The sequence below is a fragment of the Eretmochelys imbricata genome, chromosome 3 (genome assembly GCF_965152235.1).
Source record: "Eretmochelys imbricata isolate rEreImb1 chromosome 3, rEreImb1.hap1, whole genome shotgun sequence".
In the NCBI taxonomy this organism is placed as follows: Eukaryota; Metazoa; Chordata; order Testudines; family Cheloniidae; genus Eretmochelys; species Eretmochelys imbricata.
Genome location: NC_135574.1, coordinates 90,427,833 through 90,977,242, shown reverse-complemented (window position 1 = coordinate 90,977,242; position 549,410 = coordinate 90,427,833). Strand labels below are relative to the sequence as shown.

Here is a 549,410-nt window from a genome sequence, read left to right as displayed (position 1 = left end):
TGCTTTATTTGACTTATGCCCAATTGTTTGGGGCTGCTTTTCTAATTTTCCTCTTGCCAGGAATTTACCCAATATTCTCTTGAAGTCAATAACTTGAAAAGTCTACCGGGACACCTTTTAGAAAATTCAATATTTTCAGCTAATACACCTGGAATGTTTTATAAACAGCTTGTCAGGGTTAGCAAACATGGGCAATAATGGACCTGAGAGTTAACTGGATTTGTTTGTCTCGCCCCTCTGAAAGCTATTACCTAGAGGGATGGCCAAGAAAAGATGCTGAAGGAAAGAAGCACATGACTAAGGAGAGGTAGAGTTCATTTGTTCCTGCTTTTTTTTTTAAAAAAAAAAATTCCTCTGCCTTAGTCCCAGAATTAATACTTGTGATGATGCTAAAGGTTTGCACTGAAATAGTTACTTTACATTGTGAACAGCTCCTTTAATATAAGAAAATTGAGATTTTTAATATCAAAATCTCATTTTCATATATATTAAAAACCACAGTAATCCAGTTTCTTGTCTAATAAAATCTGGCAAATTAACACAATACTACATGAAACTCAATTGCACAAAGCACTCATGTATATGCTATAGAGCAGTGGTTCTCAACCAGGGATACGCATACCCCTGTGGGTACACAGAGGTCTTCCAGGGGATTCCTCAACTCATCTAGATGTTTGCCTAGTTTTACAACAGGTTACATCAAACACACTGGCAAAGTCAGTGCAAACTAAAAATTTCATACAATGACTCGTTTATATACTGCTCTGTATACTATACACTGAAATAAAGTACAATCTTTATATTCCAGTTGATGAATGTTATAATTATATGGTAAAAATGAGAAAGGAAGCAATTTTTCAGTACTAGTTCACTGGACACTTATATTTTATGTCTGATTTTCCAAGCAAGTAGTTTTTAAGTGAGGTGAAACTTGGGGGAATGCAAGACAAATCAAACTCCTGAAAGGGGTGCAATAGTCTAGAGCCACTGCAGTAGAGAATAATTTGTGACTGGCAGAGAGATGCACCAGATAGCAATAATGTGAGATGGTTATGATTCAAGAGAGATGACTACAGTCACAGTTGCAGAAAAGTTAGCTTTACAGTTGGCCACTGGCTCCAAAATATATAACCTAGCAAAAAAGTTCTGTAACATTTCAAAGGCTGAACCAAAACTATTTTCCACCTGCTGAAGCCTCAATTAGTAGAAAGAGGTTCTCCAAGTGACACTGGCCATGCATCTACATTTGCAAAGGCAGCTAGGTGGCATGACAATTCAATGTATTAGCATTGCTTCTGTTTGAGGTCTGAATTCATATCTGGCACTGTACAACTGAGCTCTATACAACTTGACTGACTTTTGTGTACTGCCTCTTCTTAAATTTGCAAGGGAGCAGCAGCCATTTTATGAGGCAGAGCTGATCATAGAATATCAGAGTTGGAAGGGACCTCTGAGATCATCTAATCCAATCCCCTGCTCAAAGCAGGATCAGTCCCTAACTAAATCATCTCAGCCAGGGCTTTGTCAAGCCTGACCTTAGAAACCTCTAAGGAAGGAGATTCCACCACCTCCCTAGGTAACCCATTCCAGTGCTTCACCACCCTCCTAGTGAAAAAGTTTTTCCTAATATCCAACCTGGACCTCCCCCACTGCAACCTGAGACCATTACTCCTCGTTCTGTCATCTGCTACCACTAAGAACAGTCTACATCAGTGGTTCTCAAAGCCACTGTTCAGCCACTTGTTCAGGGAAAGCCCCTGGCGGTCCGGAGTGGTTTGTTTACCTGCCGAGTCTGCAGGTTCGGCTGATCGCAGCTCCCCGCTCCAGGCCAATGGGGGCTGCGGGAAGCAGCGTGGGCCAAGTGACATGCTGGCCACCCTTCCTGCAGCCCCCATTGGCCTGGAGCGGCAAACCGCGACCAGTGGGAGCCAAGATCGGCTGAACCTGCGGACGCAGCAGGTAAACAGCTGCTCCAGCCTGCCAGGGGCTTTCCCTGAACAAGCGGCAGACCGGCTTTGAGAACCACTGGTCTAGATCCATCCTCTTTCAAACCCCCTTTCAGGTAGCTGAAAGCAGCTATCAAATCCCCCATCATTCTTCTCTTCTGCAGACTAAACATCCCAGTTCCCTCAGCCTCTCCTCATAAATCATGTGCTCCAGCCCCCTAATAATTTTTGTTGCCCTCTGCTGGGCTTTTTCCACATCTTTGTGAGTTTGGGGCCCAAAACTGGACGCAATACTCCACATAAGGCCTCACCAGTGCCGAATAGAGGGGAATGATCACATCCCTTGATCTGCTGCCAATGCTCCTACTTATACAGCCCAAAATGCTGTTAGCCTTCTTGGCAACAAGGGCACACTGTTGACTCATATCCAGCTTCTTGTCCACTGTAACCTGTTAGGATATAGATATTCAGGCCTGTCTGTAAAGGCCCGTACTTTAAGAATTTAGGTGTATTATCATCACTTGGCTAGTTAGAGGTATAAAAGAAAGAATCAAAATCACTGCTGCCAGTGTAAGGTCCTTCTCTTACTGTGACAGTCTGAGGCCCTGTTCTTAGGCTAAGGCCTTTGGCTAAGCAACAGAGGCAGCCATAAGCTGGGAAGCAACCGGTCACATCCTCACATTCCAAACTAGTCACATTGAAAGAAGGTGCTATTGGGCTGTTAGGAATACAATCCTATCCTGATAGTGCCTATCACCTCCAGAGAAAGGGAAGTGCCTAGAAGATGTAAAAGGAAATTGAGGTTGATAGTTTCCTGTCTGGTAAGAACTCACTTATCAATAGCCACAGCTGGGAAACTCTTATGTCTTTATAGATGTAGTTGTGAAATCCTTACTTCTGTATTGTTTTGTCATAATAGTTCCCACTTTGCTATTGTTTATTGGCATGGTCTCTGTCTGGTTCTGTGATTGTTTCTGTCTGCTGTATAATTAATTTTGCTGGGTGTAATCTAATTATTGTGGTGGGATATAATTGGTTAGCTAATCATGTTACAATATGTTAGGATTGGTTAGTTAAATTTCAGTAGAATGATTGGTTAAGGTATAGCTAAGAATATTACTATATAAATTAGGGGCAAACAGGAAGCAAGTTGGGATTTGGACATAAGGAAAAAGGAACTTGTATTTAAGCTTGCTGGAAGTTCACCCCAATAAACATCAAATTGTTTGCACCTTCAGACTTCGGGTATTGTTGCTTTCTGTTCATGCGAGAAGGACCAGGGAAGTGGGAGAGTGAAGGAATAAGCTCTCTAACATAACCCCTAGGTCCTTTTCTGCAGAACTGCTGCCTAGCCATTCGGTCCCTAGTCTATAGCGGTACATGGGATTCTTCTGTCCTAAGTGGAGGACTCTGCACTTGTCCTTGTTGAACCTCATCAGATTTCTTTTGGCCCAATCCTCCAATTTGTCTAGGTCCCTCTGTATCCTATCCCTACCCGCCAGCGTATCTACTACTCCTCCCAGTTTAGTGTCATCTGCAAAGTTGCTGAGGGTTCAATCCATGCCATCCTCCAGATCATTAATGATATTGCATGTTAGAGGATTGCAAAGTTATGCTCCGTCATGGAGACTTAAGGAGAGAGAACAAAATTAAAGTACGTTTACTGATAAAATATCTTTCCAAATGTTGATTTTACTGTACACACAAACTGATTATTATTTATTAATGGAAATAGTTTATCAAAATTTACAAATAGGCAAAGTAAGAAAAACGCTGTTTGAGAACAAGTCTGATTTAAACATTGTCAATATCACATCAAAATATACAAAGCAAATATCTTTAACAGTTAACTTCTTGAATCTCCACGTCTGTCATTAAATTGTCTAAGCCACCATAATTTCCCACAACTGTGGGCATTGAAATAAAAAGAAAAAAAATTAAAAATAAGCGTTATTATCCACTAAAAAAAAATTTTTTTTTTCAAAGTAAAAATTGAATTTAGCCAAGCCTAAAAAATGTTATTTCAGGCTGAACACATAGGACTGTTCTCTGGATTTTTTTTTTTTTTTAAATCCATAACATGAAAATGGAACAAATTCAAAAAAAAAAAAAGTCACCACACAATTTGGCCCAGCTAGCATCTTATGTCAGTCCTTGAACACTGAATATAACAGAGAGGGTAATGCAGATGAGACTAGAAGTGCACTGAAAGAATTGTGTACAGCTATTTTTCTAGACCCCACCTACATTCTCAATGTCTGACTCTTTCACACAATAATATTAAAGAAAAAACTAAAAATAAAAACCGTTTGAGTGATAACCAATAATAAAATCTGCTGGAAAACATCACGCACTATGTGGCGCTGCTGGTGAGCTGCACAGAGCAGGCTCTATGCTAGTTTGTTTTGGACTTTCTAAGACAAAACTCTGAACCAAAGAACCACATTCTAGCCTCAGATACACAGACGGTCCTGCAGTTCCATCAGTTATACACACACACACAATCCCATGAAGGGCTGAATGAGGTTACAAATGGTTCGGCTTTTCTTACCTTTCTGTCTAATGTTTAGATTTTTCACTAACTTGCTGGCTGTTTCTCTTTGGAACCCTACGTGTAGAAATCTAGTCTGCTAATTAAAATTTGCATGCAGATACTGAATATAGCTGGTTACTTGAAATATGTGCAGATACCAGGCAATCCTTTGCCCCTTACTTGAAGCATACTACTGATCTCCCAAGGTAGACGAGTCATTTCACACACTATGATCACAGACACAGTGGGTGCAGTTACATCATCAAACTAGAAGGAGGATAATAAAGCTCCTCATGAAGAACATACGAAAGGTTGCCTTGAGGAAATAAAATGTGTAGGTTGTATTGTGTATAGTATAGGACTGGCTACAGCTATGAAGTTGTACACAGAATTGTTTTGGTGAGCTAAGATGGAAAACATCAAACCTCTTTACATACCTTTGTACACAACAGAAATGGTAGATTGTGGATGTGGATAGAGACCTGATCCTGTTCTAAGGACTCCAGTGGAAGCAGCAGGAAAAAAAATCCCAATTTCAGTTCCTAGAGAAAGAAACAGAGAATCTGCACTAGAAACAAGTCAGACCTATGAACAGGAAACAAAACCACTTTCTCTGATGCCTAAGAATTCCTTACACGTTAATCCCAATAGTATACTTTTAGAAAGCATTATCTTTTTAATAAATTTTAAACATATTACTGACTTTTTTTGGTTCAGGCTACCTCCTACAATATTGATTCAGTGATGACACAAATTAATTGCTATGCTCCTTTCCATGACTTCTGTATTTATGATGTCAGTGCTGTAGAGACATATTACAGAAATCAATTTGTCTGTGAGCTTTGAACAGGTAATATGGATAACACATTACTTTATGGTCATTGTGTAGACCATTTAATCATGTTCACAATCATTAACTTAACAAATGCACTTCACATACAACACCTTCACTTTTTTTTTTAATTCAATGTACTCCTAAAGGTATATAAATTAGACTCAGAGTTAGGAATAGAAAAGACCTATTCATCTATCTGGGTTCATTCATTTATAACGGCAGGATATGTTAGGAGTTGCCAAAATGACCAAAGTTCTATGTAGTCCAGGATCTCTGTCAAGGTTCCTCCCCCACTCTGAACTCTAGGGTACAGATGTGGGGACCTGCATGAAAAACCTCCTAAGCTTATCTTTACCAGCTTAGGTCAAAACTTCCCCAAGGTACAAAGTATTCCACCCGTGGTCCTTGGAATGGCCGCTACCACCACCAAACTAATACTGGTTACTGGGGAAGAGCTGTTTGGACGCGTCCTTCCCCCCAAAATACTTCCCAAAACCCTGCACCCCCCTTCCTGGACAAGGTTTGGTAAAAAGCCTCACCAATTTGCCTAGGTGACTACAGACCCAGACCCTTGGATCTGAAGAACAATGAACAATCCTCCCAACACTTGCACCCCCCCTTTCCTGGGAAATGTTGGATAAAAAGCCTCACCAATTTGCATAGGTGACCACAGACCCAAACCCTTGGATCTGAGAACAATGAAAAAGCATTCAGTTTTTTACAAGAAGACTTTTAATAGAAAATAGAAGTAAATAGAAATAAAGAAATCCCCCCTGTAAAATCAGGATGGTAGATATCTTACAGGGTAATTAGATTCAAAAACATAGAGAATCCCTCTAGGCAAAACCTTAAGTTACAAAAAAGATACACAGACAGAAATAGTTATTCTATTCAGCACAATTCTTTTCTCAGCCATTTAAAGAAATCATAATCTAACACATACCTAGCTAGATTACTTACTAAAAGTTCTAAGACTCCATTCCTGTTCTGTCCCTGGCCAAAGCAGCATACAGACAGACACAGACCCTTTGTTTCTCTCCCTCCTCCCAGCTTTTGAAAGTATCTTGTCCCCTCATTGGTCATTTTGGTCAGGTGCCAGCGAGATTACCTTTAGCTTCTTAACCCTTTACAGGTGAGAGGAGCTTTCCCCTGGCCAGGAGGGATTTCAAAGGGGTTTTCCCTTCCCTTTATATTTATGACAATCTCCAACAATGGCCATAATTTCTTTTGGCCCCTTAAATTTCTCTCGTCTATGAGCAATAGGTGTTTCCCATGTGTTTGTCAGTACACGGCCCACCAAATGCCCTACTTTGACAGAGGGTCCCAAGTAGGGTAGGTACCAAGCTCACTGACTTCATCTCAGGGGATAGGAACTGTTTCACCTCATAGGATTGTTTGAGAATTTTGCACAACAACTCATATGAAAGACTCAAATGGTCCAAGTACACAGACAGAGGGGAAAAAAAAAAAAAAATCAGTCGAAAGACTAACAACCAAAAGCTGTAGCATCTAGCCTTACACTCTGCACAAAGGCAGGATATATCTTAGTTACAGGGAACTAAGCCACCCCACATTTTGTCCAGAATGCATTTTTTCACTCCCCTCTGAGTCTTCTGGCTGTGCAGTCTGTTAGAGACACATAGTTTTGGTTCTTTGCCCCCCTGCTCCCAGCAAGGAGTTTTGTACCTTTCAGGTTTCTTTGATTATGGTACAGCCTCATAGCAGTCTCGCCACCTCCTCTCAGGGTGGTGGACTCCTTTTGGCCTGTTCCCATATGCATTCAGGACTGTACTCCATGGTTTGGTTAAATAGCAGAGGGCCAACAACTAGCCTAACCACACTCAAGGGCAGCCAAGAATCTCTCTGCTGCAGGAGATTCCTTGGGTGGCACAGTACAGCATAGGACAGACAGTAGTGGTGGAGTGCATTGTGCTCTGCTTAATCCTTTGCTAGTAAAGTGGTCCCTATGGGTATCCTTATTCAAGTGCCTGGTTTGGACACAAGGTGGCCCAGGTTGGTCGAAACAGACAAGTGTCTTAAAGCCACCTTTTCTCCTCTGTCCCCAGACCTTGCCCCTACCTTCCAAAGAAGACTCAGCATCAGTGCCTGTTCTTTTGCATCTGCTCACCCCAAATATCGCTTTGATGGTATATTCACACAACCGGAAGTGTTCAGCTCACACTTGCAGCCTCTTATCTGAGTGCTGGGCTGCTTGTTTTGGGAGAATATTCGAAGTGCTAGTCTAGCTGCCAGCTTCTTTGCATCTGTGGCTAACATAGCAGGACTCAGTTCCTACACTGTTGTCTTACTAATAATTCTATGTCCAATATAAATGATTGGCAGAATCCAGCCATTACTTCACAAATGGTAGTAACAGGTCTACAAAAACCCTTCCTGGAAAATTATTTAAAAAAACCAAACAAACAAAAAAGAAAAACCCCACCAAAAACATGCCCCAAGAGGATGTTTTTCTACACTCAGGCAGATGCTGGTGGGCTTTTGCCCTGACTCATGAGCATTTACATCTTTTACTGAAAAAAATATTAAGCTAGTACAACTCAAGGACCGTGTCCCTGCTGTCTAGAAGTCTGCTAAGCAATGAAACATTATGAAGTGACTTAGATTGATGGCAATCTCTGTGTGGCTTGGAGACATGCTATATGCATAATACCGTGACAATCAGTTCATTAGTGACATTATCCTCCATTATTTTAATCAGTCCATGAAAGAGTGAAGACAAGTAATGGGATGGTTAGTTTAATTATTGTTTAAACATTTCATTAAAACTGATTATATCAGCCTTAAACATTTCTAGCCTCCCACTCAAACTTTGGTAAGAAGTGAGCGAGTGTATTTTTGCATATGAGGTAGTACAATTTCAGAGGCCTGGATTCTGTTTGCAGCATTCAAGACAATGTCTGAGGTGGAAAGCAGCCTTCAAGACAATGAATGTGGCTCAGTCTAAGCCATCATGGTGTGCAATGCTGTCCGTTTGAGTAGAAGCCAGTCTCTTCGCAAAAGCTGATATGTCAGCGACAGCTCTTTCTGTGATGTGGCAGTGGGAGGAGCTGAAGACTTTAAAGCTTTTCTCCAATTTGAAAAGAAAATTGTTTTCTTGAAATCCTGGCTTTGCAGAAAATACTGGATTCTCCCCAAGCTGCGGCTGTTGCTCCAGCTTTGAAGGTCAGCACATAGAACAGCTTGAAATAGCTGATTGTCTGAACTGCAAAAGGCTTAAAAGATCCTACTAGGCCATAAAACCCAGATGTCTGTTCATACTGATTTTAAAATAAATAGAGAACAAAATAATTAAATTTAAAATAAATCCTGTATTAAAAAAAATAGGGAGCAAATTAAAGCCTAAATACGGCTGTGACCTATACCTCCTGTAGCCCTATTCATTTCATTACGGTTGTATACCTGGTAAATCAAGACAGAATTTGACATAAAAGCCCAAATCAAGAGAGGTGTTTTTTTTCTGTCATGGGTTATTTTTCTGTGTACCCACCCACTGTGCATGAAGGAGAAATAATTCTATGATGAAGTATGAGTATTCAAAATATGTAAGTAACATGTCAACTAACGGTGAGGGAGAGTAGCTAATGATAAATGTGAACCCATTTAATAGAGATCACTGTACTTCTGAAAGTTGCTTTGTTTTCCCCTTCTCTTGGTCTACGCACATGCCACACTTCACTGTAGCATCTGAATACCTTACTGTCCTGTTGTTCAGGAGTTCTTTGACTGGGATTGGCAAAGAGCTGATGTCCTGCTGCCTTTCCCCTATGTTTCCACCTTCTAACCTACATTTTTGTTTAAAAAAAAATGCATTAAATACTTTCCTAATATTACATTTCCATGCCAACTGTTGGTGCTGCTAACTAATGCTGGACCACAAGGGCCATTGGTCTGATCTAGTATGGCACTTCCTATGTGCCCTCTGCCGTGCCACAGAGATGATATGATCTCAAATATGACAGGATGTGTTCCCCAAGACCAACCTCTCTATTAAGACATGGTCCACATTAGGAAGAAGTTTGAGAACCCTTGTTCTGATGTATATAATAATTTCAGCCTCTTTCTAAGCTTGTGGCATAGCTGGGGTGACTATCTCCTGAGCCACTCTGTTCAGTTTTTAAGAGAACAAATAAATATTCAGCACAATGAGATCTCAAACAAAAAAACTAGATGAAAAATCCCCACTTTTTGCAGTCTCAGAGAATCAAAAGGACCAAACTGCCATGAAGACTAAACTAACCATCCCTCCTGTGCTGTGCAGAAATCTGGACTAAACAGTGTAGTATCTAGGTGCTAGATAAGCACCGACAACCTCTCTCTCCCCCCCCCCCCATGGGTATTAGAAAGTAATTTATTTTTTTTCATTGATTTTTTTTGTTTTGTTTTTATTCATGCAACATAGAATTGTTAAACAAATGCCCACAGCTTCCATCAATGAAATGACTGGATCAAAATATATATGAAATTATGCCTTGGTGGGGCGGGGGGGGACCCAAACTTACTATACCACTGGATAAGTCTTGTTGGGGCAGGCAACACACCTAGGCAGAGGAAAACTCCAGTTTCAAACTAAAACGTGTCAGGCTTGGACAGCCAACCTGTAAAGCTCATCCAATAGATGTGATTGTGTGAACCACATAGAACTAATGTGTTCCCTGCAAGCAGCATACAACAGCCTTGTCTGACTGTGGCAAGGGCTGCTAAAGTTAAAGAAGGGAGTTAGTAAGCTGGAATGTAGGAACGTTGATTTGAAGAAGTTTGGAGCGATGTGAAGTCTCGAAGAGAAAATAGTGCCCGTGTACAAGAGACCAGATGGAAAGGTTGCAAAGCCAAGATACCGATAGAGATTACAAAATTCAGGAGGTTCAACCTTCTGAAAGGACACTGGCATTATTATGGATGAAACCATGCAGCGGCGTAGGATAGTGGTTACCAGAATGTCAGACCAACTGCTGACTGTAAAACTGTGTTGCAAAGAGGTAACTATCCATACAGTAAGTGGGAGAGGATCAAAAGGTAAAAGAGGGTGTGTTTTGATGAGTTGTTGTGCCTTACCTGAAATACACTATCCAATCAGAAGGTAATTATTGGAGCAGATGTCTATACTACCGCTTAGGTAGATGTAAGTTGCGTCGCTCAGGGTGTCAAAAACCCACCCCCTTGAGCAACATAACTTACATCAACTTAACACAGAGTCTTATCACGTCTTCACTGACACTGATTTAGTGCAGTAGTGAAAAGCCCCTACATGAATATGTTGGAACTGTGAAGGTGGATATGAAACAGTCCATGGAGGGCATGACCTTGGAACTGGAAACTTAGAGGGGGAAATAACCCTATAGCCTTGTCAATTTCAAACACACTCTTTCAGAAGAGGGAAAGCCATCTCATAAGTGTCCTCTACCAGTATAACAAGTCCCAAATTGAGTTCCTTTTAATAATAAATAATAATAGTAATAATTAACAACAACAGAGAGATCAGGGATAATCAATTGTAAGATAATAGTTGGCAAGTGCATTGTGAGACAGCACAGACTTCTCCTTGTGGTATTCAGAATGCAGAGACTTTGGAAGCACCTGAACTCCTGGGCACTGGAAAAGCCTAAGTGGTGGAAACTTAAAGATGAGAATGAAAAAAAAAAACAACCCTTCAAAGAAGGAGCAATGTGTAGATTTCCTGACTGCACACCGGAATGCATGGAGGACAATTGGTTCAAACTCAAGTCAACTTTGCTGAAAACAGCATATGAAGTCCTAGGAGTGATTAAACCAATGCCAAAAAGGATAAGAGGGGAGATTTGGTGGTGAATCCACTGAGGAAAAAAAGGTAATCTTAAAAAAAATGGCAGGCCAGTAGTAGTGATAAGATGGCATATACAGGAGCCCAAAAGGAGCCCAAAAGATGTTGTGACAGCCAGAAGTATAGGCTGTGATGACTATATAACCCACCAGGAGGACATGAGGGAGAGACTCACCAAGTCAAGAAAGAAAATGAGGGATGTGAAAGAGTTTGCTTACATTACAAATGAATTTGGTATATTGCAAACAAATGGTGAATCAATGTTTGGAGTGATAATTTTGAAAGAGTGATGAATGAGGAGAACCGAAGGAAACCAAACTGGTGCCTGGCAGATAAAGGAAAAGGTTACAGAGGCACTTAAGCATCTGGGCCAAATTAAGTACCACGGGATGCGGTGAAATCATTGAGAAGGGAAGAAATCAAGTATCTTACAAGTTTGTCCAACGGTATTCTTCAGAAAGGAACAAAGCCAGATGAATGGTGTAAAAGCTTGGTGGTGCCTATTTTTAAACTCAAACAAGATATTACACTGTGTGCTAATTATCATCCAATTAAGCGGATGTCCCATGTTATGAAAGTATAGGAGAAGATTACTGAAGAGCATCTATATAGAACTGTTGAAATTTGGAAGGGTCAGTATAGATTCATGCTGGGAAGAGCACAATTGATGCCATATTTGCATTATGGATCCTCAGAGAAGTTTACAGAAAAGAGATGGCAACCAGGTATGGTCTTTGTGAATTTGCAGAAGGCGTATAATGATGTACCAAGAGAACTAGTTTAGTGGGATTTCCGATGGAGAGGTGTGCCAGGCAGATATATCCATCTTATCCAGGATATGTATGCTGGAGTGACTACTGCAGTCAAAACTAAATGGGGCTACAGTTAGAGAATTTCCAGTAAACATTAGCCTACATCGTGGAAAGCAGTTTTTTGTTTGCAGTTGTCATGGGTGCAATAAGTGAGACTATACAAAAGGAAACACCTTGGAACATGCTGTTCACTGATGACTTAGTCAGATATATGTGGAAGATTAAGACCCAGCAAGCCAACTGCAACATAGCTCTGAGTGGGCTGGACTTTGAGTGAACACTGGTAAGACCAAGCCGAAGATAACAGAGAGGAGGACTCACTATATAGCATATCACAGGCAGAGAGCTTAGAAGAGAGTGAAAGAATTTAAATACCTAAGGTCAATTGCTGTGGATGATGCTGTCCTTCCGAGTGATGTCAAGCATTGTAAAAAAGCTGTGTGGTTCAAAAGGAGGGAGCTGACTCCAGTTCTCTGTGACAAACAAATGCCTATAAAGTTAAAAGGAAGAGTGTAAAAACCTGTAGTTTGACCCATCTTAACGTTCTAAACAAAGACTTGGCCAGCCATAAGAAAGAAAATCAGTGTACTTTCTGCCATGGAAATGAAGACAGGGTCAGAGGTTGGACACTTCATGATAGGAAACTAAATTAGGTTGTTTGTGGCCGAACGTGGCTTGCTCCAATCTATGACAAGTCGAAGGAGGCTAGGCTACACTGGTAAGGGTATATCCAGCAGAGACTGGAAAGCGGAGATGTTGGTAGGGTGGCTATGGATTGCGGATGGAAGATGACCAAATGGCAGACCAGAGACTCGGGGCATCAGTGGACCTCAGAAAGACCTATCTGCATGACAGTGTAGTGTACAATCATGAGTTTTGAAAGAAGGCTATAAAAGCCACCAACCCCAAATAGGGAAATGGCTGGAAAGAAAAAGAAACCACCCTTGGAAGAGGCCATTTACCAAAGCAACAGACCAAGTCAGAGACTTTGATCAAATGTGGCTCCCTTCTACCGATCATGTTGGGGAAAGAACTGCTTGGACCAAGGATTGAGTCTATTACTCTCCCCTAAATAAGTGAGAAATTATACTGCACTGAATCTAAATGGGTCTTTAGCTAGCTCTGTTCCCTCTGGCTGTGATGCAATTTGTCAGTCACGCCCAGATGCAAAGCATCACTCTACTTGCTTTTCCCCCTTCTCTAGAAGGTGATGGGGGGAGGGGTGTAACCCCATCACACATACCCATGTCAGTACTGCAGTTTTATCAGTAGAAGGCAACATGATCACACACTTGACGGAGACAATCTATCTTGTAGAGGGCAGTGATACGAACTGTGGGAGACCAGTCAGAGAAACGTTGTGTATTAGCTAATCTAAGGATGGGCACCAATTTCAAAAATCAGATTTGGCCTTAGCATTTGGGAGTGTTTAGAACTGAGGTTTTGAGTCAGGCCCAGCTTTGAACCTGACTGCAGCTTTACTATCACTTACTAAAATGGGTAAGAGTATTTGGAAGTTGACAAGGAAGGGTTGGATTCACAAAAGGACTTGAGGTACCTAAATCCCAGAAGCAAGTCCCAGTGAGATTCAGAAACCCCCCACTCAGTTGCCCCCTGAATCCCTTAGGTGCCTAAAATTGCTTGGTGTCTAAATTTTTGCAGTAAAAGTTCTCTAGGCACATGTGTTTTGACCTCAGTGCACGTGCATGGCATCCCCATGCCAGGCATCTGGTCACCTAAGCCTCAGAGTAATACATAAACTGGGGGGGAAAACTAGGTGGCCTGCCACCTAACTCACCTCCAGGCCTGATCTGGTTGGCATGAGCAGACCTTACTTACCAGATTGGGTCCCTGTAGGCAAACTTACACAAGACAAGACATGTGGGAGGAGGAAAAGAAGATCTCCCTCATAACTTTTAGCATAATGGTTAGGTTACTCACCTGAGATCTTGGAGACCGTTGGTTTAAGTCCTCCCCTTCCCTCCTTTGGGCCAGAGATCTGCCACCACTTCACGGATGAGTGCCCTAATTACTGGGCTATGGGATATTCTGTTGAAGTTGTTCCTTTGTGGATAACTAGCTAGCAGTCACTGGAGTTGGAACCGGGTCCTGGGTCTCCCACCTCCCAGGTGAATACTCTAACCACCAGGCTAGAGTCATTCCCATGTGCATAAATTCACTTTCTCTCTGGCCCAGTGGTGAAGCTGCTACACTGTGGATAAGTAATGAAAGAACCATTGGTTTCTTCCTCTTCCTTTCATCCACCCCCATCTTCCTACAAAAATGGCACAGGAATCTGACTCCCAGAGAGGGTTTGCACCTATTGAAGCACTGGGGATGGGCGGGTGTGGGCCTGCCCACATCTGAAGCCCCCCCCACCTCCAGTCTAAGGGAGGAGTCACCAGACCCAAGCATCAACTAAGCACGGGAGACAACTTATGAACCAAAAAAAAAAAAAGGACAGGAGTGAGGGTCACAGTGTCAAAATGGTCAAAAGGGTCACAGGGTCAAAATGAGAGATCCTAAGGAGGACACCGAGCCGAGAGCCCCCAGACAGCGCATACTGCTCCTCAAAAGGTGTCCAGTAGGGATGGGAATAGTGTTTAAACGATACAATTGTAATAGTTTAAACGGTTACTTTTTTAATCATTAATGAGTTCACAATCTACCCCACGTAAACATTATCTTTGTCAAGTGTCTTTACTAACAACATAACCAGACAGTCGTGTGTGTAAAACCCACTTTTTTTGTTTAACTTTTACATAATATCCGTGAGCTGCCCCAACCCCCAAAAAGTCCAATGAGAATTTCAACTCTACTGCTGATTTTTGTTAATTTTTCTTAACATGTTTACATGCTCTGGTGTCAGTCTTGTGTGCAGTGATTAACAGTAAGGCCAGCGTTCGAAAACACATGTTCTGCAGGCACAGACGATCCTGGAACGCACAGGTAGCTCTGCCAATTGTCCAAGCCTTGGAAAATGCTGTACATTGACCTTCCACCACTCCAGTGGACTGCATTCCAATGAAGGACAAGGCTCCCTGAAGTAATTTTCCAGTTCATTTTCTACTTCATTCTCCTTTTTGGTATAATCTTCACCTAACACCACTATAATCACTATAACACCAGTCTCAGTTTCACACATTTTTTTCGGCACTGGCTCTATCGGCTCTTCCATTTCAGCACTTCTCAATTCAGCCACAGCACTTGGAGGTTCTTCTATTTCTAACATCGATGTAAGTTGCAGAAGCTTTGATTTAGTAGTGATCTGGACAACAGGCAAAAGAAACCACATGTGTTTATGGCGTGGATCTAACAAGGAGGCAATAAGTACAGGTTTGGTAGTTATGGCAGGATCATTGGGTTTCACACAACGCTCCAAGAGCAACAAACAGCAGCCTTGGAATCAGCGACCTCCATTTTCGACAGAAACTTCACTTCTTTGGTGAGTTTGGAGAAGACTGTTACGAACTGGATAAATATTTGAAATTGACATGGACTTTTCAGCAGACATGGCAGTTTGTATTTTAAAGTGGAAAGTACTGGCAAGATATCCTCTATTAATTGCCAGTGCTCATCTCGCAGCTGAAGCATTTGGGCATCAGATTGTTTTGTTAGAGCGCTATCTGAAAGCACAGCTGTTATAGCCCACCTTCGCTTACTGAGTCTTTCAAACATGTCATATACCAAATTCCGATGAGTTTTACACAACTGGATCAGATGGTGTCGCTTAACCCAAAGCTGTGTTTGTTTTCTTTCTAGTGCTTTTTCAGCTACGGTGCTTTGGTGCAAATGTGCAACTAGTCTACTTGCAGCTGCAACAGCATGATCCACACTACTTGAAGAAAACCCATCATTTATGGCTAGCTGCAAAGTATAGGCAAAGCAATTGACAGTTTCCCTTGTAATATACCTGGCGAGCACAATGTTGCTTGCATTATTGTGTACACACGCCAAGACATGGCTTGCCAGACCCCATCTTTCCACTACAGTGTTTAATTTTTCAGCAAGGTTTTCTGCTGTGTCGTTCTGCCATACTTTCGGTTTGTAGAACTGCAGATCAAAGCTCTCAAATTTCAATATAATGGTAAGTGACAGTCATGTAACTTTCTGTAGTTAATGCCGTCCAGCAGTCAGTGGTGAAAGCAACTTTAACAGAATTTTCCCAATTTTTCCCCGGACAGACTTTATACAGTCTTCATCGCACTTCTCTAGTAGCGAGGTTATAGTCGGTCTCACAGGCATATGGTATTCAGATTCTACAAAACTCATCAATGCACAAAAACCTGTGCCCTCAACGACACTTATAGGAAGCATATCTGTAGCGATCGTGGTTAAGGCTACATTTTAGTCGTGAGTATTTTTAGTAAAAGTCATGGACAGGTCACGGGCAGTAAACAAAAATTCACGGCCCGTGATCTGTCCATGACTTGTACTATATAAGCTGACTAAAACTTGACCGGGAGGTGGGGCGCAGGTGCTCTGTGAGGGATGGTCCAGTGGCACCACAGGTGCTGGGGCACATGGCCCGGGACCCCCACCGGCGCTGGGGATAGGGAGCCGGGCGGTGGCATGCGGCCCAGGACCCCTGCTGGGGATGGGGTTGGTAGGGCTGGCAGACTCCTTAGCCAGCTCCGCATGTCCGTGCAGCTCCTAGCGGGGAGGGAAGGCCGGGGGGGGTGGGGGGGCTGCAGGGGCAGCACCTGTAAGCGTGGGCAGCGTGCAGAGCCCCCTTGCTCTTCCGCCTAGGAGCTGCAGGGACATGCCAGCTGCTTCCGGGGAGCCACCCCCACTCCCGAGGTGAGCGCTGCCCCACACCCAAACCCCCTGCCCAAGCCCTGAGCCCCCTCCCACATCCAAACTGCCCCAGTAACGGCCAGTGCTTCTGGCCCAAGGGCTGCCTGATCTGTTCGGGCAGCCCCAGAGCAAGCCACACTGGCTGCTGCAGAAGTCACAGAGGTCATGGAATCTGTGACTTCCATGACCTCCATGACAGACACACAGCCTTAACCATGGTGCACAACAACTCCATTAGTTCAAGAAAATGCAACATGTGAAAAAAACTGTCAGAAACAAATGTTGTCAGCGTCGTTTGATTTTTGCCTTCTTTTTCCACAGGAAACAGGGATGTTTCAGCATTGCTCTGGTGCTGTTTGCATACCTTAGCTCGGTCTTACACAGTTTACATTTAACGGTATCTTCTGTTATTTTTGTGAAATGATTCCAGGCATTACTCCTTTTCGATTGCTCCACCTTCAGTGTGGAAGAATAGTTACCAACAATCGCGATAACCTACATGATGTTGTTTGAAGGTTTAATGCTACTGAAGTGTGATGTCAGTTCCATAGCAACGGTCCTAACATTGCGGAACCTAGTTCTGTATACACCAGTGGTTCTCAAACTATGGCTGCTGCTTGTTCAGGGAAAGCCCCTGCTGGGCCAGGCCAGTTTGTTTACCTGCCGCATCTGTGGGTTCGGCCGATCATGGCTCCCACTGGCCGCGGATCGCCGCTCCAGGCCAATGGGGGCTGCGGGAAGCGGCGTGGGCCAAGGGATGTGCTGGCCACCCTTCCTGCAGCCCCCATTCGCCTGGAGCAGTGAACCGCAGCCAGTGGGAGCCACGATCGGTCGAACCTGCGGATGCAGCAGGTAAACAAACCGGCCCAGCCTGCTAGGGGTTTTCCCCGAACAAGCGGTGGCTCTAGTTTGAGAACCACTGGCATACGCTATGAAATGGAATTGCTGCGGCATTTTGAATGTGCACATTAGGTATTACAATGTCACAAAATTAATTTATCAATCTGTTTTAAACGTTTACTGAATACATTAATAGTAAGACTGATGTTTATCGGCTAACTGTTTAATATTTTATATCCAGGGAGACAGTGGACACTGCACAGAGGAACATGGCCCAGAGATGTGACTTAAGAGAGGATCTGAAGTAAGGGTGCTCTGCAACTATGGGGCTCCCATCCATCTTCTTCCTCCTGGCATGGTGGACGGCTATATTGGCTGGTGCCAGGAGCAGGCCCCACGACTTTGTGGCCCCACAAATAAGGTGTATATAAATAAGGAGATACGGGGAAAAGTACAGCCAAAATTTGAGGAAGAGGAGCTGGAAAAGGGGCTGCAATCAATGTGTGCCAGGGTCTCCCTCTCGCCACAGAAGAAGCAAGTGTTAGGAGAGGTTGTGAACTGCACCAAGCATACACCTGTGCTTACGACTCCGTGAAGGAGCCTCCAACTATTATCTCCAGAGGGGGTTTGCAGCTGAAAATCTCAAGCAGAGGGAGGTGCCTTCCTGTAGCCTGGACCTAGATGCCTACCTCTGAAAAGGGGCAGGGCTTAGCACACCACGCTCGGCTTAGCACATCCTAGTAGCTAGTTTAGGTGACAAACCACCTAGCATGCTGGCTTTTGTGAATCCCATTCTAAGGCACCTCTCCCTCCCCATTCACTGTAAAGAGAGCTAGGCAACAAACTCAGGCTTTGTGAATCACCATGATTTTCTAGATCCCCTAGAAGTTAGGTGTGGTGATGCATAGTGACACCATGCCTAAATCTCTTTGTGAATCTAAGCTCACAGAGGAAAAAAAACTTGTCATTTTCTCTCTAGGTACAGTAGGTTGTTTCAAATTTAAAAAAAAAAATCAGGGAAATAATATGTGTCACGTTAGATCTGACATTAATTTGCCAGTAAGTGTAAGACTGACATCAATATCGTTACAAATATGGGAATAAAACAGGAATCTGGTTAAGTATGAAGGCAACTTACTTTGGATTAATATTAAAACATTGTTTATTTAAAATAAAAAAAGATTAAATTTGGAAAAGATGACCAGAGATCGTTGTTAAAAATTCATCATATTAAATTCAACTGGAAATAAAATGAATTCATTGGAGAATAAAGACTGAATGTCAGAACAATACCAAATATCCCCTTGCGCCAAGAAAATCTAAAACTTCTTGCCTGTGCTTCATAATTCAAAAAGAAGAAAGTACATTCCATCAAAGTCTTTCTAACAAGCAGATCCTGTTCCTTTTCCAAAGGGAGATCAGGGAAAGGCTAGAGAAGTTTCATCAAAAGCTTTGCTAACTCAGAGCCAAACTGTTTGATACCTTATCAAAACCTCGCATTCCTATAAGCTTCAGTGAGACACAGAGTGCTCCAAAGACATAGCCCATAATCAGACGCCCCCTGTCACTGATGAAGACAGCAGCCATTAATGAATATGTTTGGGGAAGGGATGAGAACAGAGGAAAAAAACATATCTGAAAGCCCCAGAGTGAAACTATATAAGTTATGGCCCAATTTTGACAAGCCTGGGCCACTCTGGTGAATGTATATGGATGCAGCAATGAACCTGCACCTTGTCTTGTCATATGAATGCACAACTACACATCGCATTGTGCAAATATTAGCACATGCCAAGGCAGAGGTTTATGATTAAGTGCACAAACATTTGAAATATAGCCCTATAGATGCAGTAGCTGTAGGTAGATCACTTATTGCTCAGTAAAGTATAATGCAGTATATGACCTGCAAAGTGGAAGCCTAGTAAGTCTGGAGCACCATAAGCATGAGAAAACATGGCATTATCATACTTCAGATGAGGTAATTCTCAGTGCTATCATCAATAATTAGGGCCCTACCAAATTCAAGGCCACAGAAAACGCATCATGGTCTGTGAAATCTGGTCTCCCCCTGGGAAATCTGGTCTTGTGTGTATATAGTATAGCTTTACCCTATTCTATGCAGATTTCACAGAGGAAACCAGCATTTCTCAAATTGGGGGTCCTGACCCAAAAGAGAGTTGCAGGAGGGTCGCAAGGTTACTTTAGGGGGGTTGCGGTATAGCCACTCTTACTTCTGTGCTGCCTTCAGACCTGGGTGGCTGGAGAGAGGGAATTGCTGACCGGGCACCCAGTTCTGAAGGCGGCACCCTGCCAGCAGCAGCACAGAAGTAAGGGAGGCACCACCATACTATGCCACTTCTGTGCTGCTGCTGGCGGCAGCTCTGCCTTCAGAGCAGGGTGCCTGGCCAGCAGCCACCGCTCTCCAGCTGCCCAGGTCTGAAGGCAGCGCTGCTGCCAGCAGCAGCGCAGAAGTAAGGGTAGCAGCTCCGCAACGCCCCCGACAATAGCCTTGCGACTCCCCACAACTCTTTTTGGGTCAGGACTCCTATAATTGCAACACTGTGAAAATTCAGATTTAGATAGGTGAAATCATGACATTCATGATTTTTAAAATCCTTTGACCAAAATGGACGGAATTTGGCAGAGCCCTATCAATAATAGTCGGACATCCTCTAAAAGAGAGCTTCAGGGAGGGCACTGGAGTGAATGGAAACATGCCTCTTGAAAAGGGACTTTCACACTGAGGCAAACGTGGAAAGTCATTTATACAATAAACTATTTCCTTTGACTGTAATTTTCTGTCTCTGCTTTGTTCTCACAGCAGATCTGGGTGTTTAAGAGTGTTCTTCCTTATACTGTAGGTTCTCATTCTGGTTAAGTCTCTAGTTAAGCGAGACCCTCTGGAGTGATAGGCAGTCTCAAAAGATTTGGCAAAGCAGTTTGGGAAATTTAAACCCTTATTTAAAACAAAGTCCTCTGAAGCTCTCTGCCAGCCTACTGGAGTGCTGTTTGGAGCCTATGAACAACCTGCAGCCATTCCAACCTCTCCACAATAGACTCTCAGGACCTTGCATCATTTTCTTTGATCCTCTAATAGGCTCCTGGTGCTCATTGGCCCTCCCTCTCATGAACTTCCCCCACAAGCCCTCACTATTTCACAAGCCATCGTCCCCCTTGGACAGGCTCCTAGTGATTATTCCAAGTAGCATCAGAGAATTCTGCCAAGTTTATCAAGACTCCTTGCTTCCTGTAAATCTTATTTCCTGTCCATGTTTCCCCACTTCATACCCCAAGAAACTACCCAGCGCACAGTCCAGCTTCTTAGACTCTACAGTATGGGAATGATTAGAGGGCCTTTAAGTAATTAAATTTATCATTACAGATAATTTAGTCTAGTGACTGCAATGTCAGCTTAATTATTCATGTGATCACTGATCTGGTTACTCCAAAAACTATTCTATTTCTCTTGCAAGAAGTAGTGTTTATAAATTAGCCATTGGTCTTAGTTTTAATTTACCACCATGAGAACAGCTGCAAGCTTGCCTACCCTGACACTAATACATTTGTACAACCAAGCCAGTTGTCTAGCCTGTAACCCTTCCCATTCTGATACTGATCTCTGATACAAGGCAAAAGAGACCAGACTGACATAAATAAAGCTTCTTTATATGATAAGAAGAAATCAACAGCTGTACAGCTATTGGGGTCAATGGTAAAATTCCCATTGAGTTCAGAGGGAACATGGTCAGTCCTTTTATCAAGGAGAATAAGAGGAGTGAGTGACTCATACGCTTATCATTATTTTTTAATTTATAAAAACATTGAGAGTGACCAGGTTTGGACAAATTCCTTACAAGAAAGTGCTACAGTATCCTGTAGTGAAGGTCCATGCTGTTACCTTGCAGTAGGGATAATGCAGTGTTTTGGGCCATTACAGCTTGTTGAATTAAAGGGTGTGTAATGAGATTAGTTTGCAATATTGCAATGCTCGGCATTTAGTAACAGGTGTCTATTAGTAACAGATGTCTATTGACAGATCAGGGAGGCCATTTGCCAGTCTGAGAAAAAGGCCACACCAAACTTGGTCCCTTAGAGACTAACAAATTTATTTGAGCATAAGCTTTCGTGAACGACAGTTCACGAAAGCTTATGCTCAAGTAAATTGGTTAGTCTCTAAGGTGCCACAAGTACTCCTTTTCTTTTTGTGAATACAGACTAACACGGCTGTTACTCTGAAACCTGCTATCCCAGAGGATCCATGAGAGGCCAGGGCCATGCACGCAGAGGCCCTATGGTTCTGGAAGCTACCCTCCATCCTGGCTCCATTACACCTGTGCTACCAACTATTCACGCCTGCTCAGATGACCCCAGAATGTGGGGTGTCCCCACAGAAAGGATAAATTAGTCCCAATCTGTATCACCTTTCCCAGGGATTTTTCTTGAGGGGTGGAATTATTGCCTGTCCAGCCCTAAAGTCCTGCCCCCTCCCATTTCCTCTCCCTGGGCCACCCATTCTCTTTGAATGGAAAGGTAATTATTCAGACAAATGTGCTCATTATGGCAATTCACATTCTTTTCTTTGTAGAGTTAGATTAACAAGAACGTGTACATTGCATAGGCTAGTATTTGGGTAACTGACTCCAGCTCCTTCTCATTAGGCTTTTAGGGCCCTCTTATGAGAGGCAGGATAAAGAACATTGATGAACTACAGAGAAGAGTTCTTTCCATGGGGAACAGTAAGTTGCTCTGTTCTTTGAGAAAAGTCAACAGTTGTGTTGAATTACTCAGATTTCTTTCTTTTAAAAAATATGCATGAGACTTTAATCTTTTATGAGACAAGACTGAGTTCAGAGCACCCAGAGATGACCCGTACCTGTTGCGGGGGAGGGGGAGAAAGAGTGAGGGCAACAGCTTCAGATGATGTTACTGAGCATGCTCACTACATGCCAAGCAGCAACTCAGGGGGTGGGGGAGCACATGACCCTGCGTGCCCTCCCATGAGTCACCTGATAGAGCAACCCAGGTACCTTTATACTAAAGAGACATTCGACATGTGCCATGTGAAGATATTTATAAAGTAATCTATACACTAAACAAAGTAGTCACTGAAAAGCACAATCAAAACAAAAAGATTAGGTACTTTGATAGCTAATCAAGTTCAAATAATATTTCACAATCTTCCTATGTTCAAAAAGATGTTAAAAACAGGAATACATTTCAGAAGTTTACTTAAAAGCAAGTATAAATTACTCCACAATAAGTAAATAAACTCTTCATCATGGATGTTACTGGCAATCTCCAAACTCCATTGTTCTCAGAGTTCAGCAAGACAGGAATTTCAGATTTCTCAACAATGGAGTTACTCCACATTTACATCTGCGTAATGGAGTCAGATTCTGGCCCCATGTATCTTGCTAAATTAATAAGGCAATTTTTAAACTCACAGTAGTGCCATATTTTATAAAGTAACTTGTTCCAGGCAAAGCACACAACCTCTGGAGAGCATCAAAATCTTCGAACACTTTAGCTTCTGGATGATAAAACTGGTACCTCAAATATAAGAAGTTAATTGCCACTTAGAGACTTTCTTGTTCAACGTATTCTATTTGAATTACACATCTTTTAGAGCAACATGTATTATTCATCTAATGGACTTTTACATGGAACACAATTGTAGAATAACCTTTCTAAGACCTTTCATGTTTGCAAGAACCTTAGGAAAAGGAATTGTAACTAGTATCTTTTGCTACACATTTTCTAGACATTGGAGTATTAAATACGTTTTAAAACAGTCATCAGAGTGAACCCTCATATATAAATATAGCTAGGAACAGCAAATAAGGTCCTGATTCTTCCCCGCACCCCATAATGCAACAGAAATCAGCAGCAGGTTAGTTAGTAAAGGTCAGACCAGCACTTCAAAGATCACAATGAAAAAAAAAAAGATACTGCAAAGCCCTGACAGATATTTTACGCAATATACACACGGTATAATGGCAAGGATAACCTGAAATAATTTCTCATTTAAAACAGTAAAATATCAGCTTATGACAGAATCACAGATTCCTGGCAACATATAAAAAGATGCTTTGGTTTCTACATGAAAGACATTCCCCATTTGGATATTGGAGTGTTCTGTATTATTTATGCAGTTTCATGTCAATTTTTTTCTTTTGTTTCAAGATCTGCTCCTAAAAAACTGTTATGGAAATTCTCACATGCTAACTCTACATGCATATCCCTGAAAGGACAGCAGCACCATTACAGAAGCCAGCTCAGAAAAGCTGCTAGCCAGAGAGCCCACTGTCATGTTATTTATATTTTGGTAGCACCTAGTAGTGCCCGCCAAGGTTGGGGTCCCATTGTGCTAGTTGCTCTACAAACACGTAAGAGACAGCCCCTGCCCAGAACAGCTTCCAATCTAAATAGATAAGATAGACTGAATGGGGAGAAGGGGAGTATTACAATCCTAAATTTTAAATATGGAACTGAAGCACAAAAGATTAAATTCCTTGCCCAAGATCATACAGGAAGTCTACACAGACCTGGGAGTTGAACCCGGAGCTTGATGCCCAAGCTAATGCATTAACCACAACACCATCCTTCCTTTGCCAGTCAAGATAATTTATTTTAATTGTGTCCTTCACATACCGAATCTCTCAACACTTTGCAGATAGTAAAATTGTGTGCCAAAGAGAAAAGGCAAGCTTTAAAATGAAATTTAAAGAGTAAACTAGTCCAGGGCTGCCCAGAGGATTCAGGATTTGGCGGTGGGGGTCCTTCCGCTCCAGGTCTTCGGGGCACCTCACCGAAGACATGGAACGGAAGGATCCCCGCCGCTGAATTTCCGGAGTGGAAGAAGTGGCGGCGGGTCCTTCACTCTGGGTGTGTTCAGCGGCACTGAAGGATCTGCTGCCGAAGTGCCGCCGAAAACTCTCGTGGGGGCCCCTGTAGGGCCCAGGGCCTGGGGCAAATTCCCCCCCCCCCTCCTTTGGGCAGCCCTGAACTCATCAGTGTCCAGGAAAGGGGATAACGTGTTAAAGAATGAAGAAAAGGAAAAATTCTGACTGAGATTTATTAGATTAGGAAATAATCTCCCACAGAAAGTGGTGGAAACCTGTTATTTAGGACTTTTAAAGTAGGCTGAACTAAGCACAAGAAAATGTAGGATAGTAAGCAAATTCGCACTAACAAGTGAATGGACTAGATCAGCAGTTCTCAAACTGGGGTCTGAGAGTCATGTCCAGGGCTGCTGGCCTCATTGATCAACTCCTCCCCCTCCCTCCCAGTGCCTCCTGCAGGCTGTGGAACAGCTGTTCAGCAGCACAGAAGAGGTGTGGGGGAGGAGCAGGGATGGGCACGCTTGGGACAAGGGGTGGAAAGAGGCAGAGGTGGAGTGGGGGCAGGGCCAGGGGCTGAGCACCCTTGAGGAAAATTAGAAGCCAGCTTGGGGGTCCACGAAAAATTTAAAATCAAAATGGGGTCCTGAGGGTGCTACAGTTTGAGAACTGTTGAACTAGATCATCCCATAAAATTTCTTTCCTATCTCTAATTTCTGTGAAAGAGTTCTAGATTAAAAAAAGAGAGACAGCAAATGTGAAAAAGCAATCTCAATCCCTGAAGACCAAGATGCAGCAATCTTACTTTATGGAAGAGGAGTCCTGTAGAACTGAAGAGAGATTAAACCAATAGGGTTCTACAGAATTTTTTCTAATTTAAAAAAGAGACTATCCTTTCATTAGAATTGTTAAAGCTGTTGAATTAAAGAGAATTATGAGCCTAATCAAAGCTCATTGAAACCAACAGAAAGACTATTGAAGTCAATAGGAGTCTATCTTTCCCATCTCATGAAATGTACATGTTAGATAGTCATTCTCCATTACATTCCTTAGGGCTGGTTCATATGGATATTTTCAAGCCTGAGTGAAAGTTCTGCCTCAAGACACTTTCACTGATTCTTTCCCAGAATTATTTGACATGAACTATGTGAAATAGACTGGGCCTAATTTATCCATGGTGTAATTCCATTGATTTTAGAGGGCTTACATTAGGAGAAGAATTGGCTTGTTGATGAGTTTTTAAACTATTTTCAAATATTGTCAAATTATGAAAAAGTTTCAGGGAGATTTAACCCCCCCTCCCCATTTTGCTCCCTTTCCTACCCTTTTGTTTTGAAAAAGGGAAGTGCATTTCTAGTGACACAAGAACACAGGAATTGCCACACTGGGTCAGACCCGAGGGCCCTCAACTCCAGGATAGGAGAGTGGCCAGAATCAGGTGCATCAGAGAAAGGTGTAGGGACCTTGCAATACGCAGATGTAGGATAACCTCCCCTTCTCACAATTAGGCCTCATTTCAAACTCCGACAGTTAAGAGACTGACTGAAGCAGGAGGATTAACAGCCCTTCCAAAATTAACTGTTATAATGGTGGATATTCTAATAGTTAATGCTTACAAATTTTGGCCTTTTTGGCTATCAAATTTCTAGCCCTTATGGCTGTGGAGATACTTCAAAAATATGAGCGGAATGTAAACTGATGCAGTGACTCCCGTCTGTATCTGCAGACAACCTGAAACAGCAGCTCTAAAATGTATAAAGTGTCCTATTAATCGCAACCCAAGAGGAGGCTATGAATCTGTGGCCATGGGATCCTGCATTTTTTCCTCATACCACAAAATGGAGCATATTTGCCATGGAATTTGTCATTTTTCTGTAGTCTGTCCCCATGTTCTTTTTTCTGTCTTCCTGCCCTGCAACTTTCCCCTCAGTGGGCATTTAACTGGATTACAGTAGAAGCTCACTACACTGTTCCATGAAGCTAAGTAGCAGGGCAGTCCAAACAACCTCCCCTTTCTGCAGTCTTCTGTGGCTCTGCCCCTTGCAGCCTGACTTTTAAGTATTGTGGTGCATGTGTGGGTCTGAGTCCACAAGACAGGAAAGAAGTTGTTGCAGCAGCTGGCAAAGGATTCTGTGGCATGTATATGACCATTAGAGGGACGGAGCTCAGAGACATTTGGAGGCCAAATGTGCTTTGGAACTTTGAACATTCAATTCTTTCAGACAAGTTGGATTGGTGTCACTATATTGCCCCACTGGCAGTGTCCAAACCGTGACAGGAAAACACTGTGGCTTTATGACTAGAATACGGTCTATTTCACTCTATGCCATTTAGCTACAGTATTCTGGTCAACTCACCAGGAGAATTTGGTGGCAGAGAAGAGGACAGTAGAATTGAAAAAGATATTTGATGAGGTTGTAAAAATGCTGAATTTGATTAAATAAATTGTGACATTTATTAAAGGTAAACCCAATGCATGCCTCTCTCCTATTTTATGTGAAGAAATGAGCTCTCAATACCAGTAGCTCCTCTTACGAACAGAATGAAATAAATTGGTTTTCACATGGCAAAGTTTTGAATCATGTATTTGAGCTCAGAGAAGAAAGTGAAGGATTTTCCTTATTGAAATGTGACTCTGCCCATGCAGAATACTAACCAGCATTGGCTTGCTCAGAATGCTTACATACAGGGCAGAATAAAACATGGGTTCTCAACCTGGAGGTTGCAATCTGATGTGTGGGAATTGCAACCACCCTGCCTTTCCCATGGGAAAAGAAACGGAGGTGGGTTCTGGGACATTCCCAGTATGAAAAGGTTGAGAACCAGCATTCTAGGAACCAATGTTTATTCACACACATTTACAGATTTTAATAGATTTATAGATTTTGATAGATTTTTAATGTGTGTATTGGTTGCACATTTGCAGTGGGGTTTTTAAAACCAGTAAGTCATGGCTTAACTCTGCTCCCAAAGAAATCAATGGGCGTTTTACCACTATCTTCACAAGAACATTTAGGCCAATGCTGAGTGCTTTTGAAAATCCTTTATTTCTGCCAGATACAAAGAATAGTGCTCAGCACTTATTGAAATATGCAGGTAAAAAAGCATTCTGTGCAAAAGGGGAGTACATATGATTTTCTCCATTTTACAGTTGGAGAAATGAAGGCAAAGAAAGATTAAGTGATTTGACCAAAGTCAGACAGTAGGTCAAGGGAAGAACTGGGAACAGAGCCCAAGACTCCTAATTTCAAGTCTGCTCTATCCTCTGAACTACACTGCTTCCTACTGTAAAATAACAATTTGTAGATGTGATGTTTTATGTATCTTTTTTAAAATCTGGATTGCAGTTAGATGCTACAGTGGTCTTGAGGCATTTAGGAGCTGGAGTGTATGCAGGTACCTTTTGTTAGGTGTTTAAAAAATTTAAAAAAAAAATAAATCCAGACTACTAAGAGTGAAGTCAGTTAATTAATCATGAATCAAATATTAACAAACGGACTTGGGCAGAGACATTTCATTCCAGCCCCTCTCTCCATATTGTGTCAGAAGCAAGCATAGAGAAGGCAGAAAAGAAGAAGGGAGAAGGTTAGAAGAAGAGCCATTCTGATTATTCCTTCTACAGGCAACCTAATCCAGAAGAGGTCACCAGAACAAAAAGAGTGCTTAGTACTTAAAGAATAAGGAACATTAATGAAAGGATTTATAATTAGATAAAAACTGCAAACAGATCATAAAGTAGGTCTGAGAAACTGTTAAATAAAAGCCACTATTCTTGAGAACAGATAAGCTCTTACGACAACAAGAATTTTGGTATACTATTAAACCATTAAAAAACTGTCAACTGACAGGAAGTTGCCTAAAAAGCTCATGCTGATAAAATGGTTAGAAGAATATTGTTTCAAAAAGTTGGGAACAGACTATTTTTACAGGTTCACTGTCTTTCAGTAAGTAATAAAACACAGGTACAGTAACCAAAGAACTGGATTCTTTATTTTTTCACCATCGTTAAGTTCTCTCACTACTTTAGGCTTCTCTGTTTCCTTCTTACTGATACATCACTTCAAATCAGAGTACGCAGATATTTAAAAGGTATATTAACAATCTGCTACAAATGTAGCTTTTGTATCTACAGTATCTTATGAGCAATATATCTAGATTCACAAACAGGGGTATAGTTCCAACACTTATTAGCAATGTTCCAGCAATCTGCTTCACGGTCTTAACAGCTCGTGTTCACTGACTCGAGCAGTAGACTCAGGTTACAGTTGTATAGTAGCCTTAGAAGATAAAAATGACCCTGTGATTACACAGTTCCTTAGGACTAACTGGGAAAATCTGCAATGGAAACACAAGGGTGATCAGGGATGTCCACAATTCAAAAGGAAACTAAGACAACAAAATGTTAGTTTCCATCTGAAGGAGACGTACCCTGGATAATGCCTTCATCCTTGTATAGGAATCAAGACAACAACAGAAGATGAGGTTTTATTTGTTTGAGGCCAACTCAGATCTAGGGTGTGTTTGGATTTGATGGTACCAAAATTTCTCAATCTGTGCTTTCAAGATTTTGCCCAATGATGGCAACAATTTTGCCACATGAACTAATATCATACCTGTCATAATATCATACTATTTCCACCATCCTGAATGATGAACAAAAGAACATCTGTTCCTAGGAAATTTCATCCTACAAAGGTGGAAATTTCATAACAGTTGTTCCTGTTCAATTTTGTTTAATATAAGTATCTATCAATACATGCAAAATGCACTCCTCACATGGAGCCAAAGAGCTTTAGCTTATTCTCAACCGGAAATGGAAAAGGTGTCCCTTCTGATTTTGCACGGAGACAGAATCAAAACCATAGGAACGGGTCTAGATTCATGGATTTGTATGTGAACTACCCTGAAATTCAAAGATGTTGGGATACAAGGTTCCAGATTTGGCACATTTTTTGTCAAAATTTCAGCAAAAATAATACAGAATCTATTACTCTATCAGAAAACGGTCCATTTTCTAAAATTGCTTTTTATCCTTCTGCTGCACAGTCAGTCTCCAGAGCCATATTGAAATACTCCTCCACTATATACAAAATATGTTTATATGTACAAATTTCAAGATACCTAAACACCTTCTAGTGCATTGTTGCACAAGAAAAATCATGTGTTTGAAACCATTTGCTCTTACAAGGCTTTAATATGTAATGTCATAAATACCAATCGATCCATTAGGAATGACTTGGAACCAGAGCTCTTGAGAAGAATGTATTTACTTTGGTTTCAAGAAGTGCATACTACAGATCTTGGCCAGGTAACTTTAAAAAGTAGGCAAAGGATTGTAATTAATTAATTTTGAATTAATACATTCAGTCAAGACATGAAAGAAAGCAAGGCTCACTGACTAAAAGAGCCTAGTTTGGATTCAGAAGAAGAGGAGCAGTTTCTCCAACAATTACTGTGAAATAATTAAAATAAAGAAAAAAAGTTTAAAAGAAAGGGTTTCCATCATATATTGGTCTTCAAGAATCTGTTTAATTGTATATTTTAAATTCCAGACTAGGACTAACAGGTAAAAGTCAGCATCTTAGATACTATATAGTCTCAAGCTTTCCCTATACAAATGGTACCGCTGGCAGAATGAGTCAGGAAGTTACATGCAATCATTCAAGAATCATAGAATATCAGGTTTGGAAGGGATCTCAGGAAGCCATCTAGTCCAACTCCCTGCTCAAAGCAGGACCAATCCCCAATTTTTGCCCCATATCCCTAAATGGCCCCCTCAAGGATTGAAATCACAACCCTGGGTTTAGCAGGCCAAAGCTCAAACCAGTGAGCTATCCCTTGCCCCCCGCTCAAGAAGTCAATGGTGGTATACTTGATAACACCAGGGCATAAGTTGCCCCAGTATTTACAATGGGCTGCTTATTTCCTGCAACTATTCAAGTATCGGACTGGTTTAGAAAGTCCAGGACAAGGTGGCTGAGGAATATCAAATTTTGCCATCTGAAATGGAAACTATAATATTCTGGGACCAACATGGCTACAACAATACTGCATACAAAGTCTGTTTCAGTCATTTCTGCTATTCTGTCTATACCCCAAATGACAATTTTTGAATGGAAAAAGAAACACACAGAATGTTTTAAACTGAAACAAGCACCGGAGAGCAGGTGAGGGATGAAGTTATAGGAAGGCTGTCCCTGGTAACTGAGGAAAAAATTCTGCCTGTGGTTACACATACATGTAAATGGAGGCACAAGTTGGCTCTAAGTACCTTTCTACATTTCATGTCGGGAGGTCAGATTGAATGAAAGGTCACTTGCCTTGCCAAGAGGTGCACATCCAGGATTTCAGCCATACACAAGCTCTTGTCTTGCAAATCCACTAGTCAATGAAGCACAGAGAACGTACACGTATTTATATGCCAGAGAAGCTATCCTGCTTTACTCACAAAATCATTTCTCTTTCCCCTTTTCACAGGCTAGGAGACAGCACTAAACACATTTCTATTTACTTTTAATTACTATTACTATTTATTACTTTTAAAAAATACACTGCAGTTTGGGCAACATTCTCTCTCTTCTTCAACAGCAGTATCAGGTAACAGCAAACAAGACAAGACACTAGAGAATAAACTAGAGATAGAGGACAAACCAGCAGGGTGATCAACAAGATCTTTTCCATTTTCCCATCTCTATTATTGTTGGTACATATGGACCTCTACAAGCAGAGCTACTGTTGCACAGAGATGAGAATACACTGATATCAATGTTCTGTAGTAAGGCTCAACCTCTGCTCTTATCTTTCATTAGATTTCCAATCCCATTCTCAGTAGGTGTTACTGCTCCGTTTGCTGCTGGACTTTGGACAGTGAATATACCATCCTGTTCCACGATTTGCAGATAAGCATAGAACTCTTGAATGATGCATCTGTGAGCAAGGTGTTCTACCGGTTACCTTTTGCTTCGCACAGAGAATGTTTCTTCAGTATTTTTGACCCACTAACTCCCATCCCTGGGTGGGCGAAACACGGTCCTGCTAACAGCACACTCTGTCTCTGTCCAATCCCTGGCTAGCCTGTCAGCTCTCTCTGATACTCTCTAGGAAGCCTCCAGCCACTTGATCAACTCTACCCTTTTCTAAACCCTGGGGTTTCTCAGCTCTGGCAAAATAGCTATGTCTCTGGGGTTGGGCAGCCCTTCATTGCTATAAACCTGACTATTGCATTTGAAGGATTGCTGGGATGCTCCTTATCTGAGCCATTGCTTTACCTTTCCTGCTTGGTTCTTCTAACAACCCCTTTTGATTTAACTGCATGACACGTACGTAACCCATCATAAACTGACACAGAGGAGTACACCATATTCATACAAAATAATACAGCTACTTCCCAGTTTGTCGCAGGTGGAGAGTTTTGTGATGTGGAATCTTCTCCACTAAGAAATAGACTGAACCAGCACCAATTCATCATCTCACATACATAGTAATGGAGTGTCTTGAGATGTTGTTAATGTGCTGTTACATAAATCTTGTCTGGATTTGAATGGGTGACAGACGAATAGTAGTGCATTATAGAACTTATTTCCTGAGTAACCTCAGGTGAGGCATCTTAATTTTCTCCAGATAAACTGGATTTCCAGCTATCATGCAGATATTATGGAAGAAAAGAAGCATATATAATACTGTTAGCATTTGCTACCTCCCCTCTCCCAATAATTCACTTCATTGATCATCTCTCACACACACACACACACACACAATGCCTTTCTGAATGTTTGTTTAATTTGGGAAAAGTTTTAAAAAAGCACTACTGCATTGACATTTACACAATACTATAAAAACATTCAAGCTGTGATGGCAAATTTATATTCTTCCATGTTAGCATTATCCTCACTATAAATACACCTACAAAACATCATGGGACATTGCTCAGTGGTATCTGAAAACAGTTTTTTCAGGAATTCTTCATTTAGGGTTGATGTAAAGAAGAATGTAGAATAGTCATAGAACAGTGTGCATTCTCTCATCTTTCCTCTCTCTGCTTTTATTATTTACCTCTATTTTGATTATGACAACGGCTCTTATTAATGGAAGAGAACATCCATCAACTCCTATATAGCCAGTTTATTCCAGAGCCCTCCCATGCCTCAGTCTAAATGGAATTAGTGTTTGACATGCCTCCTGAACGGCTACAATTACTCCTGTGCTATACTCTCCCCTCATCCAAGATGATTGGAGAGTTCACTGCTTTATTGGCAGACATGATTCCCCCAAGTCCATCTGGAAAGATTTCACCAGCTTCCTCTCTTTCTCTTATTGGGGAAGATGAATTAAATATTAACTGTACTAAAAACACATCTAACTCTGAAGCACCCCATTTCAGTTTCATCCTTCCCCCTATGCAATGAAGTTATGTGAAAAACCAGACCAAGTGTTTGAAAATCACTGAATTATGATTATGGAAAGCAGACACTGGAGGTTATACTCATTATACTGCTCTAGTTCTGACTACTATATCAGAGCTGGGTAATTTCTACATTTTCTTACATAAATGATTAAATACCAGTATTAAAAAACTCTTAAGGGCTTGTTACAAGTCTCCTTTGTCAACAGCCTAAATCAAATAACTTTTTTTTTTAAAAAAAAAAAAAAGAAGAAAAAACACTGACTTTTTATTGAGGAGTTTAAGGTTTGGGTTTTGCTCTTCATTTTCATTGTGAGAGCGAACATAAAGTTACTCATCTGCACTGATAGCCCTTTTCAATTTAGCAAAAAACTATTTTTCCCTTGCATTTTGACCAGAACTAAAATTAACATGGCAGTTTTTAAACAGAAATACCTTATTGCACCAGGATCTTTTAAAAATGAAGCATAGTTCTGGGAACAGGGTTTGTTAGTTACTTACTTCTCAAATGACAGAACAGAGATCACAAAAAAAATGCTCCTATGGGCCACATTTTCTGATGACTGAGTAGAAAATTTAAAACAAGAACGGTTTGAATCCACAGAACTCTGTATGTCAGCCCAAACTGAGTCCTGAACTACAGTACATTTTTAAAATGGGATAAGTAACTAAGTACATACTGCAGCTGTTCAAGTTATCTGTTTTCCATTAGAATCCATGCAATCCCATTTAAAATATATCAGATGATAGCAGGTGAGGGCAGTCAGTGATGTTTTGAACATTCAGAAAAACTACCTTCAATAAAGACAGAGTCAGAATAAACCCACAACTGACATCATTTATAGTAGTCTTGCTATTGGGGCTTTGGCTGCCTGCCAGAACTGTTTCAGTGATTATCAAAACCCACATTTCTGATTTCAGCAATCTGTATAGCATGCCAATTAAGTCTTCATAGACTTGGGAGTCAGATCTTGTGAGTGCCCAGCTCAGGGACAGACAAGGCATACTATGCATGAAATCTCAAACATTTCTATTTTTCACTATGTAGGTTTAACCTTGCAGTATGAGCAGTCTAGAAGAGTCTTTTGTATTAAGCTTGCAGTCTGTTCACCTAATCTCACTAGATGTTCAGATAGCTTGATCTTGCATAATGCACAGTCTCTTGGCAAAATTTGCACTACTAGGAATTCTTACTTTATTTTCTATTCCAGAGGGAGGGGAGGTTTGACCACAAAAATGGGCCTCTGGAATTCCTCAGTTCTAAATCTTGCCTCTGACATAGCCCCCTCTGTGACTTTAGGAAAGCAAATAAGGTAATTATGTATTTCAAAGGGTATTTGAGAATTAATCAGTTTGATCTCAGCTGTAAGTGACAAATAGCACCCTGTGTTACACCTCCTCACTGAGAGACAAAGTGCCTCCTACAGCTTCTTGGTGCATAGTAGAGGTGTGCCCACCTGCTACACCTCTTAAAGGTGGCCAGTGTGGGTAGGTGAGAGCAGTGCCCCAGTAAGACAGAGAGAGAGGAAGCTGGTAAACTCTTTCCAGATGGATTTGGGGGAATCATGCCTGCCGATAAAGCAGTGAACTCCCCAGTCATTTTGGATGAGGGGAGAGTATGGCACAGAAGTAACTGTGCTGTTCAGGAGGCATGTCAAACGCTAATTCCATTTAGAAGAAGGAATGGGAGAGCTCTGGGATAAACTGGGTATGTAGGAGTTGATGGCTGTTCTCTTCCATTAATAAGAGCAGTTGTCATACTTCCCGCCTCCATTGGTGTGGCTTGCGCCAAAGAAGGGCAATAGCAGGGAGCCATTCCTGTGCTGTGGGTGTGGGGGGCTAGGGTAAGCATCAGGGGTATAAACATGCCTGGCAGCTGAATTGGACTGGCTTTTTCCATGCCTTGGCACATCTGCATAGAGGCCATTCGCAATCTGCCTTTTCTGTTTTTCTATGAGCTTGGAAAATAAAAACCACTAGATATTATTTTCATACCCAAAGATTTAAAAAAAAAAAAAACACTACACAACTGTTTGGCTTGTTAGAGTTAATGAACTGATTGACAGAAGTGCAGAGCTCTCTATTGAAAGAGAGGTTCTGATGTTAACAGTGTAGTGTTGCTTCTCATCATCCATGCTTCAGTCAACAGCCATACCATTCATTGTACCACCCAGTGATTGATACCACCCAGTGCTTGACAGATTTGGTCCACTTGGACTAAGCCAAGACCATCAAACTTATTTGACTCAGAAGCAGAGTGTAAAACTGCAGATGCAGAAAATTGGACTTAAAAACTACTCAACTCTGTGAAGAGATCATAAACGCAAGATTAAAGCTTTAAAATAAATGCAAAAGCCATCTCCTGCATTAGGTATTTCTCAGTTATGCCATTTTAAATTCTCACAAAACAACAACAGAACAGGCCATGTCTGCATGTTGATACACTAACCTATGCTGAAGCTCAGCAAGTAATTAAAAAAAAAACCCTCTAGAATGGAAAACCAGATACCAGCATCTAATACTGAGTTGGGAATCAATATTTCCTCCCAAGAAACTACTACAATAGAATCTTACTAATTTGTAATAATTACTAGTGTCAATCCAGTTTAGCATTTTGGCTCACCCTACCTCAAAAATATAACCTATACTTGCTCTTCATTAATATACAACTATGTACAGGGGGAAGTAAGTGGAGGAAGTACCTGGGGGACAACCATTTTGAACTTGATTCTAACAGAGGAATTAGTTGTGAATCGATGGTTGAAGGCAATTCGGGTGCAAGTGATCATGAAATAATGATTTCATGATTCTAAGGAAAGGAAGCAGTGAGAGCAGCAGGATAAGGACAGTGGACTTCAAAAAAGAGGACATTAACAAACTCAGGGCGTATCTACACATGAAGAACTGCAGCTGTACCGTTACAGCGTGTCTGATGAAGATGTTTTATGCCGACAGGACAGAGCTCTCCCATCGGCGTAATAAAACCACCTCCACGAGCGGCAGTAGCTAGGTCAGTGAGCGAATCTCTCCCACCAACATAGCGCTGTCCATACACCAACATAAGTGCTGGTGTAGCTTATGTCACTCACGGGGGTGGATTAGTCACACCCCTGAGTGACATAAGTTATGCCGACATAACCTCGGGTGTTATAACATAACCTCAGAGAACTGGTAGGTAAGGTCCCATGGGATGAAAATCTAAGGGAAAAAAGTTCAGGAGAGCTGGCAGTTTCTCAAAAAGACAACAGTAAAGGTGCAACAGCAAGCCATGCTGATTTGAAAGAAAGATAGGAAGAATAGTGAGAAGCCAATCTGGCTCCATCAGGAGGCCTTTAGTGACCTGGAAGTCAAAAAGGAATCCTACAAAAAGTGAAAACATGGACAGATTGCTAAGAACAGAACAGCCATCAACCCTCCTGACTTTAGCCTTCTAAAAAAATTGATTTTTGGGAGTGTAGTGAATTAAAAACAAAATAAGACCAGATATTTGCCACCAATGCACAACTGTTTTGAAATATACAGAGTGTGAGAGAGAAGTTACTTGACAGTGTCCCCTTTTGTGTCTGAACATCTGTAAACTATAGTTCTCCAGTAACCCATTGCCTAGTATATCCTATTTTAATGAAAGTTTTAGTATGGGCACCAGCTCACTGATCCAATAGCTGTTATGCTAGGGAGCAGGATTTGATCCCTCACCACCTAGATAGCAGGGGCTGAAGAAGATTGCAGAGCCATCTAGCTCAGCTCCCGGGAAAGGGAGAGCTTGATGTCACTATGTCACTTTAGCAATTCCCTTTCATGGATTTGTGGAGTAGCAGTGAAAAACTCCAGAGGAAGCTGCATCTTTTCCAACAAGTGGGGTGATATGCCAAAAAGCCGTTGCTGTTGGGTGTGGTCAACAGTTTAAGACTCCTTTTTCACCCCCAACCAAAATTTTAAAATAAGAGTAGGATCAAGATCTGTCCCACAGAGCATTACCCTTTGTCTTTTTAATCTTCTCTAGTTATGCTCCAGAATCAATGCAAGAGAAGATTCACACATGAAGAAGCTCTGTTGTATTGTCTGTATCTCTAAATACACAAATAGCAGATATCAAACTTTTCCGTCTGACAGGCCTGAATCATTCCCTCCTGGGTTACATACAGTTAGGTCTCCATACTATACGACACCATAGAGATTCTGCAAAATAAGTGGCAATTTCACAGATTGTCACTATAATTGCCATGTCAGAATACAAACAATTTAAAGTCCTAGAGGGTGAATGCAATCTACATGTGCTTGAATAAATCAATTAATAATGCACTGAAATGATCACCAGGTTTCCACATAACAAACTTGATTATCCACTTCCAAAGTCTGAGCACTACAGTAGCCAAAGCCAATTTAGAGCCTTAAGTCACCATCCTATACAATCACACCACCACAAGGGAGCACTTGTTCTGAAAACTGGACTTAGTTAAGCTTTTCTTTGCTGGACAGGTACTTGTTGGAACAGTTCATTTCCAAAACTTCTGCACACTTTCATTCTAAAAAAAATTACAATCACCTTGAAACAAAACATCAGTGAGAAAAGCAAAAGTTCGCACAGATTTAATTTTTGTTGCAGTGCAGTGGCCACAAATCATGGCAACGTTAGCCTTACCCAGTGGAGAAACCATGTTAGAGAAAAATGTAGAAGCTCTCTCTACAGCATTCCTACTCCTTGCCAGTCTGGGGAGCTCACTGATTTGTGTGACAATATATGCCACTTACCATCAGGCTAGCTACCCAGATTTGTCATTTTAAGAAGTGCTTTTTTTTTCCTTTCTAGTCCAACCACACTATGTGTAGAGCCCTTCAAATGCACAGGTATCTGCCTTATAACCGTGGACCATTTTTGCGGATGGCAGCTTGGATGCGGACACAAATTTTGTATCTGCGCAGGGCTATGCAGCACACACTGACCAGAAAGGAGTAGGTGTCACCCACCCTGCAGCCTCCAGCTTGGCTCTCTGAATCATGCAGCAACGGGGATAGCCTGCTGGGCATTCTGGGAGTTGTAGTCCCCAGCTTGCTTGGATGGAACAGGTAAACTACAACTCCCAGAAGGGAGTGAGCCAAGCGCCATTTTGAAAGAGGTGTGGTTGTCATTTAAACTAGCGGGCGGCAAGGACATGTGCTTTGAAGAGAGTAGTTACCACCACTCTTGGTCCAAGCTGGGGCTGCATGCATTACAGCCCCCACAGCTGCATAGGGGAGTCTGAGTCCACCCCCACCACCGCCACTGGGAGGGCACAGCTCAACACGAGGGCTCAGGATTGTAGCCTTCCTATCCAGAATGGGAACGGAGGTACTGTGGGGGCAGAGCAGGCGGCGGGGCAAGAGGTCTCTGGGGAGAGGTGTGGGGGGGTTGGGGATTGAGAGCTTAGTACAGCCCTGCATCACGGCTGCGCAGTGACCTGTGGAGCTGTTTAGAGCCCTGAAAATCCATGGATATCTGCAGCCGCGGAGGTGGATATCCACGGACAACTTTTACGGATTGGATGCGGATACACATTTTTGTCTCCGCGCAGGGCTCTAGGATCAATTCTGCAAATGCTGAGCACCCTCAATTTTCAATAACTTCACTGAGAGTTGGGAGAGCTCAGCTACTCACAGGACTGATCAGCAACCATCTCTGGAGCCCTACATATCTATTTGTCATCTTTAGAACATGAGGTGCCTTATCTTCCTGTGGAAAAATTTACACCAGCTCCAGACAGCATGGGAGAAGAGATCAGCTTTGCTTAGGGCTGAACACTCTGCCACAACAGTCCTAAAAACAAATGAAGCATTCTGCTTATTTACGGCCTAGATGCTTCTTTCTGTCTGCAATATATTGGATTTTGTTTTACCCAGGTTCTCGACCCCTTTGGCCAATCTTCCATTCGAGAAACAGTCTGTAACATGAAGAAAAAAAAAGAAAAAGAGAGATACTGAACATCACAGCCTGTACTTCCCTAGCAGAAAACTTTACATTTGGTGCATGTTAGCCACTAAAGACAGATTATCTGCAGATGTCTGGTACATGTATGAAAGATTCACCAAGAGGTAGAGAAATAGCTACAGGAGTCTGAATTTGCAGTGCTGACAATGCAGCCAGGCCATCCCTTCATGGCCTTATTATTAAAGAGACTAGCATGCAGAAATCAAACTGATACACTGAGCCGCTTCAATATTTTTTTCATTTCACAGCAGAAAGTAATTTTCTGCTAGTACCTTACAATGCATTCAGTAAGTGAGGGGAGGGATACCCCCCTCCACATCTGTCAGTTACTCCATCATTATTCCTCTTACCAAGGCATACCACCAAGGCATCATACTTTGCTCCTCTTTCCATTCCCTCCCCAAAATTCTAGCAATTGCCAAATCTTGTTCATTGATCTTCCTCAACATTGTGAAAATCTGCCTTTCCTTGTCTACATCCAAAAAACTTGCCCATGTCTTGGTCATTTCCCACCTCAGCTACTGAAATCTGCCTCCCTCTTGCCTGTAACTTCTTAATTCATTCCACGCCAGCCCATCCAAAATCCTGCTGGCAAAGCAATCTTCACCACCACTCTGACCATGCAGTTCTCCTCATCAAATCCCTTCACCCCTTTCCATAATCTTCTGTATCAGGTTAAAACAGAGTTGCTCTTTTGGGTAGTTCAATCGTTCTCTGTGTATCTGGGTCATGTAGCTGCACCGTGGGCCCCTTAGTAAGCAGCTGAGACAGGTTTGTTTGTTGGTGTCTTGGTAAGGGCCACTTGACTCTGATCTTTGGACTTTTAATTAACCCTGCTGTTTAAAATCTGAGTGGTCAATTGCTCCCTCATCATGAGGGGCAGAGCTGAACTAAGCAGGGAGACTTGGTATAAAAAGTTACTTGCTAGAAGAACTTGAGAGCAGCAAACAAAGGCAGCTAAGAGGAGAGCTTTAAATGGAGATTTGAAAGGGAGCTCGAGAGGCTTTCCTTCCAGGTCCAGCTCTATATTCAACTCCATAATGACCAGCAATGAAACAGTGGTTGAGACCTGCAATGCACGGGCCATGTTTTCTTTTGTGCTTGAGGGCAGAAGGGATTTTCCTGTATATGAAATGCAAGTTAGCAGGAGCACTGCAAGAAAAGATTTGTGGATTGGAAAGGCAGGCGGAGATGCTGTAGAGAAGCTGAGCAGTTCCTAGACAATCAGGGTTTGAGAAACATCAATACCCCAGGTTCAAGGAAGAATAAAACTGGCCACCAAGAAGTAGGAGAGAGAGGAACTCAGAGAGGAGGCTGGGCAGTTTGTAACCACCAGAGCCAAGGGGTCAAGGAAGAATTCTACGTGTCTGGAGACAGATGAAAATAGGCAGGCTGGGGCCACCAGAGAGAAGAGGATCAGGAGGAATTCCAAACTGCTAGAAGTTTCCAATCAATACCAAGTCCTCAACATAGAAACTATGGAAGGTCTCTCTGAAGATCCAGCTGATCCAAGGGCCCAGAGAGATGTACAAGGCACATCTGTGGATGGCTCCTCAGCCTAACCTGTAAGAAAATCAAGCTTACCCACAAAGAGACCTCCAACGAGCCATGGATGACAGATGATCCTTGCTGGGGATTCTACACTAAGCAGAATGAAACAAACATTTTGCAAGAGACAGAAAGACAACATGATGGTGTTCTGTGTTCCTGGAGCTGAGACATGACATCACTCTAAGATTGGATAGGCTTTTGAAGTTGACAGGCCAGTATGTACTGGGGATTATTCATATAGGTAATAATGACACTGTGTCATGGGATCTCTCACGGATAATAGACAACTTCTGGGTACTCAGAAGGGTGCTGAAAAAGAACATCCAAGGGAGCTTCTTGGAGATCCTTCATGTCCCACAAGCAAAGGAAGACAGAAGGCAGAAGATTCTGGAAGTGAACCACTGGCTAGGTAAGTGGTACAGGTTGGAGGATTTGGGTTTTGTGGAATGTTGGTCCACCAGCTATGGGGAGAGAGGCAGTATAGTTTGGATGGCCTCCATCTCAGTAGAAGGGGAACAAAACTTCTAGGCAACAGACCAACCAGCGTAGTGAGAAGGGTGTTAAACTAATAAAAGGAGAAGGTAAAAAGAGGGAAGAAATGAGTACTCAGCACAAAAATCTAGATGTTGAGAATAAAATTAATCAAGGAACCAAATGACATGCAGAGAATAAATTCTTTAGGTGCCTATACACTATTGGTAGAAGCCTGGGTAACAAACAAGTGGAATTGGATTTACTCACTTATGAGCATAAATTCAATCTACTTGATATTACTGAAACCTGGAGGGATGATTCATATGACTGGAATGTTTAAAATGAATGGTTACAACTTATTTAGCAAGGATCAAGTGGGCAAAGGGGAAAGGAGGCACTTTATGTAAAAAATGGCCTGTTCCCAAGTCACTACTAACTTTGAAAAAAATTATCTTGAAAGCTTTATGGATCGTTGTCCTAACTGATAAAGTACCAAGCATTAGCTGGTGTCTGCTACAGGCCACCAAAGCACACAAAGGAACAGGTCTCATGCTGACAGCACTAAAACAACCTTGGATTTTCTAAATATTACAGATAATAGAGTCTCAAAAAGCATTGCATCTAACATGGAGGAATTCTATATCTGACTTGTCTTGACAGATAAAGAGGAGGTGATCACAGAACTAAAAATTAGTGCTAATTTAGGTGCAAGTGATCATGACTTGATCACATCTGTTATATACACACACACACACACACACACACCCACACACATACTTGGGACTTTAAAAAGGCCAATTTCACAAAGCTGAAAACAATTATAAGCTAAATCAATTGGGAGGAAGAATTTAGATCAGAAAAGTGTGTATTATAATTGAAAATTGTTTAAGAACACTTTTGTTGCCCAAAAAGCCACAAACTGAGGAAGAAGACCATACTATTTACAAAAACTGACCTGCTTAGAGGGAAAAGTAATTGGTATTGGCCGATTACTACATAGAAATAGTAGAAATATCAATAAATATAGAATAATAGAATTATCAATAATGATGCAGAAAAGGCAGAAGTGTTCAATAAATATTTCAGTTCTGTATTTGGGAGAACAGCCAGATGATGTAGTCATATCATATGATGATTACAATCTTTCCATTCCACTTGTATCTCAGGAAGATGATAAACAACAGCTACTGAAGTTAGACATTTTTAAATCAGCAAGTGCAGATGACTTGCATCCAAGAGTTTTAAAAGAGCTGTCTGATATCGCTGGACTGTTAGTTTTGATTTTCAGTAAGTCTTGGAACACTGGAGAAGTCCCAGAATACTGGAAGAAAGTTAACGGTATGCCAATATTTTAAAAGGGTAAATGGGATGATGCAGCTAATTACAGGCTCAACTGTCTGACATTGAGCCTGAGCAAGATAATGAAGCGGCTGATACAGGACTCAATAAAGAATTAAAGGAAAGTAATATAATTAATGCTAATAAACACGGGTTTATGGAAAATAGATCATATCATACTAACTTGATATCTTTTCACCCCCATAGATTCCAAAACCAGAAGGGACCACTGTGATCATCTAATGTATCTTGTATAATGCAGGCCATAGAACTTCTCCAAAATAATTCCTTTTGAACTAGACCATATCTTTTAGATAATCTTGATTTAAAAATTGCCACTGTTGGAGAAGCCACTACCACCCTTGGTAAATTGTTCCAAAGGTTAATTACTCTCACTGTTAAAAATTTACACATTATTTCCAGTCTGAATTTGTCTAGCTTCAACTTCCAGCTATTGGATCATGTTATACCTTTCTCTGCTAGATTGAAGAGCCCATAATTAAATATTTACTTATATTTAATACTTATAGACTCTAATCAAGTTATCCTTTAACCTTCTCTTTGTTAAGCTAAACAGATAGAGCTCCTTGAGTCTATTACTATAAGGAATGTTTTCTAATCTTTAATCAATCTCATGGCTTTTCTCAGAAACCTCTCCAATTTATCAACAGCCTTCTTGAATTTTTGTGGACACTAGAACTAGGCACAATTTTCCAGATGCAGTTACACCACTGCCAGATACAGAGGTAAAATAACTTCTCTGCTTCTACTCCAGATTCCAGTTTATGCAGCCAAGGATTTCATTAGCCCTTTTGAGCACCACACTGGGAGCTCATATTCAGATGATTATCTACCATGATTCCAAATCTTTTCTGGAATCACTGCTTCCCAGGATAGTGTCCCCCATGTAAGTATGGCCTACATTCTTTGTTTCTAGATGTATATGCTTACATTTAGCCATATTAAAATGCATGTTGGTAAGCTGGATGCAAGCAATGTGATCCAGATTGCTCTGCATCAATGACCTGTCTTTGTCATTATTTACCACTCCCCAAATTTTTGAATCATCTGCAAACTTTGAGTGATGATGTTATGTCTTCTTCCAGGTCATTGATAAAATGTTAAATAGCATAAGACCAAGAGCAGATCACTGCAAGACCCATTAGATACACACCTGTTTGATAATGGTTTCCCGTTTTACAATTACATTGAGATCTGTCAGTTAGCAAGCTTTTAGTCCATTTAATCAGGATTGGATGTTGTTCTGAAAGATATACTGTAATACAAAAGGAATTATTTTGGGGAAGTTCTATGGCCAGTGTTATGCAGGAGGTCAGACTAGATTATCTCAATGGTCTTTACTGGACTTGGAAACTACGACTCTTGAAAAACTTTGCATATTTCTGCTCCTGCTTACAGCTCTGCTTTTTTCTTGTCTTTCTTGCTCCCTTTGCTTTCCCCAAGACCGCTGTCTAACCATTCCCTGTGTATTGTTCTCCCACTGTAATCATCCTTCCACACCATCCACTTTCTCTTCAATCCAGCCCCTATTTACAACGTTTCTTCCATGAACTCCTTGGAGAGCACCCTTTCAAGGCTTATGATAGATCATAATATTAAAATGAAAGTTGTTCCATCTTATCTGTGTTCTATGATAATACTCTACAAACAAAATGGACAAAGTTATCAGTCTAATTTAGTCTGTAAATTCCTTGGGGCATATTAATAAACAAAATAATAAGCAACAGACTATGAGAACACTCATATTACTGGGTGCCATAATTGTTATGACTTATTTATACCAATAGAGGTAAATTTAAGTAAATTGCTAAACATGGAGAAAATGGTTATCAGTTTTCCAGATATCTATTCAGAAGCACTACTTTTAAAAGAGACTATCCTAGACTTTAGAGAGACTAGGTGGGTGAGGTAATATCTTTTATTGGACCAATTTCTGGTGGTGAATGAGGCATGTTTCCAAACTACACAGAGCTCTTCTTTGGGTCTGGAAAAATCCTAGTCTTTGTCCATTTCACAATGGGTAGGCGTCAACATCACCAAACCATTTCCGTACTACAAATGGCAGATTTGTTGGCAGTGTCAGCAGAAAGGTCAAAGGCTGAATGGTTACAGAAGTTAAACTACCATCTCACCCCTAGCAATGGTACTTTCAGGTCAAGATTGCCCCATGTTGGTGTAATGGGGCTAGGGGCATCGTAAAACGGGACACTATCCCACCCTGTTATCTCGATGGGACAAAAAGCAACCCATCTCTCACTGCCCCCGGTTTTATCCAGAGGAAAGGACTGGGTATAGTTCTCTGCCTGTGGAAAGGGGTGGTACGCTACTAACTCCAGAGAATTTCCCTACCCCAATCTCCCTAGGGAGGCTACACCAGCAGGGCTTGCCTACTGGGTACCCAAAACACACTGGGATTTGGTGTAAGGCTACAACTCAATTACTCTTCCTCTTGAGGGACCTCACAGATGCTCATGAGACCCCGGGACTGAGCCTGAACACTGGAGACAATGGCGAAGGAGCTTCCAAATCACCTCACCCTCCTCTCCAGTTGCTCCTCTTATTCGCATCAGATCCATCTGTGAGGTGGAGTGTTCCCACTCCGTTACTAGATAGGGAAGGGGTGGGCAAACTTTTTGGCCTGAGGGCCACATCTGGGTGGGGAAATTGCATGCAGGACCATGAATGTAGGGCTGGGGCAGGGGGTTGGGGTGCAGAAGGGAGTGCGGGGAGTGGGAGGGGGTCTGGTGTGCAGGAAGGGGCTCAGGGCAAGGGGTTGGGGCGCAGGGTGTACGAGGGGACTCAGGGCAGGGGGTTGCGGTGCAGGAGGGGTGCAGGGCAGGGTGTTGGGGGCTCAGGACAGGGAGCTGAGGTGCAGGAGGGATGCGACGGGGTTCAGGTACAGGAGGAGGCTCAGGGCAGGGGGCTAGGGTGCGGCAGGTGGCTCAGGGTAGGGGGTTGGAGTGCAGGAGAGGTGCGGCAGGGGGCTCAGGGCAGGGGGTTGGGGTGCAGAATAGATTCGGGGTGCAGGCTGCAGCCTGGCACCACTTACCTTCCACGGCTCCAGGGTGGCAGCGGCGTGCAACGAGGCTAAGGCATGCTCCTTGGCTGCCCTGGTCCAGCGCCACTCCCAGAAGTGCCCGCCATCACGCCCCTGCGGCCCCTGGGTGGGAGGGCAGAGGGCTCCGCGTGCTGCCTTCACCTGCAGGTACCTCCCCCGAAGCGCCCACTGGCAGCAGTGCCCCATTCCTGGCCAGTGGGAGCTGTGGGAGGCAGTGCTTGCAGGCGAGGGCCGCACGCAGAGCCTTCTGCTCCCCCTCTACTCCTCCTTCCTCTCCCAGGGTCCGGCACTGGTTCCTGTGGCCGCTTCCAGAAGCAGCAGGGGTCCAGGGCAGGCAGGGAGCCTGCCTTAGCCCCGCAGCTACACAGGGGTGGCAATCCCGCAGGCTGGATCCAAAGCCCTGATGGGCCGGAGTTTGCCCACCCCTGAGATAGGGTTATGTTATTTATTGAAAATCTAACTGGGGTAGTAACTTTATCTAAAACAAAACTGTTAAAATGGACATGCACACAAAACACCAGATCAAATCAGACATGTATCTTTATCAGGAAGAGCCTGAAAATGGGAGAAAAATTGTTAGCAGTTTTCAAAATATACTAAGCCGTTCAAAGGTTTTAAAATATACTAAAGCAATCTTTACACTACTTCCTATACCCAGACGAAAAGACACACCAGATTATGTACTCTAGATGTATACATACAAAAACCCCCACTTTAAACAGTAACAGTCTCTTTTGTGGGGTGGGGACACTTGGCTCCTCAGTTTGATAGCCCCAGAAGAGGTGTGTGATGAGGACAATTCCCCACCCACCGAGTTATGGTGGTCACTCAGAGTTCCACACAAATTATCCCAGCAGTGTCCAGACCTCACCTTTTTCCTCTTTTTGTGCAAGCCCCAAATGCTCCCCTACAACAGAAACAACTGGTTTGAAAGGTCTCCAGATGCTGTTCCCCAGGTTTTAATGAATGAAGACGACCCAACTCTCAAGCAGATGAATGCTATGGCTGAGTACACTGCACCATCCCACCCCATTCCCTGTAGTCAAAGGTTGACTGAAAATGATTAAAAGAAAAAAAATCCTCTTCTGAGCCCCCAACTCCCTTGACTGCTGCGAGGTGGAGGCCACTGTTGTCTGGGCTGTGCACAGCTCACACAGGTCTTTGCCCCATGACTGGACCAGAAACACAACCCCCACACATCCCGTAGAACTGGCTGAAGTTACCACACAGGACTCGCTGCTTTCTCTTTTATTTAACTTTTTTTTAAATGCTCTTTTCTTTTACTCTTTAATAACATGCCAAACTAGGTCTTTAAAATCATCTCTCCTTTCTAAACCTAACCAAAAATCTCTTTTCTTTAATAACTTACCTCTATTCTTTCAAACTAACCCTTTAAAAACAAAAATCCATATTTTTCTTTACGTTCTCTCCTTCTATTCTTTAATAACATTCCAAACTAGTCCTTTAAAATCATCTCTCCTTACTAAACCTTTTTTTCCTTTTTTCCTCTAAACTTAACCAAATCTTTTTTTTTAAATTCCTTTCCTTTGAGCTCTCTCACTTATTCTTTCAACTTTTCTCCCTGATCAACCAACCAAACATATCAAACACAAGCACGCAACATTCCCCTGACCAAACAATTTTTTTTTAAATTTCAAAATGTCTGACAGCGCCAAACCGTGACACCACCGGAAACGGAAATGAAGGGCGGGATATAAACCTAAAATGGGGCGTGGAAACCTGTCAAAAATACATGGTGATGAATGCTATCAAGGTATATACTACAAATGTTCAGTAGATACAAAGCTGGGACAAGTGAATTTCTGGAGATGGACAAGCATACCCATGCCCTTGGCCTGACTATTCATAACATCAAGGCTTCCTAAAAAGGGATTTTTGATATAGAGTCAGATATGCATTTCACATGCAGCAATGTAGATGTTCATGAGACAGAACAAAATAATGATCAGGATTTATTTGTACTACCTGTTGCTAACAACAGGATACAAAGCCTATCACCTCTACATTCCTGCCCAGACTGGTAATGGCAGGAAGTCTTTACCTGTTGGCTTTCTTATCCCTAGAGGTGGGCTAAGGTATGAGTCCAGGCTGAAACTTATCCAGCCTTGTCTCTTATCACATAACTCTCCTATCAACCCCTTTGTTAATGATGGCTGTCGCTTGGAAACAACTCTTTCTTCGCTTCTCCCACAACAGCATTTTTTTCATCGTTATGCATCTTCCAAATGGAGTGTGTTCCCTGAGCTAGTCCACAAAGCCCCTAGTCTCTTCAAGATCCACTGACTACAAGAAACTACCACAACTAAGGGAATTAAGGATCATCTACTTTATTTTTTTAAAAAAAAAAAAGATGAGAGAGTGTGAGGAAATCTTGTATTGTGCTGTATCTGTGCTGTACCTGTGGCCTCTTGGGAGCACAAACACTATGATGAAAATGTTTGTCCCAGATTTCCAACAGCATTTTTAAGGTTTGTTTAATTTTCAAATTCTTTGCAAGTTTAAATAAAGCCATAGCCCTTCTCAGCACTCTCAATATGCTAAGCCACTTTAAAAAGAGCAGAAAAACATTTCACAGAAAATCCTACTAGGTATTTAACACTTAGAAACTGTAAAACTACTAAGCTAATTTCCTTGAAACTTCGGCTGTTCTTTACATCTCTGTGATGTCTATACAACACAGGCTTGAACAAATTCCATTCAAGCCATTGTTGAGTTATACAGGAACAAATTCTCTCTTTTGAACACATCGACCAGATGTTTGGTTTTGCCTTTGTTTTTACAACCTGGCTTAACTGATTTTGCTGAAACCTTCCAAAACTATCTGCCTCAGACAGGGGACTAAGCATGTTACTGAAAAAGGGGGATGATGGGTGCTGTATTTCAATCATAATGATAGCAATCATCACCACTATAGTTTACCCCTCTGTGGGTACTATCTCCCTAACTGGGGACTGGAGATTTTTTTATGTTATAGTCTTTTTAGAAATATCCCACTCCTCACACAAACCTTGAAAAATCTGTTAACAATAGCCAGGGTTAAATTTTACCACATGGTGCTCCACAATGTGCTGCTTATTGAGGAGGGTCATAAAACTTGCCCCCAAATTACAGCCCTGTTTAACAAATACATTCAAAATTGAATTTCTGAAGACAATACATTATATGCTGCGATATGAGCACAAAGGCTGTACTCCAATGAGATACTCATACTAATGAGAAAACTAACAAAATAAACTATTATACAGGGTCAGATTCTGCCCCCCCCCCTTACTCACATGAGGAAGGCCTTACTCCACAAGTAGTTGCATCAATCTAGCCCTAAAATATTTAGATTTCTAGTCTCAGTGCACAGAATATGTTGAACCAGTCAGTGGGCGCACTGAAGGCAGCTTTTCTGAAGAAGTTTGTACATTTTAAGGTCCTAGAGCATACTCACATTAGTTGAATTCATGGTTGGAGACAAATTTTCCCTTTTGTGCTGTACTAGTTGTAGGTTATATACCAATCAGGTAGGTAGGGATTATGCCATTAACTGTAACAGGAGCAAAACTGGGCCCTAGTAATAATTTTATCCTCCAGGAGTGGCTGTATATATTAAAATGTCATTTGCTAGACATGGACTTGGACTGTTCCTGCACTTTTTGTTATAGTTCGTTATTGGCAAAGTAATGTGGGACTGCTGACATGGAAGCATAAATATTTTATTAACACATGAAATATGTTGTACATCATGCACACAAGCTAAGACTTACAGCTCACTGCTGACTCCTAATGAGTTTTTGCACATATGCCAGGCGAGGTTTCACAAACAAGGGGGTTCTAATCAGATCTATTAATCATTCACTAATATATAAAATGACTATAGGAGAGAGCTTCTTAAAGCTCTAATTTTGTAATATGTTTTTACAGATGCAGTCTTGAGATGAAGTATAAAAAGTGAATATTAACATAACTCAGTTTAATTAACAGCTATAATTTCCATTTTGTATTAATACAAAACTATTCCAAACCTAAAACTGCAAACAAGCATCTATGAACCTTTTTGCAAGACAATCCTGAAGTAGGACTTAGTAGTAACTACCTCACCATTTTTGGATATATTCTGTCTTGTGACCTGATCCAACTCCTAGTGAAGTCCATGGAGAGACTCATCAATTTCATTGTAAATAGGACTGGGCCATCATTATTGGTGGAGAAAAAAAAGTCGTCTAATCCTTTCACATTTTAAGCAAGATCATCAGTATGTATGCTGTAGGCCCAATCTACTCCCATTAACATCAATGGGAGAAGGATTGGGACCTATGAAAGATATATTAATATAGCTATTTTTTATTACATGAATACTGCTAAACAGAAATCAAAGAAATTAGAGATCATAAATAACTGATAGATCATCAAAACCATCCATCTAATCAAAGAACTCATACATACTGTTCTTTATGTATATTCTTAAGTACTTTTCCTAGTGTAGGTTTAAACATCTCAAGCAACATGTTTTCTCACACTGCCTTGGAAAACTATTTTACAGTTTGATAGATCTCACTCTGAGCAACTTTATATGTAATCTAATGTTTCTTTTGCTCAATTTCATCCCACTACTTCTAATTATATCCCCAACCGCTCCTTGGAACTTAAAACTTTCAGATTCTCAGGGAGCGTTATAACATCTCTCCATAGTTGTAATTTAGCCTATCTATAATTTTAAAATCCTCTCTCATCACAAATCATTCTTTCCAGTCCCTTACTAACGTTTCCCCTTCCTCTCTGCATTTCCTCAAATTTGTCAACATCTTTCTGGTAGTTAGGGTTGGAATCTACTCTTCATGCAGTTGCACAAAAGCAGAATTTGGCCCATATGGTTTATCTTTATAAAGCATTAAATTCAGGCTCAGATGATTGAAAGACTTAAGGCTTGTAGCTGAACCAACCCACTTTGTCAGAGTAATGCCTCCCACAGAGAAAAGGGATTTTCATTATTTCTAACATAATGAAATTGAACTCCAAACATATACACTCCACAACCATGTGTGAAGTTGTCTGTAATAGAAGTTGAGTCTGAAGACTGTGTGTGCATGTGTGTAGAACAGCCAACCATCAGCAGCGTACAGTGAGTTTTCAAACACCATGACCAATATACCTGGTTACATACATAATCCGATATCCTAGATAGCAGCACAGGCCTTGGGTTAGAACAGTCTGTAAGGGTAGCGGTAAAGAATGATTTGTCAAGTGTTTCAAATGAGAAGAAAGAAACCACAACAGTAATACTAATAGCTACTGATAAATTTTTGGCTTAGGGGATTGATAGAAAATGATAATATATTGTAGACACTCTAAATCAAAATCAAAACCTTTGGTAGCCTTTAAGAGACAATGTAATCTATGCATATGGGATAAATTAAGCTTTATTTAATAAACCTGTATTATGGGCATAGGGATATATTAAATAATGTTTATTTGACTAGTATGGGGCAACTATTGACGTATTGGGCAAGCCACTAGCATTTTGCAAAATAATTCAGAAAGCAAAGAACTCAGAATGGTCTGTGCAGCAAAAAGTTTGCACAATTCACAGTATCAAGCACAGCGTACTGGCTTCTGCAGCAGTTCCCAAACTGAGTGATGGAGTCCTCTGTGTGACAAAGTGGCGGATAAGCAGGCCCCTACTGCTTGCCTTCTATCATCCCATTACACCACAGTTCTGCTTTTTTTCTGTCCAGTCTTCCTCTTCTCCATTTCTACCTCCATCTTTTTTCTTTCTTTCTTTGTATTTGCATTCATTTTTATCCTCATCCCTAAGTACTCCCCGACAGAGGCAGATTAGGTTTCCTGGGGCCCTGGGCCAGAGCAAGTCAGGCGCCCCTCCCCACTCCTTCTGTCTGCAGCCCCACTCCCATTTCGCCCCCTCCGCCTGTGATCTGCCCACAGACCCACCCCTTTCTGCCCCTTCCTGGGTCCCCCCAATTCCTCCCCCCCACTGCAGCCCCACAACCCCTTTTGCTCCTTTCTGCCTTCCCCTTCCCCCAGCACTGCAGCCCCAAGACCGGAGAAGCTTTGTCCAAGCCACAGGCACAGTGCGGAATGAGAGCTCCTCCAGTCCAAGGGCTACAGTGGGGCCTTCCCCTCCCACCCTCTGTGCTTGTTCCGGGGACATGGTTGGGAACTGCTGGGGGGGGGCTTCCCCCACCTGCTGGCTGCTGCCGCCTCAGAGCGGGGTCAGGGGGCCACTGGAGAGAGGCTTCCCCAGCCTAGCGCTGCTGCCATGGAGCGGTGTCTTCCCCGCCCTGCCCCGCCCCCAGCAGCCAGGGCTCTGGGCTTCTGCTGATGGTGGATTTTTTCCTGGACCCCCCAGTTGGCATGGGCCCCGTTGGCCCAGTGGCTAATCTGCCACTGCTCCCCAACTCCATTCCCTCACTCAGCAGGCTACATGCTGTTTGAGGTATGTAGCCATGTTCACATGAGCTGTTCCTGTTGTCAGCTGTATAAAGAACTGCTACAGGGGCAGAGGTGTGGGGAGGCGGAGAGGAACGATGCTCTCTGTGAAGAATTGGGCTGAATATAGGGCTGTGTAACTTTCCCCAACCTCAATGCTCTTCTTCCTTGTTTTGCATTTCACTTCTAGTCCACATCACCTCTGGATTAGTCCAATCATGTGCCCTGTCAGACTGGGAAATGTTAGGCTGTGACCATGTACCACCCACCCTCTACTGGAAGGGATTCTAAATCTGCCAGAGGGTTATCATTTTGCCTCTAGTAGCCAGCCTGAAGAGAATGCAAGTTCCACTACTAATTTTAGTTTGATGAATTGCTGAGTTTTGTTTTGTTTTTAAATTTTATCATAGATGCGTAAAGTATACAAAATGGGCATCTGTGGTATAACTCACATTTTTCTTTGGTATGAACTTTTCCATTTAACTGTAAAAGAGTAATAAAATAGACTCAATATTTGGGTTGTGTTACTAAAATAAAATTGAAAGGATTTTGTTAACCTTTTAACAGATGCCTGAAAAGAGAGAGAGTAAATCCAGTGCAGGTTCTTATTTAACTAGTAGATTTATTTACATCTGCGGCATAAACACTAGAAACCCTGTGTTTCTAACTCTATAATAAGAAACATTTAACCACGTTTTCAAGAACTGTTTTAATAGTCTGAAGTGTTCTTACACATTTGAACTCAGCCAGGAAAATTAAAAGGGAAGATTTGTGTTAAATCATTTCTGTTGACCCTCCATAATATCTGCACAGTGATTTGTCAGAGTAGCTCTAGCCATTCACTCCATTAAGAAAAGATTTGACACTTACATATTTAAGCCTTCCAGTATATTTGCATTAAAAGCAGCTGTATCTACTGGACACCCAGGCATTCTATTCATAAGCTACTTTTGAAACAAATCCTGTGTTTGAATAATCACAAATGAAAAGTTAAATCCTGAAATTTAATCACATTCTAAATTTTCACTACTGTCACTTTGGTTTAATGGACTGAACATGGGGGAGAGGGGAACCCTACCCAGCAATAAAATCCCCAGGGAAAGAGAGAAATTCAGATACAGCAAACAGTTTCTCTCAAACAATTAAATATATTTTTGTAGGAGTCCTTTAATCTTAAATTATAATCCTGCACAGATGTTAGATACTTTGGCAAAATGAACTGTATTTTCAAAGTGTATTAATCCCCAGACAAAGAATCACCCTGTGAAAACTCAAATTACAAAAATAATAAATAATAATAAAATAATAATAATGTAAAACTATTTTTTGATCCCATCATAAGAAAAGCCTCATTGTAACTAATGTGTGGCCATTAATAAGAAGTAAGCTTACAGTATGTATCATATTTTATTCTTTGTTATGATCTCTTAATCCATTTCCAACCTTGGATCTTTGCAGATTTTGAATTGTTTATATCTAGTAGTTTACACAGAGCGCCTGTTAATCTTCAAGCATATCTTCAACATAGAAATATGGTACTTTCAAATGGGAAGGAGGAGATAGGGGAGGATAACTGCCACTAGATTCTAGCTCACATAATTCCATATTCCATCTCTTTATGTGGGGGAATGGGAGGAAAAAAGGGTAAGTGTATTTTGGACCAAGTAATTGTATGAGAAGAAATTCTCAAAATCCAACTACAGATAGATGTGGAATCTCCATCACTGGAAGTTCTTAAGAACAGATTAGACCAGTGGTTCCCAAACTTTAACAACCCGTGAGCCCCTTTCACTAAAATGTCAAGTCTCGTGAATCCCCTCCTAAAAACAAATATTTCCAGGGATTTTCTCCCTTACCTCAGCATAAATATAAAATTTGTTTTTATGACATGCTTATTACACACTATTTAATTATTAATCATTACAATATTTTTATTACATTATGAAAACAGCAACACTCTTCCACAATCACTTTTGATTAAGCCTGTTATAAGACAAGGCTCCTATCAGAGGTGCCAGGAGAGAAAAAAAAAAAAAAAAGAGGTGGAGGGGCAAAGACCGCGGGCAACCCGAGGCCTGGGGGGCACCACCAAAAAAGGGGGGGGCGCCACAGGGGCCGCCAGAAAAAAAGGGGAGGGACCCGCGGGGGGGGCCACTGACGCAGGGGCAGCACGTGACCCTCGTTGCTCCCCCATCCTGGTGCCTCTGGCTCCTATGTTTCATCAAGGAGTATCAGATGTGAAACAGCATGAAGGTATTTAAGAAGCCAACTCAAAGAGTTCCTCCTACACAAGCATTCAGGTCTTCAGCAGTCCAGGCAAACAATGCACGTTACAACAAAGCTTAAACTTGTTCCTCATAATAATTTAAAAACAGTAGCGCCTATTTAATTTTAAAAACAGCAAAAAATATCCACCTCCCTTCCTATTTCGTTTAGGGCGTCTTGAAGTTTAAATCTCCTCAGTGTGATAGATATTGCTTGCTTTGGTCTGCTTAGCTCTTGGAAGTCCCCAAGGATCCGGGCTGCAGGCCCCATACTGCCCAAGGTCCCTATGGACAGCTCTGTCCGCCATTAGGGAATTTTCCCCCAAGGACCCCCTGTAACATTTCATGAACCCAGGGCTGGCCTTACCATGAGGTAAACTGAGGCGGCCACCTCAGGTGCCAGACTGGGAGGGGAGTGGGGGTGCCACTAGGACCCAGAGTGTAGAAAATTGTATCTGCTGCTGGTGCATATGTATTCTCTCTGCTCTAGATGCACAGAGATGGTGGAGTGCTGTGCTGGAGGAAAGAGGGCACAAGAGACATAACAGGCTTGTTTTTAAAATAAAAAACAAATATCTGGTAAAGGATAGTTAAGTGTTACTTAAAGTTTTGAACAAGGCATTTTAAGTTGTTAGTTCTCCTTTATTGGGGTAGGTAGCAGAGCAGTAGAACAGGAAGAAGGCAGAATGGGGGTATGGGGGCGTCATTTGAGCTCCCCGCCTCAAGTGCCAAAATGTGGTGGGCCGGCCCACCAACGGTTCATGAACCCCACTTTGGGAACCACTGGATTAGATGAACACCTGTCAGGAATGGGACAGTTCTGTCCTACATTTGTAGGATTCTATGAATATAATATCCAAACACCATTTAAGGAACAGTACCGACAGATCTTGTCTAAGCACTGGTCTACACGCAAATAGCGTAGCTGAAGTTGGCGTATCTTAGGTCAACTTACCTGGCCATGAGGACGGCGGCGAGTTTACCCCTGCCATTCCCTCGTCAACTCCGCTTCTGCCTCTCACAAGCTGGAGTTGATGGGGAGCGCGTTCAGGGATCGATTTATCGCATCTAGATAAATCAATCCCTGATAGATCGATCACTACCCACCAATCCAGCGGGTAGTGAAGACCTGCCCTTAGTGTGTTTTTTAAAATAAAATGTACAAGGGAACGAGTTATGTCCAATGAAGGATTAGTGTGGACTTGCCAGGCAGAAAAAATGTGCAGAGAGGCAAGACCTTGTGTATACCTCACTAAACCCCCTCTTGAAGTGTGGGATGTTTGAAATCTCGGGGTTTTATGGCTGCTGGGGGATTAATAGTTCAGTCTGACTGGGATACCAGCGAGAGCTGCATGAGCAGCACAGAGCTATGGTAAGTTCTTACAAACCAATAAGAAAAAGTAAGTTGATGGGAGAGGGCTCGGGAGGCTGATGCGATGTGAGAAAGGTGAAAAAGGGCAAGTTTAATCAGACTTGTGATAAAAGGGACAAAATCCCCCAGGTTTTACTACTTCATTGCATTTTGGTTTGTGTTTTTAACTTGAATTTCAGCTGGGGTTTCAGTGTGAGACAAGCTCTAGATAAAAATTTGGGTCATCAAACCAAACCTGACTTCCCAGAGCCCTATTTGGGATAAGGGCAGGAAACGGCACATCTAAAGCTTGCTAACACAACAAAGGGGGCCTTAAAACAGCCTCTCAATCTAGCCCTTTAAAAGCTGCAAAGCCACAGTGCTTGTTTTTAAAATAAAATAAAAACCAAGTATCTGGTAAAGGAGAAGACCGAGTTCTGTGAATTAGCAAAAGTGCAAAGCAGGACTGTCACAGAGAAAGAAGAGGTCTAGCATGCGTGTTTTATATCAGGAGAGTGGCTTCTATTGTTTGGTTATTAATGGGAAGGATAAGTTCAGAACCCAGGTAGTGTTTCTCCACCAATTATTAATACTATACACAAAGGTGTATTAGATGACATTATGAGAACAAAAGAGGTTCTCAAAATACATCTGTGATCTGTGTTTTTGTTTCTGATAGTGAACAGTTCTCCTCCTTGAAATAACATGCCAAACTGGGTATACCTCATAGCTTGCCACAGGAAAAAAAAAAAAATCAGCCATAGTAATTTAGTTTACAAAAGCACTTTTTATATTCACCTAGCACATGGAATCAGCTCCATTCCACCGTGAGCATGTAACTATGTAGTGGGATGGCCGGAGAATTCTGTAAGGTGAGCAAATTTTGGGGGGAGGGACATGAAAGGAGGTAAACAAGACAAATGACTCATCTAATACAAACTGTGTGTAGTGAGGACTTCATTTCTACTGTAGCATGGAGGGTTGGGGTAGGAATGGAGTTCAGCTGCTTGTGCTGGGGTCCATGTATTGCGTTCCCACCTTTCAAAATGTTTTGCGAGGGATGAGGGCCAGTAGGCCCCATCATTAATGGGGAGCCGAGTGTGCACTGTAGTGAATGTTAGCACTTACATAGTACTCTACAGACATTAATTGTCACAACACTTGTTTGAAATGCCTTGTATTATTTCCCCTTTCTTACAGATACAAAGGCAGAGAGATTAAGTGCCTTCATATGCAGGAGCACCTTGTGCTTATTATGCTGCGTCGCACCCTATTCAGCTGTCTTCCTTCCTGCCAGAGTTCAAAATGGCTATCACTGGTGGGAAAATGGCAGCCGTCATGCCATCAGTGGTAGTTTGAGTAGCCCTGTCCTCAATAGCTGCAAACTTGAGATGGGGTCCTCTCTCTCCTTCTAACACCTATACCCAGAAAAAAAGGAATCTGTGGTCTTAGTGTCAACAGAGCCCAAAGCACAGCCCATTGTGATTGTAAAGAGAGCAAAATAACGCATTATCTCAAAAAAAAAAAAAAAAAAAAAAACCCACCTTTGAGCCCTAACTCGGTATACATTAATTTTCAAGGCTCTCTCTACAAAAAATGGCTGGAAATTAGAAAAATATATTCTGAGATTAGCCATGATAATTAGTGTTCCTCAAATGAGAAGCCAGAGATGGGATGAAGGAAAGAATGAGTTTCATATGTCAGCTCTGACCACAAAGCCGTGATCCTCTGGAGATCCCCCTTCCTGATTTTAGATGAGAACTGTGGGATAGCCAGAGAACGTGGGAATGGCATATTTCCTAGGTTTACCACCCAAGTTCACTGCATGCTGGGGCAGAATTTAGGAAGTTTAGTCAGTGTTGTGTGAATACTTAATTCATATACATCTAAGCTATCCCTCATGTCAAGGGGCATCCCACATTTTATTCCCAAAGGTAACTAACTACGTGCTATACAATATAAGCGTCCCTTCACTTTTATGTTTGAAAAGAATCATGAAACTGAGGTTACGGAAAAAATTATTTACACTAAAAGAAATTACTCTCACAGCATTTTAATTTTCCTGTATGAATAGTTTTTTTGGTGTTCCTCATTTTGGGTCTTTGTCACACATTGCATCCCTCATTCAGGCTGTAGCAAATTGGGAAGCATGCTCAGAGAGGGCAGACCAAAAAAAAAAAAAAATCAGTTAAAGTCTACACAGGTATTTTATGTACCTCAATATCAAGTCTGAGTGCCTTGATTTAAGGTTTAGTCAAGTAACTTGCTGCCTAAAAAAAGCAAGATGACAAAATTAATCAATCAAAATTAAGAAATTTGATATAATTTTATAACTGAGGTACAGATGAATATTCCATTTGCAATGGAAGGCAAAGCGGCCTGGCCAGTGCTAAGGAAAGCCTTAAAAACATCCTCCCAGGACTACTTTAATACCACTCAAATACAGAACACTTTAGTGGCTAGCAGCAGGAAATTTTAGCTGTTGGGGTCAGGTGGGCTAATTACATCTTTTTCCAACCAGCTATGAGAGACAAGACTGGAATTGGTCTCTGAAGTGCTATATACCATTATGTCCAAGAACAAGCCTTTTAAGGAGGAACTATTATGGACTAGGATGAGCAGCAGCATTTGTTCAGGCCAGGAACTCTTCAGTGCATGTGCAGAATACGCTCCATGTCAGAGGGCATTTGAGTATAATGTCCACAGTGAAATTACAAAATTCTACAGCTGCAAAGTTTTGGATTCAAAACTTTAGGAAGCAAGTTACACAGTTTTCAGACGCTGGTTTTCCTAACATGTTCTCTTTGTTTCTGAAGTGAAATAGTCTTTTGTCAAGAAAATGAGTTATTTGAGCAAGTAGCTCATTTTGAACATATTGGAGAAACAAAAAGAACACAAACAAAGGCCACCAAGGAGAACTTCCTAGAAACTGGGGAGAAAACAGCAGAATCCCACAGTGACATCTTCTATAGACAATTGCCAAGCAGGTCTAATTTACCTCGGTCTTCTCTTAAACACTATAGAGAGAGGAGCTATAGAAATACCCAAAATGATTGATTAGATACTTTCTGATTCATGTATTTTATACACCTTATAAAGAACAGATAGTAGTTACCAACCTTGATGTGTTTCATCAACATATTCTTTATTCATTCCTTAAATCTTATTTATCATCTTGAAACTGGATAAGAGGAAAAAGGGATCATCAACCAAATCAGTGTTTGCATATTAGAGTTCCAGAAAAGGTCAAAAACTGCAGCTGTCTACTGTAAGATAACATTTGATACAGATTGCTCCATATGTACAGGTGCCCAAAGGCATCCTTAAGGGTGAGGGCAGCACAGGAATTATTAAAATCCAAACTGAGACAGAGCAGTTAAAGGGAAACATCTAGTTGACGCTCAAAAGTGCAATGCATCATTTCAAGAATCCTCTTTGTTTATGTATTCTCAGTGGTTACCCTTTCTCTCTAAATGCAAAATCCATTAGGCTGCTCCTATTTTTAAAAATAGAAGCAACAGATATAAATGTGCAAAAGATTCAAGTATCCCTGGCAAAAGCAATTCAATGCTTGCATTTGTTTTATGTAAAAGAATATAAGAATGCCCATAGTGGATCAAACCAGTGGTCCATCTAGCCCAATGTCCTTTTTTCTGACAGTGGCCAGCACCAGATGCTTCAAAAGGAATGAACGGAACAGGGCAATTATCAAGTGATCCATCCCATCATCCAGTCCCAGATTCTGGCAGTTCGAGGTTTAGGGACACTCAGACCATGGGGCTGCATCCCTGACCACCTTGGCTAATAGCAATAGATAGCCCTATCCTCTATGAACTTATCTAACTCCTTTTTGAACCCAATTATACTTTTGGCATTCACAACATTCCCCAGCACTGAGCTCCATAGTTTGATTGTGCGTTATGTGAAGAAGTAATTCCTTAAGTTGTTTTAAACCTGCTGCTTTTTAATTTCATTGGGTGACCACCACCACAACCACCCCCGGTTCTTGTATTATGTGAAGGGGTAAATAAGACTTCCTTATTCACTTTCTCCACACCAGCCATGATTTTATAGACCTCTGTCATATCCCTACCCCCAGTCATCTCTTTTCTAAACTTAGCATTCCTAGTCTTTTTAATCTCTCCTCATACAGAAGTTGGTCCATGCTTATCATTTTTGTTGTACCTTCTCTGATTCCCATACATCTTTTTTGAGATGGGGTGACCAGAACTGCACACAGTATTATGCAGTGTGTTTAAATATTAATAGCTAGACTATACAAAATGTGGCAAAGGAACCACGTATCTCAAATACTTTCTCACCATTATTTTAAATTGCATTTATTTAATGACTTTTAGATGTTGAGTAGTATCAAATATATCCAACTAAAAAAAAACCAAACAAATAATTTGGAAGATTTTTATATAAACTCAGGTTGATAGCAACTGAAGACTGTTACCACAGTGGGATGGCTATCCCACGATCGCCCCTCTTTCCCCAGAAGTAGCACTGTTGACACTAATTAGCTGTCTCAGAAGACAGAGCAAAGACTGAGTTGATCTGGTGTAGGTGTCATCCACAAAATGAAGTGAGCTAACAGCAGGCCTGGTGTAGTTATAAGAAATATATGTTTTTAATATCACGGGGACTAAGCCTATAAGTTTAAAGGCGCTGTATAGAAACCAAATTATTTGGTGTGGAGCCCTTCTCTGTTTAAATGTTTGTGATATCAAGTCAATTTTTCAAAACTGACTTAGGCATTTTGTATCCTAAATCCTATTGAGTTTCAGTTAGACCATCAACTATATGTTTTGGCAGATTGAAACTCCTTTCTGTCCATATTTAATATACTATTATTTGTAAGTATCTTGAAAATCAACTTTACACACACAAAGCCCAAATAGCTATCTTTGAGCAGGGAACTAAGCTGGGGGGAGGGAGAAGGGCTAGGAATTAAACTCTCTACCACAACCCCTGAACAGGCCAAAAGTTGCATGTGACTGTAATTTCATTGTGAACTTTGAACAGATGATGCTAAGAAGTGAAAGTATTACTATTGCTTCCTTTCAAGCAAGAGGAACTACAAAAATGTGTATTTTGTGAGGTGGATACTATGGTCTTAAAAGTAGAAACTGCCAAGGAAGACAGCCTTAGTGCTCACAATGGATGGAAATGGTGAATGGTGATACTTCAGCATAGAAATCATTCTCCATTATACTATTATACTTTTTATGTGGTGTATGCGGTTATGTAAGCGTCTGGGTCTTTTTCCTGTGCACTGCACCTTTACATTTATAAAAATCAGAATACTCAAGCTTTTATTTCTGTTGTTCACAGATAAATACTGTGCAGAGTATGGATGTGAATAGAAACTTTCAACATTAGTAGTCACAATCCTTCCTTTAGTGTACATTCATATATATCGCAACCAGGGCTTTTGGAGTAGAGTCCGGAACTGGAGTGCGGAGCAGCTCCAGAGCAGTGAAGCTGCAGGTTTTTGCCTGGAGCTGAAGCAGAGCCGGAGCACAGCTCCAAAGCCCCAATTGCAACATGTGCTTTACTTCCACTTAACCCGATATAGCAAAGTATATCCCATATGTAGAGCCATCAGAAGCAAAGATGGAAAGGGGAAACAACTGAATCAATGTACTGTGAATATGGATACAGAGATGGACACAGAGATGGAGCTTTCCTAGCGCAGGGTTGTAAAGCCCCACAACTCCGCCATCCCTTCAAAAACAAAAACAAAAAACACAAAACACCTGCTACTTTGAGACTTTACCTTCCTGTCCCTTTTTCCCTTGGCCTATTGCCAGCCAAATAAAACTCAGGTCAGAAAGAGAACATTAAACATGGAGACTGGGAATTACCTATTCCGCAAAATGTTAACATGACCAGGTGCAGTTTCATACATTTTTGAAGATTTTAAAACATTTTCAAACAAAAAAAAATGTAGGTAACAAAAGTAAGCCTGCCTATACTATCTGGAACTCTAAACTAGAATAAAATGCCACTTTCAAATCCCCACACAATCCAACCATAGGATCCCAAACACTCTCACTAATTTCCCATCAAATTATTTTAAAAAGAGAAGTCAATAAGCCAACATCAATATCATAAAACAAACACTAACCCAAACAGATTATCCCTTCCCCTGTAAGCAGGAACACCTCTCTCATTCACAGTCAACATCATCTCTTCAAGGCTGCCCTACAGAATATATTCCCTGCGTCTCCTATCTAAAAATCAAAGGTTTATATTTAGTGGGCAAGGAATTCAGCACTGGAGTCAGTTTGGGGGGATTCATTTTTAAAAATTATTTATTTATTTATTAATCCCTTTTTTGGACTGAAAACTCTTGCTTTTAATATATATTTATGTAAGCACCCAAAGAGACAAGCATTATATACAGTCAAAGAGTACTGTGTGAAGGACTGGAATTACAGTGAGAGAGGTCCAGTTCAGGAGAAGTCTGAAGCAATTATAGGACAATGTGTCAAAGACTAGGTACATTAGCTCAGTAAGAGCTAGAGGGAATAACATTATGATGTGAAAGGGCAGGTAACGTTACAATGTCATTAGAAGCTGATGGGAATTATGTTACAATATGAATAAAAGTCTCCACTTTATGAGGTTAATAGAAGTAAATGGAAATTACATTATGACGTGAAGGAGACCTGTTACCTTACAATGTCAGAAGCAGAATCAAAGAAAATTGCAACGAAGAAGAACATGCCCCTTACACAATCTGCAGAAGTTAAGGCAAAATGTGTTTTCTTTCATTCAAGCTTAATCCTGTTGAGGGCAATCAGCACCTCATGTCCATGAACCTCAGCACCTTGCAGGCTGTAACTTTGCCTGAAAAGTTTGGGGCTGGGGACAACTCCCTTCCCCACATATTATAAGGTCCCAATTCCATGGGGCTGCTAGGTTCCCACTAGCCTCTCTCTCTCCTATCTCTGAAACAACCCACATCTTCTCTTCCCTACACTATGAACTCCCCTCATAACTTCTCTTCCTCGCCTCCCTGACACCCTTCTGCCATTTCCCCTTTTTCCTCCCAGAATCCCCTAATTCTCTCATCTTCCTCTCCCAAGCCCATACTCTTCTCCTTCATTCCCTGAAAGAGCCCACCTCACCCATTTCTCCCGCAGTGCCCTGTTTCTTCCAATATCCCTCTACCAGCAAGATGTCACAGAAACCTAGACCCACTCTGTCCCCAAGATACCACTTATCACTCCAATTGCTGCTCTCTTCTTCCCAACGTCCCCAATTATCCCTCTCCCTGATTTCCCAGCTCTCCCAGTCAAGTCTCTGGCTCCCTCTCCCTACCCCCCAGCTCTCCCCTCTTCTGTCCCCAAGGTCCCACTCTTGTTGCTCCCTTCACAAGGTAGCTGCATGCCCCCGGCTCTCCTTTGCACATATCCACAAGGTTCCCCTTATCCTCTCACAGGCTCCCCCGCCCCAAGAATTCCCCTAGAATGGCCCCAGTTTCCAAGAGGCCATGCAGATCTCTCCTTCCCCCACCTCGGGTTCCCCTTCTCCCCTTGCCCCCATGCCTGCTCCTCCACCCACAGGGTTCCTATCCCCAGCCCAAGCACCTCCTCCAGGCGTCCCCTCCCAAGGAGCAAACACCCAAGGCACCCTAGGCTGTCTGCTAAAAGGGAGGAGAAGCTGCTGCTGGGCGGGCTGCCAGTGGCTTTAACTTCTGCCTCCCCTGCTCTCAAGCCCTGTGAGCCAGGAGGAGAGAGGCCCTGGCAAGACAGAGAGAGGCACAGGCCAGCTGTGGAGAGAATCTCTCTGCAGGTTCCTGCAGGCCCAGGGAGGCTCCTACTCAGCTGACCTGGGACTGGGGCATTGCTTCCTGAGCACCCACTTCCCAAAGCAACAGCCCCAGCTTAATATGTGTTCTTTCTGGTCCATCCCTACCCTCCTAATTTGGCCAAAACCAGTGGGAAGAGGGAAGGGCATTGTTGTCCCCCTGAAGCTGAAAGCTGGGGGTGGGGGAGGGAGAAATGCCCTCTTTCTATCTCCCTTATAATTGGGCCTATGAAGCTCCCCCCAGCCCCCATCTACTGGCCCAGTATGAGGTTGTTCAAGCTACGGTAAGGCTGCCTTGTGGGCAGAGAGGACTTTGTATCAAACAACCCCCTTACAACCACGTCCTAACTCCCACAATAACTAACCCCCAAACAAAGAAGCCAGTGTTCTCCTGTGGTGTCATTTAAACCCCCCTCAGGGTGCTCTTGAAACCCTTTTTGTCCTACCTGTAAAGGTACACAGAACAGGATTACAGTCCAGCAGCCTCCACTCTGCTTGCCTGCCTCCTGCTCCCAGCTTCAGCCAGTGCTGAAACTTCCTGCTGGGAGGAGCAGAGGGGACTTCCTTTCTGGCAAGAACCAGGGAGTTCTCCCAGCATGCCGCCATTTGTAGTCCACAACTTGTAGTTCCCCTGGCAGCTGTAGAAGCACACTGGACCTTGAGCTAGACACCTGTATTAGTGTCTCAAACTCCCTTTTACATCCTGGCCTGCAGCAGCCCACAGTGCTCCGCATAGCTTCTGATTGCCCCACTTCTGAAGCTGGAATCAGTTGCAAATCCCCTCATTTGCAGCCTATATACTGGCCTGTCCCTGGTACATAAGCACAGTACTGTGATTACTGATACTGCCATGTCAGGACTGGGGGCCCATTTTTCTGGGTGCTGTACAAACATACACAAGACTAAAAACCATTTGCATGAGAAGTTTCAAGTAAGTGAATCAGGTGGGCCACATTAGTAAAATGGAGGCAGCAGAGAATAAAGTGCTATCAGTGGAAAAGTAAGGAAAGGCAGCATTGTCAAGGGCCTTGAAGTGAAAGCAAGTAGTTTGAACTTGAGGAAGTCAAGCAAAGGGAGCCAGTTTAGCGATTCAAAAGAGGCTGTGAGTGGTGTGATGTGGTCAGTGACACGGACAAAGAAGACGGTCTTAGCCAGTGTCATTGGCTGAGTAGAGGAAGGTAATGTGGGTGTTAGGAAAGAAAACCAGGCAACTCTAAAAAAGCAGCTACCTGATAGTCAAAGAAGTGAGGTGCCAGAAACCTAATTGTTAGAGGGCTGGATCACAGCCTTCTGGTTTATATAAATCCATATTTCCTTTTGTTACATGCTGTATGCAACGTAAACCTCAGGAATAAAACTAGAGAGAGAAAAGTTGTTCATTGAAAGATTTTTTGTGTGTGCCTTTGTTGGCTGGGGTGCCCGGGCCACTCGCATACCTGTTGTCCTATCCCACCAGTGTGAGCCCCCAATTGGAACATATGTCTGCCAACGTGTCTAGGTCACTATGTGAAAGCAAGTAACTTTGCTCTTTCAAGGCACCTCATCAGCTTGACCAGTAATTGAATCCTAAATGCAGAGTAAAGTGTGGTAAATCTGAATTTTAACATAGACTTAACTGACTAAAGTTGTCATCCTGTTTTGTGAGGCTTCTGTTAATTTTAATGAAAAAGAAAAGAGAAGTAGTCTTGGGGACATGCAAGAGTGATGAAATCCATCCAACCAGTTACATGTATGTGTGACAGATCTATTTAGCTTCTAAAAATCTATTTAATGCCAAAAACTACATTAGAGAATTCAAACAAAAGCTCATGGGGAGCCATGTAATGAGACTACTTTGATTATTCTTGTGATTAGTCCATTCCCCCTTCCCCCTCAGGACTTTCATTTAGAAAAGTAGTCATTTTAAGAGTATGCACATTTGGATTGCTAGTTTGCTGTGCAACTGGCAAGAGGCCAGCCTTCTGCGAAACTTGATGGTATCCGAGGAAACAACTAGATGAGTTAAATATGTGCAGTCCAGCATGATTTTGATCCAGTGCCATAGATTTCCAGAAATTCTACATGTATAATATCCAATCCCATCTACTATCAGGTTAATTATTCTGAATGTGATATGTCTCTAATATAATGTCATGATCCCACAGATCGGTGGTTCTCAAACTGTGGGTTGGGAACCCAAAGTGGGTAGCGACCCCATTTTAACTGGGACACTAGAGCTGGTATTAGACTTCCTGGGGCCGAAGTGAAGCCAGAGCCCCACCACCCAGGGCTGAAGCTGAAGCCCGAGGAGTTCAGCTTTGTCACCCCCCGTGCTGGGCAACTGAGATCAGGCTTTGGCTTTGGGCCCCCCTGTTCTGGGCAGTGGGGCTCGGGCTTTGGCCCCCCCCCACCTGGTGCATCAGGGCTCAGGAGAGCTTAAGCTTTGGTCCCCCTCTTGGGGTCATGTAGTAATTTTTGTTGTCAGAAGGGGGTCACTGTGCAATGAAGTTTGAGAACCCCTGCCATAGATCTTGAAGCTGAATACACAGGGTTCCCACTCAGCTGTTAGCTTCCATGTTCACACCCAGCAGCTTGCTACTAATCAACCAAGCAGGAGAGACCATGTAACCTGAAGAAAGATCAGGAAGGGCTTCCCTGGGCCTGATTGGAGGAACACCATGAAGTCTGATTGGTCAGGACTTCCCATTTAAACCCCATGAGACTCTGCCCTACTGGGTTGCTACATTGGATCCTGCTTTCCTCTCTGATGCCTGAACCCTCCCATGCTACTCATCCTTGCCCCTGGTCTCTGAATCTGGCTCTGACCCTTGCCCTGAATCCTGACTATGATTCTGGCTTCAACCACTAGACCTGTTCACCTATGTCCTGACCCTGACACACTGTAATTAAATTACTTACGACTTTAGTGCTCAGTGATCTTGTAGACTCAAGTAGATGTTCATTACCCCCCACCCCCTCTATTTTGGCAAGGGCTTGAGTAGAAGTCAATGTGTTATCCATGGAAAATCCAGTACTTTGTCCCTGACAGGTGTATACATCCTTCAAATGAAGGATAGAAAACAGCCTTGTATTGACATTGACAGCAGCATGACATTTATATTAAAATTGCATGAGCCTTCTCTGACTAAGAATGTGGGGAATAAAAAGCAATATTTTTAATAAATATATTTGACAGTAAAATATTAATTGATGTTGGTAGCAATAGACAATTGCCTGTGGGACACTGCACATAATCAGTAGCCACTAAAATGTTGACTGTAACTGAAGGTTGTGAAGTGAAATCATAAAATACACTATTCTGAGAAAATGACATGAACATTTTTTGAATCTAAAAAATGTTAGCCTATACACAGAGGGCCAGATTCTGAGCTCATTTATGCTAGGGGAAATCCAGAGTAATGCCATACTATTTTTTTTTCATTTAGAAACTAACTTTAAGGGAATACTGTTAAGATGAAAAAAAAAAGTAAATAAAGTATTTAAAAGAAAATGATAGCACTACCTTAGCCTATTAAAACGGGATGCATTTTAAAAATGCGATTAAAAATGAGAATGCATTTCAAAAATGGACCTGATTCTTTACTTCTTTCAATTTCGCCCAGATTTTGGCTCCTGTTCTGACTACTTGACACCACTGGGGATTCCCAATTATGTGAGGAGAATCTCCAGGGGGCATAGAGCAGCCATAGCATCTATGCTTCTCCTTTCCTAGCCTCTGGCCTACGGGATGGTTCCAGGGGAGGAGGGCATGGCTAGAATGCCTCTATACGCTAGTTATCCCACACTGCTGGAATGAACCTCTTGGGGCTATTGGCTGTTTTATCTTATGCAGAGACTGTACTCATCCCCAAAAAGCTCCAGGAGCCACAAAGGCATCATAAAGTTTTCTCTACCTGCCCTCAGCTCCCCAATCTGATCTTGTGTCAAGCACAGGTTGGCTGGACCAAAGAATTTGGACCTTGCACGGTCACTTTATAATTGTATAAACCGCATTGAAAGTGGGTGTAAAACATGACCATTCGGCTTTGTTAGCATTTTATACCCATTTTGCACTCACTATCCACAGTTATAAGTAGCTACGCGATGCAGAGGAGAATCAACCCTCTTAGTTACTTTTTTGCATGTCTTTAAGCTTAATCAGTGAAACTAGGGTGGTCTACTTAGTTGACCTTTCTATTTGCAGATAATATCACTTCCTGATTCTCATGCATCGGCACCTTTCTATTAAGCAGTTGGCTTTGGATTTCTGCCATTGTAGGGTACTGTTGAAATAAAAACAAAACAAACAAACAATAATTACCTGTTTTCCCTGAGAAAAGTGATACTAATGAAAATGTTTCCTGTCATTAGGTTTTGACTAAATTTTTAAATAAAACATTAGATATGTTACTTAATAGTGTTCCTTTCATACTGAAGCATGTGTGATATCATTCATGTGAAAATACTTCCAAGTAAACAATTATTTATAGAGTAATTCCAAGCAATCGCTATTATTAGGATTCATACAGGCAGAGGTCAAGTTCCAGCCAGAAGGAGAAGAGAGATTTTTAATGCGGTGGATGCAGGGATATGCAGGAGTGGAGGAAAATATACAGCAATTATTAGCACAATCAAACCACACACACTTACCCATTACTTAAAGACACGATAAAAGGCACAAATTTACACTTGCTAATCTGGCACTGAATAAAAGCATGCATTAGCCCAGAATCTCTGTCTTTATGATCTGTGGAACTCCATCCGTCTGCAATTGGGCTGATGTGAGAAGAGGGTCTGAAATGGCATCAGGTCACCAGTTTCTAACCATTTGCATTCCCAGCACAGCGGCAGGAGATGGCGGGAATCTGGTGGTGGATTTTCTTACAGGAATGCCATGCAAAGAAAACTGGGCAGACACACATCCTGACAAGTATCCTTGAATGCTTTGAGTGCACACTCTAGGGTTTCTTCTCTTCCTTCTTCCCAAGAAGAATCTGAAGAATCTCCAGTCTTATCTTCCCCCCTCTGCCTGAGGCTCCCTCCCCCAACCCAGTCTCTTTTCCCCTCTGATGTCTAATTTCCTTCACCTTTTTTCCTCCCCCCCCCCATCTCAGGAGCCTTCCTGGAACATGGCTGCAGTATAGAAACTGGAAGCAGAGCACCAAAGAAGGAAGCCAGGAGAGATGGCTGCAGCTGCCTAGCAACAGAAGCACCAGGGGCCCCTGACACAGGAATAATACTGTTCCTAATGAATTCCGGATAGTTATAAGTGATTTCATGAAGATGGCTAAAGTCAGGCTTGTGTAGACATGGCTGTGTAGCAAAGATATGCCGCCTACACTTGAAAATCATCCAGGGATTTTAATTTTAGAGTGCCTCCTGCTAAATATTCATATTTCAAGAAAGTCATGTCAGGTTATTTCACAGGCAAGGAACCAGGCAAAGAAACTAATAACCCTGTTTCATAAAGCATTTATTTTTTATTTGAAAACATTATACAGGCATTACATTGCCACAGCCAGTCCATATAGGAGCATGCAAATATCAAAACAGAGAAAGGTTTGTTCAGCTTAGTGCAGGAGTTTGGGGTCGGAGTGTTTTTGTTTGATTGGTTTTGGTTCACATTTCCATTTGCAGTGCCAAAATTAGTGTGCTTAATTATGACATTTAACAATAAAATTCTACCCATGGGGTAAAATTTATATTTGTAGCTAGCTTGGGAATACTAATTTTTTTTTAAAAGGGAAAGAAAACAATACTACACGCTTGTCAAAATGTTAATAGCACAAGTTAGCAATATCTAAACTATACATTGAAACTTTTCCATATGACACAGTGGTGCAAAATTTTCAATTGCTTTGTCTATTGTTGTGTATTTTAAAAGTTTATAGCTGGAAAAAAGGACAAGTTCTGACTCCCAGTGCAGGTCTCCATCCAGTAGCAGAAAATTACATCAGCCTTGCTAAGGACCCCTCACCGCCAATGGGTAGCAGAGCTTCAGTTTGTTCAAGAAAAAGATATACACAGAGCTGGTGAAGTCCTAATTCAACCAGTAGAGTTGCTGCCAGTCGGATAGCTGAACCTTGCTGGTGTCCACTGAGGTCTGGAATTGCAGGAAATTAAACATCTAGAAATAATAGTTTTCCCTGCTGGACCTCAGCTTTCATTCAACAGCGTATTTGTAAAGCTATACTACTGTTTTCCTTTGAGGTGCATCCATTATTGGCAAATTGGAACAATTCAACACATCCTCTTTAGCTGGAGACAAAAAAACAAAATAAAAATAAAAATAAAAAAAATCAACCCCGTACTAAATTATCCCAATACCATGAATCTCTTCATGTGCAAGAACACACAGGATGGTTGTTGAGTGCACAGTGCATATGTGAACAGTTGCAATTTATTTCCATACAATTAAGTCATTTAAGTTATCCCATAACAATTGTTTCAGATGGCACCTCTTAGCCATCAGTTGATTTCAAACCCTTATATGCATAAACTCCTGGGTCAGTGAGCTGACCTGGATATGCCTTCGATCCAGTTGTTCCTAGTAAGACTTTAATAAACATCTACAAATTATTGTAATAAAAATGAGAGAAGAGAGAGAAAAAGACTAAAAACATTTGGCTTAGAAAATAAATACTAAGAATGAAGTAAACCAAAATAATTATGCAAAATGAAGGAATGTAAACATGAAACAAACATGCACACATACACTCCCAGTCTTCAGAGGTCTCAAGACTAACTTGGGAATAATGCGCAGAGAAAGGTATTTAATTGGTATAAAAGGTAGCAAAAAGACTGGGAGATGACAGGTACCCACCAATGCTCTTTAGGGTACCTGAGAGAACAATGACAGTTGTAACGAGAACATATTGCAGGGGCTTGAACTGTATAGTGACTACACAAAGCCCATGCACCAGTTAAGCCCTGATTTGAGGACTTCAGTGGTTCCTTGGTCTTGTGCTGGCCCTCTGCACAAGGATGAATTGACGGGTCACCTATGTCCCACTTAAAACCTATTTTGAGGTCTTAACTGGGAATGGAGAGGTCAAACAAACAGAAATGAATGTGAAAAATCTCAGTGTCGCCAACTCTTGTAATTTTAGAGTGTGAATCTCACTATATTTGCAGTTTCTCTTAAAGCCCCAGATCCTGGAGTCATATTATATGGAAACCTCAGCTTTTTTTTCTTCTTCTTCTTTTTAAGGTTTCCAGCCCTTATGGTTGCAGGGAAAAGCCTGAAAATATGACCACTAAAAGCTCCCAACCAGAAGCAAAATAAAAAGAACCCAACTTTTTTTTTTTTTTAAATCTCATGATTTCTGAACATGTGTGTGTGTGGGGGGGGGTTGACAATATTACAATCCCCTCTTTTTCAGCTGCAGTGGGATCATAGAAGGCAGCATAATCATGATAAGACGGACTGTGTCTCTCTTCCTCATCAACAGGAAGAACGAGATTAAACAGATAGTCAGTAATTTATTAGCATATTGGCACGTCGCCATTTTTATACTTGTATGCAAACTTCCCTCAGGCTGCTTCAGAGAAGTCCTTTTTATAGCTTTGCAGAACAAGACTATACGACAATTATTATTTCAGCAGAAATCCATCCTGCTTGGTTGATTTGCCTGGCCTTTTCCAATCTCAAGAGTGTACAGTTTCTTTTTCTCATAGAAATAGGTGAGTTGTATTTTTTTTTACAGAAAGCCCTACATTTTCATTTAAAACTGACTTCTTCAGAGTAATGTCATTCAACTAAAATACATTTCATATGCCCACCAGCAGAAAATGCAGCAATTTACCACAACCTTGCTGCAAACCCTGTTTTCCAATACAATGAATATATAAAAGCTATTATAATAATATGTCCTATTTCCTTGGCTCCTTCTTTCTGAAGATCTTAAAGACTTTTAAAAAAATTTAGTCCTGTGAGAGAGGTAAAAATACTCCTGTGAGGGAGGTAAAGAATTACTATCCCTGTATATACAGATTAGGAAACTAAGCCACACAGAGGTTAAATGACATGTCTAAGATCACACAAGAGGTCTGTGGCAGATCTGTGAATAAAACTGAGCTCTCTTGAATCTCTATCCTGTCCTTTAAATACAAGACTATCCTTCCTTTCCTTAATTTTAAGAGGAAAATGGACTGATGATGTATGAAGCAATGACTTTTGTCTTTCACTGTGCTCTTAAAAGGGCAAAAAAAAATCAAGACAGGTTACAGATTTGCAGTGTTCTGCTTCAGATTCCATAGAAGTGTTTTAAATGCTCCACATTTCTGATGAGTTTCCTGCAGCAGAAGTACAGTGGTAGAGCACACCCTTATTTTAGAGGGACTGTCACATTCCCTGGTGAATATCAGAACACTGCTAAATTCTTCTACTTTTGTAGATAAATGAAAAATAATTGGCTACACCTCTCTGGCATGAATACCATCATGCTGCTGCAGTACAACCAGCAGATGGGTCGGTCTTATTCTTAATATTCATGAGTTCACTACATTATCATACTAATATTTATGATTGTGGCACAAGAAGGTTCTGATGAAAAATTTACATATTTCCAGATTAGCATGGTTAGGAAAAGGAAGTCAAAGCCTCCTGTACCACAGGACTGAGAGAACTGGAATAGTAGAAGGCTCCTGAATATGCACTGAGCATTGAAAATAAATGCCCTGGTCTGACTGATATATCATCACCAATGAGAGCCACAATATCTAGGAAAATAGAAAATGAAAATTTGTTACAGATTTAATTTTAAAAGTAAGAAATGTGTTCGGTTTTGTTTCTGCAGGTTAGACAGAGCTACAGAAATGTAATTCCCATGTCACCTGGTACAGAACCTCAGCCACCAGGAAATCCTCCATGAAACATAAAAAGGTCAATGCTTCAGTAATTCACTTCTGTAAATATAGAAAGGCTAAAATGCTCATTTTACACCTATTCCTAGAATAGAGACTGATATTGTAAATTGTCCCTCCCCTGCACTCATAGCAGAGATTACATATAAGGTGGGCTACCAGATAGATAGTACAGCTGAACTCATTAATCCTTTCTCCCAAAAGATCCAGGTGCTACCAAAAATGCATCAGGGTGTAGCTACCAGAAGTATCCCACTTATTTGTGCAAAACAAATACATTTTAAAAAGAGAGAAAATAACAGTGACTGTACAAGTGGACTTGCTGTAAAAATGTGACTTTTCCACAACTCTGTGTGGCCTTGGCAAAGTATCACACAATAGGTGCAAAAATACCCTTTTGATTTCTGTGTAATTTCAGCTTGCATTTTGAATATCTTCACAGGTAGTTTGATAGTGAGCGATTCACATAGAACATTCTGTTGAGGCCAGCATACTACTAAATAAGGGACTGGCATCTCTTCGCAATGTACACCTAGTGACAATTAGTTTCTAACTTTTACAGGCTTTCCCTATTTGCTACCTTGAAGCTCACCTGTGTAACCGTACCCAGTAAATACCTTTCTCTATGTACAATACAGGGATCATGGATATACAAACTCTACTGAAATCATCAGTGGGAGACAAGTGCCTGGGATCAGGCAACTCTGACATGAGGCTCCTCTTCTGTCTCCTGGCTTAGACTGGTATACGTTACTGAAGGTTCCAGCTGTCCGGTTGCTGGCAAGTCTACAACAGGTCCTGAAGGGTTTCGAAACTGCTTGTACACCCGTGGATCCTGGGCTACGTACGTGGAGGTGGAGGAGTACAGCACCAGCCCAACAAGGATAGTAAAGAATGACAGCAGATAAAGTCCTGAAAACTAAACATAAATAAGGGTTAAGTCATTAGAAAGTTGCACTGATTATTTGTGCTCACGAGGGCTAGTGGAAAATTGCAGGTACAGATCCTTTTTTTATATGCACAGCATAGAGCACTGTTAGTCATTCCTTGTTTCACTGTAGATCTTGCTGGAAGTTTGTTTCCATTACTCGTGCCTCCTATTTTATCAAAAATATGAGTGCAATTCTCCTATGGCCCTAGCAATAGGTAAATATGATACTGTTAACTGGGACTCAGAAGATCTGGGTTTTGTTCTCAGCTCTGACACTTATCGCCTTAATGCTTTGCCCAAGTCACTTCCCCTCTCTGGAGTTCAGTTTCTCCCTCCACAAAATAGGGATAATGCTATTTACCAATATTTGTAAAATGTTTTGAGATCTATGGATGAAAGGTGCAGTTCAAGTCTGAGGTTTTATTGTTTTCAAACCATGTGTCTTTAAAGTATAACACACACAGTCGGTGCTATATAAATAGCAATGATATCATAAATTTTAAAAAGCATTTAAAAAGTACCCTTAGAAAATATATTTTTAGTTTCTTTTGATATTTACTTAACCATATATTGGTGCCTGGTGGTACATCAGTTTTTATTCACCTGGATGAAAGCCCAAGGTAGTTCACTTGCAGCAATAAATATTTTGTGTGTAAGCTGAATTCAGAAAGCAGATAATAGGGCTGCACATGCTTTAATGTGATTTCAGAAAAGTCAGGGATTATAGCTTTAAGAAGCCCTGGGCTGGCTTCAAAAGGTTGGAATGTACACACAGAAGATCAGATGTTTATCCAAAGCTTGAGTCTGCATAATCTGATAGGCAATTTCACAAGACCAGACCTTCTTTTGAGTTTTCTGATATATCCTGCTTCAGGTTGGGCTGGAAATATCACACAAATAGACTTTCTGGCAATATTTCAGCACTTGTAAGTGAGGTAGAGGCAGGAACCCAGAAGTCCATAGGAATCAGAAATAAAGTATTTGATCCTTAGTCCCCTGTAAGGTCACCGTATGCTGCTGGAACAGCACAAAGTGACCTTAAAGCGGCCCTAAAGGGGCAGCTGAGAATTTCCTTAGCAATGGAAGAATGTTTTGATGGTGGAAAGGTGGCATAAACAGCTTTATGTTGTTTGCTTCTCCCACATCAGCAGAAGGAGTGTGAATTATACCAGAGCACAATGTATTCCGCTAATTTCCAGCCAGTGGAATGGTCCCTAGTGGGCCATTCTAATTGGCATAAGTCAGAGCAACCATGTGGCCACTCCAGCTTATCTAGGATCAAAAGAGAAGTAAATGAGGCTTAAAGTCACCTTTACGCTCATCCTAAGCTGTACCAACCATGAACCCAATAAAGGAAGAAAAATTAACTTTCAGAATCTTTAAACAGTACACTTGTAGAAATGGGCAAAGATGTGATGTGAGGGTACATGCACACCCCTAATCAACTTCCCTACTGCGAAGCCCCCTCTCACAAAGAAATCAAAAGTGATCTGAATTCAAGACTCACCAGAGGACAAACCGCATGGCGCAACTTGGTAGGTCAAAGGACATAGAACTGATTTTGTATTTAGCAAGAGTTCTAAAAGTGCAAGTGTTCAGCTGTGGTCAGGAATACAAGAATGAATGAAAATGCCAACAGCTAACTACAATCGTGTAACCAATTATGGGCTACCTTCTGAACACAAGGGAGACACAAATCTGTTCTCTAATCCTAGCTGATTATGGAACTTTGACAGGTGCCAAATGTGTTTCTCTTGGTTCATTTAGATGCAGTGCTAGAAGGCCAGACTGAGTTAAATTATTCACACAAGAGCTTCAGCAGTTCTGCCCCACTTCTTTATGCTTGTAAGGAAATAATTTTGTCAAATACAAGTTTTCTTTAAAGGTGCTAACTTTTTCCTGTTATTAATTTGCTATCACAGCACTGAGCTACACAGCTTGTGTCCAACATTTCTGCTTGTGGTTAATCCTACTGCATTTGGCATTTTTCAGAAATAGCCCCTTTGAGGGCTTTTGAAAATGCTAGAAGCATAACCCCAATGATAAGTCTGTATCTGCTTTCATTTTCCACAGTGAGAGTGTAACAAATACACTTCAGAAGGGAATGCACCATAATGGGGAAAGTTTAAAGCATGTCAGAAGGACTGTAGATGGAAAGAAGGCAGGGCTCTGCTTTTCGTCAGTCATTAATTGCTTTTTTCCAAGCATGTCACCAGGTCTTCACGTGTCATCTGGCAGTGTGATCTGATGTAATCACCCAGCCAAAAACACAATGCAGAATGCGAGAGCAAATCTGCTGAAAGATTCCTTCCATGAGTCACAAGCCTGCAAGGAGTGGTTGGGCAGAGATCTCCCCCCTGCGGTAATTAAACCCCAAGTCAATCGATCCAATGTCTTTTTCCTCTCTGTTTCATTTTAATTTTCACTCCCTGTGGACACCTCAGTTCTCTCCTTTTCTCCTCATACATGAATTCTGGCACCTCTTGGCTGTAGTAGAGGGTCTGCTTTTCAGTGGACCCTTCTGTCTACAAATAAGCCCAAACTAAAACCCCAGGCACAAACTTTCCAATAACCATCCAGATTTCAGGAGTTTTACTTTGGGTTGGCAGTTGAATTTCATTTCTGTTGCTGCAAGCTAAGTCAAGACATCCCTGAGCACCAGAAACTGAACAAGGGAAGCAGTGGGGAGGCAGACCTGCATACCCCGAACCCCATATTCTGCAAGGGCCTGTAAGTCCCCTACCCACTGCCAAATGCCTGGCTCCTTCACTAAGTTGCCAGGACAACTGCCAGTCACAGGGATAGTGGGGAAAAGCAGCTCAGGGAGCAACAGCATCATACAGCTTGCAGCAGCCTTAAAAAAATGGAGCTGAGCACAAAACTGTTTTGGGGTGAGAACCCACACCGAGAACTCATCCCTACACTATGGAAGCTGTGGGGTACAGATATCCAGGAGTAAGCAGGGAGAGACAAAGAGGACGAGGGGAGAGGTGACAGAGAGAGAGAAGACAGCCAGGGGTGGAGGCAGGAAAGGTAACAAGGGAAAGGGGAGAGAACAGGGAATTTTGAAAATTACATAATATTTACAAAAATAAAGCCTATTTTGACTGCATCGCTCTCCCCACTTTCACATTGTTGTCTGGGGACAGGATGAGGGGAAAAAACTAACAAGATGTGCCTCTCCTTCTCTGGATACTTTGCTTATATGCGGTTATCCTCTCCCCCTGCCCTTTGTCTGCTTTTGTCATTTGAAAATGGTAAGCTCTTTGGGGCCAGGGTTATCTCTGAGGCTATGTTTACACTGCACCACAGCACAGACTACAGGGGTATGAATTGCAGAGCATACCAAGTGTTGTGCACTAACTTCCTCATGAGGAGACTGCTGGTGCAAACTAAAAGGTACCTCGTTGAGGTTAACACAGTCTTGTTGAAAGAGGACTATGTTAACATGAACTAGGTACCTTTTAGGTCACACCAGCAGTGCCGACACGGGACAGTTAGCCCTCAACACTTTGGTGTGCGCTGCAATTCAGAGCCCTGTAGCCCACACTGGCAGAGCGTACAAAGCTCTGAATGTCTAGATTACTTAGTGCAATTAGGAGTTAACAACAACAAAATATAATGATAATCTTTAACACATTCCTAGTTGGAAACAAGAAGTTACAGGCTGGAGCTGCATTTGTTTATTTTCTCTCTTTTCTATCATAATCACTTTCTTAGAAGTTAAGTCTCTGGCTCTCTGCCGTGCTAAGGTGGTAAAAGTTGTTAATAGCATTGCTGGAGTTTCAGCCTATTTCATTCAATGGAGATAAAGCATATATATATCGCAGGCCAGTGAGGGAGAGCAGTCATTGATTTTCAGATAGTTTTTCCAGCAGCTTTTGGGTCTCATCCAAAGCCCATTGAAATCAATGGGAATCTTTCCATTGATTTCATGGGCTTTGAAAGCAGCACTTCTGAAGAGATTAAGACATACTATGTTAACCAAATGAAAATTGACTACAAATGCTATTCACTGTACAGAGTTTGTTAGATTCCCCAAATGAAATTTTTTTGTTTTACTGAAACTTGTATTCATTGAAGTGCTCTACTGCTGTATCTGTGTAAGGATTTTTTTATCTTGACCCACAAAACCTCATTCCCTTTAGATTCAGTATTAATAGACAGTAAAAGAAACAACTTCAAAAATAGCTGTTCCATAAACTACTCTAAGAAATGGAGTTTGAGTGCATCACTTTGTACTGCTACCCTGCATATAACTGAACTACTGGACTGTAAGTTCCCATAGGTTATGTAATTCCTCTTTTTGGGTGAACCATTGCTTGAAAAAGATATCGCTCTTCATTTTTCTAACTTATCGCTCTTTTTCTACAGTCAGATATGACTCAGAAGCCCAGCAAAAAATATAAAAATTAGGACTGTTGATTAATCACAGTTAACTCGCACAATTAACTCAAAAAAAATTAATCACACAGTTAAACAACAGAATACCCATTGAAATTTATTAAATATTTGTGGATGTTTGCTGCATTTTGAAATATACTGATTTCTATTACAACACAGAATACAAACTGAACAGTGCTCACTTTAGATTATTATTTTTGATTACAAATATTTGCACGGTAAAAATGATAAACAAAAGAAATTGTATTTTTCAAGTCACCTCCAACAAGTACTGTAGTGCAATCTTTTTTATCGTGAAAGTGTAACTTACACATGTAGATTTTTTTTGTTACATTAACTGCACTCAAAAACAACGTAAAACTTTAAAGCCTACAAGTCCACGCAGTCTTACTTCTTGTTCAACCAATCGCTAAGACAAACAACTTTGTTTAAATTTACAGGACATACTGTTTCTTATTTACAATGTCATGTGAAAGTGAGAACAGGCGTTGGATGACACTTTTGTAGCCGCTGTTGCAAGGTATTTATGCGCCAGATATGCTAAACATTCTTATGCCCCTTCATGCTTTGGCCACCATTCCAGATGACATGCTTCCATGCTGATGATCCTCATTCAAAAAAATAATGTGTTAATTACATTTGTGACTGAACTCCTTGGGGGGAGAATTGTATGTCTCCTGTTCTGTTTTACCCACATTTCATGTTATAGCAGTCTTGGATGATGACCCAGCACATGTTCGTTTTAAGAACACTTTCACAGCAGATTTGACAAAACACAAAGAAGGTACCAATGTGAGATTTCTAAAAATAGGTACAGCACTTGACACAAGGTTTAAGAATCTGAAGTGCCATCCAAAAGTTGAGAGGGATGAGGTATGGAGCATGCTTTCAGAAATCTTAAAAGAGCAACACTCCCATGCAGAAACTACAGAACATGAACCACCAAAAAAAAAATCAACCTTCTGCTGGTGGCATCTAACTAGGATGATGAAAATGAACATGCGTCAGTCCACTCTGCTTTGGATCATTATCAAGCAGAACCTGTCATCAGCATGGACGCATGTCCTCTGGAACGGTGGATGAAGAATGTCCATATGAATCTTTAGCGTATCTGGCACGTAAATATCTTGCAACGCCAGCTACAACAGTGCCATATGAATGCCTGTTCTCACTTTCAGGTGACATTGCAATCCAGAAGTGGGCAGCATTATCTCCTGCAAATTGTAACCAAACTTGTTTCTCTGGGTCATTGGCTGAACAAGAAGTAGAACTGAGTGGACTTGTAGGCTCTAAAGTTTTATGTTGTTTTATTTTTGAATGTAGTTATTTTTTTGTACATAGTTCTACATTTGTAAGTTCAACTTTTATGATAAAGAGATTGCACTACAGTACTTGTATTAGGTGAATTGAAAAATACTATTTCTTTTGTTTTTTACAGTGCAAATATTTGTAATAAAAATAAATATAAAGTGAGCACTTTATACTTTGTATTCTGTGTTGTAATTGAAATCAATTTATTTGAAAATGTAGAATAGATCCAAAAATATTTAAATACATGGTATTCTATTATTGTTTAACAGCATGATTAATTGTGCGATTAATCACAATTATTTTTAATCGTGTGATTAATCACAATTAGTTTTTTAAATGATGTGATTAATCACGATTAATTTTTGTAATTGCTTGACAGACCTAATAAAAATACTCTAGACTTGTAGATCTCACTGAGACCCATTTCCATCCATACTAAACAGGATAAAAATGGAACATTAAAAATGGAATATGGCAAAAAATTCTGTAGTTCTAGTTAGTTAAATATTTATACGTGAAACCCCTCCAGAACCTTGGCAACTGGACACCTGACAGCAATGAACACATAATTCACCCAAATTAATATAACCAGTGGCAACATCATCTCATGGAGAGGAAGGATGATCTCCCATAGTTCTTGGATGATCTAAGTCACTTAATCTCTCTGTGCCTCAGTTCCTCATTAGTAAAACAGGAACAATAATACTTACCTTCTCCCACCATCTGTCTGCCTTCTCTGTTTGGATTGCAAGGTCTATGGAGCAGGGACTGCCTCTTAATGTGTGTTTGTATAGGATCTAGCACAGTGTGGCCCTGTTCTAAGTTGGGCCCTTTTAGGAGCTATTGTTTATTTAGGAGGTAAATAAACATGAACAACAATTAAGTCAGGGAAGCAACTAAGCCTTGTCCTGCCTTCTGGAACTTCCTAAATCTGGGTTTTAATGGGCAAGAGGGAGCGAGTTAGAAAGGAGGAATCTCTCTACTGAGAACACCCTGCCACTGATCCTGCAATGTTCAAGCAGAAGAACAGCAAGTGATCCAGTCATTTGTAACTGCAGTGATGGGCCAGCAAGAGAGAGACAATCCCCCAGATAGTTAGCTCTTTAATCAAATTATTTGTTTTAAGCAGGTGCCTCACAATTGGCATTCTGCCCTTCCACAGGGAAGCATTAGCAATCTCTGTCTATAATGAGCTCAAAACTTCTCTGCTGTCCTTGACCAGTGCAAAGATCTATCTCAGTGGTGGTGGACCACAATTTCCCTTGAATAGTGGTTCTCAGCCTTTTTCATACTGCCCCCCCCTCCAAATGTGAGAAGAACCGGGGGGGCAGGACTCCTAGGCTGAGAACACTGCCTTAGTTGACCTAAGACCACACTTAACAAAAAACAGAATGAAACTCAGCAAGAGAAGGTTGTATATTTATAATCTCCAGCCCTGATACTGAATCCACAGCACTGGCCAAATCAGTCAGGAGAAGCTAGCTGTTTTTCAGTGCAGTATATGGAAATTTCCTTACAGTGAGAAAAGGAATTCTGAAACAGAGCTAAAGCCAGCTGGAATCACCACGCTGCCTATTTTTTCTAGGGGGACCTTTGCTGATACTATGGCAGATAAATGATGGAGGATTAAAATGAACTTCTCTGTGTATTCTCATAGATAGGTTAGAACCCTCCGTGGGGTTAATGGTAATTACATGGATGAGGGTAGCACCTAGAGATCTCAACCAAGCCAGGCTCCATCCATTATGCTGGGAGCTACATATACACACATGAAAAAGAGACAGTTCCTGTCCTGAACAATTGATTTCCAGCCTGAATTGGAGCTGTAAATGTCGTAATATAGTCAGGCTGACTGAATGCTTCATGTTGCTCAGTATTGACTACTTCTACCAATTAATGAGCAGTGCTGGTGGGTTTCTAAGGACTCTCATCCAGACTTCTTTAATCTGAAAAAGGATGACAGGCACAGCATGGGCCTTGATGACATAAAGACATGGAAACATAGAGATATCCTGCTGGATCTGATAAGGATGCAGAGATCTCTTCTATAGAGAAAGAAACTAAATACCACTGTTATAGTTACCTTCCTACTCTCATCATCATAATGAACATTTATGACATTCCCCAAAACATGTGAACTAGTCAGCACTAAATCAGTCTATACATCACAGCTTGACAGCTGCGCTTGACAGCAGTTACTAGAGGATTTATCTAAATCTCAGCCTAATCCAAGCCCTCAGTGTAGATTACTTGATGTTACTGAAATTTGCAAAATATTAGAAAGCCATAAAGATTACTTCTCCTCACCTTATTCAGTACCTACAGTGAAAATAAAAACTATACAAGTATACACTTTTAAATTTTTGATTTATAAAAAGTGTATTTTATGTGCTTGTCACACTGAAGATAATCATACAAAACAAGGCCTAGATAACATGTATGACATGACATGCTCGGAATATGCAGCAAACCTACTGATTTTGAGTGGCTGGATGTTTCTGCTATATATCCTAGGGATGTTCCATAGGGAATTGATGCCAGAATACATTCACCCAGTCAGGGTTAGTGGAAAAGATAACATCATATGATTTAGCTGCATGACCAGGGGTTCTAGGCAATAGTTCTGATGTGTAGTTACTATAGGCTCCTGCCAGGACACTGGTGAAGCACTATGATCTCTAGTTATGGGTGGAAATGAAAGTTCCTAAAAACTCTGTGAAAGTCTGTTCTTGCAATATATCTTTCCCATCTGGATCCATGAAACTAGACATTTTGTGGAAAAGCCTGATAGTGCAAGTTTTCCAAATTAACTGGGGTTTGGAGAAAAGCATCTGAAGTTCTGGGTGCTTATCCAGAATGAACCTCTAAACCTTTCAAAGTTTGTTCTTATCCCCACTTGATATCCTTGTGCCTCAAAACAGTGTTTCTCAACCCTTTTGATACCAGGGGTCAGCTTGCAAACTTCCTAAACTGTGTCAGGGAGATCTCAGGGACTGGTGCTGGTCCATACAGATCAGTCACTGAGGAACACTGCCTCAAAATAATCCAGTTGAGAAACTGGGTGCAAAGGCAGGTTCTTGCCAAGGAGCAAATAGTGCTTTGGATTTCATCTTTCCTGAATAACTACAAAGAAAGTAGATGAAAATAAAAGGAAAAACTATTAAAAGGAGGAAAATACAATTTCTGGGTCTGACGAGAACCAGTCATTCTGCATATATCATGAAGTTAGAAGGGAAATCAGAACAAAAGGAAATAAAAATGTGTTTGCAGTGCAGCTAAGGGGAATTTCTGCTCCAAGACGGAATTAGAATCATAGAATCATAGAATATCAGGGTTGGAAGGGACCTCAGGAGGTCATCTAGTCCAACCCCCTGCTCAAAGCAGGACCAATACCCAATTAAATCATCCCAGCCAGGGCTTTGTCAAGCCTGACCTTAGAAACTTCTAAGGAAGGAGATTCTACCACCTCCCTAGGTAACACATTCCAGTGTTTCACCACCCTCCTAGTGAAAAAGTTTTTCCTAATATCCAACCTAAACCTCCCCCACTGCAACTTGAGACCATTACTCCTTGTCCTGTCCTCTTCTACCACTGAGAATAGTCTAGAACCATCCTCTCTGGAACCACCTCTCAGGTAGTTGAAAGCAGCTATCAAATCCCCCCTCATTCTTCTCTTCTGCAGACTAAACAATCCCAGTTCCCTCAGCCTCTCCTCATAAGTCATGTGTTCCAGACCCCTAATCATTTTTGTTGCCCTTCGCTGGACTCTCTCCAATTTTTCCACATCCTTCTTGTAGTGTGGGGCCCAAAACTGGACACAGTACTCCAGATGAGGCCTCACCAATGTCGAATAGAGGGGGATGATCACGTCCCTCGATCTGCTCGCTATGCCTCTACTTATACCTCCCAAAATGCCATTGGTCTTCTTGGCAACAAGGGCACACTGCTGACTCATATCCAGCTTCTCGTCCACTGTCACCCCTAGGTCCTTTTCCGCAGAACTGCTGCCTAGCCATTCGGTCCCTAGTCTGTAGCTGTGCATTGGGTTCTTCCGTCCTAAGTGCAGGACCCTGCACTTATCCTTATTGAACCTCATCAGATTTCTTTTGGCCCAATCCTCCAATTTGTCTAGGTCCCTCTGTATCCTATCCCTGCCCTCCAGCGTATCTACCACTCCTCCCAGTTTAGTATCATTCGCAAATTTGCTGAGAGTGCAATCCACACCATCCTCCAGATCATTTATGAAGATATTGAACAAAACCGGCCCCAGGACCGACCCCTGGGGCACTCCACTTGACACCGGCTGCCAACTAGACATGGAGCCATTGATCACTACCGTTGAGCCCGACAATCTAGCCAACTTTCTACTCACCTTATAGTGCATTCATCCAGCCCATACTACTTTAACTTGCTGACAAGAATACTGTGGGAGACCGTGTCACAAGCTTTGCTAAAGTCAAGAAACAATACATCCACTGCTTTCCCTTCATCCACAGAACCAGTAATCTCATCATAGAAGGCGATTAGATTAGTCAGGCATGACCTTCCCTTGGTGAATCCATGCTGACTGTTCCTGATCACTTTCCTCTCATGTAAGTGCTTCAGGATTGATTCTTTGAGGACCTGCTCCATGATTTTTCCGGGGACTGAGGTGAGGCTGACTGGCCTGTAGTTCCCAGGATCCTCCTTCTTCCCTTTTTTAAAGATTGGCACTACATTAGCCTTTTTCCAGTCATCCAGGACTTCCTCCGTTCGCCACGAGTTTTCAAAGATAATGGCCAATGGCTCTGCAATCACAGCTGCCAATTCCTTTAGCACTCTCGGATGCAACTCGTCCGGCCCCATGGACTTGTGCACGTCCAGCTTTTCTAAATAGTCCCTAACCACCTCTTTCTCCACAGAGGGCTGGCCATCTATTCCCCATATTGTGATGCCCAGCGCAGCAGTCTGGGAGCTGACCTTGTTAGTGAAGACAGAGGCAAAAAAAGCATTGAGTACATTAGCTTTTTCCACATCCTCTGTCACTACGTTGCCTCCCTCATTCAGTAAGGGGCCCACACTTTCCTTGGCTTTCTTCTTGTTGCCAACATACCTGAAGAAACCCTTCTTGTTACTCTTGACATCTCTCGCTAACTGCAGCTCCAGGTGCGATTTGGCCCTCCTGATTTCATTCCTACATGCCCGAGCAATATTTTTATACTGTTCCCTGGTCATATGGGAATTTGCAGACAAGTGCTTCTGCCTGTTACTGCTGAACAGAGCCACATTGTTGCTGGCACTGGGGCAAAACAATAGCATAAATGACAAAGGCAGACAGATGTGCTTCTGCAGAAAAGCCCATACAAACAAAGAAACTCAGTGATTTGCTAATTTTGGTTTTGCACTAAACCATCATGATAATGATCATCACCATTATTTTTTATGGTTATGAAAATGCAAATTCTCTTTTATCCAGCCCATTGAACTGGAAACAACCTGCAAGAGCAGTGCAGATTTTTCCGATGGGGTTCTCCAATTACAATTTCATTTCATAAGAATAGCAGCAGTCTAAGCCTCTTAGGGACTGATATGAAACATCAGACTACCAGCTGATGGCAACCTAACTGTGTTTCTTAAGTCTTGAGATGAGGAAATGTCTATTAGATGACGAGCTGAAGTCAGAAAACTTGGAGATATTATCTGCCTCATATTAAATGATAAGCATCTGAAATGTAAGAACTGCTACCTTTTTTCCTCTCCAGTTGGGAAACGGTGGAGAAGCAAATAATTTCAACAAGAATTAACAATCAAACCAGGCCAATTAATCCATGAAATGTTAACCCTTTTAAAGGAGTAACCTCCTGAGAACATGCTGATGAAGAGCAACAAAATCTACACAAAGCCTTTCACTGGAGCACAGTTCATGTCGTTCCATATTCCTCTTTACATGCTTGATGCTGTCAGGACAGTCAGTCCCCAGCGGTGCTTTATTCTAATCAGCAATCCTGTGTAGTTTGGTGAGGCCCTCTGTTTTCAAAACTAACTCATTTTGCAGCATAATCTGCACAGCCGATCAAATCAGAGGCCAATGAGTTCCCCCTTGGGTAATTTCACACATGAGTACATTAACTGACTGAGCTAACAGAACTAAAAACAAATTTCTCTCATTATCTTTATATGGCAGACAGACATTTCCACTTGGGTTGATGAAATGATCGAGAGTCTGAGCTTGTTTGTGCGTTGCTTTCAATTTTCATCTCAAATACAGCAAATGAACTGCACTATGACAAAATCCAGAAGTTGCATGGAATGAGTTTTCTCTGTGGGATGCAAGTCTAGTCAGTAAGAATACCTGTTACAGCTGAAGGTTCAGATACCTGGAGGTTTTACATAAATGGCCTAATGACCTAATTTGCATATCTGAGAATTATGCATTATCTTATTTACATGAATGACAGCAAATGTCCTAATTAACAGCATTTAAGCCTGACAAGGCTGCAGCTTGGAATGAGCTCTAGGAACATAGCAGTTCCTGTCTTTCTCTGGCATCTCCCTGGGTTCGTGTTCAGCTCCTTGAGGCTCTGCCCCTGGCTGTCCCTTGCCCTGGACTGGATGGAGGGCTGTGGTTGCGTGGCTATCCCCCAGTGCTGGCTGCTGCCGTCCTGGCCTTGGAGGAGGATCTGGCTGCTTCCTGTCATTGGCTAAGGTTGCTCTGGCTGGGCTTCTGGTCCCTAGCTGCCCCTTGGCAGGGGAAAATTTTTTCTGTCCCTGCCTGCTCTTCCCTGATTTGGGAGGTGGGAAGCTATGGCCTTGGCCCTGAGCTGTGGTGGGCTCTGGCTCCTAATTTCTGGTAACTGGTCACAGACCAGAGAGTTTTTATAACCAGAGCATTCCCCAGTGCCACTCTAGCCATATCTCCAAGTCTATGACTCTGGGTTGGGTGGGGAACATAAGAACGGCCATACTGGGTCAGACCAAAGGTCTTCCGACAGTGGCCAATGCCAGGTGCCCCAGAGGGAATGAACAGAACAGGTAATCATCAAGTGATCCATCCCCTGTTGCCCATTCCCAGCTTCTGGCAAACACAGGCTAGGAACACCATCTCTGTCCATCCTGGCTAATAGCTATTGATGGACCTATCCTCCACGAACTTATCTAGTTTTTTTTTAACGCTGTTATAGTCTCTGGCAAGGAGTTCCACAGGTTGACTGTGCGCTGTGTGAAGAAATACTTTGTTTGTTTTAAATCTGCTGCCTATTAATTTCATTTCGTGACCTCTAGTTCTTATATTATGAGAAGGAGCAAATAACACTTCCTTATTTACTTTCTCCACACCAGTCGTGATTTTATAGACCTCTATCATATCCCCACTTAGTCGTCTCTTTTCCAAGCTGAAAAGTCCCAGTCTTATTAATCTCTCCTCGTATGGCAGCTGTTCCATACCCCTAATCATTAGTGTTGCCCTTTTCTGAAGCTTTTACAATATATCTTTTTTGAGATGGGGCGACCACATCTGCACGCAGTATTCAAGCTGTGGGCATCCCATGAATTTAATAAGGCAATATGTGGGCATACCATGGACTTATATAAAGGCAGTATGATATTTTCTGTCTTATCTATCCCTTTCTTAATGATTCCCAACATTCTGTTCACCTTTTTGACTGCCACTGCACATTGAGTGGATGTTTTCAGAGAACTATCCACAATGACTCCAAGATCTTTTCCTTGAGTGGTAACAGTTAATTTAGACCCCACCATTTTATATGTATTTAAAATGAACTAAGTTCTAGGCTGTGTCACGATAAAGAATCATCCCAGTTGAGGCTTTATAGGTCTTCCTATGTCCTCTGTGACTTTAATCATTGATATCCTGCCCAAACCATAGAGATGCAGCTGGGATCGTGCCCTCAACTCTGCAAGTCAGATTTCAGATTTCACAGACGATGTCATTACAAAGATCCTACTGTGCAGGTTCCTTCCCAAATACTTAGCTCCTAGGACTGTGTGTTTATGTGAGAGAGCTCCACTCTCATCCTATCTTCTTTTCTTTCCTTCTTCCTTTCCTGGGAGTTGAGTAGGCGATAAGGTTAAGAAGACAACTTTCTCTCCTCTGCCCCCTTCTTCCAGCACATCACAGGAATTGTGAGAAATGAGTCTGTGTTTAGTACATCTGAGGTGGCCACCACACTGTCTAATTCAAATACATCAGGCAGAAGGCACCTGAAAACAATGTATTTACTCACACTCTCTATAGGGTTGTTTGCACAGGAAAGGGTTTTTTTCTGTAAAACCTAAGATATGATTTTAAACTGGTATCGCTAAGCCAGTATGATTCCGTGAGAGGACACTCTTACTTCAGTATATGAGGGCCCCTTTCTGGTATAGCTTGCGTTGCTTGGGAAGGGTTTTAAGATTAACTGGAAAAAGCCACAGAGGGAAGATGTGTATATATACACACATCTGTATAACAAGAATTGGTAAAACTTTTCCCATGTAGACAAGGCCTAAGACCGGGCAGAGTGCTCTGAATGGTTCACAACCATTAGATACAACAGGGAAAGCTCTTGTAAAGTTTTCTTCATTTCTTAGAGGCAGAGCAAGTGGAGTGCTGATCCATGGGACTATATGGTGGGGAAGCAGAACTCTCAGAATCAGAATAAAAGCAAGAGGATCACCCGAATGAACGCCAAAGATCTTAGTTTGAAAACAACTTACTGTGTAGCTAGAAGATGATTTTACTGTAATACATCAAGATACCTATAGGTGTGCAAACCCTTTTACATTGATAAGAATGGGAAAGAAACTTGCATATGTAACCCATGCTTCTGTCACTGTCCCTTTTAAACAGTAGTAGTCAGATGATATTTATTTTTGCCAGAAGAGTGGAGCAACTGTCCATGGACTCCAGCTAATCTGGGACTAGCAGGTAATCAAAGGAAAATGTTCAGGAGCCCTTGCAGCATGCTCAGTAGGGTATCTCGAAGGGTGGAGGCCATTTCCACTCCCAAGTGTAAAGTAAAAAAGGCACCCAACTATTCAGTTGTTTCAACCAGACCCAGAGCGAGATAGCCATATCAGAGGGGAGGTGAAGATCTCTGTCCTGAGGGCTGATGCTTACAGGGCTGTTTCACTAACTGCAGCAAGAAGATAACCATAAGGAGAAGGATACCAGCCAAGTCAAAGAAATGGATGCTTGCTGCCTGTTCAGCTCAGGATGGTGCAGGGACAGTAATTCCAAATCAGGGGTGCATGTTTTAAATGCGTAGGATTTGTGGCCGGTGTACATTTTGGTACTGAAGAAATCTATATGTTTGATACTTTTTTTTATTTCCATAGTATTTGCTGTATTAATGTAATAATAAGATTGCATTTAGATTCATGAGGAGTCCTAGTTAACCCTCAAAACTGACCTCTTATAAATTTGAAGGTTTTTTTTAAGTTTGAGTAACGCTACTACATGCATTGTGGTGTTTTTGTTCCAAACCGGAGCAACTCAGGGTATGGGCATCCATGACTGTTCAAATTTGCAATTTTTTCTTATGTGTTATTATCCACAGGTAGAAGTTCTGCTGTCAGAACAGACTGAGCTAGCTCATTATTCCTACAGTAAAATGGAATTATAGTAACCACGTGTTTATTCAAAGGCTAGTTGGTTTCACATAAGCTCCAGGTACCTATAGTACTGACCTTCTGAGACAAAGCCCACTAAATCAAATTAGCACACAAAGAAAATCAAACAAAACAGATATTTAAATGCTCATAATACTATGGGAATAAGCACCATAGAAATGCTTCTGAATAACATATACTCCCATCCCCTACCAATTAATTTTTTAATATTTTCTAGTGATTCATTTTATCAGCTGTCAGTTATCATGAGTGCTTTTTGTTTGTGTGCCTAAGAATTTAATAATGCACCAGCTGCCTGCAGTAATCAATTCTATATTGCTGTATTTGAGGCTAATGGTGTTCAAAAGCAAGGTTACTGCAATTGATTCTTCTTGGGGCCTTTGTTTATACGTTTTCTGCTGAGTGTTACAATACGTGCATCCAGCATGGCTTCATTAGAATGGCATTCTTTATCTCAGTTGTACAACTGGAGAATATTCCCACACTGACACAAAGAACCTGCAGCTGCAATTCATTACCTTCAATGTAAGTTACTGTAAATCACCTGGGGTAGGGGGATGGGGGGAGGGAGGGAATAGGATGCCATGTTTTCTCATTAGGATTCTAAGAGTTTAGTGTGTTTGCTCCTGAGGACATGACTGAAAATGTCAGACCCTCTCAAAGCCTTGAACTGAGTCAACTCAAACATATTCTGCCACTCTTGCTTGTTCCCTCTTCTTTTCTTGCCCTGCATCTGAATCCTTTCCGCACCATCAAATCTCTCTTAGGGCACAAATGAGGTTCTGCCACCCCTATCATAGGCGACTCTTTGCATGTCATTATGTTGTTGAGTCCCATAAATTCCCCCTCTCTGAATACTGTTTGACAGAGGAATTCTTTCAGTTAGCCCTGTTTGTGTGTTCCTCAAGCTGCCCGATGAAATGCCTGCCGGGGCAAATGCTCTGGCTTCATTCTTAATGCACGTCCCAGATAGTTCCATCTTCTATTCTGGATAACTTTAGTGATCCAGGGTGTTGAATTCTCTGATGAATCTCAGCATTTTTGACAAATTCCATAAAATACTGAATATTTTCCTAAGGCATTTGCTTTCAAAGGCATTTAGACATCCATCTATACCCTTTGTGGATTTCCAACTTTCATGTCCATATAATAAGGCTGAAAAAACATTTGAGTTGAAGATTCATAGTTTGGTCTTTAAGTGACAGATTTTTTGATGACCAAATCTTGTTGGTCAGCTGCCTCTTGGCCAATTTGTGACATTATTTCCTTCTGGATAGTCCCACTGGCTTGCATGTGAATACCAAGGGGTGAGAATTGACCTACCTTTCTATCCCTTTGCCTTCTAATGTACTGTTAAATCATGCAATGTTTTTGTCGTATCTGTCTACACTTTTTCTCATGAAGTCAATGGCAATGCCAAACAGAAGAAGTGAGAGACGTCATCTTTGTTTGTCACCAGTGTCTATGTAAAACCATTCTCATGAATTGCTGTGTGAAATTTAGTTGACCTGCTTTCCAGAAATTCATGCAAATCTTTTTCTTTGTTTCTATTTGCATGTATTTGCATTAGCCCAACCCCTAAAATTTCACAAATAAATCTGAAAACAAACTGAAATTGAGCAAAAATGTCTACTAAGCTTTGCCTGGTTTTGGGTGGAAACTGCTGAATTTCAAATGGCTTCCATCCAAAAACTGGCCCATGTATACTGGAAATTCAGCTCATGTTCACTGACACTTTTACACACCCCAGCCAATTCCATCTGGAAGAATTAATTACTCTGAATAGGTCAAGATCCATAGAAGTGGGATGGATCAAGAAAATGCAGATGGATAGAAGAGCAGCATGACCATGAAAAGGTCAGTATGGGCAGGCTGAGCCCAGGGGACTGAGACCAGGACCTGGCCAGACCAGGCGAGGGTACCGAGATGGGCCCTGCTGGTCTGGTTAAAGATTGAATGTAGGGAGAGCTGTTGAAAGGAGACCAGCCGAGGGTACCAAGGTGGGCCCCAGTTGGGGTGTTGAAGAAGGTATTGCTTCCGGGAAGAGGCCTTAGGGCTACGGCCCCATACCAAGGCCAGGAAAAGATTGTATACCCCAGAAGGCGGGGGAACAGCATATGTGGCTTGGCTGGAGGGCTGAGTCACTGAAGACCCACCAAGAGAACCATCAACTGGTGGGTGCCCACAAGAGACAGGTGCCACCCCACTGAAAGAACTAAAATAAAAAACAGGCTCACACCCAACCAATCAAAAGGGGGCTGTCCAGGAAAGGTGGGTGCCACCCTGAAAAAAGACTGTGATTGCAGGCATATCAGTCAGAGAAAGGGGGTGTCCATGAGAGGTGAGTGCCGACCCCATTACAAGGACAAACTATGAAGTAGGCAATGTCAGTCCTTTTTCCATTTTCCAGGAAATACTGCAACAGATGAGCTGCATTTTGAAAACTGAAGTGACGGGTCAAGTAGAAAGTGGAGGAGAGCAGCTCATAGTTTCTACTGAATGTGAAAGTGCAGCTATTATCTGGCATCATAGAATCACAAGACTGGAAGAGACCTCGAGAGGTCATCTACTCCAGTCTCGTGGCAGGACTAAGTATTATCTAGACCATGCCTGACAGGTGTTTGTCGAACCTGCTCTTAAAAAGGAGGATTTGCTGCAGGGATTGGTTATCCCTGAAGAACGTCTGGATTTCCCCATGGAAATCTGTCTGGGTGTTAATACAGCTTGGATTCTTGGGTTTCTGAGTCTTCTGTGAAGCTGAAAGGGACATAGCCACATGGTGCTAGGGGAGAAATGGGCAGTGGATCTGTGTGGAGGTTCAGTCAGCTTTGCTGATAGCTTCTATTTCAGTGGAGTTGAGGAGTCCTTTCTTGGCGGATCTTAAGGTCTGCAGGGTGAGGGGCTTAACACTTTCCCACCTCCACACCTCACCAAATCCCTTCTGCTTTAGGTGATAGTTTACAGCTAAATCTGTAAGATCTTGGAGTTTTGCTTCAGTTCTGTCCCATTTCTCCAGGCTTCTTTCTAGGATTAGGTATTCAAATGCACAGTCAAATAGAAGTAAGGTAAGTAAGCAAGGTAAGAAGTAAGGTAACCTAACTGTGAGAACCTGTTTTATGTAGAGAAAAAATATTGGCTAAGATCCTGGGGTTCATCTTTGTATCTTTTAAATAAATTCCATAAGACAATAGGTTCTATTAGGACACTTGCAACCTTGGTTCAAAATTTCATCTGGAAATCAGTACCTCTTGGACTAAAAGGACACGATTTTGGCAATGTACCTTCCTTCCCAGAAGATAATTGTTTTGAGAATGTAAATCTTTCAGCTCAAGTAAATCTGAGCAAACAATTGGACAATGGACAACACAGCTAATTTAGATTTTTTTCCTCTTCCCAAATTGTCCATGAACAGACTGATTTTTTACATTTGTTTGCTACTTGTACCTCTTCAATTCATTTTCATTGCAAATATTCTTTTGAAGTAGTCAGTATCTGCAATGTGATATTTGAGATGTCTGACTGGTCAGATAAGTCACATGCTATTGCTTCTTTACCCTGACTGGATAGATTCACCTTCAAACTATTTCTGTTTCAACCTAAAATTAATGTTGTTTCACCACAAATTTCATTTTTGATTAAATGAATTTCAGTTAATTCAAAATTGCTGTGAATATCCATATGAACAAAACTGCACTTGAACAAATGATCATGAAAAGTGTTTATTTTAAAAGGAGTGCAAATGTATTTAAGTTGAACTATTTACTATTCTCCCATCTTTCAGATCATCCACAGTCTTGCTTAAAAATTAAGATGACTAAATTACACAAGTTGGACTCACCAAATAGCACTTCAGCATCTCTGATGCTATTATATTCTCTACAGTACCCTTTTGGGATAAACATAGTTAAAGCATTCCTTCTAGTGATAGGGATATGCAGTTCAACATGCACACACACACACACACACTACTTCAACAAGGCAGTAATACCTCTGCAGGGTGTAGGACCGGGATATAATAAGGTTTTGTGTCCATTTTTAACATACCGGAGAAGCAGCATCTTTCTCTCTTTCAGAGGACAGCAGGTTAAAAAAAGCTACTCTGGCCAATGATCTACTGATGCTCAAAAGTAAGGCCCATAGTAGAGACATCACTACAATTTGATATACAACTTTGGAGTATTAAAGTACAGAACACTGCTGTCATCCTTAGTCTTTATCAATCATATACTCAACCTAGAATAATAAGAGGTCTAAATCATGGAGTCAATATACCATTAATCTTGTAACAGAAAAAAGGCAGATGTAGCACCCTGACCAGGAAGTAGATGCAATCAAAGGCTTGGTGTTGAGTTACACTAATTGTGAACAGTCTTTTTAAAACTAAAATCCAAAAATCCAAATTGAAACAATTCATTAAAACATTATTTTAGCCTATGGCAATTGATGTTTATGAAGTAACAGCATCTGAAAAAGTGATTTATTGGAACTGAAACCTCCATATTACCTTCTGCGTTAACAGTTGCAGCCTATTATTCAGTACATTTTGATGGCCAGAATATGGCAGTTATAAATTATTTCACAATTCATTGGTTTATGATTTATGAATAATACATTTAAATACACGATAGCATGCAAAAGAAGGAGCAGTCCCTTGATAATACAAGTTTCTCAGAGAACTAGTATCTCAGTGCAAAGTTGCGAACAATCTACGGTCAGACTATGAAACGTCTTGTTAGGGAGCATGTTATTTTCCATTTTGCGCCCTCCCCTGAAGTTCACTTTAGAATTTTATACTATGAGTTAGTGCTCTATAGAGTCATACTAGAGGATAATCTGGTATGGTACTACCAAAACTAGCTCCTGTGTCCTTCCAATGAAGAGAGACCAAAGAATGACCAGGGGCTCTCATTCAACTAAAAACACCTCTAACTCTTTTGAATTGCAGCCCAGTTTTTCAAGCTTGGAAGTCTGATTTTTCTCTAGAATTGGTCTCTAATTGATTAAAAAAATTTTCAGGCATTGATTTGGAACTCTGTCTGCTCAGATGGAAGGCACATAAACAGCACAATTTCACCGTGTTGCTTAATAGTAACTGCATTATTGAGGGTGAGTTACAGTAAGTGGGATTTCATAGTTTGGAAGAGAAAGTAAAAGTAATATAAACTATCAGGTTGCTATATATCGTCAATAGCTTGAATCACTAATAATGATATTTGTCATTAGCATAATTATTATGAAATATTTGTAGTGGTAGTGCCCAGAGGCCCTTATCAGGATAGGGGCCCCATTGTTTTAGATTCTGTTCAAGCTCATAGATAGACATAGTCCCTAGCTCAAAGAGCTTGTAGTATAAACTTATCCATAGAGAAAATATCCTGAAAGACAGGTTCTTGACATTTGAAAAATTGGTGGATAACTGTAAACAAATGTTTGGAGTTATAATAATTTGGCTGCGATAGAAAAGGAATTGTGAAAGCTTGCCTGTTCTCAGTAGTAACATCTGACCCACACACCTGTATTCATTTATAATCCCATTTCTTGTCACTGCTGCCCCTTATCCCTTGCACTATCTGCTTAGCCTTCCCTGACTCCCACTCAGCCTAGAATAATGGACCAGAGGCAGAGCACCTGTCAGATCTTGAAATTTAGTGCTCAATCCATTGGCAATTGAAGGGAAAGGAAAGTCTCCCATTGACTTAAATCAGCCTTCGTCCAGGCCCTTAGTGCGGCAGAGGAGAAAGCAACTTGTCAATTGGTTCAAACCTTTTCTCCTACTCTGGTTTACAAAAAAAAAAACAAAAAAACCCACCCCAAAAAGCAACACCTTTTTCTGAAGCTGTTTGGTCACTCTCCGATGTTTAGGACATTCTTTCAAATGATCAATTTGACTGACTATTGCTAGGGGAAAAATAGACAATATAACCATCTTTTGTGAACAGAAGAAAAAGGGCTGTTTGAACTCTTTGTTGTAAAGTACTTCGAGGTTTCTTATTGAAAAAGTGAAGGCTGAAGAATTTCAGTGTTTTTAACCATGCTAGCGCCTAACTGCTTCATTTATATTCTTCATATGTAAAAATGGAGCATATGTGGAGGGTCATAAGGCAGCCTTCTCTATAGTCCTTAAATTATCAAGTACTTTTAGATTTCCTTCTCAAGTATCAGATTTTACCAATTTAGTATGTGACCCCAAAGTCCATTGAAGTTGACTGAAAGACTCTTATTGACTTCATGGGCCTTGGCTCAGACATTTAGAGACTTTTTTTTTTAACTGAAGCGCCTAATTCTTTTGCTGCAATTCTAGAGGGTTTTGGGTTTTTTTTTTTTAATAGCTTCTTACTCGGGGCCAGATTGCTCAGTTAAGCCAATGTATATCCAGAGCTCATTGGGGTTACTTTGGATTGACACTGGCATAAATGAGATCAGAATCTAGCACTCTGTTTGTACTTTTTTATCATGTTAGAAAAATAGCTTTTTATTGTGTTAGGTTCCTTGAACTCTCTATGAAATACCCGTCCACAGTGTTCAACAGAGAAACTCTGATATTAGAGCTAATATAAATTATGTCCTCTTCTGAACCTATAACACTTACAACGCTCTAGTACTAAAAGGGTTTTGAATGTCAAATGTTTATTTGTGCATTCTTGATTCTTTTGTAATCCCTATTTGATTAGCTTTTACAGCAGGATTTGTGACTTTTTTGGTTATCCATGTAATAGCCAAATTGTCCCGATTCATAAATTGTTGCTATGTCCAGAATATCTGAATTTTCAAGGCTAAATCTTGGATAAAACAGAATTTGCCAATTCAGAATATAATTTATTGTGGTTGGCTTGCTAGGTAAAGATATAATATAGTGTGACTGGGCCTGCTGATGCAGAACATAATCAGCATGCATGATCTAGCTAGTGGAAAATGTAAAATAAACTGCTTAGATTATTTAGTGAGAATACAATTTACTTAAAATAACTAAAGTACAACATATGGCTTGAAAATGAAGAGCATGAAATTTTAAAAGCTGACATTAACATTAAATTAAGGCTGAGACAAAAAAAAAATACCAAACTATAAAAAAGCCAAACAAAAAACCAGGAGAAATAATAAACCCAGGGATATCATGTATTAATTTCCTGGCATTGATGGTATTGGTGCATCAGTGACAGCTAGAGAATACTGTATTCTACAGTTGGGAAATTAATGGTTTGATGGAAATAGCCTTTGTCTAATAAAACTGATTTAATCCTTTGAGGAGATTACTAATTTTGTTGATAAAGGTAACTGTTGATCAAGGGTAAGCAAACAATGGCCCGCAGGCTGCATCCAGCCTGCAAGCTTTGAAGAGGTTTTAAGCCGCCTGTGAGCTCCCGCTGGGGAGTGGAATCTGGGGCTTGCCCTGCTCCGGGAACTTCAACTGGGGCTCAGGGTCGGGGAGCCACACCAAGCGGCTCCTGGAAGCTGCCTCATGGCCCCACTCTGGCACTCCAGCCTGTGCGCAGGGTCGGGGGCTGCATCACATGGCTCCCGGAAGCAGTTGGATGTCCCCGCTCTGGCGCTCCAGCTGGGGCGCAGGGCCGGGGGGCGCACCATGCGGCTCCCAGAAGCTGCGGCATGACCCCCCTCTGGCTCATACTCACTCCAATGCCCCCTGCAGCGCTCCAATGGGAGCTGCAGGGGTGGTGCCTGTGGACGGGGCAATGTGCAGAGCCAGCTGGCCACGCCGCCGTGTAGGAGCCAGAGAAGGGACATGCCACTGTTCAACATTTTCTTCAGTGATCTGGAAGTAAATATAAAATCACTGATGATAAAATTTGCAGATGACGCAAAGACTAGTGGTGTGGTAAATAATTATAAGAACAGGGCAGTCACATAAAGCGATCCAGATTGCTTGGTAATCTAAGCCTATTCAAACAAAACACATTTTAATACAGCCAAACGCAGTCATACATCTATGAACATGAAATGCAGGCCATACCTACCAAATTGGGGACTGTATCCTGGAAAGCAATGATTCTGAAAAGGATTTAGGGGTTATAGTGTACAAACAACTCTCAACTTGAGCTCCCAACGTGATGCTGTAGAAAAAGGGCTAATGCGATTCTTGGATGTATATACAAAGGAACGGTGAGGAGGAGTATGGAGGTGCTTTTACCTCTATGTGGCACTGGTGGGATGGATACTGGATTACTCTGTACAGTTCTGGTGTCCACCTTTTAGAAAGGATGTTGAAACATTGGACAAAGCACAGAAAAGAGTCACAAAAATCATTCAAGGGCTAAAGAAAATGCCTTACAGTGAGTGACTCAAAGAGCTCAATCCGTTTATTTTATCAAAAAGAAGATTGAGAGGTAACTTGATTACAGCATGTAAGTAAGTACTGTCATGGGGAGGAAATACTGGGTGCTATAGGGTTCTTTATTCTAGCAGAGAAAGGCATAATGAGACCCAATTGCTGGAAGCTGAAGCCAGACAAATTCAAATTGGAAGAAAGGCACAATTTTTTTAACAGTGAGGTTGATAAACCACAGGAACAAACTACTGAGGGAAGTGATATAATCGCCATCTCTTGATCTTCTTAAATCAAGACTGGATGCCTTTCTATATATATAGGAGGTCCATTATAGCCTTTAACTCTTTGAATCTCTTAAATTATACTTTCCAGGGTCATGTGACTAAGGCTACCTTGATGTCCTTATTTCAGTCCATAGTATGCCTAGGCATTGCAATACCGATATGGTATAAAAATATCATGCATTTATTTAGCATCTTCCATTCTGGCTGATCTCAAAGCACTTTCCAAATCTTGGATATGGGAAACATCTCCAAAACAGAGCTAGCTTAGTGTGGAAGGTGAAAGCTTTTTAAGAGACTACAGCAATATGACACAACAGCTTAGGGCAGGGGATGAAGAACTGAAACTGCAAGATGAAGGCAAAATGTAATGCAAAGTAAATAACATCCCCTCTACTGGTGCTTCACACTAACGGGCTACCTGTGCTGCAGGACTTTGATAAAATGCATGTGACTCTGAGGGGCATAGCTCACTCTATTGTTGCCTTCACTGTTTGATGTCCGTACATTTTCTTTTATATAGTTTAAAAAAAATTAAAATTCCTTATATATAAATTGTAGTTAGTCTGAAATATAGCAGCAACCTTGACACTATAATGAAACTAAGGGACAGAATGTGGCTGGCCCTGCACAAGTGTGAATGGCAGGAGAGAGGGCAAGAACTTACTCTCCCGTTACACACTTGCATAGGGGACAGACATAATCCCAGTGTGAATTGCAAGAACAGGGGAAGTATTAGCTTCCCAGACATTTCCACACAGGAAGAGACAAGTAACTTGGAATGAAAATGAAGGCTCTACTATAAGACCAGAGACCTGATTCTCTCTCTTCTCTGTTCCCATCTTTGATCCAAGTAACTTCCATTAAAGTACTGTATATGGGAATTACTCCTATCTAAGGCCATGTTTTAGTCATGGGTATTTTTAGTAAAAGTCATGGACAGGTCACAGGCAATAAACAAAAACTCATGGCCCATGACCTGTTCATGACTTGTACTATATACTCCTGACTAAATCTTGGGGAGTGGGGCAGCCTGGAGGTGCCATGGATGCTGGGAGGGAGACCCAGGGGGGTGTTGCAGGTACTCAAAGGGCAGCCTGGGGGGGGCACTGTGGATGCTCAGGGGGGCCTCGGACCCCTGCTGGTGCTGTGGGGAGTGGGTGGTGGTGCATGGCCTGGGACCCATGCTGGTGCTGGGGTGGGGCGGGGGGCGGAGTTTGGCAGGGCTGGCAGGCTCCCTACCAGGCTCCACGCCTCCCCAGAAGCAGCGACATCCCTCAGGGGAACCACGGTCAATGGGAGCTGTGGGGGCAGTGCCTGCAGGCAGAGGCAGCGCACAGAACCCCGTGGCCCCACCTCCCCCTAGGAGCTGAGGGATACCTCTGCTTCTGGGGAGCCCTACCCACAAGGTAAGAGCCACCCAGAGCCCTCATCCCCTCCCATGCCCCAACCCCCATCCCCCCATCCAAACTCCTGTTGCTGCTGGGGAGGGGGAGCAGTGGCCCGAGACTGCCCAGCAGCAGCTGGTGCAGCTGGCCACTGAAGAAGTCATGGAGGTCACTGAAAGTCACGGAATCCATAACTTCCATGACCTCCGTGACAAACTTGCAGCCTTGCTCATATCCAGTGGGAATGGGACAAGGTGACAAGGTCCTGTTTTGATATGGTGTGGTTGAAGGGGAGGTGCAGCCTAGCCTGCCCTCTACTGGAAGTTTCAGCTTGGGACCTGAAAAGGAAGCAGGCACCCACTCCAAGCATCAAGCCTTCTCTGCTTCCTGACTCAGGCCACTTAGTTCCACTGCTTCCCTCTCTTCCTTGGGGTGTATGTATGTTACCCAGTCTTTGTGGCTCTTTATATCTGGTCCTCCAGTCAAATGAAGCCACCCATACTTGGGGTACCATCCCACAATACAACTGTCCACTTAGGCCAGACTGATCTGTTCACTCACTGCAAGAGGTAAAGTAAGCCAGGGTCATGTAACAAAAAAATCAAAAGAAATGAAGTCCAAACAAACTGCCTCCTCAGTCTCCCACCATGGGGACTCCTCAGACTGGAAGGAGAGAGGCAGGCTGTTTCCCTGCGCACCCCCAAATTGCTACCTCTTCCTGCTTAAGTATGTACTGTGCAGGCTGAGTAAAATCCACAGGTTATAATAGGACCTCTGCCTGGCTCTGTTTGGTGGGAATTAAGCTTTTCCCTGGCTGTGTTAGCGTGGAATTTACCCACCACATCACAGCCCATATAGCACTCATTTTCCCTGCCACCACCAATGTATTTCACAGAAGCTAAAAAACAAGAGAGAGAGACCTAGAGAGAGATTGGGAGAATGTATGGCCTGATTCAATATGATAGAAATAGGAAAACCAAACAACTCTTTAATTCCTTGTCTTAATTCTGTTTTAGGATCCTGATGGACCTTATTTTTCAAGCAGGGAGATGGCTAGATCACTCTTGACAGACAGGTCAAAGGGTTGCACCTGGGCCAGAAGAGTCAGAAGACAGGGGGATAAATGCAATGAAAATTTATGCTGTGCTTAAGATGTTAATTCAGTAAGGAGAATTATGCAGCTACTTGACAGGGCATTGATAAACATCTTTCTCTCACAAGCAGAACATTTGGACTCAGTTACTGATTTAAAAAAAAAAAGACTTCCAGAGCATTTAGTTGGCAGAATTCGAATAGTTTGATTTGTTTTTTAAAAAAGAACTGCAATTTGCATACTCAGAAATCTATCTCAAGTTGCAAGCCACAAATAATTATATTTTATTACTATATAAAAGTCACTTCTTACATCATTAATCCTCCATTAGAGTTGAGTTTGAGATACATGCTATATTTTTTGTTTACTACAGACTAACATTTGGGGACTGGCCAATATAATACAGAGACACTAGCATATGGAGTGCATATAATACCTATAGATGTTGGTTTATTTATAAGCATACTGTCCTGTATATCAAGATAGCATGAGTCCTTGTTGTAAGAAGATAAAATATTAACAAATCAAAACACTTCAAATATAATCTCTTCTTCACTTTGGTTTCTGAGGCTGTAAGCCCAGTAAAACTCATTTCCTGTATTTTCCATGGATTTTCATAGATTTACTGCTGTAGGTGCAATAAAGCTGTCAGGTGATAAAAGTAGTGGCACAGGGAAAAATCATAACTGTTTCTTGAAAGCCTCATAAAATTATATTCTGTAAGGGGCACTAAACCACTCAGATGATTCTAATTTAGCATAAAGCCATTTGCTGTGAAGTGGGGCTTCACCCATTGGTCAGCACAGCAATAAAAAGAAAGTACCGTGCATCAGAAGAAGAGGTACAGATGGGCTGGGAACAGAACAGCTTTTCCGAAACTAGAAAACATGCACTCCTAGAAGGGGAATTAATTTAGGTCATTTAATGCATATGTATTAGACTTCATTATTTCATGCAGGGAGCCCGCTTTACAGCTCTCCTTCATATAAAAATCATACCTGATAGTAAACCAGAGAAAAAGACCAGAACAAGAGAAATTAATCTGACATGTAAAAAATGTTCAGACAGCTAGAGCTGGAATTTTAATTCAGCTCTTTTACCAGTCCCTTTTCCTCTTTTTAAATTTTCCTCCCCAGTGATCATGAAGATTGTGAAAGGAGACAGATTGGCAGCACTGAGATTGGTACTGCATTGGTGTAGAGGCAGGGCAAACTTCTCCACACTTCCCAATAGGGCTTCCAACTGGAGGGATTATTTTACTATTGTTATTAATTATATCTCTCCTGGTAGCAATCACCATCTCTGAGTGGAGACCAAGGCCCCATTGTGCTAGGCACTGCACACATGCATATAACAGAAAATGCATGCCCCCAAGAGCTTATGAATGTGGGTCATTCTTCATGATAATTCAGTCCTCAAAATCTGGGCTGGGACTGCTGGCAACGATATCAATTGATTATTTTTTTTAAACTTTATTTTATAGAAATGAAACAAAAATGGAACCATTTATCCATCCCCTGCACTTTAGGGTTCAGATAAAACTGGATCAAGATCCAGCACCAGGGTTTGTTTTGCAAAACCAAAATCACACATCTTTTTGTCCATCTCTATCTGGAACAAACATGGGCCAAAACTAAAATCACATATCCAATTCTTGCTACCCTGCAGAATTATAAGCATTTGGACAAAATGGGACCTGGATCTGATTCTCCTGTTGTGGAATATGGATGGCTTTGCTAAGGCAAAATGACCAATGACATTGTGAAAGCAAATCCAACGGGTTTGTCCATCTCTGTTTTTTGTGATGTGCTACTTGTCCTCAAGAAACTGGACTGACACAACTAAGCACATTTCACTATACGACTCCAAGCAGCCATCAGATAGGAGCACTTTTCAGTCACTAGTGATTTGAACTGGTGATCTAGAAGTAAGGGACTCCATATCCCTTATCAGTCCTGTGGTCCAGCAAGCGCCCTCTACAGTGTGTTTTTAATTTAGTTTTGGATTCCATATGCATCTTTATTTGGTATCTGCAATGCCCTTGAAGAGTCATTAGCATGAAATAATAGGCAAATAAGAAATTTTGTTCTTGGGTTGGGCCCTGAAGTTTTGCATGTGGACATTTCCTCACCATTCATATACATTAAACCCTTACTCTGGATTGTTTGCCAGGCCAGCATCATCAGGCTTTCATTTTCCTCCACTAGTTTCCAGGTCACCATTTTCCCCATTAAGTCACCTCCCTTTTCGGAATAAATCATGGCTACATAGCAATCGCCTCCAAGAGCATAATGCCATTTTTAAGATGGCCACCCAGGGAGGCTTGTGAATAGTGTGACATAATCCCTTGCAACTGGAGGCCTAGAGTGTGGCCTTTGCCATGTTCTAAATATCAGATGGCTTGAGAGCTAGAGGTTTAACTTTGTCATAAGTCTCCTTCACATTCTGATACACTAACAGCCAAGCCATTGGGACAGCTGACAAAAAGGACATTTTTGCAGCTATGTTTTGGACAGCTAAGAGACATCATGCAAAAATAATTCACCAGTTAAAACTATTTCAGATACAGTATGAAACACAAAACAAGATCATCACCTTGCAAAAATATGTTAAGGGATCTGTTAATGGTTTATAAAGTGACTTTCCCCTCACACACCAGTTTGGCTCTGGTCAAGGATGGGGGTGAGGGATTAAGTAGGCATGGAGACTGAATTAGCTTCTCCCTCAGAGAGGTAATTTCAGAACAAAGGAGAAGCACACAAAAAGTGGTTTACATTGGGGGAAAGGAGAGTACTGGGAAGACTGCACTTTTAGTAAGTAATAACAGATACATCAAATGTTCTCCACTTCACTGCATAGACCCATCAAAAAAACAGCAGTTCTCGCTGTGGTCCTTAGACTGATTCATTTCTCTGCACCGACACTACTTCAGAGAGAGTCATCATTCAAATACATAATCTATTCAATTTACCTTGTAGTTAAAGAGGAATAATCCACAGAATAGGCTGTACAGGTCGGCTGTGAGCAGGGAGAGGTTGACTGCAGTAGCACTGGTTTTCTTAATGACCACTGGCATGAAGCTGTAGAGGCCAAACATACAGGCACTAAAGCCGACATACAGCAACCCTGGGGGAAGAGGAATAAGATAAAATGATCTACCACAGTCTATCCAAAGGTTCAATATTGCCTAAATTTGTGTGGTGAGAAAGAAGAAAGCCACACTGTTTAAAAAAGAATTAAGAATATTTTTTCAAAGAACATTTATTTAAATTATTAACCTGTGTATATATTTATAGACATACTTGGAGCATTAATATAAATATGTACTATACCAGTGGAAATGTAAAATCCTCTAATAAATCATGCAATCGCTACGAATGTCTAAATCACACAGGACCAGATCCCCAGCTGATGTAAGCTGTTACAGCTCCATTGAAGTCAGTGAGCTACATCAATTTAAATCAACTGAGAATATGACTGATTAAATATGAGAAATGTGTACCAAAACCTGTGTACTAACAACTGTTTTGCAGATATCTTGCCTGGTGTGGTATAAATAGCGTAAGTCATCATGGCAGACTACAGGTTTTTCATTCATTAGGACAATCACACAATCAATAGAACTTGGTGTCTAATTCATAATGAATTATTTATTGAACAAATTACACCTGTTCTTCTGTTTTTGAATTGTCTGTGAGCTCATCACAATTTATTCAAATGTGCTGGATATTCAAAATTATTCAAATAATACATTCTGTGAATAATTTTTGGCCTATAGCTTGTTTGACAGGGGTTTGCTGTGAATATTCTAAATTAGAAATTCATGCTGTTTTGATTGGGCACATAGTTCGTATGTTGCCCGCTGGATGCCCATGTTTTGTGCCCTGACTGGATGAATGCAATTCTTCAGTGCTGCTACACCTTGACATCAGATGCTATGGTTGGATAGCCCATCTGGGTTGTTGTCAGGCAGTCTGCATTGAGACACTGAAGTTTCTCCATGACATTTAGAGCACCAGTCACTCAAGCAGGTTTTCATCAAAACTCTCTTCACTCATTCAGAAGATCACCAGGTGACTGTGTGTGGCTGGCTTCATTTTTACATAAGAGAATATTTCCATCCCCTCTTAGACATATTAAGCAGCTATGCTGTGTGTCTTGCAGATGCCACTGCCATTGAGCAAGAAGCAAGCTAACTACCCATCCCAGTGCAGATATTGCCTTTTCAACATTTTGGACCAGTCCAATAACACAAAGTGTTTTGTAGTTCCCATGAGAATAGCTTTACTATTAAAATAGTATCTTCTATTAATTGTGAATTCCTCTTAATGGGAAATGAAACTGTGTTTTGGGGCATCCCCCAAACTGGACCTAATCCTCTAAGGTGCTGAACATGCTCAGTTCCCACTGAATTCAACAGGAGTTGAGAGCATTCAGGATTAGACCCATAAAATGGATTATACTGCACTTACAGATAAAGAACTGTCCAATGGACAGGGCACTGGGCTGCGAATAAAGAGACCTGCAGTCTGCTCCTGGCTCTGCCACTGATCTTTCATGTGACCTTGGGCAAATCCCTGTACAACTCTGTGCCTCTATTTACTCTCCCATCCTTCATCTGTCTTTTTAAATTGCATGCTTTTCAGGACAAGGACTGTCTCCTACTATGTGTCTGTACAGTTTGTAACACAGTGGGACATCTAGGCACTGATGTAATATAAATAATACATTCTATTAAAAAAGTAATTTCACTTAAAAAAAAACATCTGAAGCCCTACCAGGGAAGAATTCACAACAGCAATTATTTGGTGGTAAATCCCAAAGCAAGGTTTTTTTTTTAAAAACTCAACTTCTCCACTCATCTGCACTCAAGCAAATGATAATTCCACTGCTACTGGATGTTGCAATGTGTGCATGAACTAAATTTAGACTCATGCTAGCCCTTCAGAGGCACTGACTTAAAACTGCAGAGAATCTGATACCCAAAGCCTTGAAAGTACAAAATAAGGAATTAACTGATAATAACAATGGATAAAGTCCTGCTGATTTTGTATCTTTTTTTTAAAAAAGCTACCCAGCAAACAAATGCTACCATAATACTCATGGTTTGGATCTCATAGAAGCAGTTCAACAGAAGTATACCTTTGTATAAAACATATATAGTGGTCATCCTAAAATATCAGCAAATGCCCATAGTTACCACACATTGGCATCTGAGATATCACAGTTTCAATCTATACTTATAATATGAAATCCCTGTTGTGAATGTTGTATGGTAGGTGGCAAGAGGCCATCTTTCATTATTTATTAGGTTGCCTGCTATGACTTTATCACTACCATTCAAAGGGCTGAAGATTTAACTGTGCTAGGCCACAGGTTTAAATCTGCTGCACAGGATAACTATTTAGGACAACCAAGGTTGTGTCCTCCTTGATGTTGTCTTGTCAATCACTACTTGACAAACTTACAATGCTGCCAACGCACTGGAAAATTCACCAAGTACAGTAGAAGCCAGGGAAGAATTCAAAACTATACAAAGTTATCATCATTTTATCCATGTTCTTTGGCAACTCAACCACATTTCGAATTATTGCACTCACAAAACAAGTACAGCTGTACACCATTCTTGGCAGGTTGTTTTCCTCCTTCTACTCTTACAAATTGTGACTAACTTGGGAAGACATTTTAATGGCAGTGGGGACCACCGACTGTGACTTTATTTTAAGGGCACACTTAACTAATCCTGAATTACAACAGAACTCTTGTGTAGCTACATATGACATCCACATAACTCGGAGATGAATTCACTGTGATGATTGCTAGTACCATCAGTAACAAATTAATTCATGATCATAGGCTTCTTAACATGAAAAGTTACCAATCTCTGCTAGAGTTTTGTTAAGGATCTCAGACGAATGAAAGCAAATGAATCTACAATCTGCAGCATGGTTTGTTCCTCACCTGATACTTTAACTGATTTGTCATTTAGTTTTCAATCTCGTGTAAAATTTCCAAGACTTGTAGTGACAATGCTTCATGACAGATGCATTGCTCTGTTAAGGTTTAGGATAATTAGAGGAAATAGTGACTAAAGCAGTAAAGAAAGGAACACACTACCATGTTACTTATCACTCCACTTCTCGGAGATTCCCTATATAACCAGCTGATTTCCATATTTCTGAGGTGATACCTTGATGCTCATTTTGAAACTAGGTTAACAAGATGCTGTTGCTGTATAATCAAAGCCTGATTTCCTGCTCAGTATTTCAACCTCTTGCACAGAATGTGGTATTGTGTGTTATCAGCATTCAACTAAATGCTTCTATTGTCACAGATGCCAACCATGATGTTTTAGGAACTAACTGTCCCTAAATGTTGATTTTTCAAAAAGGGGAAATAATTTGCTTGAGTTATCAGAACAGAATCTTAGACTCAAACTCATTTTCCAACTTGAAAAGGGAATAAGCCAGCCAGTGTGCAAAGTGAATCACTACAAGTTTCATAGTCCAGCTATGCTGGAAGGACAGGTGGCACTGGATGTGGTTTAATTAGGCCACAACTTTATTCTTAACTGTCTGGGAGTAGTTGGCAGATAAATATATAAAGTGCAGGTTGTCATATATACTTGGGGGGGTTTCCAACAGCCCTCCCCCTTACCCATCCTGGACCCCAGCAGACCTGCTGTTGGAACCTCGCCATCTCCACTCCTCGAAGGAGGGGGAGTTGGCTCCCTGCTGTGCAGTAATAAGAGCCCCGAATCCCCCATGTTTCTGCTTCTTTAACAAATACCTCCTTTAAATCCTTTACCAATCCATTTTATCTGGTCCAAATAAAAGAGGGCTTTTCCTGACTGGCATGGACCTCTATAGTACCCCTTCTCTTCTAGTCACCTGGGAGGAGGGATGGGTCAATGTTCCCACACATGCTCTGCAGCATCTGTAAAAGTTGCTCCATTCCTCTCTAGCCCCTTAATGAGGTACACACCTTCCTCCAACAAGCCAAACAATGGTGCCCCCACCCCCCTCTTAATATGCAGTATGGTCATTGTGCATGATGCTACCAAAAACTTACTTGAAATACATGTCTGTTACAACTCACCAAGTTCACTTGGAGAGCAATTAACTATCTGCATGCAGAAATGCTCCTCTCAGAAAAGGTTTTATGGACCTGAGAAATCCAGTGCAGGCAATTTTCTTTTACAGTTTTTTGTTAAGTTCTGTTTTCTTTCCTTTGCACTGAGTGTAAAATGTTGGCTTTTAACAACCACTATGGTTATTTGTCTCAGGGCTGCACTGAATTTTGGAATGAGAAGCCTGTTATTGGTGAGGTCACCCTGCTACCAGAGTGATTTACTTATGACATTCACATGCTTCTTCTCTGCCTAAAGCCTAATGGTGCAGGGAATATATAATATGGCAGTGGGAGAAGTGGGGGCATAGATCAGTTTAAAAGGTTATGAGGTATGGAGTTCCAACCTTTGACAGTAGCTTGCTTGAATATAGCAAACCTTGCCTCCTTTAGCCCTCCCACACTTCTCCCTAAGAATTATTCCTCCTGTTACTTTCTTCAGCAACAGTCTTCAATGAAGTGAATTATCTTCTTACCTATTTGCCAATCCCAGGGAACTTTTAACAACTCCTTGTGTTCCATTATTGCACTGGAAAAGAAAAGAAGGCAAAGTTTGATGGGAAGGAACAGAACTTAAATTACTTCCACTCATGCAGTTCATATGGTGGACAACACAAAATGAATAGCCTTATAACAACAGACTCTGGAAACAGCTATACAGACCAAATGCAGTCAGACCTAGATAACCCACTTTGGTTTTATCCCTATATCTGTGTGTTGGAAAGATCTTTGGTGCAGTAATCAGATTTTATAGCATGTGATTTGCCCTGGTTTATCTCCAAATCTCTGGCTGTTAATCCAGAGCTGCCCCCCCCCCGCCCCCCCCCACTTTCATACCAGCCTGACCTTTGTGACTTAATATTCTTAAAGCTCTTGAACTTTAAGGATTGATAATGTATCTGCATGAGTTATACACTCTTCAAAGCTCCTCTGCGGTGTAGAATAAATACAATGATGAGTAAATCACAGACTTGAGGTGGCAGATTTCATAGAATGGTCTTGGGGAAAACATCCAGTGCTACAATTTGTCAAACATTAAGAGAGAAATCACGTAATCATAGCAATAAAACTCAAGAAACAAAACTAAGGGTGGGCCAAACTGAAGGAGTCCATTCAGGATTTAGTTTCAAGGTTAACTGAATTTTAAAAGCCCATTAACACGAAGACCCTTATTATTTGTGTTATTGTAGTGCATAGGAGTCCCTGCTTTGGACCAAGACCCCCTTGTGCTAGGCACAGACACAGAACAAAAAAGCGGTCCCTGCCCCAAAGAATTTATAAAGACAAAAGACAAGAGATGGATACGAATAGATGGGGGAGTATAAGGAAATAGTGAGGTGCCAATAAGGCCCCCCATGCTCTAATGATGGGATCCTACAGGTCAGGACTCCTCCTAGCTAGTTCACCACGCAACCAGCCTTCTCTGGCCTGTGATTTGGGGATGAAACCCTGCTGTGCAGGGCTCTTATGAGTTTTTGATTCTTAAAGTGAAGATCCCCCTTTTCTCTCATGTACAGAGAAGCTTAAAATAATTCTGAAACAATTTTCAAAAAGCATAATATGCAGCTACCACTTTTCTTTATTATTATTATGAGTTTCCAGCTGCACCCACCAGGCACAAGACAAAAGGAGGCACGGTTCCTGTCCCAAAGAGCTTGCACTCCAAAAAATACAAAACAAAGAGAGAGATGCATGGGAAAGGAAAGGGGACCCACAAACAAGTGATAGAATACACTATGTATGCTTCAGAGTTTTCTTGACAATACTTTTGCTTAGCTTTCTAATATATAAATATTTAAAAATATAAGAATGTCCATACTGGGTCAGACCAATTGTGCATCTAGCCCAGTGTCCTATCTTCTGACAGTGGCCAATGCCAGATTCTTCAAGAGGGAATGAACAGAATAGGGCAATATCGAGTGATCCATTCCCTGTCATCCAGTCGCAGTTTCTGGAAGTTGGAGGTTTAGGGAGAACCGCAGCATGGGTTTGTGTTTCTGACCATCTTGGCTAATTGGCACTGTTGGACTTATCTTCCATGAACTTATTTAATTATTTTGTTAACCCAATTATACTTTTGGCCTTCACAACATCCCCTGGCAACAAGTTCTACAGGATGACTGTGTGTTTGTGAAGAAGTATTTCCTTTTGTTTGTTTTAAACCTGCTGCCTATTAATTTCATTGGAAATTTAATTTTCCCTACTTCTTGTGTTACATGAACGGGTAAATAACATTCTTTCTATACTATTCATGATTTTATACACCTCTATCATACCTATCTTAGTTGTCTCTTTCTTAAGCTGAACAGTTCCACGCTTTTAAACTTCGCCTTGTATGGAAGGTGCGGGGGTACCATGGATTTATATAGTGGCATTATGTTATTTTCTGGCTTATTATCTAGCCCTTTCCTAATGGTTTCTAACATTCTGTTTTTTTGTTTTTTTTACTCCTGCTGCATACTGAACAGATGTTTTCAGAGAACTATCCACATTGACTCCAAAATCTTTCTTGAATGGTAACAGCTAATTTAGACTCCACCATTTTGTAGGTATAGTTGGGATTATGTTTTCCAATGTGCATAACTTTACACTTATCAACAGTGAATTTCAGCTGCCACTTTGTTGCCAAGTTTAGTGAGATGCCTTTGAAACTCTTCACAGTCACTTTTGAACTTAACTATCTTGAGTAATTTTGTATTGCCTTCAAATTTAGCCACCTCAGTGTTAACCCCCTTTCCCAGATTACTTATGAATATGGTGAACAGTTCAGATCTTTGGGACCTATTTATTTACCTCCATCTGAAAACTAACCATTTATTTCTATCCTTTGTTTCCTATCTTTTAACCAGTTACTAATCCATGAGAGGACCTTACCTCTTATTCCATGACTACTTAGTTTTCTTAAGAGCCTTTGGTGAGGTACCTAGTCAAAGGCTTTCTGAAAGTCCAAGCCAAGTCCATTGTATCTACTGGATCACCCTGGTCCACATATTTGTTGACACCCACAAAGAATTCTAATAGATTGGTGAAGCATGATTTCCCTTTATAAAAGCCATGTTGGCTCCACCCCAACATACCATGTTTATCTATGTGTTTGATAATTTTGTTCTTTACTATAATATCAGCCACTTGCCCTAGTACTGAAGTTAGGCTTACTCACCTGTAATTGCCAGAATCACTTCTGGAGGCTTTTTAAAAAATGGGTGTTACATTAGCTACCCTCCAATCATCTACAGAGGCTGATTTAAGTTAGTAGTTCTGCAATTTCATATTTGAGTTTCTTCAGAACTCTTGGGTGAATACCATCAGGTCCTGGTGACTCACTACTGTTTAATGTATCAGTTTGTGCCAAAGCCTCCTCTACTGACACCTCAATGTGGGACAGTCCCTCAGATTTGTCACCAAAAAAACCCAAAAAACCCCAGCTCAAGTGCAGGAATTTCTCTCATCCTCTGCAGTGAAGACTGATGCAAAGAATTCACTTAGTTTCTCCTCAACGGCCTTGTCTTCCTTGAGTGCTCCTTTAGCAGCACCCCGATTGTCCAATGGCCCCACAGACTGTTATAGCAGCTTCCTGCTTCTTATGTACTTAAAAAAAAATTCTGTTAGTTTTTGTGTCTTTTGGTGTTTGCTCTTTCAAATTCTTTCTTGGCCTGGTTTATTACACTTTTACACCTGACATGCCAGAGTTTATGCTCCTTTCTGTTTTCCTCACTAGGATTTTACTTCCAATTTTTAATGAAAGTCTTTTCGCCTCTAACCACATGTTTTATTCTGCTGTTTAGCCATGGTGGCATTTTTGGTCCTCCATTTTTTTTATTTGGGGTATACATTAACTGTAAGCCTCTATTATGGTGTTTTTACAGAGTTTCCATGCCGTTTGCAGGCATTTTGTGACTGTTGCTTTTACTTTCTGTTTAGCTAGCTTCCTCATTTTTGCACAACTTTCCTTTTTGATGTTAAATGCTGCAGTGGTAGGTGTCTTTGGCACTTCCCCCCCACCCACAAGGATATTAAATTTAATTACACCATGGTCGCTATTATTGAACCATTCAGTTATATTCACCTCTTGGACCAAATCGTGTGCTCCACTCAGGACTAAATCAAAAATGGCCTCTCCCCTTGTGGGTTCCAGGACAAGTTGCTCCAAGAAGCAGTCACTAATGTTGTCCAGAAGTTTTATCTCTACATCCCTTCCTGAGCTGACATATACCCAGCCAATATGAGGATAGTTGAAATCCGTCATTATTATTGTGTTTTCTGTCTGTAATCTCCTTGAGCATTTCACAATTACTGTCACCATCCTGGTCAGGGGGTCAGTAGTATATTCCTACTGCAATACTCTTATTGTTGAAGTATGGAATTTCTATCCATAGAGATTCTATAGTACAGTTTTATTCATTTAAGATTTTTACTTTATTTGACTCTATGCTTTCTTTCACATATAGTGCCACTCCCCCACCACTGCAATCTACTCTATCATTTCTATATATTTTAAACCCTGATATTACCAAGTCCTGTTGATTATCATCATTCTAATAAGTTTCTGCTGTGCCTTATTATATCACTATCCTCATTTAATGTCAGGCACTACTGTTCATCCGTCTTCGTATTTAGACTTCTAGCATTTGTATATAAACACTTGTACATTTTGCCAGTAATCAGTTGCTTGCCTTTGTGTGTTATATTTAAATGGGACTCTTATGTTTGACTGTTCCTCACTAGTTCCTACCTGTATTTTATCAACTTCTTTCCTATCCTCTTTACTAGGATATAGAGTTTCCCCTTTAATAAACTCTTCCCTAAGGGATGTCTCCACCCGAATTGTGTGCTCCATCACTGCTGTGAACTTTACTCCAGCCCTTAATTTTAAAAAATCTTCTATAACCTTTTCATTTTACATGTCAGCAGGCTAGTTCTGTTTTGGTTTAGGTGGAGCCCATCTTTCCTGTATAGGCTCCCACTTTCCCAAAAGGTTCTCCAGTTCCTAATAAACCTAAAACCCTCCTCTCAACACAATTATCTCATCCACACTTTGAGACCCCACAGTTCCACCTGTCTTTCTGGCCCTGTGCATGGAACTGGAGTATTTTAGAGAACACTACCATGGAGGTCCTAGACTTTAATCTCTAACCTAGCAGCCTAAATTTGGCCTCCAGGAGCTCTCTTTTACTTTTCCGTATGTCACTGGTACTTACATGTACCATGACCATCAGCTCCTCCCCAGGACTGCACATAAGTCTGCCTAGATGTCTCATGAGATCTGCAAACTTTGCACCTAGCGGGCAATTCACCATGCGGTTCTCCTGTCACCATAAACCCAACTATTTATATTTCTAATAAGCAAATCTCCCATCACTATTACCTGGCTCTTCCTAATAATGGGGGTTTCCTCCCCAGAAGGAAACCATGATGTCATCTAGAAGGAAGTTCCAAATATAGAATCATTTCCCTATGCTCCGGCTTGATGTTCTCCCTTCCCTGAGATTTCTATCCTTTTCAGCAGCACAGACGCTGTCAAACTGGTGGTGGGACCACTCTATTGTGTTTCCTGAAAGTCCCTTCTATGTACCTCTCTGTCTCCCTTAGCTCCTTCAGTTCCGCCCTCTAGCCTCAAGAGCTCATATTGTGTCTCTTTGGCCATGAGTTTCTTGCATCAAATGCACATATATACCATGTGCCCACGCTGCATTCACTGCAATAAACTGGAGAGCATCCACTCTGTGATGGACTTCTGTCTGCATTCTTTTTACTTTTGCAGGAGTGGCTTTGGGGTTTTATTTATTTATTTTTTTGGGGGGGTGGCGTTGTTGGCCTAAGTTTAGAGTATGTTTGCTAGGTGTCTTCCTCCTCTCCCCCTTTCTCTCATACTCATTTCCCTTTTTCCCTTACCTCCTGTGTCTTTTTTTTCAAGAGGTCTTTCTGACCCTCTTCTAGTAGTTATGTTATAGTCCCTCAGCCACCTCTCCCTCCTACTGAACTCTCCCTACCTAATCTTGGTATCTCACTCTGTTTTATGCTCTCACATTCTGTCATGGAACTCTCTCTGCTTGAGAGCTGGACCTGAAAGGAATGTCTTTCAAACTCCCTCACAAAACTTCCCTGTTCACTAGCTTCTCTGGTTGCTGTGGAGCTGGCTCTTTAAACCCTTGTTCTACCTGAGTTAGCCCCGCCCCCTTGTCAAAGCATCCTAAGGAGGCTAGGAATCAAGAGATCGCAGTTAGTAAGCTCATTAGTAAGCTCTCAGCCTAGCCTAGCAGGCCACTTGGCTCAGCACAGAGCCCCCCAAAACAGACCATATTATAATCTTCAAGCAACCAAGCAAGCAATATTTAAAGGAAGAGAGACAGATTACTCTACGTTTAGTCATTGCAGTAGAGGTGTGTCTCCAGGAGGGGTTTCAACAAGGAGAAGGCTGTGATTTTGTGGACTAGCTCAGGAAGGGCATCCCATGTATAGAGGGCAGCATACATAGAATAAGGCAAGGCAATGCTTGTTGAAGAAGCAAATGGTGCCTCAAAGCTGCAGAGCAAACAAGGAGATGAGGGTAGGGAGACAAGAGGCTAAGTGGCCCAGTACTCTGGAAGTTCAAGTGTAGAGGATGAGGGTGGGAGACAATGATGAGAGGAAGACAGAGAGCTAGGTGTCAAAATCAGAAGGGGAAGTTAGTTGGTGAGAAGAGGACTGTTCATGATCTATAACAACTACATGGTAAATGAGGGGGACATACAACCTAATGGAGTGTTGTTCCACAGAACATAATTTACTGCCATATACTTCTTCTGTATTGCCATTTCCTGACCTGGAACCTTGCAGCAAAGTTCTTAGATTTAACTTCATTTAAATTGTTGCTCAGCAGGGTAACCTCATGAGTCGCAGCATTTTGTTTTCAAGACAATCCTGGGGGACAGCCCGTAAACAGAGACATACGTCTCATGCATACAAAGGCACGTATAATTCCATTCTTTTACAGACAAACTGATCTCATTATTTTATGCACAGCATTAGATTTACAAATATATCAATAGCAAACAAATACAATTTCTTCCTCCTTTCCCTGCCCCCTCCCCCCTGTCCTCAGGATGCAACTCTCCAGACAAGAGTAAGCTAGAATGAAATATTGCAGCTTTATTATCAAACTCACTCTTCCTCACACTAGATTTTGTAGTAGATGCTTCATTTTTCAGACTGTTTTATGTTTCCTCACTACAGTGCCCAGATTAGCATCCATTAATTTCTATCCCAGCACCCACGGATGCCACCAAAATAGGTGCTGTTGCTGACGTGCTGGGCAACTGTCTAATTTCCAAGTCAGATTCCTTCTCCAGACTGTTCCCAGCTATTTTAGATCCTCATTGCACTGAAGTAGCTAATAATCACCCACAGCTTTTCAAGCTATGCTTATATAAATGTAATGCAGAAAACTCTATAACGGTGTATTGTATTATTATTTTAATATAATATATCGTGCTTTTCATCCATAGGTTTTAAAGCAATTTATAAAGGAGGTCACAGTATCAGTACCCCCATTTTACAAATGGTACAGGTGTAAAGTGAGCTCCCAAAGGCAAGCAGCAGAGCTGGGACCAGAACCCCACTCTCCTGAGTCACAGCCCAGTGTAGTCTCCATCAGGCAACACTGCCTCCTAGATGTGTCTAAGTTGACATACACTTAGTAAGACTCCACACTGACTGTCTTCAGTATCAGTACCTATTGCTGACCATGTATAGCTAGGCAATAAAAATGATTTTCCCCAAGCAAATCAGACATTTTTACCAGTTCTTATTTCCTTAATGAACTTTACTTGTGCAGCGAGCAGTTGATTTCAAACACTTAAGTCGTGCCCAGATGCCACAACAATGGGTATACAAAAATAATAAATGAGCCTACTAAACAAATGTAGTTGGTTCAGTGGGACTCAATAGGGATTTATTGCTGATCATTCTCTATACTTGGAGTCTGGGCAGATCAGCTGTGCAGATAAACCACCAGTTTTGATTAATAATTACAAGTTATTTTGGGCACAACAATAATCAGATCTGCATAAAATTTAGCAATATTACTTAGTAATGGTTTGGGGTGGTATTTTCCTTTACCAGACACATTTTCAAAGGCTGGAACCTACTCTCCCGCTACAAAGCCTGCATCTGGAGTGCAAAACGGACACTTGTGCACATCACTACCCATTTGTGTGAATATATGTGGCTTTATGGGGGCAGTGGGTATGCCTGCAATTCATGAGACAATCTTTTGAACATTTGGCCCTTTCTGCGTTATCACTGCAAAGGAACTGTTTCTGTGTTTTCTTTCATAGTTTTCTAAATATCATAAATAATTTACATGGAGTAAAATTATTAATGAAATACCTTCTGGAAGAGCCAGTGTTTCCATCTGCTTATAATTCTAGGTGACTTTTTATAAACATGAATCACAATTACAGATAGGTGTAGCCTGCATCATTCCTAATATAGCTCAAGATGCTAAACTGCCATTTGTCTTGAAATAACAAATTGATAGATGTAAAATAGTATCCACCTGTTTACATGTGGTTCTTCTAGAACACAATTCACTGTAGTGCCTCAGTGCAAATTTAGATAAATATTTAGATCATTGCTGAAATTTACTGACCTGACAGGAAATATTAAAACTGACCAAGTAAAGACTTAAAACACAAGAGCTTAAACAGGCTATTCTCCACAGTAAATGTCTGGCTAAGAAGAAAGGGGAATGAAACGAAGAAAAAGCTAACTGATGAATTAAGTTCAATAGGCTCAAATTGCAAACCCTCTCACTTACAGCTGAATTCCACTGAAGAAGGAGCCAAACAGCCCAATCATGCCCAAGAACTCCACCCGACTCATGTTTCGGACAATGTACTCCTCACAAACATTGGAGATGCCGTAGAGTGTTGCTCCACCTAGTACTAAGAGATCCCCTATCAGCTTATTTTCACCTAGGAATAAATGGAGAAAAAACACAGGAGGCTTCAAAATAATGATCATTTGCCTAGAAGTATTGCAAGCTCTTCCCCGCAGACTTGAGACCTAGCAAAATAGCCCACATCTTTGTAAACAACCTGCATGCAAATATACTGTTGTTTACCCATTTGCATTCAAAATGTAAAGGAAACCTAGCAGAGACAGAGGGAGAGATTTAATTGTTTTGTGAAGGAGAAAAACTGGAGGAGAAGATGAATTTGTAAAGCCCAGAAACAAAATAGCACATTTCAGAGACTAACCTTTTTTTGTTTTTTGTTGTGGAGTATAGAGCAGTGATAATGCAGATTTTTACACTGTATTTAACAACTGTAGTGCTGTCTAATGTACCGGACACAGGGAAAAACACACCTGCCTGATGTGTATTGCCATCGAAGTACTGGCGTTCTCAAAGAGCATTTGAAACCTCCTTAACTCTTGGAGGCTTTTATTGTTATTTTAGCAGAGAGCTTTCAGGTAGGTTTATTCAAGTTCCAGCTATTCCAGAAAACTTAGGCACTGATCCTGCAAAGACTTATGAGTGTGATTAACTTAAACCATGTGACTAATCCAGATTATTTCATCAGGACTATTGGCTGGACCATGTTGAAGAGATTTCAAAAGAACCGTGTTCCATCAAAATATGCAGTTCTGTCAACAATGAAATGCTTTGCAAAATAGAGTAGATTTTGTCAGAATTTCATTTTGGAAGAAAATGGAGAGGAAAACAGTTCCAACAATGTCAAAACATCCCATTTTAACACTTTTGCAACACCACATTTTGATTTTTCATTTTGAAATGACTTTTCATTTTGAAATATTTTTTATTTGCATTATAGTGTGAAACAGCACTATGTTAAAGTGCACTAAAGAACTGCTAGTTCATGCCAGCAGAGTCTATACAGACCAACTGACATGCAACACTTTAGAACCCTTTAGAAATCACACATCTGTAGCGTGCATTACCCCGCCATGTAGATAAGCCCTTAGGCACCTAGGTAACTTTACTCACGTGAGTTCAATGACCCAGAAGTCCTAAATCTTTGTAGGATCAAGCCCTATGTTGTTATAAACCACCATTTCTCATTCAGCAGATGTCTGGCACATTTTGGGAGACTGTTAACATAGTAAATAATATCTTTATGAGAGACTATGCTACAGTGATATCAGGTATGTCCTGTAAGTGTATAAGTTCACTGCCCTTGAACCTAAACAGTTTGTGCACAGGAGGAGAAGGGATTTATTGATAAACAATAGAAGTGTACTTGTTTCTGGTTCATCCCCTTCTTTTGTTTGCCTAGCCATGAAAAATATCCTATAAACAATGCAGCACTCTTTACTGAAGAGCCTCCTGAAGCCTTTTATTTCACCGCCAGCATTTATTTATTTATTTAGAGTCTGTCTTGACCGCTTTACATAAATAGAACCAGCTCATTCATTTTACTTCATTAAAAGGGACACGTAACATAGAAGTCATTCCCTGAATTTTAATAAAGTCATTTTACAATTTTAAAAGGGCTGTGATACTTGACATGAAAGGCAGATGCTTGTGGTTGAATTTCTTCTCCTTACATACCAATAAACACAGATACTGACAGTCCTTCAGGTCCAGGTCTGCATTAGAAGCAGGCAATAATGCATGAGTACAGAATGTTCTGGGATCAAAATACCTAGAAGCCTTATCTGTACAGTACCAATGAATATGACAAATAATACCTGCTTCTTGCCAGTAACCTGCCAAGTGACTACTTCAATCTAATGGCTTACTCTAGTTAGTATGGGATTATCTCTAACTTTTTCTTTCCCTAAATAGAACAAGTGAAATCAAATGAACTAATTAAAGTTGCTAGGGAGGAAGGGCACATAATGGATTCCACAAAAATTCAGTTTCAATTTCAAAGTTTCCTCACATTCCTCCAGAATCCTGTTTCCAAGTTTCCTGAACAGCAATCTCTATAGCTGCACACCTGCTAAGGAGCAAAGGATAGAACCCCTGTTCCCTGGCTCCTTTACCTCAAAGGCAGATCTTTCAGTACCTTCCTAAGGAGCTTGGAACCCCACTGGACAGACTCCTTTTGTGTACGGTTCTCCCTTCTCCCCGCCATTTCTCACAGCTGCTTCACTGGTCCCTGAATCTCTGCATGCCCTCTCTACCCTGGTCCACAGCCCTGCAAGTTCCCAGTGAGCCACAGCCCATCCACCCAGTGAGGAGCAGGTAAATTGAATAATAAATTAAATATTTTGTGTAGAGTTTTTCTTAATGCAGCTCTGATTTGCTGATTCATGAGACAGAACAGATCTTCTTCTTTGTAACTGGGACAGAGTTGCTTCTTGGGTAGGGAGATGAAGTGAAAGTCTTCAGGACAGGAAAAGAGAAAGTGACGGGACAACACAGGCTGGTCTGCTCTCTATAAACCTGCTCAGTTTTTGTTCAGTAGCATCTTGGCAAGTGCAGTTTTCCCTGCACTTACATTTGTATTCAGAACACTGACTTTAAAATCCCAGTGCATTATGCTCAGCTCAAAATTCAGTACTTATAATTTAGAATGAAAACGGCATCCAACTGACAATTTTTGAAAAGAACTTGTTCTCTTCCCACATCAGTTGGGCTGGCACTAGAAAAATCAATGTGACAGAAGATATTGATTGATGAAATGTAGTCCCTTCCATACTGCCCATCAGTGTGCTATTATTGTGGCTAAACACACATTATTCATATAATCCACAAAAAAGCATGTTTTACATATAAACAAGTCATTTCAGGTATGATGCAGGCATCTCCACAATTAACCATTATTTCAGGTTTGGTGCAGCACACGATGGAGATTGTTAATTTGTGGGTTGGATGTGTCTGAGTATGTGACCAGTGAAGTAGGCTGTGTGCAGAAAGTGAGCAAAAGGAAACAGAAGTGAGAAAACAAACTGGAGGGGCTGAGAGAGAATAGGGGGCTGTAGCTCAAAGATGCAGCCAAAGAGCTGAGCAAGACTGCTGCTGAGGCTTGAAGTAAAAGTGTTTCAAGTCATCTCCCTAAGTGGCACTGACCCTCATTAGTTGGGGTCATTTTATTCTATTGCTCCTGCCCTCAATGAATGGATGTTGAGCCATGGAGATGGTTGAAACTCACAAACACATTTAAACCCACACATGATCTCTTGGGGCCTTTCCCCTCTTTGCCCCCTTCCTACCCTCTCGGATCACCTCAGTGTTACGTAGCTTTCCTTGAATGAAAAGCCAATCACACAAATGTATCCAAAGACTCACCTGCTCCTTGTTGTCTCCCGACAAGGACGTCTGCTCCTGCCATACAGCCCATGCCCAGAATGCAGACCACAATTCCAATGAAATGAACTGCCTTGTATCGGACCAGCAGGAAGAACCAGGACAGTAATATCACCACTGGGATAACAAAACAATCTAGGAGCTGTCAAGGAGGAGGAGAACAACAACAAAAGAGCATTGCTGCACAAGTTACTCTAAAAACACTAACCTATTAACGATTAAAGGAGCAGAACAGAGGACTATTTACTGATAGTTTTGCTTTCCAGAAACAGTGTGATCTAGTGGTTAAAACACAAGACAGGGAGCAAGGAATACTGCATTTGATTCCTGGCTGTGCCACTGACTGTGCCATGTGACCTTGGTTAGCTCATCCAAGGCCAGATTGTCGGTAGTGTTCATCATCCACGATTTGGGCCACATTTTGAAAATCTGGGCACAAGTGTCACAGTGAGAGCTGAGCACTTTTCAAAATCTGGCCCTTATTATGGATGATGAGCACTCAAAAAATCAAGCTCTGAGCTCTTCTAAAGAAAAAAGATCAGACCATTAATGCATTTCAGTTTTCTCATCCATAAAATCTGGATAGTACCTCTTTCAAAGGAGTCTTGTAAGAATTAATCATTAATTGGCCTGATTTCCAGAGAGATCTACCAGCTAAGAAAATCAGATCAAATGTTTGTAAAAGAGCTACCAGCATGTCATTGAGAGCCAAAGACTTTGAACAAAATATTTGTAACTTAGAAGCCTAAGTCCCATTTTCAAGAGTGATTTAGGCCCAGATCCTCAAAGGAACTCAGGTATTTAACTCCCATTGAAAACAATGAGAGTTATGTATCCAAATCGCTTTGAGAATCTGGGCCTTAGTCACATAGAAGCTTAAATCCCATTAATTTACTCCTTAATACTCAAGTAACTTTTGAAAATGGGACTTAAGCTCCTAAATCACTTAGCTGCTTTTGAAAATTTTTAAGAGAAAGTATAATGGACTTTACATGAAACTGGTTGTCCAACTTAAGTGATGGGTTTTCTGCTTCCATAAAAAGGTATGTATCCAATGAAGTGAGCTGTAGCTCACGAAAGCTTATGCTCTAATAAATTTGTTAGTCTCTAAGGTCCCACAAGTACTCCTTTCCTTTTTTCATAAAAACAGTGGTTCACAGTACAGTTAATCAGTAAAATGAAAAGGTAAAAGGTATGTCTACACTATGGAGACCATACTGGAATAGCTATGCCAACACAGTTCCATAGTACAGACTTAGTCTACACTAATAGACGTACCCTGCCCCCCATCAGAGGAACACCATCCCTGAACAATGTTAGCTATGTTGATGGAAGCATTCTTTCAGTGACCTGGCTGTGTCTACACTGGGGGTCGGGGTGGGATCTGTTGGCATTGCAATGTTGATGAGGGGTATGGTTTTAACCCACCCCTCACCAATATAGCAATGCTGATTTTGAAAGACATGAAGTGGAGTTTGGTACCCAGTGCCATTAAATTTCAGTGAGAGCTGGTGCTGAATCCCACTTTGTGACTTTCAGAATCTCTCCCTGAGTGTTTAATTGCAAGTTATATGGTTGTAAGGCAAGGTATTTCACTATCTCGCTTATCCTTAAAGAAATTTATTACTTAGGGCTCCAGTATATGTAGATTGTCTGTGAAACACTGGGAAGTTTTATTCTATGTATTTCTCTAGACGTTATTCCCTTAATTTTTTAAATTTGGGGGGATGCAGGGTGGCTTTTTTCCATTGGAGTAATGGGCCTAGCATCTGTATGTGTCTGCATTCTATTTGCTCAGTGTCGGTGAACATTAAACTTAGAAAATATTACTGAATAATTACTATCTCCCATTAAACTTTTGCTGCCATGTCATGGAATTAGCAAAATATAATTTCTGACTGGGAATGGAATCCTGGATAGTTTTCAAAGAATTTCAGTGGCTAAAAATGTTTCCTTATAATATAGGTACCTATGCATTCAGCACATCCATTGGTGCTTCACTTTGGGATGAAGGAATAAAAGAGTCAATTTTTTAATTTAGATCAAAAAATATTCTCTCTAGCCTAGTCAAAGAAACAAGAGCATGCAATACAATAACATTAATTTCAAAGGCTTCCTATTCAGGAGTACCAGCACCATTTGAAAGAGAAAAACATCAGAAGTGGTACATACAGCGACAAGGATATGTGGCTCAAACTGCTCCCCAAAATACTGGGGAGCAGAATTAGAAATTCTATTACGAACATATATTAGGTGTAATACACAGCTACAACTGGACCAATTAAGGACAGAATTTCAGCCTAAAAACGTTGACTAAAAAGCAAAATAAAATGCCAAGATGTGTTTCCATTGCTCGGCTGCACTTGCAATTTTTATTATGCTTCTGAATTCATGTACTAGGATGAACAATAGCACAAGCATGAGCTTAACAATTCAAAATGGTATGTGAATATGACACTGGAGGATTTTATTGATCTCCTTACTTATGGTTTCAAAGTGGAAAGTAAGCTTAAAAGAAGGTGAGGCTGTTTCTCTAAGTACCATGTGCCATGAGGATTCAGATTTACACAAGAGAATAGGCATTTCCTGATCTGTCACATTAGAAATGACCAAAGGGGAACTGCCAATTAGAAGAGTGGAGGTGGGGGCAGAGAAATCCCTCTCCACATTCTACAGTACCTCAGGGCCAGTCACTGACAGGTGGCAGCTGTGAGGGGAAGCTCTCACCACATGATTTGCTTGAGGGCATTGCTAATGAGGAGCCCTAACACAAGGAAGGGAGTGTGTAATTGGCAGAAAATTCAATGAATGTTTGGAAAGGAAGAATCAGCTCAGCTGTTTCTTGCTGTTCTCCACTGGGAGTTTGCTGACCAGCGCTTTTTCCTTTTGATATTGATACAGATCAGCAATTACTCCTGCACATTAGTGACCTTATTTCTAAGGCTTTCTCTCTCCCCTTTTCCAGAGACTTACAATACATTCCAGCTACATCCATGCACGCACACTGGGTTTGCACACATAGGAGAACAGATGTCACTGTCAGCAAGAAGGTATATGTTTGCAATTCACAAATCTGATAACATACAGTAATTGTTAAAAATATTATCATCAGTGGGGGAAAAAAAAATCTCTCAAATGTCTGTTATCAACCCTAGCTCAGAGGCAGTGCAATGTCTTTCAATCATCAACCACCTAGGAAATTTTATTAACATAAGAATATTAACATATTGACATAATATTAACATAAGAATATAAGATTTACCATTACCACACCAGAACTAACTGATTCGTTAGTCTGGTAACCTGTCTCTCAAAATGGTTTAAATCAGAATTGTCACTAGAGGAACCCGCAGAAGGGGATAGCAGGGTCTAGGTAAATTGAACCCATCCTCTATCTCAGTATCATGTGCAAGGAATGTTTAAATTGTGTGCACCACATTTGATGACAAGTTTACCATCTTCCCATGACAAAAGGAGAAATTTTATTTGATGATGTCTGACCTGATTGTACCCTGGGTTTGGGCTACTTTATAACATTTTAAATTAATTTTCCCATTGTATGCACATTTAAAAATTAAACAAAAAATCAATTGCATCCTGGAAATGGAAAAATTAGGATGACAAGGTACGTGCTTGTCAAATATCAACCCAGGACCAACTTCACACATTTCATGATAATCATTTGTTTTAAAAAAAGCATACAATGATTAGAACTTCCTGAAGATAATGACAATAATGTGTCCCTTTGGATTAAGTTTGATAATGTAGAGACATTTCACTGGCAACAAAGAGACAAAATGTAGAAAATTATACCAAATGGGCTATACTGTAGTCAGTCAAACTGCTGTCTGATGACTGACCCTTATTTACTAATAATAAGTTAAATACCATAACTGAAATATGAGTGAAGCATAAGTCATCTTGTCACAATAAGTACTTCATATTCAGGAAAACAACAATTGTGCTTTTAGAGGTACCCGATTTTCTTAATGATTGGAGTAAACAACTATTCTGGTCTGTAAATCAATCATAATGATTTATTTTACAGTGACAAATCTTGATATTGAAAGACAGGGAGATTTTAGGGAGGTATGATGACTGGGTGAAAACTGCTCATTATACTCAACATAATTTGCTCGTTCTCTTTTGCATGACAGTTAACTGACCAACAAAAAGAGCCAGGCAGCAAGCAATACACAGCTTCACAGTGTATTTTATCTGCAGGAATCAGGAATTATGTTCATTTTTCTCTTTTACCAAATAGGTTTATTTTAAAAAAAAAGGACATCCTTTTCCCCATGCAAAAATAAACTTGAACAACTGCTTGGCGACATGCACTAATCGCATGCTAAATTAATTAATTGTAATCTGTTCTGTCCTCTAATTACAGATGTAAAATCAGCATAATTCCTGGGGAAAATATGCAATGTAAGGAATATTACATGCATTGACTATGTGCTGACTGTTGCTGCTCTAGTGTAATTAAGACTGCTGGATTTGCACTGTTCTAGTTAATAATTTATGGGTCAGATCCTGAACTACTGATGTAAGAGTTTTGCTATTGACTTCAGTGGCATCAGTATCAGACTTTATGGGTGAGATCCATCAACAGACTTAGGCACTGCGACACGGAGTGTCACAGAGCCTAACTTTCTGGTGCCTGGAAGAATCGCAGGAACAAGACTGCAATCCACAAAGCCAAGTTAGGCATTTAGATTCCTTATACAATGAATGGGGAGAGAGAGGTGCCTAAGAATGCGACCTACAAAAGCCAGCATGCTAGGCAGGGAGCCACCTAACCTAGCCTATGGGAGATGCTGAGGAGAGGAGTGTCCTAAAGCCTGCCCCTCTTTTGGAGATGGGTGCCTAAGTCAGGGCTGCAAGGAGGCACCTATCTTTGCTTAGCGAGTCACAAATGGGAACTACAGAGTAATTCCTTCTCTCTCTCTCTCTCTCGCCCTATGACTGTTCCATTGTGGATAAATACTTACATAGTCATTGGGCCAGAGAAAGAGAAGAAGAATGATTCTGTAGTCCAGCGGTTAGGACACCCACATGGGAAGAGGGAGACCCCAGGTATCGTCCCCCTGCTCCAATGACTCATTATTTATACACAGTGGAACAGCTTCACCAGGAGAGACTGAGGGAGCCCACAACAGAATATCTCAAAGCTCAGTAGTTGGAGCACTCTCATGAGACCCCCTATTCAAGTCCTTTCTCCCCTTCTGCTAGAGATAGGGGGATTGAATCTGGGTAACCCACATCCCTGGTGAGCGCTCTCACCACTGGGCTAAAAGTTACAAGGTGCGCACCACCTGTTCCTCTAGCCACATTTTGAATGGGAACCAATCTAGTAGGTGTGCTCAGAGGCTCCGGGATTGGACTCTGCACACGAGATAAGAGGACAAATGCCCATCATCTCCTGGTTCATGATTCATTCTGGGGCTTGGGCAGCAGTTAGGCATCCACAAGCATGATCAGGGGCAGAAACATAGACACAGAGGGGACTTAGGTACCAAGTAAGTTTAGGCCCCTACAGGGTGAGGCAGCAATTTTGTGGGTTACAGAGGAGCCAAAACAGGGACAGAGGTGTGTATACCCAAGACATAGACCCCTAAGGTTGAGGCATCTAAATACCTTTGTGGATCCTACCCTATGTGCCTATTGTAATGTAACAAGGGTCTAACCTGTTTCTACTGTTTTAATGCTGAAAGGAGGCATATGTTTGTACACAATAGCATAGACATGTTTAAATATATACAGAATTTCAGCCTAAAAAGTGGCTTGTTATGCTTTTCATTACCATCTCCATTCAGTTTGCACATTTCTCCTCATAAAAGCACATATATGCAATTTCAACTATATATCACACACACAAATGGATAATGAAAGCATCTCTTAATGAGTTATGACTGTGTCCCATCCTCCTCTCCCCCTCTCCCCCCGCCTTGAGCAGAACCATCAGCACTTCACATTGGATGGAATTGGGAAGAGATCTGCATCCATGTGGTCCAAGGTAAGACAAATCTTTCAAAGTATCTCATTGTTCAGCTCCTACTTGTGGTCCTGGTGGAAGTGTCTTCTCAGAGAATCTGCTACTATGTTCTGGAGTTCTGGCAGGTAATCCACTGAGATCTCTATGTGTGAGATATGCACCAATTCCATAGTTTTATGGATTCTGCACATAAGGTCATAGAATCATAGGGTTAGAAGGGACAGCAAGGGTCATCTAGTGTAACCCCCTACCGAGATGCAGGATTTGTTGTGTCTAAACCATCCAAGACAGATGGCTATCCAGCCTCCTTTTGAAAACCTCCAGTGAAGGAGCTTCCACCACCTCCCGAGGCAGTCCGTTGTATTGTCCTACTGTTCTTACAGTTAAGACGTTTTTTCTGAGATTTAATCTAAATCTGCTGTGATGTAGTTTGAACCTATTGCTTGTTGTCCTGCCTCTGTGGCAAGAGAGAACAACTTTTCTCCATCTTGTTCCTCCTTGATGATTTATATATAATACATTGGTGCTCTGTTGTCCAGCATTACTCTGATCAAGTGGCCCCGACGTGGGGTAAGAAATGATGGTAGGCATAATGGACTGCCCTGATATGGAGGGTGGTCTTCTGGTGGATCCATTTGCCTTGAGCTGTGAAGTCCTGAAAATGTGCACCCCAGCCCAGCAGGAAGTCATCTGTTGTGATGATTTTTGCAGGAGGGTGGGGATGCAGGAATGGAAGTCCCACATAGATCTTTTGGGGATTCTTCTACCAGTTGAAACAGTTGAGGACCCTTTGAGGTATTGACACCTGCTTGGATAGACTTTGTTTGTTGGATGTCTAGACTGTTCTCAGCCAAGTTTGAAGATAGCAGGAGTGTAGTCTTGCCAAAAAGATATTACAAATGTACAGGCTGCCATGTGGCCCAGGAGTTGAAGGCAAGCCCTCACTGTGGCTTGTGGGCTCTACTGTATTGTGGAAATAAGGCTGGGAATTGTAGCAAACCTGTGTATGTAAGTGTGGGTAAGTATGCTCTGGTGCTAGTGAAGGCCACAATGGGCCCAATTAAGGCAATTCATTGTGTAAGTGTGAGAGCTGACATTTCCAAGCTGAAGCTGAGGCCCAAGTAGAAGAATAGGCGTAGGATCTTGTTGCTTGCTGAGAAATGAGTGACCCTTTACAAGCCAGTCATCCAGGCAGGGAAAGATAATTATTTCCATCTGGCAGAGATGGGTTGCTGTGGCTGAAAGGATCTTGGTAAAGACCCTGGGGTAGTGGAGAGGCCTAAAAGTAAGACACTGTATTGGTAGTGGTCTCTGCCAATGACAAAGCATAGAAAATGTCTGTGGGACAGGTGTATGGCTATAAAAAACAAACCAGGCATCCTGAAGATCAAGGGAGACAAACCAATCTCAGATTTCCAAAGAGGAAATTATATCTGGCAGGGTTACCATTCTGAACTGTTGAGAGAGGATGAAGGTGTTCAAACTCCTGTGGTCCAGAACTAGCCTCCAACTCTAGGACACAGCTCCAAGATCAGAGCTGCCAGACCTCCACACCCTGCCAATCACACTATGCAGAAGCTGGAGTTCCCCAGATGACCTGATCCTGACTATCCATCAAGAAATGTTCATCTGCCTTATTGGGAGTGGTGAGCATTGTATGCTTAGCAGGTACATTCCTTTTTGATAATTGTTAATAAATAGAGGTTAAGTAGGATATTACTGTGTAAGGCTCTTTCACTGGTAAAAAACCCGTAAACCTGTAAAAGATTAAGCCTTCAGCCCACAAGGAATGGGTGCTTGCTCTGAGCCCGTGGAAGAGCAGAGCCCAGAGAGGAGTAAAGTTAGGTGCCTTTTGCCTGGAACCTTAGAAACTGGGAAAGGGTGGGGGTGCCTAAGTTGACCGGGTTACGCCTTGAGCCCTAGGAACTAGGTAGCGGTGGAAGCCTTGAGCCCTAGGAACTAGGTAGAGGTGGGATGTCCTAGAGTGTGCGGGCAACAAATTTAGGTTAAAATTGGGTGCCTTACAGTGTGTGTAATAGAGAATTTTGTGCAGGTAACACTCCAGAGGCACTGGGTCTGGTACTGACAGTAAAACTACTTGAGGTTGCTTACTAGAAGGCTTCTCAGTATGCAGTGTGGTCTTTTTAGTCAGTGCCAGATCTCAGTACTAGAGGAGATAGAAGCATCAGTGGCACACATGCCAGGTCATTTAGTCTCCTTGGTTCCAGTCTGAGAGGTGACTTAGCCCTTCTCTTGGTTTCTTCCTCTGGAGAATGGGGTCTCTTTTTTTAAATGTCCAGACAACTCTGAAGGATCCCCAGGGTCCTTGCTTACCAAAGCAAAAATGTTCACAGAGGTGCACTGGGCAGTAAAGCCAAAATATGGGGGTGGAGAGATCTGGACCCTGTGGGTCTCAGAAAATGCTCTATAAGATGGAGTTATAGTTGGTCCTTCCTCCATTTTCTGCATCTGCTTTTGAATCCAGAGCGGACCTTACATTTGGAAGGGATGTGAGTCTCTCCAAGGCAGTGGAGGCAGATAGAATGCCTGTTGCTGCAGGGCAAAGACCTGGTCAGGGTTTGAAGTCCAGACTTTTGGGCATAACAGTTTAGGAAAGCTAGAGGAGGATGAGTCAGAATGCTGTCCCAACCAGGCAAAAAAAGGAGGAAAGGGGGAACCCCTCCGCCCAAGCACACATTTTTGCTAAATAACCAAAAATAAAGAAAAGCTAAGGAAAAAAGAAAGAGAACAATTAAGAGAAGAAAACAGCAAGCTGCATGGACAGCTAAAATGGACATTGTGACATTCCACATCAAGCCACAGGCAACTGAGAAGGAATGGGAGCCACAGTGGGCCTGCCCTTCATATATATTTATCCTCGCTCTGGAGCACAAGAATGTGCAGGGCACAATGGCAAACTAATGGACACTGCTGACAAAATCTATGACCAACAATGCACGGAGGCACGCACATCCTGAAGTGGAAGCACCCACAGGGAAAATAACTCAAAGAACATACTTTTATTGTTGGTCTCCAGATGTCTATAAATCTGAGGTTTTACTATCTTCGTTTTTATCATGCCAGTCAAAGGCTTGAGTGCCCAAAGAATAAATTACCATATAAATCACCATTTAGAAAAATGGCTCTCCCTTCTGCAATGGTCTTTTTTTGATGGCTCCGTATGCATGCACTATAGTACTGTGGCACAGAGCTTTGAAGAAGCAGCCTAAAGAGTTGTTTGATGTGAAATAAGGAAAACAATTAATACCAAATACTACAACAGAACAGCATGTACTGCACTGCATGTAGATAAGACTCAGAGACTAATCAGGGCTAGCCTAAGTGGTGAGATGATGTTTGGCTGCTGTGCTGAAGACCTGGATTTTGGAAATGAATGTGAGTTTCTCAGTCTTTAGACATTTGGGTCCAGATTTTCAAAAGAGCTCAAAGCCAGACTTTCAAATGTTCAGCACCCATGTATTCAAAGTTTGTTTCCTGCCAGCATCATGAAGCACATAAACATTTACAGAGATCGATGCTCTACCATCTCGGAGAAAGATAAGAGTGTTATTCTGAGGCCAACCAGATTGGAAAGGGTTATTCATCTAATGAAACAGAGCCAGATCCCTTACTCATGGTGAACTACACCAAACTCTGCAAGCAATCTCATTGAAATGAATGGGGCCGCTTGCTGGGAACAAAAGCACTACTGAGTATGAGTAAATGGAGAGAGGGAACAGAATCTGTCTCATAATGCTGTTTGATAAAACGGGGAAGAACTGAGCTGGAAGGCAAAGTTATGTATGTTTGTATGTATGTTTGTATCACACACAATACGTTTAATAGGAAACTTTATAACACTGGTAAGATGAGCATGATGTAATATCTTGTAAATGCAGTACCAGGAAACTGAAGTTCAAAAAAATATACTTTATGTGAATATTGAGTCTAGACCTAAACAACAAAGTAATTAATTTGACAACAGTCATGATATTTGAATTAATTATTTTAGTTACTTACCCAGTTTTTAGAACTGGACAAATAATTCACAAACCAGGCTGCTGAAGCACATTTATGTGGGTGGATGAGAAAGGCAGAAACAGACAGATACAAAGACCTATAAAGACCAAGTACAGGGGGCTGTGTGCCTCTATAAGTAGTGTAGAAGTTGGCTCAGGGAGATCTATACAAAAATAGTAATACTGATTTTGGTTTTATTATGATAGATTTTTCCATTCCACTAGGTATAAAATAACAGAGTTATTTGTGTGTTGGGGGGGGGGTGTTTGTTATTAGGTTCTCCTTTGAAAAGGTGCTACAGGTAATTTTAAATATGTATTTGTGTTTCAAAGAAGTCTGAAAGCCAAATTCTGGCAACAGGAGCACTTATAGTTACTCACATTGATTTCAAGTGTTTCATATAATCCTTAAAACTGCAGTTTTCCCCCATTCTTGCTTCTTATTCAGGCAAAATTCAGTTTTTTCCCCCAACACTGCTCGCTCAACCAAGAAAGACATATGTTCTTAATTATCTCTGCTTTTTCAGGACACTAACTGCTGCTTATTTATTTTACTGGCTTTATAGCAAGTTTCAGGCAAGTAAGGTATAAATACGATCAGAATATCTAAGGGTGCCGTGCTATTTAGACATTATATAGAGTGCAAATGTGTTTTATTTCTGAATGATCAACATCAATTTGTGTAGCCATGTCCAGAGACATACATTTTCCATTATGAATTTCTATTACTTTTTCTCTACTACAATGGAAAAAACCTAAATCTTTAAAATTTACAGGCTGTACCTTTAAAGAAGACTGTTCCTATTGTGTGTGTGTGTTGGGGGGAGAATTATGGGGTTTTGTCTTGGGATTTTTTGGTGATTTTTGGACAGGGCAAACTGTGCCTGAAAGAAATGCATTTGATTGCTTGATTGAGGGCATTGACAAAAATGGGGTTGTAATTTTCCAATTGCAAACTGAGTCTACACAAATGGGTATTTACTCTTTAAAATATATTATTAAAGGACCAAGCCAAGTAGCTTAGCCCCAAAATGTGAGAATGAGTAAGTTACACAACATTTTATTTTTCTACAGCTTGCAGAATGGTCAGCATTAAAATTAGCAAAAGATTAAAACAAAAAAGACATCATTTTATGAGTGTGAGACATCATAAAGAGGAGGACAAAGAAGGAATTGGGTTCCTGATCCTGCCCTGTTGAAGTGAATGGGGACTTTACCATTGACTTGGTGCAGAATCAAACCCTGAGAGAGGAAATAATTTGAGTACTTACCTGTACACTAGTAAGAGTGGTGTATTGGTAAGCTTTGACTACTAGGTAATTGGCTTCTATATCTATTATCCCCAGGATCATGTACTTCCACCATCTCCGTTTCAAAATTGCCAGCAAGTTTTCTTCTCCTGTGTCGGTAGATAAAAACAAAGAAACAATTACATATAAAGAGTTAGAAACACACGCACAACAAACTATATCTCATGAGAGATTATATCTTATGCAATCAAATTAGTGGATAGATTCAATAGAACATAAATCCAGATTGTGACTTAAATATAGTTAAAACTGAAATATTTACAAGGTATTTTAGGTAGGTAAAAACTAACAAATTATTTGTCTTGCAATTCAAATCAGTCAACACCACAAAGCAAGGTGGTTGTCTGGGTTTTCAGTTCACTTGGGTTTTAAAAACTTGCCAAGAAAAATGATTTGAGCTTCAACAATTTTTGGTAATATTTCCTAAGAATATTTTGTTGTTCAGTGCATGTATGCAAGCAGGGCCAGCCCACAACATTTTGGCACCTGAGGCGGCGAGCTCAAATGATGCCCCCATGTCTCCTTGCTTGGGCCAAAACTTTGAAAGGTCTCAGTTCTGCCTTCTTCCTGTTCTACTCCTCTCATGGTACTGCTTTGCTACCTACCCCAATAAAAGAGAACTAACAACTTAAAATGCCTTGTTCAAAAATTTTAAGTAACACTTAACTTTCAAACGCCTGAACAGTAAACGTAACTTTTCTTGTCTGCTTAGTAAACACTGGCATTTTTATCTGTTCGAATAATCAAAGTGGTGCTTTCCGTGCCTTCTGTTTTGAAAAGATTTTAACTGCTTCCTGCTGAAGGTCCACAGTCTGGGCCAGCTCATGATCTGTTGAGATGGTTGCAAGGCCGACCAGCCTCTCCTGTGTTATTGTGGAGCGTAGATGTGTTTTTATTAACTTCAGCTTGGAGAAGCTGCGTTCTCCATTGGCAAATGTTACAGGAAGTGTTAGAAGCATGCACAGAGCAACAAAAGCATTTGGAAAGAGGGTGGTCATCTTATTTGTGCACATATATTCTAGAACAGCCTTTGGAGTTGATCCTGCTGAAACGTATCTTGAAAGGGCTTTTAGTTCATCACCTAAATCACTCGCATCAATATCGCGCATGTCATCATGTGTCAACACTGTCTCAAGTGCCCTGCATTGCTGATGTAGGTCTTCTTCAGGTATAGTGAGGAGTTTTGGAATATCATACAACATCCCAGATATACTGCTGTGTTCCTTGAGCTGCATGAAACGTTCTTCAACTGACTCTATTGCACAATCTAGCACCTGGTTAAAGCATTCAACTTTGAATTGTTGTTTGGGGTCTCTTACGGGATTACCCCATGCCTCGTAATCAAAAATGTCTTCTTCTTCGGTGACTCTTGTATTCTTGAATGGGTGGGAAATAGCTTCAGTGTGAAATTCCTCTGCCAACTTCTGTGCACTCTTCAGAACGTTTTGAAATCCCTCATCTCACCGGTAAGACTGTAGGTATGACTTTGCTTTGTCTAGTTGTTCCATTGCTCCAGATATAGCAAAGTCAACACCTTGAAGTCTCTTGCTTACAACATTTATTTCAAATAGTATGTCATGGCACAACACTAAGCCACATAGAAATTTGAAGTTATGTTTCTGGTGATTCCATTTCCTTCTGCCACTATTCTCCCACGAACAGGTCCCATCATAGCATTATCCTCCATAATGGCAACTATGGCATTATCTATCTTCCCAATTTTGTGTTTGATAGGCTTTAATCGCCTCCACTTGACTTTCCCATCATGTGGCACTCAGTGGTTTTAGTGTCAGAGAGGATGTTCCCAGATATTGCTTCAAAATTTGCCATTGACGAGTTGATGCAGATAAAAATACATAGATGCTTTGAATTACATTAAAAAATTCAGCGACCTCACTAGAAGCTTATGTTGCATCACTGACCACCAAGTTCAATGAATGAGAACTGCATGCGACAAAAAAAGCTCAGGGGTTTAACTCTCGGATCCGAGCCTGCATTCCTCTGATCTTTCCTCTCATGTTGGCACCATTATCATAGCCCTGACCTCTCATGTCAGCTATTGCAATTCCCGTGTCTTCCAGTTTTTTAAGAAGCACAATTGTCATACCAGCTCCTGTAGTATCATCAATGTCAATAAATTCTAGAAAATGCCCTGACAGTCACCATTGCAGGCACATTTTCACTAGGTTCTGTTGTGGTTATAAAACACACCATTAAAGTCATTTGTTCCATATGGCTGATGTCAGGTGTGCAGTCCAGAATAACAGAGTAATATCTTGCTGACTTCAGATCTGCCACAATCCTCTGTTTGACTTTTGTTGCCAGTACCTGTATGATCTCATTTTGAATTGTTTTTCCAAGGTAGTGGTGTGTGTACATTTCTTGGATGGTGACTCTTCTTAGATGCTTCTGGAGTACAGCATCAAACTCAGCCATCAGCTCCACAATTTTAAGGAAGTTTCCATTGTTTGGCACATACAGCTGATCTGAAGTGCCACACAGTGCTAGGTTTTGGGTAGCAAGCATTCTCACAATGGCAATGAGCCTTTTCAGAACATTTTCCCAGTAAAGAGACTCTGATGCAATCTTCTCCTGATGCTGATCATCTATGGTGGCCTTTAACCTTAGTTTCATCTCAAGCTCTTTCCACCTATGGAATGCTCTCTGGTGATTTGCTGCTTTCTCATGGAATGCCAGATTTCTAGCCAGATTTTTCCAGCCCTTTGTTCCTGTAGAACCCAATGTGGCTGGAACATTAGACTGGAAGAGTTTGCAACAAAAACAGTACGCAGCATTCTGGGTTTTTGAGTACATAAGCCATGGCCTCTCCACTTTGCCACCATTGGCGATTTCACACCAGTAATGTGTTGGGTGGAAACTTCTATTTTCATTGTCTTTGGGGAACATGAAGTTTTTCGCTTGCTGTGGCCCATGCAGTACAAGGAAGTCCCTCAGGCTACTGCTCAAGTGGGTCCACAGTCCTGGATCATCTAGACTTAAGGAACTAAACTCAGCAGCAGCTGTTTCTTGCGCCTCCATCACACTCTTCTCTTATCCACACTTTTCTTCAGGAATGTGCATGGTTACATCCATTTGAGATGGAGATATGGATGCTGCAGTAGCTGCCAGGTCACCTGCACTCTGACTGACTGGAAGATCAGGCATCTCCTCACCACTCACATCCTCACTGGGTCCGGAAGGCTCACCGTGAACATTTGTGTCTATGTATCTCAGGAAAGCTCCTTCCTGCTTAGATAGAAAAGCTTCCTTTGTTTTCTATTTTTTTCTGAATGCTGCCCCTGAGGGGCGTTTTTTTCTTTCACTCATGATTGCTGTTCTGTGCCAGCTACAGTGGCTCTCAAGACTCAACTGAAGGGGACAAATAAGCAGGCTGGTAGCAGAGCCTGAGTGAGGGAAGATATCAGCGTCTTAAGGGCCTAACTGGCTCCTACCACTTCAGCTGACTGCCTGTTCTCCTCAAGTGGGTTCAGGGAAGCAGCAGGAAACAGAAAGCTCCCTGAGAAGCTGGTGTTAATCAGTCTAGGCTCCTGGGGGTGCTAGAGAGGTACATAAGAGGCTCCTCCTCCTCTCTCTCTCCCTGCAGCTCCTGCTGCTTTCTGTTATTCCCTCTCACCTTTTCTCCTGCCTGCCTGTTATGTCTCTTGTGCCCTCCTTCCTCCAGCACAGCACTCCACCATCTCTGTGCATCTAGAGCAGAGAGAATACATATGCACCAGCAGCAGACACAATTTTGTACACTCTGGGTCCTAGTGGCGCCTCAGTTCGCCTCATTATAAGGCCAGACCTGTATGCAAATCCTGACTACAGAATAATAAATATGATGTAAAACTTGATGCAAGAGGGTCTCACTTAAAATAGGAGAGCAACAGCATTTAAGGGTATCAGAGTAACCAAGCAAAACAGTAACAGAATAATCAGACTTATTATAAATTTAAAAGAAAGTTATTGTGATCTTAGGTGCAGATTCAAAAACTTTGGACTAGTTTAGAGAAAGGTTGCACTGAGACAAAAACAGAGTTTGCATGACTGGTAGCTCTGCTTCCAGAATCAATTTTTGTGCAACCAGATTTGTTCTGCAATGCCCTGGCAATGGAATCCTGTCAGTCACACAATACTTAATTTCTACTCTGTGAAGACTGTCAGCACAACATGGCTTGCAGATCAAATCCATGACTTCAGAAAGGTCAGACAGTTCTAATGCTGGGCCAAGGATTATTACTGTTCTCAGTTCAAAAGAAACCAAACACACATTCACTGGGGACAGTTAACCCTCTTATTTATGTGCAATGTGGAAGCACCTGCAGGGCCTCAATCATGACTGGGACCCCCCTTGTGTGAGGAGTTGTACAAACCCATCATAAGTGACAGCCACTGCCCTAAAGAGCTTACAGTCTAAATATGGATATTAGAGCTGACCTGAACCGCTGTCAAAAAGCTTGACCTGAACAGGAACCATTTAGGAAGTTAGAAAAAGTTCCATCAATTTAAAATATTTTTGTGTGTCTCCACATATCCTTTTAGTGTCAGCTGTAACCACAATTACCAGTGGACAAAATAGGATAAAAGATAAACTGAACATTATTCCAAATGGACACCAAAACTTTTAAAAGGTTTGAAAAAGCTTCATCGGCTTTCCCAACTGCACCCCCATTATTCTTCATCATCATGCGTGTCCATGCATTTCTAGGGTCCAGCTGAAACTGGTAACAGATGTGCTACCATCTCCTAGGAAAAGCTGGCCTTTTGGCATTTCTGGAACAACCTGGAGGAGGACTCTCTGAAATCTCATGAGAATTCTAACCTATCGTTGCGGATGAAAGAGGCAAATACTTCAGATACTCATCCAAAAGCTTGGACGTGAAATCCTGGCTTAACTGGAATCTATAGGAGTGGTGCTATTGACTTCAATGGGGCCAGGATTTCATCCTGAGCATTTTCCCCAATCAAACCTGTGATTCATAGGACTTTTGCTCATTAAGAAATACACTCACACGTACTCTTTGCAATGGGGGTATCATGAGGCAGCATCCTAATTATTTGCTGTACTGGCAGTGACATTGAGAATATAACTTTTGGTAGGTTAAGACCAGACTTTGTTTACTTGCAGAAAGAAACACAGAAACAGCAGGAGTCAGGAATGTGATTACTTTGGCCAGATGACATCCAATAAGTAATTTAAGAATCTGGATTCAAATGAGTTGGTCCCTTCTACTACATCAGACATTTCCATTAACCTTTATGCTTTAAGTGATTTGGGCCGCAAAAACATTCTGGTTTTGCATAGCACAATATATTTGAAACATGCTATAACTTTAGGCCTCTGTGTTGATTTGAGGATGCAAAAAAGTAACTTTTTCCTTTGAGTCTGCTTATTTTTTGAACATGAAAGTGATGAATTTTCAAAGCAGCACTTGGGGATTTAGCCACGTGATTAACATCAGTGCAAGTCACACAAGTAAATCGTTTCCCAGGATTTTGAAAATATATCCCCAAAAGTTACAGTGCCAAAATTATTTGACATACCCTTAAAACACCGCATTGAAAAGTGCCAGTGTAACGAAAAAGCATATTGAAGCTTTGAAGTGATATTTTTCCTTACTTTTAAAGAGAGTTTAAAAATAAAGAAATCAAGTTCTGGAATGTTGTCGGGTTCACTGAGTCATATAGTGTGCTGCAGTATTAGTGGGGGAATTAATGCTGACCCTTGTCAATATTAAAATTCTGTTTCAGCAAAGCACTTAAGCACCTGCAAGGCCAGCCCTAGATGTGGTACCCCCAGAAGTTGGCTCTCAGGACAACCATACTCCTGTGCCTGCTCTTAAGGGTGGCCCTGAACACCTGCTTAAACCCATGCCTATCCAGGGGAGCACATAAGCATGAAGTTAACTTTGAGAAGGTGTCGAAATCTCATTGCACGTGCTTCAACTGTTTTCTGAATTGGGGCTTAATTCCTGTGCTCCAAATAGATATGGGGTGCTCGAAATAGAACAAAAGAAAAGACCAACGCAGAAAAAAGTGGTTTAGATTGAAAGATCAAGACTCTCTTAAAATATGAAGTGCTTCAGTAACTTTAGATTGCTAAATTCAGGGCAAAGTTATTTACAATTACATTAGGGCCCTCTTTCTGTTTTATAAATAGTACTATTGGGAAGCGAGTTGCACATCAGGGGAGTTGACACCACACTGAACTAATTTAAACGTGAAGGGTCTATTGTCTTATAAATGCAGTGGGGAGGAAAGTTTACACAGCTGACTACTATCAATGCTACTGGGAGTTCAGTCATAGATCGCCCCGCACCAACTGGAGAACTTCTGAAATTAATGGAAAATTACACTAAACACTGAAATAAAGAATCTTAAGAAGTAAAAAAAGTATTAGCTTGCACTGGTAAGTCATGAACAGCAAATCATTTGCTCTGAAGCAAGCCAAAGTGAGGCAGGTATCGTGAAATAGATTACCATGGCTTTAAATAATTACATTTACATATCAGATAAGACAGATACGCATAATCTGACCAGGATGGCTTAAATTACAGTACAACACAATATAGCCTACCTTTACCAAACTGACCCCCAATGAACCAATGGGAACATGTTTTCTCCTTTCTTCCTCTTTTTTTTTGTGATTTAATGTGTATTGTCTTGATTTAAGGAGTACTTGTGGCACCTTAGATACTAACAGCTCACGAAAGCTTATGCTCAAATAAATTTGTTAGTCTCTAAGGTGCCACAAGTCCCCCTTTTCTTTTTGCGAATACAGACTAACACAGCTGCTACTCTGAAACCTGTCTTGATTTAGTATCACAAACTGAGAAGAGGAAGTTAAACAGAGGATAATCTATAATACAAGACTTTGTGTTTATAATCCTGCATGTAACATATACAATCATTTGAAAAAAAGGAAACACATTAAGAAAACATTGAAAGAACAGCAAAGGTCACCACAGAACCCAAGTTCAGGAAAAGCAGAAATAAGACAGAGAAGATTAAATGAGTAAATAGACTAGAAATATCTACACCATTGTTGGGTAACAAAAGGTGTAGATCAACAATACTGTATACTATATTTCATATTACTTGCAACTCTACTATCAATCGCTAACATAATAAACAGTGACCACAAGAGTCCCAAGGTTCACTTCTCTTTCAAATGCCAGAGGTTCATGAGGTGCCAGTTCTGACAGACTATATTACCAGTTCTCACTTTGCTCCTGGCTAGACCTTCACCTTTGGAGAGACAATCATCTGGGCATGAGATCAGTCCACAGAAACAGGTTCTGGTGTTTACACAGCTATTTGTTAAAACTAAGACGAGCCGGGAAGAATTTTCTGGTTTTCACACCAAGTCTTATATCTAAAATAAAGCTTCTCCTTGTGCACACATTATTCCAAAAGACTCTCTTTTTAGGGAATTCTACACGAAGGTAATAGAGATGTTGGGGTGCCTCCCCATTGCCAACAGTTCTCATTAGTACTTTAAAAAAAAGCTAAGAGGGCCCCAATGCATGTAAAGGCTAAGTTGTGCTACATAGTCAATAAATGTAAATTGAAAAGGTGATTTTTTCCCCATATTGTGCCTTCTACTCTGCACTTAAGCACACCAACAGAAATTTCCAACTCTACATCCCAGTCAGCCTCCAGACTGTCCAAACTCACTTCTGAAACTGTAGGGCTTTTATTATTACTTTAGCTTGCCCTTGTCTCAAACATTGTGAGTCCATATGTGAACCCCCCATGTAGAAATAAAACCTCTGGCAGCTCCAAGCCTGGATGTTAACCTCTGCAAAGTGTTCCCTACATGAGACGGACTGGTTGTAATCTAAGGGTATGTCTACACTATGAAATTAGGTCAATTTTATAGAAGTTGAGTTTTAGAAATCGATTGTATACAGTCAATTGTGTATGTCCCCACTAAGCACATTAAGTCAGCGGAGTGCGTCCTCAATACCGTGGCTAGCATCGACTTACGGAGCAGTGCACTGTGGGTAGCTATCCCACAGTTCCCGCAGTCTCCGCTGCCCACTGGAATTCTGGGTTAAGCTCCCAATGACTGATGGGGCAAAAACATTGTCGCGGGTGGTTTTAGGTACATGTCATCAGTCACCCCTCCCTCTCTCTCTCCATGAAAGCATCGGCGGACAATCGTTTTGCGCCTTTTTTCCTGGGTTACCCGTGCAGACACCATACCACGGCAAGCATGGAGCCTGCTCAACTCACCGCTGCTGTTGTGAGCATTGTAAACACCTCGCACATTATCCTGGAGTATGTGCAGAACCGGGCTAAGAGATGCCAGCATGAGGACGATTGTGATGAGGACATGGACACAGACGTTCCTGAAAGCATGGGCTGTGGCAATTGAGACATCATGGTGGCAGTGGGGCTGGCTGATACAGTGGAACGCCGGTTCTGGCAAACAAGCACAGACTGGTGGGACCGCATACTGTTGCAGGTATGGGATGATTCACAGTGGCTCCGAAACTTTAGCATGCGTAAGGCCACTTTCCTTGAACTTTGTGAGTTGCTTTCCCCTGAAAGCGCAGGAATACCAAGGGGACAGCTGCCCTGACAGTTGAGAAGCAAGTGGCAATAGCCCTGTGGAAGCTTGCAATGCCTGACTGCTACCGGTCAGTCGGGAATCAATTTGGAGTGGGCATATCTACTGTGGGGACTGCGGTGATTCAAGTAGCTAATGCAATCACTGACGTTCTGTTATCAAGGGTAGTGACTCTGGTAAATGTGCAGACCACACTGGATGGCTTTGCTGCAATGGGGTTCTCTAACCGTGGTGGGGCGATAGACGGAACGCATATCTCTATCTTCGCACCGGACCACCTTGCCAACCAGTACATAAACCACAAGGGGGTTCTCAATGGTGCTGCAAGCACTGGTGGATCACGAGGGACGTTTCACCGACATCAACATGGGATGGCTAGGAAAGGTACATGATGCTTGCATCTTCAGGAACTCTGGTCTGTTTCAAAAACTGCAAGAAGGGACTTACTTCCCAGACCAGAAAATAACTGTTGGGGATGTTGAAATGCCTATAGTTATCCTTGGGGACCCAGCCTACCCCCTTGTTCCCATGGTTCATGGAACCGTACACAGGCAGCCTGGACAGTAGTAAGGAGCAGTTCAACTATAGGCTGAGCAAGTGCAAAATGGTGGTAGAATGTGCCTTTGGACATTTAAAAGCTGGCTGGCGCTGTTTGCTGACTAGGTTATAACTCAGTGCAACCAACATTTGCATTGTTATTGCTGCTTGCTGTGTGCTCCATAATATCTGTGAGAGTAAAGGGGAGACGTTTATGGTGGGGCGGGAGGTTGAGGCAAATTGCCTGGCGGCCGATTTTGAGCAGCCAGACACCAGGACGATTAGAAGAGCACAGCTAGACACGCTGTGCATCAGAGAGGCTTTGAAAACCAGTTTCATGACTGCCCAGGCTACGGTGTGACAGTTGTGTGTATTTCTCCTTGCTACAAACCCTCCCCCTTCGTTGATTTTAATTCCCTGTAAGCCAACAACCCTCCCCCCTTCAATCACAGCTGGCAAAGGAAATAAAGTAACTATTGTTTTGAAACCATGCATTCTTTCTTTCTTAATTAAAAAAAGAGTGAGATAACTGACAAGGTAGCTCGGGTGGGGTGGGATGTGGGAGGAGGGAAGGACAAGGCCACATTGCTTATTGCAGCCACACTACAAATCAGAACTGCTTGAATGACAGCCTTCTGTTGCTTGGGCCATCCTCTGGAGACTCCCCGGAGCCTCCCCCACTGCGTTCTTGGGCGTCTGGGTGAGGAGGATATGGAACTTGGGGAGGAGGGCAGGAGTTATACAGTGTATGTAGCAGGGTCTGTGCTCTTGTTGGCTTTCCTTCAGCTCCAAGAGACGCTTCATCATGTCCGTTGGCTCCCCCATTAGCTTCAGCACCGCCTCCTGCCTCTGCTCTTTGCGCTCACTTAATGCTTTCCTGGCCTCTGCCACTGAATGCCTCCATGCATTAAGCTGTGCCCTATCAATGTGGGAGGACTGCATGAGCTCAGAAAACATGTCATCATGAGTGTTTTTTTTCGCCGTCTAATCTGCGATAACCTCAGGGATGGAGATGATAGGGGGAGCATAGAAACATTTGCATGTGGGTGGAGATAAAAAGGGAGAGCAAAATTTAAGATGATACATTTCTGAGAACAAAAGGGAGACTCTTTCACAGTGAATCAAGCAATTCACAGCAGACAGCACATGTGCTTTAGGTACAAGGTCGCATTTTGCCTTTTATATTTGAGCGCCTGCCAGTATGGTGACACATCAGAAACAGCTGAGCAACAGAATTCAATTTCCAGGCAGCCATGGTAAGCCTATGGTATGCGGGGTTGGCTTCTTATGCTTTCATAACATGTGGGAATGGTTTCAAACTGCAGCGCCATCCTTTCCCATAGCAAGCAATGCCGGTTGGGTTTCACATTTAAATGGAGGGGCTGCGGTTTTCGGGTGGATGTGCAGCACACGCCTCCCCCCACCCCACCGCGTGGCTATTCTCTGGGATGATCCCTTCACCCCTCCCCGCGCTGCGTGGCTATTCTCCAGGATGATCCCTTTTAGCCAAGCGCAAACAACCCAGCATGAACGGGGTCCTTTTTACTGTTCTCTGACAAAAATTCCTCTATTTCAATCAGGTGACCATGAATGACAATTCGCTGCCATTCTTTGTGCTGCAATGATTCCAGACTACTTGCTACTGGCTTGGCGTGGTAAAGTGTCCTACTGTGGAGAACAAAATAAGGCAGCTCTCCCCAGAAAACTTCTGCAAAGGCTTTTAGAGTACCTCCAGGAGAGCTTCATGGAGATGTCCCTGGAGGATTCCCACTCCATCCCCAGACATGTTAACAGACTTTTCAGTAGCTGTACTGGTCGCGAATGCATCCCAATTCTTCAGGGAAAATCAAACATTAAACACTATTGCTTTTAAACCCTGTTCTGTAGTTACAAATGTACACTCACCAGAGCTGCCTTCTCCGGCTTCAGGGTCGGGGATCCCGCCTTGGGCGGGTATTGGCTCCAGGGTGATGAAAAGGTCCTGGCTGCTGGGGAGAACGGATTCACCACTTGCCTACTGCACATTCTCCTCCACCTCCTCCTCACCCACAAAATCCTCCTCTCTGTTGTGTGAGACTCCCCCCTTGCAGGTGTCCACGGTCAGTGGTGGGGTAGTGGTAGGGTCCACCCCCAGAATGCCGTGCAGCTGATCATAGAAGCGGCATGTATGGAGCTCTGACCCAGAGCGACTGTTTGCCTCCTTTGTCTTTTGGTAGGCTTGCCTGAGCTCCTTAACTTTCACGCAACTGCTGTGTGTCCCTGTTGTAGCCTCTCTCCACCAAGCCCTTTGCGATAATGGCATATATATTAGCATTTCTTCTTTTTGATCGGAGTTCAGTCTGCACAGATTCTTCTCCCCATACAGCAATCAGATCCAGCGTCTCCCTTTTGGTCCATGCTGGAGCTCATTTGTGATTCTGGGGGGAACTGCATGGTCACCTGTGCTGCTGAGCTCGCCACGCTGACCAAACAGGACATGAAATTCAAAATTTCCCGGGGCTTTTCCTATGTACCTGGCTAGTGCATCGGAGTTCAAAGTGCTGTCCTGACCAGTCACATTGGAGCACTCTGGGATAGCTCCGGAGGCCAATACCGTCAAATTGTGTCTGCACTACCCCAAATTTGACCCAGCAAGGTCGATTTTAGCACTACTCCCCTCACCGGAGAGTACAGAATTCGATTTCAAGACCCCTTTAGGAATGGGGTTGGTTGTGTAGATGCATTCATTTTTAAATCGACTTAATGCAGCTAAATTCAACCTAACCCCGTAGTGTAGACCAGGGCTTAATCTCAGTAACATCCTCTGACATGCATTTCTTCAAGGCCAGGACTCATGGACATCTGCTTGTCATTCATATTCTACACTTGCTGAGGGTTATCTAAGAGTTTTCGGGTTTTGGTCAATCTTTTGGGGAAGAAATTTACCTACCCTTCTGACACCTCTCTGAAGTGGAAGAGAGGAAGTTGACTAAGATCTCCCAAAAGAACCATTCTGTAATCCACAAGAATAGCAATCCATAGCAGGACCTCCTCTTAGAGCACCATTGTTCTTCATTGCCTCCCCTGGAAGTCTGTATTTTCCTCCTCATTGTATTCACCCTAACCTGGGAAAAATAATTGCCTTACTTTGAGACTTCCTAAGACTATATTCTTCTCTGTGTTCAGAGAAGCAGAGTCCATTCCTTGACTGGGTATTCTCAGACAGAAATTGTGGATACCCCAGTTGGTGATAGGCCGTACATCAGGTTGTTTCAGTTAGTCTGGGAATTCCAGAATTTTGGAGACTGATCTCAGTCAATGCTCAATGGGCTAAGTCTTGATCTCTCTGGTGTTCCAATTAGGCCTGAGACTGAAAACATCTTCCTTCTCCAGTCAGTGCATTACAAGCAGACATGTCCAGAGCAGAAAAATGGGAATACAGCTTGTGTTTCAGCATGTGGAGTACAGACTTCATTGGAGGGTTGATCTGTTTTAATTAGCCCTGTACTCCAAGGTTTCTGAATATGTTAGTGAGCATGAGAACTCGCAGGTCCCTAACAATAGGATACGCTATAACAATATGCGACTTGTTTACCTTTTGTGGTGGAAGAGGTTCAAAAGTTATTGGAGACATCTATATTTTCTCTTTCTCATTTTTTCTTTAAAAAACTTTAAGCAGTTTAAAATCCAGAAGACTGAAACACTTTGCAAAGGACTTCAGTAACACAGATAGACTGCATAACCAATGATGAGATGGGCAGATTGACTAAATAATGGAGTGGTAGATCCATAGCCCAATATGAATAGATATATCTATCCTCTGTTTGTAACCAAACACATAGATTTTTTATCAAGTTGGCATTGACTGAAGAAATGCCTGTCATGCCCAGAATCAGCTGCATCAATTGCTAAAGACATGTGTTTGCAATTATAAGAATGTCCAAGACCAATTACTGTAGGTTTTCTTCATGGAATATCGATCATGCATTGAGAATCAGCAGCACAGAATCCTTTCATCATGTGTAAAGACTTTATAAATGGACTAGAGACATCACTAAAGGAATGCCCTTGCCAGCGAGGCTTTGGCGATGTGTTTGTTACTAGCTTCAGCTTCCAATCATAAATTACTCTTTCTGTGGTGCTCAATCAAACCTAGCCAGAGTACATTCCCTTTAAAAACAAATCTACGGACATGACATCTGACTGAATAGCATATAGACAAAGCGATGTTTGGATGGAAATAAACCCAGCTACACTTTTAGCTGATATTCTCAGTTGTTGTTATGCTTTCTCTGTTTCTTTTGCTTTCACCATCCTTTCTGGACTAATGACAGAACTTAACACAAAAGAAAACAAAACAAAAATGCTTATTTTGAGAGTGGTGTTTAACCTCAGATACAAGCTCTATCTTTTCCGGAGATATTCCAAACTGCAAAACACCAGGTTCAAGTGGGAAAGCTCTGCGCAGTGAATAGCAGTGATGAAAGGAATTTATGAAGCAATTGTACAGCAGGGCTGGAGCTTGGTTTGGATTCACTGTCGGTGTCAATCTCACCCCTGGCAACTTGGGCAGTGTATAGAGATTCAGCAGGACTGAAATACTGAATTTATTCCTGACAAAAATCTCCTGATTAAACCGCATTTTCCTTCATGCAACACTTTTTTGCTTTCATTCACATGCTGTATTTCCTGCTATTTGGTTTGCCAGACTGGACTGCCTTCAGATCATGGAAACCACTTGGCATTCAATAATTATTTACTATATATAATATACACACCAAGGCAGTCATATTTAGCACTTGTCTTAATTTCATGATTTTTGTTTGATTTTTCCCCCCAGTATGATCATCTATTTTACTAACATTTCCTTGATGTGCTAGTTCTTTACACATGTTGTTTATTAATCCTGACTAAATTGATCACTAAGAAAGAAATCTTCTCTAAGTATATGTGAGATAGCTATTTTCTACAAGTATTTTCATGAGATAGCACCTGAGCTGGCCAAGCACTTGGGGCAGTGAGCTACTTCCCCTGCTTCCCTCTCTGCTGTCCTTTCCAGGCATGCCAAGGATTGCTAGGAGGAATGCGGGGTGAATTTGATTCTACATGCACCCTCGTGAGGGCCTGTGTATCATGGTACTGTGACAAGCACTAATAGTAGTGCCCTGGTCTCTGATGTGGCTGCAGCCTGAGGAAGGCTGCAGGCTCAGCTATGACCAATTGAACACTTTCTGTTGGGGGATTATGAGAACCTGGGTGGTAATCACTGGGCTAATGATGTAATTGGGAGGATATAAGTGGAAAGAACTGAAAGCAAGGGGGAGCTTAGAAGGTGAAACTGGGCTGAGGAGTGAAGGCTGTGGGGAGAGCACCTCTTGCTGTAATCTGGCAGTACAATATTATACTTTGTAAGGAAGAAATAAATACACACACGATGAGCAGGGTAACAACTGGGTGTGTGTTTGTGACAATGAGACCACGTGAACTGGCCAGACAGTGAAGTAGCAACCAAGGGACCCTGTGACACATGGGGGCTTATCTGCGATCATTAACCCTCTCAGCTGAGAGAAGGAGACTTGAGGGGTGACCTGTGCGAAGGCAGGAGATCCGGACACAATGGATGAGATGCTGCACTGGCTAGTAGAACAACAAAAGGAGATGCAGAAGACACAGCTGGCGGAGAGGCAAATACTTCTAGACTGGCAGGCAAAGCAGCAACAAACGTTACAAGGAACAGACCCAGGTACACCAACAGCTCCTGCAGAGGCTGGTGAGTTCCATTCAGGGGACTGGAAATCTAACAGTGAGCCTGAGGCTATGTAAGATGGTTTCAGGGGATGGCCCCATTGCCTTTTTACTAACCTTTGAGTGGGTGGTCACTAGCACTGGATGGGACAAGGGTGCATGGGCACTTCGACTAGCCTCCTATCTGGCCGGTGAGGCTCAAGTGGTCTATATGCCCTGAGTGACCACCAGGCCAAGGATTATGATACACTGAGGGCCACTATTTTACACAGGGTGGACCTGTCCACAGAGAAATACCACCAAAAATTCAGAGCAGCCAGATGGAACAGCGGGATACATCACAGAGCCTTTACACAGAAGCTGTCAGACTGGGCCACGTGATGGTTACAGCCAGATAGATAGGACACTGAGTCCCTAATGGACTCTGTTGTTCTGTAACTGTTTACACAGAGTCTCCCTGAGATTACAAGAGTCTACATAGATATTAAGGTCAGAAGGGACCATTATGATCATCTAGTCTGACCTCCTGCACAATGCAGGCCACAGAATCTCACCCAGCCACTCCTGCAATAAACCTCTCACCTATGTCTGAGCTTATTGAAGTCCTCAAATCCTAGTTTAAAGACTTCAAGGAGCAGAGAATCCTCCAGCAAGTGGACCGTGCCCCATGCTACAGAGGAAGGAGAAAAACCGCCAGGACCTCTTCCAATCTGCCCTGGGGGAAAATTCCTTCCCGACCCCAAATAAGGAGATCAGCTGAACCCTGAGCATATGGGCAAGATTCACCAGCCAGATACCCAGGAAAGAATTCTCTGTAGTAATTCAGATTCCACCCCATCTAACATCTCATCACAGGCCACTGGGCCTATTTACCATGAATATTTAAAGATCAATTAATTACCAAAATCATGTTATCCCATCATACCATCTCCTCCATAAACTTATCGAGTTTAATCTAGGTTTGGAGGCATCAGCCAGAATCATTAGAGGCAGAGGTAACATTAACAGGAGTATGCAGAGGCAGACTTTCCATGGCAAGAGCTCCATACCCCTATGACCAAGGACAGGGGAAAGAAGGTTGAAGAACCTCATGCAGTGAAGCTCAGGAAGCGGATACCCAAACAAGGGTGCTCCAGCTGCCCACACACCAGCTTGCCATCAGTGCAGGGGCAAAGGGCATGTGAAGAGAGAGACTGCCCCTTCATGGACTGCAGGTTTTCAGAGTTCTGTGAGTGGACAGGTGTAAAAGGGGGATGAGAGGGGCTGGGATAAGGACAATCCCCGTCAAAGATGACCAAAAAATGACAATGGCATTGTAGATCCAGCAGCAGCATGTTCCCTCATACAGAGCAACCTGGTTAGGCTGCAGAGGTGACAAGAGGGGGCAAAAAAAACTATGCACACATGGGGGGAAAAGAGCACTTATCCAGTGGTGGCTATCCCCTTGGCAGTAGAAGGAAAGTTTAGATGGCCGTGCGTAGGGATAGTAAAGTCATTGCCTGACTTGGTAATGTTAGGAACAGACCGGTCCTCATTCCCTTTATGTAAAAAGGGTAGACAATGGGGGAAACGCCTACATATGTAAGTACCTACTGTATTTTCCACTGCATGCATCTGATGAAGTGGGTTTTAGCCCACAAAAGCTTATGCTCAAATAAATTTTAGTCTCTAAGGTGCCACAAGTACTCCTCGTTCTTTTAACCACATATGTGTTTGTGACTGAGAGACCACGTGAACTGGCCAGGCAGTGAAGAACGCTGGATAGCAACCGAGGTGCTCTTTGACAGGCACCACTAAGTCCTAATTAAGAAATGAAGTGATTTTTGACAAAGTGTGCTTAAAATGTTGTGTTGGGTTTTGTTAGCAGCTATTTAATTCAAACATTCAGTAAGCAGGTGTAAGAAAATGTATTCTTATTAATGACTCAACTCCACTTCTAAGGATGCAGTCAGCTCCCAATCCACCTTTCTGGACCTACAACAGAAACAGGGAAGGTAAGACATTGTGACATTTCCAGATAAGACAAAGCAGAAAAAAATTGGTTGCTTGTTTGCAGGGGGGATGTTTCATGCTCTCTGTTCACTATAAACAAACAAAAAGAGGCACAAATCTACTTTGTTCCTATGCATGTTGCCTTTAGAATGAAAATCTAGAATTTCATTGTACAAATATATTTAGATTGTATGATCTTGGATGGGGGCCCATCTGTTTTTGGTCTGTTTGTACAGCACCTACCACTATTGACCCCTGGGGGTCCTAGGCACAAATAATAATAATTTGAAAACCAGAAGATGCAAAGTCTAGTTTAATAAGAGCAACATTTTCAAAGAATCCATAGGACATGCAGTGGTGCTTGTGGGGATGTACTTGTGTGAGAGCACAGAATAATGCCTACTTTTGCACGCTCTCGGGTGGAGGTGTGGGACCATCTATTTTTGTTCTGTGTTTGTCTAGAGTACTATTACTACAGAACTGAGTCCCTTTAAGAAGGATGAGTTTAGGGCCTATATTCCCCCCCCACATTTTCATAAGTGATTTACCTACAGTTTTGTAGTGTTTCCCTTACACATACTCTGAAACCTATATGCAGAAGATCTCCTAGTGTATGAAAGCTGCACTCTTGCCACTGTTGTCTCCAATTCAACAAGTAGGCAGCTTTGTAAGAGAAATGATTTTTACATCACAAAGAAGGATTTACCCCCAGGAGGTTACAAAATTAAGAGGCCTTATCTGTGCAATGCCTATCAAAACCACACATGCACATGTAGAATCCTTCTCACATTCATTTCCACAGCTGCAGAGGAGCCTTTGACAAAAAACAGATTTAATTCTTTGTGCATGGATTTGGTATCTGGGTAGAATAATGGATCTGATAGGCTTCAGAGTTTAAACATATTGCCCCTCCTCTTCTCATCTGCCATACCCATCCAATTTATTTCACTGCAATCTGGATAACAGCTTGCTATTTAAGTGAACGTCACCAGAAGCCCTATGCTCCCCTTCCGCTATACATCATGGAATACAGCAGAAGGGACCTCAATGCACAGAATAGTATTGCTTGGAGGAGTACGGCTACATAATGATGTTTCTCCCCTGCCCCACCGGCTGCGTGGGAGCGGAGCATCATGTAGATGAGAGAGTGGCCACAGGAGATGGGGGTTGGAACCAGGATCATCCAGTCAAAATGACAGGTTTCTTTAGATGGCAATCTCAGTCATAGTCACTACCCTGAGCGATAGTACCCTTTCTCTCAATGGTTTTCACGTATTTCAGAGGGTTTGGACACATACCTGTCTGGGGATTTAGCCAATAATAGAATAACATCTGTGTTAGCTAAGCTGCCATTCCAGCTGGTGGGGAGATGAGGGAGGGACTGTGTAGCAGCTATGTGGAATTTCACCTCCATATTATAACCTGAGCTCTAAAAGATCTGAGTCATTCCTCTGGCTAACATACATGGAAAAAAATTCTGGCCTGGTTCCTGCCAGCCCATTGGATCCAATGGGATGATGCAGCAGGCTTGTGTCTCTTCAAAAACTGCACAGCTATGGAGGTCTGTGGTCTTATTCTGAGAGGGTTTTTTTATATATATGGCCCCATGATGCTTGTTTACTCCTTCATAGTTATTTGTATTATTGATGGGTCAACAACAACTGCTCTTTGTTTTATTGGACTAAAGATAACACACTGTCACCAAATTATTCATGGTCATAGAGGAAAAAGTCATCTCCTTACAGGGCTGTTCTGTTCTTGCTTTTCAAAACACTCAAGTGTATTCTGTTTAATGTATTCATGACTATTTTATTCTATTCTGCTTTCATTATGTACCACACTTTCTTTAAGCCTTTTAGGAGAGCACAGAACTTCTCAACTTGTTTTCTCCAACACCAGTACTTATTCAACTCTCTCACATTTCACTTGCTTGCTGCCTCCACTAAAGAACCAAGGTAGACTAAGGTTGAACTTTTGTATGTGGCCTTTCTCAGTTACAGGGAGACACCTCTCTAAACACACACTTGTTATGTATTCCTGCAGTCATTACTGTATGCCACTTCTGTGGAAGAATCTGGCCACCTATGTGGCACGAGAAGGTATTGAAGAAATGAATTATCCAAAATGGACTATAAGAAAGGTTGTAGGCCAAATCCTTTTTAGACTGTAAGGACAGAAAAGTGCTTGTAGTGCACTTAAAAAAAACAGAACCCATATCTTGATTGGGGCTTCTGGCAGTTATAGTAACATTGGTATTAAATAACCAGATAGCAGCAGCCTCCCCCCTGCATATGTTCATCATGAGGAAGCACAGCTCAGGAAACAAGGGCTGGCCTTCCACTACCTTCTATCCTAGGTAGTCATGTATTCCTGTGTAGCATGATTGTAAAATGCTCCCTTTCTGACTGGTATGTGTATCCACTTTGCCCAGGTATGACTATGAAAGGAGCAAGGAAATGGATAATCGTGGCCTGAGAGATGAAGGCACGTGTGGATGGACATGGCAACAAGCAATGGCATAAACATATGCTAGAGTGCAACATATTGTAATTCACACCACCCCCTGGAGACCTCCAAGTGCAGTCGCACAAACACCACTCAGATGTGGATGTTCAACAATGGACTAACTGTATGTATGAAGTGCCAGACATATTTCCAGTCAATCAACGATAGTGTGGCTTTACTCAACAACTAGCCCATTTGACAGTAACTTCAGATGAGTGTGTGTATATACACACACTAGTCACACTGGTTTGTAACAATTTTGTTGAGTGGAATATAAATAGTTCATTATTTGAACCTCATAACAAGCCAACTCATAAGTTAGGACACATCTCGACTGGCATAGTACTTGTACATTCATACAATGGTACACTTTCTCTTCTTCCTAAAGCCAGCTTTCGGTAGCACTGCTGGTTGAACTAGCACACGGGTGCTGTCCATCACGCCAAGAAGGTTGGGGAATTATGCATACTGATACAGTCTAGCTTTGACAAAGTTATGCTCCTTGTACAACATGGGAAATCTAAATGCTCAGAGTGGATTAGCTTAATTTTATTACAGTGGTAAAGGCAGCTTGGTACTAGGGACTGGTGTACACCTAGCCTACCTCTATCCACCTACAGCAAGAATTCCTGTAACTGGTACAGTGATACATGGCTTCCTTTGCCTGTAGAAGGTCTTGCTATCTGCCTAGATCTTGTCTAGGATGGGTGCAAGCAGATAACAAAGAGCTATTCAGATTCATCTTCCAATCCTGAAGTAGTCAATACACTAAGTATCTGTCATCTCCAAAAACCTACAATGTGTTCTGTAAATTCTCACAATTAACGTGATACTGCAGCTGTACCATGTCACCTTGCACAGGGGGCACAAGGATATAAAATATTTCCCATACCTACTACAAGAATCAAGAAAGCATGAGTCTTAACATACTGGGACACCTAGAAGTAGAATCCTTACAATGGTAAAGCACATTTATACCTTCCTTTTTCCACCTCGTCTTCGTGAGACCTAAAAATAGGGGGCCACAAATAAGTAGTGATACTAGCAGTGAGCAACCTTATTACCAAAAAAAAAAATTTTAGTTAAAAGAAATTTGCAGAATGTCTCCTTGTTGTTTATCATATCATGCTTTCTCTTTCTCAACAGGAATTAACCACAGTATCCTTTCCATAATACTGATTATTTCTCACTTACTTAGAAATACACACTCTTGTATCAACAGAAAATACAGCACCATTACAAAATCTATTTGACTGACAACTGCAGGAGAAAGCCCTATGATATGGTACTGTAGATGTAGTAGGGGGAATGGTCCCGCTATTGTGGGGAACTTTCCTGGCTTCTGCACTACCCCCGTGAGGTGGGATAGCGAAAGGATCTGAATCCTCGCTCCCACTTCCTTTACCCAGAGGCCTCCCTGCCTGTGAGGCCTCCCCTTCCATGTCTGGCAGAGTCCTCGTAACCCCAACAAGGCTGGGCCCAGGATTCCTGGGGGGCTCGACCCCAACCCTGCTGCGGTCACCTAGGTCAGGGGCTAGGGTGTCCCCACTCCAGGGTACTCTCTCTGCACTGGGCACTTCTCTGACCCTGTGATTATTACATACCATTTAAAGCAAATACAAGTTATTTAATCAACAATTAATTTAAAAAAAATAAGGAAAAATGGGAAAGGTGAAAGGAAAACACATCACCCTGCTTTGTGGCAGGAAACATCGCAAACAATGTTTCTGGAACATCAGGGCAGTTCACAGTCTGTTCTTTGTAGGTCCCAGGCCTCCTCCTCAGGCCCTGGCTGTGCTGCAGGGATGCTGCGCGTTGGACACTTGCTCGGGTGGTGGCCACACACCTCTAGGATTTGGGTGGTGAGACCCTTCTTCCCAGCGTCAGCCCCCCATCGGGTTAAGATCCCCCTCCCAGTCTGGCCTGCAAGGACCTTTGGCTGGGGGTGTCTTTCTGCGCTGGACCCTTTGCCCAGGGTCCCCCCTTGGCTGGCCCCAGTTGCTCACCACACCTGGCTCTGTGGCTGCCGCTCTGCTCCTAGCACAGGATCTGCTCACCCTGGGCTGCTTCTGTGACTCTGCTCCCAACTCTGACCTGCTTCCTGGGCTGCTTTTCTGGCCTTTCTGTATCCAGCACAGCTCCGCTCCGCAGCTCAGCTTGGGCCCCTGCTTTCTCCTTAGCTCCGCCCTGCTCTGTCTGACTCAGGCAATTCCAGCTCACACGGAGGAGGGGACCCCCTGGCCTCCTGACTCCCTGATTAGCCTGCCCACCCTGTCAATCAGGCTGACCTGGAGCATTGGCCTCTCCCCATTGTTCCTGGGGACTGTCAGTCTCAGGATCCTGATTTCCCATAGACCCTTCCCCTTTTAGTACTGGGAGCTAGCAACTGAAACACCCCCATGGAATGTTTATGTGAGGGGACTGTTTCCCCCTTATTGAGTTAGAGTAGTAGGGAGCAACACATCATGCAACGAAAATGAAGGAAAGCACAGGTCCACTACTTAGCAGGGAAGAAGAGCTAATAACAGATGACACCAAGAAGGCTGAGGTGTTTAATGTATATTTTGCTTCAGTCTTCACTAAAAAGGTTAATTGTGACCACATGCTTAACACAATATTAACAAGGGAGAAATAATGTTAATGAATATTTAAATATGTTAGATGTATTCAAGTTGTCAGGACCTGATTAAATTCACCATAGGCTACTTAAGGAACTACCTTTGTAAACACCTAGAGGATAGCAGTGATAAGCAATAACCAACATGGATTTCTCAAGAATAAATCATGTCAAACTAACCTAATTTCATTCTTTGCCTCATGGATAATAGTTATCAATGTTTCACTGTCAAATTAGGAGGAGGTAACTTGTGTAGTTCTGCAGGAGTCTGTCCTGCATCAGGTACTATTCAATATTTTCATTAATGACTTGGATAATGGAGATTATGCTTATAAAATTTGCAGATGACACCAAGTTGGGAGGGGATGAAAGTATTTTGAAGGCCAGAATTAAAATTCAAAATGACCTTGACAAATTGGATGAACAGGGTAGAATTCAATAAAGACAAGTGCAAAGTATTACACTTTAAAACGAAAAAAATTAAACACACAGCTACAAAATAGGGACTAATTGGCTACATGGTAATACTGCTGAAAAGGATCTGGGGATCTTAGTGGATCATAAATTGAATATGAGTCAACAATGTGATGCAGTTGCTAAAAAAGGCTAATATTCTGGGGTGTATTAACAAGAGTGTCATATGTAAGACATGGGAGGTAATTGTCCTGCTCTACTTGACCCTGGTGAGACATCACCTGGAATACTGTGTCCAGATCTGGACATCACACTTCAGGAATGATGTGGACAAATTGGAGAGAGTCCAGAAGAGAACATTAATTATCAAAGGTTTAGAAAACCTGACCTATGAGGAAAGGTTAAAAAAACTGGGCACATTTAGTCTTGAGAAAAGATGACCTGTAAACAGTCTTCAAATATGTTAACGGTTGTTATAAAGAGTACAGTGAGTGATCAATTGTTCTCTATGTCCACTGAAGGTAGCATAGCTAGGACAGAGGGTCGCTCAGGCATAGTCTGTATAACTATTACACTCCTCTGCTTCCTGCACATCAGCTTAACTCTTTGCTAAAGCACAGGTCAAAATTCTGTCCTTTCAGAAAACAATACGCAAAGTTAAATCTTGGCTATTTTATGTAAATACCTGATAAACAGATGTTAATAGTTCCCAGTCAATTTCAGAGACAGAAAACCATACACTTTCTTAGTAAAAACAAACAATTAATGCACACAGAACACATTGTAAAAAGTATAAAACATTGTAAGTAGTACTGGGAATACTATGAATAAACACAGTAAATCTTCTGGTGTTCCTTATGCAGACTTTCCCTCCTTTTGTTTCTGTTATAAGTATTCAAATATGAGGTTTCAATATAACATTTTCTGTACTTTAGCACATGCATCAAAACACATTCCCATCTCATCCTCTCTGAGATGACTTTGTCTTTACAGTCTGACCACAGAAGGCAGTGGGTGTCACCTGGACTCTTCAGAGCTTGTAGAATGGCAGCATCTCAAGTTATGTCTACATTGTAGCTGGGAGTGAGCCTCACAGCTAGGTAGACAGACTCCTGCGAGCTTGGCTCAAGCTAGTACTAAAAATAGCACTGTGGATATTATGGCTTTGGTGGAGACTTGGACTATCCACTTAAGCTCAGACCTAGGGGTTGGGTGCCCAAGCTGCAGCAACATCTATACTCCTTTTTTTAGTGTATTAGCTCAAGTCAAACTAGCAGGAGTCTGTCTACCTGGGCTGGGAGGCTCACTCCCAGCTGCAGTATAGACAGACCCTTCAGAACCCTGTCAGCAAACAAACAGTCTAGGACCCTCCACAACTAGCAGCTTTCCAGTCCCTGGGTTAATAGTTGACTGGTCCTCTCTGTAGCTGGTGAAATAGAAACCTGTAGCCTGTATCCAGAGTGGTACAGGGAATGGGACCCAGCAGAAACTAATCTTGGTTCTGAATCAATCAGTTGCTGACTGGGTCCACAAGGCTCTTCTGAACTCTACTTATAACCTTCGCTACCCCTTGCTCTCTGATTTGCTCAGTGCTCAAAGGGTGACGAGCATATGATCTACCAGGTGGGTTGCCCAGAATGGAAACTTCCTATATAGTTTTAGAACAGCTACTTAAAATATCTAGTAACTACCACACTCTGTTCTGTAAGTTTCTGTGTCTTTTTGAGTTGCCCTGTTCTGCTCTTTGCACATGTGTGAAGACAGTATCCAGCCAAGATCTACGTCTCCTCCCTTGAAGAAATAAAATCAAATACTGCAGTATAAAGCATGTGGGTTTATATTAGGACAAGAAGTAATTAGCCTAATCTGCAGCAAGGGAGGTTTAGGTTATAGTTAGAAAGTTTTTTCTAACATCTAAGGATGGTTAAGCTCTGGAATAGGCTTCCAAGGGAGGTTGTGGAATCCCTAATAATGGAGATTTTTAAGAACAGTTTAGACGAAAGCCTGTCATCAGGGATGGTCTAGGTTTATTTGGTCCTGCCGAAGCAAGGGGGATGAACTAGATATGTCGACATCCCTTTCAGTCCTACTTTTCTATCATTCTGTGTGCACTTTAATATTAAAAGAGTAGAGATCAATCATCTGATGAGGTAGTCAGGCATTATTTAGTGAATTATAAGCATAGAAAACCATTACAGGCTCCCCTTTTAAGCATTTAGCATCACCAAGACTTTACTGTTTAACTATCCATCAGGTTTCAGAGTAGCAGCCGTGTTAGTCTGTAACCGCAAAAAAAACAGGAGTACTTGTGGCACCTTAGAGACTAACAAATTTACTAGAGCATAAGCTTTTGTGGGCTATAGCCCACTTCATCGGATGCATAGAATGGAACGTATAGTTTATATATATATATATATACATACACACATACAGATAAGTTGGAAGTTACCATACAAACTGTGAGAGGCTAATTAGTTAAGATGCGCTATTATCAGCAGGAGAAAAAACTTTTGTAGTGATAATCAAGATGGCCCATTTAGACAGTTGACAAGAGGGTGTGAGGATACTTAACTTAAGGAAATAGATTTTACTGTTTAACCATCCATCAGTTTGCTCAGTAGAACATTTTCTTATGGTCACTAATGTGTCCAATTCAGTCACTGCAGAGATTTCATAATTCTTTCATTATTTCACTCAATAGTCACACCTGTGAATTTATCCTCATCTGCTTACCCATCTATATCATGGTCAAAGCCTGGAATTAGACCAGTCATGCACCAATTACTCAGCACATGAAAAACAGAGTCAGTGCACCTTCCCTCAACATGCAGCTGCTAAAAGTGACTGATATTAAGTAGACTAAACAAAAGGGACAGAGCATTTTCATTATTTTATAAGGCAGATAGTTATGTTGGTATGTCTAGCTCTGAGCACCACTTCAATACAATGCCTAAGGCAACTGAAAGCCAATCTAGATGATCCAATAGATTCCACCCTACCCATTCCAGTAAAGCAGGGTGCACTGTGTTTACACAAGCCAACTCATCAACAGAGCAGATTTTCAGGCAGAGTGAAGCTACATAATGCAGGATCAGGCAGTCAAAAACTAAGGATGCTGTTGACCTCTCACAGAGGAGGCATAATCTCAATTTCAGTGCTGAGGAATCAAACATCATGGTAGACACAGTGCTGGAGAATTCTGAAATCCTGTTTGCCAAGGACAATAAAGCAGCCCCACAGGCTGTGAGATGAGCTGAAAAGTGAACTATTAGGAATGCAGTAGAGACCATTCCCATAGATCACTGTGTGACATTCAACATCACTGCAGGAAAAAAAGCTTCCTGATATGAAGAAAAACTAGGTGGCAATTATATGGCTGCAAAAGCCCAGATGATGAACCTCCATGTGAATTGATGCTCCCTTGATGGAAGGAGATGGCAACAGATGTTGATCACAGTACTATCCAGGGGAAAGCCCAAGGAACTGAAATCCCATCTAAGAAGTATTAAGGTACAGTTGTATGTTCAGTGTGTGTTCATGTCCTTGTATCTGCTATAGAAAACCTCACCAATACTTTTAAAACAACTCATTGTGTTTCTCTGTTGCCTTGCACCCTGTGAATGCAAACTGGGTGTAAAACTATTGGGTCTGAATGGCAGAGATTGACACCTGCTTTGCACATGTGTGAACAATTACATAAGGTGCAAGTCAGAGGAGACTCAAGCCTTCTGTGGTCATTTAGTGACATGGCCAATACTAGACCAGGCTACCCCACATCACTTTGCATCCTTAAGAGTAGATTTTTAACGTGAAATGTCCACTTACTGTAAAGGCTCAGCACCTTCAACCAACTTTTATTACCACTGACAAGTACTTCAATGTGCATACAAACTACATTTATGGAGGGAAGCTCAGTTGGATCAATGTCTGCTTGGAAGTCCATTCAAACAATACCAGCAGCACAATCCTGACCTGTATCAGTGGCTGAATAAATGATTGTGGTTAGCACTTTTATAATTTTCACTCTCACCCCTCAAACTTCTTAAAGTACCTGGGTATTTATCTCAGTAGCAGTATGAGTAGTGGGTGGGTTTTCAATTCTAAGCATCTGCTTAGGCTTTTGTGTCTCTCAACTTGGATTCAGTGTGAAAGTCACTGTGCTAAAATGGAATCTGATCATTGCACTGCTCATCTGTGCTGTGGTCAGAAGCCATCTGGATAAGTAAATATTACTGGAGTCATACTCCATCCACACCATCACTATTCTGCTCACGCCTTCTCATCTCCCTGGCATCTAGGAACACCATACATTCACCAGTTTAAGCCCCAATGCAATGACATGTATATTATCTCAATGATGGGACTGTGTTTCTCTCCACCTGTTAAGTGTGGTACTTAGTTTAGGCAAAAGCTAAAAGCCAGAGTATGTTCTTTTGTGAACCAATGAGATTAACAGAACTCCCAACATGATATAAACTACCTAGAGAGCAACAGGGGAGGTGATTGTAAACCAATTACAGCCACAGACAGACTTATGGGAGAGTCAATACATTCTTTCCCTGCATGCAATTACATTATTCTGTTTGTTTTTTTCTTTCCCTGTCCCACAGCCTTTTTGTGGAATGCCCTAGTGGTCCTTCCATGGCTTTGACACATCCCCCCCCCCCAAAAAAAATTGCATAACCACAGCCCCCTTTCTACATGAAGCAGAAGCTGTCCTGTTCCACATACACTTCTTCGGCAACTTTACCTTGGGAACATGCAGCATTAGCACTTCCTGATACTTTGCTTCTGAGTAAATTCTGAGTCCCCTCACTTTCTACACTACATTTTACTTGGAATGATCTGGTCCTTAGTTATGAGTTTAATAATTACTTTATTCCATTTTGAGGTACATAAGGGTTTCTTTGAAGGCAGGAATAAGTAACAAATTGTTCTTGGTTCAAGAAAAGGGACCCACCAGTTCTGAACCTCATGTTGTGACAGCACATGATTGCAGTGCTATCATAACCTCCTCTTCTATTTTTCTGTCCCTTGTTACACCTTGGTCTGTTTTATGTAACTGATGTGGAATTTGTAATACAAAACCTCCCACAGGATATGAAATATTACCTCAGATGGAATGTCTTAGTGTGGTTAATTACCTCAAAGGCCTTGATCTCAAACAAAGATACATGTCTGATATTTACCTTGCTCCCATCCTCCCTCATGGAGTCTATGCCAGTGAAACAGAGAAAAAAACTGTATTGGACTAGAGAGGGAGTCCATGATGAATAAGTAAGCTGTCAACAAATCAATGTTAGAAATGGAGTAGTCCCTGCCACCCTGAGCAGCCCGCTTATGCACTGGAAGTGATATACAAATGGCCTGCTAACATGTTATTTTATTTATTATTACTAGTACAGTTTCAGTTTATATGCATGGTGATACACGTATTCCAAGTGGAGGTAACTTGCATGGAGGGACTTCAGAACACCAGTAGGTAAAGTCCAGCATAGTCAGACAGTTTACTTCACCCATGAGGTGACCAGTCATTCTCCTTATGCAGTTACAAACTCAGGGCATGTAACATTCCTGACTTCAAACTGAAGGAGATAAAAGTCAGACCATTAGCTATAAACTTCACTACCTCAGTTGCCAACCCCAGTGCAATACAAGATGCAAACAAGTACTGAGTCAGAAAACAACTGGGTAGGTCCATGGTTGCCATTGTGGCCATAAGATCTTCGGAAAACACTGAGAAATATCATCCACAAGGATGCTGAACTGACATAAAATAAGAAACCCAGGTAAGGTTCAGATTGGGGAAAAATGTGGTGGCACTATTTCAAGCTCCACCCACAAATATGAGCTTGTCTGCATGGGGAGTTATTCTGGAATAGCTGTTCCTGATAATCTACACATGAAAATTAATCTGGACTAAGATAGGGGATGCATTTTAAGCAGATTAAATATTCTTAATTCTATGTGTAGACACTTTTCTGTATTTGTTTAATCCACTTCCAAAATGGACTACAATAATTCAGAATAAGACACTCTTACATACATACAAATGTATGGAATAAGAGCAGAGACTGAATCGGGAATAGTTAATCTGCTTTAAAATTCACACCCTACCTTATTTCAGATTAAATTTTCATGTGTAGACAAACCCTAACCTTCATGTAAATCATCAACGCTGCTCACAGTAGATTATGCAAGTATCCAAAATATGATCGCACAAAGAAAGAAGTAGCGGGACTGCTAAACACTGAGGATGGGATGGAGATTAACGATAATCTAGACATGGCCCAACACCTAAAGAAATAATTTGCCTCAGTTTTTAATGGGGATAATGAGGATCGTAGGGGTAGTGGCAGGGTGGGTAATGGAAATGAGGATATAGAAATAGAAATGACCACATCAGAGGAAATCAAACACAAACAGTTTAATGGGACTAAAACAGGGGGCCTGGATAATCTCCATCCAAGAATATTAAAGGAACTAACACATGAAATTGCAAACCCAGCACAGCAAGGATTTTTAATGAATCTGTAAACTCAGGGATCATACCATGTAACTGGAGAATTGCTAAAATAGCTCCCATTTTAAAGAAAGGGGGGAAAAGTGACCCAGGAAACTACAGGCCTGTTAGTTTGACCTCAATTGTATGCAAGGTCTTGGAACAAATTTTGAAAGAGAAAGTTAAAGGCTTAAAGGTAAATGGTAGTTGGGATAAAATACAACATGGTTTTACAAAAGGTAGATTGTGCCAGACTAACTTGATCTCCTTCTTCGAGAAGATCATAGAATCATAGACTTTAAGGTCAGAAGGGACCATTATGATTGTCTAGAATGACCTCCTGCACACTGCAGGCCACAGAATCTCACCCACCCACTCCTGTAACAAACCCCTAACCTATGTCTGAGCTATTCAAGTCCTCAAATCGTGGTTTAAAGACTTCAAGGTGCAGAGATTCCTTCAGCAAGTGATCCGTGCCCCACACTGCAGAGGAAGGCGAAAAACCCCCAGGGCCTCTGCCAATCTGCCCTGGAGGAAAATTCCTTCCTGCCCCCAAATATGGTGATCAGCTAAACCCTGAGCATGTGGGCAAGACTCACCAGCCAGACACCCAGGAAAGAATTCTCTGTAGTGACTCAGATCGCACCCCATCTAACATCCCACCACAAGCCATTGGGCATATTTACCATTAATAGTCAAAGATCAATTAATTGCCAAAATTAGGCTTTCCCATCATACCATCCCCTCTATAAACGTATTAAGCTTAGTCTTGAAGCCAGATATGTTTTTTGCCCCCACTGGTCCCCTTGGACGGCTGTTCCAGAACTTCACTTCTCTGATGGTTACAAACCTTCATCTAATTTCAAGTCTAAACTTCCTGATGGCCAGTTTATATCCATTTGTTCTTGTGTCCACATTGGTACTGAGCTTAAATAATTCCTCTCCCTCCCTGGTATTTATCCCTCTGATATATTTATAGAGAGCAATCATATCTCCCCTCAGCCTTCCTTTGGTTAGGCTAAACAAGCCAAGCTCTTTGAGTCTCCTTTCATAAGACAGGTTTTCCATTCCTCGGATCATCCTAGTAGCCCTTCTCTGTACCTGTTCCAGTTTGAATTCATCCTTCTTAAACATGGGAGACCAGAACTGCACACAGTATTCCAGGTGAGGTCTCACCAGTGCCCTGTATAACAGTACTAACACCTCCTTATCTCTACTGGAAATATCTCGCCTGATGCATCCCAAGACCGCACTAGCTTTTTTTCACAGCCATATCACATTGGTGGCTCATAGTCATCCTGTGATCAACCAATACTCTGAGGTCCTTCTCCTCCTCTGTTACTTCCAAGTGATGCGTCCCCATCTTATAACAAAAATTCTTGTTATTAATCCCTAAATGCATGACCTTGTACTTTTCACTATTAAATTTCATCCTATCAAGATAACTGATTTTGTAGAAAGGAAATGCATAGATCTAATCTATCTGGATTTCAGTAAGGCATTTGATACAGTTCCACATGGGAAATTATTAGTTATATTGAAGAAGATGGGGCTTAATATGAGAATTGAAAAATAGATAAGGAACTGGCTAAAGGGGAGACTACAACAGATCATAATGAAAGGTGAACTGTCAGGCTGGAGGGAGGTTACTGATGAAGTTCCTCAGGGATTGGTCTTGGGACCAATCTTATTTAACATTTTTATTAAACACCTTGGCATAAAAAGTGGAAGTGTGCTAATAAAATTTGTGGATGACATGAAGTTGGGAGGTATATCAATATGGAGGAGGACTGGAAATCATACAAGATGATCTGGATGACCTTGTAAACTGGAGTAATAGAAATGGGATGAAATTTAATAGTGCAAAGTGCAAGATCATGCACTTAAAGACTAACAACAAAAATTTTTGCTATAAGTTGGGGATGTATCAGTTGGAGGTGACAGAGGAGGGGAAAGACCTGGATGTATTGGCTGATCACAGGATGACTATGAGCTGCCAATGTGATGTGGCTGTAAAAAAGGCTAACACAATCCTAGGATGCATCAGGCAAGGTGTTTCCAGTGGAGATAGGGAAGTGTTAGTACTATTATACAAGGAACGGGTGAAACCTCATCTGGAATACTGTGTGCAATTCTGGTCTCCCATGTTTAAGAAAAATGAATTCAAACTGAAAGAGGTGCAGCGAAGGGCTGCTAGGGTAATCAGAGGAATGGAAAACATACCTTATGAGAGAAAGCTCCAAGAGCTTGGCTTGTTTAGCCTAACCAAAAGAAGGCTGAGGGGAGATAGGATTGCTCTCTATAAATACATCTGAGGGTAAATATCAGGGAGGGAGAGGAGTTATTTAAGCTAAGTACCAATGTGGACACAAGAACAATGGATATAAACTGGCCATCAACAAGTTTAGGCTTGAAATTAGATGAAGGTTTCTAACCATCAGAGGAGTGAAGTTCTGGAACAGACTTCCAAGGGGAGCAGTGGGGGCAAAAAACCTAACTGGCTTCAAGACTGATTCTGATAAGTTTATGGAGGGGATGGTATGATGAGACTGCCTACAATGGCATGTCTCTGATTAGCGAGTGCTAGCAGCAAATAACTCCAAAGGCTGGTGATGGGACACTAGATGGTGGGGGCTCTGAGTTACTACTGAGAATTCTTTCCCAGGTGTCTCACTGGTGTGTCTTGCCCACATGCTCAGGGTCTAACTGATCGCCATATTTGGGGTCAGGAAAGAATTTCTCCCTAGGTCAGATTGGCAGCCTGGGGCTCGGGTCACTTGCAAGTTTAAACTAGTGTAAATGGTGGATTCTCTGTAACTTTAAGTCTTTAAATCATGATTTGAGGACTTCAGTAACTCAGCCAGAGGTTAAAGGTCTACTACAGGAGTGGAAGGGTGAGGTTCTGTGGCCTGCAATGTGCAGGAGGTCAGACTAAATCAGGGGTTCCCAAACTTGGTTCATGGCTTGTTCAGGGTAAGCCCCTGGTGGGCCGCGAGACACTTTGTTTACCTGAGCATCCACAGGTACGGCCACTTGCAGCTCCCATTGGCCGGGAACAGAGAATCGCGGCCACTGGGAGCTGCGAGTGGCTGTACCTGCAGATGCTCAGGTAAACAAAGTGTCTCGTGGCCCACCAGGGGCTTAACAACCCGTGAACCAAGTTTGGGAACCCCTGGACTAGATGACCATGATGGTCCCTTCTGGCCATACAGTCTATGAGTGACAGACTGATCTGGTGGCAATTCTCATGGCACTGGGTTTTAAAATGCATGCGATCCTTAATGCCCATGCAGGCTAGGCATAATGTGAGATTTGAAAGTCTTCTCTGAAAGATATGTACACACAGTAAACTGCATGGAACCAGTTTATCTACCTTGAAAATATGAAGGATTGAGACAATCCTAGTAGAACTCAAGCCTCTGGTTATAGGGAGTCTTTAGTAGGGGGATTAAATGAAACCTGATGCCTACACCACCATAGTGTTCCTTATTATGTGCGACAGTTTTTTTTTACAGAGTTATTTTCTGATACTTATTTTGTGCTGTTGCACAAGCTGTAGTGATAGGTAAAATTTGAGTCAAGATATCAGAAAAGATTCTGTTGTCCTTCATCCCAGATTTGGTACAGACAAGGGACTGATCCCAATAGATGCTTAACCACTCTTTGGATTAGGACATGGATAGATTAGCCCCTTGGAACTTGAAAATATACATGCACATCTTCCCAAGTGTCAATTTGGCTGGCAATCTGGAAAATGCCAGTATTTAAATGGTTAAACACAGATGCTGTAGTACACAGGGGGGGCGGGGGGGGAATCAACAGCTATCAACACCACATTCTGTTCTATTTGCATTTCCTTTCTATGATACAGTGTAGCTCAACCTTGTCTGACTAACCTGTTGTGCTGGGTATGACATACGTGTAGGTACTAAGATGGATGTCCCTGTGTCATGCCTTCAGGTCAGCCTGCAGCAATTCAGGATGGGACCTTTTGTCATACTTTCGCCTGTGCTCACCAAGTGGCAAGAGTCCTTAGGCAGCCCTTACATTCTGTGTCATTAGTTATCACCCAGCTCTGTGCTGAAGCTCACAAAATTGACAGATTCATCTGCAGCAATCAGGAAACATCGGGACCAATTACTGGGAACTTCCAAGCAACAAGCACGGTCACTCCTCACTTATATGGAAGGGAAAAGAGGCAATTGCTCTGTGTCATTAAAAAGAACAAAAACCATTTTCTCCAGGCTACTTTACCCTTTACAGAGAGAAAGTTTAATACAAATATATTTTTCTTTCTACTCCCCTTTAAACCATATTGAATCAGATTACTTTGCCCTTATCTTAGCACACAATAGCAATTATGCTGTAAATAGATTGATATTAATGATATCACAAAATTTGATTCGTTATTTTGTCCATTACATCCTACACAGACACATTCAAAGTAATCCACCCACACATACATACAAACAAAATAATCATATCCTGCTGCTTTTCACCATGCTGCTGTGATCCTAGTTGGATATTTAAGGTGGTACAATCCATGCCTTCTCTTACTCCATGTACTCTATCAAGGTATATATAATACAGCAATCTCCTCCCATGGCTGGTATTCCTCCTCTTAGGGCTTGTCTAAATGAACACTTTGTGGCAAGCTGGAGTATGAATCTGCACTAGCTTGCCGCACACTAGCTAAGTGTGCATGTGGACCTTGCTGCACAGTGCAGGTAGCGGGGCCAGCTCCGGAGAGAAAGGGGTTATACCAGCTCTGGGAAAGGGCTGCCCCAAGGAGCCAATCAGGCAAAGGCAGGTAGCAGCTAGTCCAGGCCTGGGAGGGCTAGTATAAAAAGGGCTGCGAGTTAGGAGGCAGGCAGTCTCACTCCAGCCTTGGGGTGGGAAGGACCGGGCTGCCTGGGAGCACAGGATACCTTCAACAGAGCAGTGCTGGGGAAGGGGCAGGCTGAGCTGGGGAGCTCAGGCCTGGCGACCTCCCAGGTTGAAGCCTCACAGGAAGGCCTCAGGAGGTACTGGGGCTGCAGGGAAAGGCAGCGAGTCCAACCCCCTAGCCAATGATGAGTGGCCACTGCAGACTACAGTTTGCCCCTGAGTAAAGAGGCTAGGTGAGGACTGGCAGTGGGTCACTGAGGCAAGGTGGGCTCAGGGGAGTGGGGTTCCCTGCGTGAGGGGCCGTACCCCAAGGTAAGGGGCACCGTGGTCCGGGAGGGACATGGGACCTATATGTGGTGGAAATAAAGGGACTGCAGAGGGATAGGTAACGGGGGGGTGGGGGGACATCGGCCCATAGAGGGCGCTCCAGGGCTGAGAGAGCTAATTCCCAGGCAACCAGCAGGAGGCGCTATGCCAGTGAGTCAGCCCAATTTGCTACACAGAGCTTTTGAACTACCCTGCTTTGAAATGGGAGTGGATTAAAAGGCACAAGCCTCCAACAGATTTACTCTGGATGTATACCTTTGTAACTCAAAACAGGACTGGGCCATTATTCTTTCCCCACTGAGTGTGTGTTTCCCTTTCCCTTCAGGAAGAAAATCTAAAAAGACAAAAAAATCATAGGATTTTCAGTTCACAGCTGGGACTGGTGTGTCCAACAGTCAAGAGAGTAAAGGATTCCTGCACTAAACCAAAAGAAAATTCAAACTCTAATCCACTGAGCTGCCGTTAACATTTTTCTTCTGTACATTTTTACTTTAGGGAAAGAAAAGGATCTTTCTTTTTCACTTGACTGCTTTGTTTCAAAGACTGAAAATAGTTTGGTTTCTGGTCTGAATTTTATTGAGATGGCAGTGATTTGGGTGTGAAGGATAACACCAGAGATCTGAAAGGTGCTTGGAGTGAGGCCTACTCAGTATGCTGACAGTAGAGACAGGTATCTCCCACTACACAGAGAGACTATATTTGCATATTAATTGCATTGCATATTAACAACACTTTGCTTTGAGAGCCTCAGTTGAAAGGCCCTATGCACGTGACAAACTTTATCTGTGAAAGGACGAATTCATTAATTATCCCCATTTCAGAAATGCGGAAACTAAGGCAACAGGATCTTGCCCAAGGTCCCCCATCAGACACCTGGAAAGCCAGAAGTCCTGACTTCCAGGTTTGTGTCCTAACCCATAAGACCCTTCTCTTTTGGTAAACGTATGGATATCAACATGTGACTGGCCAGTCCCCAATAAGAGGAAATGCACACTGTCAAATCTCCCTTAACAGCGAGTTACACTGTGGTCACCTGAGAGTGTTATTTCTGAATAAACTCATTCTAGTTGTTTCCGAGTCCTGGATTGGCTGTGTGTTCATTTCCATTCTGACACAACAGCTGCCCTTGTGGAAATCTATCCCTACCACGCATAGAAGAAAAGTGGTTGGTGCAAAAACATCAACCTAGAGTCTCGGTCATGTAAGGTTTGCTAGTTAATGCGATAGGCAGAACTCTGACACAAGATTGCCAACCAGGTTCTTATCATGAGAAGAATTTATTCAGAAAGTCTCTACTATTCCTCTTTCATGGCCCACTGCTGCCTGTATGTCTTTGATGCCGAGCAACATGCCTCATCTTTGCTGTGCAAGCAAATAACCTTTCATGTGTATTCTCTCTGGTGTTTTTATTATTACAAACTCAAAAAATGCCCTTTTCTCATATGCACATTTAATTTCTCCCTCTTTGAGATTCCAGGCAGCCCAGCAAAATTTAGACTGCTGTATTCTGAGCTTTCATACCTCATCTACCTCAATGTCTGGCACTCTAGCAAAATATAGAGAACCTAGAAAGGGAACAAGTGCTTTGCCAAATAATGCATTGCCTCCTTTAATTTTATTTTAACTTTAATTGACCACTTCTGACCATCAACCTGTGCCGCAAAGCACAATTTTGATACACTGCTGGCACTTACATACTACTTCCCAGTATCACTTAGCTACTTGTGAAAGAAAGAAAGATCAAACGAAACAGCCAGCTGTAACCATAGGATCAAAGTCATACTTACAAGAGGAAGAGGGGAAAGATTATGATGAATGTTAGCTGGCAAAGGCGTCTTTCCTAAATAACTGTAAACATTGTAAATATTGATCTTACAGAAACAGTGTTTTGAACTTTTAAATTCTCACCAAGGATATTACTGAACAGTGTTTGCAAAGTTTGAGTAGTTCATAGTATGTCTAATTATCTTTCAAGGTGGAAGGAAAAAAGTATTTAATGAGGGATCATCCACTACTACTTTGCTTTTGACCCAGTACTTTTCTGAGGGGCCTACATCTTCATAACAGTGTAGAATTTTTTTCTCAATTGCCTTTTTTCCTTCAGTGCACAGCAACAATGATATGTGCAAGTATTGTAGCTGTAGAAACATTGATTTTCTTTAAGATATTAGACTGTTTGCTCCAGCTGTCTTGACCAATCATCCACCCATCCACAGACAGCGTGAAAGCTGCTGCAAATGTGCATAACATATATAACATACTGGATCAGTCATCAACAGCATTTTAATATTTGGTCCATTATATCCTAATGTGAAAGCATGTGCTTCTGCACACATCTGGCAGCTGGGCTGAAATACAATTCTTGGTGATGTTTTCCCACTGGGATTCACACCCATGTTAGGTTTATTAGCACAGACCTCAGAGTGATACATGTGTCTCTTCTGAAGAATGCTCAGCTGAAATCTTGGAAACATTCATGATCTGCTTGCTGCCTACCAGCAGCCAGGACAATGCAGGGGGCTCGAGCTGCCCGCAGTAGTGTTCATTGGTACTGTGGACAGTTGTTTAAGCAGTGCAAGTTAAATGTGTAGGAGAGGACCACATTGTAGACAGATGCTTGATATTTGCCTCCCCGCCCAAGAGAAATAATCGATTACTACACTGAAGACAATTAACAGCCTCACTTTGAGTTTTATGGAAAACAACTTAATCTTGCAAAATTATTACAAAAGCACACACTGTAATATTTGTAATGAAGACTGAGTGAAGAACATAGGACATTTATCTAGTTAATTCGATAGAATTAACTGCCAGATTGTAATGAATAAATATGTACACAAACACTGAGCTCAAGTTTCCCTGGGCAGAGTGAATTTATTATTACTACTACTATTCTACAATGGCATGCGTCTGATTGGCAAGGATTTCCAGCCTTTTTGGGCCACTGTTCTAGTTTATCTGACGAGCTTGGCAATGGCAGCTAGTGCCCACCCACATTTCTTTCAGTAGTGTGAAGTGCAATATGATTCAACAGAGGCTTATCATGAAGAAAAATGTGGGGGCAATCAAGTGTACAGCTGAGACAACCAGTCACATAGTCTCAAATATCAGTCTAGCTACACATACAAATGGCTGGAAGCCACGAAGTAGAGAATATACTAAACCAACTATAATAGTGTCATCTTAGTACCATACAAGCTGAAGCGTGGTGCCTGTCTTCCACATTACAGCACCTTTTACAGACTAGCTTTCCTAATACTCTTAGCAATCAGCACAAAGCATAGAATTAGTGGTACTTATGCCATTATAAAAAAGGATTTAGGCAGAAATGGTCCCTTTCTCAAAGAGCTATTTACATTGATGTCATACGAGAGAATCTGGCCCATGACAAAGTAGGCATGAACCCTTTAAAGCATGGTAGGGTGCTTGAATGTGCAGAACTGTGGCAATGTATATTACACAACAGTATGTGATAACCTTGGATTAACTTCTAATTACTACCATGAATTTATTGTAGCATTTGTAAAAATCCTGCCTTTATTTGACTGTACTGCTTTGGGGCTGGGAGTGGTGCCATTGGATGGTGTGCCCGAGAACAATCTGCTAGTGTATCACAAGATAACTCAGGGCTTCCTGGGGAACAAAGGTGGAACATGCAGTAGGATGCACTTTACCACTGCTCTGGTAAGGATAATCAAGTACCTTGGACTAATACACAGCAACGTACATGTTGGGGGTCTGATCATATCCCCTGACCAATGAACGTCACTTTATGGATGTTGTGTGGTACTAAGGAAGCCCCCACCCCTTAGTATGTTCAACTGCTAGATTAAAATCCTGCCTTGTGCTGCATAGACACTCCATGCACGCCCTTCATTCCACCCCTTCCGAGCACTCACATGCACGAATAAGGAACTGTCCCTATGCTGGACCCATACTAGGAATTAAGTAAACTGAAACATGAAAAATTTTCTGATGATTTGTATGTGAATTTCATTTCTACTGTCAGGAGTTTTTAAATCTTTCTATTTTTTCAAATTTAAAAAGGGAGGCAAATGTGTCAACATATTTACATCTATGAGGCCAAACTCTCCCTTCCACAAAACCAACCACGTGGGTGCCAGGTATTGTGCTGGCTCTCACAGAAGGCAAAATTTATGTTAAACTCCCACCCACCAGCCACTCAGTTCTGCAGCATCTGAATGGCTAAATCCTCAGAACTGCTTTTTTGCCAGATTTTGGTACTGTCCTGCTGCTGCTTTCCTTTAGGAAAATACAGAGGTTGTCTAGCTGACAGCACAACTAAGGCCCCTCTTTAGACCCTTATCTGGCAGAATCTTAATGTGAAAACTTTTACAGCTGAGTTATTTCCAAAGGAATGTGTAACCCCATTCAGGACAAGTAAGAAAAAGAGCAAACAAACAAACAAACAAAAAGACAGAGGTAAAGAATTTGGGTTATTTCAAGGAAACAAAAACCCAACTGGCTCCTTCTTTATTTTTGATTTGCTTCTTCACAGTTTGCACTTCCAGGTCTTCAGGCTGCTCAGCAAACTGCACAGCGCTTAAGCATCATGAACTTCTTCCATGTATAATTAATGACTCCTGCTAATAAAAGCCGAAGTTCTGAGGAACGCCCAACAGATTGGTAATGGATACAGTGTTTTTCATCTATGCCATAAGTTCATCGCTAGCCCAGGTGAGTAGTGATAAAAAATAATTACCATCTGGCTGGCTTTTTGTAGCCTGTATGGAATGAGTTTCAGTCCAGTTCTTAGCAGAACTGGTGTCCACCTCAGAAAAAAACATCACCACCACCACAGGCAGCGAGTAAAGCTGGTCTCATATTTTAGACACTGAGGAGGGACCCAAGAAATGAGAGTTTATTTCCTGGCTCTACCACAAACTCCATGTGGGACTTTGGACAGGTCTTAATCTCTCCATACCTCAGTTCCCCATCTATAAAAACAGGAAAAATTCTTCCTTGCTTTCATCCTTTGCATGTCTTGTCTCTTCAGACTGAGACAGAGACTGTCCCTTATACTGCGTATGTGTAGCCTCTAGGTGGTTGGGGTCTCTAAATGCCACTATAATACAAATAGTTATTAATAATAAATAGTTTCAGAATGCCAAAGAATGAATGGAATGGAAATTCAACCATCCACCAACCCCTCCATATGGTCTCTCCAAATCAAAATTGAAGCATATTTGCTAGGTGAGGTCACAGGAGCGGCAAACCTGAGCCTGAGAAGGAACCAAAATTTACCAGTGTACATTGCCAAAGAGCCACAGTACTATGTCAGCAGACCCAATCAGCTCCCTCCACTCCAACCCGTAGGTCCTCTTGCCTGCCAGCAGCCCCGGCAATCAGCGCCTCCCCCCACCCTCCTCACACTTTCCGCCTGCTGTGATCAGCTGTTTCACAGTGCACAGGAAGCTCTGATGGGGAGGGGGGAAGAGCGAGGGCATGGCAGGCTCGGGGGAAAGGGTGGAGTGGGGGGAGCGCCTGGGGCAGCGCAGGGGGTTGAGCACTGAGCAGCCCCCGGGACACTGGAAAGTTAGCATCTGTAGCTCCAGCCCCAGAGTCAGCACCTGAGCAAGGAGCCACATATTAACCTATGAAGAGCTGGATGCGGCTCCGGAGTCGCAGGCTGGCCAAGCCTAGATAAGGAGATGTCAACGTAAGGAATCTTACACTGCTGCTGCCAATGACAAAGTTCAAAAGAAATAAAGGACTTCCATGTATAAAGAATTGCAGTCTCCAGTACTGTCAACCTGGCACCTTTCGCTTGCACTGAAGTCACTTAAGAAAGAAACTGTAGTTATCCTCACAGCACTTCTGAGAGGTAGGGAAATGTTATACCTGATTTTCAGATAGGGAACTGTGTCACAAAGAGACTAAAAGACTTTCCCAAAGTCACACAGAAAATAGGTGGTGGATCAGGGACTTAAACCCGGGTCTCCCAAGTCCTAACCATTGAATCATCCTTCCTCAATGATTACGAGCTAAGCAGTGGTTACTGGAGTGTAATGCAATGTTTTACATAGTGTGCACTCAAACACCTAGTGCATATGAGCTTCTGGATCCAGTCCTGGTCCCATCCAAATCACTGCATCTCATTGCCTCTAATAGTGCAGGATGAGGACCCTTATGAGATATGTTCTAAATAAACTAAAAATAAAATAATCGTATGCTTGTGCAAGTCCTGGCTTTGACTGGGGTAGACATCTCATGAAACAGAGTGCTTTAGTGATTTTGGTGGTGACCTGATTGAATACAGACAATCCTAGAAGTCTTGAAAGAAAATCTGTGATCTCAGAGAGCAACTGCCATCCCCAAGAGAGTTATTTCAGATCTGAACTCCACCACCATAGATGTGCAACTCTTGGTCATGCTGCTTTTTATACTACTGCATTTGTCAAGCTTATAGCTGGACATTCCAGTACTTATCAGAAATATTCTGATATTGACTAGGGACTTAAGGATTGGCTCCTCAGAGCTGGTGAGGTCTCTCTCTTTCTTTCATAGAGTATCATACACAAAATCCATTTCAAGTACGCATGAGTGAGCTGATCGTAACATTTTCAAATGATAAAGTTTACTTGGTCAGGGAGACGGTCTTTTCAGTCTAATTATCTGCAAATAAAAAGGAGGAAAACCTGAACCAGATCTCACTGTAAATTGACAATGGATTCTTGCTGTATCCCTGTTACTGTGATCTTGTATCAACTACAAGCCTGGATTCTGTAACACCAGGCAGTGCTGAGAGCGACCCCTTTCCACAATGTTTCACGCATCTTGGTTTAACTTACTTTCCAGTCTAGTTGTCTTGTCATTACCACATACTGCAGCCTGTCAATATAAGTGCTGGAAGGCCTTACAATCCAAGATTTATGCCAACAGTGTTATTGGTATAATGATTCAAATTGCTTCAGGAGCGGTCTTGTTGGTGATCAGTATGAAAAGATGTATCATCTTTTGTGAGTGAATTCATCTGGGAAAGGCAGATCGCTCATCAGAAAAAAGCCAGTTGTGTGTTGCTATAAAGCCCTATAGCTATTTATTCTCACGCAATCTTACCGTCCCATATCTTTGTGCATTGGTTCGGTGCGCATTTTGGGTGTTGAACAAAGTGTTGGCAGCTACAACATGTTACTTCTTGCAGATAAGGCAGTGATGAGCTGCCAAAATCTTAACAACGGGTTCCCTCCTCACCCCACGAGGGGGTCATTGCCCACCCCCGCCCTCCAGGACTCCTGCCCCATCCAACCCCCCCACGTTTCTTGATGCCCCCCTAGGACCCCTGCCCCATCCACCCCCCTCCCCTGTCCCCTGACTGCCCCCAGAACCGGGCAGGAGGGTCTCGTGGGCCACCGTAGTGGGTGCCCACCCCACCCCCAAGAGCCAGAGGGACCTGCCAGGGGGCGAGGTGGGGAGTCCCGGAGGTGCTTACCTGGGGCAGCTTCTAGGAAGCATCTGGGAGGTCCTTCTGGCTCCTAGGGGTCGGGGAGCGTAGCTGGGGGGGGAACAACCGCTCCCCCACTGCTCACATCAAAAGTAGCACCTTAGGCGCCGACTCCCTGGGTGCTCCAGGACTGAAGCACCCACGGGGAAAATTCGGTGGGTGCAGAGCCCCCACCGGCAGCTCCCCACCCCACGCACGGACCCAGATCACCTCACCTCCGCTCCGCCTCCTCCGCTGAACGCGCTGCCCCGCTCTGCTTCTCCGCTCCCCCCTTCCTGCGAATCAGCTGTTTGGCGGGAAGCAGGGGAGGGCAGAGAAGCAGGCCGCGGCGTCACACTCAGGCCGAGGGAGGCGGAGGTGAGCTGGGGAGGGGAGTGGTTCCCCTGCGCCCCCCCGCCCCCAGGTTACCTGCTGCAGTGCGGGCAGCCCTCCTCGCACCCCCCTGCCCCAGCTCACCTCTGCCTCCCTGGGCCTGAGCAGCAAGCTGTGACCTGCTTCTCAGCCTGCCCCAGCTTCCTGCGCAAACAGCTGATTCGCGGGAAACCTGCGGGGGCGGAGAAGCAGAGCGGGGCGGCGCATTCAGGGGAGGAGGCAGAGGCGGAGCGGAGGTGAGCTGGGGCTGGGAGTGGGGCGGGGAGCTGCCGGTGGGTGCTCTGCACCCACCAAATTTTCCCCTTGGGTGCTCCAGCACCCATGGAGTTGGCGCCTAAAGCACCACTTTTGGACGGTTAAATTTAGAAGCCCTTTTAGAACCGGTTGTCCGTCATGGAACAACCGGTTCTAAAAGGGCTTCTAAATTTAACAACCGGTTCTAGCGAACCAGTGTGAACCGGCTCCAGCTCACCACTGAGATAAGGTAATACATGCAAATTATGCATAGGAAGAACAGCTTAAACATTGTGAGGTGCTCAGATACTATGGTAATGGGAAACATAAAAACCTTGGATAGACTTATGATGAAAGAAGTGCCTTAGAATGTGAACTTGCTGAACAGCTAAGCCAATGACTCTCAAGCCTGTTTTGTATACCCCAACTACTCAACTCTGAGCCTGTTTCTGGACCAAGTCCTGTAGTTCTTACTCAGGTAAAGCTTCCAATGAAACCGGCAGTGTAGAATTTGGTCCTGTAGTAGTTTTATGTTGTGTCCCCATTTTGCAAATGAGTGGACACAGGCACAGAGAGGTTACACAACTTGCACAAGGTCAAACAAAACAGGCATTTAGATATTGTGTTAGTGATGGAGGGGGCCATGTAAAAACCTCAATACAGAAAATGGCAAATCTCCAAGATTTCACCCAGAAAGTTTGTGTCTCCCTTTTTTTGGGTCCTGGGCTTTAACCATAAGTCTGTCCTTTCTTGCACTGGTGTTGAAGTAATAAGTTAGAGAAGAAACAAATAATCCAGAACTGAAAAATGATAAAACTCTACAATTGTTTATCTTACAGAAATCTCAGGAAGAATGATCTCAGATCATATAAAATTTGCTGAGTAAGGGTCTTGTCCTTCAAATAGTTTCTCCAAGCCTATTATTCAATGGAAATACACACAGTATTAGGTGTGTGCTTCAGAGTAACTCTCACCAAGACTGGCCCATTAGCTAATGAAACTGAACAGTTATTAAATGAATCCCTGTACAATCCCTATAATTATAATTATGACTGCATTACCTGGCCTTGTCTGTTCTAGGCCCTGAACATTAAGACAGGGATTCTAATTAAGAGTTAAGTGAACAAAATGGCTCAGAACTGATAAGTAATGCAATTCCTGGAAAAGGACTGGTGCACCCCGTATGAATATCTGAACAAAAAGAATTCTTCACTCTGTTTAACTTAATCAAATTGTTTGTCTCTCTTTTTTAAGATCCTTGTCAGAGGAGCCAATTTGAAATAATTAATTCTGGACTGACTTCAAGACAATAGATAATGTAAGTATATAGTCATCTGCACATGAACAGAAAGAAGAGGGGGTCAAAATAGTGAAGAAGAGGAAAGTGGGCTATTGGGTAAAAGTTAATAAGGACAACAGGAAAGGGTTACACAAACTGATGACAATAGAAAAGAAGTAAACAAAGGAAAACCAGGAAATGCTTAATAAAAAAGGCTATATGGTCAAATTCAGGATCAGTATCTTAGGCTTCAAACTTATATTGTGTAGTGTGTAGGTAGACTGCTTCACATGCCACACAACATAGGATCGGAGACCTTGGTTGTAGTTTGTTTGGGGCACAGACTTTGTTTTCTTGTGTGTACATAGCCTATTAAATCTAAGATATAATAAGAATCTGCAAAATACCAAAGATGGAACAGTTGCTTTTTACAATTGATGGAAGGTCTCCTATGCATTTTCAAACAGCAAAGTGAAGCATTCAGCAAGAATTTATTATTATAATCTAGATTTTGTCTCTGTTTTAAATACTTCAAAACAAACAAAAACAGATGATACTCTAAGGAAAAAGCATTGAGCAGATATGCTCTAATAGTACATCTTTTCCAGCTCTAAATGATCTTATTCTATTATTAGATGAAAAATAAGCTTTTCTTTACATTTGCCAACAGATAAACCATCTAATCGGTGTTGCTTCTGAGTTTATTTGCAGTTTTCTATGTAATATTTACTCCCTTTTTAAGATTGCTTTAGTACTGCTGGCAGGTTTATGTGTATTTGTTACACTGTATGCTATTGGGCTGATAGCTGAATAACTCCCTCCCAGGGATGGTGATAGACACAAATCAAGAGGCAGAAAGGAAGGTTAGCCTGCAGCAGAAATCATAGACACAAAAAACCTCCATGGTGGGAAGCGAGAGAGCTGCCCAGGAGGAGGAGAACTCACACAAATGGACTTCCTGTTGCACAACAACAATGCCTGTTCAGGAGATATTTATAGTTTTCTGGGAGAAAGAGGGATCTTGTGCTTTCTAAGATTTTGAGAGTTCATGATGCATTCTAAGGCATAAATTATATGGGGAAGCCCTGCACTAGGAAGGAATGGGAACAGTGGGCTCTGCTGATAGGATGTCAAGTCTTTCTTTGGCCTAGGCAGCCCAGTTGACCCCTCAAATGGAGTCTTGGTACTGAATAGGCATATCTGCCCTCTGCAGATATGATAAGGACCAACTTGGCATCCCTTCTGGACTTCATAAATCCACACATAAGAGTCTAAATTAATGAAGAATTACATCTTCTTTAACAGGAGCAGTTCAATGGCTAATTATTTTCTAATGTCTGTTATCATAGCCATCACATTCCACAATAATTACAACACTCTGCATTTATCTCAAAGGATCTCAAAGAACTTAACACACGATTTAAGCCTCACAACAATTATGAATTCAATTTTCTCCTCTGAGGAACAGAGAGATTAAAGGCAAAATTCTCAGAAGTGGCGACACATTTCAGGTGTCTCTATTTTTCAGTGCCTGGGAATAAGCATGAATATATTTAGGTCAACAGGAGGAAATTTTGGACATAACTATGAGGGGTTGAAACTGAGGCTTAGAATGGGACCTTGACTTTAACATTAACTATTGAACCACTACTAAGTAACTCAATAAGATACAGGGTCAGATTGTGCCTCATTCTTTTCCAGGTTGATGGAGAAAATGCTAGGGCTTTCCTTTGGTGGTCTGCATAAGGGCCAGATATACTTGCAGTCCTTTCACCCAGGGGTGCTCTTGGACTGCTCTCTCTGTACTCTCCTTGGGACTACACATTGCTCAGAGTGGGGCCAATGTGCCTGGGAGAATATACACCCAATAAAATGGTGTAGCAATGGGAATGACCCTCCTATGCACAGGGAAGACATTGGGAGGCAAAAAATCTCTCAGTGCTGTCCCTAGGTGAGGTGGCTTCCCAATGTGAGGCTGTGCCTTAAAGATGCAATTGAGCCCATCGTTTATCAGCTGACAAAATGCTTCGAGATCATGCAAGATGCCACAGTTGTGCCGGGCCACATCACAGAACCACAAATGGCAAAATGTTTTCCAGGTTTGCAGACGAGTGAAGCACAGAGACGAGGTTCCAGTGCTGGCTGGCTGTAAGGCTAGTGAATGTCCCACTTCCCACCAGCCAGTGAGGGAACAGCAGCACTTTATCCTCCTTTTGCCCCAGCACTCACGTAAGGTCTCAAACAGAACTACATACATTGGTGCCAACTCCTGCTGCTGCTCAGGGCGCTAGGCCAGGCAGTCACAACTCTCATGATACTGCAAGCGCCTCATGCATGAGGAGGAACCTGTTTTCTCTGGAGCAGTACTGGATGGTATGTAGGAAGGACACCCTTCTCCTCAGCTGCAGCTCTTTGGAGAGCAACTAGGAAGAGGAGCTAGCTGTGACATACCCAGGGTACGAACCAGACTAACAGGTAGCTGTGTCACCCCTGCCCTCTTACCTGGGGTTTCCTTTACAGTGCTTTGTTGCTGTAACCTCCAGCCTGGACTGCTCACAAACAGCCTCCAGTATGCAAGTCACTCCCAGCTCTGTGTGTGTTTGTGTGTGCACACGTGCTCTAAAGCCAGCCAGCCACACCTTGGTTCTTCCCAGCCTTGTTTATACTGCACTGTGACCCTCAAAACACTCCCAGTCTTAGATTTTACTCCAGAAATGTATATCCTGTCCTGCCCAGCTCTCTCTTGGTCAAGAGCAGTTCATATAAAGCCTGTATTTCTTTAAGCTGGGAATAGGTGACAAGGGATGGATCACTTGATGATGTTCTTTTCATTCCCTCTCAAGCACCTGGCATTGGCCTCTGTTGGAAGACAGGATACTGGGCAGATGGACCATTGGTCTGACCCAATATGGCTGTTCTTATGTAATAAAAATAATATGAACACATCTTGTTACCCCAAGTGGAGTTTCACAGACTTTTCAATTTACAGACTGGATTAGATAAAACAAGTAACAACTACAAAAGGGATAGATTCTAAGTGAGTACAAGTAATAAGGTATCGAAATCAGAAATGGTTACAAGACAAATAAAGATTAAATGCAACTGGTGCCTACTTTAACAAGCTACGTTAAATTCAAAGCAAAGTTTTTCTCATCACATGCTCTCAGAAGTGATACTGACCAAATTTCTTAGGCCAGGATCCCTTCTCCAGTTCAATGGCTGTTTCCTTTGTCCCTTTTAGTGCACTGAATCAATGGACAGAGAGAGAGGGAGGAGGGGTGCCTTGGAGTGTTTGTCCCTCTTTTTTATACTGTCAGTCCCCTTCTTGGAAAACATTTCCAGCTGAGATTCTGGAGACAAAAAGTCTATGGAGAAGGATGTTCCCTTCTGCTTTTCATCACCTGTTTGATGTTTCTTTGTCTACCCTTCCTGCTTGATGACTCTGTTTACTGCTTAAATGCAAATAAAGCAGAGCACACATTCCTTTGTTTAAGACAGACCTATTAATATAACCATACAGTGGAGTCATAGAACTTTACGTATAACATTGCCACACATATTTTATCAGGACAATATTGACCAGCAAATTATGAGTTTTCAAATGATATCTTACAAAGCATACTTTTTACAAAGATTATTATAACAGTTTTTAGGCTGTGGACACAGGGGTACATTCCATCACCAGTATGTTCTGTCATTTGTACAAATAGCCCTGTTTCAGAGCTCCAATAAGCATCCATGCTGATTCTACTACATCTATGTGGCTCTTCAGGTTCACTTACTATTTGTGAGGTCCTGGAAGATAGTGCTGGGGAAGAGTAAACAGGGAGCAACTCCTCTAAAGTTAATGGAGTTAGATCAGTGAGATCAGAATTGGTCCAATATTTCTACAACTGACAATGCTCCTACCCTCAGCTCAGGTTGCTTATTAGATGCATTTACACATACTGATCTAGTCTTTCAGCTACTAGTGTAGGTCCTACAAGGTTACACCAATTAAATAAAATTCCCTTTATGGTAAATGACAGGCTTCTCTCTGCTCACATGATGATAATGAAAACATCAGGCAATATAATCAAACTCAGGAGGATTTCTCCACACAAAGTGACCTGATCTACCCAATCTGTCATTCCAGACAAACAAACAGACCCAGAGACTGTTTTCATGACTAATGTAATTGCTCTGTAGGATCTGTTGTTTGTGTAGTGTAATGGTTCTTTCACCTGTATTAAAAATAAATTACTCTAGGTCCGCATTCTGCCAAGTCAATCATGACAACATATCATCAATTCTCTTATCATGCAATGAAACAAAACTGTTTGGAATTAGAGACCACATTAGAAACATAGTGCATTAAAAAAACAAGCATGAGAAGTTTCTGTTTCAGTATTTTCATAGAATCATAGAATCATAGAATATCAGGGTTGGAAGGGACCTCAGGAGGTCATCTAGTCCAACCCCCTGCTCAAAGCAGGACCAATCCCCAATTAAATCATCCCAGCCAGGGCTTTGTCAAGCCTGACCTTAAAAACTTCTAAGGAAGGAGATTCTACCACCTCCCTAGGTAATGCATTCCAGTGTTTCACCACCCTCCTAGTGAAGAAGTTTTTCCTAATATCCAACCTAAACCTCCCCCACTGCAACTTGAGACCATTTCTCCTTCATCTTCTTCATATTGTCCTTACCATCCCAATCGCCTTCTGTTTCTGGACAAAATGCAAACTGGAACACTATGAATGGCAATAATAGTGTTGAAGTCTCATGTGTGGCCATCAAAATTTAATTTGGAATGCTGCTGATTTCTTTGATTTCTTTGTTTCGTAAGGGTACAAAGTCCCAGTTGAACACATGCCTCCTCTGAGTGAACCAGAAAGTTAGTTTAGCCAGGCCACGTATAACAGCCAGATGCATGCTATTTAAAGGGATATTTTTCTTGCACAGCCAGGTGCGGATCTTATTGGCATTCAGACTTTGCAGCACTTCACGGTGGGAAAGACGTCTTCTGCAGTCATTACTCTGCTATGGTGTCTGTTACTGACATCACTTTCTACTGGCTCTGATGGAGAATCAAAATATCTCTCCCTGTAGCATCATTCACTTCCCCCTTTGTTGCTTATGGTTTCTGTTCTTCATCCAATCCACATGGGCAGCCAACACAAAGCAATCACGCAGAGGATTGCTAAGAGTTAGTGGCCTCTTCTGAATACGCAATAGATATTCAGAGTGTTGGTTTTGCTTTGTTGCTGTGGAATAGGGGAGGGAAGTGGCTCAGTGAAACACTGGCTTGATCAGCATTTTGCTCATGAAAGGCTTGTGATCTGTTAGCCCACAGATGGTCAACTTCTGACTGGCATATAGAACTGGTATTTAGTCACATGAATGATTTTGATAGCGGAGAGTTAAAATTAATGAGACACTGCTTCTCAAATAATGTGCACCTGCACTTAGCTTGAGAAATGACTGAGTATCTTCCAATCCAATGTGCACTACAGTATTTAGCTCATGTGTAAGGGAGCTTAATGTTACCCACAACATGTTTAGAGTTTAACCCTTTCAGGTATGGCAGTTGTGATTTCTCATGGCTGAGGTGCCCCAAACATCAGCTGAGGGCATCCTGGAGATCCAGATTTCCAGCATTAGGAGGTAAATATTTTGGATGTTTTGTTTTTGAGTACAGTTATGTAAGAAAATAATAATTCTACATTTGTAAGTTGCACTTCCATGATAAAGAGATTGCAGTACTTGTATGAGGGGAATTTAAAAATACTATTTCTTTTGTTTCTTTTTTACAGTGCAAATATTTGTAATAAAAAATAATTTAAAGTGAGCACTGTACACTTTATATTCTGTGCTGTAATTGAAATCTATTTGAAACTGTAGAAAATATCCAAAATTTATAATAAATGTAAATTGGTATTCTATTATTGTTTAACAGTGCAATTAAAACTGTGGTTAATCATGACTTTTTAAAAATCCAGTTAATTTATTTTTCATTAATCGCATGCATTAACTGCAATTCATTGACAGCTCTAGACAATACCAAATATCACAAGACTCGTCATAACATTCTGAGAGTTGGCAACACTGCAGGATATGTGGATCTGATGAAGAGCACAGATCGGTTATGGCCCCTTGTGTGCTCTTGTGCATGGTGGTGCATGGAATGAAGAATGGGGTGATGCCAATGGATCTGCTTTTACGTGCATCTCCCAACCATTATCCTCTGCATAGGTGCCACTGGAGCTACTGTAGGGAGGATTCTTTTCTCCACTAGCCCTACAAAGTCCTGAATAAACAATGCAATAACCTGGGCTATGTGTTTGGGGAAGGATTTGCTTCTAGGGCGTAAGATCACAGATAAGAACTCAATGAGTAACAAACCATATTTTATAAGGAAGCCAACACGCCAGTTAAATATTTGAGAAGATGATATTTTCATATTCAAGAATCATGCTCTGTCTTCCTTCTTGTGGGGTTCTTGTGGCTTCTGACCTCATCTTTATACTTTCATTTATCCCTACATATTTTTAGGGGCATTCACATGTTTTATTAGGTAGATCTCATTTATATACACATTTTGCTTAACAAATTCATATTCTTTGTTGACCACCAGTCTTTTAGCTGTTCTGTCTGCAGGAATATTTTCAGAACACTACAGTCATCATCATCGTCATCATCATGTGCCTCGGATAAGCAGAGCTATGAAGACTTCACTCAACCTTTTGGAATTGTGCTACTGATTACATGAAACATGAAGTTTAAACACTAAGGTTCAGGTTCTCAATTGGTGTAAATCAATCAATGCAGCTCTAATGAAGTCCCCAGGGCTATGCTGATTTATGCTACCTGAATATCTGGTCTCCTAAATATGAATTATTTTATAATCTTCCAGAATAACATAAAACTGCCACATTGTGCAAGCCTTCAGAAGCCTTGAAAAATTATCCATGTTTCCATTGCATCTTGCAGGTAGTTACTGTTGAATCAGGACCTTGGAGCTTTTGTAAAGACCATGCATTAAAAATGAATAAGATTGGCAAAGCAAATCATAGCGCAGAGGGGTAAAGCATCAGAGACCATCACTGGAGACTATGATGCTGGGGCAGCACTTAGCAGAGGCTTGCGGGGGCTCAGTGGGAGAGGCTCTGTTGAGGAAAGGAAAGAGAAAAAGGAAAGGATAGTGGTGCCTGGGACAGATATAGCAACTGCACACAATATTTTTGGGGACCTTACTCTATTAAGTGTATGAATGGTTTATGTATCACTGCAGGCCAGGGATTGTATGTAACTTCAGAGGGCAGGGAGGGGTGCCATACCTCTGGCAGGGACTAAGAACAGTGGGAGGTGATACAGGTGAATCACTCAGGTTGTAAAAGAAAAGGAGTACTTGTGGCACCTTAGAGACTAATTGGTTAAGGTGCCACAAGTCCTCCTTTTCTTTTTGTGAATACAGACTAACACGGCTGTTACTCTGAAACCTGTCAGGTTGTAAATACTTCCAACAGCTACCTCTCCGGGGGAGGCTTGTACACAGAGGTTCAAACTGGATTTTTGCAGAGACCAACAGACAAAGAGGATATTTAGCATAATAAGGCTGCGTTTAAACTGACTCAAGGTCACCCTTTCGATTCAGCAAATGGACAGGAACTCTGGAGCATGGGGCATGGGTCACTTTCAGGTTTAAACTAGTGTAAATGGTGGATTCTCTGTAACTTGAAGTATTTAAATCAGGATTTGAGGACTCCATAACTCATCCAGAGGTTAGGGGGTCTACTACAGGCATCAGTGGTGAGGTTCTGTGGCCTGCAATGTGCAGGAGGTCAGACTAGATTATCATGATGTTCCCATCTGATCTTAAGGTCTATAAATCTATGACCTCTGTCCAAGGCGCCCCAACCCTTGCAGAAAGGTTGAAAAATCTTTGGCCTTCTAGGGCCCCATAAGATTGGCGGATGACATCTGATAAGCTTTCAACATGTATATAGGAACTTTTATTGGTTTTTTTTACATGTTTTCTCTATAATGTGTTATCTTTAAGAATAAAGGTGCTTGCTTAGAAAGCTGTGTGATGACTTGTAACTTCTGGCCAGACACTGGTCGTAACCTTCTGAGAGAAAGCAAAATACTGGTGCTGGTTGTTAAGCAAACTGGCTTTCTATGATATCACAGCATAAGACAGAGTGCAGTACAGTCTTAATATAGTCAGGAGAGAGATGTGAGTCTCAGCCCAAGCAGGGCCGTCCTTAGGATTTATGGGGCCTTATGCAGTATTATTAAACTGGTGCCCCTATGCCCGATGGCACCCAGGCTCATGTGTGTATTTTAGATAAGGGTAGCCTTTTGAAGGATTTATTTAAAAAACTATATGTCTGAAGATCCAAGCATTTAAGGCTAAAGATGAATACTCAGATTGCACATCTAAATATTTATGCAAGGATTTTTTAGAGATGTGACTTTATACTCTTCTGCAACATACTAATGAAATATTTTAAAGCAAATTTTAAACTAAAGTCCTGTAGACTAACATGTTCTGAGTAAATATTACAGTAATGCAAAATGACAGGTTTCAGAGTAGCAGCCGTGTTAGTCTGTATCCGCAAAAAGAAAAGGAGTACTTGTGGCACCTTAGAGACTAACAAATTTATTTGAGCATAAGCTACAGCTCACTTCATCGGATGCATTCAGTGGAAACTGTTTTTTTCAGTAAATTCAGAAACTGACAGTATATACCTGGGGGGGGTGGCAAATGCCTGTTAAATGGCTTCATTATCACTTGAATAATGACAGGTTTCAGAGTAGCAGCCGTGTTAGTCTGTATTCGCAAAAAGAAAAGGAGTACTTGTGGCACCTTAGAGACTAACCAATTTATTTGAGCATAAGCTTTCGTGAGCTACAGCTCACTTCATCGGATGCTGTAGCTCACGAAAGCTTATGCTCAAATAAATTGGTTAGTCTCTAAGGTGCCACAAGTACTCTTTTTCTTATCACTTGAATGGCTCTTTAACAGTTTCAATGTTGTGCTAATAGATCTGGCAGGCTGGAAGGCTTTTTCAAGTTTTAAGTACCAGATCGGCTCTGGGGAAGACTCACCAGGCTGCAGCAGTCAGCTGTGGTGGGAGCCTGCAGGAAGGGTCAGAACAGGGATAGGAAGAAGTGGGAGGGTGGACACTAAGACCCACGGGTGCCCCAAATTTTCAGGTGTCCTACGCAGCTGCATATGCTGCGTATGCCTAAGGATGGCCCTGTGCTCAAGAGAGGTGATGTTGGCTAGGAGCCAGAAACTTTAAGTGTGTGGTCCCTTGGGGGCACTTAGAGGTAATACAGATACAGTTACCCTGACAGTGCCCACATTCTCTCTCCCTTGCTTTTGTGCAAGTCTCCTGTTGCAAGGCCACCTGGGCAGTGACATCTGAGTGTGTCACGGAATGAGAGCAGAGGTAGTGAGAAACAGTGAGATTTAGATGGTCAGACAGCTATCAGCCATCTGGCCGTCAACCCACCATCTCAAAAAAGATATACTGGCATTAGAAAAGGTTCAGAAAAGGGCAACTAAAATGATTAGGGGTTTGGAACGGGTCCCATATGAGGAGAGATTAAAGAGGCTAGGACCTTTTCATCTTGGAAAAGAGGAGACTAAGGGGGGATATGATAGAGGTATATAAAATCCTGAGTGGTGCAGAGAAAGTGAATAAGGAAAAGTTATTTACTTGTTCCCATAATATAAGAACTAGGGGCCACCAAATGAAATTAGTGGGCAGCAGGTTTAAAACAAATAAAAGGAAGTTCTTCTTCACTCAGCGCACAGTCAACCTGTGGAACTCCTTGCCTGTGGAGGTTGTGAAGGCTAGGACTATAACAGGGTTTAAAAGAGAACTGGATAAATTCATGGAGGCTAAGTCCATTAATGGTTATTAGCCAGGATGGGTAAGGAATGGTGTCCCTAGTCTCTGTTTGTCAGAGGGTGGAGATAGATGGCAGGAGAGAGATAACTTGATCATTACCTGTTAGGTTCACTCACTCTGGGGCACCTGGCATTGGCCACTGTCGGTAGTCAGGATATTGGGCTCGATGGATCTTTGGTCTGACCCAGTATGGCCATTGTTATGTTCAGTTTCTTCCCGCTCATCCTGATTATTTGTACCCAACCCTATGAAGAGGGCAGTAGGGGGTGAAGAGAAAGGATGCTCAGCCACAGATCCCATGCTGTTGGCACCCTTGGAAGAAAAAAGGACTTGCCCCTCTAATCCTGTACCTCCACACCTAGATAAGAGAAAGTGTTTTACTACTGATGACCTCTGATCCAGGCCTTGGGAGAGAGCAGAAAGTGATTTGCTTCTGTACCACCCCCTGCTTTGGTCCTCGGGAGAAGAAAAATTCCCTGCTGCAAACCCTTCTTTCCTCACATTGCTGCATGAAGGAGAGAGAATCATTGTTTAGAATACTTGGGACAGTCTAGTTTGTGAGAGGACAAGGTTTAGGAGGTGGGGCCATAGAGAAGCGTGCAAGGGAGAAATTGGGAGCTGCTGAGTAGGACAGTGTTTTGAAGTGCAAGTCCCTCCATCGCAAAATGTCAGGTCAGCGACAGCCTACTAATACAGTCAATCACCAACAAACCTATAGGTCAGATTTTGAAACATGGCCTCTAATACTCCCCCACAAAATGGAACGGCTACTTGTTTGCATGCATAAAGCTGTATTTGTCAGGCATAGCAGATGCAGATAAGTTCAGTATTAGACGCTATTGTTGAAAGACACTGGAGTTTGGGGGTGGCAACCAAAACAAATAAAAACTACAGACTTATGTAGATTGTTCATAGAACTCCTATAAATTTATCCAAATATGACTATTGAGAAAAATCTTTAACTTTGAACAGAGTTTTGAGTACATTTTAAGCATTACAAATTATACTGGCTTAAAAACTGTTGTGACATTATAATCATGTACCATTTTTATTTTGCTTTGTACTGGCACTCGTTTGGTAGTTCTGAGTTCTGTAAGCAATCACTGAGACATGAGAAGGAATGAAATAATGCATGCCTCAGGAATGAATAACGTATTATTAGGCATGAGATTGAAAAGTAAATGATGTCACAATATGCATGATTACAGAGCTCACAGTATGATGGTGTAGGCTTGCAATTTATGATTGGTTAAAATAAACTTATTACAATGAAATAACAGCTTTTAAAACAATTATTTCCTTCTGACACACTTTACTGCACTTAGGGTTGCCACCTCTGGAGGTGTAAAAAAAGCAGGCTATCCAGAATGATCCTGAGCCTATAAATTTGTACTGAGCATCCTCACTGACTTTCCAGGATAGCTATGTAAAAAAAAAAAAAAGGATCCTGGGAAAACCTTGCCAGGTGGAAACCTAATTGCAGTGCTGCCAACTCCTGCAATTTTGTCATAAATTTTGTGATACAAATATTCCTCTTAAGGCCCCAGTTCCTGGAGTCAAGTGATTACATGAAAATCTCAGCTTTCATTTAAAAAACAAGTCCTCAAGTTTTCAGAGAAAAGCTTGAACATGTGACCTAAATATATCCTAAAGGTTCAAAAACAGGGTGTCAAAAAAAAAAAAAAAAGAACAAAAAATGTATAATCTCTAAAAATCTAGGTTCTAAGCCAATTTCACAGGACCTGACTCACGATTTCTGAATGCTTGCTGTTGGCAGTATGGTTACTGGGAACACAAAAGGAAAATAAATTCCCTGCATAGCCACAATATACAGTAAGTGCTACAATATACACAAAGGTTTGTATTAGATTGTATTAGGTTTATACAATATACTATAAGGTTTGTATTAGAAGGAGGCCTGAACCAAAACCGTATTTCCTAGAATTTGGAAACTCTGCGAATGCTTGAGCCTAGCTCCAACCTTTGTGCTAGTCAGCATCTCTGTAGTTAGCTAAACAAAAACCCGATATCCAAACATCCTTCGACTTTGAAGAAGTTTGCAGTTTTGTTCTGCATCTATATTTAAATATTAGAACTTAGTTAAGTAAATACCAAATATACACAAAAACCTAAAACCCAATCTAAAAACCAAACGAAAAAAACCCAAACAGATCTACAAAATACTTCCTGTGATACAGTTTAGCCCTTTGTTTCTGTTGTGCAGTCAGTAGTCCCTTACATGATTACTTTTGTTCAGGTCAGAAGTTAGGTGGACTGTGTGTACTGAGCCAGAGAAAACTACTGAGTACATCTGTGATCAGTAAGCTCAATTTCATCGAATATAATGGGATTCTTTATTAAATCCCGGTCTCTTCTCTGCCATGAGAGACACCTTCCATGAACAAACGAATATTGGAACCCAAAATATACTTTGCAAAAGCTATCTAGCCACCATTTATACGTGATTGAGGGGTTCGGAACATGTCAAACCAGGCTAGATATTATTCCTGGTACTGTGGAAATGGGGAGTCAGATGTAGGACCCTCACACACACAGATCCAGCAAAAGCTGAGGAGCCTTCCATAGGAAGGGAAATCTCAGTTCACCCCAGTCCCGGTGCATGAAGAAACAGGTTGGCAACAGGAGAGGTAGAAAAATGATTACTCTGATGAGGGAAGGTCTATGCCACAATCCAGGCACTTTCATCCCGCCTTCCTATCTTGGGCAGTGGCTGATACACCTGCATATCCTAATTTATGAACACTATTAAGAAAACTAGGAAGTTTGAGGTGGGTTCATCCTGAGAGCTAGCAGTCTTGGCACCAAAATTCCAGCTGACAAATCAGTCCACCTATGCGCATCAAGTGAAGTGCAGATCATTAGCCCCAGACAGAGAGCCTGAAGCAGATATCTGTAATTTCAGGAGTATTATCAACACTAGCCTGGCTGTTGTTAGGATTACCCAAGAGTAAATGAACACTAGGATAATTTAAATACAATTAGCACAACTTGAGGTGAACATGAGTGGTCATGACAATTTAGGGCAGGCAATAGCCATGTTCCCAAGCCAAGTTTCTGTACAGGTTAACTGATGGAACAAACCATATAAAAAGTTGGTTCTGTAGGCAAATGCATATTTTATTGACAAACATTAGAGACAATGAGCAGATGGAGAGCGTACTCTTCATGGCAAAATGCCAGGTAACTTTTTTTTTTTAATGTGACATTTTTGGACTCAAATCTCTACTGTCCTCAGCTGCTCTCCACTGGTCACAGTTTTAGCTGCACAATATGGAAGTGCTTTCTGAATCAGTATTAGAGAGGCTATGAAGTGCAACCTTTGTTCATTATTTACTTACACTGCATAAATCTGCACTTCACGGACAAAGTTCAAAGTATTTTGGTGCATTGTTGCAGTTTTTTTCTAGTAATTTTTTCAGTTATACTTGCACTCTGATCAATTAGGCTGCCTCATATTAATGATTTGTTTTTTAATAAGATCATTCCAATTCACTTGGTCAAATAAGCACTTTGGATACTTGTATTGAAAATTTAACTCTTCATTCTCCCTTGCCTTACTATGTTAAATTGACAACATTTTTCAGACACTAAGGGTCTAAATTTTAAGATGTCACTAGTAGTTTTGGTTGCCTCTGCTTTTGGAGGCCCAACTTGAGACACAGAGGTCTGATTTTCAGAGGGTGGGTGCTCAACACTTCCTGACAATCAGGCCTTCTAGAGTGATGTCAAACTGGGTACACAAAAACAGAGGCAACCAAAATAACTAGTTACTTTGGAAAATGGAGGCCTGTTGTTTCTAAACTACTGACAGAGGTTTGGAACAGATGCTAAATTAGGCTTGTTGGTCTATGAACAACATGGCCAAAACTCAGCTTAAGTAAGTTCACTTTTTATATCTCATAAATATTATCTATAGCTGGGTATGGTATAGCAGTTCTGACCTCCTTGTTGTTCTTGTACACTTCAAGAAGGACTGCTGAAAATAGTAAATAACCAAAAACAGGCTAGCAAAGGAACCACTTGACCATATAAAACTTGATAGCTACTGAAGCAGCTGGCTAACACAAAAGGACAGTCATTTAAATAATCAGTTTACACAGGCATTGTTAAAGCTAATGTGGTTCCCTTCCTCAGTTTATAGCTCCAATATATTATTTGGGGCCAGATCAATCCTAATTCCATCTGGATTATTTTAAATAAAAGGTGCTGGTTGACTGATCTGGAAATGGATAAATTGCTGCTTTGGGGGCAGAGGGGAAGACTCTTGTGTATGATCTGTTTGCTCCAATTGATGAAATTAACAAGGCCTCAGTTTGCCACTTTCTATTGTGTCATCTAGGAGATAAGTAAAATACTCATAATAACCCCTTAAATGATATTTTTCCACCTGTAAGCCTCAGAGCACTTTACACAACTACATAAATATTATAAATATTATTAATTTTACTGTTGCAGAAATGGAACCAAAAGGAAGGTATGTGAATTGTCTAAGGTCAAACAGCAGCCTAATGGCAGACCTGGGGATAGAACCTAGATCTGATTCTCAGTCAGTGCACTGTCCACTGAACTGTGCTGGCTTCCACGAGGAAAGACACACAGTCTCTTTTATTCATGGCGCTAATAGCCCTGTTTTTTGGTAACAAGCAAGTGGAGAAAATTCTTCCTCAAGGTTAGGCGTAGGAGTGGGAGGTTTGAAATAATCTGTATTTCATTCCCAATTGGTGTTTGTGTTGTCATCGTTGGCTCTCTTTAGTTTTAAACATCCAACAATATTGATGTATTTGCCAGTGTTTATTGTTTAGTTAAGAGACCATCACTTTCTTTCATCTGGTGTGTTCCTTGCCATTGGGAGTTCACATACATTGCTCTCTTAGCATACGTTTTATGAGAGCATGTTTCATAGCAACCGCCTTTTCGGATGCCTCCTCCATAAATTCCTTCTTTTCAAAGAAGTATTTGTGGTGATCATCACAAATTTGAGACAGAACTAGAAAAGATGAAGTGCTTTAGGCCAGAATCACAATCTACAGTCCCTTCTTCATCAGCAAAGAAAAGTCCTGTCAATACTGGACAATAGCAGTATTTCTTTACATTTCTGTAATTCATCACAAAGCTTCCAGTCTCAAGAATCTAAGGCAGTCAAGAATGCAGTCTATCTAATTAACTGACCAATTCAAAGGCCTGGTCTACACTACGAGTTTATGTCAGATTTAGCAGCGTTCTTCTTCATCAGCAAAGAAAAGTCCTGTCAATACTGGACAATAGCAGTATTTCTTTACATTTCTGTAATTCATCACAAAGCTTCCAGTCTCAAGAATCTAAGGCAGTCAAGAATGCAGTCTATCTAATTAACTGACCAATTCAAAGGCCTGGTCTACACTACGAGTTTATGTCAGATTTAGCAGCGTTAAATGCTGCACCCGTCCACACAACGAAGCCATTTTTTTTTTTACATGAAGGGCTCTTAAAATCGATTTCTGTACTTCTCCCCAACAAGGGGATTAGCGCTGAAATCGACATTGCCATTTCAAATTAGGGTTAGTGTGGACGCAATTTGAAGGTATTGGCCTCCGGGAGCTATCCCACAGTGTACCATTGTGACTGCTCTGGACAGCACTCTGAACTCGGATGCACTGGCCAGGTGTACAGGAAAAGCCCTGGGAACTTTTGAATCTCATTTCCTGTTTGGCCAGGCATGCTCATCAGCACAGGTGACGATGCGGAGCTCATCAGCACAGGTCACCATGCAGTCCCAGAATCAAAAAAGAGCTCCAGCATGGACCAAAGAGGAGGTACTGGATCTGATCGCTGTATAGGGAGAGGAATCTGTGCTTTCAGAACTACGTTCCAAAAGACGAAATGCCAAAACATTTCAAAGAATCTCCGAGGCCATGAGGGACAAAGGCTACAGCAGGGACGCAACACAGTGCCGCGTGAAACTTAAGGAGCTCAGACAAGCGTACCAGAAAACCAAAGAATCAAACGGACGTTCCAGGACAGAACCCCAGACATGCCGCTTATACGCTGAACTACATGCAATTTTAGGGGGGGCCGCCACGACTACCCCACCCCTGTCCGTGGACTCCGATGATGGGGTACTGTCCGCCATGCCTGAGGATTTTGCGGATGGGGAAGATGAGGAGGAGGAGGACGAGCTTGAGGAGAGCACACAGCACACCGTTCTCCCCGACAGCCAGGATCTTTTTATCACCCTGACTGAAATACCCTCCCAACCCAACGAAGCCGGAGAAGGGACCTCTGGTGAGTACACCTTTTTGAATATAATACATGTTATAAAAACAAGCATTTTTTTAATGATTAAGTAGCCCTAAGGACTTGGGATGCATTCATGGCCAGTACAGCTACTGGAAAAGTCTGTTAACGTGTCTGGGGATGGAATGGAAATCCTCCAGGGACATCTCCATGAAGCTCTCCTGGAGGTACTCTAAAAGCCTTTGCAGAAGGTTTCTGGGGAGAGCAGCCTTATTCCAGCCTCCATGGTAGGACACTTTACCACGCCATGCTAGTAGCAAGTAATCTGGTATCATTGCATGACAAAGCCTGGCAGCATGTGGTCCCGGTGTTTGCTGGCATTCAAGCAACATCCATTCTTTATCTCTCTGTGTTATCCTCAGGAGAGTGATATCGTTCATGGTAACCTGGTTGAAAAGGGGAGTTTAATTAAGGAAACATTCAGAGGTGGCCGTTCCTAATGGGCCGTTTACCTGTGGCTGAAAAGAAATCCTCCCTGCAGTTAGCCACGTGGTCGGGGGGAGGGGTAAAGCGATCATCCCAGAGAATTGGATGGGGGGAGAGAGTTAGTTTGGTTTCTGCTGCTGCACGTTAACAGGAAAACCACAGCACTAACTGGCCAACTCAACGTGCTTTGCTTGGTATGGGAGAGGAGGGCGCTGCCGTTATGAAGATTGCAGAAGCCAAAAGACTGTGGCTTACCATGGCCGCCTGCAAGTTGAATTCTGTTGCCCAGCCCTGCGTGGGTGATCTCGAACACCAAAGCCACAGGCACTCAATATAAGATGCAAAATGCGACCTTGTACCAAAATCTCATGGGCTATGTAATATGAATAGTGTTGCTCACCGTGAAAGAGTATAGCCATTGTCCTGTAAAATGTATCTTTTTAAATACGTCACTCCCCCTCCAGCAGCTGCAAATGTTTCAAGCCTCCCTCCTCCGTCCCAAAGGCTATCTCAGATAAGGCGGCGAAAAAAAAGCACGCGATGAAATGTTCTCTGAGATCATGCAGTCGTCCGACACTGACAGAGCTCAGCAGAATGTGAGGAGGGACACAATAGCAGAGTACCAGAAAGTGGCCAATGAAGGTGAGGAGAGATGGCGGCAGGAAGATCAGAGGAGGCATGAGGCACGCTGGGGCTACTGCGGGATCAAACGGACAAGCTCTGGCGTCTGGTGGAGGTTCATGAATGGCAGCAGGATCACAGACTGCCACTGCAGCCCCTGTTTAACCGCCCTCCCTCCTCCCCAAATTCCATAGCCTCCTCACCCAGATGCCCAAGAATGCGGGGGAGGGTGGGGGGGTAGGCTCCGGGCACCCAACCACTCCACCCCAGTGGACAGCCCAAGCAACAGAAGGCTGTCATTCAAGAAGTTTTAAAGTGGCCTTTTCCTTCCCTCCTACCCTCCTCCCACACCCCACCTGGGCTACCTTGTGAGTTATCTGCCCTTTTTTATAATCAATTAATAAAGAATACATGTTTTTTAAACAATAGTGACTTTATTTCCTTTGCAAGCAAGCTGTGATCGAAGGGGGGAGGGCAGGTGGCTAACAGGGAATTTAGAGGCAACCAAGGGGGCAGGTTTTCATCAAGGAGAAACAAACAGAACTGTCACACAGTACCCTGGCCAGTCATGAAACTGGTTTTCAAAACTTCTCTGATGTGCAGCACTTCCTGCTGTGCTCTTCTAACTGCCCTGGTGTCTGGCTGCGCATATTCAGTGGCCAGGCGATTTGCCTCAACCTCCCACCTCGCCATAAATATCTCCCCCTTACTCTCACAGAGATTGTGGAGCACACAGCAAGCAGCAATAACAATGGGAATATTGGTTTCGCTAAGGTCTGAGCGAGCCAGTAAACTGCACCAGCGACCCTTTAAACGTCCAAATGCACACTCTACCACCATTCTGCACTTGCTCAGCCTATAGTTGAACAGCTCCTTACTACTGTCCAGGTGCCTGCGTATGGCTTCATGAGCCAGGGCATCAAGGGGTAGGCTGGGTCCCCAAGGATAACTATTGGCATTTCAACATCCCCAACAGTTATTTTCTGGTCTGGGAAGTAAATCCCTTCCTGCAGCCATTTAAACAGACCAGAGTTCCTGAAGACATGAGTGTCATGAACCTTTCCCGGCCATCCCACGTTGATGTTGGTGAAACGTTTCTTGTGATCCACCAGTGCTTGCAGCACCATTGAAAAGTACCCCTTGTGGTTTATGTACTGGCTGCCCGGGTAGTCCAGTCCCAAGATAGGGATATGCGTTCCATCTATAGCCCCACCACAGTTAGGGAATCCCATTGCAGCAAAGCCATCTAGTATGACCTGGCCATTTCTCAGAGTCACTACTTTTGATAGCAGCAGCTCAATGATTGCATTGGCTACTTGTATCACAGCAACCCCCACAGTAGATTTGCCCACTCCAAATTGATTACCGACAGACCAGTAGCTGTCTGGAGTTGCAAGCTTCCAGAGGGCTATTGCCACTCACTTGTGAACTGTGAGGGCTGCTCTCATCTTGGTATTCTTGCACTTCAGGGCAGGGAAAAGCAAGTCACAAAGTTCCATGAAAGTGCCTTTACGCATGCAAAAGTTTTGGAGCCACTGGAAATCATCCTAAACCTGCAACACTATGCGGTCCCACCACTCTGTGCTTGTTTCCCATGCCCAGAATCAGCGTTCCACGGCATGAGCCTGCCCCAGTAACACCATGATCTCCAAATTGCTGGGGACTGCAATTTTAGAGAAATCTGTGTTCATGTCCTCATCACCACGCTGCCGTCGCCTCCTCGCCTGGTTTTTCAGGTGCTGGTTCTGCATAAACTGCACGATAATGCGCGAGGTGTTCACAATGGTCATAACTGCTGCGGTGAGCTGAACGGTCTCCATGCTTGCTGTGCTATGGCATCTGCTCAGGTAATCCAGGGAACAGGGCATGAAATGATTGTCTGCTGTTGCTTTCACGGAGGGAGGGTTGACTGACAACGTTTACCCATAACCACCCGCAACAAATTTTTGGCCCCATCAGGCATTGGGAGCTCAGCCCAGAATTCCAATGGGCAGTGGGGACTGCAGGAACGGTGGGATAGCTACCCACAGTGCACCGCTCGGAATGTCGTCGCTTGCCACGATAACGTGGACACACACAGCCGAATTAATGTGCTTAGTGTGGATGCATGCACTCAACTTTATACAATCTGTTCCCAAAAATCGACTTCTGTAAAACTGAAGTACTTTCGTAGTGTAGACATGGCCAAAGACTGGTTAGCTTCGAAGAAAAAAAACAACTCATCCTAGGAAGCTTATTATACCTAGCTGGGATAAAGAAGCCAAATGAGCCACTGGACTGAGGAACAGAAAACACTGTTTCATGGTGCCAGTCTAATAGGACCTGCCCCTATCTAGACCTACCAAGCATGAGTAGTTGCATTAACTAGTTATTTTGGAGTTGGACTCCAAAAAGAATGGGCAGAGTGTAAACTCAAGCGTTTGACAGCAGAGGTTCTCAGATTTTTTCCACAGCATGGGCCACATCTTTATAGACATTGTCTTATGAAACACTGCCCTTCAAATTTGCAATTGGGAGCACCTCCATTCCCAGTCATGATTGCATCACATCCCTGTGTCAACTACAGCAATTGGTTCCACAGGAAAGTAATTGTGTATTGTTAGTTGCCTGGAATGAGATGGGCATTTTTTAATTTTTGACAAAAAAAGTTAATCATATTATCCAGTTTTGCTCTTCATTTCACCTCCTCTGCTTAATCTGCTCAATTCCTCTCAGCAGCACAGAGGAGTGCTTATACCAGGCGACCAGCCAACTCTCCACAGACTGCAGTTTGTTGACCTCTGTACTAGAGGACATGAAGAGTCTCTGCCAGAACTGGCTGAAAACCCTGAACAATTAGGATGTCAGCTAAATGAAGAGGTCCCTGAGGAACTACAAGATAGCTTAGTGTAAGACCAATTTATAAATTCTTAACTTTGTAATGAACCATAAATTGAAGATAAAACAAATCTACTATATTTCCTAAAGAACAAAGTAGTCTATGATTAAAAAAACTTGTTTCACCAAGAATTCTATAAATTGTTATAGAATTAAATGTTGCCACTGTGAACAAGAAAGCCAAAAATCAGGAAGAGAACAAAGCACTGCATCTCCATTCAAGAACAACCAGCATTTCACTAAGGCAGAAGACTCTAATTAACTATGTTTGAGGAGCATAGTTTGGTACTCTAAAGCATACAGTGGTCCTAACTGCATAACAAAAACTTGTAAAATCTACAACATTGAAGGAAGCTCAACCAGAGATTGTAAAACAGAAGCTATACAATGCACTTCTACAGTGGAGACAGGAACAAACATCAAACAAATATGTTTAAACCAAAAGATTTCTGTTTCACTCATACAATCTATTAAGAATATTAAATACTGAAGAAACTACTCTACTGCTATAATAGAAATTGATTGTGATGTTTGGGTGGCCAATATCATGTGGATCAATGTATTTTGGAATTTTATTTTCTACTTGTGTGATGCAAATAGCAACTCATGATCTGAAGAGATGTACTTCCAACAAATACTAGTATTAGTTCTGCATATCCAAGCCATGGATGGTTGTTGGCTGTTCTCCACATCTATTGGAGTCAAAAAGAGAGGCAATACTACCAATAGAGTTTGTTACACAAACTACATTACAGGAGAATCAGGGAGTCCTGGAACCTTTTCAAGAATCAAATATTAGTAGTTGGAATCTGTTTGTAAAAAGCATTAGTAGAATTAAAATAGTAACTGTTACCCAGTGAATCATGACTCTAACAGAAAGAGGAACACCTATTGAGTTCCCTGATCTTAAAATTTATCACCATCATATGCAAAGCACTATAACAAATGGTGGTTAAAATGTAATAGAAGTTGAGCTTCAGCATAGGCTAGATCTATCTATGCACTAGATCTAATATTCTTATAGGAGATTTAAAAGTAACCCAAAGGGCCTATGGCAGAGACTGTTAAATGAGTGGCTCTATATAAAAGACTGCTTGCTTGTTTGTTCACAGATCTACATTTGTCTAAACTTTCTTTAAATAAGACTTTCTTAATAGTTTTTGCCTTTTCAGTTTCCAGTAGAGCTAATAGGAAAAGCTGAGAAGTTCAGTGACAATATTCAAATGCACTTTTAGCTTTAAATAGATTAAATAGAGAAAATCATTAGAGACCATTCATATTTTCAAGACATAGTATCCTCAAACAGAGATAAAATTAGGTCTTCAAGGTAACCTCATTTGTTGAATAAATTTGAGTTCTGTATGAAATATTGTCTTATCCCAAGTTTTTAGTTAAACACAGTAAAATAACCTGGTTGTTTAGAGAGTTCTGAGTGAGGTTCTTATCAGGGCCGGCTCTAGGTTTTTTACCACCCAAAGCAAAAAATGTGCTGCCCCAAGCTCCGAGAGTGCAACTGCCCAAGCAAAAAAAAAAAAGGGGGGGGGGGTCCCGGAATACCGCCCCTGGAATTGTGCCGCCCCAAGCACATCCTTGCTTTGCTGGTGCCTAGAGCCGGTCCTGGTTCTGATCTCTCTCTGGGGTATTTTTTACATTTTCAGCCAGAGGAAAGCTCAGAATGGACTACACTATGCTTTGTAAACATAGCTCTGAGTTAGGGGCAATGAAAAGGCAGTGAGCTTCCTTTTGCACAGTGAAGAATGCAAACTGATACCACCTTTTAAAGCATGCAACATATACCACGATGGCCACAAGCTGCACTGTTCAGTGCATAGGGTGGCAGTGGCGCTTTCATTCCGCCTACTCTTTGCCCTTTCATGTCCCCTTTAGGGTGCTTAGTTTCCTTGGAGAATTAATAAGAGCAGCTTCTAAGCTCCCTTGAGCACAGGGACTGCTATTCTGCCCAGTCCTTAACTAGACTATGCAAGGGAAAGCTCCTTACTTCCTGACCCTCACTGCTCCCCATCAGTGTGTATCGGCAGAACGGCATGGCAGAATCCAGCCTCCATATAGCAAATGTAGACCTTTATATAAAATGGGCCTTTTAATTTTCCTCTTAAATGGAAACTGTCAGCTTAAAAAACACATTTAAAAAAATTTCCTTACAAATTTCCTTTGTTCTACAAGTAGTACTTTAAATTATTAACACAGAAAGAATGTTTAAAATTGATTTACAGTTCCACTCTGTGCTATTTGTTTAATTATCACATTTTACATTCTGGTTGGTCAATGAAAATAGATTAGTCAGTATCACCATTTATAGTTAGCTTCTAGTCTATTACACTGTTCTCAAGTTTTCATGCACTAGTACAATGCTGCAGCTTTGGGTTACTCCAAGAACATATATTTTAAAAACAAACCCAAGCCACCAATTGGTAAACCTGTGTTCCAAGGTTAATTGGACTGTACTTTCTCAAACCCAAGGGCATGGCACTTCTCTACAGTCACATGATACTATAAATGAAAAACAAAACAAGGCATACCCCAAAACACAAAGAATCACCCCGAGCCCCATAAGAAAAACAAAACAAAAAACGCAACTGAATTGCAACTTCTCTCCCTCAGTACCTAGAAACTAATAATAATTCCATCAACAGCATGAAAATACAAGGTAAGATTATAATCTGAATAGTCTCCCATATAGAATACCATAAAACGTGTAGGGACACACATACACACCTTTGAATTTCAGAAACGGATGACAGAATAACATTTCTAAAAAACACTGGGCTCAGTTCTCCTCTTGCAAATTCTGGTATAAACCAGAAATAACAGCACTGGAATAGATGGATTTACACAGATTTAAGACTGATGTAAGCAAAAGAAGATCAGACCTGATCTTTTTTTCTGTTAGGAAAAAAATCAGTAAGGAAAACAACTAAGTAAGTGTCACCCACCGGACTGTGTGCGTGTGTGGTGGTGGGTGGGGGGACTCCAGGTACCCCTGCTTTTCTCCACAGAGATGCTGCTTAAGTTCTAGCTCAACTGACTGAAATACCTTGGCTTACAGGTGCCCTTAAGCATTATTGCTGATGTCATTTGTATGATTACAAGCTGTGTTCACAGCAATAAAATAAAACTAAGCTTGGGTAGTATTAATGGCCCTACTAATTACACTGCTATAGAAAGTTTATGGGTGATATAAATTTCAATATTATTACTATCATGCTATGGTACTGGCTTTAACTATAGGGAAACTGCTTCAAAGCTGATCTCCATTTGCACTAATCCACAAGACTGGATGAAGACTAAGTGGATGGAGTGGATGGCAGTTGTAACTCTGCAGCAGTAGATCATGTACCAAAGTGATGTCTCAATAGTATGGCATAATCTTGGCTAGCGGGGAGGGCAAGACAGCCCATCTCACTTCTCAGTGCACCAGTAGGCAAACTATGGTGACTGTGTTAGTCACCTCTGAGATGGGCTTAGTCAGCAGCATTAGTCAACCTGCTATTTCCCCGGGTCTGCCACCTCTCTCTCCTGTCCCACTACGGCCAGGTAAAGCACATTTCTCCTTCTTTGGAGCAGCAACAAGGCAAACTGCTGGGCACATTGATCCCCTATGCCATCCTATTCTCAGTATAGCTGCTGAGCAGACTGATCGTCTATGTCCTCCTCGTCAGTATTGCCAGCCATAAAAATTCAAAAATCAGAAGTCAGACCTCAAAATTAACGAGATTAATTTAAAAATCATGAGAGCTGAAAATACTAACATTTCAGATTCTTTCTATTTGCTTTTGGTATTTGAGCCTTTAGGTTTCATGTTTACAAGCTTTTCTCTACAATCATGCTAGAAATATACTTCTTTTTAAAATAAATGAAAGCTGAGATCTTCACATGACTTCAAGATCTGGGGCTTTAAGAAAAACACCAAATCTAATAAGATGAATGATAAAACTGTAGAGGTGGCAATGCTGTGCTCTACACCAGTAGATAATTCCTTGGCCCTTGTCTTCAACATGCTCTGTTTCCCCAGCTGCCCATGATAGAAGACAAAGATGAAAAATTTGCGCTACATGACTTGACCAATGTTACAAGTGAGTTGGCAACTGAGAATAGTAGCCTTGGGACCTGAAATGTGCTACTTTATAAATTAGAACATACAGAGTCTAATAAACAGGATCCTAAGGATTCCCTTGCCTTCAGATTAAAAGGCCTGGAAACTACCATGAGAGGGATGCATACTTCTGATGTGACTTGTTGTCAGTATGGAACTCTCATTCTACAACACTGAAACCAAAAACTGTGCAAAACTCTTTACCAGAACTTCCTATCCACAAGGGATTATTCTTTCAAAGAAAAATGTATTGGCTTTGTTTCCATGGCAGCAGTCAGGAAAATGTTATCCCACCTGGAGAAATTATACCAGTGTTCAAGGTGAAATACTTAATACATCAAAGCTATATACATTATTATTTCCTTACTTATATTTTAATTCCAAAGGTTGAGCTATAACTTCCATTTGCTTTGGTAGAGCACAAGGACTCTAAAGCGAATCATAATATTCCACATTAATGAATTTCCTGACTGAAAAAGGGTATTTTTCCCCTCCAACTTTACCTATATGAAATTCTTTTCACAGCTTATGCATAAATCAAAGCTCGTGCTGCTGGGGTAATTTCATTTGTGATACAGAGATCACCTCTTGCTGATGTAGTGAGAAGGCAATTTCAGAACAGAAATAATGCACTCGTCTAAAATACAGCACAGCTTTCTTTCTCTCTCTCACTCCCCACACACCCTCCTGCCCAAGACAAATATTTGACCCAGTCCTGATGTTCTTAGTCAGGCAAAACTCCCACTGATTCATTCAGTCAAAGGGACACCATCAGGATTGGGCACTATGGTACTATGGCTGTTAGTTTACAAAAGTGCTCTAGTGTGGTGCCATCCTTCACCAGGTCATTCCTTCCAGAGGATTTCAACTGTTCCCCCTAGAAATAATAAGCAAACTGTGTGTGTGTGTGCGGGGGGGGGGGGGGAGAGATTACAATGCACATTTTTACTGATATGGCAGAGGCGGAATGAGTAGGGAAGGAGCTATGGTCTAACTCAAAAGCAGAAGCAGTGCTTGAGGAAGGATTCAAAAGGAGCAACCCTCAGGTCAGTTAGGGAGGGCTTCCATAGGGGACTGCATGGAAGAAAGCACAAAGATAGCTATGGATAAAGCAGGCATACAGGAGGTTGAGGCTGACATTACTGGAGGGAAAGGGGTCTGAGTAAGAAACAAAACCAGAGAAGTAGTAAGGGGCAGAGTTATGAAAGGTCTTGGCAGTGAGGACAAGAAGCATAAACTTGATGTGATGGAACGAGTGGAGTCAGTGGAGGAAGCCATTGATCCTCGATTTAAATTAACACCTTCAAATTAAGCAGGCAGGAAAAGGAGAGCTGTGCATATGATCATGCTGCTAGCCTGTTCAGTACTTTACCTATTTTATGGTCCAGTTTCCACATCATGCTCAGAACCCTAGCTTTGCTCCAGCTGACGTTGAGGTCTTAGTCTCACTTGCTATTGCTCCTAGTCTCAATTTGTTATTGTTTACTTTATTTGTTCTCTTTGTCTGTGTGTCCATGCAAATCAACTCAATGGGTTTAGGGAGGAAAAACCTTAATTAGTGTGCCTGCAAAGTTATGCAGAGGGGACAGTGCAAATCATTCTAATATGTACCACTGCTTGACATGGGTACAAAAAATTAAATCATTTTCTGCTCCACTTCACTTTTTGGAAGGTATATTCAAATTAAAGCACAATTCTAAATTCCTTCAACATACCAGGCCACTTCTGTGTGCCCCTTAATTAGAATGGAAAGACACTTGTGCCTACATTTCCACCATGATAAGAGTAGATACTGCCAGTGCAGGAGGAAGCCCAGTTTCTCTGCTGAGTAGAAGGATGTCCTAATGGTGAGGGAGGTAATACTACAGCAGTTCTCTGAAGGAGAAGTCATGAGGGAGGAGTCATGAGCCTTGTCTTTAAGATGTGTTACAGAGGTAGTACATCACATATCTGTGATTTTGCTTGGTAGAGTCTGCCTTTATAATAATGGTGAAACCACACAACATACTCAGAATCCATGCAAGTATCTAGAGTCTATGTCTTCCACAAGCTCAGATCTCTTGAGAACGAGGGATCTCCCTAGCTGGTTTGCCAATGTGTCTGTGATTAGGTGATTTTGCATCATGGACAACCTGCAGACTGATGGAATGGAACCCCTTCTTGTTCCTGTAGGCCACGGTGATGGTATACATCCCTGTATTCACACCCTGAACACTACTGTAATAATTTTTGTACAGAGTAAGGTAAGGTATCATTTGAAAACTTGTAAGGTATCATTTGAAAACTCATAATTTGCTGGTCAGTATTGTCCTGATAAAATACGTGTGGTTACACTGTATGTGAAGTTGTAAGATTCCCCTGTGTGAGGTTATTAACACATGTTTCAAACCCCACAGCCCTGCCCAGGCAGAAGTCAGGTCTGTCCTAAACAAAGGTAGGTATGTGTGCTTGCCTTAATTTGCATTTAAGCAGTAAGCAGCGTCATCAAGCAGGAAGATAAAAAAAGGAAGGTCAAACAGGTGAGGGAAAAAACAGCAGGGAATATCCTTCCACATAGACTGTCTCCTGGGTCTCAGGTGCAAATGTTTTTCAAGAGGGGGGCTAAAACTACAAAAAGAAGGGACAAACACCCCAAGACACCCTCCTCTCTCTTCCTGTCTGTCTCTGACACCTAAAAAGACAAGGAAAACTGCTGTTTCACTCTTGGGGTGGGGAGGGTTTCCTTACCTGAGAGTTTGGTCAGAATCTGCTGAAAGAAAAACTTGTGGTAAGAAAAACTTGCCTCAATTCTTATATAGTTTGTTAAATTAGGCATTGGTAAGCATTTTATCTTTATTTTTTTTGTAACCACTTCTGACTTTTATGCCTCATTAGTTGTACTCATTTAAAACCTCTCTTTGTAGTTAATAAACTTGTTTTACTGTTTTATCTAATTCAGCTTGTTTAAATTGGAGTACTCTATTTAATATAAACTGGCATATTATTCCCTTAAAGGAATAGCAGACTTCATTTATTTGTACTGTCCAGGAATAAGCTGTGTAGTACAGGACATACATTTTTTGGGGGAAGATCTGGGACTGCGGGTGTGTTGGGGTCACCCTGAAGCATAACCAAAGCTGACAAGAGCCACGGTGTTGCTGGCAGGCTACAGTTACACACAGACACTCAGGGTGTGATTTGCATGCTGGAAGACTGTTTATAAGTAGCCCAGGAGCTACTACAGCAAGGCATTGTAAAGCACCCAATGTTGCAGGGCTTGGGTAACAGCCCCCGCACTAGTCTGGACTGTGCCCCAGTATGTCACAGCCACCTCATTGCCTGGGAAGCCTGGACTGAAGGGAACAAGTGCACTTCTTAGCACTCAGGACCGGACATGAGAACTATTTGGAGTCATGAAACTCTCTCATGACCTTGATGCTGTCCAGACTCAGAGGAATTTATTAAAATAAACCCTCCTGAGAATGGCACTCAGGAAGTACTCCGGGCAGACAGAAGTAGCCGACTGGCATTTTGAATTTTCCACAACGATTCCCTAAAAGGAACCTGTTTCTATGGACTGTTGAACAGAGGCGCCGACTTCCCGAGCTGCCAGAGGGTTCTCATCCCCCGTTCCATCCCAGACCCTGCACCCACTCCACTCCTTCCTCCAGTCCTCCCTGCCCCACCTCTTCCCACCCCCACTCTGCCTCACCCCACCTCTTCCCACCCCACCCCTGCCCTGTTCCACCCCCTCTGCACCTCTTCCTGCCCCTGCTCCTCCGCCTCCTGAACAGCTGATTGCGGCGGGCAGGAGGCACAGGGAGGGAGTGGGAGGAGCTGATCCGCGGGACCCGCTGGTGGGAGGGTTGTGGGGGGAGAAGGGGGAGCTGATCTGTGGGGCTGAGCACCCCGTACTTTTTTCCCCTGGGTGCTCCAGTCCCAAAGCACTCACGGGGTTGGCGCTTATGCTTTTGAACTTTTGTCACCAACCACCCAAGGTTTAGAGAACATGGTTACCAGGAGTGACTCACGCTCCAGATCCTTTTCCCAGAGATTCACGACAGATTGTATATTACATCTGTACCTGGGAACACTTGTTCTACTGGCAAATAGGAGAGAGCTAACTCCTGGCCTATATTGCCTATAGTGGGGATAATGCGGGGCTCTGTGAGGTCCCTAGTGCACACAGGCCTTCTTTTTTTCTCCTCGCTGAGCCACATGTTGGTAACAATGTGGGCAAAGGAGTGCCAGAGAATACTGTCAAGTGAATATCTGTCAGTCTTTTGGGACTCTGGATAAATTGAGCGCCTAATAAGGCAACATGGGGGAGCTGGTATAGTCTGCTCCCCTGGTGCAGGTGCATTTTCTGGTGCAAAATATGTGAACTTCATGGGCCCTTCCACTTATGTGAGCTACTTTGAAAATATATTTGCAGGAGCATTTTCTGGCCAGGCCCCCCAGAAGCTTCCCTTCCCAGGCTTAACTTTTTGGGCCCACATTCTAATTATACTTAGGGCTTTCTTGGACATGACCTCTTTTTGGTCCTCTGATCTCTGTCTGGGTGGATTTTTAAAATATGAACAAATGTCCATTAATTTTCCTCACTCATCCTTTCCCCCCGACTCCAACATTGATTCTTGTAGAACTTCAATTCCCAGTGTTCCCTAATAGCAGCGTGCATGTTTATTGGATTTGCCACCTTACTTCTGAGCTGCTGGTGCTGGTGGCGCTGCCTTCAGAGCTGGGTGGCTGGAGAGAGGCAGCTGCTGGCTGGGTGCCCAGCTCTGAAGGCAGCACCACTGCTGCCAGCAGCAGCACAGAAGTAAGGGTGGAATGGCATGGTATTGCCATGGAAACTGTAATCCCCTCCCCCTCCCTCTGGCAGTGTCCTCTATTTGGGAACTTGAAATATGGTAGCCCTAAATATACCCAACTGGCACCTTTCTTTGAAAAAGTGGTATGGGCACAAATACCACTTGTTCCTGGTTACTGCTATTGTAATGGTTCAATTTGGTGGCAAAATGTTTGAAAGTTGAGCTCAAGAGGTCTTCTTATTTTCTATGATAGTATAATTGTCCCAACCACAAGCAATTCAGGAAGAGAAAAAAAAACCTCTCAGTTCTCAATCATTTGAGGCTCTGAAGTGTACACTATTAAGAAATGTATAATTTCTACTTTTAAAAGGACAATATTAATACATAATAGAAATAATTCTTACTTAAGGAATTAATTTAGCATGTTCCTTACATGGAAATAGTGTATTCAAAAATACAAATTTTCTGTTTTCCTTCTCATACTGAATGAATTTTCAATTCAAAATTTACCATCAATATCTAGCTTAAAAGTCTGCAATAAAGACGCTCAGTTTAGTTTCCACAGCTAGACAATTCTACTCTAACAAATGTGAAGGCCACTAAGCAAAATTGCAAAAAGCAGTGCACATATCTAGAACCTGCTAAATTAGATATGTTTTCTTCACAAGTAGTCAATACAGTTTGACGCTGGTTTGTTCTTCCTATGGAGTGATGACTGCAGAGAAGTAGTATTGTAACTTAGTGCACTACATAACAACATTGATTTTTCATCTTATTGATCTGGAAGAGACAACATGCAGGTAATTATTTCTGTTGTTTTGCAATTCCACACCTTTCTAGTGGTACCAGTCATTCCTCTCCTTGTTCCCAATTTTTGATTGAAAACAACTGTTTTGGGGCTTCTCAAACTGCTGTTTTCTTGTGTATCCATGATTCTAACAATCCCACTAAACAATGCTCAGTCCACCACAGGCTAATCCCTGAAAAACTAGTGTGCACCATTCAGAGATGCTCAGAACAAAACCAACAGTAATATATCCTGCAGAGCCGGTCAGAGAAGCTTCACTGACTACCTTTCAATGGTGAAATTCACAGGACACAAGCAGTCCCTCGAACACACAACTTATGATCACAAAGTGGAAACAGAAACAGAGAGACACAGGGAAACACAAGGCACATTGAAAATCCAGAGAGAAATGACTCTAATGAATGTGATAGAAGAGACTGAAAATGAATAATTTTTTCTATTTCACTGTTCAAAATATTAAGAAATATGGAAAAGACACTTTCTCAGACTCCTGTCAAAATGAAATCTATTAAAAAGTATGGAAGAAAAACTGAGCATTTTGAGAGAAGTGAGAGACAGCAGATAGAGTCTTACTGAGCCAGAGCCATTAATGTAAGCCTTTCTGTGTTCGCTATAATTTTAAAAACAGCACCGTTTACTTCTTAGAGTTCTATGCCTATTTCCACCTCGAGGATTACCCCTGACTTCCCTTGCAGAATATGACACAGTTATCCTGATGAATTGGTGGTGATCCATTGTTTTTTAATCTAGAGAATATTGACTCTCAAATAATTCCATCACCCAAAAAGACAACACCTCTCTCTATAGACTTGCACACAGACACAATCCCCATAAAACAAGAACTGAAAGATACATAGATATTAAAAATACAACATATGTTATCTAAGTCAGTCTACCTGGCATGTATTTCTGTGATCAAAACAAAATGATTCTTCTGTAGGGTCTACAGGAGCCATTTTCTCCTCTACAATTATGCACTATTTCTATTGATGTTAATGGTAACAGTGGTGTACCCAATGGAAAAGTTATGGATAAGCACTCTAACTTCTGGAGGTTCAACTATGCCTAACTGTTAGCATCATGATGCTGTAATATGGAAAGCACTTGATAAGTGAGATCCCTATTTTGAAAGAAAAAGAATCTTTCATTGGCAAAAACACTATAGTACATTTCATGGTTATCTGCGTATCTTTGAGAATGCTGAAGGCGATATTGTTCTGAGAGCCTGACTTGAATTCTTATCTTGAAACAACCATACATTATTTTTCTTTGGTGTGTCAGTTTCCTTTAAAGAATCATGTATGTGCTATTTTCTTTTTCTGTGTCAGTTTTGTCTTACTTCACTGTCATATTGTAGAGAAATCTCCTCCTGATAAGTACAGATCACTGTTTTCTAGAAATAAAAATAAAATCCATACAAAATCCACACTAAATCAACCATGACTAGATTCCATTTTTTTTTATTTGTATTCAAAAATTTCAAATACAAGGGGAAAAAAGTAGGCATTTCTCAGAGTGCTGATGATCTCAGCCCATCACATGCTACCTATTAATATCCATGCACAAGTATTGCCAGTCACATAAAGGAAGCACACAGTAACCACTGACATTTTAGCAAGTCTGATGCTGCAGCTGTAATGTAGGGCAGGAAGTTTTCTAATGCCACTTTTGTTTCATTACTTTCAGTCAGACACATAGCTGGCCCCACTGAAGATAATGGCAAAACTCCCATAGGTTTCAGTGAGGTGAGGATTTCACCCAGACTGAACAATTATCACTTTAGGATAGGTAAAGTGTACCACTCTCAAAAACTGCAAGTAAGTCCTTGGTATTCTATAACTGTCAAAAGCAATGTAGTTACATTAGTAATGGTAAAAACCATTACTCCTCATAGTATAGTTTTTTTCCCCTTCCCACTAAATATTTATTAAAATACAACAAATTGATGCAAGGAGAAAAGGTGTAACTCACATCCCAGTAGGAAAGGGAGGCTATTGTGATTGCAAGCCACCTTTGTGCCCTTCAGCTCACCGACTGCTCCAGGGATCGGAGAGGCCCTTGGCATAACTTAAACTGGCTCCCAGGACTCTTAGGGCAGCCTGGGGAGGCAGCTCTAACTTAAAGCTGCAGCACTGTCTGGAATCTCAGTAGGGCTGCATGCTACAGCCATCCTTGATGTGCTCCTCCCACCCCGCACTCCACCCCCAACATACCCTTTACCAGGACTTGTGAAGGGCTCCTCAGAGTACAGCTTTATGGCTGTCTCCTACTGAGCCTCCTTGCTTGGTGAATCCTCCCCTAGCCAAAACTGTGGGCCCTTTATGTCACTCCTGTCTTTTTACCTGGTGTAAAGGGGTGGGGGGGATCTCACCCAAAAGGTCTTTGGTGCAAGAACCTGTTTCGTAGTATGTGCTTACACAGTGCTTAGCACAATAGACTATTATGTTTAATGGGGTTTCTAGGTGCTACAGTAACAGAAATTAATAATAAATACTACCAACACTTATTTACTGAAGTTACCTATGCATCAAGGGAAGGCATCCTAGAGCCAGATCCTCAGCTGTGGTAAACCACTGTAGATCCATTGAAATAAACAGAGTTACACAAATTTACACCAGCTAAGGGTCTGGCCTCTATATTAAAGGAGGAAATATTTAGAACATCCCATTCATTATATTTGCTCAGATTTTCTCTCTAGCTAGCCTTAAAGAATGACAGCACCGCACAATCTGTCATCTCAAACCATGGAGAATGAGCAGTCTAACCCATACTGTGACACTCAAGCAAAAAAGAACCAAACACCAATGAAAAACAAATAAACAAAAGAAACACACACGTTACAACATTATCCTACACACACTAAATAGACACCAGCAGAGGCTAAGTAAGTCAGTAGAGCTATGCCAATTTACATCTAAAGAGGGTCTGGCTCTGAATTTAAAATCTTCTTTAAAAACAGATAATCAGTTTGTTAGATGAAGAATCACCAACACATGCACCAGTTTTATTTTGTAAAAATTCTATTACCTCACCAAGATCATTAGGTTGAATAATATTTCCTATTTAACTTTAAAATGGTACTGCTGTAGCTTGATTTCAACCTCTATTTGCTGTATTTCTGGAATAGTGCCAAAAATGCATCTCTGACAAGTGACGGTCACCTGCATTAGGTGTGGAAAAGCTAAGGACCCAGTTGTTTCCCCTAGATTTCCACACATTCTCCCTCTCCTGAATTGCCATTGGGTGCTGAGGCCCCCACCTGGGTTCTTCCCTTCCCCATGGAGGACTCTCCACTGGTCTGTGGATCTCTGCAGTGGGAGAGATAGGCTGGGGAGAGAGGTGGATTTGCATTGTACTTCTGCTGGCCCTGTCATGCTAAGGCTGGAAAGATAATACACAGCTAGAGGTTGTATTACTTTTCTTTGGTCTCTTCTCTGCTGCTGGGAACCTACCTCCCCCACAGTAGAGATCTTGGGGGTAGTTGCTAGAAGCAGAAGCCTTGAAAATTATGGAGCCACACTGCCAGAGACCCAGGGCTGGCACAGAGCATCCACACTGAAGGTCCTAGCCTCCCCTTCTCACCCATTCCTCCTATCAATATATACTAGGATCTGCATGGATCCCAAGGGATCTGTGAAGTTTGTGAAAACAGCCCATGTGCTGTTTGACAGGGCAATGCCATGCACCCAACAGAACAATTTGGGAGAAATCTCCGAGAGAAAACCCTTTTTCCTCCTCAGCTCCCTACCACAGGTCTTCCTACAGACTATCACTTCAGAATTATGAGGTAAAATCAGTTGTCTTGAATGACCCTATTGGATAAAACCACAGTGCCTTTTTGTTTATGAGTCTGATCCAACTCCCATTGAAGTCAATGGAAGGACTCCACTTGACAGCAGCGATCAGGCCCTACAAGAAAGGCTAGATGTGAGCAAAGAGCTAGGCCCAAGGAATTCCCTAGTTCTAATTGTGGCTCAGACATTGACTCCCTCTGCGCTTTTGGGGAAGCCTCAGCTTCTCCGTTTCAGTCGTCTAATTGGCAAAATTGGGATAATAGTTATTGTATTTCACTCACAGGTATTTTGTAAGCATGAGCACTTAAATGTTTATAAACATTTTAAAGATGAAAAGCTTAATTATTGTCATAGCACTGGCACCCAGAAATGTGACAGGACCATAAAGGGATCACGCTTTAATGGCTCACAGAAGAGCCAAAATAGAACAGAAGAAAAATGAATGTCTCTATAAAAAGACTGAAAAACTCTTAACACACTGATTTACAGAATATTGGTAAGTTTCTGTCCTGAAGATGCATTTATTGTACAACTGTTGTCACAAGATTACGTTGATAATAATGCAGTTAAAGGAGGAGGAAATTGCCATTTGTGTCATTGCTCGGCAGAAAATGTGTCATTACAATGAATAGGAAATTGTGAAATAAACCTAAGCCCTTATCAGCTGCCAGAGCTTTCTCTTCCATTGGTTCATACGATCTTTTATGATGCTTTTTCTAGGTGAAAGAGGGTAAAGTACTTTGGTTTGCGTCAAGCAAAGTTACTACCAGTAGCACCACAAGTACTCTTTATACCACTAGCATCTTGTCAGCAGAAGACAATGAAATTAGAAGAAGAAAAGAGGCAAGGAGGCTGTTTCCCATGTAAGATAAACACATTTCACTTCCAAGCCTGCACAAAAAAATATGATCTGCATAGGGGCTCTACTGCGGGTCTTGTGTACTGCCTGCAATTGGGTTCTACAAAACTGGATGCTGCTGAGTCTTTGATTTAATGAAAACATAGGGAGGCAATTCAATTCACTGCAGGGACCACTTTGTTCTTTCATTATGATTCTTTTTTAATGAGAAAGACGATTGCAAAGATAAACTCTATTCCTCTGAATTTTTACACTAATTATATACAAAGCACCATTCTGGCAGAGCGGGACTTATCTCCTTCAGGCAATATAGTTATCATCTTGTAACCACACTTCAAATCTCCTGTATGAACACTAAAGCTACGTGCAGGGAATGTGCATTGCCCTATGCTTGCTAGCAGCTTGAATTGATGAATATTTAAAGATTTCCATAAATTGCAGGCAAAGCCTGATGCTGGATAAAATGGGAGGCAACAGTGGCCTGGCATTTAGATTACAGCAATAGAATCAGAGGTGCATTATTTTAGCAAAACCATTAACTATTCTCAATAGGGTGGGAAAATATGGTCCTTGCTGTAAAAACAACAGCACTTGAAATGTTTATGTAGCCGAAGAAAAAGAGATGGAGCCATGCACTAACGCTATAAAGGACAGTTATCCCTTAATTGCAAAGGAGACATACTGTTTGGAGTTGTACTATATTTGTGATTGAGCCTCCACCTCTAAAAAACGAACAGTTTATTGTAGGATAGAATAGGGCAGTCTTGCAAAGCTAGTGAACCACTTTATCCTCAAATGAAATCTCAGAGAGTCACAAAATCATCTCAGCACAATTTTCTATTCTGTTCATGTCCTTATACTATACCTGTCAGTGGGGTACCCAAGTGTTTTCCACACATGCCTTAAGAAACACGAGTAGCATCTGGCTTGTAGCATTTTCAAAAGTGTAGCCTCTTTGACCTGCAAAATCTGTGACTACCTGCCTGAGACCATGTCATAAATATAAAGGGAAGGGTAAACACCTTTAAAACCCCTCCTGGCCAGAGGAAAAACCCTTTCACCTGTAAAGGGTTAAGAAGCTAGGATAACCTCGCTGGCACCTGACCAAAATGACCAATGAGGAGACCAGATACTTTCAAAGCTGGAGGGGGGGGAGAAACAAAGGTTCTCTCTGTCTGTGTGATGCTTTTGCCGGGAACAGAAAGGAATGGAGTCTTAGAACTCAGTAAGCAATCTAGCTAGATATGCGTTAGATTCTGTTTTGTTTAAATGGCTGATAAAATAAGCTGTGCTGAATGGAATGTATATTCCTGTTTTTGTGTCTTTTTGTAACTTCAGGTTTTGCCTAGAGGGATTCTCTGTGTTTTGAATCTGATTACCCTGTAAGGTATTTACCATCCTGATTTTACAGAGGTGATTCTTTTACTTTTTTTTCTATTAAAATTCTTCTTTTAAGAACCTGATTGATTTTTCATTGTTCTTAAGATCCAAGGGTTTGGGTCTGTGTTCACCTATGCAAATTGGTGAGGATTTTTATCAAGCCTTCCCCAGGAAAGGGGGTGTAGGGTTTGGGAGGATTTTAGGGGGAAAGACGTTTCCAAGAGGGCTCTTTCCCTGTTATATATTTGTTAGACGCTTGGTGGTGGCAGCAATAAAGTCCAAGGGCAAAAGGTAAAATAGTTTGTACCTTGGGGAAGTTTTAACCTAAGCTGGTAAAAATAAGCTTAGGAGGGTTTTCATGCAGGTCCCCACATCTGTACCCTAGAGTTCAGAGTGGGGAAGGAACCTTGACAGACCACAAATCCTGTAGTTAGTGGCACAAGCATTCGGACTGCACCCACATTGTGAAGTGCAGGCTCAGACTAACCACTGAGGATGTGTGTCCTCAACCAGGTTGTCACTGAGGATTTGTGACCTCGATCAGGCAGTCACAGGTGCAAATATTGAGATTTGCCCCACAGTTCAAAGGCTGGCACATTTTACAGGTTGGCTTATTCCTTCACCCACTTACTTCCCTGGTCCTTCTTGCATGAACAGAGAGCAACAATACCCGAAGTCCAAAGGTGCAAACAATTCGATGTTTATTGGGGTGAACTTCCAGCAAGCATGATTCCAGTTTCCTTTTTCCTTATTTTTGAATCCCTTGGGGTCTCCCAAAACCTCTCCCATCTCCTTCTCAATCTCATCCCAGGTGAACCCCTGCACCTGGTATGGGCCCTGATTCTTCCTTATCCATTTGTTCAAAAAATCCGTTACCCCAGCTTGCCAGAACCCGCAACTACCATCACGAGAGTTCGCCATACCCCCTCCAAGCAGCTGCGCGGACTGTTGGGAAGGGGGACTTACAGGCTGCCACTCACCTATCCAATGCGATGTATCCAAGTCCCGGCACCAAGATGTTAGGGGGCTTATTCCTTCACCCACTTACTTCCCTGGTCCTTCTTGCATGAACAGAGAGCAACAATACCCGAAGTCCAAAGGTGCAAACAATTCGATGTTTATTGGGGTGAACTTCCAGCAAGCATGATTCCAGTTTCCTTTTTCCTTATTTTCGAATCCCAACTTACTTCCTGTTTGCCCCTAATTTATATAGTAATATTCTTAGCTATACGTTAACCAATCATTCTACTGAAATTTAACTAACCAATCCTAACATACTCTAACATGATTAGCTAACCAATTATATCCCACCACAATAATTAGATTACACCCAGCAAAATTAATTATACAGCCAGACAGAGACCATGCAATAAACAATAGCAAAGTGGGAACTATAATGACAAAACAATACAGAAGTGAGGATTTCACAACTACATCTATAAAGACATAAGAGTTTCCCAGCTGTGTCTATTGATAAGTGAGTTCTTACCAGACAGAAAACTATCAACCTCAATTTCCTTTTACATCTTCTAGGCACTTCCCTTTCTCTGGAGGTGATAGGCACTATCAGGATAGGATTGTATTCCTAACAGCCCAATAGCACCTTCTTTCAATGTGACTAGTTTGGAATGTAAGGATGTGACCGGTTGCTTCCCAGCTTATGGCTGCCTCTGTTGCTTAGCCAAAGGCCTTAGCCTAAGAACAGGGCCTCAGACTGTCACAGTAAGAGAAGGACCTTACACTGGCAGACAGTGATTTTGATTCTTTCTTTTATACCTCTAACTAGCCAAGTGATAAGAATACAACTAAATTCTTAAAGTACAGGCCTTTACAGACAGGCCTGAATATCTATATCCTAACACTGGGCCTATCTGATCATGTTTGCACCATGATGTAGCACTGTCATCACAAGTTGAACTAGCATCAGGACAAAAACATGACAGCACAGTGTTATGCCAGGATTATGTTTTGGTTCTCCGCAACTCCATCAGACACATTAGAATCTCCCTCTTCCTCCTAACTTACATCTTTGGATGGCAGAGGCAAGTGGGAGGGTATGTTAGTCCTTTCCCCCCACTCCTCTTCTTTTCCTGACAGCTGAGATGGAAGGAGGGACCTTGGTAGTGCTTCTCAACTTGTTCAACTCTTCCTTGCAGCCTCCCTTGCATCAGACTGTGCTCCTTTCAGCAGCATTCCACTCACCCTGACAGAGATCAAGTGAAACAAGAGCACTGGTCTCTATATGATCTATATGCAGGACCCCACAGAAGAAGCGTAACTGGTACTGGGAAAACACCACCATGGTCAGATCTTGGCTCTATTCCTTGGGGATCATCATGGCTATTTGAGCATTTGTACCATTATTGCATGGCACACAGCATTCAGACACACCATTACTGTTCATACATAACTGCTACAACCAGAATCAAAGAGGAGTCCTTTCAATATTTACTACTATCTGTATCACATGATGTTTGTTACACCCATGATTTACTCAAATAATATGCAAAAAGAAAAGGAGTACTTGTGGCACCTTAGAGACTAACCAATTTATTTGAGCATAAGCTTCACGAAAGCTTATGCTCAAATAAATTGGTTAGTCTCTAAGGTGCCACAAGTACTCCTTTTCTTTTTGCAAATACAGACTAACACGGCTGTTACTCTGAAACCTGTCAAATAATATGATGCAACAGGATGGAAATGCTATGGTGTGCTACCATCTCTAGGATCAAAGGGAAAAAAACACTTTTTTTTTAAAAGATGGGATGCAGGACATGGATTTAGACAGCAAGTGTGTGTAAGCTAAGACTCAGGGGGACACCATCTTCAAATCAAAGTGATAAAAAGAAGGTAGGTAAAGCAGCTCAAAATCATCAACACCTATGCCTAATGTCTAGGGCCAGTATTCCTCTCTGTAAGTGCATATTTATAATCTACTAAATCTGCTAGCAGAGCAAAAGGCACCTGATGAAAACTGACTAGAGCCCTGAGATGTTTGGTCCCTCATGTGGATGAAAAGGATGCAGAGGCCTATGTAGTCCTAGTTTGTGTATCTTGGTGGAATAAAGGCAGCCGACAAATGACAAGCCCTCAGGGTAAAAGAAAACTCCCAACTGAGAGGAGGCAAAAATAAAAGACACTCAAAAAACCAATCAGTCAAAATAAAACAGGAGAAAGGTCAGGGTTAATGTGTTTACCCGCTCCTCTCACATATGGTGTGGAATAAATCTTGTTCCATTGAAATCACATCATTTTCTGTTCTGTGGGTGAAGAAAATTAATAAAAGATATCTTTCCATTTATGGGAAGGGAAATTTTCTACGGTAATTAGAAAAGTATCTCAAAGGAATAGAATCTGCAAGTCCTTTACAAATTATACATACAGGAATCATTTCATCCACCACTGAACTGCAGCCACTGCTTGAGTGGAACAGAAACTGTTGAGGTTTTTGCAAAAAGAAAAGGAGTACTTGTGGCACCTTAGAGACTAACCAATTTATTTGAGCATAAGCTTTCGTGAGCTATAGCTCACTTCATCGGATGTGGAAAATACAGAAAATGTTTTTATACACACAAACCATGAAAAAATGGGTGTTTATCACTACAAAAGGTTTTCTCTCCCCCCACCCTACTCTCCTGCTGGTAATAGCTTATCTAAAGTGATCACTCTCCTTACAATGTGTATGATAATCAAGGTGGGCCATTTCCAGCACAAATCCAGGTACCCCCCGCCCCCCAACAAACCCACTCTCCTGTTTTGTAATTTGTTTGCATTCTGCACTGGAATCAAATCAAAACCTTTTGAATATTTTGTGCAAAACCAACGTGCATTGAAACATTTGTTTCCAAACTGAAAACCAGACTTCTTCAACTTGGATCTCTCACTCTTTCCCATCAGAAGTGACTAGAAAGTCCTGGACTGCAAAAACCTTCCCACTGAAAACTTTAGCCAAATCAATATGCCTCCACAAAATGTTTTGGCTTTGACAAAAACAGCCTATTTAGACAAAACCACATTTTATTGATAATGTTCCTGCATGTCCCAGCCACATTATTATGTGTGACCCAAACACAGAGGTGCCAACTGTGGGGAAAGCTCCTTGGATGTCTATTAGGGTAGCCTATGCAATCCTAGCTATAGGATCTGGCCCTTAAGAAATTAAAAGATAAATGCAGTTTTACTACTAGAATAAAATTGACCAATAGAAGACATAGTTGTTTTGACTGCTCACCAAAGGGCAGATGCACAGTACAGTGAAATAGAGCAACTCCTGTAAAGGTTGTCTTTTCATTCAAACACACTGTAGAAGAACCCATATGAGTAGCAGGTAAATTAGGAATACACATATTAAGACACTGAGGTTATAGGTCAAATCCAAGAAGGAAATCGATATAAAATAAACCTTCCAATAACATGTGGCATGACTTCAGCTGCTAACAGTCTCACAGGAGGCTAAAACTCATTTTCCATGGCACAGGTCAAATCTGGTTATATGCCAAATCTAAGACATTACAGTGCCTCTAGGAAGAATTATATTTCCATTGATGTTTGGCATGACCTCATCACTTAGCACTGTTAAGAAGGAGGATTCATCCAGCTTTATATACATTCAGACAACCCCTCTGAATCAGCAAGTTATTGCCCTGATTTTTCCACTCCTATGCATGCTAGGCAGGACATACTGAGCAAGTTGTCTTATTTAAATCATCACAGAGTAAGGCGCTACTCAGTATGAGTAAAGGCAGAATCTGGGCCCCTGAGATTGATTTTTTTCCCTTCTGTTCAAAATAGATACCTACTATTCTCTCGTCCCTTAATTATTTTACAGTGTTAGTATACGTGTTATATTCACTTTTAACATACTTGGTGGCTTTTAGAAAGGATTCATTTTTGCCTACAAGCTGCTGATGCCTCCACCACAATGTTGACTGCTGACAATTAACACCTCTTGGGCCACTATGCACAGTTTCCCATTTATTGCTTTTTCAGGTGCTAAAGCTGATCTTCCCAGGTTTCTTTTCCATCGCTCCACTTCACTAACAGAAGGATGATTACGTCTCTCTCTCGTCCTCATTGTGTAGTCACCTCGAACACAAATGAGTATCCACAAGTGTCATGACAGGATCCCTCTAAGCAGATTCCTTTGCAGATTAGGGGGCAGAGCTGTGAAAAGATGAGGTACAATCTTTTTCCTCGACACAGAGGACAAAAAATAGGTTTTGGCACAACAGTGAACAAAATAAAAATGGGCATGACAGCAAGTTATCCAGGAAGGAAGTGCTACATGCTGTAGATTTCATTAATATTTATCACAGTTTTGGAAAAATCAGTTAGATTATACATAATGATATTCAGTCATTTTATGATATTGCATTAACAACATTTATTGTTATAACACTGATTTAGCTACATGCACACAAAGAAATTGAAAGGAAAAATTTAGAACTTAATACTTCAATACTGGTACTTCAGTAAGGGTGTGCTAATGTTAGCTGTAGCGTGTGTGCATTCTAAATAACTAATAAGCTTAAAGTTGGTCTCTTGTGGAAAATGGAAGGCTGACTTGTATGATTTTGTGAAAAAAAGATTCCTAAGCGAACAAAAAATCCCCCAAGCAAAATAATTGAGATAGTCAAGAATTTTCCCATCAGAATGTGATTCTGATGGAAAATACAGCCTCTTCAGAATTGAAATTTTGCATAGGAAACTCTTGATTTTACTGAAAATATTTGATTTTCCTGATAGAAAAATCAAAATGAAATATTTCATTTTGGGACACTGATCCAAATCAGAATATTTCATATTTCATTTTGTCAAACTGATCCAAATTATTTTGTTTCAAAGCATTGCAACAAAAAAATAAACTGCCTTTCCATATCACGGTGTTGCCTTATAGGAGTTGTAGCCACGCGTCTATTCACATAGTCAAAATTAAACAGATGCTTGAAGTGCTTTGCTGGACTGGGGCCTGAGTATTCAGCATTTTGTAGGATTAGGCCCTATCAAGGTTCCTTCCCCAATCTGAACTCTAGGGTACAGATGTGGGGACCTGCATTAAAGACCCCCTAAGCTTATTTCTACCAGTTTAGGTTAAAAACTTCCCCAAGGTACAAATTTTGCCTTGTCCTTGAACCCTATGCTGCCACCACCAAGCATTTTAAACAAAGAACAGGGAAAGAGCCCACTTGGAGATGTCTTCCCCCAAAATATCCCCCCAAGCCCTACACCCCCTTTCCTGGGGAAGGCTTGATAAGAATCCTCACCAATTTGTACAGGTGAACACAGACCCAAACCCTTGGATCTTAAGAACAATGAAAAATCAATCAGGTTCTTAAAAGAAGAATTTTAATTAAAGAAAAGGTAAAAGACTGTAAAATCAGGATGGTAAATACCTTACAGGGTAATCAGATTCCCTGTAAATACCTTACAGGTAATCTGGAGTACTGTGTCCAGTTTTGGGCCCCACACTACAAGAAGGATGTGGAAAAATTGGAAAGAGTCCAGCGGAGGGCAACAAAAATGATTAGGGGACTGGAACACATGACTTATGAGGAGAGGCTGAGGGAACTGGGATTGTTTAGTCTGCGGAAGAAAAGAATGAGGGAGGATTTGATAGCTGCTTTCAACTACCTGAAAGGGGGTTCCAAAGAGGATGGCTCTAGACTGTTCTCAGTGATGGCTGATGACAGAACAAGGAGTAATGTTCTCAAGTTGCAGTGGGGGAGGTTTAGGTTGGATATTAGGAAAATCTTTTTCACTAGGAGGGTGGTGAAACACTGGAATGCGTTACTTAGGGAGGTGGTGGAATCTCCTTCCTTAGATATTTTTAAGGTCAGGCTTGACAAAGCCCTGGCTGGGATGATTTAGCTGGGGATTGGTCCTGCTTTGAGCAGAGGGTTGGACTAGATGACCTCCTGAGGTCCCTTCCAACCCTGATATTCTATGATTCTATGATTCAAAACATAGAGAATCCCTCTAGGCAAAACCTTAAGTTATAAAAAGACACAAAAACAGGAATATACATTCCCTCCAGCACAGCTTATTTTACAAGCCATTAAACAAAAGAAAATCGAATGAATTTTTTAGCTAGATTACTTACTAACTTTACAGGAGTTGGAAGGCTTGCATTCCTGATCTGTTCCCAGCAAAAGCATTGCACAGACAGCCCAAACCCTTTGTTGTCCCCCGCTCCAGATTTGAAAGAATCTTGTCGCCTCATTGGCCATTTTGGGTCAGGTGCCAGCGGGGTTACCTTAGCTTCTTAACCCTTTACAGGTGAAAGGATTTTGCCTCTGGCCAGGATGGATTTTATAGCACTGTATACAGAAAGGCGGTTACCCTTTCCTTTATATTTATGACAGGCCCATAAGAAGTTTTAAGAATAGATAGGGAATTCCTTGGTTGGGAGGATCTCCAAGCCTCAGCAGCCATACCCAGTTGTGGAAAGAACAGTCTCAGACAGATTATACTTTAAGCAAATTTGAAATACTGCATTTGGTACCCAGATATGAAGGTGTTGGACATCCTATAAAAACCTAAGACTGACAGACAGCTAGATCCTTAAACATGTCCAGAAGGAGAGTGGAGGAGCTCATGCCTTTTCCTTCTACAGGAAATCAGTATTTTTCCTCTTTCTAGATCGATGCAGATATCTAGCATGCTAGAAAGCACAATTCTAACTGTTCATGCTAACTGCTGTTGTGAAAATGTAGGGCCATGGAGCATGAGGCCACATTTATGGTGTTGTTTTACTATGTAGTAGCAGGGACAGATTTTCAGCTGGAATAAGTTGGTGTAGCTCCATTGTCTTCAATATAGCTATGCTGATTTACACAAGGTGAGGATCTAGCCCTGAGTATTTTACACAAAGTTAAAATAAGCAATACAGTGGAGCTATTTATTGTGGCTAAAATAGCCGTGCCACTCTAAGAGGTAAGAGGGAACAGGAAGGCTGATCTGGAAAGATGGGGGTGGGTGGAGGGAAGGAAGTGAACACAGGTGCTAGCAAGACTGGAGATAGAAGTGGGCTATTCAATATGGCAGGGGGGAATTTTCCCCTTTACTGGAAAGATTGTGGACAGTCAGAGAAGGCCAGTCCACAGGGGATTCAGGACAAATCTAGATTTGGAAGAGTTCAGTAAAGAAAGGGGAGTCCCACTCAGGGAAGTTAAGGATGCCCCCAAAGAAGTTACTGGAAGCAAGTGTTGCAGTTCCTCAGTGAAATTCTGTTTAGTTTCTCAAGTGAATGCCTCTATATATGCCTATATATTCCTCCCAATCCATTCAGAAAGCAAAAAAAAAAAAAATAGGGATGACGTTATTTTTGACTTTTACAAATGTTTTCATGGTTTGTTTTCTGAAAGAGAAAGATGGGGTCATTTAAGAAATCTTAAATTTTGCATATGAAATAGAAGAAGCTAAGCTAGAAAGAAGTTTTCTGATGTGCCCGGCACTTGGAGTTGAATCAGTCTGTACAAAATTAATACAATTACTATGTGGTTTTCATCTGTTAATGATGCCAAACAATTAGAGCTGCTAGAAAAACTGTTCTAGTCTAACACACAAATAAAGAATTGAAATAAATACACAAGCAAAAAACCCAATGTGGGGATTGTTAGGAGCAAAGCCATATTTAGGCCTGACAGAAGCCTGCTGTGGATTTTAAGAGTCTGTTCTGATAATGTTTAACAGCATAAGTATAAGTAGAACTACGTATGTGTAAGAAATTCCAGAGTATGTGAGAAGAAAAGAAACTAACTGAAAAAAGCTAGAAAGGACTGGATTGAACTAACACTATATCTGTACTGGTCAGGAAGGAGAATTAACATGGGAATGAGAGACTAATTCATATGTCTAAAAAAAGATAACAAAAACTTATTTCAGCTTGTGTAACAAAGGGAGGTTGAAACTGTACTGTCCAGTGCGGAAGGTGACTGTGATGAGTTTGTCCTAATGAGCTTCCCACTTGTAAGTAATTGATCACTACTTGCTGAGTGTTTTGCCTTAATAGATATTTATTAGACCCATCTGCTGAGTAAGTGAATCCCAATCCAACAGGGTTTTGTCACATGGCAGTATTAAATGGGCAATAAATGAAATGGCCATGTGCTGCTGTAGTGCTCTGTAGGAATTTTATGGAATGTGCTTGGATTACCGCTCTCCCTTCTTCTCTGTCCATTCCTTGTCCAGGATTTTTCTGGGCATCCTGCCAATTCCAAACATTCCTTCCTGATAGCCTCTGCTCCAGGCTATTCAGTGGGTGCCCTCCAACTCTTGCCGTCATTCTTCTCTGGACCAACTTTAAATAGCAGCCTAATTTAAACACCTTCCATGACCACTGTCCCTCTGGGTCATGCTACCTCAACACCTATGCCCTCTCGTCTAGAATAATTGTTCATATGGCACCAAGTCCTACCCACTCCCAACTTACTTCATGAAGGCTCTTCCCACTGCCACCAAACACTGCTAAGTGAAGGAAATGAGGATGCATTCAAATCCCACTACATCAGGACTTGCAAGGTTTGGCTTAACTCCCCAGCTCTGCTACAGATTTCCAGTATTACCTTGGGCAAGTAACTTAATCTTTCTGTGCCTCAGTTGCTCATCAGCCAATATTAGCATCCCCATTTTACATTCTCCCAGCCTTTGTCTATCTTGTTTACTCAGCCTGTTAGCCCTGCAGGGCAGGGACAGTCTCCTACTGGATGATCGTTCCGGTCATGGTGCATTAAGTGTTGGTTTGTGTACCAACAGTCTAATCCACAAAGTTAATACTTCTTTCTTTCATTTTATACTAGATACCTGTCCATCTGTGGATGGGCCAATTACCAAACTTTCATACCTCAGGCAAAACCATACATTTTTGGCACATTATTTTCAAATTGTGTTAGGATCTTCTGGGGAATTATGTTTTACGTATTGGTCTTCATAGAAAGTTTTAAACAGTTTCAAAACTCAATGTGTGATAGACACGATAATAGTGTTCTAAATCTAAATGTGGAATGGCATCACAGGATATGTCCCAACATAGGGCAACATTTAAAATAAAAAAGATATTACCTCGCCCACCTTGTCTCTGCAGTATTTGGTAACATTTTCAAAAACACTTAAGTGCCTTGAGAGACCAAATCTCATTGAAAGTCCTTACTCACTTAGGAGCCTAAGTCCCGAGTTACTTTTGAAAATGAGACTTTTAGGCTATAACAATTCTGTAAACTGTTTGGTAACAGTTGTGCAAGATCTACACTTGCACTTTCCAGAACAACAGTTTAACCACGGTTTTCCAGAGAGCCTTTGATAATGTTTCCCCAAACCAAACTGAACTGGGAAGGCAAAGAAAGGCTGAGCAGCAACTTCCTGGAGAGAATTCCTAAGGATTGACATTCTCAGAGATGAGCATTCACCCGTTCTGAACATTTTTAATAGATACCAAGTTTTAGAACACTCCAAAACTTTCCAACTTGCAATCTAGACCTAAATGAAGTGTAGGAAACAGGAAGAAAGGAGCAGGAAGAATGTTCACATGGAAATAATCAGGCAGAAAGGATACAGATTTTTCTTTCACACAACACTACTGTATTTGTTATTTATTAAAATAGTCCTTTCTAATGAAAGTTTTTTTCCCTTTCATCCAGAAAGTATATAATTTTTAATGTGTTGTGGAAAAAAGGATTAGTTGATATACATAGAATAAGAATGTCATTAGATGCTTTTGGAAATTTTACACTTTAGCCATTCAAGAGCCTATGTTCCATTTTTAGGAGCCCAAAGCTCATTTTAAAAAAGGATTTATGAAAATAGCTTTGGGCTCCTAAATCATTTAGGTGTTGCAACGCTAAGCACGGCAGTGCCTAAATACCTTTTAAAAGATCTAGGCCTTAGTCGAATTGAATGAAAGGCAATGGAACTTAGGCTCCTGAGTGAGTTAGACGCTTTTAAAAAACAGGATTTGAGTACTTTGGAAAATGTTGTCCACAGTGACTAGATCAGAGGTCCCCAACCTGTGGGCTGCGCCCCCCTAGAAGTGTGTGAAGGAATGTTCAGTGGGGCATGGCTGGGGCCTGGGCCAGCCCCCATGGGGGGGCAGGGTGGGAGCACCATGCAGCTCCGCTCCTGGCCCTGGCCGCCGGGGCACCAGAGGCTGGCACCAACCCCCCGGGGGGAGGCTCCGCTCCCACCCCCACCTCTGGCCCTAGCCTTGGTGCCCTTACCCCTGTCTGTGTCCCTCCCTCCCAGAGCTGTGGCCCTGCTCCTGGGCCTGGCTCCAGGGAGCGGGACGGGGGGGTGGGATAAGTAAAAAGTTTGGGGATCCCTGGACTAGATTCTACAAAATCGCTTACAGAAGCTACCTCCCTTCCAAAGAATGGTACTTACCTTGTCTGACAGCTAGTGTAGTGGTGTAGACCAAAAACAGGAGGATGTAATTGAGGAAGCTCTGAAAAACAGGAGTGTTGGCATGGAAATCCTCTGACAAATACTTGCTGGTCAGGCCAATGCCACAGATAAGAAGGGACAAAACCTGGCCAAGAGCCACAGACAGCAAGAGCTCCCTAAAAGAAACAAGAAAAAACACAGACATAAAACACTCAGCCTCTCAGCCATCCAAGAAATTCTTATCCTCCTCCGAGGAGTGTAAATCCAAATGAAAGTGTTAAAACATGGGAAGAAACATGATGCCCTTGATCTGTAATGTACCCGGAGGAGTTGTCTAATAAATATTACCATCTCTTTCCTCAGCATTTACTGAAATACTTACCAAACACACTGGCTTTTGTTCATGTATTATAAAAACCTCTTGATTATGGAAGAATAACTGTGAAATTTCATGCACACAACACAAGGGAAAGATTTGGTGGATATGGGCCCATATAGTCTTAAAACTTCCTCGCCCCTTTCCCCAGGTTTGCTTGTGTGTGTCTCAAAGGAAAGGCCCAGGAATATAATTTCACATTTGCAATACAATGGAAGTGTATAGCTGTCCCAGTATTTAGTATGTGTCTCTCTGTATACACAACCAAATAGAGAAAAAACCCCATTTTATCATGTTTCTAGATCTACATTTTTATAAAATAAAATGTATGAATGTACTGGCTTCCTTCGTTTGTTCTTTCATCTCATTTCCATTTTGCTTTCATTTCTTTCCTTCTACTGTGTATCTTTTCTCCAATCTTTTTCACCTTCTTGTTTCTCTTCTCCACTCTTTACTTTTCTGTGGATTTTTCCTCTTTGAAAAAATTCTTTTCATCACTTCTTTTTCTCCAAAAAACTTCCTTATCTGAACTGGCCTCTTGCTTCAGTTTATCCTTCCATTCCTCATCCCCACCATTTGACTTTTTCTTCCTCCATATTCCTTCTTTCTTCTGCCTCCCCCGCTCCTGTCCAATACTCTGCCCTCTTCCCTCCCCCCTGCCCCACCATGATCTCCCTCAGCATCCTCATCAATTTCTCCTTCCTGCCCATCCAGTCCCGTTTCTTTGTTATCTCTTTGCACCACAGTTCACTTCAACCCAGATAAAGAACATTCAAGTGTTACTTGCTTGTGCTTCCAGCTTTGTTACAGGATATTCTACACATGCAACATGGGCATCATTTTTTGAAAAATGTACCCGTGAGACAAGTTTACTGAGACCATACCCAGACACTATTTTGTCCCTACAGTTGTGCTGATGCCAAGTCTATTCCATGTCTGTGTCCTGCTAGGGGTGGGGGTGGGGTAGAAGCAGGGGGGACAGGCAAGGCAGCACGTCAGTGTGGAACACTGTTCATCTGTGATGAAAATCTTTTTGGTACACCACCATTTCCAAATATTAAAAATCTTTCAATGTTGTTTCCCTCTCCCTGCCATATCTCCCTCAGAGTGACTGAATATTTGGCAGCTGTGAAGAGGTAGGCTACAAAGACCCCTTTCTTAGTAACCTCAGGTGTCAGATGTTTCCCCCTTTCTCAAGCAATCCTCCTTCTACTGTGTCTTGGTGCCAGTCATGGTATGAAACAACCAAACAGGCCCAGGGAAGCACAAGCTGTTGTGTAGCACCTTCTCCCCCTTTCCCCTGCCCATCTCCCTCTCCCACACCAAAAAAAACCAAGCAATCTGACAGAGAGTATGTCACAACCTTCACTGTGCTAGATCCTGCACTCTTCAGGAAGATTTTGGATTGGTGGAATCTAAGATCATGTGACGTTGCACTCCATATGCTTTAAGAAAATATGCTTATGAATGTGAGTATGATGTAACTGGAATATGCTTTATGCAAAAGGTGTCTAGTAAGGTATCATTACAAAGCTTATAATCTACTGAGTGTATTCATCTTATTTGTTTGCATTTATTATTTCTATGTCTGGAGTTAGGAAAATAAGATATAAATTTGTATCACTGATGTAAACATATTAAGTGGAGGCCATGAAGGGTGCTTCAGAAACAATCAGTTATAAATGGCCTTAGTTACTTGAAAGCCTTCCTGTGTATGTGTGGGCCAGTCCATCGGGAATAGAGACTTGGGTCTTACAGTGATATGTGACCATGTCACCTGATAATGAAATCCATCTTAAATCTGGTACTTTTCCATTTAGAAGGCGGGATGGGGACCCAAAGAGACAAAGGATTCCCACCTTGTGCCAACGCTATAAAAGGGGGTGGAGCAGGACAAAGGAGGCTGTCAGTCATGAGAAAACCCCTTCTTTCCACCTAAGATGTGAGTACGATGCTGGAACTAACAAGGACTATACCAGGGGAAAGAATAGGACCCAGATTAGGAAGAAGTCTAGTCTGTAAAAGAAGCTTATTGGAACATCTCTGAGAGTGAGCTATTACCTGTAATCAGTTTCTTAATGTATATGGGGAAAGCAGTGGATGTGATCTATCATGACTTTATCAAAGCTTTTGATATGGTCTCCCACTGTATTCTTGCCAGCAAGTTAAAGAAGCATGAACTGGATGAATGGACTATAAGGTGCACAGAAAGTTGGCTAGATTGTCGGGCTCAACGGGTAGTGATCAACGGCTCGATGTCTAGTTGGCAGACGGTATCAAGTGGACTACCCCAGGGGTCGGTCCTGGGGCTGGTTTTGTTCAACATCATTATCAATGATCTGGATGATGGGATGAATTGCACTCTCAGCAAGTTCGCAGATGACACTAAGATGCGGGGAGAGGTAGATAAACGGGAGGGTAGGGATAGGGTCCAGAGTGACCAAGACAAATTGGAGGATTGGGCCAAAAGAAATCTGATGAGGTTCAACAAGGACAAGTGCAGAGACCTGCACTTAGGAAGGAAGAATCCCATGCACCGCTACAGATTGGGGACTGACTGGCTAAGCAGCAGTTCTGCAGAAAAGGATGTGGGGATTACAGTGAACGAGAAGCTGGATATGAGTCAGCTAGCGTGTGCCCTCATTGCCAAGAAGGCCACCAGCATATTGGGCTATATTAATAGGAGCATGCCAGCAGATCGAGAGAAGTGATTATTCCCTTCTATTTGGTACTGGTGAGGCCACACCTGGAGTATTGTGTCCAGTTTTGGTCCCACCACTACAGAAGGGATGTGGACAAATTGGAGAAAGTCCAGCAGAGGGCAATGAAAATGATTAGGGGGCTGGGGCACAAGACTTACAAGGAGAGGCGGAGGGAACTGGGGTTATTTAGTCTGCAGAAGAGTGAGGGGGGATTTGATAGCAGCCTTCAACTACCTGAAGGGGGGTTCCAAAAAGGATGGGGCTAAGCTGTTCTCAGTGGTGGCAGCTGACAGAACAAGAAGCAATGGTCTCAAGCTGCAGTGAGGGAGGTCTAGGTTGGATATTAGGAAACACTATTTCACTAGGAGGGTGGTGAAGCACTGGAATGGTTTACCTAGAGAGGTGGTAGAATCTCCATCCTTACAGGTTTTTAAGGCCTGGCTTGACAAAGCCCTGGTTGGGATGATTTAGTTTAGGGGTGGCCAACCTGAGCCTGAGAAGGAGCCAGAATTTACCAATGTACATTGCCAAAGAGCCACAGTAATACGTCAGCAGCCCCCCATCTGCTATGCCCCCCCCACTCCCAGCACCTCCCTCCCACCGGCAGCCACCGATCTGTGACTCCGCCTCCTTCCCCGCACCTCCTGATCAGCTGTTTTGTGGCGTGCAGGAGGCTCTGGGGGGGAAGGGGAGAGGAATGAGGGCATGGCAGGCTGAGGGGACAGGGCAGAGAGGGGTGGAGTGGAGGGGGGCAGCAGGGCCTGTGGTAGAGCCAGAGGTTGAGCAGTGAGCAGCCCCCGGCACATTGGAAAGTTGGCACCTGTAGCTCCAGCCCCGGAGTTGGTGCCTATACAAGGAGCCGCATATTAACTTCTGAAGAGCCGCATATGGCTCCAGAGCCACAGGTTGGCCACCCCTAATTTAGCTGATGTTGGTCAGGGGATTGGTCTAGATGACCTCCTGAGGTCTCTTCCAACCTTAAAATTCTATGATTCTAGGCTTAGACTTGCGTGTTTTGTTTTATTTTGCTTTGTGACTTACTTTGTTCTGTTATTACTTGAAACCATTTAAATCCTACTTTTATACTTAATAAAATCACTTCTGTTTATTAATAAACCCAGAATAAGTGATTAATGCCTGGGGGGAGCAAACAGCTGTGCATACCTCTCTATCACTGTTATAGAGGTGGGCAATTTATGAGTTTACCCTGTATAAGCCTTATACATAGTAAAACGGATGTATTTGGGGTTTGGATCCCATTGGGAACTGGGTGTCTGGATGCTGGAGAGGTAACCTGCTGAGCTGTTTTTGGTTAAAGTCTGTAGCTTTGGGGGCGTGGCCCAGACCCTGAGTCTGTGTTGCAGCAGGCTAACATGTCTCGCTCAACAAGGCAGGGTTCTGGAGTCCCAAGCTGGCAGGGAAAACGGGCTCAGAGGTAATTTCAGCACATCAGGTGGCAGTCCCAAGGGGGTCTCTGTGACTGGACCCATCACACATATAACCACTCCTTCCACCCTTACATCTTTCACTCAGATACAAAACACGCCTCTGTGAAATAAAGACATCAACTGGGATGGTGTCACAGGATGGCTGGGCCTTGTAATTAAAAACAGATCCAGCTCCCCTGTTATAGAGCAGGTGCTCACAGTCAAGCCAGTTAAGGGGACAGGGCTGCACCTGGGCTATAGCAGTCAGAGGGAGCGCACTGAACACAGATCTACAAGGAACTGTGCAGTAAAGATGCAGGAAGAGAGGGTCTCTGAATAAGGGACTGGGGCTGGTTAAGAAGACCCAGATGGAAGGTTTGTTTATCCTTTGGAGAAGGCAGGCCGGGCTTTGGACATTCTCCAGCTGCTTAGACAACAGAAAGAGACAGTGCTTTGGGGGCTTTGCCCAGTTTAAGACTGGGTTGAAGATTTTTTTTTAATTATTATTAATACAAAACTCCACACCCAAGAAGGGCTGTGAGTGGATGAGCAAAACTGCAGGCAGTTCTATTTAAGGAGCCCTGAAGAAGGGAAAACTGAGGCAGACACTGTAGCAGCACTCCTGGCCACGAGAGGGTGCTTGGGCAGTGGCCACCATGTTAAAGATGCCAACAGAAGAGACTAGTATTAGTGCTAAAGAAACCACATATCCATAATCCTTGCCACTGCTGCCCATTGATGAGATACTGTAAATGTGAAGATTCACTGAAATTTAGGCAGATCCATCTCCTAGACACTTGTAGTCCTTTTTTATCCATTTAGATGCTGCTTCAATTACCGTCTTTTCTCTAAAATGGAGGTTCATGCAGCAGCATCCTCTTGTTACTCTATGCTAGGGACCTTTATAGGTGGTGCTTGAATTGCGGAGTTAAATGCATGACATATTCCATATATGGCCATCGGCAAGCATCACATAGATACATAACACATCTACAATAGAACTACTGTGGAGGCAAGTGCCTCAGTTTTTATTCTCTTACTCAGAAAAGTGGACACACTCATTTTATCACTCATGGAAGGAGGTTAGCAATAGTGTTTTTTGCTCCACATGGTGGTCCACTGCTGGACACCACTAATCTTGGCAGATCCTTCTTTTATTGAGAGGCATGATGATGTGGCCCTCATGAGCAGTGTGTGCATAAAGTCAGACCTTGGTTCTCTTCCCCTCCAATATATGTCACCTTGGATTGATAGGCTATCCCAAATCTCACATAGAAAGTAACTAGTTAATTTGGCAGGGCTTTATGTCAGAATCATTGCTATCCACAGGATAAGCTTCAGGTCTGCCAACAGTCATTTCTGTCTAAGTAGAAGTGAAATATTTTCCAACAACTGGTTCATTAACATTTCATCCTGCATGATACCAAATTCACAAGTGAGAATTCTTCTCTTAAGACACCTATACAACTGCCTACAGTCCTATTTATAGGATGTCCTCTACTTCTAAATGTAACATTTGTTAACAATATTAATGGCTACTTAGTAGTTCTGCTGATTTTTTCAGTGCAATTGCATATTCTGTGTTGGTCTTTGTAGCTACAGATGGGTCAGTGTTCAGTTAATTCTTTGTCCTCAGCCCCTCGGTGATGCAGTAGAATAGCTTTTCATCTCTAAGTATTCAACTCTTGCATTTGCTATTAATGGGGTTGCCAACCCTACAGGATTCCTGGAGTCTTCAGGAATTACAGATTAATCTTTAATTAAAGATTGTCATGTGATGAAATCTCCAGGAATACATCCAGCCAAAATTGGCAACTCTAGCTATTAAACATCCTTAAATCAACTCTTACTATTGCCTCCATAGTATAGCTGGAATTCCCAATGGAGACAGAAAAGCAGTTAAAAGTGCAATAGAATTAGAGAGGGGCAAGAATCAAGACTCCTCCTCTGAAAGTACACAAACTTTCAGAACAGTTTGGATGTGGATCAGAATATTATCTCTAAACAGAATTCACCTTTTGAATATAACCAATGTAAACAAAACCCATGTCCCTAGAAGAAATTTATTTTAGCATGAGCTTTCGTGAGCTACAGCTCACTTCATCAGATACATACCGTGGAAACTGCAGCAGACTTTATATATACACAGAGAATATGAAACAATACCTCCTCCCACCCCACTGTCCTGCTGGTAATAGCTTATCTAAAGTAATCGTCAGGTTAGGCCATTTCCAGCACAAATCCAGGTTTTCTCACCCTCCACCCCCCCACACAAATTCACTCTCCTGCTGGTGATAGCCCATCCAAAGTGACAACTCTTTACACAATGTGCATGATAATGAAGTTAGGCCATTTCCTGCACAAATCCAGGTTCTCTCACTCCCTCACCCCCCTCCAAAAACCCACCCCCATACACACACAGACTCACTCTCCTGCTGGTAATAGCTCGTCCAAACTGACCACTCTCCAAGTTTAAATCCAAGTTAAACCAGAACATCTGGGGGGGGGGGGGAGGAAAAAACAAGAGGAAATAGGCCTGTCCTTGCCTACAGACAGCCCTGCAACCTGAAGCAAATACTCACCAACAACCACATACCACACAACAGAACCACTAACCCAGGAACTTATCCTTGCAACAAAGCCCGTTGCCAATTGTGCCCACATATCTATTCAGGGGACACCATCACAGGGCCTAATAACATCAGCCACACTATCAGAGGCTCGTTCACCTGCACATCCACCAATGTGATTTATGCCATCATGTGCCAGCAATGCCCCTCTGCCATGTACATTGGTCAAACTGGACAGTCTCTACGTAAAAGAATAAATGGACACAAATCAGATGTCAAGAATTATAACATTCATAAACCAGTCGGAGAACACTTCAATCTCTCTGGTCACGCAATCACAGACATGAAGGTCGCTATCTTAAAACAAAAAAACTTCAAATCCAGACTCCAGCGAGAAACTGCTGAATTGGAATTCATTTGCAAATTGGATACTATTAATTTAGGCTTAAATAGAGACTGGGAGTGGCTAAGTCATTATGCAAGGTAGCCTATTTCCTCTTGTTTTTTCCTCCCCCCCCCCCCCCCCCCGATGTTCTGGTTTAACTTGGATTTAAACTTGGAGAGTGGTCAGTTTGGACGAGCTATTACCAGCAGGAGAGTGAGTCTGTGTGTGTATGGGGGTGGGTTTTTGGAGGGGGGTGAGGGAGTGAGAGAACCTGGATTTGTGCAGGAAATGGCCTAACTTCATTATCATGCACATTGTGTAAAGAGTTGTCACTTTGGATGGGCTATCACCAGCAGGAGAGTGAATTTGTGTGGGGGGGTGGAGGGTGAGAAAACCTGGATTTGTGCTGGAAATGGCCTAACCTGACGATTACTTTAGATAAGCTATTACCAGCAGGACAGTGGGGTGGGAGGAGGTATTGTTTCATATTCTCTGTGTATATATAAAGTCTGCTGCAGTTTCCACGGTATGTATCTGATGAAGTGAGCTGTAGCTCACGAAAGCTCATGCTAAAATAAATTGGTTAGTCTCTAAGGTGCCACAAGTACTCCTTTTCTTTTTGCGAATACAGACTAACACGGCTGTTACTCTGAAACATGTCCCTAGAGTCACTGAATCTCTTAAAGCATTTTAACAAAAAAGTATCTTATAATTAGTGCTACAGAACAACAGAAAGTTCTTCTCTAACCTAGGAAGTGAAGACTAAAATCATATAGCCACACCCTGTTGCAATATATCATGCACTCAGAAACAACATGGTCAAGCCCTACTGTTTTTGCTTCCCTCCCCCTGGCATATTCCATCTCCAAAGTAAGAGTTCTACTGAGTAGGGTGGCTCAAGGGAGAAAGGCTGAAGTCTCTTAGCCTCCTAATTGCCATTGACCCTCTTTATCCTCCAGCTTCCTTTTTTACTTCCCACCTTTCTTTTGTTTGAGTCTTGCTTCTGAGCTTGATCACACAGCTTTCTGACTATACAGTACTGCATGGGTTGGAAGGTAGGGGAAGGTGTGGGAAGGTGTCCTATAAGGTCTTTTCCATCTTTCATTTCTATTATTTTCTATTTAGAGCGTCAGCTTTTCTGTGCAGGGACTCTCTTCTACAGCAATGAACACAGTGTTAACATTTAACAAAGGATTATGAATGATTAAATGGTCATGCATTTATTGGAAATAGAAAAAATTCATGTAGTCCTTAAATTGCATCAGCACTCAAAATACTGGACTGTACAAACATGACTGAAGGGTTATGGATAGCTAATCTGTCCATGACTTCTATATCCACTTTGTCTTCTTAATTGATAGTGCTGCAAACTCAAGATGGGATTAGAAAATTATATTGTGTGCTTCCTCCATTCAGAACTTGGTTTATGATTTTGTGGATGGCATGTGAGGCAGAACAGAACTCAGCCTGCTCTTTGATAGCTGCTCTGTCTCTGCAGCATAAACATTAATCAATACTTATATTCAATAATATGCAGAAATGGCTCAAACGAACACGGAATGCAGATCTCCTGAGTAGGGAGGGCCATTCTATACAGGGCCGGCTCTAGGCACCAACAAAACAAGCAGGTGCTTGGGGCGGCACATTTCTAGGGGCGGCATTCCAGCACCGGCCATGCCACCCCTTGAAATGTGCCCCTGCCGCCCCAGCTCGCCTCCGCCTGCTCCCCTGAGCGCACCACCACCGCTCGGCTTCTCCCCCCTCCCTCCCAGGCTTGCAGCGCGCCAAACAGCTTTGGACAGACTCAGTAACATCTCTTTCAGTTTTAGGGTAATACTTAAACTGTGGAAAACTGGGAAATATTTTTATAAATATCATATGCCCCTCAGTGTGTGTGTGATATTATCCTGCCTTAAAGCATAATTAGATCAATAATTAGATTTGTCAGAAGCTGGGAATGGGTGACAGGAGATGGATCACTTGATGATTACCTGTTCTGTTCACTCGCTCTGAAGGACCTGGCATTGGTCACAGTCAGAAGACAGGATACTGAGCTAGATGGACCCAATATGGCCATTTTTATGTTCTAAAAAGGTTAAAGAAACCAGGCAGAAAAGGTAAAAGCACAGTGACCTAGATAAGGAGTGTCCCCTCAAACACAATAGCCAGCTTTACAGCCATGAGGAGTCCTGGCAACAGGGCTGTTTGCCAAGGCTGAGAATCTGAAGAGATCAAAAGACACTGGTCACTGAAAGGACCTACCCTACAGAAAAGGATGAAGTTGTCTTTGGCTACAGAGTGACACAGAAACACTGACTGTGAATTAGAAGTTTGCAGTGGGGAAACTGTAACTTGGTCACCAAGAGAAAGGAGTATACAAAGGCTAAGTCATCTCTACCCAGGGGCCTGAAGGAATCACCAAGTGTAAGAAAGCATTATTTATTTATTTTAAATCCATTTCTTGAGGGCTGTGTACTTTTTCGCATATAAATCATACTTTGTTTTGAAGAAGCTGCTTCTGTTCTCCTTCATACTGTTACTGTCCTGAAGGGAACGCATGCAGGTGCCAAGTCCATTGGACCTGCTGTGTCACATGGTTGGCAACTAGGGTGGTGTGATCAAATGTCCAGTTGGATCACAGGGTCCCACCCCAAAGAGAAGTAGAGGCATGGGCCTGCCACTTGAAAGGGGACTGAAAAGTGTCTCTGAAGGGGCAGCCTACCCAGAGACTGTGGCACAACCATTGAAAAGAAATTAGTTCTTTGGCTGTGGAAAACCTATCGCTTTCTTCAGAAAAAGCACCACCAAACAAATCCAACGATTACTTAAATCCGTTCTCTGAGTACTGTGAGTCCTTTTTTAAAGTCTCACAGTGTGGCTGAAACATGCAATATTTCAGAAACCCTGTGTTTTAACTGCAATATTTTTCTAAGTCCATTTTGATGCTTCCAGCCATACGTACAGAGTATGTCACAAAGAGAATGACTTCTTCTGTTAGCCATCAGTAGTACACGTCCATTAAGCAAGTGCGACTCATTCATAAGATGAAGAAAAGTAGTAGGTTTTGATTGGGGGGCCTCAGTATACCGCGTCAAAGAGAGACTCACTACAAAAATGTTAAAGATGGAAAAGGGGCTTTCGGTGTGTTTCCCCACTTTCGGAGCCTACTCTTACTATTTGTGTTTTCTGTTTCTCTACCCCTTATCCCATTTACAAGTCATAATAGAGCAAGCCACCATAAGCTCTTTCCCTTTTCCCACTCAGGCAACGGGGGGCACCTCATTCTCCACTGGTCCACATTAAGACTTTAGAATTCAAAACAATTTGAACATTTTCTACTCTCCTGTTGAATAGCTCACACTGATGATTCTCCTCCAATGATGCTTGGAAGAGGAAAGTTAGGACCTACTTCTTTGATATCTTGTTCCCAGTTGAATTCAGTGCTGTATTATAATCATAACTCCCTCTAGATGCAGCATAAATCCATTTCAATCTAATCAACACTGGCAATTTATTGGTACCAGTTTTACTCAAGGTGTGTCAGCAGTAGCTTGAGTAGTGTGACAGAAAGCCAGAATCACACCCAAGCCATTTAGTGGAGGCAGCTAGCCATAAATACATTGAGTCTGATTTATGGTGTTTTGAAAGAGATACAAGCAAATAATTCTTTATAAACTCTATCCTCATCCCAGGATAATCTCAATATCCTGCCATTCTGAAATTTTAGTACAATTGCAGCTCAGCATCATCTCATCCTCTAAACTCTAAGCACTGCACTACCGTTTGGAAAGCTAAAAAAGCCACACATTGTGTTAGAACTCCCAGAAGAAGATGAAAGCTGTGAGATAATATCAGAATGGCTTATAAAGTAGAATAATTCACAAGGGGCCTGATTCTGATCTCTCTTACACCAGTGTAAAGGAGTTAATGCTACTAAAGTCAATGGAGTTACGGCAGTGTAAAACCAGTGTGAGAGGAGAAGGCAGTCCAAGCCTGGAACAGGAAGCCATTTTATTCTGCTTAAAACTTCTGTGCTTGCAGTTGGTATGTGCTGGTTTTTTTCTTTGCTACTTTGACATACTGGTGTTTCTATAATTGTTTCCCCCTCTTCCCCCAGTTATCAGTCATGTGGACACTGGAAACCCTAAAGGCAGAAATTCCAATAACAAACCACTCTAAGGTTAGCTTCTCAGCACCTGGCACGTACACCCCTACATGACATATAGCTGTTAGATTTCCTCAGGTTCTTATGCAATTCAAAGTTTCATATTGTTACAGTTTCCCAGTTTATTCTGCTTTGTGTGGCTTGTTTGGCAGAAGAATTTTGCAGCAGTACATTCAGGGTGCCAGCCATTGTGTCCTGTAGCTGCGGTACTCCACAGGCAAGACAATAGATGGACAACTCACATCAGTAACTGGATCCCCAGAGACCACAAGCGACTGCTGGGCAGAACGAAAATGCGCTGGGCTGATCTCATGACAAAACTTTGGCCAGAAATGGAAAGAACGTGCTTTCAAAACAAACAAAACAGAATGGTATGGCGTTGGCTTGCATTGGTGAAGGGACGGACAAGGACAAGCCAGACAAAGGTGATACCGTTACAGCATTCAGTTTGAACACCAACTCTTCTCCATAATAGTAAAATGCCTTTTATGACCCAACATCAAAGTGGGATTACATTCTGAACTGCTTATAGGGGCAGCATACAATGCTAGTGATATCAGACCTTTTTTTGCTGAACCAATGACCTACAAAGGTGGCTGAAGGGCAATGTTCTCTCTAATTTTTGATAGGCCGTGTGCGCAAAAAATTTCTTCTGTGCAATTTGTTGTGCTTCGGTGCAAATTTTTGTGTGCGCGGTGTTTCGCTGTGTGTGCGGGGTTGGGGATCTGTGTGCTCGCGCACATGCGCACAGCTTAGAGCGAACAGTGTGAAGGGTTTGAATACTCAACCCTGATTATTTGGTTTGGGAAATGCTTACTTCCATTGGGTTATTGACAATTCTATTTTGAGCACCATCCAGGTCAATTTCCTTGTTAACAGATTCCCCTCTTCTCATTTTTACTTGGCCCCATTTCATTGCTAGGTCCTCATTGCATCACTTACAACATACCTTAAAGGGTGAAATCTCCTGGTACTTTTAATCTCCAGAGATTGGAAAAGTACCAGTCCCTTAACGTAACTCAATCTCTGTCAGACAGGGTCTGAGCCTGGCAGATTGTCTCCTGACCTGAGTCTTTACCAGGTGAGCAGCAGTCTATATAATAGTTTCATAGTATGGTGTAAGAACAGGCATGGAGGTAGAAATATACTTCAGAGACTGAGTTATTTATCAAAATATTATACGGATGTATTTTGAAAGGAAAGAAGGATCTCATTTGGAGACTGGTTACTGTTAACCCAGATTAAAATTGATGAGGGCTTGTATTTCATTTGAGTGCATGGTTTTACCAAACTACCTTTGAGGGCATTTTAATGTATTAATATAAACAGCAAAAGAAAAGAGATCACTATCTCAAAAATTTTAGTCTGAGTTCATTAGGAATTTCATGTTCCTCTGTGACTATCAGACCAGCTCTATTTGAAATTTTTGAATATGGATGTGGCAACCTAACTTTAGGTACCCATCGTTAATTTTGACTTTTCTGTCACTTTCTATCTCAGGAAGAAAGGGAAAGAAGTATGAACATAAGAATGGCCCTACTGGGTCAGACTAAAGGTCCATCTAGCCCAGTATGCGGTCTTCCAACAGTGGCCAGTGCCAGGTGCCCCAGAGGGAATGAACAGAACAGGTAATCATCAAGTGATCCATCCCCTGTTGCTCATTCCCAGATTCTGGCAAACAGAGGCTAGGGATACTACTCCTGCCCATCCTGGCTAATAGCCATTGATGGAACTATCCTCCATGATTTTATCTAGTTCTTTTTTGAACCCTGTTATGGCCTTCACAACATCCTCTGGCAAGGAGCTCCACGGGTTGACTGTGTGTTGTGTGAAGAAATACTTCCTTTTATTTGTTTTAAACCTGCTGCCTATTAATTTCATTTGCTGACCCCTAGTTCTTGTGTTATGAGAAGTAGTAAACAACACTTCCTTATCTACTTTCTCTACATCGGTCACAATTTTATAGACCTCAATCATATCTCCCCTTAGCCGTCTCTTTTCCAAGCTGAAAAGTCCCAGTCTTATTAATCTCTCCTCATATGGAAGCCGTTCCATACCCCTAACCATTTTTGTTGCCCTTTTCTGTACCTTTTCCAATTCCAAGTATGGTTTGAACCCAAATGTCAACACAAAAATAGGACGCTGCTGCTGCAGTATGGAAAAGCTCTTAGGGACACACCAGGAAAATGGACATCACTACAGTATGTTGCCACATTCACCTTACACGTATATACGCGGCACTGAGAAGTTTAACTGATAGGCTGCTTCTAAAACCTTTTTCATGCCAACTAAAGCATCTGGCCGGTTATCTTTGAAAGCTGGGGCTACAGATTTCTAATAATTTTCAGCCTGGCACACAGGAAAGCCTCTCAGCTGTTCTGTTTGATTTGATACTGGCTATACCTAGAGGGAGAGAGACAGAGATTTTGTATGTATTTAGTAAGTGTTTTTCCCTGTGCATTCTCACTTTTACTCCATTCTTATGTGTGCACTACACAGGGAAGAAATCCTGCAAGATGGCACATACAAGCCTCTCAGCCGGCACACCTCTCCCAGCAAGACAAGTTTTAATAGCAGAAATCTTCAGTTAATACATTAAAGCATCTGTATCAGCTTATGACAGTTTACATAAGTGATCACGATTTCCAAAAATAAAACGTTGAAAGCAATGAAGAGCAAGCAGATTTCTGTGCACAAGTGCTGTTAACAGTTAATGGAGTTGGCACCTATACTACATGTATGATATTAATCAACTATTCTCATCATGTTAATTCTCAATGATTACATTAGGCAATGCCCTGTGTAATTGTAACTGTTATAAGATTAACATTTAAAGGCCTCTTTTACTTTTGACAGTGGCACAAATAAACCTTTCAGAGCTGCAGAATCATAGGTAATAGCCATCACTGGACAGTGAAATAGCAAAGCTTGGATCCCACCTAATACCATAAGAATTTTACTCAAATATTTACATAAAACTCAATGAGTAAAGTTCACCCCTGTGGAGAAGGTCAATACAAGGCCTCTCCATCACTTAAATCTTACTGAATCCTTATTTTGAGGTCTTAAGTGGAATTTAAGTGGTACCTAGGCTTTATGCCAGTCCCCTGCACAGGGGTGAAATTCACTCACTAAGTATTACTGACCACTTGCAACTCCCTCTGACTTCAATGATGCAAGTGGTCAGCAGCATTCTTTAGGGTTTTGAAAAATTAAACGTCAACTTATTAATACTCATAACTGGGCAACATAATGAACTTCTGGCACTTTGATCAACAAGATGACCTGAAAAACTTTAGGCCTCGAATCACAGACTAAAGTTTAAGGAAAAGCAACAAAGTTACAGTGGGAAATTGCTATTAGAATAAAGCGTTGGCCACGAGGTTTTAGTCTTCTGTTTTCTACTATATATTATCTAAATTAGGAAGGATTTTCCAAATGGTTTGAACTCTTCTGTGAAGGTCAGAGGTGGGTCAGCAATTTCCTTTTCACAGCACTGGTTGTTCTGTCCCCTCCTGCCACCACTTTCTCCAGGTCATCCTCTTCTTCTTCCTGTCACCTTAGCTTTGGACAAGGAGAACTGAATCTTAGAAACATTTCATTCCTTCATCAGTGCATTGAAACCTATCTTACATGACCACCCACCGACAAAAAAAAATTAACTGCTTAACAGAGGTGACCTTGTTATAGAGATGGAACAGAAATGTGTACTTCAATATGCTTGGGGAATCTCTTAAGACCGGAGATTTCCTAAATGTTTCCTTTCTCTTGTATGTTTCACTATGCTGTAATTCTTATAAATGGACTTCCACTAGTGAGCTTGTATCTAAACAAGTTTGTGTTTTTTCTCTCTTTCACACACACAAGTAAATGGTGTAAGGCTGTTCACTGAAAACATAGATCTTGCTCCTCCCCTTACATACAGTTGCAGTGCATTGCCATGGCACTGGGGGAATCTGCTGCTGTGATTGCAAACACAAACAGCACTTTTCATCATTATGTTTTTTTAAACAAGAAGCATGTTGAAAAACAGTAAAAGAAAACGCAAGGAGAAGCCCTCAGGGCTCTTATTTAGACTGCCCCTGAATTCAGTTTATTCTAGGCAGAATCAGACATTTTTTTAAAGTAACTTATCAACAGACATCCTACCAATGAGCTCTTCATGGGAAAAAGGTAGGTTTTTCCTAAAATCCATAATACTTTCAGTTTTAAAACTATGGTTGTCTGCCAACTAGAGACGTACTGTAGATTAGGCTATCTAGAGACCAGAGCAGGACTACTTCCAAAGCATGTGAGAACCAATTTAGTGGAGGTGTATTTACATATGGTTCTTGGTAGTTTATCTGGTGGTGAATGATGCAAAGTTGCAGACCTTTTGTCCAGCACAATGATGGTTTTCTTTTCTGGAGGTCAGTTAGTCTCCTAGATCTAAATGTAACTCAAAGATCTATGGTGCAGCCTTCAATTGTCCTCCTAGTATTGACGTAGAAGTCTGCCCACTGCAACCACAGATTCCACATTAAAATCTCCATCTTAATGGGAATAACTAACATTATCATTTGCTTTTCCAGTCATGGATCTTGAAATGCTTTATAATCAGTAAAGAATACTTCTTTTAAATAGGTAACATTCATTTTACAGATGGGTCAGCAGAGGGATGGAAAGGTTACATGACTTCCCTAATTTGTAGTTTCTCCATACCAAAGACAAGAGTGGCTGAAATTTTATCGAAAATAGGTACACCCTTGGGCTTCAGACAACATACTACCAGCCCCCTTAGATGGGCAGAGTTTGAGCACCCCTGTATTACAACTAAAAAAGAAACCAGCACACATACTTATGTTGGGTTGTTAACATTAGCTTTTACTCTTTTGTAAATGAACTAGTTTGAGCTGTTAGCTCTTAAAGGAAAATAGCATGTAAAGTGACTGATGGCTATCTGCCTCTTGGAGGAAATAAAGCTCTGTCACTTTCCATTGGTTCATCTCACTACCAGCAACTTTTATGACTGAAGCTCAGGACATTATAAATACAGCAAAGTGGTAAAACTGCATGCCACCAAGTGATGAATGTCTTTGGATAAAATGAGAAATAGTTTTAAAAGTTTCCAATCAGCTAAGATCGACAGCTGCCATTTTTCTAGGAGGTACACAGCATCAGTAACAGGTGTGGGTAATTCCCAGAAGTGAGGGGGAGGAGAAGGGGGAAAGCTCACCAGTGCCCTTACAAGTATATCTCTTACTATTTCCCCTTTGCCACAACTGCATAATGGGCTAGTGCAGTTTAAAATTGTGGAGGAGCAGGTCCACAGACTTATTCCTACAAATATTAAGGGACAGCAGGTAGTGAAGGAGGCAAGCAGCATCACAGAGAGACACTCATCACTTATAAAAACAATTCCAATTTAGGATTCAGATGGGAAGAAAGCTGGAGTGTGACTGATTCATCAGGCAGAGAAGGTACATATGACCTAATTTATTGTGGTCCTAACTACCAGCTGTGGTCCTGGAAAATTACACAGTAACCCTAGAAAAAGAATACTCCTGCTGGAATTCTGCGACACTGTGCAATGCAGAATTTGTGCAGAATTAATGTATCCCGCAAAATTTTATTTTTTCACACAGAATTTGTGATTTCCACCAAAATGCTCCCTTTTCCAGTTTTGCGTGTTTCAAATGCATTAGTTATGCATACACGCAATGTCTTTGACCACACATGAGCTTGAACACACCCCCTTCCCTTCACTTCCACCTAACACTGCACCCCCCCCATGCCCCGAGCACACCTACCTGCACCTGGCAAGGGGCATGCCTACCACCTCTGGAGATGGAGGGGCGTTGACTTGCGAACCATGTACACAACCCAACCCAACCCAACCACACACCCACACTACGCTGGGTCTCCCTTCCTCATGCTAACCACCCTCTATCCTACAACTAAACTACCACTAACCCTCACCAACCCTCCTCCCACTACAGTGGCATGACCTAAAAGTCTTACAATACACATAAAAGCTTGAACAAGACATGACAGATAGACAGAAAAGTGTCCTTAAGGACGCTACCACCCTTTTAAGCTAGGTTGTTACAATACTTTTGTATAACGACTTTGCTTAAATGAAATATTGAATTTCACTGAAACAGAAGATAAGTGTCAACAAAGATACATCAAATTCTGTATTAATATGCCTAGAAAGGAATCTAGTGTCAAAAAACATTTCCTGAATCTTCTTTATTGTCTGTATTGTTACAGACATATTTGCTGACAGGTATTTTGAAATAGATTACCAAAATAATTGAAACCGGTATGATTATATTGTGTTATTTTGACAAATAAAATATACAGAATTTTAAAATATTGTGCACAACATTTTAATTATTTTGGCACAGAATTCCCCCCAGGAGTAAAAGAAACATCACAGTGATTATGTGTAATTTCAGATCTCAATAAAAAAGTTTTGTAGTGACTCTTCCCAGCTCTAAGAACTGTCTCACACATCTCCTATACTTCCCCAAATATGAGTGAGTCAGAATATTTTGACCTTACACTTACCATTCTCTCATAAATTAAAAAGAACAGGAGATGTCACCCTTTCAGAAAGGGAAAAGATCAAAAGCACTGCAAGGAGGTGTGTGTATATGCCAAGGAGAAAAAAATTACATGAAGTAGTTAGTCATAGAACCAAGAGAAAATTTCACTTTATTACATAAGCTGCATAGCAACATAGTGAAGGAAATTTTCAGATGTGCTGAGTCCTGGTCACAATCTTTGCTGGTGCAACTTGCAGTTGCAAATGTTGTGCCTGAATTTTCTTAAAATGTAAAATGAAGTCTAAGCACAAGCACTTCTAATGACCTGATACCTACCCACAACCAAGTAGTTGAAGGGGTATGTAAAGGACTGGGGTCTATCTTATAACACCCTCTTCCTGCTGGACCCAGGTTTACTCTTGCTAAGCCAGCTCCCTCGCTGGGGAAATTCTGTCTGGAGCCCTCTCACAGAATCCAGGGATCCATTAATTCCTCCCCCCTTTTATTTCAAGTCTTCTTAAGAAAACAAGATCAAAGCTTCACAGACTCTTCCCTCAGAGTCTGTACAGAGTAAGTAATCCCTTCCCCAAATTTGTCTTTCACCCCCTAAGTGCATCAACCCAAAATTTCCTGGCTCTTGCCTCAGAGCCTTAGTAATTACAGGACTTCCCACAGTCTCCCTTCTGCCCATTTGTTTCTTGGAGCATTTCCTCACTGTGATTGCTCTAGCCACAGCCCCTGATCCCTCAGCTTTCTATCAGGTATTCCAACTCCCCCCTCCGTTTCCTGCTGCCTTCTTTTATGAGGATCAGCCAATTAAGTTGCGGATCTTTTCCCCAGGTACAAATTGCATAGGTGCAAGTTTTCACTTAATAAAGAAGTGGCTGACTTTTAGAAAATTAGAGCTAATAAGTAAATTAACAAAGAGGAATTTTTATATTAACAAATACACTGTGTTTGATGTTTTTGTTATTAATTATTAATTATTATTATTATTATTATTAGTTTGCAGTAAAATAGCACCAAAGGACTACTGATCTGGAAGGTATAATTTCCAGCTCAAGGAAACATGCCTGTGGTAGCTCTGATGAGCTATAGCACCAAAAAATAGAAGTATAGCTGTAGGGGAGGGACCAGCTGCCTCGAAAAGATATGTACTTGGAGGGGCCAGCTGCCATCCAAGACAATAGGTGTGCACTTGGAGGAGCCAGCTGCCATCCAAGACAATAGGTATGTACTTGGGGTGGCTAGCCTCTCCTGCTCATCCTTCCACCCTGCAGCGACACTATTTTTAGCACGGTAGCTAAATCAGAGCTAGCATGAGGATGCCTATTCAAGCTGGAATTTATACCTTCCAGCTCCAGTACAGACATACCCTAAGAGATTATTCTTGCCTCAAAGAGTTCACAATCTAAATAGACAAAAAAACATAAGGAATAGGGGGAAGGATATAATGTGTAAGTGGAGCAAACAGTATGATTGCTTGCAAATATCCATCTAATGTAATATCTGATTGTTGTTACATCTAAGTCTTTTGCCTGACTAGTGGAAAGTATTTTTAATGTTTATGATAATTATTACACTCTTTTGGGAAGCTACTGATAGTGTTTTTATTTATATTTATTTCAAATCTATACCCAATGGAGTCAAAATCTGCTCCAAGATAGGCATATGCAACTTACACTGGCTTCAAACTTCTTTCCAGCAAATTTCTGCCACCAGCCATATGCTAAAAATAGGTAAAAACTTGCGGGAGGAGGGAGGGGGAATCCTTAAATTGCACCCTGAAAGTTTGTCCCTTAATTGTACCACTGCACACTGAAAGAACTAAGAGATAGTCACATTACAATTTCACTGAAGTCTGGTCTACAGAGGGTCCCAGTTTGGTAATAAGCAGCATTTGCTGCTACATCTTTCCCCAGTCACTAACCACTTCAAAGGAGATATTTGTACACCTGTGGCTAATTCTGACCTAGCCTCTTCAGGGCCCTGCTTCCATGTCTCCCTTCACTATTTCCTACTTTTGGCTGCTATTTCAGAAGGTTCATTTCTCTGCAGCCTCTCAGAAGGGAATAATGCTCAAAGTTGTTGCCTCATGAAGCTTGTGGGGAACACAAGATATCAAGTGTAGATTGGTTACAACTTTCAGACGTTTGGATGCCTAAAGTGTATCCAAATGATCTGAATCTTTAAGGCCTGTCACTGCTCAGGTTTGTTTTCTGGGGCAAAATTTTGATTCTCAGGGTCTTCTTGGATCACCTGCTGTTCTGAACACTCAGATGACAGAAGTGGCCAAGAGTCTATCTGCACTGAGCAAAAAGGTCATATCTTTCCTTTTCAGATGGGAACCTCACCAGTTATTCCTACCTTTTTCACATCAAGGCTGGATTACTACAATGCAACACCTGAAGACAAATTAAAATGATTTAATTGGGGTTTGGTCCTGCTTTTGAGCAGGGGGTTGGACTAGATGACCTCCTGAGGTCCCTTCCAACCCTGATATTCTATGATTCTATGATTCTAAAAACCTCAGCTAGTGCGGAACATGGCTTCTTGCTTTGCCTAGTGGTGTTGCTCTCAGGGAGCAGATCACGCTTAGGCTTTTTGTACTGTACTGGCTTTGAGTTTGTTTTCATGTGCAATTCAATGATTTTCATGATTTTAATCATGGAATCCCTAAATGGTTCAGGTTTCTGTTACCTTAGAGACCTCAGCCAACATTTAAAAATAATGACTAGTGATTTTGGGTGTCCAACTTGAGGCACCTTAAAGGAGCCATATTTTCACAGAGTGGGTGCTCAGCCCCTTCAAAGTGGTCTCAAGATGGGCACCCAAAATCACAAGCTGCTGTGGAAAATTGTGGCCCTCCTTTCTGCTTCTGTGACACTGTGTGTAGTGAGCCTTCAAGAAGTGCAGCATATAAACTGATCCTACGTTTCTAAAGAAAGGGACTAATGCAAAATATTGCTTCCCAAATAAAAATGAAGTGTGGATGATGGTAGACTACATGTTTTTGCTGTTTGCACCACAAGATCGGCGTGTCCTTTCCTCACAACATATACTAAAGACAGTCATTATATTGCAGAAACCATTAACGAGAGTATAATAACAGGAAGTCCACAGTCAGGATTTTGTGTTTAAATTCCTATTTTATGGAAAAATTGAAAAAAGTATTGTGAGCAGGAACCAGAATTGTAGATAATTTGTCTATTACTAAAAATAAGTCCTGCTCTCTTAATAAGGAGAGCCCTTCAATTTTAGGTACAAGTTAAGAATGAAACAGGTCTAGTTTATTGCTTTCCCCTTCAGCTCCAAGATAAATCTCTCCCTTTCTCCCTGCCTTTCAATAAAGTGAGACAGCATGACTCTTTCTGACAGCTTTGAAAATGTATTACAGACTTGACACACGTTGATGGAACACACATTAAAAAAAAAAAATAGGGCACTGATCTCATTTTGCTGCTTTTAATAGAGTTTAAAATTGCAATGTGTCTTAAAGGGTTTATTCTTAGTATACATATAAAGTTCGAAGGTGACAGAAGAAGGTGTCAGCTGCAGATTTCTGGAGGGTAACTCAGAGTAACTCCTGGCCTGTGGGACAGTGCTGTGGTGATAAACACACCAAAGCCTCAGATGACCCAAGAGATGATCATGATGACTCACTTAAAATAAAATGAAATCTCTGAAGAAATAAGATGTATACGGTCTTCATGTAGGAGATAAACCAAGTCTGTGCTTTTGATAGAGTATTTATTTATCTACATTCACTACTTTCCAGCTGGTTTTACTGCAATTCCTCCACAAGTCCTCCCACTTGGGACATAGGAGTGACAAAAAATGTGCTTTAAAGTGGCAGCCGAGGATTCCCCCAGATGGATGAATCTTTGAGTGGTGTAAAAATGCTTTACATTTCTCACTGCCTCTGCGGTGTAGATGGCATGATGTGGATGGGTGGTGGGCCAGATGCCAATGTCCTCTTAGGATCCTGGAACAGTAGAATGGATCATAAAGAAGATGTTTCTATTGCTGTAAATTAGAACAGCCCTTAGGCTGCACTAATTTATCATGGGAGCTGAATCAGATCCTGGGATTATGGTGGACAGAGAGGTGTCATTATACCACCTTTGCTTCCTTACACTTCAGGTATGCCAACCTCCACTCCAGAACACCTGAGGATTTAGTATATATATTGTCTGGGCCCCACTGCAGCAGTATATAGGCACTTCAGAAACACAGAAATAGACATGGTCCTGCCCAAAGAGTTTACAAAGCCTTCCTCTATGGTGTCTGAGCATGGGCCAGTGGTATAAATCAGAATAATATGACGAATTATCTTAAATTCCACTACAAGACACCTTCTTTAAATTCTCAAAATTGTTTGTCGTACATCTCCAAAACCTAATAAAAGCTCACTGAAAAACAGAGATGCATCCTGATCACTAAACACATTTCTCTCAACCAAAGCTTCTTTTGCCTTTTAGTCACACACACAGACACATACAAATGCTTTCACTAGCATTGGCATCATCTGACTAGTTTGCTTTTTTCCTCCTAGCTTCTCATACTGAGCCCGAATCTATTTTCTGTGGTGGAGAGAGCAGAAGGAAGGCATGTTAGTCCAGCAACAGCAGAGTAGGTTGTCAGCTGGACAGAGGAGAAAATGGGAGGAAAGAAACGGAGGTGAAATTGGGGAGTGCAAGCAAGGGGAAAAGTGGTTGTATGCCTTGCCTATTTAGACTGTAAGCTCTTCCGGATAGGGACTGTGTCATCAATTGTGTTTGTACAGCGCCTAGCACACTTTAGTCACCAGCGTAACAAATTAATAATAATAATAATTATTATTATTATGGCATCAATGCTCAGTAACACCTATGGGTAGTATCTTTTTAAAAAGAAACAGGAACACAATATTATTCAATAGAGTTTACCCTGCATTCAAGGATGTTGGCAAGAGGGACTTGAAAACTTTTAACATTGAGACTGTAGCAAGCAAAAGGATACACTGGAGGGCTGCTTTGCATGAGTCAAAGAGGCTGAAGGGAGGTGGTTCAGAGAGAGGAAATGATGAGAGCGAAGAGGAAAGAGCAGGCCTCAAGTGCTAGTAGTGTGCTGGCTTCATCCTCTGCCCCTTCACCTTACGCCTGCATTATCTGTGGCAAAGACACAGGAATTCGAGAGAGAACACGGGTGAGGTAATATCTTTTATTGAACCAACCTCTGTTGCTGAAAGAGACAAGCTTTCGAGCCACACAGAGTTCTTCTTCAGGTCTGCAAGATGAACTGGACTTTTTAGCCACTCATGAATGACACACAGTAACTGAACTTCTTTGGCACTTACACTGTCATCTTTCAAGACAAAAGTCTGCCATTATTATCTTGCAGGACAGGAGATCCCCTTTGGGAAAGGAGGAATTTAAAGGCTCTACTTATAACCAAAGGATGGAACATCAGCCTCAACTCTGAAGTTCCTTGCCTTTCTGAGCTTGTCAGACCATTAAATGTGATTTGAATATAATATTATACGTTTAGTTTCCTATTGATTTAGTCTTTCATAGTTTAAGAGAGACAAGAAAATAAAGAAGGGAAGAAACACTCCTCTGAGAGGTGAGAGAATTAAATGATACCACTTATCACGTGCAGCACACACATTACTTAAGAGATTATGTTCAATAGGTTATATTTGCTATGTGTTGGTATGCAACCTACATTTTGTTCTTTATTCCAGAAGATTGGTTAGTTAATGCATGAAATAGATTATCTTGGAATGAGCATATAGGACTGTAGAACAACTTAATTGCTTTTTTTTAAAATCGGTGAAGCACATTAGCTTTGCATATTGTGCCATGGTTTACTTGTCAATTATGCTGATATTTAATTGAACTGTAATTAAATTACTCTACCACAAATAGTTTTGTTGAAGTTTGAGACAAACTTTTGTTCAATCAGTTTTGTTTGGCTCAGTCTTCTTGTACAGCAGATTTTTTTGGGTGGAGGGGGAAAGCAGAGGGTGAAGGAGGGTTAAGCAAAAGGTTTTGCAGATGCAATTCAGATATGAAAACCATCTGACATGGCTAAAGTTAGATACAAATAAATCAAATATTTAGTTTTTTCAAGACACAGTATGCAACATAGTCTTTTTCCAGTTTTGTCAGTAGTGACAGGGCTTTCCCCTATACACCTCTCTCCTTTGGGTCAAATTCTGTTCTCCTTTTCACCTGTGCAACCACCTTAATGCCAGTAGGATTGCACAGGGGTAAGGATCTGATCCAAAGCTGACTGAAGTCAGTGGGCATCTTTTACTATCTCTGAACATCAGATCAGACCCTAACTGAGAAGTGAATTTCCACTGTGTCTACTTTTTGGAACACAAAAGATTATTTATAAAGTGTGTATATATTTCTATATATACATACCATGCACAGAACTGAGCATGCAAAAATAGAAGTCAAGTTGAAGCCTGGATAAAAATTGGGCCCTAAATATTATAACACAGGTTTGTTGATTTCTAGTACATATTAAAGGGAAATATCAGACTTCACCAAGTGTGCAATAGAATCATCTGATGTGCAGAATATGTTCAGTGCTGTGTTATGGTACTTAAAAATGTTTACTTCTTTTGCTAATACTTGTTATGTACATTCAAGGATGTTTGAGAGCTATCAACAGAGGAGATGAGAGACATTAATCTTATAACTAACTGTGTGCTTGTGTTTAATTTATATGGTTTTATTATTTAGTACCTATGTCAATCACTTAATTTGCCTGCAAATCATTTTCTCATACAATTTTAATGAAAGATGCTATGCAGAAATCCATCAAATTATTGAAATTAGAGCTGGGAAAGGCCCATTTTATCATCTATTCCATCCTCTAGTAGTTTAAAATAGATCAAGAGATGGAGCTTCCACCATTTCCCTAAAGAGACTGTTCCAGCCTGAGAGGTAGCATGCTCGTCTAGAGAGAATAGGGCACTACACTGTGAAGCAGGAAATCTATGGACAGATCCTCAGCTGGTGTACATTGTCATAACCAAGGATCTGCCCCTGCATTCTGTTTCCACCTCTGCCACTAACCTACTGTGTGACCTAAGCTCTCTGTGCCCCTGTTTATTCTCCAGTCTCTGGCTGTTTGTCTATTTAGGCTGTAAACTACTTGAGGCAGGGACCATCTTATTATGTGTCTGTGTAGTACTTTGTATGTTTGGGCTTCTAGGATGAATCTGATACATATAATACTAAAACTCACTGTCCAGAAACCTCTCCTGATATTTAGTCTACATTTTCTTTTTGTAATTTAACTTTATGTACCCTCTCAGTTATCACTTAGCTTTGTTTTGTGTTTAGGATTATTTTTCTCAACATATAATTACTGATGTTTTCGCCAAGAGAATTCTAACTTTCTTATTTCCTGCCTGTATTCCTAATCTTTCATGGTCGTTTTGCAATATTTTGGTGTCCTGTCACCACAAATATCATTAATTTATATGTAAATTACACAACTAGAGGTAGGTAAAGCCCTTACTTAAGGCATGTGATTTGGGATTCTCATGCTAAAAGGACATACAGGCTATACTCTATTTTAACCCTCCCATGTTCCTAATAAATGATCATCTTGTTCCCTCTACCTCTGCAGATGTAGTGAGAAGAAAAGCAATTTGATCCAGGGCCTGGGGGCACAGACAGGGAAAGCACTTTTATTACAAAAAGACAAAAATCTCAAAACAACCAAAGGGTTAATTGAAAGTGGAAGGAGTAGAAGGGAAAGTTAAAAGAAAAGGCTTTAACAAATTAAGGAAAATCATCACAAAACAAACTATATGTCCTTACACCGAAGGAGGGGGAGAGGAGAGGGAGAGAAACTATAACCATTCTTTCTTAAGGGTAAGAGGGGTTTTCCCCTTTCACCCATAGTGGTAGCGGGGACTCAGGCACCAAAAGCAGTGAATGCCAGAGCTATTCATGCAGAGGCCTTCTACCTCCACAATGCCTCCTAGTTACCGACTGCTCCCTATGGCAGTATGACTGCCTCCGGAGCTGTGTAGTCTGGGGTTCACGGTTGCCGTCAGTGCCCATGGAATTCTCTCTCAGGAGGCATTTCACAGTAATTGCTGGCTAGCCAATTCCAATGAGACGCCTCATATCCCACTAGGGTTGCCAATTCTGACTGAAGCTATTCCGGGAGATTTTTTTCCCCCAAAATGACATAGTGTCATTTTCTTAAAATATCCTATTAAAATCTCCTGGATGGTTTTCAACAGTAACCAGGAGATTGATACTGATTCTGGGAGACTCCCGGCCAATCCTGGAGGGTTGGGAACCCTATGTCCCACTGCTGTGCCTCCAGCCCGACCCTCTCTCTACCCCCGAAGTCCGAGCCCCCTGGAGGTTTCTGCCAAGGCAGGGAAAGGAGCACTTCCATTGCCCTGATTTTCTGTTTTATGCATCTTTGTGCTTTCTCTCTTTTAAGGCTTCACTGGCACAGCTTATGCCAAGCCTCACACTCCATTCTCTCTGCTGCTGACTGAGAAAACAATGGTAATGGGATATAACCTCATCAGGCATTTGAAAATGATGTCCATTTATCACAGATCTCTTCCTTTTTGTCCATTCTTTTCAGCTCTCCAACCCTCCTTCTGGCCTTTCAGGCAAATTCCTGAATATACTTCAGAAAATGTGTGTTAAAAGAAAACATTCACTTTAGTACAAAGAAAAGGAGGACTTGTGGCACCTTAGAGACTAACCAATTTATTTTTGAGCATAAGCTTTCATGAGCTACAGCTCACTTCATCAGATGCATGAAAGCTTATGCTCAAATAAATTGGTTAGTCTCTAAGGTGCCACAAGTACTCCTTTTCTTTTTGCGAAGACAGACTAACACGGCTGCTACTCTGAAACCACTCACTTTAGTGAATTTGTCCTGCAGATACAACTATGTGGCTATATTTGTGATCTATCTGCATGGGGCTTTCCCGTTATTATTAATAAACACATGAATCCCCAGGTCCTGAGATCAAAATATACCACACAGGACAAATTTACATGATAAGAAATCAATGGAGTTGTGGCTAATTATGGTACCAGTGAAACTGACTCTATCTCTCCATTTCCAAACACTCACCAGCCAACTGACAGGGCTCTGACTGAATAATAAAACAGGACAAAAAGGAACCAGGATTTTTAAAAAATGAATTCTATTATAAGGTCTTCATGTGATGGAGAATCCACACATTCCTAGGTAAATTATTCCAATGGTTAATTAATTTTGTTGTAAAAAATTTGCACCTTATTTCTAGTCTGAACGTGTGTAATGTCAGCTTCTAGTCATTGGACCTTTTTATTCCTTTGTCAACTAGATTAAAAAGCCCTCTATTATGCAGAAGAAAGAAAGAAAAAGAAAGAAAAATCCCTCTATTAACTTGCAGAATAACTGGAAAAATGAAAAAAAAAAAGAAGTTCAGTTACCATGCAAGAAAATCGGCTTTTCACTAAAAGTCATAATTCACGGAGGATATGTAGCCTGATGACACCATAGCCAATTGTGCTCAGTGATATCTGGAGACAGCTTAACAAGAATGCCAATCAGGAAAGCACTCAGAAAAGCTCTTTGCTCAAAGAGGTTTTTCCTGTGAAGCTGTATGTTAACACTATAGCTAAAATGTATTAAAAGAAAATGGAAGTGAAAAGAATCACTCTAAGGACTTATTCTAACTTTTTTTTTCTTTTAACTAGTTTGTGCTCCTTGGCATTTCCATTAAAAAACACAGATCCATAAATTATATAAAACCAGAATGGACCACTGTAATCATTTTGTCTGATGTCCTGTACAACACATCATAGAATGTTCCTGAATTAATTCCTCTTTGAAATAGAGCATATCTTTTAGGAAAGCATCTAATCTTGCTTTACAAATTTCCAGGTATGGAGAATTTACCACAACCCTTGGTAAATTGTTGCAATGGTTAATTACCCTCATTATACATTTTTACCTTATTTCTATTTTGAATTTGTTTAGCTTCAACCTCAAGTCATTGGATCTTGTTATACCTTTGTCTGCTCATTGAAGAGCCCTCCATTATCAGATTTCTATTCCCCATGTAGGTACTTATAGATTGTGATCAAGTCAGCACTTAACGCTTTCTTTGCTAAACTAAACAGATATAAGCTCCTTCAGTGTTTCACTGTAAGGCATATTTTCCAATCCTTAATCATTCTTGTGGCTCTTCTCTGTGCCCTCTCCAATTTATCAACATCCTTATTCAATTGTGGACACCAGAACTGGACACAGTATTCCAGTGGCCAGAAACAGTGTCTATCATAACCTTTCTACTCGGACTCAATAGTCCCCTGTTTATACATCCAAGGATTGCATCAGCCCTTCTGGCCACAATGTTGCACTGGGAGCTCATGTTCAGCTGATTGTTCACCACGATCCCCAGGTTCTTTTTAGAGGCCTGCATTCTTTGTTCCTAGATGTATAACTTAACATTTGGCCATATTAAAAGGCATATTATTTGTTTGCACCCAGCTCACCAAATGATTGAGGTTGCTCAGTATCAGTGACCTGTCCTCTTCATTATTAACCACTCCCCCAATCTTTGTGTCCTCTATCAGTAATGTTTTCTACCAGGTCATTGATAAAAATGTTAAATAGTATAGGGCCCAGGACTAATCCCTGTGGGACCACACTAGAAACCCACTAGCTCAGTGATGATGTCGTTTACATTTACATTTTGAGACCTATCAGAGTTAGCCAGTTTTTAATCCATTAAATGTGAACCATGTTGATTTTGATTAAAAAACTAGGATGATACAAAATATCATGTGGCACCAAGTAAAATGTCTTACAAAAATCTAAGTATATTCCATCAACTCTATAAACTTTGTCAACCAAACTTGCAATCTCATTAAAAAAAGATATCAAATTAGTTTGACAGGATCTATTTAAAAAAAACCACACATTTTGAATGGCGTCATTTATATTCTTCTTCTTTAATTCTTTATTAATTAAGTCTCTAATCAGTTGGTTCCATTATTTTGGCTGGGATCGATGTCAAGCTGACAGGCCTATAATTATCCAGGTTTACACTTCTATATTACACTTTTTTATAATATTGAAACATTAGCTTTCTTCCAGTCGTCTGGAATTTCCAAAGTGTTCCACGATTTATAGAAAATCATCATTAATGGTTGAAAGAGCGCCTCAACCAGCTCTTTTAAAACTCTTGGATGCAAGTTATCTGGACCTGCAGATTTTAAAATGTTTATCTACAGTAGTTGCTGTTTATCATCATCCTTAGTTACCATTAGCATGGAAAGTATTCCATCATCATAATATAACTATATCTGGCTTTTTTCCAACAAAACAGAAATTTGTACTGAACTCTTCTGCCTTTTCTGCATTATTATTGACAGTTTTACCATATCCATCTAGTAATATGCCAATACCGTTGTTAGTGTTACTTTTGTTCCTAATATACTTGAAAAAAATCCTTCTTATTGCCCATAACTCTGCTGGTCACGGATTTCTTCTTGTGTCCTTTTGTTTCCCTTATCAATTTTCTACAATTCTTAGTCTCTGCTTTATATTCAGCTCTATCAACTTTCTCTTTTTTTTCCATTTGTTGCATATGATCAAACTTTGAGGCTCTATTCAAATACACAAGTCTTGAAAACATGGCTGACTGGAAGGTAGAAGATTTTAGGTGTTCTTTTGGAAATGTTAAGAAACCTCTTTTTAAGAAACCATACTGTTAAACACCAAAAAGAGAAACTCACCAGAGTGCCGGAGAAATGTCCAAATAAAATTTAAACTTAATGCAGTGAACTCCACTGAAGATGAAAAAATGTTGGGACCTACTTTATTTCTTCAAATGTCAATAAACTTCCTTTCCTAAGGAGATATGGCTTTATGATAATTTAATGGACCTTTGGTTTTACTGTTATCTACCTGTAGTGATCTTTCAGCTTGTGGAACAAATATTGCTTTCCAAAAGCCAATTCTGGTGATGCTTTGCTTATATTGATCGGTAGGGATTTTGCTTCGGAGATTGGAAATTTATATTTTCATTGTTTTCCAAGATAGGAAAGAATATCACATCACATTTTTTAATGCTTCTTGTTTGCGGGTTAAGAATGTTACCAGTGTGTGAAAGTTTATTAGAGATACAGATAATCTGATAGTCCTGCCTTGGAAATTAAACACCTGAATGCTCAAGATGCTCATTCTCTTATTAATCTGTTACATATGATGAAATTCACCACTAGAGGCCACTAGGGCCAGCATAATACACCATTTAAAATCCTGTTTAAGACATCAGAATAGGGTTTTAAGTGGAAATTAATTACTGCATAGGCCTTGTGCAGGCCCTTCGCATCACAGGTTAAATAAAGGCTGGCTCCACTGAAATGACCTGGAGTTTTGTCACTAACTTCAATGGGGCCAGGATTACACTCATTACTATGATTCTTTGACTACAACATTCCATCTCTTTACTATGGCCCTCATACCAATTCGAAGTTCCCTTGTGGCAACCATAGAATCTTCAGCCTTTATTTCTTGGTATAAGAACTGACCTGAAGTTACAATTAAATTGTTCTTTAGTGACTTTATGGAATAAACCCCTTCCCCATTACTTAAAAGGACATCATTAATCAAATAGAATCAAAACATGTGTTTTTTTTTTCACATATCATGGCTATTAGCCTTGGTCCTTGAGAAAGAAAACGCCAAAGAAAAGCATCCATTATACATCCTTACAGGGAAAGTCCTACCACGACCTTTCATGCTGACTGCCTCTCATTTCAGCTCAGCCCACGGTTAGACCTAGATATGTAAAGAGAACTATAGCAGTACTCTCACTTGTATGCTAACAAAATGATCCCATGAGGCACTGCTTGGCATCTCCTCTAATACACTAAGTTCCCTCAACTTCCATTGAAGTCAATGGGAGTTAAAAGGACTCAACAACTGGCAGGAGATGCTCAGCACCTTTCAGGATTGGTTCCTACATGCCTTCTCCTGAATCAGCAGTATGTGTTAAGCATGAATAATGTCACTGAAGAAGAAGTTACTCACCTTGTGCAGTAACAATGTTTCTTCGAGTGGTGTCCCTGTGGGTGCTCCACTCTAGGTGTTGGTGCGTCCCTGTGCCGGAGATTTTTTGCAGCAGTACTCGGTCAGGGGAAGGGTGCATGAAGGAGCTGTCTCGTGCAGGTGTTGGTGACTCTTGTAGCGCGCACACCCCCAACCGTCCCCTCTGTTCCTTCTGTACTGCAGAGCTTGGCTGTGTGAACGCCGAAGTAGAGGGGAGAAAGGTGGGTAGTGGAGCACCCACAGGGACACACATCTCGAAGAAACATCGTTACTGCACAAGATGAGTAACTTCTTCTTCTTCGAGTGGTGTCCCTGTGCGTGCTCCACTCTAGGTGCTTGTAGTGCAGTGCCCCACCAGGGATGGCCAGGGTTTGGAATATGTATAAGCGTTTGATGAGAGCACTGTTAGGCCAATGATAGAATCTGAGACAAAGCCTTGGGTGATAGCTTAATGCTTCACGAAAGTGTGCTTTGATGTCCAGGCTGCAGCTGTACAAATGTCTATTAAGGGGACATTGTTCAAGAATGTGATCGATGTCGCCATGGCTCATGTTGAGTGGGATCTGATGCCCGCAAGGGGTTCTTTGTGATGTAGGTGGTAGCAAATTTGAATACAGGAAGACACCCATTTGGAGAGTTTCTAGGTCGATATTGTAGAACCTTTGAAGTGCTCTGTTCTAGAGACAAATAGTCTTGGTGACTTGCGAAATGGCTTAGTTCTGTCCAAGTAGAAGGCTACAGCCTGTCTGACATCTAGCATTTGTAACATTGCTTCTTGAAAATCCTTATGTGGATTGGGATAGAAGGCAGGTAAGTGTATGGTTTGGTTAATATGAAAATGCGTAGCCACTTCGGGCAACAATTTTGGGTGAGGATGTAACATGATTTTGTCTTTGGTAAATACCGTGTACAGTGGTTCAGCCATTAATGCCCCTATTTCGCTGACACGTCGTGCAGACATGATTGCCACCAGGAATGCGACCTTCTTTGACATATGTTAGAGAAAGCAGGTTGCTAGAAGTTCAAAGGGTGGTCTTGTGAGACATTGGAGCACATGATTGAGATCCCATGGTGACGTAGGTTGACGTACTTCTGGGTACATGATCTGTATACCTGTGAGAAAGCGCCGTGTAATCGGATGAGCGAATATTGAAGCCCCTTCTATTTGCTCGTGGAGGGCCAGATGTACTTTTATAGAACTTATGGCTAACCCTGTTTCTTTCAGTTCTAGTAGGTAGTCTAGGATCATAGGTAGAGGTGCCTTGGTCGCATCCAGATGTTTTTGCTGGCACCAAAGGGAGAATCTTCTCCACTTGTGGCGATAAGTATTCCTAGTGGTGAGGCGATGGCTATATGGCAGTACCTGTTTTACTTTCTCCAAACAGTTCAGTTCTCCATGTTGGAACCACACAGGAGCCATGCTTGGAGATGGAGCTTCGCTGGGTTTGGATGGAGTGTCAGGCCCTTGTTCTGGGACAGGAGGTCCGTCTGTAAGGGCAGCAGTTGTGGGGCACAGACTGCTAGGTGTGACAGAAATGGGAACCAAGTCTGTCTGGGCCATGTGGGGACAATGAGAATAATGTATGCTCTGTTAAGTCGTATCTTGCGGATAACCTGTGAGATCAGTGGGATCAGCGGGAAGGAGTACATGAGCAACGCATTCCACCGGATGAAGAGGGCATTCCCTAATGATCCCAGTGCCAGGCCTGCCCTGGAGCAAAAGAGCGGACATTTGTGATTTGTCTCTGAGGCAATCGGGTCAATTACTGGGTGACCCCATTTTCGAAATATTGTGCTGAGAACACTGTTGTGGATTTCCCACTCATGTTCCTCTGAGAAGTGCCCGCTGAGTTTGTTGGCTGTAGTGTTTTGGCATCTTTGTAGGTATGACACTGTGATGTTTATATTGTTGTGGATGAAGAAGTTCCATAAGTTCATGGCTTCTACACATAGCGAGTGAGACCTGGGTCCCCCTTGGAGATTGATGTAAAACATGCATGCCACGCTGTCGGTGAGAATAGAGATTGAGGTCTTCCGTATGAGAGCCAGGAAGTGGCAGCATGCATTGTATACCGCGGGGAGTTCCAGGAGGTTGATATGTAGTTGGGTTTCTGTCGCCGACCACTTGCCTTGTACATTGTGCTGACGCAAATGAGCGCCCCAGCCTATCAGTGAGGTGTCTGTTGTGATAGTCACTGACAGGGGGGGTCTTGTTGAAAGGGAATCCCTGAGCATACATTCTCTGATTGTGCCACCATTGTAGGGAGAGGATGACCCTTGGGGTGGTAGTGTCACTCTTCTGTTGAGAGAATGTTTGCTGGGTGCATAGACAGTGCTCAACCAGTACTGCAGACAGTGCATATGGAGTCTGGCATACTTTACTATGAAAGTCATAGCTGCCATAGTCCCAGAATCTGAAGGCATGTCCTCACTGAAGTTTGTGGGCTCACGGTCACTGTGGAAATAAGATTGGTCAATGTAGTGAATCTGTGGTTTGGTGATATTGCCTTGGCTTGTATGGAGTCTAGGTCAGCTCCAATAAACTCCAAGCACTGAGTTGGTTCTAGGGTAGATTTCTTTCTGTTTATCTGTAGACCTAGTTGGTGAAACACGTCTATTGTGGTCTTCAGCATGTATGCTGTTTCTTGTTGAGTGGCACCCTTGAGTAGGCAGTCGTCTAAATAAGGGAAGATTATGACTCCTTTGCGTCGTAAATCTGCTGGTACGACCACGAGTTTTTTGAGAATATTCAGGGAGCAGTGGATAGGCCGAAAGGAAGAACTTGGTATTCGTAATGGTTGGGTCCTACTGTGAACCGCAGGAACCTTCTGTGGGGAGGACGTATTGTAAAAGTATGCATCTTGAAGGTCAAGGGCTGCAAACCAGTCCCCCCTGTCTAGCGCTGGGATTATTATGGCCAGAGTGACTATTTTGAACCTGTGGTTGAGTATGAACCTGTTGAATTTTCAGAGATCTAAGATTGGTCTCCATCCCCCTCCTTTCTTCCCTGTCAGGAAATATTTGGAGTAAAAACCCTTCCCTCGGTATTGGTGTGGTACTGGTTCTACAGAACCCAGCAGTAGGGGGTGTTCTACTTTCTGTTGTAGAAGGTGCTCATCAGAGGGGTCCCTGAGGAGGTACGGGAAATGGGGGAGCTTGGGGAGGTGGTTGTGAAGAGGGATGGTGTAGCCAGATTGTATGATCTCCAATACCCATTGGTCTGTTGTTATCGCATCCCAGGCATGGTAAAATGGGCGTAGGCGGTGACCAAAAGTATGGGATGGGGTATCCGTTGGCACTAGAGGTGTAGGAAGGTCGTGCATACCAATACTTCAAAATTGTGGCTTAGATGTAGATGGGCGGTTGGAAGAAGCCTGGTTCTGTGGAGCACGTCATCTCTGAGGCCGTTGTTTGGTTCTGTTCTGAACGAAGTACCATGGTTGTTGACGGTTAAATGAGGTGTCTCATGACCTCTGGTATGGTGTAAACCGTAGACGTTTATTAGGGGGTGGGTGTATTCCTAGCACACACAGCGTTACTCGGGAGTCCTTCATGGTATGGAGCACATCATCTGTTTGAGATGAAAATAGTTTATCCCTATCGAAGAGAAGGTTCTTTACTTTTAGCTGCAGTTCTTTCAGAATCCCTGAAGCTTGCAGCCGTGATGCTTTTCTCATAACCACAGCTGTGGCAGTGGTTCAGGAAGTTGTGTCCACTACATCCATTGAGGCTTGCAGTGCTGTGCAGGCTATTATCTGAGCCTCATTAATAAGGGTGTTGAGTTGAGGATGTTTGTGCTTGGGTAGGTCCTCCACATGCTCTTGTATTTTACTATAATTAGAGTAGTCATAATTTGCAAGTAGAGTGGAATGTAAGCAACTCTGAACAGAAGGGTGGCTGATGAATAAACTTTATGCCCAAAGAGGTCCAGTCTCTTGTGGTCTTTATCTTATGGTGTGGAGCGGAAATGGGGTTGCTTGCTGCGCTGATTGGCAGCTTCTACTACCAGAGAGCTGGCTTGAGGGTGTGAGAACAAAAAGTCCATGCCTTTGGCTGGAACAAAGATTTCTTGTCAGCTCTTTTGTTGGTGGGTGGTGCTGATGCTGGTGTTTGCCATATGGCCTCTGCGGGCTCCATTATAGCCTCATCTATGGGGAGGGCGATCTTGACCGATGATGAAGGCTGTAAGATTTGTAACAACTTATGTTGTTTCTCCTGCACCTCATGTAAGGCAATCTCTTGGTTGTTTGCTACTCTTTTGAAGGGTTCTTGGAACTGTTTCAGGTCATCTGGTGCCGTCGGGGTAGATGGTGTCACCACTTCCTCTGGTGCGGAAGATGAGTGTGGGGCAGGTGGTACATCATTCAAGTCTGCCTGTGATAGTATCTCTTCCTCTTCTATCTCTGCCTCAGGGAGGTCAGAGGGTTCTCTGTGTGGTTAAGGTGGAGGTACTCTAAATCCCATTCTGGCTGGGGAACGGAGCTCAGAATATGGGTTCTGGTATGTGGCCCAAGGACCCCATTATGGCCATTGCATGGGGTAAGGTGGTAATGGGTAAGGCCAGTGTTGTGCATACCAGGGCTGTGAGTGCTTGGAGGGATGAGGCTTAGGCTTTGTAGCCTTCCATGTAGGTCTCATCTGTGATGGCGATGAATGTTGGGAGGAGAAGCTGTTGTCCTGCATGTCTCCTTCCTCGCCACTATGCACGGAGATCAGTGCAGGAGATGAAGGATAGGACCATGTTATGTAGCTCAGGGAGTGTTGGGTGCTGAGCAGTGGTGACTGCAGTGTGGAGGAAACCGCTATGTCACTATGAACTAGGAGTTGCGCTGGTCCTGCCTTGGCGATGCGGTCGACCCTTGGAGTGCTGACTGGTGCCGAGTTCGGCTTGTTAGCCGGCATCGAGTCTTGAGTTGGTGCCGGTGGCGGCAGCATTGATTACGTTGCCAATGCCTGTGCCACACTCCGCACTGGGGTTGTCGGTGCCGTGGAGGAGGCTGGGACTCTGGTGCCACACGTTGGGGCTTGGCAGAGGTCCGCAGAGTGACAGTGCTGGAGGAGCCTCATAAGTGCTCTCTCTGGATGAATGGAGCACTGAGGGTAGAGACCCCACTGGGGAAGCTCTCTTTTTGTGAGAGTCCCTTGTTGGAGAGGTTGAGGCTCGCTTCATGACAGTTTTGGAAGTCAAAGCCTTATCGCAGCTTAAGGGTCTTGTTTTATGAGACTCCATGGAGGATGGCTCTTGCGGAGGTTGGAGGGATTTCTCCATCAGAAACATTTTTAAATGGAGATCCCTATCACGTCGTGCTCTCGACTTTGAGTTGCTGCAGTGTATACATTTCTGGGAGACATGAGTTTCTCCCAGAGAGCAGATGCATGATGCATGGCCGTCAGAGACCAGCATTGGATCACGGCATGACTCACACTTTTTAAACCCTTTTGAGCCTGGCATGACTTAGGTTAAGTCTCTCCCTGCACTTGATAGATGAGGGTGGGAGTTAATTGAACTGGTAAACCATAAAGCTATTCCTAAATGGAAAACTAAGTAAAGAATTATTATTATTATTATTTGGAAAAAGAAAAAAACCTTTAAGAGGAACTAACTGAACTATGCAACTACGTATAGACTAATGTTAAAGTACTATGTAACTCTTTTTTTTCTTCAGAAAGTATCAAGGAGAGCACTGCCGCGGAGCTCCATCTGCAGACGAGGATGGTTGAGAAGGAACTGAGGGGACGGTCAGGGCTGCACACGCTACAGGAGACGCCAACGTTTGCATGAGACAGCTCCTGTGTGCGCCCTTCCCCCGACCGAGTACTGCTGCAAAAAATCTCTGGCACAGGGATGCACCAACACCCAGAGTGGAGCACCCACAGGGACACCACTTGAAGAAGAATCCATGTTTCTTTCTTACTACAGAATATATCGACTAGCCCCATTGCCCCAGGATGATCTGTCAGAGTTTGTCCCAAGTCAAGATTATTTTAAGGATAAGATGCAAAACTGGGATCCAAATCTTTGTTTCAAATGGTCTCAAAGAGTTGTTGAAGCACCAGTATATTATACTATTTCATTAGACACCAGAGTGGAAGGTTATAGCTATTTCACCTTTTGCAATGTAGGTATGAATAGTTCAGAGTGTGTAAGCATGTGGGTCAGTCACATCCTACTTGCTTTACTCATGCAAGTAATCTTCTTGATTTAGGTGAGTAAAATGAGGAGTATTTAGACCTTTTTGTTTAAGGTTAACTTGGTGCCCAGTGCTAAGCAAAATGGTATGCACAGTCTAAAGAAAATGCACAGTCTAAAAAAAGAAGACATCACTAGAATTCTGTGGAAGCCTATCTGACTATCCCAATGAAAAGAAGGAGAACAAGTCTTCTCAAATCCCACTTCTGCTTCCTTTATGAATTAAATTTGCTGCAAGGCTGTAACAGACCAGCAGTCAGGAGGGAGAATAACAATCTAGTTATTGACCCAGAGGGCCCCTGTGCACATCTTGTTGTGTTATACTTTAAGATGCAATTAGAATTCTTTCAATTCCTGATTTCACAGCCCCAGGAGAAGCATTTCCCTTCTTGACGCTATCAGCACTTTGAGAGGACAGACATGTATACAGCAAATCCAGTCTTCTCAGTCCAGGTCTGTGTCATGTCTACCTTGTTGCCAAGACTAACCACCTGCTGCTACATTTTCAAATAAACATGTTTCTTCTGATACTCCACAAAATCTAGCACCAAAGCCAGAGATAGCAAAGCAACCAAATGAAGTGTGAAAATCTTAATATACTTTACAAATGGGTGTTGAAAGGCAATGTAACAAGTGTTATAAAAGAACACAAAAAAGAATGTGAAAAGAGGGTTAGATTATATAACCTCTACTACATAACTCACTAGAGCTATATAACTAGGAAGGGGTGAACTGGGTTGGAGGAATACAATAAACTCTAATTCCAGTTTTCTCCTATCCCTATGGACTGAACTGTTCCAAAACATTTTGCATTTGGATACATCCCTTTCACTTAACCCATCCAACTATGAAAGTGAACATAGTCCCTTTTTCTAAACAATCATCCAAACTGCTCCCTGTTTTCTCTTACTATCCTGAGATTATACATATCTGTAAAAGCAGATACTGAGTTTAAATAGACTGGTTTAAATCCTGAAGTATAAGTATCATATCCCTTCCAAATTCTTTGTATGCCTTAACAGTTACAACTCTGGATATTCTTATTATTTACATAAATGTCCAATCCTTTTGTGAATTTCACTAAATTCTTGGCCTTGGTGACATCATATAGGTTATAAAACCAGAAGGGACTATTACGGTCATCTAGTCTGACCTCCTCTAACACAGGCCATAGGATTTCCTGAATTAATTACTATTTGAACTAAAACGTATGTTAGAAAAACATTGAATCTTAACTTTAAAATTGCCAGTGATGGTAAATCCACCACAGCCCATGATAAATTGTGCCAATGGTTAATTACCCTCACTGTTAACAATTTGTGTCTTTTTTCTAATCTGAATTCGTTAACTTCAACTTCCAACAATTGGACCTTATTATACTTTGTCTGCTAGCTTGAAGAGCCCTCTATTGTCAAACTTCTGTTTCCCATCCCTATGTAAATACTTACAGACTGTGTCAATTCAAAACAGATTGAGCTCCTTGAGTTCATCATTATAAGGCATGTTTTCTAATTCTTTGATTGTTCTTGTGGCTCTTCTCTGAACCCTCTGCAATTAATCAGCATCTTTCTTGAATTCTGGAACTAGAATCAGACAAACTATTCCAGCAGCAATCTGTGGAAATGTGGCAAAGAGTACCCCAGTCTAATTATGCACTGAGTTGAAAAATATTCCTTTTATCAGTTTTGAATTTGCTACTTTTCAATTTCTTGTTATGTTGTGAAATGGAGAACAGAAGCTCCTGATCTTCCTTCTCAATTGCATTCATTATTTTATATATTATCATGCCCAGTCTTATCCATTTCCTTTCTAAACTGTCATAGTCCTATAACTTTTATAGTAATGTCACTGCAACTTTAAAACTCTGCATTTTTGGCTTCCAAGAATAGCACTTTTATCCCAAAGAATCACAAAATGCTTTACAAACAATATTTGATGGACAAATAAATAGGTATTAATCACTTCATCAATTAAAATGCAGCCCCCCTCTAGGGCGAACTATGGCAGCTATTTAACAGAACATAGGAGCACTACAAAACAATTTAGGACTGGAAATGATAAAACCACAGTCCACTAAAACTACTTGAGATTTTAGCAAGGTAGAAGGAAGTTAATAACTCTATTTTTTTAGTTTAATCTCTGTGCATTATTTAGGGATAGTGGAGCTTGTGCAATGCTTCAAACTGGGACACATAAAATGTCTGCCTATATGTTGCAGATGTTCTTTAATGACCATCTTTACCTTATACTGAATCTTTTTATAGCACTATGCATAGCACAATCAGCTACTGGGAATGAAGCTGTCATGTTGTTTTAATAGTCACCACAGCTGAGTTATACCAGTACCAGCTAACAATAGCAGTTTACATTCTAATAGTGTCATACTTCAATTTTCTGTGCATGAAAGAAAAAATAAATGAAGAAACTGGTAGAAAATTGCACTTACCAAATAAATTTAACATACTACATTATTTTTATAATACACAGTTACAGAATAATTTCTTCTCAAATGTGACACCAAATAAAATATCACTGTGTGGCATTCTATAAGGAAAAGTAGGAGTTCATTTTATTGGCTTCATATTTCCTTAGGGTATTTCCACTGTGAAAAGCCTACTTTGAAATGGGATCTTTCTCTTCCTCACAAGTTCTGATGGAAATAGTAAATCAGTTTTACAGACGTGTAAGTTGAATTCCCAAAGGCCTTGGAGTCAGCTCAGGATATGCTACAGGGTACAAGAGCATATTTTTAAAAAGTTCTTAAAATACTGATTCTGGCAGGCATCCAACAGTAAATACCACACACTCTCTCTCCAAAAATGCCATCACAATATGAGCCCATTAAATAACAGGATGGAAAATAACAAAATGCAAAGGTGGAATGAGCATTGACAACAGAGCAAAGATTTAGACCCAATGTCCATACTGAATGGAGACTTTTTATATTTCACATATTTGTGGAACTATTATTTCAAAATATTTACGCTTAAATCAGTCAGGGCCAGATTCTGATCGCTTACTTATTGTGATGGCACCATTAGTCCCACTGATGTCAGTTTTGATACCTTTATTCTTTCTTGACTATTTTTGGAGTAGGGTACTACTTGACTTGAATAACGCTATCCAAATATGACCATCAATTAATTTGAAGGAATAAGGTTTCTTCTCAGTGGTTTGTGGGTTTTATTTGATAGGCGGGTTTTCCTAAACATATTTTCATCACAACTATGGAAAATTATTAATAAATAAGGTCATTTGCTAAGTACCATTAGTCTATGGACTAAGTATATGTCTTCTGCCAGGATCTTTACTGATGATTTTAAATGGCCTGTCTTTGGTTTCTTACTATGGAAACATAGGCATACTTTGACTTCTATATTCGGGGGCAGCTCCAGTCAGGCCAAAGGGGCCACGTGTGTGTGTATGGGGGGAACATGCCTCCCTCCTACAGGGGCACCATTTCAGATGTGGGGGGGGGCCCACAATTTTACCATGATTCCAGGGGCTACTTAGGCAACTGAAAACTCTAGTGTTTTTGTAGATAATAACTTAGAAATATCTGACAGGAGCATTGTGTCTAATTCCTATATCAAGAAAGAAAACTAAATAAATATTAGACCCACTCAGCTCTACTACTAACATTTTCTGACATCTAGTGGCAATAGGCTAACCAGACAGAAAGTGTGAAAAATCAGGACAAGGGGTGAGGGATAATAGGCACCTATATAAGAAAAAGCCCCAAATATCGGGACTGTCCCTAGAAAATCGGGACATCTGGTCACCGTCTGTGGCAAGTCACTTATGGGACACTGGTTAGGTTTAAAATTGTAATGTATATTCTTACTCAGATACTCTTACTGACGTCAGAAGGGACCATCGTGTTCATCGAGTTTGACCTCCTGCACATTGCAGGCCACAGAACCACACCTATCCACTCCTGTAATAGACTGCTAACCCCTGGCTGAGTTACTGAAGTCCTCAATTCAAGGTTTAAAGACTTCAAGTCACAGAGAATTCACCATTTTCTCTAGTTTAAACCTACAAGTGACCCTATGCCACATGCTTCAGAAGAAGGTGAAAAATTCCCACAGCCTCTGCCAATCTGACCTGTGGGAAAATTCCTTCCTGACCCCAAATATGATGATCAGTTAGACCCTGAGCATGTGGGCAAGACCCACCAGATGGACACCTGGGAAAGAATTCTCTGTAGTAACTTAAAGCCCTCCCCATTTAGTGTCCCATCTCCAGTCTTTGGGGATTTTTGCTACAGGCAGTCGCCAATAGGCCACACACCATTTAGGCAGTCCTGTCATACCATGTCCTCCATAAACTTATCAAGCTCAGTCTTGAAGCCAGTTAGGTTTTTTGCACCCACTGCTCCCCTAGGAAGGCTACTCAGAACTTCACTCCTCTGATGGATAGAAACCTTTACTTAATTTCAAGCCTAAACTTATTGATGGCCAATTTATATGCATTTGTTCTGGGGTCCACATTGATGCTTAACTTAAATAACTGTTCTCCCTCCCTGGTATTTATCCCTCTGATGTATTTATACAGAGTAATCATATCTCCTCTCATTCTTCTATTGGTTAGACTAAACAAGCCAAGCTCTTTGAGTCTCTTTTCATGAGATAGGTTTTCCATTCCTCAGATCATCCTAGTAGCCCTTCTCTGCACCTGTTCCAGTTTGAATTCGTCTTTCTTAAACATGGGAGATTAGAATTGCACACAGCATTCCAGATGAAGTCTCACCAGTGCCTTCTATAATTTTACTAACACTTCCCTGTCTCTACTGGAAATACCTTTCCTGATGCACCCCAGGATCGCATTAGCCTTTTCACGGCTGCATCACATTGATGGCTTATAGTCATCCTGTGATTAACCAATACCCCCAGCTCTTTCTGCTCCACTGTTACTTCCAACTGATAAATCCCAGGCTTATAGCAAAAATTCTTCTTAGTTCCTAAATGCATGATCTTGCACTTTGCACTATTAAATATCATCCCATTTCTATTACTCTATTTTACAAGGTCATGCAGATCTTCTTGTATGGTATTCCGGTCCTCCTCTGTACTGGCAATATCTCCTAACTTTGTGTCATCCGCAAATTTTATTAGCACACTCCCCCCAAAAGACAAAAGTTTTGCCACGACAAGTGCCAGTGTGAACTGTGCGTTGTCGGCAGAAGCACTCTCCTGCTGACAATGCAAATGCCGCTTGTTGGGGGTAGAAGTTTTTTGTTGGCAGGGGAGCCGACAAACAGTGGCTACACTGCGAAACTTTTAGCAGCAGGGCTGTGGTGACAAAGCCACGTCGCTAAAAGCTGTGTAGTGTAGACATAGCCTAACTAATAATTTCTCATGCGGAACTGTATCAAATGCCATCCTGTTAGATTAGAGCTACTGCATTTCCTTTGTCTAAAAAATCAGTTATCTTCTCAAAGAAACATATTAGTAACTTTGTTACCACCTGTTGAATACAACAACTGAAAGAACTGTAGAAAAATCTACACTAACTTTCTGTTATTTAGGCTACTTACTTTTTGCAGTTCACCAAGCTTGGAACAGATCATTTAACTTTAGGAAACATTCTAACAGCCCTTTCTCATCTTAATCACCTGTTAATCACTCTGTTGATAAAAGAAAAGGAGTACTTGTGGCACCTTAGAGACTAACCAATTTATTTGAGCATGAGCTTTCGTGAGCTACAGCTCACTTCATCGGATGCATACCGTGGAAACTGCAGCAGACATTATATACACACAGAGATCATGAAACAATACCTCCTCCCACCCCACTGTCCTGCTGGTAATAGCTTATCTAAAGTGATCATCAAGTTGGGCCATTTCCAGCACAAATCCAGGTTTTCTCACCCTCCACCCCCCCACACACAAACTCACTCTCCTGCTGGTAATAGCCCATCCAAAGTGACCACTCTCCCTACAATGTGCATGGTAATCAAGGTGGGCCATGTACAGCACAAATCCAGGCTTTCTCACCCCCCCCCTTTTTTTCCCGGGGACACACACACACACACAAACTCACTCTCCTGCTGGCAATAGCTCATCCAAACTGACCACTCTCCAAGTTTAAATCCAAGTTTAACCAGAACGTCTGGGGGGAGGCAGGGGTAGGAAAAAACAAGGGGAAATAGGCTACCTTGCATAATGACTTAGCCACTCCCAGTCTCTATTTAAGCCTAAATTAATAGTATCCAATATGCAAATGAATTCCAATTCAGCAGTTTCTCGCTGGAGTCTGGATTTGAAGTTTTTTTTTGTTTTAAGATAGTGACCTTCATGTCTGTGATTGCGTGACAAGAGAGATTGAAGTGTTCTCCGACTGGTTTATGAATGTTATAATTCTTGACATCTGATTTGTGTCCATTTATTCTTTTGCGTAGAGACTGTCCAGTTTGACCAATGTAAATGGCAGAGGGGCATTGCTGGCACATGATGGCATATATCACACTGGTGGATGTGCAGGTGAACGAGCCTCTGATAGTGTGGCTGATGTTATTAGGCCCTGTGATGGTGTCCCCTGAATAGATATGTGGGCACAGTTGGCAACAGGCTTTGTTGCAAGGATAAGTTCCTGGGTTAGTGGTTCTGTTGTGTGGTATGTGGTTGTTGGTGAGTATTTGCTTCAGGTTGCGGGACTGTCTGTAGGCAAGGACTGGCCTGTCTCCCAAGATTTGTGAGAGTGTTGGGTCATCCTTTAGGATAGGTTGTAGATCCTTAATAATGCGTTGGAGGGGTTTTAGTTGGGGGCTGAAGGTGACGGCTAGTGGCATTCTGTTATTTTCTTTGTTAGGCCTGTCCTGTAGTAGGTGACTTCTGGGAACTCTTCTGGCTCTATCAATCTGTTTCTTCAGATATACCTTCAGATCAGAGGCACTGCTATGGGTACCCGCATGGCCCCACAGTATGCCAACATTTTTATGGCTGATTTAGAACAACGCTTCCTCAGCTCTCGTCCCCTAAAGCCCCTACTCTACTTGCGCTATATTGATGACATCTTCATCATCTGGACCCATGGAAAAGAAGCCCTTGAGGAATTCCACCATGATTTCAACAACTTCCATCCCACCATCAACCTCAGCCTGGTCCAGTCCACACAAGAGATCCACTTCCTGGACACTACAGTGCTAATAAACAATGGTCACATAAACACCACCCTATACCGGAAACCTACTGACCGCTATTCCTACCTACATGCCTCCAGCTTTCACCCTGACCACACCACACGATCCATCGTCTACAGCCAAGCTCTGCGATACAACCACATTTGCACCAACCCCTCAGACAGAGACAAACACCTACAAGATCTCTGTCAAGCTTTCTTACAACTACAATACCCGCCTGCGGAAGTGAAGAAACAGATTGATAGAGCCAGAAGAGTTCCCAGAAGTCACCTAATACAGGACAGGCCTAACAAAGAAAATAACAGAACGCCACTAGCCGTCACCTTCAGCACCCAACTAAAACCCCTCAAACGCATCATCAAGGATCTACAACCTATCCTAAAGGATGACCCAACACTCTCATAAATCTTGGGAGACAGGCCAGTCCTTGCCTACAGACAGTCCCGCAACCTGAAGCAAATACTCACCAACAACCACATACCACACAACAGAACCACTAACCCAGGAACTTATCCTTGCAACAAAGCCCGTTGCCAACTGTGCCCACATATTTATTCAGGGGACACCATCACAGGGCCTAATAACATCAGCCACACTATCAGAGGCTCATTCACCTGCACATCCACCAGTGTGATATATGCCATCATGTGCCAGCAATGCCCCTCTGCCATTTACATTGGTCAAACTGGACAGTCTCTACGTAAAAGAATAAATGGACACAAATCAGATGTCAAGAATTATAACATTCATAAACCAGTCGGAGAACACTTCAATCTCTCTGGTCACGCAATCACAGACATGAAGGTCGCTATCTTAAAACAAAAAAACTTCAAATCCAGACTCCAGCGAGAAACTGCTGAATTGGAATTCATTTGCAAATTGGATATTATTAATTTAGGCTTAAATAGAGACTGGGAGTGGCTAAGTCATTATGCAAGGTAGCCTATTTCCCCTTGTTTTTTCCTACCCCTCCCTCCCCCCAGACGTTCTGGTTAAACTTGGATTTAAACTTGGAGAGTGGTCAGTTTGGATGAGCTATTGCCAGCAGGAGAGTGAGTTTGTGTGTGTGTGTGTGTGTGTGTGTGTCCCCGGGAAAAAAAGGGGGGGGTGAGAAAGCCTGGATTTGTGCTGGACATGGCCCACCTTGATTACCATGCACATTGTAGGGAGAGTGGTCACTTTGGATGAGCTATTACCAGCAGGAGAGTGAGTTTGTGTGTGTATGCAGGTGGGGGGGTGAGAAAACCTGGATTTGTGCTGGAAATGGCCCACCTTGATTATCATGCACATTGTAGGGAGAGTGGTCACTTTGGATCAGCTATTACCAGCAGGTTAGTGAGTTTGTGTATGTGGTTTTTGGAGGGGGGTGAGGGGGTGAGAGAACCTGGATTTGTGCAGGAAATGGCCCGCCTTGATTATCATGCACACTGTGAAGAGAGTTGTCACTTTGGATGGGCTATTACCAGCAGGAGAGTGAGTTTGTGTGTGGGGGGGGTGGAGGGTGAGAAAACCTGGATTCGTGCTGGAAATGGCCCAACTTGATGATCACTTTAGATAAGCTATTACTAGCAGGACTGTGGGGTGGGAGGAGGTATTGTTTCATGATCTCTGTGTGTATATAATGTCTGCTGCAGTTTCCACGGTATGCATCCGATGAAGTGAGCTGTAGCTCACGAAAGCTCATGCTCAAATAAATTGGTTAGTCTCTAAGGTGCCACAAGTACTCCTTTTCTTTTTGCGAATACAGACTAAGACGGCTGTTACTCTGAAATCTGTTGATAAACAAATTTCTGAATACCCTGCCTCAGGGAAGCAAACTACTGTCTTCTCTGCAGAACTCATTGCACTGCACACTGAGGCTGCCTTCCCCTGAGGCTTGCAGTTTTGGGGGGGGCAACTCCCACCCTTGCCCCCCTCAAACTCTGTCTATGTATAGAAACTAGGATACTGGGTATGTGTTATATCCGCCTTACTGTTTAATAAAATGTTACCTTCTCTATGGTCCACTCAGGACATTTTGGAAATGGATTTCACTGGACAGTTGCATTCCTATCAGTGGTTAGCAGACTTTTTAAATACCAGGTTTTTCTATCACAATTCACGAGGTAAAACACAGGAGGCCAGATTGTTAGGTTTCAGATTATTCAGTGTGTGTAAGTAAACCACTCCGTTAGCTGCATTATCTCAACTTCAACCAACTTGAAAATTACACTTTCCTACTTTAGTTGACAGAATAATTGGCCTTGAGAGATATCATTTGTACTATGGGTTCAGAAAAGATAAATATAATCATATATTTGCCTGTTTTCACATAAAACAGAATGCATGTGTGTGTGTTCTGAAGAACTGGTAAATTGTACTAGACTTCTAGCCTCTTTGTCACCAGGGTATATTTCTTTTGCTCACTGTTGGCATCTTACTTAAAGGTCATAGACCCCAAATCAAATTTCCACTTGATAAAAATGATAAGCACTCACCTTTGTGTGCCTATGGTGTAAAGAGTTCATGATTTAAAATTGAAAGACTCTAAGAAATTCATGCCCTTAATGATACTCCTCTTTTTCTCTTATAATAGCATGGCAAGGTTTTCCTGATGACCCACGCCATTAGCAGGTGGTCAGAACCTCGCATTAAGCTACAGAAGTTCTGCAGACTCATTGTGGCAGAACTCTACCCTTGACATAAGGAAGGTAGCATGAGTGGTGGGTATAATAGGCCAGGGGATGCTCTGCCTCTCCTGGTGCTGCTGTGGCTGTAAGATCCCTGGTTGTGAGGTTTGATTTATTTTGCTGCATGCAGGTTCCGGGGTGGCTGAGGAGGCAGTTTGTGCTATTCAGCTTCCTGGGTTCATCAGTAATCTTCCTGGACTCCAGGGAGATTATTGATGAACCCAGGAAGCTGAGTAGCAAATACTGCCTCCTCAGCCTCCCTGGAACCTACATGGGGTTTAACAAAAGCTTCTTCCGGACCAGAGACGTTTTTCCCTAGCCTGCTTGGGGTCTTGGGAGAGGAGGTGCGGTGCGGCTGCAGCTGGCCTGAGGCTCCGCCAGCCGAGGGGTGTGTGTGCTTGTGGCTCCTCCATTTCGGGGGTGTCTTGGGGCTCTGGACATGGGGGGAGGGCAGAATGTGGAGAGCCAGGGCTAGCCTCCCTAAAGTGGGGCTCCATCCACTGCCCATGGAAGATAGGGGTGACACCCTTAGGAGAGGCAGCTAGGAGGTCTTGGATGAAACTCCTATGGACTGCCAAGTTCTAGGAGGAGATGACACCACACAACGAGAGCTTAGGATTTTCTGGTCTGATAAGAATAATGTTTGTTCACAATCCCTTTGCCTGGTGCCACTTACATTTATCTGTGTCTGGGTTCTGACGGTGAGATAAGAGAAGCATCAGATGCTTCTGGAAGTTTCTTCTACTTATATACCTTTCAGCATATGGCAAAGGGCACACACCCAATCTTTTTTACTAAGAAGTTGTACTGGGCTTCTTATGAAACGCTCTACTTCCTTGGAAACATGCCCTGACCCATCCTACCTTCCACTTGTCATAACAATGGCATGCATATAGTGTCCCTATCAGCAGGTTACTGACATCCAACCTCTCCACAGATGTGCAGCACAACCTCAAGACATATGTAGCACCCCATCAGCTCACTCTGCTTCTGGGACTACAATAAGACTCTGTTTTCCCTCCCTCTTCCTGAATATATGTCTCAATCTGGCCCACCTTCAAGCAACCGGAGCACACTCTGTCCTCTAACTCTCCAGTTTGCCTCCCCCTCCCAATGGCAACAACTGTGTCTCCTTTTCACGTCTCAGCTTTCCATCCCACTCCAATGAAGCTCAGAGACAAAGTGCTGATATTTTGGAAGAACTTGCTTAAATACCCTAAGCAGCAGGGGAACTTGAATTTTGGCCAGCATAGCTGGTACATTATGTAGCACTGAAGGAGTTAATCAGATTTGGAGACCCAGGGTAAAATAATTAGCTCTGTGAATGACATGTACAGCCAGTCTGGAATATAAATATAGGAGAAGAGGATTTCATTTAATTAGTCCAGCACTTTGACACTTCTATACAGTAGACTTATTTAGTTAACTTTTTAACTGACAATTTTGTCTAATCTGTGCTCCTTTGTTTGTTTGTTTTCTGAAAATGTCTAGTTTCACTAAGTTGAAGCTGAGCACCAAAAGTTCATTTTATATCTAACCTTATATTGATCTAAATCAAAGACTAATTTTGCTTCCACTGTGTTACTTCTTCTGGAAGATCTTCCACAGATATATAATAATTAAGCATTACGACATGGCAGGGAGTGTATATATCACACCACAGGTTGTATTATAAAATATTAAATTTTAACCACCCAAAGAATGCAGTAATTGCCCAGAGATGCTGTCTATGATGTCTTTTGCTATTACTGTGAAATGGAAATTACAATATACTGAAAAAAATTAGGAAGACTATTTGACATGTGTATTTATTGGTAATTGTAGACTGGGCCTGTATTTTCCAAAGTAACTACTAGTGATTTTGGGTGGCCCCATTTTGGGGTACCCAAATTAAGACACCCACCCTCTGAAAATCAGGTTCCTGAAAGTTATGTCAAGCTGGGTACCAAAAAATTGAAGCATTTAAAATCACCAGTCATAATGTTTGAAAATTTAGGCCACGAACTGTGGATATAGTATTAATGACGGCCAATAAGAAAACTTCAGTTTTGTCTAGAATTCTGCTTTGCTTTGGCCATACAGTACTTGGTTTATGCCACTTGTGTATTCTGTTACGTTAGCATTCCCGTTTCAGATTTGGAGAATGCTGCTGATTTAGCAGCAAAGCAGAATTAATAGTCCGGCCCCTGCCCGCGTTGCAGGCTCCGGGTTGACCTGGTGTCCGGACGGGAATGAAGCCCCGAGCCCGGGGCAGGGGGACCCGGGCGGAGCGGAGTCCGTCCGGCCCCAGCCCGCGGGGGAGGCTCCAGGTTGACCTGGTCTCCGGATGGGAGTGAAGCCCCGAGCCCGGGGCAGGGGGACCCGGACGGAGCGGGGTCCGTCCGGCCCCAGCCCGCGGTGCAGGCTCCGGGTTGACCTGGTGGCCGGACGGGAATGAAGCCCTATTAATTATGGTATGATAGCTGACTAGTGAGAGCAGAGACTTCACAAGAAGCTGAAAATTAGGTCCAATTAAGGGAACCAGAGAAGAGCTCCTGACTGAGATGAAATCTCTTAACAATAGAAACAATTTAGCAAAAACTAAACAAGGAAGAAAAACTGCACTTTGACCAGTGCACAGAGGCCACAGCTGACTGCTGACAGTCAGCCCAAGGTTTCGTTTTTTTTTAAAGACAGTCCTTTTACAAAGTCCTTTATATGGTGGCAATAATGATATTATAATGGACAGTGTGTGCCACATTCTGTTTTATTTGTATAAGAGAGTTTCCATTTCCACTTTTGAAATTGTTCATATTTTCACACACACAGTGCGGCAACACAACTAATGAGCAATCCTAAGACATGCTGTCTCACAAGAGGCCTGTGAGAGCAGACAAGCAGTGTAGGCACTCAATTGTCACAGGTGCTAGATTAACAGATTTTTTTTTACAAGGTAAAGAAAAGATTTTAATTTAATAGCTTCATCTAACGTGGGAACGGAGTCACTAAGTCATCCCACCCCAAATTCTAGCATGTTTCTTCTCTCACAAGACCCCTGAGCAAGATAGCTCACCGTTGGCCCAGACACATTCTTTTTCTGGTACACTGGTTCTTGTTTCCTGATGGAGATTCGTCTCCAGTTACAGTTTTGGATTTCATCTGCCCTTTACTGCCGTTTTAATGTTTAATATCCTGAATCCAAAATTTTCCAGATCTTGAATCCCAAGTTCTCCCAAACCATATGTGTTGAGGCCCATACACATTCCTGCTATCCCGAACAGGCTTTAAAAAGGGTCTATCGTATATATACTTTAACAATTGTGTAGCTGAGCAACTGCAGACTGCTTCATTCCCTTCTACCACCTGGTGGGGTATGGTTGCAACTGCAGCAGCATTCAAACTTGTACCTCAATATGACAACCTAATCTATTTATTGTGACATGCTGAATTTCCTCTCAGCATCCCCAAAAGAAGATCTTGCAATAGCACAGAAGATCACGCTTGTCAATAATTCCACTTGCCCTGGCTCATCACAAAGGACAGAGATGGCTGTGATGGAAGGAACTTTGATAGTTTTCCTCAGTCCCAATAAAGTTTTCCTTTATGGAGTCTTAAATCCAGCAAGATTCATAGATTCTAAGGCCAGATGATTTTGAACATCTACTCTGACCCCTGTAGAGCATAGCATAGGCCACAGAAATCCCCCAAAATAATTCCTACACTGTATCTTTTAGAAAAACATCCAATCTTAATTTAAAAATTGTCAGTGATGGAGAATCCACCACTATCCTTTGTACATTGTTCCAAAGGTTAGTTACTCTTACTGTTAAAATTTTACACCTATTTCCAGTCTGAGTTTGTCTAGATTCAACTTCTAGCCATTGGATCGTGTTATACCTTTCTCTGCTAGATTGTAGAGCCCATTATTAAATATAAATAAACTAAGATAAAGTATCCTGATGATCAGCCGGTATGGAGCTCGGGCATTTAGAAATTTGCTATAGAGAAACCAAGAGCTATTCCTTTCCAGCTTCTCCCAGCAGGAGCTGCAGCAGTCAACATTGCAGAAATGCCTACTTAGGAGAGCTGGGACATATGGAAACCCTGATTCTAAACAAAATGAAGTAAATAAACAATGAATACAATTTAACGCTATCAGAAACTTAATTTTCACAGTGTGAGACAATAACAAGATTCTGTTATAACGTAAAACACAAAAATCCTTCTTCCAACTACAGTAGGGGTTTGCTAAGAATACACAGAATAATACTAGAACATAAAACTAAACTGACAACTTTCAGCCTGTGGATTAAAAAAGCATAGTGTAAGCAAGCAGCTAAAGATAAAAAGCAACACTGATAATTGCAGTCAATTATCAAAATATCAAAAGCCACTTTCTGGCCTTCCATAATATACCTGAGGTGTCATAACACATAAGCCAAAACATGTGGAATGAATGAATAATTTCTCACCTGTAATTTTGCCTTCTCCTAGTTGCTCTATGCCAGCATACATGATGGGTATAAGTGCTCCCACCAGCAAATGGATACGGGTAAAAAAGCAAAGTTGTGATACCCCTGCCCTAATAAAAGGGATGGCTAGCTTGGTCAGATTTACAAAGCAACAACTTTTCATTATTTCTAAATTATATATAAAGAACAATTTTCAGAGAAAATAGCTGCAAATCCATTACTACCACGAAAAACAAGGTAGAAGGACTAGGCTTGTATAGAGGGACTCAGACAACCAATCTGAGATGGACAGGTATGAGACAAGAGATGGACAGGTATGAGATTACCATTCTCCACTGTCTCTGGGCACCAGCCTAGGAAGTGGAAACTTTAACAGCAGTACCCACCTTGAGAGCAGGACAGAGTATATGAGTTAGAAAATAACTGAGAGTTCAATGGTTAAAAGCAGGCAGGACCCCTCCTACCAATGGTAGCACCTACATATATTTTGTCATGACACGTTTGAAATGCTGTGACAAGTAAGGTATGAAAAGATGCCAAGGTTGCTGCCTTAAACAGTAGCCTCCCACCTGCCCTGGCTCATCACAAAGGACAGAGATGGCTGTGATGGAAGGAACTTTGATAGTTTTCCTCAGTCCCAATAAAGTTTTCTTTTATGGAGTCTTAAATCCAGCAAGATTCATAGATTCCAAGGCCAGATGATTGTGAACATCTACTCTGACCCCTGTAGAGCATAGCATAGGCCACAGAAATCCCCCAAAATAATTCCTACACTGTATCTTTTAGAAAAACATCCAATCGTAATTTAAAAATTGTCAGTGATGGAGAATCCACCACTATCCTTGGTATCTTGTTCCAATGGTTAGTTACTCTTACTGTTAAAATTTTACACCTATTTCCAGTCTGAGTTTGTCTAGATTCAACTTCTAGCCATTGGATCATGTTATACCTTTCTCTGCTAGATTGTAGAGCCCATTATTAAATATTTGTTCCCCATGAAGATACTTATAGATTGTAATCAAATCACCCTTTAACTGTCTCGTTGTTAAGCTAAATAGACTGAGCTCCTTGTGTCTATCACTATAAAGCAGGTTTTCAAACCCTCTAATCATTCTCATGGTTCTTCTCTGAGCCAAGTGTGAAGGTGATAAAGCTCAGATCTCCCTGATAGGCAAAGCAGGAAATATAATCATAGAATCATAGGACTGGAAGGGACCTCAGGAGGTCATCTAGTCCAGTCCCCTGAACTCATGGCAGGGCTAAATATTATCTAGACCAGGGATCGACAACTTTTGGCATGCGGCCAGTCAGGGAAAGCTGCTGGCAGGGCGGGCTGGTTTGTTTACCTGCAACGTCCGCAGATTCGGCCGATAGCAGCTCCCACTGGCCGCAGTTCGCCAGGCCAATGGGAGCTGCGAGAAGCGGTGGCCAGCACATCCCTCGGCCCGCGCTGCTTCACGCGCCCCCATTGGCCCGGAGTTGCGAACTGTAGCCAATGGGAGCTGCGATCGGCCGAACCTGTGGATGCTACAGGTAAACAAACCATCCTGGTCTGCCAGCAGCTTTCTCTGACGGGCCACGTGCCAAAGGTTGCCAATCCCTGATCGAGACCATCCCCGACAGGCAGTGATGAGCTGCCAAAATCTTAACAACTGGTTCCCTATAAAAAGTTCTGGTTTAAGGGATGTGCCACAGTATGTATTTTTTGTACCAGTAGGGTTACCATATGTCCGTATTTTCCCGGGAGGAATTTTTAAAATTTAAATTTAAAATTTAAAAATTCCTCCCGGACAGCGATTTAAGACCAGAAAGTATGACATGTGCGGGAAAATACGGATGTATGTTAATCCTACCTAAAGTTCTTTTTTAAAAAGATGGGCCTGAACTAGAAATGAGCTCTGTTTCACATGTGTGGGTCCCTGCCACTCCCTGGGGGTATGCTAGGGTGACCAGATGTCCCAATTTTATAGGGACAGTCCCGATTTTGGGGTCTTTTTCTTATATAGGCTCCTATTACCCCCCACCCCCATCCTGATTTTTCACACCTGCTGTCTGGTCACCCTAGAGTGTGCACAAGTGTGGGTCCCAGCTGCTCCCTGCCCCCCTCATTGAAGCAGGTGTGCAGGGTTACTGCCCTGGGAACTGCAGCGCACCAGTGGACGTGGAGCCAGTTGCAGACAGGGGCATGGGGCAGGGCTAGCTGGAGGCAGGGGGAGCGGGGCTGACTGCGGGCAGGGCAGGGGGTGCGGAGCTGGCTGGAGACAGGAGGGTGCGGGGTTGGCTGGAGACAGGACAGGGGCTGACTGGAGGTAGGGGCTGGCTGGAGGCAGGGCGGGGGTTGCGGGGCTGGCTGGAGACAGGAGGGTGCAGGGTTGGCTGGCTTTGGGCAGGGCTGCAGGGGGGTGCGGCACAGGTTGGCTGGAGATGGGGGGTGTGGGGCTGGCTAGCTTCGGGCAGGGGGGTGGGGGGCTGGCTGGAGACAGGAGGGTGCGGCAGGGGCTGGCTGCGGGCAGGGCAGGGGGTGCGACAGGGGCTGGCTGGAGACAGGGCAGGGGGTGCGTGCGGCAGGGGTTGGCTGTGGGCAGGGGGGCGGCAGGGGCTGGCTGTGGGCAGGAGGTGTGGGGGTGGCTAGAGACAGGGGCTGGCTGCGGGCAGGGTGGTGGGTGCTCACGGGGAGAGTGGCTCGGAGCAGCCCGAGCAACAGGATGCAGCCCAGGCCCAGCAGAGCAGCCGGGGACCCACCAGGCAGCAGCGGGAGCCCCAGGATCATGGGAGCAGCAGCAGCAACAGGGCTTGTGTCCAGGGCCAGGCGGCAGCCCACATGGCTCCCGCAGCCCAGCGCCCCCGGTGGCGGGAGGAAGAATTACATCACTTCTCGGCTGGAGCCCATCAAAGCCTCAGCAGGGAAGCGGGTTAACAACCGGTTCTAAAACTGCTTTAAAATTTAACAACCGGTTCGTGCTTACCGGCTCCAGCTCACCACTGCTGACAGGTATTTGTCTAACCTGCTCTTAAAAATCTCCAGTGGTGGAGATTCCACAACCTCCATAGACAATTTATTCCAGTGCTTAACCATCATGACAGTTAGGAAGTTTTTCCTCATGTTCAACCTAAACCGCCCTTGCTGCAATTTAAACCCATTGCTTCTTGTCCTAGCCTCAGAGACTAAGAACAATTTTTCTCCCTCCTCCTTGTAATAACCTTTTATGTACTTGAAAACTATTATCATGTCCCCCCTCAGTCTTCTCTTTTCCAGACTAAATAAACCCAATTTCTTCAATCTTCCCTTATATGTCATGTTTTCTAGACCTTTAATCATTTTTGTTGCTCTTCTCTGGACTTTCTCTAATTTGTCCACACCTTTCCTGAAATGTGGCACCCAGAACTGGACACAACACTCCAGTTGAGACCTAATCAGTGCGGAGAAGAGTGGAAGAATTACTTCTCGTGTCTTGCTTACAATACTCCTGCTAATACATCCCAGAATAATGTTAGCTTTTTTTGACTCATATTTAGCTTACGGTTCACTATGACCCGAGATCCCTTTCTGCAGTATTCCTTCCTAAGCAGTCATTTCCCATTTTGTGTGTGTACAACTGATTGTTCCTTCCTAACTGGAATACTTTGCATATGTCCTTATTGAATTTCATGCTATTTACTTAAGACCATTTCATCAGTTTGTCCAGATCATTTTGAATTATAATCCTAGCCTCCAAAGCACTTGCAACCCCCTCCAGCTTGGTATCATCCGCAAACTTTATAAGTGTACTTTATAATAGTATCAGGGCAGCCCTAACTAGTTGCAAGGTCCCATCATTCCTCTGAGGTTAAAAAAAAGGCATACAGGGGAAATGTTAGATACAGAAAAAGACCTGCAAAGAAGGTGCACTACCTACCTCCAGCCATCATCCTGATAGGTATCCGAAGAGATATGTATGTAGCAAGGGTTGGGAAAGGCCCTCAGTGTACAGCATCCCTATGTGTGGGAATATAGATGTTGACAGTCCAACAACCAGCCTTGGTACCAGTAAGCAACCGAGTTACCATTCCAGTGAATCAAATACTGCACAACACCCACCGTGACAGAGGATAGTGAAAATGAAAAAAATTCTATTCAAATTATTAAGCCCAACAGCAGGTGACTAACAGCAGGGATAAGAGGAAAAGAAAAAATGATGTTCAGATAGATGATAGGCAACTAGATATGAGCTACAATGTAAACACCCCAAGCTTTTCACACAATATATACTAGCCTTTATCAGCATTAATACATGTGACAGAGGGCCACTTGCATAGTGGAAGCCATCTGGGTAGGATCACAGCAGGGTGTCAGTGGACAAACTAAAAGCCATGAGGTCAGTAGGTGTGTTATCTCAGACAGTGGTATCCATTCAGTAAAGAGCAACAGAAACAAAGGAACCATAAAAACCATTCAGCTCCAGGGTAGTCATGACAGTAATTTACACTGAATACTAACAGTTTGTGTTATCACGAAGGAGAACACTGTAGTTTAGCAATGATCTCTCTACTGAACCTAGCCTTCAGGAGTGTTGGACTTATGACATAGTACTGCTGACATAACAAATATGAGAGGTACTCCAACAGCCGTGTCTTTGCTCTGGCCTACTATACTATCAAAACTGCATAAAGTAAAGCTGCCCTGGGCTTCTGCACTGTTTGCTCTCCTAGCACCTTTTCACAATTTTCTTTTCCTGGAGGAGCCTGTGGGGCATCTGAATTTCTTCTGGCCATACTTCCTGCTTAATTAAATCATGTTCATATAACGGAGGAGGAAAAGGACCTTGGAGTATTGGTTGATCATAGGATGACTATGAGCTGCCAATGTGATATGGCTGTGAAAAAAGCTAATGTCGTCTTGGGATGCATCAGGAGAGGTATTTCCAGTAGGGATAAGGAGGTTTTAGTACCGTTATATAAGGCACTGGTGAGACCTCACCTGGAGTACTGTGTGCAGTTCTGGTCTCCCATGTTTAAGAAGGATGAATTCAAACTGGAACAGGTACAGAGAAGGGCTACTAGGATGATCCGAGGAATGGAAAACTTGTCTTATGAAAGGAGACTCAGGGAGCTTGGCTTGTTTAGCCTAACTAAAAGAAGGCTGAGGGGAGATATGATTGCTCTCTATAAATATATCAGAGGGATAAATACCAGAGAGGGAGAGGAATTATTTAAACTCAGTACCAATGTGGACACAAGAACAAATGGATATAAACTGGCCACTAGGAAATTTAGATTAGAAATTAGACGAAGGTTTCTAACCATCAGAGGAGTGAAGTTTTGGAATAGCCTTCCGAGGGAAGTAGTGGGGGCAAAAGATCTATCTTGCTTTAAGATTAAACTCGATAAGTTTATGGAGGAGATGGTATGATGGGATAACATGGTTTTGGTAATTAAATATTCATGGTAAATAGGCCCAATGGCCTGTGATGGGTTTTAGATGGGGTAAGATCCAAGTTACCTGGGAAAGAATTTTCTGTAGTATCTGGCTGATGAATCTTGCCCATATGCTCAGGGTTTAGCTGATCGCCATATTTGGGGTCGGGAAGGAATTTTCCTCCAGGGCAGATTGGAAGAGGCCCTGGAGGTTTTTCGCCTTCCTCTGTAGCATGGGGCACGGGTCACTTGCTGGAGGATTCTCTGCTCCTTGAGGTCTTTAAACTACAATTTGAGGACTTCAATAACACAGATATAGGTGTGAGGTTTTTTTTGTAGGAGTGGTGGGTGAAATTCTGTGGCCTGCGTTGTGCAGGAGGTCAGACTAGATGATCATAATGGTCCCTTCTGACCTAAATATCTATGAATCTATGAATCTATGAAAAGCCTGTTCCACACGTATTACAAGATTCTCTACTCACTTTACGGCAATTTTACATTGCTCAGGTGGTGTAAAGGATCTAATCTGGCTGTAAATTCCCCTCACAAATTCCCTCGGCATAAGGGAACTCTCTATTCAGTATGTGTGTGCCAGTTCTGGGTCTGTGCCTTTGCCTCTATTTCCCTTCACTGTAAACACAGCCCTTTAAGAGCCATTTGTCCCGATTCTCCACTTCCTTACATTGTTTCACACTGATATAATTCTATTGACTTCAATAGAATTACTTCAGATCTGCAAAAAGGTAAGTCAGAGGCGAATCAGTTCCCCACTTTTAATAAAAACCCATTACTTATTCCTGGGGGAATTCTGCACCAAAAAATTAAAAATTCTGCACACAATATTTTAAAATTCAGCAAAATTCTGAATATTTTATTTGTCAAAATAATACAATATAATCATGTAAATTTCACTTATTTTGGTAATTTATTTCAAAATACATGTCAGCAACTATGTCTGTAAGAATACAGACACACACAGAAATTTCCCCAGGAGTAGAGAGTTAAAGAAACACCTACGACAACCCAGTTCCTGTTTCTCTGCCCCTTCCCCCCCAGAGGCCAGCTGCGGGCCCCCACCCTGGTCCAGACACCTTCACCTCCTCCCATCAGCCCCCCCAAGACCAGCTGCAGGGCCTCCCCATCCCAGACACTTGCACTCACTACCCAACAGAACCCAGCCGCAGGGCACCCTCACAGCCCAGACACCCGCACCCCATCCCCCCAGAGCCCAGCTGCGGGGCACCCCCCCCAGCCCAGAAACCCATACCCCCTACCCCCAGAGTCCAGAGAGCCAGAGTGAGAAACAGCCTGATGCTGGGTCCAGGGCTGGTATGGAGTTTCCTGCATGCTGCCTTCTTCCTTCAGGGTGTACCAGGAACTGCAGCTGCTGGGAACCCTCCAGCTCCATCCCCCTTCCCCCCCCCCCCAGCAGTGTTTTCTATTTATGAGCTGGGGTCTGCTGGGTCCAGCAGCCCCTAATGGCAGCCAGCAGCTCTCCAGTCCACTTCTGCAGAGTTAAAAGGAAATTCTGCACAGAACATTAATTCTGTGCAAATTCTGCATCGCACAGTGGTGCAGAATTCCCCCAGGAGTAATTACTGACCAAATTATCTGCTGATGTAAACTCCACCAATGTTAACGGAGCTACATCCAATTACACTAGCATGAATCTGGCCCTATATATCTGAAAGATTTTAGTCAAACATTTAGTCTGACTTTAATAGGCTTTGGATCAGGTTCTTTCAGCACTGAACAACACTGATCCAGTCTGCAATCTTCTTACCACTTCAAATACAGTGAACTTCTAATTTTCTAGCTGCCAGAAAAGCCAGCAGACACTGGAGATTAATTTCTCAGGAATCAGAGAAATGTTCCTCCTGAATGATCCTGTCTCACACTGTTTCTTATATTCAGACAGCCACTTCATTTGCCTTAATATCCCCCTTGCTTTTGTGCTTTAAAAATTTGGGGTGTGGGGCAAAGAAGGTGGTTAAAATAGCAGAGTAAGTGTTATAAAACACTCGTATTATAAAACAAACGTGGAAGTCATTAAGCAGTGTACATTCAACAGCATGATAAAATTCCTGCAGTCTTACTGAGAAAGAAAACCAAAAAACATAAATAAAAACAATACTCTGCCTTCCCCCTCAGAATTCCCTGTCAATAATGGCTGACAACTTGCCTTACTTTTTAGGAGTGGTTGGTATTTTCACAGATCAGTGGACACATTCTAGAGTTTAGTTCTGCCTGGCATTTTTTTCTTCTCATGATGCTTGTACTACAAGGAAATCTAACATCTGCCATTCTTGGATTCTCTTGTGGCTTAAGATGGATGGAATCAGAATGACCACAATCAGACCCAGTGCTGTACCTCTGACTTATTGAAATGATGAGAAGATAGCAGCTCCCTCATGCGTGATTGTGTGTGTTTTTAGCAAGTAACAGATTCCATCTTTAATGAAGAAAACAGGGCTAAACCTCACTTTGCAAGAAATAAATATTTCTACATTAAGTCACAAGAACCAGAAAAGTGGCAGAATGCTTCAATGGTGCAGCATATGTAGTGTGTGCAGTTGCTTGCAAAAACAGGAAGAAAAACCTGCTTGCACATATTGAGAAAGGGACTCAGAACTTAAGCGGGTTTTTTTCTCATCCTAATTAACTGCAGTCAACAATACCGAGCAAACCAGGTAGAATCACCCTTCCGCCTACTTCTCTCTGCCTCTGTGTTAGCATTTCAGGTGCAGGAATTTGTAGGTGCAATGGTAAGAGAGATAACCATGAGGTGAAGTTGTGCAGAGAGTGAAAAGAATTCAGCAAGAAAGTGACGATGATGAGATCTTACAGTACAGCTGTGGCCATTATTCTATATGTGAGGCTGGATTTGATTCAGGACTTTAAAAAAAATCATGGTTCAGTGCACAAATATATATCTTTTGAAATCTGTGAATTTCTACCAGAGCGTGTTACACTCCCAACCAGGAACAAGTTTATAACTGGAGTTGAATTAAACTTAGCGTAAAATCAAACAAACAGAGCTTGCACAAGAAGCCTCCTCACTGCTCAGTCCAATCAGAGCACACAGAACTCTGCAGCTGCATCTAGAACATCCCCTTTAACTCCCTTAGAAGACCTACAATCCTTAAAGGGACAGGGCACAGGTAAATGCAACCCTGACATCCCCTTATGAGTAAAACACTCCCTCCTCGTAAATGTAACGTCATCCTGACATTTCTAAGAACAAATTATAACATACAGTCCATTCATTTGACTTATTAGCAATTACCCATGAGTTTCACAAACTCATAACTATCATTCTCAACTGAGTCTTTAGGTCTCTCTTGTTTCTCAAGTTCTGGTACTGGTGGTGGAAAATTCTGTGTCTCTCTTCAGTTTATTTCACATTAAGCAGGAAGTTTCTGTGGCAATTTTAGTTCTCCTATCCAACAGAATAGCCATTTCTGAGCAGCTTAAATTTCCAAAGATATTCCTTTCTTGTGAAATAACAATTTCTATATGATCAATGGTATAACCATTGTAACTCCAAATCACTGAGCATATGGCAAGCTATTTACGAAAGCATCTATTAAATTAACATAATAATAAACTATTCTGAACTATAAAACACTTTGTTCAGAACAATATCCATATCATAAGTCAATATCACATCATTTACAAATATTACTTCAGCTTGGATAGAATGCAGGATAAAGTATAGGAATAGGTACTTGGTATTGCATATTACAAACATGGGGGCAACCCCATGTTTCATTCACCTGTCCAACAGTTGGATTTAGACATGGATAAGCATGCCTAACTATTCACAGATCACTATCTGTGGGGCTCTTTTCTCTCTAGTTGGGCAACCTCGTGTGTCAGTGGACTGTTCTGGTGATCTGTCCTCTTGCACACTACTGATTTCAAATTCCATTGTCACATTTGGCTTTCATGTCTTTCAACAGCTGGTGTGAATGTCACATCAATCTCATCAGCAGTTTCCAAGTTTTACAGGATCATGCTCATTTCCCAGATACTGATAGAATGTTTCTGCCTTTGGATTCAGAGTCCTTGTGCCATAGACAGCATACAGTAACATCCGATCATGTAATTCATCTTTACTCTCACCATCAGATCATTGGGGTCCAAATTCTTGTTTTCGTTCTGATTTCTTTTTGTGCTAGTTAGCCTTGTTTTCTATGTCTTCCGCTGTGTCGGTTTAGAGGGTGGTTTTATATCTAATGGTAACAAGTCACAGTGAAGTAAAAGATTGTCTGCCAAATGATTAAGTAAGATATAGCTAGATAATCCTGGCTAGTGGTCCACATCCACACACCGCAGAGGATGGTGAAAAACCCCAAGGTGACTGCCAATCTGACCTGAGGGAAAATTCCTTCCCACCTCACATAGAGTGATCAGTTTGATGCTGATCTAAGCAGCCAGACAAGTACCTGAGATAGAATTATTGGTACCATCTCACAGCCCTTGCCCACCCTACCCAATGTCCCATCTCCAGCCATGGCCATTCCTGGTGCTTCAGAGAAAGGAGATTAAAAACAACCCTCCCAGAATACATTGGGGAGAATATCTTCCTGACTTCTGGATGTGGGTGGCTGAAATGCTGAAGCATGAGCATTTAGGAATGTAAGAACAAACTGGAAGTGAGTCCCAGGGCTGTTGAGCCCTGCCCACTACCATCACAAGTAATCCCATCATACAAGCACACTCATAAATTTGTCCAGCTCTCTTCAAACTAATTAAGTTGTTTGCCCCACAATTTCTCTCCTATCAGGCCAAAATCCCATAGAAACTCTACAGCTATCTGTTAACTGTTCACTCTGCTCCTAAATATCCCATCTCTTCATGTAGTTCTTGATATGCCTGCCTTTTGTAATTTTCAGGTAATAACAGTTAATTTCGTAAGTTGGTTTTCAATAAAGTATTCCATCTGTACCCAAATGCAACTGATACCATTCATACATAAGAGTGGTGATCTTACATATCCTTCTATGTTCTCTTGGTTATTTGGTTTGTGCCCCAAGAACTTATAACAAAAAATTATATAAAATCGCTGGATCTTCCTTCTTAGCTGCCAAAATGTCTCCCCATGTGTTACGAATTACACCTGGTAGGACACGCATACAACTGCCGCGAATTATACCTTGTAGGACACGCACACAAATGCTATGAATTACACCTGGTAGGACACGCACACAAATGCTGCGAATTACACCTGATAGGACACGCACACCAATGCTACGAATTACACCTGATAGGACACGCACACCAATGCTGCGAATTATACCTGATAGGTCACGCACAGTTTGAATCTAGGCTGAGGCACAGAAACAAAGTCCACAACTGCAGAGTTCCCAAAAGACACTAAGTTTATTACGCTTGAGTGTGGTGCCCCCCTGCTAGCCAGGAGGGGACCCTGAATACAGATTATACAAAGGTTATATACTTTTTAGCAAAGCATGTTGCCCTCGTGCATTGGAAACCTTAGCCAATAAACAAACCCTTGTCTTATCTACCACCTATCCCTGCGTGGTGCATTCCTCATGCTATACCAGTATGTTAATTACACAGCATGGTCCTAAAGCCATGCATCAGTAACTTTTATTATCAGAATGGGAGGCCTCACATCAAGGCCAAGAGACAGGGAGTTAGAGACTAACAAAAACCAGATACTGGGAGTCAAGGCAGGCTGGAGACAAGGAGGAGGATTTTCACAGGGATTCAGTATCTAAGGATCACTCCTCCTGGTGTATGATGTGCTGGCATCTAAACAAAGGTGGGCCCCAAACCAAAATGGAGTCACATGTGCTAACTTTTCCTTAACACCATGTAATAGGCTTTATGGTGTATTTAATGCCCACAGAGAAGTCTTCTATAGCCAACTAATTTGCATTTATAGTTGCTAACCAAGATACCTTGACATTTCTTCATACACCCAGTGACTGTAAGACAACATTAACAACAGTTTTGGTGGTCTCTTCTGTGCACTCTGTCATATATTTTTTAATATGAAAGGGCATTCCAGATAGAACATCTACCTCCATATTATATTTCCCTGGATGATCTCTAACTTTGCAGTAAGAGACACAGCTAATTCTGATGTAAACCAGTGGGCAATGCTGTTCAACCTGGCAGGGGTGAATACAGGTCAGCGGGTTATCACTGTAAACCATAAAGGATTGTGCATAGCAGAGGGAGTCACAAATTTTGTCAATTACAGCCCATATCACAGCTAGAAACTTCAGCTTTCTTAAGTTAAGATAATTTTTCTGAGATCTAGTTAGTGTCCTTGACCCATAAGCAATGACTCTTTGTTTACCTTCCTAACATTGCTACAAGACCCAGCCCCTTATTGGAAGCATTTACTTGAAGGATAAAGGGTAAGGCAAAATCAGAATAGACTATTATTGGTGACTGTACCAGGCAGTCAATCAATCAGCTGGTTTAAAACTTTGATGTTGCTCAATGTTGGTAACAGGCCATTTGGAAAGTATCTGTCCAGATCCCTTTTCTTGCCCTTTGGCATCTTCTTTTTCCAAGTCCACTTTTGATGGTGTTGTGGGTCAGATTCTACTGTCAACAAATCATAGAAGAGCTTTGCTATCTGCAAAATGTTTTGAATGTACCTTTGATAGTAGGTGAGGAACCCAGCAGGTTGTGAGTGCTTACTGGTTTCTCTGCAAAAGCACAAACTGCCAAGATGACATCAGGATCCACCTTGTAACCTTCGGCAAGGTAATGTACCTCTTAACGAGGTCATGTTTAAAAGCGTTCAGCTTCATTCCATGCTTCTGTAACTGTTTCATTAGTCTCCTTACATTCTCCATGAGTTCTTCATAAATGCCACTGTAAACAAGGACATCATCCAGGATTGGAGTATACTCCTCATCCCTAAGTTCCGCAAAGCAATCTTCCAAACCCTGCTGGAAGGCAGCAGGTGCATTTGTTAAACCAAATGGAATTGTAAATCATTTTATACAGGCTCAAGGAGTAATGTGAGGTGACAGCTTTGGCTAGCCATGGAACCCTGAGGATAGGCCTCCCTTGGTCTAAGATAGAAAAACAACATTGAATTCATTCAGAACATCTTCAAGTCCAGGGATGGACTGTCTCTCTCGTATTGTTTTACTATTCAATTCCTGATAATCTACACAGATAATCTTACACTACAATGCCTTTTCTGAACATGTAACACAGGTGAGGAATAGGATGACTTTGATTTTGTGATCCATACCCTGATTAGAAAATCTTGCAGATATTCATTTACTTTTTTATACAGTGGATAAAGTACTTAGATGCAAGTCTTCTGTACATGTTGCTGGTTGTTGATATGCATCTGCAGACTAGGGATCTGTCCCATATCACCATCATATCAGGAGAAAGCTTTAAAATCCTCCTTCAGTATTTGCTGGACCATTTTCCTTTGCATCTCTTTATGGCTCAGGTTCACTGCCACTTCAAACAGATCTCAATCATCCCCTCTACCTAGAGGCAGTTCTCATTTTGCTGGTTAGTCCTTGACCCTTGGTATTACCACTTCTCTCTTTTGAGACACTTGCCACCTGTAAAGTTTTTATTTTTTGAGCATCGATTGGAATTTCAGATTTAATCTGCTGTAAATTTCCAAGCAAAATTCATCCTTTCACAATGATGTCACATTTTGATGAGTTACTCACAGAGATATTTATCTGGCAAAATAATCCTTTTAGGTGTTTTGACTAGTGTTTCTTTTCTGTCCAAATCCTCAGTCCACTGAGCAGCAAGATCTGGCTCAAACATTGCTGTTAAATTTTCAATATCCAGGCCTGTGTGAGCCCAGCATATTACAGTAGAGGTTTATCCTTTGGGGATAATTATATCCCTCCTCCCCACTTTTAAGCATGCACAGATTTTCTGAATTTTGCTTCTGATGGGGTTCTCAAGAGCTTCCACTTTTTCCAGGCCATCATGAGGAAATACTGGTGCCTCATCAGGTGTATTGTAGCAGTGGTGGTTTGACTATCTCCTCAATAATATTGTAGGCAATTATCAAAGCCTCTAATTTATGTGGACTCACCAGCACAGCAACAGTCAAGTTGTCATTATCTTTGCTTAATTAGAACTGGATTGCAATCTATCCTTTATAAGGGATGTTTGTTCCATTGGAAGCTTTAAAATCAAGCCTATCATCTAGCTCCAGTAATTCTTCAAGATCCCTATGGTGTGTCCCTGAGAGATTATCTTGCACCCACTGAATTGAGACCATGCACATTTGTGCCCCAGTGTCCCATACCATTTGAGTTTGTACTTTATTGAGAAAACACCACACCACACGTCTCTTTCCAACTCTGGTTTGCTGCTTGGATGTTAGATGGCGAAAGTAGACTGCTCCTGGTGAACCAGATGCAGTGTAAGCTTTGTCCCAGCTCTCTTGTGATTTGCTGGCACAGGATCCTGACTGGTAGTGTTCTTTACTGGCCTCTCCTAGATTGCTTGCAGCTACCATGTCCTCTTCCCTCGGGTTGCCTGTCTGCATGTCTGCTCCTACCATTATAGGCACTTTTGACACACTCCTAGACAGCTTCTTTAATATGTTAATTTCAGCATTCACATCTTTGAATTCATCAATAGTGCCCAGTAGTTCCCTTGTCTCATTCATCAATGAGTCACCTTTGGAGACTTCCTTTCCCTCCGGAGGAGGTCCTGCTTTACTCTTTTGACCTGTGCTCTTTGTAAGGTGACTGCACAGAATTACATGCTACTGCCTTAGCATGTACTTCCTCCCCAGCTTCTGATGTGTCTCTACCTCATCGCTTACAGCAGCGTGCAGCTTCTCAAACAAGGTCTCATCTGCAACCCCGGTTATCTTTTTCATAAGGTCGTATCACAGACCGAATATTTTCACTCTGCAATCCTGTCAGGACTGAATGGAAGAATGTGTTTTGTACAAGGACAAGGTCATATCTCAGGTCAGAATCAACTTCTTGTGAGGCAAATAATACTTTTGTGTCAAATCAAGTGCTTAGACTAGAAAATCCTCAGATGTCTCTTCTGGCTCTTGTGCTGCTCTTGAGAGCTGCAGGTAAAGTTCAGTTGCAACTTTTTCCTTAAGATGACCTCAGTTTTAGCAGGCTGAGATTAGTACCACCACCCCCCAAGAAGCTCCTGAGGCAAACTTCCCTAATCAAAACTTCCATTATCTCTTCCTCAGTATACCTCTTTCAAATCCCACTTTCAATGTGATAATCCAAACTGTTCAGGCTTAATTTAAAGAGACTAGGTGGGTTAGGTAATATTTTTTATTGGACCAACTTTTGTGGGTGAAAGAGACAAGCTTTTGAGCTACACAAAACTATTCTTCCGGTTGAGGAAAGATACTCAGCAATGTCACAACTAAATACAAGGTGGAACAAATTGTTTAACATAATTTGTTACATATTTGAAGGGACCATTGAAGGTGAAGCGGCCCATTAACGCTCCTGCAGTCATAGGACAAAAGAAGGTGGAGTGACTGGGTTACAAATTATTGTAATATGCCATAAATGCCGTCTTTATTAAGACCATGATTTTTAGTGTATAGCAAATTTATGAATTAAGATCATGGGTTCATCTTTTGAAGGTGTTGCACAGGTTTCCTTTGGAGGATGAGGCTTAACTTGTCCTTTTGGTGGGACTCCCTATTTGTTCTGTTATTTTAAAGCCTTTCTTTAAATTTGGTTCTGCTTTCTGGGGCAGGGGTGACAGATTTTCTACCGTGGGATAGCTTTTAATTTCTTTCATGCTTTTCTGAAATTGTATTCCAAGTCATTTTAATTTTTCAGCATACTATTTCTGAATGGGCTCTACTTCAGTTGTTTCAGTTTGCTCCTCTCTGATGTAGCAGTGAGGTGTAAAATCTTATCTTTTAATGCCAGCAATGTAGACAGTCCCTGATCTTCCAAATCTTCCTTCTCATTTATGTGGGTGGTTTCCTATTTATTGGAATAAAACAAAACAGATTTTTGTTGCTCTTTCACTGCAACTTGTCCCAGAAATTCTCAGAGAGACACAAACTAGTCTTAGATGCTCATCCTTTAGCTGAGAAGAATTTTTATAGATCTCCTTGTGAAGGTCCCTCTAATTCTCTCCCAGCCATAGTGCTTGCAAACAATTACATCTTCCCAGGCAGCTTTTTCTGGAACAATCTACAGCAGCTTCCAGGTAGGTTCATCTCTCAGAGAGGTAAGATCATGACAATTCAGTCTCTCCTGCCCCAGCTTGCCAGGCATTACACTCCCAGACCAGAGAGAGTTTTAAAACTGGAGTTTTATAAAGACTAGTATTAAACAAACAAACACACACAGCTTGCATAAACCCTCATTGCTATTCAGTCCTTTCAAATCACACATACAATTCTGCTGCTGCCAGAGCTGTCCTCTTTGACCTCTTCTGTAGATTTTCAGCCCTTAAAGGGACACTGGCATCCAGATGCTTCTTCATTTGTGCATCAAGTATCATCAAAAATATTTTCCTATGTTTCACATGTAAAGACTTTTAGGAGCTGTTACTGTAAGCAGCAATCTGATAATAGCTGAAGGGCTTGTAAAGACCTCAAAGGGATCAATCAGTTACCATAAAAATCCCATCAACCATATTCCATATAAAAACAAAAGAAACAACATACCAGTGTCAACCATCCCTTTTGCTTCAGTAGCAAGAGATGCTATTCAAGTAGATCTCACACAGGCTGTGTAGAAGGGGGAAGTACCATACTTCCTGCACAGCATTGTGTCCTCTTTTACAACACAGCAGATGCCCCGCTATGAGGGCTCCAGAGGGATCTGATTTGTAGAGAGGGGACATGGTTGTCTTGCACCCAGAGATGGCAGATACCTACTCCGGTATCTGTGCCTAAGCTAATATTTATTTGAAGGAACATTCAACCTAGGGTCCTCTCCTGGACTCATTTCAGAGGAAGAAGGTTTCTGCAGGCTTGAGGTCACTGACTGAGGGAAGAGAGGCTGGAGGAAGAGTGCGCAGAAGCCAGCCTTTTGCAGACTAGGGCTCGCAGACCTCCAATGCCAAAATCCACAGGATTTGGAGCTTCACCCGCTACTTCGTTTGAAGCTAACTGTGTTCCCTCCCCACTGTGTATATGTCTGCTAGCCGGGAGGAAATGGAGAGGAGCATGGATGAGAGTATCAGGTATACTGTCTATTTAGGAGGAACATTGCTTCCTTTCAGGGCCAGCTCTAGGATTTTTGATGCCCCAAGCAAAAAAATGTTTGGCCGCCCCCACTTTTTTTCATGCCCCTCCGCCCCCGGCTCTGCCCCAACTCCACCCCTTCCCAACCCGTTCCCCAAATCCCCAGCCCCGCCTCCTCCCCCGGGCGTGCCGCATTTCCCCCTCCACGTTCCTTCCTGCGGCTGCCCCCCCCCCCCCCGCAACCCTCCGCCCTAGCTCACCTTCACTCCGCCTGCTCCCCTGAACATGCCGACACTCCACTTCTCCCGCCTCCCTCTCAGGCGAGGGAGAGGCAGCGCGTTCAGGGGAGTAGGTGGAGTGGAGGTGAGCGGGGGTGGGAGCACAGGAAGTAACAGGAGGGGGGTAGGGGAACCGCTCCCCACCCCAGCTCGTCTCTGCTCCACCACCACCGCCTTCTCCGAGCGCACTGCTGCTTGGCTTCTCCCTCCTTCCCTCCCAGGCTTGCTGCAGTGAGGGGGGAGAAGCCGAGCGGCAGCGGCGCGCTCAGGGGAGCAGGCGGAAGCGGAGCGGAGGCGAGCTGGGGTGGCAGGGACATATTTCTAGGGGTGGCATGGCCGGCGCCGGAATGCCGCCCCAAGCACCTGCTCATTTTGCTGGTGCCTAGAGCCGGCTCTGCTTCCTTTAGCTTAAGAACAAGATCTGTAAAACAACTCCACAGGGTCAACTGCCTGGAATTTACTGGTCCATTTATGCCTTTTCTGTCAGTATTTCCAGAGGACAGGTTTGGCCCATAGATAATGAAGAGAAATCATTCAGACTGAAACATTCTGGGTCAAATCCTGCTCAGACTGAAGTTAATGGCAGAACTGCCACTGACTTCAGTAAGAGCAATGTCAGGTCCTCTGTGAATTTAAACACATGTTGCCAAGGTAAGTTGTTTCCCTACAATTTCTGTGCTCATCTTGGACATGCTGAGTAAATATTTTAATATTTGAGCAAACCTTCAAACAACAGAAACAATCAGAATTTGATAATAATATGATGCAACATGCTCTTAGTGTAATATGCAAATATCGGTTCATAGCATTCCTATTTGCTCAGCAGCTTCCCTATTAAAAATGATTATGTGAACTCCATACATGGGTAAGCACACCATGATACCCATCAGGATTATTTCATCATGTGAGCCTTACCTCTTTCAATGCATGGCAATTCACAATGTATTTGAATTTGACTAAGCACTGAAATAACAAATGGAGCAAGAGACTTTCATTTGCACCTTAGGTGGATTCCTCAAATTTCCTGTTATCATTCCCACCATTTTTAGCTGACCCCGTATCTGAGAATGCCAATCTAAGGCCCTGTAGTTAGGCAGCTCTCTCTCCTTCACCACTTCAAATACTATTTGCACTGCTTACATGTAGGAAAGAAGGATGGAGAATAGCAATGCAGAGGATTGGAGTCAGGAAGTGGGGGTCAGATTCTGAGCTGCATCAGAGTAGTACTCAGTGCAGTTCAGCATGAGGAAGGGCAAGCTCTTTCACACCTCAGAGGCCTTAGGATTCTGGGGGTAGCATGGACTGGCCCACCATAAATTAAAGCAGTCCTGTCTTACACTTTGCTACTCACATGCCAAGGGGCTGTTCTGGCAGGCAGGAATACTTAGAATACAGAGTCACTCAAGCTACCCTTCTTCTTCCCCAGCTGTGCTAGACGATAGGAAGGGGGTGACTGAGAGCTCCTGTGCTGGCTCTGTGCCACACGGGGATTCCCATTACGCAAGGGGAATTCCCAGGTGGCAGTTCTGTGCACAGTTGGAGACAGTGGGTCACACAGTAGTCCATATGACTTCTTATCCTGACTGTCAGCAAGGTTGAAACTCTTTGTCCATCTGAAATGGAGCTGCAAGCTACACATTGTTCAAAATGGTTGAGTTACACCAAATGTTTGAGGTATGACTTGCAGTTTTAACCGAATGCAACAACATTGCCCAGAAACATAATTTTTCTGCTCTTCCAATAGAATTCATGCCTCTCCCGAATGTCCTCTCTGCCAACAGCGATGAATGTGCCTCAGAACCAGGGACTATGGCCATAACCAGTGAAAAACGTCTTCCCTGTACCCACTGTGAACTTGACCATTTCAAACTTGCACTGTTTTGTATTCACTCCACTGTGTGAACTCATTTCCACATTCTGTCATTGCAGCAGATTTTACTTACTCCCAGCAGTTGAACAAATAAAATAAAATACTTAAAACAGCAACAGATTTTATCCCTAGCTAGACCTCTTCTCACAGGCACCAGCTTCCAATTTTCCTCAGGGGTGCTCAACCCCGCTCAACCCCAAGCTCCACCCCCACTCCACCTCTTCCCCCACACTACCATACCCACCCCGCCTCCTCCCGCCCTGCCCCTGCCCCACCTCTTTCCACCCAGTTCCACCCCCTCCCCCGAGAGTGCTCTGTCCCTGCCCCTCCCCTTAGCACCTCCTGCATGCCATGGAACAGCTGATCGTGGAGGGCAGGAGGCGCTGGGAGGGAGTGGGAGGAGTTGATCAGCAGGGCTGCCAGTGGGCAGGAGGGCTGGGGGGTGCTAAGCACCCACTAATTTTTTTCTGTGAGTGCAGCCCTGGAGCACCCATGGAGTCGAAGCATATGCCTCTTCTGAAGGGAAAACAACTGCAGAGTCAGGTCTTCTTTGAGGTCTAAATCAATTAATCAGAAAGTCTACCAGAACTGCACCTAAGGCCATACCTACACTATAGATTTCTGCCAGCATACCAATGTCAGTCAGAAGTGTGATTTCTGTGCTGGCAGAAGCCACTCATGTGGATACACATATACCTGCAAAACTGCACTTTATCAGTATAGCTTGTTTCCCTCCAAGGGATGGGGAAGAAGGAGGAAGAGGAGGAGGAGGAGGAGGAATAAGCTATGCCAGTAAAAGCACAGTTCTGTTAGTGTAAGCTGAGTCCACACTGGGAGTACTTTGCCAGTACAGAGTACTAGTTCCTAAACTGGTAAAGTACTCCTAGTGTAGACATGGCCTCAGTTATGAAGGCTTCAGCAGTGATAGATGTCTGCATCTGAGCTCCTTCTCACCCGGTGAGATCGGAGTTCAAGAGAATTCTAACAAATTGGTAATTTCAAGTCCTGTTTTTCATTGCCACTTGACAATTTAAAAGCCTAGATGTTTCTTGAGCAAATTTTAAAACGAAGTTTACCCTGGCTACTGGGAATCTCTATTTATTTTTGGCCTGTCATTGCTGTACACCTAGCAAAATGCCTCCTCTGCCATTGGATAACATTGATCTCCTTCCCTAGTGCACTTTTCTTGGTGTCAGATTTTTCCCCTAGAAGCTTGTACACAGTTTCCATTAATTGTAATGAGAGTTTCCATGCATGGAACAAAGGTAGAATGTGACATAGAGAATGAGGTTTTATATGACAGCAAAGTTTTTAGAACTAATTTTGAAGAAGTTAATGCAACCGGAAAAGGAGAAGTTTAATTTTGGCTGACTTGGGTCTGGCCTGAGATAAGAATTAGGAATACCTAGACATCAGGAACCAGCTTGGATTAGCTGGGTTTCAATATGCACTCTGGAATAATTACTGTGTAATTGGTAATTGTTTTGGATTGTTATTAAAGCTTTCAGCTGAATGTTACTTGTTTGTTTTATGGATTAGTGTGTTTTGTTTAATTGGTGTAAAGAATTACTGTTGTGGTGTTATCAGCTACTGCTGCTGCTTGCTGAAAAATTCTCTAAACGATATTTGTGATTTGAACAAAGTCTCCCATACAAGTAAATCTACATACAAAAATGTCACTATTAAAGCCAGCCCAAGATAGTCTACACATGCATGTTATGTTTGATATTCAGGCCATCAGTGGCTCTTGCCTCCAAACACAACTTTGCAAGAGAACATGCAGTGGAGAATGTGTGTGTGCCGTTTCTTTAAATCAATAGTAGAACACTGGGTAAAAGGAGAGCTAGGGAAGTTTCGAGGCAGACACTCTACTGTAAAGCAGAAGGAGAGAACCAGAAACTTTAGGAACTATACTGTTTTCCTTATTGTGACCTTTTCTGAGTTCTTTCCCATTATCACATGAGAAAGCTGTCATGCACCAGTTACCTTCTAAAAGGGTGGAAGGGAGTGAAACAAAATATTTTGAAACTAAGTTTTGCTACCTTGATACCCTCACTTAAAGGGACATGATCAATTAGAAATTTAATCAAGTACAAACAATGAGTTCAATGTGATTTCAGGCCCCTCTGCCACCTGCTAATCATAGAATATCAGGGTTGGAAGGGACCTCAGGAGATCATCTAGTCCAACCCCCTGCTCAAAGCAGGACCAATCCCCAATTTTTGCTCCAGATCCCTAAATGGCCCCCTCAAGGATTGAACTCACAACCCTGGGTTTAGTAGGCCAATGCTCAAACCACCGAGCTATGTTTGGTTACAATCACATTTCCATTTAAAAAATAAAAACCTCTTCCCTGTGATGTGTGAAATACCAACACAAACAAAATGGGTTACTGACTATACAGTATAGTGAAAGCAACTACAACTCAACTGAGTGAAATTCACTCTGTGATGTTAACCCCATGTTTTTCATAGAAATATTGTTGTGATATGAATATGGCAAAACTAAGATATGTTTCATGCAAGATGGGTCATGTGAGATATCACTGGAAAGGTTATAATTTGCTGAATGTGATTATCCAATTTGTATACATGTATCATTTCTGTATCTGAGGTTAGGAATATTGTCTATGTAACAATTACAACTGTGCTTGCGTGTACTTGGGAAATGCCCACCAGACAGTAAGCAATCAGCCTTAATGGGCCATTAGGAAAAGACAATGAATCTTCAAAGATGTGGATCTCCCTTCTTCCCTGGAGTACCTTCCTGTGGACATTGCAAATAAACCTTGTTTCATGGTTGCTTTGACACTGCAAAATACCACCTTGGACACTGCTGGTACTTTTCTACTGGAAACAAAGGCTTCCCACCTTGTGTAAATTCTATTTAAGGCTGGGAAGGAAGGTATTCAGGGGTCTCCATTTGCTTCCCCACCCGAGAAGGAAGACTGCTGAAAGCTCCTGAAGAAACCAAGGAACTAAGCTAGGGGAAGGCAAGGGATGAGTCCGGGCTGAGAACAGGGATCTAACCTATAAAGAGACATAACTGGAACTCTGAGCTGCAGAAACTCTACGACCTGCCTAAACAACATTTAGGGTGAGAAATTACTATGTGTAATCTTTTTTTTAGTGTATTAAGCTTAGTTTGCGTGTTTTGTTTTATTAGCTCAGTAATCCGCTTTGTTCTGTTTGCTATCCCTTATAATCACTTAATATTTACCTTTTGTAGTTAATAAACTTATTTCTTGTTTATAACGTAACCCACTTTGTGCAATTTATGTCGAGAGGGGTGGGGGGCAAGAAGCTGTGCGTATCTCTCTCCACATTGAGGGAGAGGGCAAATTTTTATGAGCTTGCATTGTGGAGATCTTTCTATACAGCGCAAGACATTATTATTTTGCGTTTATTTCCCAAAGGGAGTACTGTGTGAATCCCTGAGCTGATTCCTCCCAGACAGAGATGATCTCAGTGTCTCTGTGCCCATTTGCAGCTGAGTGTGTCCCTGTGTGTGTGCTGGAGAAGGCTTGAGGGCCTGGCACAGCTAGGACATCGTGAGAAAACCCAGGGCAGAACCAGTATGACCCAAGCACAACAGGTGGAATCCCAGACAGGGGGTCCAATCCATCATACTCCAGTCAAAACAAGAGGCTACAATAAGTACTCCTACCAGACCATGCAGAACTGCATATTGCCCAACATGTCCCACTTATATACACAGGTGCTGAGTGATGGCTTTTCCATTTGTAGTTTCTGAATGTTTATTTTTATATTTCTAGTCAAATTGAAAAGCTGTCTGCTAGAATAATTCTGCTAAAATAAGGAACTAAACTGACATGAACAGAGCAGAGGAGGAAAGCAGTAGTGTGCTTTAGGAGGCTCCAAAAATGCGCAACTAACAAAGCTGTTGCTGATTCCAAAAAATCCTGGTAGACTTTAGCCAGAAATGTAAAAGACACGGTGCTGTTTGTCTCTGGCAGATCTATCACTAAAACATGACAGTCTATTTTCAGTAGACATAACTTTTTCATAAAATGCCTTCTTTATAGAATCAGGGCTAACCCCACATTTGCTGTACAATCTGTTCCAGATGATATCCAGCTAGCTCCTGTCAGAAGTGTCCCTTTGCCCCTTCCATGCACACTGATTTTGATTTAAAAAAAAAATGACAGAGTGCTACCAAGAAATAGCAATACCAACACAGAATTCTTGAATTTATAACTGCTGTAGGCACCAATTCAAAGCATTTAAGCACTTGCTGAATTAATCTTTTTTCAGGAACGCACTTTACCGCATGTTTAACTTTAAGCATATACTCAAGTCCCACTCAATTTAAGAACATGCCTAAAGTTAAGCACATGCTTAAGTGCTCTGCTGAATGAGTGCCTTTTAATATTCGCAAATCACAACCCAAAAGTTGCACATAAAAATGATTTGTACAGTTACTGCTGAGCAATACGATAAACAAATGGTGAGTGGATCCTGAGCTGCTCCTGCAGAGTGGTGAACTCTACTGACATCTCATCACTTACAGACCTAAGAGACTCTGTGTGTGTGTGTAAAAGAACTCCTTATTGGCCACACTGCCCAGTCTTTTGGACATCCAAGCATCATTCCCATTTCAACAGCAAACTAGTACCATTCTCTGTGGGGCTAAAGGACAGAGCTATGTGGTTTACAGCGTAGGGGTAGCACAGTGCCAGTATATGCAAATCTAACATTTTAGGGCCAACCTATGGCTGTATCTGGACAGATGAAGAAAGGAGAAGAAGGTATGAGAAGTCCTATTTTGTAGCACCCCATTTCAGAGAACAATCTCAGCCCTCATGCTTCCTATGTGCAAGGATTAAAAGAGCTCAGAGTTTGTGGTGGCAGCATATGGATAGGAATCATACCATATGCCCTCTTAAAGTGACTAACTTTTACATTAGGCTACCATCATGTTTTCCTGCATTGTGCCATTTTCTGTCAACGTATCTTCCCCCTAAGTGCCCTTGGTATGCAAGGGTGGAGTGGCTCAGCTGCTGCATATAAGTCTTTCATTTATTCCAGGCTACAGTGCATTTCAGACATGCAGCCACCAGGAGTCCAAGCAAATCAGAGCGGACTCCTACCATCTTCTCAATCACCATTTCAATCAACTCTGGCAAGCACCAGCGTATGTTGCAAGCATTTTCATCCCATTTCAAACCTGGCTCACCCTCTAATAGCTCAATTAAGGACCAGAAAAGCCATTAAAAGTCAATAATCACATAAAATACCAGCATGGACTTCAACAGCACCCTCCAGCAGGCTGCCAATTTACTATACTTTGGATTGCTCACAGTTTGTAACACAGTGAGAGCATGGAGGCTAGAGGGAGAAACACATACATAATACAAGCTTGCAATGCAAATAGAAAAATCATATTGCCTTCAGAATCATGTCCACATCTCTGCATTTGCTTACAGAGCATAAGCACCAGAATGGCTATGACAGAAATGCAAAAAAAGTAAGTGTGGTTCTCTTACGTGACACATCTGTGGTGACCATGTGACAGGACTACCATAATTCACTGCAGCCATCAGTGTACAATTCTTTCTTTCTTTCTTTTGAGCTACTTTGTTGTTGCTTCTATGTAGATGCTCATTTTCAAATTTGCAGTCAATAACAAAGGTTCAAATATGGTTTTCAAAATGCAACCAACAACTCTGATAATTCCTTGCTCTTTGTTGTAATTTCATTCATTGATCAATCCATTTACATAGTCTTGCCTTATCTTTCTGAAGGCTGATTGTAGCATGGTTTCTGAGGGCAGACTGTAGCATGATTTCTGATCTTCTCCTATTGAATATAATGTAGTTCTCTCTTTTTGTGGTTGTTTAAATGAACATACCTAAAGAATAAGACGTTCGGTTGCTGGCCTTAGAGGGGTTTTGATACATAACCATTTTATTTATACAAAGACAGACTTAACTTTTAAGATATCAGTGAAACCTAACTAAGCATTTTTAAATATTTGTTTTTGCCTTGTCTTCTGCAGAGCTTCATTTAAACAAGGAAACCTGTTTTTCACTGCCCACCACTTTGCATTGGCCGAGTTGAAACTGACTACCAACCATAACTTTAAGTATGCTGCCAAGAGAAATTAATAAGCTAGAAAATTAAAATGTAGTCAAACTTCATGATAAATGGTTTGAAGTAATAAATTTATTGACTGAGAACAAAGTTATTATGAGTTTCACTTCTGTCAACTGTAATGTGAATATGTGTTTTCCATAAGTAACTCTTGCAAAGATTTGCATATAAGTATTCAGGCCCCAATTCAGCAAAGTAGTTAAACATGTGCCTACCTTAAAATATGTGAGTAGCCCCATTGAAATGAAAGGTATCACACCATACTTAACTGGGGCTTCAATGTATGCACAAGGCCTTTCAGTTTTTTTCTGAGCTATTATAACAATCAGTGCAGACAACACCTCCACCAACAGATGGTGCTGTATCTTTATCTTAGTGTGAAGTTGGGATCTTGTATGTTATGATATTTCTGAGTTGACCTGGAGGGTTAGCGGGAAGTTCAGTTCGCCTGTGTGTGCTAGAATTGGTACTTGAAGTGTTCCAATAAATCCTTGTGATTCTATCAGCAAATATTACAACTGGTGGCAGTGGCTGCCAGATGGTAAAAGCACTTTTGCCTGAGACAAAATTTACTGGTTATGTAGATGACACTGGAATCTGAGTACTTGCCAGACTTCAAGCTGTTGCTCTCTGTGAGGAGTGGACTGATGAGAAAGCAGCACAGTTCTTAGCAGTGTTCTTGGATGACAAAGCATTTTACCAGTAACATCCCAGTGCAGATCATGGTTCCTACAGACTGTTACATAAACACTTATACAACTGCTATGAGGTGGAGGCTGCTCTTTTTGTAACACCAAAAGAAATGGAAGCCATGAGGCAGAAGGGACCTTAGTTATTTGTGTGCATTACAGTGACTGACTGATGGGGATTTCCCTGCACCACCCTGGCTGGGAGATGTCTTTATGAAGCAGAACCTACTCTGCTGAATCTGGAACTGATAATTAGGTGCTACCATATTCATGGTCCATTTTGGTCAATTTCAGGTCATAAGATTTTAAAAATTGTAAGTTTCATGATTTCAGATATTTAAATCTGAAATTTCACTATGTTGTAATTGTAGGGGTCCTGATCCAAAAAGGAGTTGTGGGATGAGATCTCAAGGTTATTGTAGGGGGGCTTGCGTGCTGCTACCCTTACTTCTGCGCTGCTGCTGGCAGTGGCCCTGCCCTCAGAGCTGGGCGGCCAGAGAGTGGCAGCTGCTGGTCAGGAGCCCAACTCCTCAGGCAGAGCCTCTGCCAGCAGCAGCGCAGAAGTAAGGGTGGTATGGTATCGTATTGGCACTCTAACTTCTGCACGGCTGCTGTCAGGGCGCTACCTTCAGAGTTGGGCGCCTGGCCAACAACTGCTGCCCTCCAGCCACCCAGCTCTGAAGGCAGTGCAGAAGTAAGGGTAGCAATACCGTGACCCCCCCCCCTACAATAACCTTGCGACACCCCCTGCAACTCCCTTTTGGGTCAGGACCCCCAATTTGAGAAACACTGGTCTCCCCCATGAAATCTGTATAGTATGGAATAAAAGCACACAGAAGACCATATTTCACAGGGGGAGACTAGATTTCATGGTCCATGACACAATTTTAATGGCCATGAATTTGGTAGGGCCCTACTGATAATAGAGAGGGGGCCTTTGCCCAGTGGTAAGCTATGAGTCTTAAAGTTAAATGACAGTTTCTAACCATCAGAGAAGTGAAGTTCTGGAACAGCCTTCCACGGGGAGTGTTGGGAGCAAAGAAAAACTAACTTATTTCAAGACTGAGCTTGATAACTAGGGCTGTCAAGTGATTAAAAAACATTAGTCGCGATTAATCACAGTGTTGATTGCACTGGATAAAAAGACAGTTATATGTATCTATTGCAAGGCTAAGTTCCAATACCATCAAAGTACTTCAAGTCTGCAGTACAACTACACACTAAACATGCTTTTGCCTCCAGTTCTTGAGCTACAGATAACCCACCAACAGCAAATGAATCCCACAAGTCCTGACATAGTACAATTACAGAGTTTCAGGATCACTATAAGTCCATGGATCAAAGTACACCAGCTTAACTAATGCTATTGCATAGTGGATAGCTATGGACTGCAGACCACTCAACATTATAAATGACAGAGGGCTAAGAGATGCTATTCAAATTTCATCTTCCAATCAGTTATACACCTTCCTCTCCTGAGGAACCATTGCATCACAAATACATGACCTATATCACAACGACAAGACTACAAAGTGGAGCTTCTCAAAAATGCACTAGCTGTTGGTTTGACTGGTGATCACTGGACATCCTTGAGCAACCACAGGACTTAAGAACTGCATTCCAGAAGGTGGAGGAACAGATGAGCTGGAAATGAGCATGCTAAGTACAAGATACCAGGAAAATGAAAAATGATGGCCCATACAGAAAGGAGAGAAGGCTTGGTATACAACTGGAAAATTCAGCCTAGAAAAAATCCCGAACTTACTCATTTTTTGATGGGACCTTACACTGTAATTAAAAAAATAATTAAACAACTTATCCTTGCTGATACACAAAGCAAGTGCTTGATTTTTAGTAGTGCACTGAGAACTGCATGGATTCACTGAAAGAAAGCGGATGGCAAACACTGAGGATGCTCAACAACCATCCCAGAGAAATGCAGAGGAGGATTTAGAGGTACACTGGCAGGTGACTTGTAATGGGAGACTGACTGTGGAGGAGAAATCACCAGTCTGTCCTCGGGACCTCAACACACTTCAGTCTTCAGGAGATAGTCTGTCCATAATGAACATGTCTAACCTAGAGGACATGAATCCTGCACTCAATGATCTAGATTCAACGACAAGTGATGTCTTATGACTCAGGCAGGCAGAACCACAGAGAAACCAGCATGCATGAAACACTATCTGGATCCCTAGGAGTTATTGTTATAAGCTCTTATTCAATCAGAGGGAGAAGCTGTAATGATCAGTGCAGACAACACCTCCACCAATAGATGGTGCTGTATCTTTATGTTAGTGTTAATTTGGGTCTTGTATGTTATGATGTTGTTGTGTCTGATCTGGAGGGTTTAGCAGAAAGTTAGGTCTTCCCTGTGTGTGCTGGAGTTAGTATTTGTGGTATTACAATAAAACTCTATAATTTTATAAGTGACTATTACACTCTCCATAGCTGAATCACTTGACTGGGCCTATTCCAGAACAAAACATGACTTATGACCATACGAGATAAAGGAATTTTAAAGCAAGGTGGGATTCTTTGTGTGGTCAATTGCATATTAAATACCCAGAGTGCTCTGTGGTGTTCAAGGTAACTGTGTAGCAATTTAAATCAAACTGTTATGACTTAATAGTGAGGTACATAACCTATGGGTTTTTACTGATCACATCTGTAATGTATGAGTATTCACACAGGTTCCTGGGTGCAAAATAATGTTATATTCAGCAATATCCTGGGGGAACAGCATCACACCATTAGGTTAAAAAATTAAAACCTGAATAAGATGTTGGGAGCTTCTTAGAATCATAGAATATTAGGGTTGGAAGAGACTTCAGGAGGTCATCTAGTCCAATCCCCTGCTCAAAGCAGGACCAACACCCACTAAATCATCCCAGCCAGGGCTTTATCAAGCCAGGCCTTAAAAACCTTCTTCTTACAGCCAAACCATAAACAAACATACAAATGCTTTATACATACATATGAACACTATATTATTTTGTGTTTTGTGGTTCGTCTTGTTTGCAACCCTAATTATGGTATTAGTCATCTTAATATCTTCATTACTCTTCCTAATGCATATTGGATTGCAATCATGTAACTTGCATAGCTCCTGCAGGACAAATGTGGTTTATGTGACTACAATCTCAGTGTAACTGTTTAATAAAGTTGAAAAGATACCAATATAAAATTAATGAAAGAATTTTTCGTGCCGGGAACATTATATTTTCACTTGTAGTGGGGATTTAGCACTTATTTCACCATTATTACAGTATTGTAAAAACTAATATGCAGCTGCTCTTTCTCAGATTTGCAGGAGACTCCAGATTACTACCCTTACTAAAGATAGTTATATGTAGAAAGTAAATATCTATTTGATAATGTGCCAGTTCTATTTCCTGACAGTTCGTGTTTCAGTCAGTGCAATGAAACCTCTCCTCACATTCTGAAAGGAAAGGATTCAGGAAGACTTTAGATCATTTCTGTTCAAAGAGAATCCTTCTGAACTCTATGATTCCAACTAACTGCAAACCATCAACTTTTTAAACAGAGCCAGGCTGCATCATCTACATACCTGGCATCCAGTGGCGGATTATCCACTGGGCTGACAGGGCCTGTGCCCATTGGCCCTGGCCAACTGGGGGGCCCCAGAAGAAATCTGCTGCTGGGCAGTGGAAGCCAGGAGCCCTGACCCCAGTAGCAGCACTGGGTGGGGAAGCCCCCACGCCCTGACCCCGCTCCCCAGAAGAAGCGCCAGGCAGGTGGGGCAGGGGAAGCCCCAGCATCCCGACCGCATCCCTGGCAGAAGCCACGAGGCGCATGGGAAGTCCCCGCATCTGACCCTGCACTCCGGCAGAAGTGCCGGCTGGGCAGGGCAGGAGACGTCCCAGCACCCTGACCCTGGTCCCCTACAGAAGTGTGCGGGTGGTGGGGGAAGCCCCAGCACCCGGACACCTGCTGTGGCCCTAAGACTGGAGGAGCCCTTACTACCTGCTGCGGCCTCAGTGCTGGGGGACCTCTCACTCCCCACTGTGGCCTGGGACCATGGCAGGAGGACAGCGCTTCTCTGGTCTCGGGACCGCAGTGTGGGGACGAGACAGAAAGGAGCAAATGGGTTGTGGGGCTGCAGTGGGGAGTGGAATGGGTGGGGAAATCTGGGCAGAATGGGGCAAGCCCCGGGGAAGGGGAAGAAAGAGGTGGGGCCATAGGCAGAACAGGCAAAACGGGGTAGGACCTCAGGTGGAAGGGGTTGGGAGGGGCCCCCCGTTTACTCTGGCCCAGGGCCCTAAGAAACCTTAATCTCCCTCTGCCAGCATCATAAGAGTAATACATATCTACCCTAGTGCTTTCAATCACGCAAAAAGTCAAAACTACAAAGTGCTGCAGTGAATTCCAAGGCTGGCTTTGCTATGGTGATTGTTCCTTCTAAAGGGCACGGTAATCTATTCTCACAGCAATAACAAAAAAGCCAGAAGAATCTTAGTAGGAAAATAATACTTTCAATTCTTCAGAAATACATCAGGCAAACATGTTTTGCATTTCTTCCATAGTTCCTATTATGATCTGCTGGATCTAAGAAACATTTTATGACCATGCAACATTGTCTCTGCTATCCAAAATTTCATTTCTTGCATAATCCAGGAAAGGCCATGACAGTTTTGTAAACTGAGGATCCTTTTTATTGTTTTTTCCCTTAGGAGATGTCTACAGAGTGCAGCTGGGAGCATGTTTCTCAGTGTGAGTAGACGGACATGTACTAGCTCTGCTCAACCTAGCATGCTAAACATAGCAGTGCAGCTAGGTGCAGCATGGTCTGCAGCTGGGGCTAGCCACTCAAAGCCCCTGGGTACATACTAGCTGGCCAGCCCAAGATACTACCCATGCTACCCCCAACGACACTGCTATTTTTGCTCCAGAAGAGGTAATGCACGTTTGTCTTCCCATGCTGGGAAGCAGACCTATCTTGGAGGAATTCCTCTCCTCCCCCTTGGCATGAAAATGTAATTCAGTCTCCATTCTGCTTGGCCTCTACAACCCCTGACTCTTCCATCTCAATCACTCTATGCATTCCAGCCTGTGCCCAATTTGTGCCACTTCTTTCTTCTTTCTAAAATCTGTCCTTTTCTCTCTGTCCATATAGCTACAGCTCCCATCCCGGCTGCCTTCTTCTCCCACCTTGATTACTGTAACCGCCACCTCCCTGGCCACCTCAATACCCACACCTACCACTTTACATTCATAAAAATGTATTTACTCTGATCATCTTCCTTGCCCATTGCTCTGATCACACTTTGAATTCTTCCACTAGTTCCCTTCTCCACCACATCACGCTCAACCTTTCTGTCCTTGTGTTAAAAGTAGGCTTGGCAGAATTCAATTTTTTAAAATAATTTCAACATATGATGTTCATGTTTATTTTTAAGCATTCTTTCAATATTTTAGATTTAAAACATTCACAATTTGAGGGAAATTATGGGGTGAGGTCAGACAATTACTTAATGGCAGCAGATGTTGAAATTCAAAAAGTTAAAAGCTTTATAACCATTAAAACATAATTTGTCAACATCACATGTCAAAATATACAAAGTAAAGAGCCTTAACACAAACTCTAATAGGTTCTCAAGCAGCATGTTTTTCTAACTTTGCCTATCTGTAAATTGCAATTATTATTGACGGAAATATTTTTAGTTGTGTATGTGTTTGGTGAAATTGATGTTTACCGACATGTACTGATAAAAATCTAACCCTTCCAAGCCTACTTAAAAGGCCTTGCAATACATAAATAGAATATACCACTTTAAATGTCCTTTTTTGCTAGATCCTTTAGCTTTCTGTTAGAGAGCAATGACTGCTTTAGCAGTCTTTGTTCTCTCCTCATCCTGCACTTCAGCCAATTTTTGTGTTCTGCACAAGTAGCTTTAAGACAATATCTGTTTTCTCTTAGGAATGCACAACCTCCATCTCCTCCAATGACTGCAAAATCTACAAGACAGGCAAATCAATCATACTGCTTTAGCTTCTCTCACACACACCCTCCAAAAATAAAAAGTTTCCTTTCATTAAGTACAATAATTGGCTTTGTCACAGACACTGCTATCTGTGCTTCTGTCTCCATTCCCTCACCCCCCACTCCAGGGTTTAGCTCATTAAGATATCCTCAGACACTAAATATTGTGCCTAAAAGCCCCACTTCATGGCCAGGTAATATTGCTTTGTAACTACAACTGCTATTGTGCAGCATTTGATTCAGATAATTGTAGAACCAAGCATTCACCACAAATTCAAATTGAACCAGTTTTAAGGATTAAAAAAGTTTAGTTAACCTCTCTCTCCACACTAAGCACAATTTTTTTTTCATTTTTAGACTCCTCTGCCATTACTGGAAGCAGGAAATACAAGAAACCTCACAGGGAAGTCTATTCTCAAGTTGTTTCCAGCTCTGTTCCCTACTTCCACCACAAACTGCAGAAACTAGAATAATTCCTCTAAGCACCTTTGCAACTGAACCAAAACTATGTACCTTTGAAGTTCACCCATCACTAAATTCAGTTCTTTCTCTTGTTCCAGCTATTAGGATGAGTAACATTTATGTTGGTATCACCCTATCTCAGGTGTATATCTGACTTTCTTATTTTATTTACTGTGTTAAGGTCAGTTGATGCGGCTGGAGAAGAATTCCAAAGAGATGTTAGAAGATTTAAACGACTATAGAAAAAAATATTCCTACAAGCAACTTTGCAGAGGTTTTACTTATTTCAGCACCATTTCTAAGGATCCATCCAAGCAATAGCACATGATTTCTCACCCATTCCATACTTATATTGACCTAATAGCTTTTCATACAGTTATTATGTGATTTCTTCCAACCTTGCACACTGTATTTGATGACTTGCAGGTGTATTGATGGATTAGAGTGATTTTTTAAACTTTGCTTTTATACATATAATTCTCGTTGGTACTGTATTTACAATCTGTGCACCTTTGAGTTACTAATCACATCAATTTATTACAATGTTATGGCCCAATCCAACACGTATTGGGGCCCAATCGCGTAAAAATATAAAAATGACTTTACTGAAATGATTAATGCAATTAAATTATAAATAAAATAAAATAAAATTACCCACTCATATGAGTGTTTACATGATAGGGCCCTTAGGAGATGTCACAATACAACAACACTAATACTCTGTAATTTATGATAAAATATAAAGGTTTCTCTGAACAAAAGAAGGATCTGAAATTTACAGAAAAAAAAAAGAAAAGAACCTGAAAATAAAGATTGATAAGAATAATTTCTACACACCCTCCCCCTCCCCACTCTCCACCTTGACATTGTGGGTATTTTTCTTGATTTAACATATTTCCTTAAAGCTAACCTAAGAAACAAGAGACCAAGTTACCGTCAAATTCTAATTGGAATTTTTCCTCTGATTTTTATCCAGTGGGTTTTGGATTACTCCCTTAATTCACCAGTGCACAAGATCATTGGGGGTGGGGAGAGGGCGAAGTCCTTTATCATGGCTGACAAGTACAATCAAATATCTGCACAAGAAAAGAGACAGTGAGGTTAAACTAAATGTGTAGCCAACCTGATTCAACAGATATGTTGTCTTGCTTCAGATTTTCTTCTTTGAGAAATTAACGTTTTTATATCTGAATGGAAGAGAATCCCTCAGGCACTAGAGAAATTAACTATTGTTCATTTTTATTAAGTTATAAAAAGAAAATTAAAGGTTCTTTGCAGCTAATTCAAGATACTACAGACATGCTGTAAAGCAGAAGGTCCCTTGAGCTATTTCTTTGTCCAAGAGATCATTGGCTCGGTGTACTATTTTTCTTCACAGCGTGGCACATGTGTGACAAATGTGGAAATGTTGGTTATGATTCCTATGCTCACTTTAGTTTCCTTCTGTGATTTGTATTGCTATACACTGAGCATGAAGGGAAGGGAAAAGGTGTTTGATGCACAAAGCAGCTCGATTGGAAACCAAAGTCATTAACAAACTGAATAGAGCATATACATGTGACTGGAGGGTTTGGAAGAGAAAATGGAATTCCCAATGGCCAGCACATTCACACCTACTGACCAACGGCCAAGAGGAGATTCCCCCCCCCACCCACCCCCCAACCCATCTGTAGGGAAGCAGAGTACAGGCCCCGAGCCAGGGAAATAAAGGGAAAGATGTCAGGTGGCTCTGGTAAGAGCCAAGCTCACAGAGACACAGGGCTCTCAACTAGGTGTAAGGGTTTGTCTACACTTACAGTGCTGCTGTGGAGCAGTTGCACCATAGCATTTATTGAAGACACTACCTAGGCCGACAGGCGATTTTCTCCCATCAGCATAGGCACTTCACCTCCCCAAGAAATGGTAGCTATGTCAGTGGGAGAAGCCCTCCTATTGACATAACACTGTCTACACGGGGAGTTAGGTCTGTATAACGACACTGCTCAAGTATGTGGAAAATCCTGAGTGATGTAGTTATACTGTAATATATCGGTAGTGTAGACCAAGCTTAAGACAAAGGACCAGAGCCAGTGGAAAGAAGCAGAGATGGTTCCTACAGCAGCATGACTCAAGGGAGCCCTGGCTTTAGCCAGAATAGACTACCTTTTAGTCATTGCTTCTCTATGATAACCTAACAGCTTTCCGGTGCTGTATGCCTGGCGACTAATAAACTGTTACCTTTTTTAAAAGGCTGCCTCCTGTTACTGCAGATATTTACTCAGAACATTGTGCCCTGAAGCCTCCCATGGGAGTCTGGCTTGGATGGACTTGGTGCAAGGAGCCAGCACAGTTGTCACCAGTCCAGGTTTTCCCAGAATTGTCCCTTTTTTGAGGTAGCTGTCCTGGGAAATCTATAGGAGTGCTCAGTACACACTGCCAGTCATCCAGTTTTGTGGACTCAGGATCATCCCAGATGTCCTGTTTTTTGTACCTAAGAGGTGGAAACCCTAGTAGCCACAGAGAGACTAAGATTCTGCTAAAAGAAAAGGAGTACTTGTGGCACCATAGAGACTAACCAATTTATTTGAGCATGAGCTTTCGTGAGCTACAGCTCACTTCATCGGATGCATACCGTGGAAACTGCAGAAGACATTATATACACACAGAGACCATGAAGCAACACCTCCTCCCACCCCACTGTAGGACAGCAGGACAGTGGGGTGGGAGGAGGTATTGTTTCATGGTCTCTGTGTGTATATAATGTCTTCTGCAGTTTCCACGGTATGCATCCGATGAAGTGAGCTGTAGCTCACGAAAGCTCATGCTCAAATAAATTGGTTAGTCTCTAAGGTGCCACAAGTACTCCTTTTCTTTTTGTGAAGACAGACTAACACGGCTGTTACTCTGAAACCTAAGATTCTGCTGGCACTCGAAAACCCAGTTTTGGAGTCATGAAGACCACGGGCCTGCCCCTGTGGAACTGTGTGGATCCTTAGAGTCTGGCACACTAAAGTGTTCCTCCCAAGGGACTGGTTACAGGCTGGGGCATAGACCAGACCCTGTGATCCATGACAACATAGACCTCAGACCCCTATTAATACTTCTTGTCTAAACAATAAAGCTGTCTCTCCCTCACAACAGAGCCATTGGAAGTATAAAATCACTGCAGAAAGTGATAATTATCTAGCAGTTCTGTTATATTTTTTATGATGACTCAAAATCTACTCCCCAAACACCCCTCTCCCACCTGCCACACACACGTTTCTGCTATAACATCAGACAGTTGTAATGTCCCTTAGAGATCCTGTAAAAATTGCAAGCAATGGGAGAGTGTTTTAAAACTTTATAGGTACAATGAGACTAAAAGGCAGTATAAAATGAGAGTAAGAATATAGCAACATAGAAATCTAGGACTGGAAGGGACCTTTAGATGTCATCTAGTCCAGCCCCCCTGTGCTGAGGCCAGAAAAAGTAAATCTAAACCCTACAGGTGTTTGTCTAACCTGTTCTTAAAACCCCCAGTGACAGATTCCACAACCTCTTTTGGAAGCTTATTCCAGTGCTTTACTATCCTTATAGTTGGAAACTGTTTCCTGCTATCTAACCTAAATCTCCCTTGCTGCAGATTAAGCCCATTACTTCTTATCCCACCTTCACTGTATATGAGGAACAATTCATCACCATCTTCTTTAACCTATTTGAAGACTGTTCTCAGATCTTTCCTCAGTCTTCTTTTTTCAGGACTAAACATATCCAGTTTTTTAACCTTTCCTCATAGATCAGGTTTTCTAAACCTTTTTACATTTTCATTGATCTCCTCTGGACTCTCCCTAATTTGTCCACATCTTTCTTGAAGTGTGGTGCCCAGTACTCCAGCTGACACCTCACTTGTGCCAAGCAGAGCAGGACAATTACCTCATGTCTTACAATTAACACTCCTATTAATACGCTCCAGAATTATATTATCCTCCTTTACACTACATCACATTGTTGATTCATATTCAATTTGTGACCCACTATAACCCCCAGATCCTTTTCAGCAGTATGGCGGATTAGCCAGTTATTCCCCATTTTGTAGTGCATTTGATTATTTCTTCCTAAGCATAGTACTTTGTACTTGTCTTTATTGAATTTCATTATGCTGATTTCAGCCCACTTCTCCAATTTGTCACGGTCATTTTGAATTTGAATCCTGTCCTCCAACATACTTGCAACTCCTCCTATTTGGTGTCATCTGCAAATTTTATAAGCAAATTCCCTACTCCATTATCCAAGTAATTAATGAAAATATAAAATATCACCAATCCAAGGACTGAGCCCTACAGGATCCCACTAGATACTTCCTCCCAGTTTAAGAGTGAACCATTGATAACTGCTCTTTGAGTATGGTCTTTTGACCAGTTGTACACCCATTTTACAGTAATTTAATCTAGACCACAATTTCCTAGTTTGCAAATGAGAATGTCGCAGGGACTGTGTCAAAAGCTTTACTAAAAATCAAGATCCCTATCCACTAAGTGGTAATCTAGTCAGTGAAGGAAATGACATTGATTTGGCATTATTTGTTCTTGACAAATCCATGTTGGGTATTACTTGTTACCATATTATCCTTTAGGTTCTTACAAATGTATTGTTTAATAATTTGTTCCAGTATCTTTCCAAGTATTGATGTTAGGCTGAGTGGTTTATAATCCCTCAGGTCTTCTTGTGCCTCTTGTTAAATATAAACACTCCAGTCCTCTGGAACCACACCAGTGGTGAGCTGGAGCCGGTTCGCACCAGTTCGCTAGAACCGGTTGTTAAATTTAGAAGCCCTTTTAGAGCCGGTTGTTCCGCGACTGACAACCGGTTCTAAAAGGGCTTCTAAATTTAACCGGCCAAAAGTGGCACCATAGGCGCCGACTCCACGGGTGGTCCAGGGCTGGAGCACCCAAGGGGAAAATTTGGTGGGTGCAGAGCACCCACCAGCAGCTCCCCGCCCCAGCTCACCTCTGCTCTGCCTCCACCTCGTCCCCTGAACGCCCCTCCCCCAGCTTCCCGCGAATCAGCTGTTTGGGTGGGAAGTGGGGGCAAGCTGAGAAGCAGGCTGTGGCTTCCCGCTCAGGCCCAGAGAGGCGGAGGTGAGCTGGGGCAGGGGGGCACGAGGAGGGCCGCCCGTGCCACAGCAGGTAACCCGGGGGTGGGGAGGCAAGCAGGGGAACCGCTTCCCGCCCCAGCTCACCTCCGCCACCCTCGGCCTGAATGTGAAGCCGCCGCCTGCTTCTCAGCCCTCCCTGGCTTCCTGCTGAAAGCTGATTCGCGGGAAGCTGGGGGAGGGGGCGGAGAAGCAGAGTGGAGCAGTGTGTTCAGGGGAGGAGGCAGAGGTGGAGTGGAGGTGAGCTGGGGCCGGGCGCGGGGCGGGGAGCTGCCGGTGGGTGCTCTGCACCCACCAAATTTTCCCCAGGGGTGCTCCAGCCCCGGATGTGATCAGTGGGGGGAGTGACCATTCCCCCTGCTCCCCCGCCCCTAGGAGCCAGAGGGACCTGCCGGATGCTTCCTGGGAGCTGCCCCAGGTAAGCACCTCTGGGACTCCCCACCTCACCCCCTGACAGGTGCATCTGGCTCTTAGGGGTGGGGTGGGCACCCACTACGGTGGCCCACGAGACCCTCCTGCCTGGTTCTGGGGGCAGTCAGGGGACAGGGGAGGAGGGTGGATGGGGCAGGGGTCCTGGGGGGGGGCATCAAGGAACGTGGGGGGAGTTGGATGGGGCAGGAGTCCCAGGGGGCGGGGGTGGGCAACGACCCCCCCCCGTGGGGTGAGGAGGGAACCCGTTGCTAAGATTTTGGCAGCTCATCAGTGAACCACACCCCTCTTCCATGAGTTCACAAAGATAATCGTGAATGATTCCAAGATTGCTAGTTCTTAAGCATCTTTGGTGAATTTCATCAGGCCTTGCAGATCTAAATACATCTAACATTTAAATGTTCTTTAATCTGGTCCTTCCCTATTCTGGCTTGTGTTCCTTTTCCCTCGTTGTTAATATTGTGTTAAGTATCTGGGCACAATTAACTTTTACGGTGAAGACAGAAGTAAAGGGCATTAAACACCTCAGCCTTCTTGATGTCATTCATTGTTAGCATACATATACCCACCCAAGAGATAAGAATGAGAATTTCCAGTATAACCCCCCCCATATATATGTATATATATGTAAGTATAAGTATGCTTAAACTCAGAATTTTTTATATATATATATATATACACACACACACACACTCACACACACACACACAACACAGAACACGTGATTCTCCCTCTGGGAAGAGGATGAGAAAATGAACAAGCCATGTATGACAGATGATAGTCATGTTGTTTAGTGCACAACTGGAATGTGCTCAGATACTATGATGATCACAGCAGTATAAGAGTATAAGAGTTGTGTGGACATCAGCAGTTCTGAAAATTAAGCTGATGGGCTTGTCCACATGGAATGCAGCAAGTGGGAGTGTAAATCTACAGTGCACTAGCCTGCTGTACACTAACTGGTGGTGTGGTACCACACTCTAAAACTACTCTTTCAGCAGTAGGTCGAAGCACACTACAGAACTCTTTGCGTCCGATAGCAGGATCCACACAGCGAGTTAATGTGTGGCAGGCTAGTGCACTAAGCCTCCATGTGGACAAGCCCTAAGGTGTTTCACCCTGTATCAGTGGCCACTTTTGAAAATTTGTCTTATGAGACTTGACCACAGTGGTAGAGTGAGTCACTGACAGTTAAGAATGCAACCCTGGCCTCATGAAGTCCCATTCCCTGCTCAACCCACTAGATTATGTCTGTCTCAGCACACAGTGGAGTGGATGTCGCTTCAGTACAGCTTTTATCAGTATAATTTTATCTTATTTGAAATTCCAAAGGAAGATGCCACTTGTAGCTAAAAGAAAAACTGGCTACTGGCTAAAATGTTTTATTTCTGCTATTTGTGCTGTTGTAAATGTTCATGCATGTGCAAATTCCCTACACGATTCTCGGTTTTATAATCTAGTAATTGTACTTAAAAACTAAAGGCTTGAACAGAAGTCCCTTTACCATCTTTGAACTAAAAATTGAATTCAGACAAACCTGTTGAGAGTTCTCATGAGTGTGTGATAGACTGGAGACTATCCAAAAGGTTTTCTTTTACCACAGTAGACATTTCTCATTCACCTTGACAATTGTGCAAAAAACCACTATCATACCTACATAACGTAACAGGCGACAATCATGAAATACATTATACCAAATCAGCCATCAACAACCTCATAAGACTGTTTTTTGCCCCTGTTACATGATCCAATATTTGAGAATAATAATACAGGCGGCAGCAGCAAACATTACTTACCACACATCTTACCCTGTCTAGGTCTACAATAATTATCTGATCAAAAAGGGTTCATTTATTAGTCAAAATAAAAATAGATCTGGGTAGCTGGGGTGGGAGAGGAGGATGAGGGGAAAATAATGTCCTAACTGTGAAACACTGCGCCAACTTTTACACAAGACTTCATTTGTGAAACAAAGATGTCTTTGTCACCAGACATTCAAGCTTAAAAAGCAAAGCCTTTGTAACTAATGTCATTTCTAGTGGAGGGCAATATACTTCTCAGTTTTGGGAGCAACTAGGGACTGGTCTACATATAGTTTTTTAACTGGTATAACTATTTTGGTTGGGGGGTGATTTTTCTTTTCTACCCCCAAATGATACAACTGCTTGTATACACAGAGGTATATTGGTATAAAGGTGCCTTACACAAGTGTAGCTTATTCCCATTCATCTGGTAATAGCTATACCAGTATAAAATACCTTTATACCAGTGGCACCTTAGAGACTAACAAATTTGTTAGAGCATAAGCTTCCGTGGGCTACAGCCTGCTTCATCAGATGCATAGAATGGAACATATAGTAAGATATATATATATACAAACAGATAAGTTGGAAGTTACCATACAAACTGTGAGAGGCTAATTAGTTAAGAAGAGCTATTAGCAGCAGGAGAAAAAAACTTTTGTAGTGATAATCAAGATGGCCCATTTAGATAGTTGACAAGACTCTCATTACAGTGTCTATCGTAACCCCATTGTTTCATGTTCTCTGTGTATATAAATCTCCCCACTGTATTTTCCACTGAATGCATGTGATGAAGTGAGCTGTAGCTCACAAAAGCTTATGCTCAAATAAATTTGTTAGTCTCTAAGGTGCCACAAGTACTCCTTTTCTTTTTGTGGATACAGACTAACATGGCTGCTACTCTGAAACCTGTCTTTATACCAGTGGTTCTCAAACTGGGACCGCCGCTTGTTCAGGGAAAGCCCCTGGTGGGCTGGGCCAATTTGTTTACCTGCCGCGTCCGCAGGTTCAGCCGATTGCGGCTCCCACTGGCCGCAGTTTGCTGCTCCAGCCCAAAGGGAGCTGCGGGAATCAGTGCGGGCCAAGGGATGTGCTGGCCACCCTTTCTGCAGCCCCCATTGGCCGGGAGCAGCCAGTAGGAGCTGCGATCAGCTGAACCTGTGGATGTGGCAGGTAAACAAACAGGCCGGCCCACCAGGGGCTTTCCCTGAACAAGTGGCGGCCCTAGTTTGAGAACCACTGCTTTATATCAATAAGGATACAAGGAGGATTGTACTATTTTAGCTGTACCAACAGAGTATAGATTTACTGTTACGATTTTAGGGTCATAGCTGCAATAATCAGGAACGAAACTATATCAGTACAGCTAAAGCAATACAACTGTTTACTCCTGTGGGAATTCTGTGCCAAAAAATTAAAAATTCTACTCACAATATTTTAAAATTCTGCATATTTTATTTGTCAAAATAACAATATATAATCATGCCAGTTTGAATTATTCTGGTAATTTATTTCAAAATACCTGTCAGCAAGTATGTCTGTAACAATACAGACCAAAAAAAAAAAAAAAAAAGATTTGGGAAATGTTTTTTGACAAATAGTTTCTTTACTAGGCATATTAATAGAGAATGTTGAGTAATAATTCATTTAAATAACAGTACAGAAACATATTTCCCGCACCCCTCAGAAGCAGTCAAAGGCTTGGTGGAGCCAGGGGTAATGGAGGAGCAAAGGGGCAAGCCTTGGGGGAGTCAGGAGTAAGAGAGGAGCTGAGGGACAGGGAAGTAATTGTTGGAAAGGAGCCTGGAGGGTTGTTGGGTGTAGGTGGGAGATGTATGGAACAGATTGTGGGGGGTGGGGGAGAGGGAAGGATTTTTAGGGATTTGGAAACCCTGGCTGACCCCAGCCTCTCTCAGTCAGGCACATCTACCCCTCTCCCTAGGTGCCCCAGTACCCCCACTCAGCCACTCCTCCTCCCCCATCCCCATGTGTCCCTGCACCCCCCTCCCTCCTGTTCTGAAGTGGCCCTGCATGTCCTCCAATTCAGCCCCTGACTTAATGCTGTCACCCCACTAGCTCCTGTGCCCCTCCCCAGCCTGTCCCCCCACTAGTGCTTTTGAATCCCAGTCTATGTGACCCCCCCCCCACAGCAGCCCCATGTGCCCCTCTCGGTCTGTCCCCTCCCGTATCCTTTGTTTCTTCTCCTGGCCTCCGCCCCCTCGCTCTCCACGGATGGCTGCTCCAGCCTGTGAGCCACTGCCCTCTCTTCTGACACCACAGCAGCCTCAGGTGGGCAAAAGATGGAATTGCAGCATCTCTCTGGCAAAAAAATCTTCAGGGGACATGATTTTCGTGCACGCACAGTGGGACAGAATTCCCCAGGAGTAACAACTCAGTGCGTAGACAAGGCCTGGGTGTCTGCAGAGAAGATCTGACAAATACAATCAGAGCACTATCCTGAAGGAGCCACTTTCCGACAAAAGTATTATCTGTAATAACTTGTCTCCCTATGTACATGTTTTTAGAAGGATGGGAGTGGGAGGAGATGTATTAACATGGCTTCCAAAATTGGTTAACCTTATATATTTCAGAGCCAAGTGAAAACCAATTAGCTGGACAGAACAATTCCAAAGTAAATGAAACAACAGACATCCCTGCTTATTTCCCTGTGTAATTCAGAGGAGATTTAACCCCATTGACCCACACAGCTGTTTTGGGATGGTAAAAAGAGTAGATATCCATATAAGGAACTGGATTCAATGTCCATATGGGACAGGACTTTAAACAGAAAGTCCTACTCTTTTCTCTCAAAAGTTTTCTGTGATAACAAAATACCTGGAACTATGAACACACTCTGTAATATGGTAACGCCTGTTAGAGAGATCTGATGGTTTTATTATGTACAATGTTTCTCTAAACAAAAAAATATATAAGCTCACTGCTCTAACGATTATCATTTTATTTCTGATATTTACATGGCAGTGCTTTGTAAACCCACTAAAACTTCCTAAATAAATAGTTATTTTTAAAAAAAAAGAAAAAAAGAAAAATAACTCAGTCAAGACAGGAAACTTCTAAAATAGGTACGTTACCTTAAATTCCAGCTTTCAGCAAAATTTTAGATTTATTATGATTTTAGCTTCCCAACTACAATAATCAGGAATGAAATAAGCCCATACTCAAGGGAAAAGCTATTGACTCCAGTTTGCTCTGCTTGTCTCCATTTACTGAGCCAACAAGCAAGCATTTTCTTCCAAAAAGCTAAAACCAATAAGAAAAAGCAGTTTATTAAAAAAACCCAAAAAACCAGGTTGTGAAATCTATTCCCTTAAAAATAATAAACAGAAGGTCTGTCAAAATGTCTGAGCTAGCAGCGTCCCTTCATTAGATCTAATTGCTATGCAATGGCACTTTCAATTGATGCATGCAAAGAAAAGTAATTTTATGTTGATGATGTGAGCCTCCAGCCAGTCTAGAGTAGAAGGCCGATTCCCCTTCATCTATTTACACTCTGCTTTGGAATGTAAAAACTGTTAGTCGATAACATCAGCTTCCTAGTTCAACTTAGACTGAATTCCATACCAGTGGCAAATGAATATAACTTCCCTATGTGCTTTGCACTATAAAAGGTAAGCATTCTTTGATGGTACTTGGCCAAGTCCAGCATTTTGAGATCATCTACCAGCTGCTGGTTGACGGTTCACGCGCTGATCAGGTAGATTAGACAGAACTTTTTTATTTGAATAGAGATCTTTGCAAGCATCAGGGTGCTTTACAGAATACACGTACTGCATATTCCCAGAGAAAACTTAACTGTTAGCATAGAAATATGCTGTTCTTTAAAACAAAGCTAATATAATTACATATTACATATACATATTATATATTACACATATATAAGGGAGACTTAAAGTTGCACAAGTGAGCACTAAAAAGTCAGGAAATAATGAAGTTGTAATTTTAATTCAGCATACTTGAGCATACAAATTATGACATAGCCCCCATTTCAGGAAAGTACCTCAGCATGTGCTTACATCCCATTGAAGATAATGGGAAGTAAGCACATGCTTAAGGTTAAGCACGTGCGTAAGCCCCCTTCCTACATAGAGATGCTGAATTGGGGGAATAATCTTAACTGCATGATTATATATTACGCCTCAGTTATCATCATAAATGGTTATTACAGGCTGATACACATCTTTTAGTAGTGTGCATTGTTCTGTGTAAGCAAGATAAACATAATTCACAAAAGGAACCTCTATGAAAAGTACACAGTAAATTGAACTTCCACAACATACTGCAGATGAATGAAAACAAAAAGTATTATTGAAATTTGGCTGCTATATACAGCCTGCTGAAGTTAATTTCATCTCGTGAATTTCACTTAAGGAGGCTGTGGTGATTCTATCTAAATCTATACATGGCCATCACTGTTGTATATGAGCGTCTCAGAATCTTTAATGAATTCTATCCTAAGAACACCCCCGTGAGGTTGAGAATTATACCAATTTTACAGATGGGGATCAGGAGTGCTGGTAGATTAAGAGTTTGTCAACACTAGAAAGTTTTACCACCCAATCTGCCAGCATCCACTGTGAGACCTGGGCAGCAGAGTTCAAAAATTTGACCAGAGCGGTTGCTGCCACGGGGACAGGCATTATGGGCTTGGTGTTAGAGGACTGCTTATGTCAGTATGGGTACTTCAGCATCCACACAGGTCTTGTGCCAGTAGAACAGCCCCAGTTAAGGGCTTATGTTGCTTGGGGAACTGATTTAACTTCACTGGCAAAAGTTCAACGTTTTGTCGGCAAGCCTCAAAATTAAGAGTTGATACATGGAAGATTGGCCAACAGCAAGCAAGTTTTGCTGGTAAAACTTTGCATTGTAGATCAGGCTTAAATGCCTTGCACAAAAGCACAAAGACAGATGCTGTATTAGCCAAGAATTGAACCTAGCTCTCTTGAGTCTCAGTCCGGGGAGGGAAGGGCAGTGTCATCCTTCCTACCCTTGATGAAAAGAAACTAGAGAAACTAGCCTCATCTGGAGTACTGTGTCCAGTTTTGGGCCCCACACTACAAGAAGGATGTGGATAAATTGGAGAGAGTCCAGCGAAGGGCAACAAAAATGATTAGGGGTCTAGAACACATGACTTATGAGGAGAGGCTGAGGGAGCTGGGATTGTTTAGCCTGCAGAAGAGAAGAATGAGGGGGGATTTGATAGCTGCTTTCAACTACCTGAAAGGGGGTTCCAAAGAGGATGGCTCTAGACTGTTCTCAATGGTAGCAGATGACAGAACGAGGAGTAATGGCCTCAAGTTGCAGTGGGGGAGGTTTAGATTGGATATTAGGAAAAACTTTTTCACTAAGAGGGTGGTGAAACACTGGAATGCGTTGCCTAGGGAGGTGGTGGAATCTCCTTCCTTGGAAGTTTTTAAGGTCAGGCTTGACAAAGCCCTGGCTGGGATGATTTAACTGGGAATTGGTCCTGCTTCGAGCAGGGGGTTGGACTAGATGACCTTCAGGGGTCCCTTCCAACCCTGATATTCTATGATTCTATGATTCTAGACAGCACATAGATTACATAATAATTATTGTTAAAGTTATAAAAGGAAAAAAGAAGTTATCACCCTAGAAGTCTAAATATTCAAGATGATGAGGACAATTCATGCAAGGATAAAAGATAAATATTAGGGCAGTATGCATTAGCATTTCCATAAGGTTGTAAAAAATATTGTTAGATTGTCTGAGAAATAATATCTTGTCACACCACTAAAGAATGTATCGTTATGCACAAAGGGGGGAGTTCACATTTTTTGTGTATTTCTTGACTTCTGAGTGCTTAACTGTGCAACCTTAAGCCCTGACCCAGCAATTTGTTACAGGTGGAAAGAACCTTGCATGAGCCTGGAATCAGCTGCAAGATCAGAGCCTTAATGTTCTCTGCCGGTTGTTTTTACAATGTAATTTCCTGTCGGGTTATTTGGTGTGAGGATTGAGTGATAGGGTGGTTAAGAAAAGAGAACACCCCCACATCACATGCATTTTATAGGTAAGACTGACAGAAATATTGAAGGTGAGATGGGAGAGGGGGATTGCAAAATTTTGGAAAACTTTGAAAGCATTTTTAGTTCAATCATTCTTCCATAGTGGTTCCAAAGGAATTTTCTGTGGAAATGTTTGTTTTAAATTATATATTTTCCGAAACAATTGTCCATGTGACTAAGTTGAACGATCAAAATTAGCAGTACAAACCTATGAAATAATAAAACAAAAGCAAATATAGATTTCGCTTAAACTTATTTAAAATTTCATGAAAATTTTGGAAAAAGGGGAACATTTTGAAAATTAAAAAAAAGTGTGAAAAATTCTTTTTTCAAATAATAAAAAATTGGACTAGCTCTACTGATCTTTATCTTTGAAATGGAGACCCTTAAGTTTTGGTTCCCAATTATATAAATGACAGTAATATAGTTTTTCATAGTATAATGAGATGACCTACACTTATCCTACTAACAGGTGGGTTTCTATTATGTATGAGCAGGTGCCTGGCAAATCTTTCATTGTTGTGAACTGGTTCCACGCTGGAAAGAGTCCTCAAATTTGTCTGCAGGTTAATGCACAACTGATTAGTGCTGGACCACTGTTACTGTCATTACAACAAATCGGACTCAGGCTATGTCTACACTGCCTCTCAGCTCAGACTACAGGAGTGCGAATAGCAGTGCACGCCAAAGTGATGCGCTGTAACTCCCCCACGTGGATGCTGTGGGCATGAACTAAAAAGTTCCTAGCTCACATTAATGCAGCTCTGTTTGAAGAGAACTAAGTTAACGCAAACTAGGAACTTTTTAGTTCATGCCTGCAGTGTCCACATAGGTGAGGTACAGTGCAGCACTTTAGTGCACACTGGTAGTCACACTCCTGTAGTCTGAGCTGGGGGGCAGTGTAGACAACCCTGCAGACAGAGTGGGCAGAGGACCCACCTAAAATTTTATCGTGTATCAAAGTGCCACTGACTTGGGAAGAGATGTCACCACCTGTTCCTCATCAGAAGGAGTAGAGCAGCATATGGATAATTTGTCATTGGCTGCTCTGTGCACAGAAGAATGGTGAAGATTCCAACTGCATTTTCCATGGGGGGGGCTAAAGATTCTACCCATCTCATGCCCTCCTATGTCTTTGTGCATTGATTCCATGAGGAGAAACATAGTTGCATTCACTCTTTGCTGTTTTTCCAGGGGAAATGTCAATACAAGGCTGCTTCTGAGCAGAATGGAAAGATGTTATTTCACTAGGAGGGTGGTGAAGCACTGGAATGGATTACATAGGGAGGTGGTGGAATCTCCATCCTTAGAGGTTTTTAAGGTCTTGCTTGACAAAGCCCTGGCAGGGATGATTTAGTTGGTGTTGGTCCTGCTTTGAGCAGGGGATTGGACTAGATGACCTCCTGAGGTCTCTTCCAACCCTAATATTCTATGATTCTATGGAGATTGGATTTCTCACACCCAGGGGCTTGGAGGTGAGGGGAGGTACTTTCCCATCCTCTTGTGGAGGGAGAATGGCACATCTCCCTCGTGCCCCCTTTGTCTTGGTGAACACAGTGCCTCCAGGACACATGCTATAAACAGGTGAGCATCAATTGTTTTCTTTCTTTTATTCCTACCACAGGAAGCCAGTAACTCAGCTGTACATCTCTTCTGAAGGACGGCACCTCCGGCAGCACAATGTATCAAAACTTCATGTTGGAGAGGCGGTTTGACACTGATGGGAAGAGTGCTACTTAATCATCATCCCTACTTCCTGCAGCAACCTAGCCATTCCATGGAGATCTCCATCTAGGTACTTAGCGTGACCTTGCTTAGAATGTTAGAGTCACAGTTTAATGTGGTAGGACAGCAGGATCATGTTTCGGTCAAGTAATGTTTTGGGTTTTCCTTTACTGATGTGCCTTTAAACTAAATTAAAAGCCACATGAGTATTTTCAGTCAGCTGTACCCAGGCTATCATTCCCAGTTTTAGTTTTGTATTGTCTGTCTTCTGCATTATGAACTGTAGCTTCCACTAGTCTGTCTCATTTTAGGGGCATGGCTGCCCTTTTGGAAAATCCTAGAATGGTGCTAGCACACAAACCAAATTAGTCCCTCCAAAGTAGGGGTAAGAACATGAGGGACAGAAGCTTTTATTGTTTAAAAAAATAAATCAATACACTACTGAACCTTTTAGAAGACTTAAGCATTGATTAATGCTGGATTCTCTGTAATTTGAAATCTTTAAATCATGATTTGAGGACTTCAGTAACTCAGCCAGAGGTTAGGGGATTTATTACAGGAGTGGGTGGGTGAGGTTCTGTGGCCTGCAATGTGCAGGAGGTCAGACTAGATGATCATGATGGTCCCTTCGGACCATAAAGTCTATGAGCTAGTCTTAGAGTGTGGGAAGAGCTTGGAATTCTGTGTGGACAACTTCGCTCCTCCCTCCCAATCAGACTATGGAACTGTGCCAAGAACAGTTCTAATCTGGGGCTGTTCTTTCTTATTCTGCAGTCATGTGTGAATGAGAACTGAACACAAAGAATGCTTTTATTGGTTTTTTTTCAGGATACTGTAGTCTCTCTTTTGCCCCCTTATAAATTGTTCTCCCCAAACAACCACCTCACTGCAGTTAACACAGTAATGCAACATATTACAAAATGAATATTTAAAAAGCTCAAAAAATAAATTCTGTGGGAACTAAAACGGTCTGTTTGAGTCCAAAGCTCAATAATAGACAAGCTAAAACTGTATAGAGAACAAAATAAATCAATCAGTGACACTAATAATGACAACCCCCAAAACCGCAATATCATGGCAATGGAAATCAACAGAGGCTCTAGGTAAGATTCCAGTTTTTGGCAAATACCCTGAAATAGGAAAGTGGATTTTTGTCTCCTGAACTGAGCTCAGAAAAAGGGAACTGGACTTGATGATTAGATATCTCTAAGCAGCACTTATGGTCTGTTGCAAAGCCCTCTGAAATCAATGGGAGTCTTTAAGAGATTTTAATTAAGATCTCAAAGCACACTGGTAGACTGGTTATAAGAAATGAAGGGTATTGATATCACTTGAAGTCAATGGGAGCTGTAAGTGCATGGTACATCTGAAAATCAGATATTATGTCTAAAGTTGGACATGCAAAAATGGAAGCACTCAAAAATCAGAGTGGTCACATTTAAAAAATTGGGCCACTACATATCATTCCCAAGAACTGTACTGTGTTATCTGGCATAAATAAATACATCACTTAACTTTTACACTTGCAGACCACTCAGTAAAAGCCGTTTGGTCTATATTGTTATTTCAAAAGGCTGAATATGACTTCTATATGTTGGCAGTGACTTTCCGTGAATTGCACAGTCTGCAGTTCAGACTTTCATTACCTTTTCATTGCACTGAAATTATATGAAAACTGATCAAATGATAGCTAAGGATTACATTCTATTTTAAGAGGCTCCTCTTTCACTTAGAGCTACAATGACACATTGCCAGAGGCTGGCAGAAAAATAGCTAAGCAAGAACACGATTAAAAGGAAAGCATGATTACAAAGACAAATGGCACATTTTTTAAGTCGGTCATTAAAGGTACGTATAGTCTTTACAAAGTAAAACACTGATGTATTGAAAATATGTTTTCCAGCCAGCCTGGTGGGTTGACAAAATATACTAATCTTGTTAAAGTGGCAGAACGTCTCTTCTGTAGGTATGGAATGTTATAGAGGGGCTTTGTACATGGCTGTCAATCAATCAAGACAGATATACAATCATAAAATGGTAGCCCTAGTTGAGATATCAGATGCCACTTATCTTCCCACTTAACTCCTCATCTTAATTCCACTCGGATTGGCCTAAATCTTGAGTCCGCACTTCTGTGATGTGATCTACTGTGCATGTACTGTCACCACTCTGATAAGTATTTCCATATTTTAAGGGCCATAAACGTTTTAGGTAACTAAATGATTTCTGGTTTCAGAGTAACAGCCGTGTTAGTCTGTATTCGCAAAAAGAAAAGGAGTACTTCATCAGATGAAGTGAGCTGTAGCTCACGAAAGCTTATGCTCAAATAAATTGGTTAGTCTCTAAGGTGCCACAAGTACTCCTTTTCTTTTTGTAAATGATTTCTGTATCAATATTTCTTAAAGTAAATACAGGGAAATACAAAAGAATATTGCAGATAATTAGGTGATTTTATCTCAGTATCTTAAGTAGAACTGGCAAGTTTTTAAGGTCCCCACCAAATTTGTTTTATTTCTATAACTGTTATGACAAAGCTCTGTCCTTGCCTCCATGGGTCCCGCGTTTCCTGGCGGATTTCGTTAGCCTCAGAGGTTCACTGTGACCCTCCACGTAAGCCTTCTTTTTCTAGAGACAAGGGTCACAGTCTACTGAGCCATTTTCATCATAAGCCAGCAAGGGAGGTGAGGAGAAGTTATCCTTCCTTGCACAGTCTCTGTTGTCTCCCAGTCTCAGTGATTAAACAGGGGGCAAATGGGGGGGAGCCCGGGCCCACCCTCTACTCTGGGCTCCAGCCCAGGGACCCCTATAGTATCAGCTATGGTAGCTGACCTTTTAGAAACATGACATGTACAATTCCCTGGGCTACTTCCCCCACAGCAGCCCTCACTTCCTCAAGCTCCACTTCACCCTTACCTCAGGGCCTCCTTTCTTGTGCCTGATATGGTGTGTACTACTCAGTCTCTCCAACAGCGCAACTTCCTCCCACACCTCCTGACATACACACCCACCTGACTGGCTGGGAGGCTTTTAACTAGTTTCAGCCAGCCCCTGATTGGCTTCAGGTGTCCCAATCAACCTAGCCTTCTCCCTGCCTTCTGGAAAGTTCTTAATTGGCCCCAGGTGTCTTAATTGACCTGGAGCAGCTTCCATTTCATTTAACCTGGTACCAGGGATTTGTTTAGACTGGAGCTAATATATCTATCTCCCACTACTTTTCTATAGCCATCCGGCCTTGCCCCGTCACACTGTGCAAAACATTTTTTGTAACACACAAAACCCTTGGAAGCTCAGCTAGTTCTAGATTTCATGTCCAATGCAAAACTCAGCCCAGGTTCATCAGAAGATTTGCTAAGGCTCATTGACTTTTTGAACAAACCTGGGCTGATTTATAGTTTTGTGGCAAAACATAAGAACTCAGCAATTTATGTGGCTAGAAAGCAAAGTCCAGTCAAAATTGTGGTTTTGACTCAGTTTTACTTTGAACTATGGTTCCATTTAAACCTGAAGCTCAAAATGGTTGTCAAGTTCCTTTCTCCCACCCTTTTCTTTGTCTGTGTGGGCCCCAATTCCAAAGTTACTTGAACATATCCTTAAACTTAAGCATGAGTAATCCATTTGAAATGAATGGGTGAAATCCTGGCCCTAGTGAAGGCAGTAGGAATTTTGCCATTGACTTCAATGAGGCTAGGATTTCTCCAAGTGAGACCACTACAATGGAACTACACACATGCTCACCATTAGGGACATGCTTAAGTACCTAGCTGAACCAGAGCCTCAGCTTGTAAGTTCTTCCCGGTAGGGATTGTCTCTTACTATGTGCTAGGGGCAATACATACCTAAACAGGGCCTGATCACATTTGGAGCTTGTAGGTATTACTATAATACTACCACTTCTGTGAAGGTGTGAACCTATATTTGCTGAAACCACCATGAAAATAGATTTTCACACAACCCCACGCGTCACATTTATTTTTTAGTTCAGTGGACTTTACTTCCTAGTATCTTTCCTAAATCCTATGAACATATCTTTGATGATAAAGCATATAGTCCTTCTTCCATGCCCTCCTGGCATCTGTTTCTTAAACTTCCTTTCCATTTTTTAAAATAATCAAAATATAGATACAGTTCTATTATTTGTTTGCTCAAGGGCTGTTTGACCAACAGGAATGTATTTCATACAATAAAATAATAAGAGATAATTTTACAATGCCTTCCCTGGATGATCTTAATAGGTTTTACATACAGTAATAAGACAAACCTCAAAACAACACTTAGAGGTGGCACCGTAAATATTTTTATCTCCTCTTTCAAAAAATGAGGAAACTGAGGCACACAGTATTGCCAAGTTCACACTGAGAGTCAGGCGCAGAACCAGGAATAGAACCCAGTTCATCTGGCCCTCACTGCTGCAATTTAGCCACAATTATATCAGTTATTACAATAAAGAAAAGCTATTTAGCTGACTTTAGCTTTGTGTGCCATTACATAGAATCATAGAAATGTAGGGCTGAAAGAAACTTTGAGAAGTCATCAAGTCCAGCCTCCTGAGCTATGGCAGGACCAAGTAAACCTAGACCATCCCTGACAGGTGTTTCTCCAACCTGTTTCTAAAAACCTCCAATGATGGGGATTGCACAACCTCCCTTGGAAGCCTATTGGAGCTTAACTGCCCTTCTTATAGTTAGAAAGTTTTCCTAATATCTAATGTGGACTTTTTTATAATTTAAATTGAATTTAGTTATTTTGTATCAGCTTACTAAGGGTTCAGCTCCTGTTGCTACAGTTTCAAGCTCAACAGAGTGAAAATCACCTCTGGTGCTTTTTCCAAAATTAGAGACTCTAGGAACACATGAAGACCAAAGATAATGACCACAGACACAATCACGAGTACAAAGTCTTATCTGTAGTTTTAGTAAAGCAATAAGTGAAATTACAATTATCCATGCGCATATAAATCCTACAACAACCCATGCAGTGACTAAGACTGTAGTCATATTCACATCCTCAATGATATTCTAGGGTTTGATGGATCTCTCAGCAGATGATAATTGATAGAGAGATGCTTCCTGCTGGGATTTCTCATGGGGTTTTCCCACTTTTACCCAAACAGGGAACTGCTTTCATATTGTTGTTCTGACCACGCCTAACATATGCATGAGGGTTTCAACCCTCTTTTCTTTATCTGTACTTCCATACCCCAGGAATTTTGGGGTGTCCAGTTTTTTATAGGTTGTTTCTTAGTTCTCCTTATTCTCATTAACATATATGCACGTGTCCATGCTAACCTGCAGTTAAATCAGAACATTCCATGATGTTACAATCAGGTGTCTCATGGTCTTGGACAATACATTGCAGTCTACTGCAGTCAATTCTTCCATAATATCACCTATTGGCACTTCTTTTACAGTAATCATATAAACTTACTGGCATAGGGTTATTCCTAGGTCACGCACTCATGTCAAGCATTCCTAAACCTAGGTCCTAATATAACTAAGCTCTTCTTACAGGGCTAAGATTGTAGGCCTTGTATTCCCACATCCTTTCTCAGCCTTTTTGATTATAATGTTAGAGTTGTTTCTGAGGCTGTGGATGGCATTGTACTCTGCATGGCTGAGGTTAAGGGGCAAGTGATGCTGCTTTTCCACAATTTCAGCTCGTGCACATCGGCAGAAGCACTGTATGTAGAAGTCCAGTCTGTGGTTTCGACCAGCAGGAGGAGTCCATGAAGAATCCTTCTTCTTGTAGCATTGGTAGGAAAGTTTCTGGGTCAGTGTGCTGTTCAGTGGTGTGGTGGAAATATTCCTTGAGTCGGAGATGGCAAAAGTAGGATTCCAGGTCATCGCAGAACTGTATCATGTTCGTGGACAGGCCCAACAAAGAAAGTAACAGAATGCCACTAGCCATCACCTACAGCCCCCAAATAAGACTTCTCCTGTGCATCATCAAGGATCTACAACCTATCCTGGAAAACGATCCCTCTCTCTCACAGACTTTGGGAGACAGGCCAGTCCTCGCTTACAGACAGCCCCCCTCCCCCCAACCTGAAGCAAATACTCACCAGCAACTACACACCACACAACAGAAACACTAACCCAGGAACCAATCCCTGCAACAAACCCCATTGCCAACTCTCTCCACATATCTATTCAAGGGACACCATCATAGGACCTAACCACATCAGCCACACCATCAGGGGCTCATTCACCTGCACATCTACCAATGTGATATATGCCATCATGTACCAGCAATGCCCCTCTGCCATGAACATTGGCCAAACCAGACAGTCTCTATGCAAAAGAATAAACTGACACAAATCAGACGTCAAGAATTGTAACTTTCAAAAACCAGTAGGAGAGTACTTCAATCTCCCTGGACACTCAATAACAGACTTAAAAGTGGTCATTCTTAATCAAAAAAACTTCAAAACCAGACTTCAATGAGAAACTGCAGAACTGGAATTAATTTGCAAACTTGACACCATCAAATTAGGCCTGAATAAAGACTTGGAGTGGCTGGATCACTCCAAAAAATCATTTTCCCTCTGTTGATACTCACACCTTCTTGCCAACTGTTGGGAATGGGCCACATCCACCATCATTGAATTGGCTTTGTTAGCACTACAAAAAGTAATTTTCCCTCTGTTGATATTCACCCCTTTTTGTCAACGGTTGGGAATGGGTCACATCCACCCTAATTGAACTGGCCTCAGTAGCACTGACCCCCAACTTGGTAAGGCAACTCCCATCTTTTCATGTGCTGTATATTTATTCCTGCTTACTGTATTTTTCACTCCATGCATCTGATGAAGTGGGTTATAGCCCACGAAAGCTTATGCCCAAATAAATGTGATAGTCTCTAAGGTGCCACAAGGACTCCTCATTAGATATTTTTGTTATTCGTTCTAGAAATGCCTCATCCACCACCTCATCCTGATTTGGTGGCCTATAGTAGATCCCCTACCATGACATCATCTCTATTTTGTACCCCTTTTTTCTTTACCCAGAGACTCTCAGCTGGTTTGCCTGCCACCTCCTTTCTGGACCTCAGAACAAGTGTATTTATATTTTTATGTATTACGCCATACTCTGCCTTTGCCTACTCTCACACAACTCATGTCTATGTATATATGAAAAACCACCCACATACACTCTATGCCATGCAACCTCCCCAGTGGTTTTTTACAAGATCAGGCCCAGGTGTAGGAAAATGTTTAAATCAACTGCTTATTTATCCCAATTGTAAATTTCCTCTATTGCATGCCCAACTGGCACTCTTCACCTAATGTCACTGGGGCTGTTTGCTTGCTTGTTTGTTTGTTTTCTTAAGTGAATTAAGTGCTTTTGAAAGATGCCAGATTTACAGTCCTGGAAAACAAAGTTGTCTGTTTATCCAGAAAACAGGCACCAAGACCAGCAGCAATGCAAGCTTTCCCACATCACATCACCAGTGTCCCTCACCCTTGTCCTGAAGGGACTCAAGGAGGAATGAAAGAAGGCCAGGAAGCTCTTGACCTCTCTAAACAATCCCCCAACAAGAGTGCTAATGAGTACCAATTGTGATGGTGGATTTTGTCATTTGGACAACTGTTCACCGGGAATTGGACTGAAACCCACTCACTTAACACAGACCACCAAACAGCAGCTCAATAATAATAACTTGTGCTTAGTACTAGAGTAGGCTGGATTTAAACTAGTAATCTAAAGATTAAAAGATCCATATTAAATTACTAGTCCGCTGAGACAGACTGCTTTCAGGTAATATTGTTAAAAACTTATGAGGAATAAGAGAGAGCAGAATTGTGAACCTCTCAATAGGTTTCTGTTTAGGTAGCTTTGAATGCTTAACTAATTTAATTACTTCACTTCATTTGTCTCTGCCAATGGGCCATGTGATAGGATCACTTTGGAAGACAGTGCTGTTGTATATTGTGGATCTTATACATTACAAGAGGGCAATGTTAATCACTAGAAAATGCAATTACAACACTTTGCTAAATCCACACATATGAAAGGAATTGAACTCCAGCACTGGAAAGATGTGAAATATTTGACTCCCTGAATAATGTTAGGAACTTATGTTTAATATCCTCAAAATCATTCCTAATTCTTTTTTTTTTTAAGTATGTCCTGTGAGCTTTACAAGAGGATTATTTTTCTGGTGCACAACAATTTTTAATGTTGTGCTGAAAATCATTTACCATTAATTTTGCTTCTGACACCCTGCCTCTACTGAGGTCAATGACAGTTCTGTCATTAATGTCAATTAAGTCAATACTTCCCTCCTTGGTTTTTAAAGGAATGTGTAAATCTGCTATATGTGAAAACTCTTCCTGTGACTGGTCAACAGAGTGTGCTATAAGGACTGAATGTGACCCCAACACACCCCCAATCCCAGATTTCCCCCCAGAAATGTGCATCTTTTACTGCCCAGCCCTCTCTTGGACAATACAAGCTTATATAAAGTCTGTCATTTATTTAACAGAAATGATATGCACACATCCTGTTACCCCAAATGGAGTTTCCTGGACACTTTTTCAAATACACTGGATTAGATAAAATAATGCAACAAGTTTATTAACTACAAAGATAGATTTTAAGTGAGTACAAGTAATGAGGCATAAAAGTCAGAAATGGTTACAAGAAAATAAAAGATAAAATGCAACTAATGCCTAACTTAACAAACTACGTTAAATTCAAAATAAAGTTTTTCTCACCTCATGCTCTCAACAATCTTACTGGCCAGACTTCTTAGGCCAGGATACATTCTTCTGTTTAATGGCTGCTCCCTTTGTTCTTTCTGGTGCAGTGAATTGAAGGCCAGAGAGAGAGGAAGGAGGAGGTGGTGCCCTTGGAGATTTCCCCTTTCTTTTTATAGTCCTCTCCCTCCTTTGACAAGCATCTCCAGCTGGGAGCATGGACAGGCAAATTGTGTGGAGGGGAATTCCATGCTGTTTCTTTGCTCAGATGTACATTTATTGCCCATGCCCCTTTTCCCTGCCAATGAATAGCCACTTAGCAGGTAATGGCCTACTGACCTTGTTTACAACACCTGACTGAGGCATCAGCTTTCCCATTGTCTTTGAGGAACTGGTTTGGCCACTCCCTAGACTTGGCACAGAATTTAGAAACACCATACAGTGGAATATTATAACTTTACATACATTGTTGCCACACACATTTTACCAGGACAGTAATGACCAGCAAATTATGAGATTTGAAATGATACCTCACAAGGCATACTTTGTACAACGATTACTACAATGGTGTGCAAGGGTTCAATACAGGGGTACACTCTGTCACAATAATATATTTAGTTTGAGTGGAAACATGATTCCAAGGCTAATGCACATAATTAAGGAGTTAGAACACAGACCCTGATCCAAATCCCTTTGAATTCCATGAGATTCTTCTCATTCACCCCAATGGGCTGTGGTTCAGGCCCATTGGATTGGATTTGTAGAGGTGCGAAGCATTCAAAAATTCAAATAAAATGAATCTTAGCTGCAGGTGCTCAGCACCTCTGAAAATCAAGCCCATACAGACTTGAAAAGTACTACTGGTTGATTGTGGCTCTTCATTTACTTCTGAAAATAAAGAAGTTTTTGCATGTTTTGGTATGTAAAGGTGTATGTTACTATTACAGTTCTGATTTCATTGTACTGAAACTTTACTGTTCCAAGGAACCTCCTTGCCTCTCAGTTCTGAGTTCCTCCATTTTGCTGTCAGTTTCAATTAATGAAGTCTGCTGTTATAGAGATCATCATGAACAGTGTCCTCTCTCATGGAAGCTTAACATTTATTCTTGCTTGTTTTATTATGTTCCTCAATCTAAGATTATGTTAATTCAGAATGAAAGTATATGATTTATTCTCATGTGTATGGAAAACATAACTTCCTAGCATGCCTAACTTCCTATGTCTGCACTCTTTGGAACTCATCTTCATATTCATTTTCATGTAAGAGATGTTAACAATAACGTTTCACCCCCATAGTGCAATATTTGTCCACCATGCTCTACAAACATTAACTAATTACCAAAACAACCCTGTGAGGAAGTGAAGTAAATCTTCATACCTTCATTTTTCAGATGGAGAAATTGAGCCAGAGAAGTGAAGTGACTTACCCAATACCATAGAGGGAACTGATATCAGAACCAGGATTATAGCTCAGCAAGTCTTGAGCCCCAGCCCTGCACTTATTCTTCTGCATGATGCTGCCCTCTTTTAACTTGTCAAAGCATCACATTCAAAGTATCAATCTCCCCAGGGTCTAAGCCCTAAATCCATGGCTAATTGCATGCTTCTGTTGCTTAGGGCTCATCTACACTGGGCGTGCTGCTTTAATTATACCAGGATAGCTACAGTGGCAAATTTCTCCTACTGTAGACAGTTATATCTATACAAAAGTGACTATATTGGTAAATTCTAATTCAGGAAGTGGAATCCACTGCATCCACAGCAGGGCTTACATTGCTCTAGCTATATTGTTAAATATATATATCTTACACCGACATTGTTATACTGATAACTTTTCCAGTTCATATCAGTCCTTAGTTGGAATCACTTATTTTTCAAGAGCCAAAAAACAGGACATGCATTCAGACTAGTCCATGAGACAAAAAGAGAAGCAATCTAGCCGCTTCATTAAATAAAGATTGTGGCTCAAAACAAAATTTACTGTTCTCCATCGTGCAGCCAATTACCATTAGTCTAGCACCCAAAAGGCTAACTTAGCAGGTATCAGGAACTCGAGCAGTCTTCATCTTTTACTAACAGTGGTATTGCTTCAGAGGCTCAGTGGGAGTCAGAGGTAATCTAAACATAATAGACTGCTGGAGATGTAGGACAATATTCAAATTTAGTGCTCATAAATGTGATGTAAATAAATCTATAGCTTTCTCTTTTATAAGTTTCATAAGGGCACATAGTCTGGAGAACACATCCACTGCGCAAAGAGACAAGCAGATAAAATACTGCAAGAATGTTACTTTGTGATATCTGGCTAGCTAAGAAGATTCTGGGAAAAAGAGTTTTCTGCCAATATGTCACCACCAACCACTTTAATCAAGAGCAGACCAACTGCAACATTTGGCCTGGATTAAAAACTGCTCGTCTTCCTTAAATATGCAATCAATCAAGATGACACGTTAACCTGGCCGTATAAAAACACTCAGTGATTTGCAGTTCAAACATAGACAATTCAGGAAACACAATTATCTTTTTAATATTCAGAAACAAAACAAAATGCTTCTGCGTGCTTAATAAATCTTCAGGCCCTGAAAAGTTAACATCAATTAACAACCACTGTCTTACTGGTTTTGCTTCCAGTTTTCAGATGTACCAATTTGTCTCTTCAAAGAGAAAAAACTGACAGAATCCAACGGAGTAGGCTGCTTTGCCAAAACTCTATAGCACTTATTACTGCATATAGTGGATGCTGCAATTGGTTTGGGTGGAAATACTTGGGTCAAATAGTGTCATAATGTGCAGAGCTTACTGTACAAACTACAGGATAAATCCTAAAGCCCTACTCTTATCTTACATGGGCAAAACTCCCATATGACTTCGGTGTAGGCTTTGCTCAGGTAAGGACTGGGCAAAGACTTCAGGATTTGTCCCTGCTCAATTCACACCCAGCAATATGGCATATTAACTGGCTTATTTTCCAGGGATATTGTCGTGTGGTGTCAGAAAAGAGATAAACTTTATGAGTCAAAATATTAAGATGAAACAACAGTCATCACAAATGTGTCTCATACACTTGGAAGATTATTCAATAGTTATATTATTGAAATATACGATTCCTAAAAGACAGTTCTCCTTAATGGAGCAGAGTCACGGAAATCTACAACAGAACTTGGTAAGATCAACTCATTCCAAGCAAATACCTGCAGAAGATCTTCACAGTCCATTTGAATGAGTTTCTTGCAACATTAGAAATTCTAAATAGAGTACACCAACCTAAAGCATCAAATATGGTTAGAAGACATGATAGACATATTCAGAATATACTTTAAGAATGCCACCAACACAACTTCCATGTCAAGTGATAATATGAACATCACCTGGAAAGAGAAAAAGAAGGCAACCTAAAGAAACATTATGCAGAGTAGAGAAAAGCCAAATCCTTCAACATGACACTCAGAAGCCTAAATTGACCAGCAAAAGACCAAAACAAATGGCAGAAACTGGTGCCTGGCCTTATGCACCTGAGGGTTCAGGAGAATAAGGAAACAGAAAAGACAGTCATTAAGGGCTTGGCTACACTTGCGAGTTACAGCGCATTAAAGGAGCCCCAGGCGCACAAGCTCACTAACCGTCCACACTGGCAAGGCACACAGAGCACTCTGACTCCATGGCTGGTCCGCTCCTGGTACTCCACCTCGGCGAGTGGAACATTTTGTGCGCCCCCACTGGAGCGCCGTGGCACCAGTGTGGACGCCCTGGTCTGTTAGTGCGCTCTGATTGGCCTCCAGAAGTGTCCCACAATGCCTGTTCTAGCCACTCTGGTCATCACTTTGAACTCTACGGCCCTGCCCTCAGGTGACCAACCATCAGACCCACCCTTTAAATTCTGTGGGAATTTTGAAAATCCGCTTTGCTCAGCCAGGCGTGGAGTGCTCTCAGCGAATCTTTCCAGGTGACCATGCCTCCACGCACCAGGCAATCCCCAGTATGGAGCAATGGTGAGGTGCTGGACCTCATCAGTGTTTGGGGGGAGGAAGCTGTCCAGTCCCAGCTGCGCTCCAGCCATAGGAATTACGGTACCTTCAGGCAGATATCAAGGGACATGCTAGAAAGGGGCTATGACCGGGACGCACTGCAGTGCAGGGTTAAAGTGAAGGAGCTGCGGAATGCCTACTACAAAGCCCACATGGCAAACTGCCATTCCGGTGCTGCCCCTGCAACCTGCTGTTATTACAAAGAGCTGGACACGATACTTGGGGATGACCCCACCTCCACTCCGAGTACCACCCATGGACACTTCAGAGCCCAGCTCAACAAGGCGGGAGGAGGAGGAGCAGCAAAGCGGGAGTGAGGGTGCTGAGGAGGAGGAAGACACCCTGGCATCCCTACACGCATGCAGCCAGGAGCTGTTCTCAAACCAGAAGGAAGGCAGCCAGTTGCGGCGGCCAGTGCTTGGGGAAGGACAGACACCAGAGGCCGTTCCTGGTAAGCGGCTTTTATTTTGGGGAGGAAGTTATTCGGTGCAAACTCTTGGGGTGAGAAGGGGTAGGGCTGCATGCATGCCTAGATGTGGAATAGGGCGTTGATGTGCTCTCTCACATTGTGGTAATTGGCCTCAGTGATCTCTTCAAAGGTCTCATCCAGAACTTGGGCAATGCGCTTGCTCAGGTTTCTCAGGAGAGCCACTGTGTCCCTTGTCCCAGTAAAGCTAACTTGTCCACACCACTGTGCCATGAGAAGTGGGGGGACCACTGCTGCACACAGGCAAGCTGCATATGGACCAGGGCGGAACTTCCATTGCAGTAGAAGACCCTCCCTTGCTTCCCAGGTCATCCTCAGCAGCAAGATATCTTCCAGGACGAACTCCTGTGGAAAATGAGTGGACAGTGTTCAGTATAGGGGCCCCCTGCCGCTGTTGGCTCTCCCCAAGGCACAGAAACCCAGAGGACAGTACAGCCGTGAAACAGTCAGTCATGCTTGACTCTGTGCTTACTCATCATTTTGGGGCTCCCATGGGTTATGTGCGCACGCTTTGGGACAGGCAAATTATGCTATTGTGTAGACTGTGCTTGCCCTTAAGTATGGGGGAATCATTGCTCTGCCAGGTGTGAACAATGCTGCCTCTGTTAAGTGTTGCATTTTGCCTTTACAGATGCAATCTTGAGATCTCAGCCATCCGTGTTATCACCAGCCAAAAGACTACAAAGAATCAGGAAGAGGCCACGTAGAAGCAAGGAAGACATGTTGCATAAAGTAATGCAGCATTCAAGTCATGAAAATCAAAAAGTACAGGAGTGGCAGGACAGTGAAAGGAGGATCCGCCAGCAGAATGAGGTGCTCTGGCAGCAAAGCACGGATCGGCTGATAAGCATAATGAAGCCCCAAGCGGACTCGATCCAGGTGCTTGTAGCCATGCAGGTGGAGCACTACCATGCCCAACCCCCCTTTGCAGCCATTGTCCCAAAACTCTTTCCCTTGTGCCCCCATATCACCTCCAACCCACTTTCCCCAACATCCAGGTTCTTATCACCACCAGCTGCCTCCAACACCTGCAGCTTCGCCACCCAGCCCTAAAACTACGACTCTTACTCACTGCACTCAACCCTCACCACTATGCAGTATAGCCATCCTGAAGTGCAGCACTCATTGCACAGCACTCCAGACAGGAAGGCTGAGTATGATAACAGGACATATGTAAATCTGTGATTGTACCATTCCCCACCCCATCCCCTTGCCCTTTCTGTTTCCCAAGCAGTTGTGTTTCTTTTCAATAAATGGATTTCTTGACTTTGAAAACATTCTTTATTATTGCGTAAAGTAAAAGATACCTTAGCCCAGAAAGAAACAGGCACGGCAAGTCAGAGTAGCAACACAGATTCCTACTAACATTAGAACCACTGCACTTCACTCCCATGCATGGCACCAGACATTACTGGTGGCTGTCAGCCTCAAATTGCTCCCTCAAGGCATCCCTAATCCTTGCAGCCCCACACTGGGCCCCTCTAATAGCCTTGCTCTCTGGCTGTTCAAAGTCAGCCTCCAGGTGTTGAACCTCGGAGTTCCATGCCTGAGTGAATCGTTCACGTTTCCCTTCACAAATATTATGGAGGGTACAGCACACAGATATAACCGCCGGGATGCTGTCATTGGCCAGGTCCAGCTTCCCATACAGAGAGCACCAGCGGCCCTTTAAATGGCCAAAAGCACACTCCACAGTCATTCTGCACCGGCTCAGCCTGTTGTTGAACTGCTCCTTGCTGCTGTCAAGGCTCCCTGTGTAGAGTTTCATGAGCCATGGCATTAAAGGGTAAGAGAGGTCTCCAAGGATCACAATGGGCATTTCGACTTCCCCTACGGTGATCTTCTGGTCTGGGAAAAAAGTCCCGGATTGCAGCTTCCTGAACAGGGCAGTGTTCCGAAAGATGCGTGCGTCACGCACCTTTCCGGGCCAGCCTGCGTTAATGTCAATGAAACGCCCATGGTGATCACCAAGCACCTGGAGAACCATAGAGAAATACCCCTTCCAATTAACGTACTCGGAGGCTGGAGGGGCTGGTGCCAGAATTGGAATGTGTGTGCCATCTATCACCCCTCCGCAGTTAGGGAAACCCATTTGTGCAAAGCCAGCCACAATGTCATGCACATTACCCGGAGTCACGGTTCTTCTGAGAAGGATGCAATTAATGGCCCTGCAAAATTGCATCAACACGAGTCCTACGGTCAACTTCCCCACTCCAAACTGGTTAGCGACCGAGTTGTCAGCTTTCAGATTGCAATAGCCACCCGATTCTCCACCATCAGGGAAGCTCTCAATCTTGTGTCTTTGTGCCGCAAGGTGGGGGCGAGCTCCTCACACAGTCCCATGAAAGTGGCTTTTCTCATCTGAAAGTTCTGCAGCCACTGCTCGTCATCCCAGACTTACATGACGATGTGATCCCACCACTCAGTGCTTGTTTCCCAAGCCCAAAAGCTGCGTTCCACGGTGGCGAGCATGTCCGTGAATGTCACAAGCAAACTCGTGTCATATGGGTTACTCGAGTCGATATCATTGTCAGAGCCCTCATTGTCACTTTGGATCATAAGGAATAACTCGACTGCCAAATGTGACATGCTGGCGAGACTTGTCAGCAGACTCCTCAACAGTTCGGGCTCCATTCCCGCAGACCGAAAGGGAAGACAGAGCGCACAGTACAAAAAACGTTGAAAGATGGCGCCAAATGTGGACGGAAGCACAGGGATTGCTGGGATGCGAACCGATGCATCATGGGCGTTGGGACAGGACCCAGAATGCCCCATGCCCTCTGCCCCCTTCCCACAAGCCACAGTGCCAGAATGGGAAGAGGTGCTCTGTGGGATAGCTGCCCATAATGCACCACTCCCAATGCTACTGCAAGTGCCGCAAATGTGGCCACGCCAGTGGGCTTGTTCCTGTCAGTGTGGACAGACTGCAGCGCTTTCCCTACTGCGCTCTCCGAAGGCGGGTTTAACTCAAAGCGCTCTATATCTGCAAGTGTAGCCATGCCCTAAGTTTGCTACATTATCTGATTGTTCAAAATGCACTATACATTTATACTGATCACTTCTACCCACAAATATTTTATGAACTGAAATCAAGAGCAAACAAAAACTCCAACATAGACATTCTGAAATTCTCAACTTTGGTCATAATTGTAAATAGCTGTGAGTGGGGGAAAAGTGGTATCTGCTCCTCCTTTTCACAGTAATTAATAAAATGTTCTCTATCAACCAGAACTGAAAACACAATCATGCAGACTTCTAATAAGCACCATTGATGAGTGTGACAGATATGGCAATTTTCTGCAATATCCTTAAGAGACCTTATTGTATTATTTTCTATATTATTTTAGGCTGGGATTGTATGTAACCTCTGGAGGAGGAAGATATGACACACGTGAGACCTGGGAGTCCAAAAACCTGAAATTGCACCAGACAAGTATGGACTTTTGGGACAATAAATGTTAAGTGAATTTCCTGGGGAATCTCTGTGGAGAGGTTAATGCATATTCCTCAACTCCAGCTATGCAAAACACCAGACTTTTGAGGCTATGCCCTGAAAGGAAGGTCATTGTCTGCTGATAACCTGTTATAAAGAAGGCCAAGATCAAATGCCTGAGCTATATAAAGAAATGGCTGAGCTACCCAGTCTGGGTTCTGGATCTAAGATAGATGAACTTGTCACCACAGGAAAAACCCTGTTGTGTGTTTTGAAGGGCTAAAACCTATCACAGTTCTAAGTTGGAGTTGGGGGTGATCTCTAGTAAGCTTCTTAATAAGTGTGTTATTTCTTTTATTGTTTTAATGTTTTCTCTTGTGATGGGGTGGACTAGGCCCAAAGGCCCCCTCTTGGAGGCCTCAGGATTCTGCTATACCTATCCCAGGAAAGGAACAGTGGAGAGGTCCTCCAAGCGGCCTAGAGTGGTTGTGAGGAAGGAACCAATCAGAGGGGCTGCAGGAACGGCCAATATAAAAGGAACTTCAGAATAGAGCAGTAGTTAGCTGCTGCTTGGAGCTGCAGAGGAAAGGACTGTGTGCCTGGCTGGAAGAGCAACAGGACCACGACAGCTCAGTGTCGGCAGGCACCGGGGGAGCAAGAGAGCTCCTGCCTGGCTGCTGGGACTGAGTAAGGACTAAGCCCAGGGAGAGCCGCAGGAAGATAGCATCTCCAGGAAGGAAGTCCTGGGGATATGTCCCCATACCAGGACCAAAATTACTTGAAAACTGAGCCCAGGCAAGGCTAGAGAGACACCACCAGAGGGGTACTGAGATAGCCCCTCAGTCGGCTCTGGTTCACAGGCAGACAGTGTGTGAGACTTGGCCAGAGGGCTGAGTCACTGAAAAAACTGCCTGAGAACCACTGAGAGGGGTCACGAGATCTGAAATAACACAGACACACCCAACCAGAGGGGGCGCTCGTGAGAGGTGGGTGCCGACCTGGGTACATCTCTGTAGTGCTTTTCCCTTAAGAATAAATGGGCTTGCTTAGAAGGAGCTGCATTGTAACTTATCTATATGCAATATGCTGGTCATAGCCCCTGGAGAGAAAGCAAACTGCAGGTGCTGGCCTGTTTAGGCAGTCTGGCTTGCTGGGGACATCAGAATGCAAGCAGAAAGCTGTGCAGCCTTAAAATCCATGGTCAGGAGGGAGTGATACACAGGCCTCTGCCCAAGAAAGGTGATGTCTGGGAGCTGGAAGCCAAAAATGGGTGAATTTGGTGGACCACAAAGGGGGAATACAGGTACAGTTGCCCTGAAAGTTGCCCAACTTTGCCCAGTTGCCCAACTGTAGTGAGATCCAACTGTAGTGAGATCACTAAACACAATATAAATGGTAACTTCATTTTAGCTTCACAAACCATATATCACTGTCACAGAAAGACAACCAGTTTACAAGCTGCAGTGTAGAGAATAATGAAGCAAAAGTTATTAGTATCTGATATGGATCACAGCTGGGAAATAGAGGTCCTACATCAGAAGGTTTTAACTGACAGCCTTTTGATAAAACACATTTTCAATTTTGTAGAAATGTCCACTTTACTGAAACAAAGTAATAGAAAAGTTAGGATGAGCTGAATATATGTCTGTGTCTGTAATGGACGACTGTGTTTCTACAGTAACAACAGTCCTAGTGGATGAGGTATCACAGAGTGTCAGTGGCATTTCCTGAGGACACAGTTTACAGTACATTCTTACCTGGAGGAGAGACTATTTCTCATATGAATTTTGTCCATTATGAAGTCTCCCTTCATTATAATGTTATCTTTAAAGTGCAAGATGTCAGGGTAAGCACCGGGTCTGCAAGCAATACCAACCAATCAACTCAACAGGAAGACGGGTGAAATACATGGGTGTTTTGGTTATCTGCACTGCACAATTCTTTAGTAAAAAATACAAAACTAATAATAATACAGAATTCATCTTCAGCTGGTGCCAGCTTTAGCAGGTGTGAAAGGAGGAAGGGAATCTTGGCTGTAGATGAAAGTGAATCAATTATATCCTGCCATCCTGCTGAGCTACGACGATATCTGTTTTACCTCAAAAGGTTCCACTTAGTCACTAGGCTGCTTGTACACAGCAGCAATGCTGTGACACTGCTTCCATCATGGTGCTACAGCTGAAGCAGCAGGATGAGAAAGGCTCAGTGTTGGGATGTAGATTAAACCAACAAATTATGAGGTGATTTATCAAACACAAAACATCACCAAATGTCTGAATGGGGGGGTGGGGGTGGAATCTAAAACACTCAGGGGTCTATTTATCTATTCTCTTCTCTGTGTGCACATACGTTAATTTTCATTAACAAGGGGAGTTTCATCTTTTTACATGAAAAATAAATCCAGTAGGTTGCACTGTCAAAGCCATAGTTTATTACTTCCCCCCTCCTTTATGAGCATCCTTCTAAACTTTCATTCTAAAACATATTTTTTATTTTACTGAATAACATTTATTGTATCGAACAACATGTTGAACTACTTCATACTGAGTTTAATGCAAGGCAGCAAACAATACAAGCTTTCATATATTCATAAAAGCACTGGAAATAACTCTAATTAGGAAAGGAAAACAGAAGAAATTGCCTAAAAACAAAACTTTCGGTTTGATTGTACCTCTAAAACATGGAACTGTCTCAACGGTAGCTCTGCTGGCTGATGTGAAAAAAGAAATAGGGACATAAGTCATCTTTCTGTCCCCTTTATGGTAGTCCTCCACTCTCATTTAAAGCCAAACAGGTGGCTGTGTGGTCTTGCAACGAGGGCACTACCCAGGGAGTCAGGAGTTTTGGGTTCTAGTCCAGCTTCTGCCATGGACATGCTGTGGACGTTAGGCAAGTCACTTCTCTATGCCTCTGTTTTCTTTTCCACCTTTTGTTTTGACTATTTAAATTGTAAACTCCCTAGAGTGGGGACTATGTCTCACTATGCATTTGCAGAATGTCAAGCATGTTGGGGCTTCTAGCCACAACTGTAATACAAATAGATAATAATGAAAGTGAAGCCACTTAAATTATACAAAAGATACAACATATCCAGTATTAATTAAATTCAACTTGTGCAGAGAGACTGTACAAAACACCATGCACTACTTAAATCTTGTGGCGCCTAAGTGGCCGCAGTGGGGGTATACAGGTTTTCGGCCTATATATTTTTCTATATGAAAAGACAGGCTCATCCAACAAAAAGGATTAGTTATCTACTAAGCCCTTACATTGACACACTCTATATCAAGATTACTTTATACCCGCTGTTCCAACCACACACATACTATAAACCACAATAATCCTATCCTTTCCCAATCTCATCAAAGGCTGTAACCATTTAATTGCAACATTTTAATTAATGGTTTGAGATATACTTTTTTGGTTAACAAAGATAGAGACAGTAAGGGTATATACCCCAAATTATAAAGCATCCAATGAGCAGAGGTTACAGTATCATTATGAGAGTGTTAGCCAGACACAAGAGATTTAGCAACCTAGATTTCCAGTGAGAAGATGAAAGAGAGATTTTCCTGTGTCCAGCAGCCCCCCCACAAAGCTGGCCATTCATTGCTGTCCTGCTCTTCTTCCTTCTTAGAATAAATAGTTTGACAGGGCACTCAGATACTACAATGATGGGTGCCAGTACAAACCCCTAAAATAGATACTGGAGCTGGTCAAAACTGGGAAGTCATTTTTATGAAAATGTCATCCTTTTATTATCAAATTTGAAATTTCAGTGTGGAATTTTAGTAAAAATTTCTAATTCAAAAATTTTTCAGCTAGCTCTATAGCTGGTTGAAAAACAGGATGGAATTTTCATGGATGTTTTTCTTAAAACATTTGCCTCATTTTTTATTGAGATTCAAAGTGTTCATGAAAAGCTTGACAGTAAATGGAATTTTAGAAAATTTCAACCAGCTGTAATTGACACATAATAAATAAAATTTCTGTACACAAAGAGACCCAAATTCATGCCCTGTCTTACTGCAGGTGAACAATTCCATTAACTGAATCACTCAGCAACACTAAGAATGGGAAATTATTGCACAGTTATTTTAGAGTTGTTTAATTGCTTTAGTCACATTCTAAAATAACTTAGGCCCAAAACCTGTTGACAGCTCCACCAGCAGTACAATCCGTGAGCAATCCCCCTCTTTGTATTTTCAATTTAGTGGGCTAGATCCAGCAAGCAACCTACTACAGAGACCTGGAGTGATATATACCCTATGAGCTATTTTATATATGAGTCTCCCAAATGTTTGTTGGGATTTGGGCTATGAAACATTTTTCTTCCTGTTAGACACAAGATTACATCAGAGGGAATGGGACAAAACCCAAACATAAAACACAACCCAAGACAAAAAGATATGAATGCTCTCACACTCTCTGCACCTTGTTCTACGGTCCTGATGCTCCTCTGTGTGGCTCTCGGTAGTGGGGGGACCAGAGCAGGAAAGATGCTGTCTCCTGCTATGGTGAGGATTTATATTGATCAGCTATGCTTTGACTATAAACCAAAAAGTCTTTATTGCATAACTTCTGAGATGTTTATCAGAGTTTATGTCTCTCAGACTTAATGATCATCAGTTAGAAAGAATGAAGAGAAAGGGAGAAGGAAACAATAGAAAAAAAATTGATTTTCCATCCTTTCACACAGTCTTCCTTCAATGTAACAATTTGTTTTGTCCAGACTAAGCCATGTTCTTTACTCTGTAGGATAGTCTCCTCTGACCTTTCCTCCTGATGAGTGATAGTTAAAATACCTAATTGCTCTCTTCTCGCTATTAAGTGTCTTTTCTATCAAGTAAAAACCACAAGGAGTCCGGTGGCACCTTAAAGACTAACAGGTTTATTTGGGCATAAGCTTTCGTGGGCTAGAACCCACTTCATCGGATGCATGGAGTGAAAATGACAGATGCAGGCATTATTATACTGACACATGAAGAGAAGGGAGTTACCTCACAAGTGGAGAACCAGTGTTGACAGGGCCAATTCAATCAGGGTGGATGTAGTCCACTCCCAATAATAGATGAGGAGGTGTCAATTCCAGGAGAGGCAAAGCTGCTTTTGTAATGAGCCAGCCACTCCCAGTCCCTATTCAGGCCCAAATTAATGGTGTTAAATTTGCAAATGAATTTTAGTTCTGCTGTTTCTCTTTGAAGTCTGTTTCTGAAGTTTTTTGTCCAAGTATAGCTACGTTTAAATCTGTTATAGTATGTCCAGGAAGATTAAAGTGTTCTCTTACTGGCTTTTGTGTGTTACCTTTCCTGATGTCCAATCTGTGTCCATTTATTCTTTTACGTAGGGACTGTCCGGTTTGGCCAATGTACATGGCAGAGGGGCATTGCTGGCATATGATGGCATATATAACATTAGTAGATGAGCAGGTGAATGAGCCTCTGATGGTGTGGCTGATGTGATTGGGTCCTCTGATGGTGTCGCTAGAGTAGATATGGGGACAGAGTAGGCAATGAGGTTTGCTACAGGGCTTGGTTCCTGGGTTAGTGTTTCTGTGGTGTGGTGTGTAGTTGCTGGTGAGTATTTGCTTCAGACTGGGGGGCTGTCTGTAAGCGAGGACTGGCCTGACTTCCAAGATCTGTGAGAGTGAAGGATCGTTTTCCAGGATAGGTTGTAGATCCCTGATAATGTGCTGGAGAGGTTTTAGCTGGGGGCTGTAAGTGATGGCCAGTGGTGTTCTGTTATTTTCCTTGTTGGGCCTGTCCTGTAGTAGGCGACTTCTGGGTACCCATCTCGCTCTGTCAATCTGTTTCCTCACTTCCCAGGTGGGTGTTGTAGTTTTAAGAATGCTTGATAAAGATCTTGTAGGTGTTTGTCTCTGTCCGAGGGATTGGAGCAAATTCGGTTGTATCTTAGGGCTTGGCTACAGACAATGGATCGAGTGATGTGTCCTGGATGGAAGCTGGAGGCATGTAGGCAAGTATAGCGGTCAGTAGGTTTCCGGTATAGGGTGGTGTTTATCTGACCATCACTTATTTGCACTGTAGTTTCCAGGAATTGGAGCTCTTGTGTGGACTGGTCCAGGCTGAGGCTGATGGTGGGGTGGAAGTTGTTGAAATCCAGGTGGAATTTTTCAAGGGCCTCCTTCCTGTGGGTCCATACGATGAAGATGTCATCAATGTAGCACAAGTAGAGGAGGGGCGCTAGGGGACAAGAGCTGAGAAAGCATTCTTCTAAGTTAGCCATAAAAATGTTGGCATACTGTGGGGCCATGCGGGTACCCATAGCAGTGCCACTGACTTGAAGGTATAAGTTGCCCCCAAATCTGAATGGTTGTGGGTGAGGACAAAATCACAAAGCTCAGCCACCAGGTGTGCCGTGGCCTCATCAGGGATACTGTTCTTGACAGCTTGTAGTCCACCCTCGTGTGGAATATTGGTGTAAAGAGCATCTACATCCATGGTGGCCAGGATGGTGTTTTCAGGAAGATCACCAATGCATTGTAGTTTCCTCAGGAAGTCGGTGGTGTCTCGAAGATAGCTAGGAGTGCTGGTAGCGTAGGGTCTGAGGAGAGAGTCCAAGTAGCCAGATAATCCTGCTGTATGAGTGCCAATTCCTGAGATGATGGTGCATCCAGGGTTTCCAGGTTTATGGATCTTGGGTAGCAGATAGAATACCCCTGGTCGGGGCTCTAGGGGTGTGTCCGCGTCGATTTGTTCCCGTGCTGTAGCAGGGAGTTTCTTGAGCATCTGGTGTAGTTTCTTTTGGTACTCCTCAGTGGGATCAGAGGATAGTGGCTTGTAGAATGTGGTGTTGGAGAGTTGCCTTGCAGCCTCCCTCATAATCTGACCTGTTCATTATGACTACAGCACCTCCTTTGTCAACCCCTTTGATTATAACGTCAGAGTTGTTTCTGAGATTGTGGATGACATTGTGTTCTGTACGGCTGAGGTTATGGGGCAAGCGTAACTCCCTTCTCTTCGTGTTTCAGTATAATAATGCCTGCATCTGTAATTTTCACTCCATGCATCAGAAGAAGTGGGTTCTAGCCCACAAAAGCTTATGCCCAAATGAATCTGTTAGTCTTTAAGGTGCCACCGGACTCCTTGTTGTTTTTGTGGATACAGACTAATACGGCTACCCCCTGATACTTTTCTATCAAGTGTAGTTTCAAGAACTTTAGGTGACCTGAATAATCACACAAAATAATAGCATTTCTACTGCCTTTCAGGGATCGTCGTTAAAGCCGCCTGACCACCGTAGTAACAGCAAAGACATGTAATTTTGACTGGTTGTTCTCCACTGATTATTTTGGGGAAATAAGCATTGCAATCAATGTTACAACTGAACAATCAACATAGGGAATTTATTCTAAAACGTTTCATCCAAAATTAAGCAATTTTGAAAGATTGTTAGACTGAAAGAATAAAGACTATACAATACTGGAATATTAATCAAACAATAAGGCTTAAAAAAGAGAAAGCCTCTTAAAGGGTAATATGATCAAGAATTGTTACCAACCACCTTCCAAGATTCCTTCATACTTTGTCCTTTTAGCACTTGCCCCTGTGATACAGCCCAAATTCCTATGTGCCAAACGTTTTGGTGAGTTGAGGACCTATGGAAAAAACAGCCTGCCTGCCTGCTTGCTACCATTCATATAAAGTAAATCTGCAAGACATCACATCTGAAAAGCTGTTCGATATTAGATGCAAAGGAAAATGCAGTGAAATGTCTCAATGAACAAGAAAAACAAGGTATAAGAAATCTGTAAAGCTGCATGTAAAACTCAAAATATAACAGTCATCTCCAAGTCATATGATGAGGCTTTTTTTTTTCCTGGCAAACATTCAGAATTACAGTAGATTTTATCTAGACTATTACCTAAGTCTCCAGAATGCCGAAAAATAAATGAGAATACCTGGAAGGGGAGGAAGAATGCTCCATCTCTTAGAGGGCTGGCCTGGGACTTAGGAGACCCATGTTCACTTCCCTGCCAGCTTCCTGAAGAAGTGGGTTTTTTACCCATGAAAGCTTATGCCCAAATAAATCTGTTAGTCTTTAAGGTGCCACCGACTCCTAGTTGTTTTTCCCCAACTTCCTGAGTGACCTTTGCACCATCAATAAAATGGGGATGACAGTACTTCCTTACCTCCCAGGGGTATTAGGATAAATGCATTAGGACTCTGTGAGGTGCTCAGATATATGGCAATAGGGGCCAGATAAGTTCCTAGTCATGTTCCTGTTCCTCTAGTCAGACAATGGAAGATTTAATATTTTTAAAGTACCTAGGAGCTTGTAAATACTTTATATTATTATTTTCCTTTCACTGTAACTATATATTTCATTTTAAATCCTGAAGTCACCCTACTGCTTTTGTTTCATAAATAAGAATTTTTTTTTAATTTTAATTTTGCTTGTGTGCTTTATTAGTATGAGGAAGAAATGGGAGCCTTTAAACCTACAGGCAAAGAAACCACATTCAACCATGCTCATGAGAGAAACTCCAGATTCTGATCCCCTCACACTAAGTAGTACTATATTCCACAAGCACTGTTCCCTCTAAGCTGTGCGCGCGCGCACAGATCCTAAACCCCGCGCACACGGCGAAACACCGCGTGCACAAAAATTTGCACAGAAGCACAATTTGCACAGAAGAAAAATTTTTTGCACACACGGCCTGTCAAAAATTAGAGGGAACATTGTCCACAAGTGGTCCTACAGATTTCAAAAGGACCATTTGTGGAGTAAGGTACTATTCAGTGTGAATGAGGGATCAGAATTTGGCCCTATGGTCCCAGTCCTGTAAACCCTACTTACACTGAAGTCCTGTAAGATTGTGAGAGGAAACCAAAGGGAAAACTTGCTTGTAAACGGTGTGCTATATTGTGCAACTCATACTGGTGTACATTTACAGGGGTAGTTCCACTGGCATCAGTGGGACTACCGACCTAAACAAGTACTCATTACAGTTGCCATCCAAGTTTTCCTTTGGGTTTCCTTTCTCTCAGTAAAGTCTCAATATTGATTTTCCTGCATTTACATTACTCTTCATTTTAGACGGTTTGTATCTAGATCCTAGATCTTAAATTTAACTTTCTATCTGGAACATTTACTGAAACCTGTTTATGTTTCCTGGTAAAATATTCCCAAGACATTCCAACAGGAGAGTAAAGCATGTACTCCACCATGTAGGAGTTTCTTATTCACAGACCAAATTCTCCACCAAGATACATATGTTCAGCCATCCTTTACTATAAAGTGAGACTAGTGCATGTATCCAAAGGAGAAACAATGGCTGTCCCTTCTCCTTCTTTGTCTAAACACATCTTGTATTTTGGTGGACAGTCTGCCTTATTAACTTGATTCACTATTTCTGGAATATTATTCCATGGTGGCCATGGAAAAAAGTCCCTTAATATAAGAGATTATTTTAATGGTTCATTTATATCCAATGCTGTTCAATATGAAAAACACATATTTTTAAACTGTGTCCTATGAACCTATTAATTAATGGATGTTAAGAATATATAGATTTTTACCCTTAACAGCTTTGTTCTATAGTGTGAGTACTACTTAGATCAGATTTAAGATATATGTTATTGATCTGTGAGAACAAAGAGCCTCTGGAGAAAGTTCTTTAGTTTATTAGGTAAACTACATCTGAAAAACTATATTAAAAGAACGTTAGGATAGCAAATTCAAGTACTCAAACATCAGGAAATACCAGAATTCAATGTTGCCCATTAAACCTTAATTTGTCCCCCTTGTGTGTATGCACTATGACAGGGTCTTTAATTCCATGAGTGCACACTTTTTTCCATGGGATCCATATCTCATTCAGTGCATAGATGGAAGCACTCCAATAATGAGCAGTTATTCCATGTTTTGTTTTCTTCTCATTGTTCAGAGTTTGGCCTTAGGCCATGTTTACTTCACACTATTCAGACCCTGCTCTGAAGACAGAATTATTAATTCCTTCATGAGTTTTCCTATGGGGCTCATCATTGCAGCATTTGAGCGCTTCACAAAAGTTAACAAATTTATTTTCAAAGCACCCATGAGGGAGGTGATGGGATGGTATTATCACCATTTTACAGATGGAAAACTGCACAGAGACAATGTCAAAAGTGTCCGCTAATTTTGAGTGTCCAATCTGTGATGCCTATGGCCTTATTTGTCAAAGAACATTTTATTTGTTCAGAGAACAGTTCCCACTGACTTCAGCTGCCATTGTGAGTGCTCAACTCTTCTGCAAATCCAACCACAGATGTCCCAAGTTTGGCCTCTTGAGAATGAGGAACACACAATTAGTGACCATTTGTCAAAAATTTAGTTTAAATAACTTGCCCAGCATCACACAGGAACTCTGTGTCAAAGGCAGGAATAAAATGCAGTTCTTCAGATTCGTATTCTACTGCTTTAAACATGAGACCCTCCTTTCTCTTCCTACAATCTCCTGCCTCATTCACTAGGCACCTTCCAACTTCTGCAACAAATGGAGTGGAGTGTGCTCTAATGCAGTGGTTCTCAACATTTCCAGACTACTGTACCTATTTCAAGAGTCTGATTTGTCTTGTGTACCCCCATTTCACCTCACTTAAAAACTTACAAAATCAGACATAAAAATACAAGTGCCACAGCACACTATTACTGAAAAATTGCTTCATTTCGCATTTTTACCATATAGTTATAAAATAAATCAATTGGAATATAAATATTGTACTTACATTTCAGTGTATAGTATATAGAGAAGTATAAACAAATCATTGTCTGTATGAAATTTTAGTTTTTACTGACTTCACTAGTGCTTTTTACGTAGCCTGTTGTAAAACTAGACAAATATCTAGATGAGTTGATGTACCCCCTGGAAGACCTCTGTGTGAGGGGTACATGTACCCCCGGTTGAGAACCACTGGGCTAGTGAGCACAGACTCTTCTGCCCCTTTCCCCACATGTCTGAACCCTTTTGCCCTGGCCCCTATAGCCTGCCCTTGTCTTAGTTTTAGTCCCCCAACACCCATACTCCCTCATCTCCTTGTTCCAGTCTCAGTGTTCCCCCTGTGCTCTCTTGGCAACATCTCCCAGTCCCACCTGTCCCCCTGGGCTCCTGAATCCAATCCCAGTCCCCCCTGGATTTTCATCCCAGCCCCACTTCTGGAGGCCCAGCTCTTCTCTGCATTCAACTCAAGCGCATCCTTGCTTACTGGCCGGGCATAAGGAGGGGGAACACTAACAGTACTGGAAAGGCAGTCTCTGCTTTCAATTCCTGTGTCCAGCACCACAGACGCCTCTGGTAGCCAGGGGAAGTAATTGTAGAGAAAACCTTGCTCACCCCCTGCAGCCCCAGGCTCAATCATGCTCAGTGCAGACAGAACCTATGGAGAATTTAGCTGTCATACTCTACAGAGAACAAGCAAACTAAGATTTTCAGACGTTCATAACTTGTCTGATTTTTTGCAGATTTTCCCAGGGATGGCTAAAGGTAAACCCCTACCAAATTTCAAGATTCTAGTGCAAAGCATGCAGGCACTAGAGTTTCTCAACAAAAAAGTTGTAAGAATTTTTTTAACAAAACAAGGCAAAACAATTTATTTTCCCCTAACCTCAAATGGCTGCCCTGTTTTTGTTGAAATGTGGCAAAAATCTCAGCCTGAGTCAGATACCCAGTATGGGAAATTTCAGCCCAAATGGTAACAGTTGAGAAAGTTATAAGCAACTGAAAACAGGGTCTCATAATGAAAAGTGTTGAGCAACCTTAACTGTAGGTATTGCTACCTGTGCTGCCTATAATACATAGGACATCAGATTGTCAGCTGGGGTAAGTTAGCATAAATGACAGTAACTTCAATGGAGCTACTTTGATTTACATAAGCCGATGATCTGACTGTATTTAGCAAAAATGTAAAGTATTATTTATCCAATATTCCACACATTTTTGTAGCCATTATAGACTTCATATTAGGCAATTATCACAAGGTGTATTGGAGTGCATAATAAAAATCCCTATGAAAAAGCAATAATTGCACATGAGCTCCCACTTTGCAAAGTTAAGCAACTTGTCCATTTGCATTTCCCTCAATCCCCCATAATAACAAAATGTCTAAATTATTATAGGTTATTCTTCCCTCAGTGCAAGCACATAAACAGAAGTTACACATGAGTGTCAAAGAGAGACTAAATCAATTAATGTGTTGAATTTCTAATTCATTTTATATTTATAGCATTTAAAAATGGACAAACGTATTGGAAGGACAGAAATCAACTTTCCCAATGGACTCACTTAATTCAAAGAGTCAACATCTAAGACAACAAGAAATTAGGTAAAAAAACCCAAAGTCTGAGGCCTCAAATTACTTGGGTTTTGTCCACGACTCTTACCCACACCTCAAAAAGGGATAAAAACATAAGAACATAAGAGTGGCCATACTGGGTTACACCAAAGGTCCATCGAGCCCAGTATCCTGTCTACTGACAGTGACCAATATCAGGTGCCCCAGAGGGCGTGAACCTAACAGGCAATGATTGAGTGATCTCTCTCCTGACATCCATCTCCACCCTCTGACAAACGGAGGCTAGGGAAACCATTCCTTACCCATCCTGACTAATAGTCATTAAGGACTTAACCTCCATGAATTTATCCAGTTCTCTTTTAAACCCTGTTATAGTCCTAGCCTTCACAACCTCCTCAGGCAAGGAGTTCCACAGGTTGACTGTGTGCTTAGTGAAGAAAAACTTCCTTTTATTTGTTTTAAATCTGCTGCCCACTAATTTCATTTGGTGGCCCCTAGTTCTTATATTATGGGAACAAGTAAATAACTTTTCCTTGTTCACTTTCTCCACACCACTCATGATTTTATATATATCTATCATATCCCCCTTAGTCTCCTCTTTTCCAAGCTAAAAGGTCCTAGCCTCTTTAATCTCTCCTCATATGGGACCCATTCCAAACCCCTAATCATTTTAGTTGCCCTTTTCTGAACCTTTTCTAATGCCAGTATATCTTTTTTGAGATGAGGGGATCACATCTGTATGCAGTATTCAAGATGTGGGCGTACCATGGATTTATATAAGGGCAATAAGATATTCTCCATCTTATTCTCTATCCTCTTTTTAATGATTCCTAACATCCTGTTTGCTTCTTTGACTGCCGCTGCACACTGCGTGGATGTCTTCAGAGAACTATCCACGATGACTGCAAGATCTTTCTCCTGATTAGTTGTAGCTAAATTAGCCCCCATTATATTGTATGTATAGTTGGGGCTATTTTTTCCAATGTGCATTACTTTACATTTATCCACATTAAATTTCATTTGCCGTTTTGTTGGCAGTATTTTAGTCACTGTTTCTTCATGTTCCTCTTTATCCTCCAGATTACTATCTGTGCAGCAAATTCAAGAGGCAGATGGAAATTGTTTATTTCCATAATTTGGGGGTTTTATCAGTGTTTTCTGCTTAACACTAACACAAGGAGTGGTTGAAGGGTTTTTTTTTGTTTGTTTGTTTTATTTTGTTTTGTTTTGTTAGTTTTTTTCTGGAGCTGAAGGTAATTTTTTCTGTATGCTAGGAATCCTCTGCAGGGCAGTAACATTTTCAGGTGACATGGACCGTATCGGAAAAATTATCAAAGTCTTAAAACACCAGACTGTGTTTAAATATTTTGTTTTAAAGCACGGGTGTGCTCCATGCTCTCCCTTTTGCATGCTAGGAAGTATTAGTGCTCACTAAAAACACAATAGGCATCAGTTCTAGAGAAGAGAACCTGACATTTAATCCGTCCAATAAAATCCTGCTAGTTCGCAGCGTTTACGTGAACCAATAAAGAGTCCTTTTTTTGTCCTTCACTGTCTGTAATTACTGCATACTTGTCAAGACCAAGAAGCACAAATCTCGCTCTGCACACACAATGGAGCAAATGGAGAAGGACTCAGTAAAGAAGACCTGGTTTAAAAGCAATCATCGAGATGGTGGCTGAAGGGAAAACAATTTATTGTAGGAGATCAGCAAAAGAGTGCTGCATTTGTTATTACACTGAACTAATTGGGTGCAGATCTTTATGTCCGGTGATTCAAAGCTTTACTAAAAGTAGTTGCTTCGTAGCACCTTCTACGAGAGAGAGAGAGACCCTGCAGTAGCACATTATTATATTTTTACAGGTGTGATACCTCATGTACTAAATGGTTGCCAGTGCTGCTTTTTTAAGCACAGAACTTTTTAGAGAGGTACAGTACAGTTTCTTCAGAATTTTTCACTGTACACTGGCAGGATTTAAAATAAGAATGCTGACAGTGACTGAGGACAGAAACTAAACTAAAAATACTGAGTGGCATCGTTTAAAAACCCTAGCAATATCCTCAATCCCCTACTGTACAGGGAAACAAAATGTGCAATACCACAAACTGGGGGGATATCACCTTTAAATATAGGCAAGGGCTATTACGTGTTTTGAGAACACACATTTAAAAGATGGTGTCAACTTCTGACACTGTCATCAGTTTTGATAAAGTGCAGCTTATTCTATTTGTGCCTCAACACAAAAATGCTAACACAATCTATTTCAACCTAGAGAAAGAAAGTGGGTTAGTGTCATCTCTTTGTAAATCCCAGTGATTAATAGAAATTAAATTTGTAACAGTGTGTACAAGGGCTTTCAAGGTCCTAATGAGGGAATAACAAACACTCATCCTGTTTAGTATCATTGTACTTTGCTCACATAGACACAACAGGTATCCAGAAATCTGAATTTGACATATACAGGTCTATGATTCACCCTTGCAACTCAAAAGGCACTCAAGGTCTAGACCAATCACAAGGTATTCTGAAGTGGATTCATTAACAGGCAGCATATTGACTCAGATACAAATTGTTACAACAATGTTTACAACTGTTTTCATTATCTGAAAGTATTTTAAACCTTTACTCCCTGATTCTAAGAAGTTAGAAGCCAGTGATAGGCTTTGCAGTTAGACGAGCCACCTGGTCATTTGCTAATAACTCAGGTTGAGATTTTAATGTGAAAGCTACTTGAAACTAAACAATCTTTCTGAAAAACTCCCATTAAATAAAAATAAATGTACAGTACATAGGTGCCAGGAAAAGACACCACATAAGTAAGTGTTTGAATAAGCCCCAAGTTACTTGTAGCCAAAATTTCAGTAAAAAATCTACACAGGCGGAATCAGCAAATATTCAAATACCAGCTGACAGTCCTTCAATGACCATCATATCGCTAGCAATGTAACAAAAGACCAGTTCATATTGCTATGGCAGGAGTCATCAGGTGGCGCCATTACACATAATCTTCCAAGTTTTTTTTCTTAGTGTTAAAGCAAGTTTTGACTCTAGGAAAGATGTATGATGTTGTTAGTAGGGCTGGCCAGAAAACAAGCATTCCATTTTAGGAAATATTTTAAGGTTAAACAATAAGTCCTGGTGCCAGAGCCATGTCACTCAAGGTCTGCTGGCAGACAAGCCTTCCGAAGGCTATGAGCAGCAAGGATTTTCACTTGAGGTACTGCTTGTCTTTCTCCTCTTTGGTCTTTTCATCAGTAATGGATTAGACAACAACATACACTGAAATTCAGAGCAGGAGCATTTATATCATGACTGTCTTCCTGCAGGAGCACAGTAAGCACTTGGGGCTGACAGCAGGAACTTAGGACTCCTGAAGATGTCAAGGAATCTGGATGTTAAATGCCTGCTTTTTACTCTTTGTCTTAATATACATAATACAACCCATCAATGGCTCTTAAGGTTATGGAAAACTAACCTAAAAGTCGCCTGAATCTTCTCTTACAAGTGAAGGGGCTCCATCTATTGCGATTTTTGGAGGCCAAATTAGCCTCTTGAGTCTTCAAACAATTTTAGATTCTGATTGCATGCAGAAATAAAGATGTGAATGTGTCATTCAGATTTCCACGGAAGTGAGAACTAATAGTTTCAGGAACTTTTCCATCCACAATTTTAAATGCAAGAAGGATTGCAAGGTGGGGAGGGAAGGGAGAGAGGGGAACAAAGAACCTGAGACCTTTCAAAGGATGTCTCTTTGAGTTTTCTCAGATCAAATCAAAATTCTTGTTTTATAGTCATGCATTATTCATGAGAAAATTTGTTCAGGCTTTTAACTACCTCCTGGGTAACAACTCAGACCAAACTCCCTGTGCAGGTTTTCTACCAGGTTTCTGAGCATTTCTCTTTGATTTTTTTCCCTTCTAGTTAGCAACATGGGTGACAAGAACTGCAAAAAGGCTCTTAATGTATCTATAATTTAATTTCTGCATAGTCATCAATCAACTACCTGTTTTGCAAAAACCCCTAACAAACCAGCTGCATTAATCCATTTTTGTGGCTTCTCATGCTGAACAGCTCAGTGTGGGCCCTGAGACAGCTCCCACTTCTCTTTGCTGAATTCTATCAAACATAGCATTTTAAGGATGCCTCCCTGAAATGTACCAGTCAGAAAATGATAAATCGAGAGGTAGTCCCAACACAGTAGGGAGGATAAAATAATTTCAGGTAAGTTTTATCAGGGCCTTCAGGAAGATGCTGATTTTGAAAAAATATTTTTAAATATCTGTAAGATGGGCAGTGGATTTATAATATGTTAGGAGTTAATAAGGGCATATAGTAACTGTGATCAGCAAAGTACACACTTTTACTCCAAGAAGAAGGTAAATTTCTTTAAAATACAGCATATGAAGAGATAAGTAACATATGGGTAGGCCCTAGGAGACAGAAAGAGAAAAGGATGGAGACAGAGAGCTAGCATGAGTGTTGCAGTAGAATATACCACATGGAGTATACCACGAACTGGAATTAATTGCAGTTTTCCTGTTTAACTAAAGAAGGGTGAAAATCTGACAGTTCAAGATAAGCAGCAACACATTCACATATATCATTGTACCTTTATTATTCAGTAAAATAATTGCACTGGTTACAATTACAAACAGAGAACACTGTAAAGCTTGTAACCTAACACTTATATATTATCAGAGGCGGATTAGGGGTTTGTTGGGCTCTGGGCCAGAACAAGTGCGGGCCCCTCCCCACCCCCTACACTGCAGTCCCCCCTGGCACTCCTGCCGGGGAAATGGGGTTGGAACATGAGGGCCGTGCAGTTGGCCGGGATCCCGGGCACAGGCCCTGTTGGCCCAGTGGCTAATCTGCCACTGTATCTGATCACTTTTTATCTGATTCTACAAAGAAAGCAATATTAAAAGAGTATTAAGGTTCCAAAGAGAAGCAATCAAAAATCAGAAAATGTCAAAAGTTTGTTTCAAATTTAGAAGCTCTATATATGTGCAATTTTAACATTTGGCATTTCCTGGCTTTTGATTGCTTCACTGGAGAAGCATAGCGTTCTCTTAATGTAGGGGGTTTTTATTGGAATTTCTTAGGGCTTTTCTTTCTTTAAAGATGGCCATGAATATTCAGAGTGTATAAAGTCTTTTCAGGATCAGGTCCTTAATTTCTACTCAACTCTGAAATCATTGTTCTATTCACTCTCCTTAGCTGAAAAAATAAATATGGAAGTGGTCAGGCACACGGTCACTTCTTCTAGCTATATATGGACCCTTCTTGAATTAAGATCCAACAGTTTGGACAGATAAGTTCTATTTCCATCATTACTCTATCCTGTGTTCCAGTAGCTAGGATTGTTTTATCTGATAGATCAGAGGAAATTGCATTTATATTCCTTTTTATATAAAGGAATGACTGGCAAGGTTCCTGAATATTTGTTGATTTCTTTTAAAGAAGGGAAACCTGAGAAACAACAATCTCTGTCAACACTGAAAAACCTTGTGAGTTTAAAATTGTTATTTCATGTATGGTGCCATCTGAGTGGAACAGTCTTCCATTAAACATGCTATGCTTTATTTTTATTCTTTGCCTTATTGAATTTCAGGCCAGATCACCACAATAGTGAATGTTATTATTTTATGAGGCATGAAGTTTACACAATAATTACCATTATAACCCCCCGTTTTCATATATTAACTTTAAAAAAAAATCAAGTTTCAGGTTGAAATTTCCTGTGCTTGTTCTCTGAAAAGGTTTTGTCCAAACTTTCAAAAATCTATTTTGGGCAAAATCTCTTCAATCACTTTTGAGTTCTGAGGATGAGGAAAAAACAAACATAAGACCCCCATCGCCACCACCTCCACGTTTCACTTATTTTTAAAAAATTGCCACATTTTCACAAGCAACTCAAAATGGTCTGAATTTTGAAACTTGGCATTTGAAACTTACTCATTGAGGGCCAAATCAGGATCCTTGTGGCATGCTTACAGCTGAGCCATCATGGAGGGAGAGGTAAGCCACATCAAGAAAAAGGTTAACGTTCATGTATCATGGAAAATTTTAAGTCAGGGTACTTGTACTTAGAGCTGCAAAGCTCACACTTAGTGCTAGTCTGAATTCAGAGTGGCTGCAACAGCCTTCAAGTGTCGTTTGGCAGCCTCTTCTTCCTAACCACACTAACACTCCCTATACCAGGATTATGCTGCCCCTACACCACCTGGTGATTTCTCTATGACAAAGGAATCTCAACCTCCTGGTTAAGATGGCTTTATGCACACTTAACACTGATGAGGAAGTGTAAAGCATGTGGAACAGGAACTGGTTTCAAGTCTAAGGTTACACAAACAGAATAAAGTGCCTCAATTCTAAATTCACACAACAGTTCAAGTGTTTATGCCACTTGGCTTATGCCACCCTATATTTTTAAAATTATTTTAAGACTACATCATCTGAAGACCACAAGGTGACTTGCATTTTAAGGATTTACTGTGCCTCTATATGCAACGTCACAGTAAGGATTTCAGGAAATTTTAGCTCTTGTGCCTCAATATGATAGTTTGAGCACTTATTCGAGGTCAAAATATTCAGATTGGTAAAAAGATTCCCCCCCACACACACACTTAATATTTTAGTCATTTTAAGTGTTGATATTAACAAAGACTTTTTAAAATTTGGAAATTAAATAGAAAAAGTTACATTAATGCAACATCAAGTTTGCAAAATTAAAGTCAGCAAATGTCAGTGAATTCAAGTTAATTTTCCACAAGCACTGTTAACTCAGCCTCATTACACATATATTTAATATTTTCTAATCCTGGTTTTCTGGTTGATTATGTAGCTTAATGTGTTAATATTTTATGTCATCAAACATATACTGTAAAATATGCATGATGTGCATTAAGATTCTTGCTGGAAACTTTATGTTTTGATGACTTTGCCTATACAGCTTCTTTGTTGCATTAACACTGTTTTTTATATTGTTGCTGTTTTGGGACTTCTCCACTCTTAAGAAAGAACCCTGTTTTTTTCTTTCTTAAGAAAGAACCCTGTTTTTGCTGGTTCAGAGAAGCAAAAATCTGTGTTAAATTTAGCAGCTTGAAAAAAAGTGGAAAATGAACATTCAAGAAAGAACCCCCATTGTCAGCTGCAAAATTACAAGTTCTTTCTTCAGATGCACATGTGCAGCTCCCGTTTTGACCATTAGGAGCCAATCTCATGAAGTGCTGAGTGCTTCATAAGAGATGACCTCCATAGGAGTTAAGAGTGCTTGGCATCTAGTATGATAAAGCCTTTCAAAAGTCAGACCTTGACGCTGCAAATTTAACTTTTAGCCCTGCCTACAATGGGATTACTCAAAAAATTAAGCACATATTTGCAAGACCAAACCCAAAAGGTAGTCTCAACTTTTAAAAATATGAGAATTGGTTGGAAAGATAGTCAAAAGTGTCCATTCTTTTTCATGTGAATTTTTAAATGAATTTTTAAGTGCAGTTTGTGTTTTCATTGAACAAAAAAACCAGTAAATGTTGACCAAAATCAAACCATCATTCAAGAAATTCCAAGAGATTCTTCAAAGATTTTTTTGTTTCCAATGTGCCCATAAAAGTGAGGTTTTTTTAAAAAAGTGTTTAAGTTCAAAAGTAACCACTATAAAACAACACCAGGGATGATTTTGGAAGTCTAATAAAGCAACAAAAATAAAATCAGGGCTATCTGAACATTGGAGACGGGGTTAAATTTAAAAAGATCATTAGCATAGACAAAGTAAATGTGAACGTGGTATTATTGGAATAGCATGAAATGTAAAATGTCCACATATCTGAAATATGGAGTACTAGACTATTTTCCAAGGAAAACAAAAGAAACATAGACATAAATCAAATGCATAGGTTGCTGATACATAATCATATCGGGAAAATGGAAAAAAACAATCCATTAAGAAAAAATGGCCTGTAAAAAGTAGTATTTCCTGTATCTGTCATCTTCAAAAACGAAAATGAAACATTACAGTCTATTAATAAACATTCCAGTTTACATTCAATGTGTGTACCCAGACTTCTGGATTAATTAAGATTATTATAACAAATTTGCTTAACAGTTTTCAGAGTAGCAGCGGTGTTAGTCTGTATCCACAAAATGAAAAGGAGTACCTGTGGCACCTTAGAGACTAACAACTTTATTTGAGCATAAGCTTTCATGAGCTACAGCCCACTTCATCGGATGCATGCAGCAGAAAATACAGGGGGGAGATTTTATATACACAGAGAACATGAAACAATGGGTGTTACCATACACACTGTAATGAGAGTGATCAGGTAAGGTGAGCTATTACCAGCAGGAGAAAAAAAAAAACCTTTTGTAGTAATAATCAGGGTGGGCCATTTCCAGCAGTTGACAAGAATGTGTGACGAACAGTAGGGAGAAAAAATAAACATGTGGAAATAGTTTTACTTTGTGTAATGACACATCCACTCCCAGTCTTTATTCAAGCCTAATTTAATGGTGTCCAGTTTGCAAATTAATTCCAATTCAGCAGCCTCTCATTGGAGTCTGTTTTTGAAGCTTTTTTGTTGTAATATTACGACTTTTAGGTCTGTAATCGAATGACCAGAGAGATTGAAGTGTTCTCCGACTGGTTCCTGGGTTAGTGTTGGCAACCACACACCACACAACAAAAACACTAACCCAGGAACCTATCCTTGCAACAAAGCCCATTGCCAACTCTGTCCACATATCTGTTCAGGGGACATCATAGGGCCTAATCACATCAGTCACACTATCAGAGGCTCATTCACCTCCACATCTACCAATGTGATATATGCCATCATGTGCCAGCAATGCTCCTCTGCCATGTACATTGGCCAAACTGGACAGTCTCTACGTAAAAGAATAAATGGATACAAATCAGATGTCAAGAATTATAACATTCAAAACATGCCACTCGGAGAACACTTCAGTCTCTCTGGTCACTCGATTACAGACCTAAAAGTCACATTATTACAACAAAAAAACTTCAAAAACAGACTCCAACGAGAGACTGCTGAATTGGAGTTAATTTGCAAACTGGACACCATTAACTTAGGCTTCAATAAAGACTGGGGGTGGATGTCTCATTATACAAAGTAAAACTATTTCCCCATGTTTATTTTTCCCCCCTACTGTTCCTCACACGTTCTTGTCAACTGCTGGAAATGGCCCACCTTGATTATCACTACAAAAGGTGTTTTTTTTTTCTCCTGCTGCTAATAGCTCACCTTACCTGATCACTCTTGTTATGGTGTGTATGGTAACACCCATTGTTTCATGTTCTGTATGTATATAAAATCTCCCTACTGTATTTTCCACTGCATGCATCCGATGAAGTGAGCTGTAGCCCACGAAAGCTTATGCTCAAATAAATTTGTTAGTCTCTAAGGTGCCACAAGTACTCCTTTTCTTTTTGCTTAACAGTGTATTTCAGAGATTGGGTTCAATTCTAACTCTCCTATAGTGTTATCCAGTCTGATAAACACATATCTGCCTTTTATTTTAAAAGCCTCTGCTAAGACATGGAAGAGGAAACCTACACAGTCTATTCGTAACCCACTAAACTTTATCGTGGCTGTGCTGCAAAGTCACTTCTTAAAGTTTTAGAAGCTTAAACTCTTCTCCAATATTTAATCCACTAGCAGCAGCAAGATGGCTGATCCCGGATCTGATTCAAAGTCCACTGAAGTCAATGGGAGTCTTACTGTTGACTTCAATGGGCTTTGATTCAGGCCTGTTGTTGATATTGTGGCAGTGTCAAAAAGTAAAGATAGAACAACAAAAAAACCTTTCTACAGCCAGGTAGATATGCAGTCTCTCAGTACAGGAGTGCAGTTCTCTGAGCAATAAAGGGAGCACAAGATATTTAAGGTGTAACCCTTCTGCCCGTCAGAGTTGGCAGCAACAAGGGCCGGGTTCAATATCTAGGGGATCCATTCCAATAACACAATGCAAACCGGCTCGAGCCCCCACCCAGTGACCTGGGACAAATATATACCACCCCCGCTGGGCGCCTCCAAGAGGCAATACTTCCCCTCTCGTAAGCACATAGTCTGAGTGTAGCAAAAAGCCTTTTAATAACAGAGAGAAACAATATGGCATTATGTTGGGGAAACACCACCAACAGGATTCATAACACAACCCATGAGCAAAAAAACCCACCCCAAGCAAATTGGGGCATGCCTCTTTCCCTTTGGTTCTTGAGTCTAGCAACCCCAAATCACCCAAAGTCCCAAAAGTCCAATGACCCAAAAGTCTCTGTCCCTGATCAGGGCAGCTCCAGAGTTCGAAAGTTTATCTGCAGAGCTTTACCTCCCAACCTGGGTGGAGATGGGGCGGGGGTAAGAGGCACCTTACATGATCTAAAGCTGACCACTCCACAGCTCCATAGGCCTTCGCTCAGGTCCGCTCCGCGGCCCATAAGCAGCTCCCACTGTCCCACGAACTGCTCCACCAGCCGGTCCACAAACTGCTCCGCGTCCCACCAGCAGCTCCCACCGTCCTACAAACTGCTCCACCAGCCGGTCCACAAACTGCTCCGCATCCCACCAGCCGCTCCCGCCGTCCTACAAACTGCTCCACCAGCCTGTCCACAAGGCACTCCAGCCGTCCCGCAAACTGCTCCACAATATATCTTCAGGCTCCCACACTACTTAACACAACGCTCAGTGATTTCAGCTCTTAGTCAGTTCAGCTCTTTGGTGAATTCAGCTTGTAGTAGGGGAGCCTCAGTGCTGGTGCACTATTAGCCCAAAGTGAGCTCAGCAGCCTGTAACTAGACTTCTAATGAAATCAAAATTAGCTCTGATATTCCACAGTGGAGAGAGGAGGAAGTGCAATTAGCATGTAAGGCCCTCACCAAGGGGCCCAGGCCACCAAGTATTAATATTTGTCCCCAGCCTCTCTCAATTCACAGAGTTTTGGAACCCATGACCCTTGCCTAGCGAGTGCTACTTAGTTGATGGTGAGTCCCTCCATCATAACAAAAGGCCAAGTACAGTTCCAAGCACAGTTCCCATAATCAGGGTAATAACAATTTATTCTTCCTGCCCCAATAACAGAGACACTGGGGATCCCACAGCAGCCAAAGTGACCATTTGGGCAGCTATGGCCTCATTCTAGGCGGGGTGGGTGTGTCTATGCAAATGAGATCGGCCCCTGAAGTTCTTTTCCACAACTTGCCACACCTCACCACCAGATGTCAGAGTGGAGCTCATCCTGACACTGCTTACACAGGTCCTGACAGAGAGCGATCATCTTGACAGTACTACATTATCTTTATTTAAAAAAAAACTAATAATAGGAAAAGACATCAAAAAAGTCAACAACTTTGGAGAAAAACTTAAAACAAATAATGGTGTCCACTAATTAACTGTGAAACTAAACCCTCTGTAGTCCCAAACGGTGGCCCAAACAGCATTGTACTGAAAATGGCTAACAGGGAAAAGGGATTGCAAAAGCAAGAAACACATTTATAGCTATACAAATATTAGAGTCCTCGGCATTCCTAAAATCACTGATTGATTTCTTACATTAAAAACTTTATATCACCAGCCCTGAAAATTAATTTTAAAGAAAACTTTTTAAATCTACAGGTTTTCAGTGTGAAATACAGATAAGAACTCTACAGGCAAGAAAGCAACTGTGGTGGTTAATGTTTCAAATCTGAGGGGCATGGATTAAATCCTGTAGGCAGCATGAGCTAAATAAAAAAATCAAGTGCGAATGGAAGCAAAAATAACCTTGTTTTCCCCACGAGTACTCGGATTACTCTGGCTGGTTTGTACCCAAGACAGGTGGCAGAGTCTGTTTGGGAAAAGGGGGCCCTCCCGATCCAGTTATCTCCACATTCCAGCTTTCCTTTTGAAGGCAGGCAACATCTGCCTGGAAGGTGAGAGGCTAGGACCCAGAGCAATTCCCTCAATAGTTCAAGGACAGGAGGCAGGACAGCTGTACCTTATTTTCAAAAAGCACAGTTAGAAAAGCTCCTGAAAAGGGTGCTGCTGCTGCCGCTAAGAAAATAAGTTACTCTCCGTTCTGTTAGGGGTTGCTGCAAACACATGGACTTCTATTTGCCCATTTTGCTTTGTGAATCCTGTTTGAATATGCATTTGGAGGAACTAAGCAACTTTATGAAGGGACTTCACTTTGCGTTTGTGCTAAAATATATAGCACATTATTTCTGTTACAAGAAGGGCTTCCTTTGGGGGAAACTTTGGAAATGGGCTCAGACACAAATCTTCCTAGGTGAATGTACTTAATTAATCACTCTTATCCCCACTCATGCTTCAGGCAACTTGCCAGGGGAAAATCTATGTTTTCTAAGACTACACTTAAGAAGGTCAGTTATTAGAAGCCAACAGAGCTGCCCAGTACCACGAGGACTTTGATGAACAGGAAGACTGTAATTTTTTGATTGAAATACAGCTATTTAACTTGTTGACTGCTGAGAAATACAAAAGAGCTATCATCGATGGCTGGATTTGTAAATCCCTTTTGTCCACCAGTATTCCCACTGGCCTCAGACCAACAAACTCATCCCGAGGAACTGAGGATGGACTAAAGTTACACTGTAAAAAGAACTCTTGCCTTCCATTTTATTAAAAGCACGCCAGTCCCTCAGTGCTCCAACCAGCAGCACTACAGGGCTTCTTAATCCACCACCTTGCCACTAGTCCTATAGTAGAACTGCTTTCATGGGCATTCTGTGCTAGCTGCAAGGGGCATGTAATGGAACTCTTGTGATTAGAGTCACTACCTCTTTTTAAAATTACAATTTGCAGATCCATATATTGGGACCCATTGAAAATGTTAAGATATCATTGATGTTAATGAAACTAGAAAAGCTGCACAGTAATAATTATAAATGTTACATTTGAGACCTAATTATCCTCTCAACATTAGGGCAGATGAACACTTGTCTAAAAATGGAAAGCCAATAAAAACAACTTTTAATAAAGCCTCTATAGCTTATTGGAAGTCTCGTCACTGGTATCAACCTTATTTGAAAGAATAGCTAAATTTGCAGTGTCTGCGTAACCCACACACCTTTGGGGGTGTGGTGTTCTGTCCCATCTAGTGGCACCAAGAACACTTGGAGAAAGAGATAAAATGAGCCTGCACTACAGCCTTAGCTAATAGCCAGTTGGCTTTTAGCTCATGCGGTAGAAGCTCATACACTAAGCTCCCGAGGTCCCTGGTCCGATCCTGCCTGCCAACGACTGGGATCTGTTGGCGTTACATCTGCACTGTAACTGAGGAGTAACAGCTTGCTCTCTCTGACCTCTATCTGGTTTTTCTGAGGTGCCTGTCATGGTAAGATCCAAGTGTATCAGAGAGTACATGGTCACATCAATAGAAATGCATATTGTTGAGTATAGTTTATACATAAGTGACACTAATTTGAACAGTTTGACCAATAGGTGGTACAGTAGAGTCCTTAAAGATCACCTGGAAAAGATCTTTTAAAAACAGTCTTGTTAGAGAAGAAAAGAAAAGAAAAGAAAAGAAAAGAAAAGAAGCTATGATATGTTTCAGAGTAACAGCCATGTTAGTCTGTATTCGCAAAAAGAAAAGGAGTACTTGTGGCACCTTAGAGACTAACCAATTTATTTGAGCATAAGCTTTCGTGAGCTACAGCTCACTTCATCGGATGCATACTATGGAAAGTGTAGAAGATCTTTTTATACACACAAAGCATGAAAAAATACCTCCCCCACCCCACTCTCCTGCTGGTAATAGCTTATCTAAAGTGATCACTCTCCTTACAAAGTGCATGATAATCAAGTTGGGCCATTTCTAGCACAAATCCAGGTTTTCTCCCCCCCACACACACACAAACCCACTCTCCTGTTGGTAATAGCTTATCTAAAGTGACCACTCTCCTTACAATGTGTATGATAATCAAGGCGGGCCATTTCCAGCACAAATCCAGGGTTTACAAGAACGTCGGGGGGGGGGGGAAAAGGGGGGGGAGGAGGAGGAAAAAACAAGGGGAAATAGGTTACCTTGCATAATGACTTAGCCATTCCCAGTCTCTATTCAAGCCTAAGTTAATTGTATCCAATTTGCAAATGAATTCCAATTCAACAGTCTCTCGCTGGAGTCTGGATTTGAAGTTTTTTTGTTGTAATATCGCAACTTTCATATATACAGACTATCCGAAAAGAAACTTTTGCTTTAAAGGGGTTTATTTATTCTTGTTTTTTATTTCTCCTTAGGATCATTCACTCTGGTCGTCTCTGATTTTACATGGTAGACATGTTAGGGGGAATTTTGGAGAATGTATATTGTTTACACTCACCCACTATTTTCACGAGAGGGGTTAGTTGCTCATCTTTTACAATTTGGAGAAAAAACATTTTTAAAAAAAAATTGAAAAGCCCTCTTCTCCCCACTCCCTCACTCTTAGATGTGAGAGCTCAATGAGCTCTCTAGAAAACCTATGGAAGAATAGAGTTGACATTCCTTAGATTTTAAAAAAAATGGGAGAAGGGTTTGGGAAATGTTCACAACTTCTTTATACACTATAAAACAATATAAAAAAGATACAATCCTATTCTTTTCCCCTTGCAAGTCATCTTTAAGGCCAATTCCTCATACCATTAGAGACAATGGGAGCATTACCATGGACTTCAAAGACATCAGCATTTGGACATTAGTGAAGTTCTCCGATATAGTTGGAAAATTAAAGCAGTTTCTCAATATAAGCTGAGGAAAAGAAGTTTAGTGAATCCTGGAGCCAAATGTTTTACTTGGCAGAAGTATGCTCTTCCCTTTTAGCCAACACAAATTATACTGCATGTGGGAATCTAAATAAACTGTGCACATCTTTCTAATGAATAGGTGGGGAAAACCTTAATGGTTTGAAAAAGAGCATAAACTAGCTTTAAAGCAGTAAAATTAAAAAGCTGGATCCTTAACATCGTGCCTCCTAAAAGCAATATTCAGCTCATGACATCATCTTAATTTACTTGCTCCGTGCCTGTTTTAAAAGTCTCTCAGTCTTCAAATTTTCCATTACCACTGCTTTACAAGTGCCCTGTATAAATATGTAACAAAACAAAAAGTTTTAATGGCTATAGTTACTAAACTAATCAGATAACAACCACATCAGCAGAAATACTGGGCCAAATTATGGCTTTAAGCCACTGGCCATGGGAGTGGGAAGAGGATTGAGAAAGGGCTGCACAGCAGCTAGAGTCTTCAAAGGCATTCTGGTTGATTTAGCCAGAGTTTCTCTGGGGCAGTACACAGAATGGGAGCTCTATGACCTTGTACACAGTGCAGGGTCACTTACATGGCCCTAAATACCAGCTGTTGTGGGAGATGGAACAAAAGCTCTTCTCTAACCCTCCCTGTCTCTTTCTCCCTCATCACCACAATTGTGGTTGACCCCCATTGGGGGGAAGAAACTGGGAACAGTGTCTGTGTGATGAGTGTGTGTTTGTCCGTTTGTGCACCTGTGTAGGGCTGATCACAATCTGAATTAAAATATGTTTATCAGAGTTGGCCACAAGTCAGGATTTTTCCTTTCTGAGAAAATTTTAAGATCTCAAGAATTTTGTTTCATTATGAATTGGACCAAAGCCAAATTTTGAAAAAATTTCTCTTGAGCCAGAAATCCCCTCAAAAACATTTGATTCGGAACCAGATACATCACATTTCCAAAATGAAATACACTCCCCAGGACCGGCAGCGACTGACTAAAATTGACATTCTTCTCAGTGTCACCACTGTACTGCATGGCAAGCTGCTCTGGGGCCATGGACCTTGAAATCCCTGTAGTTCCTGGCCCCAGGGCAGTCTGCATGGTGAGGCTGGCCTGGAGTCATGGAACCTGGAAACCCAGGCTCCGCAGTGGCCCACCAGGCGATCTGGCAGGGAACTAGGCAAGTTTCCAGGGTTCCATCAAACCCCTGCCTTTGATCCGATGCACGTTCGAACCCAACTCAATTTCACATGACATTTTGGGTTCACCGAATCAGCATTTTCCAACCTAACTCTTTTGTTGGAAAATTTATGACCAGCTCTAATATTTATATAATGGACCAATGTGCAGAAAAGCAAATCTGCTGAACTCTCACATTTGTTGGTACAGTAAATGTTCAAAGAATCTGATGCTGGGCAGCAGGTTCAAGTATTTCCATGCACCTGTGAGACTGTCCCTCTGCCCCGACATGTGTCAGAGTATTTGTGCTGACTGCTATAGCTGTACTTCATTCAGAGCAAGAAATACAGCAGCCAGGGGGAACCAGAGTTCCCAAGTGAGCAGCATTCAGAGGATCACACCGGCATTTTGAACTGTGATCCTCCAGGATTGTCCTTGAGTCTCCAGGAATTAAAGATTAATCTTTAATTAAAGACTATGTCATATGATCAAATCTCCAGGAATTTGTCCAACCAAAGTTCGCAACCCTACACCACATACACACACAGAAAACCCCCAGAAAAAAATAACAAAAGGGAAAGAATGTTTCATTCTATCTCCTCTGATTCAGCAGCATCATGAACCAAATGAATTTAGTATAAGAATCTACATTCTACTAGGTTTTAGACTACAATAGCCTGATCCTGTGAGATGCTGGGTGACCGAAACACCCAGAAGAACTCTCACTTCTTGTTGAAGCCAATGAGCATGGAAGACACTCACTACCTCACAGATCAGCGCCCCCCCCCCCTTCTTTTAGTGTGACCTCACAAACATTTATAAGGGCATATAAAAAAAAACCCTATGTGCCTCAAAGCAGTAAAAAATTGTCTATATTAACATGTTTCTTTTCCACTGTTGTCTTTATTTGGTATTTGAAGGGAAAAAAAAGACATTTACAAAGAACCAGCTTTCCATTCGCACCCTTCCCTCCCACTCTACCAAGTCCTTCTGTCCTGGCCAATGGGACAATCTGAATCTTGCAACTAATAAAATGAAATGGTCCTTAATAGACACATTGAGGGGAAACTGGGTTGCCTGTAGAAAATGGAAATCCAGAACCCTGCCCACTTATTCTGATTGGTTAAGCAAGCTGGCCAATACACAACTAATAGAAAAACTGACTTTGCCTGCGTGAATTAACTAGAAGAAACAGAAATCTGTCCACATCAAAGAACAGCAAGATATCTCACTTTAGGCCTTGAATTAGTCATTATCTGTCTACGTTTAATTCCAGTTTTTGTTAAACATATGAAAGAAATACTGTAATTATTATTATAAACATTTATATTGCCATAGTGCTTATAGAACACAATGAGGTCAGGCTAATTGTGCTTAGAACTGTATATCTAAAAAACAACAGTCCCAACTCCAATTTCATCCGCATTCACCGTCATGAACATTTCAAATGGCTCCAATTGGGACATACAAGGAAAACGTACACCAAAAAAATTAAGGACCCCCTAAAAAAGTAATATGGAGGGATTCATAAAAAATAAAGGCCTCTTTTTGTATCCTCTCCTAAGCCCATCTTCCGTCCCACAATGCACTACAGAGTATGCTTCCTACACCTAGGTTTGCTGATATTGTAATGAGCGCCTTAGTTTATGCTACTGCTGAGATTATAGTAGTTGCCTGGCCTAATATACAAAGCAGCTCTGAGAAATGGATGCTGGGATGTATGCTATATGTAGATATAAACTTTGTTAACAAAGAGATTTTTTTTTTATTAAACATTATCACTAACAGCTATTTAATAGGGAAATTCAGGAAGCTTTAGTGTTACCTTAGGGGGACAACGGTGAAAAGAAGTCAGGTACCACAAGTGCCACCAGATACACTATTCGTTCAGTAGTGGGACGGAATAAAGGAAGATATCAGCTGTTCAACACATGGATAAGCTTAGGCCTTGGTAACAGCTGTGTATTCAGGACGCACATGCCTTTATAATGGCTGCAATGAAATAAGCCTTATTACCATGACTGTCTGGGTTTGCCAAAGTTATTCTTCTCCAGATGGTATAATACAATTTTTAGCTACTGAAGGACAATTAGAAGTTGAACTGGATTATTATGTCATGCAGCACCTATTTGGAGACACTGTCACATTTAATTTAAGGAAAATTATCCTACAAAAATCATACATGCTCAAGCTACTTCAGAGTTAATTAAAATTCTACAAGTGCTCCTTTTGCCTAACTCTAGTGTGTATTACTCCATTATTCATGGGCATCTACGTTCACTTTAAATGTTCTATTAATTGAATGTCTAAGTATTCATTAAGGAAACTGTAATTTTGATTTATGTGTTGTGGGAAGTCACCAAATTTAATTCCAACAATGGTTCCAGCAGCAGAATAGACATGTTCCTTCATAAAGGTTTCTTGCTGTAAAAAAACCTGGAGTTTTGTTATTGCAAAAAGAATAAACTGATTTTAAAGAGAGAAGAATTTGCAAAGGCAAAACCACAAAAACAGCCTCTTTATATAAGAAAAGCAGCATTTGAGAAACGTGCTTCTAGATCTGCGGTATGTGGTAAAACTTTGCTTGACAGTCCCTCAGATGGTATTAAATGGGGGGAAAAGAGTGTCAGATTTAGTAGGTAGTTCTTAAGCTTTGTTAAAGTCTGATCCTGTTAAGACAAACTCAGGCAAAGGAGGGAGTAAAGGGGAAAAAAGAGCAAAACATGAAAATGCAGTTTCTGCTTCTGATGCTTGCTGTTCAGCTGCTAGAAAATCACAGCCACTGCACAAGATCCAAGTTCCCAGTCTAGGATGCCAGCTTTGCTTCCCTAGCTTGGGAAAACATTTGGCTAGATTGTTCTTATTTTCCTTTGGCCATTTTTTTTAAATAAACAAAGATTGGACTGTTCATATCCAATTTTAGCTTGCCAGACTGGTACTGCAAAGCATTCATCGCAAGGTTAAATTTGCCCTGCTTGGCCGAGTTGCACTCTTCTAAGACAGAAGGCAAAATGAGAAAGGTAGGAGGAATAAGGTGAGAGTGTAAATTGTCACACAGAGTCATTAGCAGGGATATTAGGTTTACATGGCAGGATTAGCTCAGAACAGAGCCACAGAGATAGAAATTTATCCAGCTGCCTCTCGTCTGATCTATTCAGAACATCTTTTAAGATGAGAAAGAAGGGCCAAGGACTGTTGACACTTCTACAGGCAATTGTGCAAGTGATGGTGCTCCAATCTCCTTTCTACCCTGAGTGGTGTAATTTTCTAAGTGTTCCCCAGAAAAGAAATGTCGAAGAAAAGTGGCAAATTTGCCTCATCAAATGTGACCAAAAAGACAAGTTTCCAATGGGCCTCTGATTTTAAGGATATTTTGGCCTGTCATACAAAAAAACAACGTTGTAATCTCACCAGAAGCATGAAAAACTTCTAACCAACAGATCTTTTAGTTCAAACAAACCCAGTTTACACCATTTTTTTGACAGCTCAGTGGTTCCTTTCAGCAATGGTACAAACCAGGATTGCAGGTTAAAATCATTTTCCTGCTACTTTTCACACACTTTGGGCAATTTATACCAGAGTATTGTTCAGCATGATGAACACACACTTAAAGGCAATGGGGAGACTATGGTAGATTGGAAACATATTGGGGGGAAGGGGAAGAAGGGCACTGTAGACTGACTAGGTAGAAGAGGCAATTAATTAGGAGTGATATGGATAGGCAGGAGGGAGACAATGAAGACACACACATACGGTAGAAGTCTGAAGGTGCCCCTACCTTTATGCAAACAGGCTCCCAAGGGAGAAACCCTACACCAGGGTTTCTCAGCCTGTGGTTCGGGACCCAAAATTGCGTCGCCAGAATGTTTCAAAGGGTTGTTTGGCAGTTCCTGTGGCTTCTGTCCCCCAGGGCTGGCTGGGCTCACCTCCCTGCTCCAGGCGCTGCCATCTCTGGGGTCCCAGCACCACTCAGGTTTAGCCCAGCTGTCATGATGATGGGAGTCTGGGTAGGCCAAATTTAAGTGAGTGGCACTGCAACCCCATGAGCCAGGTCACAACTCCACTCAAACAAGTTCGTTCCAGTCGTGGGGGCGGGGCCAAACTGAGTGGTGCGGCAACCCCAGAGGTTGCAATGCCTGGAGCAGAGAGCCAGGCCCAACCAGTCTCATAGCACAGGAGCTGCAGGAGCCCCACCACTGTGGACTGAGTGCCAGGCAAGACCCAACCCCCTGTGGGACATGATCCAACCAAAAATGCCTCAGGGCCTCTACCCCCAGACTATTTACAGGATCGAGACAGACCATAAATGTTTACAAATGGGTGCTGAGCCACAAAAGGTTGAGAACCACTTCTCTACACCATCACTGATGCCTGGGAAAGGAAAAGCAGAGCTGCCACCTGTAGATATCTGCTTGGGGATAAACCTGCCATCTCCCCCTGAACACACCTGAGGAGTCCTTCCCTGAATGCCCCAGGGAGGACAATCACAGCTAACGATCAGCCTGCTGCGGAGAAGGACATTTTAGAACAGGGGAGGGCAAACTATGGCCTGCAGGCTGGATCTGGCCCATCAGGGCTTTCAATCTGGCCTGCAGGATTGCCAGCCCCATGGCGCGGCAGGGCTAAGGTAGGCTCCCTGCCTGCCCTGGCCCTGCGCTGCTCCCGAAAGCGGCCGGCACCATGTCCCTGCGACCCCTGGGGGATGGGGTCAGAGGGCTTCATGCACTGCCCTCCCTTGCAGGCACCATCCCCCACAGCCCCTATTGGCTGGGAACAGGGAACCGTGGCCAACGGGAGCTTTGGGGGTGGTACATGTAGGCGAGGGCAGGGCGCTGCAGAGCCGCCTGCCCCACCCCACCCCCAGGAACCATTGCTGGACATGCTGGCCACTTCCGGGAGAGGTGCGGGGCCGGGGCAGGCAGGCAGCCTGCATCCTGAACCCCTCCTGCACCGAGTCTCCTAACTCCCTGCCCTGCGCCCCCTGCTGTACCCCTCCTGCATCTCAACCCCCTGCCCTGAGCCCCCTCCTGCACCCCAACCCTTTGCCCTGAGCCCCTTCCTGCACACTGCATCCCCTCCCAGACTCCGCACTCCCTCCCGCACCCCAAGCCCCCGTCCCAGCCCTACATTCATAGCCCTGCAGACAGTTTTCCCATGCAGGTGTGGCCCTTGGGCCAAAAAGTTTACCCACCCCTTTTTTAGAAACAGAAGATCATAGAGCGTCTTGGGACACATGAAGCTCCATAGATTCAGAGGAGTGTACAAACTCCTGATGTTTATCCAAACCCCAAAGCTTCTGCATCCCGGGATATGGATATTAAAACAACCTAGAATTCGCCTCACCTTGCCCTTCTGTGGCAGGGGACTCTTGGGTCCCAGATTATCTTGAGAACTGTCCCTGGAAAAAATATTAAACTGTTAACAATCATGATCTTCTACACACTCAGGTCTTTCTCTGCTCCTCTGCAATTTGATTCCTTTCCCTCCCTCCCTTCTGAAACACATGATCAGAGAAGGGAGCCAAGCATGCATCCTTGCTTTCCATCACACAGCAATGTTTCCTAGAGCAGTGTTCAGATCCCTGCTCTGACCATGTTTCACATGTCAGACGTGTGTGTGTGTGTGGTGCAAATGAACAGACTAAGTGCAGGAGAAGAGCAGATCAGCAGCTTGGAGGTATGCAGCATTCCCATGCTGCCAGGCAACATGTAGGGAGGTGAGGAGTAAGGGAGCTAGGGAGAGATAACAAAGAAAAAAAAGGGTGGTGGGGCAGGGAGAAAGTACAACAGGAGAAACAAAGTTCAGGTTTTCCCTATTCTTGAAGAAGCGCTGGCTAGCACTGCATAAATTTCCCTTTTCTTCTGGCAGCTGGGCAATTACTTCAGAATTGTACACATCTCATCAAAATCTATATTTCTGAATAACCATACAAGTGCATCACTAACTCAAGCAGATATGGCAGGAACCCTCTTTTAAAAAAATATTCTCTCCACCCTCCAATAAAAATAATCTCTGCCCCCGCCTATCCCAAACCTCAGCATAGAATAGAATCATAGAATATCAGGGTTGGAAGGGACCTCAGGAGGTCAACTAGTCCAACCCCCTGCTCAAAGCAGGACCAATCCCCAATTAAATCATCTACTTCTCTACCTCAGTAACCATGAAATATATGCAATACTGTGGAAGTAAATGGTCATACTAAACACTGTTATATTCTGCACTCTGAAATCGCTCAGACTGTTAAAGAAACATTTATATCTTTCGGATCATGTTGAATCCTCTCAGGATTATACACAAAACAGCAGATCAGAAATGCCAAAGGCATTTACAAAGTATTTTCTGTGAGTCATAAAATACCATGAAATATAAGCAATACTGTGGAAGTAAATGGTCATACCAAACACTGTTATATTCTGCACTCTGAAATCGCTCTGACTGTTAAAGAAACATTTATATCTTTCGGATCATGTTGAATCCTCTCAGGATTATACACAAAAAAGCAGATCAGAAATGCCAAAGGCATTTACAAAGTATTTTCTGTGAGTCATAAAATACCACACCTTGTATACATGCCCATGTAGCCTACTACTGTGAAGGTACTTTATCTGAGCAGCCGCACCATTTTGTTTCTATTTTCACTACTCATGGGCCAAATATTGAGGTCCTTACTGTGGTGGGGTAGCTGCCCCATGCAGGGAAGAAGGGTTAAAGCAGGCCAGAGGGAGCCTGCACAGAACCCTCCAATTAGAGGAGGGCTCACTAGGTGAGTCAATTGGGTGGTGGCTTGTTGCAGTGGCCAATCAGGGCCAGCAGGGGCCATACATAAAGGGCTGCTCAAGTGAGCAGAAGGAGTCTTTCCCTGGCTTGCTAGAAAGGACTAGCTACTTAGGAGCACCATGGCTAGAGCAGTGCTGGGCAGAGTAGAAAGAGCTTCTGGCTGGCTGTTGCCAGACTGAGATCCTGGAGGAAGGACAGATAAGGTGCTAGGGCTCTGTGTTGTGTTTTCTCTGCTACCTGCCGGCCCCCCCACACACACTTGCCCTGAGAGAAGTAGCCAGCAAAGACTGCAGTTTCCACCCCCCCCAGAGCAAGGGACTAGACTGGTGACTGCAGCTGGTTATTGAGGTGAGTGACTGGACTATAGACTGCCGGTTCCCCCAAAAGAGGGGGAGACAGTAGGGCGGGACACAGCCAGAGGTCTGGGGAGCGACGCGGGTCCCAGAGTGGTGGAGATAGCAAAGCAGGAGTAAGGGTGAGTGAGACACCACTGGAGTAGAGCACCCTGTGAAAAGAATTGAGATAATTCCAGAATGGCCAGCAGGATGCACCATGGTGGTGAGTCTCGCATTGCTACACTGCCTCATTCTGAATTTAGGCAAACTTCCCATTGACTTAAGACTAAATAGTTTGGCCCTGTGTCAGCATTTTGATTTGCCATGGTTATTGCTGACTTTGCAGTCAGAAATGAAGTTCATTATAAACAACCCCTCCACTCTGAAAAATCAACCAAACAAATCTTGTCAACCAAACTGAGCGAGCGGATCAATGATCCAACTATGAATATTTCTGCTGGATGGAATTACCTCTTCAGTGCTACTTGCTCCAATTCAAACAAGTCTAATTTTACTTAAGTACTGGTGCTAGGGGGCACCAGAACTTAGTCAAGCAACGAAATGTAGAAAATTAGCTGTGTTAACATGTACTGTATCCAAAAGTTTAAAGTGATCCTTTACCATCTAAGAATAAAAGGGGAGGGATAGCTCAGTGGTTTGAGCATTGCCCTGCTAAACCCAGGGTTGCGAGTTCAATCCCTGAGGGGGCCATTTAGGGATCTGGGGCAAAAATTGGGGATTGGTCCTGCTTTGAGCAGGGGGTTGGACTAGATGACCTCCTGAGGTCCCTTCCAACCTTGATATTCTATGATTCTATGAAAAGGGCACTCGAACTGTAATGGCGTGGTGTAACCTGACACATTCAATTAAAAAGTTAGAAGCAGTTTTAACTATTAAAATATTCCATAGCTGAGTATTGCACTAAAACAGCAAAAGGGAGTGATGCAAATAGCATGACTTTGCTGTGAGGTAAGAACAAAAGATATTTTCATATGCCCTCAATTTGTGCAAGACCTGGAAAACTTCTATTAAGGTCAAAAAATCAATATGAGTATTGACTGCACTGTCTTGTAAATGCAATGATAGCACCATACAAACAGTAAAACAGTGACACACAACCATCTAACTTAACTTTTCAATCTTGGCAATTCACTACTGCTGGTGGAAAATAATGTTAAAAAAAACCTACCATATTCTATAGTACTGGCCCAAATTACAACAATGTACAGAAGAATGCTACTGTAGCATTCTCTATCATTACTGTGGGATACTATAATTTTGCTAAAAGGGGCCACATAGAGTAATAGCAGGTAGAATGGATCAAGTTCAGAGATGATGTAACTCACATGTTGTTCAGTGGCTGCTAAAGTTTCTAATGGTTTAGGGCCCCATGTACTATGCTATTGTGAATTCATGGAATTGTCCAAGGAATCTGGCATTCTGCCACACTGCCAGGGAATTCCATTTTGGGGGTTCTGGAATCTACCATTTTGCCGCAGCCAGGGGCCCAACATTTATTTCCCTCTGCCCTGCCAGGACCTGGCTGCAGCTTCCACTCTTTGCTGCCTTCACCACAAGGAGGAATGCAGGACAGAAGCACCACTTTTCCCCTGCCCATAAAAGGAGCTAGAAAACAGGACAACTGTTCTGGCTCATCAGAGGGGCTGAACTGAGGCGCCATGGACAAGAGACAGAGCTCTGTGGGGCTGCTCTTAAATTACATAACACATTTTTTGTCTGGGGGGGGGGGTTCAAGACCCTCCCACCCTCTTATAACACTGAAACTAACTGACAATTAAGGAACATCCCCCACCCCTACCCAAATGTTATGTAATTTATAGACAGCCCTTATACCTCCTGGGATGCAATGTGTGTAGGGCTAGGTTAAGGCAATCCAGGGCCTGAAGCGCACCAGGACATGACTCTTCAACTTTAAGGAAGTTAAAGTTGAAGTCTAAACTGGCACAATATAAATGTGGAGGCACTGGGAGAGAGGGCTGCAGCAACTGAAATAACTAACACAAATGTATAAGTTAAAGTAGCTCTCTCCCTGCAATTTTAAATGACACCTCTACATACTCTTGCAGCCTCGTGGTGTGTATATCACACCAGGTCAGATGCGTAGGGTTCAATTCTGGCATCAATTACAGTTGTGTACTTAGGGGCAGCCCTAAACCCTTTATAGCATAACTTTCATCCTCCCTCAGATAGGTATGCTCCCAGAAATTTTTTCCATGGTGCACACTGTCATTCCCTGCGGAGCTATCCCCTCTGCAGCTGCTGGTGCCAGCTGAATCCGCATCATGCTCAGCCCGTGTTCCAGCTCAGACCTGCCCCAGTGTAGTGTCACTCCCCATCCCTGAGCCCTGGTCTACACTACAGAATTACTTCAGTATAACTATGTCACTCAGGTGTGAATAACCCACACCCCTAGGTGAGGTAGTTATACTGACCTAAGCACTGCTGTAGACAGCGCTATATCAGTGGGACCGTTTCTTTCGCCAACATAGCTAGTGCCTCTCATGAAGGTAGATTAATTTAGCTAATGGGAGAGCTCTCTCCTATCCAGCTTACAGCATCTTCATTGAAGTGCTACAGCAGCGCAGCTGCACCAATGCAGCATTTTAAGTGTAGACCTGCCCTGAGAGGGAACACAGGCTGCTGAAAGCCGAGCAAGGTGGGGGAGGGGGGCAGCCGTGGTGCAGGAACCTGCCCCATGGCTGTGGCAAGGAGGAGCAGTACTGGCCAGTCCAGTGCCTGGTGTGCCCACTCAGGTTTGGCCCTGTAGCCTCTCAGCCTCAGTTAGACTACTTATACAGTGGAGTCGCATCATACGCACATTTAACTTACGCGAATTCAACTATACGCGCTCGGTAAAAAAAAAAGAAAAATAACAATAACTCGCGGTGGTGGTGTACTGTTCAGGAGTCGACAGGAGAGCGCTTGGGGGTCAATTTATTGCTTCTAGATGCAATAAATTGACCCCCGCTGGATCGATTGCTTCCCGCCGATCCGGCGACCATCTCGCCGCGCTGACTGTGATTCTAGTGTTATCTTCATACAACATGGCCCCTAAACGCAAGCCAACTACTTCATCTGGTGCTCAGCTGATCTATTCCAACGCTGGAGGAAAAACTGGCTGTGTTGGACTTACTGAGAGATGGTATGTCAGTCTCCAACGTGTAGCGTAAATATGGCCGCAATGAATCTAGCATCTGTGACATCAAGATTCAAGAGAGAGAAATTCGTCAAGCCGTGGCATCAAGTGCTCCAATAACTGCTAAGGTGATGAGCCAGGTGCGTGATAAGACTTTAGTGAAGACTGAAAAGGCATTAAACTTATGGCTGGAAGACATAAACCATAAACGTGTGCCTATCGATGGCAACATGTTGCAAGAAAAGGCTCTTAGCCTCTACGTGCTGTTCAAACCTCCCGCCGAAGAGGGACAGCCTTCTGATGAGAAGGAATTCAAAGCCAGCCTAGGTTGGCTTAACAGTTTTAGGAACCGCTTCAACCTCAAAAACGTGCAGACTCCTGGTGAAGCTGCATCTGCCAATGAAGAGGCAGCAAAATCCTACCCCGAACAATTAAAGAAAATCACAGAAGAAAAGGGCTGTCTTCCGGAACAAGTTTTTAATGCTGACGAGACTGGGCTCTTTTGGAAAAAAATGCCCAACCACACTTACACTTCGAAATCAGAAAGACAAGCCCCTGGCTTCAAAGCAGCTAAAGACCGTGTGACTGTGTTGTTTTGTGGCAATGCGGCTGGACATTTAATAAAGCCGGGCTGCAAATCCCCGTGCCCTAAAAGGCAAGAACAAAAATCTCCTGCCTGTGTTCTGGCAATCAAATAAAAAGGCTTGGGTGACGGCAGCATTATTTCTGGATTGGTTCCACAAGTCTTTCATTCCGGAGGTCAAGCGGTACCTCGAAGAGAAAGGACTTGACTTTAAAGCGTTGCTGATCATAGACAAAGCTCCTGGCCATCCTGAGGCACTTCGGTTTGCACATAATGACGTTGAAGTAGTCTTTCTCCCTTTTTATTCTTTCAAGCTTCCGTCTTCTCTCTTTTTGACTATAGGCAATTTTCGCCTTATGCGCTGACTTTAGAACCTAACTCCCATGTAAGATGCGACTCCACTGTACTCACTTACTGACCTGTAATTTACATCACTTTAACTATAAACCTCTGAATCTGTCCCACTGCCCTATCTATTTCTGTATTTAACTGAGCTTGGCCTTGAATCTCACAGTGCAACTAGCCACTTGTTTCTTGCCATGGTTTGTATCCCTTTCATTTCTTCCCAGACTACAATGGCTTTAGCAAAACAACATAAAAAGGGCTTGATTTCAAGCACTTTAGTCAATGAGTACATTTACAGAAGTGCACTGAAATAATACCCCTAGGCTATTTCACATTAAGAGTAATACAAAAGCCTATTGTGGCTGAATGATAGAAACATAATTAGCAAGAGTTCCCATTGTTCCCAAGTTGCTATTATTTAGAAGAGCCCCCTCTACCTGGAGTTAGGCTTTTGACCTACTCTGAATTTCAGAATCAGTAGTAACTGAGGAATGAGTGTATTAGAAAAGCAAACAGGCATAGGATGAAATCATAACGATTTCATTAGTTGATAACACAGCAAGGCCCTACTGCTGCTAAGAGATTTGGCAACCAGCAAGCTATGTTTATGACCTGAAGCACTGTAATGAAGGAGAGAGATTCTCACAGAAAGAGCACTCTAATTTTTGCTCACGTTTAACAATGTCACTAAAGAGATGGTTCTGTACCTGGTAAACACAGGCTATTACTACTCCAGGGGATTCCGTATCAAATGTCCACCATCACCAACTGAGAATAAGCATAGGAGCACATCTCCAGAATCAGTATTGAGATTACCAATACTACACAATTTCATGGTTTACTGGTCACCGTGGCAAATAACCCCTTCAATAATATACACTGAGGGTGACAATGATGAAAATCTTCCCAAGAAGTAGTGGGGTTCAGAAGCAGGGTTAGACTAGAACTTCAGAGATACTTTTCATATGGGTTGCGATAGCATGGGACCTTGGAAAACACTGGCTTGCAGGTTTACTCCAATTAATTTCCAACACTGGCAAAAAGTTCATTACAAATATTGCAAGCAGCTCATGATGCTGTTTCACTAACCACATATCTTTGCTAATTAAACACAAATCATAACTCAAACACAGCATTACTAATGATTAGCTCCCCCACTTAAAGATGAAGGGAAACAAACAATACATTTCTTTCATTCCTTAGTCATGATTTCTCTGCTTCAGTAGCCTACATGGCCATACTGAATGTTCCCGACCTTTCCAATATCAGCTCTCCGGCCCAAATCCTGCAGTGAGTGCCATGTGAGCCCTGGGCTTCATCGATACGTATATCAGTGCAGGATCCAGACCTAATATCACTTCTCACCACTCAACAAGTTTACCAAGGAATCTTCTTTACAATCTGGGGGATGGAGTCAGAGACCTCTTAAAATGGGACTGGACCCAGAGTCAATTGAAATCAATGCAAAAAACTCCAAGTTGATTTCAGTGGGTTTTGGATCAGACCCAAGCTGAAGTATATTTTGGTTTAGCACAATTCAATTTTTTTATTTTTTTTATAATTTTGATGGATAATGTCAGTTTATTTGAAGCATTTTTTTCTCTTTAAATGTTCACCATTGTGGGACATTATAGGGGGGTGTCGTACATTATTTAATGACAGTAGATAGTGTGGTTCAAAAAGTTAAAGCTTTATAATCATTAACACAAATTGTCAACATCATCCTTAAATGAAACTAAGTTCCCAAGCAGCATTTTTTCTTTGCCTATCTGCAAATTTCAGTTATTAATAAATGGAAATATTTTTGTCAGTTTGTGTGGACAGTGAAATTGATGTTTACTGACATTTACCAATAAAAATCTAATCCAAACCTAAGGATATATTGTAACGCATGCATTCCCAGGAGACTCTATAAATCTCTTCCACAATAAATTTCGTTTCCACCAGCTTGGGGAGACATCCACACACCCACACATTTGTTTTTCAGACCAGGGCCTTCATTTTCAAACTGGTATGGTAAGCTGGATGCCTAAATCATGCATTTAACCTCACAGAGAAACATTTAGGTGCTTAAATACCTAATACTATTAGGAACGTATATGCCAATATGAGCACCAAAATATGTGATTCCCAAGTTAGGTGTCCCATGTTTTGTGTCTGACTGTAGAAAGTGTTGCCAATAAGATTAGGAATTAGAAAAAGAGACTATGTACTATGAGAAAACACTCATTCTTCCACTGGGTTAGAAAATTAGCCCTATCTTGAGAATGATTTTCTTCCTATCCCATGGTATGCCAGATGACATCTGTGGCATCATTCCAGGTGCGAACAAAGACATCTTTATGTCCTGGTTGGTTTACCTGGGGTGATGGTAGGGACTGGGTTGGGAATTTGTTCTTATGGCAGTTCTACGATCTGTCTGATTCTTGGAACATGTTGCAATTTTGAAATTCTGGGTTTTAACTTTTGTTAAAATGTCCAGGGGTCTTCAGGTATGAATGCCTTATCAATTACATTGTTATCAGAAGTTTTCTTTGATGGTTTCCCTCCTGCTCACCTTCTCTGAAAAATTGCTCTAGGGTACTGGGTCACTGTCTCATGCATTGGGCCTGCATCCTTTCTCCTAAAAAAAAGAGTTGTATTTTAAATCTGAAGCTGCTCCATGTAGGCTGGAATTTTACAGTGTTTTGCACTATGAATAAAGCTAAGGTAACATATTTTATTTGTCATATCTGAATAAAGGCTAATTCTTTCACTTACACTTAGGGAAATCAGAAGTAGTGTTATTACAGTAAATGTATTTATACTGAGGTTAACCCCTGCAAGTGAGATCAGAATCAAGCCCAATATGTTTTAATTTGTTTAACAAGCATTATACGAATAAAAAAGTTCGAATGCTTTAAAAGCCTGTCCCTAGCAACTCCTGCTCTGTTGTGTTTTTCTCCCTTTCCTAAGGCTCAGAAAGTATTCTGAACATTTTCTGTGTTCTTCAGGAGTTCATTTTCTATTCTCTGAAGTGTCTTTTATTTCATAACATAAAAGATCTTATGAATGACCTCCTGAGGGGATAAACAAAAACCAGGTGTCCCATACTGTTTCTTTTAGATCTGTCAGCAGCCTTTGATACTGTTGCCTATGAAATTTCCACATGCGTGTGGACGCTGGTAGGGATAGACAGGCCTGCACAGGAGTGATTCTGTTGTTTTTCTCTCCACAGGGACCCTGAATATCGGGCAATTGCTCAACTGAGACGACTCTCTTATGAAGGATATAAGAAGGATCTATCTTGTCAACCCTTCTATTTGATGTGTACACAAGGCCCCTAGAGAGATGGTTTGCGTGAAGTATGATTAGTACACCAGCGATAATGAAAACTGGGAGGGAACAGAGCCCTTTCCACATTTTTGACAAAAAAGCAGAGTAACCAATACCTCAGGGGTCTGGGCACTCACATGGAAGGTGGAAGACCCAAGTCCCTGCTCTGAATCCGGCAGAGCGAGGAGTTGGGTCTCCCACCTTGCATGTAGGTGCCCTAACTACCTTCCTATTGGCTATTCTCAGAGCTCTCTCTCAACTGTCCTGGACCTGAGAAAGTTTCGTCGAAATTGGTACAATCCCATGAAAAGTTTCCATTTTGACAAATCCATGTCTTCTAACAAAATAGTTTCAAAAAATTTCCAACCAGCTCTCAGGATAACACTCATTAGCATTATGTTTATTTCATCAGACCTTGCTGACTGACTTTCCCAGTATCTGCTTAAGGAACAGACTCAGGTAAAAGTAGCTGTCTGAACTTCATTCCGGATAAGACAGATAATGCTGGTGGACTGGAAAAAGCAACTTGAAGTAGTTGCAGTAATGTCAAACTGCACAATTGAACAGGCATGTCTGTCTTGCATTATCAAGTTTTGAACTCTAGGAGTCCTGTTGAATCCCAGGATACTTCTAGATCTCTTCACGACGGAGGTAGCCATTAATTACTTTTTTCCATCTTCATTTGGCTAGGACTTTTGTCTTCAAATAGATTGCTGCAACACATTTTACTTGATACCTGAAGACCACTCACAGCTAAACTACTGCAGAATTTACCTACTTATGTTGTTTTGCAAAGAGAATGCATTATCCCAGCTCTTCAAAGATGGTATTAGGTTCCAATTTCTAACTGGGTGCAATTCAAGATATTTTGGTTCTCTGGTTAAATTTTGTGGTTTGGGTTATGGGTGTCTGTGAGACCTTGCCTCTCAGTGCTTTTCTCTGACAGTGAAATAACCTGGAGGCATGAACTAACCGCTTCCAGATTTGAGCATTACGGAGCCCTCAATACTGGAATTTGCTCTCCCTACTGGCTGGTAGAGAGCAAACCCACTGACTTTTGGGGAATATTGCAGGGCTCAACTATAGTTCAAAAGGTGTATGTAGAAAGTGTTCTTACCTATGAACCACTAGGTAAGCTAACCTGCTGTAACCAGTGCTTTACCTGTACTTATAATGGTTGATATTGCAAGAACTAGTAATATCTTAACTTTTTCCACAGGCTGCCATATGAGGAGAGATTAATAAGACTGGGCCTTTTCAGCTTGGAAAACAGACTAAGGGCGGATATCATAGAGGTCTATAAAATCATCACTGGTGTGGAGAAAGTAAATAAGGAAGTGCTATTTATTCCTCCTCAAAACACAAGAACTAGGGGCCACCAAACGAAATTAATAGGCAGCAGGTTTAAAACAAAGTATTTTTTCACACAATGCACAGTCAACCTGTAGAACTCCTTGCCAGAGGATGTTGTGAAGGCCAAGACTATAACAGGTCTAGATAAGTTCATGGAGGATAGGTTCATCAATGGCTATTAGCCAGGATGGACAGGGATGGTGCCCCTAACCCAGGGGTGGGCAAACATTTGGCCCGTGGGCAACATTGGGGTTGTGATAACTGTATGGCGGGCCAGGTAGGGAAGTCTGTGCCTCCCCAAACAGCCTGGCCTCTGCCCCCGACTGCTCCCCTAAGAACCCTGAACCCATCCATGCCCCCTGTTCCTTGGCCTCTGACTGCCCCCTCCTGGGACCCCACCCCCTATCCAACCCCCACTGCTCCCTGTCCCCTGACTACCCAGACCCCTATCCACACCCTTGCCCCCTGACAGGTCCCCCGGGACTCCCACATCTATCCAACCCCCCCGTTCCCCTGTCTCCTGACCACCATCCCCAGAACCACAGCCCCATCCAACCGCTCCCTGACTGCCCCCTGGGACCCCCTGCCCTTTATCCAACCCCTGCTCCCTGCCCCCTTACCATGCTGCTCAGAGCAGCAGGAGCTCACAGCCCTGCCGCCTGGCCAGAGCCAGCCACGCCACCGCGCCGCTTGGCAGGAGAGGAGGGCCAGAGTGCTAGCGGCACAGCGAGCTGAGGCTGTGGGGCAAGGGGGGACAGCAGAGGAGGGGCCGGGGGCTAGCCTCCCTGGCCGGGAGCTCAAGGGCCAGGCAGGATGGTCCCGCAGGCCAGATGTGGCCCGCAGGCCGTAGTTTGCCCACCTCTGCCCTAGCCTCTGTTAGCCAGAAGCTGGAAATGGACAACAGGGGATGGATGACTTGATGATTACCTGTTCTGTTCATTCCCTCTGGGGCACCTGGCAGTGGCCACTATCAGAGGACAGGATACTGGGCTAGATGGACCTTTGTCTGACCCAGTATGGCTGTTTTTTTGTTATGTTCTTTTAACACAACAGCTATATCTCACGCTTTTGTTTGCAGGACACTAGTGAAGTGTGTTGTATCTAATCTTTTAATTTGTAGCTGTGTTAAAGGCATTCATTGTCCTGTTTTTGATAAATTATATATTTATTTAAAATATTGCTGAGTCCACAGCAACAAGCAGCCCAGGACAGCCAGTGAGTGCCGCTCCTTCACACTGCTGCTCTGTTACATGAATGGTCATATGTGTAGTGAAATGACACATCTTCACAGCATTTCATGCCAGGACTTTCCTGAGAAAACAACAAAATCCCGGAGTAGGAACAAGGAGGATGTGTGGTGTGGAAAAGTTGGCAGCAACCTTTAATCTGAAATACACTGACTCTTGATAGATGTTTATGCCAGTAAAAACTGAACTTTTTTTGTTTTTACTATATTGTGATAGGCTTCTTTTTTCTAAATTAGAATGTGATTGTCTTAGCTCTGATAAAGATTACATTATTGGGAGGGGGCGGGGATTGCAGAAGGAAATAGTATGCAAAATGTCATAATTACCATCTTACCCCATATGACCTTGTGATTTAAATGCCATGAATCAATATTTAATGCCCTGTTTAACGTTTTATAAAGTTTTCCCTGGTATGTCACACATGCAAAAGCTGGCACCTGGACCAGCATCAAATTCTCCCAAATTGGGGCTTGGGTGAGCTCATCACATCATGGTAAAAACTAGTCTTTGTTCTCACTGTGACATCTTGCATTAATAGGAGATCATTTTCTCACAATCACCACCATTCATCCTGAGTGCAATGGGGTCTGCATCGAACAACTCCTCATTGAGCTGCAGAAAACAGGGAAATAACTGCCGAGTTTTCCCAGTTACGCTATTGATATTTAAGTGCTGTTCTCTGTGGGGACATAACAGCTTAACTCCAAAAGGGCTGTGACCTATTTTCATGATTACTGCTGCATTAATGAACAAATTGTTTCAGAAAAAGGCGTGCTACCAAAGTTTCAAGAAAGATGAGGCTACTGCAAGAGCAGGCTGGAATAGATAAAATATCTAGCTCATATACAGCTAGCTGTTGCAATCATGGGCTGAGCAACAAAGTAGACGTGTACAAATCTGCAAGCATATACAGGTTTACACACTGTTTCTGTATTCTAATTCTGAATTTATCTTTGAAGCTGTTTCAAAGACTCTTAGATTTGGGGGGGGGGTATTTAAAAATACATCCTGTCCTCATGCCCAACTGTACTGTGGCAGCAGAGAATGATATAACAAGTCAGCAGCACTAAAATACACATTTTATTTTCATGAGTTTGTGTTTTTTTTCCTAGGCAAGCACATATCAAAACAATATGTGGTTGTCATTACGGTTCTCCATTTTTCACCTGTTAGTTGGCAACAAGTTTGGCTGAGAGACCAAGGTAGTACAGGAACAATTCCAGCTCAATAGCCACTTAGATACTTCCAGTTTGCGTGATGCTCTCCCACCAACACAGTCATAACCACATTGGTGCTTAAGTCAATATAAGTTATATTGCTACGGTGGGGCGGAGGGTGTCTAATTCACACCTCCGCATGACATAACTTATGTCAACTTAAGCTGTAGTGTAGCCATAGCCTAAACAAAGCAGTTACTTGTTGGGCCTAATGCTAATTTACACTAAGATCCCTTTATACTGGCAGAGGGGTGCCCATTAACTTTTCCTTTTTCACCTGTAGAACTTCTTAGTGAATACACAATAAAATTGCTAACCTTGAGCTTAATTGTTTTCAGAGTGTAACATCCTGTACACAAGGACAGTGAGCTAACACACACCTATGTCAATAATGGCCTTGTAACAAGGCCGGCAGCCTTCTCAGCACCTACTCATCGCCACAGGTCACTTTACAGCAAGCTGCTTGTTTCCCCCCCCTCTTCAGAACCCGTTAAAACTCGCTCAGTCCAAAAATCACTCCCCTTCTGGGGGTCCAATTTATTTAGTACTCGGGTATGCACTGGCTCTCCAGGCCCCACCCCACTGTATCTTCCTCCTTAGACGGGGGTTCTCACAATGGAGTCCTAATTCAGAGATGCTCCTGGCTGGAGTTCAGCCTCCTGGCTCTGACTACTCAACTCCCCTCGTAATCAAGGTCTTCCCTGCAGGGGCTTCTCACTCCCTGACATTTTCTGAACTTCCCACCTTTCTGAATCTTCCAGGGGAAACAGGTGCCCTCCATCAGTCCCCATACGGCTGTTAACATGGCACAGGTGGGCTGGAGCAGTTCCTTCAGTAATCAGGGTTGGCTGGCCCCCAGGCCTTGAGCCCTTAAGGGGCAAACCTGTTAGAGACTTTACATCACTTTCTACAAAAGGAAATTCAGCCAGGGTGTGGATTTACTGGGAATGCCACAGGCAGAGTTATACTAGCTATAGTTCTATACTGTTCTCATTTTACACTCTCTGGGCACTAGAGAATAACTCCAAGTTCTGTTTGGCCTAGCCATGCCCTGCTCTTCCCTGTATTTGACTCCTAAAAGTGGAATATATGGGCAAGCATTATAAGTGCCCTTGTATTCATTACACATGACTGATTAATTAGGGGACCATACGTTATGGCCATCTGAGGAGTATTTCAGAATTACTCGCTAAACAAACAGTATACACAGAAGAAACTGGTCAAAAATTTCAAATCAATATTTTTTTAATGACTTGTAACTCAAAAATAATTTAAAAATAGGGTTTTATATCTGAAGCTGGTTATAATCTCAATGATCCATCAATGTCAGGAAATTGCAAATAAGGAGAGTGGCACCAAGTACCCCAAATGCACAATATAGGAGGAAATTCCCTCTAATGGATCCTAAGTGCACATAATCATTCTATATGTAATAGATGAGCATGTAGTATATCTGCATACATTATTTGCTGTTACTGCTGGGGAAAAATATATTGTCTCCTTAGTCTGGCATAAAACTATATAATAGTAGACCTCTGGGTTGAAAAAAAGCATGTCTTTAAAAATTCCCAGATTCACTATTTTATCAGAAAAACACAGATAAATTCCTAAATATTCAAACAGAAAACCATTGAGAAGGCCAACACTGATGTGAAAACAGTATCTGTCCCCAACTGCAGCTTAAGGACTCCTCAGACTTATGTTGCTTAGATAAAAGAAACAAGTGCTTTAAAAATAAGCTGGTGGTATTTGCTAGCAGGCTTTTATTTTTAGAATGTTGGCTGTGAACAGAATATATATCTATATTTCTTTTACTCTTTGCATAAATCTGTATCAGAGGCAGCATGGTTTAATAAGACACTGGACTGAGAATCAGGTCTGTGGTGTTCCTGGTTCCACCACTGACTGGCTGTGAGACCTTGGGCAAATCACTTCACTTCTCTGTACTCTGGTTTCCCTGCCTTCCCTATCTTGGCCATTCAGACTGTAAGTTCTTCATGGCAGGGAGTGTCTTTCTCTATGTGCTTGTACAGCATCTAGCACAATGGGTCCCCGATTTTGGTGTGGGCTGTAGATGCTAATGTCATTGTAACATTCTATACTATGGGGAGCACCCTGTAACCCCCATATTCCTCATTTATATAAATTGTGATCTTGTATATAAAGCATGCCATGTGAGGTATCATTGGAAAGGTTATGATCTGCTGAAACCCATTGTTTCATATAAATATGTACATCATAATGCATATGAAGTTATGGGAATGTGCTGCATGGTTATCAATAAAATATGCTGTAGGAGCGCCCAGATACTTTCCTTAGCATTGTCTCTGGAGAGATAGTAACCAATGCCCGGGCGGGTGCCAAACAACCCATCAACAGCCACTGTCTAGCAAGGGAGTTACAAATCAATGACTCACCTGGACTTGTGTTCTCCAAGCACATGGACTAAGGGTATAAAACAGAACACAGTGGCCACATGCTGGGCCTTTCTCCTGCCCACAACTATGCTGCAAGCAACAAAGACCGAAGACTCCGACAGCGGACTGGCCCAGGTTTAAGGGATAAACCTGTACGTTAGGACTGCAGTATAGAGTGGGATGAGAAAAATTGCTTAATCAAGATGTTGCCCAGTCTAATAGGGTTGAGAGTTTAGACTGCGTACTTATATTTTATTTTGATAACTACTCTGACTTTTTGCCTATTACTTATAATCACTTAAAATATATCTTTTTAGTCAATAAATTTGTTTAACTGTATATCAGTGAGTTTGCCTGAAATGTGTGGTAAATCTACTCAGGTTTGCAAAGGCAGGTGTATGTCCACTTTCCATTGATGAAGTGATGAACCAATTAATAAATTTGCACTGCTTGTCTTGAGCAGTGCAAGGCGGTATATTCCTGAGGTACAGTGCGGGGAGCTGGGGGGGATTTGGCTGGTGCCTTTCTCTGGGTGATTCATGGGTGGCTCTGGGAGCATTCATGCAATCTAGCTGGGTAGGGGCCTCCACATGTGATTGTGCTGGGTGATGACAGTGCCTGGAGGGGTTGCTGCTTGCCACTAGCAAGGCATTGTGAGATACAGCCCAGGCTTGAGAGTTTAAGTGGGCACAGTGGTCCCACAGTCCCAGGCTGCACCCTGGGGAGCTCATCACAGTCATCCAATACAAAATAATAATTGCTTTACAAACTGCAGATGCTAAACTGGTCATGCTGAAGCTCATAGCTTTCAGTAAAGGCTCCTGAAGGCCACAGAATGCTCGATATTTCAATATTCTTTTTATTAATAATAAATCAGTTTCTTACTATTTGATTCCTTTTCCTTGGGGGGCTCTGTGTGTAGAGAAAGCCAGTATATATGGCTGAGAAGTCCCTTGTTTGGAGAGGCTGGATCCATCCATAGTCACTTGATTGTTTCCTCAAGTCCACACATTTTATAATGCTTTACTATAGGCTATTGGTAAGGCTGTGTGTCTGTCACAGAAGTCACAGATTCCGTGACTTCCCATGACTTCTGCAGCAGCCAGTTCTTGGGCAGCCCCTTCGCCAGCAGCAGCAGTTTGGGTGCGTGGGAGGGGGCTCAGGGCTGGGGTGCATGGTGGTGCTTACCTGTGGGGGAGCTCCCTGGTGCTTACCTGTGGGGGGGCTCCCTGGCTCCCATTGGCATATCCCTGTATCTCCTAGGCAGAGCAGCTGGGGGGCTCTGCGTGCTGCCTGTGCCCACAGGTGCCACCCCTGCAGCTCCCATTGGCTGGGGTTCCCAGCCAATGGGAGCTGCGGAGCTGATGCTTGTGATGGGAGCAGCGCACAGAGCCCCCCTGGCTGCCCCTCCCCCTAGGAGCTCCAGGGACATGCTGGTCGGAGCTGGGTAGGAAGCCTGCCTGCCCTGCCAACCCTTGGCCCCTGCCCAGGACCACCAGGGACCCCGGGCTGCGTGCTGCCGCCTGGCCCCCCCACACCTCCCCGCAACAGCAGGGGTCCAGGGCCGCACACTGCTGCCCACTCCCGCTGCCCAGCACCCATTGTCCCCCAGCCCAAGTTTTACTTAGGGGCATATAGTGAAAGTCATGGACAGCTCACAGGCCATGAAATTTGTTTACTGCCCGTGACCTGTCCGTGACTTACTAAAAATACCCGTTAACTAAAACATAGCCTTAGTTATTGGCCATCTTGTCTGATAACTAAACAATTTGCCATGTACCCTACCTCCTCATGACAATTTTCTGACCTCGTGAATAGTATTTTTCAATTCAAAAGGGTGACTGATCAAAAAGCTCTTAAAGCCAGAAGAAATGCAGAGGGGTTTATGTTGTTTTCACATCTAACCTTGCTTAAATCAATGCTTCCCATTGTTACTGAGGCTTACCAATGCAGCCTGGATTTGCAACACACACACTCTTTTGACATAATAAAATTGCTGGACAATAGTGATGCCTCACAATGGATCATAATCTCATGTAACTGTAATCTCTTTAATCTGTATCTGACCCCATTTTCCTGTTTGCTATGAATTACCATGCTGGAAGGGACATTTGGGCTCAGAGCTAATGGAGACAATGGCCTCAGTTTTCAAGAATGACTAGTGATTTTGGGAGCCCAACTTGAGACACTGTAAAAGGGCCTGATTTTTAGAGGAGTGAGGACCTGACCTCTGAAAATCCATTTAAAGGTGTCTTAAAACTGAGATGCACAAAATCATTAGTCACTTTTGAAAACTGAGACCATTAATTACCTTAGCCTCTGAAAGCTGGCATATGACAAAGAAATCTGTTCCTTGTTCTTTTCAGGCCCAATCCCAGCAGGTGCTGACATTGGTGAGACGTAAGGATGCTCAGCACCTCACAGGAACAGGATGTCGTTGCCCATTTGTTAAGAAATGTAGAAACACAATTTTAAGTCTATTAATTTTGCTGCCAACATAATGAAAGAATCATGTTGATTCAGTACAACCAGGGAAGTTGTACTCAAAATATAAGCATGTTGTGGTCTCCCTCACACTCATAAAACCCACCTTTCATCCCACCTGTCTCTCCAACTTCCTTCTTCTGTTCACCTCTGAACTGAATTTGCAATTAGCCAATATTGCCCTGAGTTGCCAATTTCATCCGCTATTCCCTGCAATCTGGCACCACTCTCACCAAGCTCTAACAATTTCTTCATAGCCAAATCTCAGATCTCTACTCAATATACACCCTCCTTGGACCTCTATTGCTATTGACAGTTGATCATATCCTCATTTTCAAAATATTTTACTATATGGACTTACAAAACTCTGTCCTCTGCTTTTTCTCCTACCTCACTTTCAGCATCTCTTCCCCTCTCTATAGAGGTTCAGAGTCCCTGTGGTCCCCTCCACTCCATTTCTTCCTTTACACCCAATCTCTGAGTGATCTCATCGGCTCACATAGCTTCACCTATCATCTTTACTCCTGCGAATCACAAGTCTGCCTTTCCGCACCCGATATTCCGCCCTTGATCCAATCCCATGTCGGAGCCTGTCTCTGCCAATATTTCCTGGATGTCTCATTAATTTATCTTTTGCATGGCCAAAACTTAAATTCTCTTCTCTTTCCCACCAAGCCCACCATTCTCTGGCACTGCTGACCTTCACTTTAAAATCCCTCCACAAGACCCACTTCTTCCATTATGCTTCAAATAATCTAGCTGACTAATAATGGCTAGGTAGAAGGGTAGATAGGGATGGCTGATTATATATAATATTACAGATATAATATGGTTTATCCATCTCCCACCACACTTTGTATATTACTGTCCATACATACAGAAAGACACAACTTCTGCCCCAAAGAGTATCTAGCACATTGTAGGCACTACTGAAATAGAAAAGAATAACCACAATTAATAATAGTTGTCGTGTAGAATTTACTGTTTTTTCAGGGTACTGTGGCTCACTTTTTCTTACCCCCAAATTGGGCTAGGCATTCACAAGGGCAGTGAGGGTGAACTTTTTGACTTTGGCTCATCAGATTAATGCATTGGTGCTGAAGTAGGAGTGATGGGGGTGTGGTAGCACTTCTGGCTTGAAGTGGTTTCCATCACATACGGGGTTTACAGTTTGGTTCAAAGGCTCTTGGCACCCCTGCATTAATGGTGTGGACTGTTGCCTCCTGTAGCAGCACAACTTCTGAAGCTGTCTGAGGAAAGACTAATTCTTGCAGATCCAGTGTGACAAACAGGGCACTTAGCTTTCTTTGCATGAGTGGATTCATTATGTGCAGATGTTTGGTGCACTTCTGCAAATTTTTACAGATGAACAAGTCACATCATTGTGTTATTTGACCAGAAATGAAGCATGGCCTAATGCCATCTGCAAAAATTCATGTCTTTTTGATTTAGAACCTCAGGCAAAGCATAGAGACAAAATGAACTGGAATATACCTGGAGATGCCAGATGACTCCTGCGATGAGTAACAATCTGAAAATAAACTGAATTCTTCATTACATTGTCTCTTTTGAATCCTTTAATCTGTTTTGGCAGTTTTTCATCAACAGCTTCCCTTGAACTGTACCCCAATGGATGCTTTCAAAGAAGAACAAAAATAAGACAAGCACAAAATATTTCACTGTACCATGAAAACAAGTACAACCACCATGGTATCTTGTGAATTCTATTTATGCCTCGGATTCAAAAATGACACAACACATACTTACATGGGAAACTAGATAAAAGGGCTACAGTGCAATTAACTGACACCCATTTTTTCCCAATTATGTGACAAAGTTCCTTAATTTTCAAATCTTATGTAGTTGGAATACACAATCCTCTTTCAATGCTACTAGAACCTGGATAAGTTAGACAAAATATTGACTCTGAATTATCCCCATGCACTATAGGGAGTGCAAACCAACACTGGGGAACAAGCCCCAGGCTGGCTAATTTCAACAAGATACAGTCTCAACTGAAAAAATCTTATCCAAGCCCAGAGAAATCTCCAGTGCGGAAGAAGCAATTCTAGAGTGAAGTAGTTGAGGAAACACAGTCAGGCCTGAATAGCTGGTTAGTCAATATATTTTTGTTAGCAAAGAGATACATCATCATCAGGAAAAGAAAGCAGCACTTCCTCCTTCCCTTGCCCTTACTGAGACTGACTGATAGACCCAAATATCATGGTTCACCAAAACAGAAAATTTCACATACATGTAAGATGGACTGGGCCAAATGCATCCTTGGTGTAACTCAGCTGACTTCATCTAGAGTTAAAACAGGGACAAATTTTGTTCCCAGTATCTTCTATAATATATGGGTATTAATCAAAATATTTGCTAGAGCCAGTGGAATATTTTAACACTATTTATGCTCTAGCAGCATTGGCTTCTAACAAAGAATCTCTATAATAAACCATATCATGCTTCAAAAATCTCAGACCTATACCTTCCCAGTTTTGAGGTCTCTGCCTTTATTCTGAATACACACTTTGTTCAGCAAAGATGGACTGCTTACCGAAGGACAGCTAAGATTTTACTGTTAATGAGACAGCCATCCTTGAACACTTTGTTGAACCATGTTCTGGATAAAGAATCCATGGATATTATTCTCAAGGTCATTTCCATCCTTCATAATATTAAATTCCTTTCACTTACATTTGTGAGTCAATTTTTCTTCTGTAAACTGGCCAACTGGCCAACCCGATTTTGCAAAGGGAGAGTTTTGCACAAGGCAACTGCAAGTTATGTGATAACAAGTTACAGGGTCTCTTTGTTTAAGCTGAATAATTCACTTATGCCCCAATCTGGGAAAGTGCTTAAGCATGTACATAATTTTATGCACTTGAGTAACTCCATTGAAGGCAACTGATCTGATCAGACCACTTTTTTGCTTGAAGTTAAGAACATGTTCTAATGCTTTCCTGAACTGGGATCTTAGATATTAAAGTGATAAGAAAGAAAAGAGAGAGAGCACGCGCACGCATGCGTAATAGAAACCCCCTATATTCCAGCACAGAATATTTTTCTAACACACCAGTGCTCTCTAAACAAGGCAACAGTAATAGCAATGACACCATCTCTATGAAGCAATATTTCCATCACGTAATGAAACTAAAGTGTTTATTCAAACACCAACATTTCAGTACTTGATACACATCTCTTCCACAAGTGGAGATGTTTTATTTATATTTCATGTATTACTACTCCGTGAACTTTTAAGATTGTGTTAGTCTAATACCAGCTATTAAATACATTATTCTACAGTTGCTGAAAAAATTACATTAAGCTCCTGTTGATGATATGTTAGAAAATTTTTGTGTTTATATCCTATCTGGATGTGAGGAGGTTGGGAGCAGGTTTAAACTCATTACTCAGTTTTTATTCAGTCCTCATTCATGTAAAAAATTTCCACTGAAATTAAAGAGTTTGCCTGAAAGAAGGACTGAGTAAAAAACCTCCAAAAATCAAAACCTCAGGATTTAGTTTTCTGTGCAGTGAGCTATGATCAGCTGTGATCCAATACAGGTAAATAGGGGGTTATCGGAGACTCATTTCTCAGTTTATGTTACTGCCATCAAAGCCATTTGGCTCAAGGATCCATCTGGGTTTTTTTGGTCAATAATATTTAGGGAATTAAAGGCTTACCAACCTGCACATGAATTATATGGATGGGGGCAGGCGAGTAACAGGAGAAATGTACTAAGGAGGAAAAGGGGAGAGAGAAAAAATGGAGGAACAGGGGCAGGATGAACATGGCTTATTTACCTCCAGTATCATCATCCCACTGAGGAGCGAAAAGAGGGTTGAATGATGAGGAAGAAAGGAGGGATGATAATAGGCTGAGCTTCTTATGACATCACAATCCGATCAGGAAGAATACCAAATCCCATCATCCAACACTGAATTATTTATTAAGGAGAAGGGATGGAAATGGGAAAAAAAAAAGATGAGAGAAGAGAAGATGGAAGAATATGTAGCAAAGCAGCAGAGAAGTACTGATCATGCTTATCTTGAGTTGGGCTGCTAGTATGGTGTGTTTTCCCCAGGACTCTAACCCAAGTTACTAAGAAGCCAGGACTTTCCTATTGCAACTTACAGTCTTCATTATGGACTTGATGTAGGAACCACCTCATGAAATTCAATGGTCTGTGTTATGTAGCTCAGACTAGATGATTATAATGGTCTCTTCTGACCTTTAATGTCCATGAACTTCTATAAAATCAATAATGCTATAATATACTGACAGTCTTTTCCTTTATAACTGGTGTTGCATGTACGTGCATATTCTTACATGTATAATTAACTAGAATACGATGGCCACTGAAGCAGCAAGATGGAAATATGAGAAATTAATTTTAATGGTGTGTAGGCATAACACAATCTAACCAGATTTTTACAGGTAGCGATGACTAATTAAATAAATGTCACTGTCTACAAGAACATTTTGTTAACAGAAAACTGTGTGTGTGTAGGTTCCTTCCCCACTCTGAACTCTAGGGTATGGATGTGGGGACCTGCATGAAAAATCCCCTAAGCTTATTTTTACCAGCTTAGGTTAAAATTTCCCCAAGGTACAAACTATTTTACCTTTTGTCCCTGGACCTTATTGCTGCCACCACCAAGCGTCTAACAAAAATAACAGGGAAAGAGCCCACTAGGAAACGTCTTTTCCCCCAAAATCCCCCCAGGCCCTACACCCCCTTTCCTGGGGAAGGCTTGATAAAAATCCTCACCAATTTGCATTGGTGAACACAGACCCAAACCCTTGGATCTTAAGAACAATGAAAAAGCAATCAGGTTCTTAAAAGAAGAATTTTAATTAAAGGAAAAGTAAAAGAATCACCTCTGTAAAATCAGGATGGCTAATATCTTACAGGATAATCAGATTCAAAACAGAGAATCCCCCTAGGCAAAACCTTAAGTTACAAAAAGACACAAAAACAGGAATATACATTCCATTCAGCACAACTTATTTTATCAGCCATTTAAACAAAACAGAATCTAACGCATATCTAACTAGATTGCTTATTAACCCTTTACAGGAGTTCTGACCTGCATTCCTTCTCAGATCCTGGCAAAAGCATCACACAGACAAAGAGAACCCTTTGTTCCCTCCCGCCCCCCCGGTTTGAAAGTAACTTGTCCCTCATTGGTCATTTTGATCCGGTGCCAGCGAGGTTATCTTAGCTTCTTAACCCTTTACAGGTGAAACGGTTTTTCCTCTGGCCAGGAGGGATTTAAAGGTGTTTACCCTTCCCTTTATATTTATGGCAGACAGAGAGAGAGAGAGAGAGAGAGTGTGTGTGTGTGAGAGAGAGAGAGAGAGAGACAAACTCAATTAACAGGCCTCAATTAAACATGTTTACCCCGTGCTGCAAGCTCTGTAAAAATACAGTTCCAAGTCTTGTTAGGAATGTGGTGGTGGAAGGGGCTGAAGCTGGGGAGGAATGGACTGATTTACAGGAAAATGATTTAATCTCTTTAGATAAATGAGTTCTGCAGGACAGAAAGACTCACTAATAAATAGTTACTGATGTAACTGCAGATAAACTGTGTTTAACAATAGTATCCTATGAAGCTGGATGATTAACTTCTAATGAGGCACACATATTGACCTGAGAGGAAACATTGACTGAGGTGAAGTAGAGGTCAATATTAACCTTGAGACACACTAAGCTACCTTTGGCCTGTTCCTCCAAGCCCCACATGCATAGAAACACCCTGTGGGAGTTCCAGACATAGAGAGCTTAAAAGATCAGATCCTTGCTGTTCACCAAAACATTTTCAAAGGAGCATAAGGAAGTTAGGAGCCCACTGAATTTAAAAGGGAGTTGGGCACCTAACTCCCTTATGTGCTTTTGCAAATCCCAGCCAAAGTTTTTATATATATAGTTACACACACATTCTGAATGTCTTCATTGGAAATATGTGGACATCTGACCAGCATGGGTATGAATGTCTTAAATGTTCAAATACTGAAAGCATTTAAGTCTGTAACCTCTTTAAAAAAAGAAAACAAAAAAACCCTAATATAAATATCAAACAAACTAAACAGGAGAGCTCTTATGTCTCCAGGGTTTCTGACCTGACTTCTGGTCAGCAAAGTGCTCTCGTTCAGTAGATAATGATGAGTTTAGGATAAACTCATGTGATAGCCAGTGAGATTATGCACATCAACTTCTTCGTTGTCTTGAGTGCAGTCAACAGCAGGTATCCAGCCCTCACATTCTAGAGATTGTATGATATGTGAGGGCTGGATACCTGCTGTTGACTGCACTCAAGACAACGAAGAAGTTGATGTGCATAATCTCACTGGCTATCACATGAGTTTAGGATAAACTATCATTATCTACTGAATAGTCTTCAGGATGTAACATTTATGTATGCTGTCTGTTTAACACTTGGTGATCTCAAAATCATCGACCCTCTGAGGAGGAAAACAATACAAACTTCCTGACATATAAAAAAGCAAATGAGTTAGTTGTATGTAACAATAATATATGTTAGAGCATCACACCTGTAACAGTTAGTGATATAGGAGCGGGAGATGGGGTCATTGTGACATAGGGCCACTGATGGTTTACTACTCAGTCAGCAATTTTTGTCAGACCTGACATACTTATTACACCTAACACTGTTGCCATTATATGTACCCATAAAGTAGCATATAATATATTGTTGGAAAACTAATAATTCACTGATCATTAATATTCTTGTGTGATGTATGTATGTGTTGAGTACAAAGAGTTGTGACTGTGTGCTAGAATTACGTTCTTAATATGTGTTTCGTAAGCAATGCAAAAGCACAGTCTGCCTTAGACAAAGGAAAGTGTATTTGCTATCCTGACAAGCCTGGCTGACCAGTAGAGACAATGAGGGTATATTTACATAAAGGATAAACAAAGCCATCAAACTAGTGAATGGGGGAGATAGCTTCCTTCCCACCTGTCTGGGAGAGAACCCGTTTCTCCCTGTGTTTGATCAAAGACCATAAAGGATAATATCCATGAGTATCCATAATTCCTCATCAGTGTTTAATGCACATGTTCTCACAGTGATATTACTCACTAGTGTGACAGGCTTTCATTAAAGAGCTTACTCAATATATTACTTTGTATACAATATTACAGTATTAATCAGTCAATTCAATTGCTTATCATTTGAGGTTCAGACTTCTGGTCTTTATAGCAAAAAAGCTATCTACTTGCCTCCAGTGTAAATTAAACAGTGTGGAACCAAAACCTTGGAAGCCCTATTTACATATGAATCAGGAGGGGAATGGAGAGAAAGCTTTCTGGCCTTTTGAAGCACAGTTAGTGAACTTTGGGAAGACAGCATGGCATTTACATCCTGGCAGGAGAGAGAAACTTGGTCTGGGCTTACTTTTCAAAGAATACATTTCAAAGGTTCACTAGGCTGTAAAAAGAAAGGAGAGAGAACCACAGTTGTCCATCACTTGAGGGATTCAAGGGGCTCGAGCTCTTGAAAAATCACAGAGCACTGGATCTGCTTTGACCATGGGATATTGAAGTCTCTGGAAACTGAGTATAGGTGAGAAAACTGCTTAGGCAAAGACTGTAACTTGCTGAAATTAAATTTTAGTCTTGGAATTGTGTTTTTACTTTTGTTGGCTTGTAACGCCATCTATCTTCATTCCTTATACCTGGTATCACTTAATCCTATGTCCTTTTTGTTAAATTTGTTTTACTTTTATAAAAAACCAATTCAGTGCTGTGATTGAAATAAGATTGTCAAACCCCAGTTAAATTAATGAGCAGCTCTCACTGTCTCTTTAAAGGAGCAGCAAACTTATTAACATCTATGAGTGTTCCAGGAGAGAGGGATACCACATGGAGAAGTCTCAGGAGAATGGGGGAGTTGAGGTTTATTGTTTGTTACCTACAAGGCAAGGTTTGGTCTGGCAGAATCCTGAAGAGTTTGCTGGCAAGGCAGATAAACTGATGTGTTAGGGTGTTGTCACACAGCTTAGTAGTAGCAAAACTCACTTGGGAAGGATGAGAGGATAACTCACAATCCTGGGAACCCCAGCAGACTGTCACATTGGGAGAAGATTCTGGGGAAATTTGGTGCTGCAAGGGCACTGGCAAGGTCACTTTGCAAAAACGAAAGTGCGTGGTGAAAGTCAGGGTGTGATCTGCTGGCTGTTGAGCTCCAGCAGCATAGCATTGAAAGCACCCAGAGTTGTGGGGCAGCCAGTGAAACAACCCCTTACTGGTCTGGGTTAAACTCCAAAACATCACAGTCATAAGAGCAAAATATCAATGCAGCACAGAGAATTAGAAGAGGCTAGTCAGGTAGGGATCTCATTGAACTCTTCTCCCTTGTAAGCCAATAAGGGGGGCCAAATTCAGTTTTGGCATAAAGTGGGTGGTCGACTCCACTGTGTTTTTTCAAACAATGTTGTATACCACAGTCAACCACCCAAGAAGCTTCCAGCTCACTGCAACTAGCCCATGGACACTAAAAATGTCAGCGGCCGTTTTGACTTAGGTTAGGACATTCTTTGTGCCTAAATTTAAGTGCTTCCACTGTCACACCTTGAAATACGAATCAGAGCTGAATTCTGAAGGGAAGAATCAGCTTAGGACAGCAGGGCCTATACAAAATGGGATGATTGTTCCTTTTCAGTCACAATATCGCTTAGAAACCCAAGGCTCCATGAGTTAAAAGGATATAATGTGTTCATTCTGCACGGCTGGCCAGGTGAATTATTTCATAACAAAGCAAAATAAAATAATGCATTAAATTTTATTAGTACCACCAATTATTCATCAATTCAACATCCTGGACTGATTTCAGTCTGGGTTTGGTCTGGTTGTAGCAATAAAGCTGTTAAAAGCCACCTCCTCTGTCAGTCCACCTCTGTGTTAAAAGTATAAATTATTAATGATCATTACTGCTAAGTCAGATTGGGATCTAGCACAGAACCCTTGGGGTTTTCATAAGCAGTGCAAAAGAATCTTAACAATCACAAGCAGGCCTAACCTCAGTTTTACGTCTCATCTGAAAGATAGATAATATAAGAGGGCATCTTATAACAAGTACGCTATCACTCTGTTAAGGAAAGCACACAACAGAATCACGCATAGGACCAGCGAAGGTGTGTTTCTCTGTGTCACAAAGAAACAAACCCTTATAAAGCAAGTGAAAACTAGAAACTTACAATTGTTAAAATCTGAACTTTTCAAAAAGATTGTTATTAATAAATATTGAGGACCTAATTCTAACCTCCTTACATTGAGTGGTACCTGACTTTGTGAAGACGTTATAAAGAGTCACACCAGGTATTTTGCAATATGAATAAGGGTGCCTGAATTGGGCCCCTTTTACAGTAGCACTGTAAATGTGCTTTGTGTCTTACCAAATATAGTAAAGTATGCTCCTTGGACTGCAGAGGTTAAAATTCAAAGGCCAGTTTGTGAACCCCTTATTCAGATTGGTGGACAGCTACTCACAGGATAGTCCTACTGACATCAGTGGAACTACTCATGAGAGTAACTGCTCACTAGTGTGAGAAATGGGTTCAAAAGATGGCAATAAAAGGACCAGAAAAATAAACACAAAAGAAAGCGCAAAGACTACTGTGTTCAGGAAAGAGACAGTGGGAGGATCACTGATGAGGAGGGATTGTTTGAAGAGGAGGCATTTGAAAGAGAGAGATGGTGGTTGGCAGGTAAGAGTCCACTCAGTGTTATGAAATTAGTACTTTAATTCTTTTTTTAAAAAATCTGTTTCTAACCAACTGAAGTTCTGCAATAGTATAACACTAATCATCAGGTTGCTGTCAACCACATATCCCTGGCAGGCAGGTATCTAGCTTTTGCCTATTTGTGTCACCAATGTTTTCTTTACCAACAGCATACAAATAGAGAAGATGAAAAAGAACTGTGTATTTGCAAATACCCTCTCAGCCACTAACAAAGATATGGAAAATTCTGCACTCTGCTTTTATCAACCATCTGTCATTCTCTGAACCACCCAATAGTTACTGCATGCAATTCTAGGTCACAACAATGGAAGTTTGTATGACTCTGAATATTGCTGTCAGCAGTGAGACTCAGAAAATTTTTATCTCCGGCAGTTTAGAGAATAGAAAGATAAAGACAGTCAGCAAAGAAAAGGTAACAAACAGTCTCTTATCACGGTCAATGCATAGAGTTTCCTTACCTATAAAGATATTACATTAAAAAGGCAGAGAACTAACAAGAGATGGTTTTTAAAATGTCCCCCCAATTTAAACAAAAAAGGGACCATGAGCAAAACCCAGCAACACTCTCCCTTTATATTCAGTATCAAGAAGGCCAGCAGTTCATTAAGGAAAAACATCCAGGGGACTGGAGACTAGGCACTCATACAATGGAGATAAATAGGAGATAGAGGCTAATAATTAGAAAGGATAAGGAATAATTTTACCTTTCTCTGTGCACATCATATGCAAATTTTCTAATGTTTGTTTGTGGCAGTGTATTGGTTACCGCTAAAAGGAAAGAGGAAGTTAAATGGTTTTAATTATTGCTTATTTAAAAGGCCCAAGTCATACACATAACATTCAAAGCACTTATTTTCACTCTGCTTATTATCCTGCTGCGACTAAAACTCTTAGTCTGAATTAACACCGGGATGTTTGCACAGTGCTTAATATAGAAAGATCAGCTCATTACATACTGCACTGCATTTTAAGTGATATTTAGAGATCACTTTATTTGTCACAGTGGTAGATGGCGTAGGGTTCATCTACATGTGAAAAAGTACCAAAACAGCTATACTAGAATATTTTTCTGGACTACCTCCCCATGAGGTCATGCTTATTCTGGAATAAAAGTGCCTTATTCTAATTTAACTTAATTACTAACATGGGAAGTTATTCCAGAATTATCTGGAATAACTATGTAGGTAAATTTCCATGTGTAGACAATTGCATTTAGGCCCCAAAATAAGTGGCTAAATATTCAAAATAACTCAGTCTATAATGTATTGAACAGTTTTGCAAATCTGTCTGTAAAGGTCACAGTGGGAAGGGTGGGATTTGAGAACTTGAAATGCTGCTTATTTTGACACCTAAATAAAAGCTGAGCTCTTTTGAAAATCTGGCCCCAACCCTGGATGCTAAGCGCTTGAAATCCGGCCATAGATAAATGGGCGTTAACAAAAGCCCTACTATATACAGACAGGGTATATCTACATGGCAATAAAAGACCAGCAGCAGAGCCATGGTTGGCCAAGATCAGCTGGCTCGCGCTCATAGGGTTTGGGCTGCAGGACTATAAAATAGCAATGTAGACATTTGGGCTCAGGCTTGAGCCTAGCTTCCAGCCCAAGGTCAAAAACCCACACTGCTATTTTATAGCCCTGCAGCCTAAGCCCCTTAACCCCATGTGTTTATTGGGGTGTAGATGTACCCATACAGTCATCACTGGTCAGGAAATCAGCATAAAGTGGCTTTGTGAAATAAATTAGTTTTGAAGAGATTTGAATGAAGAGGAAAAAAGTATTTGGCTCAGAGGAAATTGGAAGCTGCTTAGAGAAGGTATCTCAAACCCAAAAAAAAAAAAAGGAGAGAAGTTTTTCTAGATGGCAAAATACCACTGAAAACTTTAGGATGAGATTGGTTTCCTTGAAATATGTTCTTAAACATGGTGTGGATATTACTGAAATTAGCTCAAATAAAACATTAAAATAATGAGAAACCCATGGAGAACACAAAATCTACACAAGATGCAGAGGCACATGATGTGAAATTTTGTGTTCCATTACTTGTTCAAAGCTGCATTTTCCTAAACTATAGAATAATAGTTTAGATGTTTACTCAGGCAGAAAAGTGACTTTCATTTCAAGTGAAAAAGCAGCCTACATATAGATATTTTGCTTAGAAGGGCATAGAGGCAAAGACAAAGGGGGAAAAAATAAATCCAAGTGTTGGCTTCAGTTCTATTAAGTGGCTACTCTGGAATTGTGACACCTTAGAGACTAACAAATTTATCTAAGGTGCCACAAGTCCTCCTTTTCTTTTTGCAGATACAGACTAACACGGCTGCTACTCTGCACTTGTCGCTCTTCTTCTGCACTCAAAGGCAGACATGCAATGCAGCAAAGTATGAAAGATACTGTAATTGGAAAAGACTATATCATATGACCTTTAATACAGGCCACTCCTTGCTCCAGAAAGGTGTAGGGGGATATTCATGTTCTTTGTATAGTGTAAATAAAAGCCTCTTAGAATCACAGAATATCAGGGTTGGAAGGGACCTCAGGAGGTCATCTAGTCCAACCCCCTGCTCAAAAGCAGGACCAATCCCCAACTAAATCATCCCAGCCAGAGCTTTGTCAAGCCTGACCTTAAAAATATCTAAGGAAGATATTCCCTAGGTAACGCATTCCAGTGTTTCACCACCCTCCTAGTGAAAAAGTTTTTCCTAATATCCAACCTAAACCTCCCCCACTGCAACTTGAGAGACCATTACTCAATGTTCTGTCATCTGCTACCACTGAGAACAGTCTAGATCCATCCTCTTTGGAACCCCCTTTCAGGTAGTCTAAAGCAGCTATCAAATCCCCCCTCATTCTTCTCTTCCGCAGACTAAACAATCCCAGTTCCCTCAGCCTCTCCTCATAAGTCACGTGTTCCAGTCCCCTAGTCATTTTTGTTGCCCTCCGCTGGACTCTCCAATTTTTCCACATCCTTCTTGTAGTGTGGGGCCCAAAACTGGACACAGTACTCCAGATGAGACCTCACCAATGTCGAATAGAGGGGAACGATCACATCCCTCGATCTGCTGGCAATGCCCCTGCATATACATCCCAAAATGCCGTTGGCCTTCTTGGCAACAAGGGCACACTGTTGACTCATATCCAGCTTCTCACCCACTGTAAGCTCTAGGTCCTTTTCTGCAGAACTGCTGCCGAGCCATTCGGTCCTTAGTCTGTACTGGTGCATGGGATTCTTCTGTCCTAAGTGCTCTTCTATTGGTGTATTATGGGAAAGCATGCAGTAATGTTGCAACAAGATTGTCTGTCATGGATTATAGTGTATGAACAATCAGCATGAAGCCACATGAAACCAAAGAGCATTAAAATAAAGGATTTATTTCATGTCATTTTATATCATTTAAATGCCTAAGCAAGTTACAAGAAATTGTGTGAACACACTGTTTATATAAAACTTTCCTCACTGTGCTGTGACTGATTAGGCCAAAAACCAGATTGAGGTAGCTGAAGATCAACTATCAAAACAAAAAACCATGTTGGGTATGACCTCTTCCAATGTCTTTGGCTTACCATCCTTTGCAGATAGTCACAGAGAGGCAATAGCTATTATAGAGGAGACAAAAAGTTCCTTGAAATTTGGTGGGTCACACAATTTTCAACCTTCTTGCAAGCATGACATTCCTTTTATTCTGAAGTTCAACACAAATTTGGTGTCCCTCACTTTTATTGCAGAAAATTATATACACATGAGAAATAAAGAATCATGAAACTGAGGTTATAGTGCTCTTTACACAAACAGAGCCGTCCCTTGGGTAGGGCGAATCAGGGCGACCACTCCAGGCCCCGCGCTTTCGGGTGCTCCATGCTTCAACATCAGTGTCAGATGGGGTGAGGACAGCAGCTGTCTGCCTTGAGGAGTGAGCAGAGCAGGCAGAGGCAGCCAGCTTGCAGAAGGCAGGGTGGTATGTCTGGCCCTGCCTGCCTCCAGTGGCTCATACCATTTGGCATGGTTCGGGGGTGGGGGGGGCAGACGACTTGACGGGCCCAGGTCAGGGGTTTCTGGCTGCTGTGCAGACAGCTGGGCTGCCCCGTGGCACCTGCGCCCAGATCACGCAGCCCCTACCTCCTCCAGGGCAGCGCTGGCAGGAGGATGCTGTGCATGCAGCTCCCTGGCCCTGTGCACCCACCCCGGCCCTACCATTATTCAAATGGAGGCTCAGCTCCATGCTGAGCAGGAGGCAGCACCAGAACCCAGTGGACGGGCACCCTGACCACCAGTGGGTGCGCCTTGCTCCAATTAAGTTGCCTCGGCCACACCCCATGAAGCAGCTGGAGCCCCACGGCCCCCACCAGCGTGCCCCCTGCCCCATCCCCCCACCAGTGCCCCCAGGGGGACCCATACAGGCTGATTTGTCCTGGGCCTGCACCCCACCCCCCCCCCATAGTCAGCCCTGTGGAAGAGAACTGAGAGAAACAAACCCCACAGAGAAACAAACCCCACAGCATTAAGTTTTCTGCATGAATTATTTTGTGTGCCCTACATTTTGGGTCTTTGTCACAAGACATGTTCCTGTTACTCCTCTGGTGTTTAGGGCACTGATGAAGCTCCTCCACTCCTGTCTGTTTCTTGCAAGTCTTTCAATGGTTCCCCAGCTGTGCCCCAGGTTTTTCAGGTCAGCTTTCACAGCTCTTTGCCGTGTTTTTGGGTGGCCTCGTTTTCGCTTGCCTTCAGGTGTCCATCTTATTGCTACTCTGGTGATGGAGTCAGTTTCCATCTGAAGCACATGGCCAATCCATCTCCAATGCATCCTGGCAATGATGGTGCTCAGATCCTCTTGGCTGTACTGTGTCAATAGATTTTGGTTTGATTGTTCTGGGCCAAAAGATAGAGGATTTTTCTGAGGCAGGTTGTATGGAATGAAGACAGTTTGGACATGTCATACTTTTTCATTCCCCAGTATTCTGTACTATAAAGTAGTGTTGAAAGTACACAGCTCTGATAAATCTTGAGTGTTTTTGGTGTTGTATTTTGATGATTTCCAGACTGTATTTAAGCTCCTGAAGGTGTTCCTGGCTTTACTAATTTTGTTACGGATGTCCAATAGCAAAGTGCAAATGTAAGATGCAGTGGAATAGCTTCAGATAAAATACAAGCTGGATCCAAAACCACTCCTGCTGCAAAGTGAAAAAGCAGCCCAGAAGGATTTACAAAAATCAAACCTGCCTCCACTTTTGCCCATCTAGACAGGGCCCAAAACTTTGGTGGGTCAGATCAAATGGACCTGGGATATGAACAGCCCTGGGTTTGGACTTGCAAAGTAAAACTCAGCTGTGAAAGTTTTTCCAAATATAAGCAATCACCAATTTTGGTTTTACTAATAACTAATAGATACTGATCTTTTATTATTCTCTTTTCTGAAAAATTGAAGAAAGAATTCAAAAGAATGATTTCTTTACTAGCATCTGTTCTTTAGATACATGAAAGATTTTCAAAGGCATGATGCCTCACTCCCAGTGAAAGTATCTAAATTGTTATTATGCTAAATTCTAATGAGAACGGAGGGCCTGATCATGTCATGCTGGAGCATCCTCATATTCCTAACTGACTTCAGTGGGAGCTAGCGACTGCAGCACCTTGCAGGATCAGATCTTTAAACTATCAGTGCAAAAAGAACAAAACCAAGAAATTGTCATACCATGAAAAGGAAAACATTCTGTCATATAAGAGTCAATTCCTTGCATGGAAATTTAGTTATTGTGACTCAAAGTAGTAACACTCCCGCTCTGGTCAGAAGAATTCTCCTGCTCTCCCAGAATCAAGCTCACTAACTGCAAGATACTATTTACTGACTGTAAAGTATAAGTCACCTGCCACTCTATAGAAATTGTATTATACATGGGTGTTCCTAGCAGTTAACAATGAGGCTTATAGTGATTCATCCTGTGATTGTTCCAAAACTATATTAAAAGGAAAAAAGGAATGTATTACTGAACTCTGTTTTCAACCCTCACTCTCTCTCATTGCATGCAAACAAAAATAGCCAGCATTAGACCTTTGTCACTTTCTTTTTTTGACATCCTATGAGACAATCTCAGTGATTATGCTCTTGCACTAACATGCAGCCAACAGTGCCAGCTCTGAACCACATTCAATAGGCAGGCAGGCAACTCTAAAGTCCATGCACCAACCAATTTGGGATGCATGAATTCCTGGCAGTAAAATAATTATTTCCTCAGAGGTTGTGGTCTTCACCATGCCATGAATTCTGTTCAAGTTAAATGTCAATTTATCGTTCTCCAGTACTTGCAGCAGCTGACAGCCTAGGTGCAATTGTTAAATATGATGTAAATTTCTGCCCTTGTACTTTCAGATTTTTTTCTTCCTAAATAAGAATAGTGGAGGAGAGGTGGGAGAGAGCTTCGAACTTTCTGAAATCACAAAGAGCATCTTGGGTAAAAAAAGTGATATGCCTCGCCTCTTCAATAAACCTCTCAACTTGTCACGGCCATGATGTAGGGCAAAGACGCAAAATGAAGAACACAGAAAAATGAAGGAAATTTAGTAGACTTAAAATACTGTTCAATTCACTCCTTTATGGTAAAAAACTGAGGGCTCAATCCTGCAAAGCGCTGAGCTTTCTAGTCATGATCCTGCAAAACACAACAGGATATCACGTGTTTAAAGTTAAACACATACTTAAGTGTTTTGCTGGATAAGGACCAGAGTTCTCAGCATCTGGCAAGACTGAGCCCACTAATCTCAGTTTCATGATTCTTTTTTTATTTCTGATGTACATAATTTTCAATAGTGGATGCAACTTTGGGCCTAAAATAAGGGACTTTCCTCCAAATGAGGGACAGTTTATACAGAATGTTCCCTAGTGTCACTACAGCTTATTTCAATATCTTTCACGACCACATCTGTTTAAATTTTTATCTCAAAAAGTTAACAGATGTGGTCATGAAAGATATTGAAATAAGCTGTAGTGACACTAGGGAACATACTGTATAAACTGTCCCTCATTTTAAAAAGGTTAGAATTGTTAAAAATTCAACTAAACAAAAAAATTTTCCAGCAATTAAAAGGCATAAGTAAGGACCTTCAAGCAAATGTGCTTTTCTAGAGAATCCAAAAGTTCTGCACCTGGTGCTGAAAATCTTGCAATCCAATTCAGTGAGTGGAAAATCTATTGAAACTGGTGCTAGGACACAAGCACATTCTCACAGCAAAGAGTAGAGCTGTGCAGAGAAAGGCAATTCCATTTTGCAAAGATTTCTAAATTTGGGTTTGTTCTGATTTAGGAACAAAAACCAAAAAATTCTCCATGAAAGGAAATGGATTGCAGGATCCAGGGCAGTCTGCTTGGTGGGGCTGCCCAAGAGCCACAGATCCTGGAAGACCTGGGGACCCCTGCTCCTAGGCAGTCTACCTGGTGGGTTGTCCCAGAGCAGCAGATGCTGGAAACCTGGACAGATGAGGAGCCAGGTGGGTGAGGTGTCAGGAAACCTGGGTTCTGTCAGAACTTCAGTGAAATGTTAATATTTCACCTACTCTAAAAATATTTCATCAGAATTTTTTCAACCCCCTATGGTAAGGAGATTAAAAACAATCACTGAACTTAAATTACCATTTGCATTGACTCCCACCATCTGCCAATATAACTTATACATGCCCTAGCCCAAATCCTTATAGGAAAGTACAGTGCCCAATGCAACAGGGCCTCAATCCTGGCTGAAGGCTTCCAAGGGGTACGTTAGTGCAAATCAGTTTTACTGATTATATTTGTATCTATTTTTTTTTTTAAACAGGGACTAACAACCTCTGTCAGTGGTGTTAAACCAACCTATAGAATTCTGTCGCAGAGATGTAATTCACTATTAAATTATATTGGTTGATATAAAACTTTGTATACAAAGATATTAAGTCTGTTAAAGTCTATATATTTAGAAAGCAATTGCTATAGAAACTAAGTTTCTATAGAGTGCTAATGATTTCAAACCTCTTAACATTGGCTAGCACTTTGTCATAAAGCAGTGATTCCTAAACTAGGGGTCAGGTCCTAACTTCAGAAGGTTGGGTTGTGATCCCAATTGAAAGGTCCAACTCATGGCCTTCAGTCTAATCCAGCCTATGAGATGATTCCATCTGGTCCCCAACTTCATCCAGACCTTCTCTACAAAATGGTGTCCTACAAACTGTGGGACCTTGCATGCACTATGAGCACCATCCAATGGCTGTGCAAGCATCCAGTTGAGACCTGAACCCACATCCTTATCATCTGTGTGCAGCAATCTTATCAAGAGAACATCCTCTCTGCTAGAGATGGTAGAAGCCTGGGCTAGGCTTTTCTGAGATGGAAATCTGCAAAGGCTTGTAAGCTCCTTAAGTCAGGTTCTAGGTTTTTGTGCTTCATGTGTATAGCACCATGAGCACCTTGTTGGGCTGACACTAAAAGAAGTATTGCAAGTCACTGACTCTTTGCATTGGGAAGCATATGGCTGTTCAGAAAGGTTTTGATGAACTCAGTCTTTAAGACTGCATAATTTGATGGTGAGTTTTCTTCTGGCCTCTGGTCCTCAAGTGACCAAGAGTGATTTTCTTGGTATCCAGTTAGCAATGGGCAAGAACCTATATGGAAAGAATAAAAGCCCTCATGTCTCATGATCGAGACTGGGATGCAGTGAATATGAATGGGATTCTTTACTGAGGCTGCAGGATAGACAGACAGACAGACCCTGTTCTCTCTGGCTCCCAGACTGATTAACATATCCTGTGTAGCCTAGTGTCACCACACAGGGCCTTCCTAAGTTCTGGCCTCATTTGCTTAAGAGCGAGTGTGCTAATTTTTACTGAGTTATCATAAATTCCTCATTCTGATTTGTAATATAAGAGGCACAGTTGACTTATTTTTACACAGAGCATCTGGTACAACTGCCAGTACTGAGTCTAGTGATATAGTATAAATGAAAAAGAGTGCAAGAAACATGCTTGCAAATATAATGAGGTTTTCCTTGGTGAAGCCATGGTCAGTGTTTTTCATTACTGACAAAAATGTCAAAATGCCTTCTGTATCATACAGAAATATCTAGTAAAAGCATGAAGCCTAACAATCAATATTTGAAAACCCTTCACAAGGAACACATAGGGAAACCAAGATCATTTTTCCAGTTCTGGAAAGAAGAACTTTCATGTCAATAGGTGCAATGCAAGAGTGCCATATCCATCTCTGACCAAGCTCAGAAGGCATCATTTGATGTGAGTTATTGCATTGTACAGGCCAAGAAGCCTCACACAATTGAAAAGACCTTGATTATGCCCACTGCAATCAATATGGTGAAGATAATGTGTGGGGAAACTGATGCAAACAAATTAAAAGCCATACCATTCTTCAACAATACAGTGAAGCAAATGGGTTGAGGCAATAGCAGCATATCAGGAAAACATGCTGCTGGAGTGTCTGAAAAACGTGGATGATTTTGCTTTTTAAATTGACATGAGCACATTTCTCCCCTTTTGCACAACACATATGGAATGGTGCAATTCCCAAAGACATTCTGTTCTGTCTCTCTTCCCAGACAGAAGACAGCCCAAAGAATATTTGACTTGCTACATGGCTCCATGCATGACAAAAATATCCTGTGGGGTTCCAGATGGAACTCAGTCTGTGGCAGGCCACAAAGCAGGTCTGCATGACTACCTGACTCTTTGTCAAGAAAGGTGCTCTGTCTACTGTGTAGAATCACTGCATGATTCATAGAGACCAACTGGCACCTAAAGATCTGAGTCCAGAGCTACATGAAGTCTTGCAGCAGGTATCATCTACTGCAAACTACATTAAGCCTCAGTCTGTTCACACAATTGTTTGCAAAACTGTGTGAAGAAACGGGGTCTGCTCATGACATGTTGTTGTTCTACATTGAAGCTTTTTGCCTCTCAAGAGGAAAAGTACTGGGATGATTCTTTGAATTGAGAGACAAGCTGTGTGCCTAGCAATGGACAGTAAAAACAGTGAATTCGTTGATTTTCAATGTGACCAAAAGAAGCTGTGCCTTCTTGTCTTTGTCACAGACATCTTTGGGAAACTGAATAAATTGAATGCAAGTCTGCCAGGAAAGAACACCCACATTCTTCAGCTAAGTGACTGAATCACAGGATTCATGAAGAAAATTGTTTTCTGGCAGAATAATCTGTTCCAGACAAACTATGAATCCTTCCTGCAGCTTTTCAGGTTCATGGTTGACAATGAAATTATTCAGCCTTCCACACAGATGAGGGCTGAGCATCTCAGTTGGCTGGAGGAACACTTAGCATCCTTTTCCCCTGACTTGGATGTGATAATGTAAGATTGGGTGCAATACTCCTTGCAGTGCAAGCCTGATGCCATGGATTTGCCAGCAGCTGAAATCGAACAGTTTATTGAAATTTCCTGGAATTCTGGTTCAATGTCAAGAACAAATTTCCTGCCCTCTCAACACCAATCTTGAACTGACGGTGCCATTCATGAGCATGTCCATCAAGTCTCAGTATTGATCTAACATTGATGTCACATCAGAGATTAGATGTCCAATTTCTATCACAAAGCTGGACTTCAAGAAGCTGTGTTGCAACATGCAAGCCCATGTGTCACATTAGAGATGGTGAGCTCACTAAACAATGTACTTAATGCACAATTCCTTGAATTCATTGGTCACTATGTTGCTGCCTGGGGTCATGGGAATCAATAAGTCTCAAAAAGAGGTCATGTAGGCAAAAAAAGTGTGTGAACCTCTGCCCCAAAGGATGTCATAATAGAGTGACCATACCAAAGAAGTATATCTGAGCAGTTTTTGATCTGAGCGGCTAGTCAACGTTCAGGGCTTTGGGGATGTTCCAGTTTGGAGTAGAAACGGACAACGGAGTCAGGTATTTTTGTTGATGCAGTCTTATTTACAAAGAATGTAAAAATCCAGTTTCTCTGAACATGCAAGGAACCAAACGGGACTGTGTCCTTTGCTCACAGTACCCAAAACACACTTTTCAGCCAACCCCCCCAAAAGCTCTCTTGACTTTTTCCAGGGTAGTTCCAAGCTACTTGTTCAGTGTCTCTTTCTTGTCTTTGACTAAAGGTGTGTGTATATAAGAGAGACAAGGTGAAGCAAACAATACCAATTAGAACCCTCCACACACATGGTGCAAATTTCTAGGCAGGCTCACATACCCCTTTGTCTGAGGTTGAAGCCTGTGATTAACTTATTTTAAATACAGGGTGGCGGGTGTGTTTGTAACAATATGAAAAGTATAGATAAAAAACATTTTAAAAAAGTAATACTGCTACACTGTGGCAAACTTGAATCCTGTTTTTAATCATGAAATCCCCATTTTTATTATTTTCTTCCTTAGCATGGTTCACAGCTGCCTCACGGTTTCTGTTAACAAAAACATCTCCTTTTCATTTTGTGACTCTTATCAGTTACTTTCAGTAATAATGATGATATGTTTGTGATATCACAGTCTCATTCACTGAGATGACTGGACACTGGAATGATGATCACCAGGGAATGAATCAGGCTGAGGGAGCAGACATCTTTTAAGGGAAGAAAGTGGCTATATACTCTGGTGCTATTTGTCCAGGTAGTCTGGAGAGACCACATGAAGAATCATAGAATATCAGGGTTGGAAGGGACCTCAGGAGGTCATCTAGTCCAACCCCCTGCTCAAAGCAGGACCTATCCCCAACTAAATCATCCCAGGCTGGGCTTTGTCAAGCCTGACCTTAAAAATATCTAAGGAAGGAGATTCCACCACCTCCCTAGGTAATGCATTCCAGTGTTTCACCACCCTCCTAGTGAAAAAGTTTTTCCTAATATCCAACCTAAACCTCCCCCACTGCAACTTGAGAGACCATTACTCAATGTTCTGTCATCTGCTACCACTGAGAACAGTCTAGATCCATCCTCTTTGGAACCCCCTTTCAGGTAGTCTAAAGCAGCTATCAAATCCCCCCTCATTCTTCTCTTCCGCAGACTAAACAATCCCAGTTCCTTCAGCCTCTCCTCATAAGTCGTGTGTTCCAGTCCCCTAATCATTTTTGTTGCCCTCCGCTGGACTCTCTCCAATTTTTCCACATCCTTCTTGTAGTGTGGAGACCAAAACTGGACACAGTACTCCAGATGAGGCCTCACCAATGTTGAATAGAGGGGAACGATCACGTCCCTCAATCTGCTGGCAATGCCCCTACATATACATCCCAAAATGCCATTGGTCTTCTTGGCAACAAGGGCACACTGTTGACTCATATCCAGCTTCTCGTCCACTGTAACCCCTAGGTCCTTTTCTGCAGAACTGCTGCCAAAACAGATTCAGTTTTGAACACCCACGTACAAGAAAGATGTAGATAATGGTGGGTGTTCAGAGAACAGAGTATGGAAGAATCAGGGGCTTGTGACCCAAAGCACCCCTGTATTCATACCCTACACACTATTATAATAATCTTTGTACAAAATATGCCTTGAGTGGTATCATTTGAAAACTAATAATTTGCTGGTCAATATCATAGTGAAATGTATGTAGCAACATTATATGTGAAGTTATGAATTCCCCCATATGATGTTAGCACATGATCACACCCCACTCAGCATTGACTAGGCAAAAGTTGTTAAACAGATTGAATTTAAACAAAGGAATGTATGTTTACCTCAATTTAGATGCAAGTAGGAAAGAGGGTCCTTGAGACAACAGGAGGGGGAAATTGCAGGAGATAAGGCAAATGGACATTTCAGCATACACAGGGGAGAAGAAAGAGCAAGGAGCCACCTTCACCATTAGACTCCATGTCACTTTTAGTGTTTGAATAAACTTTGATTTAAGGGGTAATCCTTGGAAGAATACACTTCAAAGGGAGACCGGACTATAAAAGTGAGGGGCAAAAACACCACAATGGATCTCTCCCTATTTCTGTCTCTTTCACCTAAAAACCCCAAAGTTTTACTCCTGGGGGAATTCTGCAGCACTGCTGAAAGCAGAATGTGCAGAATTCTGTGTTTCCCCTACAGAATTAGGGCTGCAGAGTTGCTGGCCTCCACTAGAGGCTGCTGGACTCTGCAGAGGCCAGCTCACAGTGAGTGGAGTAGCCATTCCAGCGAGGATAGAGGCTGCATGCTATTGGCTTGACCCTCATTCTCCCAGGGATCAGAGAGGACCCAGGAGACCCAGCTCTGGCAAAGGGTGAGGAAGGGCAGGGCTGCACCACACTGCATTCCCTAGCAGGTCAGTAAAAAGAGCTGTGGGTATGCAGGTGTCTTGGCAGAGGGTGCCCCATGGCTGGCCTCTGAGAGAAGCGGGGTGCTGGTGTATAGGCCAGTGGGTGCCCTGTGGCTGGGTTCTGGGAGGAGAGGATATGGGTGTCTGGGCTCTGAGGGTGCCCCACAGCTGGGCTCTGATGGGAGGGGAGTATGGGTATCTGGGCTCTGGGGCCCCCACTCAGCCCCCTCTAGTGCCCCCCAACTGGAACTGGATTGTTATAGGGGTTTCTTTAACTCTATTCCTGGGGGAATCTTTTTTGTTGTGGGTATTGTGGACATACTTGTTCACAAGTATTTTGAAATAAATTACCAAAATAATTGAAACTGAAGTGATTATATTGTGTTATTTTGACAAACAGAATATTGCAGAATTTTAAAATATCATGTGTTAAATTTTTAGGCACAGAATTCCCTCAAGAGTAAACAAAGGAACCAACTTTTTGACTTTGGGAGGGATCCTGACCTGAGAATGTGGTCAGCAATGTTGCTGGGAACCTGTTGTAAGAATTTTACCTGAAATCAAGACTAGCTTGTTATCTTTATTTCTCTTATAACCATTTCCGACTTTTATATATTATACTGGTACTCACTTTAAATAAACTTGTTTTATTTTTAAATCAAAACTAATCCAGTGTTATGTTTAAATGGAATCGTTTGTGTAACTCCAGTGGAGGTAGCAAACTGTTGACCCTTACAGGGGCAACAGACCTTTAATATCTGAACTGCCCAGGAGAGAGCTGGACAGTGCAGAACACATGTTCTGGGGAAAATTCGGCACTGGGAGTGTGTTGGGGTCATCCTGCAAGTAATAACCAAAGCTGGTAGAAGCTAGCATGGGTTGGAGTGTTGCTGACAGAGTGTCAGGTTCAAAGTTGCTGGACCAGGGCTGTAGCTATACACAGACACTCTGAGTGTGACCTGCATACTGGGTCATAAACATAAACTAGGTTGTTTATGAGAGGCCCATGTTGAGAGCTACAACAGTAAAGCACTGTGAGGCACCCAGGGTTAGGGGGAAGGTATAACAATCTCTCACTGGTTTGCATTGCATCCTGGAATGTGACAGGGCTGGAAAGATCAGCTGTAAGGAAAAGTTAAAATTGTTCCATAGGCACTCATGCATCTGATGAAGTGAGCTGTAGCTCACGAAAGCTTATGCTCAAATAAATTGGTTAGTCTCTAAGGTGCCACAAGTACTCCTTTTCTTTTTTTATTAGATAAGATGTGACTCTGGGCCCAGTTCTCTCACCCTTCCTTCTCAATGACTTGAGTAGCACCTTACTATTTAAGAAGTCCCCTTGGTAATTTTTTCTTCATTTATATTAGGGTTAATTGAGTAGTAATTAGCATGTTTAATTTAAGAAGAGCTACTTGGAATGTTTTTTCCTATATATGTACTACTAAAAGGCTATGCTTCTGTACTACTGTATATTACATGCACAAAAACTACATTAGAACAACATTGTTAAGGGTGCAATGTCAACCCCTCAATTGTTATGAAATGCCAGAATTAATGTTGCATTCTGAGTGCTGGATGAGGTAAGGGTCATGTAGAAAAACTAGTATGTTATCATGTAATTAAAGACTATCATAGAGACAAACTTAATTCTGGTATTTCCTAACTTTTGATGCTTCACTGTACAACCTCTAATATAGAGATATTTTTTGTGTATCATTTCCTAGGTTTTTAAAAAAGCAAACTGAAAAATTCAGTACATGGTGTCATACTGACACCACATGCATGATCAGCAGAGTTGGAACCTTTAGATCCACTACACAGACCTCTGCCATTTGAGCTAATAGAACACTGATAACAGCAGTTAAGTTGCCACCCTATGGACCAGCACTTGAGGAGGACAGGACAGTTTGCCAGAGATATTGGCTGACAGCAGAAGAATGGTGAGACTCAGGAATCTTGGGTTCCATTCCAAATTCTGGAGAGGAGTATGCTGTAATGGGCAGAGACACTTGTGTCCATTCCCTCTGTGGGACCCCTTCTGCCCCATTCCTCCAACCTGTCTGTCCCAGTCTATCTTGTCTCTTCCTGGCTGCTCATTCCAGTCCCAGTCCCTTCACATAGCTAGTCCCAGGCTCTATGAGAGCCCTCAAGGCTTCTCATCCCACTCTCAGTCTCCTTGCCAGCTAGTCCTAGTTTCCCCCTTCTGATCTGTCTCTCTCCTCTACCTATTTCCTTATTATGGTCAGGGCTCCATGAATTCCACAATTCCTGGGCTGCAGTATTTGCCTTGCCACAGAATTGTGCTCAAGAATTAATAAATGGCACAGTTATACATTAAAACTATGACCTACTGAAAATGAGGGGACAAAATAAAAATGTATTGATAAAATTCAAAACAAACATTGTACTAATTGTATTATTCATTTTCATGTTCAACTAAAATCCTTTCATTTTTCAGTTTAAATTAAAGTTCTGCAGATTTTCCTTTCTGCCACACAATTCAGGGACCTTGCCTCAGCATTTAGGTCCAGCTTGCCACAAAGTTATGGTCAGGATCTGGATCTGTAGGAAATGGACCATGACAAACTAAATTTACTTTTAGAGGGGTTGACTTGGAGATACATATTTTGAAAGGATTTTGCATTCCAAATGAAACTTAAATTAAAAATAGATCAGCACATTTTTGGGCTTGATCTAATCTAGGACTTTTTAAAAAAGTAAAAATAAAGGCACTGTAATGTAAAGAGAGGGAAGAGACAAAATCTGTACAAATCGGATCTTCACTGAATATTGATTTTTATATCTTTTCCCATATATACTCTACACTTCAAGCCTTTTTCTTCCACACAAGGCTATAAAATACACGAAGAAAAATAAAATACAAGGCATGCAATAAATCATAAAATACAGAAAATATATATTCTTGCAAAATGTATTGCTTCTCTTCTACAACAGCTGTTGTCAGAAAGTTTGAAATGCTTCTGGTGCCTTTTTGAAGAATTTTATTAGTAACTTGCTCAGTTTGAAAAATTGCACACTAAATGGAAAAGCACTGAGAACATTTATCTAATATTTTTTACTTTAACCTAAAAGGGGTGTGTGTGTGTCCAGAACTAACTGTAACAATGCAAATCGGCTCCTCTTGATGGATCTGTGTATGCCTTAGTCCATTACTTAAATGAATAAAGAAAGCTCTGGTCAGTAATTATGTTTACTGGGAAACCCCTATAGCACAACTTAGAAGAGTTCTCAGATTAAAGAAGTTGGATCTTTTTGATGTTCTGTTATTTTTAAAAAAATAATCATAAAATGGAGGGAAATAGCAGCACAGAACATACTGAGTACAAAGAAAATTTCAGCCTGCATGGGTGTCTTAATGGCTAAAAGTACAAGCATTGTTCTAGGCAGGATTGAGAGACAGCTGGCTACACCAATTTCCATTATCTGTGTTGCAGATAAAATGAAAAACCAAAATCCTGATTACTTACAATTAGGGTTGCCAGGTGTTTGGGTTTTTTTTAAACCCGAAAATCCTGTCGAAAAGGGACCTTGGCTGCTCCGGTCAGCACGGCTGACTAGGATGTTAAAAATCTGGTTGACATGGGGCTGGCAGGCTCCCTACCTGGCTCTGCATGGCTCCCAGGAAGCAGCCACATGACCCTCTGGCTCCTAGGGTGGCCACAGGGGCTCCGCAAACTGCACCATCCCAAGTGCTGCCTCTTCAGCTCCTATTGGCCAGGAACCGTGACCAATCGGAGCTGAGGGACCAGCACCTGACAGTGGAAGCAGAATGCAGAGCCCCTGTGGCTGCTCCTATGCCTAGGCACCAGAGGGAGATGCTGCTGTTTCCCCGGAGCTGACTGAGGTCAGCGCCACACGGAGCCTGCACCCCTCACCCCCTCCTGCACCCTCCCCCACCCCAGCTCAGAACCCCATCCTGCACCCAAAATCTCTCCTGGACTCTGCATCCCAATCTCCTGCCCCAGCTCTGAGCCCCCTCCTGCACTCTGCACCGCCACCCACACCCTAACCCCCAACATCCTCCTGCAACCTGAACCCCTCATCCCCAGCACCACCCCAGAGCCAGCACCCACAGCCCTCACCTCCCCCCACATACCCTCTAGCCCCCTGCCCCAGCCTGGTGAAAATGAGTGAGTGAGGGTGGGGGGAGAGTGAGTGATGGAGGGAGAGGGGATGGAACGAGTGCGGGGCAGGCAGGGGTGAAAGAGGATTTACCGGTACGCTGGAGTCCTGAGCAGGGGGCGTGGCCTCAACTGGAAGAGGCGTGGCCTCAAATCCCCGGGGCCCTTTAAATCTTGATTTAAAGGGCCAGGGCTCCAGCTGCGGTAGTGGCAGCTGGGAGCCCAGGGCCCTTTAAATCACACCCAAGCTACCAGCTGCAGAGGTAGCTGGGAGCCCCAGGGCTCGGGGGCGATTTAAAAGGCCCAGGGCTCCAGCTGCCGCTACTGCAGCGGAGCCCTGGGCCCTTTAAATCACCGAGGAGCCCAGGGGGCTCCTGCCTGTCACCGCTACCCCGGGGCTCTGGCAGAGCTTTAAAGGGCCTGGGGCTCCTCTGTGGTAGCAGCTGCTGGAGCCCCAAGCCTTTAAATCCCCACCTGAGCCCTGCTGCCCAAGCCCTGGGGTAGCGGCGCTGGGGCTCTGGCGGGGATTTAAAGGGCCCCGGGGCAGTAGCAGCAGCTGGAGCTCTGGGACCCTTTAAATCCCTGCCAGAGCCCTGCTGCCGCTACCCCAGGGCTCGGGCAGCAGGGCTCAGGCTGGGATTTAAAGGGCGGGGGAAGGTAGCAGTGGCTGAAGCTCCAGGGCCCTTTAAATCCCTGCTGCAGCCCCCCCCCAGGGCTTTAAATTGCCCTCTCGGAAAGCTGGTCCTGGTAAGGCGCACCGGCTCTTACCGGTACGTCATACCGGGGTGTACCAGCTTACTTTCACCTCTGGGGGCAGGGCCTCAGAGCCAGGGCGGGGCCTAGGGAAGGGGTATGGCAGGGGGCAAGGGTGTTCGGTTTTCTGCGGTTAAAAAAATTGGCAACCCTACTTATGATTGTTAAAGACACCATGTAATTTTTTGTTTGAACAGGGGGATGGCCTGGTCTTCTGGCCAAATTCCAACTTCAGTAATTACTTTCAGGCACATCCTGTTGCCCTTAAGTGGCTTTGGGCAATTCTAACTTGCTTCCTCTTTGCTCCCTGCGATCTCAGATACTGTGGTGCAATTGTTTTATTGTGGTAGAGCTCTCAAAGGCTCCAAATCAGAATTGAAGCCCATCCTATTAGAATGATCACATGGAAAGACAGTCCCTGCTGCATAAAGTGTACAATCTAAACAATAAAATCTGGAGTAATCCCACCAAATAACTACATTTAAAAAGATAATCAGTCTTTCTTAATATGACAGACAATCATGTAGGCGTGACCAATCTCTCCACAGACTATGGAGGTGGAGCCAAATCCATTTGATAGCCCTGGAATAATCTCAAATGAAAAATAAGTAGTTCTCTCACACGCAACAGAAGCTCCATCAGAACAAACACATATTGGTGATATCTGAAATGCATTGCATGTCTGGGTTCACAATTAGCCAGGATACTTTACATCTATTGTCTATTATTTGTTTTACAGATCCCCAAAATGAGATAGACACTTTACAGAGCATACAGAAGACACAGTCCCTTTCCAAAAGAGGTTAACAAGCTAGACAAAGACATGACATAACAAATGGATGCAGGATGAACAAATATCAGCGAGTGAGGGGGATGAAAGCCAATGGTTACACATTGACACAGGGATGTAAACAAGGCTGGGTGAGGGAGGCAGCCACCCAGGGTGCGAAGCCATGGGGCAGAAAATGGGGCACCATGGGGGGCATGCAGGGTCAAGTGCCCCCCCCCCCAGATTTCTGCCTTCCATTTATCACAGAGGTTTTCAATCTGTGGGGAGCATCCCCACCCCATGTAGCTCTGTTGCTGCCCTGCAGTTGCAAGTGAGTGCCTTGGGGAGCATCTCATGGCACCTGCAGGAAGGGTCCGGCTCCAGAGGGTGTTGCTGGCAGGTGCTGTGCTCCTTCAGGGGAGAGGCAAGAGTGCGTCAGTGGCACAGCATGAAGCTGTGATGCCCGCCCTACCTGGAGAGCACCTGGCTGTGCAGAGGCGGCTCGACTTGGTGAGCAGGGAAGGGAGGGCTGCTGGACAGCCAGCCAGCGCCCTGACTCCCACAGCACGAAGAGCCAGGGGCCTGAGCAGGTGGGCTGGCTCCCACCAGCTTCCAAAACACCAGTTCCCAGCAGGAGGTGATGGTTTTCAAACTATGGGGTGTGCCCCCAAACAACTGTGCTAAATGGAAGGCAGAAATCTGGGGGGGACCCATGAACATGTGTTCCCCCCACACACACCCCGTTTCTAGTGTGTGCATATATGCTTGCTTGCCCCAAGCACTAAAATGCCTAGTTAGGGCTCTGCATTGACAGGCTATTTTTTATATCTATTGAATTACTTAGATTTTCTTTGTTGATGGTCATACTCAGTGAGGTCAAGTGGGGCTAAGGGATGATGGAAAGTACAGTGGCGTGTAAGAGTATGAGGGAGAATTGAGTTAAAGGGAGAGGGAAACAGAAGGGGAGGAAGGAAGGAAGGAATCAAGGGGAAGGGAAGAGGGCAAGAAGCATAGTGTGCACGGAGAGAGAGAATGGGCAGCGGTAGGAAATCAAGTTACACTGGTAGAAGAACAGGATGAAGATGGCTAACAATCAAGTCCAGGACTTCACAAAGTGAGGGACACAAGGCTACTGTGACTTGAAAATAAAACACAGGCTGAACATGATGATCCAGATTGAGGTAGGGGAAGAGAGGGGAACCTACCTCACGCACTGCATTTTCCACAAATTGCCCCATCAGAAGGTTGGGTTCCGCTCACTCTGCAGTATGCAGATTTTAAGACCAAAAGGGATCATCATGATTATCTAGTCTTACCTCCTGCATAACATAGGCCAGAGAAATCCACAAAGTGATTGCTACATCAAACTCATAACTACTGGTTGAGCTAAAACATCAGTCATAGGAAGTTCTTTTCTCAAACTGTGAGAATCTTTTGAGAGATTTGCCAGAGGCACAAAACCATCAGTACAGAGACGCTGTGCCTCTGTACTGGCTTCTATGCGCCTCAGAATCCCTCTGAGCTATTCTCACTATAGCTTTACAGGAGCTGCACTGCCAGAGTAACCCCTCCCCTCCCAAGTTTCCTCTAAATGGACTCCCCAGCAATGTCAAGACTCCATGGAGAAGCTCTTTCAGAGCTCAGCAGCAAAACATTTGCCAGTTTTTCCATTACAAATAATAAATAGAATTGTGATATTGATTCTGGGGTTTCTAAAAATCTGTTTTTCACAAAGCTTAAATCCTGCACTGCCAGAGGGATAGAAAAGCTGGTCCTTTCCATCTCTAATACCTAGGAGTCTACTCTTCCTATTCTAGAGTATAGAAAACTTGAGTATTAATTCATCCAGCGTTTGACCCAAAGCCCAGTGAAGTTAATGGAAAAACTACCACTGACTTCAGTGGGCTGTGGCTCAGGTCCACAGTATGTACTCTCCAGCTACTCTTTAAAAAACCAAACAAATCCTGCTTCTCACAGAATACATAGTTGGTTAATGAGAACTGTGTTCTTTTTTTGGTTACTTCATGCATGGAAACTAGTCATACTGCTTTTTTTAAATTTCTTTGAGTGTTTAAGTTGAAAGATGTTTAGGTATTTTTACCTCGAACAAAAAGGAGATACAAGATCCCTTTTAAATTCACTCTGCTTTGAAACAGAACCACAGGGCATTGTATAATTAGCTGCTCACCCAGGGAGCAAATGCTGCTGTATACCTAGGCAAACAGATTTTTATGAAAAGGGCAACAATTCCGGGAAGATATTAACTATAATAAACCACCACTTCCTCTTTGCTCAGGCCAGTATTCAGGATGCCTCAAAGTTCTGAAGTAATGCTAGGGCCTGATCCAGCAAGGAGCTGAGCAACCTCAATTCTCAGTGTCTCTAATGACAGTTCATGAGGGCACTCAGCTCTGCACGGTGTGTGTAACCCCTTTAAAAAGAGTGTTCCTGAAATACTACACTGAGCCGCCAAGGGATTCACCCCTAGACTACAGCAGCAATGGCTCAGAGGCTCAGGAATCTGTTTTCCAGATTGCATCTGGTCCAGGGAAGACAGAACTGGTTAGCAGCACTACCAGAACCAATCATAAACCAAAACAGAGACAAAGGGGTTGGTTTTACTTTCACTTTGGACTCTGTTTTGGAATGTGTGTGGCAGGAAAAAAAAGCATCACAGCCACGACGGCCCCTTCTGCCCTCCACATTCCTAGCCAAGGGAAGAGTCCCTTTGGGGATTTCTGGGACATTGAACAGTATCATCTCAGCAGAGACCAGAAACCCAGGAGGCTAAGGAGAGTCATGGTTAGGCTACCCAGAGCCAGCCTAACTGCACACTGGAATCCAGACCAGAGAGCACAAGGACAATCCTTGACATGGATACTTTGTCAGAACAGCCGTGTCTATTTATTTTGCTATTTTGTTTTAAGCCAGACACCAACTTCACTGCTGCACCACTCATCCAAGAGTGAGGCTAAACTCACTATTTGCCTAGGAAGGTTCTGGGAGGGAGCACAGTGGGGGTTGGTAGTGGTGCAGCAGTAAATGTTCAGAGGAGTAGAGTGTGTCATGTTTTTGTCTTTTATTATCCTAATCTCCTTTTCCATTGTCCCTTATCCTGAGCTCCCCATACATTAATAAAACCGTAACTGGGGCTTTATTACTCTAGGAATTGTGATAGCTATTTTATTGTGTGTGTTCTGGTTGACAATCCTCTGTAACAGATTGTGCATTAAGTATTTTTTACATTCCTAATAAAGCTAATAAAGCTAATTTTTTACATTCCTAATAAAGGAGGGACAAACTACAGCCTGCAGGCCACATCCGGCCCGCGGGACCATCCTGCCTGGCCCCTGAGCTCTCGGCCGGCAAGACTGTCCCTCTCCCCTGCAGCCTCAGCGTGCCACACCGCCAGAGCTCTGGCCCACCGCTCTTGCCAGGCAGTGCAGTGGCGTGGCTGGCTCCAGCATGGTAAGGGGGCGGGGAGTGGGCAGTCCCGGGGGGCAGTCAGAGGACAGGGAGTATGGGGCGGTTGGATGGGTCAGGGGTTCTGGTGGGGGCAGTGAGGGGACAGGGAGGAGGGTTTGGATAGGGGGTGGGGTCCAGGGGGGGCAGTTAGGGGAGGGAGTCCCAGGAGGGGGCAGTCAGGGGACAAGGAGCAGGGGGGAGGGAGGGGTTGGATGGGTCAGGGATCCTGAGGAGGGCAGATGGGGGTGGAGGCCATGCTGTTTGGGGAGGCACAGCCTTCCTGACCCAGCCCTCCATATAGTTCTGCAACCCTGACGTGGCCCTCGGGCCAAAAAGTTTGCCCACCCCTGCTCCAGTCACACCTCAGGGCTACATTAAAACTAGATAAGGCATATAGTTTGGTACAGTGTCGTTTCAGGGAGCATTCAGTATTCTGGGGGGTCACAGGCACTGACTCTGGGTGCTCCGGGGCTCAAGCACCCACAGGAAAAAAAATGGTGGGTGCTAAGTACCCACCAACCACAGCTGTTCACAGTGCCACCGATCAGCTGTTTGGTGGCTGGGGGAGGGACTTGAGGGAGGGCGGAGAGCAGCGAGTGGCAGGTGGGCGGAGGCCTCAGGGAGGGGGCAGAGCAGGGGCAGGAAGAAGCAGAGTGAGGGCAGGGCCTTGGGGAAGGGGAGGAGCAGGGGAAGGTCCTCAGCGTGGAACACCCCTGGGGAAAAATTTAAAAAAAAAGTCAGCACCTATGCTGGGGGCTCCTGATTCATAATGCTTTCTTCTGAAACTATTATTATTTCTAGTAGTACCTAAAATGTGCTAAGCTCTTTCTAAAGACAGAAGCCATGGTCCCCTCCACTGAGAAGCTCAAATGTCTTCTCCTAATAAGTATATAAAAAGTCCAAAAATGCACATAATGTGAACTATGCTGGGGGAGAAAAATGAGTAATGCATTGCAAATTACTACATTCCACTGGCAGTGCTGGGGTGGGGGGTGGAGCGTCTTATGTACTACGCAAGTATTAACAGAGCCAGAGACATGATGACTCGCTGATGTCAAAGACTCCACAAATACAGAATGTACAGTACCTATATATGTAGAGGTACTGTACATAGACTGTATATACAATACAGAATTTACAGTACATATATACTCACTCTGCATACTATATGCACATACAATTATATCTACAGTAGTTCTTTTGGAAGTACTGTATTTACCTCTAACATCAATGCATATATTTCATTCTGTTTTCCTCCCCCTCGCATGGGAAGAGAACAGTATTTCCTGTCTCCCACTGGAAAATATTAATTCTTTAAAACAGAAAAGCTCATTTTCCCACTTCATCTAATACTACTGCTGTTCAAGCTCTTCTTGAGGAGCACTTCCTGTCTTTGAGCTCTGTATGCTGTCTCCCTCTTCCGTGCCAAGAAACCTGCTACAATGCCAGGGGACAGAATTACTTGCTCTTTCTGTCCAATTCACATAAAATTCAGCTGGAAACTACTTCTCTGCTACTTGTGGGTAACCACTTGGAAAGTGATAAAAAGGGGTGAAAGCTTCAATGGAAGGATTCTCTCCATTCCTGCCCAGCACTTTGAGGCAAAACAGCTGAAACATTATTTTTATTTCTAAGACTATATCCATTTCAGAGCTCGAACAACAATGTCACAGCTCTCTTTTACTAAACAGAGGATCGGGATGGACAGTTCTTTGTATGTGCTCAGCTGGGTATGCTGCTCTTAACATCTTTACATGATACTCACACATTGTCTCTTTGATGCCGCCACTCATGCCAATTTATCTGGATGGCATGATTCCAACTCATACAAGTTGGCCAAACTCCTGCCCTCCACCATAGGTGCCAGGCAGTGAGGCATCCTGAACAGCCCTGTGGATACCATTTAATTTGCAGGAATTCAATCCCATATGCCAGCACTAAAGCCTGGTAACACATGCCTCTTTATGCATGGCCCACCTGTTTCACAAATGCCAAAAAAAGAATACATCAACAGAGAGAGAAAAATCAGAGTTCAAAGGCACATCTACTTGCCGCTTGTCTGGTCTATAGTACAGAAAGTGTCCTGGAACATGGAAATAGATTTATAACTTTCAGAAATTGCCAATGTGATTTCATGTTGTTTTAGAGAATAAACCCTATAGGGGATGTCTACCTCCGAAGTGATATTCTGGATTACTTAGGTTTGCTTGTGACATTTAGAATACAACAATATGTGTTTATGTGTATAGAGATGTGTCCACACATTTCCCTAGGGTCTCTACATGCCAGGCAACTGCAATGCATCAGTATTTCATGCAGAGAGAGTATCTTTTCATTTCAATAAACTATGAGGCAGCATAATCCATATTTTGTGGGTGAGGGGCCGAGGAGGCTGAGCTAAAAAAACCTCACTTTTTCCCCCCCATATCACAGCTCTTCATCTGGAAATCCATTGAGCCCAATCAATGCAAATGTAGCATGCAGGCTGTGAAAATTCCTGTTAGGATTTATGAAAGCATATGGAGAGTTTCTGTACAGCAACAGAGATGCCATTTTTGATGCTTACCTCTGATCAGCCCTGCAGATCAAATATCTGAATGGAGTATTTCTAGAGTGGAATACTCTTCTCTCTGAACATGCCCACATGTCCCTTATGTTAAGACAGCCAAGTCGAGAAACACCTCCAAAACTATCTTTCTGATAGGCAAAGAAGAGGATATTGCTCAATTGTCCACCATTGCAACAACCCAGAAAAGTCAATGGAAAACCATCAGAGACAAATGATAATCAAAATCATTTGGCAATTAACAGGAACAATAGGACAGCAAGGGGATTCAGTATTTCACACAGTGAAGAAAGACACTCTGGATGCATTCACTGAGGAGGTACCTTGATGAGCATGGGTGCTTCATAAAAGACTGGGTCTTGGCTCCTTGGAGCTAGCAAGCATTGCAAAAGACTGAACTGTGGGGTGAGAATCTACTTTGTTATGTGTAGGCTCTAGTTTGTTTTATATGTTACATTTGATTCCATCACTCACACTTGTGTCTATTTGAATCTCTATTCTCTCTCAAAAGAGTTTCCTTTTGCTTTACTATAATTGAACTCAAGTGCTGCACGTGACACAAGAGCAGTGGGCTCAGGTAAAACTGGTAAACTGGGGTACCCTGTTCCTCTGTGATTTCTGTGGGTATCTAGTGATCAGGGTCTGGAAACCACAGGAGGACACTTGGAAGAGACTTGGGGGTGTATCTATCAACCTGGCATAGCCCAGAGGGGAGTGCTTGAGTGGCTGACAGGCTGGCTGTGTCAGGGAGCTGACAACCAGCTGGCTCAGGCAAGGCTCCCTCATGCTGGAGTCAGGTGGCAACAAGGTGGCTCACAGCCCTCTGGGCACCCAAAAGTATCACAAGCACTTCATTTTATTTCTTGTAAGAACATTAAACTATTAGAAAAATCTTTTGCTGAATTTATTTGATGAGATCATAAAACCTGATTAAAATTAGCTAAATTATAGCTGACAAAAGACAAGGCAGATGCTCTTTTCCCAAAATTTATAGTTTGATAATTGGGTATGTCAATTAAGATTTAGCCAAGATTTGGCAGGCAGTATGCCAGGGTAATTATTTCAATGTCACTGAGGTAAATATATGTGCCCTGGTTTCTCCAGAAGCGGTTATTCATTTTAACCTTTCTAAATGGTCATTTTGTACATCAGCTATCTGTCTTCTTTGTAGGACTTTGTTGTTTAGTTGCAAGGGAACGTACTTTAAATCAGCTGGAACTATGGCAGCGCTCTCACAGCTGCATCATGTTCTGGGAAATCTGAATTTCCTTCCTGATAAAAGCCATTGTACTGATATGCAGTTTCCTTGTTTGGTCTTGACGATGCACATGGATGAGGACATTGATGGCAATTCTGTACAACTCCCTGGAAATTCACTTCCACATAATATAATGCCCAGCCTGCAATTTAACTAAAATTTAAGGCAGCTTCTGAAGTTCTTGGTAGAATATAAACTTCTGATTTTTACAGGGATTGTTCCTATAGCATGTTTATCCGGTACCTTGGCCCATCTAGTTTTAAAATGTCACAAATTATGGCAAAGGAATAGACAATATGGCCCAACTGGTTTCATTCGCACTTTTAGTACTGCACCAGTCCAAGATCTTTCAAATGGCAAACCAAAGTTCCGGTTGAGGTCAAACAGATTTTTTTTTATCTTAATCAGAAAATATTTTCTTAAAATTAACTTTAACACACAAATAAGGGCCCAATCCTGGAAAATGTTGAATGCCCCTTAGCTCCCAGTGACTTCAGTGGGAGCTGAATGTGCACAACACCTCTCAGGAAGCACTCAGAGTCTCACCTGATTAGATGCTAAGTGTCTGTTAAATATCAATGATGACAAGGTGGATTACAAATATGAGATTTGTGGGTTGTGAAGGGCACAGAATTAGCCACCACAGTTAGAAAGTGAGTCTAGGACTCATGATCTCCCAGGCCCCATCACAGTGCATCCCCTGGGCCAAAGATTATTTGACGGGGGAAATGCAGAAGCAGGAGAGGAAGACCAATTCTGTCTGTGCTCTGTCTAGACGTTCTATGTTGTATATAAAGTACTGAAGTAAGAGGATGGGGTGGAGCATGTGCAATGATGATGGATTTTGGTGTGGGTGCCAAACACAAGCTGTGTTGTATGAAACCCACAGGCAGGAGTGATTGTCAACAGCTTATAACGCAGCCAAATACAAACAGGTTTTTATGAAGGAAACAAAAAACACCTCCCTGACCCCAAAACTATACTCCTGCCAAATTTCAAAGTCCTACTGCAAACCACAAAGCTGTAAAGTGCTAAAAAAAAGTTGCAAATATTTTTAGAATGGAAAGTGTTAGCTAACGCCCTTTAATACACACAAACACAATGAAAAATTATAGCTACTGTATGGTGGAGATATTACCAATGATGATCAGATTCCCATATTTTCCATAATTCTTCACTCACTGATTTTGCTACAGAATTACCCCTAACCCTACTTGCCCCAAATGTGGAACTTTCCTGTGCTGACCCCAAATAAGAGCCAACCACTGGATTCTTTTTGCAACTCTCAGCAAGTTTATATCAGCTGCACCACAGTCTACCAGTCCGATAACACCACATTAGCATACAGGGTCGAGATATGAAGTATAACTAAAGTAGAGTGGAGGGGAAGTTGATGGCTATTTAAAACAGCTTAATTGATATAGCTATAATAAGCAGCATTGTCATTTAAAAACCTTTCAAAGAGGTGTTCTCCTTTCCTTATAAATTGTCAGTGTTGAGCAGATTTATTAAAAGGCTTTTAAATGCTGCTGTTAAGAAAAGCAACATATTAATAAAATCAATTAAAAGTCTTTTATAAAAGCACCAATCTTCTCTCCCTTCTTCTGCCTCTGCCAGCCCCACACCATCCACTGAAAAGTAATACATTTAGGACCAACTTATGCTACCACAGAAGAAAATGGGAATTTTGCCATTGACTTCAGTGGGACAAAGGCAAGGGACTACATTCTCATTCTTAGAGCATAACTCCAGGACTCCTCTCCTGGGTTCTATTTTTGGCACTGTAACAGAGGTGTTGTGTGCCTTCATTTTATCTCACTGAACCCAGGTGTAAAATGGGTATGTTTACCTATCTTACAGGGGGGGTTCTGAGTATTGTTCAATTAAAGTTTGAAAAGCGTTTTTAGATCCTCAGAAAAAAATTGCGATGCATTTTAATTAACCATTTTAATAAAAAATACATTTTGCTATCAAATTTAATCAAATAAATGTCCATTAGGCCTGACATATGCAGGCAACACTTTAAGACAACTCAAGATGAGGAATAACTGCTGTCCTTGTTCGTCCCTGGGCCCAACCCACAGATCCCCCAGAATGGAAGTAGAAGACTCCCTATGACCTTCCAAGGAGGGGGTTGTAGGGAGAGGGCAGCTGAACTGAAAACAAAGCATCAGAGAAGCAGGGAGGCATATAGACTTTTTCAATAACTCTGTAATGTATGAACCATCTAATGGCTGCCCCTTCCCTTTGCCCCTCACCCTCAGCCCCAAGCTTGAATCTATTTCTGAGGAGTAGGCAGGGTGGAAGAAGAGCATATTGAGTTAGCAATCATGCAGTACAGTGGCTGAGACACCTGGACAGACCATTGGACAGGGGCAGAAATGGTTGTGATATTTTTTAGGGTAAAAAACAAGATTTGTTGACTCATGCCTTTTTGGCTTGCAATGCAAAAGCTCAGAGACTTGGAGCTCTCCCCCGAAGATTAATGGCGAGCAAGGTGGAAGGACGCTAACGCCCTGTACAAACACCTCATTGAGGATCCAAGACAAACAACCCAATAGCTTTTCACTCAGAAAATACAGTCTGCTTTGAACCACATCGGCACATCACATGGCATATGCGCCTACCTCCTTCATAACTGAGACGCAATCCAATCTATGACTACAGAAACAGACTTCAGACTATGGATCACCTCATTAACAAATGTCCCAAACAATCATATCCTGGTGGTAACTCTGCCATCCACTCCACGTCACCTGAAACAACCAATTAGACTGCCAACCTAGACTTGGATATCTAACATTGCTATTTTTAACCTATATGAAAGAAGAAGAAAAGTATTTTGTTTACATGTTATCTGTTAATTACGGTTCATCTCTTTTCAATAGACTGTAAGCTCTCCAGGGCACAGACCATGTCTTCTTGTCTATTTGTTCAGCACCTAGCTTAAGAGTGCCCTGATTCTGACTGGGGCCTTTGAGCGTTACCACAACATAAAAATTAAATCCCCAGAGTAAAATTACAGTAAACTGCCTATCTATCAATAAATTAAAGATAAAGAGATTATATTGTAATTATCCCCAAAACAAATATTTACATTAGGAAAGACAGTGGTCCCCTTCATTAACAGAGGCCACCAAGCTCCTGGAGATCAGCTTAGTTTCATCCCAATTGAATACAACAGGATGCAATGGCAGTTTAGAAAGAGGCCATCTTTGCAAAGGGCTGTACTATAGCCTCATTCCCACTGAGAACAATATATGGCAGTGTCATGGGGTCACCACACTGGCACCTCCTGATGGCCGTTTCAGGAATTAGCTCTGGTCAGCAGGTGTGCCCTCCGGTGGTGGCTCTCCCATCCTCATCTCCAACTGCAGACCCACCGCAGTTTCAGTCTCACCCTCTGTTTTGTGCCACAGCCCTCCGGCCATGTCACAATCTGGGTTCCCCCCTTCTGTAGGACTCCTTTCGCAACAGTCTAGCCACTCCTCGCAGCAGCTTGGCAGTCCATAGCCTGGCCACTTCTTCAGCAGCTAAGGTGGGTGCAGGGGAGACAACCCAGGCCCGCCCACTGCTCTGGGTCCCAGCCCAAGGACCCTGCAAACAACAGCTTCCCACTGCCCCTCCTTTCTTTTTCTACCAGTCTGTCTGAGTTCCCTGGGCTACTTCCCCAAAGCCCCAGTCCCTTCAGCTCCCACCTCTGACTCCTTCATCTCTTCCCAAAGCCTCGAACCTGCAAGTACTAGCAGCCCTGTTCATAGTGTTAGTCTCTGTAGCCCTCTAGAAAGCTAGTTTACACCCTTGAGCTTCCTGAAGCATACTCCCTTGCTCTGGCCTGCAGCTACCTTTTATAGGGGCCAGCTGGGCCCTGACTGGCTTGTCCAGCCACTGCCCTAATTGGCTGCAGCCACTGCCCTAACTGACTGTTTCCTTGCAGCCCTCCAGGTGTGGTTTTTACCCTATCAGAGCCAGTGTGGGGCAGACACTCTGTCACAGGCAGCCATTTTGAAAGAGGGTAGTTCTTTGTGGAATTCCCAGGACAAATTATCAATCAGCACCTGCTGAAGTAGAAACTTCCATTTATAAATAATAACAGCAAAATATTATCATGTCTTCAAAATTTCTTCAGATGTAGCCAATGCACAAGATTTCAGTGAGTTTTATATATAAGGAAAGTTTTAAGAGTCTACATTATTCTGCTACTAAGATCTTTCATGAGAAAAAAGGGGGTCAGACACTTAAATTTCCTAAATGACTCATTTTTAAATTAATTTTAAATAATAAACTATTTTACTTTTATTTACTTGTAAATAAACAGATTTACTTGTAAATTCTCAAATAATGCAGTCTGTACTGAAAGTGCTGTAAATTTTGGGAAGATATGATGTAACTCTCCATACATAACAAAGTGGTTAAATCCCTGCCTTAAGAAAAATACTCCACTCAGCCTTAATGAAAAAAACTTTGACTGGCTCTTCTATTATAAATAATAAATATGGAGCAAACACAGAGCTGGTGGAAGCCAGTGCAACTACACTAAATCTATGGAGGTTCACTCATTTACTCTAGGTCTGAATTTGGACCTAAATTAGCAGACAGAGAACAGAGGTATATACTTTATAGTCAGTTTTTTGTTTTGCTAAGAGTAGGGAGCTGTTGGATCAGAGTCCTATGGAAATTTAAGTTATTTATGCTTTAAGAATAGCATATATAATACTGCTTCCCCCTCCTCTAAGTAGCACCCCTCCAATGGCATTGAGCTCAGCAATGGTTTCAAATGGTAAAGTTCTATGAAAAAATGTACACACACTCTATATTAGTAACACAACATGAGCCAAGCTCATGTGGCTTAAATAATATTTTGTGATCATGAAAATGTTAAATAAAACCTTAGAAACCTCAGTGTAGGCTCTAAAAACTGACTTTCCAATGGCTCAGATTAGGCAATGGCTGAATCAGATGGCAGAGTTTGGCAGTAGCCCATTAAAAAGGCCTGGATGCACTTACACAAAGGAATAATCATGCTTTCAGGCTCGAGTTTTATCAATGAACTGACCAGATTCCAGGCACTGTTCCCCCGTTGCCTAGTAAAGGGGCACTCATTGAGGATTTAATCACAGTTTACGTGCCACAAAGGAAGAAACCGGAATACTTCACCACACAATGCAGCTGAACAGCACATCAAAGAAAATAGAGCCATAGTTCTGCCCGAACTCATATATGTCCTCTTTTCTGTCTAAAGCAGGAAAAAAGAACAGTGCTGCTCTTCTCATGGGAAATACATGGGCACACATCGCCACCGCGAGCAGCCATTCTGGAAAGATGCAGCACTCATTCCAGTCACTAGTTCGAAAGGAAGAGCTTGGGGTGCTCTACAATGTTAAAATTGGAACCCTGCTGTTCAGAATCTAATACCTGCTTGTGAACAGGGATGAAGTGTATTATAAATTATACCCCTATCTTGAATAAAACAATTAGAAAGTGGCATGTCATAATGATGTAACAAGCCAGGAATCTGATTTTAAATCCTTCATCCCTATCTTTAATAACCCTGAAATTATAGCTTTGGTGAAGAGCTCAGAACCTTAGAAATTAGAGATGGTAAAAACTTTTTCGAGCATCTTTTCTCTCCCACTGCCACTGCAGAGTTGCTCCCTCCATATATGTTCTGAAGGTTCTTTTTGCAGTCTAGTTTTAGATGATTCCACTTCTTTCTAAAGGAGACTAGTCCAAACTATCAAATCTCACCATCAGGCTCTTTTCCTATATCCAGCTTTCATTTTGTTTATTTATCCCATTGTTCCTAATTATATCCTTTTGAACTACCCCAAACATTTCCGGAAATAAGTAGGGAGGCCAATATGTGCAGGAACTAAGCCAATACTTTTAGATTAAAAATTAACAGTAGATAGATTCTTTCTCAATATTTAGAAAGGTAGGCTTCTAGAGTATCAGATTTCATAGGCCATGCTGTTTCAGTTATTCAGTCTTATTACAACCCTTTAAGGACAATCTACCCTAAATGAAAATAATCCCTCTTTTAAGAAAAGAAGATGGTGCTAGGAGTTAAGAGAGAAGGATTTTAAGAATGATATTGCAGAAACTCCCAGGCAGGATAGCTAGAAGACAACTTAGTGCAAATTTAGTGAGTTACTATGGAATAAATTCATCTTCGATGTATCGTAAACAGATGCAATTCCCACTGAAAGCACAGTAGTGCTGAATCCGACCCTATATCACCTTTGCAAAATTCTATTCACTGAACCGTTTACCAGTTCAGGCAAAATTAAGTGAGGTTTCCCGACATGGATATTAAAGCATTTAAAGATAAAATTCTCACTTGATTTTGTCACGCCCCTTAGCAATTTCACAGGATGGGCCTTTGATCTCTCCTATTTCTGTAGGTCCAAACTCTAGTCCTTACTTGGTCAAATTTCCTTTTATGATACATACTGCATTGACTTATTTTCTTTTTACTGAAGATAATCTGTTTCAAATAATTAGTCCCAAATTGGTAAATTAATATGCTTTAATTAATGATAGGCTGTCAACAGTTTACATTTCCTAGAAGCAAGTGTGTCAGCCCCCAGAATTCCGTACATCTATATCTGAATTCTCCGCTATTCTGAATTACTTAGGGTCATGTCCCTTGGTCATTACTATTTGTCTGATTTATTATGCATGAATCATATACAAATATATCAAGACATACCCATGCTATTGCATTTATAGAACATTAACATACCAGTGAAATTAGGGGAACTTGTGCTCTGCTTTTAAACAAACTTTAAAAATTATTGATGACCCCAAGCCACAATCCTCAGATATGGATCAGAACTTTCCCAAAGTTTGCAGATAATTGTATAACCCATATGCACTATAGTTTACACTGCAGTATTTGATTTTGTTTGGCCCAAAGAATGTGAGAGAAGCAGTGGGGAGGAGACCTGGGTTTTAGTTTAGTATGCTGTGCCTCTGCAGAATGCAGGGCAGGGTGACTTAGCTAGAAGGGTCCAGAAACATCTGGACATAGGGTGTGGCAGTTAGTGGACATGCTCAGTAGTTGTTTCTGAAGCTATATAGGAAGTTTTCATGGTAGGAAATCCATAAGTAGGAATTAAAAGCCCTGTGGGCTCAGTGGCTGATCCATGCAGGACCAAGAGATGTGTCTGCTGTGAGAGCTGGGTCCCAATCCCCGTACCACTTTGGATACAGGCTCCAGATTTCAGTTTAACCAGGAACACAGAGAACAAATCAGCTGTTAACCCAAAGGTTGGAAGCTGTGGAGATCCCCAGACTCTTTGATTGATGACAGGGTTCTGAAGTGTATGAAAGGACTGAAATGCTGCCATTCTCCTCAAGCTCTGAGGAGTCCAGGTTACACATACACACTACATACCATAGTCACACTATAAAGACTGAGAATTAGCTCTGAGAGAAGGTTAGAGGGGAGTGTGTTTATGTGTGTGCTAAAGCATAGAGGTATAAACTGTGACAGACATGGCAGCATCCTGCCATATCCCTTATTGAATTAAGCTTAAATATCTTTGGGGGTCCATTGTATTAAATGATATGTATTATGTATTACTGTGAGCTGGGAGTGTATGTAATGTCTCTGTCTCTCTCTAAGAGAATGGGGGGAGATATGATGTGAAGCCTGAGAGTTCAAAGGACTATACTGAAAATGTGCCAGACAAGAATGGAGGACAATAAGCATGAAGTGGATTTCCTGGGGAATCTCTAGGGAGAGGTTAATGCAAATGCCCCAACTCCATTTATGCAAAACACCTCCTTTTGAAGCTATGCTCTGAGGTGAGAGTCATTGTCTGCTGGTTTCCTGTTCCAGGAGGCTGGAGATCAATGGCCTAATTGGTACAAAGAAACAGCTGAACTGCCCAGCCTGGGTTCTGGTTCTGAATCTGAGACAGTAATGAACTTGTAACCATGAGGAAAACCCAGTTGTGGGTTTTGCAGGACTGACACCTACCCGAGCCCAAGGTTGAAGGTGCAGGGGGGGAAACCTCTGATGAGCTCTTTAGCGTGTGTGTAGGTTCATTTATTGTTTTTAATACTTTTTTTTCTGTAATGCTTTTACCTGAAGATAAATGTGCTTGCTCAGAAAGAGATGTGTGGTCACTTTAACTGTGGGCAGTACACTGCTCATAGCCTTGAGAAAGACAGCAAAGTGCAGGTACTGGCCTGTTGAGGCAGTCTGGCTTACTGGGGATATCACAATGTAATTCAGGGAGCTGTGCAGCCTTAAAACTCTGGTCAGGAGGGAGAGAGACAAGGGTCTACACCCAAGAGAGGTGAAACTGGCAGAGACAATACGTTGAAATGTTATATGGGAATATGTGTAACAACAACAAGGGAGGCTGATGGGGGAGAGTCTATACAAGGAACACCAGTATATTTACTGTCTAATAGCTTTTGTGTAAAAGTTATTCATAGTATTCCGGATGTTGCGTTACAATGTCATATGTGTGCATTAAATGTTTATTTAGTAAGAAACTGTCTAGTAATCTCTCTTTGTAGTTGACTATTAACACATTCTTATCAGGATTTTACATACAATAGCTCTGAAGTTTAACTCTGTAATGCTTTCTGAAAAGTCCTGAAAAGACAGAACACTGGCTTCTTCAAAAAGTTATGTTGAGGTGCAGGAATAAGGAGAGTGTTAGAGGCATGCGTAATATATCCTTAGCATTTCCTGCATAGATATACTTGGATCTGGAGTTCTGGTTCAGCATGGCAGAGATACATACTAGCTATGAAGATTGCATCCAGATTTAGAACCAAGCTTCCCCCAGACATCATGGGTATTGGATGCAGACCAAGTTCTTTAAAAAATAAAGAGATCCAAAGAAATATCAGACTAATAATATACTCTGCTGCCACTAAACTCTGCCTTTCAGTATAGACAGAAAATCTATGTAGGAGGCCATTCCTGTCATAACAGGCTACAATTGATTTACTGTAGGAAAATTGAAGAGGAACAGAAAATGGTGTAATTAATAGGATTGTTTTTCCCAGTTTTTTGTTAGTAAGTGTGTAGTTGGTTAATGCAAGCAACACATTTAATCCCAGGTGTGCCTGGAACACCTACTGCGCCTTTCTCTCTCTCTGCTGCAACAGTCCTGACAGCTAAAGATGACAGAACAGAAATATATTTATACCCTATCAAAATTATTCCTTAATAACTGTTGGGACACAGGAGAACCTCCTTCTTCATGAGTGCTGAGAGATCCACCTCCACAGCCCCACGAGCACGAGATGGAACCTCACATCAAACCTCCCTGCATGGCAGCAGAGACTACTGTCAGAAAGGCAACATTTCTGAGCAAGGCCTAGTTTCAAACAGCATTATCCTAATCACAAAACCAAGCCTGTTCTAGTTATTTATATTTTTAATTAGACACTTTCCTGAAGAGAGATGTGCTAACAAATTGGATCACCACCACAGGGAAAGAGAACTTGCTTGTGGCTGTTTCTCAAAGTTTCACCAACTCAAGTGTGCAACTTTATATACAGCCAAATGTCTTCTAAAGCGCAAAGTCTGTGGAAAGGGTAGGGGCCAGTGATTCCTCAGAGCAGACACCAAGAAGCAGTTGGGTTGTTTCAGACACAAAGAACTGAACTACTCTGCCCGACAGGTTTGCCTTTTCTGCCCCGACCTAAGTATACCTTCCTCTTGAGAGAGAGAGACTGCAGTCTGTCTGGGAAGAGAGAAAAGAAAGTCATAGTGTAGAGAAGGCAAAAGGAATGGCACTACTTGCATTCATGGGGAACAGAGGAACAAGGATAACTGACCATTACTTAACAAAATGGAACACACACACACAAAAAGTTGTTCACAAACACTGGCCCAACCCCCACCCTACACAAGCAACAGAGGGAGTGTGTGTCCATTGGAATGCAGATCACATCTCACAAGCTATTGTTCTGTCCAAAAAAGAGAGCGAGAGATTCATTCATTAAAGCTGCAGCAGATGGCTGTGCGGCAGACAGGGAGCAGCATGAAGTAGGGCCACCAGCTGGCAGCAACCACATGGGCAACATTCAGTCGCAGCTGCACTTTTACTATTCCTTTCAATCGTTCCGCATTCCTGAGAGAGAGACTTAGTGGGGGATCCCTTGCTTTTAATAGGCACATTTAGGGACGGTCCAGTCGGCAAGTGAGACTGAGTTCCTCCCACTCCCGCTATCATCATCCCCATCAACGCAGTTCAGCAAGGAGACATTAGTGTGGGGTTCCCAGTTCATTAACACAAAATCCCAATGGATTTACCCTCTCCCCCACATCTTCTCTAAAAGTTGGAAGGGGTGTGGCATTTTTATTCCCAAATTATACAATAACCCCCTTGCAGAGCAGACTGGTTTAAAGAAATTATGTCTCCATCTACAACCATGATTTCAAGTAACCAATGCATTTAAAACTAGCACATCTCTCTTCAGGCCCAAGACCTCCAGGACAGGCTAGGACTGCTCATTTAGGTTTTGTTGTTTTTGCTTTTCTTCCATTCCACCTACTGTCTCCTGGAACTTCCCATCATTGTGAGATGACATTGACATTTCTGGTAGCTGCACAAGGAAAGCAGCTGGGAATTACCAGGCCAATTGACAGGAATGGAAGTACTGTTATCTGTAGCTCTCAAACGGCTTTGCAAGAGCAAGTTTCTTTTTGCCTCCGCTGGCAATACAACAAGCCTTACCTACGTTCTGCCGTTGCAACAGATGTACGGCTACGAGGAGAACAAAAAATTCTCAGGACTTCTGCAGGAATACGTGATGACTGATGACTAAGATATGCCAAACAATACAGAACACATACAGTCTTACTGGCAAGCTCAAGACAAGCAAAACTATTGTACCTAGAGTGGTCACATCATCTCTGATAAAATGAAATTTTGGCGAAATCTGCTGTTTCATCATCAAAGCCAAAAACTTTTTGCAAAGATGTATCCATTTTAGTGATGTTTTCACTGGGAATGTGGGTCGGGGTTTTGGTGGGGAGTGGCTTTGAGAGAGAATTTCTCTCCATAGTCTATAGCCTAGTGATTAGGACACTGACCTGAGATGTGGGAGAGCCAGATTCAAATCCCTGCTCTGCCTAATTCAGAGTGATCTGGGATAAAAAAACTCTGCTCTGAATCAAGCAGGGCCTTGAATGTACTTCCCTTCTACCCCCCACAGGAACACTCCCTGACCTTGGATCCCTCTCCAATGTCTTCTAAGGGGGATCCCCACTGTGGAGGGGACATCCTGAGAAAGGTAGTACAGCTACAGACTTTCCCAGATAATAGCCATGGGGCAGTTGGGAGGAAGAGGTATGCTCCCCAACACCCTTCTCCACCTAACGTGGGGCCACCCACTTGCCCTCACCTCCACCTGACTGATCCTAATCTTGTAGAGAGCTTGCTGCAGGGTCTGGCAGACAGAGAAGTGAAAGGGGTAGGGAAAGTAGAAATGATGGTGTCCCAGAGTTGACTGTCCCTCCTTCTGCACAGGAAATCTACTCCTGCAAGGTTCCCTCCTGCACTTGATCGTGGAGGCACATTCTAACTGAACAAGATCTGTCCATCTTGTTCTAAAACAGATGTCTTAGACACATATTCAGTTTGAGGCTCTATTCCTCTGCAGTGATTTTGAAATTAGCGCTCACTTGTAGGAATAGTGGCAGAATGTCATCTTATTACCTTCTTACAACAGAACCTCTGATCTGAAAAATGCTGAGCTTTGTAAAAACAAAAAAACAAAACAAAACAAAAATCACATGGCTTCAGGTCCAATCACAGTGGCTTGGGTCCACCTTCCATCTAGGAAGGATTTGCAATACACAGGTTGGAATAAGGACTCTAGGTTCATCTTCTTTGGTTATCAAACTTTTGCAGTAAGAAATAATACCTGACATTTCTGAGGAAAGTAAAAACCAACTTAGTAATATAGCTAGCCAATTGTGCAGTATTATATATAGGCGGGAGAAAATATTAGCACTACTAGTGATCAGCTTATGATGTGAAATATGACATTTAGCATACATTCTTAATGTGCATAGCTACCATATCAATGTTATTGGTAGTCATGGAGTTACCCAGTCCTTTATTAAAATCCAGTCATGTATTTGACTCAGTGACGTACCATGTCAATGAATTCCACTTTATGATACATGATACATCTCATCTAATGTCTATAATAATTTGGAGAGAGATTTGGAAGAAACTAGTGATATAACAAAACTACAACTGTACCACCAATTTTGAGTTCTAATTTTCAAAAGCAGCTTCTAAATATAATGAGCACAGTTTTGTATGCACAAGTTTTTCCTTATACAAATACTTGGGTATAAATCTATGCCCTGTGGGCATGTAGAATTGTGCCTACTCATTTAAAGAGTCAGATTGAGGTCTCTGATAATTTGACCCTCAAAGTCTAACATGTAGGGTTTATTTTTTCTTTTTCCAAAGACTACTATTAAAACTAAAAAGACAGTATGTTTTACACTTCTGAATGCTCCAAGAAATGCAGAGTGGACCTTAATGCCCTAAAGAAGCTGTCAAACTTATGGTTAGATTTGCAATCAATTTTAACAAGGCACGGATGAAAACAGAACTGCCTTTAAAATGGATACATAACAATAGGCCTTAACCTCGAGTGAATGTGTTAAGATGACTTCTATTCTTATCACAGAATGACTATTGGTCCTCACTCTTTCAATTCACGAGTTCATAACTGCCGAGTCAGTCTCCCCTATTTCTCTCCCATTGCCCCTATCTGCATGTAACCATACAAACACTGAATGCAATTTTGCTGTAATTGTTGTAATTAGTTTCCATTCTGTTGTAAAACCTAGAAAAAAAATTTCAGCAAATCATTTTGTGAACCAAGCTTGTTTCATTTCTAAGGTATGCACCGTTTCATATTTGCAAGAACTGGAGAATAAACACATGTATGGAACCCACCAAGTCCCAGTATATTTTGCAATTTGTAACTCACAAAAGTCCCCTTTGTCTGAATACAATGCCTAGCTAGTCTCTGCCACACCCACAACAGGAGAAAGGACAAAAAGGGGATAAAGCTAGTCAAACGCAGTACAAACCAAATATATTTCATCCCTTTCCATAAGAAGAAAAAAAGCATCGATCCTCCTATCTTTTTGGATAAAATCAAAAACAAAGGTGCCTAGAGGGCAGTTCTAACTAGTGTTTTGAGTAATTTGCATGGATTTGTATTCTATACTATTCCTTAAAGGGGATGATTAATCACTATGGTAACCACTGTATCACACGAAACACACTTGCTCTGAAATACAGTGAATATAGTATACCCTCTTACCGAAACACGCATGTCAAAAGGGTAACACAAACTCCTCAAGGGTTCACATTGCTGGTTGCGGGGGGGAGGAGGGGAGAGTGGGGAGAGATTAATCCTTTATAATAGACCCTCTTCAATTGGGGTAGGGGATTCATTCCATAGCCCACTTCCTAAAAAAAATTCTTGCCACTAAATTTCCTCTATATTTTGGGGGTGCAGAGGAAGGAAAGAGATGTTGGATATTCAGGAAAGAAAACAGGGTGTAAATACTTGGGGATGATGTATTACTTGGGGATGTAAATACTTGGGGATGAAGCACAGATGATTGCTGGTTGAAAGGCATTGTATGGTTCAGTCCTAGTCAGTGCAATGACTGTATTTAGTTTTACTGGCATTTTATGGCTCTTTCATACTAATGGGTCTGTCGTGCTCTACACAATAGGCAGGTGTGCATCACCATCATTTTGATTACAAAATCAGCTAAAATGCTTGCCATGTAACCACACATGCACAGTGGCTAATTTAACAAAATACACAGAAGTGGCTGCCAACCTATTACAAACCAGAACTGAACCATAATAATTACACACACATTACACAAAAGGCACGAGAACAGGTTTTCCCTTCCTGACAATCTATTCACATGCCACAGAAGTTTATTTTGGTTTCATTCCACCTATGAGCGCATATTTGGACGCAGAGACAAAAATAGATGAAGACTTCATTGTATCGCACCTCTCCGTTCCCAATATTTGTAATTCAAACATGTAAGAAAGATCTGCTGTGGAAGCTTCTTCCCTTCCCTGCTTTTGACAGTTAATCCAGGATAGATACAGCAGCAACTGTACACTTTTGTATAGAATCTGCACTTAGAAGAGACAGTTGCTTCGACCTTCCCAGTTTGAAAATGATACCTCAACATGCCTGTGTGATGTGATACACAGAAAATCTTCTTGCCAATCATATTCCAGTCTGCGTGGTACCCATTCACAAACTGTTAAAGCTTTAGCCTGGGGCAGATGTGCCCAGGAATCATTGGTTCTACATCAGGAGAGCCCAAACTTTTCCCAACCATGTCAACATTATCGAACTGCTAGGAGCCCATGAAATCGACAAGTGCTAATGTGCAATGCTTCCTCCTGACCGAAGTGTGTAGATCACATCAAGATCATGTATCATCACACCCAGAGGCTACAGGCCAAACCTTTTTTGAAAAAAGGAGCCCAAACTTTGTCATTATTTAGGTTCCTAACTTAGTGGCATAATTTTGAAAAGTGCTGGAGTATCCAACAGCTCCAGTTGAAGTCAGTGGGGGATGCTGGGTGCACAGCACTGTATCTGACAGTACTCAGAACATTAGATGACCATCTGTTTTGCAGGAAGTAACTAGGCACCAGGCTCAGGAATAACCTGACCAGTCAGTTTCAACACATGTATAATTTCACCAGGGTGAAGACAAAGGAAAAAGGAAATTTGTCCGTGTTCCTTCTGCCTGTATCTGGAAAGCATATCTGATGGTAAAATCAGAGATAACCAGTTATTCATCTCCCAGACACAGCAGTCACACATGATTAGTAGTAGATCAGCACAAAAATTCCAACCATATTGAGCTGGAGTCTGGCAACAACTGTGTTTCATTTTTTAGGTACTGCAGGGATGTTGTCAGAACTTCCCCCTACTCTGTACAGTATGTGATTGTCATAGATCTCATTGATAATATCCAGGATGATACAATTTATGGTGGCTATGTTCCATATACAAGCCAAGAGGGGAGACTGAGTTTGTGCCATACAATAATCCTGTGTTTGGAAGGAAAATGAACCAAATGGAGCAAACTGCAACTGCCTAATATTTAATACAAAGATGCAACCCGAAGGATCTATAAGTCCAGGGCCGGCTCCAAGCACCAGTGAAGGAAGCAGGTGCCTGGGGCGGCCAATAGAAAGGGGAGGCATTCCATCCATCATCGGGGCAGCACGTCAGGGTCTTTGGCGGCAATTCGGCAGCGAGCCCTACAGTCCCTCTCTTCCTCTTCGCAGCACTTCGGCGGCAGCTCAACCAGGCTTGGTTTTGTTTTTTTTTTCCTTCACCACTTGGGGCGGCAAAAAAGCTTGAGCTGGCCCTGTATAAGTCCCATTATGTAATGTTCCACTTGGAATAATATGGATACAAATAAAGCACTACATATTGAGGCCAGTAGTCTTGATGCACAGTTAGTCCATATTCAGAGTCCATATTTCTGATCAAGGTAGCTGCAGGCCACCTTGACAGACTCAGTAGGTCACACTTTCGGCACTTCATGCTGTAAGTGGCATGTATCTTCAGTTCAATATGTTTGTTGTGTGCAATAACCTCCACTTGCCTCCCTATTCAACCTGCCTATGCTTTCATCAGAAACACCACTGATTTTACTTACTGTTGGGTTTGTGAAGAGTGGTTTTGTGAATAGATATATAGCAACGAGTGATCAGCCCTTGCTAACAAGTATTGGCAACCGAGATTAAAACAGAATGCTTTGGGCACATAGGATTGATTCAGAAAGCCAGAAGTAAAACTTTTACGAACTCTGTATAATAATATATATATATGAATGCAATCTATGAATCTAGGCACCTAGAAGGAGCTCCTATGTGACCAATTCAACGGATGATCAATACTCTTTCCGCAATTCAAGTTATGGCCCTGCTGATCAGAGCACTCCTTCAAAGTGCTGGCTTTGCAGAATGAAAGTACATGGACATTTGCTCTTGGAAAAAATGGAAAAGGGGAAAAAAGGCCAAGAAATGACCATGGGACTCAAAAAAAGCTAAACCATCTGCCCACTAAAAATAACTATTCACACAGGAAAGGAACAGTCTGAAAATAGTGTCTGACATCATAAATAACTTGATGAATCAATTCAGCAGCCATTGATCAATTTATTTCCTAATCAGTATCACAGAAATTACTACACAACTCTTTAGAGACACAGGAATGATTCATAATGCACAGAGTGCCACTTGCACGAACTACATACAATAATTCAGACATCCTGAAAGAACTCTCATATATCTGTCATGGTAAAAATAAAATCTGTATAGGATAAGGCCCCTGCTCTGTTTCTGAGCAAAGACCAGATACACAGATTGTTTATACAAGATTTTGCATAATGTCAGTGCCTACTGAAATGAGGGAATTAAATAGTACTAGCTAAAAATAGGTATAATAGGGAGAAGTTCTGTCCAGGCTTCCCCAAGTAGCTCAGTAATGCACTTTAGATAACATCTACAACATCCTTGCTACGTGTCAGGGTTACAGGGCTAGCTGTACCCGTCCCCTCTTTGAATGTACCCCCTCAGATGTCAGGCCTCATACCTTTCTCTCTCCTGCGGTATAATCACATGATTTTTCCTCTTTAGACCAGACCCTGGACTACAGTATTGTGTGTTTCAACCAGGCCTTCCCAGCAGGTCTGACACCTGCCATTCTTTCCTTTGGGAGTCTGTGAGCAGTGTCATACTGTAATCACAGGTTTCAGAGTAACAGCCGTGTTAGTCTGTATTCGCAAAAAGAAATGGAGTACTTGTGGCACCTTAGAGACTAACCAATTTATTTGAGCATGAGCTTTCGTGAGCTATAGCTCACTTCATCAGATGCATACTGTGGAAACTGCAGCAGACTTTATATATACTCTGTGTATATATATAGATAAGCTATTACCAGCAGGACAGTGGGGTGGGAGGAGGTATTGTTTCATATTCTCTGTGTATATATAAAGTCTGCTGCAGTTTCCACGGTATGTATCTGATGAAGTGAGCTGTAGCTCACGAAAGCTCATGCTCAAATAAATTGGTTAGTCTCTAAGGTGCCACAAGTACTCCTTTTCTTTCTGCCCTTTTGAGAGTCTTTGAGAGAGAGAATCCAGTCAGAGTTCCTTTGTTTTTGTCAGCTCTGAAGATTTATCCTAGCTTGTATGAATAAGGTGACCAGCCAGCAAATGTGAAAAATCAGGACAGAGGGTGGGGGGTAATAGAAGCCTATATAAGAAAAAGACCCAAAAATCGGGACTGTCCTTATAAAATCGGGACATCTGGTCACCCTATGTATGAACCAATTCTTGTATGCAGCGTGGTTGTAGCCGTGTTGGTCCCAGGATATTAGCGAGACAAGGTGGGGGAGGCAATATCTTTTATTGCAGTGGTTCTCAACATTTCCACACTACTGTACCCCTTTCAGGAGTCTGATTTGTCTTGTGTACCCCAAGTTTTACTTCACTTAAAAATTACTTGCTTACAAAATCAGACACAAAAATATAAAAGTGTCACAGCACACTTTTGCTGAAAAATTGCTTACTATCTCATTTTACCATATAAATTATAAAATAAGTCAATTGGAATATAAATATTGCACTTACATTTCAGTATATAGTATACAGAGCAGTATAAACAAGTCATTCTCTGTATGAAATTTTAGTTTGTACTGACTTTGCTAGTGATTTTTATGTAGCCTATTGTAAAAATAGGTAAATATCTAGATGAGTTGATGTACCCCCTGGAAGACCTTTGCGTACCCCCAGGAGAACAGTACCCTTCGTTGAGAACCACTGTTTTATTGGACCAACTTCTGCTGGTGAGAGAGATAAGCTTTTGAGGGTCAGGAAGCAGAATCTTCACAGTTAATAGTTCAGATATTGTCTCTTAAAAACCCTTAGGTATTTACCCAGGATTGGCTTATCTTGAGTCATTGTTTCCTTCCTACCTGCTTTTTCTTTCTACCTCCTATTAAACTAAACCAATATATTCATACAGGAAACATCCCAATAACCAGGTCACCATACAGTATTCATAAATTACAGAGGAACTCCAAATCTATCATACTGTGTTGTTCCTTTGCCCCTGTGACACGGTGTTCACCCCACACTCACCCCAGAGGGATTAATAGAGGCCAGATGGACCAATTAACCTGTTAGGCTCAGCTGGGAGAACTAAGGTTAAGAGGAAAGCCCTAAATTAGGGGAAGCTCACCTGTGCAGGAACAGGCAGGGCTTCTATAAAGCCCAGAAGCTGAGAGCAGCTAGGGGCTTCAGGTAGTAGTCTACAGTCACTCTCTGGGAGATGTGTTTGGAGTTACAGAGACAAGTGACTTATAGTTACTCCCTAGGAGGATGGAGTTGTGAGGCCTGCAAACCTAGAGAGATGGGGAGAGCCAGAAGGTAGGGAAAGGGCTCAGGGAAAGGCAGTAAGCTCTGGGAGGGAACAGATGTTGGCTACTGAATAGAGGGTCCCTAAGATGAACTGGGGGTAGAGGGCTGGCGCAAGTTCCCCTACCAGCCACTGGGGAAGTGTCACCATAGAGGCAATGAATGGGAAGACTGACAAAGACTGTTGGTAAAAAGAGAATTGGATACCCTAGAAGTTGGGAAGTATGCATAGTGGCCTGGCTGGTCAAGTTGTGAAAAAAGAGCACCTGGAATTGCAGAGGTGGGTGGAAAGACGGCTAGAGGAGGGCACAACACCTGGAGGGAGCTAATCCCCAGAGCAGCCAAGAGGAGGTGCACCTAGTAGTGAGTGGTCCCCATAATTCCCTTTATGAATGGACACTGGCATACAACCACAAAGCGTGTTGTAGTTTTTTGATGGGAATGGCTGTCTGCAAAGTTGTGGTTTTAATCTACCACACTCTTCCCTGGTAAGCTAAGCATAATTTGTCTTTAGTGAGACAGAAGAAAGTTAGTGCACTAACTCCTGTCATGCTCTCACCCCCAAAAGTGGGATTTTCAAAAGTGCCCCACACTGGCCTAGCTCAGCTTCCACTGATTTTAATGCTAGACCAATACTGAGATGTGTATGGCAGCACAGACTAGCCACCCAAGTACAAGCCTGCCTGACCCACTGGGGCCATACTTGAGTGGCTAAACCATGCTGCAGTGTCCACACTGCTATTTCTATCATGCTAGCTGGAGCAGAGCTAGCATGCATCTGTCTCCCCAGGCTGGGAGGTGTAGATATACCCAAAGAAGTTAAAGGACTGGCCTAAAGCCACAAAGCATGACCGTGGCTGATCCAGGATTCTAAATATAGAGCTATAATCCCTTGCTGTGTCCACTAGACCACAAACCCCTTAGCTATAAGACCTCCTTCCCAGAAACAACCATGCTGTAATCATTTGCTGAGCTGTGATTTGTCCATAAAAGGGGTGATCCCAAAAACTTATAAAACCACCCCCCATAAACTCTTTTAGCCAAGCACAATCAAAATGACACACATACTATATTTTTCATACCAGTCTAGAACCCCAAAACTTCACCATTAAGGTACTCCCCACTTTCCCCGGTCCCCTTTGATGCTTGTTTCTAAAACATGTCTATGCAGTTGGATTTCTTTTCCCTTAAATTCGCTTGTCATCTGGTTGTTTCTAGCTTGCAGACGTTTATTCCAATAGAGTCATTAGTATTCTGGCACTTGTAGCCTTAGCAGCAGGTACAGTAACTGTATGCAGTAATATATACAATAAGCACAAAGTACCCTGATTAGCTTAGCAGTACAGTACAGTGTGCTGGATGGATATGACAACTTTCACTATGAAAGAACAAAGAAGCCCGTGGGGATGGGAAAGGTTCAAAGCAGCCTCATCTTCCCTTAAAACCCACAGGTTGAAATAGTATCTCCTAGTACTTTTTTCCCCTTGAGATCTCACTTCAGAAAACTTTACTGTGCTCTTTCCTTGGATTGGATTTAAAAGCTAGGCAGAGGTCAGTTTGTTTCCATAATTCCCTTCCCTGAGGTTACAGAACATTTCTAGTGCATCCAAATGACGGGGGGATAATGTATCTAACTGCACTGTTATTGCGATTATACAAATAAGGTCAGAACAGTATAAGGATTAACTTGTAATTACAACCTGACCTATGCACCAGATATTTTGATGAACTGGCAATGGATGGACTAGATGACCTAAGAGTCTTTTTCACCTCTAACTGTTATGTGTCTCTGCCTCTCACCTCACTAGATCCCAATGCACAACATCTGAGGGTTGTAAGTAGAAAAAGCAATCCTACCCATATCTTGCAGTTATCCATTTTGGCAAGTTTTTTTTCCACATACATACCTGCTTCTCAAATATTCTCTTCACACACGTACTTAGGACATTTGGCAAGTAACGTAGTTCTAAGTTAAATCTGTATCTTTGTTCCCCCTCTTGCCCTTGGACCCTGCCACACAAAGCCAGCTAGAATGTAGCTCTGACTAGATATGATTCCATAGCTCCGACCCTGCAAAACGCTTAGCAGACTGGTAATCCCAGTGTGATCAGTGGAATGATACTGACCTGCCTGAAGTTAAGAATATGCCTAAGTGTTTTGCTAGATTGACATCCACATGTCTGAAAAGAATAATCTAATGCCAAAAGAAAGACAATGTAAGAAGAACTAGACAGTTTATATACTCTAAAATAAATCACTGTGGAATAATATCAAACATAAGTATGCTTTGTTGGATACATTAAGACCATTCATAAAGATAATCTTCCACCAACTTTTATTCTTTAATTGGATTGACCTTTAGGGCTCCCCTTTTAAAATTTCTTTATTTTTTTCCAGGCGCTACAAAGTAAGAACAAGGCTAACATTAACTATTTATAACTAAATGACAGCTTCCATTCTCATGATGAGACTGACCAAAGCAACCAAGATTTTATAAGTTAGAGATGCATGGACATTTACACATGCATAATTTTAAATTCAAATACTCAAGGTGGGTGATAATATCAGTTACACGTTCATGTAGTCAGCTAGCCAGGTGCCTAATACCTGATTTGAACTAGGTATTGTAGCAAAGCTATACACAAACACATACACAATGGCACACACTAAACTTTGAAAATCCAAGCCTTTTCAGAGAACTAGTCTGCCAGCTCTGCATCTGTGCAGCAGAGAGTGTGTTGTGATGGGCTCCTTGCTACATTTCCAGTTAAAAAGATCCAGGAAGAAGTATAGGAAACACCACAGGGAACCTTAAAAAAAGAAAAGGCAGAATTGCCTGATACTCTAGCATCTATGTCCTAGAATCCATCCAGAAGTTTTGTTAATGAACTGTTGATGACTGGCTTATCAAGATTATGCAGAACCATACGAAAGTGGTGCACTGCCAGCTGGTTTTGCCAAGGCTCAATCAGTGATGGAGTCAGAGTAATAATTATCCTGGGAGAGATTCTTCCCTGCATGTTAGGGAGTGAGGGAGGGGAAGGGAAGGCACATTACACACAGTCAGTCAGAATTCCTGCTAGAGATTCCTGGGATGTCCACATTAGAGGAAGTGAGATGTAGCTCACGAAAGCTTATGCTTAAGTAAATTGGTTAGTCTCTAAGGTGCCACAAGTCCTCCTGTTCTTTTTGCGGATACAGACTAACACGGCTGCGACTCTGAAACCACACTGGAGCAGTAGCTCTACCACTCTCAGAGAAGGTGCAGTATGCTCCCTCATCTGCACATCTGCAAGGGTTATACCAAGGAGTATGGACTGCACACCCTAAGAACACTGGTCTCTCCTTGTACAGAACACAAAGAGGTGGGAAAGTTTAACCCACACACCTTCTGGGTGTGGTGTTCTGTCCCATCAAGCTGGCACTGAGACCACTTAGAGAGAGAGTTAAATGAGTCTGCTCTACAGCCTTAGCTAACAGCCAGCTGACTTTTAGCTCATGCAGTAGAGGCTCATACACTAAGCTCCAGAGGTCTCCAGTTCAATCCCGTCCCCAACAAACAGGGCCTGTCAGCGTTATAGAAGTTCTCTGCAACCTCCCTACAACTTAGACAGTTACATAAGGACCAATCAGAATCTGGATTTCTGTTGAGAGGATTCAGTAACCTCACTAGCTTTTAATGCAATGAGGAAGATCCTCAGTTGATATAATCAGCATAGTTCCATTGACTCTGAGCTATATCAGTTTACACCAGACGACAATCTGGCCCAATATTTTAAAACTACTCTTAATCTCACCTATTCTGTTTCTCTGTTGCATCTCACCACACAAGTCTGTGCCTGGCTTTCCCCTCAAGACCCTAAAAGGTGGTGATACCACTGTGGTTTCATTTTCTACTCTACACTTTCCCTGCAACCTTCATTACACCTTTAACTCAATCAAAAGGAATACTGTAATACCCATCAGGTCCAACTGCTATGATAGTGCCCAGCATAGGCGTCAACTCCCCAGTTTGCCTCCGCCTTCTGCCCTGAGCGCGCCGCCACATCCTGCTTCTCCTCCCTCCCTCCCAGCGCTTGCCGCACGAAACAGCTGTTTCGCGGCATAAGCGCTGGAAGGGAGGGGGGAGGAGGAGGAACACGGCACACTCAGGGAAGAGGCAGGGCCGGGGCAGGGATTTGGGGAAGGGTTCAATAGGGGCAGGGAAGGGCGGAGTCAGGGCAGGGCCGGGGGGGGCAAGCACCCACCTGTGCCAAGGAAAGTTGGCGCCTGTGGTGCCCAGCAAGAGGAGGGCAAAGGTGGCTTAAGGCAGTCAGTGCAGGCCCTGGCATCAATTAGAGCAGCATATTAGGGTGTTGCTTTAGCAGCTAACAGCCTCCAGAAGGCTGCCTATGTGCTGTATGGCAGCCCAAAATCTAGATTCTGCTATGTGCTATGGAGATACCCCCTCCCATCCACAGCATGTCTCCTATTCTGAAGCTCATGAGAGGAGCAGTGTAGTGTGCTGGCAAGAGGGCAATTTCCCCCCGAGGTGTTGTGGCACCTCTATGGTCCCTATATGTTGTCAGAATGGTGTATATGGGCCAGGTGAGGGGAGAGGACTATCTCCCATCATATTTTATTAAAATGTCCATACTTTTCTTACTCTGCAGTCTCCACTCAGAGCATCTAGCAACTTCTTCCTCCTTAACCCTTTAATAAAACCCTGTGAGGAAACTATGTGTATGTCTCCCCTTTTGCCTTCATATAAACTAATCACTAACTCTAGTGGTTAGAGCAAAGAACTGGAGACCAGGAGGATACTGGATTCTAGTCCAAGCTGAACTACTGATCTGCAATTAAAGCTAACAATATAATTTTAAAATGCAGTGTGCCTTTTCTCTGCATGGCTCATTGTTACATAAAAGCCATTATAAAATGCGAACAAAACAATAATTTTCAAATCCCCTATAAAATTCCTCTATCATTTCCAAATTCTTTATCTGTCTTTCATAAAAGCTACCAAGGGAGGGTGTGAGATTCTGATAACTTTCTTTCCAAAAAGCAAGGTGGAAAAGAGCTGCCATCAAATAGCTCCTTAATCTATTTTCCAGTAAATGAAGAAAAATGTCAAGTCACAGTGAAATATTTTCCAGCTAGGACAAAGTAATGAAAAAGAATCCAACTCATAAAGCAGCATCATTTTTAAAATCAATGTAGCTTAATAATATATGGTCAAGCAGGCTTCTGGACATACACATGCCATTTTCTTTGACAAATGAACACCAGAGCTCAGCAATCAAATGGCCATAGCTATAAATGTTTTAAATGATGCTTTTTTCCATCACCAGCTAATATTGGCTTACAGGTCACAGTTAATTTTGGAGCTGGGGAGGCAATAATTATGGTCTTGTTACTGGACACAAATTAGCACATTTATCAGCATTAGAGCTGCAGCGATCTATTTGCCTCAGAATAGTATGCTCTGGCAAATAAGCTCCATAAAGCCTGCAATGCTTATTATCTTGTGAGCATAATGCCATTTACTCATCAGCTCAACATTTTATTTTGGGGCTGAATGTGGCCACTAAAGGCTGCTGATGGAAGAGGGAGCCTAAGAAAACAACGGACCATCAAGCATGGGAGTGAATGGATCTGCTACAACAAGAAGCTGAGTTAAGAAGTAATTACTGCAGGTTACAATGTCATTTTGAAAGGAGTGGATACACCCTTGTGTTTGGATGCAGGCATATCCTTTCCCAGGAAATGATTTGGATAATACTTACCGTAGGGTGCAATGTGGTATGTCCCAAAAGTCAAAAACTTTCTTTAGAAGTAGAACTGGGAAGCAATAATACAAGTCATTGCAGCAGGGATGGTTCAGCAGCATCCAGACTGAGTGTGGGAAATAACCTCCCCAGGTGGGGAACACCCCTAATCCTCACTACCCATCGCTCACGTTCAAACAGTTGGAGGATTTGATGTATGCATGTCAAACTCATGGCAGAATTGGCTGGCATCCAAGATAGAGGAAGATGACTATGATGATAAGGGGGAAACATATATTGAGCCTTGTGAAGGTGATGAAAGGGTTACTGTGGACAGGAGAGGCTAATTAACCTGGTTGAACCTGGAGGATGGGCCAGGCCCAATTAAAGATGAATCCTAGCTGGGGAGAATCTGGGTGGTTTCAATAAAAGGATGGCCAAATCCCAGGAAGGACAACTGGAGGCCAGAGCCGCTATCAGCAGAGACAGGGCTAGATAACAGAAGAGCTGCCATACCTAGCTACAAGGGGGCTCCCTAGGAGTGGTTGTTCTCTTCCCCAAGCTTCAAAATGCTGCATGTACTTTCTTCAGTCATGAGAGATAACAAGAGGGAAAGCAGAAAGCCTGAGCCTCAAAAGTAGCACTTTTTTCAAAGAAAAAGGAAACAGCGTGACAGAACTGAGCACATTAGGATGACTAGATAGCAAGTGTGAAAAATTGGGACAGGGTGTGGGGGTAATAGGTACCTATATATGAAAAAGCCCCGAATAGCGGGATTGTCCCTATAAAATTGGGACATCTGGTCACCCTAGAGTACATCGAAATTAAATTGTTCACATAGCTAATTCTACAGCCACAAATACTTGTATCTTTCATATTTTAGTCGTTACGTTTTATGAGCCCCCATACAGCTAACTTTATCTTTTTTTATTTATTTATTTGCCCACAATGATTTTAGCTGAGCATGAACTCAACTCACAAGCCTGAGAAACCTGAAGAATAGTTTTAAGCTTCTTCACCAGGCACTTTTCCCCAAACTCTCTTGGTGATTGGCCCTAATCAGCATTCAGGTGTTGATTTGTAAGGCTAGATTTAAAGGAAGGGAACACCTCACTAATAGCCCCAGTGTTTATCCCTGCCTGCAGCAGCAGCAATGAGAAGGACAGAGACTCCAGCCATCTCAGAAGACACAGCATCACAAAGAACTCCTCTCATTACGGCTGGCATCTGGTCTTCCCCTCATTAGCACATTAAAGCGGCTCTGTCCATTTGATCAGAGCCACTCTGTGCAATCCACCAGAGTTCTCTATGGAGCCATTTACACTGCTACTCTTTTGAAACCGTGCCTCTCCTCCCCCAGTTCAAGAGGCACTAACCTCTTCCCAAAGCCTAAGTTACAACCCGTGTCAAAATTTCTTTCTTACAACAGGTACCCAGTAAGCACAGACTTTCTGAATGTCACAGTTCAACTGCAGAAACACACATAAGTTGTCTTTCAAATTACTCCATCTAAGAATAGCCTTTTTCCAATCAAGTATGTGAGATTTTTTGTATGTTAGAATGCAGGGCACTAGGCAGGCTTCTGCCCCAGTACATCACCACCCTTTGAACAATTCCTATTTCAGAATATGACTCTCAAGGCATACTCAATGTATGGTGCAAATTCTCAGGAAAAGAGAAAGACAGGGGCAACAGAGCACTAGGACATTAAATCTAAAAGGGCAAAGAACCTAGTGAGGGATGTGTTTTGTTGGCTCCCACGATGGGGAGAGGGAAAAAGGACAGAACGGACTGCATCCCATGAGATTTCCAGCTCACACAGGACTTCCAGAATAGGCTTGAGGTCTTGCAGGATTTGACTGATGACTTGGAGCCATCAGGTCTTGCAGGATTTGACATGAGATTTGGAGCCATGATAAGATATGTGCTTAGAGCCACTTCCTGTTTGCTGGTTTCCAGCAGTCGGCCCACCCTCAGTCCCTTATGTAGGTTGCTGCAGGCTGTGCTAGTCGCCATTTTGAGGCTGGGAAAGAATTTTTCCCCATACCACCGGATTGGTCAAGGCTGGTTGGGTTTTTTCACCTTCCTTCAGTGAAACCTAGGGGTTGGGTTTGGGGCAATCAGAGGGCTGGAAATTCTCCCCCTCCCAGAGGGCACAGTTTGGATCTACTTGACAGTCACTTAGTTGCTGCAACTTTTGTCAGGCACCCAATGCAGGAACTCCCTGATTTAGGCTCCAGATCCCAAAAGGTAACATAGTTGGCATCCCTAGTGCATCATCTTATGAGATGGGGCATCATGACTAGCCCCCAGGGGGCAAGTTCTAACCAGGAGCTGGGATGCTATTCGGTGGGACCACTCTGCCAACGTGCTTAATGGCGGTACTGGCTGGAGGTCGAGATCCCCTCCCACTTGAACCTCCAAAACGGGGAGGGATACTAGTGGGTGAGTGGAGGAACCCAGAGTCCCTCCTAATGTGATCTCTCTCTCTCTCTCTCACACACACACACACAGAGTTAGTTCTGCATATTTAGAGATATCAGGCTGCATTCCAATAAACAAACATACTGAAGTACCCTTTTGAGGGGGGAAAGATACTAATATTATAATACTAACAGCCACATATTTCTCTTATTGTAACACAAATCACTGGGAACTATATCTTACCCAAGGGTGTGATTTGCTTTCAGAATGATGGCTACATGTGAAATAATGGGAATAGGGAACAGTAGAGAATTTCTGATCAGATATGTTTTGCATTGGTCCATTTTTCCAGATCTAACTATTTTTTTTCAGTCATAACATCTGGGTAGTGGAAGACAGTAGCACAAGCCCAAAATATAAAACTAACATAGCCAAAGACTGTTTTTAAAAACGGTCAGTCTCAAACACTAAATCAGGAACTGCAGTTTCAATAGCAAGCATTCCCCAAACAACACACCCACGCAGATATACAACACACACTCTGTTATGGTCAGATGCAAGTTTCTTCCCTGAAGAACAAAATAATTTTTAAAAGGCTGCGAAAGAGCAAGTGTTTGCTTTATCTATGATTCAAAATGTGAATTTTCTTTGACTGCATGGAAATTTTGAATATTTTTTCTAAAGGTGAAGCAAAAGCTATGTGAAAAGGCCCCAGATCCATTCTTTTTCACCTGCCCTTATTCTAGGGGATCTTTAATAGCTGTTTGAATGTTTTAAAAATAAAAATGCCAAAGAAAGCTCATTCTTTTGTTTTGAACAAAGAAGCTTAGTTCTTTAGGGGACTCCAAAGGGGATTATATTTGATCTCCAAGTTGCTTTCATTAAAGTAGAAATGCCATAAATTATTTGGATTGTTGTTTGTGTCTCTAATCAGTCAACTGAATGATGTTATTGCTTTGGGGCAGTGAAATTGCCTTGGTTTTATTATTTCTAAATACATAAATATATACATACATATCTAATTTATCATAAGAGTATGCATTTTAGAAGATTATTTTTCTGGAATTATAGTTTTTGTGGGTTGCAATGTAGTTGTAGGGGCACATAACATTTTCATGCTCTTATCTCGAGAGCCCATAGCCTTGGCATACAGTCCAGGTTCAAAGTTATTGAGCAGTATTGAGCCAAATTCTTCCTCAACTCTAAAACTAGGAATGAATTCAGTCCATTATATATTGAAGGAAGCAGGGTTTTTCTCAGACTGTACCCAGACAGCTGTATTCCTTAACAAGAAGTATCAAAACAGACCTTATGTACAGACTTATGTATTTATTTTGGCAATAAAATTAGTTCTTTTCTAGCCTATCAGAATTATCCTTTTTAATACAATTTCATTTTCTCTTTTTGTAATAAAGATCATGGTTTCTTCCGTAAGCATGAAATGCACCCATGTGCAGACAGACAGCACAAGTCCTACCACACCACTGTAAAGATACAACAAATGACATAGGATTCAGGGGCTGGTGGAAGGCCTAAACTACTCTCAACCCAATTTTTTATTTCAATTTGATAGTTTCTCTTTAACCTTAAAAAATGATTTTTAGGAACTTTCAAAACCACAGAAGTACCATTCACAAAGAAAGAGAGAGCCTTGAAACAGAAATATAAACCATTGCTAGATTCTGCAACAAGTATTCATTTGTGAAAGTACCAGGAGATGGAGGAGAGTAAAACAAGAAACATTATGTACCATATTGATCTAGTTTGATGAGAAAGTTTTATATAACATTGAAAATTTACTTGGAGTATCTTGCAATGTTGTTATATCTCAGGACAACTTTTTTGTTTACAGAACTTAACCAGGAGATTGTAAAAATAATAAATAACAAGATACTCTAGAGAGAGACAAGGTGGGTGAGGTAATATCTTTTATTGGATCAAAGTCTTTTGGTGGAAGGGACAAGCTTTTGAACTTCACACAGTTCTTCCTCAGGGACCTCAGAGCTCTGTGAAGCTTGAAAGCATGTCCCTTCCACGACTAAAAGTCAGTCCAATAAAAGATATTATCTCACCCATCTTGTCTCACTCTGGAGTATTTTGTTATTTATTATTTTTACTATCTCCTGGTTAAGCTCTATAAAAACATTACTATATGCCTCAATTAAAAATGGAGATAAATAAAAATAAGCTTCACAGGTCAGAACAGACCCAGAAGCAAGAGGAGGAAATATATTAAGCCTTAAAAGTAAATACGTTTTTAGTAATTTCCTTCTCAGATGAAACTGTAACATCATCGTCCAATACCTACCAGAGTGGTTCTTGGGTGTCAATCTGGAGTGCAGAGTGTTTTGGTCTTACTATTGTACTTTATGTTGCCCTGAATGACTTTGTTTACTTGAATAAAATACCATTGGTTAAACATAAGAACATAATGTAAGAACATAAGAGCTGCTATACTGGGTCAGGCCACGGTTCATCTTGCTCCCAATAATTGCCCTCCATCTTTCAGCAACATTTATCTTTTTTTCAGCTCCTTTAAGGCTGTGGTGTTCCCCCTTTTCAGCCTGAGGCTGAAACATGTTTGAAAAAGATCAAAGGTTTCCAATCAATACTTTCAAGGTGATTCTTTGCCCTGCTAGGCTCCCTTTACACCACTCAGATGGTACAAAGGGAGTGGTGACCCACAAGTCCCATGCAGCGATGAGCTGCCAAAAGCTGAAGAACCGGTTCCTTCAGTCGCTCTGGGTCTTCAGCGGCACTTCGGTGGCAGGTCCTTCAGTCGCTCCGGGTCTTCGGCGGCACCAAAGGACCTGCCACCGAAGTGCCACCGAAGACCCGGAGCGCCGCCGGGTGAGTAAAAATTAAAAAGGAATTCTCAGGGGAGCCTCCCCAGCCGAGAGCTCACGCGGGCAGGACAGGATGGTGCCATGGGCCGAATGTGGCCTGCGGGCCGGAGTTTGCCCACCCCTTTAACAACCGGTTCTAAACCGGCTTCAAAATGTAACAACTGGTTTGCACGAACCAGTGCAAACCAGCTCCAGCTCACCACTGGTCCCATGCTGGAGGACTATATATACCTGGTGAAAGTTACAGCACCCCAGGCTAGGATTACCACATGTCCAGGTTCTTCCAGGAGCATCCATTTGTTGAGGTAGCTGTGCTGGGAAATCTATACAGGTGTCAGTACACACTGCCCAGCTGTTTAGTTCTATGGTCTCAGGATCCTCAGAACTGGCAACCCTACCCCAGACAGCTCTAAACTGCACCAGGGCCAGGCAGAGGATCAGGACATCACTACTGGTTGTTGATTCTCATAGTAGATACATAGATTCCAAGGCCAGAAAGTATCATTGTGATCATCTAGTGTGTCCTCCTGTACTACATAGGCAATAGAATTTCCCCAAAATAATTCCTAGAGTGTTTCTATCAGAAAAACATCCAATCTTCATTTAAAATTGTCAGTGATGGAGAAGCCACCACCACCCTTGGTAAATTGTTCCCATGTTTAATTACCCACACTGTAAAAAATGTGTGCCTTATTTCTAGCCTGAATTTGTCTAGCTTCAACTTCCAGACATTCAATCATGTTATACCTTTCTCTGCTAGATTGTAGAGCCCATTATCAAACATTTGTTCCCCATGCAGGTGTAAGCAGAGTCAGGATGAGCTCTACCCTGACATCTGGTGGTGTGTTGTGGAGGGTTGTGGAAAAGAACTTCAGGGGCTGATCTCATTTGCATAGGCACACCCATCCCACCTAGATGGTCACTTTGGCTGCTGTGGGATCCCCAGTTTCTCTGTTATTGGAGCAGGAAGAATAAAGTGTCATTATCCTGATTATGTGAATGAAGGACGGTGGAACTGTACTTGGTTTTTTGTTATGATGGAGGGACTCACCATCAACTAAGTAGCACTTGCTAGGCAAGGGACATGGGTTCCAAAACTCAGTGAACATCACTGGGGATAGGCATTTGTACCTTGTGGTATGGGTCCCTTCTGAGGGCCCTAAATACCAACTGCACCTTTTTCCTCTCTCCACTGTATAATAATAGAGCTAATTTTGATTCCATTAGGAGCCCGGTTACAGATTGCAGAGCTGACTTTACTTTGGGCCAATGGTGCACCAGCACTGGGGCTCCCCTACTATGAGCTGAAATCACTGAGTACTGTGTTAAGTAGTAGGGAGCCTGAAGATATATTGATGAGCGGCTCACAGGATGGCTACCAGGGAGGAGCAGCTCCTAGGATGGCTACTGGAGAGGAGCATCTGGTGGAGAGGAGTGGCTGGCAGTGAAGGCTGCAGCAGAAGCCCACGGAGAGGCGGGGCAGTCGGCCATTGGAACATGTAAGGTGCCCCTTTATTCTCCACCCCATTTCCACGGGGGGTGTTAAAACTCTGCAGATGAACTTTTGAACTCTGGACTCACCAAGGACAGAGACAGAGACTTTTGGGTTACTGGACTTTGCGGTTGTTGGACTTTTGGGACTTTGGGGGACTTTTGGGTTGCTGGACTCAAGAACCAAAGGGAAAGGACATGGCCCAATTTGCTTGGGGTGGGTTTTTGCTCATGGTTTGTGTTATGAATCCTGTTGGTGGTGTTTCCCCAACATAATGCCACATTGTTTCTCTCTGTTATTAAAAGGCATTTGCTACACTCAGACTCTGTGTTTGTGAGAGGGGAAGTATCACCTCTTAGAGGGGCCCGGGGGGGAGGCTGCTATATACTTGTCCCAGGTAACTAGGTGAGGGCTCGAGCCAGTTTTGCATTGTGTTATTGGACCGGAACCCCTAGATACTGAACCCGGCCCTTGTTGCTGCCAACTCTGATAGGCAGAAGGGTTACACTGGTATTTATAGACTGTAATAAAGTCACCTCTTAACCGTCTCTTTTCCTTCTCTTAACCTTAAATAGATTAAGCTCCTTGAGTCTGTCGCTATAAGCCATGTTTTCCAATCTTTTAATCATTCCCGTGGCTCTCCTACGAACCCTCTCCTATTTTTCAACATCCTTCTTGAATGGTGGGCATCAGAAAGTTCCTCCTCCTCTCCTGTGCTTCCCTGGATGGCTGTAGGAGAGGGGAGCCATTCTTTACTAGGTGGTCCTCTAGGATCAGGCAGAGCCTGCTGAGTTCCAATCCTGGATCCCACAGCCCAGGAGAAAAGGAAGCACTGGAACAGCTAGAGCTACTCTCCTCCCTCCACTGCAATGCACCACATGGTCAGCAGGGGAGCTGCTAAGCAGTTGTAGCAGGAAAGGAACAGCAGCTGCTCAGAGCTCTCTCAGCTCACATGAAAACCACTCTTCAGGCTGCAGGGCAAGCATGGAAGATAGTGGAGGATGGAATACCCCCCTTACAACCTCCTCATAACAATGGGCCCAGTTCAAACACTTCAATTTAAAATTTGCAGGACATGAGTCAGGAACACATTTTCAGTTCAGGATCAAACACAATTTTCACCCTTAACACTATTGTCTTAAGAGCCACTCTCTCTGATACCACTGCTTTAACCATAACAGGGAGCTTGTTCAAAATATGGTAGATCATTTTCACCATTAATGGCAGCTCAGAATTTATGTTCAAAATAATTCCAGTAAACCTCTTTAATGGCGAGCATCCTCCAATTTTTAATTGTATACTTTGGTTTTCTGTTATTGCCCACCTTACACTAAGAAAGGCATTCTTAGTGATCGCTGAAATAGATTTTTAAAGCCATCCACTCCTGTTTTCAATACATCTCTTTCCTCTATAACCATTTGGAGATTTTCTTCCACGGTGTCCACATTGCCTTCTAATCTGGGAATTTACTGGGGGAATGTTTCAGCTTCGCCTTTCAACCTTTCCTCCATATGCTTTCACAACTTGTAAAGCAATTTTAAGAGAAACCTGGGAAGACAATTCCAGATTCAGCAGGTATCTGAATTACTCTCTCTCTCTTTCTCTCTGGGAGAGAGAGACTTCACAGCTGCTAAGGGTGCCCTTCCCCTGCTGGCAGTTTCCTCCCCAACCAGGCCAATTCCAGACTGAAAATAAGTTTTTGGCAAACTCAGCTGGTGCCAGCCTGTTATTTCGTTTGTTTTAGGAGACATCTCTAAGCAGGAAAGAGAAGTCCAGCCCAAGTAAGTTCAAATAAATAACATTTCACAAATGTCCCAAACAAATGGTAGATAAAAGTCACAGATAAAATACAATGGGCATCACTTTTCCAACAAAGGAAAATTTATTGATGCAGAGCAATTAGTACTGGCTTCTGGTTTTGATATTTGTTTTCCCTTCTATATTTGCATTTAACCTTTCATAGCACATGAAAGCACAAATGCTTTGTTAGGTGTCATGCAGAGATATTTGCATGAGTGCCACGACATTATACAGGCCTGAGCCCTTAGATTTTTCCTGTTTCAACAGTGACTAAAACTCAGGTAAAATTTCCATTGATACTTACTGCAGGAAGGAGCTCCAGGTTATTCTAACCTAGGGGTTCTCAAACTGGGGGTCGGGATCCCTTGGGGGTCACAAGGTTATTACATGGGGGTTGCAAGCTGTCAGCCTCCACACCAAACCCCGCTTTGCATCCAGCATTTATAATGGGGTTAAATATATAAAAAGTGTTTTTAATTAATAAGGGGGGTTACACTCAGAGGCTTGCTATGTGAAAGGGGTCACCAGTACAAAAGTTTGAGAACTGCTGTTCTAACCTAAGAAAAAGTTATTTTTGACCTCCACAGAGATAACAACCCTTAATTTTTTTTTGTATGGACTGTGTTTTAAAATAATCTCTCAGAAGTGCTAGAGCTTGGGATATTATCATTTTATTTAGGTATAAATTAAAATAAATAAAATATCAATTTGGTCCTCGATAAATGCACTAATGGGCAAGATTCACATACAAAACCCACATGTGAGCAGAAGAACTACATGGGCTGGAAGAACCAATCTAGTACCTCATGGTCATGGGCAAGGCAGAGTCCACTTGGAAGATCCTTTTGTGGTCACTATTCCTGTCCCTAGGCTGGAATAGGGGCGCATGTGGCTTATGTATCTGACCCACTGGTCACTTGGGCTGGTCAGAAGACAACAATACAACTTTTTGAAAAACATCAAGATTTCAAAATCTGTTCACGTTACAGATTACAATGAAAAAGAGACCTTCTGAAATTTTCCATGAAAAAAAAAAAAGAGATGCCCCTCACACCAAAATAGCAAATAGCATAGTGGTTACGTCACTCAGCAGGGATGTGGGAAACTTAGGTTCAAAACTTGCTCAGAGTTTATGTTCAAAGTAATTCCAGTAAACCCCACCTTCCAGGTGAGTGCCCTGACTACCAGGCTATTGGCTGGCCTGAAGGCTTGCCCTCAATCTCTCCTGCTGGAGCTGCCCCATTTTATATAAATAATTAAATATTCATTGGGTTAGAAAGAGAGACTGAATCTATATCGTGGTGGTACAGCACCTAGCCTGGAATATGGAAGACCCAGGTTCAAATCCCTGTTCCAAATTAGGTGAGTACCCTAGCTATTAGATTATTGGCTATTCTGGGGTGGGTGTGTTTCTCTCTCCTTCACACATATGCTAGCCTGGAGAAACTTTTATTTTTGGGGGGGCGAAAAAAGTTTTCCCCTGGTCTCACACACACCCCTCCACTGGTTTCCTCCCCTCACAAATTCCCATCTGCAGTGGCTTATGCAGAGTTACCAAAGAGCCCATCTCTATCAAGAAGGGGTGCAGAGTTCTGTGTGCCCACTGCCCATACAGCAGAATCATCATGGTTTAGCTGGATTGAAGCATCTGGAGAATGTTGCATTGAGTCTCCCAGTCTGTGCAGATAAGATTCTATTTGTTTCAACTATTCTTCAATCTTCTACATGCTTGAATAACTAAGTACAACTATTTTCTCCTTAAGAAATACTTTTAAGATCCTCCTAGAATTATCAGAGTTCATTAATGAAAAGTAACCGCAGGGTTCCCTGAGGAATCAGACAAATACCTTCAGAATTGATGATAACAATCATTGCTTCCAAATTTTTAAAAGCTTGGAAGAGTAAAGGCATTCTGTCTCCAAAAGCGGTATATTCAGAAGTGGGGACTGGGCTTTTTCTTAGCTGTTTACCCATGCTGCATTTGTGTGAAACTAATGTGGGTGTAATGTGAGATGTGAACATCCATACACACCTTCCCTCGGGTGTCAGCAGTGCTGCAGTTGCCCAGTAGGGCAAGTAAAACTGTGCATATGCAAAAGTGATAGCTTCACATGGCCTGCTAGAAAGGAGATGGTATGCTACTGAATTATTTATCTCCCATTCTTATGGGGAAATTTAACCACAGCCATTGTTTTTGATTAATTAAATATCACATATGTTAGTATCCAAAGTGGAAGAAACAAATAATTTGCAAAGAAAGAACACAAAAAATTAAACAAATTGATTTAATGTTTCATTGGATTCATTCTTCTTTTGGTGCATCATCTAACGCATTCTTCTTGTGGTCATAATATCTTAGCATGCACAATTCTGAACCACATGCACAGGCAGATCTGCCCATTAGAGTCTCACCAACAGTTCACTTCTGATGCCAGGGCACAAATCTTGACAATGCAAACTGGCTTAAGTAACCAGAAATCAGGCAACACCGGAACCAGACTCATTTAAAATTACCTGAGGCATTAGACTTTGTTTGTTTGGGATATTATATGTACACATGCACACACAGTAAACCCACACACAAATAATGACTAGCCAGATCACCTCAGCTATGACAATTTTACAGCTCTGTTTCTATATCCTCCCACTTCAAGCTCATAGCTCCACTCAGCTAAACTGCCGTAACTCCTTAGGGATTTCTCCATTAAAAATCAAAACTGCAGACCGTATAACATGGAGTCTACTGTTATTTCTTGTTGATTGCACACTGTGAATATAAGATTAACTAGCAAAATGTAAGCATTTGGAGGCTTATTCTATGGAGTTCTCCCCCTGATGGAGTCAGTAGGTATGTAAAAATTAGCTTCTTCTAGCTCCGAAAAGAGGGAGGGGGTGGAAAAAGGGAGTCCACAGTTAGACAGTACACGGTGCAAAGTCCCCTTCCACCAGTCAGCAGAGGGGTCCTGTGTTGAGAGCGAACAGGGAGGAGCAGTGGGGTTCTGAACCCTGTCCTTTCAGACCTAAGCCCTGGCAGATAAGGTCACTTCCACCAGCTCCTCTCTCTTCTTAACACTTTCGTGCCTCTTTGGGGCACCCTTTCCTCGATCCCTCCCTCCCTAATGTTGCTGCAGGGCGGCTTCGGCTGGCGGTGAGCCCCAGACGTAGCATCTGCCCTCCTAAGCCCGGGTCAGCAGCAGCGGCACCATCCCCCGCCCGCACCAGGAGGGGGCTTCCAGGACAGGACGGGCCGTCCTGCTGTTTAAAAAGCCCTAGGGCGCACACCCACCCGGCTTCCTCCCTCTGCAAGGGGCAAAGCTTGCTGGGGAGCAAATGGTACCCGCTGCTCTGAGGGCTGGTGGGGGCCAGTGAGCTGGGCACCCCTGCCCCTCTCCTCGTCCCCACAAGCGGCTCCTCGCCGGGGATCCCAGCCCGCCGCTGCCCTGCCCCGAGCGGCGCTGCCTGCAGCGCGGAGCTCCCCGCGCGCCGCCCGGGGCCGGCCCCTCTCCTCACCTGTTCAGCACTTTGCGGAGCCGCTGGCGCACGCCCGGGGAGGAGGAGGCGGAGATGCTGCTCCTGCCGCTGCCGCCGGCGCCGCCCTCCGCCGGCAGGTTCTCGATGGTCGCGACAACATGGTTGGGCTGCGGCGGCTGCTCGGGGGAGATCATCGCGGCGGGGCTGGGCATCAGAAGGCAGCAGCCGGGCGCATGCTGCGCCGCGCGGCCGGCCGGGCGACCCTTGCGCGCGGGCGGCGGCTCGCTCGCTTCTTCCCCGCGCAGCGCCAGCTCCAGAGCCGCGGCCACTGTGCCCCGCTCCTGCTTACTGCGCGGCCATGGAGCGAGGGGGCGGGCTGCTGCTGCCGCCCCCACCGCGCCTCGCCTCCTTCCCGGCAGCAAGGGCTGGTCACAGCCCCCGAAGTGGCCGCAGTTTGGAGCCGCCTCCCGCTCCCCCCCACCCCGCCCTTTCCCTTCCCAGTGAGTGTCTGGTTCTCTCTGGATCAGAGGAAGCCGCTGCTGAGCTGGACTGAGCCGCTTTGTGTCCCCCTCGCGCTGCTCCTCTGGCTCCCTCACACCCACACACAGACCCACAGACAGCGTGCGGCGCCCAGGTGCAGCGCGCGGCTCCGCGCCGGGCTCAGTCCCTCGGCCGTGTGTGCGGTGTCTGCCTCCCTGCGCGCGGGGGGCTGGCTGGAAGCGAGTCAGAGACAGGGAATGAACACAAGAGTGCAGCAGTGGGAGCCGAGACGGAGCCAGTGGGCAACAGCCCTCCCCTCCCCGCCCCGGCTATTCACACCCACCAGGGGGAGCACATGCAGCACCGAGAGCCCCCCAGCCGCCTGCCCCCCTCCCGGAGTGGGTCTGCCTGCCGGGAGTTGTAGTTTCCACCCTCAGGGGTCTCCCCCACCCCCACGCCGCCTTCAGTACCAGCCACCCGCGGACAGCGGCAGGCGGCTGCCAAAAGTCCTAGGAAGTTTAAAGCCGCTGAGGTGGGACGCGGGGAGTCAGCACAAACTAAGGCAGGCCGGAGACCCGCAATCCCAGCTGTCAACAAACGTCAGGCTGTCCTTCCGCCTCAGAACAAAAACAAGACGAACAGTTTTTTTACCAAAAAAGCAGCCACCCCCAAAGCAGCCAAGCACCCAAAGGCCAGGGCGCCCCCCAAAACAACCAACTGCCTGATGGACAGGGCACCCCCCAAAAAGCAGCCAACCACTCAGTAACCAGGGCACCCTGTGACATACTGGGATACAATCCAGACCAGTGGGGGTCTGTGTCACCCTTGCCTCGCAACCCCGGGGTGCCTTGCATTGTCTTACTGTTGTAGCTCCCAACCTGGACCTCTCACATACAGCCCATGCAGGTCACTCCCAGATACGTTTGTGTAACTGCAGCCCATGAATCACACCCTGGCTCTCACCAGCCTTGTTATATTGTAGGGTGCTGGTAACACACTCCCAGTCCCAGATTTCCCCCCATAAATGTATGTCTTGTACTGCCCAGCCCTCTGCTGGACAGTCCAAATATATTAAGTCGGTGTGCTTTTAAGGGAATAATATACACACAATTGCCACCCTAAATGGAGTTACCCAGAGACTTCAAATTGAACACACTGGATTAGATGAAAAAACAAAGCAAGCTGATTAACTACAAAGAGATAGGTTTTAAGTGAGTATAGGTAATGAAGCATAAAAGTAAGAAATGGTTACAAGAAAATAAAGATAAAAATGCTTTCTAATGCCTAGCTTAACAAATTATATTAGATTCAAATAAAGTTTCTGACCAATGCTTTCATTGCACTTAGGCTCCCCTGTATCTCTTTCTTATAATTCTTATAATCAAACTCTTCAGGTCAGGACCAACCCCCCTCGCTCCCAGAGTCCAATGACTCTTTTTCATTGTTTTCTCCAGCTGCAGAGAATGAGATGGGTAGGGAAAGAGAGGGGAGGACTTGGGGTGTTTGCCTCCCTTTTTATAATTTCAGTCCCTCTTTGAAAAGCGTTTCCAACTGAGAGCCAAGAGGCAGAGCGGTTGGTGGAGGAAGGACTCCTTATGCTATTTCTTTGCTAAGATGCAGATCTATCTATGTCCCCGTCCCCGATTCTTGCCAAAGAATGGCCACTAGATAGGTGATAGCCCATCAGCTTTGTTGACACCTGGTTGGGGGGTCAGCTTGCCTTTTGAGAAACTGGTTTAGCCACTCCCCAGACTTATCTGGGAAACACACTATAGTCATGATTTCATCTTATGTTCATAACTTTACATATAATTTTGCTACATGCCTTTTACCAAGATATTACTGATCAGCAAGTTATGTGTTTTCAAATGATGCCTCACAAGGCATGCCCTGTACAAAAATTATTACAATAGTGTGCAATGTGTGAATACAGGCCCCAAATCTGCCCACTGCCCAGTGGCAAAGGTGCCCGCCCCAAAAAACCATGCACTACTGGTGGCCAGGGCACCCCCTCCAAAACAGCCAACTGCCTGGTGGCCAGGATGCTCCCCAAAACAGGCAATTGCCCAGTGTCCATGATACCAACCAGAAAAACAGCCAACCACTGGTGGCTAGAGCACATCCCCCAAAACAGCCAAATGCCCGATGACTAGGGCATTCATTTGTGATATGGGAGAGTGCGTTGGTCTCTCTCTTCATTCCACCCTTGACCTGAGAAACCTTCCAGATGGAAATTTTGTCAGAACAGATGTGTTTCTGCTAAAAGTTTTGGTTTAAAAAAATAAATCAGAATGTTCTGATAGTAACGCCAATCAGTTTTGTCAAAAATTTCCCAGTCGCTCTAACAAAAAATACCAACACCAGACCTGACACAAAGGACAACTCTAGACAAGGACTGATGAAAGGGGGCTCTTGGGAACGGTAGGAAATTTCAGACACTGGATCAAATGTGAGATGGAGTGAACAAAAAAAAGGCTTCACCCACAAAATAATTCATTTTTGGTAATTTTGCTGCCATCAGCATCTGCATAATAAATGCTAATAACAATGATACTTTACCTCAGTAGAGAACTTTTTCAGAGGAAGAGCTCAATGTGCTTTAGAAAGAGCACTACACTAATATGCACAATATCCCAGAGAGTGTCATCCCTATTTTATGGGTAGGCAGATTGAGTCATAAAGAGGGCAAGACCCTCATTTTCAAAAGGGCTGTCTCATTTTAGGTGCCCACAATTAGACACCCTGATTTTCCAAGGTGCTGAGCAAAGTTTGAGAAACTCAGAACTAAAGAGAACTTTTAAAAATGTGTCACTAAATAGCTTTCCCAAGGAGAGAGTGTGACAGTCAGGAACAGCACACAGGAGTCCTGACTACCAGACCCCTTCCCTAAATTTGAGGGGTAAAATCTTGGCCCCACTGAAGTTAATAGGAACTTTGTCATTGCAGTGGGGCCAGGATTTTACCCTAGATGACATTATGTTAACACCTGGGGATTTAATCTATGTTAACTCATTTCACTTACGCTCCCCTGTATCTCTTTCTTATAATTTGACATGTAGTGGATGTGGGCCAAAATAAGCTGTGAACATTTCAAGATACACATTAAGTAAAACACTCATTGGGTAGTGTACATAAGAAGTTCCATATAGTTGTATAAATAGAAGAATTTACATAACAAAGGAAGAAAAACATACAAGAAAACTGTCAAAAGAAACAGACGTTAGCCACAAAACGTTATCTTATGTATGATTCTTCCTGCACCAAGCTGTGGAACTCTCCCAAGTAGTTCAGAGGCAGTCACTGTCAGGAGGCTGGAGCCCTGGCAACAAAGAGGAGCTGTCAAGGGCTTGCAGGAAGCCAGAGAAATGGGCAATAGCACAGAGTCCAGGGGGCAGTTTGCACAAAAGCTATTTGCCTCTTGACATTTGCTAACAGCTGCACCTTTAAGAAGTGAATCTCCTAACCCCATGGAAGAATTCAAAGGAAACTGCACACTGAGGCCAAAAAACTCCATTCCCTATATGGAAATGGTCCCCATAAAGGAGAACGGAGATATTCAGCAGAATGAAACATCCTTGATATTATTGCCCCTTCTCCCAATATCAGTATCCCATTCTGACATTAGCATTGCCCTTCTGCCAAGCAGTTACTGATGTCTGGGGCCTTAGAGATAGATTTTCCAGTGGAGGAGAAATCAGTGATGCTGAGGCTGACAATATTCTAAGTGTAAATTGATTTTTTTACATAATATACACAAGTCCTAGAATAGAAGGGGGCAAAAAGCATGCAGGCCAATCCCTTCTATCAGGAATCTCATCCCAACACCAATGTTCAAATCCCAGATAGCAACTCTGCCTCAAGAATTAACTGTAATCAGAGACGAATGCAGAGAGCAAACTCTCCTCCAGCTCTCACATAGCTCCCTCTAAGTACTACTAACAGTACCACCACTACAGCATGTCTTCCCAAGACTGAACATTTGCTTGCAGAGTAAGAGAAAGAACACGGAAGACTCTGTGTAACCGTGCCACCCGGTGACATGTGCCATAGCAATATTTTATAATTGTGTTTGTTAGCTGTTGCTTTAAATGTGGGGAATACACTAAACTAATTATAACAAGTTTCTCATTCTTCCCTATGAGGGAAATATTTATACAACAATCACATACCATTGTGTCACAGAGACCGAGTGGCTGAGTCATCTTATGAAGAAATGGGTTATCCAGTCTAGACAGGGTAAAAGAAAATATAATTGATTAGATTCTTTCTCACCTTAGGGAAAAACAAACACATAATAAAGATTACTATAAATAACAGCATAAGGAATTTAGCTCACAATAATATGATGCTTATTAGCCAGCTCAGAATCTGAACTTCCTAGCCTAGCTCAATGTTTCCTGAAGAGTCTCCCTCTCTTGTTTTAAAATCTCATGTCCTGTGCTTCTCTCTTTTGTCTTCTGCTGGGTTTGACTAATCTGTCTATCACAGTCATTCGTAGCTCTGCAACTGCCATTAGCTTTTCCATGGGTGTATACATTTACCTATTTGTCCTCTTCCTAGATCTGAGAAGAATGAATGAAAGAATGATGCAGAGATTAATAAAACAAGAAAAAGCCACCACAAGAATGTACTACCTTCCACACTTCATAGTACAGTTGCTCACACACTCATCCCACTCAAAACACAAAAACCTGGGACAGGAAAGAGAACTGAATCTCAAAAGGCGGGGTGAGAGACAAGAAAGCTTGCGGTCAGTTGCAGAGGGAGACAGGCCATAGTCTCACACATTGAATTCAGTGCAAAAAGGCCAACGGAAAGGACTACTCTAACCTGCTGAAATAGAAAATACTGAACCCTGAATAGTTGTATGGTAGTGTTTTTGCTCAGCCCAGTAACAATTTCAATCTTCATGCTCTTTTCAATAATCCACATTACAATTACTCTTACTTTGTTTTATTGCACATGTCCTCTCCTTCTTCATTACACAATTAAATGTCAGCCTGAAGTACTTCTTAATTTAAAGGTGTCTCTACTTGTCCAGAATTAATAAGTTTAAAAAAAATGTTTTCCATGGAGCAATTATAACCCTTGCCAACCTGCTACTGTTCAATAATCAGTGTGTATACAGATAACAAATAAAATACAGTCATCTTGGAATTAAGGAACAAGGATTGAGAAGTCCTGTAAATTTTTCAGGAAGAATTTTAATTTCAGTCATTTTAATATTGTTCAGAATTTACCTGTACTGTACACAGTCTTGCAAACCATTTTCATTCACATTGTCCTTATTTATACAATTAGTCTCACTGACATTAGTAGAACTACTTGTATAAGCCACTGTTCAGTGTGCGGTATGAGCTTAGAAGAGCAGGATGAAGAGGAGCAGCCTTTTAACGAGAAGTTTTTTCTACCATTCCAATTGCATCACACAATTCTGCCCTTTAAAAGGCCTATTTCTTCGCTTATTGTCCAGAGCCTCTCTAGATAACAAAGTATATAAATCAAACACTGGAGCGTGTACAAAGCTAGGGAGGAAGTGAAGAATAGATCTTAAAGTTTAGTTTAAATACCTATCTGTAAAATACTTTTAAATACTAGAACGTGGGTGGGTAACAAATAGCACGAAAAAACAGCAACTTGTTACCATCTTCAGAACCCATCCCAACTGCCAAAACCTTTTTCCGATGCTTTGGTGAGTGTAATGGAAGTGGAGGAGAGAGGTAATAATATTATGAATCCTGTTGGAGCTGCTAAATAATCTAAGGAAGAGTTGTAACAATGTTATGAACACTCTGATCTGGTAAGTGAGGGGCAGTTATTGTACATAAGACTATAAGACTTTCTTGTATGAAGGGGTGTATAGGCTGGTTTATTGTTTTTAAGATGTATCCTCTTAAATGCTTTTGTTCCAATAAATAATAGTTTGCTTGAAGAAGGCTGTATTGTCTCTGATTACCATTGTCATTTCTCTCACAGGGAACAGAACTGCAGGGTCTGAGCCTAAATCAGACCTGCTGAGATAATCATGGCGAAGGCTTGAGGCCTGAGAGTAGGGTGCACACAGGGAGACCAAGAGGGGTCAGAGTCACTATGGCAGTGACCTCCTGACTAGACTATCAGTTGCCTCCTCTTTGGCTTACCTTCACATCTCCAGCTACCTAAAATCCTGCTACCAAACTCATCTTTCTCTCCTGCCACTGTGACCACATCAACCCCTCACTAGCTTTGTCTATCATTCCACATTGAATTCAAACTCCTCATGTCCTCGCTTTCCAGGTTTTACACACCCCTTCCCTTGCCTGCATCTTGTTTCCTCTCATACTACTCCCAGCACCTTTGCATCCTTCTTCCAGAAGTCCTGCTGCACATTCCTTCCACGTCTGAAATATCGCCCCTCATCCTGTACATCCCACAGCCTCCCTCCTTCGGACACATTGCTTTGGCCTGTCTCTCCAGTCCAGATCCACACTTCCATGAAAATGTAGGAACTTTAAAGTAGTTTTAAAAGTGGGGGAGGGGAAACTAATATGATTTGTACCCACTGAAACAAAAACCCTCCTAAACTTATTTTATGTAAGTCTCCCTCCTTCGTGCTTGATGGAATCTTCCACTTCATCTTTTTATGTCATGTCTGACCTAGATTGTAAACTGTTGGGTCAGGAATCTGCTCTGGCTGAGCTGCACTCTGTGTAAGACCAGAGGGAAGGACAGCAAAGGTGGCTTTATACTGCCTTTATGACTCCCTAATCCTGGGGTCAACTGGGAGCCCCTCTGTTCTGATCAAGTTTACAATTATTCTGACAGTTGGGATACAGGCTCTAGCCACACCCCCTTTTCCCCAACTAGACCCCATCTGCTAGAAGGCTAGGAGAGAATGTGGCATAGAGTTCATATCCCAGCTCTACCACCCAGGGAAATCCTCAGGAGGCTGTGTAAAATGGCTTTACAGAGCAACACGAAGGGGCTGTATCCAGGCGGAGAGTCTGTAGTGACCTGCACACAAACACCATTATATTGAAGTGCCCAATAAAATAGAAGCAAAGAAAGTAACAAAATACTTGTCCAAGATACATTCTGAATTACTCTATTCCTGAAAATGGCAGAGATATTGCCCTTTTTAGAATCTTGCTAACTGCATGTTCAGTAGCTGCTAGGCTCATTTGCTCAGTCAAGACTCAAGTACATCAGACTTCTTTGCCATCAGACAAACGATCAGTTCAAATCGAATATATGTAACAGTAAAAAAAAAAGGCAAAAAACTCAGGATGCTTAAATTGGCTGCAGTACACCAGCTTTATTATTGAGATCCTTAAGTAAATGTCCAGCCAATCTCTTCACATTCAATACACTTGAAATGTTTTCATATTTTTTCAATGAGGATTGGTCACCAAAAATTAGCAAGCTCTCTTTGTCAGAGCGAGAAAACCTTTTTCATGTCATTTTTAATCGTCATGCTGTTCCGCAGACACCATAGGCAGGGAAAGCAATATAATGGTATACCTGAGTGACGACAGGGAGGAATGCCTGATTCAGGCAGAGTCATGCTGGAAGCTTGACGTTTCCGAAGAAAACAAGATGAACTAAATTTGTGTGGTAGTGAAAACACATCTGGGGATTCTAGGCATCCGCTCTGGAAATAATTTGACATTTTTTGGGGGAGGAAAAAGTCAGGTTCAGGTTCAAGGCTTTTATTTCTTAATCGTTCTTAATTAGTAAAATATTAGCATCAGACAAGATTAATAAGGACAATCAGGTTTTGGAAGAGATCATCTAGCTAAGTCATTATGTCACCATCATTAGTGGCCTTCAAGAAAATGCTAGATAAATAGAGCGTAATTAGTTTAATATTTTATCCTGCTTGATGCCAGGGGTTACACTTGATGATCTGAGAAGTTATTTCCCAGCATATCCTCTACATTACATTTTACACTCTAAGAATATTCTAATGGTAAAGGGTTCACTGAACGAACACATATATAGGAAATGAGCTGTGCTAAACAGGGTTCTTCAATTTATTCAATGCACCAAATTGACTTCTAGTGTAAACTCCATAGATTTCAGTGGAAACAGAGGAGGGTGGAGTGCTGCTTCATCGTACACCCTAATCAGTACAAGTTAAACTACTTCCCCTTTTAAGTAATTGATGGAAGTATCCCAGAGATTTATATGGGTGTTGCATTGGCTTTTACATCAGGGGTGAATTTGAACCTAGCGCCTTAACTTGCTCTTTTAAAAATGAATTTCCTACTCTTTGCATGCCCAATTGCACCTTACTGCATAGTCTGAGCTCAATACTGCCCTGAGCAAGGATTGGCGGAGGGATGAAGATAGGAACCTTTTTCCCATGCGTAAACAGCAGTGCAAGATGCCTCCTTAACACACGAGAGTTGGAGAGCATACCAACATATCACATCCCCAAATGGATAACATGTTACATGTGCTGTGAATACTTTAGTGTGCAGACACCGTCTCAGTAGCTTAGCTCAAAAATGCTGGAGGCAGAATAACAAAAGCAGGCTGGACATGCTACACATTTCACAGTACAGAGTATTCACAGACTCTAGGAGTTATTCTTGCCAGCTGTGAGGTATTGACTCATGATTCATTATGTATACTACTGCCAACTACAGGCAAATGATAAACCTGCTCAGATATTACAGTGCTTTCTACCTGCTGAGCTAGTCAATCCTTTCCTTTGGCTCACCAAACACAGGCCACATTTGCAGATTCAGATTCAGTAATTTCCTTCATTGGCTACCCATAAGGCTGAAGTACTTTGAGCAGAAGGTGCCTGTAAAATGAGTGCTATCATATGGCTATACGCCCAGATCCTCAAAGGTATTTGGGCACCTACAGTCCAATGAGAGTCCTTTCTGAAGTTTACGAAGACGTATGCTGATTTTCATATCAGGGAAGCTGCACAAAGACTGCAGTAGGCTAAAAGGTCTTCTGCCATTCTGCTAATATCAGCAAATTAGGTTACTCACAAGAATTACTTTGATTTTTCTATTTCCAAAGACAATCTTCCTTCCAAAAATATTGGGCTCAGTCCTCAGCTGGTGTAAATCAGCATTTACTTCAATGAAGTTATGTTGATCTATACCAGCTGAGGATTTGGCCATATCTCCTGGTTTACAAAAAACCCTGGAATTATAAGATTTGTGCCTCATAGCCAGCCATCAGCAGGGGTACTCATGGCAAATCGTGTGCAAAGCTTTGAATGATTTAATATAATTGCAGGTACATGAAATAATATCACAACAGTCATGCCACCTCCACATGTTGATAATATGGACCAATCTTTGTAGCATAATAGAGTCTTGAATTGTTACAATCTGCCAGTGTAGCTATTGGGATGCCGTGGTCTACATCTCTACTCACATTAATCTTTGGGTGAAATACACTACCCTACAGAGAACTAGCAAAAGGGCTCTGTACCAAAGTTCTACATAAGCCTTCAAAATATTGCTTAAGCGGAATGTAAACATCACATAGGCTTTGTGCTAGCTGTCTTTATCGGGTTAGATTTCACTCACAGTTAGTAAGATATCACTTACCTGCTTTGTAGGCCTCTTTAAAACTCCGAGGACAAGGTAGTCAATAGGCGGACCATGGACCAAATCAAAATGACCAGATGCTTTTGAACTAACTGCGAAATCTTTTGATTTACTTATTATTATCATCATTATTGTTATTGCGGTATGAAAAATGTTTCTCTGGAGTCTGGACTTTGACTACCCCTGGACCAAGAAATTTGGACCCTGACAAAAAATAATTGACTACCTCTGCTCTAGGCCTTCTCTCCTACATGCTACTGTTCAGCACTTACAGAAGGTGTTAACTCTGAGTTGTTGGAAATGAGCCCTAAGGAGCTGGTAATACAAAAGTCAGCTGTGCACAGACAGAACAAGGAAGAAATGTTTAGAGGCCCATTATTAGCTGACTCTTCACAGATGTAAGGTTATCTGACACTCCAATGTAAGCAGCTGCTGCAACTCTTTTAAAGGTCTTAAACCATCAAGAGACACCTTATTGTGACAAAGCATACCCAGAAAATTGCAAGTGTGACCATTCTGTGCCCATTTTGCTGTTTTCAGGATGAAGTTTGGAGACAGAAAATGCAGTCTGGAAGCCCAGTTGTATTCGTTACAATTTTTACCATGCGCAAGAGTATCATCATTGCTGATATTTTTGACCCTGAGGACTCCTTGAAGCACTTATATGGTGTTTTGAAACAAAAAGTTCAGTCTCCCCTAGCGCTGGAATTGTGTGTGGTGGAACTAATGATGAGATATGGCAGTTAAATGGACAGAGCTGATGAAATGGGACAAAATAGTCCTATACCTTGTATCATAGATGGCAAGCTTCCTGCTTCAAGTAGAAACACCTTGTTATAAACTTTTCTCCCTCCTCATTATGTGCCTGTACTGGTTTGTTAGCTGCTGTTGCCTTTTTGGCTGGTTCTGTCCTTTGTTCCACAGTCTACTGTGCTCTTTTCACAGTGGAATTTCAAAATGAAACTTAATCTTAGCAAACTTCATTTTGCCACAGCACAGGGAAAAAGCTAGGCTCAGTTTTCTTCCCCTGTGCTGACAGCTTAGCCAGCTCCAAGGCAAAGTGAAACTTACTAACAATGTGGCTTTGACTAAATTAGAAAAATGAACTGGTTTAAAAAAATAAATCAATTTTAATGACAGAAGCTAAACTGATGCAAGCTTAACTGAGAGGAGTATTGAGCAAAGAATATGGGGAATAAAACAGAAAGAACTGAAAGTCTTAAAACATAAGCACAATTATGACTTAATTGGTATCACAGTGGGATAAATCTCATGGTTGGAATACTGGTACAGAGGAGTTTAGTTTGTTCAGGAATTCTGGCAAATTCAAAAGGAGAAGGTATTACATCAAGAATATATACACTTGTTCTGAGCTCCAGAAGGAGGTGAGAGGCAGGCTAGTTGAAAGCCTCTGGGTGAGAATAAAAGGGGAAGAACAGTGGTGATGTCATGTTAGGGGGCTACTAAAGACCACCAAATCAGAGGGAGGAAGTGCAGGAGGCATGTTTAGAACAAATAACAGAAATATTCAAAACACAAGACCTGGTAGTAGTGGGGGACTTTAATTACTCTGACATCTATTGGAAAAGTAATACAGAAAAACAAAATTTCCAATAAGTTCTTGGAATGTGTTGGTGTTGAGGACAGCTTGTTTCAGAATCTGGAAGAATAAACTGGGGGGCAGCCATTTTAGACTTGATTATGACTGGCAGGGAGGAATTGGTTGTGAATCTGAAGGTAAAAGGCAATTTGGGTGAGAGTGATCATGAAATGACAGATTTCATGATTCTAAGGAAAGGAAGGAGTGAGAGCAGCGGAATAAGGACAATTGACTTCAAAAAATCAGATTTTAACAGACTCAGAGAACTGGCAGGTTAAGTTCCATGGGACGAGAATCTGTGGGGAAAAGGGAATTCACAAGAGCTGGCAGTTTCTGAAAGATAAAATATTAAGATACAACAGCAAACTATCCCAACAAGAAGGAAATAGAGCAAGAATAGTAAGAAGCCCGTCAGGAGCTCTTTAATGACCTGAAAATAAAAAAGGAATCCTACAAGAAGTAGAAACATGGACAAATTGCTAAGGAGGTGTACAGAAGACTAGCAGAAGCACATAGGGACAAAATCAGAAAGGTTAAGGCACAAAAGGAGCTACACCTAGCAAGGCACTGAAGAAGAGGTTCTATAAATACATTACAAAAACCAATGAGGAGTCCTTGTGGCATCTTAGAGACTAACAAATTTATTTGGGCATAAGCTTTCGTGGGCTAAAACCCATTTCATCAGATGCATGAAGTGAAAAATACAGTAGCAGATATATATACACAGCACATGAAAAGATAGGAGTTGCCTTACCAAGTGTGGGGGGGGTCAGTGCTAACGAGACAATTCAGTTAACAGTAGAATATCAAAGGAGGAAAAATCATTTTTGTAGTGGTAATGAGGGTGGCCCATTTCAAAGAGTGCTGGGGGCTGGACTTGATGACCTCTTGCAGTCCCTTTCAGCTCTGTATTTTTGTGATTCTACGAAATTTATATAAGCAAGGGTTAAACTAGCTTCGATGTGTCTACAATAATGATTTACATGGTTTCGAGTCAATTTAATTAAACCAGTTCACTTTTCTAGTGTAGAAAAGGTCTTATATATTGTGCCAAATTTATCCCTGGAGTAACTCCATTGACAGAAGAAAAATAATAAAGAAAAGATTTGTTGCTGACTTTCAGCTGGCATTTTCTTTTATTTAGTTGAGAGTGTATGTTCAAGATGATTCACCACTAACACTCGGGAAAGAACCCCAGGAAGAGAGTGAAGTTTGTCTGTAAAGAAGGAAAATTAACTGTGGTGAAAAGATTTTGTTCTCTAGTGGTAAGAGTAACTGGTGTTATTAATCTAAATCGCTGAACTCTGTATATTACCAAAGCCTCCAAGACCCTTGCATGTGGGAGAGAATGAAGTTCCAAACTGCGTGCCCAGAGTTACACTGGTCATTTTAACTTTTCTGTTACATTACAAATTCATGTACTGTGCTGTCTGCTAAGACTTAGTTTTTTTCTAAACTCTTTTTGAGATGTAATTGTCAGATCATGTTCTCCCACCTTCCCAATGGTACTGGGCAGGGTTGAGGTGCAGCACCATAAAAATTAATACAAGACTAGGGAATCCACAAAATTAATGCCAGTGTTTCCTGCAGAATCCGGTGGAAATGTACCTTCCAAGCTCCTCTACACCACCAACAAAATGCAGTTGTCACACTGACATTGGCTGGCTGGTACCTGTGCTCTGTGTTCACTCCTGTGTAACACATAGTAATTGAGACAGTTAATATTACCCTGAGCAGCAGAGCAAATCCCTGATTTTTACATGTAAGAAGGATGGGATAACCCTGGTTTTTATGTGTAGGCCATATAAGAAGGGGAATATATTTTCCAGATTCTCCCCAACCTCCTTGGCAACTTCCCATTTTCCCTCACTACACAATCCATTGGCCGCATGTAACTGATATGGAGAAGATGGAATAGATTATGCACATGGGACTATTTCTGCTGTTTTTCTTCCTCTGCACCACACAATGGGACTAGGAGCATAGGAGCATTAATCACTGGCATTCCCATGGATTGCAGAGATGTTGTTTCTTGTTCTGGAAGTGACTAATAATAAACTTTCACTAGAAGTAGCAGGGAAGCATTTGATCTGTAAGTAGAGGTTTCATTATTGGTAGTAGTAGCTTCAGAGTTCAGGGAAGCTACACTAAATGTATATAATGGTAATTGATTGCCATGTTTAATTCACTAGAATCCAGAAAGTGTAGGGAAATTCACCAGTGCAAAATAATTTTGAAGTCTGTGCATCATCATACATTTGCATCTTAGTTAACATCTTTAAAGTGTTAGGTTTCAGAGTAGCAGCCGTGTTAGTCTGTATTCGCAAAAAGAAAAGGAGTACTTGTGGCACCTTAGAGACTAACCAATTTATTTGAGCATAAGCTTTCGATGCATCCGATGAAGTGAACTGTAGCTCACGAAAGCTTATGCTCAAATAAATTGGTTAGTCTTTAAGGTGCCACAAGTACTCCTGTTAGTGAGCCCTGCTACTAAGAGCTATTGTATGCCCTGGGTTTATTTTTCCCCAGACACCGCACATTTTGCCATTGACTGGAGAAAGAGCTCATGCATCCTGATGTGGGTAATTGTCCCATTGGGGATTGTATCTACTGCCTCTCTTCCTACTACAGTATATGCTTTTCCCTCAGTATCTACTCTCTTAGTTTGCACTACATGAATGTGTAAACTGCATAAGGGTGTTGAGACCACTGTATTCCTATGTCTTACAGCTGAGATACTTCTCTGGATTATTTTATAGCCAACATTTTTGGTGTGTCCTGTTAATTCCCTCACTGTTCATAGTGATGTACAGTTTAGGATAATCTGACTTTGTCTATCACTGGCAAAGTCACATGTAATTGCTGGCTGCCTGACTCATATGTGAGATGCATTTAAAGTTGTTGCCAAGCTTTAGTCTGGAATGATAGAACACAGAGGTCTCATACTGAGTGTTTTCTGTTATTGAGAAATAATCTTTGAACTTGTGCAAGGCTCTCTTATAAAATTTGCTTCCCATTTGCATGTATTCTATCAAAAATGTTAGGTGGTTTAGGGCTGACAGAAATCTAGCTACACCGTGCAGATACGAGCATGACCTTTGGTAGCTCATGCAGCAATGCAATTCTTGAGTTTTGAATCCATTCCTTCACACTAAGCACAGGCGTAGAAAGTAATAAATGTTCAGAAGAGTTTACATATAGGAGAACAAAATATCATGCATTGATTTCACTATGTGAGAAATAGGTCCAAATAGGAGGGCCTATTGACAATAGTTAAGATTGGGGGTGAAATTTAGCCCAGTGCAGAAGATCTTCACAGGATTTAAATGGTGTGGGCTGTCTGCACTGGGCTGAATTTCACACTCGCGCCAAGATTTTCAAAGGGGAGTCCCTCAAGCTAGGGTCCTAGGGAGATTTTTAAATGTCACTGAGGCAGCTGGCTCACTTTGAAAGTCAGTCAGAGTTAAGCGCCACTATGCTACTTGTGCCTTTGAAAGTCTCCCCCTTAAGATAATACATAGGCTCCTAAATAAGTGACCTGATACTCAAAAGTACAGCTCCGCCTGGCTTCACTCCTGGAACTAGGAACCTAATTTTGGCATCCATTTCTGAAAGTCTTGGCCTTAGGCTTATGGAGCTTAGAGCAGCTGAAGCGGGATCTGTATAAAAATATCTAAGTGAGGAGAATTCAGGAGGCCAGGGTGCTCCCTGCCTATAGCATTCCTACTCTAATTTTCTTCTCTTTTGTTAAGCTCACAGGTGGAGGCAGCAATGAATTAATATGTACTTCTGTCGCTTAGAATCTAATATTAATTCATTGTATTTTATCCTTCCCTAGTAAGAAGGAAGGCTAGCAACATGCTGAGATTTCAGTGACTGCTTCAGTTAGCGCAGGGGTTCTAGCCGACTGTACCAGCAAGCTACTTTGTGATGATGTGACATTTAAACTGTCTCAGCTTCCCCACATATAAGATGACAGTCACACTTATCCACCTTTCAAAAGTGACTTTAAATCTTCAGATGAAAGCTACTACATACAGTAAGTAATGAATTAATATTATTTTATTAAACTAACACTGACTAGGAGACTTTGGCTGCTTTTTTCCCGCTGCACCAAATACAGATTCCATAAAGGCCTTTGTGTTCTCAAAATATCTGCTAAAACCACAGCACTGATAGCATGCTATAAATTCACAGCTCTAGCTGATCTTTTCCCCAGTGTCTTAAAATATATTAATTTAATTATTGACTAACCAGTATGTGAAACAGCTATTGAAGCATAGCTAGCTTACCACAGCACTTTGTCTAACCAGAAGCTGCCCTCGAGATGCTAAGAATTAAATTTTTAAAAAAAGTGATTTCCATGACTCAGTGATACAGGTTTACTGAGAATTACAGATTTATTTATTTTTTTTAGAATGACCACTGGGTCAACAAACTAGGATTATAAAAGAGGGGCTGTACAGTCTAGCAAAAAGCTAGACAAGACACACACAAATACATCACTTAGTTAAGCCTAAATACAAAAGCCTTAACATGAATTTTCTTATGTGGCATTTAAGGCATGGATTCTTATTGAGAGAATTCACTATAACAAACTGTCACTGTTCATTTTTATTAGTCAATCAATCACTGTGGGCTAGATTTTACTTAGCCCTTAATTGGGTGTGCTGTAGAGCTGAGGGATGGAGGGGAAGATGTTCATGCCCTACCACCTATATGAGTCCAGTGTTAGGATCAGGGAGAGTTACAGTCCCAGTGTTCAGGACAACTCTGGGATTGCCCCCCAAATTATTCCCTCAGGGGCAGAGAACACACAAAAGGGGATGGTGAGCAGGTGGAGCCATGGTCCTGTTTATCCCCAATCCTGCTCCATTAGTTAGTCATGCAGGAGGAGGGTGGGGGAAGATGCTGAACTCCTTATAGGAGTAAAGGAGGGTAGCTGTTTGTGTGCTCCCCCACTCAGCAAAGACTTCCAGAAGACATTTTATAAGGGAGAACGCCTCCCGCAGCTTCTCTGCGCATGCTGAGACCGCCATGCCCTGTGTAGGACTGGGTCTAACTGGCACTACAGCCTCATATAGAATCATTGCTAACTATCAACAAATGCCTGCTGAAGCCTTCTATTATCACCCTCACAGACTAACAAACTGTAGAGTCAGAACCAACAGACCTTCCTCAAAGTACATGGGAATGGTATAATAAAAGGAAACATTATTTTCCTCTTTTAGGGCTAGATCTGTCTCCTTTGCAATAAAGCTACCTTAAGTTGACAGCTGGGGATTCCCCCATTATGGGGCTATACCTACATAGTGTAGATCCCCAGCAGCAGAATGGCCCCTTGTAGTCTTCTGCAGAGAGGCGTAATTTGGAGCAGTGAACCTGTTCTTTGTTATGTCAGTCTAGTCTCTGGCAGTCACCTTTGTCCCCCTCAGCTGCACCAAGCGAAGTTCTGGTCCAGTTAAAGATCTGTGTCTTGGACTTTTGGAAACACTTTATCATTCTACCCCTACAAAAATAAATTCCAGCTGTTAGGAATGGCCCAAGGAATCCATTTAATGTTCCCATTCATAAGGTAAAATGGTGAAAAAATACTGGAAGCTTTTAGTTTTGGGTTTGTCTGGTGTTTTTTAACATTTAAATTATTAATGATTAGCAAGTGGAAAATTTACTCATTGGGATGAAGGCTAAAGAAAACTAAATCTTGACATAATTCCTGCAATGAACAAAACAGAATATACAAATCCTCCACTTTCATTCTAAGGCTCACTCTGACAGTAGATTCTTACGTATTTCATCCACCAACAAACTTTGACAGAGAACTCTATGGAACAATCTCCTCTAGAAATGACTTGCTGAGATCAGCAGCTATTTTCCAGGGAAGAACTAGTTTTTGGGTTTTTTTTGTTTTTTGGGGTTTTTTTTTTTGCCAATTGCGCCTGAAGCCATGTGGCCACTCTGAACAATTACTAAACAGCTTTCATACTTACTTCAGCATTTCAAAACAACAGCAACTACATGGAGTTGAAAAGATTTATGGTAACAAACCAACTCATTGTTTTTATTGGTGCAAGCAGCAAGTCTGCATGCATGGTCGTTATTTTGAATGATCTGAGAATATTTCTTACAATCTCTATTCTGTGGCTTTTACGTGACTACATCTGGTGGGGGGAAAATAAGATGAATGAAGCTAAGTTTCATCTTTCTACAAGGTCATTTAAGAGAGTCCTTTAAAAGGCCAATTATACCAGAAGTAATTCTAGTTTGCCACTTACTGGTTACATTTCATATGATAATGTTCAGTTTTTATTTCTTACCAAATAAAGACACTTAATAAAATGAACAAATAGTATTGATGAAACAAAAAGCCTGGATTCATTACTGCTCACACCAGAGTGTTCATGCTCATATATACTGCATCTCTTGTGCCAGAAGGGGCCACTGCACCCAGGAATAGATTGACATACTCCAGTGGAAAGATGGCTGGTATTTGCATCACTGCCCTCCTGGAGATGCTGCCTAGAAAGGACTGCTTTATACTTCAGCTATGGCTTCATAGGTGGCCTGATAGCAGAGACTAAGCGGGAATGTGCTGAATCAGCGACTACTGGCTACTCTACCTTTGTGCTCTCCTCAGCCAACACTGCAAATGTTTGGGGTTGCACTGACCTCAGTGCAAGAGAAGGTGTGCAAGCACCTGACACCGCAACGACCCTGCTCCAGACAGACATTCTGCCACCACAGACTGTGTCTACACTGGTGTGCATATTCAGTTACTAGACTGTGTACCTGCTCGCATGTTCCGTATATCCACACTGAGTGTCCACATATGCTGTGCTGGACACAGGTATAACTTGATGTACATGCATATATCTGCATCCACACTGCCGCTGTTACGTGACATTAGCACTACCATTTCCAGGGCGGTATCCCAGGGTTCTATGCACCACAGAGAGAGACACTTCAAACCACTTTGCTGTGTGTTGTTGGTACTGTCCCATGCCTTCACACATCTGCCAATAGCAGTTCCTGCTCACCTCTTCCTCCTGCTAAACTGGGTAGAAGACAGGGAGCAACTGAAGGATGATCTGGTTCTGCTTCTACTCCATCACATAAATAGTGAGACCAGTGAGATGTTGGATGGAGTTTGGGCAGAACTTTCCGACACGCCAAAGAGGACTGCACTTGAGGGGGAATGACAATCCAGTCTGTTCCCAGGTAGGGTTACTATATTTCAGGATCCCAAAAAGAGGACACTGCCAGAGGGAGGGCAGAGCAGGAAGAGTGGGAGAGGGAGCCGGGCAGGGGATATCTGTGGCAGGGGTGCTCACTGGAGGTCAGTGGCTGTGTTGCACCCTGTCACAGTGTCAGGGTGGCTGGTGCAAGCCCAGGATGGATCAATAGCCATCAGTCAGCACCTCCCTGCGGGACTCCCTCCCCAGGGCTGAAAGCTGGCGCCTGGGTGGGCAGGATCCAGCAGCTATGTCTGCAGGGGAATAGAACAGTCAGCTGTGGATGCAGGGGAGGGACCAACTGGGAAGTGGACCAACTGGGGCTCTTTCTGAGTTGCAATGTCTGTTCTTCAAAAATCCTGGACATTTCCTGTTATTTGAAAAATCCTCCCGGACAAAGGATGGAACCTCAAAAAACCTGGATGTATGGTAAGCCAACTACCGTGGAATAACTATGGTGAATACCAGTGTTGCCATGGTATGCTTCCCGGGTGGACTATTGCTTCTGATTCAGGACAACCAGCATGGGATGGCGGGATCACATCATTTTGGAAACCTGGGATGACCAGCAGTGGCTTTAGAACATCGGAATGAGGAAAGAGACCTTCATGGGAGTTGTGCAAGGAGCTTGCGTAATGCTGACAGATCCTGGTCATTGTCGGCCAGAATCAAACCTAGGACCCCTGGAGCTTAATGCACAAGCTGCTACTGCATGAGCTAAAAGACATGTCTATTAGCCAAGGCTGCAGCAGACTCATCAATTTCTAGCTGATCTAGCCGCCACTAGAGGGGGATAGAGTGCCACACCAAACAAGCACGAGTTACACTTGCACCAAACCTCTAGCACCAGAACACTGGATTCAGGGAAGCCATACCAGTACAGAACAGGTGGATATTGCCCTGTAAGGGTTGGCAACACCAGATAGCTATCTGTGAGCTGCAAACCACCTTGGGTTTGGTAAGTCCACTGTTGGGGTCAAGACTGTGCATATTTGTGAGGCAATTAACACTGATCTACCCACGGGTGAGCGTCAGAAGCAAAGTTCCAGAAATAACAGTTGGATTTCAGGGATGAGGTTTCCAAACTGTCCAAGGGACATTGATGGCACCTACATCCAAATACTATTTCCACCAAAAGAAATGAATATGTGAACCAAAAGGGGTTACTATTCACTTGTTCTGCAAGGCTTAGTGGACGACAGAGGCAGATTCATGAATACAAACATAAGAAACACTGGAACGATGTATGACATCAGGGTGATGAGGAGATCGGGATTGTACTTGAAGGGGAAGGGGGAGAATGAACTTTATTCCCCAGAAACAACATGGTTCTGTACAATGTGTCTGTGACTAATGTTATTTTGGGGAGACTTTGCATACCTGCTCCTAAGTTGGCTCATGAAACCAGACCCCAACATCAGTGGGGGGAAAAGGAAATTAAATTACAAACTCAGTGGCTGCAGAATGGTCATGGAGTACATGTTTGATAGGCTGAAATCTTGTTGGCATTGCCTACGCACCCATCTGGATGCCAATGTGGTCAACGCTGTTCACATAATCACCACCTGCTGTGCACTGCAAAACATTTATGAGGCTAGAGGGGAAAGCTTCCATGCCAAGTGGGCACAGGCCAAGTCTGATTTACAAACGCTACATGCAGTTGGATCCCACCCAAATACACACTTGTTCTGGTTCCCAGCAGGCAAGAGCAATCAGGGACTCCATACGTTTACATATCTTGGAACAGCAAGGAGACAAAGGATGACAATTCCTGTGCCATGAGTCACCTTCATATCCTGTACAGCTACTAGAAAAGCCCGTGACAGAACATTGGCACATAACAATTGGGCTACATAGTCTTGTGAGGGTTTTGTTCTCTGGTTGTCGATGGTCATTTGCTGTTTGTTCCTATGACAATTCACCCCTTATACAGTTCTAACGGGGCAGCTCCACTGGGTTTAGCCCTTCAGGTTGGGTTAGCGATATGAACGGTGCTGACAAAGTTGTAGCGTGGTCATTGTGCAATATTTTTGGCATAACTGTTCAGACTTACTTACAAACCTCTTCCTCCTCTTCCTGGGAGTGCTGAATTTCTCACTACCCTTTCAACATTTGGTTTGGCAGGTGCAGGTGCCCCAACTGTTCTGTGTCTGCATTGTTAAATGCCCATAAATGGTTGTTATGGAGCACTAGCCACAGCGTTGAAACTGGTCAATTTATTTTTGCGGGAGGGTGGGGGAAACGGGGGGGACAGAGGGGCTGTTTAATCTCTGGGTAGCAGCAGATGCCTGTATTGTTACTTGAAGTGTGTTTTGTTTTTCTGCATACAAACCAAGCCCTAAAGAGGCTTATCTACCCATTTTATCTGTTGAGAATTCTGCTGCTTTTAGAACGAGCAGTGCTTTCTGTAAGCACAAAACCTGAGATACATGTTTCCCATCCTTCTGGTGTGTCCTTGGGATTTTGGTTCTCTCTTAGCTGGGGGAGGGTGGAAGAAAATGCATGATGGCACCAGACAGTTACATTCTCCCAATTCATGAGCTATGAATCATGGGGCCCAATCCTGAACCTGAAAACATCTTACATTTATCATACTTAGGAAGGAGGGGCCACATACAAGTCAAGGAAACTGTAACATTATTAAAGGAGAATATGGAATGCATACTTGAAATATTTTTAAAAAGAAAAGTAAACCAACAAAACAAAATGGAACTGAATCCTAAACAAAGGTTCAGAGACACTAACATTTGGCCAGTCTCCTTGCTGTGCCATTCCCTCGGACAAGGGGGAGGAGGGAAGAAACTGAAAAAAAATTCCTGGGGACAACCAGGAACCTGTCCTGCACAGAGCTTATGGGTAGACATTTGGTGGGCTTCAGGGATTCCTGCAGGCTCATCATTCCCCTCCTGCATGCTCCATTGCGGGGGTGGGGGGGGACCTCCTGTGAGGGGTTTCAATGACAGTGGTGGGTGTGGTCCTGGGAGTCTGCAGGCTCCCCTATGTCATGAGGTCAGGGGTGGTTGGGTCCTCTGCAGCACCCAGAGGAGAAGGTGGTCATTCACAGAAAGGTGCAGTAGCTATGGCAGCAGGCAGACCTCAAACTCATTCAACCCCCAGTTCTATCACCCTCTCTATTAGGGAATGCTTCCGTTCCCTAATGTGTACCTCCTGCTCCATGACCCGGTTCATCAGTCTCTCTTCCTGCTGAGGCACCTGATCCTCCCGTGCCCTGCAAAAAACTCAAACTGCTCTTGGTTCCTCTTGTCCATGCCAATGAACAAGTGTTCCAGGGTCCTCCTCCATCTGCCTCTGCTGCCTGTGGGATGCTGCTCCTGCTCTCCAGGTGGAACGGTTTCCTTCTTGGGAACCAAAGGTCCTGCCAGTTTGGAGACACGGGTAGCATTATATAGATAATTTTTTCCTTTGGAAGAACCCAAGAACTCCGCCCACACCTACATGCAACATAACTTTATTGAAGAAGGCCAAAATGTTGATACTTTTCAGCATTATAAGAATGACTATTAGAGAATCCTTGGTTCTCAGACAACTTTTGCAGCTCCCAAGGAAGGAGCAGAGTTTCCTAGTTGTAAGAAAATGTACTAATGTGAAATTTTCATAGTGTCATAGGCTGAAGAGGGGAGTACTTGTGTTGCCCGTGGCTGGGAGAATCAGGGAGCTGATATGCCTCCCTCCACCCTATTCTGCACAGCTCCTGTTTGTAAGGGGTGGTAACATTGGCGGGGAGGGACGTGTGGGAGAAGCATTGAAACTCTGTAGTCTAAGGGACCAAAAAAAAAAAAAGACAGCTGTTACTAACAAATAAACAACTATAGTTTTCTACAACTGTCCCATCACCAACTGGAACTTTTTAAACTCAGCCCCAGGACCCTTGCTGCCTGCATGCTGGCATAGAAATGCAGACACGGGCAAAATGATTGAGTGTTAATCTCTTTTATATCATCTGCCACATGTAAAATAGTGGTTCATCAGAAAATCATTGATTTATAGCTGTCTCTTGCTTGGGAACCATGTAAGGGCTGAAGTGGAGTGGGGGCTGCATTTAAAAATCAGGAATGTAGCACCAGCACAAGATAGGATTTTGGTGGGGAGGGTGAGGATCCGTTGTAACTCGTCAGGCTGGTGTTTTGGATTCTGAAGGGTTCTCCTCAGGTTTGCCATGGGGGCGCTTCTTCAACCGGCTCCTCCGCATACAGATCCAAAATTCACATGTTCCTTGTCCTCTAGGTCTTCCGGGGCATCCTTCATGGTGCCTGTTGCCTCCTCACACTGGCCCTCATCATCAACATCCCAAAGGACAGTGATACCAGCAGGATTGAGGAGGGGGTTGCAGGTCACTCCAAAGCTCTGTACTGAGAGGCCTTGAAACATCTGGTCCAGCTCATTGTAGAAGGGGCATGAACCACAAGGTATCCTGGAGTGACTGTTTGAGTTCTTGGCCTTTCTATACAGGAGTCTCTAGTGCTTTATGCATTTGTGGAGCTGGGTTGGAGTCCACTCAACACCCGCTTGCTCCGGCCTGCATGAAATTTCCCAATACAGATGTATGTTCCTGCTGCTCCAGGAGAAGTCATGGAGAATGGTGAATTCTGACCTCACATTGATCAGCACCTGGGTGTGGTAGGGGGGCAAAGCAGCTGTTCTCAGAGCTGAATCCATTCTCACCTGTACTGATCTGTGAAGAGTGCAGCGGAAAGCTATGCTGATGTGGTCAGTGCAGCTTGCTAATGCTGGTAAAAATGGGGGAACAGAGGACCTTTATAGAGTGAGGATCAGGTAGAAAAGGGTTCATTGAATTGTGGGAATGAGGGTGGAGGACTACTGAAACTCAAGACTGGTACATGCCCTTTACCCCCATTCACCCTGCAGACTCGCACAGGTATGGGGCCATGCCACAGCCTAAAGTGTGTACTTATCCTTAACCCTCAGGCATGCTAGTTTATTCACCCTCTACTCACCTTCAGACAGGTGTTTCTGGGGTTTAGTAGTGAACAGGGGAGTGTGGTACAGACATGCATGGATGTGTGTAAATTCACTAGTGTGGGTGTAGCCATAGATCACTCCCACAAGAGCCGATGGAATCCAGCGCTGAATCAACCTTACAACTTGTCTCATATCAAAAAGAGCTTTTGCAGGGAAGAATTCCAGTGTCTGTTCTGATGTTGTATAAATTTCCATAACACGTCAGTGCAAAACTCCAAATGGCAAAGGACATGAGTGCCAACAGGTTTGCAATTTTACATCTTGGCCTGCCTTCTTTTTGGGAAAATTAATAATATTACAGTAGCACTGAGAGACCCAAATGGAGATCAGGACCCTATCGTGCTAGGCACCAAACACACACATTGTAAGAAAACAGCCCTTGTCCTGAAGAGCTTACAATGCAAATATACAAGAGGCTAGGAGGTCCAAAAAAGAGAGATGAAGTGACTTGCCCAAGGTTTCAAAACAGGTCAGTGGCAGATCCAAGAATAAAACCCACATCTACTGAGTCCCAGGGTAGGTGCCCTATCCACTATCCCTACTTAAAAAAGATGTGTTGCACATTTTTCCATGCAGTAGCACGAACAGAGTCTATATGCTTGGTTTCCAAAAAATCCCCAAATCCTAGAAAGGCAGAGGCACAGAACAGTGAGTTGCCCTCTTAGTTATCTGTAATGGGGATGAGCAAGGATGCTGTTGTCAGTTATAACCAAACACTTGTTTTTCTGCGAAGAGTTTATTGTACTACCACATCTTTATCAGTTAGTCACATGCCCTGGTGTATATTGTGTGTGCTTCAGAAGGCTCGGGATTTGACAGTTCACTCATTTATAATAGTTATCACAACCTGATCCCACCTGGAACAAATGGAATCATAATGCTATTCAGCAATCACAGGTATCTCCTTAAACTTCATTTCATGGAATATTAAGGGGATGATCGATCTTATTACATGAAAGAAAATATTGGCACGTCTCAAGAAACCTAGAGAAGATGTAGAGAGGGGTTTTTTGGTTTGTTTTTGTTAAACAAAAACAAAAAGAACCAGGAAACTCACCTGTCTGACTTTGAGAATCCCGGACTTCAAAGAGGAATGCTATGAATGACAAATTAGAACGGTCCTTTCTTACAAAAGGAAGGGACCTAGCTCTAATATTTCATACAAAATTAATATCAAATTGTGGATGCCTTCAGAAATTAATTAGTAGCACTCAACTCTCTTAAAATTAAGCTTAATGACACTGAAGTCCCACAAGTAAATATTTTTGTCACATGTAGGGATGACCCAGATTTCTTTAACAAACCAGCTGCCTGGGTGTTAGCTTTTGGTATAACCCCTGTTGTCCTTAGAACGACCTTTAACCTTGTTAATAAATCTTCTAACTGATAGATACTAGCAAAACCCATTCTGCATGCTTCCTAGATAGTCCTGCCCTGAAAGAACTTTTATCTAGTTTATGCCCACACATAAATCATGAAGCTGGCAACTAGAGAATTAGTGAACCGTAGAGGAGGAGTATTCTAGTGTCATATGTTCTCCCTCTTTCCCCCCCATCCCACCCCTTCTTGCTTCTCCAATCTCACCTATTTGTATAGAGAGGACAACAGCATCCAATACTGGAACAATAGAAATCTGACCAGGAACCAGCCACCCTCCATATATTAAATAAAGAAATGGTGACTAGCTATACAATTTAAGGACAAATTGAATCTCCCAAATCAGAACCCATATTTTCAATCTCTCTTATTATTACAAGAAGTCAAAAAACTTTATAGGCTTGGAAGGATTAAATTTTTATTGGTAAGTGTCAGTAAACATCAGTTTCACTGTACACATACACACAAACCAATGAAAATATATTTCCATCAATAATAGAAATGTACAGCTATGCCAAGAAAGAAAAATGCTGCTTAGAGAACTATGGTTTGATTTAAGCATATTTACTTAGCATATTTTAACATATGATAGACAGTTTGTTTTTTTACAGTTATAAAGCTTTAACTTTTTGAATTGCAATGTCAGTCATTAAATAATTGTCAAAACCCCCACATAAATTGTTCACAGTTGCAGGACATTAAGTTGATAAAAATAGAGAAAAGTGTTAACATAATATTATCAATCAAAAATTCTGCCAAGCCTACTTATTTAGAAACGAATGCCCACACAACTTCATTCACAGCTATATTTATGAAGAGACATCAAGGCTTACCTCTGAGGAGGTATATCATATTCATTCAGGAGAGGGGAAGAATATTAGGACAAGTTAAGTAGAATTGTCAAAGACTAAAACAATGGAATTAGAACTATGCTCCATCTCAGGAAGATATGTTGGAGCTTTTTAACACTAGACAAGATGCAAATAAAAAGTACAGACCTCTTTTGCCCGGTTCATTCTTGGCAAGGTCCTTTCCCTTCTTTATTCATACTTATTACTTTAAAAAAATTAAATCTCATATTTTAAAAAAAATTCTTGAGGCAAGAAGTGGAAGGAGCTTGAACATCCATGGCAAAGTTGTATCTCAAGGGGGAAGATTCCATGTTCCCATAATTAGAATATATTACAATTATTTCTTTTGAGACAAGCTTCCTAGTCGTACCCCCACATATTACACATAATATTGTGGTGTGGAACCATATAAAGCCATAACTACTTTTGCTGTCTAGGCTACATATGAGGGGGTGTGTGTGTTTGTGTGGTGTAATCTAACAGTAAAAGTAAATTTCACATGCAAAATAAAACTAGAGTTTTCAGCAACACTAACGTTGTACAAGGCAATTCACATTTTGAAAACCACATTTTCTAGGCAATCAAATATATTTGAAGTCCAATGATGCCAAGGCTTCGATAAAAACACTTCTTAGTTGAAGCATGGAGTGACACCTACATTTCTGTGTTTTATATAAACCTTCATGGAGCAAACAGATCTAGATCATGTCCCTCTTCAGAACATTGATTATTTGTAGGAAGACTCACCCACAAGCTAATAAATCGGTAAACAAAAGCTATTCTTGTTTATCCCAACAAAGAGCCAAAGGTTTCCATTAACAGTGACATGGATTCGAGGTCAAAGAGTTGATCAGGTAGCTGTGAAAGAATAGTGGACAATTTCCTAATTTAATATCTCTGCCATGTTTGTAACCAAATCCACAACATGAATGGAAACAAATAGTATCTTTTTGGAGTTACAGCCTTTGGTTACATGATTCTGTACCTAAATTATTTGGACTCAGATTATCCCTTCTCCCTCAATGGGTAGAGAGAGCAGAACAACCACCCAAGAACCAAACCCCATAGATCATCATCAGTGGGGCTAGAATGGGAAGTACTGCCCCTACTGTATTGCTCTTTCCTTCTCCTGATCCTGTGCATGTCTTCTCTTGGGCTGGGAATCTGCACACTGAGAAAGGGTATGCTTGGGGGTGTGGAAATGATCTTGTCCATCCAGTTACCCTTCCCAATTTAACTCCATCCAGGGTTAACTTTGGGAGGCACCCCTGCCATGATGTGTAGCCCTCAATCCCTCCTTGAAGTTGATTAAGGTCAAGAAATTGACTGTGTGGGTGGGGAGCGGGCCTCAGTATAGAGTGTTGAGACATAAGCCTCTTGACAGCTGGCCTTTCAAGTTTACACACACACACACCCCTACCTCTCTCCCCCAAAATCACTGGTTTCACTTACAAAAACCACCAATACACAAGAACAGGCATACTGGGTCAGACCAATGGTACATCTAGCCCAGTATCTTGTCTTCCAACAGTGGCCAACACGAAGTGCTTCAGAGGGAATGAACAGAACAGGTAATCATCAAGTGATCATCACCTGTTGCCCATTCCCAGCTTCTGGCCAATAGAGGCTAGGGACACCATCCCTGCCCATCCTGGCTAATAGTCATTGATGGACCTATCCTCCATGAACTTATCTAGTTCTTTTTTTAACCCTGTCATAGTCTTGGCCTTTACAACATCCTCTGGCAAAGAGTTCCACAGGGTGACTGTGCGTTGTGTGAAAAAATACTTCCTTCATTTGTTTTAAACCTGCTGCCTATTAATTTCTTTTGGTGACCCCTAGTTCTTGTGTTATGAGAAGGAGTAAATAACACTTTCTTATTTACTTTCTCCAAAGCAGTCATGATTTTATAGACTTCTATCATATCTCCCCTTAATCATCTCTCTTCCAAGCTGAAAAGTCCCAGTCTTATTAATCTCTCCTCATATGGAAGCTGTTCCATACCCCTAATAATTTTTGTTGCCCTTTTCTGTACCTCTCCCTATTCCAATATATCTTTTTTGAGATGGGGACGATGACACACACCACATCTGCATGCAGTATTCAAGATGTAGGTGTAGCATGGATTTATATAGAGGCAGTATGATATTTTCTGCCTTATTATCGATCCCTTTCTTAATGATTCCCAACATTCTATTAGCTGTCACCCTGTTTTGTGAGATCGCTTTGTATCTCTTCACAGTCTGCTTTGAACTTAACTATCTTGAGTAGTTTTGTATCATCTGCAAATTTTGCCACTTCAACATATTCATAAATGATCTGAAAAAAGTGGAAAACAGTGAATAGGACTGGTCCCAGTACAGCGCCCTGGGGGACACCACTATTTACCTCTCTCCATTCTGAAAAGTGACCATTTATTCCTACCCTTTGTTTCCTATCTTTAACCAGTTACTGATCCATAAGAGGACCCTCCCTCTTATCTCATGACAGTTTACTTGAGAGCCTTTGGTGAGGGACCTTCTGGAGGGTAGGGGGAAATTCCAACAACAATTTAAAGGAAACTCTACAGGAGTAGAAATATAGAGAGAGAAACAACTAGCAATTTGAAAATGAGTTGAGATAGTTGAAAGGTAAGAACATTTAAAGGACAGGATTGACAGCATGATGGAAAAGCTGATAAGTGCACAGACAGTGATTGCTGACAGAAGGTCATTCGTGATGTTATTCCCCATACTAGAGCCTCTAACCTAGGGTTCTCGAACTGAGTTGGGACCCCAAAACAGGGTCGCCAGGGCTGGATTTAGACTTGCTCGGGCCCACGGCCGAAGCTGAAGACTGAGCCCCATCACCTGCGGCCGAAGCCCAAGGGCTTCAGCCCTGGGTGGGCTGGGCTCAGGCTTCAGCCCTAGGTGTTGGGGCTCAGGCTACAGGGCCCCTGACCTGGGGCTGAAGTCCTTAGGCTTTAGCTTCGCATCCCTCCCCCCCACCCTGGGGGGCAGCAGGGCTCAGGTTTCAGTCCCCCATTCTAGGGTCATGAAGTAATTTTTGTTGTCAGAAGGGGGTCGTGGTGCAATGAAGTTTGAGAACCCCTGCTCTAAACAACAAGTTTCGAGTACAGACCAACTGGGTCATAGAAAAACATGGCTGCTGCGTATAGCTGGCTAAAATCTTATTGAAAAAAAAGGATATAAAAAAAATTTAACTTGAATGTTCAGGTTTTGCTAAGAAGCTTGAACACTGTCACACAAGTTTCAGTTCCTAAAACCTGAACAATTATGAAAAACCTAAAATTTTCCACAGAGAATGCTGAAGGAAAAAAAAGTGAGGATTTCATCCAAAAATTAATGAGAAAAAGTGGCCTTTAAAGCAAATGTCCTGCTGAATCTGAATCTCAGACTCAATTCAGCTCCAATGTGTGCTGTACTGAATGTTACAGTACAGCTGAGAGAGAGAGAGAGAGATCTTTCTTTGATACTGGGCAAATACTACTTTCAAATAATGAAACCAGTGTTCAAATAAATGTGACATTGTTTAAAAAGAATAAACTGGCCATGAGGAAGTTTAGGCTGAATATTAGAAGGTTTCTAACCACCAGAGAAGTCAGGTTCTGGAATAGCCTTCAACAAGAGTAGTGAGGGCAAACACTTAACTAGTGTTAAGATGCAGCTTGATAAATTTATGAACAGGGATTATATGACAGGATTGCTTGTGATAGCAGAGGACTGGACTCAGTGACACAGGTACTCCCTTCTAGTCATATGTTCCAGTTTAAGTACTTCTATTTTTAGTCAAATTCTATTTGTAGAATGACAATAATGTATCATTTAAAATATTAAATGAATAATTTTACCCAGGATTCAAGTAGCTCCATTGCAAACATACATCTGTGTACAGCTGAGGTTACACTTTACATTAGTGGGGTTGGCGTGGCAAAGAAATTGAATCAACTTGAATCTGTCATTGAGAGGAAAAGCTTGTATGAGTCACAGTCCAAAAACATCATTATGTGGTGTTAATGTTCACTTGCAGTATCTTGTACCTATCCAGAATCAGAGTTAAATTACACAGTACAATCAAACATTTATATTGTGGTAGCAACAAGAAGCTTGAAACAAAGGTAGGGTCCCATTGCAGTAGGCCCTGTACAAACAAATAGCAAGTGACAGATCCTGACTTAAATTGCTTTCAAATGTATTGTGCTATGCTACCCTTGAGCAGTACCCAGAAACTACAATACTGAAGCATGGGGCCAGCTGTGTGGAGCTATCCTCAAAAGGCTCCACTACTTTTTATTCATTTCTGGGTTGAATTCAAGGTTGATATTCATCTATCGATCCCTCAGGCAAGATTTTGCAGAAGTGACTAGTGATTTTAGGTGCCCAACTTAACAAACCATAAAGGGGACAATTTTCAGAAAGTGTAGAGCTGCCACTCTTGGAAAAATCTGACCCTTTTAAAGATGTCTCAGGTTGGGCATCCAAAGTCATTAGTTACTTCTGAAAATCTTGGCCCTACTCTGTATGGTTTATGTTTTAGCTACAGAAGAGATTCCTCTCTCATCAAGACAGTCAAGATTACCTGGGGTTCTATTTCCCAAAAACCCCTAAATATGAATTACTGGAGATTAGAGGCAGTGCATTCACAGTGAAAGACTCACAGGAGTTGACTTCCCTCTGCTGGTTCAGAGCTCCCATTTGTTGACATCCAGCTATAGTGAAAGAGTAGTTTGTCTACTCAAGCTTTTCACTGAGGGAGGCAACAGCAGGGAATGGAGCACATTTTATCCTGGGACAGGAGACTTTTGGCTGACATTTATTTAAAAAAGTGTATGAATATTGCTTTAATGTACATATGGTTCAATGGATTAAAAAACCTTTTCCCATTAAAATAGTGGCTTTGCCCAAAGCATCATGGCTGTTCGGGACACAAGGTGATAATGCCCTTTGACCCACCTTCTTGCTTCAGCCTGTTGAGAATGAAGCCTAGGATAATGAGACAGATTTCACAATCTAGTCTTGTAGCTTGGATATCTTGTGAGAAATATGAAACCGTGACTCTAAAGCCTTCAACCTCATGAGAGGTGAGCACATCCAAAATAACTGCACTTACAGTGTGGTAAAGCTTTGATTACAATTGGCTAATGAACCCTGCTTATATCAGATACTAATGAGATTCCTCCTACCATAACTTGTTAATCAACATAGCATAACTGTCAGTCATAAAATGTATTTAAAAATAGCCCTACAAGTGTGTGCTTATTTATTATTTCTGTTACAAAAGCACTTTCAGGCCCCATTGTTCTATGCAGTGTTCCCCCTACCCCCCAGCATTTTTCTAAGTTGCTCGGTTAATAGAGCTCGACATTAAAACTCTTCCATCTCCAGGGTAGCTATTTTTTGCATAATATGATTTCATTGTCACTTTTTTCCCCCTCAAAAATATAAGAAGTTTAAATAAGATTTTCAAATGACTAATTGATGTTTTTGTACTTATTTGCATAATCCACAATACTTTCAGGATTTGCTTTGCATAAATCAAATTCATTAACTTCTTCTTCACCTCATCACTTCTAAGCGAGTTTTTCTGCCTTTACTGGAGTTGAATTAATCCTCTGGCGGTACCAATATCAATGCCATGGCTAGCGTTGGGAAACAGCATAATGCCTTCAGTTTTTCCCATTTAAATGCGAACTCTAGAAGATCACTACTCATTAGCAGATTTTAGATCTTTCACTTCACTTAAAAGAGAGACAATCTTTTTATTATGTAAATTCTCTGAACAAAGATATCGGATTTAGGCAGCAGGATTGGCACCATTAGGAGAATAGGAATTAATTGCCATACTGAATGCCAGTGGCCCATGTAGTCTGGTCTCTATTGTCAGAGGCTAGTTTCAGAAGAAAGTAAAGTAATGAACCATTACAGAATCACCTGTGCTGAAGGGGAAGTTTCTTCCTTGCCCCGGGCATTCAATGGCTGGTTTATGCCCTGAAGTCTGAAAGCATTTCTCTTATTTATCCTATCTAACATTCTCCTTATCCATAGAAAAGGCCTTTTAAAAAATTTGCTATGCTTTTGGGCTCAGTGTTTTCTTGGGACGGTAAGTTCCACAGGGTAAAATTACATTATAAAAAGAACGATGTTGGTGTCCAGTGCTTTACAGGAGGTCAAACTAGATGATCTGGTGGTAACTTCTGCCCTTAAAACTCAATCTATTCCTAGTATCATTTTAAATTGTTCCCTTACACTTTCACTGATGTCACTATCTTCTTGTATGGTACAACAGTGCTCTGATTTACCTCCCGTATACCATTTGTTATTTCATACACCGCTAATGCGCCCTCTTATTCAACTCCTTCTATAAACTAAACAATCCTATTATTTTTCCATCGTTCCCAGCATAGAAGTCTCTCCACACTGCTGACCATCTCTGAACCCTTTCTATGTCCATTATATTTTTTGAATTGGTGTCCAGAACTGAACCCAATATTCCAGAATACTGAAATTGATATGAGAGCATTCAGTGTTTTCTAGCCTGTTCTTTATATAGCCTAACATTTTGTTTTGATTGCTGCACAATGGGCAAATGCTTCCATTTAGCTATCCACAATGATGTACAATTCCCCTTTCTTGAGTGCTTCTAGTTCCCTTAGAACCAAACATACACAAGTAACTCAAATGATTCCTTCTGACAGGCACAACCTAGCTTTGGTCAACAATAAGTTTCATCTTCTACCATCATTATACTCAGTTGCGTAACTTGGTTAGGTCCCCCTTGAATTCCTCACCGTCTTCTTTAGCTTTGACTACCATCAGTGAGCCATGTGTAATTTTTGCAGCCCTAGCTTAATATTGAGCATTTCTATTATAGTAGCACCAATAGGCCCCAGTCAGGTTGGGCCCCCAATTTACAAATATAGTTAACAGTACCTCTAAATGTGACCAGACATAAGTACTCAAAAAAAAAAAAAAAAAGAATTGTTCATCCACTTCCCTACCTCTGTTAATAAAGACAGAAAATATCACCCATTCTAGTACAGAAGCAGAGGGAACACATCTTTGAATATTTGCTATATTGAAAGTTGACCATATTCCTAGTCTGTTTTCTGACTTTCAGACAGTTTCTGATTTGTGGCAGTATTTCACTGAAGTGTTGCAGGTGAGAAGTATTCCTAATAACCGCTTAGGGAGGACTTTATCCTAGGATTTTTGGAAATCCCAGTAGATAGTGTTACCCCCAGCCCCATTTATCCACTCCTTTTGTGGACATGCTTGAAGAACTGTAGTGGACTAGAGAAACATGATTTTTTGTTACAGAAGCTGTGCTGATTTAGCCTTATCAGAATATGTTCACTGAAGAGTTTTTTATAATACTATTTTAAAATGATTGTTTCAACCAATTGACCTGGACTGAAGTGAGGCTCACTATCCACCATTCTAAGGATCAGCCCCAGTGAGGCTTTGGGTTATTTTCCCTCTCCCTGCTCCAAGATTGGGACATTTACTACCCTCCAGTCCTACTGTACAGTAACTGAATTTAATAACAGGTTTCAGAGGAATAGCCGTATTAATCTGTATCAGCAAAAACAACGAGGAGTCCTTGTGGCACCTTACAGACTAACAAATTTATTTGGGCATAAGCTTTCGTGGGCTAAAACACACTTCATCAGTTTAATGAGTTATTGCAGATCAGATGAATCATTGCATGCTGGGACCTGCAGTCACCACAGGTCACATCTCTATTGAAAACAGTAAACATGATCTTTTTAGTTTAATGCAAATGAGGTGTGGCTTGTATGCTCTTGGCTAGTTTCCAGTGTGGCTTTTCTTCGGGCAGAGCTTAAACACTTAAAGACCTAGAGGCTCTTATGTACCTTTTGTACATGAATCAGCTACGTTTTTTCAGCCAGATCTATTGATGTGATAATTCTGCCAGATAATTGGTGTCACTTAACTTGACAGGAAAGAACGGAAAGGACAGTGTTTTCCCATATGATACAGTTCAATAACCATGCTTTCATTCTGATTGTCAAAGATATTCTATTTTACTTTCTTCATAAAGTCAAACTTCCTCTTGACTTTGTCATTTGGAACTCACAGTGATTTCATTCTAAAATTCTAAAAAACTGGGAACTAACGATACTTAGCCACTCTTTGTAAAATGTTTTGTGATCTATGGATGAAAAGCGCTATTTATGGGCTAAGTATTATTATAAGTTTAAAGAGCTCTTAAAAGCTTGCAAGAAAATGTTAGTGCATCCACATCTCCTGCATGCATGTGACTTTTTCAACCATTTTTCTGGCTTTGACACTACACTGTTGCAGGAGGAACAAAACAGAATAAATTGAACACATGAAGCCTCTGGTAACAAAGGATATATTTCAGAAACAGCATTGAAAGTTGTATTTAATGTGATAACATTTGTAGAAGACGTTTTTTAAAAATTACTTACCTAGTTAGTATGTATTATTCCAAAACACAAGCTTTTGATTTTAGAAATTGTCAGAGGAAGTGAATATATTTCATTGCGATTGTTAAATGTCTGGCTTGGCAGTGCAGATATATAAAGCAAAAAACAAGAAAACAAATAATTTCTGCATAAAACAAGATTAAGTCTTAACAAGGTTTTCATGCCAACAGAGTGGAAGACAGTGATTTCTATACTGCAAGCGTGAATATTAAAACAATGTTCATTCTCGACACATTGTAGAGTTCAAAGAATTTTTTTTTATTTCATTCCTCCCCCAACCACTCCAAAAAGTTTTGGTCTGTTAGAGACAGAAACCACATACACTAAGTATTATGAGCTTTTGACCCAGATCTCCATTATTTTTCTAGTTTATTTACCAGATAGTTCTCAGATGAAACACCTTGCTTAGTCACAAGTACACAGCTAGGATTAACTAATTTAATTCCTTTAACTGCCAAAGCAACTTTTCTGAGGCATGCCCATGTGTTTCAACTGGTAGGCTTGAGACATACATATTCATCGTCCTTTAACCTGAACACTCTCACAGATAAATCCCAAGATCTTACATATTTTTTGTGACTGTGTGGGTCTTTGTTTTTTTTTTTTTAATTATTTATTACAGATAAAAGTAGGGAACAATTAGCAATGGATTTCTGGGATCAATACTCATCACCTGGCCTCCTTTCCACCATAATATCTGGATAGACAACAGGCAATAGCAAGTCAGGACATAGCTAGAGAGCAGCAATGGTGAATTAAAAAGGCCATACACCCCAATTTCAGCACAACGGTCCCAGATTTTCATATGACATCCTGATATCCCAAGAACTTTTGACCCACAGATCAACATTTTACAAAAGCAAATTTTATAAACAAGGTAAAGGAGGCAAAGCGATTTGCCTAAGACCACATAATGAGTCAGTGTGCTCTGACTGCAAGTCTGTGCACGCTTTCTCTAGATATTTATATCACATCCCAGTGCTCTCTAGGCACAAAATTCATTATAGCACAACAGTCCTCTTAAAGACAGGTTTCAGAGTAACAACCGTGTTAGTCTGTATCCGCAAAAAGAACAGGAGTACTTGTGGCATCTTAGAGACTAACCAATTTATTTGCGCATAAGTTTTCGTGAGCTACAGCTCATGAAAGCTTATGCTCAAATAAATTGGTTAGTCTCTAAGATGCCACAAGTATTCCAGTCCTCTTAAAGGATCTCTGCAAGGCTTATGAGCTCGATAAGAATCCATGCCAGAACTGGAGGCACATAGGGAATGTCTTACTGCAGAGTTAACTCTGGGTTTTAACTGGGGTTGCCCCTAACCCAGCTCCTGTCCACACACACAAACTTTGGAGATGCTTTCAGCCCAGGCTAGCTGGCACAGATGGGGCTATAGATCAAAGCCAGAGTGATGGTTTCACTTGGACTGGAACCTGCCCACTCTGCAGTGACACAGGCTAAACTGCTCCAGGGCTAACAGTCCCCAGTGCCTTCTACCATTCTCCCTGTGTACCCCGGAGAACAGATAACTTCTCCCACAATTCACTAGGAAAGAATCAGAGCAGCTCAGCTGACTGCAGTGCAAAGAAGCACAAGATATGCCTAGTACTGCCAACTCTCACAATTGTATTGTGACTCCAGGGATTTCGGGAAGGGAGGGGTTTAATCTGTCTCATGAAAACATGAGAGACGCCAACTCACACATTTCCTGTATTCAGACTGGCCACCATCTCCTCTTACTGTCAGTGGAGCTGAAGCCAGTAAGATATCCACCATTTCTCTACAGTCTATCTGTATGTGGAAGGGAGGTTGCCTGCCACCTCCCACTGTTTTCACTGAGAGTGAGATTGAAGCCAAGCCCACAGGCAAAATGACTGCTCTTCTATGGTTCAGGGAGCTAGACAGGACACAGGGATTGAGAGAAACAGCACAGTCCCTTTGAAAGGTGGAGGGGGAGAGTGAGGAGGAGTAGGACGAAGATTTGGAGATTGCAGGAGACTTGGGAGCAGTGGGGAGGCTGAGAGCTGGTGCAGAGGACAGTGATTGAGGTGGAGGGATAGAATGGCAACTCTCCCAGCCTGGGGGCATGCACGGCAAAGGGCATCCCCTCTAAGCAACCAGGGGACAACAATGTTGCCACCTCTTGCAAACTGAGTTGCAGAATTTTGGCACCTGTAGGAGGAGCTGTTGCAATGATGTGGGAAGCCCCTCTCTGATTCTGCAGTTTCTAGGCCTGGGCTCAACGCTGTGCAAGAGCCTTGGGACTGAGGGCAAACACCTGCCCTGTCTCTGAGTCCTGGCTTTAATATGAAATTGTCCTGGGACAATAGACAGGAGAGTCTGAGAAAAGTACTGCTGGGATCAGAGCCCCAGACCCAGCAGCAGCACTTCCCTCCTCCCACTTCCTGGGGATTTCTCTTCTACTTGGAATCCGGGCTGAAGAAGCCCTGGGGAGCCGAGGCACAGCTGCAAGGAGTCTGGGAGGTAGTGGAGAGAGGCTTTTTCAGTTGGGGATAGCAGAACCTTGGACCCCAACGATGTGGGGGAAAAGGCTACAAAGGCTGTTGCTGTGTTGAGGCCAGAAGAGTGGCTGTGGAGCACACATTTTTCCTTAGTTTAAGTTCTTCCTTGCTCCTAGACAATTCTTCCCTGCCAGCTCCTGGCCAGAGTGATGTGGCTGTAATGGAGGATGACAGGAAAACAGACCAGGAGAGAGAACTGTTTCTGAATAGAAGGGAGTCAGTTTCCGAAGGGAACCTGCTGTTCCTCCCTACATTCGTTGCATGGCCCTGCCTCCTATGCAACGTTCCTACTCACTCCCTCATGAAGGAATTAGTAGGAATTAGCCAGGTTCCTAAGAGTTAATGGGTTTGTGACGCTCTTAAGAGAGATGAAAAGCACTATGCCTTCTTAAGGGTGTTTAATTTTTAACCAATACATTAGAAAGATAATCCTTAATTACATTATCAGCTATTTTGTTTGAAAGCATTGTGGTATCATGTTTTTACAGATTGCAGGCCTTTTTTCCCTGTGTGTTTATAATATTTTGCATAGTTGATTGGAAATGGAGGATTTTAATTAAGTACCTAGTTCGTACACAATTTTTGACTATTAGGGTGATGTAATGGGATAATCTTTTAAACTTAGCCAACTGAATACATAACATAAACACAAACCGGAAATAAAACCTTCTCTCAGGAAGCTTCACACCACACGTGCCATTGAACAAGTGATTTGTACAGACCAACAACATTTGATTTTATCAGTGCCATTTGACAGAGCAGGAACAAAGAAAAATCATTACAAGGGTCAAAGACACTGAGCTCCTGACTGGCATTGAAGTCACGAGCCTTAAGTACGAGATGTGACATCCAGCCGGAAGGTGACTCTCCTGTGCTGTTCTGTGGCCACATCCTAAACAGCAACAGGAAGCAGCTTCGAATTCTAGGTTTAGTGATTACCAACAGGAGCAGGAATAGTCTTTGCTTCTGCAGCAAGGAGATAGGCTGCTAATTCCATAGTTTAAAGTTGCGTTTTGTATTAAGAGATTGCTACCAGTACCTACCTGTTGATTCTAAATTTCAGAGACTGGGAGAGCCAATGCAGCAACTTCACACCAGCCCTGAATTCAGCCTCTCTTCCTTTTTCAGGAGACAGAAGAAACTGAACTCCCCCACCATCCCATCTCCTGGCTCTTCCCCTTCCCTCATTCTCCAAGAAATAATGGATTAGAACTAAGAGTAGAAACAGAGGAAGATATTTTATTAGGTGACACTGGAGACCAGAGAATATGAGCTAGCAAAGTGGAATGGAAATCTCTTTCCCAGAAAGAGGCCCTTCAGCAGTTGGGAGTGCAGTGCACTGAATGTTACATGAGCATTTGACTGCATATATTTTAAGGCTTGCTTGCACATGGATAAGTGAATTCATCTGATGTCTAGATTAAGTTCGTGTGTATACACTGTAAGTACAGATTTAGTGGCTTTGTGCTAAGAAAACAAAGTGTGCTGAGCTAACTAGAAGCTTTAAAATGTTCTTTTTTCAGGGACCAAATCCCAAAATCTTCAGTCATTACCCAGGCAAAACTCCCTTTGTATGAGTAAGGACAGCAGGATTTAGTCCATCAGCTCATAGCAACAGTGAGCATATTTCTTGGTCTGGCTTTCAGACCGCATGGCCCACCTCTGAAATAGTGATGCTCTGCCTGTAACACTGACTTTCTTCTCAGAAGGCGAGATCTGTCAAACAAACAAGCTCCTCAGGGTAAGGGCCTTGTCACCTTAACACATCCTTTTCTCAATTTAAGATTTTGTTTGCAAGAGCAGGGTAAGAACAGAGTTTACAAACAGGAACCATATCTATCTGTAGGTCTAGCCAGGCAATGGGCACAACAGGGCACATATCCTGATTGGAGGCTTTGGAAACTGATATAATAGAATATTATACATAATAAATTACACACACAAAAATTAAGGTTGCAAAATCAAGCAACAATTAAGATACAGCCACTGTAGGCCTGTGATTACAACTCCAGCTCCTGGAATCACTGTGACGTTGCACTCTATATCTTTATGGAAATATGCTTATAAGTGTAAATATAACATAACTGGAACACGTTATATTTAATATGTCGAGCTTTATGCTAGATATGCCATGTGACATATCTTTGCAAAGTTTATGATCTACTGAATATATTCATCCTATTTGTATGCATGTATCATTTTAGTATCTGAAGTCATGAGCATTGGCTCTATGCTTGTACTTGAAGTGTTTGCTGTAGGAAACACATAAGGAAGGTTTGGCCAACATATTGTGAAGGGGCTATTCAAGTAATTGGGAGTACTTAACTAACAATGGACTGTGGGAGACGCCAATCCACATTTGAGCTTTCCTGAGAACATTCAAACTAACGTGTAAACAAGGGTGTCGGCCTGCAAAAAGCTGAATCATTCACGGACATATGACTTGCCCAGGTGGCTACAAACTCCATCTTGTTGCGGTGATTTTGCACAGAAGAACAAAAGGGTTTCTGCCCACAAGAAAGAGAATATAAAAGGCCCTGTAAGCCTCTCCATTTTGTCTTCAGCTGGCTCAAGAGATGCCCTCTCCACCCTAAAGAGATGCCTGAAAGAAATTGGAACAAAGGACTGTAACTACAGGGGGTGGAGAGGGGAGAGTGATTGTTGGACCCAGGCCATAAACTACAACGTTGGTCTGAAAAGGATTGTACCTGAGATAACATCTAGGGTGAGGAGTTAGTATTTGTAACTAAATCCTTAGTGTATTAAGTTAGCCTTGCGTCTTTTGATTTATTTTACTTAGTAACTTACTTTGTTCTGTCAGTTATTATTTGAAACTGCTTAAATCCTACTTTTTATACTTAACAAAATCACTTCTGTTTCTTAATTAACCCAAAGTAAGTAATTAATACCTTGGGGGAGCAAACAGCTGTGCATATCTCTCTATCATTGTTAGAGAGGGTCGACAATTTATGAGTTTACCCTGTATAAGCTTTATACAGAGTAAAATGGATTCTTTTGGGGTTTGGATCCCATTGGGAGCTGGCTGTCTGGGTGCTGGAGACATGAGCACTTCTTAAGGTGTTTTCAGTTAAGTCTGTAGCTTTGGGGGCGTGGTTCAGACCTGGGTCTGTGTTGCAGCAGGCTTGCTTGTCTGGCTCAACAAGGCAGAGTTCTGGAGGCCCAAACTGGCAGAGAAAATGGGCTCAGAGGTAGTCTCAGCATATCAGGTGACAGTCCCAAGGGGGTCTCTGTGACCCAACCCATCATAATCACATCATAGTATCAGACAATTTTTTAAAAAAGGTCTTCACACCTCATGCTTGTGGAGAAAGCCTTTTGCAACTATCTCTGTGCTGAAAGCCCTCAGATCTACTTCTGTACTCCAGACACGTTTCCTTCTGTTCCAACTAAATTCTCAGCTTCTCTCTGACATCTCATCAGGGATATCTAGCCATCAGTACAAGCTCAACGTGGCTAAACAAAGCTCCTAATACCCACCCCATCCCCAAGTCCTCCCCACTACCTCCTTTTTTGATCAGTCATCCAGTTTACAGACTTGAGTATTATCTTGGACTCTGACCTTTCTCTGGGTCCTCACATCCAGGTGATGTCTAAATCTTGTCAATGCTTTCTGCAGAACATCTATAAGCTATGGCCTTTCTGATCCAACCACGCAGCTAAAACTCATCTCGCATCTCCATTACTGAAACATCCTTCTCTCTGGTCTTAATAAATGCAGTCATGCCCCACTCATATCTATTCAGAATGCTGCTGAAAAGACCATTTTCCTAGCCCATCATTCTGACCATGTCTCCCCTCTCTTTCAATCCCTCCACTGACTCCCACTTCTCTGTTGCATCAAATATAAGCTACTAGTCTTAACTTTTGAGGCTCTTCGTGGTCAATCCCTACCCTACCTATCATCTCTCACTCATTATTGAGTGGTTGATGCTCATCTCCTATGGGCCCATGACACCAGCCTCTATTGCCCACTTCATTTTTCAAACAAGCACTTTCATGCTTTCTCCTATGTTACCCCTTACTCTTGGGAAGCACTCCCTGTAAACATCTACAAAGCTACCATCATTATCCACCTTCAGAACCCTCCTCCTAACTCTCCTTTGCCGAGATAGCTACAAAAAAAATTGACAACTGTTAGGCTGCTGGTGACCACAGCCTATAAACAATACACATTGTTTCCTTGTACTGGCCTGGCTGTATCCATCAGTTGTCTTTTGACTTATACTTAAATTGTAAGATCCTTGGGGCAGGGGCCAATGTTTTGTTGTGTGTTTGTACAGCACCTAGCACAGAGGGGTCCTGACCTATAACTAGGGCTTCTAAGTGCTATGGCAATACAAATAACAACGTTACTCAAGTGTAACGAATGTAACAACATCAACCTGAGTCTACAGACAGACAGAAACAATAGCTCCAACAGGTGCAGGCTGCCCTGTTTGTCTCTACTCGTTGCTTTTCTGGAGGAAGGTGGGCTTTCCTCACCACCCCATTGGGAGTTTGTAGGTGGGTGGAAACCTTGCTGCTGCCAGCCCACTGAACGACTGCTGGGGTTATGTCAGCAGCAGCCCTCACACACAGTAGGTAGAGGCAGAGACCTCCTTCCTCCAGGACAGAACCCAGCCTGTGTGAAGACAGAGGATAATGGTGTGGAGAGCTCCAGCCTGCCCAAATAGAAGTGATGGCGAGTCCCCACCAGACAGCCCATGTGTAGATGGCCCCTGCCACTGCAACCTCAAGAATGGGTAGCCTCACTTTCCAAGGGGTGTGATCACGTGAAATGTGCCTTGGACCCTAAATCACCTTTATTCTGCCCTAGCATAAGGGGTTGTGAGGAGGACCCACCTCTTCATAGGAAGGGAAGGCTCTAGGAGCTAGGCAAGTTCATTGCCTCTATCCCCCAAAACATACAAGCTTTCCTCCTAGGACTATATGATCGTGAATTACTGTACAAAAAATAATTATCTGCAGAAGGGGGAGAGCATGCCAAAAACGTATTTATCATCCAAGCATTATAACATGGTTGATGATCAAAAAAACCTGTGCAGCTGAGATAATTTTCTTCATCTTCAAGTAGCCACTGGAAAGCCTCATTACATGCCTGAAGTTGCATTGCTTAGCAACATCATTTCAGAAATTCAAGTTATCAGCATGATCACTAATAAGACAGTATGCCGCAAAAGAATTCTGCATAAACTTGATGCATTTGCATTTCAAAATAAAGTAGAGTAAATGTCAAGTTGATTTTTGGAGCGTATCAGCTCTTCTTAACATAGATATCTTGAATTCTCGCTAACATTTTTACATTAGAATCAAATCTGAAATGTTTCTAAAAAGTGTACAATATTTCTCTCTCACAGATATATAATATACCCACATGATTCCTCTAGGTTAACTTCAGCAGACTTCTTTAGCAGTCTGAAATACATGCTTTGAAAATATGGAAAATACAAGCAGATTTATAATAAAGTGATATTTTCCACAGAACTATCCTGTAACCAGATGTTTGCTATAACAGTTAGCAGGCTGCAAGTCACTGAAACAATCTGAGGGACTCTCATTTTACTTAAATATACCTTTAAATGTTTTTCAAAACCTAACAAAATATGCAGGCAAAAAAGAGTATTAAAGTACAGTTAAGGGTAGCAGTAAATAATCAAAGACCTGCCCATATAAAGCATATAAAAGAGCATTGTAGTTGCCAAAACAAAACAAACAAACAAAGCTTAGAAAGTCTAGAATCTGAGAATTTTGGTTAAACTGGAAGGAAATGTAAACATGGAAATGCACACTTAAAATAAACCAAACAACCTTAACTCTGCTGCAGTAGTGACACACTGAGATTCTCCTCTTTCCATAATATATTCATTTCATAAATGACAGAGAAGTAGAATACCTTACTTTCAATCAGTTCATGGTTAATCTGAGTGCACCCTTTGTGACTGTAGGGCGTCTACACAAAGGAAAGACAGACTCACTTTACCCCTTTCTTATAAAGCATAGCATACTGAAGGCAATCATCCTCTAGTCTTCATGAAGGTTCCGTGGGCTACAAATATTATAGTTAGTTATGCATATAAACCCCATTTGGCCAAGACATGAAATAATAATTCATATGTACAAGGGGGACAATTAAGGTTGCACAGACAACCTAAATTCTGCCATTTCCTTACTTCAGAGTCCTTGATTTTGCAACCTTAATGTTTCTTTAACTTACTTTGTGTGTGTGTGTGTGTGTGTGTGTATAATTTCCCTAGGTTTTTAAAATACACAAATTTAGAACAGAAATTCCATCATGTGGCATCACTGACACCCACATGATTCATTAGCAGGAGTGGAACCTTGAGATCCACTGCACAGACCTCTGCCATTTGAGCTAACAGAGTAATTGATAGCGGTAATAGGCTGTCATCCTCTGTGCACCAGCACTACATGGGATGAGCCACACACTTTGCCAGTCAATTTCACAGATATATGATGACAGCAGAGGAACAGAGAGCCTTGGGAAGCTTGGGTCCATTCCAGGCTTTGGAAGGGAATGTGCTATAGTGGGCAGAGACCCTTTTACCCATTTTCCCAATCCTGACCGCTTCTGCCCCATCCCATTTAATCTGTCATTGTTATAGTACTGTCTCTTCCCCACCTCTGACTTTTCATCCCAACCCCAGTCTCCTTGCCTAGCCGGTGCTGGTCTCCCTCTCTAAGCCCCAGTCTTCCCTTACTCCCAGTTCCAGTCAGTCTCCTTCCCCTCCCAGTTCCTTATCTAATCCTTCTCTCATTCATTCATTCATTCATTCCTCCACTGCCTCCTAGTCCCAGTCTCCCTCCCAGAGCCCCATATCCAATCTCCATTCCTTGTCTTAGTCTCTTTGTCCAGCTAATCCTAGTTCTACCCACACAACCCAGCTCCTCAGCATATGTCTTCCCCTCTCATTCCTTCCTCCCAGCTAGGTCCTAATCCCAGTCTCAACTCCCCCACCCGCTTCCAGCTGTACATCCAGTTTCAATCTTCTCCCCACCATTGGCTCCCAGCCTCCCTCTGTTTCTCTCCACAGTTCCTACTTCCAGTCTCCCCATCCCCACCCCCATCCGCTCTAGCTCTTGTTCCTTCTGACTGGAGTCAGGTGGCTTTCTTCTCCATGCTGCCAGGGCCCAGCAGGGCAGCATTGAGAGCATGTATCCCTGCTCTCCATTTCAATGCCTGGCCCCACTTGGCCCCCAACCGCCAGGAGCAGTAATTACGGGCAAAGTCCTGCTTAGTCCCTGCAGCCCTGTGTTGGAGCATGATCAGTGTGGATAGAACCTTCATGGAATTTAGCTGCTCCTACTGAGCACGTACAAACAGATTTTTCAAAAGTTTATAATTCCGTCAAATTTGAGAAAATTTTCAATGTAAAGGTAAAAGGCACATGCCTGGTAGAGGCCACCCCCTACCAAGTTTAGGAACAAATGGGAGCACTAGAGATTCTCAAAGAAAAGGTTGGCAGATTTTTTATTTTTTTTTTTAAACATGGCAAATTGCATTTTTCTCTACTCTCAATTTTGGCAAGAGCTGAGCTGTTAAATTAGATGCAACTGAAAACAGGTTCTTGTAATGGGAAGCATCAGGCAACCTTAACAGCTGGTACCACCAGACCTACCTGTAATACAAACTTCATTTGGGCCATGTAGGAAGTCACCACAGTTTCAGAGAGAGCAAAAATTAATTGAGTGACAAAGCATCATATATGGTATAAGAGCCATGTCCAAAATCAGTTTTTACAGTTCACCCCACAAATGTGTGAGTAGATGGCTTTACTACCCTCCTCCCAAAAAAATCCATACATACTGCACAGAGTCAAAACTTACCTCTAACCCCTTCCTGGGCTTAGGCTTTATTTGCAAACAGCTAACAATAAAACAAATTCAAGGCCAAACTTTCTTCCCAAGTTTGGCAACTACTAGCCCAGGGGTTTGGACCCCTCAGGGGGTTATGAGGTTATTACATGGGGAGTCACAAGCTATCAACCTCCAGCCCAACCCCGCTTTGCCTCCAGCATTTATAATGGTGTTAAATATATAAAAAAGTGTTTTTAATTTATAAGGGGGGGGGTCTGCACTCAGAGGCTTGCTATGTGAAAGGGGTCACCAGGATAAAAGTTTTAGAACCACTGTACTAGCCAGGCCCTGAACTCCTCCCTGAAGGCAGTTCAGCCTAGAGAACCACTCCCCTATAGTCAGGATGAAGTTAACAAGCACCACATGCTGCAATGAATCAACAGGAATCCATCAACATTTCCCTAAAGAGTTTCAACTCCCGCTAATAAGTGAGGACAGCAGAAGAACCATCAGATCCTAATTTAAAGCCTCTCCTCCATATTTCAGATGCCCAGCCAGCTTCATAGCACAGGAGCCACCACTGTGGGGTCCATGCTGGGCAGGAGCCAACCCCTCTGGGGGACAGCATCTGACCGAAACCACCCCCAAGCCTTCACTCCCAGACTATTTACTGGGTCACGACAGGCCATGAACTTTTACAAGTGGTCCTGAGCCCAAAAATGTTTAGAACCAACAGTTGAGAGCACTCACCTGGGATGTGGGAGACCTAGGTTCATTCAATTCCTGCCTCTGCCAGAAGGGGAAAAGGGATTTGCACAGAAGTCTTTTCAGGAGAGCGCTCTAACCACTGGGCTAAGGGATATTTTGATGTGTGTGGGGGTCTCTCAGTCTCTTCTGTTGAAGCTGTTCCACTGTGGATAAATACTGAAAGAGTGATTGACGCATGGAGACTAAACCCTGGATCTCCCACCTCCTAGCCCTAACGACGAGGCTCCAGAGTCATTCTCATTCTCTTTCTCTCTCACTGGCCCATGGCATCCGAGAGATGGGAGTTGAAATCCCTTCTCCCTTTCTGGCAAAATGGGGAACTGAAACTTGGTTCTCCCACATCCTGGGTGAGTGCTCTAACCACTGAGCTAAAAGTTAAAAACTGGCTACCTTCTCTTCCAGCTGGATTTTGAATGGGACATGATCCAGTAGGTGACCTCAGAGCATGCCTACTGGATCAGGCTACACAAGCGACTTTTGTAGATGATGCGGGCATTTCCCCTGGTTCATGAATCACCCTGGGACTTAGGTGGGAGATAGGCACCTGATGATAGGTACCTAGATAGAGGCAGCACTGTGAATGCCCCAGGGTCTAAAACTTAGGTGGCTAAGAAATTTTACAATGGAAAGTTAGGTGCCTATAGAGTTAGGTGGCAGACAAAAGGGAACATTGTGGATCACAGTGGTGCCATGAACAGAGACGTAGGTGCCTAACTCTGGAGCACCTAAATTGCTTCATTGATCACACTCCTAAAGCCTTTAATCCCAAATAACCTCTGTTATAAAAGTGAAGATAGGAGATGGGAATTACTAAGGGCACAGATTTAAGGTTATTTGGCTGTCATAGGGGTGTATTTCCATACTCTCAAAAGTTGGGTTTATTTTAAGTTATAAAATGCTTTTTTCTTCTTAAAGTACAAAATTCTTGCCAGATTTTAATATTCAAGTTTATTTCAACCTGAAACTCTAGCATAAAGGTTCTCTTTTGCCTGGATGTGCTTAACTGTGTCAATATAACTTTTTTGGAAGAAGGTAAATACAACAATGTAAAGTTAAGGATAGTTTTGTACAGTGCTGTAATTATAAAGATGGTCAAGCCCCTCAGATTTCCACACACAACTCTGCTGGTTCTGAAAGTTAGGTATTAATTTAAAAAGGCACATTATAAATTTGTGATCTTTAATACAGGAAATAAAATAAGCAAACAACCTTATTCTTTTAAATAATGGTTCTAGAGTCCCAGCAATATCATCTGTGACAATGTATTTTACAGTGGCAGTAAAAAATTAAGGGCTAGCATTTTAAAATAGGCAGGATAGCTAGCTGCCTTCCAACTCATTCACTGATAGGAACTTCAAACTGGGTTTGAATTGAGAACAAGGTACTCTATTTTTCTTCTGACCATAACTTCAATTTGTAGAGATGGAATACATCTCATCGAGGAGGAAGATGTGTGATATTCAGGCTTCTGGGTCTTGTCTTGTGTGCATGTATGTCTGGGAAAAAAAATCATGAAGCACCTAATTGGACTTCCTTAGCCAAAATGCTTAAGATTTAGAAGCAAGAGAAGTCAGCACAGCAGTGTAACCAGACTCCATGAGCTGCTCACAACACACTATTAACTGTGCAAACTCATACAGGTGCAAGCTATCACAGTTCTGGCAATGAATAATGTCCCAGGTGCTTCTAGTCAAACACAGCAGGCCCTAATGGTCTAATTAACCAGTTTACAGAAAGATAATTTCAGAGTAACAGCCGTGTTAGTCTGTATTCGCAAAAAGAAAAGAAGTACTTGTGGCACCTTAGAGACTAACCAATTTATTTGAGCATGAGCTTTCGTGAGCTACAGCTCACTTCATCAGATGCACATCTGATGAAGTGAGCTGTAGCTCACGAAAGCTCATGCTCAAATAAATTGGTTAGTCTCTAAGGTGCCACAAGTACTCCTTTTCTTTTTGAGAAAGATAATTAACACTTTAGTAGCTGGATTACAATAGGGTGCAAAGCACATAATCAGACATCCTCTTATGTAAATCTCATATTGTACCCAATAAAGATATCTACCTTCATTTGAAAGGAATGATCAGGCAATCCTTGGGATAACTATCTTATTAGCAGCATATTCCTTCTGTCCTGTGTTAAGTTTGGGGGCCAGATGCATTAAAGTGGCACATGGTGTTGAACCTGTCCTTTACTAAATGATTGAAAGAAACCCTCTAAAAAATAGTGAAAAGGCAAAACTTTCTTCATTTAATAGCATTTCCAAACTGTCAGTCTCTGATACCTGTAGGCTTGATGATCCTTTACAGTAACTGATTTATAGGTCTTGTACACTTGAGCCTATAATCACAAGAAGCTAAAGGACCAGGTCCCATTTTTATTACACTAGCTTCTGGTTTTCAGAAGAGAATACTTGCTCACAGTTTATTCTCATTCTGGCAGTTTTGATTTCTGGCTAGTTTTCCTGAAATTGTGTTACTCATTTGAGGTCTTAAGAAAGAAAAAAACTGGTTTACAGGGCTGGTCTATACACAGACTTGCAGCAATTTAACTTGAAGGGTTTCCTAAAACTGATTTAGCTATTTTGGTGCAAGTCTGTGTATGGACACTCATTTTGGAATAAAAAGATGAAAGGCAATTTAGCTAAAGTCTGTTTGCTACTGCCACTGAATTGACTTTATTAATTTAGATTTAAATAATAAAATAGAAACCTATACAAAGGCTTTAAGTGCCCTGATAGTTAACATTGCTGGGGGTATTAACCATCTTGTAAATTTAACAACCAAATGTTCAGAAACGAACAATTATTCAACTTGACTAGCCAGCCAAGCACAACATTTCTTATTCTGTAACAACAAGGTCCACATGCAGACTTTGCACTGAAATAACTAACATCTGTTGTAATTCACACCACTTGTTAATTCTGTGCAAACATGTGGGTAAGCCAGTCCTCAGATACTGTTTCAAAGCCAACCCGGTAGGAATTTTCAGCAAAGTTTTCCTGACTGGTGACATAGTCAAGAACAACTTTTTGCTATACAATGGCTCAGTGGTGTGCCTGAGTGGTTATCATTTTGTACATCTCTTGATCACTGGGAAAAGCCACCTGATTTGACGGAAGAGAGTAAGCAGCTGATTTCATATGTTTAATACCATTCCTCTTAGAGTGTGCCTGAAATGAGTGGCAGACCATTGACCAATGGATTATTTTCTGGAAGTCCATATGCAGCAAGCATTTGTCAGAACTTTAGTGACTTTGATAGAGTTGGACCAGGTTATTGGGGGATGGGGGAATGTCATGGAGTTTAAGTTCTGTGAGCCTGATGAGCTGTTTTGGTCTTGAACTTTTTGTGAAACCTAAAGCTTTTACAAATGAGGAAACTGTACTCCAGTTGTCCCCACCATGCTACAAGAAGGAAGGCAGTGAAGATCCCTGCCCTTCGGAGCCAGGAGAGGATAAATTGCCTGAGGAGGGGAAAGTCAAACTTCATCTCAAGGTTGAAGTGGAAGAAGGGTTCCAACCCCCCCACGAGTCTAGTATTTTTATGGTTGAGATGTAATAAACCACCCAGAGTGAGGATTCCACTGATGTCACCTTACTTAGTACAATGGCATGAAAGGCATTGTGGCAATAAAGCAGGAGAGTGGTTTAGAATTCAGCTCCCAGGACCAGTGGGGCCCATTTTCATTTAGCTTGGCCGTAAGATCCCTGAACTATATGCCGTGAAATAGGGCACAAAATTAATAACAGAAAAATTAATCAAATGATAAAACAGACAGATGACAAGTCTTGAAGGCAAATACAGCTAATATGTGAACTCTGCTATAGTGAATATTTTTGCATAAGCAAAATCCCCAAATACTTGTTAAGGTGCTTCCTGTTTATCTAGTTCAATAAAGTCCTGGGCATCATGGATCACCTTGGCTTTTAACTCTAGCTAGCTACCTACCTTTGAAGTGTGGTAAGGGTGGGGCAGTGGCCTTTAAACACTGTAGTGTCCAGACATCTCCTGGGAGATGGCTAGCCAGTTCTCCATTGCCCTGTCATATTAATTCTTCATGAGGCTGACAAACAGACCTTCCTGTAATTTCAACCTACAAATGCTAGACTCTTCAGAAGCCACCTCTCCTCTGCCCCCAAAATTTTGTGGAAAAATTGGAGAGAGTCCAGCGAAGGGCAACAAAAATGATTAGGGGTCTGGAACACATGACTTATGAGGAGAGGCTGAGGGAACTGGGATTGTTTAGTCTGCAGAAGAGAAGAATGAGGGGGGATTTGATAGCTGCTTTCAACTACCTGAGAGGTGGTTCCAGAGAGGATGGTTCTAGACTATTCTCAGTGGTAGAAGAGGACAGGACAAGGAGTAATGGTCTCCAGTTGCAGTGGGGGAGGTTTAGGTTGAATATAAGGAAAAACTTTTTCACTAGGAGGGTGGTGAAACACTGGAATGTGTTACCTAGAGAGGTGGTGGAATCTCCTTCCTTAGAAGTTTTTAAGGTCAGGCTTGACAAAGCCCTGGCTGGGATGATTTAATTGGGGATTGGTCCGCTTTGAGCAGGGGATTGGACTAGATGACCTCCTGAGGTCCCTTCCAACCCTGATATTCTATGATTGACTGAACTGATTCACAGTGAGATGTATGGGTGGGTGTACAGAGCTTTTATAGTGAGGAAACCCCAGCCATTTAAGTTCACCCTACAGAATTTAACAGGGATGAAGCCAAGAGAGTGATATAATGGATTGGATAAGATTGTATAGAAATTACTCTAAGTACCTACAGAGTTGCATGGAAAATTATGTCTTTTTTACATTGTTAAAATTATCCTTGAGAATTATATCCCAGCTAGAGGGTTTACTATTGAATTCTACTAGCTCAAACATTCTACAGAAAGGCTGTCATGTTCTAGCAAATTCACTTTTCAATAAAGGCAGAATGGCAGGTACCATGTGGGCCTATTGGTATTCACCAGACAGCGCATCCACCAGCTCTATATGTGGATCCAAACCTGACTACCGAAAATAGTTGGCTGCTGACAGTTTTCATTTTAACTTCTCATTCAGCTCTGTTAATAGGGCCTGCAAGGATTTTGGTGTCACTGCAAGGAAATTTTCCACAATACAGAGTACTGGACTTCTTAGTTAGCTTTTTTAGCCTGCATATGGCTCTAGTTAAAAATGAAACACATTCCCACTACACTCTAATATGTGCAGCATTAAGTTTTTGAAGACTGGTCCTGTCTGCTTCCGTTTGCCATTTCAGTTGCCGTAATTGGAAGTTCTTTTTAAAAAGTGCTGAAAATAGGACTTTGTTGGTGGATTTCACACCTAATGGTAACTGGGCTAACTCCTCCTCATTTCCCAGTTTTTCAGTTGGCTTACGTGGAATGTCAGTGTTTTGGCCATTGGGAAAAAGAAGAAGGAATAGGTTTTTTGTATGTGCTCACATAAAAACTGCAACCAAATAAAACATAAAATAAAACCATTAACACTTCTGCTGCTTTTGCTCTTGTTCTGCTCAAATGGCTTTTTGCATTTCTCTCTCCAAAACAAAGCACATTTCTTTTAATTGCCATTGGATTTGTTATTGGGAAGAAGTTAGATAGAAACTTTCTGTAACACTTACTTGAGAGCAGAAGGAATAATTTCCATGATATTTACTTTGGACTAAGCTTTTTTTCTCTCTAGGACAGGCTTTAACTTTTTCATATCAATTGTATGACTCAGATATGTCACCAGGGCCTGCAGTAAGGCACATTTACTCCTTATTCACCATAATCTAAAATATTGTAACCATTTTAATAGACTCTGGATTTCTCAGATGAGCATCTATATTTTATAGCTGTGAGTATCTGAGCCAGATAATGAGTCACACCACAGCAAACCCTGTAATATTTTGCTTTCTGTATGCTGAAATATAGCTGGCCTCCCAGCCACTCACTTTTCAATAGAGAAAGAGGCCTATTGCTCCAGGGCAATGCCTTACATGTGTTAATGATGGCCTCTGAGACTCTTGAACGCCATCTGCTGGTACACTTGATACAAACCTACATTTTCCAAAAGAACTGTGCAAACATCCCAGATTTTTAGGACTGGGTAGCAGTCCACATACAGGAGGGGATCATTCACCTCAGAGGCACCCAGAACCTCAGCTGGCATAAATCAGCATATTGTTGCTGAAGTCAATACTGCTATGCCAATTTACACCAGCTAAGTATCTGGCCTCTACTCTCTGAAAAAACAAACAATCCTACCTTTGTTGAAGAATACACACAATGGATACCATTCTTATCCTTAGAAAATCTCACCGATCACTTTGGTAACAAGTTCCTCTAATTACTTTCCTATTAACAATTGTATAGCACATGGTACAACTGTGGCCTTGCAAAGGTACTGCTTAGAGTGTGCAACTAATCATTAGCATGCACACCTTTTACAAACCTAGTGCAAGCTCCGCGGATATTTTTCAAGTAAGCTTTCCAGTCCACTGAATACTTTTATTTACTTGGATTAATTCAGGTGTAAGTGATTACACCAGGGACAGCCAACTGTGAAAGACTGATGCCCTTTGCCTGAAGAGTCTGAGATAAAGTTTCAGATTGTACTTTTACCTTTATTTTCCTCTTCAAACAACTGACCTTTTGTACACACCATTTATTGTAAGTGCTACTTACTAAGTTTTTCCACATAGACTCTCTGAGATCAGAAATATTGCAGTCCCAGTGCCAGATGTGCTGGTTAAGTGGCAACCACCTGTGAGTACCCAAGCACAAGACATCCTGGTGCTGTCTTTTCCGGAGTGAGAGCATAATGGTTCAAACTGCCTACAACCCCCCAAGTCCATCTGTACCCTGGAAGCAGTGAGTGCAGCCCAGAAGGGGGCTAACCAGGACAGCCCAGAAATGCTCTGACTCAGCACAGCATCTATCTGCTTGGATCATGTGGGGTCCTGGAAGAACTTTCAAGCTACTCCCTCCATAGCATAACTCCCTGTGGAAGGGCAGCAGCACTACCTCTGCCTGCCCTCCTGTACAGGCAAGTCCCTTTTCTGTCATAGCTCCCCGCTGCAGATGCAGGGCCATCGTATTTGTGCATCCCTTGTTCCCATGGGGTGAGTCAAGATCAATATGCACAAAGCCTGGCAAACATTCAGATACAGGAACAATACCATTTATAAGACTCAAACCTCCAAAAATGGAACCTTTGGGATTGCCAGGAGTTTTGTTCCCCTGCGTCCTCCACGCTATTTATTTGTGGGCACTTTCTAGTTCTAACTAGGATCAGAACAGAAGTATCAAAATACCATGAGATCCACTTCTGGTACTCCTGAGATCTGACATGAAACAAGAAGCATCAAGAACCTTGTGAGAAAGATGTACGAGACCCATTAGGTCATTGACTCCATCCCTCTGCAAAGGCAGAACAGTGCCCTGGTAAAGGTCTACCAATTGAAGAGTTTTTCGTACATCCACATGCAATATTAACCTTTTTCAGTACATTCTAATTATTACTGTGGTGCCTAGGGGCTCCAATCATGGGCGAAGGCCCCGTTATGCTAGGTACTGAACAAACACAGAAAAAAAAGTCACAGCTCCTGCCCAGAAGAGCTTACAATCTATGCTCAAGACAAGAGGCAATAATTGAATTCAACACAGAGATGTGTGTGTGGAGGGGAAGGATACTGTATGAGACAATACTGCTTACCTTCATATAAGTAGGCTGGACAATCCATTCCTGAGTGTTTAAGGCAAGGTAAATCTCTCTCTTGAATATTCAACTTGTTTAGTGGCAGGGTGGGGGCAGGAGTGAATGTAACTGTAATAAAAGAAAAACGGAGACAATCATGTATTTACTTTCAGTCAGTGCCACCAGAGAGGAGCTTTATTTGTACTGTCAATCTAAGATGTTTTGATTCCTTGCTCCAATTCTAAAAAACAATGGTTTAGCTGCCTTCATGCTAACAATAAAAAATTGATCTTACTTTCACTCACAAATTAATTCCAGGCTTTCTCTTTCAGTGACACCATTCTATAGGCATATTTTCAAAACATCTCCTTCGCCTCCTCCTCCTCCTCCCTCAACTCACATACACAACAACAGAAGGAGAGCTAAAACGCTCTCTGAATTGAGCATTAAGACCCTGATCTGCGTCTGACAGGAAGAACCTGCATTCAGGACCTGAGCACGTTAAAATTTTAGCCAGAATGCAAAAATCAGGATACAAAGAGGATTCCATTGAGAATTCATTTCATTTAGAATAGATGTCTGTTGAATTTCTATGGGGAATGTTATTCTGATTTACTGTGATCTGCTGAATTGGAATTAATTTGCAAACTGGATACAATTAATTTAGGCTTGAATAAAGACTGGGAGTGGGTGTGTCATTACACAAAGTAAAACTATTTCCCCTTGTTTATTTCCCCTCCTACTGTTCTTGTAAAGTGCTGGAAATGGCCCATCTTGATTATCACTACAAAAGGTCCCCCCTGCCCTCCCTCCCCCGCTTTCCTGCTGGTAATAACTCACCTTTCCTGATCACTCTTGTTACAGCCTGTATGGTAACACCCATTGTTTCATGTTCTCTGTGTATATAAAATCTCCCCACTGTATTTTCCACTGTATGCATCTGATGAAGTGAGCTGTAGCTCATGAAAGCTTATGCTCTAATAAATTTGTTAGTCTCTAAGGTGCCACAAGTACTCCTTTTCTTTTTGTGATTAAATTGTCCCACGTTAGAGATCTGCAGAAACAGGAGTGACAGTATCTGGAGTTTTCCCTGAAGGACTGGCTAAGAGGGGATTATTTTGTAAGCAATTAATTTGGCACACATACAAACACACACACAAAGTCCAGTATGAAACAAAGCTGAGCTTTTATCTATATGGACAACTAATCCTTCTACTGTGAAGACTGCACTATTTTCTCCTGAGGGAAAATGGAAAAAGGAAATAATCTGTACTAGAGCCACACAATTTTAAAAAGATGGTTGTCAAGAGGCTAATGCAAGATACTATTACAAGTCTTATATCCAATCAACAGTGTCACGGGACCCATTCAAAAAACATGAGTTCCTCTCCTCCCTCTGGTATTTACTGAAAAAGGCAACCACATTAGCCTTCCCCTCTCTATCTGACGTATCCTCACATGATCAGCTGCAGTCTGCACTCTGCCAACTAAGCCAGCCTCCGTCTCCCCATTCTCTGCTTCTCTGAAAAGCCCTTTCCTTCTTTTACCCATGCTGTCCCGTAGGAGTGGGAAAAGCTCCTATGCAAAATCCAGGGAGCCATCACTTTGTCCTCTTTCAAGCTCCTCACCTCTGCTGAAGCGCGAACAATGAACCTGATAGTGACTAGACAGGTAGAGAACTGTGGTCACTGCTACTGACTGGCTACTGCTACTGCCTGGGGCGCCTCCTATTAAATCTGTTACCCCATTTACCCCAGCTCACCCCGGACCTGCTTCTTTGGCTCATTCACCTGTTCCATCTTGTCTTTTGGGCTACCAGGTCTTTGGGACAGGGACGTCATTTATACTTGTACAGTGCCTAGCACAATGGGGTGCAGCCTGATTGCAGCCTTTAGGTGCTACCACACTATAAACATTGTTAATAACAGCACTTTCTCTTCTTCCCAGCTCTTACAGTACAGAACGGCAGGATGATATTTTCTCATTCATCCCTGAATAGTGATACCAAGCCCTTTTCTGAGTTCAGTCCTAACTTCATCAGCTAGTCTTGCTCAAATCTGTTTAACCAGTTCCTGAACTTCTCACTCAGAAAGATACTTTTCCTGGCTATCACTGCAGTGATCCTCACTTTCTTACCAAACAGTACTGAAAAGGGATCCCAAATGCCAGCAATTTCTTATGTAGGTTGAACTGAAGTCATTCCTGGAAAGGCAATTTTCTACTAAACACCAGCTTACATTATTACGTTTCTAATTCTGTATTTCAGAACTCCTCCAAAGCATCTGTTTCTATCCTAGCAATAATACTGAAGTCTTACAGTAGAACCTCAGCATTACGAACACCACAGAAATGGAGGTTGTTCGTAACTCTGAACAAATGTTATGTTCTTTCAAAAGTTTACAACTGAACATTGACTTAATACAGCTTTAAAACTTTACTATGCAGAAGAAAAATGCTGCTTTCCTTTTTTTTAGTAGTTTATGTTTAACAGTACTGTACTGTATTTGCCTTTTATTTGTTTTGTTTTGGTGGGGGTTTGTTTGTTTTTTTTTGGTCTCTGCTGCTGATTGTGTATGCTTGGTTCCAGATGAGGTGTGTGGTTGAATAGTCAGCTCATAACTCTGGGGTTCGTAACTCTGAAGTTTGACTGTATAATAAAAACTGCAATTCTCACTCTCAGCTCTGTAAAATGATTAGGCTCCCATCTTTCCCCCACTGCACAGAATCTGAGGGGCGGTTTGGAAGAATAGTGCCTAAGGGCAAGTGCAGTATTGCTGCTATTTTCCTTCACACAACATCTCTTCTGTGTGCAGCCTCCAGTGCTATAGGCTTAAGTGCTGTGTCCCAATTTCTCATCCCTTCCCTCACCCCAAAGGAAAACTGCTCTGTGCTGTGCTAGGGTAGACAGTGGAAAAAAAATGTCTTCTGAGGCGTATGAGTTTCTTTTCCTCTATAGTCCCAGAGGCTTACATTTACCTGGCAAACTGCTCTGCAGCCAAGATGATATTACTTACATTATTGACAATGAGTTTTGTGTTCCAGTGCCCTTGTGGTCTGGTATACTTCAAACACATCAAGAACGGTAGCAAGGTTTTGGTAAAGCACACACTATCTACTCCCTGCAGAATGAGCCTGCCGGTGGCTGACCTTTTAAAAGCAAATGTGCCCACTACATGAGCGAGTCTAAAATTTATTGGTAGTGAAAGGGGTAGCATTGGAATTGATGAAGGCAAACAGAGACAACTTGTTAGTTAAAAAGCAGACTCCCTGGATTTTAAATGTAATTCATGGATCTATTCCTTGGGTGGGATAATTAGCATCCATATATTTTGATTGTGGACTTCAGGAAAAATTTGGAGCCAGCTCCTCAGATGGTGTAAATCAACGTCACTCCAGTGGTTTCAATGGAGCTGTGCCATCTGACACCAGCTGAGGGGCCAGCCCTCTGCACTGACAGAGATTGTGCAGCACAAAACACTCCTGTTTAATTTAACAATAAAAGCCAAGAGGTTTTAAAACAAAACAACAACCTCTGCTGGAAAGAACTATTTTGTGTGTGGGAGGTAGGGGAGGATTCCCCACATCCTGCTGCCCTCACCCTGCTTTCTCTCTGCCACAGGGCATGCTCCTTCACCTTGTATTTCTCTTTGCAAACAATTCGCACACACTCCCCTGTAGGTCCAACCCTTTGTGCTCGTCTAAGGCGTGGTGTGCGCTACAAAGTTAGGTCAATGTAACCTGCCTTACACCAACCTAGCTGTGCATCTGTCTACATTTATATTTGTCTCCCACCGATGTAAGCTCTCCATTGTGCTACATGGTAACAACACATCCTCCCCCAAAGGTTTCTAGGGGCAGAAGCCTGATTTCTGCCTCCGCAGTAGAACACTTTCCCACTGCACTCAGCAATAACTTCAGCAGGCACCATTGCAGTAAACAGGCTAGCAGCATATTGACTGGGAAGCTTTGAGACGCCAGCAGCAGCTGCACTGTCTGTGCCTTTGTTACACTCAGGAGTGAGATATCAGTTAAAATCACCACCACCTGTGGAAAATGGTGCCCTTATTCAGTGCCATTGTCCTAGACTCATAGTTTCATGCAACCGAGCAATTCCCTCCTCATTTCTTTCACCCCTGATGGCCCATACTCCATACTGCTCTGAATGGTGCCATGCACAAGCACTCCAAAGCAGAAGTGTCAATAACAATGTCTTGTTTAAAACTTTAAGGAACAAGGGAAGGGAGTTCTGAGTCTTAACTTTGTGACTAGATTGATAATGGTACCTAAGTGTATTTTATCTCTTCCTGCTGCCATTGCTGCCTTGAGGGTTTCCCCCTCAACACGTGGGGAATGCCTGAGCCAGATAAGGAGGAGAAAGAAGATGACTTGGGATGACATGTTCAGGGAGATCCTGCAAGCCAGTGCTGGCTCAGATTGTGAGCACAGGGCCTGCAGACAGCCTGGAGAAGGAAAGAGCGGAGAGGAGAAAGGCCCAGGAGTCCCAGAAGGAAAAGGAGAGGGAGATGCACCAGAACATAATGAGGCTTCTCCAGCAGTAAACACAGGCGCTGCAGACTCTTGTAGACCGACAGGCTCAACAGTCTCAGGCTCACCTCCCTTTGCAGCCCCTGGAGAACTCCCTACCCCTCCTCCAACATTCCATGTGGCATTAGGAGCCACATCTGTACCCCTACCACTCCACACCAAGGACAACACAGCTCACATACATTGACCTCTGAGAACCACAGTTGCTGTATGGGTGGCCAAAATGGACATGAATGTTTTTTCCCCTTCCTTAAGCTCTGTTCTATACATTTGTTAAGGTTTTTGTGTATTTGTTTTTAAACTTGTATAGAATTTTTAAAGAGTTTTCTTTACTCCATAAAACTTGATTGTTTGGAAAATAATTCATTTGTATTAATTCCCAACATATGCTGCAGAATGCCTGGTGGCAGCGAAAGCACCCACTGACTTGTTATTGTACACTGTGACACAATTCGGAGGATCAGTGACAAACATAGCTTAGTAATCATAAATGTACAGAAAGCATCACAAAATTAATAGGTGTGTTGTCAGTGTTTTGTTCATAGATGTGCACCAAGCATCACACAATTCCTACCAGGCCCCCAAACTGTAGGGCCAGGTAGAGCACAGTACACCACAACCTATTACTCTGGCTCATTGTTAGGGCGCTCTTTCAAAGTCTCCGTCAGCCATATTGCTCTGCACTGAGCTCTTCTGATAGCTCTTGTGTCTGGCTGTTCAAACTCAGTTGGCAGCCGCTCCACTTCCCCCCTCCACCTCAGCAGCAACTTTCCCCCTTTGCTTCACGGATATGACGCAGAACACAGCAGGCAGCTTTAACCATTGGGATATTTTTCTCATAGAGATGCAGTCCTGTGAGTAAACAATGCCCGTGCCCCTTCGCTCTGATAAAAACACAGTCACCTGTCATTCTGCACCTGCTGAGCTGATAACTGAATGTTTCCTCGGTGCTGTTGAGGCGGCCAACGTATGGCTTCATGAGCCAGGGGAGCAAGGGTTAGGCTGAGTCCCCCAGGATCACTGTTGGCATTTCAACATCACCAATGGTAATCCGCCACTTGGGAAAAAAAGTCCCTGCTTGCAGCTTTCTGACGGTCCTGTGTTCTTAAACATACAAGCATCACGCACCTTCCCTGACTAGCCAACGTGGATATTGGTGAAGCGTGCCTGGTGATCCACCAGCGCTTGCCTAGAAGAGGAGCTTTTTCTGTGGAGGTGCTCTGTGGCAAGGAGGTCAGATGCTGAGTCACCGCCCTGCACAGCAGGGGGCAATTAATGGCCCTGCACACTTGCATGACAATGGCTCCCACAGTGGATTTTCCAACTTCAAAATGGTTTCCCACTGACCAGTACCGCTCCGGCATTTCCAGTTTCCACAGTGCATTGCATGCTGTCTGGAGTGGCTCATGACTGTGCAGGACAGAGACCGCCCCCAAACTGGCGGTGTGTTCTATAATTAGATTTCACCAACCCAGTAACAAGTGTGAACTCCTAAAGCACTATACCAGTCTTACCTTGGAGTCACAGACAGTCCCTTTGGGCATTCCAGTCTATCTTGCCACCCAGGCAAGTTGGATGCAGTGATAGATGGTTACTATACACTAAAGATCACAAAACATTCAGGCCGCTCCCAGACCCAAAAGACCAGTTTACCCCAGGTCAGTTTGTACCTTAGATCTCACACCAAAGACAATGCTTATAGCCAACCCTATAGTATTCTATCTAAGGATTTATAAAACTTAAGAAAAGAAATGAAAGTCTTATTACAAGGTTAAAGGAGGCAAACGTATATACACAAATGAGTTGCAGTCTGTGGTTTCACAAGGTGACAGCGTTGTAGGAATCTGTCAGCTCTGAATGTCTTTCAGGGCTAACCCAGGTGATCTCTGCTTCTGCATCATAGCTCTGGCCCTGTGAGAGGCAAAAGAGATGAACACATTTCTTGTTAGCTATTTTTATTTCCTTCTTCCAGAATTCAAACTGATGGGATAAGCCTTTTGGCACACAGCCTCTTCATGGGTGCAAGAGGACAATTACATATCTCTCTCCCCCTGCACACAGGCTGGGCTACAACTTTTATATGTTATCGTGATGCCACTATGCCAAATGCATATTCATTAGGGGTTTTCTCCCCTCTTCCTTATTTGTATTTCCTCACCCTATTAAGTTGGGGTGCCCTTCTCCTGTAGGTTAATATATTAATGATCTCAACTTATTATCATATACATCAATTCATTGCCATGGCAGTCTTGGGGGTAGACATCTGCAGATGTTCCAATCCTAAAATATCCAAAAAGCTGGTATTCGCTCATATTCCTGTGGTTGCCTGGGGTCATTATATGCAAACTTCCCTCTTAAACACTCTACTTCCAGTTCCCCAAAACTTAGGGATGACCTGTGGGCCATTTATCCGTGCCAAAGTTCATAGACCTCAAACCTTATGCTAACTGCTGAAGCCAATGTCTTACAGAATACAGGCCTGTAGGTTCCTTACTTTAACTGCTAAATAAAATAAATGCTAAAGCTAGTTCTATAGGCTCCAGTGTCCCCACAACATAAAGGTTTCCCCACACTTCTACCTACTCCCTAAGTACAAAGCAAGATGAAGGAGAGAGCTCTCATTTCTCTCTCAGATTCTGGGCTTCTTTGCCCTTCCTTCAGGCCTCCCCTTCTCCCTTTTAACCATTCTCAGCTGACAAGCTGAATCCCTTAGTAATTGATTAATAACCGGTCCTTAATCAACTATCTCCCCAATGTGTCCCCTGTGGAGAAGCTTACAGAATACCCAGAGTGGTGTTTCAGCCTTAGGCTACTCTCATCTGTCACACACACACACACACACACACATGCCCTGCATTGTTAATCTCAAGCAAAGTGTAAGAATGTCTGGCGTTAAATCTCATTTCTCAGAATTGCAACATGAGCAGTTTCACTGGGTTCCTTTTAAACAGTTTTGTCCGGGGTTAAGACAAATTCATTTGCCAGTGGTATATGTTTCCTTGACAATAGAAAATATTAAATATGTTCATACATGATCAGAGAAAAATTCCATACCAACCAAATGAAACAGGTGTTTTTGGAGATTACCTTGACTACAAAAATTTATCATTTCAGAGTATGTCGGAGCCCAACCATTCTGGTAACATTTGCACTATTTTTTTCACTTGTTGGTGTGGGATAAAAACCTAAAATATGCATAACTCAGCTACTTAAAAAGTCAAGGTGTAATCTAGTCAATTTAAAAAAATTAATTCAAAATTATTTCAAAATAATTTTAAATGTTGCACCTGCCCTCAGTTTCCCTGCCAATTTCAGCCATTTTACAATCACATTTTCCTACGTTTTTAAAACTTTTCCCTTCTGTTGCTCTGAGAGAGGTCCAAACTTCATGGAAAACTGATTAGTTGAAAACAAAAATGTGATTTAAATAAGAGTTCTGGTTGGAACTGTATTTCAGTGGAGTCCAGTTAACATACAAGAAACAACATTACTTGCTTTACAAAAAAAGTCCTCCCTTTTTCAAAACCCACAAAGGTAAGTGTGTCTGGAAACCAGGATCCAGCCTATGCTCATTCCTATATAATCCTTCCCTTCAAACTACCAGCTGGCTTCCCCTCAAACTACTCCAGCTGACTTACAGCACCCACCCAACTTTAACATCACCCCCTAAAAATTGCCTAATATATGTCCAAGGTCAAAATAACAAATTTATAAGTCCCACCATGTGGGAAATACAATGTACTCTCAGAATAGAAAGATAACTGTTTTAAAAAGAAGATACAGACCTGGTCTGAGTTTTTAACCATCTCCTCAACAATTTGGGGATAGAATTCTCTTAAGGGATTAGAATGCTCATAAGGGACAATGAACTTTACAGACTACACAGAATGTAGCTCAAGACACTTTTCTGGATCTTATGGGACACTGAGCTTGTGCACAGATAGGCGCATACGGTGTCATACAACCGCCTTGGAGCAACATTTTAATGGGCCACTACAGAAAACCTTTTAGGTTGTACTATGTATGAATACATTGCTAGTTATCCAGGTACACTTGTGTTAGTGATATGGTTTTTTAATGACCTACCTGGACTCCTTGGACAGTATGGGTATTTCTGGGATATATGGGATAATGGGGGCGCAACAGCTTGATGATATGAGAATATACTTCAAATTGCCAGTTACAGTACATCTCTGACCATCAAAAAGGTGGTCTTGTGCACTGAAGTCGCCTGCTTTGTTATATACAAATTTCCTGTAAAAGATAGCCAAGAAATAATAACTTGCACTTTCATTCATGGATCTGAACGTGCCTTCCAAACACTACAACAACCCTAAGCTAGGCAAATAGTAATATACTCAGTTTATAAATGGATAAGCTGTGGCACAGAGAGATCAAGTGAATTTTCCACATTTGTACAGTGAGTCAGCATCAAAGCTAGATTAGAATCTAGAGGTCTAACCCCTCCCTCTCCTTTAACCACTGTATAGACAACATTCCAGGTAAGCTTCTTTTGAAAAATCAATTCAGGGAGTATGTGTATATGTTGTGGAGGTGATCTCTCTGCCATCTCCTTTTCCTAAAACAATTGACCTTATCTCCAAACGCTGGAAGCTAACAGCGAATTTGTGAAGTCAGGGCTTCTCCAGTGTGAAGAAGAAACACCCAGCTAATGGATACCTTTCTTTGAGAAAAAGATCTTCCCCAAAGTGCTGTAGCTGCAAATTTGGTAATAGGGACATGGCAAAACAACCAGTTCTCTCATCCATCCATTTCCCTCCACACACACCCCACTACCACATCCAGCTTTTCAAATTCAGCATAATGCAAGCTTATAACATTAAGGCCTGTAAGGTTAAAAAATAGATCAATCATATGACTTATCAAGATGGCTTCTTCTTCAACCCAAACTGTTTTCCATAGTTTTGGAATTACAGAAGAGTGAACAAGCTACAATTATATGTTTCCCATCCTAAAGTTTAGACCCTCCATAGAGCTAAACTGATCTATTGCCAAGACTGGTAAAGGTGATTAGTGAATTTGAGTGTCCAATTTGAGACACCAGAAAGGTCCTGATTTTCAAAAGGCAGGCACTTGACACTTCCTAGAAACCAGGCTTGTTTAAGAGGTTTGAAGCTGGGAGCCCAAAAGTCAGTTGGAAAATTCTGGCCTTCTGTTTTTGCAAGTATTTTTTTAAATGCAAGCTCAGCATTATGTTGACCATAAAGAGAACATATCATGCACTGATCATGGCTAATCCTTGCTTGTCAGTTTTTTCTGCTTATTGGTTGTCAGTGTTGTAGTTTCAGTGTGACCAGGAAACTTGTATTCTTTTGTTATTCTAAATTACCTACACTTCTGACTTTCCTTCAAATGTAAAACTCTGCTGCAACCCACAAAAAAAAAATCCTGATAATTTTTTGTTAAGGAGAAATAGTGTCACTAGCAATTTGCTGTGTAGCTGTTACTTCTCTTTTTAATGCTCTGAACATTTATTTGTGTATGCTTGTAGATTTTGCAGCGTAGGATGTTGTCCTGCTGCCCTTGTCTCTGCTGTGAAAGGCCTACTCCCATTCCTTTGCAGCTTGCAAACAGCAAAAAAGGCTTTAAGGAAAAAAAGGAAGAGGAAGCTGGATTCACTGTTTAACAATCAAGGGACTGGACAGCACCCCCCAGAATGGAGTACTTTGACTAAAGAACCTGAGGGTGATTGAATACACTTAACACATTCACAAAGCTTCTTGTTCCCACAGGAACAACATAAAGTGGAGTTTTAGGCCATATCCACACTTACTGTGGATCAACGCTGCAGTGATCAATCCACCAGGGATTGATTTAGCGGGTCTTCGAGACCCTCTAAATCTACCACAGATCGCTCTCCTGTCGACTCTGGTACGCCACCAGAACGAGAAGCATAAGGTAAGTTGATGGGAGACACCACGATAAGTTGACCTAAGCTACCTCAGTTCCAGCTACATTATTCACTTAGCTGGAGTTGCGTAACTTAGGTTGACTTAACCCCATAGTGTAGATCTGCCCTTAGGAACTGGTCAAAGACTGAGGAAAACACTATTCTAGTGTCCATAAGATATTCTTGCCTTCTATTTCTTCCCTGATTGCTACTTTCTTATGACAGATTTCTAACTTTTAATTTAACACACTTTACCTAAGACCCTACCCAATTCCCCCTTGATCAGTGCTGGAGTTAATATAGTATACAAACCATTTACATCTTCTTTAAGCTAAGTTAACCCAAGACATGGCCATGTTCAAACATTTGGTCTTTTGGTATATGTCTTTGCAAGTTAAAGATTAAAGCTACAGACGCCAGTCTCTAAGTAAATCTTATTACAGATTGGAAGTTCCAGTGCTCTTTCAGTACACTATGACTCAGTTTGTTGTAGACAGACTTTCTAGTGGTTACTCTTTGCAAAGGGATTCTGCATTTTTGTATTCACTTCAAGCTGTGAAATTACTTTTCCCTCATTTTTCCTCATAAATGTGCATTTTTAGAAAGAATGATGCTTTCCTACGTCAAGCTGTGCTGGAAAATATCAAAACAAATATTCAAAGCAATTTTCTAAAAAAAACCCCACTTTTCTCTTTGGCACTACATGCACAATCTCCTTAGATCAATAATCTAATTTATTAAAGAAGAAAATGTTTCTACTGGGTTCAGAAATAATGCAATTCCACTTTAATGAAATTTAAGCCTTTTCTTCAGTTTTAAAAAATCAGCACAAACGTCTTGTTTTGAAAGTGTCTACTTGTGCTAAACCTATCAAGGAAGACTTACTTATTTACTCTGTAGGGTATTAAAAGTTAAAGAAGACACAAGATGATACAGGCAGTGGAGGAGACAAAGACTGAAAGGCCAGGTGGTCTTTCCAGGTTAGCTTTTGAAGCAAATGGGTGGTCCAGTTGGGGGAAGCTTCTGGCACTGTACATCCTGTGTGGATAACTAGGATTTCAGTTTCAAAAGCTTGTGTTGTCAATTATCTGTATATTTCACCTGCACTGAATTTACTAAAAGCAATTAGATTTAAGAAGTTTGTGTTCCAAAGCTGAAGAAATATACAAACAAATGACAAGTTTTTGTCAAAAGCAGAGCTGCATTCATTTCTCTGGGGTCTAGGGACCAGATTTTTAAAGACATTTAGGCACCTAAAGATGCAGAGAGGTGCCTGGTGGGATTTTCAAAAGTGTCTAGGTGCCTATCTGCATCTTTAGGCACCTCAATATTTTTAAAAATTGGGCCCTCATTCTCTGTATCAATGTATGCACTAGAACATTTTGAACCTATTTTTTCCTGCAGCAGTGTAAATGCTAGTACAGTGAGGGCTCAGGCACATTTATCACCATGTCTGCCCTGAGCAGATTTTCATGACTCACTGCTGAAAACATGTGAGCCCTATGGCAGTGCAGCCACCTTTATTAGCACTATTGTAGCTGCATGTTGCTGCAACGGGGGTGTAAAATCTCCTAGTGTAAACAAGGCCTATGATTCCACACCTTTTCAATAACTTGTCAGGGTGCAATGAAAAAGCTGATGGCATCTGTGTAGTGCTGGCGATACAGTGACAAACACAGAAATAACCACAAGTGCACATGGAAGTCCTTTTCCTTCGGCATTTCTGTATATTGTCAGCCATAGGCGAAGTCTTGACACATACGATCAGCCCACATAATTATTTGCATATCTTCTAACTTTACCATGCTGAAATGCATCTACCCTCCACTCTCTCTGTGCTTTGACAATGCAAACTTTATTGTCTCCAAGAATGCAAAAATGTGTCTAAGGACCTCATATTTCAGAGACCTGTTTTAAGCAGCTGCTTTCATCCTTGAAGTTCTTAGTAACATTTGGATTGACCTTTATTTAAAAACTGCCTCCAAGTAACTGATCATTTTGCAGCTTCCCTAAGTGGTCACCTAAGACAGGTTTCATTGTTTGTGCAGTCTGGCACTTGCTGCTCTTGCTTATTTTTGGATGAGGATATCATAGGTAAAGCATACAGGTTCTTTTTGAAACCGTTTTTTCCCCACCTCCTTTGCTTCCTTTGTGTGCTAAAATGAGGCATTACCCTTCTGAATAAAATGTAAGAGATTCTCAGACTTGGAGCTTGTCTCGTTCTTGGAGATTAGCACTAAGCAGTTTACTGTGAACGTTACTGTAATGTGTAAATGGTGGTTTGTCTGGGTCTCAGAGCATCATTTTAAAGAGGGATGTAAAAAATCTTCTACTTACCTTGGAGTGCGGATGTTTAACATAAAATATATGTCTCGCATATAACCTCCTGCCCTTGTAGTTCTGTACAGTTCTTAGATTACAACACAGCCCCATAGATAGCTGCTGGGGGTGGTGTGCAAAACCTTCAGGTACAGATATGACACACTGTGCCGCAAGGAGACACTCTGCACCCCATATTCACCCTGGTGATATAACTATGATATGTTTTGTACAAAGTATGCCTTGTGAAATATGCTAAAAGTCTTAATCCGTTGAACATTAATATCCTGTTAAGTTGTATGTGCTATCATGGTATGTGAAGTTATAAAGTATTGCTATGTATGTGTTACTGAACCATGCTGTGGGGTTGGGAACACCCACAAGCAGCCTTTCAGGTACAACAATAAAAAGGCCAAACAATGTTGATGGCCTATTGAGGAAATACACACACTCACAAGGATTACCCCAGGAACTGTGAACAATGGAAATGTCTCAGAGATAGCACTACACAATGGGGATTGTTTCCAGGCCACAGCAAAAGATCTTTCCAGCAAGTTGGAAAAAAAAAATATAAAAGGAGGGAGTGACATCACGACAGGGTCTCACACCCCTACACTGACAAAGTTACAGTGCCGGCAGTCACAGCACCGCTCAGCACCGCTACAGCACCGCTCAGAGAGTGAAGAAGGGAAACCGCTGTTGTGTGGTCACACTGACAGCTGCCTGTGCAATAGCGTGTTCACACTTGCAGCACTTGCAATGCTATTTGGAGCGGTGCACTCTGGGCAGCTATCCCACAGAACACCTCTTCCTCTTTTGCCACTAAGTGTTGTGGGAAGGCAGAGAAGGTCTCGGGGCATCCTGGGTCCTGTCTCAATGCCCCGTGACACATTGCTTCACAGCAATCCCTGTGCTTCCATCTGCATTCAGTGCCATCTTTCAATGGTTTGTACTGCTCACCCTGCCTCTTTTGGGCTGCAGGAATGGATCCCGAACTGCTGAACAGTGTGGTGCTCGCTCTGACCAACACTTCAAGAGTGACAGTGGAGTTATTCCTTAAACTACAATGGCAAGAGGAGTATGACATTGATCTTGCCATGCATAGTAGCTACTACATGAGATTGCTTGTCGCATTCATGGAGGTGCTTACCACAGTGGAATGCCGCTTTGGGGCTTGGGAAACAAGCACTGAGAGGTGGGATCACATCGCGATGCACTTCTGGGATGACGAGCAGTGGCTGAAGAACTTTTGCATGAGGAAAGCCACATTCATGGAACTGTGTGATGAGCTCGTCCCAGCCCTGTGGTAAAAGGACACGAGAATGAGGGCTGCCCTGTCGCTGGAGAAGTGCATGGCGATTGCTACTCCAGACTGCTACCGATTGGTCGCTAACCAGTTCGGAGTGGGAAAGTCGACCGTTGGAGTTGTGTTGATGGAAGTGTGCAGGGACATTAATCGCATCCTGCTCCAAAAGATCATGACTGTGGGCAACGTGCATAACATTGTGGATGGCTTTGAACAAATGGGCTTCCCTAATTGTGGAGGGGTGATAGATGGCACACACATTCCAATTCTGGCACCAGACCACGTAGCCACCGAGTACATTAATTGGAAGGGGTATTTCTCTATGGTTCTCCAGGCGCTTGTGGATCACTGTGGGCGTTTCACAGACATTAACGCAAGCTGGTCCGGAAAGGTGCATGACGCACGCATCTTTCGGAACCCTGGACTGTTCAAGAAGCTGCAAGCAGGGATTTTCTTCCCGGACCAGAAGATCACCGTAGGGGAAGTCGAAATGCCCATTGTGATCCTGGGAGACCCCCACCTACCCCTTAATGCCGTGGCTTATGAAGCCATACATGGGGCAACTTGACAGCAGCATAGAGAGGTTCAACAACAGGCTGAGCCAGTGCAGAATGACTGTTGAGTTGTGCTTTTGGCTGTTTAAAGGCCCGCTGGCGCTGCTCCTATGGGAAGCTGGACCTGGCTGATGACAATATTCCTATGCTTACAGCCACGTGCTGTACGTTTCATAATATTTGTGAAGGGAAGGGTGAAAGCTTAACTCAGGGCTGGACCGCAGAGGCTCAGCACCTGGAGACCAGGGCTATTAGAGGAGCACAGTGCCGGGCCATAAGGATCAGGGATGCCTTGAGGCAGCAATTTGAAGCTGAAAGCCACTAATATTTGTTGCTATGCTTGGGATTGCAGTGCTTGTAATGTTAGGAGGTGATTCGTGCACATGATGCAAGAAGGGGGCTTAACTTAATTGTATGTTGATTTGCAGTGCTCTTTTTGCTTTCACTTAATCGAATAAAGATTGCTTTCAAACCAACACAATTCTTTTTTTAAAAGACAACAACTGGAGGAGAGAGTCAAATGAAAAAATTCATCAGCCGGGAGGGAGATAGGAGATGGGGAAAGGGAAGGTCTCAAGAGGACGAGGGGTCCTATCTTTCTGTAACTAATAAATATGTTTTATATTTTACCTAAAATCGTGTGGTTTGAGTGAAGTGTTTGGAAAAAATCTCAGCTCAGTTAACAAAGATTTTGTGCATATTCCTCTCCACAATGAGGGAGGGACAAACTTGGTAATTATAATCTTTACTGGTTGGGCTTTTTACCAGGGCAGGATGGTATAGCTCTGGGGTCCTAGGATGGGGAACTGGGGGCATTTTGGCTGTAGCCTCTCTATTCTTGGTTCATGAGTGGCTGGCAGAGCAATCATGAACACAGCTGGGCGTGGTCCCTGCCTGTGAATGTTGGTGTGAGTGCAAGCTTTGAGGGCTTTGCATCTTGTCATAGTGTCATAGTGTGAGAAGAAGCCCAAACTGGTAAGGTAGAGGGTTCAGCTGTATCCCAGTTCCAGGTTGCACCCTGGGAGGGACCCTTCACAACAGGCATTGCCATTATCCAGCCTTTGGTTGAAATGCTGCTGTGAACACCCTAGTTTATTTGTATTTGGTTTCCCTGACCAGTCTAGACAGCTATTTTACTTCTATGAACCATGTTATAGAACCATCTGTAGGCTACCTGCAGGGAAAAGGGGTGGGGGAGAGAATGGCCAGCATGGCTCCGTAGGGGAAAAAACCCTTCTCACACTGGCAAAAAAGAATGGTGTTTAACAGCAAATATGTTTAAGCTTTGTGATTATTACCAGTTTCAGTAGTGGCGTGGGCAGGACCCCAATGCACATATACAAATCCACATCCTTCTAGTGACTCATAGACTTTAAGGTGAGAAGAGACCAACATGATCATCTAGGCTGACTTCCTACACATTGCAGGCCACAGAACCTCACCCACCCACTTCTGTAACAGACCCCTAACCTCTGGCTGAGTTACTGAAGTCCTCAAATAATGATTTAAAGACTTAAAGTTACAGAGAATCCACCATTTACATTAGTGGCTTGCTTCTCCCTTTTTGTAATTCCCCACTAGAGGGTCACATATGTAAGGAATGTGAAGAATAGTTGTACCCACTTTTGAAGATCTAGTCCTCTGTGGTTGAGGAAGAATGATGATAAAAGATCCCATTATGATAGCCTTTGATTTTTGCCTCTGATTTCATCCATTTTAAAGACAGCAGCAGAATTAGAGCATGTTTCAGATAGGGCATAGGATGGATGGATAAAGCTGATCAGTTCACTATATCATATAAATGCAACATAAGCTCTATACATACAATATCCAGGTTGTGTATGAATTTATATACCACCATCAGGAACTGTAAAAAGTTACAGCTCTCAGAGTGACATTTCATTGACTAGTCTGCACAAGTAATTGGATTACTCATCAAACCATTAAATGTTTATTTTATGTGCAATGTGGATGAGCTAATGCAACTATTAGAATTTGTACTTGTTCATCTGAAATGCATTCCAGTTCATACCAGTGAGCCTGCATTAATATACATTTCCTATTTCCTTTCCTTTTTCTTTTTTAAAACCGCCTCTCCCTGAAGTATTGCTCTCACCACCCACCCAAGTGCATCGTATTTTAAAGCTCTACTATAAATAAAACCGTCTGGTTCTGTTTTTCAAATAAACCAGCCTATTAATTCACAATGAGATGAAGTTTGCTCCTTAGGAACCCTGCTCTCGCTTCTTGATTTTGAGTGCTGTGTGCTGGAGGTGCTTAGTGAGGGAAGCAGCCACTGCATCCAGAAAAAACAGTTGCTGCCAGGCTCCCGGTGCCCAGGAAGGAAGCCTGCTATAGATAGAAGAGAAATTTCACACCTCTTCAATTCAAGACTCACAGCAGGAAGAGTGGGTGGACTGTGTAAAGAAAGCTGGTCAGCACATGCTTATGACAAATGAGTTCAAGAGGTGAGAAGAGACAGGTGTTTCCACAGCTGGGGCTGCTCCACTAACTAAATGAGCCGATGCTAAGACCCTCTTCACCAGAGAGGCTCACATATTCGGATCCTTGGTTTGCTGCTCCGGACACTGGCAGGGACTAATACTTTGCACCGTTATAGCACCTTCTATTGGAAGGTCTCAAAATGCTTTACAAATAGCAGTTATTATTGTATTTACATTCATAGCATGAAGAAAAGGAGTCCTTGTGGCACCTTAGAGACTAAGGTGCCACAAGGACTCCTTTTCTTTTTGCGAATACAGACTAACACGGCTGTTACTCTGAAACCGTTCATAGCATGGTAGCACCTAAAAGCCCCAACCCCATTTTGCTAGCTAGGCGCTACACAAACATCACACGAGACTGTCCCTGTCCCAGAACACTTACAGATAAAATGGAACAGGTGGATGAGACAAACAAGCAGGTCAGGGTGCAGGAAACAGGGCAACAAATTGAATAGGATGTGCACAATCCTTGGCCAGTCAGTAGCAGTGATCACTGTCTAGCCACTACAGGCTGCAGTTTACTGAATGCATTGCAGCAGAGTTGAGCATGGAGTGGGGACTTGAAGGACAAGGTGGTAACAGTGTTACGGATTTTGGCCAGTAGATATCCCCACTTGGTGATATAGGAGAAAGCACAAAAATGCTTACTGAAGAAATGTAGAATGGGAAGATGGAGGCTGGCATCAAATGCACAGTCTCGGTGGGAATTAACCTTGTAATAAGATAATAGATTGGATAGATGGGATGGGACTAAATTGTGAAGGGCATAGTAAGCACAAACAAGAAATGTGTTTGATGCATTGGGCATGAGGGAAACAATGGCGGGACCTAAAGGTAAGGGCGTGACAACGAAGATGATCTGAGCAGCAGCCTTTTGAGTGGATCTGAGCAGGAAGAGCTTGCAGTCAGTTAGTCACACACAGACAGAGGCAAAATGGATGCAAACTACTTTACTGTAAAAAAGAACATAGATGGTCACCAGCACTCAAGAAAAGATGTGTTGCAGTATTTTTCACACTGCCACCCAGTGACTACACCTTATAATGCAGTTTTAATTTTCCATACATTTTTCCCTTTTAATTTTTCTTTTTTGCATTTTAACAATTTTAACACTATAAGACTCTTTTTTTCAAACCAACATTAAATTTCAACACGTGTCTGTCTGCTACTCACCCCTAAAACATACTGGTGTTTTTACAATATGGTCAGAATGATACCGGAGAAATTCCCCAGACTCCATTTTGCAACTGTAACCCCCATTTTGAATAAGCAAGAGTCATTTCAACATTGGAAGCTGCAAGTCACCTGGAATTTCTGAGCATGTGCAGTACAAAAGTAGGGGAAAGGTCAGGTGCGGTAATCATAACTCTGAGGTAAACAACAGCAGTGAACATGTGTGAAATATTTGGAATGTTGGCATGTGTTCACGAATGTTTGTTACTGAGCATGTGCAATATGAATGTAGGCTAAAGGTCACGAACATAGTAAACAACAATGATTGACAGATAACAGTCATGGAAGTAGTGGACAACAATTGGAGGATAAAAATAAAATGCGCAGAGAGCCAATGAAATGCTGAGGCTAAAAATGGATAGTTTAAAAGAACTGACAGGTAGCACAATATAAAAGGCAGTGTGTCAGTGGACAGAAGTCAGTGAGGTGTGGCGCAGACGAGGAGCTAATTGGAATAGATGGAGCAGACAGAGTGGGCAGTTAGTAGCAGAGCATCCTGTTCAGCAGTGGACCTGAACAAGCAACAGTAGCAGACCAGAAGAAGCAATGGTAGCAGCACCAACAGCTCTGAAGAAGCAGCAGGGGCAGCAACAGAAGGAATCCTGCCACTGAAGCAAAGTCAGCAGATAGAGTAAGCCTGTCAGTTATAGTTACAGTGTGGCATAGCATCACATAATCTAGTATGTATGTGTGTAATCCTGAGCTAATAGAGATGCATATTAAAGAAACATATAAGATTAAAAGCATTTAGGAATTGCTGTCAGCAGTCTGTGATAGACAGGTCATCTGTGAGAGAGTGCAACCGCTTAGAATCATCTCAGCTGTATGATATTGAAATTGGGGTGCTCTTTTACTTGTAAAGGATTTGTGTCTTATAACATCTATAAGGGATTTGTGTTTTAGCTTATTATTGTATTAGGGATTATTATTTGCATCAATAAAAAGATATTTTGTTTTGGAAAGAATACTGCCTGTGTCGATCAGTCATTTATTGCAAGGCTGTATCCATGTCCTCCAAGTTTTTCCTTAGCTATCCTGGAGACCCGTACCTTAGGAAGGACAGATTAAGAGGGCAAGAGGTGGACTATTCTAGGGGCACCCTAAAACTTGTCTTTTGGGGTAACAAGAATGGGTAACAACTTGGCAAGTAGGCTGCCTTTGTTTGCAAGAGCTGTCTCTGACAGGTTTGGAATAAATGAACCTTCTTCTCCTGCTTCTGTGTCTGCAATTTGTGGAGTTTGCTCATTTTGTTGTTCAGTCTTTGGAATGAACTGAACATGTCGATGGTTTCTGTTGAACTCCACACTGTCTGTCTCAGTAGTGTATGATTTAGACAATGCGTTCTTTTTCTTTAACAACAGCTGGTGTTCTCCATCCTTTTCCTCCCTCCTGGTGGTGGTGACAAACATGGTCACCAGGCTCCAGATGAAGCAATTTTCTGTGATGTCGGTTATAAAAATGTTCATAAGCTCTTTTTGCCTTGATCTGATATGGCTGCTCATCTCAGTTGTGGCCTTTTGGGGGGGTAGATGCTTTTCCAGGGATGGAACAGCAGTCTGGAGTTGCTGTCTGTGATGGTTCTTGGGGTACCCAGGATTGTGAATCATCTTGTTACCTCCTGTCTCCAGACTGAGGGAATCTTGCTTGTGGTTACTGGGTGTTAGCTTCCTGACAGCACCAGTTTATCAGCCACTCAAGCACTCTCCCGCAGGCTACGCCAGTCCTGTCTTTACCTTGCAGTGGGCCTTGTGGCACAATGGTAGCATGTCTGATTCCTGATCAGAAGGTTCTCTATTTGAATCACATGGGGTTCAGACCATTGGATGCTACGCATGGTCTGGTTGCAGTCAGTGAGGAGCAGGACATTGGTGGTTCAGTGGTAGAATTCTCACCTGCTATGTAAGGGGTGTAGATTTGATTCCCAGCCTATGCAGTGGCTCTCTTCCCAGGGCCTCTGCTGTGGGTCTTCCTTCCTTCTGGAGGAGCAGTGGTGAGGGACAGAAGCAGCTTGGTGAGAAGCGTGCTCTTTCAGGTGGGGTATTAAGCCCCTTCCCACTGTTAAGGATGTGCAAGCATGGCCTGGGAAAACTCCAGCCACCAGGTCAACCAGTGTATACTCAGGAACCTGCTTTGCCATGAGGAAAGAGCCTGAAGGACTGTTCCTCAGGCCCGTGGGCACAGTTCCCATCCCAGCAGCTTGCTTGTTCTCTAGCAGTGCCAAAAGGGCCTCCTTCAAGCTCCTGGCTTGATGGTGAGATCAGGGTGAGCGGGGATCATGAGAAAATATAGGGTGTTAAAAGAGCACTCTCCATTGGTGTGGCTGCACAGGACCAAAGGTACCACCTCTAGGCTTTTGTGCTGAAGCATACCACTGCAGCAATATGAAATGGAGATTATACACATCAAAGGGAAGAAAACATAGTAGCAGAAGCCCTGTCCAGGAAAGAGAGCCCAAAATTATGCCCGCAGAATTATCATTAGTTACCCGTACTGCGTCAATGTCAGGGAGAAGTGTGACAGAGACCCCTTGGAAAAGGATCCCTTGTTCTTTGCAAATAGCTCTCACCTCAGACTGGACAAACTCACTACATGTAAGATGTCTTACAGGATATTTATCCATAAAGAGTAACATATCAGGTATCCATAGAAAGCTCATTGCTTGTCAAGGCTCATAACCATTGTGCGATGTATGTATGGACAATATTTAAGGAATAATGTATTCAGACTGAAAGTATGCTTTGTGGAGTTGGAATAGAAATTGACCACCAAGAGGTAAAGTGTCTCAGTGACAATCCATTCAAGCAAGAGGGAGTTGTCACCTCTCCCTAGTCAGCCAGTGAGGTAATGCAAGGTTCTATTGTCATATCCCAGAACAGTCAATGGAAAACCATCAGAGACAAGGACAAACAATCGAAACCATGGTAAAAAGAAACCTTACAACAAGACCAATGTTTCCCCTGCCTGTGAACAACTGTTTTCAGTATAACAGAGTATAGAAAATTACACTCTGGAACCATTCACTGAGGAAGATCGCTGGTGAAGATGAGGGGTTTCGTGAACATTTGGATCCTGGTTATTGAGAAACCAGCCAGCTCTGCACTAGATTGAACTTTGTGGGGAAATCTATGGTATTAGATAGTTACCTTTCCTATTGATCAGTGCAGACCCAGGTTCGTGTTTTGTTATTTTATTTTGTATTGTAACCATTTGTTTCTAGCTGAATATTCTCTCTCAGATTAACCATTCCTGTTTTATTATAAGTGCTCACAAGAGCTGTGTGGTTTACAGGAGTGGTGGCTGCACCTTTGGGTACAGTCGGGATCTGGAAATTATGTGAGTAGACAGTGGACAGGGGCTGGAGATCACATGGGATTGATTAAAAGAGATTTGGGGATTTGGACACACTGTCAATTTGCAAGGTGAAAGAAGGCCAGAGGCGAGTGGCTAAAGGCCTGGTAGTGACGGGGAGCTGACACCCAGCTACACAAGAAAGACTCCCTCCTGCTGGAGGCAGGGGGTCACAAGGTGCCTCTCAATCCTGGGGTACCCTGCAAAGCATCACAGGAAGATATGTTTCTCTCTCACAACTGCTTCATTAAGTTTTTTAAGATCCACACAGATTCGTATTTTCTGACTTTTTCTTTATACCAGGCACCAGCCACATGCACCGTGTAGTTGGCTCAGAGCTTTTCTAAGCATGCCATCCTTTTCCATTCTCTTTACCTCAGTCTCTACTTTATGAAATAAGGGGTAGGAATTCTGCAGGGTGTGTGCATGATATAGTACATACACTATATGGTATGATGGTTCAGCATTGTCTGTTAAGGTTATTTCTACTCAATCTCCTTTTAAAAGTCCAGTATCACCAAATATTCCATCAATGTCCACCTTTCTCACTAGACCCATCATGGCAACCACGCTGCAATGGAGGAGAGTGCCAGCCTCCAGTCCTCTGATCACATACACATTCAAATTAAAGCTTTTCTCTTGTATGTTGTGTCTGTGGAAAATGGTCCAATGCAGATCAAAATACCTCCAGGGCTATTTAGGACAGTAACTGCAGGTTTCAGCTCCAGGAGGGATTGAAGTGGATTATAAATCCCTACTGAGATGACTATTACATCTGCACCTGATTCTATTTTTAAATTAATAGTCTTTCCACAAATATTGAGTTCCATGTCCAGGCTGGCTCTGTGTCATTACTCATGACTGATCCCAGAAAAAATGATTCTTGACTCTCAATGGTCATTTACAGCATTTGGCTTCTCTAGCTGGGTAATCCCCTCCTAGAGTGTGATCTTTCCTGCATCCTGTGCATCCAGTCTGAGAAGTGCTATATTTGGCCTGGGGCTTACCCCACATTTCTGTTGAGGCTTTATTATAACTGCTTTTTGCAGCTGTGTTAGATCTTCTATCATTACTATTTGTAAGTGACTTCCTCTATGTTTCTTTCTGGCAGGCACTGGCTTCTGTTTTGTTTTTTAATCATCTTCAAATGTATTGACATTTCTATGGCGGTGTGAAGGGTTAAATCTCTCTTCATTTGCAGGTTCTCCGACAATCCCTTGTCTAAAATGTCAATTACTGCTCTGTCTCCAAAGTATGCTTCCTTTTTGGCTTCAAAATCCGTTTTCTGCCATGTCATACCTGTCTCATAAAAGATTCCACAGACTCCCTGGGTTTTCAACACTTTGGTAGATACATGCTTGCACATTATGCTGAGGTATAAAGAGCTCATCAAACATAATTCTTTTTATGGGTCTTCTCTCTAAAGGCTTTAAAGACATGTTCAGCTTCCTGGCCCAGGGCATAGACTCGGGAACACATCTCCCCACTCCTCTTGTGGAAGTTAGTTGTGATGCAAAAATGTGCAAACCACTTCTTCCAGTCAAGCCAGTCTGATGCTGTCAAACTGAAGCTCTCTGGTGTGTGAAACTTCGGCATTTTTTATCAAAATTCAGCAGTTCCTATTTCTCCTCTGACACTGTCTCAGGTTAGTCACACAGAGACAAAGGCAAAATGGACCCTAGCAACAACTGTTTTAGACTCCCCAGTGCTCGATTATGGTGTGCTGCAGCATTCTTCACACAGAGCCACCTAGTGACTAAACATTATAATGCAATTTAAGCTTTCCATCACAGTTTCAGGCATCAGTGCTAGAGAACAGGACAGATTACTGTTGGCAAAGAGTGACAAATTACCAGGGCTTGGTCAAGGGTTTTTACATACAGAATTGGAAGATTTTGATGATGCATGCCTCTGCCTTTTTATGTCTGAGGAATAACTATGTATAGAAAGAGAATCACACAGAATCTATTGGGTTTCATTTAGAAAAATCTTTGTGGGGGGTTTTCATTAAAACACATCACCACTTTTTCAAAACTATGATAAATCTTGTACAAAGTATGCCTTGTGAGGTATCATTTGAAAACTTATAATTTGCTGATCATTAGTGTCCTGGTAAAATGTGTGTGGCAACTTTGTACATAAAGTTATAAGATTCTACTGTATGACATTGCTAAGACATGCTCCAGGTTTAGAAAGCAGGCCCAAACCAGTTCCTCAGAAACAAAAGGCAAACTGATGCCTCAGCCAGGTGTCAACAAAATCAAATGGACCATCACCTGGTTAAGCAGCCGTTCTTTGGCAGGAAAAAGGGAATGAGCAAGAAATTTACATGTTGGCAAAATAACAGCTAGAAGTTGCCATCCCACAAACTTCCTGATGCCTGAACTCCAGCTAGAGATGATTCTCACTGAAGAGAATTGCTATAAAAAGGACGAAAAACTCCCCAGATAACCTGTCTCCCCTTATCTCTTCTCATGGCAGCAACAACACTGAAGAGACAAAAGAATCATCATTGAACTGGGGGAGGGATCCTGGCAGAAAGAAATCCAGCCAGACTGCTGTAAGCAAGTGATGAGAGAAACCTATATGCTTAAAATTCACTTAGCTTGTTAAGTTAGGTATTAGTTTGCCTTTTACCTTTTATTTCTTTGTAACTGATTTCTGACTTGTATGCCTCATTACTTGTGATCACTTAAAATCTATCTTTTAGTAGTTAATAAACTTGTTTTATCTAAACCAGTGCATGTTTGAAGTGTTTGAGAAACTCCGTTTGAGATAACAAGGTTTGTGCATATCATTCTCTATTAATGAAATGACGGACTTTCTATGAGCTTGTATTGTCCAGAAGGAAAGAGGTTGACAGTACAAGACACACATTTCTGGGGCCAAGTCTGGGACTGGGAATTTGCTGGTGTCACTCTGTAATATAATTCAGGAGTGGTTAGCTGTAGTACTCTTGTAGTATAGCTGGGAGTCATTTACATTCTGCAGGCAGTGTGTGAGCAGGCCAGAAGTGGTTGCTCTCACGGCGAAGCAGTGTAAAAGGCACCCCAACTTGGAGAATTGAGGGGACACAGCTGTTCAACAGACCAGATTGTACTCTGGGTAATGTCACAAGGGGTAAATGAGAAAAAAAGTCACAAGAGTCCTGTACCATAGTCATTCATGCCTCTGTCACCTCAAGACTGGATTAAAGCAATATAATCTTAAGGGGGCTAAAATCATCTGGAAGTTGCAGCTGTAGCAAGCAGTTTATTTAATAGTATTTCCCCTAGGGAGCACTTTAGCCCTATGTTCTATGATTAGCAGTCAGTGCCAACTAATATCTGAGTGAAATTAAAAGAGTTTACAATCTTAAAATGACTGAAATGGTATGGGCTAGCATGATTACCTTTGATCTATTGTGATCAAAGGTACTCATGCTAGCCCTTTAAATGAGAGAAGCCGCTGGCTGGGGATTTTCTGTGAGAGGCCCTTGATTCCAAAATTCATTCCTCCCTCTCCATTGCCAGTCTGCCATATAATTGATTTGATAGCTTTCAGAGTCCACTGCAAAGCCTGCTTTCTGAGGCTTGTTCTGGGCGGGGATGGTAGTGGTATGTTGAGTAAGGCAGTAGGATAGATAACTTGAGTCAGTCATTTTGGCATTGTTGTATGCAGTGTTGGTGTAGTTGTGTCAGTGCCAAGATATTAGAGAGACAAGGTGAATTAAGTAATATCTTTTATTGGATCAACTTATCTTGCTGAGAGAGACAAGCTTTCGAGCCACACAGAGTTCTTCTTCGGGTCTGGGGAAGGTCCTCCCAGCATCATAGCTAAATACAAGAGCAAACAGATACTTTAGCACTGGGCAAATTTGTAAGTTTTACTTTCATTAGAACATTTTAGAAGTCTAATAAGTACTCTGTCACCAAATCCATAGTATGATCAAATTTTTCTTTTATACCCATAAAAGTGAACTTAGGTCATTACTATAAATTAGAACATTTTACTTGACCATTGTGGAAATTTGGTATTTGTGAGAAAGTGTCATTTTGCACAGTTACTTAAAGACTTAGAGTGGGGTTTTCAAAAGTTCTCATTATTGGCCTACCTCTGTTCCCATGGAAGTCATTGTTGAAACTCCCAGTGACTTCAGAGGGGACATAGGCCAACAAGTGCTTTTCAAAATCCTACCCTTAAGTTTTTCTTTTAGTATCTACATTGTCTACATCCATCACAGTATTCTGACTTTATTCAGCTATGATACCTACTCAACCATTATAGTAGCATGAGATTTTGTTTATAAATACTTAATGATATATTTCAACCAGATGAACGATACATGAAAGAAATCAAGTAAAAGGGCACCGCACAGCCAATTATAGACATTGGGCACTACTTAAAATACTTTAAAAAAATAAAGTTTCCAGATAAAGCACAAACAAGCATTCTTGTGGTAATGCCTTGGTGCAGATTTATAGGCAAAGTGAAAGAAGAAGGTTTTGACTTTGGTAACTGATTCAAATCTTTCTCTGAAACAGATTACAATACACACCTCCACATGAACAAAGAAGAAGAGCTCTGTGGGGCTCAAAAGCTTGTCTTTCTCACCAACAGATGTAGGTCCAATAAAAGATACTACCTCACCCACCTTGACTCTCTATTTACAAAACTGTCATTTTAGGCACTTACATTTTCCATCTAAACTTGTTGTCTAGTCATCAATCTATTAGGTTTTGGGTTTTGTTTTGTTTTTAAACAACATAGACAAAAAATAATAGTACTAAAAAAAACCCGTTTGTAGACATGACAACATTAACCTTTGCGGGATAGGGAATATACATTCTTTTAATGCAGCAAAAGTTTGTCTGGGAAATGAAACAACCAGGGCATGTGTTGGTATTCAGCCAGTTAGCTTGGCCAGAGAAAAACCTCAAGGCAAACAGTTTCATTAAATATTAATTTATGAAGGGCTTCAACATTGAGGCACGTTTACGTAAAGATACCTAACGTTATTCAGCCTCTAAAACAGTGGTTTCAGATGCAATTTAAGAACAATCTGAAGGTTCTCAATAGATTGAATCAATAGAATTCAATAAGGTCTTGCATCATTTAACACAGAAATGTGTAGTAAGGGAAGTGCTTACAAACATATCTTTTAAACTTAGCAGATTTGCAGTAATGGTTAGTGTATATTTAAAGTTTGGCCCTTGTTTAACTCATTTAAACTAACATTTCAATATTTTCAGAGCAGCTCAGCTCTTGGCAGACAGAGCCAGAAGTTGTTGGCATTCACTAGTAATACTCCTGTGATACAGATAAGGTATACAGCCACATGCTTAGAAACCTTGGCTGTCTGTAAACCTCACATAGCATGAGGTAGAACTCCTTGTGCTCCAGCTGAGATGAAGAAGATTCTGCATTAGCTCTCAGGACCAGAGCTGGGAGCCTCAGTTCAGGAAAGCTACAAAAGAGCAAAGCCATTACACTCGGCCCCCACTCCAAGTGCTGAGAGATCCCATCCAGTAGAGGGCAGTAGCACACAAGTCAGCATCCTGTAAAATGTTAGCAGTGAGGAAATAGATTTCTTCCCTTACACTCTTCTAGTGGTAAATGAATACCTTTGTGAAACGCTGACTTGTGAGCATGTGACAATCCTGTGATGCAGTCCCTGCTAGCAAGATAAATTAAGAGTCCTATCTCGAAAATTATTATGAATCTTGTAAACTAAAGCAACACAGATGGCACATCTGGTTTAAGCAGATGAAGACTGAAACCATCTGTATGCACATTTGAGTTACATAAACCAATCTATTTTAATTACAGAAAATCCTTAATTAATAGGAGAGAGATATTCATAGAACTATGAAGACATACATTTAATTTCTTTTTTAAAGGAAAATCTTCCACAGCTAGCAAATCACTCTGGATCATTCAATGCAATCTTGATTTCATATAGAAACTGAAATTATGAAACATGAGGGAATCCCAACAGGTAGAGTCAAAAATTAATATGTTTCATAAATGTTAGAGGACATTTAAAATAAGTTAAGTGACTTATTTCTCTTATGCTTACTGAGTTTTTCCTTTAAAGAACAGAGGTGGCTATGTTAATTGACATAATATATCCTTGTACTTTCATCAGATGGAGACAATAATTAATTCTGGTATTACTTTGCACTTGCAGTTCTTTGGAAGCAGAACCAGACCTGTCAGTGAAGGCAGGCTGGGAGCAGCCACAACCCTGAAGACCCAGGCAGTTCCAGCTGCTTTGTAGAATGAATTCCTTTAATGAACAGGCTATAGAAAATAAAATTTAAAAATTTATATAAAACACTTCACAACCAGCTACAGGCAGGCAGACAAATACTGTGCATCAATGAGGAAACGGAGAAGAACTATGGTAGCATAAACCTTCCCTCAGAACAGCAATACTTACACTTGTGCTGGGTGGGATGAATCTGTGGACTGGACATTTTGGGGTAAGTTAAGAGAAGAAGTTTGAATGTTTGTCAACTTAGTGAAGATGTAGAAAGATAACCAGATGTCCCCCTACATGACCTGTGTATGTTGCATATGATCCTTTGAACCAGGAGGCTGCCATGGCTGAGTGAATGACAACAGCCATTCAGAGGAGATTTAGCCATTTTAACCCATTTTTTGTGAGGGAATGATGATGATACATGCTACAGAACAAGAACTAGATTTTCAAAGACTTGGTTTATTTATTTAAGGCAGGATGCAAAGACATTAGCATGGGTCTAGTCAAAACAAGGGTAAAACTGGTGACCTTTTCCAACGTTGCTAGAAGCAGCACGTGAGAACAAGACATCATTTCATCTGGACGTCAGCGTTCTCAGAGTTGTTTCACAAATCAGGCTTAGGCTAATATGGAAATGCAGCCAGGGAACTAAAATCCAATACCAACTATCCTTTTTTGATCCCTTAGTAGTAGTGATTTTATATTCTTTCTAAAGGTTGTCTTCCTGGTGACAATCCCTTTTGGTAAGCAGACTTGTGGAGTTTGGTGCTTCATCAATAGACGTACTGGACACCTGAAGAGGGCAAAGGTGTGCAAAGAGTTAATACAACCTTTACCCCTACAATATGCTCTGTATTCTATAGGTCATAAGAATTCATTCCATCTTTTTGCCCACATACAAACCACATTCTGAGAACCTCTGGTATACTCTGGATGTGAAGAGAGCTCTAAAATTTTATAGTGAACATAGTAGGTGATTCAGAACAATGCGCTATTCATGGAGTACTTTCTGGAACCTAAGAAAAGTGCTTATGCATATGTCTGAATAACCTGTTTTAATTGGTGCCTCTCAAATACCAAGCCGGTAATTTCATTTTCTTTGGACCTGGCTGCTGAACTGATCCTTGTGAGAGCAGGTCTTTCCTGTGGGGGACGAATACCAGAGTGATGGGTGCCAATTGAACTGGATCTGAGAGCCATGAAGAATGTGGAGCCATTAGCCTCACTTCTGCTGTCTTTTTCTGGTGAATAGTACTGGAGAGCACTATGAATGGTAATAAAACCCACAATAATGCTTTTGACAATGGGGGAAGCGCAAAACTGCAGCAATCCTTTATTCATTGCTCTATCTGGAAGGAAAATTTCAGTACCTTTGTCTGGTCCCAAATGTAAACAGGTCAACTGATGGGTATACAGGGCCCCAAGTCTCCCCTAAAAGAGCTTGGGCTCCACTCTCCCAGGTCTATTCTTTACCAACTTGACCTATCTTTCATGTTTAGCTCCCCTTTTGTGTAGATTCCTGTCTCCCCAAGAAGAATGGAGATTGGGCTCCTGTAGAAGGAGCAAGGATTTGGTACCTCTCTCTTGCTCATTGTTATAAGCCCCTGCTGAAAGCATTGTAAGATATCACAAGGATGCCTGTTGATCAGGATCGGAGCTGGGGTTGTTAGGGCATAATTGATCGCTCTGAGCTCAAGCCACTTGATATGGTGTTGGAGCTCAGTCAGGGAACATGAACAGACTGAGCTTCTGAAATGGCCACTGATTGTCACCACCAACCCTGACATTCTGTGTCCATCTGAGTAACTAACTTCTTCTAGCCACAGAGAGAGCGAGCATGTTCTCTTTATGCTCCTTTGAGCACTAGGACTATGAAGGACACAGACTGTGGGCTAAGGAAAATGAAAAACTTCTTGAGAGGAAGTACATAGAACTTCACCCACAGCAGTACATCAGTCCAGGAAGCCATCAGAGTCTTCAAGATGTAACTGGAGAATTGATGACATTTGTGGTATCTTGGGCACCAGCTCCAGCTAGAGAAAACAAAAAACAAAAGCCACTTTGAAAGTTGGCATCTAGGACTTCCCCAGATGTAATAAACTGTGTGGAGTCATATGACTCTTAGTAATATTGACAAATCCATGTTGTTCCAGAACATGTGTAATAAGTGCTTTGTGAGTCTTCTCCAGGAAAGGTGCTCTGATGAATAGGTAATTTTATAATGGGAAGCTGGAAAGAGTTCATGTATAGAGGAAAACCAAAAAGATAAGTAGCACTTTGGTGAAACACTTTTAAAGAAGTAGGTAAACCAAAAAGTAAAAAGCAGGATACTGAGGAGGTTGTATTTTGCACATGAAGTGGACAGATCTCTCTTGAGAAAGTTATAAAGTAGTATGTAGATAAAAATTCTCTGACTGGGAAATGGGTGGTCTCCTCCTGAAATTTTAGCTTTTGGAGGGAGAACTTCAGATTGAGTACTGCTTTATTGTTGGAATGCTTGGATTAGAATCCTAAACCTTAAGAGTCCCTAGGAACTCATTTGCTCCAAGCTGAAACCCAGTGATATATTGCTAATTACATATGGTGGTATTTCAATTGGTTGGAGGAAGTAAATGGTGTCAGTAACATTGGATTTGAAGTTGCATTCATTTCTAAATAGTAATCCAAGTTGGATGTGTTTAAGACGCATGTGCCTGACATAATATGAATCCAAAACATGAACATTTCCTGCAGCATGCCCCTTTTGTGCGGGAATTACATATGACTGGGTCAGCGTATGGTCATGCTTGCTTGAAAGGGCAAGAAAATGCTTTGCATCTCTCTCTCTTTTTTTTTTTAAAAAAGGTACATTTGATTTTCTTGGTGGTTTGATAACCCTCCTGTAAGCCTTAGCTGATTGAAAGGTATGGCAGGACCCACAGCAGGGTCTATTTTCTTTAATTATGAAGGTAAACAAGGTTTTTAGATCTCCCCCCCCCAGAAGTTTCCATGGGATTTTTATCCATAGGGTTACAGAGCATTCACCCCAGTGTACTACACAGTGACCAGCACCTGCTCTCCACAGCTTTAGCCAGAGCTGGTGTTACGACACTGAATGATAACTCATTGCTCTTGCTGTCAACCTCAGGTCAGCCAGGGAAGCACATATCATGAAAGGATTTTTAAACTAGAAGGGGACACGAACATGCCAGCATAGCTATAGTGGAAAATGTGGAGGCTACTGAGCTGGCTGGCTGGCTTTGTTATTGCCACATCTTTGGCGAGAAGGTGGCATCCATGTTTGGGAATGTAACCAGATCAAATTTACTTGTGCATGGTATCATGCTCTTTATCATCTCTTTATCACATTTTCCAAGGTTACCAGACATTCCTATTTACCCTCCCTCATAATACAAAAGCAATGGGACATTCAATAGATAAATATTGTATAAGTAAAATACAAGCAGTCCCCTTAGGCTTTTGTTCTAGCTGTTCTCTCCCCCCACTGTTCACAAAAGTCAAGCATCTGACTGAAAAGGCAGAATGGAGTCTGTGGGTTTTGCTGAGTTGAGATTTGCACAATTAATGAGGATCCTTCCCCAACAGAATTCAGGAGGGATTCTATATTGTGCCAACCTCTACAAACATATGTCTTTATGAGTAGCCACCTCTGCTCTTCAAGTAATAGTAGTATTCAGAAAAGCCAACTTTGAGTAAATCTACCATCTCTTTCCCTATAAATCCTAAGTATAACTGGTAAAAAAGAAAGAGCAAATTACAATATAACCAAAATCTTGTGGGGAGAGCCCTTGTCTCCAAGTAGCTTGTGTCCATGTCCATCACTTTAAGTCTCCTCTGAAACCAAGTTCCTCTCTCAGTTCTCTGGCTGTTTAAATTTTGGCACATTAAGTATTTATAACCCAAGTCAGTTCTCATGAAAATTTTTGTACTGGTCAGCAAGGGGATAAAATGCCTGCAGCCCCAGAAGTACAGTATCCCCACAAGCGACTATCAGGTTTCAGCCCCCCCAAATCAGAGAACCCAAGTAAGCATTAGCTCCTCCATGCATGAGCCACTGTGCTGAATGCCTGATTTGCCAATGCTTTGCTACCCCCCTCCCCGCAAACCAGAGGTCCACACCAGGATGTGCAGAGTCTAGGTTTTCCCAAATTTACCTCTCTTCAGATCCCATGCAGAGAGCTCACAATGGTCTCGGGTGACTTTGCAGCTCAATGATTTTCACAGCAGCAAGTAATTTAGGAAGCTAATATTAGCTAGGTATAAAAGTTCAGCTCAAAGAAAAAATATACTGATGTTCAGGGCTATGGTGTAGTTAACTTGCAGCAAGCGTTGGGTATTACATGAGAATGGACTTCCCATTATCACAGGCAGGTGTTATACAGGATGTCTGAAACAGGGAGTAGAGTGTGCAGGGGAAATCTAGAACAGGGCACTCACTTCCAAATGCAAGACACTTCACTGTAGGTCAGAGTTTAGGGGGCTTGATTAACTGGTGCAAAATACATAATGGCCATACTAGGTCAGACCAATGGTCCATTAGTTCAGTATCCTGTCTTTAGAGGTAATGAACAGAAAAGGATAATCATCAAGTGATATATCCCCTGTCATCCAGTCCCAGTATCTGACAGTCAGAGGCTTAGAGAGACCCAAACCAGGAGGTTGCATACCTAACCATCTTGTTCTAATAGCCACTGGTAGGCCTATCCTCCATGAATTTATCTAATTCTTTTTTTGAACCCAGGTCCAGTTTTGGCCCTCACAACATCCCCTGGAACCAAGTTCCACAGGTTGATTACACACTATGTGAAGTAGTACTTCCTTTTGTTTTAAAACCTACTGCCTATTAATTGCACTGGGTGAGCTCTGGTTCTTGTTATGTGAAAGGGTAAATAAGACCTCCGTACTCACTTTTCCACAACATTCATGATTTCGTGGACTTCTATCAGGTCCCCCCACCTCTTTAGTCATCTCTTTTCCAAGCTGGACGGTCCTAGTCTTTTTATTCTCTCCTTGTATAGAAGCTGTTTCATATCCTTATTTTTGTTGCCCTTCTCTGTAACTTTTCCATGTGAGAGGGGGAGACCAGAAGTGCACACAGTATTCAATCTGTGGGTGTACCATGGATTTATATAGGATTATGATATTTTCTGTCTTACCATCCCTTTCCTAATGGTTCCTAACATTGTTAGCTTTTTTGACTGCCACTGCACATAGAGAAGTTTTCAGAGAACTAATGTACAATGACCCCAAGATCCTTCTTGAGAGGTAACTGCTAATTTAGACCCCCATCATTTTGTCTGTGTAGTTGGGATTATGTTTTCCAGTGTGCATTACTTTGCATTTATCAACACTGAATTTCATCACTGTGTTGTCCAGTCACCCAGTTTTCTGAGATCCCTTTGTAACATTCCACTATCTGCTTTGGACTTATTTGGAGTAATTTTAGAACTGCAAGTTTTGCCACCTCACTGTTTACCCCCTTTTCCAGCTCATTTGTGAATGTTTAACCTCACTGGTGTCAGTAAAGATTTCTGGGGGACTCCACTATTTACCCCTTTCCATTCTGAAAATGGACCATTTATTCCTACCTTTTGTTTCCTGTCTTTTAACCAACCAGTTATGGTCCATGACAGGACCTTCCATCTTAACCCATGACTGCTTAATTAGTCCTTCACCAAAGGCTCTTAACTACGTCAAAGGCTTTCTGAAAGTCCAAGTATGCTATATTCACTAGATCACCCTTGTCCATGTTTGTTGACCCCCTCAAACATACAATTTGTGGATTCTTCTCCTTGTGAATACAAAGCTTTAACAAAATGGCATTATCTCAGCTGGACCCTACCCATAGGGCTCAGTCCAGCTGCTCCAAAAAATCCTGACATCAACCCTTCTAAAATGCTTGACAAGACGGCTGTGTGTACATAGTGATATTGTTTAAGATGGAGAAATCTCCATTTCCACTAAGAGAAACTCTAGCAGAAACTCAAGATCCTAGGAAGCAGCTTGGGATAAGTTTCCCAAGTTTCAGTCGTGCAAGCAGTTTCACAAAGTTATCACAAGAATATTTTGTAACCAGATCACAAGGTTACCACCAGCACCTGCTATGATGAACTGAGACAACATTCCTTACATGTAAGGTCTCTAAGTTTAAGTGCTTTTTCACTACTGATAAAAACCAATTCAACTGCGCATCTACTCCCTCATTTTAAGGATCTTTAGTGTGAATCTCATCTTAAAGTTTAAGAAAGTTGTTTATAGACCTTTCCCCATGAAAAGATGGTTTAGATCTACACTCTGAAGACTAAATTATTAAGGCTGAAAATATGGGGAAACCTACAACAGATCACTAGGTTATTCAGAGTTCAGTCATCTGTGGAGGCAGATCAGAGCTTGCCTCTGAGGCCCATTATCCAGTGATTCCTGATTTTGGAAGGAGACCTCAGCACAACTTGCAGTATGAAGTCATGCCTTTTAAACTCCACTAAATTAATCACAGACTTCACCCTAGCTGGCTATTGGCAGCTGAAGCTACTCCACAGCTGAATGGCTAATGTGATCACTGGGCTACAGAAAAGTAATTCGGAGAGGAATATTGGTTTAGTGGACTAAATACAGGGTAGATCAAGGCTTAGTACATTCTAATTCCAGCTCTAACAACTCTGATCACAAGCCACTTAAACCTTTTTTATTTCCTCCTCTAAACTGGAGATTATGGAAGTAAGTATTACTTTTTAATGCCAAGAATCACTGGAACACAGACAAACCCCCGGTGGGTGAGGGCTTAGCATCTCCTAGCTTGTTTACAGAAAAAATGTAAACAAAATCAAGCCCCAGAACAAGCATCTGGGTTCCCCTTCTACAACGGAAAGTTTAGATCCCTTTATATAAAAGGACTGAGTTAAGTTTCAGATTCTCCCCCCTTCCACCCCCATCCCCACACAATCTCATCAACTCTCTAGTGCAGATGCTCTATAGGATAATGTGAACACAATGGACATGAATTGTTCACAGAAAAAAAATGAGGGACAGTCCACGAAAAACGTTTTGGAGGTTCACTCAAGAGGTAGGGTCTGCTTTGAGCAGGACACTCCAGAAGAGAAAAAAGTGATACCATTCCACTGTGAGCCATATAAATTATCTCCCAATTCAAAAATCTAGAGAAAGTGTTCATATAACACCATAGCCTGTAGAAAGATTATATTTTTATTGGTTTCTTGTTTTACACATTCAGGTTTAACTTTCAATAATAAAGTTAAATAAATTGATTCCTTAATCATAAAAAAACTTGCTTTACACATTATTTACACGTAGCCAGAGACTACAGCCGCACGGAATGTCACAGCTATACAATGTACCTTCACACAGCGCAAGCCGGGGTGGGGGGAGCTAACTGCAATGACACATTCAAAGATCAAGTTGTGGATATACACAGTGTATTTGGCACAGCTCACTAAATCTTAAGGTCTGGCTCTGAAACAGGAAATACTAGCTTTAGTAAAGCTATTCAGGAATTTAAGGGCCAAAAACAGCTCAGGTAATGCAAGTCTTTTTTGGCAGTCTGCAGATTGGTGAAAAGATCAAAAGAAACACAGAATTAAGTCTCATTTTCCTGTTTTATTTCTGTTTACTGCCAATACCAGAACTGCTTGACAACCTTTTTTATGTTTACATGAAGGTGGTCTCTGCCTCAAGAAAAATTTAATTCACAATACCCAAGATCTCTCTTCAACAGCAAGTCATTCATCCCATCCCCAAAAGCTAAATTTACAATGTTTAGTGGGGAATTACAGGGACCCAACCCCAAGTAGGCATTGCATGTTAAATTATCCATCTTGTTTTATCATAGTAGAAACAGGGTGAACATCAAAAGCCAACCCCACAAATGAGATTAAATACACTGTACTGGCATTACAACCCATATGGAAGATCATCTTGATGTCCTTGAAAGGATCAGCTGAGAGCAGTGTCCCTTTGTCTCACAGAAGACATGAAATGAGGCAGTTCACATTATTATAGGTTCTTTTGGGACCTGTAATAGGATATTAAAGGAGGGAGAGGAAAACAAGTAAAAAATGCTGATGCTAACAAGTAATATCTCTGCAACCTGCACTGTAACATTATAGCTATTCATGACAAAGCATAGTGTGTTATTTTACAAAAAAAAACATTAGTTTAAAACCTGACAGTTCCCTTTTTAAACTGAAATAAAGATTTTTCCCATGTAGTGCTTTGCCAAGCTTCCCACCTTCTTAAAGAGAAAGCAAAAGAGGACTAAATCTCTAAGGAGGGGGACAAATCTGAAACACTTGT

General features: G+C 42.1%; 1 protein-coding gene across 1 annotated transcript; it reads right to left on the bottom strand.

The window, feature by feature from the left end:
- Positions 1–72,655: 72,655 nt before the first annotated feature.
- Positions 72,656–459,972, bottom strand: SLC35F1 (solute carrier family 35 member F1). Its single transcript, XM_077811721.1, has 8 exons — positions 459,800–459,972; positions 220,642–220,817; positions 129,932–130,059; positions 118,629–118,788; positions 115,188–115,344; positions 106,867–106,919; positions 102,234–102,388; positions 72,656–72,880 (listed from the first exon to the last, which is right to left on the bottom strand). The coding sequence occupies exons 1-8, from the start codon at positions 459,970–459,972 to the stop codon at positions 72,656–72,658; spliced, it is 1,227 nt and encodes a 408-aa protein (XP_077667847.1).
- Positions 459,973–549,410: the final 89,438 nt, after the last annotated feature.

Bases quoted from the DNA above. Each gene is read 5' to 3' on its own strand.
- SLC35F1 (XM_077811721.1), bottom strand. From the start codon at position 459,972: ATGCCCAGCCCCGCCGCGATGATCTCCCCCGAGCAGCCGCCGCAGCCC. The intron at 118,789-129,931 runs GTAAGTACTCAA...CCTCCTTGACAG, and splicing joins CCACTCTTACTAGTGTACAG to CTCCTAGATTGTTTTGTTAT. The intron at 106,920-115,187 runs GTAAGTGAGAGG...TTTCTTTTCCAG, and splicing joins TTCTTCAGTGGAATTCAGCT to TGCAATAATGGAACACAAGG.